General features: G+C 34.0%; 2 protein-coding genes, 1 long non-coding RNA gene and 2 pseudogenes across 3 annotated transcripts in view; 1 reads left to right on the forward strand and 4 right to left on the reverse strand.

Annotated features, from left to right (window-relative positions):
* The first annotated feature begins 92,889 nt into the window (after positions 1-92,889).
* On the forward strand, positions 92,890-316,246 carry LOC107849245 (annotated as a pseudogene).
* Positions 316,247-320,999: 4,753 nt separating this feature from the next.
* LOC107849244 lies at positions 321,000-324,214 on the reverse strand (annotated as a pseudogene).
* An 11,585-nt stretch (positions 324,215-335,799) lies between these two features.
* LOC124889791 lies at positions 335,800-337,828 on the reverse strand. The gene is made up of 2 exons (XR_007048659.1): positions 337,257-337,828; positions 335,800-336,261 (listed from the first exon to the last, which is right to left on the reverse strand). It is a non-coding gene; the product is annotated as an uncharacterized LOC124889791 (long non-coding RNA).
* Positions 337,829-347,119: 9,291 nt separating this feature from the next.
* LOC107849881 (protein NEN4) lies at positions 347,120-348,835 on the reverse strand. Its single transcript, XM_016694413.2, has 6 exons — positions 348,329-348,835; positions 348,211-348,257; positions 348,057-348,120; positions 347,896-347,973; positions 347,602-347,781; positions 347,120-347,506 (listed from the first exon to the last, which is right to left on the reverse strand). The coding sequence occupies exons 1-6, from the start codon at positions 348,779-348,781 to the stop codon at positions 347,417-347,419; spliced, it is 912 nt and encodes a 303-aa protein (XP_016549899.1). The 5' UTR covers positions 348,782-348,835; the 3' UTR covers positions 347,120-347,416.
* Positions 348,836-451,988: 103,153 nt separating this feature from the next.
* Positions 451,989-460,738, reverse strand: part of LOC107851006 (bifunctional aspartate aminotransferase and glutamate/aspartate-prephenate aminotransferase) — an 18,808-nt gene continuing 10,058 nt past the window's right edge. Inside the window, exons 8-10 of the mRNA XM_016695885.2 lie at positions 453,345-453,515; positions 453,049-453,162; positions 451,989-452,371 (exon numbers count right to left, since the gene is read on the reverse strand). Of these exons, the coding sequence (XP_016551371.1) occupies positions 452,231-452,371; positions 453,049-453,162; positions 453,345-453,515 (426 nt within the window). The 3' untranslated portion in view covers positions 451,989-452,230. The remainder of the gene's footprint in view (positions 452,372-453,048; positions 453,163-453,344; positions 453,516-460,738) is intronic.

A 460,738-nucleotide genomic window follows, 5' to 3' on the forward strand; every position in this document is an offset into this window, starting at 1 on the left:
ATATATATATATATATATATATATATATATATAGTTATGCACTAATTTATAAAATATATACATATGTATACGTTAAATATATATGTCTATAGAAGATATATACACATATATACGTATCATTCAATATATATGTACTACTTTAAATAAAATATAATACAATATATATATATATACTACAATATATAAACACACCATAGATATAGTTATACACTAATTTATAAAACATATACACATGTATACGTACCATTCAATATATACGTACACATATAAAATATATGTACTTCTTTAAATAAAACATATGCTACTTAATATAATAAATTAATAATACTTTATAGTAAATTAATAATATATTAAAACTAAGTATTTAATTTAAAATAAAAATTTAATCTAAATCATTAATGAAAAAAATTACAAAGTAAGGACTAAGGAGTGAATGAATGTTGAATTTTATTGATTGCAAAATGATTCAAAATTTATAATTTACATGGATGAAAAATTCTACAAATTTTGCATCATTTTTTCTAACTTATTCATGTTAATATTAATAGGAACTTGCATAGGATAGTCAAAGTCAACGGGGCAAAACCATGCATTGGACTTGATTCTGCTGAGTTCTCCCATGAAGTTATAATTTCTTTAAGTCTTTGCTCGTCGTTCGACTCCGCTTCCATTCCTTGATTTCTTCGTTCTACTCTAATCCAATCTAGAAGGAAAACTAGAACATTCATTGCATTGCTTCCCAATGAATGTTGGTTGTCTCCAAGCTGCTGTCGTTTCTAACTAAAAGCACTTTTCGATGCAACGGTTGACATTGAAACATTCAGGATATCTCTAGCTAATCTTGAAAGCACATGATATTGTGCTTCATTATTCCTCCACCAATCCAACTTATTGATCCATTGTCTGCGATCCTTTAGCGGCGATCGGAGATAATACTTCAGCTCTTCCCAATAAGTTGATGTGTAAGCTCCCTCGTCAACACTGTCCAACAAGGTAAATTATAAAAGTGATTAGGAAAATTACTATTTGCCGGCCTTTTAGAAGATGATGGCTCCTCGGGAGGACGAGGAGCGACAATTGGAGTGATATTTGTCGGGACAACTAAATCAACTAAATCAGCATAATGGTTATATAATTTATCTATGTAAGCGTTCGCATCAACCATAGCCGTCCAGAAATTAGGTTTTTCTTGTTCTTCATCATCAGAATCATTGTTAGTATTTATTTCTAAGTTAGCATAAATAAGAGTACTAAAGTGGCACATAGTATTATATTTCATGCACGGATTTAGCATAACACCAACTAAGTAAATAGAGGAAATCAGAAAAAAAACATTTTTTAAATTTAACAAACATGACACCAACAACTTCTTTGTAACCTTCTTTATTTTTATATTCTTTGAGCAAACCAAAAATATCGGCTATATATGCCAAAATATTACAAACAGTAGGATAATAAGCATCGAAAAATTCAACCGTAGCTATATAAATTTTTTTCAAAAACTTAACAAGATCATTAATTACAGTCCAGTCAGAATCATGTAGCATGCAGTGGGCAGAATCAGCAAACGAACCACAATGTTTCTTAAAAGATAGTGTAATAGGAACTCTATATTTATAACAAGTTCTTAGAAAAATCAGACGTAGCATTTCATCTAGTATCACATTCTTCAGGCATCAATATCGGTGCAAGTCCCTTTTGGTTACATTTAAGTTTAAAGTCTATTATTATTCTTCTACGATTATTTTCTTGAATAAAATCAACGGCAAGCCAAATTTTCAATATAAAGTTAAAAAAACTCAAGACCATCTCTTACAATTAAATAATATATATGACAAGCACATTTAACATGAAAAATTTCAGGTAACGGCAGAGATAGCTTAGATTTTAACTTTGTTATAGAAGTCTTGTTGTTAGATGCATTATCAAAAGCAATACATAAAATTTTATTTTCACTACCGTAAAATTCTGCAACTTTAGCAATAAAATCTCCAGTATGTTTACGATTTTCATCATATAAAAAAGCAAGAATACATTTTTGCATAACAAAATTACTATCTATCCAGTGACAAGTAATGGTTAAATAATTATTTTTATTTACAACACGATCAAGATCAGAAGTTAGAGACATTCTACATTGAATATTTTTTAACAATGTTGATAAATAAAAATAATATTGTAAATGAAGTCTAAAAATATCGGCCCTACAAGTAGTTCTAGGAATACCATTAAATATAGGATTATAAATTGTTTGAATATAATGAATAAAGGCATCAAAAGAAGGAAAACTAAAAGGCAAATAACCCACAACTACCATTTTAGCTATTTCTTCCCGGTGCCTCAATTTATTATACTTCTTCATTACTTGACCAGTTGTTGGGCCCATTCTAGTTTGCGTTAGCCCACCAACATCCACATCACCTCGTGCAATATTTAAATCTCTTTTGTGATTATCACTTATATGTCTGATTAACGTACCCATACCCCCTTGCTTGCCTCCTCTTTTATGCTTATATATTTGTTGACAAATATTGCATTGCACCTCAATATCTGATATACGTTCAAAAAATTACCATGTAATACTAGTTGGTTAACAAGCTCTTGGGGCAAAGGGAGGACGGGGAGGGAGATTAACCGATTTGAATATAACGTTAGCATTTTCTATTGCGTGTATCTCACCAATATTTTCATCATCTTCGTCTAAATTAATCGCATCTACTTCATTTTCTTCTTCTATACCGTAATTTTCCTCAACTTCTACATAATCCATATCGTGGGAACCTACACCTAAAGGTACACCTACTTCTTCCTCAAAAGGTTGACTAAGCGGTGCCGAAGGTACACAGGTATATCTACTACTTGAACTACCTCTACCGCTAGTAACTCATTTTTTACTACCACTACCACTTTCAGGACAAAAATTTTTAATACCTTTAGTAGCAAGGTTTCTTAATTTATCCATAATATAAATTAAACTAAAAAACTTCAAAATAAACAAATATAATAAAATTAAATATTCAACAAGTAATACACTAAATAAAAATTTTAATGTAAGAGATGGAATTACAATATCAAATTTTGGCAGTATCCGAAGGTTGCAACTTTAGAAACTTCGACTCGTACTTTGTATTTACAAAATTAAAAAATTAAAGTGAGCACTTTAGAAAATATATAGAATATTTGAGAATTGAGAATTGAGATTTGAGAGAATGAAAAATTGTGTGAAAAATGATTTGAAAGTGTAAGGTATTTATTGGATTTCTTTTGGGATTAAAGAAATATTTTAAATGATTTTTTTTCTTAATTAAAGTAGGCATTTAGCCGTTTTGGGCTCCCAACGGTCATATAGCCGTTGGGCCCAACGACTATAATGGCCCAAACGGCCATTTTTAGAATTTGGCCATTTAAAAAAATCTTTTTTTGTTATCCGGGCCGAGCCTGTTAACCGGCTGGCCTGGACCGATTTTGGTCTAGTCCGGGTTAACTGGGCCCAAAAAAAATAACCCAGCCCAGGACCCGGTACCCACTACCCGTGGGCAGACCGGACCGGGTTAGTATGGTGGGTCGGGTCAAACCGGCCCAATTGATAGTCTTAAGTATAAGCAACCCCATGTGTCTGAAGCAAACTCAAATTACGCAAATTCTTCCGACAATCAATCAAGAACTCATAGACATCCAGCCAACAACACCATTGAATGTAAAAGGACCCAAATGACTAAACCTCTCAAACCTCTTCTGATCCTTAGAATACATCACTGCACTCACAACAAGAGAAGGCATGGTAAATCTGACATGTTGAGATCCTACTTAAGGAGGTAACATAGGTAAAGGATGAACTCCTAATCTCTAAATATCATACTCAGATTCAAGCGCTAAAGGAGGAGTAACACTCTTGGTTTAAAGAGTAACAAGGGTAGAAGTAGGTACAACTGGAGGATCCACACTCAGGACTGACGGAACACTAAGTGCACTCAAAGAAGCACTCTCCAAACAGGTCAACAAGCAAACCAAAAACCCCTCCAAAATTAGGGTAGAAAAACTCGGTGAAACTGAAGTAGGACCCACACCTCCAATATACACAACACGAGGCTCATGGGAAAGTTCCCTAGCACTACTTCTAAATGGGGCAAATTCATGTGCCCATCCACTACCTAAAGTCCATCCATGACTCGCAACTTGCCCTATAGACTGGGCGCTCTCTCTGAATGAAGGCTCCATATATCTAACCTCACGTGATCTAGTCATCACCACCTATGCAGAAAAGAGCAAAATATAACTTAGAACAAAAGGTATGAAAGAAATCCGCATGATAAGGAACAAAATAAGAAAAATTCCTAAAGACATCCTATAGCATCCTAAAGACATCCTATAGCATCCTATAGCATCTCAAAGATAGATACGGATGTCTATGTACCGATCTGTGAGACTCTATTTGACATCCCATTCTTACACCATTGAGATCAATGAACCTGACTCTGATACCAATTTGTCATGACTAAAAAATTCAAGGGTTGTCATGGAACTTGTCGCGACGAACCTTGACAAGTAAGCCTATCACACAAATTGATACCAAAGAGAATTTAACATTCAAAACCCAAGTCAAGGCTCCTATAATGAAGCCGGACCATATTTAATATAATGAAAACAGAAATAAGCATAGACAATAATCTCATAACTCCCAATACCTGGTGTCACATTATAAGAACTACTAGTACAACTCAACAAAATGTAATACATAGGAATAACTCTATCTCCAAATAGTAATAAAGACATAGTATAATAAGAAGAGGTAGTAGTAGACTCCAAATGCATGAAATCCATTGCTACCTCATAAAACTCCAGATATCACCCAAATCAACAACTGTGGGGCATACTCGAACCAGGAGCTACACCAAAAGGGCACAGTAGGCGTGAGTACAATTCATTTATACTCAGTAGGTATCATAGACCAACTGAGCAAAGTAGATAATAACGCATATGAAATACACACTAAGGGCACGTCAACTGCATCAGAAAATGTCCCACAATGTAACAAATACCGTTTGCACCAAATTTTATAATACTTACATCCAATTCAACAAACATCAGAAAAGATAACAAGTAGACATTATACTATATACAAGTAAAGCACAAAATGACAACATACAAGAACATCAAGTATAAGTAAAGGAAGATATAACAAATGGATCGGTAACAAGTCAAGGTAGAAATACAATCACCTCACATACATAATAAAGTAAATACAATGATAATAATGAGAATAATAATGATGTAATAATGCACGGGGTTGTCGCACAACCTCTGAAACTGTCGCACAACCTTCATATAAACATACAGAGATAAAGATTTCTAACGTAGGACCCATGGGGTTTCATTAACCTGTATACAATCCATATTTATATCTCCATCGTGGTACATATCTCATCGAGGGTTTTATAAGATGCCATTTTTTTTGTCAAAAAAGCCATTGTTTCTCGGTGTTTCCAGTATTCCATGGTGGTACCAATATCTCATGAATGTACATGATATGAGGATGTAATGCTCACAACCAGCCACATAATTATTTCCATATCCATCTAATATACCAACCAAGTAAGCCAAATATCTATTCAATATTTCCAACCATTCATGAAAACCAACATAATGATATGCCAATAGAGTCTGAATGCATCACAATACATAATTGGTACCACAATAGACTTTTCATCAAATAAGATACGATTATTTTCATGCATATAGGCTATCAACATCATATAGGACCCCACCGGTCACGCATAGCACATATTATCCCAAGACTATCAAATACACATATAGGCCCCCCCACAGGCACAACACAATAATATAGCCATTTTTCATTATTAGTTCCCACACTGTTAACTTACTTTTGTATCAAAATTAACTACCCAACTCAGTCTGAAAGAAGTTAAGCCATAACCTACTTTGCATGTCGAAAACCAAATAAAAAACCTTTAATCCCAAATCCTTACTCATCACGAATGGTTTTAGAATTAACTAAAATCTGAATATATAGAATCTATGCATCAAAAGAAAGAAATGATATCTATATTTCCTAGTTTCATGTCGGGGTCAAAACGGACCCTCAAAATAGCTTTTTAAAAAAGAAGGGAGAATTATAATTTTATTTTAAAAATATGTTCTCCATATTTTTTGGAGTCTACAGTGGAAACCCCAAGAAAAATAAAGTCCAAATCAAAGAAAAACCATTTTCAAGCTTTATCGGGTAAAAATCTCCAAAATTTATTTAAAAATCAAGAATTAAAGTTGTTTCGAAGACGAAATTGAGATAAAACTTATAATTATAGGATTAGAAACTCACCCAAGTGAAAAAAGTTTGAAATCGAGGTTTAAAATAGAGATATAAATTTTTTAGGCATTATGGGCCAAAATACCCAAATTTCAAACTTTAACCCAAGTTAAAAACAAGAAATAAATGATAAAGATTGAAGAAAATAAATGAAATAGGTGTTATGGATCTTACCCAAGCTTAGAAATGGAGAAAGTTGCTCAAAATTATGAAACCACAAGCTCGTAGTCTAAAAAATGGTGAAAAATAGTGAAACATGGGTATATAAATACCTAGGCATCGCAATCACGAATCAGGTGTCGCGATCGCAGTACCTGGCTGACAGGGTAATCACAATTATAGAAAGGGTGTTGCGATTGTGACATTTGACCTGCATGCCTAATCTTGATTGCGACACTAGCTTTGCAATTGTTGGTGCACTAACTGGGGACTTAGTACAGTCCAAGTCTCTGCGGGCCCCTTGGAATTCATCCAAAACTTGTGAACTCAAATGAACTACTTGTAACGACCCGAAATCACCTCACACGGAGCTTAAGGCTACAAGTAGCCCCAAGCTAACCCTTTGAGCCTATTACTATATATAATAACTCAATTCGATATGAAATAAATAATACACTGGTACTGTTATATCAAATGATAGGAAATACGAAGAAAATACTTGGTCCAAATGGCCACAAAACTGGAAATCTCAACATACTATCAATCTGATAACTAGTCTGACAAAGTCTCTACTACTCAAGTCTACGAAAGAGCCATTGGGATAGGTCCTCAACTGAATCAAACTGAACTGAAAGCAATAATATGTGTACTAACAATGCTGAAATATCTGAAGATAGGTCCTTGAACCATGAGGACTCACCACTGTGGAGATGTAGACAAAGGTACTCGAAAATCACTAATAGTGCTGGGACTAAGCACTTGAACCTACATTATAAGACAATGTAGCACATAGACGTATATGTGGATCAACACTTGGGAATGTACTGAGTATATGGGGGTGTATGCATTTACAGAAAACAATATCTATATTGTTTAATCAAATCATACATGCAAATATGAATGACTTACATATCTTGAATACGTCTACAATATAAAACTCATAAATCATGTAGAATGAAGCATGTAACACAAATCTCGTGAGTCATTATTCTTTAACTTTAAAATCTGAACTCTTCTCTTATTCTCATTACTCGAAGACAAAAGAAAACTTTAAACAATACTTTCCAACTCATGCATATATCTCATGGAGAGTAAAATTTCTTTAATGCTCAAGAACTTAAAACTCTTTTAAACTCAAGACACTTGAAACTCGAAATTCTATAACTCTTACTAGTAGAGAAAACTACTTTCTTCTTGGGAAAATTTTACTTCAAGAAACTATTTTGAAAATTTTACTATTAGGAAAAATCACTTATCTCAAAGCTTTAGGGAAAATATTCTATCTCAAGGGAGGTTCTCTTAACCGACATAAGCTATGCGAGCTACATGGAGTCCAGCGTCTTGTCCTCCTAAGGAAGAAACCTCACATAGGGGAGAGGCATCATACTCTTTCTAGGGAGTATAACCTCAACTCAGTGATAACTTATCTCAGCCTTAGGCCCATTAATCTCAGTCCTACGGTGGAACGTTGTTCTGGGGTATGAAATCGTAGTAACTTACCCAACTCGGTGCTAAATACTACTCCCTTTAGTTAGCTACGCTCATCTCAGGGAAATTCACTTTAAAATAATCTCATGGTTCATAAGAACCCAACTATAAAATCTATAATCTTATTTGGTAAAGTGGATTTCAAAGCTACTATGACCATTAAGGTCAAAACTTTCTCAATGATCTCAAAATACTTAAATCATGGGTGCTTATAGCACAAAAGTTCATAAAAACTGAAATCTCAAGTAGGGTTTAATGACCCATAATCAAATCTCAAGTTAAAACTCATCAAAATGAATACTAGATGTCATAAGGATACACAAATCATATAGAAATCTGGAATGTTCAGCAATTTATCTTAAAATCTCAACATACTCATGTACTTCAATTTCTAAAACATTGGAAAATCTCAAAATCTCATGCATAGTAATATTAGGTATGAACCCACACTTCAAATTCATAGGAGAACTCATAAAGGATTTTCCTTGTTAAAACCCCACATACCTTAGATTGTTAAACTAGATGAACAAACTGGCTTGAAACTCTACTTCTTACTCTTTGAGAGAGGATTCTTGAAGTATTGGACTTGGGGAACTCGAATATCAACTCAATTTATAGAATCTATGGTGAGTTCTTGAATTTATTGGATAAGGGTTTTGGGTTTGTTCTTGAGGAAGAAACCCTAGCCTTTGGATGTTTTGGGAGATAATAAAGTCATATGCTTCGTTTTGTATATATCTAAGTGTTAAAGAGAGAAAAGGCCAAAAAGTCCTTTTAAAATGACTTACAAATAATGAAGGGGATTTGTGACAGTTGGAGTGACGGTCCGGCGCTAGTCTGACGGTCCGGCGCTAGTCTGACGGTCCGACGCTAGTCTGACGGTCCATCGGATCGTCTGTCATAAGTTGGTCAAAAAAAGGCCATATTGCCTTAGTTACGATGGTCCATCGCTAGCTTGATGGTCCATTGTCTTGGTCGTCGTACTTCGGCCAGAAGAGGGAGTCACTGCCTTGTTTGTGATGGTCTGAGCGATGGTCTATCGTAAACTCGACAGTCCGTCAACCTGTCCGTCGCACCTGGGCGATTCCGACAACTCTCAGTAAAACAACCATAACTTCTCACCCTGATACTGGATTTGGAATAAATTGGTATCGTTGGAAAGATAATTCAATTCTTTACATGACAAAAAGTCAATATTAGGGAAATTCTACATGGTTTAAAATATTTATCACTTGGGAAGTCAACCCTTACTCTTCTTAAAGATGAAACTCGACTTAAAGAAATTTTGGAGTATTAAACTACTACCCTATCAAATTCGATGCTCCAAACTCTATGGAGATATTAGATTTTTAAAAATATCATTTTCACAGAGTTGACCCCCGAAACCCAAATTCACACTTTTCGAACCGAGGTCAAAATGAGATTTAAAAACTATAAAATCACACTAACCATGTTACCACCCTAAAATTGATATTCTAGATCTGCTGGCATACTTTATTTTGTCATATGCTGCACAGATCAAAAGATGTTGACTGAAGTCAACTATATGGATCTCTAAGCCACCATAAATCACAATATCACATAAAATAAATCAAAATATATCGAAAACTATACCAATCATCCCCACACTCCATAAATACCACAACACAACCACGTGAAGGTGTAAAATGGTCAAATTAGACAAAAATACAAATTTATCATAATTCATCAAAATTGAGTCATTATAATTTTTATGTGATATCTTTGTGGGTTCAACCATCCTGAAGACATTCTTACATGGTGTTTTTTCCTCCATGGGTCAAGTATGCATGATTTTTTAAAAAAGACTGGATTCTATGAGGAGATTCTACACCTTATATGTAGCTTTTAAATCTCTTCATTTATCAATGTAAGACTTGGTTCGTATATCTAAAACTCTCCCTCTCGATCTAGGTTTCATAGACGCCAACACCATGGTCCACAGGTCAATTCTGAGATACAATGTGTGAAACCCACACCCAACAATCTCTTCCTTGAACTAAATTTCACATGGCTCAACACCATAATCCATGGATTAATTTTTGGGATTCAATGTCATCCACACCCAACAATCTCCCCATCGAACTGAGTTCTACATGACCCAATACCACGATCCATGGATCAATTTTTGAGATGCACTATGTGTCACCCACATCATTTGAGTATTTTATGACAATTGAAGCCCACAACTAACTCTTTTTATGTGTTTATATACTAGCTCGTAAGGGTAAGCAAATCGATCCCTCCACCCTATCACTCTACCACATCACCATATTCAATTCTCTAAATCTGGGCTCTCCCAGTTCTTGGTCTCAACTGGCCCGAAAGACATTCTTACATGGTGTGATATTATCCGTTTTGGGTCAAGTTGGGATTATTGTTTCCAAAAAGCCTCACACCATTAAGAGATCTTACTCCTGATATATATCTTTCTAATTCCTTTATCTACCAATGTGGGACTTGTTTCGCACACCCAACACTTTATAATAATGAATTTTTGGACACAATTGTTATATGTCTAGATTTTTCTACTTTAAATATTTGAGTGTTTTGAGTTGTCTTTGATCTATTTAAAATTCTTTCATGAATTTATGACTTCTTCCACATATATAAATAATATATATACACACACACATACACACACATACATACATACACACACACACTTTTTCTATTTGAAAACATTAAAGGAAAGTCCGATAGAGACATATCTTAGAATTCTATGCAAGTTTGTATTTTGTGGCATTTGATGTTGAACATCAAATAAATATATAACTTTCAAAGTCAAATGAAAACACTAATATATTCATGATTCTTTAAATCTATAATTTTATTTTTAATTTAGTTGTTTAGTATTTTTTATAATTTACATTTTCTTATAAAAAATTATGAAGATCTAATATATGATTACATTGTACATATCGATAAAGTGTTTGTTGAATAATTTTATAAATAGAAAAAGAAAAGAATTTCTAATTATAAATGAAGTTACATACTTGTGATTTTTTTTGTTCTTTTCTTTTTCAAAAGCCATGGCATGCTCCACAAAGAAAGAGGTAAACGAAAAGCCCTAAAAAATGATGCTACTGAAAAATAGATCAATTAAGTCAGAGAAAATTTTGTTGTCCCACCAAGTTCTATATGAATTTATTTGTTGGGTCGTTATTTTATGAACTCATCTAATGAGATAGAATGGAAGGCTGAAGAACATAAGTGCAAGAGATATGAAAAAGAAATTATCATCAAGAATAAAAAAAAATCAAGACGATTTCAATGAAAAATTTAAAGAGAAAAAAATTAAGCCACCTCAAAAAAATGTGAAATAGTACAAAGAGGATAGACAAAAAAAATGGGGCAAGTGGGTGGCAAAATTTTAAGACATAAGAATGAAAAGTCAAGTTTGATTAGGAATATTTGACAGTCTTGAAGAAACGATTTTGGCTTATGATATGAAGGTCATTGAAATGAGAGGTATTTAAGTTTTGATAAACATCCTCATGCCACCATAAAAATACACATCACTAACAGAAATCTACTTTATCAACCCAACACCAAAGCTACAAAGAAATAGAATATCAACACCTCTCAACGGTGGAGAGTCTTTGATTTTTTGAAGTTGATTTTGTTTGTTGTGAGCCTCTTGGTGGTGCCTTGGGGATGTTGTCACAGTATAAACACCAATCATTTTAACGACTTTCTTATCATAAGTCAAAGTAGCTTCTTCAGAATTGTTGAATGTCCCTAACTAAACTCAATTTTTCTTTCTTGTGTCTCGAACCTCTACCATGCACTTGCCCCACTTTTTTTGTCCAACTCCTTTGTACTTTTTTACATTTTTTGTGGTGGCTTAATTGTCTTCTCTTTGAAATTTTCTATTGAAATAACTTTGATATTTCATTCATGATGAAGGCTTCTTTTTTTATGTCACTTTAACTTCTCTCATTCGGCCTTCTGTTCATCCTCATTAGATAAGTTTATATAATCACATCCCAACAAATAAATTTGTACAAGGTTGGACAGGACAAATGATCTTTTTCTAACTTGATCGGTCTATTTTTCAGTAGCATTAATTTCTTGAGAATTTTCTGATGACCTCTTTTTGTGATGCTCTTCTTTGAATGTCATGACTTAACAAAAAAATAAAAAATAACAAAAAATATCATGAGTGTGAGAACTTCATTAATAATCAAAAATTATTTTTTTGTTCCTTCTTATAAAGTTGTCCATTGACCACTTTATTCATATGAATAATGTAATAGCACCTTAGATCTACATACAATTATAGAAGAAAATTCAAAAGATAAAAAATACTAAATAAAATAACAAAAATAAAATCATAGACTCCAAGAACTATGCATTATATCTATTCATATGCATAACAAAATGTATTTACCTACACATATACGATTTTCTTCGATTTTAAAAATTACATATTTATGTTATGTTTAGCATCAAATGTCACAAAATAAAAATAAGCATAAAAGTTGTGTTTAACCACATATTTTAAATATTTTTATTTGTATTAGAATTTATGAGGTTAGGCTATGCCAAATTACAAAGAGAGTTGCCGACAAATATCGAGCACTTTGAAGTCAAATTGATACTTAGAAAGTTGTACTCAGTGAAGAATTTCAATGAAAGGTCATGAGCACCATGAGAATCTCCTCATCTCCTTCAAGTGAACACAAAAAATAGAAACATCAAGTAGAATTCATCTAAAGGACCAAGCTATAATGGAGATCTAAATTATTTACAACGAATTACAACGCTGGAGCAAAAAACTCAGCACCTCCATCGAATCCTTCGTGGATCCTATTGCATTCATTAAAAATTATATCTGATAGAGAAAAAAAGACACAACACAAAGGAATATATCAAAAATTAGACAAAAAATGAAAGTTATTCTTACTTCTGCGAGGTGAAGATAAAGCTCTCTCAAGGGTATCAAGGACCAACTTTATTGATGATTCACAGGAGTAGGAGATGAAAGTTTTTGTTGGAGAAAACCCTCAATAATCATATTTTATAAGGAGGTGTCACGACCTGAACCAGGTCCTGGCCATGAAGGGTATCCCAAGTCCACTATGGCTTGGAGACCACCCCCTTTACCTAACCTTAAGAGCACAACAATAAAAATAATAACAATGTGGAAGCCAATTAAACAGTAATAAAAGATGAATAGATAACTCTATGAAAACTAAGAGTCAAAATAATAACCAACCAACCCACATCTGTCCACAATAGCCTCTAAAACTAGAAATAATAAGTAAGTCAGGACATGCCCTCGACTATGACCAAGAGAATCCTAAGTACTGAATCAATAAGGAAAGAGCAATGAAATGATAAGGCCTTCTGAAGGATAGAGGCTCACTACTTCACATCAATCTCAATGTACGTGTTAATCCACCTAATGCTACACAGGAGCAACAGAAGTGTAGGACCCTACATTATGAAATGACAATCTCTAGCTAAATGTCCTAACTTTCCACAATTATAACAAGTACATTCTTTTATAGATTTCTTCTTTCTATATGGTCTTTTGTATTTATAATTTTTTACATAATATCTTTTTCTTGGTTTCTTATATTTATATTTTGATTTTTTATATTTCTTATATTTCTTATGTCCTTTTCTTTTCTTATAATATCTTTCTTCACATCCAAATTAGGGTGCTATTTTATTTTTGCAACATGCTAAATTCCTTATTAATGTTTTTTCCATTTTTAATTCTTCTCTATATTTTTCACATAAGTTTCTATACCATTGTTGTAAAAATTTTATTCTTGCTCCTAACGTATCTACTATTTTTGCTTCTTCCCAACTTTTTATTATTTTTGAACTAAATGGCTCGGGTAATTTAGTAAAATATAATTTTCTTATTTCTTTACTTTCTTCTATACTATATGCTCCTTTGTAATAATATTCTTTAAATGCGCAAGTATATTCATCTATATAACACATATTACATATTGCTAATTTTAACATTAAATTCCTATTTGTATCTTTTTCTTCATCTTGTTCTTCTTCTATTGTTGTCGTACTACCAAATTCATCTTTTATAGCAGTTTCATATTTTTTTAATAATTCTATAGGGGTTAGTTTAGTTGTTGTTGATGATGTTCCTTCTATAGGTTTATTGGTTCTTAATACTTTTTTGCTATTTTCAGTTAAATTTGAAAACTCTTTTTAAGAATAACTTTTCTTTGTTATATGTTAAGGTTAATTGTGTATGTTCTATATTATATGGCTTTACTTGTTCTAACCATTTTATCCCTAATATTATATCTGCTTTTTGCATTTCTTCCTTTACTTCGAATTCTATTTTTATTTTCCTAACTCCTATTATTATTTCTTTTTCTGCTATATTCTTACTATTTATTAAACTTCTTGGTAGATCTGGGCACATATCATTATCAGTCTTTATTTCTTCATTTTTTACTAGATATTTTGCTATATAATTTTCTTCTTGTCCTGTATTCAAGAGTATTAGATATTCTTTTTCATTTATTTTTCTTGTAATGTAATACTGGTTTAAATTACTTATTGAATTTGTTTCATAACTTATTCTTTTTAATGAGCTTGATGATTATGGTTTTTCATCAGCTATTCTGTTCGTTGTACTTATTCTATCATTTACTATTTCTAAATTTTCTTCTGTATCTATGTCTCTATAGCTATAATCATTATAATCTATTGTTTTTACAATTTGTTCGAATGGGCTTTCTATTCGTATTTTGTTAATCTTATTTTTTCCTGTTATTTTATGTTTTGTTGTTAATACATATAGATTTTTACATCTTGCTGTAAATATTTTACTTCCTGGGGTTAATTCTATTCCTGATATTTTCCAATATAATACGAGTGATTTATCTATATTTCTATCTGTTACTGCTACTGAATAATTTGCACTTATTATGAATTTAAATTTTTGGTATATTAGATTTCCTTTTACGGCAGTTATTATGCTTTTTTTCTATAGGTTTTATAATTCTATTATCTGCTAAATATAATTCTATTGGTGTATCTATTCCTTCTCTAAAACATGCTTTTATTAGTATCTCTGTACCTCCAAGGTGTACATATTTTATTGGATCTCCTTTACTTTTTATATCATTTATCTCTTTATTAATTATTCTTTTTGTTACTAGTGGTATACTAGCTTTGCCTTTTGCATATCTGCAGTCTATTACATGTTCTTTTTGGCATACTACATAATATTCGTCCTTTTTCCTAGTAAAAATATTTTTTATTGTTGGTATTTTAAATATTTTCTCTACACTTAAATCTAATTCTTTTCCTTTTATTTCATCAAATATGTTACTGTCAAATATTATTTTTTGTTCCGTTCCTTCATCATTTAAATATTCTTCCTTTGTTATTATTTTTATATCTTCTTCAGTCATTTGATCCATCTATTTCACTATCTATTTCATTATTTGTTTCTGAAATTTCATATATACTAGCCTCACTTTCTAATTCATAATCTATATAATCTATCTGCATATATTCTTTATTATCTATTTTTATTTCTGATAAGATATATTCATTAATTTGTTTGGTTTATTATTTTATCCTGTAGTAATTGCAGAGTTATAAATTTCTGTATAATAATTTATCCTACCTGTACTGTAATGTATATCTAATTCTAGATTTTCAATGTTATTTATTATCTTGTGTTGTTCTTCTCGTAGTGAGTTTTTTAAATTATATAAACTATCACATGTACTTTTATCTAAATTTTCTAAGGTTTTTTCTATCCATATTAATTTTTCTTTTAGATTTTCCATTATTTTTCTAATTCTAAATCCTTTAACTATTATTGGTGTTTTTAATTTATCCCATTTACTTTCTGGTAAGCAATTATATCTACATAAATTAGCTTCTGCTCCTGTATCTATCATAGGAGTATAATATCTACTGTAATATCCTTCTACTACTATCTTCATTAATACATATATCTTCATTTCATGTTAAGGCTAGGCTACTAACTAGCCTTTAATTTCCTACAAACCTACAAATCTACAATTATTACATCTTTTACGTAAAGTCTTTGACTTTGTACAATAATTCAACAATAATAAGACTAACTTTGTACAATAATTCAACAATATCTTGTCTCCGTTGATTTTGTCGTATCTGCTATATCTCCATTATTGCTTCTTATCTTATCTTTCCAGTTGGCATTTTGTCTTCTTTTATTCTAGATGTACTTCTGGAATGATGTTATCTTCTTCTCCATTACACCTTGAACATTGGTGATCTGGATATTTGTGTCCAATTATTTTACAATATCTTGTCAGTAGTCCGTCTGAAATAAATCCTTTTTAATTGCTCTTGCGGTAGATTGTTTTTCTGGGACGGCCAGTGGGATAAGCACTGACATGTAACTCAAGGAAAGTGATAAAATAATGTCTTGTACAAAATTAGTTAAAATCATATGCACACATTCATATATACATATATAAGATGTCGGGATAGGGTAAGGATTTAAACATGAGATTTTAAGATCTTTAACCTGGACTGTGTAGCTCGATCTGTCCTAAAGGCACTCATGGGCTATATGGGTTCAGATATCCCTATTGAAAAGGCTCCAGTACGTGTTAGCCACATGAACTCAAGAAAATCCAAAGCAAACATAATTTCTAGTGTTCATTCCCCTTAGACTTACGCCTTCACGAAGAGCTAAATAACCCTCTTTAAGCCCAAATTAAAATAATTTACACATAATTCCAGCCATTAACTCGGGATTAATTTATTAAGGAATTAACCACTTGGTATCATCATACTAATACGCTTGCAAGATAAATTAAATATGTCAAACCAATCCACACAATCTTCATGACTCCCAAGTTCCATTAAAATTTAATCCATGGCTACCATGGCTATCCAAATTTATTTTTATATCTATTTTTCCATTAATGCTATGCATTTAGTTCAAAAGCAAGTTTAAACCATGTAATTTTCCATAATTTAAATCAAATTCATAAAGTTGGTTGAGGTTTATGCGATTCCAAGTCAAAATTCATCCAGTTTGGGAAAACCCATGTCCCCCATTCCAACCATTCAAATAATGTACAAATTCAGTCCCAAAATAATAAGTTTATAGCATGAATAATTAATTCAAAACATGGGACAAGTAATTCAACCATTAACAACCAAAACCCCTTAACCCAATTTCAAAACCCACAATTTAAATCACTTGAAAATCCATTCAATTCATGCCACAATGTAAAATTAAAGTTTAGGAAAGATAAACATGCCTGAAACACACAAGAATTCAAAGTCAATTTGAAGTTTGGAGCCCGGATGATAAATGCACAATGAAACCCTTAAGCTTTCTTGGTTGGATTGCTAAATAAGAATAAAGTAGAGTTTGATCTTTGAAAACGAAAGGAAAAGGGTTCCTTTATGTTTATAAGTCGAGGAAAAGATGAAAAGACCAAAATACACTCACCCTTAGTGAAAAAAGCAAGATTGGATGAATTTTACACCTTAGCTTGGCACAGGCTTATAGTAGAGGTTATCCTCCATACCATACCGTTAACGTAGAGGTTATCCTCCGTGACACAATGATATCGCAGTAGCACACAGCCTCAAAGTTTCAAAATAACCTGAACCCTTTTTCAAAATTCCAAAACTTTTCTAAATTATCCTTTTAGCATCCCTAAATATAATTCAAGTCAAAAATAAATACTACGAACGTGGGAATGTAAAAAATGAAATGATCAAAATTGTAAGGATCTTACAGTATCCCCCCTTAGGATCATTTTCCCCCAAATGATGAGTTAGGACACTTTTATCACGAGAATAGTAAGAATGCACCAGAATCAAATGACAAACCCAAAAAGTAACAAGAGGAATACAAAATTCATTCATTAAGCACTTTTATCCATCCTCGAAAACAAGATGGGTATTTAGCCCTCACATTTTCCTTAGCTTCCCATGTAGCTTCTTTTACCTTTTGGTTTCTCCAAAGAACCTTCACTAAAGCTATCTTTGGTCCTCAATCTACGAAACTTCCTATCGATATCTCAACTGGGACTTCCTCATAAGACAAGAAATCTGTAACACCAACATCTGAATAGGCACTATCAAGGAAGGATCATCCACACACTTTTTCATCATGGACACATAAAACACGGGATTAATGAAACCCAAACTCGCAGGAAAATCCAAGTCATATGTAATATTCCTAACTTTCCTAATAATATGATATGGGCCAATATAACAGGGACTGAGCTTTACCTTCTTTCCAAACCTCATGACTCCTTTCATAAGAGACACCTTCAATAATACCTAATTATTTAATTTAAACTCCAACTCTCTTTGCCCCACATCCGTGTAAGACTTTTGGCAACTCTGAGTAGTCTTAATTTTTTTGCTTGTTACCTTCACTTTCTCCATGGTTTGGTAAACCAAGTCAAGACCAAAAACCTAGTATAACCAATCTCAAACCATCCAATAGGAGATCTACACGTACTACCATAAAGAGCCTCAAAAAGAGCCATTTGAATGCTAGAATGGTAACTATTATTGTACATAAATTCAATAAGAAGCAAGAGATCAGCCTAACTACCTCTAAAATCGATCTCATAGGACCTTAGCATATTCTTCAAAGTCTGAATAGTATGCTCTGCTTGTCCATACATTTAAGGGTGGAAAGCAGTGCTAAGGTTCACCTGTGTACCTAAACCTTTCTAAAATGAATACAAGAAGTGAGACAAAAATTGCATACCTTAGTCTAAAATAATGGACACTAGCGCACCATGAAACTTCACAATCTTATGAATAAACAACTTGGCATAGTCCACTTCTAAGTAGTTAGTCCTCATATGCAAGAAGTGAACGGACTTAGGCATTCTATCATAATGACCCAAATTGAATCATACTAATTGCGAGACCAAGAAAGACCCATAATGAAATCCATACTAATCATCTCCCATTTCCATACAGGCAAATCTATCTCTTGAGGTATAACACCATGCCTCAAGTATTCAACCTTAACTTGTTGACAAACCATATACTTAGCTATAAATTTGCTACATCTCTCTTTATATTGTTCCACCAGTAGATTTACTTTAAGTCATGGCACATATTAGTATAGCACGTATAAACTGTATATTTGGACTCATCAGCCTTAATCAAGATCCTTTCCCATATCCCATCAATATCAGGAACACACAACCTACCTTGGTACCTCAGAAAACCATTTTTCCTAATTTTAAATGCCATAACCTTTTGCTGACCCACATCATTCTTAATCTTCCTGAGTATGGGATCCAAGGCCTTTTTTCTCCTTAACCTTAGCACCAAGAGACAATTTAACCACTTATTGAACAAAGACTGTCCCATCCTCAGAGTCCAAAAGACAAACTCCCAAATTAGTTAATCTATTTTTATCCTTCACTAATCCACTTTTCTCCTCATCAACATGGGATAGGCTCCCCATAAATAACCTACTAAGATCATAAGAAACAATGTTTTCTTTACCTGGCTAGTAGTGAAGACTTATGTTGTAATCCTTGAGCGATTTAAGCTACATCCTTTGCCTGAGATTCAAATCCTTATGAGTAAACACATATTTCAAGATCTTATGATCTGAATAGATATCCACATGCACCACATACAGATATTGGCACCAAATTTTCAAAGATAAAACCACAACCGCCAACTTCAAGTCGTGAGTCGGATAATTTCTTTCATAAACCTTGAGCTGCCTAGAAACATAGGCCACAACCTTACCATGCTGCGTCAAGACACAACCCAGTCCCACACGAGATGCATTACAAAACATAACAAAGCCACTAGTACCCTCGGATAGGGTCAAAACTGGAACAAAAGTAAACTTATCATTTAACTTGTCAAACCTACCTCAAAAGCATTGAACCATACAAACTTAATCTTTTGAGTCAACCTCATCAACAGAGCAAGAATAGAAGATAAACTCTCCACAAACCTTCTATAATACCCAGCCAACTCAAGAAACTCCTAATGTCGATTAGAGTTCTGGGTCTATGCCATATCTTTACAGCTTCAAATTTTTGTGGATCCACCTTGATCCCCTCACTAGATACAACATGCCCCAAAAAAGTCATAATATTCAGCCAAAACTCATACTTAGAAAATTTAGCATACAATATTTGATCCTTTAGGGTCTGTAACACAATTCAGAGGTGATTGGCATAATCCTCCTCACTCTTATAGTACACCAAGATGTCATCAATAAAGACTATCACAAACAAATCCAGAAACTACCTAAAAACCCAATTTATAGGATCCATAAATGTGGACGGAGCATTATTCAACCCAAATGACATTACTAGAAACTCATAATGACCATACTAGGTTCAGAAAGAGGTCTTGGGAATATTAACCTCCCTAATTTTCAACTGACGATAATGCGAACAAAGATAAAATATAGAGAAGCATCTAGCACCTTAAAGCTAATAAAAAAGGTTATCAATCCTATGAAAAAGGTACTTATTCTTCATTGTCACCTTATTCAGTTGATGATAATCTATACATATTCGAAGAGACCCATTTTTCTTGCACATAAATAATATAGAAGAACCCTATGGAGAAACACTAGGATGAATGGACCCTTTATCAAGAAGATCTTTTAATTGCTTTTTTAGCTTCTTTAACTCAATTAGAGCTATTTTATAAGCGGGATTAGAAATAAAATGAATATCCGGTAGAAGATGAATCTCAAAATCTATTTCCCTATAGGGAGGAATTCCAAGAAGATCATTCAAAAATACTTCAAGAAACTTATTAACCACAGGGACATATTGCAAGAAGGACTTTCAAAATTAGAATCCTTAACCCAAACTAGGTGATATAGACATCCTTTGAAAATCAACTTTTGAGATCTAAAATAGGAAATAAACCTCCCTTTGGGTACTACGGAACTCCCCTACCATTTTAATATCGGTTCATTAGGGAAATAGAAATTGACCTTTCAAATCCTACAATTCAGAGAAGCATATAATGAATAAAGCCAATCCATCCCCAAGATAATATCAAAATCCACTATATCCGACTCTATCAAATCCACCAATGTCTCTCTATGGAAGATAGATACCACACAACGTCTATAGACTTTTCTAATAATGCTAGAATCACCCACCAGAGTAGGCACAGAAAAGCATCCAAAAATACTTTCAGGATCAAAACCAAAATGCACAGCCACATAAGGGGTCACATAAGAAAGGGTAGAATCCCGATCAAGTAAACAATAAACATCACGGGAAAAGAACTGTAACATACTAGTAATAACATCAGGAGATGCCTCATATTTTTGGTCAGTAATGAGTGCATAGAGGCAATTATGGCCAGTATCCATACTAGAAGTAGCGTCCTTTAGCATAGGAGATGAAGATGTGGTGATCAATACTTATTTAGCCCAGTGATAACTCAAGCTAAAGGACAATCCCACTGTATATGACCCAGCTGATCATAATCATAACATCAATTTCTCCCCTCATCATAATAACCATAATAAAGATGCCCATAAGAACGACAAGGAGGATAGGGTGGGAATACCTGAGCTCTACTAGCCTGAGACTAGGCACCCTATGCCTTAGGACCACTGCTTGTCTAAAAATGATAGTCACCCAAAGGCCTAGGATAGGGAGCACTAGTAGATGAATATAAGTTGCCCAGTTTTTCTTTTTGGTCCACTATTTACCATCTTTCCCATTATTCTGCTAAACCCCACCCTTTTTTGAATATCTAAACTTCTTATTCTACCTTTCTCCTATCTCTGCTTATTTTTTCTTTTCATTCTCTACCTACTGCATACAAACCACAAGTCTAGAGATGTCCATATCATTGATTAACATTGTAGCCTTATATTTCAATACCAAGTCATGAGATAACCCATAAGCAAAATTTCTCATTTTTGATATTTGGCTAAATACCAACTCAGGATTATAACGAGACAGTTACTGAAATTTCAAGGCATACTCTTTCATTCTTATCTTTCCTTACTTTAGATTAACAAACTCCTCAGCCTTAGTGTCTCTCAACTCCAGAGGAAATAAATAATCAAGAAAGACACCCAAAAACTCATCCTATAATTGTGGAACTGCATTATCACCCCTCAACTTCTCCCACTCATCATACCACTGATAAGCTACATCTTTAAGCTGATATGCAGCAAACTCTACACCTTCATAATCAATAGCATGCATCACTTTGAAAAACTTCTCTACCTTATCCATAAACCTCTTAAGATACTTCTCAACCTTAGAGCCTATAAAAGTTAGGGGATTCAACCTCATGAACTGATCAACCTAAGTGAACTCGGACAAAGAAGCAATAGAACCAACATGATCCGACTAATGTGACTGAGATATCACCAGCTGAGTAAGCAGATAAGTAAATTAGAAAAACTCCACATTAGAGATGTCTCCCTGAGGTAGTCAATCATAAGAATCACAACCCCAAAAAGACTGGAAAGACTAGCAGGGATAGGTGGAACTCTATATGGAGAAGCACAATTAAGAGCAAGGACCCTAGATTGGGTCTGCAATCTATACACAAGGCGAGTCCTATCATATTATCCGCAGGTAGGACAGAGTTCCCAGTAGAGTTTCTACATAAATTAGATCCTCAAAAAGGCATGATTTGAAATGTGAGAAAGCCAGGAGTTAGAGAAGTTTTATAACACTAAACTCTATAGCCCAAAATAAAACACAAAAAAGGAAAACATTCCTAAATGCTTTGTAGCCTCATTCTTAAAAGTGTGGCATGCTATACATCCATAAAAAAAACTCTTAACAACATGGATTTGTGGATACCCAATGACTTTAAACCATGCTCTGATATAAAACTTGTTATGACTCAAATCAGGGCCTAGCTATGAGGGGTATCCCAAGTCCACCATGAACTAAAGACCACCTATTTTACCTAAGCTTAAGACCAAAAAAATAAAAACAATAATAATGTGGAAGAAAATTAAATAGTATAAAATATAAATAGATAAATCTATGAAAACTAAGAGTCAAAATAGTAACCAGCCAACCCACATCTATCCATAATAGCCTCTAAAACCAGAAATGCTAAATAAGTCAGGACATTCCCCGGATTATGACCAAAAGAATCCAAAGTACTAATTTAATAATAAAAGAGTAGTGAAATGATAAGGCCTTTCGAAGGATAGAGGCTTACCACTTCACAACAATCTCAACGTACGTACTAATCCACCTAACGTTGAATATGAGCAGTAAAAGTGACTTTGAACCCTACATTATGAAATAATGTAGCATCTTATGATGGTCAGTGAGATAAGCACTGGCATGTAACTCAGGGAAAATTATAGAACAATGCTATGTCCAAAATCAATCAAAATCACATGTATACATTCATATATATATATATATAAGATACCGGGAGAGGGTAAGGGTTTAAACATGAGATTTTAAAATTATTAACCTAGAATGTGTAGCTAGATTCATCCTAAATAATCTCATGGTCTATATGGGTTCATCTCTCCTACTAAAAGGGACCTAGTGTATGTTAGCCACACAAACTAAGGAAAAATCTGAAGGAAAGCTAAAATCATCATGGGTAATAGTCATCCCAAATATATATATATATATATATATATATATATATATATATAAGTATGTGTCAAGAACAAGCTCATATATACCCCCAATGCTGGCAAACATGGTTTCCATTGTTCATTCCTTCATGACTTACACCTTCACGTTGAGATACACAATCCTTTTAAGCCCATATTAAAACAATTTAACATAATTCTAACCATTCACTTGGGAGACATTTATTGAGGCATTAACCATATGATATCGTTATACTAATATTCTTGCAAGCTAAATTAAACATGCCAAACCAATCCATACAATCCACATTGACTCTCAATTTCCATTAAAATCCAATCCGTGGCCACCAAGCCCATCCAAATATATTTTTATATTTATTTATACATTAATGCAATGCATTTAGTTCAAAAGCAAGTTTAAACTATGTAATTTTCCATAAATTAAATCAAATTTATAAAGTGGGTTGAGGTTCATGCAATTCCAAGCCAAAATTTATCCAATTTGGAGAAACCCATGTCCCCCCATTCCAACCATTTAAATAGTGTACTAATTTAGTCCCAAAATCATTAGTTTAAAGCATGAATAATCAATTCAAAATATGGGACAAGTAATTCAACCATTAACAACCAAAACTCCTCAACTCAATTTCAAAACTCACAATTTAGAGCATATAAAAATCCATTTAATTCATCCCAAAATATAAAATTAAAGTTTTAAAAAGATAAACATGCCTGAAACACACAAGAATTCAAAGTTAATTTGATGTTTGGAGCTCGGATGATGAAACCCTTAATATTTCTTGGTTGGAGAGTCAAATATGAATAAAGAAGAGCTTGATCTTTGAAAACTGAAGGAAAAGGATTATTTTTATGTTTATAAGTTGTGAGAAAGATGAAAAGACCAAAGACCCCTCACCCTTAAGTGAAAAAAAATAAGACTGGATGAATTTTACACTTTGGCATGGCACAAAAATATCTCTGAACCATTTCTGAAAATTCTAAAACTTTTCTAAATTACCCTTTTAACATCCTTAAGCACAATTCAAGTCAAAAATTGATATTACAAATGCGGGAAGGTCAAAAATAAAATGACCAACATTTTTAAGGGTCTTATAGGAGGAGAGTGGGGGTGTCAAAATAGGAAACCCTATTTTATTAGATGTGTTTTTATCCAGTCTTGGTCCTTGTTGGGTCGGATCAAACTTAGAAAATATTTTAGATTTATTATTATTTTGGTTTAATTTGAGCCCTTTTTAAAACTTCTTTCTACTAATTAATAAAAGAAATCAAGCTCATAGTATACCTTAAAAAAGAAATTATGCCATTCGAGTTAGAGTTGCAATAGAATTTTGTTACTTTATGAATTTTGTTAAGAAAATTGAATGTATTTAACAACTTCAATAGAGAAAAGTGAATTGAAAACATGTTATATGTTGTTTTTCAATATTGAAATACATACGACTTTAAGTTTATTTAAAATTTTAATAGCCAAACTTGATTCTCAATAAAGTGAAAAATTATTTCAAAAAAGTGAATAATACATATATTCAGAAAGTGTCTTAAAAAAATTAAGTGCATTAACTCAAACATGATTATGAAACACATAAATTTTATGTCAGTTGTATTTCTACTGAAGTTAAGAGTTGAAAGCAAAGATCTAGATTGAATAAGGTATATTCTCTCTAGGTTCGAGTCTATAAGTTGTTATTCAAGTTGTTCCTTATTTGACTAATATAGTTACTAGTGATTGTGTAGGTAAGCTTGTAAGTTTGTGAGACTAGAGGTTATAATTTTTGAAATGTTTAGGAATTAGAGTTAAATGCTGTTTTGAGGAACTAGAGTTAGTCCCTTAGATTATAGAGATGCAATCATAAAATGCTCTTTGAAGTTTGTGAAGTTTTAGGTTAAAAATCCTACTGAACGTAAGTCATGATTTTTTCTCTCTTGAGTAAAGACGATTTTCATGATAAAGTTGTATGTCATTTATGCTATAATTTTTGTTGTACTTAAGGAACATGGATCTTTATTCTAAAAATAACCTTGAACAACATTATGAGAATTGCTAAGAAATTTAGGTTATAGTTTTATTTTACTTAAGAATTCGACTATTTGTTAAAGAATGTGGGTATATAAAGGTTTCTGGCCAGGTATTATAAATGTTTTCATCCTCATATTTTCATATCATTCTCATTATGCAGTCTATTGGTTTGATATGATAAGTGATTAGGTGGTTATAAATATGGATGATAACTTTTCTTGGATACTAAATGATTTTTATGTTGTTTTGGAATGATTAAATAGGGTCTTTGAGATGCTAGTCTGGTTCTTTACATAAGTGCGTTGATAAAGTGTCGAGTATCAAATAGGATAGTTTAGGACCAACCCTTATCATTATTTTATGTTAGGGCTAGTCAGTAATATTATTGAGTATACATGAATTATTGTACTTACCTTTTATTTGCACCTTTGTTGTGTAGGTTTTAGTCCAAGTATGAGTGACAGGTTGATTATTCCATATTTAGAGGTAGTTGCTTGGCTAATCCATGATTGGTAGATCACTTCTATTCTTTATTTTGTCTATGTATTTCTCATTTCTGCATGTTGTGCTAGTTATTATCATACTTTGAGATTCCTAGAGGGTTATAATTATGACATTAGTTTTTGCAGATTTTTGAATTGTCTTTTATTCTTTATCTGTTTATATAATAGAAGTTGTTTAACACTGATTTTGTTTGATTTACTTATTTTTATAGTTCTACTATTTTAAATCATTACTTATTGGTTGACTTATCTATCGTTGATATTGGGATAGATGTCATTAGGATCTCGATTTTGGGTCCTGATACTAGATAAATCCCAAACCACCTCAATATTTTCAAGATCCATTAAAATGCCCTTCTTGAACACTGCCCATCCCAAGAATCTCATAGAATCGAACTAAAACTCATTTAAATTTAACATATAACCACTCAACACTCAACTTATAGAACACAATCCTCAAGTGTTGCCATGATCCTCTTTATTGAATGAGTACATCAAAAAATCATTGATTGAAACAATCACAAATAAATCTAAATAATCCTGAAATGCCTTATTCATCAACTCCATAAATGTTGTCAGGATATTTTTCAACATAAATAACATAACAAAAAACCCATAGTTGTCATAAAGAGTCTTGAAGGCTATATTTGGGATGTATGAAGCCAAATATTCAATTGTGATAGCCTTACTTAATCCAATCTTCGAACACATCAAATCATCCTAAATCTCATCAAACAAGTGCAACAACTTAAAGGGTAAAGGGTTTTTTATGTGTTATGATCATTTTGTCTTTTCTCGTTGTTGTTACGTGCTATTTATGAGGCATGAGAATGATTGGCACCGTCTTCGATGTATTTGTGAATAATTTGAGAGAGTTTTAGACTCTTAAAAGATTTTAAAATCCATTAGTTTAACTCCGATTAATATTTTGTAGTTAAAGCCGAATGGAGATTTAGACAACTCCACTACATTACAAATATCAATTTTGGGTTAGTAACAGAGTTGGTTCGAGTATGAAATCTTTATTTTGTATTTTGACCCTTTATTTGAGAACAATCTAAAAAATCTTTTGAGAACCTAGGAGGCTAATTTATTATAAACAATCTCTTTTCAAAAATCTAAAATTTCCATTGAGAAATTTCAAAAATAGCCTAGTACCATATATGATTTATTTCTATAAGGTCCCAAATGAATCTTGAGGGTTCATTCAGAGAATTTAAAAACATGCAAACTTAATATTTTTATTGATATCCGGTGCCGCAGGCATCCTTCTTCACAAGCTCAGGATCCTGGACATGAATGCGAAGAAGGATAATTTCCTTTATCGTGATCTCAGGATGGGTTGCCACAGTAAAAAAAAGTAATCAGGACTAGGCCATACTTCTTGCTTCACCTTAAATGAGACCAGGATATCGAAAATGCAATATGTCCTGGTCGTTAGCCTTTATAAAAAGGTTTACCGCTAATGAGAACACAAGTGGGTGGCCTAGTCAATGTTAACCCTCACTAATGAGAAGGGTTGACTGTATTCTCGAGGTACTATTCACAGGACAGTATGAATTGTCTATTTTTGCGATTTTCACTATTTTAGACCTTGAAGCTTTAGGAAAGGGCGATTCTTAGGGTTTTCTCCACCATTATTGCTTGGTAAGCTCCAAACTCACATTTTCATTAATTACATTGATTATATCTTCAAAACACCTTGTTATCTTGAGTTCAAAATAGATTTTTGGGGTTTTCGCCGGTAATGCTTTAAAATGGTCTTTCTTGGATTCGGATATTGATAATTACTCATTTTTTATGGATTTTCAACTATATATTTCTATGATCTCGGGAAGCATGTTTCTAAACTAAAATTATAATTTTACCCCTTTCATTTTTAAACCCATTTTTTGAACTAATTTTGGACCCATTTCAAGTATAGCTAATATGAGTATCATTATGTGTAGATTATGCTTTTAATAACTTTATCTAATTTTGAGACCATTCGTGAAGGAAAGGCTCCACATTGATGACTTAGGTTTGGATTTTCGACTTCTTGAGGTAGGTTATAGCTTTACTTTCTTTAAATAAGGCTAGGTATTTAACGAACTTGTTGAGTATGTTATTGGTTGAAAAATTATATTTTGATATTATTATTATTATTATTATTATTATTATCGTGAGCCTGTATGGGGGTTTATAAGCATATTTTGTTGACTTGGGAGAATATCTATTTTGTGTTGCCCATGTGGCGACTTTATTTGATATCATAGGACTTATTTGTGTATTAAATATCATGTTTAATAATGTGATACCCGTAAGGAGGCTTGAATGGATATTATAAAGCTTCTTTGAGCATCATTTGGTTTTATCATGATAATAATACCCGAAAGAGAGATTTTTGAAATGATATTTTGATACCTTACATGACTATTTATCTTGGTGGTGCCCAGTGAAGGCTTATATCATAAATCATTAACATGTTGAGTTTATTTTTGGGCTCATTTATATCATATTGAATTGATCATTATTTTTATTTTGATTGGTTGTGACCATTCCATCCTCATTTTATATAAACATTTCATGAGATATTGATACCACTGAGAAACACTTTTTAAAAACCCTTGATCTATGAACAATAGCAGAAGAGGTCAATCGGACTCTTTATAAAGTCCTTGATCTGTAAACATTATCCAAAGAGGTGAATTAATATATAATATTAAGATAAATAAAAGTATACAGGTTGTAAACATCCCATGGGTTCTGTCTTAAAGCGTGAAGGATCGAAAGGTGTATGAAAAAGTCATGTGATGGCTTATTTTCATCATTATCATATCAACATTGCATTATATTATTTATGTTGTTGTGTAGTTAATTTTTTTATTGTATTTATATTTAGAAATATTAGTGGAGACGATGTAAGCTACCATTTGGGAACTTTTCTATTTGCAGGTGACATGCTCATAGTATATTTTACTTGTATTATTTTCTACTTTGCTCAGTCGGCCTATGATTCTTACTGAGTACAAATAGACCGTAATCACCCCTGTTCCCTTGTGGTGCAGATCCTAGATCGAGTACGACTTGCGGCAACTAAGTTTGTGCTAGCAGGTTAACACTTCAAGGTACTGGCTAGCTCCTAAGTTTAGGGTAGATTATGGACCTCATCTTATATTAGTTGTCTTTATTAACCTTTCAGAGATAGATGTATGCATTTTTATATTCTGAGTTGTATTAGATGTTATTTGTATATGTGACACTTACATCTTGGGGATTTTATATATTTTGTTTGAATTTTGTTATTACATATTATGGTCTGACTTCATACTAGAAGTCTCATATATATGAGTTTACTTCTTATTATTGATCTTTCCTATAATTTATAGGATTTGACTTACCTACAAATGTTGGGCTGAATTAGGTTCTATCATGACCTCAACTTTAGGATTGTGATAAAAATTCACCAATGTACGGAATATGATATGTATACTTGACAATCACTTTTTAAACTGCATATAATTAATGCACATCCATATAGACCCTTCCTTCTTCTACACAAATAATACATGAGCATCCCAAGGTGAAACATTAGGTCTTATAAATCCTTTTCTTAGTAAATTCTATAATTGATCCTTCAACTCCTTTAATTATATTGGTGCTATCCATATGGAAAGATAGAAATGGTATAGTAACTAACGGCACTCCTAGGCTTAGAAAAGGCACAACTCTAAACCTCATAGATGGCTAGTTGGATGGCCTACTAATACTTTAAAACCTCAAATAATATGTAGATCAAGAATTTATCCCTTTGTCCTAGTTCAAAAACTAATCTAGGGTACGAGGAAAGACTCTAATTTGAGTAATACCCCCTAACAAAACAAGCATACAAATGAGGTGAAGTGCTTGAGTAGCCACAAATCTTGGTGGTGCCTAAGCACATCTTATGTAGAAACCTTATCACTTTAAAACATACTCAAATCTTAAGGGAGTCCACTCTTATTGGGGCTCGATCGAATGGTTGAACTCTCCCTCTAAGAAATGATTCACCTTAGCCTCTAAATTGACCTCAACCTCTGCCCCATATGGATGCCATGTCTTAGGAAGTAGGTGCAGGTACTAGAATGAGATCTTGATCCCTTGAAATAGTAGTGTGTGTCCTCACTCTTTGTAAGAAAATAAACAAATAGTATTAGTAATAGATGGAATCAAGTATGCATGATAAGAGAGAAAAAATAGAATTTTTCTAAAGTCATGTAACCTCTCAGATATGGACGCTCTTTAAGACTATACTAAATATGACTTATACTTATTAGACCAAAAAATCATGTGTTAATACCAAGTTGTCATGAATCAAAAAACAAGAATGTAATGGCACATATACCAATCTCACGATAGTTAATCCAAGTCTGTACAATTGATAAAATATGGTAGAAAATGTGAAAGGTTAAAACTTAAAAAATAGTAAATCTTAAATAAATTCTAGAACTTAATGCAAAAAGTCAAGTCAAAATCCCCAAACCTTGTTTCATAGGTACAAGCCTCTAAGATGCCTCAAATTAAGAAAACAACAACAACTATAATTTCTAAGAATGAACAAACACATAAATAAAACATAATGGTAGAAGAGGTCTAGTAAGATTGCAGGTCAGCTAAACAACTACCTCCAATTCTCAAATGATTAGCTAGTGACAAGAATCACCTACTACTCATGCTTGGCTCAACACCTGCACAACAAAGGTGCAAAAAAGGAAAAAATGAGCATAAAAACATATGTACCCAATAACATCACAGACTGATATTAACATAAAATAATGGTAGGGATTAGCCATATGTTTCCAACATTGTTCTGAAATTCCTTCCTAAATACTTCTATTGGAACGCTCATACTCAACCTCACCAAACCTTACCCTAGTTATTCTATGACCCTTGCTAATCTTACCTATTTCGCCATATACACTGCCACTAAGTTGTATCCTAAAGTTGTTCTATCCATATAATTTTGCTCATAGGTCACCTAAAACTCAGTCAGGTTACTACTAACCCTCACTACACACTTACATTTCATTAACTTTGCTCAATGTACGATGCAACTATCTAGATTACTAAGGATACTCTCCATCAAACCCTAGCTTAATACTTTCCCTTTTTTTCGTACTTAGACCCCACCGTACGTATGAACCATGATTTTTTAGTCAACTAGTCAAGATTTCCACTAAGTTTGACCCATACTTATGAACCATGAGTTTCATTCAACTAGTCAGAATTCTATCAGGTTTGACCTATTTTATGCCACATATATCACATCAACAATGTACAATAATAATTTACAATATTATTAAAGTCTAACCAATTATTTTATCATTTTATCCTTCCAACCACCGTGCTTGAATTCTTAATGCATGAGAACTCCTAACACTACTTTCAATATAACATAAATCTAGACTGAGTCAATTGCAATTTAAATCCATAACCTACCTCATAAATAAAACATATCGCTATGAGAGAAGAGAAATATCCCAAAAGTGCTAAGTGTATCCTCATGTTAGGTTTTGATAGGGTGTTTCTTAAAATAACCCCCATGAAGATTGGCATTTGAAAACTCATAGCTATAGAGGTGGGGTTTATTCAGAGTGATATTGAAGGGAAAGGACAACTTATGAGGATGAAATAAAAGAGGACTTTTAAAATTATCTTAGGGTGGCTACTGTTGGGTCCACTAAGATCATTTTATTCATCATAAAATTTATCCAAGGGGTTTCACACACAATTGGATCATTACATTAGATATCAATTTACCCACTGTTCATCCCCAAACAACTATGGGTGAAGATAAAATAGTATCTGGCATGACTATACAAGAGAATTCGGCCTATAATGCATTGAAAGGAAGAATACCTTAATTTCTCATTAGTTCATATTAACCTACCTTCATTTCAATTAATAGAGGGACCACTTACTGACTTTTGACACTTTAGTGGGCCTTTGCACTAATTTACTCTTTTATTTGCCCGACATAAAAGAACTACGGAAGGATATAATAAAAATATTCACATGTCAATTATTTTAAAATGTACAGATGCTACACAACACAATAAAACATAAAAAAGTTGGGATGAAAATTGATACTCAGAGGTTTTCCCCATACAACGGTTGATTACCACTGTACTGGTAAACTTATCGTAGCAATGTTCGCGATAGTTCAAATAAGGGGAAATGTTTCATTTCCCTCATTTTATCTACCCACTCCAAATTCTCTCAATTTTATCAGAGCAACTCCTCTTGGCTTCAATTTTAAGGTAACTTTTTTGTCTCTACTACTTTATATATTTCTCATTGTAGAATCAAAGAAACCTTGTTAGATTGAGAGTTTTTGTTACAAGATTTTAAACTCTAATTTTGGTAGTGTTCTTGAATGAAATGATGAGCATGTTAGATTTTTTCACATTTACAATGATCCAAAATCATTCTGGGCGTAAGCCATAGGAGAGGTAGAAGGTGAATTGTTATCTTCCCCCAACAAATTGAGGTGATTTGGGGTGAATTCAAGTGTTATATACTCCTATTTTAGTGTAAAAAGGTTCATAAAAACTTTACTAATCCTAATCTACCCTTAATTCTTGAAAACATACAAAAAGTCACAAATTCATTATGAGAGGGTAGGTTGATGGGTTTTGGATTATGGGACCATTGTAGCTATAAATTTTCTACCATAGTAGTACCGCTATAGTGGTAAGTTACTACCGCCATGGAACCGCTGTAGTGCTACCTGGCAATAGCTTCCTAGATTTTTATTTTCTTATAGTTTTTGAATTTTCTCCCTCCTGTAGCACCTCAATATGGTTTCTAACCCTGTAATTATGATACTTGAAATATTATCATGGACCTCCAATCCCACTACTATATATTTTCCGACATCAAATATCGCGACTAATAAAAAAAAAGCTTGCACACTAGAGGTTTCCTCTATAAGAAGGTTTTAGGGTGGAGGATGAGTCACCAGATTCTAATGACAACTGAAAAACTTCATGTGGGAGATGTTGATCGACCTAGTTCCTTTGTACAATAGGGAAATATTGTGGTAGTTTGATACTCTACTCTCAATCGTGGAATGGTCTGTGCCTCTCATCACCATTTACATTAAGGGAAAGAAAGTCCTGGTGTATGTTGCCACTATTAATGATACCTTAGGTGTTCCAAATCCCTCAAATGATGCCTTTGAAACCAAAATTCAAGAGTCAGATTTGAAATGGGCGTCCTGGGTCTTAGCACTAAAGGGTAAGGCTAGCAAACTAAGAGTGCCTATTTTCTCGTCGAGGCCAAAATGTGGTTACAGTTGGTGTCTCAATGGATTTTTCCTTAGGGGAAACATTGTAAATGTGGAATTCCATCAAGATATGGTGGTGTCACTAGCTCTTGTGAAGTTTGAGATGAACGTGGGGGCATAGATTACGGATAATTCCACTTCTATGTTAGGGAGATGTCGAAAAGAATTCTTTTATTGCCTTTCCTGGTCTATGTGTTATGCGATTGGGTGGATATGTTTAGAGAGGTTTATGATAATATAGATAAGTAAGATATGACATACAACCCATTGAAGGGTAGGGTCATATGAGGAGGGAAAAAGAAAAATAGGAATATAGGAAAAAATAAAGTAGTCCGACAGGTGGGGGTGAGGACTTAGGCATCCCTACCACCCAGGCTCCCATATCTCTTGGGGGTTGGACGGCTGATTTTGTTGTTATGAATGGCTATCTAGGGAGGAATCGACTGCTTCTATCAGAATTGGCTCCTTCAAGCTTGATTGCACTGTGAACTCAGGCCGAGCTTATGCTGAGCTCAGAAGAAAGTTAGATAAAGAGAAGACGAAGCATCCTACAAGAATTGAAAGTTGGTGAGGATGTGAAAGGTTGTACAGGTATTGATTAAGTGTATCTCCCCCCATCAAGAAGCTCTCAAAGTTGACAAGATAAGATATAGAGGAATTTTCCTTCCTTAGTAGAATAGAGGAGGAGGGTTAGGATGCCTTGAGCCTTAGAGATGACGTCACCAGATAAATGTCCCCTATTTTTATGTTTTATTGTTTTGGATTTGGATTTCCCCAATTTGGGGTATATAATAGACAATTACTTTTCTTTTTATTCTTCTTGTATTTTTAAGATGTATATCGTTGCTGACTTTAGTACTAATCATTTTATATTACATTGCATATTGGGAATGATTTTGATCTTTGTTTATCATTAATATAGAGTGGCCTTGCAACTATTGCAAGGCAAGAAAAATAGGGGAAATCCCTAGCAGCTTACAGCCTGGAACCGCTGTAGTGGTCAATTTTACCACTACAATGGTAACCTTCAGTAATTTTGCTTTTCCCTTTTTTATTAACTATTTCCAGGTCTTTTCTCACACTATACTATTCCCCAAACATGGTTACAATTTCTAACTCTTAAGTTCCATAGCTTTTAAGGTCTAAACTGATTAGATTGTGACCCAAATTATTTTAAATACAACTAACTCCTCAACTTGTTTAAATCTAACATATTTTTACCTTCTTTTCATCTCAAGTACAGTATCCCTCACAATATTTCTCACTAAAAGGCAAGGCACCTTGGTAGTTCATTAGGATTCAGCTAGAAATTAAGAAATACTTCAAATAGAAAAAAGATGATGCATGCCTCAAGTCGCAAAAATAAAGATACACCTCGAGATTATACCAATCTTCATGTTCCTCGAGTACCTTGGCCATACATAATATAAATCAAAATGCGCAATAAAATTTTTGTATTGATGGAGTTTGACAATCCAATAGCCAGGTAACAATATGATCAAACAATAACCATCCATATAAGTAATGCACATCACATTCTATCATACCACATCAAAATATTTGAAGAAACATTATTTTAACACAACATCAAGAAAATTTCATAACATAGCAATTCAACACCTACGCTTCTTATTGACCTCTATTCATTGGAATACCCTGTTCCAACCCTTTAAATGTTAGCATGATAAAAAGTGAAACCAACTAGTCCCAATTATAATAATTGAAATACCAATTAGAATCTGTAAGATATCACTTGGCCTCAACTCGGGGTAAAAGATTAGATGGCATGATAGGAGAAATGAAAGCAAAATAGATTCCTAGATGTCTTGCATCTTCCTACCTATTGAATATGGACGTCAAAATAACATTTGTAAGACTCTACTTAGCATTTTATTGGTAATGGGAGATCTATAACCTAGGAAATGATATCATATTTTCACGATCCAATTCATAGATCGTACAAGTACCTACTGATATGTGAGCAGACGCTAACACATTTAAGGCTTTTAACTGAGAATGATTGCAAGGTCTTAAGCAATTTTTGTTGTTTTTGATTTTTTTATCTTTGATTTTTCAGTAGAAGCTAAGATACAAGAGAACCAACAAGGATGGAAGCAAAAGAGTTAAAATCTAAAGCAAATAGAAAGAAAGTATGGCTGATGACATTCCTAATAAGTCATCAGCCCTATGATAAGTTATCAGAAATACCATCAGCCATAGATAGAGAATAGACCTCAACTAAAAGTTGTGATGACATTTCCTGATAAGTCGTCAAGAAGTTGATAAGTCATCAGAGTTGCCATCAGCCTTAAGCAGAATATGTGAGCTGAGGTAGAGAAGTGATGACATTGTCTGATATGTCATCACACTTCTAATAAGTCATCAGGATTCATCGTCAGCCTTAAGCAGAAAGTGCTAAAACTGAAGAGAAAGCTGACGACATTTGTGATAAGTCGTCAGACTACTAATAAGGTATCACGAATGTCGTCACCTAATTTGAGGAATTGTTAAACTCTGTGATTTTGTTTCCTTATTTAGGCTGAACTAGTTAAAGCATAGTTTAGGGTTTTCTAAGGGAGGAGGGAACATAGTTGGACACACGTATTTTGTTATTTTTCTCTCTACTTTCTTGGCTTGAAAAACAATTAACTTTGAAGAGATTTTCATCAATATTTTGGGATTTCTATTGTGATCTAATCTGAGAATCACTAGTTATTATTCATCTTGTGGTAAGTTCATATTTCAAAATTATGAGTACAACTAGTTGTTTCGACTATTACATCATGAGTGGATAAACCCCTTTAACCCGAATTATGGGATCTATGGGTTAAGTCTTGGTAAGATGCTAAGTGTTTAAGATTTTAAAGGTAATAGGACTCCTTGATAATTTCTAGATTTTAATCATTGTCTAGTGGTTATAAATGATAGATAGTACCTACTTTGAGTTGCTTGAGATAAGAAATTAAATACAGTAGGAAGTGAATTATTGACAGAGACATGGAAGCACTAAACTTTCATTTAATAATTGACGGTATAACAAGGTTGATTAACCTGAGGTAAAGTTTGTTCTGTGAATATAAATTCCCTAAGCCCGAGAGGATTAGGTAATTAAATTCTTAAGTAGGTCGAGAGATATTTAGGCATAACTTCGATAAAAATAGTCTGCTGTCCTACCTACCGTGAGAATTTTCAATCATTATTTGCATCTGTCAAGTACGAAAACCCATAGTGAACATAATTATGGTTTTGCATAAACTCTTGTTTAAAACACTGAAACTAAAGTGACCAAAAATTAATTGCTAAATCTCAAAACCCCCATTTCAGGAAACATCCAACTATCAGTTGATTAAATCGTAAACGACTTAAGTTCACACCATATTTTCTGTGGGATTCGACCCCAACCTAGTTGGGTTATATATTGACAATGATCTCCTACATTCTTATTTGAGAGATGTAGTTTGAGCGTTATAAAAAATGGCACCGCTGCCGGGGAATGCGGTTGTAAATTAAAGTTTATGTATGCTAATTGACTGTTAGTCAAGTTTCCTAGTTTTACATTTATTTATTATTTTTGTTTATTGTAGGATCTTTGTAGAGTATGCCAAGAACCAGAAGTTCCAGAGAACTATTATTACAATTTAACCTGGAACCGCAACGAATTGGAAGAATTGGAGACTATCAGGAGGCTGACAGGTTAGCAGCTTTAACTAGAGCTCAGGTGAATATGCAGAATGTCGGTCAACAAGTATGACATCCAAATCCTAAGAATGAAGATTTTAGAGATGAGGAGTTGATAAACCCTTGTAACCTAAGGCGTGTAGAGCAAGTAGTTACACCAGTACAACGTAATGTTAACAGGAACCATCCGTTCCAGAGAAGGCAAGATTACCAGCCAGTCTAGTATGACCTCAATGATGATGATGATGGAATGGATGGAGCAGGTGTAGTGGGTTCAATCATTCTTTCACCATTGGCACCTGGGGAAAAATTCAACATTACGAGTACTATAATTTAATTCTCAATCTGAAGGGGTTGTTTGGTGGCCTTCCTGGGGATGACCCCAACTTGCATCTGGTGAACTTTGTCACCATCTGTAAATTTTTGATAACCCAGGAGTGGGTCAGAATGCTATCCGATTGAGATTGTTTCTGTTGTCTCTGTTTGGGGAGGCAACATTGTGGTTTAATAAGCTGACACCTGATTCTATAACCAACTGGAGGCAGTTGAAAGGAGCTTTTCTAAAAAGGTTCTTTCCGTCTTCCAAGAGGTTACAATTGAGGGATGAGATCAACAAATTTAGGAATCTCCCGACTGAAGCCTTGTATGAAACCTGGGAGAGATTTAAAAAGAAGCTGACGCAGTATTCGAACCACAAGATAACTGACATACACTTGATGGAGACTTTTTATAGGGCTCTTAACTCTGTGACAAAACCAATTATAGATAATGTTGGTGGTGGTTCTTTTGTTGATCTTACATTCCCAGAGGCTTCAGAAATGCTAGAGAGAATACCCAAGTAGAGTCGGCCATAGAATACCAGAGACTCTGTGGTATCCAACCACACTGTTTCTGTGGGTATGACTGTGGAACAACACAAAAGAGATGAGAAGAGTGACCAAGACATGGCTTACCTAAAAATACAGATGGACCTACTAACCAAGCACTTGCTATTAGGAAAGACTGAGAAGGTGAAAGTTGTAGAATCTCAAGATAGAGTTGATACTGATGTAGAGGAAGAGGGGAACTATGTCAATAATCTGGGGGGTTTCTGAGGCAATAGCCAAGGTAATCAAGGTCGGAACTATTATGATAAAGCCTGGTTATAAAGACAGGGAGTAGGGAAATTGGAGGAACAATAATGATAGGAGCGGGCTCTACGACCCTTTGGAAATTGTGGGGCTGCTACAACAAGTTCTAAAAAGATATCCATGAAGGACATGATGTCTAAGCTGCTGAAGGGAGTGGAGCCTACCAACTTTGGTGTGACTACCATGAAGACCAATATGTCATCTATTAGTCAGTTGGTAAAATCATACTCCCCCACAATCAAATAGTTGGAGCAATAGATGAGCCAACTCTTCGCAGCATTTAACCAGGGAAAGAGTGGAATATTACTAAGTGATACGGTCCAGAATCCATAGAATGATAGCTCATGTATGGAGATTACCACTAGAAGTGGTAAGATATTACCTGTCCCTTCTATGGGCAAAAATTTAGTTAATGGGGTGGTTGATGATGAACCTAAAGAAGAATGTCCAGTGGAGTCTGAGAAGCTGGATGGTTTTGATGATGCTCTGGAAAAAGAGAAAGAGAAGGAAAAGGAAGTTGTGTTGAAAACTCTCCCAAGACCACCACCTCTCTTTCCTCAACGATTGAAGAAAAAAACTGATTATGCAAAATCCAGCAAGTTCATGGCAATGCTCAAATAATTGACAATAAATGTACCCTTTGGTGGAGGCACTCGAGAAAATGCCAGGATATGTTAAATTCATGAAGGACCTTGTGACTAAGAAAAGAGCGGTGAAATATGAACCAGAGGATAATCTCCATCATTGTAGCATTATTTCTACAAGGACCTTTCTGCAAAAGAAGCCAGACCGAGGAGCATTCACTATTCCCTGTACGATTGGGATTATGGAATTTGCTAAGGCATTATGTGATCTGGGAGCGAGCATTAATTTGATGTCGTTGGCTGTATATAGAAAACTGGGTTTGGGAAATCCTACACCCACCAATATGCAACTCGTGATGGTGGATAGGTCAGTAAAATGACCTGTTGATATTTTGTATAATATGTTGGTAAAGGTAGCTAGATTTATATTCCCTACAGATTTCATTATTTTGGATTGCGAGATGGACTTCGAGGTGTCCATAATCTTAGGTCGACCTTTCTTTGCAACCAAAAGTGTGTTAATTGATTTAAGAGTGAATGAGATCTTATTTAGGATGAATTATGAAGTGGTATGATTTTATGTGTTCAAATCAATGAAGCAGTATAAAGAAATGAGTGTGTTCTCAGTAGTTAATGTGAATTATGAGGGCAAATAGGAGGTGTCAATAGAGGATCAAGTTGTTGTTGAGCCTTCAGCCGCAGTTTTGATGAATTTTGATTGTGAAGAAATTGAGGAGTATGAAGAGAATGTTTGTGCTTTGTTAGGAATGGGTTCATATTCTTATGCCCCTAAGAAGCTAGACCTTGATCTTGCTAATCGACCAACACCACTAGCTAAGCCATCCATTAAAGAGCCACCGGTGTTGGAATTGAAAGAACTGTCTGGACACTTAAGGTACGTGTTTTTGGGAAATAGAAACATGCTACCCATTATTATTGCGGATGATTTGGGCGAGAAAGAGGTAGAAGCACTTATTTTAGTACTTCAGAGGTACAAGAGACCAATAGGATGGACCATCGCAGATATTATTAGCATTTTCCCTGATATCTGCTCGCATAAAATACAACTTGAGAAAGATTGTATTCCAACCATCGAGCACCAGTGCCGTCTTAACCCACCAATGCAAGAGGTGGTTAAGAAGGAAATTATTAAGTGGTTGGATGCAGGAGTAGTTTACCCTATTTCTGATAGCAAATGGGTGAGCTCAGTTCAATGCGTGCCCAAAAAAAAAGGGCATGACGGTGGTTGAAAATGAAAGGAATGAGTTCATTCCACTCAGGCCTATGACTGGCTGGAGAGTTTTCATGGAATACCCTAAACTAAATTTATGGTCTTTGAAAGACCACTTCCCGTTGACTTTATAGACCAAATGCTGGATCGATTGGCTGGAAGGGGATGGTATTGCTTCTTGGATGGTTATTTCGGATATAAACAGATCTGTATTGCTCCTGAAGACTAGGCGAAGATGACATTCATGTGTCCATATGGATCCTTTGCATTTAAGATGATGCCATTTGGGCTATGCAATACACCCGCTACTTTTCAACAGTGCATGATGTCTATCTTCTCAGATATAGTGGAGGACACCATAGAGGTATTCATGGATGATTTCTCTATGGTGGAAGATTCATTTGAGATATGTTTGGCAAACCTGAGTATAGATTTGCAATGATGTGTTGAGTTCAATTTGGTGCTTAATAGGGAGAAATGCCACTTTTTGGTAAAGGAGGGCATCATTCTCAGGCACAAAATTTAAGCAAAAGGGATAGAAGTTGATCGAGCCAAGGTTGAAGTTATTGAGAAACTACCACCTCCCATTTTTGTGAAAGAAGTGCGTTATTGAGAACTACCATCTCCCATTTCGATGATGATTACTTGAAGGCATCTGAATGCCTTAAAAAGAAGATGGTTGAGGACCTTATCATTGTTGCACCGGACTGGTCAAAACCATTTGAGATTATGTGTGATGCAAGCAGTGTTGCCTTTCGAGCTATATTGGGACAAAAGAAAGACAAACTATTTCATCCAATATACTATGCCAGCAAAGCACTGAATGGAGCACAAAATAACTACACTGTCACTGAGCAGGAACTCCTGGATGTAGTGTATGCTTTTGAGAAATTCAGGGCTTACCTGATTGGGACCAAGGTGGTAGTCTACATTGGCCATGCAGCCTTGAGGTACTTGATGGCTAAGAAGGATGCAAAACCAAGGCTGATTAAATGGATGTTGCTGCTACAAGAATTTGACTTTGAAGTCAAAGATAGAAAAGGTTGTCAAAACCAGGTTACGGATCATCTATCTAGAATGGAGGGTGACCAGGCAATTAGTGATGAAATGGAGATAAATGATGCATTTCCTGATGAGGAGATCTTGGCTGCTGCTATGGAGAAATTGCCTTGGTATGCTGATTTTGCAAATTATGTTGTGAGTGAGTTCATTCTAGAAAATCTTTCTTTCTATCAAAGAAATAAATTACTGCATGATGTGACACATTACTTCTGGGATGAGCCATATCTTTTTCGATGATGTGCTGATAATATTATAAGGAGATGTGTGCTAGAAGTGGATATATTATATATATTGGAAGCATTTCATGTGCCCCCAGTTGGAGGTCACCATGTAGGTGACCAAAAGGCTAAGAAGGTGTTCAGAGCAGCTACTATTGGCCAATATTGTTCAAGGATGCTCACGAGTTTGTGCTAAAATATGACCAATGTCAGAGGCAGGAGTCAATCTCCAAAAAACATGAGATGTCTTTAACTAAGATGCTGGCAGTGTAATTGTTTGACGTCTGGGGCATCGATTTCATGGGACTTTTTGTAAGCTCGTGTAGGATGAAGTATATTTTAGTAGCTGTTTACTATGTCTCAAAATGGGTCGAAGCTGTTTCCTTGTCTCATAATGAAGGAAAGAGGGTTGTTGCTTTTGTCAAGAAGAATATCTTCTCTCGCTTTGGAGTACCACGTACTATTATAAGCGATGGAGGATCTCATTTTTGCAACAAAGTATTTTGAGAGGCTTTAGCAATATATGGGGTGAAACAGCATAAAGTAGCCACTCCATATAACCCATAAACTAGTGGTCAAGTGGAGGTGTCAAATCGAGAGATTAAAGCCATCCTATCCAAAATGGTGAATTCTAGTCGGAAAGACTGGTCTCGTAAGCTCGATGATGCCTTGTGGGAATATCGAACTACTTTTAAGACACCCATTGGCATGTCACTATTTTAGTTAGTCTATGGAAAGGCATGCCACTTACCAATAGAGCTAGAGCACAAGGCCTTATGGACACTCAAAAGGTTGAATTTGAGTTGGAAGGAGGCAGCAGAGCTGAGACTAGGACAACTGAATGAGATGGATGAATTTGATCTCAGGGCATATAACGAGTAGACCTATAAAAAGAAAAGATAAAAAAAGTATCATGATTGGAGGCTAGAGAAACCAGACTTCCAAAAAGGTGGCTTGGTGCTTCTGTTCAATTTCGAACTCAAACTATTCCCAAGTAAGCTTAAATCCAAGTGGTCAGGCCCGTTTAGAGTTAGTCAAGTCTACTCATCTAGAGTAGTAGAAATTGAAAATGAATATGGAAGCACCTTCAAGGTAAATGGGCAACGAGTCAAACTTTATATTGGTCTAAAAGACTCGATGAAAAGTATAGCGATGTTAAATCAGGCGCTACATGGGAGGCAACCCATGATCCCCTTGCTTGATCTACTCCACATATACCCTAACCCTTAGTTCAGTTTTTGTGTGATTTTGAGTTAGGGTGTAGGGTAAATTGTTGTTGTAAAATTTTGTAACTAACTAGGAGAAATACAAGTAACTAAGGCAGTTAACTTGTTTTTGTGATTTTTGAGCACCTCTTCAATGGTCTGAAGATTTAAATGTGTTATTTACATCTAAGTGTAACCACTGTGCATCTTTGTATGGAATTAGTTCTAGTGACAAAATAATTATTGCTAAATAGCTGCATGAATTGAATGAGTAGTAGCTTATGATATACTTGTGTGCCATGTGTGTGTGAGATCTTACTTAGTCCCCTCTATATGCTGAAGCCAGAACTTGCCCGATTAGTCTTAACTAGGTTAAAGGATAGGGGTTAGGAAAGGATCATAGGCCGTTTGGAAATTTAGCCCACTTTTAGCCTAAATGAACTTCCCTGTATGTAGAATATCCCTTGATCCCTGCTTTGAGCCTACTTAGCCTATTTCTTTTTATGACACCTGCCACCTTCCCGTTTATATCACAATGAACCTGTTTTGGCCCTGGTCCTCCTTGGACACTGTGCACCTTGACTTAGGCAAATGGCCTAAGTTGAGGGTTGTTATCATAGAGGTGTGTGATACAAAACGAGTAAGCAGAAAGGTAGAATAAAAGAAAACAAAAAAAGCTGGGTGCGGTGAAAAAAAGCAAGAAAAATAAAAGTTAAAAAAAATAAGTGATTGTGGAAAAGACCGCACCCATCCTAAATAAGTGTGATCAAGAAAAGAGAAGAGTAGAAAAATATAATGAGTGAAACCCCAAAAGCTAGTGTAGTGTCAAGGAGGCTTAGTCACTTCAAATATCATCAAGTACCATACCAGCCCCTAGCCTTCATTACAAGCCAAAGAGAAGATCTATAGTGATCTTACTGACCTATTTGAAAACCTTGGTAATGAAAATAAGGGCAAGCCTATGGTACTTGGCATACATTGATTGGAACTTTATTCTGAGAGTGATTTCTTGTGATTGTCCTCATAATTACATATATGATTGCTGATATGAGAAAAGGGGGATTTCTTTGTTGTGAGAGCACACTAGATATGTTGCTAGTTGCTAACTTATTCGGATAGTGTAATACTGGTCTTTGCATGGTTGTTATAGCTGAATTAATGTTGTATCTTGATTCCTTTGTACTGCATTGTTGTTCTTCAATAATATACAGAGTTGTTCTTGAATTGATTGACCTTGGAGATGGTGAAAATGTTTTGAGATATATGGATGATTGACTGTCGAATGTACTTTGTATCCTCTTGGTTGGATTTGAGTTGCTTGAGGACAAGCAATTGTTTTAAGTTGAGGTTGTTGATGTGTGAGCAGACGCTAACATATTTGAGGCTTTTAACTAAGAATTATTGCAAGGTATTAAGTAACTTTTGTTGTTTTTGATTGTTTTATCTTTGATTTTGCAGTAGAAGCTAAGATATAAGAGAACCAACAAGGATGGAAGCAAAAGAGTTAAAATCTGAAGCAAATAGAAGAGAAGAGTGGCTGACGACATTCCTGCTAAGTCGTCAGCCCTATGATAAGTTATCAGAAATACCGTCAGCCTTAGACAGAGAACGAACCTCAGCTGAAAGTTGTGACGACATTTCTTGATAAGTCGTCAAAAAGTTGATAAGTCATCAGAGTTGCTGTCAGCCTTAGGCAGAACATGTGAGATGAGGTGGAGAAGTGATGACATTGTCTGATATGTCATCATAATTCTGATAAGTCTCCAGGATTCATCGTCAGCCTTAAGCAAGAAGTGCTAAAACTGAAGAGAAAGCTGACGACATTTATGATAAGTCGTCAGACTCCTAATAAATAATCACGAATGTCGTCGCCTAATTCGAGGAATTATTAAACTCAGCGACTTTGTTTCCTTATTTAGGATGAACTATTTAAAGCATAGTTTAGGGTTTTCTAAGGGAGGGGGGAACATATTTGGACATACGTATTTTGTTACTTTTCTCTCTAGTTTCTTGGCTTGAAAAACAATTAACTTTGAAGAGATTTTCATCAATATTTTGGGATTTCTATTGTGATCTAATATGAGAATCACTAGTTATTATTTATCTTGTGGTAAGTTCATCTTTCAAAATTATGAGTACAACTAGTTGTTTCGACTATTACATCATGAGTGGCTAAACTCCTTTAACCCGAATTATGGGATCTATGGGTTAAGTCTTGGTAAGATGCTAAGTGTTTAAGATTTTAAAGGTAATAGGACTCCTTGATAATTCCTAAATTTTAACCATTTTCTAGTGGTTGCAAATGATAGATAGTACCCACTTTGATTTGCTTGAGATAAGAAATCAAATACAGTAGGAAGTGAATTATTGACAGGGACTTGGAAGCACTAAACTTCCATTTAATAATTGACGTGATAACAATGTTGATTAACCTGAGGTAAAGTCTGGTCTGTGAATATAAATTCCCTAATTCTGAGAGGATTAGGTAATTAAATGCTTAAGTAGGTCGAGATACATATAGGTATAAATTTGATAAAGATAATCTATTGTCCTACCTACCGTGAGAATCTTGAATCATTATTAGCATCTGTCAAGTACCAAAACCCATAGTGAACATAATTCTGGTTTTCCATAAACTTTTGATTACAAACACTGACACTAAAGTGACCAATAATTATTTGCTAAATCTTAAAACCCCCATTTCAGGAAATATCCAACTATCAGTTGATTAAATCACAAACGACTTAAGTTTACACCATATTCCCTATGGGATTCGACCCCAACCTAGTTGGGTTATATATTGACAACGATCGCTTACATTCTTATTTGAGAGGTGTAGTTTGAGCGTTATCACCTACCTGACCCCACCCTAGATATGAGAACCCTTATTATCCAACCATTTATTTAATGTAGAAGTTTAAAAAATTCATTTTCAACAACATAATACAATTATAAACACATACACACACACACACACACATATATATATATACATTTAATTCTACTTTAATACATAAGAGTAATATAAAAAATAACTAATAGTGAATCCCCCGAAACTAGCCTAAATTGGTACAAAAGCATGAGACAAGAAACAAGAGACTCCAAGACCCAACATCCATGTAAGATCGACATGACATGAGCTAGAGTAGAGTGATCACCATTGCAACTATATAAAATTCAACTGACCTATACCATGGCTATATCCCTAGATAGAGATATAGTAAGTGTAGATTTAGTATAACCACACGTACTAGTAGGCATCAGTGATTAACCGGAGTAATAAACCTATAAAATTAATAGTAAATAGGAAGAAATCTTAACATCAAGTAAAGTTCTTGTTTCTAATTCCCAAATTATGAAATTATTAGCACAACATTTTTATCACCTGTGACCTACCTAACATTTAACATTATATCTTTGTCCTTTGACAATCCACACTAATTCACCTTAGTCAATCTTACGAACTTTACTATCTTAGACTCTGGGTGTGCTATTTGGTTGACTTGTTCTCTTCTCCCCCAGTATCCAGCTAGTAGAATGTTCTATGAGATTTACCATAATTGGGACCCTTACATCATCTACTATCTTGTAAAGAGGAACACCACAATATACCTCTCCTGTATGACTATACACTTAGGGAAATACACCTTCAACTTAAACTAGGAAATACCTTGTATTCATGGTTTCCTACCATACTCCATCAACACTACCAACAAGTCGATCCACTCAAGGAATCAATAGCAATATATAAACATAATTTCTTTCAAGGCATAGAAATGAATGCATGTATGAAAGATGTGTGGCTTATCTCTTTCTCTTATAGAACTCATCAATATCATCAACATCCTCATGTACATCGTGATATATCAACAACATCAACATCATCAATATCCTCATCATCTCAGATCTTAACTTCAATGTGTATGAATATGTAATTCAATATTAGAGACATCAACCTTATTTCCATACATATCCTTAGGTACATACATTTATGAAATCGTGTACGCCTTACCTCCTATGAGACTATGGTGTATCTATTTAGATATTATTGCTAACTCTATCTTTCTATAACCCACACCCATGTTTCTAACATCATTGTCAAATTCCTTCCTAAACACTTTTATTGGAATACTCATACTCGACCTTACCATAGTTATTCTATGACCCTTGCTAAATTTACTTATTCTGCCATATACCCTGCCACTAGATTGTCTTCTAAAGTTGTCCTATCCATCTAATTTTACTCATAGATCACCTAAAATTTAGTTAGGTTACTATTAACCCCTTACTCCATACTTATGTTTCATTAAATTTTCTCAATGCAAAGACACAACTATCAAGATTACTAACGACACTCTCCATCAAACCTTAGTTTATTACTTACTCTCCCTTTTTACCATACTTAACCCCTACCATACTTATAAACTATGATTTTCATTCAACTAATCATGATTTTCACCAGGTTTGGCCCATTTCATGCCACACATATTGCACAATGGATTAAAATATAATTTATAATATTATTAAAGTCTAACCAGATTTTTATAGTTTTTGTCCTTCAAACAACTATGCCCGAAGGTCTAATTGTCAGGACCTGAGGCTACCCCCTAGTCGCGATAATGGTGCTTATGATCATAAGTGACCACAAGCAGACCCATGAGTTGGTACCTACTGTAAGTACTAAATAAAGTAACAAAATACATGCAAAAGTAAACTGACAATGCCATAAGGTTTAACTACTAATAAGATAATCTAAAACTAGATACCAAAATATGTATCAAAACGTGTTTGAATGACTAAAAACATCTGATAAAACCAACTTAATATCTAACTTATTGATTGTATGTCTGAAAGCCTCTAAACTGATTGAAGAGTTGATGGGACAGGCCCCAACTAACTCCAAACTAAACTAACTAAAAGAAAATACAAAAAAAAAACTGAAATAATATAACACATCCTCAATATATGAGGACCTACCACAACTGTTTCTGCTGATAAGCTGAACTATCTATGTATATTCGGCAAACTGAGCATCCGAGCCTATGATATAAGATATCATAGCATGAAGAAAAGTGTGTGTTTAGTACTTTGAATGTACTGGTATATGAGATGAGGTTAGACTCTAATGCATGGGTTAACTATGCATGAAACACTGACTGGCTGAATAGCATGAGATAACTGATGCATAAATCATAAAAATTATAAATTTGAGAATACATGACCAAGCATATAACATGATACTAAAATAGTCTGTAAACTAAAATACTGAAATCAGATAACTGAATAAATAATGTACTGTATGCTATGGTCAAGAAAACCTGAACTAAGTGTATACTGAATACTGTACAGAGACTATGGGAGGTATCATCTAACCGACATGCCTCAATTTGAGATAATTGAGTTCCAAGTTGTAACCCCAGTTGAAAGGGCTTCCTTATCGTGCCACGAGCACTAACACATGGCTGTGTGGATCCACTCAACTATTTTCCTGAAGTACTAGATAGTCAGTCCTAAACCGGTGGGTGACCCCTAAGAGAATGTCAATCCTAAACTGGCGGGTGATATCTCAGAGAATGTCACTCCTAAACTAGCGAGTGACATCTCATAATCCTACACTGGCTACATAGTTCTTTAACTTAGGTACTACTTCTAAAGACCCAGTCCTAACTGACGGGTGAGCCCCTATCCCTAGGTTCGCTCGGTGCTAAATCCTACTCCTAACTGAAATGACACTGATTATTGGACTGAGCTAAGTTTAACTGAGCAATACAATTGATCATGGTAACTAACTGGATGCCAATGCTCATGGTTTATCTGAAACCATTCTGTATATACTAAAACTATAGAAATAGCTAAGTATCGGGTATTCATAACCCCCATCACTGAATGTAAATAACAACAAAGGCATGCAAAAACTTTGAAATAACATAATGGGGAACTATTCTACAAAATCATTTTCTTTGGTATTTCATCGAACACATGGATATTAAGACTTTGAACATGGGGATGCTTTTAAACATGATGAGATAGCCTGATTACATGACAAAAAAAAACATAAATTGAGGGTTTATCCTGAATTGACTGAACATGAGATGGAATCTTCAACATTTAAAACATACTATAATTCATTCCACTTGAAGCCAATTGTAATCTTATCTTGAAATCAAAATAACAAGTAATTCATGGAGATAACTCATTTAAAACATGGAAAACTCATAATTTAATATAAAAAAAAATTCTTGGACCCCATGGTGAAAGGAAACCATGGATAAACATCACACATACCTTAAATCCTTTAAGCTTGAAAAGGAAACGCAATCTTGAAAGCTTTCTTGAAGTTCTTGGATTGGGATACTTGAATTCTTGTTATTTCTTGAAGAGAATATAATTGAATTTGATGTTCTTGGGAGAGGGTTAGGGTTTTGTTTGATAGAAAATTGGAAAAGAATTGGCAAAATATACCCAAATTACTGATATAAGTTGGGTTATGATGACTTAGATTGAAAAGAAAAGACTCTACTTCCCCTTAGACATTTAAATTCATAATTAGAACGCTGATTGACTCATCACCGTGATGTGATGAAGGCCTTACCTCTATACCCACCACGACGCACCACTATTACAGTGAGGTTTTTGAATCGAAATCCAAATATGCCCCAATCCTCATTTGAAAAATTTAAAACTTCCCCGAGATATGCTCTTTACACCCCTGAATATGATTAACTCAAAAACTTACGTCTCGAGGTTGAGAAGTCCACTTTAAAACTCCTCAAAGTTAAAAGGCCAAATATAAGACTAAGTCCCCAACACTTAGAGAAATTTTTAGGTTGTAAGCCTCTTATACAAGCACTATGAGTTAAACTGAGCTAAGAAAAGTACGGGGTGTTACAATATCTCCCCCTTGGAAAAATTTATCCTTGAATGAGATTGATTAAGCTAAGAACACTGAGCAACTGAGATTACATACTGAACATGCATAACTAAAAACATGATTACATGTCTGAGCTTGAAGCATGATACCTGACTGAATTGAATTCGTGATTGTATGAAAAGACATGAGAATTATTATAAAGCTGGAACTGAGAATGGAAAAAAGTCAATCTAAAAAAACAATTACCTTAAGCTGAATCTGAATTTGTGGAGAAAAGATAAGGGTACTTGGTACACATATCTATTTTTGCCTCCTAAGTGGCTCCCTCAACGGACTGATTCCGCCAAAGAACTTTGACCCAGGGAACCTCTTTGTTCCTAAATCTATGAATCTGACGATCAAAGATCTTGACTGGGATTTCTTCATAAGAAAGGCTATCCTAAACATCTATGCTCTCTAAAGGAACTACAACTGCTAGATGACCAATACACTTCTTTAACAAAGAGACATGGAACACTGGATACACTGATGCCAAATCTGTAGGCAAATCAAACTCGTAAGCTACCTTCTCAAAATTCTATAAAGGCCAACATATCAGGGACTGAGTTTCTCCTTCTTGCCAAATCTCTTCCCTCCCTTCATGGGATAGATTTTCAAATATAACAAATCCCCAACTTCAAACTCAAGATATCTCCCACTCACATCTGCATAGGATTTTTACCGACTTTGGGTTGTCTTAAGCCTCTCCCTAATCAATTGAACCTTCTTCATCGCATCAAACACTGAATATAGCCCTACCAAAGCAGCCTTATCTGCCTAAAACCAACCGATAAAAGATCTACATCTCCTCCCATAGAGAGCCTCAAATGGATCCATCTGAATACTGAAGTGATAACTATTATTGTAGGCAAACTCGATCAAATATAATTGATCATACCAACTTTATTTAAAGTTAATAACATATGTTCTCAACATGTCCTCTAAGGTATGAATGGTCCTCTCTGCCTGACCATCTGTCTGAGGATGAAAAGTTATACTGAGATGAAATTGGGTACCAAGACCCTTCTGAAAAGCTTTCCAAAAGTGAGAGGTAAATCAAGTACCTCTATCTAAAATAATAGACAATAGGACTCCATGAAACCTAACCAACTCTCTAATATAGAGCTTGGTGTAGACCTCGACTGAATAAAAAGTATGAACTGGGAAGAAATGGGCGGATTTGATCATTCTATCTACAATGACCCATATCAAATCATGCTGACAATGCATACGAGGCAAACCCATCACAAAATCCATGTTCACTTCTTACCACTTCCAAGTAGGAATTTTGAACTCTTGCATTGTACCACTAGGCCTCTGGTGTTTAAATTTAACCTGCTAACAATTGGAACACTTAGCTACAAACTCTATAATATCCCTCTTCATACCACTCCACCAATAAATTTCCCGCAAATCATGGTACATCTTAGTGGCACCTAGGTGAATAGAATAACGTGCACCATGTGATTCAACTAAAATCTATTATCTTAAACTATCAACACACGGCACACATAGCCTACCCTAACAATGAAACACACCATCTCCCCCTTGGGAAAAAACCTATACTTTCTAATCTCTAACTGATTTTATAACTTAACCAAACTGGAATCCCTATCTTGCTTCTCCTTCACTTCAGCAACTAAATAAGATTTTGAACTATTCTAAACCCATACACTACCTTCAGCTGAATCAACCAACCAAACACCTAGTCCAGCAATCTGATGAACCTCCTGAACTAACCTCTTCTTATTATTCTCAACATGAGCAACACTACCCATAGACAATCTACTAAGGGCATATTCCACTGCATTGGTCTTTCCTGGATAATACAACACACTCATATCATAATCCTTTAACAACTCTAACCACCTTCGATGATGAAGGTATAAATCTTTCTGTGAAAATACATACTGCAAACTTTTGTAATCTCTGAACACATCAACATGAATCCCATAAAGATAATGCCTCAAAATTTTCAAGGCAAAAACAACTACTGCCACCTCAAAATCATAGGTAGGGTAATTCTTTTCATGGGGTTTAAGTTGTCTAGAGGCATAGGCTATGACCTTACCTCTCTACATCAACACACAAACAAGGCCAACTCAAGAAGCATCACAATAAATAACAAACCCATCTAAACCATCTGGCAAGGTCAAAACTAAGGCTAAGCTGAGTCGAGTCTTTAATTCCTGAAAACTCTTTTCATAAGAATCTGACAACTGAAACTTAAACTTTTTTAGTCAATCCAGACATGGGGGATGGAATAGATAAAACCCTTCAACAAACCACCTATAATAGACAGTCAAACCTAAGAAACTCCTGATATTTAATGGAGAGATAGGTCTGGGCCAATTTCTTACTAGTTTTTTGAGGGTCAACTCTAATGCCATCACCAAAAATAATATGGCTAAGGAAAGCTACTGATCTTAATGAATTTGGCAAACAACTGATGGGCTCTAAGAGTGTAATATAATTCTAAGATGATCTGCATGATCATTTTCACTACGGGAATATACAAGTATATCATCAATAAAGATATGACGAACATGTCCAAGTACTATTTGAACACTCTATTCATAAAGTCCATGAAAGCTGCTGGGGTATTCATTAGTCCAAAAGACATAACTAGAAATTCAAAGTGGTCATACTGAGTTCTGAAAGTTTTTTTTAAAATGTCACATTCTTTGACTCTGAGCTGATGAAAGTCGGATCTGAGGTCTAACTTAGAGAAATAACTGGCATCCTGAAGTTGGTCGAATAATTCATCAATCCTGGGCAGTGGATACTTATTCTTGATTGTGACTTTCTTCAACTGACGTTAATCGATACACATTCTAAAAGAATTGTCTTTCTTACACACGAAAAGGACTGGAGTGCTCTATGAGGAAACACTGAGCCTGATGAATCCCTTGTCTAAGAGATCTTTTAACTCTTTTAGCTCATTTGGAGCTATTTTGTAGGGAAAAATAGAGATAGGATGGGTATATGGAAGGAGATCTATTCCGAAGTTAATTTCTCTTTTGGGAGAAATTTCGAGAAAATCTTCAGGGAACACATCTGGAAATTCCCTTACTATTAAGATTAACTCGAGACTCGGAGTCTCAAAACTAGAGTCTTTGACTCGAACAAGATGGTACACACAACCCTTAGAAATTATTTTTCTTGCCTTAAGATATGAAACAATCTGACTCCTAAGCACTGAAGTACTACCCCTCTATTCAATGACTGGTTCATTAGGAAACTAAAACTGAATGATTATATTTCTACAATTAAATATAAAATGACATGACTGGAGCTAATCCATGCCGAGAATGACATCAAAATCAGTTATCTCTAACTCTACAAGGTCAACTGAGGTGACTTTCTAGGATATTGTGATCAGAAAATTCCTGTATACCTACCTGGCTATAATAGAGACACCTATAGAGTAGACACTGAGAAAGGTTCTGCTAAAGATTCAGGATTGACACTAAAATTAATAGCTATATATGGGGTTATAAAAGAGAGCAAAGCTCCAGGGTCTAACAAAGCATAAACATGAAGATGAAAGACCTGTAACTTATTAGTAACTACATATGGAGAACTTTTTTGATCTTGTTGAGACTGAAGTACATACATCTTATTCTGACGCTGTCTACTGGTGGCACTAGAAGTAGCTCCCTGCTGAGCTGGGCGACCTACTGGAGCTGATGAAAGATTTGACTGGCCCTACTGGCATAAATCCTTTCCCCTATAAGCAACTACTGGACACTCTCTGACCCTCTGTCCTAGCTTGCCATACCCAAAACACATATCACTACTAGCCTTTCATACACCCTGATGATTTCTTCCACACTTTTGGCAAAGAGGATTAGTACGACCACTGTTCACACAATCATGGGACTTAGAGCCTCGTGCCTTATCTCAATTATGATTTTAGAACCTTGGCACTGGCACACTAGTTGAAGATAAAGTTGGGGCTGAAGACTTTTAACAAAATTGAGAACGGTTACCACCCCCTACCTGGGCTGAGAAAAATTAAAGCTACCTATTTTGGCCATCTTATTTTCTCTCTCTTTTTCCTAAAGCTTCTGCTCCTTAATCTGCTGAGCATAGACCATCAGCCTAGTTATGTCCATCTCCTTAATCAACATAGTAATTCTATAATACTTTACCACACTATCATCTACACCATAAACAAACTTACTCATTCTAGATCTATTATCAGCCACCATCAAAGAAGTATACCTTCCCAACTGAGTAAACTTAAGCGAGTATTTCTTTACACTCATATTACCCTGATTCAAATTAATAAACTCCAACACCTTAGATTTCCTTAACTCTATAGGAAAGAACCTGTCTAAAAAGGTTATGGAAAACTCCTCCCACTCTATAGGCCCTCCCTCGGCACCCTTATTCTTCTTTTACTACTTAAACCAGGTGTGATCTACATCCTATAGCTGGTAAGTAGCCAATTATGCACTCTCACTTGAGGTGAAACCCATAATATCATTCACCTTCTGAACTATATCAAGAAATTACCGCGGATCCTTATCAAACTTGGATCCCAAAAATAAAGGAAGGTTTATTCGGGTAAAGTCCTGAATCCTAGGTATACCTGTGTTAGTGACTGGGTTGGTTGGGTAATAGCCTATTGATTATTCTGAGCTTCTATTGAGTGGGCTAAATTAGTAAATTCAACTTTGAACTCGACGTGAGAGACATGCTCGTTCAGAGGATCTTCCTGAACATGTGGAGGTGCGGGCTGATTTCCATTTCTTCTTATGTTATTCATTTTGGGAGGTATTTTTTGTGACGGAATAAAGGATGGATTATAAAGAGAGTTTAAATAGTACTCATTCTCATTCACACGAAATGAATACTAAAAGAAAGGACATTTTTCCTAAAATATTTTATAGCCTCTTGCCTCTAAGTGTGGCGCGCTTCACACTCATGCACAAGACTCTACTCAACACGACTTTCAGACTCCCCAGGATACAGTAAAATCTTAGGCTCTGATACTAAGTTTTGTCATGACCCAAGGCTACCCCCTAGTAACGACAATGATGTTTACGGTTACAAGTGACCACAAAGCTAACCCATGAGTAGGTACCTATTCTGAGTACTAAATAAAGTAACAAAATACACATGTACAGAACTAAATAGTCAATTCCATAAGATTTAAATACTGATAAGATAATGTAAAATTGGATACTAAAATACATATCAAAACATGTCTGAATGACTAAAAATATCTGATAAAATCGACTGACTGTCTGACTAACTAACTGTATATCTGAAAGCCTCAAAATTGACTGAAGAGTTGATGGGACAAGCCCCAACTAAAACCAAACTAAACTAACTAAAAATAAATGCAAAAAAAACTAAAACAACATAACAAGTCCTCGACATATGAAGACTCACCACAACTTTTATTGCTGATAAGCTAAATAGTCAACTCATGGTTGAGAAACTAAGCGTATAAACCTATGATATAAGACATCATAGCATGAAGAAAAGTATGTGGTCAGTACTTTGAATGTACTAGTATTCCTCGATATATGTTTTTTACACCCCTGAACATGAATTAACTCAAAAACATATGTCGCAGGGTTGGAAAGGCCAGTTTAAAAATCCTCGAAGTTAAGAGGCTAAAAATAAGACTAAGTCCCCATCATTTAGTGAAATTTTCAAGTTCTAAGCCTCTTATGCAGGCACCATGAGTTAAACTGAGCTAAGAAAAGTATGGGGCATTACACTAATGCATGAGAACTCTCGACATTATTATCAATATTATATGAATCTAGTCCGAGTCTATTGAAATTTTAAACCATAAACTTCCTCATAAATGAAACATGTTGTTATAGAGAGAAGAGAGTTGTCCCTCAAGTGCTAGGCATCTCCCCATGTTGGGTTCCCATTGGCTGTGCCTCAAAACCGACCTCATAAAGCTTAGCCTTTGAAATCTCATTGCTATGGAGGTGTGGTTTTTTTAGGGTGCTTCTACAGTGGTAAGGATGACCTAGGGGGTGAAATAAAAAATAATTTTTGAAATTTCCTTAGGCTAGTTACTACTGAGTTACCATTGCAGTAGTTACTTTACCCCTTCATTAGTTAGCCAGTTGCAACAACGGTAAGCAGCAAGCTAACCCATTCTCTTTTTAATTTCTTGGCCCAATCATGTTAGGCCTTATTTTTCCATATAAAATAAATTCTCCTAGTCCATTAAGAGCATTTTATTTTTCGTAAAATTTATCGAAGCCATTTCACAAGTAATGATATTTTGGGTCGTTACATGTAATAACTCAAAATTTATTCCATAGAATTCAAATGCTACATAAGTTTCATGAGTTCTCTATTATAGCTTTGATGGAACCATTTCAAGAAACGAGATGAATTTACAATTAAAGAGAAGGTTGGGGATGCAATCTGCTAATTATAATAAGAATGGAAAGATTTGAAAGTTTATTTAGGAGCATGTACATGTGGGAGAATCATCATATTTAGAGCAGCAAATATCTTTCCAATTGAATTTTTAAAAAGCTAGAAAATAAAAATAGTGGTGACAATAATTTATGCAAAGTGTGAAGCTTTGGAAAGGATTAGATTGTGGGATAATATCTACTCTTTATCACATAATATGATTCTTCCTTGGTTGGTGGGGATATTTTAATGTAATAATGAATGAAGATGAGAAAATAAGAGGGCTTCTAGTATATCTTATAGAATATGAAGATTTTACTTTTTGTATCAACTTTTGTCATCTTTTTATATCAATTATAAAGGAAGTACATTCACTTGTTAGAATGAAAAACATATAATGAATGTATGTTTAAGAGGCTTGATAAACTGGGTTAACAAGGATTTTCTTGGAATAATGAGATGCGTAGAGGTAGAACACTTAGCTAGAATCAGTTTTGACCATGCTTGTCTTTTGTTGAATTATAGGGGTAGGTTAATCAAGTAAAAAGAAATTTTAAATTCTTGAAGTTCTATATAGAACAGGCTAATTTTAAAGAGTTTATCAAAGAGAGTTGGGTGGATAATAAAGACTGGTATTTTTATCAACTTAAAGCTAAAGATAAAGAGGACCAAAACATCACTTGTTTCTTTGAGTAAAGAGATATTTGTATAAATAAGAAATTATTATATTAAAAGAAGAGTTATTTGAAGAACTACCTAAACCAGCAAACGAATCTATTCTTCAGAGCGCATAGACTGAATTGAAAGATATTTGCATTATAAGGAGAAATTATGGAAACAAAAGTTAGGGATTCAATAGTTTGCTGAAGGATATTAAAATACAAGATTTTCCATAGTATAGTAATGATATAAGAAAGATATTATCAATTAATCAAATTATTAAGAAAGATGAACTATGGGCAAAAAGGTCTGGTAAGCTTGCAGCAAAAGCTATATCATTCTTTCAGAAGTAGTCCAGAGGTATGCAGAATACAAATGATTTGTCTTTATTGAATTATGTGCCAAAGTTAGTAATAGATGAGATGAACAATACTATAAATATTTCTCCCACCGAGGGGGAGGTGAAAAGGGTAGTCTTTGAATTAAATAAGAGAGTGCTAGTGGGCCTAATGGGTTCATTAGGCATGCCTATCAGAAGTATTAGATATACTTAGGACAAATATTTTCAAATTGGTTTCTACCTATTTTAATGGAAGTGCTCTACCAAAATTAATCACTCACACTAATTTGGTCTTACTTCTTAAAAAAGATATTATTCGATCTTTTCAGACATGAGAATAAAAAGTTTGAGTAATTTTTTGAACAAGGTGATTTCAAGGTTTGTACATGATAGGTTTGAGAAATTTCTTGCTAGCTTATTTTTAGAAATCAATCAAGATTTTTTAAAGGGAGAAACATCACTGAGAATATTTTTCTAGCATAAGAAATTATTACTGACATAAGAAAAAAAGAAAAAACTAGCCAATATTATTATAAAACTGAACATGACCAAAGCCTATGACAGGATGGATTGAAACTTTTTGATCAGGGTATTTAGGAATATGGGATTTGTTAACCTGGTAATGGATAAGATCTGGAGATTAGAGCGAATAATTGGTACTCTATACTAATTAATGGCCAGACCTATGGGTTTTTTCATTCTTCTAGGAGTATAAAGTTTCCTCTTTCTCTTACTTTTCTTATATTGACTACTAAAGTATTATCTAGAGGTCTGAATATTTTGTTTGATAATGATAATTTTAAGGGTTTTGAAATGCCAAAGTGGAATGACAACATTAATCAGTTTTCTCTTTCTCTTACTTTGCTTATATTGACTACTGAAGTATTATCTAGAGGTCTGAATATTTTGTTTGATAATGATAATTTTAAGAGTTTTGAAATGTCAAAGTGGAATGACAACATTAATCATTCTGTATATACTGATGATACTATGTTATTTGTATCAGCTAACAAAAAAATATTACAGCTCATTATACAGACTTTGAGAGACTATAAAAAGCAATCTAGGCAGAAGATTAATAAAGAGAAGAGTGCTTATTATATTTTTTGTAAGACTGCTAATACTGTAATTCAAGAAGTGGAGATTTGCATTGGATTTTCTAGAGGAATATTTCCTTTAATATATTTATGATTTCCTACTTGCCATGCAAGGAAAAGGAAAGAACACTTTTCAAAGTTGTTGAAGAATGTATGCTATCATTTAGTGGCAAATTGGTGTTGATCAATAATGTTCTAAATAGTATTCCTATATAATTACTCTCTAGAATATATTTTTCTAAATTTGTAATAAGGATTTGCACAAAATTTTTAACAGATTTCTATGAAATTTTAATGAAGTGGGACAAACAAACATTAGGTAGAATAGTTAGATATATACATTCCGAAGGAGGAAGTGCGATTAGGTTTTAGGTCACTGTTTGATATCTTAACATCTTTATTTGTTGAATTATGGTGGGTGTTTTAAGCTTAAAATTCCATGTGGACAACCTTCATATGGAACAAATATTGCAAGAGACATGTAACGACCTAAAAATTTAATGAATTATGTGAAATTGGTGATTTTATGTGATTTGACTATTTTACCCCTCCCCATAGTTGTATTATGATATTTTTGAGGTGTGGGAGTGATTGGCATAATTTTCAATGCATTTTGGTATCATTTATGCAATATTGTGGTTTTTGATGGCTTTGAGAGACTTATTTAGGACTTATGTGGATATCTTTTGATCCATGCGACAGGTGGTCGAACGGACTGTGTCAGTAGCTCTGAAATATCGATTCTAGGCTAGGTAGCCCTTTGATTCAGTTCTCGACGCACCCAAGCTCATTCCGACCTATTGATCGGAAGTTGGAAAATTAGAAATATGTGTGTGAGACCAGCATTTGGTCAAAACGACCTCGGATAGAAAATACGACTTCGCCAATAGGTCAATTTTAGGATGCTAACATGTTTGGTATGATTTTACAGCTTTTAAATCTCATTTCGACCATCGGTTTGGAAAATTAGAATTTCGGATTTCGGGGGTCAACTTTGTGAAAATGATATTTTTTGAAAATCTGATATCGTCAACGCGTCCGGAACATCGAATTTAGTATGAATGCATAGTTCGTTTGCATGTATCAGACTCTGAACGAATTCCGGGTGCCTAATCGAAGTCCGAATTGGACTTAAAAAACCGTTTTTTTGCTACAGCTGTGCAGAAAAATCTGCAATAATAAATAGCTTTTTTTAACCTATTTTACTCATTTTTCATCTTGGCTCTTGGGAGTTTAATCCTAAAATAGTGTGGGAACTTAAAAGCAAAGTTTGTGAGAGTTAACACCTATTTCTTGGTTTTATTATGGATTTAAGGTAAGAATCCATCCTTTTCTTAGTAATTTCTTAACTAATTTCTCAAAACCCCAAAAATCTTAGGGCTTGATTTTAAACCCCATTTTCACTTGAATAGTGTTTTTATCTTATAATTACTAGTTTTTCATCAATTTAACCTTCAAAACAACTTCGATTCTTGATTTTAACCCGAATTTTAAAGATTTTACCCGGTAAAGCTCAAAAGTAGTTTTTCTTCAATTTAAACCTTATTTTTTACTCGAATTAACTTGAGTTTTCATCTGTAGGTTTATAAAAATATGGGGAACATGTTTTTGAAGTAAAGTTTTGATTTTTTCCTAATTTTTTGGAAACTCATTTTGGGGGTCCGTTTTGACCCCGAACCAAAAGTAGTCAATATGGGTGTCGTCGGTTTTGTCTTGAAGAGTATATTTTAAATTTGATGTTTTTAGTGGATTTTGGGATTGTTCGTGAAAAGTAAGATCGTGGATTCAAGTGTAGCGGACCGATTTTGACTTTTGAGGTAGGTTATGGCTTAACTCTTTCAGACTGGGTTGGGTAGGAAATGATGGTACAAAATGCATGTTAAGGGTGGAACTATTTATGAAAAATAGATATCTATGTGTTGTACCCGTGTGGGAGCTTATATGTGATGTAATTGTCAAAATTGAGATATTATATGATATGTGTGACCGTGTGGAGTCCTATGTGATATTGATAGCCTTAAATGCATATGAATAATTATATTGTGTTATTAAAATGCTAATATGGTATCATTGGTGTATTGTGATTATATTCATACTTTATTGGCAAATGAGACATGTGAAAATTCATGGTTGATACGAAAATAATGAGCGGATATTGCGCATATGGTTGTGGAAATATATCATTGTGGTTGGTTGTGGAAATATATCATGTGGTTGTTTGTGGAAATACTCATTGTGATTGGTTGTGAGCATTACATCTTCATATCATACTCATTCATGAAATATTTATACCACCGTGTCAACATCTGAGAAACACTAGAAACACCTTTTTAAAAGATATTCTAACACCTTATAAAACCTTTTTCAAAGGATGTGCTGAAAAGGATATATGAGATATGTGGATTGTATATAAGTTGACGAACCCCATATGGGTCCTGCGTTGGGATGCTTGCTTTCGTAGGTGTATATGGGAATTGTTCGATAATCCCAGAGGTTGTACGATGACCTCATACATCATCATCATCATCATATACATTGCACTTATTTTATTGTGTTATGCTGTATTGTATTGGCATACTGACTTGTCATCTATGTATTTATCGTATCTTATTTTTCTTGTATTTGATGATCTTGTATATGTATGTTCCCCTTGTTTTTTAATATGTGATATAATACATACTTTTATTCTATCTTGGTGTGATGTTACAATATATATGAGATATATTAAAACTGTTAGTGCAAGCAGTGTGGGCTACCATTGTGGGATATTTTTTTATTGCAGGTGATGTACCCTTGGTGTATATTTTTATGCTTTATTTACTACTTTTCTTGGTCGGCCTATGATACCTATTGAGTACAAGTGGACCGTACTCATGCCTACTGCACCCTTTCGGTGCAGGTCCTAGCTGGAGTGCGCCTCCAGTTGCTTGACTCGGGCGATTGTTTGAGCTTCCAATGTAGCACTTGAACATTTATGCGTCCGAAGTTCAACTCTATCTTTCTACAGTAGTTATGTCTTTATTAGTATTCAGAGATAGATATTATTTATTTGTGGTTATTTTTTTGATGTATTTGACTCTTTAATTGTATTAGTAGTTCTTACATTATTGACACCTGGTTTTAAGCATGACTGGTATTTTGGATAAGTTCTTTCTTCATTGTTATGATTACTTATATGGTTCGGCTTCGTTCTAGAAGCCTTACCATGGGATATTTCTGTCTTTTCCTCTTTTCATATCAATTTGGGTGATAGGCTTACTTGTCAAGGTACGCCGCAACAAGTGCCATCACGACCCTCGTTTTTGGGTCATGACAAATTGGTATTAGAGCAACTAGGTTTCATTGGTCTCAATGGTGTAAGAATGGAATGTCTAATAGAGTCTCGTGGATTGATACCTAGACAGACTGATCTATCTTTGAGAGGCTATAGGATGTCTTTAGGAAACTTCCCTTATTTTACTCTTTATCATGCAAAGTTCTTTCATACCTTGTGTTTTGAGTTGTCTTTCTCTCTTTCTGTGTAATGGTGCCATCTAGGTCTTGCGAGAGTAGAGATGCCAACCCTTCTCCCAGAGGGCAAACCTCAAGTCGTGGACGAACTCGAGGGAGTAGATGGGCTCGTGGTGTAGCTCCATCTAGGAGGAGTGCTAGGGGACTCTCTCCTAAGCTTTGTGTTGGGCAGGTTGGAGGTGTGGGTCCTACTTTAGTTCTTTAAAGTTTGTCTTCCCCAGTGTTGGAGTGATTGTTGGTGCATTTGCTGACCCATCTAAAGGGTTCTTGTAATATCCGACGATTTTTCCTAGCTTAAATTCATCCCTAGAGTGTTAATAGATAGATTACAAAACAAATACCATTTATGTGGTGTGGAATTCCTTAGATTTGGACTTTCCATTGCGTAGAAAATTGAATTAGCTTTCCAGCGATATAAGATTCACCTAAATCCGATAACCGAGGAAGTTATGACTATTTTAAGTTCTAGTCATAAAACACCATGATTTAGGCCCTTAGTGCGTCGCAGAGAAGCGTAAAATCACAATTGTCAATTTCCAGTGAGACTCCACGATTTTAGTGTATCGCGGAGAGGCCTAATTTCTTGTTTGGCAATTTCCAGTGAGACCTTGCGATACTAGCGCATCGCGCCAGTGGTCAAAATAACAAACTGAAGGTCTCCATGATTGTGGCGCATCGCGGTGAAAGCCTAGTTCCCGCTCATCAATTTCTAGAGAGCCACCGCGATAGTGGCGCATCGCGATGGCCACCCAGATTGGGAAAATATACATTGTCTAGTTTTGTATAAACGTTTAAAGGGGTTATTTTGGTAAATCTCCAACCCCCAATCCATCCAAAAACAAAGGATTAATCATATTTCAAGCACTGATGCTTTTTATTCACCATTATTTTCAAAAAACAAAACCCTAGACATCCAAAGCTCCTTCTCCAAGAAACCCAAATTCCTCCATTTATTTTCCAAGAAAATTCAAGACTAAGGATTCCTAATACAAAAACTCTAAGAATTCATCTCCAAAGCATCAATAGGAATCCAAGATTCAAGTTTCTCATCAAAGCTCATCAATTTAAGGTATGTGGGGTTTGAACAAGGACAATTCTTTCATCCTTGTGCCCAAAACTTTATTTTAATTACAAATTTACTACAATTTATGAGATTTTCCATGAAATTTAAGTTAGGGTTTATACCCATTTTCATTATTTACAAGATTATGAGATTTCTCATGATTTAAAAGTTGAATCACGTGACTTTATTCATATTTCTATGCATTGTGCGGTAATTTCCAGATTTTATGATGAATTATAAGTGTTTACATTATCAAGCATGAACTTTTGGATGTTTTAACATGAGATTGCTGCATGGGTCATTAAACCCTAATTATGATTGCTATTTCAAGATTATTTATGCTATAAGCACCCTCAGATAAGACTATTCTCAGATTTTGATAAAGATTTGACCTTTTTGGTCCTAAGCTAAGATAAATAATCCACTTTGTTCATATGACTTGAGATTTAAAGAAATAAAAGCATAATTGGTTTTATTGTAAACCCTTGTGCTATTTTTGAAGTGTATTTCTTAAGATTTTGAGCATAAATGGGAGTAGTATTTAGCACCAAGATGTGTAGGTTACTACAATTTTAGACCCCAGAACAATGTGCCAATGTAGGATTCAGATTTATTTCCACTTCTATGTGGATGACTCAGATTATGATCACTAAGATAGAAGTTCTATTCTGATGGCAACGTTAGAAAAGCCCTACCTAATAGGGGCCAGACGTGGAACTCCATGGATGCTCACATGGTGTATGTCGGTTAGAAGAACCTCCCCAAAGATGTCCCTCACTCTTCAATAGTTTATTATTTAAAGCTTTATGATGAAAGCATATGTTTTAGAAGTTATGGTTTTAAGATTCTTAAGCTTTAAGATAAAGTATTTAACATATTTCATAACTAAGTGTAATGGCTCACTATATTTACGTTATATGTTTTATCACTTATGATTTATGATCTTCAGATTTCCGATTTCTCAAGCCTGTGTGAGTCCTTTGCATTTAGCATGCATGATTTTATAAACTGTGATAATAGTCTTTTCTTATTGCATGCACCCCCATATACTCAATACATCCTCAAAGTACTGATCCACGTATATGTCTATGTGCTACATTGTCTCATAATGTAGGTTTAGGTGCTCAGTCTCAGCAGCATGAGTGATTCCCGAGCATGTCATCTATATCCCTGGCGTTGGTGAGTCCTCATAGTTTGGGGACTTAGTTATTTATACTTTCAGTTTATTGGTACATGATCCTTTATTCATTTCAGACAGTTTGAGTCAACTGGGGGCTTATCCCAGTGACTCTCTAGATTCAGATAGTTGAAGCTTGTCAGACTACTAGATTCAATTTTAAATATTTAATTCTGAATTTAGATTTTTTAGTATTGTTTTACCAAGACTTCTAGCATGTTTCAGATAAGATTTTCTGAATTATTAGGATTTCATATTTATATTTTCCCTATGTTAAGATCCAAACATAATAAAAAGCAACTAGGGTTGAGTTAGGACTACTTGTAGTTTGGAGCACCGGATGGCATCTTGGGAACTAGATTTTGGGTCATTACAGTTCTCCTTGGGTTATGCCGGGTGTTTCTCTAGTTTAGAATGTGGATCCTCCTATTGCACCTACTTCTGGTTTGGGTACTCCTCAGATCCCGAGTACTATTCCACCTTCAGTGCCGACATCTGACTATGGAGTTTTAATATCAGGAGTTCTATCATCATCTGTGTTACCTCCTCAAGTGGGATCTCAGCCAGCTAGACTTTCCATGCCTCATGCTCTTCAGTGAGCCACATGTCAGATGGTTGTGTTTGAGGGTTCTTTTTAGAGTATTATGGATCATGTTAAGGTAATAGAGGATATTCCTCGGGTATCTCAGGGAGGCGTCAAGAGGGTGCGCCATTTTGGTAAGTTCAGATGTTAGACTCCATGAGTCAGAGATTGTAGAGGTTCTCATGGGTCTTCTAGTTCAACAGTGCAGGGTGGCCGTTAGGCAAGTTTAGAGTTTGCTATGTATGTGATGAGACTAGCCATATGGCTAAGGACTGTCCTCGCCGAGTGTTTAAAGCTATTCCTATTTCAGCTATGAGAGGTAGGGTTTTTCCAGAGGTGTGAGAGATAAAATTGACGGAGCCTGAGGCGGGGGTCGTAGGGCTATTCAACCAGCCTGTGGTTATGGTCAGTGTTATGCCATACTTGTCAGACTAGAGATAGAGGCTTCAAATATTGTGATTATAAGTATTTTCCTTATTTATTTTAGACCTGTATTTGTATTATTTGATCCCAAATTGACTTTTTCTTATGTGTCAGTGTATTTTGCTTTGGGTTTTGATTCTGTAAGTGAGCCTCCTTCCATGCCTATTTGTGTATCTATCCCAGTAGGTAATTCTTTAGTGGTGGATCAGGTGTACCAATTTTGTATTATGACTTTTATCAAGCGTGATGAGACTTTGGTAGATTTACTTATACTAAATATGGTTGATTTTGATGTTATTTTGGGTATGAATTAGTTGGCTCCTCATTATGCAGTTTTAGATTACTTTGCTAAGACTTTAACTTTAGCTTCATCGGGTGTGAGAAGGATATCTTGGAAGGGTATACTTTATTCAGGTCCTAAGAGTGTCATATCTTATGTTCAAGCTCATAAATTGGTTGAGAGGGGATGCTTATCTTACTTGGCCCATATTCGTGACACAAGTGTTGTTTTACCTCCTTTCTTGGATTTTGTTTGTGTTGTCCATGAGTTTATAGAGGTTTTCCCTATAGACTTGCCTAGTATGCCTTCGAATTGAGATATTAGTTTTATTATTGATGTTGAGTTGGGCACCAAGCCCATTTCTATTCCTTCTTATAGGATGGCCCCAGTAGAGTTGAAGGAACTAAAAGATTAGTTGCAAGAGTTGTTGGATAAGGGATTTATTCTACCTAGTGTTTCACATTGAGGTGCACCTGTCTTGTTTTTGAAGAGAAAGAATGGGTCTTTGTGGATGTGAATTGATTATCAATAATTGAATAAGGTGACGGTTAAGAATAAGTATCCTCTTTCTCGCATTGATGATTTATTTGATCAGCTTCAGGGTATTGCGGTGTTTTCAAACATTAATTTGAGGTCTGGTTATCACTAGTTAAGGATTAGAGCTTCGGATATTCTGAAAACTACTTTTTGAACTCGATATGGTCATTATGAGTTCTTGGTCATGTCCTTCAGATTGACCAATGCCCCTGCCACATTCATAGAGTTGATAAACCGAGTGTTTCGGCCATATTTTGACTCCTTTGTTATGATATTTATAGATAATATCTTAGTTTATTCCAAGAGTGAGGTTGACCATGAGGAGCATTTGTGGATTGTACTTTAGAGATTGAGGCTTGAGAAGTTGTATGCTAAGTTCTCTAAGTGTAAGTTTTGGATGGAGTCTGTTTCTTTCTTGGGTCATGTGGTGACTAAGAAAGGTATTATGGTTGATCCTGCCAAGGTTGCAGCAGTTCGTGACTGGGCTAGACCTACTTCACTCGCTGATATTCAAAGTTTAGTTAGCTTGGTTGGGTATTATCGGTGTTTTATTGAGGGTTTCTCATCCATTGCAACTCCATTGACCAAGTTGACTCAGAAAAAGATTTCCATCTAGTGGTTTGATGCTTGTGAGGCAAGATTCCAAAAACTCAAGAATTTGTTGACTTTAGCTCCTATATTGGCTTTGCCCAAGGAGGGCATGGGCTTTATTATCTTTTGTTATGTTTCAGATATTGGTTTAGGTGTTGTGTTGGTGTAGGAGGGCAAAGTAATTGCGTATACATCTCACAAAGACTGAAGCCTCTTGAGAGGATTTATCCTACTAATGATTTGGAGATGTGCGCAGTTGTGTTTGCCTTGAAGTTATGGAGGTAATACTTGTATGGAGTCCATTGTGAGATCTTCTCAGATCATCATAGCCTTCAGTACTTCTTTACCAGTGAGATCTTCATATGAGGTAGCACCATTGGCTTAAGTTGCTTAAGGATTATGACTTGACTATTCTCTACCATTAGGGAAAGGCTAATGTGGTTGCAGATGAATTAAGCCAAAAGTCAACTCGTATGGGTAGCTTGGTGCATCTTTTGACTTAGGAGAGGTCTTTAGCCTTAAAGGTTTAGTCTTTGTCTAACCTGATGGTTAGGCTTGATATTTTGACACCGGGACATGTTTTGGCATTTACGGAGGCTAGATCTTCTTTGATAGAGTAGATTCGACCTCATCAGTTTGACGATGTTGGATTGAGGTTGATTTGAGATAAGATGTTGAGTAGGGGGTTAAGGAAGCCTCACTTGACTTAGATGGAGTTTTGATGATTGGGGACTGAGTTTGTATGTCGAGAATGGTGATTGGATTAGGTTGATCTTGGAGGAGGCCCATTGTTCCAGATATTCTATCAATCTAGGTGTGACTAAAATGTATCATGATTTGAGGTAGCACTACTGGTGGAGTGGTATGAGGCGAGATATAGCGATTTTGTGGCTCGTTGCCTATGTTGTCAGCAGGTGAAAGTCGAGCATATGAGGCCTGGTGGATTGCTTCAGAGGTTACCCATTCCCGAGTGGAAGTGGGAATGGTTCAATATGGACTTTGTGACTGGTTTTTCTCGTACATCTCATAGTTCTGACAGTGTCTGGTTCATCGTGGATCGATTGACCAAGTCAGCTCTTTTCACTCCGGTTCAGGTATCATTTAGTGCTGAGAGGTTATCCCATATCTTCATTCATGAGATTATGTGTCTGCATGGTGCGTCGGTGTCCATTATTTCAAATAGAGGTTTTGTGTTAACATCTTACTTTGGAAGACTTTTCAAGATGAGTTGGGTACTTAGGTTGATCTTAGCATGTCATTTCACCCCCAGACTAATGGCCAGCCAGAGCGGACTATCCAGTTTTTTGAGGATATGTTTCACGTATACGCGATGGATTTTGGTGGCCAGTGGGAGCAGCATTTGGCTTTAGCAGAGTTTGCATATAGTAATAGTTATCATTCCAGTAGTGATATGGCTCCTTTTGAGGCGTTGTATGGTAGGTGTTGTCGCTCCCTAGTAGTTTGGTTTGATCTTTCTGAGGTGAGACCTCGAGGTACGGACTTTCTTTGTGAGTCTTTGAATAAGGTCCAGGTCATTCAGGATAGACTTAGAGTAGGTAGAAGTGTTATGTTGATCGTAGACTTCATGCCTTGAGATTTGGTGTTGGTGATCATGTTTTCCTTCAAGTTTCACCCATGAAAGGTGTGATGAGGTTTGGGAAGAGGGGTAAGCTTATCCCCAGGTATATTGGTCTATTTGAGATTCTTTGGACTGTTGGTGATGTGGATTATGAGTTGGATTTTCCCCTTGATCTATCAATTATTCATCCAGTTTTTCATGTTTCTATGCTTCGTCTTTATATTCCAGATGAGTCTCCTGTAATTCATTGGGAGTCGGTTCAGTTAGATGAGCGGTTGTTCTTTGTGGGAGAAGCCGGTTTTCATTTTAGCTAGGGATATTAGGCGATTGCACTCTAGAGTGATCCCTGTGGTTAAGGTCCAGTGGCGACATCAACCTGTAGATGAAGCTACTTGGGAGGTCGAGTATGTTATGCATAGTTTTGTCCCCAGCTCTTTATTGATTCACGTATTTCTTTTGCCTTAGTTCGAGGACGAACTAAATTTTTAGTAATGGATGATGTAACGACCTAAAAATTTGATGAAATATGTGAAATTTGTGATTTTGTGTCATCTAACTGTTTTACCCCTCCCCATAGTTGAATTATGATATTTCTGGGGTGTGGAAATGATTGGCATGATTTTCGATGCATTTTGGTTTCATTTATGCAATATTGTGGTTTTTAATGGCTTCGAGAGCCTTATTTTGGACTTATATGGATATCTTTTAATTTGTGCGACAGATAACTGAACGGACTATGCCAGCAGCTCTGTAATATTAATTTTAGGCTAGGTAGACCTTTGGTTCGGGTCCCGGTGCACCCGAGCTTATTTCGACCTATTGATTGGAAAGTTGAAAAATTGGAAATATGGATGTGGGACCCACATTTGGTCGAAACAACCTCTGATGGAAAATTTGTCTTCTCCAACAGATCTGGAATATCAATTTTAGGGTGTTAGTATATTTGGTATGATTTTACGGCCTTTAAATCTCATTTCGACTCTCGGTTTGGAAAACTATAATTTCGAGTTTCGGAGGTCAACTTTGTAAAAATGATGTTTTTTTAAATCTGATATCGCCAACGCATCCGTAACATCGAATTTAGTATAGTTTCATAGTTTGTTTTCATGTATCAGACTCCGAACGAATCCCGAACACCTAATCGAAGTCCGATTGGACTTAAAAAAACAGCCTTTTTTGCTACAGCTGTGCAGAAAAATCTGTAATGATAAATAGCTTTTTTTGACCTATTTTGCTCATTTTTCATCTTGACTCTTGAGAGTTAAACCCTAAAATAGTGTAGGAGCTTAAAAGCAAAGTTTGTGAGAGCTTGGAAAGCTAGATTAACACCTATTTCTTGATTTTATTACGTATTTAAGGTAAGAATCCACCCTTTTCTTAGTAATTTCTTAACTAATTTCTCAAAATCTCAAAAATCTTCGGACTTGATTTTAAACCCCATTTTCACTTATTCTCACTTGAATAATGTTTTTTTCTTATAATTACTAGTTTTTCATCAATTTAACCTTCAAAACAACTTCGATTCTTGATTTTAATCCAAATTTCAAAGATTTTACCCGGTAAAGCTCAAAAATGATTTTTCTTCAATTTAAACCTCATTTTTGACTCGATTTAACTTCAATTTTCAGCTGTAGGTTCCTAAAAATATGGGGAACATATTTTTGAATTAAAGTTCCAATTTTGCCCTTCTTTTTTGAAAACCCATTATGGGGGTCCGTTTTGACCCCAAACCAAAAGTAGTCAATATGGGTGTCGTTGGTTTTGTATTGACGCGCAGAATTCATATTTGATGTTTTTAGTAGAGTTCAGAATTGTTCGTGTAAAGTAAGGTCGCAGATTCAAGTGTAGCGGATCGATTTCGACTTTCAAGGTAGGTTATGGCTTAACTCTTTTAGACGGGGCTGGGTAGTAAAAGATGATACAAAATGCATGTTAAGGGTGGGAACTAATCATGAAAAATATCTATCTATGTTTTGTGTCTGTGTGGGGGCTTATATGTGATGTAATTATCGAAATTAAGATATTACGTGATATGTGTAATCGTGTGAGGTCCTATGTGATATTGATAGCCTTGAATACATATGAATAATTGTATTGTGTTGTTAAAATGCCAATGTGGTATCATTGGTGCATTGTGATTATATTCATACTTTATTGGCAAATGAGACATGTGAAAGTTCATGGATGATACGAAAATAATGAGCGGATATTGACGCATATACTGACCAAGCACAACTTACTTGAACATATAACTAACATCATAATCCATAATACATTTATAAAAGCATTTCATCAAAACATGTGATGGGCATAACTTGTACGTACATGGGGATTTCATGGTATCATGCTAGTTAGGCACTTTTCCTTCATCTAGGCATTTAATCAAACATATTGTAGGCATTGTACATGTAAACATCATTGTACAATAATTAAACATCATGGTTCAATTCTAATTTTATCATTCAAGGATTTAGTCATAGGTTTGCATGAATCTATATCTATAATAATTTAACCCATATAGAATTTATCACCCAACATGGAGTAGAATTCAATTTCTCATTATCCACATGAACAAGAGCAACCCAATCATGAAATTCATAAGAAAATCCATAAACTTGAATTTAGAAAAGATATTCTTGGTCTTCATGGACGAAAGGAGTCCATGAATGAACACTATGCATACCTTGGTTCGTAAATACACAAAGATTGATGGAGGAAATTCTTGATTCTGAATCTTCTATGAAAAGTCTTAGGTTGTTCTTGAGAGGTTTTTGAGAGAAGAGAGTGTATTTTAGGTGAAAAGTAGTTGTATCATGTGTTAAAGGAATTAAATAGGGGTGGTAAATTGACCCTTTTAACCCTGGACGTGTCTTGTAATTTCAATAAAAATTTCCTGTATTAGACCTCTGGCGCGACGCCGCCTGATTAATTGGGAAACTGAGGGATGACGCGATGCGGAGCCATAGCGTTACCCCTTCTTTTGTGACCTGGAACTTTGGCGCGACGTGGAAGAAATCATGTTGAGACACTGAAAAGGAAAATTGCCATTTTAGCTTTCGGCACGGCGCACCACTGACCAATATGGCGCTGTTTTACGACGGAAACTTGAATTAGTCATAACTTTTTACCCGGTTATCGGATTTAGGAAAATTTTATATCGATGGAAAGCTTATTGAATTTCCCACATGAAAAAAGTAAAACTTTTAAAAATACCATGTGTACAAAAGTGGATTCATCTTTCAAAGAAGGATCCTAACATTTTTTAGACGATTTAAAGCTAGGAAAAGGTATGGGGTATTACAATATCTCCCCCTTGAGAATATTCTTCCTCGAATGAAACTGAGAGTGAGGGGAAAAACGTAAACTGACATACATACTGAACATGAATAGCTGAAACATGACCTCATGACTGATAACTGAATATATCATACTGAACATGCATATCATATGCATGTGTAACTGATTCATGAATGCATGACTGAGTGTTCTGAGGAACTAAGTTTCTCACAATAAGAATGCATGTCTGATGCATAATTATATAACTGAATTGACACATGAAAGCATGACTGAATATGCAATGGTACTTGATACCAAGTTTGTGATGAACACTGAATATGTAACTGAGTAAGCTTAAGGAGGACTGTTACCTTGAGCTTGATCTAAGTTGGAAGAGAAAAGGTGAGGATACTTGGTACGTATGTCTGCTTTGAGTTCCCTAGTATCTCCCTCGATAGACTGGATTCTCCGAAGAACTTTAACTAAAGGGACTTCTTTGTTCCTCAGTCTACGAGTTTGATAGTCTAGGATTTCGACTGGAATCTTCTCATAAGAGAGACTGTTCTGAACATCAATGCTCTGAATAGGGACTACAACTGCTAGGTCACCTATCCACTTCTTGAGCAAAGATACATGGAAGACTGGATGAACTGAGGCTAGATCTGAAGGCAATTCGAGCTCATAAGCTACCTTGCCGATCGGGGACTGAGTTTCCCTCTCTTATTGAACTGCTTCACTCCCTTCATGAGAGAGATCTTTATATAGACATAGTCACCAATCTCAAACTCGAGATCTTTTCTTTGAACATCTGCATAAGACTTCTGTCAGCTTTGAGCAGCCCAAAGTCTTTCTCTAATCAACTGGACTTTTTCTAAGGCATCGAATACTAAGTCAGGACCTATGATTGAGGCTTCACTAACTTTGAACCAACCAATCGGAGATCTACATCTCCTACCGTAGAGAGCTTTAAATGGAGCCATCCGAATACTGGAATTATAGTTGTTATATGCAATCTCAATCAAAGGCAAGTGGTCATCCCAACTACCTTTGAAATCAATTGCACACGCCCGTAGCATATCTTCTAAAGTCTGAACTGTCCTTTCTACTTGACCATCTGTCAGAGGTTGAAAGGTTGTACTGAGATGAACTTAGGTACTAAGACCCTTTTGGAATGCTTTAAAGAAGTGAGAGATGAATTGGGAACCTCGGTATGAGATAATAGATAATGGAACACCATGTAATCTGATAAACTCCCTCATGTAGAGTCTGGCGTAATCCTCAACTGAATAAGAGGTATGAACTAGAAAGAAATGGGCTGATTTGGTCATTCTGTCTATAATGACCAAAACTGAATCATGCTGATGACGAGTTTAAGTCAACCCATCACGAAGTCCATGTTCACTTCCTCCCATTTCCAAATAGGAAGACCACTAGGCTTCTAATGCTCTATCTTAACCTGCTGACATGTAAACACTTATCTACAAACTCTGCAATATCTCTCTTCATCCCCCTCCACCAATAGACTTCCCGCAAGTCACGGTACATCTTTATGGCCCCTGGATAAATGAGTAGCATGCACCATGCGCTTTTGCGAGAATTCGCGGCCTTAAGTCATCTACACCTAGAACACATACATGTCCCTGACAATGCAAAACAACATCTCTCTCTTAGGAGAAAACCTCTACTTTTTAATCCTGAACTGACTCTTTCAACTTGACAAGGTTGGGATCCCTATCTTGCTTTTCTTTCACCTTAGAAACTAGAGATGATTCTGAACTACTCTGAACCCCTATATCACCCTCATCTATACTGACTAAGTGAATGCCTAGTCTGGCAAGCTAATGTACTTCCTGTGCTAACTTCTTCTTACTATCATCCACATGAGCAACACTACCCATAGACAGCCTACTAAGAGTGCCGGCCACTAGATTGTCCTTTTCCCGGATGATAGAGGACACTCATGTCATAATCTCTCAAGAGCTCTAACCACCTTCTCTGATGAAGATTGAGATCTTTCTAAGAAAGGACATACTGAAGACTCTTATGATCTATGAAGACATCTACATTAACTCCATAGAGATAATGCCTCCAAATCTTCAAGGCAAAGACTAAGGCTGCTAACTTAAGATCATGAGTAAGATAATTCTTCGCATGGGGTTTAAGTTGTCTGGAGGTGTAGGATATGAACTTACCATGATGCATAAGGACATAACCTAAACCCACTTTAGATGCATCACAATACACTACGAACCCATCTGGACCATCTGGAAGAGCTAAAACTGAAGCTGAGGTATGTCGAGTCTTTAACTCATGAAAACTCCTCTTGCAAGGATCTGACCACTGAAACTTGATTTTATTTTGAGTCAATCTGGACATAGGGGATACAATAGAAAAAAATCCCTCAATAAACCATCTTTAATAGCCATCCAAACCCAAAAAACTCCTAATATCTGATTGAGAGACAGGTCTGGGCCAATTTCTTATCACTTCGGTCTTTTGAGAATCTACTCTTACTAGAAGTAACCCCCATTATGTATATAACCTTCTGCACCTGATCTTGGAATTCCTGAGGGTCCTCACTAACTTAGACCCAAGAAAGCATGGAGGATTTATTCGAATGAAATCCTGAATCCTGGCTGCAGCTGAATTGGCCACTAGATTGGTCGAAATGACAGCTGGTCGTTCATTCTTAGTATCAACGAAATTAGTAAGACTAGTGAATGCATCTCAAAACTCTGCATGAGAAACATGTTCGCCCAAAGATTCTTCGGGCTGAGGGGCTGTTTGATTCCCGTTTCTTCTATTAGGAGGCATGTTCTGTAGAAGAAAGAGAAAAACAAATTAGACTGAGAGATTGACTTGAGATTATGCTCACTGGCATGACATGAACACTGAAAAGGAGAAATTATTCCTAAAACATCTTATAACCTGTTGTACATAAATATGGAACGCAACACACCCATGTGCAAGACTCTACTAGATACGACTTTCAGACTTCCTAGGACTCTAGTGAAAATCTTAAGCTCTGATACCAAGTTTGTAATGCTCGGATCTTGTACCCATAATGCTACACAGTGCTCATGACCCCGAAGGATCACAAACTAACTCATGACTGATATCTGTACTTGTATACTACATGAAATACTTTATAATGTGGAAACATGAACTGAAAGGCTATAAGGTTCAAAACTGAGACATAGTATTTGATAAAATATAACATCTGAGAGGGGTATGAAATACCCAAAACAACTAAAATAAGCTATATGAACATACTGTAGTCTGGAAAGCCTTTAAAATGAGACTGTCTAAATAAGAAGTTGATGGGACATGTCCCCAACTAACTCCAACTAATAAACTAATTACTAAGATAATAAAATAATGACCATGTCCTCGAAAGATGAGGATTCACTGCTAACTCTGACAGCTGAGACTGGAATCTACTGATGCGCTGGAGCTTGTATCTCTAAACCTATGGTATATAACACCATAGCGGAAATACGTCAGTACTTTGAATGTACTAGTATGCATGTGAGGTAGGCTGAATGCATGGGGTTTATATGCATGAACAATAACAATAGTAGACTGACTATCATGAGCATAGGAATACGTGCATGAGACATAATAACTGACACTGATACCGTGATAACATAGTTACTGAATCTGAATACTGATAACATGACATACTGATAACTGATATAACTGATAACATAAGTGACTGTATCTGACAGTCCTGAATCTAATGGAACTAGATGAGTCTCGTACTGTATCAGAGGTAATTGTATTTGACAGTCTTGAAATATAAAGAACTGTCTGAGTTCTATTAGTGAGACTGATAGAGTGTGTCTGACAGTCCTAATTCGGTAACATGAAACTGTGGGAAGTAGTTATCTAACTGACATGCCCTTAATATGCCATTGTAGCTGAGTTGGGATCCAATCTATAACCCCAATTAAAAGGGTGTTAATACCGCACCACTGATAAGGACAAGTTGTGGGTGACCCTCATCTGATAGTGTCCCTAAAATAAAACAGTGAGACCCTTATCTGACAGTGCTTATCCCCCTCATCAACCCTCATCGGACAGTATTGATATCTCAACCTATACTAGCTACATAGTTTTGGAATGCAAGGATGACTTCTAAGAATCACACTCTCATCTGATAGTGTGTGTTCCCATCTTTGGGTTCACTCGATGCTAATTCCTACTCCTATCTGAATAGACTCTGAACATGATTTTACTAAATTAAACATGGGCTGAGTTACTGAATTCTATTGATCGGCGGAATACTACTGATATCTGACAACTGATTGAGTTCATGAGATCATGGAGATTTCTTGAGTCATAAGATTGTCTGAAGTTTAAGGATTCATAGCTTGACTAAGAGTATCGTGAAAACATGACATGTCTCTAGGTACATCTAATGTTTCGGCTACGAGTACCCCTAGGACTCGATGGAAGAAAACTGACCAAGCACAACTTACTTGAACATATAACTAACATCATAATCCATAATACATTTATAAAAGCATTTCATCAAAACATGTGATGGGCATAACTTGTACATACATGGGGATTTCATGGTATCATGCAAGTTAGGTACTTTTCCTTCATCTAGGCATTTAATCAAACATATTGTAGGCATGGTACATGTAAAAATCATTGTACGATAATTAAACATCATGGTTCAATTCTAATTTTATCATTCAAGGATTTAGTCATAGGTTTACATGAATCTATATCTATAATAATTTAACCCACATAGAATTTATCACCCAACATAGAGTAGAATTCAATTTCTCATTTTCCACATGAACAAGAACATCCCAATCATGAAATTCATAAGAAAATCCATAAACTTGAATTTAGAAAAGAGATTCTTGGTCTTCATGGACGAAAGGAGTCCATGAATGAAAACTATGCATACCTTGGTTCGTAAATACACTAAGATTGATGGAGAAAACTCTTAATTCTGAATCTTCTATGAAAAGCCCTAGGTTGTTCTTGAGAGGTTTTTGAGATAAGAGAGTGTATTTTAGGTGAAAAATGGTTGTATCACGTGTTAAAGGGAATAAATAGGGGTGGTAAATTGGCCCTTTTAACCCTGAACGTGTCTTGTAATTTCAGTAAAAGTTTCCCGAATTGGACCCCTGACGCGATGCCGCACGATTAATTGGGAAACTGAGGGATGGCGCGATGCGGAGCCATAGCGTTGCCCCTTATTTTGCAACATGGAACTTTGGCGCGATGTGGAGGAAATCATGTTGAGACACTGAAAAGGAAAATTGCCATTTTAGCTTTCGGCGCGACGCACCACTACCAATATGGTGCTATTTTACGACAGAAACTTGAATTAGTCATAACTTCTTACCCGGTTATCGAATTTAGGCAAATTTTATATCGATGGAAAGCTTATTGAATTTTTCACATGAAAAAAAGTAAAAATATTAAAAATAACATGTGTACAAAAGTGGATTCATATTTTAAAGAAGACTTCTAACAATTTTTAGATGATTTCAAGCTAGAAAAAGGTACGGGGTATTACAATATCTCCCCCTTGAGAATATTATTCCTCGAATGAAACTGAGAGTAAGGGGAAGAACATAAAATGACATACATACTGAACATGAATAGCTGAAACATGATCTCATGACTGATAACTGAATATAACTGAATATATCATACTGAACATGCATATCAGATGCATGTGTAACTGATTCATGAATGCATGACTGAGTGTTCTGAGGAACTAAGTTTCTCACAATAAGAATGCATGTCTGATGCATAATTATATAACTGAATTGACAAATGAAAGCATGACTGAATATGCAATGGTACTTGATACCAAGTTTGTGATGAACACTGAACATGTAACTGAGTAAGCTTAAGGAGGACTGTTACCTTGAGCTTGATCTGAGTTTGTAGAGAAGAGGTGAGGATACATGGTACAGATGTCTGCTTCGAGTTCCCTAGTAGCTCCCTCAACAGACTAGATTCACCAAAGAACTTTAACTATAGGGACTTCTTTGTTCCTCAGTCTACGAGTTTGATAGTCTAGGATCTCGACTGGAATCTCTTCATAAGAGAGACTGTTCTGAACATCAACGCTCTGAATAGGGACTACAACTATTGGGTCACCAATCCATTTCTTGATCAAAGAGATATGGAAGACTGTATGAACTGAGGCTCGATCTGAAGGCAATTCGAGCTCATAAGTTACATTGCCAAATCGACTGAGAATCTTAAAGGGACCGATATATCAAAGACTGAGTTTCCCTTTCTTGTTGAACCACTTCACTCCCTTTATGGGAGAGATAATTAGATAGACATAGTCACCAATCTTGAACATAAGATCTTTTCTATGAACATCTGCATAAGACTTCTATCAGCTCTGAGCAGCCCGGAGTCTTTCTCTAATCAACTGGACTTTTTCTAAGGCATCGAATACTAAGTCAGGACCTATGATTGAGGCCTCACTAACTTTGAACCAACCGATTGGAGATCTATATCTCCTACCATAGAGATCTTCGAATAGAGCTATCTGAATACTAGAATTATAGTTGTTATATGCAAACTCAATCAAAGGCAAGTGGTCATCCCAACTACCTTTGAAATCAATTACACATGCTCATAGTATATCTTCTAAAGTCTGAATTGTCCTTTCTACTTGACCAGTTATCTGAGGATGAAAGGTTATATTGAGATGAACTTGGGTACTAAGACCCTTTTGGAACGCTTTTCAAAAGTAAGAGGTAAATTACGAACCTCTATCTGAGATAATAGATAACGAAACACCGTGTAATCTAACTAACTCCCTAATGTAGAGTCTGACGTAATCCTCAACTGAATAAGAGGTATGAACTGGAAAGAAATGGGTTGATTTGGTCATCCTGTCTACAATGACCAAAACTGAATCATGCTGATGATGATTTCAAGTCAAACCCATCACGAAGTCCATGTTCACTTCTTTCCACTTCCAAGTAGGTATAATGAACTCCTGCATAAGACCATTAGGCTTTTAATGCTCTATCTTAACCTGCTGACATGTAGAACACTTAGCCATAAACTCTGCAATATCTCTCTTCATCCCACTCCACCAATAGACTTCTCACAAGTCACGGTACATCTTTGTGGCCCCTAGATGAATGAGTAGCATGCACCATGCGCTTCTGCAAGAATTCGCGGCCTTAAGTCATCTACACCTGAAACACAGAGATGACCCTGACAATACAAAACAACATCTCCCTCTTGGGAGAAAACCTCTACTTTCTGATCCTAAACTGACTCTTTCAACTTGACAAGGTTGGGATCCCTATCTTACTTTTCTTTCATCTTAAAAACTAGAGATGATTCTGAACTACTCTGAACCCATATATCACTCTCATCTGTATTGACTAAGTGAACGCCTAGTCTGGTAAGCTAATGTACTTCCTGAGCTAACTTCTTCTTACTGTCATCCATATGAGCAATACTACCCATAGATAGTCTACTGAGAGTGTCAGCCACTGCATTGGCCTTTGCCCGAATGATAGAGGATACTCATGTCATAATCTCTCAAGAGCTCTAACCACTTTCTCTAATGAAGATTGAGATCTTTCTAAGAAAATACATACTGAACACCCTTATGATCTGTGAAGACATCTACATTAACTCCGTAGAGGTAATGCCTCCAAATCTTCAAGGCAAAGACTACGGCTGCTAACTCAAGATCATGAGTAGGATAATTCTTCCTATGGGGTTTAAGTTGTCTGGAGGCGTAGGATATGACCTTACCATGATGCATAAGGACACAACCTAAACCCACTCTAGATTCATCAGAATACACTATGAACCCATCTGGACCATCTGGAAGAGCGAAAACTGGAGTTGAGGTAAGTCGAGTCTTCAACTCATGAAAACTCTTCTTGCAAGGATCTGACCACTGAAACTTGATTTTCTTCTGAGAAAATCTGTCCATATGGGATGCAATAGAAAAAAATCCCCCAACAAACCATCTGTAATAGCCAGCCAAACCCAAAAAAATTCTAATATCTGATTGAGAGATAGGTCTGGGCCAATTTCTTATCACTTCAGTCTTTTGAGGATCTACTCTAATGCCATCACCCAAAATATATGACCAAGGAATGATACTGACCTAGCCAAATTTTACACTTACTGAATTTGGCGAATAGCTGATGATCTTTGAGAGTCTGAAATACTATTCCAAAATGGTCTGTATGATCTTGCTCACTGCAGAAATAGACCAAAATATCATATATAAAGACTATGATGAACATGTCCAAGTACTGTTTGAACACGTGTTTCATCAAGTCCATGAAAGCTGCTGGGGCATTGGTAAGAACAAATTACATGACTAGGAATTTGAAGTGGCCATACTGAGTATGAAAAGTAATTTTTGGATCTAAACAAATAACTCTGACTCTGAGTTGATAATAGTCGGATCTGAGGTTTATCTTAGAGAAATAACTGGTACCCTGAAATTGGTCAAACAAGTCATCAATTCTGGGAAGAGGATAGTTGTTCTTGACCCTGACCTTATTAAGTTGACGGTAGTCTATGGACATTCTGAGAGAACCATCTTTCTTGCACATGAATAATACTGGTGCGCCCCACGGGAAAATGTTGGGCCTGATGAATCCCTTATCTAGGAGATCCTTCAACTATTCTTTTAATTCTCTAAGTTCTGTTGGTGCCATTCTGTATGGCAGAATAAAGATAGGCTGAGTATCTGAAAGAAGATCAATGCCGAAGTCTATTTTCCTTTTGGGAGGAATTCTAGAAAGATCTTTGGAAAAGACATCTCAATATTCATTTACAATTGGAATAGATTCAAGACTGGGAGTTTCGGAACTGGAATCCTTAACATGAATAAGGTGATAGACACATCCCTTAGATATCATTTTTCTTGCCCGAAGGTAGGAAAACAAGCTGACCCCTGAAAGTGGGTACACTACCCTTCCACTCAAGGACGGGTACATTTGGGAACTAAAATTGGACTATCCTATTTCTACATTTGATTGTGGCATAGAGGGAATAAATCCAATCCATGCCAAAAATGACATCAAAATCAGTTATCTCTAATTCGACTAGATCTCTTGAAATGACTTTCTGAAATATCATAATCGGGCAGTTCCTGTATACCCGTTAGGCTATGATGGTTTTACCAACTAGGTTAGAGACTGAAAAGGGCTCTGCTAGAATTTTGGGACTGACTCCGAAATTAACTACTATATAGGGAGTAACAAAAGAAAAGGAAGCACCTGGATCTAGCAAAGCGTAAACATACTCATGAAAGATCTATAGCATACCAGTAACCTACATCAGGAGAATTTTTCTGATCTTGCCGGGACTGGAGAGCATAGAGTCTGTTTGGATATTACCCACTAGTTAGCACTGGAGGTGGCACCCTGCTAATTTGGGTGACCGAACAGAGCTGAGGAGCGGAGATGACTTTTATAATCTGACTGAGGAAGGTCTCTGAATCTGTGGCCTATCTTGCCACATCCAAAACAGGCATCGCTACAAGCTCTACAAGCACCCTTGTGGTTCTTACAATAAATCTAACAAAGGGGATTTGTTTAGGCACTGCTAACACTGCCTCGAGACTTAGAGCCCGGCACTCTATCTTTGTTACCCTCTCTGAACTTAGGAACTGGAGAACTGGCTGACGAAGGAGTTAGAAATGATGACTTAGGATGAATTTGAGAGCGATTTCCTCCCTCTAACTTAGGCTGACTAAAATTAAAGCTAGTTATCTTAGCTCTCTTTTTCTGCTTCTCCCTCTGCTTAATCTCCTGCTTCACTATATGTTGAGCATGAGTCATGATCCTGGCTAAAGTTATGTCACTATTCAACATGGTAGATCTGCACTCATTAACCATGCTATCATTCACCCCTGAAATGAACTTATTTATCTTAGCCCTGCTATCTGCAACCACGTGAGGGGCATATCTGGCTAATTGAGTAAACTTAAGAGAATACTCTTTCACTGTTATATTGTCCTGCCTGAGGTTGATAAATTCTAACACCTTAGCTTCTTTAATCTCTAGGGGAAAGAATCTACCAAGAAAAGCAGAAGAAAACTCCTCCCACTCAATAGGACCTGCATCATCAGGCCTTTCTGACTGCCACTATTTAAACTAAGTATGAGCAATATCCTACACCTGATATAAAACTAGCTCAGTAATCTTACTCTAAGTAACCCCTATTATGTCTGTAACCTTCTGCACCTGATCTAGGAATTCCTGAGGGTCCTCATCTAACTTAGACCCAAGAAAGCATGGAGGATTTATTCGGCTGAAATCCCGAATCCTGGCTGCAGCTAAATTAGCCACTAGATTGGTCGAAACGATAGCTGGTCATTCATTCTAAGCATCAACGGATTTAGCAAGAGTAGTGAATAAATCTTAGAACTCTACATGAGAAACATGTTTGCCTAAAGATTCTTCGGGTTGAGGGGCTGACTGATTCTCGTTTCTTCTATTAGGAGGCACGTTCTGTAGACGAAAGGGAAAAATAGATTAGACTGAGAGATTGACTTGAGATTATGCTCACTGGCATGACATGAAAACTAAAAAAGGGGAAATTATTCCTAAAACATCTTATAACCTACTGTACATAAATGTGGCACGCAACACACCCATGCACAAGACTCTACTAGATGCGGCTTTCAAACTTCCTAGGACTCTATTGAAAATTTTAGGGTTCGATACCAAGTCTGTAATACCCTGGATCTGGTACCCAGAATGCTACATGGTGCTCATGACCTCGAAAGACCACAAACTAACTCATGACTGATATCTGTACTTGTATACTGCATGAAATACTTTATATTGCGAAAACATGAACTGAAAGGCTATAAGGTTTAAAACTGAGGCATAGTATTTGATAAAAATGTAACATCTGGGAGGGGTATGAAATACCCAAAATAACTTAAATAAGCTATCTGAATATACTGTAGTCTGGAAAGCCTCTAAAGCGTGATTGTCTAAATAAGAAGTTGATAGGACATGTCCCTAACTAATAAAATAATTACGGAAATAATAAAATAATGATCATATCCTCAAAATATAAGGACTCACTGCTAACTCTGATAGTTGAGACTGGAATCTATTGATGCTCTAGAGCTCGTGTCTCTAAACCTATGGTATAAGACACCATAGCACAAATGTGTCAGTACTTTGAATGTACTAGTATGCATGTGAGATAGGCTGAATGCATGGGGTTCATATGCATGAACAATAACAATAATAGACTAACTATCATGAGCGTGAGAATACATGCATGAGACATAATAACTGACACTGATACCGTGATAACATGGTTACTGAATCTGAATATTAATAACATAACATACTGATAAATGATATAACTGATAACATGAGTGACTGTATCTGACAGTCCTGAATCTAATAGAACTAGATGAGTCTCATACTGTATCTGAATTAATTGTAGCTGAAAGTCTTGAAATTTGAAGAACTATCTAAGTTCTATTACTGAGACTAACTGACTGTGTCTGACAGTCCTGATTCTGTAATATGAAACTATGGGAAGTAGTTATCTAATCGATATGCCCCTAATATGCCATTGTGGCTGAGTTGGGGTCCAATCTGTAACCCCAATTGGAAGGGTGTCAATACCGCACCACTAATAAGAACAAGCTGTGGGTGACCCTCATCTGATAGTGTCCCCAATAGAGAATGGTGGGGATCTTATCTGACAGTGATTATCCACCTCATCAACCCTCATCAAACAGTGTTGATATCTCAACCTATGCTGGCTACTAGTTCTGGAATACAAGGATGACTTCATCACACCCTCATCTGATAGTGTGTGTTCCCATTCTTGGGTTCACTTGGTGCTAATTCCTACTCCCATCTGAATAGACTCTGAACACAATTTTACTGAACTAAACATGGGCTGAGTTACTGAATTCCATTGACTGGCGGAATACTACTGATATCTGATAATTGATTGAGTTTATGAGATCATGGAGATTTTCTGAGTCATAAGACTATCTGCAGTTTAAGAATTCATAGCTTGACTAAGAGTATTATGAAAACCTGAAATGGCTCTAGGCACACAACTAATGTTTTGGGTACAACTACCCCCAAGACTCGATGGAAGGAAACTGACCGAGCATAACTTACTTAAACATATAACTAACATCATAATCCATAATATATTTATAGAAGCATTTCATCAAAACATGTGATAGGCATAAATTGTACATACATGGGGATTTCATGGGATCATGCTAGTTAGGCACTTTTTCTTCATCTAGGCATTTAATCAAACATATTGTAGGCATGGTACATGTAAATATCATTGTACAACAATTAAACATCATGGTTCAATTCTAATTTCGTCATTCAAGCGTTTAGTCATAGGTTTGCATAAATCTATATCTATAATAATTTAACCCACATAGAATTTATCACCCAACATGGAGTAAAATTCAATTTCTCATTATCCACATGAACAAGAGCATCCCAATCATGAAATTCAAAAGAAAATCCATAAACTTGTATTTAGAAAAGAGATTATTGGGCATCATGGACGAAAGAAGTCCATGAATAAACACTATGCATACCTTGGTTCGTAAATACACAAAGATTGATGGAGGAAATTCTTGATTCTGAATCTTCTATGAAAAGCCCTAGGTTGTTCTTGAGAGGTTTTCGAGAGAAGGGAGTGTATTTTGGGTGAAAAGTGGCTAAATCACGTGTTAAAGGGCTTAAATAGGGGTGAAAAATTGACCTTTTTAACCCTAAATATGTCTTGTAATTTTGCTAAAAATTTCCTAAATTGGACCCCTGGCGCGACGCAGCACTATTGCACCGTGTCACTGGAATTTGACAATTGGGAAACTAAGGGATGGAGCGACGCGGAGCCATTGCATTGCCCCTTCTTTTGTGACCTGGAACTTTGGCATGATGCGGAGAAAATTGTGCTGAGACACTGGAAAAGGACAATTTCCATTTTATCTTGTGGCGCGGCGCGCCACTGACCAATATGGCGCTGTTTTACGATGGGAACTTGAAATAGTCATAACTTCTTACCCGGTTATCGGATTTAGGTGAATTTTATATCGATAGAAAGCTTATTGAATTTTCCACATGACAAAAAGTAAAAATCTTAAAAATACCATGTGTACAAAAGTAGATTCATCTTTTAAAGAAGGCTCCTAACATTTTTTAGATGATTTTAAGCTAGAAAAAGGTACGGGGCATTACAAGGTCCTAGCTTGAGTGTGCCTCAGCTTTCTTGACTCGGGAGATTGCTGGAGCTTCCAAGGTAGTGGTTGGGCATTCATGCATTCGAAGTTCACCTTTATCTTTCTACAGTAGTTATGTTTTTATTAGTATTTAGAGACAGATATTATTTATTTATAGGTAGAAGTAGTGACTTTTAAGTCAGTAACTAAGAAAGCAGTGGTTGATTTTGTTCACTCCAACATCATTTATCGATTTGGCATTCCAAAATAATTGTCATGGATAATGCTGTGAATCTCAATAGTTATTTGATGCCAGAAGTGTGCTAGAAATTTAAGATTATGCATCGAAATTCAACTCCTTATCGCCCGAAGGCAAACGGAGCTGTAGAAGCTGCCAATAAGAACCTAAAGAAAATACTCCACAAGATGGTGCAAAGTTCTCGACAATGGGATAAAAAGTTACATTTTGCTTTATTGGGTTATCGTACTACAGTTCGGACTTCAATTGGTGAAACTCCTTACTCGTTGGTGTACAGAACTAAAGAAGTTATACCTGCATAAATTGAGATTCTATCTCTTTGAGTAGTTGTGGAAGCTGAAATAGATGATGATCAATAGGTCAAGAGTCGATTGGAGCAACTAAGCTTGATTGATGAAAAAAGATTGATATCAGTATGTCATGGACAATTATATCAGAAGATAAAGGCACGAGCATACAACAAAAAGGTGCATCATAGACATTTTGAAGCTGGTCAGTTAGTACTAAGACGCATCCTCTCTCATCAGATTGAAACCAAAGGCAAATTTTCTCCTAATTGGCAAGGACCATTAATAGTGAAGAAAGTGTTTCCTAATGGCGCGTTATATCTGACTAATGTAGAAGGAAGAATGGAAGGAATGTCGGTCAATGCTGATGCAGTTAAAAGATTTTCCCCCGTTTCAAAAAGAATGACCTACTTTGACTTGACACAAAGTTCAAAAAAATAAAGAAGACTTTGAATCTTGTAGCCTTAAATTAAAGTTGTGTCAAATGTACCAAAATTTCCTTTAATATTGTAGTCCTAAACATGCCATGTGGAAAGTTGAAATTAAAGTATTGCAAAAAAAGAAAAGGGATCATTCTTTTTTAAATGGACTAAAAATGAAAGTAGGCCATTCTTTTTTAAACGGAGGGAGTATTAAGTATGATATTCATGTACAATTATGTTATGTATGTTTTGTACTTACATTTTTAAAGATTGAAATAATGAAGACGTTTTGTTCTATTATCTGAATAATATATCAACCTTTGCTTACCCCTTTTGAGCTTTCATCTTTCTTCGTACCCCTCTTTTGGAATCAAATTAAAGTAAGAAAGTTGAAAAAAAAGTACTAAAAAAAAGAAAAAATCAATGAAAAATCCAAAATCAAGAAAAAGAATAAGATTCCTGAACTACGTTTGACCTGATTCTTGCTATGACAAGATACGTAGGCATCCCTACTTTGGGGTTCAGTCCAACCAAAAAAAAATTTAAATTACCCAAAATGAAATAAAACTGGGACAAAAGTTTATTTCCTTAAAAGAGTCGATTCCAAAAGTTGTATGTTTTACCTAATGTTGTGTAAATTTTGAGCCTCATGTCAGCCTTTCTTTCTAACTCTGTCCAAAATCCAAGTTACAACCAAAGAAAGACCTTCAGATCAATCTTTGAGAAATGTCATGGCTTAACATCTTATACGTGCATGATATTTCATATTTTTGGGTGTTTACTTAAAAAAATAAAAATAAAAATGAGAGAGTCTTATTGGTGAAAACCCTCTTGGCCCCATAAGGAGACGGTAAGTTGTGAAAATAATAAAATGAGAGAGTCTTATTGGTGAAAATCTGTAATACCATGTACTTTTCCTAGCTTGATAAGTTTCCCCAAGAATGTTAGAAGCTATCTTTGAAAGATGAATCTGCTTTTGTACATGTGGTATTTTCAAGATTTTCACTTTTTGTCATGTGAAAAAATTCAATAAGCTTTCCATCGATACTAAATTCGTCCAAATCCGACACCGGGTGAAGAGTTAGAGCCTTTTTAGTGAGACGGTGTATCACCTAAACCTTCAGCGTGTCGCGAAGATAGCTCAAATGGCAAGTGTCAATTTCCAGTATTACTCCGCGATAGTAGTGCATCGCACCAAACTTTCAGGTCGCAGACAAGGTGGCAACGCGATAGCTCTGCGTCGCAACACCGTGCAGTTTCCCATTTGTCACTTTCTAGTGACTTGGCGCGATAGTGGCGCGTCGCGACAAGGATGAAAATTGGGAAATTTTCTCAGAAATTAAAATTTGTGTCCTAGGGTTAAAAGGGTCAAATTTCCACCCTATATAAGCCTTGTAACACGATATTTGGCCATAATTTAGCAGCTTATACTCAATTACTCTCAAAAACTCTCAAGAACAAGCCCTAGGGTTTTCATAGAAGGTTCAATTCTAAGGGAATTCACCGTCAAATTTCAAGAATCTCTCCGTCAATCTTTGTAGAATCACAAGCTAAGGTATGTGTAGTGTTCATTCATGAACTTCTTTTGTCCATGAAGCCCAAAAATCTCTTTTCTAAGTTTAAGTCTATGGATTTCTTTTTGATTTTCATGTTGGGTTAGTTTTGTTTATGTTGATAATGATCAATTGAATTCAAATCTATGTTAGGTGATCATTTTTATATGGAATTGATTTATATAGATGTATATTCATGTGAACCTAGAAATAAACCCTACGATGATGAAATTAGATATGAATCATGATGTCTGATTGTTGTATAATGTTGTCCACATGTGCTATGCCTATCATATGTATGATTAAATGCCTAGATGAAGGAACAATGCCCAACTAGTATGATATCATGAAATTCCCATGTATGTACAAGCTTATGCATATCACATGTTTGATGAAGTGTTTCAATATATGAATTATGAATTGTATTGTTGGTCATGTGTTCAAGTAATCCATGCCATGTCAGTTTCTTCTCATCGAGTCCTGGGGTACTTGTACCCGAACATTTAGCTATGTTCCTAAGCCATGTCATGTTTTTCACGATCTCCTCAGTCAAGCTATGATCCATAGAACGCAGTCAGTCATGTGACTTAGGAAATCTCAGAAATCTCAGTAATCTTAGTAGTTCAGTAATCTCAATGATCTCAGTACTCAGTAATCTCAGTAACCTCAGTATTCCCAGTCAATCTCAGTAACTTCAGTATTCTCAGTTAGTCGTCAGAACTCAGTACATTCCGCCAGTCAACGAAACTCAGTAAATTTAGTTTAGCTCCGCTAAACAATACCACTAGTATCAGTTCAGTTCAGCTAATCATTTTAGTTCATTTAATCAGCTTAGCTCAATTAATCAGTTCAATGTCTTTCAGATGAGAGTAGGATTCAGCACCGAGCGAGCCTAGGGATGGATAGACACCCGCTAGATAAGATTGAGATCCCTTGAAGCAATCTCTAAGTTCCAGAACTACGTAGCCAACGTAGGTTGAGATGTACCCTACACATTTAGGGACATATATACGTCTCATTTGGGTTACCTACCAGGAGGGGTTGACGAAAGAGCTCCCTGTCAGAGAAGGTGTACTCACAGTAGGTCTTTACCCGTGGCACAATATTGACACCCTTCCAGCTGGGGTAACAGGTTGGACCCTACCAGTTCAGTTTCGGGGCATGTTGGTTAGATGATTACCTCCTACAGTCTCAGTCTCAGTCTCAGTCTCAGTAAAATAACTCAGATAGTTCTTCGGATTTCAGGACTGTCAGATACAATCAAATTCAGATATAATATGAAACTTAGCTAGTTCCATCAGATTCAAGACTGTCAGATACAGTCACTCATGTTATTAGTTATATCAATTCTCAGAACTCATGTTATCAGTATTCAGCTTCAGGACTGTTAGATATAGTCAACCAGACCAGTTTTTCATCATCAGAACTATCAGAAATAGTTATTCATGTATCAGTAACATAGTATTAGTCCCTCAGTATTCAGTAATACAGTATCAGTCTTTCTTACTTATCAGCGACTCAGGGGTCAATATCAGTAGACTCAATATTCAGTCTTATCTCAATCTCAGTTACAGTTACGTAGTCATGCATGTATTTTCACATTCATGTTAGTCAGTCAGTTAGTATTGTACATGCATATGAACCGTTTGCATTAAGCCTACCTCACTTGCATACCAGTACATTTAAATTACTGATGCATTTGCGCTATGGTGTCTTATACCATAGGTTTAGAAATACGAGCTCCAGAGCATCAGTAGCATCCCAGTTCAGTAGTCAGAGTCAGTTGTGAGTCCTCATCCTTCGAGGATATGATGATTACATTACTATTTCAACTTTCAGTTTAATTCAGTTGTCGGAGTTAGTTGGGGACATGTCTAATCAACTCCTTATTCAGACAGTTTAGAGGCTTTCAGACTATAGCATGCCGACAGTTACTTCAGATTTATTTTGGTATTTGTTGTACCATTTTCAGATATTGTTTTATCAGATGTTTATTCAGTTTTGAACCTTAAGGCCTTACAGCTTTTACATATTCTGCATAATTTCAGTATATTATTCAGTGCTTAGTTACAGATATCAGTCATAGGTTAGCTTGTGGTCCTTTGGGATCATAAGCACCGTGTAGCATTCCGGGTACCAGATTTGGGGTGTTACGAAACCCTTTTGGGCACCATAAGGCGACTATCAGCTGAGAAAGAAATGAAATGAGATAGGCTAGTTGGCAAAAATCCATTGAGATGCCACTACCTGAAAAAGGATTGTGATCCAGAAGGAACAAATTCAAGATTGGCTCAATTTCAAAGTTAAATAAATGGGCAAAAGTTAATAATGATTGGTGATTAAATATGGTTGTGTAATTCAAAATACATGTCATAATCACCAGAATTGACTTCCACATTCAGATAAGTTTTCCTCTTTTGTTTTGAAAAGAGATTCCTATGGGGTTTTCCTTTTCCTTTTAGTTTTATTTTGATTTTTGATTTTTATGTCCTTGTCGTCAAACAAAATTTATTGTCTATCTTTTTGTATTTTTGAATCAAATTTACGTCACATCAAGTCAAGTAAGAAAGAACTCCAACTTATTACCAATTTTTTAAATGGTACAAAGCAAGATAAAGGTCGAAGCACAACGACAACGTTTCAAAGTAAATTAAGACACTCAGAATGATTATGATCTGATAATTTTTTATTCGTGGAAAGATAAAAAGTGTATTAAAAGTTAAATCCCGAGGTATAATACAAGAGAAATATGTTGTGAGTTGAGAGTCTCAATAGTTAGAATTCGGGGTCAGAAGTATGACAAGTGAATGAATATTTATCAAAGATTGGAAAAAGAGTTGAGCATGACAAATACAAAAGCCGACACTTCAAAAGTCAAATGCCACAAACCAACCAGCACATGTTTTAAAACTCACAATTTTTCTTTGTTTGAAACAGAGATGGAATGTTCTTTTCATATAAAAGGATGGAATTTCACACTCACGTCAATGCAAGAAACATGGTTACAGCACACGATGCTAGATCTTGGTTATGGAACATATTTGAAAAATCAGGAAAAAAAAATCCAAGAGCCCGCTTGAAGAACAGGATAAAGAAAAAAAAAGTCCAGGAGCCCGCCTAAAGAAAATGGTAAAGAAATTGTAAGTCCAGAAGCTCGTCTGAAGAACATGTTAAAGAAATTGTAAGTCCAGGAGCCCACCTGAAGAACAGGGTGAAGAAATTATAAGTCTAGGAGCCCGCCTGAAAAATATGGTGAAGAAATTATAAGTCCAGCAGCCCACCTGAAGAATAGGGTGAAGAAAAAAGAAGTTTAGGAGCCCACCTGAAGAACAGGGTAAAGAAAAAGAAAGTCCAGGAGCCCGCCTGAAGAACAAGGTGAAGAAAAAGAAAGTTCAGGAGCCCACCTGAAGAACATGGTGAAGAAAAAGAAAGTCCAGGAGCCCACCTGAAGAACAGGGTGAAGAAAAAAAAAGTTCAGGAGCCCGTCTAAAGAATAGGATGAAGAAAAAGAAAGACCAGGAACCAGCCTGAAGAACAGGGTGAAGAAAAAGAAAGTCCAGGAGCCCGCCTGAAAAACAGGGTGAAGAAAGAAAAAGTCTTGGAACCCTCCTGAAGAACAGGGTGAAGAAAAATAAAGTTCAGGAGCCCGCCTGAAGAATATGATGAAGAAAAAGAAAGTCCAGGAGCCGCCTAAAGAATAGGGTGAAGAAAAAGAAAATTCAAAAGCCTGCCTGAAGAACAGGGTGGAGAAAAAGAAAGCCCAGAAGTTCGCCTAAAGAACAGGGTGAAGAAAAGAAAATCTAGAAACTCACCTGAAAACAGGGTGAATAAATAACAAGTCAAGAACACGCCTGAAGAATAGGGTGAATTTTCAAATTCAAGTCATAAAGATTCGAATCAAAATTTCAAAGAAATTGCATTTTTTTTTCATTTGTATTTTTCATTTTTCATTTTTGTTAGTCATTTGATGTAAAATAAAGCAAATCGTTAACCGAAAACTCGACGAAATCTCACTCGACCTTTATCTCTTTCTCTCACTTATTACCTTTGAACTACATATGGCCTAATTCTCTTATAACCCAGGGTATATAGGTGGTCCAAAATCATGATTCGATCATAGCTTTTATTTTATTTTATTTTATTTTATCTTCACTTTTTAAATAATCGGAGGGTAAAAAATCATCTCTTTGTCTACTTCTTTGTGTGAAAACTTTTTGAGATTTCAAACAAAGAGGGCCAAAATATAGACACGTGATTTTGACCCTCCGCGAGTTTAATATATATATTTTTGGTATTAAATATTTATATTTGGTCTAATATTATTTTAACTCTTATTTTTTTTAGTTAAAAATAAATAACTAAATAAAGTTAATTTTGAAATATTTTATTTTATTTTATTCTAATTTTAAAAATAATACAAAAATTAAAAATATTTTTCATTTCTAAATTTTAATAAATAAATTAGTAGTTTAATATTATTTTTAAATTTTTATTATGTTTTGTTAAATATAAAAATTAGTTAATTATTATTATATTTATATTTATAGTTAATTATTATTATATTTATATTTATTATTAGTATTATTATTTTATATATATATTTATTATTATTATTACCTTCTATTATAAAAAAATTATTAAAAATTAATTAATTTAAATTTTAAATCTCCCCTCCCCTTATCTGTCAATTAACTGTTTCCCTAAAAAAAAAAAAAAAAACTATTCCACCCTCCAACGAGTTCTGTACAAAACAACTCTCTCACCATCAGAAGAAAAGAGAAAGGAGTACATCCACTGTCAGACACTTTGACGGTAAAAAAATTTTCTAAACAAAACAGAGTGAATATCAGTATTAGTAAAAAGAGAGGAAAAAACACTGTCAAAACAAAAAACGAACAGAGACAAAAACACAGATTAAAAATTCAGGAAAAGAGAAGAAAGTAGAAACGAAAATAAAGGGTAGCGAATCGAGTTTTTGGATTTTCGTTCGAGTTCGGGTAGCAATTTCTTGCTTTATCAACACTTCAATTATTCATTTTATGAATTTCTATAATGAAATCAAATCATGTAAAATTTGTGAGAATAATTATATCTGATTATGTGAATCATTATTATCACATATTACACTGTAAATCTATAAATATTTATATATTTATTCAATAAATGTGTTAAAATTAAAATACTGTTATACTGTAAATCTATAAATATTTTTATATTTCTATGCCCCGGTCCGTAGGTGTGAGAGGCTAGCGTTGGATGAGTTTAAGCGGGGTAAGGGTAGGCCGAAGAAGTACTGGGATGAGGTGATTAGGCGAGACATGAAGCAGTTACAGCTCACCGAGGACATGACCCTAGATAGGAAGGTCTGGAGGACGCGAATCAGGGCAGAGGACTAGGGCCAGCCTGAGTCGCTAGTGTAGGGAACTACTTGGTGGGGGGTTTATGCATGTTAGGAGCCCGTGTACTATGTTTTATTATGGATCTATGTGTTTTTCTTTGTTTTAGATTACTTATGGGTGCCGTATTTATGTTATGTAATCTTGTAACCTTGTGCTGTGCTTTACTATATGTTTGTGTGGTACCACGTGTCTTGAGCCGGGGGTCTATCGGAAACAGCCTTTCTATTTCTTCAGAGGTAGAGGTATGGACTGCGTACATCCTACCCCCAGACCTCACCAGGTGGGAATACATTGAGTTTGTTGTTGTTGTATTCAATAAATGTGTTAAAATTAAAATACTGTGTGCGACACTTTCTGGTTAAAATTTGAAACGAAAAAAAGTACAGAGAAAAAATTAGTAAAAAAGAAGAAGGATCAAAATGGATTGGACTGATTTTTCCGACGAGTAGTTCACCGGAATCATCATCTCCTCCGGCGAAACCTACCGGAATGGCCAAAATATTCACTAGAATAACTCCGGTAGAACCAACAAAATCAGATACGACCAAATGTCGGATCCGTGCACCGTATCCCTCTCTTTCTTTTCCCCTTTTTCGTCGACCACCATCACTGGTGAATACCAACTCCAGCCAAATCTGGACGGAACTCATCGGAACCGTCCCTCCTTTGCCGAAAAACATTCCCAACTTATCCCGTCGCCTGAAAACCTGCCAAACCATCGGATCTACCGCCACATACGGTGCCAGCCGCGCCTCCACCAACAAAAGCAAACACATCGCCGGCCCCCTTTTCCTTTTCCGTCACCGGTAACCTCCATGGCTGCCATGGCTTATCCCAAATTTCGATCAAACTCCGATCCTTTTTCCGGCGCCAACGATATCACCGCTGCTACTGTTGCGTTATTCTTTTTTTCTCTTTCTGACTTTGATGCAATAGGTTTGCTCTAGAGTATTTATTAATTAAAGTTATGAAATACTTTGTTTTGGCCTAAGTTATAAAGCAAGTATTTAAAGTCCGTTTTTCTTTTTCATCATTTTATTAATTAAATAGGTTTACATATTAGACTGTGTTAAGTTTTAATGTTTGTTTTCTTTCGTAATTGTTCTACTTATTGTTGAAATCACTGACATAAAGGATTTATAATAAAATTAATAAAATATGATTAGTTTTCGAGTATTTATATTATTTTTGTTTTTATTTTTATATATTTGATTTATTTTATTTTCATTAACAAGCTTGATAATTGTTTGTTAAATTAATTAATTATTTTTTAATTAAATATTGTTTTAATTTATTATTAAAGTTAAATAGTATTTCGAATAAATAAAAATTGTTATGAATTTATAAATAATAAATCAAAACTTTTAAACATGAGATAAATTTTAGATATATGTCAAGTATTCGTTTCAATTAAGAATGTAGTGTACGTATCTGTGATACAGTTTAAAAATTCAAGGATGCAATAATGTATCTTGGTAAATATTTTTAAAAAAATTAATTTCTCACCAATTTATTTAATATAAGATACATAAATAGCTATTTTCGGTATAGTAAAATTGAGCGAACTTAGGTCTTAACATAATTTATTAAAATAGTTTAAGTCAAGATAAGTCAATAAAAGCGATCGTGCTAGAACCACGGGACTCGAGGGGTGCCTCACACCTTCCCCTCGGTCAACAGAATTCCTTACTCGATCTTCTGTTTTCGCAAACCAATAAAAGAATCATTTTCTTTTGATTAGGAATTCAATAAGGTGACTTGGAATATCATGACTCAATTTCAAGTGTCGACTTTGAAAATGATAAAATTAATCCCTATTTAAAACTGTCACTTTAATTAAAAAAATTCTTCGACCTTCGACTCGAACCCTCGAACGAAAAAGGAGCGTGACAACGTTGAGAGTAAATTTGGCCTCAAAGTATGACATTGATGGTAAATTTGACCCCAAATTATGATGAATGGTATATATAGTCAATTTTTTAAAGTAATTGAATAAATTTATCCCAAAATATGATGAAGATAAATTTAATCTCAAAATATAAAAAAAAAATTATATTTAATCAATTTTTTAAAATACTGGAATAAATTTAACCCTTTTTCCTTTTTTTAAAAAAAGAGTAGGTAACTAAATTGGCATTAATGGGGAAGTCCTGAACGCATTTTGAATAATTTTCCGCATGCCTACTGGCCTAGTGGGGTCATCTCCAAGTATTTAGGTATATATTAATAGTGTTGTGATAAAAATTTTGAATTAAAGCTTTGAATTTAAAAATACATTATCCTGTATTAACTTTTTTTTATTAACTTAAAAATAGAAATTCATGATTGAAGAATTCTAGATATACATAAACATTATCTATTTTAAAATTTAAATGTTATAAAACATATTTAATGGTTCAAAAGTTCTAAATACATTTTACTCTTCAATAAACTTATCTCTTTTAAAATTTAAATATTCTAAAAAAATATCTGAATATACTTTGTTTAAATATTAAATAAAAGATAATTTTTTTGTAATGATTTTTCTATATGCCTATTTTTAAAGACAAATGTATAATTTAAAGATAGCAATTTAAAACATAAAATATAAAGTAAGTAGAGAAGGAAATTATGCATAAATAAGGTAACGTTGTTTGTTAATTTTGAAGCAGTTCATTTAAATTTGAATCGCAACATAAAGATTCTTTCTATATTTTAATTTAAAATAATATTTTGTTGCATTCTAAATCAGTAAAAAAATAGACTAGTTTAGAAAAAAAAAAAAACATTTAGGCTAAATATGTCTCACGTTACTTTAGGGCTGTTAAAAATCGAACCGTATCCAATAAGTCATCCGTAAAATTGACTTATTGGCTTATCGGATAAATAATTGGTGAATGGATTAAACTTTTTTAATTAACGGCTTATTGGAGTGGGGGTAGATTGAACAATTTTCTTATTGGATAAACCGTTAACCCATTAAGAATTACCATATATATTTATATTTTTCACCTAAATATATAAAATACATATTAATTTATATTATATAATAAAGTATAAATTCATACCTAATGGATCTATATTCTAACCTAAAGACTCATCCTAATTAACCCTGATATAATATAAAAATTAAACAATAAAGTACTAAAGTTACCAAAAAATTGCATGCCATAGACCTAAATATGGGTGACTTTAGATATTTGACCCCAAATAAGAATGTCTTTAAAGAATAACTTTCCTTACTTTTTAATATACTAAAAGTATCATTTTGCCCATCTACATCTCAAATATATTTTTAAACTTTTCATACTCATTTATCTCTCAAATTTTATTTTTTATTTTTTTCACTTTTTTATTTTTCCTTTACTTGTATTATTCTACTTTCTTTTCACTTTTTTATTTTTCCTTTAAATTTATTATTCTGTTTTTTATTATTTTCAATTTTTATTTTTTCTTTAACTTTATTTTCATGTTTTAATTTATTTGTCTCAACATTTTATTTTTTTTCTCTTTTTCTTTTTTCTCAACCATTAGCTATTTCTTCATTTTTTTTTCAATTTATTTGTCTTTAACCTTTATTTAGAGTTTTTTTATTTTTTTTCTCCAGATTTTTCTCAGCTATTCATTCTCAAATACAAACATAAACTAGTTAACATGATCGTATTAAGTGTGCCCTTATATTTCCCCAAAAGGAAAGAATGGTGTATAAGATATGCAATAAGAAATTTCTTTTGCTAAACATGGATGAGCTATTGCAAAAGAAAAAAAAATGCTACAAAATTTACGTTGCTCCATCTCCTAGTAACCCCTGTTCATGGATAATAAATGAAAATAGTACAACTAAGTGAACAGTTTGTTTCCCTTCTCTAAAAGAACCTATTATTTTTCTCTTTTAATTTTTCAACTGTTGTTAGAGAAAATACTAACCCAATAGGTCCGGACCTGAAAATGTAATTAGAGAGTACATGCATCACGTACAAACATAAACCTGAACAAGAACGTACTACATATGTATGCCCTTATATTACCCTAAAAAATAGAATGTTGTATTAAGATATGCAATGAGGAATGAATTTCTGCAAAACATGGATGAACTATTGAAGAAAAAAAAACTATAAAATATTACATTGCTCAATCTCAGTAATCCTGTTCATACATTGCCCTCGTCAGAAGAAAAAGAAGGCAAAGCAGGGGGTCTAAGTTTCAATGTCAGGTACTTTGAGAATGCAACATTTCAGAATAGGTGATTGCGGAAAGTAATATCTCAAATTTAGAGTTTGACACTGCTATCATGAGAACACCACGATATTTTGACTTCAAAAATATTGCATCTACCATTATTACCGATCTACAGTTAGTCCATCCAATAATTGAAGTGCCATAAGCAAAAAATGCATATTGAAACCTATGTCGAGCAAAAAAATATTAATAACAATTTGCATTTGATGTTTATAATCAGAGTACAACAATTTTCTAAACTAAGTCTTGCCTATGAGGCAAGAGTTGCATATATGTTAATAATCTAATTAGTGCAATTAAATAATGAACTTTTGCCTCTTGGGCAAAAGTTTTCAACTTCAACAATATAGCATTGGTACAACAATTTTCTAAACCAAGTCTTGCCCATGAGGCAAGAGTTTCATCTATGTTAATAATAATCAGTGTGAATAAAGGATAAACTTTTGCCTCTTGAGCAAAAATTTTTAATTTCAACAATTTTCTAAATTAAGTCTTGCCCATGAGGCAAGAGTTGCATATATGTTAATAATTTAATCAGTGTAGTTAAAAAATAAACTTTTACCTCTTGGGCAAAAGTTTTCAATTTCAATAGTGTAGCATTTGTACCTGTTCTCATCGTCCCTCTTTATGTTTGTGTACGTGTCTGGGTTATTTTGTTATATCATATAAAGATACGAGGCAGCCTGTTGTAGTTCTCCTCTACGGTTCCTCTTATCACTGTATAGGCATGTTGTATCGCCTGCCATCCTTTGTTGTATGATATGATTATTTCGTATTTCATTCTCATTTCATCCACCACGAAGTTTGGTGTGATTACATTACTGGAGTTACATACAAGCTCTAGTATGTAGTCACATATGACCTTTGATATTGCATTCTTGTGGTCGGATGTTATAAAATCAATCGAGTAATTGTGAGCCTTTTCATATGTAGTAACCTGAAAGAGCAAAGAATCGAGAATCTTCGAGGCATGAAACTGCCACACACAGTTGTCATCCAAACATCGTAGTGAATATCATGTTGTGCTTAATTTGATAACCTTAAATTAGATGTTATGTGTAATTGCAATGTTTGACATGCACGTCATCATATTTTTTTTATCAATGAAGATCGACTTGACAATTACCTCATTCAAAGAGGCATTGTGTCTCAAGAGAGTAGTCTTGACATCAAGTGTCCTCTTCTTTTTTTGTCGTACCCTCTTAATCTTTGATGACTGGCCCATTTCTTCATCTATTATAACCTCCAATATTGATTCGATAACCTATAACTTGTTATTGCTATCAATAATTTCAATTGATTGTCCCATATTGTATTGCTCAATACTCATTTCTTTTCCATCTATTCCAAGCACAACCCTTGTGAAAAATAAAACAAAAAAAGATTAGTAACAATTTAATTTAGAATAGATATCTTCAATAAGTAAAATCATTAAAGAGTAAGACATAGTCAACTACTGCCCATAGGGCATAACTGTCAAAGTCTTGCCTCTAGGGCAAAAGTTATAGGTTATTTGTCAAATCATTACAGATTATGGCAATATCAACTCTTTCCCATGGGGCATAACTATCTCAGTCTTACCTCTAGGCAAGAGTTATAGGTCATTTGTCAAATCATTATAGATTAAGGAAGTGTCAATTCTTTCCCATAAGGCATAACTTGAAATGTATGGCAGAATCTGAAGATACTAAAATCGCACTTGAAACTACTGAATAACACACACTATAGGGGTGATTCAGAGAGGGTTGTTTACTTCAGAGATAGGTTGCAAGTGATACAACATAGTTTATCAACACAATATTCTAATAGTATGGTGTTGAAAAAGAATGATGTACTGACTATTTTTTAGAAGTGGAGCAATATTGAAGAGAGCACGTTACAATAAAAATTCAGGGCTTTGTGTATAAGTTAGGTGATTCAAACCCCATGTATTTTAGTGCAGTTATGAAAGAAAAAAAGTAACAAGAATCTTATTTATTTTTTAAACTAAGAATCTTATTATTTTAGTATTTGCTTTGCCTTTTAGGTTTTCGGTTAATGCTTTATTGAATATATTTTGCGCCTCACTGGATACAGCCAAAATTTTTTATAAATATGATGCGTATTCAACATTCAGAAGTTTTTTGAAGTGTGAAAGACAAAACGCGTACGAGAAATATAAACTATCACAAAACTCATTTTAGAAACTAGTACTACATTGAGAGTTTACATGAAGTTTGAAGACTTCAATAGTCAGGGATGGCAGTAAATCGATAACCTTTAGCACCTCTCCAAGAGTAATATGCAATCCGCATCTCATAGAAACCTACAAACATAGTTGGAAGTAGCATAATCAATCAATTAATGAAAAAACGAATATGAAAACTTGAATAAAGAAAATATGCAACCAGAAGTGTAGCGTGTTAAACTCAAGACTGTCTAAACAAAACGGAGAAAATATGGCGAAGTAGAATTTATTGCCTATTGCATCAGTTTGCAAGATGTAATGGACATCCCAAAAAATCGATTTAGTATGACCATTTTCAATGCAGATCTACAATCACCTTGATATGATGCTTCTAGCAACTACAGAGAGGACAGATACAGTAACAAGTAACCCTACAATTTTCTCTCTCACCTATTTATTCTGCTGCAAATTCAATAGAAGTTACCTTGTTAACATAACTATAAATCAGGCTATCAAATCAATGGTGCATCCGCAAATTAATTTTGTATTTAATGAACTACGACACTCTCCTCGAGGACATATTGAACAATTATGGACAAAAGAATAACAGCTTACGGATTCAAAGTAGTATATATTAATGTATGTTTTTGATTTACCCGAGAGAAATATGAGGATTCCCAGTGCAAGGGGCCCATATCCCTGGAAACTCTCTCCTGCCATATGATCGGATAAGATGAAGTAGGACAGCAAAAGAATCAGACATCCCAGAAAAAATAGAAAAAGAGCAAGGGCAATTGACTTCCAGGGGATTCTATCTAATGATTCAACAGAAACACACGATACTGAGACAAAAAAAGTTGCCAGAAACACCAGTAATTATTCCAACATATCTAGGTAAGCATGGTTCAACAACAAATGGTCAATGAATATAAATATGATATGTGTTCAACAATGAAGGATTTTTTTTTAACACTGAAAAGTTGTATAATAGTAACCTTGTTACCTAAAATGTCAAATCCTACTACCATTAGAGAGTTTAAATCCATTGTTTGTTGCTCTATGTTATACAAGCTTAATAGCTAAGGTGTTCTCTCTTAGAATCAATAAGTTAGTGCTTCTTTAATCTTTAAAACATAGATTGGATTCATGATGGAAAACACAACATTTTTCTCCAAGACCAAACTCTCGCAACTACTCAAACACAATTATAATCGCAATAACAAACTCCCCACAACCTGTTCGACACAATTCCTCATCATCTTCTAATGCTAATTATACCACTAGTTTGAAATACTTGAAACTAATTTCTTGTACCACCTTGACCTTATACGTTTGGCCTTCCTAAAATATGTTGCGATCAACGTTAACTCCCATATTAACGGCCTTTCCCTCCAAGACCGACTCCCCACAACCTGTTCAACGCAATTCCTCAATGGTAAATATGTTACTACAACAATATCATATCCCAACTTTAGCTTACGTTCACCTCCCCAAAAATTAAATCAATATGTTAATTATATAATGAGCTAAAATTACCATAATGCATCAATAAGCTAAAATTACCACAATGAATTTTGATGATGAAATTCATACCTGAAGAACCCTTACGGCTAAAGCCGATTGCGAATGTTTGAAAGTCGATTCTAGAATTTGGAAGAAAGAGATTTAATAGCGAATATTTTGGAGATCGATTCTGAAATTTGAAAGAAATGGGTTATTCTCAAATATAAGCTGAAGTTGGAAGAAAGAGATTTAACCGCTTCCAAGAGGGTATTTTCGTCCAAGAAAATATGCATTAACAAGTTAAGGCTATTTTAACAAAGCCTTTTTATTTGGGGCTAAAATTTGAAAGGCACCCTAATTTGGGTCTATAAACCCAAAGTTACCAAAGTAAAGAAGCAAAACAACTGAAGGTTTGCCTTAAACTTTAAATATATTTTCAAAGGAAAGAAAACAACATTAGGGGCTGAAGTGGATTGGCTAGAAAAGGAAATCCAGAAAATAATTCCTGGTATTAAGCATGTGGACATTGAAGCACATAGTTCAATTGGTGCATCCCCAAGAGCTTGTTACGATCAAATGCTTAATTTGTTGTAATGTATGTCACTTTTGTTTCAAGAATATCATAATGTGAAGAGAAATTAATGTACTATAGCTTAGGAATGAAACTTTTTATATACAATATTGAGAGTCCTCTTTGAAACATGTACTACATAAATTAGAAAATTTGTTATGATTGAGATTGCTAACTAATGTGTTTTATTTTCTATAAGGTGTTTGAATTCAAGTAGGAATTGTGGATGTCCAATAAACCGCCTGATAATTATTTATCCATTACCAAACCAACCGATATCTTATCGGTGGCTAGTGGATTTGTATATTGTAAAATCGATAACCGTTAAGCCAAATCGTTAAATATAATGGTCCATCCGACCCGTACGATAAACAGCCCTATGTTCCTCACAAATTCATATATCTTTTGTAATTGTAGTCATTGTATATATATATATATATATATATATATATAAATGCACATTTTAAATTGGATTTTAACTTTTTGATTGAAAAAGAGGGACAATTTTAAATCCAAAAAACTTGAAAGATAAATGCAGAGAAACCTATTGGTAATAGGACATTCATGTTCCATCTAATAAGATAATTATAGTTTTATTTTGATTCTGAATTTAAGTTTATCAACAAGTTAAATATTTCAATTTTGAAATTTCAAATTCAAAACTTGATAAAAAAAAAGGGATGGTTTTAAACCCAAGAAAATTGAAAGATAAATGTAGAGAAAGTTGTTGATAATAGGGCATTGTTTTGAATTTAAGTTTATCCACAAGTTAAATATTTTAATTTTAAAATTTCAAATTCAAAGTGTAATATATATAAACCCATTAACATTTATTATTCCACACAAATATGTTTCTGTTATTATTCATATTTTCTTTCTTTTTTTTTTTAGGTGAGTACACATATTGAAAGTAATATATGAGGTTTTTGTTTTCCTTTTATATTCGTATGAGGTTGATTTATCTTGAGGTAATCAACTATTATATAGTGTATTCTATGTGCAATTATTATTGGTTATTTTCTTCATTTTGTTCTTTGTTAGAAATTGTGTACTTATTATATTTGACTTACCTTTTATCACTTGATACTTTGTGCAAATTGGTGCTAAATTTAGTTGGTAGAGATTTTGATTGATTCTGATCATGTAATATTTTTCTTAATTTATAACTATATGCAGATAGAGGACTTTTTTTATTATCCTATATTTATGCGTAATATTATTAGTGATTTTCTTTAGAAAAAAATAAAACAAAAAAGTTAAGAATTTATTGTTGATGACGATATTAGAATTTTTTAATGCGCAATGATGTTTGATACATTTGTAATATGATTATGTCTTTAATGAAGACACACTCAAAAGTACGGTGTAGAATGAACTTTTGACTTAGTTGCTATAGTTTTTTTTTGTTAGTATATTTGTGAATGTCTTTTGTAATATAAATATTAAAAATGTATTTATCTATTGTCATAGATGCATATAAGGAATCTAAAGTTTCCATGAATACGGGGTACGCAAATATTTCAAAAATGCGAAATGAATATTTGCTAAATCAACAAATATAATAGAGACTCGAAATATATAAAGGAGATTTACCAAATCGATTTTATAAAAAATGAATGTAAATATATTTATATATGCACGAATATTATTATATCATAATTTTGTATCTTAATAAATTTCTCTTAAGCATAAAGACGTCTCTAGAACAATACTATATTTACATATCTACTTTTTCTAGGAGGGTTATAAAATAAATTTGTAGGTATTTAGATATTTCAATTTATTTATTATTTTCATGATTTTACTTGTAATTTACATTTATGAATAAATTTTTGTTACTAATTTTGCAACTCGTTTATATTACATAACAAGTGGTATGTTTTCATTCATTTTTTATTAGTTCCGTGCAATATTGAATTCTTTTTAATCCTAGGGATGATGGTAATTATTATTTTTTAAAATCTAAACTAAAATAAATTAAAAGTGAATATAAGATAAAACTATCTCCCATAGACGTGAAGTTTTTATCTTAAATAAGGATTTATTGTGAATTTTAAACAATAAGTACTCCTAACAAATTAAATTAGATTATATTGGAGTCTTCTTCTACTATATGTTTCTTTTTGATAAACTTTACTCTATATTTCATTTTATCATTTATTTTATGCATAAAAAAAATTACAATTCTAATTTCACGTAATACAAAACTTATTAATTATAAAATATAATTAGATAAACAGTCAATCAATAATTATATAAAAAGAATATAAAATTATCATTTAAAATAAATACTCAGATTATATCTCTATTTATATTTTATAGTAATATAAAGCTATAATTTAAAATAAAGTGTGATAGATAAATTCAAATAATGAAAAAATTATGAACCATACAAGTTAAGAAATAAATTAAATTTCAAGAATTAGAAAAACACATATTATTTATAATACATTAAAAAAAATAAGTAAGGATATTAAGAAAAATTATAAGTTATTTACAAGTATAAATAACACAATAATACAAGTCAGGACAAAATTAGAAAACACAATATAATTATAGTGTAAAAAATTTGAACGGTGTAACTTTCTGTTTAGATAAGAAAGTATGTTTAACTATAACAAGTAGATTCTTAAATTATGCATACCATGTAGCTAAAATTTTGATAAATAATGAATTAAATAAATATTAGAATATAAAAATTTAAGTGACTTAAATTTTAAATTAGCATTCTATATTTTGAATTAAGCAAGAACATAAATGTCAAAATATAAAGAAAACAATTAAATAAAGTAAGAAAAAAATGAAAAGATGGGGGAGTGAGGGTGGTGGTAATATATTGAACTAGTTTTGAGAATATAATGTGGTAATTAGATAATACATATATTACTATCTATATATTTAAAATAAATATATATTTCATATTAATCAAAAGAGCACTTAATAACTACAAGTGATAAACTATTAAAAATCAATATTATTAAGTTAATAAGTTTAAAATAGTAACAACGTAATAAATAAAATATGAAACATAAATGTTTTTAATATTTTGTGATTCTTTTTTTTTTTGTTTTCCAAGGTATCCTCATAGTCGGCAGCCGTAAGACTAATCCTCCGTTCCTCTATCAGCACACTAAACAGTAGGAAACTGACCACAGAGTTTGCTCCATTCGCCAGAGGTAGGGATCGAACCCCCGACCTCTTGCTATATAGATTTAATTACATAATTGTAGGGGGGGGGGGGGGGGATTGTGGGTGGGAGTTTACTTCATTGAAGATCAATATGATAATTTGATTTTGTTAGTTTAATTCATTGAGGAACAATCTGTTTAAGGTAATATGATTTAATATGGTTGAACATCACAACCTGAAACAAGTAGAAATAATAGTTTTATCCGCGCATCGTACGAATACATATACTAATTTATTTAAACAAAGTAGATATTTCTTTTGATCCAAATTAATCATCATTTTAGCTCAAATTAATTGGCATTTATCTTTAATTATAAGCTTAATATTAAAATAATTTATTTATATTAAAATAAATAACTTATTTTAGAACAAAAAGGTTAGATGAGTTAAAGTTTAATTAGGAAAAGATGTGTTACAGGACCCGGTCCAAAAGACAAAGGCCTAAATGAAAAACCAAACATCATAAACATAAAAAATCAAAAGAGGAAAGTACCGGGGGGCTCTTTCCACAATATAAATCTTAATTCTTTTGGTGTAATGTTTTTTCAAAATCTTTTTTTCCCCATGATAAAATTAAATAGTTATTAACATTGCTTCAATATACTCTAACATAAGTGTGAAAATTCATGAAGCCTTATTTCTTGACTAGCATCATTTTGACAGTGTGAGAGAAAGCAAGAGGACTGATAATGATGCATTTTTCTTTTGTTTCCCTGCTGTACCACTTGTATGTCACCCCTGAGTTATGCCATTGTTGCAAGGGTTATTTAGCTAGCAATTATTATCACTAAGGGTGCAATCAATTTCTATTTTGCCATCTCAAACATAACTAGAATTGTCGAACAATTAAATAGAGATTTAGGATTACTTACAAAACTTTCGTCTTTGTGCATGAAATGTTACATCAAAAGATTAATATGGTCGAAACAAAAATAAAATACAATATATAAAAACAAGAAACAGTCTCAAGAAATTATTTTTTTTAACTTTTAAGACCCTCGAAGCAAAACAAAAATATGTTGCAGTTATTTAAACCAACTATTTATTGCTGCAAATTAAAATGATAGGAAAAGAATTTGTGAAATTTTTTGAGAAGATTCACTATTACAAATTAAATAGTGTGAAAAGAAATTGTGAAATGTTTTGAGAAGGAAATTGAGGGATATTAAAGTTATTTAACAAGTTAATACATGTGTTTAAAGTATTTGTATTACTAATACATAGAAAATATTGTGTATTATTAATACACACATCAATACATAATAGAGTGTATAACTAATGCAAGCATTAATATACATACATAAACTAAAAAAATATATCAAATAAGATACTAATAATACACATTAACTAATACATGTATTATATTTTCTAATAAACTCTACCAAACAACCCGTTAATGATTAGTTTTTGTGTCGCAACTACATTAGATATGTTTAGAACAAGAGCATCTCATGGCTGAATAATCTTTTGCTTTGGCCATTTAATCATTTACTTAATTAGATTCTTCTATAATTTTTATAATTATTATCATTGAAATGGCGACTAACAATCTAAAATATACAAATTACTTATGGTATTCCCGACAGTAAATTATTTCTCAATAAATAAATATAACAAATAGACGAGTGGGCGAATTTTGAAAGTCCAAAATAAAATCAGGATAGAAAAGGAAACTCAAATTGTTTTATGCACTTTCAATTGAATTATAGTCCCACAGTAATTAATTAATATTGTTACTAAATATAGTCCCACAGTAATTAATTAATATTGTTACTAAATTTAGTGTATACTAGTTTAGGTGTACGCGCCTACCTTACTTAATTGAGTTCAAACGTTACATTAAATAGAATATTTTTTTAAACAATAAAGATATATACAATAATTAAATTCAACATAATTTATTTAATTAAACCTAACCTTTACAAAAAAAAATTGTCAAAGCCGATCAGCATTCATCTGACACCTTTAAACTGCAACAAAACAATATGATGATAGATACAACAAAACAATATAATTACACAAAAATTTTCTCAAAGCCGTCTGACGCTCATCTACCATCTGTAAACTACAACAAAATAATACGATAATAGAGATATCAAAATAATACAACTAAACTTAATCTTTACACAAGAAAAATTCTCAAAATAGAGATATAAAAACAATACAATTAAACCTAACTTTTACCTAAAAAAATCTTTAAAGCAGACCGACATTCATCTACCACCTGTAAATTCATCTACAACCTAAAAACTACAACAAATAATACAATGGTGATAGCAAAGCTTCAATTTTGATGAAAACAATTCTTGTATGAGCAAAAATTTTGACTCTAAAGAATGACTTGAATGAAAACAAAGAAGATATATATACACATGCGTTGATTTCTATTATGTTGACAAAAACAGTGAAGAAGTTGAGGATTAGAAAATTAAGTATCCACCAATCTAGACATGCAATCGAATTAAGTTAGATGTGCATCAATCATATTTTCCCAATAAGTAAATTGATTTCTTCGGTAGTTTAACATGCATCTCAATATTTATTGAAGTATTTTCTTAATAGAGTCTTATTTTAAGAGTATTTTTCTATCTTATTTTAGGAGTATTTTTAAAATTTTTCAGTACAAGGAAAAATATTAATTGATTCTACTTCCATATATTTTAGGAGTCCCATCTATTTTAGGAGTCTAGTTAATATAATAAAAATAATTAAATAATAATTAAAGAAATAGTAAAAAGACAATCTTATCTAAAGAAGGATCTTTTAATGAAAGACAAAAAGTTCAAATCACTTTTTCAAGGGTTTTCACACTTTTAATATATTATAGATATATGTACGTATAACAATGTCAAGATGAACACTGACTTCAAGTGAGTCCACTAACATAACTAGAGCTGTTAAAATGGGCTTGACCCAATGCAACCCTTTAATTAAGGTAAAAATTACATAAATCTTGACAAGTTTATCTATATTTACATAGTATCCCAATTTTTTTTTTTAGATATCATAAAATCAATTTTTATAATTTCAGATGCATATAACATAAACGAGATACATCTTATTAGTTGACTGATTAGCTTAAATTAAGAGTTGTAATAGTTAGTAAATCATTAAATTATAGATTAACCCAATCAATCAACTAGATAACTAAAGAAAATCCCCCCAAAATGGTAGTTAGTAATTACAATTTTGAACAAATTTAATTCCATAATCATTTTGCAAACTTTTTCTGCATCATCATATTTTTTTTCCAAGGTTCTTGATTCTTTTTGAACTATTTTCAATGAATATTTCTGTATTATTACATCATTCCGGTGTTTGGATTAATGATGTCAAGTACGAGAGCTATAAGAGTGATGGCATCGTAGTATTTTTTATTTTTTTCCTTGCGCAAATTATTCTTTTTCAACTATTTGCAATGAATATTTCTGTGTTATTATGCCATTTTGGTGTTTGGGTTCCTGATGTCAAGTACTAGAGCTATAAGAGTTGATTTCAACCATTGTTGTAGAACTTGAAATCAACGAAACAAGGAAAAGCTTTGAAGTCCGATACGTTGTTTATCGAAACTCATTCCCCTTACTTATCCGTAATGATATGGGTGTAAAGTTATTCATTTCTCATAAAATGTTATATAAGTATCTATTATTTTAAATTCTTGTATCTCTTTTGGTTAATATGTATCTCATGGAATATTTTGATAGTATAATATTAGTATGCATATTTTGTTATTTTTATTAGTTGTATCTCTTTGTGATAATATGTTTCTCATAGAATATTTGATTGTATTAATTTGTATTTTTTAGAAATTATAAAATTTTACATTTCTCACCAGATACATGTTGTATGATTACATGTTGTGTAGAAACACATGTCTTTGACATTAGAATTTTGAGATACATAATTTATTTTATGTATTTGGTGCTTCTTTAACATATTTATCAAGATACATAATTCATTCACTATAACATAAAGAGATACATAATCTGGTTTATGCATTGCACATGATTTGTTATTTATTTTATTGATTAAATTGAATAGTTTATAAAAAATTTTAAAATGTATATGACAATATTTTTAGTAATTATTTTTCTTTTCAATTTTGTTGTGGCTTGTTTTTGCAGGTATTCCTAAAATATTTTTTTGAAAATTATGAATAAATTTTTAAGACGTCATGTCGAAAGGATTCAAAATTATTCAAAGTAAGGGTGCTTCAGAACTTGAAATCGATAAAACAAGGAAGAAAGTTGAAGCCTCATATATTATTGATGAAAACTCATCTCCGTTGCTCATCCTAATGATATGGGTGTAAATTTTTACATAGAAGTTAAAAAAATTTGTCCGATACAATTTTATTTTTGAAAGAATGAAGAACTTGTAGCAGTTACAAATTAGGATTCTCAATAAAGAATCCAAATAAAATAAAATTCTTTTTACTCGGATTGCTAAAAATAAAATAATATATTTGATAGATTTGATCCGTTATTGCTAATTTCTGTTTTTGGTCAATATTAGTACTATTTGTGGTAAATGTTGATTTTGATCCAACATTACTAAATTTGACTTTTGATTGATTAGAGTATTTTTGGTAAATTTTGATTTCTTTAATTATTGCTAATTTTAATTTTTGTTTAATGTAAATATTCTTTTTGGTAAAATTGATTCTGGTCCATAATTGACTTGCATTATTTAAGAAAATGTTGAGTTTGAAATGTTATTTGACTTACTCCAACATTGCTAATTTTGGCTTTTGGTTAATTGAAGTATTTTTGATAAATTTTGATTTATTTCATTATTGCTAATTTTGATTTTTGTTTCATGTAAATATTCCTTTTGGTAAAACTGATTTTGATCCATAATTGACTTGCATTATTTAAGAAAATGTTGAGTTTGAAATGTTATTTGGCTTACTTTATATTTGGAGATAACATAATTTTAAAAAAAATTCAAATATAAAGTATTTTCTTATGAGATATTTTGTGCATCCTAATTCATGTGAAGATGTGTTTGTATAACACGAAATCGAAGAGAAAAAAAATAAAATAACAAGAGATACATACAACTACATTAACGCAGAATCAAAGATACAGAATGTATAAAATGTATCTGATGTTTTACAGAATATATATCTTTGGTATAAATAACTGAATAAAAAAAATAAGAGATACATACAATACACCCTCATACACAATATGTATCTTTAAGCTTACTAACATGTATCTTCGGTTTGCTTATTTCAATAAAGCTAAAAAACAAGAGATACATATAAATACATAAACAGAGCACCATAGATACAAGATATTAAAAAAATATCATGTATGTCTAAATATGTATCTCGGCCTAATATTGCCCAGATCTGAACATGCAAATACCTTTGACAACACATTTCTGGAAATAACATCAGTAACTCTTCTTCTTTTAGCAGAAACTTGACCTCCAGAACTTTTAGATCCTCTTTTCTTAGAAACATGCACTTCTTTTTTCTTAACCTTTTTTGCATGGTTTTCATGCAATTTCTTCATCGTAGATGGATCGTTTCAATTCTTGAATCTATTTTTATTAAAACCAACAAAATCTTGCTAAAAAATACCAGGAATAAAGTTTACAACTTCTTCATATCGTTTGATATTGTCAAATTGAGAGATTCCAAAACTAAAAGATGGTATCAAATATCTATTCATTATGTAAATTCAAACAATATAGAATGAAAAAATGGATAATCAAAGAATTAATTAAATAATTTTATTGAAATAACACTTTATAAAAAAGGTTATCAAAGTATTGATTTTTGATAAAAATTGTAAGATATAATAAAAAGATAGTGAATATGATTTTAGGGGGAAATTTTTATCTTCATTCAAAAGTTAAATTCGAGCAAAAAAATGGATGGAAACTGAACCACCAATTCAAGCGTAGAATGAGGAGGAAACCGGTGATATATTTGGTAAAGTAGAATCTGATTTTGGAATTTTTTAATAGGTATCTCAACTTTTAACTACACAAGGTAAAAGTAGTAAATGTTGGGATATTTGTAATTTTTTTAAAGTGAAAGTATTTTTAGTAATTTTGTAACTTAAATTGTTCTTTTATGTAATTTTTTCTTAATTAAGGCTAAGTTTTTTCATCCCATTTAAGAATGAGGCTTATGAGCCCAGCCGCACTTAGTGCAACATTCTGTTCTTTAAATTTATGCTCTCTTCTCTTATGATCTTGCTTTTTTTTATGTAGATACTTTGTGTATACCTATATTTATTATCTTAACTATTTTAGAATTTTTCATAGAATTTGTAGCTAATCATCCTTCTTTGCTTATTACAAGTAAATGTCACGAGCAAATTATAACTAAAGGTATTAAAAAGATGCCTATAACATGCTAAAAACTATTATGTGATATATGAGAGTAAAAACATAAAAGTTTGTGATTGTCTAATACTTTAAATATTTCCGTTTATCATATTTTAGGTTACTTTTTTCTTGGAGGGCCAACACGTCGTAACCCGTGGCCCTCTTAGGGTTGGGTTGGGTGTAATTTTAAAGGTCTTTTAGTTAAAAAGACTAGCCCATCTTGCCTGTTTAACTCTCTAGCCCACTGGAATTGGATTGGATTGGGCTGGGCCAACCTATTTTCATAGCTCTAATCACAAAAAACGTTCCTTCCCCCTATGAAAAGTTAAATCATATTGATAGTGCATATTTTTGTATATTTTGTGGAACCTTGAGGAAAACTCACAATCTGCCACAGTCTCCATTTTTTCGAGTGAGCATTCTATAGTAATCTGCTCACAGTATAATAACTCACAAACTATATAAAAGATATAAAATGCACTAGAAAAGACCCCACACGACTAGCTCATGAATGAGCAGCAGATGAAGGTTGAATTCGATCCCAGATCTCCCAAATAGAAAACCCACCTCCCAACCACTCAGCCATATTCTTCTAGGCAAAAAAATTTACTATATAAATTTTGAAATTCTCTCATGAATTCATAAAGTAATTAATCCCCCCCCCTTCTTACAAAGTTACAGCATCACATTCCACATAACTGACTTGTCTGTCTATCTCACTTCTCAAGAAGAAAATATCAGAAGAGTTTGATCATTCTTCAATCTTTATTCATTCACTTTAAATCAAGCCAAATCACATTCTTTTGGTTGTGTTCACCAAGTGCATACATTTCCTATACAAATAAAGCTCCTAATAAATGTGAAACACACAAGAAAACATATAATAACACAATTATAAATAAAATATGAGACGATAATTTGACATAAATATACATTTTTAGCTGAATATCAATAACCAAGTTACAAAAATTGTCATGCAAATGGAAGAAGGTTACCTTGTGTAACGCCCTAAATCTGTACCCTGGACGCTACACGATACTTACAACCCCAAAGGACCACAAGCTAACCCATGCCTAATATCTGCTGTGAGCACTGAATAATAACACGGTAATAATAATAATATTGAAATAAATGGAGAAATTAGGATGAAGTCGCCATAAGGTTCACAACTGAAAACAAATACCAAATACAGATAAATGAATACTGAAAACTGAATATCTATCTGAAATACTTTAGTCTAAAAGCCTTTAACTATCTGAATATGGAGTTGATGGAATAAGTTCTCAACTAACTCTGTCAACTGAATGTGATGAACAACTAAAATACTGAAAGATAACATCATCCTCGAACTATGAGGACTCACCACTAAATCTGCTGTGGATAATTCGGGATGCTAAGTACGGTCAGGAGCCCGTACATCTGAACCTATGATATAAGACATCATAGCACAAAAGAAAAGTATGTGTTAGTACTTTGAATGTACTGGTATGCTAAGTGAGGTAAGCTGATATGCATGGGTTCATATGCATGGACAACAACTAGCTGAGTAACATCGACGTAACTGAATGAGAGTATATGTATGAATACATAAATTATAACTGATATCATGTTAACACTGGATACTGAGTTCTAAATACTGATTAACTGATATCTGAGTTTACTGATACTGTAGTACTGATAACTGAGTGACTATTTTTGACAGTCCTGATTCTATAGAATGTAACTGAATTCTATACTGAATTGGGTGACTGTGTCTGATAGTCCTGAATCTATAAAACTAAACTAAGTTTTATACTGGGACTGAAACTAAAACTGTAGGAGGTAGTTATCTAACCGATATACCCTTCTACAAATGGATTGAGGTCTAACCTATAACCCAGTTGGAGGGGTGTCAATACCGTACCATAGGTAAAGACAAGCTGTGAGTTAACCCTCTCTGACCAAAAGCAGTTTCGTCAACCCTCGATAGTAGGAAAACTCATGTGAGATATATCAGCCCTAGTCTGACAGGAAGATATATCAACCTACGCTGGCTACGTAGTTCTGTAACTCAGGGATGGCTACTAAGGGTCAAACCCTATGCTGGCAAGAATGCCCCATCCTTGAGTTCGCTCGGTGCTGATTCCTACTCTCAATTGAATAGACACTGAACTGATTTCTAAACTATCCTAGGCTTGACTGAACTGTTACTGATCGTACTATTTAACTGAACTGAACTGAGTTCTGAACTAAATACTGAATCGAGACTGGGACTGGTTACTGAGTATTACTATTCTTAACACTACTGAGACTGTTCTGTAACTACTGTAGCTCTAGGTAAACAGCTAGATTTTTGGGTATTGAATATCCCCAGGACTCGATAATATGAAAAGTAAAAAACTATATGACTTTAGTAGCATAGTAGTACTGGCTTACTAATAATGCATTAATTTAGACATTTTTGTCAAACACTTGATATATATGAGCTTGTGCATGAATGAAATGACATAATAATATTTCATGCTTGCACTAGTCAATTCATATAAACATTTTGACAAACACTTAGGGAGCATGGGTATTTCACATATCAATAAACATGTAATACTATCATGGATACTACATTCAACTTGTAATTCAAGAATTCAACATGAAGTTCACATAATTCAATCCACAATTAACTAGTTTTCTCGGAACTTATGATAAGTCATGGAATTGAAAACCCATTTAACAGCATAATCAAGATTAAATTCAAATCCAACATGAAATCTATGAAATCATTTAACTTGCAATTTAAAAGAGTTTCTTAAACTCCAAGGGTGGAAGAAAACCCTTGGATGAACACTTCAAATACCTTGGTACTTGAATTAATGAAGGTTGATGGTGAATATCTTGAATCTTGAATTGAAATTAGATCTCCTAGGGTTTTGTTCTTGAGTAATTTGGGAGAAATAATGAATGTTTTTGACCTAGGAGTGATTATTTTTGTGTTTTTGGGGCTGAATAGGGGTGGAAAAATAACCCAAATACCCTTATGGACGTGAAGTTTTAATGACTAAAAATGGGTCAAGTAATGTACAGCCTGACGCGCCGCATCAATAGGGTCGACGCGTTGGCCAATGCTCCACGTTGAGTTTGCATCGCCTTACTAGAAATTGGCACCGGGATCTGGGAAAAATATTTATCAACGCGATAGGCAACATAGTGCATTGAGATCGCGTTGATTCACTGGTTTGGAGTTCCAAACATGATTCAAACGATGTTCAAAAAATCCAAAACTTATTTTAGAAAACCTAATCATGAATCAACCTAAAAATTGATACTCTAAGGTCTTCAGGGTCAGGAAATAGGATCACCAACTTATGAGGATAAAAATAGTTCTAAGTGTAAACACTTTAGCTGAAATTTCTAAGTATGAGACCCCTTATCAAGCTCTAAGGGCTGAGTTAAGCTTAAACTTTTGTGGGGTCTTACAATATCTCCCCCTTTTAAATATTCATCCTCGAATGAGATTGACTAAGTTGAGAATACTGATAGATTGAACTTGCTTATTGAGCATACATAAATGAAGCATGATTTCATGACTGAAACTACTGATACACTAAATTTTCATACTGAACATGGATGACTAAAATATGACCGAATTCTGAGGACATGACATATGACTGAGCTATTTCGTGAGGGTATGCATGATATGATAATGCTATGTAACTAAACTGATATCTAACTCATGCAGTAAATCTGAATATGGAACTGAGTAAATTCTAGGAAAACTTTTACCTTGAGCTGAATCTGAGTTTGTGGAGAATAAGTGAGGATACTTTGTCCGCATATCTACTTCTGCTTCCCAAGTAACTCCTTCAACAGACTGATTCTACCCAAGAACTTTGACTAGAGAGACTTTTTTGTTCCTCAGTCTGCGAATCTGTCGATCAAGGATTTTGACTGGGATCTCTTCATAAGAGAGGCTGTTTTGAACATCTATGCCCTCTATAGGGACTATAACTGCTAGGTACCTATGCATTTCTTTAGCAAGGAGGCATGAAACACTATGTGGAATGAAGCTAAATCTGAAGGCAACTCAAACTTGTAAGCTACCTTTCTGAAACGGCTGAGAATTCGATAAGGACCGACATACCGAGGACTGAGCTTCCCCTTCTTGCCAAACCTCTTTACTCCTTTCATAGAAGAGATTTTCAAATACATAAAATTCCCAATCTCAAACTCGAGATCCTTCTTTCGCATATCTACATATGATTTCTGCCGGCTCTGAGCTATCTTAAGCCTTTCCCTGATCAACTGAACTTTTTCTAAGGTATCAAATACCAAGTCAGGCCCTACCACTGCGGCCTCACCCACTTTAAACCTACCAATAGGAGATCTACATCTCCTCTCATAGAGCGCCTTAAATGAAGCCATCTGAATGTTGGAATGGTAACTGTTATTATACGCAAACTCAATTAAAGGCAAGTGGTCATCCCAACTACCCTTAAAGTCAATGATACACACTCTTAATATATCTTTCAAAGTTTGAATAATCCTTTTTTCTTGACCATATGTATGAGAGTGGAAGGCTGTACTGAGGTAAACTTGGGTACCTAGACCCTTTTGGAAGACTTTCCAGAAATGAGAGGTGAACGGAACTCCGTGTAATCTGACCAACTCTCTAACATAGAGCTTGGAATAATCCTCGATTGAATAGAAAGTATGGAGTGGTAAGAAATAAGATGATTTTGTCATCCTATCCACAATGACCCAAGCTGAATAATTCTGACGACGAGTACGGGGCAAACTTGTCACAAAATCCATATTCACCTCCTCCCACTTCCAAGTGGGAATACTGAACTCCTGCATAGACCCACTAGGATTTTTATGCTCTATCTTAACCTGCTGACATGTCGAGCACTTAGCTATAAACTTTGCAATATCTCTCTTCATCCTACTCCACCAATAGACCTCCCATAAGTCACGGTACATCTTAGTGGCCTCTGGATGAATCGAGTAGCGCATACCATGCGCTTCTACAAGAATCCGCAGCCTCAAGTCATCTATACCCAGCACACATAGTTGACCTTGGAAACGCTACACACTACTCCCATTTGGGAGAAAACTTCTACTTTTTGATCTCTGACTATCTCTTTTAACTTAGCTAAACTGGGATCTCTGTCTTGCTTCTGCTTCACTTCGAAAACCAGAGATAATTCTAAACTATTCTGAACTCCCATACTACCTTCTGCTAAATCGACTAAGCAGACACCTAGTCGGGCAAGCTGATGGACTTCCTAAACTAACTTCTTCTTACCATCCTCCACGTGAGCAATACTACCTATAGACATCCTATTGAGGCTATTTTCCACTATATTGGCCTTACCTGGATAATACAGAACACTTATGTAATAGTCTTTTAACATCTCTGACCACCTCCTCTGATACAGATTCAGGTCTTTTAAGAAAACACATACTGTAGGCTCTTATGGTCTGTGAACACATCAACATGCACCCCATACAATTAGTGCCTCCAAATTTTTAAGGCAAATACTAAAACTGCTAGCTCAAGATCATGAGTGAGGTAGTTCTTTTATGGGGTTTAAGCTGTCTAGAGGCATAGACTATAACCTTACCTCTCTACATCAAAACATACCCCAAACCCACTCTGGAAGTATCATAATATACCACAAACCCATCTAAACCATCTGGTAGAGTCAAAACTAGAGCTGTAGTGAGTCGAGTCTTCAACTCCTGAAAACTCTTTTCATAAGAATCAAACCACTGGAATTTGACTTTTTTCTGAGTAAGCCTGGACATAGGGGATGTAATAGATGAAAAACCCTAAGAAAATCATCGGTAATAGCCGACCAAGCCCAAAAAATTCCTAATATCTGATGGAGAGATATGTCTAGGCTAGTTCCTCACTACTTTAACCTTTTAAGGATCAACTCTAATGCCATCACCGAAAAGGATATGACCAAGGAAAGCTACTAACCTTAGCTAAAATTCATATTTGCTGAATTTAACGAACAACTGATGGGCTCTAAGGGTCTGTAACACTATTCTGAGATAGTCTGCATGGTCATGCTCATTACGGAAGTAGAGAAAAATGTCATCAATGAAGACTATAATGAACATATGCAAGTATTGCTTGAACATACAATTCATCAAGTCCATGAAAGATGCTGGGGCATTGGTAATACCAAATAATATGACTAGGAATTCAAAGTGACCATACCGAGTTCTGAAAGCTATCTTCGGAATGTCACATTCTCCGACTCTGAGCTGATGATAGCTTGACCTAAGGTCTATCTTAGAAAAATAGCTGGCACCCTGGAGTTGGTAAAACAAGTCATTGATTCTGCTAAGTGGATACTTTTTCTTGACCGTGACTTTATTTAGCTGACGATAGTCTATACACATTCTAAGAGAATCGTATTTCTTATGAACGAATAGGAATGGTGCACCCCATGGGGATACACTGGATCTGATGAATCCCTTATCTAAGAGATCCTTTAATTATTTTTTTAAATCTCTAGGTTTTTCTGGAGCCATTCTGTATGGAAGGATAGAGATGGACTGAGTATCTGGAAGAAGGTCTATTATAAAGTCAATTTTCCTCTCAGGAGGAACTCCGAGAAAATCTTTGAAAAACACATCTGGGGATTCACATGCTACTGACACTGATTTAAGATTAGGGGTCTCTAAACTAGAGTCTTAAACTCGAACAAGATGATAGACACATCCCTTAGATATCATTTTTCTCGCCCTAAGGTACGAAACAAACTGACCCCTAAGTGTTGAAGTACTACCCCTCCACTCTAGGATAGGTTTATTTTGAAACTGAAATTGAATAATTCAATTTCTGTAGTCAGCTGAAGCATAGCATGAATGAATCCAATCCATGCTGAGAATGATATTAAAATCTGTCATGTCTAGCTCAAGTCTTCTGAAGTAACTTTCTGAGATACCATAATCGGATAGTTCCTGTATACCAATCGGGCTATGATAGATTTACCCACTGGGGTAGAAACTGAGAAAGGCTCTTCTAAAATTTTGGGTCTAATTCTGAAGTCAATGGCTATATAAGGCGTTACAAAGGATAAAAAATCTCCTGGATCTAGCAAATCATAAAGACATAAATGAAAAAATTATAACGTACCAGTGACCACATTAGGATAACTTTCCTGGTCCTGTCGGGACTGAAGTGCATAGAGTCTGTTTGGACGTTTCTCACTGGTGGTACTGGAAATGGCACCCTACTGGTTTGGGCGACCGAATTGAGCTGGGGGGTAATTATGCTAACTCTAAAAACCCACCTAAACACATATTTTGATCCTATGGCCTTTCTTACCACATCCAAAATACATATCGCTACCAGCTCTGCAGACACCCTGATGGTTTTTGCCACATCTCTGGCAAAGTTGATTTATTTGGGCACTGCTAACACTACCCTGGGTTTTAGGGCCTGATGCTCTATCTTTATTGCAATCTCTGAACTTTGGTACTGGAGCACTGGTTGAGGATGGAGCTGGAACTGAAGATTTTAGGCAGAACTGAGAAAGATTACCACCCTCTAACTTAGGCTGAGTGAAGTTAAAGCCACCTATTATCGCTCTCTCATTCTCCCTTTCCTTCTCTTTATTCTTAGCCTCTTCTATTTACTGAGAATAGACCATGAGCCTCGATATGTCCATCTTCTTAATCAGCATTGCGGTCCTACACTCCTTGACCTTACTGTTAGACACACCTAACATAAACTTACTCATCTTTGATCTGCTATCTGCTACCACATGAGAGGCATATCTGGCTAACTGAGTAAACTTAAGAGAATACTCTTGTACTGTCATGTTTCCCTACTTCATATTTATAAACTCCAAAACCTTAGCTTCCCTCAATGCCAGTAGGAAAAAGCTATCAAGGAAAGTAGTGGTAAACTTTTTCCATTCTATGAGCCCTTCATCTGCGGCCCTCTCTGTCTTCCACTACTTGAACCATAAGTGAACCACATCCTGTAACTGATATGCGAACAACTCAACACTCTCACTTGCAGTCACCCCCATAATATCTGTAACCTTCTGCACCTGATCAAGAAACTTCTATGGGTCCTCATCTAACTTAGACCCGATAAATGATGGAAGGTTTATTTGGGTGAAGTCCCGATTCCTGGATGCAGCGGTATTGGCCACTGGGTTGGTCAGAATGGCAGCTGGGCGTTCATTCTGGGCTACTACTGAATTGGATGGAGTAGTAAATGTAGCCCTGAATTCTGCATGGGAGACATACTTGTCCAGAGGATCTGCCTAAATGGGCTGAGGGGATGGCTGATTTCCTGTTCTTCTTCCATTCTTCTTGGGAGGCATGATATGTAATTGGAAGGAAGAAAAGGATTAGACTGAGAGTATGACTTAAACTCATGCTCACTCGCACGATATGAATACTGAAAGAAGGGAAACTTTTCCTAAAAATATCTCATAGCCCTTTGTCCGTAAGTGTGGCGCGCTACACACCCATGTACAAGACTTTACTAGACGGTACTTTTAGACTTCCTAGGATTCTATTGAACCTTAGGCTCTGATACTAAGCTTTTAGTGCCCTAAATCTGTACCTCAGATTCTACACGGTGCTTACGATGTCGAAGGACCATAAGCTAACCCATAACTGATATCTGCTATGAGCATTGAATAATCACACGGTAGTAATAATAATATTAAAATAAATAGGGAAATTAGCCTGAAGTCACCATAAGGTTTACAACTGAAAACAAATACTGAATACTGAAAAATAAATACTGAAAACTGAATATCTATCTGAACTACTCTAGTACGAAAGACTCTAACTGACTGAATATGAAGTTGATGGGATAAGTCTCCAACTAACTTTGTCTACTGAATGTGCTGAACTATTGAAATACTGAAAGATAACATCATTCTCAAACTATGAGGACTTACCACTAAATCAGCTGCTGATAATCTGGCCTACTAAGTGCGGTCAAGATTCTATGCGTCTAAACCTATGATATAAGACATTATGCGTCAGTACTTTGAATGTACTGGTATGGTAAGTAAAGTAGGCTGATATGCATGGGTTCATATCCATAAACAACAAATAGATGAGTAACATAAATGTAACTGAATGAGAGTACATACATGAATACATAAACTATAACTGAGATCATGTTAAAATTGGATACTGAGTTCTGAATACTGATTAACTGATATCTGATTTTACTGATACTATAGTACTGATAACTGATTGACTGTTTCTGAAAGTCCTAATTTTGTATAATGGAACTGAGTTCTATACTGAGCTGGGTGAGTGTCTGATAGTCCTGAATTTATAGAACTGAACTGAATTCTATATTGAGACTGAAACTAAAACTATAGGAGGTAGTTATCTAACCGACATGCCCCTCTCCAAATGGATTGGGGTCCAATCTATAACCCCAGTTGGAAGGGTGTCAATATCGTACCACGGGTAAAGACAAGCTGTGAGTTAACCCTTTCTGACAGAAAGCACTTTCGTCAACCCTCGTTGGCAAGAAAACTCATATGAGATGTATCAACCCTGGTTTGGCAGGAAGATATCTTAACCTACACTGGCTACGTAGTATTGTAACTCAGGGATTGTTACTAAGGGTTAAACCCTATGCTGGAAGGAATGCCCCCATCCCTGGGTTTGCTCGATGATAATTCCTTCTCCCAACTGAATAAACACTGAACTAATTTCTAAACTGTACTAGGCTTAACCAAACTATTACTAATCATACTGTATAACTGAATTGAACTGAGTTTTGAACTGACTACTGAATCAAGATTGGGACTGATTACTGAGTATTACTATTCATGACACTACTGGGACTGTTCTGTAACTATTGTAGCTCTAGGTAAACAACTATATTTGTAGGTACTGAATGCCACCAGGACTCGATAATATCAAAAGTAAAATACTGCATGACTTTAGTAGCATAATAGTACTTGCTTACTAATAATGCATTTATTTAGACATTTTTGTCAAACACTTGATATACATGAGCTTGTGCATGAATGAAATCATATAATAACAAGTCGTCCTTGCACTAGTCAATTCACATAAGCATTTTGACAAACACTTGGGGAGCATGGGTATTTCATATATCAATAAACATATAATGCTATTATGGATACTACATTCAACTTGTAATTCAAGAGTTCAATATGAAGTTCACATAATTCAATCCACAATTAACTAGTTTTCATGGAACTTGTGATAAATCATGGAATTGAAAACCCATTTAACATCATAATTAAGATTACATTCAAATCCAACATGAAATCTATGAAAGCATTTAACTTGTAATTTAAAAGAGTTTATTGAACTTCAAGGATGGAAGGTAACCCTTGGATGAACACTTCACATACCTTGGTACTTGAATTAATGAAGGTTGATGGTGAATTTCTTGCAGCTTGAATTGAAATTAGATCTCCTAGGGTTTTGTTCTTGAGTAATTTGGGAGAAATAATGAATGTGTTTTCCCTAGGAGTGATTAATTTCGTGTTTTGGGGGATGAATAGGGGTGGGAAAATAACCCAAATACCCTCATGGACGCAGAGTTTTAATGACTGAAAATAGGTCCAGTGATGCGATACACGACGTGCTGCATCGATGAGGTTGACGCGATGGCCGACGCACTGTGTTGAGTTCAAGTTGGCTCACTGGAAATTAGCAATGAGAGCTGGGAAAAGCATTTATTAACGCGATAGGTGATGCGGCGCGTCGAGATCGCGTTGATCCACTGGTTTGGACTTACAAACGTGATTCAAATGATGTTCAAAAAATCCAAAACTTGGTCGAGAACACCTACTAACATACCTGATCATGAATCAACCTTAAAATCGACACTTTAAGGTCTTCAGGGTCGAGAAATAGGATCACCAACTTATAAGGTTAAAAATAATTCTAAGTGCAAATACTAAGCAGAAATTTCTAAGTATGGGACCCCTTATCAAGCTCTAAGGGCTAAGTTAAGCTTAAAATTTTACGGGGTCTTACACCTTGTTAAGGTTGTCTTTTTTAGAAAAATACATACTCAAACATAGTATATTGGGAATGATAATATAATTAACGGAAAAGGCATGAATTCCCCCTTAAACGTGTCCCTAGAACTTACTTTAACTATTAAGCCTAGTGATGTGACAGTTAGTTAGGAGGTTATAACTAACTTATTGTATGATTAGGTGACAACTTAATTATTAGTTAGATAGATGTAAGATGAAGTAGAGTTGTGGATTACAACTTGGATATTTTTCCTTTATATATACAGAACAACTGTATGAGAAGTTAGTTAGTTCATTTTGTGTATTCAATCAGATATTTTTCATGTGAATGGAAGAGCTTTCTCTTCTTTTTTGTTTGAACTCCAAGATTATTCAACTCTAAATCCATGGCTTCTCTCATGGTTGCTGAACATTACATAGTATAAGAGCATGTGATCTAGTGTTCTTCTTCATTACCATTTTTTTATTTTCATTCTGCAAATCTTAATTCAAAGTTTTTTTTAAAGTTACAATGGGATATATGATGGATAACCACAATGCCTTAGAAATAGATCACAATGGTCCTCTGTATTTACATCCTACTGATACACCAGGCATAATACTGATTTCAATTCAGTTGATTGGAGCAGAAAATTATGTATTGTGGAGCAGGTATATGAAAATTGTATTGTTAGGGAAGAACAAGCGTGGTTGCTGAACATTACATAGTATAAGAGCATGTGATCTAGTGTTCTTCTTCATTACCATTTTTTTATTTTCATTCTGCAAATCTTAATTCAAAGTTTTTTTTAAAGTTACAATAGGATATATGATGGATAACCACAATGCCTTAGAAATAGATCACAATGGTCCTCTGTATTTACATCCTACTGATACACCAGGCATAATACTGATTTCAATTCAGTTGATTGGAGCAGAAAATTATGTATTGTGGAGCAGGTATATGAAAATTGTATTGTTAGGGAAGAACAAGCGTGGTTTTATAGATGGTCGCTATGTAAATTCTACATACACTGGAGCATTATTGAAGCAATGATAAAGATGCAATGCAATAGTTCTATCCTGGATTATGAATGTTTTTTTGAAGGAGTTGAAGATTGGGATTGCATATGCATCAGATTCAAGTAGAGTTTGGGAGAATTTGAAGGTGAACTTTGACAAAGAGAACAATGTGAGAACATTAATTTACTAAAAGAAATTTTCTTTCTTATTCAAGGTACCAACACAATTTCTATTTATTTCTCTAAACTCAGTAATCTATGGGATGAATTTGATGCATTGATTCCCCTTCCAACTTGTGATTGTGAAGCATCTCAAACCTTTACTAAGCATATTTAGAAGCATGGGATCTTTCAGTTTCTTATAGGATTGAATGATTCATACTCTAGGTGTAAGAGTCAGATCATCATGATTCAACCATTATCTGGTTTAAACCAAATTTATGCTCTAAGCATCCAAGAAGAGAGTCAGAGGTCATTATCTAAGGCTATACATGAAGTAGATATTAATGAATCTACTGTGTTAATGTCAAATAAACCAGGTCAAGGTTTTAAACCTAATAAAGCTGGCCAGTATTGTGATTACTATGACAAGCCTGGGCACACTAGAGGTGTATGTTTTTAGTTGCAAGGTTATCTGAATAAGAAAGGAGATCAAAGCAGTAAACCTCAAATTGAGAGAGGTTATTAGAATACTCAGAATACATGGAGCTATCATAATACTAGAGGGTTTCAAAATGATAGATATTCTAATGAAAGGAGGTATAACAATGAGAAAAGAAGTGACAGAGATATCAATAACATGATAGGAGTTCCTTTGATCAGGACAAAAGCTAAGGTATAATCCTAAAACTGCAGCACGCCATATGAATAAGAAAACACCAAGTGGGAATTCAACTCAGTCTACTTATGATCAATTAGCACCAATTTTTTTTAGCTGAGCAATACCAACAAATTCAGCAGATGATCAATAGTAGACATGTAAGTGATTCTAAGGCCTTCACAACTAGTACTTTGATTCAAACACATTTATTTCTATGTCTCTGTTATCTAGATTATTGGAAACACAATTGGCAGTAGACACAGGAGCATCTAATCATATGGTCTCAAGATTAGATCTATTGCATGAATCTAGGTTGTTAGCTAAAATTGGATCAGTTATTTGCGAAATGGTAAAATTTATGATATTATTCACATAGGCTCCGTGAACATATAGAAGGATCATCCAATCAACAATGTTCAAGTTTAAATTGCTTTTAGTATCTAAGCTAACTAAGTAATTGAGATGTATGGTGGGATTTTACCTTGAAATGTGTGTCTTTCAAGATCTCTATGATGGCACGATATTGGAGACTGGTAGAGAACCAATGGATTGTACTTGTTTGGAGATGTATCTTAGAAGAACATGACCCCAAATTTTACTTCTAATAAATCCACTTTGTCATTAGGACCAGTTGCTAAGAACTCCATTCCACTGGATATTTTCCACAAAAGTCTTGGTCACATACCCTTATCATTTCTGCAGAAAATTGAGAGATTCAAGCATAGTAGAATCAATAATTCATGTCATTTCTGTCTTGTATGTCTCTTAGCCAAATAAAGTAAACTTTTTTTTCCCAATAAGCGTCGGTAAATCTAGTGCAATTTTTTGATTTGTTACACACAGATGTTTGAGGACCATATAGAGTTCCCACTATTACTGGCAAGTGATTCTTTCTTACTGTAGTAAATGATTTTTATAGACTTACTTGGGTATTCTTAATGAATTCCAAGGAAGAGACTTCTTGGATATTGTAAACTCTTTTCTCTATGATTCAAACTCAATATAATTTTGTTCTTAAAATGCATAGAACTGACAATGGCATAAAGTTTATAAATTATTCAGTTAAGGATTTTCTAATTTCACAAGGCACCATACATCGAATTACATGTGTGTACACACCTCAAAAAAATAATACCGTGGAAAGAAAACATAAATACATCCGAGAGGTAGCTAGAGCATTGAGTTTTGAAGAAACTATACCTCTTCATTTATGGGGTGAATGTGTACTTACTGTAGTTTACATCATAAATAGATTATCTTCCATTGTGTTAAGGGGCAAATCTCTTTTTGTGTCACGACCCAAAATGTAAAGGGTCATGATAGCACTTGTCGCAACGAACCTTGACAAGAAAGCCTATCACACAAACTGATACAAAAGGGAAATAATACTCAAATCCCAAGATAAGGCTTCTAGAACAAAACTGAGCCATACAAGTATAATAAATACGAAAAGGAATACAACCAATAACAATACCATAACTCCTCAAAACCTGACGTCAACAGTGTAATAACATATCTAGTACAACTCAAAATCCAAAAAACAATACATAAGATGTCCACAATGGATAAATCCTGTCTCTAAAATAAAAGTAAAGATATAGTATGATAAATAAAAGGTAGTAGAAGACATCCAAATGCCTGAAAATTGACCACTACCTCGAGAGCTCTAAATATCACCCGCATCAAGCAATGTGGGGCGCAATCGAACCTGAATCTGCACCAAACGGTCAAAGTAGGAGTGAGTACGGTCAACTTGTACACATTAGGTATCATAGGCCGATCGAGTAAAGTAAAAAATAAAGCATACAAAAATACACTAAGGGAACGTCACCTGCAACCAGAAAATATCTCACAATGATATCCCATAACACTTGCACTAACTATTCTAATATATATAGCATATAATGCAACAACACCAGAAGCCCACAACACTTGCACTAATAGTTCTAATATATATAGCATATAATGCAACAACACAAGAAAAACATCACAAATATAGAGTAAATCACCAACAAGTAAAACAAAAATGAGTAGCATATACAAGATTATCAAGTACAAGTAAAAAAGATAGAACAATCAGGCCAGCCACAAGTTAAGATAGAAATATAATCATAGCACACGCATAATGTGTAAATACAATGAGAATGATGATGATGATGCACGATGTTGTCGTAGAACCTCCGAGACCAATGCCCGGTCTCCATACACACCTACGGACCTAAAGCTTCCTGGCGTAGGACCCATGAGGGTTTGTCAACCCTTATATGATCCATATATCCATGTCTCCTCCCCGATACATCCCTCAGGGAGTGTTTAATAAAATGTCACATTTTTCTGTCATAAAAAGATGTTGCCGGTATTTCTCAATATTTCCACAGTGGTATTAATATTTTATGAATGAGTATGGCATCATGATGTAATGATCACAACTAACCACAATGAGTATATCTACAATCAAGAACAATGAGAATATCCACAACCAACCAAAATGAGTATTTCCACAACTACGTGAGCCAAATATCCACTGATTATATCCAACAATCTATGAATTTCCACATTTTATATGCCAATAAAGTATGAATACCTTACAATACACAAATGGTACCACAACATGCTTTTTCATCAACAAAGATACAATTATGATTATGAACACGACTATCAATATCACCTAGGACACCACATAGTCACACATAATGCATAAGGTTCCAAAACTACCATATAACATTAAATATAGCCCCCCCATGGGCACAAAACAATAAGATAGCCATTTTTCATGATTCATTTCCACACCCTTAATATGCTTTTGTATCCAAATTAACTACCCAACCCAGTCTGAAAGAGTTAAGCCATAACCTATCTAGAAGGCTGAAAATGGATCCGCAAGCCTTCAATCCACAACTTTACTTCTCATGAACAGTCCCAAAATTAACTAAAATATTAAAATATAGAATCTATGCATCAAAAGAAAGCCAACGATACCCATATTGACTTATATCAAGTCGGGGTCAAAATGAACCCCTGGAATAGATTTGTGAAAAAGAAGGAAAAAATTGTAACTTTGTTTCAAAAACATATTTCGGATATTTTTAGGAGCCTATAGATGAAAATGCAAGCAAAAATAAGTTAAAACGAGGTTCAAATAAAAGAAAAATCACTTTTAAACTTTATCAGATAAAATCTTCGAAATCCATTTAAAAATAGAGAATCGAAGTTGTTTTGAAGATGAAATTGAGAAAAATGAATGATAATAGAGTATTAGAAATCTATTCAAGTGAAAAGTGAGTGAGATTGGGGTTTAAATTAGTGAAATGCATTTTAGGCCTTAAGGGCCAAAATCCATACTTAATCCATGTTTAAAAGAAGAATTTAATGATAAAGATAGAAGAAATTAGTTGAAATGAGTGTAATGGAGCTTACCCAAGCTCAAAAGTGAAGAAAATGGCTCAAAATTGCGAAACCCTAAGCTTTAAGTCTCAAAAATGGTGCAAGTGGTGAAAACACAAGTTTGTATATTCCCAGTACTCACTATCGCAGAGCAAGATTATGATCGCGGTACCTTGCCTGAAAGAGGTATCGCGATCGCAGACAAAGGTTGCGATCATGATAGTTCTCGTGCTGGCCCAATCGATATCATGGCCCAAGGCTCACGATCAAGGGTGCACTAGAAAATGGGTGCACCAGCTGGGGACTTAGTATAATTTCAAGTCTCTGCAGGGCCCTCGAGATTTATCCGGAATCCGGTGAATGCAAATGAATTATGCTACCCTATCAAATTCGATGCTCCAGACTCAATGATGATATCAGATTTTTAAAAAATATCATTTTCACAAAGTTGCCCCCAAAATTCAAAATCACAACTTTCTAAACCGAAGGTCAAAAGGAGATTTAAAAGCAATGAAACCACAACTACCATGTTACCACCTTAAAATCGATGTTCCAGATCTGTTGGCGCAGTCTGTTCTACCATCCGTCGCACGAATCAAAAGATATCAATTAAAATAAATTATAAGGCTCTCAAACCCACCAAAAATCACAAAAAAACATACATGGCACCAAAAAGCATCGAGAGTCGTACCAATCATCCCTACACCCCAGAAATATCACAATGCAACTATGAAAAGGGGTAAAATAGTCAAATTACACCAAAACATATTTTTCACATAATTCATAAAAAATTCAGGTTGTTACATCATCCACCACTAAAAATTTAGTTCATCCTAGAACTAAAGGAAAGAGAAATACCTGAATCAACAAAGAGATGTAGATAAGAACTACGCATATCAAACTCGACCTCCCAAGTGGCCTCATCTACAAGTTGATGTCGCTACTAAACCATAACCACTGGGATAACTCTAGAACACAACCATTTAACATCCCTAGCCAAAATGGAGACCAGCTCTTCAACAAAAGACAACCTCTCATCTAACTAAATCGACTCCCAATGAATAACATGAGATTTAACAGAAATGTAATGTCGAAGGATAAAAACATAAAAAAAATGGTGATCGGCTAATAAATTTGGAGGCAAAGCTAACTTATAAGCCACATAACCAATAGTTTAAAGAATATGAAATGGACCAATATACCTAGGGCTAAGCTTGCCCTTCTTCCCAAACCTCATCACACCCTTCATGGGTGAAACTTAAAGAAAAACACGGTCAATAACACCAAATCTCAAGGCATGAAGTCTACGACCCGCATAACACTTTTGCCTACTCTGGGTTACACGAAGCCTATCCCAAATAATCCAAACTTTATCCAAAGACTCATAAATCAAGTTCGTACCTCGAGGTCTAACCTTAGAAAGATCAAACCAACCCACTGGAGAGAGACAATACTGACCATACAAAGCCTCAAAAGGAGCCATATGATACTAAAATAGTAGCTATTATTATAGGCAAACTTTGCTAAAGCCAAATGCTGCTTTCACTGGCCATCAAAATCAATCACATAAGCGCAGAACATATCCTCCAAAACCTGGATAGTCCACTCTTACTGGCTATTAGTTTAGTGTGAAATGCTATGCTAAGGTCAACCCGTGTACCCAACTCATCCTAAAAAATCTTCCAAAAGTGAGAAGTGAACACAGAACCTTGATCTAAAATGCTAGACACAGGCACACCATGTAGTCGTATAATCTCATGAATATCGATACAGGCTAGCCTCTCAACACTAAAAGAGAGCTGCACAGGAATAAAAGACATAGACTTGGTTAATCCTTCCTTGATGACCCAAACACTATCAAATCTATGGGAAGTATGAGACAACCCGATCACAAACTCTATAGTAATCCCTTCCCACTTCCACTCGAGAATTGGTAATCTCTAAAGCAATCCACCAGGTCTCAAATGCTTGGCCTTCACCTATAGAAAACAAAGACAACGAGCTACAAAATCCCCTACATCCTTCCTCATACCACTCCACCAGCGGGAAGTATGAGACAACCCGATCACAAACTCTATAGTAATCCCTTCCCACTTCCACTCGAGAATGGGTAATCTCTAAAGCAATCCACCAGGTCTCAAATGCTTGGCCTTCACCTATAGAAAACAAAGACAACGAGCTACAAAATCCCCTACATCCTTCCTCATACCACTCCACCAGCTATCTTAAGTCATGATACATCTTAGTCACTCCTAGATTAATGGAATCACTGGAACTATGGGCCTCATCCAAAGTCAATCTAATCTAATCACCCACTCTCAGCACACAAAATCCGCCCCTAATCCTCAAAACTCGATCCAAATCAAGTGAGGCTTGCTTAGACTCACTACTCAAAACCTTATCCTGAATCACCCTCAATCCAACATGATCAAACTGATGAGCTCAAATCTGCTCCATCAAAGAAAACCTAGTCACTACAAATGCCAAAACACACCCAAGTATCAAAATATCAAGCCTAACCATTTAGTTAGCTAAAGACTGAACCGCCAAGGCCAAAATCCTCTCTTGGGTCAAGAGATGTGCCAATCTACCCATGTTACTCGACTTTTAGATTAAGGCATCTACAACCACATTAGCCTTACCCAAATAATAGAGAATAGTTAAGTCATAATCATTAAGCATCTTAAGCCAATGGCACTGCCTTATATTAAGATGTCAATGGCTGAAAAAGTACTGAAGGATACGATGATCCAAGAAAATCTTATAACGAACTCTATACAAGTAGTGCCTCCACAACTTCAAAGTAAAAATGATCATACACAACTCCAAATCATGAGTAGGGTAATTTTTCTCATGGGAATTCAACTGACAAGAAACATAAGCGTCACCTTACCCTCCCGCATCAACACATCACCTAACCCAACACCTGAAGTATCATAAAAGATGGTAAAACCCATGCCCTTCTTGAGCAAAGTCAAAATATGAGCTAAAGTCAACAAATCCTTGAGCTTTTGAAAGCTCACGTCACAAGCATCATACCACCGAAATAAAATCTTCCTCTGAGTTAAATTGGTCAACGGGGCTGCAATGGATAAAAAATCCCAAATAAAATACCGATAATAGCTTGCTAAGCCAATAAAACTCTGAATCTTGGTGGGCAAAATAGGCCTACCCCAATCACAAACCATTGCAATCTTGGATGGATCAACCATAATACCCTTCTTAGTCACTACGTGACCTAAAAAAGAAGCAGAATCTAACCAAAACACACACTTAGAGAACTTGGCATGCAACTTCTCATCCCACAATCTCTAAAGAACAATCCACAAATGCTCGTCAAGCTCAGCCTTACTCTTGGCATAAACTAAGATATCATATATAAATATAATAATAAAAGAGTCGAGATACGGTTGAAACACTTGATTCATCAACTCCATGAATGTGGTTGGGGAATTGGTTAACCCAAAAGACATGATCAAGAACTCATAATAACCATATCAAGTCTAAAAAACTATCTTCAGAATATCCAAAGCTCTAATCCTTAATTATTGATACTTGGATCTCAAATCTATCTTCAAAAATACCACGACACCCTAAAGCTGATCAAATAAATTATCAATACGAGTAGGAGGATACTTATTCTTAACCGTCACCTTGTTCAACTACCGATAATCAATACACATACACATAGACCTATCCTTCTTCTTTACAAACAAGACAGGCATATCCCAAGGTGATATACAAGGTCAAATAAATCCCTTATCTAATAACTCTTGCAACTGATCCTTTAATTACTTTAACTTGACTGGGGCTATCCTATAAGGAGGAATAGAAATAGGCTTGGTGCCCCGCTCAACATCAAAAGTAAAATCAATATCATAATCACGGGGCATACCAGGAAAATCAATAGGGAATACATCCATGAACTCATAGACAACACGAATAAAATTTAAAGAAATAGGTGAAACATCACTAGTATCATGAGTATGAGCAAAGTAAGACAAACATCCCCTCTCAACCAATCCACGATCCTAAACATAAGATATTATCCTCTTAGGACCTGAATGAAGTGCACCCTTCCAAGCTATCCTCGGGACACCAGGCGAATATTATAAGGAGCCAACAATTCCATACCCAAAATAACATCAAAATCAGTCATATCTAACACAAGCAAATCTACCTAAGTATCATGCCTAATAAAAGTCACAACACAAGATTGGTACACTCGATTTACCACTAAAGAATCTCCTACTAGGTTAGATACATGAATAGGCATAGAAAACGTCTCACTAATAAAATCAAAACCCAAAGAAAAATATGTAAACATGCAGGAAAAAACTGATCTAGGATCAAATAAAACAAATACAGATTTGAAACAAATGGGGATGATACCAATGATCACAGTATCAAAAGTATTTGCTTTTGGTCTAGTTGGTATAACATAACACTATCCATGACCACCAACTAGCTGAGTGGCCCTACGACCACAACCATGACTCCACTACCTTTGTCCCTCGCACCTTTGGTCGAACCTCTACCACTTATAGTTGAAATAAAAGCAATGCTAATCACACAACAGGAATAGTCCTTGGCTAAATGGTCAATTTAATCACACACAAAGTAGCTTCTATAACCCAACTCAATAGGAAAAAGTACCACTGGGCCCGAGTGGTCACCCTAAATTGATGGACCAGAAGACCCACTACCAAAACTCTATAAGTCTACCTGTACTGGTCTACCATGATACCCATAAGAACCTTTGAAATATTTTTCTCGAGAATCCTAATATTTGAACTCACCAAAATGGCACACCTTCTTGGTGCCTCCCTGAGATGTTTGTAGAATACCCTCAGTTATCTTAGCATGATCCACTATACTCTAAAAAGATGCTCCAAATACAATCATCTGAGATGTATCCAACTGAAGAAAGACATCCAAACCCTTCATGAACTTTTGAATCTTCTCAAACTTGGTGGAAATACTGGAATAAGAATATCTGGATAAGGCATAGAAACGTTCCTCATACTTTATAACAATCATGAAGCCCTGCTTTAGGTAATCAAACTTATCTCTCATCTGATCCCTAGACTGTAAGGCATGATCCTTTCTAAAAAAGCATTAAAAAATTGATCCTAAGTCATCTCGAGAGAATCAAGAGGTCTACAACTAATAAACAACCTCCACCAATCTCTAGCAGTATCTCTCAACTGATAAGTAGTATAAGCAACCCCATGAGACTTAAGCAAACCCAAATCATACAACATCTCTTAACAATTAATTAGGAACTCATTGGCATCCTCATCCATAACACCAATGCATCTAGGAGGACCTAAATGAGTAAATATCTCAAACCTCTTCTGAAACTCATAGAAAGAGAAAGAATGACAAATCTGGCAGACTAGGATCCTCTCTAAGGACTAATATAGATGAAGGCTGAACTCTTGATCTTGTAGCAACATACTCAGATGTCATTTCAGATGGAGAAATAGTGCATGAGGTTTGAGAAGTACCCAAAATAGAAGTATATACCACAAAAGGATCCACACTAGGGGTTGGAGGAACACCCGATATAACCAAAAGAGAACCCTAAAAGTGGGCCAGTAAATGCACTAACAAATGCACCAAAACTAGGAAAGACAAACTCTAAGGAACTAGAACTGAACCTATATATGCAACATGCTCAACATGAGGCTCAAGGGAGAGTCCTCTATCACTCCTCCTAGATTAGGCTGATCCACAGGCCCATTCACTCCATCTAGTGAAGCCTCCAAATCTCTTCTCTCATGGGACCTAGTTAATAACATTGCATAGGAAAGAGAAAAACATGACTTAGAACATAAGGTATGAAAGAAACTCACATGATGAGGAACAAAATAAGGAAAATTTCCTAAAGAAATTCTATAGCCTCTCGAAGATAGATATAAATATCTACGTACAGATCCTCGAGACTCTATTATACATCCCATTCCTACACCATTACAACCAATGAACCTGGTTGCTCTGATACCAATATATCATAACCCAAAATACAAAGAGTCTCGATGGCACTTGTCGCGATAAACCTTGAAAAGTAAGCCTATCACACATACTGATACAAAAGGGAAACAATACTCAAATCCCAAGGTAAGGCTTCTAGAATAAAGCCAAACCATACAAGTATAATAAATGCGGGAAAAAACATAGCCAATAACAATACCATAACTCCCTAGAACCTAATGTCAATAGTGTAAAAACATATCTAGTCCAACTCAAAATCCAAATAACAATACATGAGATGTCAACAAAAGATAAACCCTATCTCTGAAATACAAGTAAAGACATAGTATGATAAGAAAAAGGTAGTAGAAGATATCTGGATGCTAGAAATTCAACCACTACCTCAAGATCTCTACATATCGCTAAAATTGATCAACATGTGGTGCACCTAAAACTAAATCTGCATCAAAAGGGCACAGTAGGAGTGAGTATAGTCCACTTGTACTTAGTAGATATCATAGTAATATAGAGCAAAGTAGAAAATAAAGCATACAAAAAATACACTAAGGGCACGTTACCTGCAACCAAAAAATATCCTATAACTGTATCCCGCACCGCTAGCACTAACAGTTCTACTATATATAACATATAATGCAATAACAATAAAAAAGCATCACAAATATATTGAAAATCATCAAAAAGTAGAACCAAAAAAAGCAACATATACAAGATTATCAAGTATAAGTAAAAGAAGATAGAACAATTAGGGAGTGACAAGCTAAGATAGAAATACAATCACATCACAAGAATAATGAAGTATATACAATGAAAATGATGATGATGATGCACGAGGTTGTAGCATAACCTCCAATACCATTGCACAATCTCCATATACGCCTATAAGGCTAAATCTCCTAATGTAGGACCCATGAAGGGTTTGTCAACCCCTATACAATCCATAAATCCATATCTCCCTCCCTAGCACATCCCTCAGGAAGGGTTTTATAAGATGTCATATTTTCTTGTCATAAAAAGATGTTACTAATATTTCTCAGTATTTTCATGGTGGTACTAATATTTCATGAATTAGTATAGCATGAGGATGTAATGCTCACAACCAAGCACAATGAGTATATCCACAACCAAGCATAATGAGAATATCCACAACCAACCACAATGGATATTTCCACAATTATGTGAGCCAAATATCCACTCATAATACACAAATGGTACCATAACATGATTTTTCATCAACAAATATACAATTAACATCATGTAAACATGCTATCAATATCACCTAGGACCCTACACGCTCACACATAACACATAAGGTTCCAAAACCACCACATAACATCACATATAGGCCCCCACACAGCACAACACAATAAGATAGCCATTTTTCATGATTATTTCCCACACCCTTAACATGCTTTTGTATACAAATTAATTATCCAACTCAGTCTAAAAGAGTTAAGTCATAACCTACCTCAAATATCAAAAATAGGTCCGCAAGCCTACAATCTACGACCATACTTTTCATGAACTGTCTTGAAATCAACTAAAATATCAAAATATAGAATCTATACATCAAAAGGAAGTCAATGATACCCATATTACTTTGTTTCAAGTTAGGGTCAAAACGGACCCTCGAAACGGGTTTTTGAAATAGAAGGGTAAAATTTTAACTTTATTTCAAAAATATTTTTTCATATTTTTAGGAGTCTATAACTAAAAACTCAAGCAAAAACAAGTTTAAAATGAGATTCAAATCGAAGAAAAACCACTTTTAAACTTTATCGGGTAAAATATTTGAAATCCATTTAAAAATCAAGAATTAAAGTTGTTTTATAGGTGAAATTAGGGGAAAATGGATAATTATAGGATTAGAAACTCATTCAAGTGAAAAGAGGGAGAAATTAGAATTTAAATTGGTGAAATACAATTTTTAGTCCTTACGGGCCAAACCCAATTTCATACTTAATCTTTTTTTTATATTGAATGTCCAAAAGGGCTTTTATTGGTAATAAAAGAAACAAAGTTTGTACAAAAAAATTGATTTAGGCTTATATACCCAAATTGGGTATAGCCGATCAGAATTAAAACAAAAGAACAAAAAATATCCTAAGACTATTCTAGAAACCCGATAGACACAAGAAAAATGAAGCCAAAAAAAGAAAGTAAAATCATTTATAGAAAATTTGATTTGACCTTCATCAGAGCCTTCATTTTCTTTGATATGGTTTCCAAATAAAGTGTAGTAGCTGATTGAAGAGTTTATCAGGTTATTGTAGCTCATAATCGATGTACGAAGATGAGTTTTGGTGAATTTAATATTAGACGTTCTAAATTCTCACTATCATTATAAAATGGATCCAATTAAAGATTTATTCAACCCACCAAACAATTAATTTGAGCTTCTTTAACCAGATAAGTGTCTTTCCTAATAAATCGATGCCTTATTTAGAAAAAATATCAATTTCTCACACCTTTTTACCCTTTTGATGGATTGAGCTTGCATCATAACTGATACCATTGTCTAAATGAGTAAAGTTGTATGAATCTTTGATATTAATTCCTATAAGTTCTGAAACTAGAAATACCTTGAGTTGTTGAAATGCTTATTGTATACTATTGTTTCTTCCTTGCATGTATAATGATGTTTCCTTATTGCATGCACATTGAAGTCTTTATGTTGTTGTCTTTTTCTGTGAGAATTGTTATGGATGAACCAAACCACTGATGTTGTGCTTGTATTCTCATTGAATTACATCAAGCAAACCTTAGTTTGGATTCTATTTATGTCTCGATAACTTTTAATTCCATTTCTCCTTCTTTTGGATGGATTAGTCAACCATGAATTCTTTATTTTGCATCATCTTCAGTATCAAATTAGAGATTTGAGCTTTCTTCATATTTAATATAGCCTTAGCTTCACATGGTAATTGTATAAGATCAGAAAAGGTTATAACATATGTACCTGCAAAAGAGAAAACATAGTTAGCTAAAAAATCTGCCATTTTATTTCCTTTTCTGAATGTGTGTTTAACTTATACCTCCCTTCCTTCTATTAGTTCAAAAATCTTCCTTATCTATGTAGAAATGCACCAAGGCATCTCCCATTGTCTAGTTAGGATCTTCTGAACAAACAATAAATCAGTTTCCAAAATCAGTGGTAATAATTGTTGTTTAACACATACTTTTAAACCCAACCTTAATGCAACTAATTCAACTATCAGATTTGTTATATCATTGGCTCTTTTTGCTTCAGCGACAATTAGGTCCTTGATGATTTCCAATGCAAAAAGCTACTAAACTAGGGCCCGAATTACCCTTAACAACTCCATCAGAGTTACATTCATATCGTGCCCTATAAGAAAGCTTCCAGTTAACCACTGTGCTTCTTAGGTTAGGCCTATATGCAGATAAAAATCTTACCAATTCCACCCATGAATTAGTTATGTTTTTGAGCCATTGAAACAACACATTGGCTAGATAAACAAATTTTTTGGTTATTCCATGTTCATTCTATAAAATGACATTTTACCTCTATGTTTAACATAATTTCTTCTTTTCTAGATCTACCATAGTATAAACAAAGGGACAACTATAAAATATTCTTGATTTTTTAACTTCTATTGAAAATTCACCATTTGAAAACACTGTCTTTAATTTGTAGAGAATGGCCTGTTATTCCAGCAATTGCAGCAAAATATTTCAACAATTCTTTAGAGACTCTATATTCCATGAATAAGTGTACCATTGATTCTTGAATATTCCCTTCACAACAACAACATACCACACTATCACAAATTTTATTACTAATAAACACCTCCTCAATAGGAATTCTCTTCTTCCACAACCTCCACAAAAAGAAAGATACCTTAAAAGGTATTCCTTTTATCCATAATTGTTTAAAGTTCTGAGAAATATCACTCTTCTTCCTTATATTTTCCCGTGGAGATTTTAAAGAAAATTTCCCAAAAGTTGTTAGCATCAACCAAGCCTTTTCCCAATTATTTAATTCTGCAACACAACTGATATTATTAACAATATGATCTGAAACCATATCACCAAAATTTTGATTTAGTATTTTAACATTTCATTCATCCAAGTTACACAATTGATTCACTTCTTCAATCTGATAATTCTTATGTCTATCAATGGGGAAATAGTAGTAAAGAGCACTAAGTTGTGTTCAGTTGCCAAACCATACACTGGAATGACCACATTTTTTGTTCCCACCATATTTCCTGATCAAATACATCTCTAGCTTCAAGCATATTCTTCCAAATTAAGGATCTACCTCTCTATTCCACCATCTGAGGTCTTTTTTTTGCAATATTTGTTCCACATTAAGTTGGTCCATAAAGTTTTCTAAGTTTTGAATACCCACCATAGTTTAGCAAAGAGTGCATTAGAAATATCAAAAAAGGGATTTAAGTCCCAAACCTCCTTCTTTCTTGGGCCTAAAAATATCATTTCAAGCTACCCAATTCTTTTTTTTACCAACCTCCTTAAAGTTCCATAAGAATCTTGCAAATAACTAATGCGAATCATTAAGGACATATTTAGGTGGTACGATATTAGACAGTAAATAGATTATAATACTACAAAGCACACTCAAAATTAGAACTTCCTTACCCCTAAAAAATAACATCTTTATTTTCTATGCTTGGAGCATGTTTTATACTTTCTTTAACAGTTCAGGAAAATGAAATTTTTTATTCTTTGCATGACCTATAGAATATCCAAGGTATATTAAAGGGAACTTTCTTCTAGCAAAACCAATAACTTCTTCAACTGATCTGCCTTATGATAAACATAGAATTTTTTTTCTTTATTGATTAATTGACCATATTAGCTTTCATAATCCCTAAGAATATTTATAGTCATGTACAAAAAAAGTTCTGTTAGTAAAAGCAAAAAATAATAGTATCATCTACATAAACCATATAGTTAATATCTTCACATAACTTAGGCATCCCACAGCATCTATAACCTGGAATATAAAATAATGAATTCAAAGATCTAGAAAGTACTTCTGTAGAAAATATGAATAAAGTAGGAGACAAAGGATATCCTCACTTTATTCCTATAGTAGAATGGAAAAAACCATGAGCCTGAACATTTATGAGTATAGAATATCAGTTATTAGCTACCAGTGTTTAAATTTTTCCACTAGTTTAGAATCAAAGCCCATTTTTTCTAAAACCTTTATTAGAAATTTCCACTCCAATCTATCATAGGCTTTAGCTATGTCTAGTTTAATCACCACTTTGGAAAGTTTTCCTCTAAGCCTAATATCTTATATGATTTTTTGAGCTAGAAGCATATTTTCTATAACACTCCTCCCCTTCACAAAATCAAATTAATTTTTAGATATAAGCAAGGGAAAGATCCCTTCAAGTATATCATGTAAAACCTTACAAATCACCTTATTTAAGAAATTACTCAAACTAATTGTCAGAAAAGGGTTGTACAATATCCTTTTATGGTAAAAGAACTAAATTAGTGTGAGTAATAGATTTGGGAAGTGTATAACCTTCAAAGAAAGCTACAAAACCCCAAGTCTGCACCCGAAACTCCACAAGGTGCTTACGACCCCGAAGGACCACAAGCTAACCCATGAATGGTACCTGCTGTGACCATTGAATAATAATACTTAAATAATACACAAGTTATACTGAAGTGCTACAAGATTATAATCTGAAAACTGATAAATATAAAAACTGATAATAACATCTGAAAACTAAATCTTTCTGAACTGGTCTAGTCTGAAAAGCCTCTACTGAACTGTCTGAATGTGAAGTTGATGGGACAAGTCCGCAACTAACTCTGACTAATAAAATACTGAATCTACTATAATACTGAAATAAATAATATCCTCAATAGATAAGGACACATTACTGAAGCTGTTGCTGCTAACTAAATTTAGCTAAGTGCAGTCAGGAACTTGAGCACCGGAGCTTATAATATAATACGTCATAGAGCTAGAAAAAAGTATGCGATCAGTACGTGGAATATACTGGTATGCTAGATAAGGTAAGTTTAAAATTCATGGGTTCATAAGCATGAACAAAAACTGATACATGGATAACTGAAGCTACTGAAAATACTAATTATGCAATACTATGCATATACATATATAATATGTTTGAGATTTATACTGAACTGAGTACTGAGTTCTGATAACTGAGTAACTGATATCTGAGATTATTGATAACTGGGTGAATGTTTTTGACAGTCTTAATTTTATAGAATCGTACTGAGTTCTATACTGAAGACTGAAACTAAAACTGTGAGAGGTAATCATCTAACCGACATGAACCATGTTAAGTTAGTTTGGGGTCCAACCTGTAACCCCAGTTGAAAGGGTGCTAATACCGTGCCACAGGTATAACGGGCTAAAGAGTCACACTCATCTGGCAGGTGCCTTAATGAAAATGGTATTACCCTCAACTGGCAGGTAAAACACCTTATGAACCCTCAACTGATAGGTTAATATCTCAACCTATGCTTGCTATGTGGTTTTGGAACACAAGGACCAGTACTAAGGATCACACCCTCTACTGACAGGTGAGCCCCCATCCTTAGGTTTGCTCGTTGCTGAACCCTACTCCCAACTGAATGACACTGATTATTAAACTAAACTAAACTAGACTGAGATTCTTTGAGTTCTATAACTAACTGAGTACTACTATTCATGACATTATTGAGACTATTCTGTAGCTACTGTGATCTATGTAAACAGCTAGATTTTTTGGGTATTGAATACCCCCAGGACTCGATAGCATCAATAGTAAAACATGGCACAATCTTGAAAGCATACTAGCTAGTCACTTAGTCATAGTTCATTCATTGAGACATTTTTTCAAACATTTGCAAGGCATGAACTTGTACATGAATGGGATACATGCTAACATGTCATGATTGCTCTATTCAATTCACATAGGCATTCTAACAAACACTTGGGGAGCATGATTATTTCATATAATAATAAACATATATATAATTATCATGGCTACAGCATTCAACTTGTAAATTCAAGGATTTAACATGAGAATCACATAATTTATCACACATGCTATCTTAGTTTCATGAAGCTTGTAATTAATTATGGATTAAAACCCCAAACAACACCATGAACATGCATATAATCTAATTTAAGCATGAAAATCATAAATCTGAAAACTTGTATTTTAAAAAAGGGTTCTTGGAATCCATAGGAGGTAAGGGCCCATGGATGAACACCTAACATACCTGAGAAATTAATTCCTTGAAGATTTTTGATAGTGTTCTTCAGATTTGACCTTGATTCTTGAAGGCTAGGGTTTTGTTAATTGAGAGAATGCTCTTGATTTTTGAGAAAATTAAATAGAATATTGACTTAACTAGGTTATTAGGGGTTAAATCACATGTTTAGACTGATTAGGACCATAAAAAATACTAAATTTCCCTAGAAAGAAATTAAAATTTATGTCACTGGGTTCCCATTTTACTCTTCACCGCGATGCGGTGGCATCACGGTGAGCCACTAGAAGTTGTTTGAAGCATGTTTAAAAAGGACAATTGTGAAGTTTGGAGCTTGTTTAAAAAGGACAATTGTGAAATTACCTTTTGGTGTGATGCTATGGTATCTCATCGGGCTACTGAAAATTGACAATTCTAAAATGACACCTTGGCGCGACGCGGGTCAATTGCGGTACCTTACTAAAAAATGCCAATTGGGAACTGGAACTTCACCGCAATGCATTGGAATCACGGTGTCTCATTGAAAACTAATAAACGCCATTTTGACCCTCACCGCGATGCGGTGCTTCTCAATTTGACATACTGTTTCCCTAAAAGTGCCATAACTTCTCACTCGAATATCAAATTTAGCCAAAATTTATATCGTTGGAAAGCTGACTGAATTTCCTACACTTTGGTAAGTCTTAAATTTGTAAATTCTAAGTATATTGAAAGTTTTATAAAGAAATTCTTGTGTACTGAGAGATAAACTGAGTTAGAAAAGTACAGGGTATTACAATATCTCCCTCTTGTGAGCATTCTTCCTCGAATGAGATTGATTAACTTGAGAAATACTGATAGACTGAGTTTACATACTGGACATGCATAAGTGAAGCATTAGTACATGACTGAAACTCCTGATAAACTTAGTTTTCATATTGAAGTATGATTACATAGCTGAACTGATTCATGAATGCATGAATGTCTTGATAATAATATGCAATGGTAACTGATACCAAGTTTGTATTTGTAACTGAACATGGAACCAAGCAAATCTAAGGAAAACTATTACCTTAAGTAGAGTCTGAGTTTACGGGAAAGAGGTGAGGGTACTTGGTCTATATATTTGCTTCTGCTTTCCAAGTAGCTCCTTCAACGGACTAGTTTCGCTAAAAAACTTTGACCAAGGAGACTACCTTGTTCCTTAGTTTACGAATCTGACGATCAAGGATTTGGACTGGAACCTCTTCGAAAGAGAGATCATTCTGAATATCTATTCCCTCTAAGGGACCATAACTGCTGGGTCACCAATGCATTTTTTTAGCAAGAAGTTGGGGAATACTGGGTGTACTGAAGCTAAGTCTAAAGGCAACTCAAGCTCGTAAGCTACCTTTCCAAAACAACTAAAAATTCTATAAAGACCGACATAGCGGGGACTGATCTTACCCTTCTTGCCGAACCTCTTTATTTGCTTCACGAGAGATATTTTCAAGTATACAAATTTGCTAATATCAAACTAGAGATCCTTTATCCTCATATCTGTATTCAATTTCTATCAGCTCTGGGCTGCCCTAAGCCTTTCTCTAATCAACTGAACCTTCTCTAAGGAATCAAACACTAAATCAGGCCTTACTACAATGGCCTCACCTACACCGAACCAACTAACTGAAGATCTACATCTCCTACCATAAAGAGCCTCAAATGGAGCCATCTGAATATTAGAATGATAGCTTTTATTATATGCAAATTCAATCAAAGGAAAGTGGTCATCCCAACTACCTTTAAAATCAACAACGCATGATCTTAACATATCTTCTAGATTTTGAATGGTCCTTTCTACTTGACCATCTATCTGAGGGTGAAAAGTTGTACTGAGGTGAACTTAGGTGTCAATACCCTTTTTAAAGGCTTTCCAAAAATGAGAGATAAACTAGGTACCTTTATCTAAAATGATAGTTACTAGGACTTCATTTGACCTAACCAATTCTCTGATATAGAGTTTGGCATAGTCCTCGGATGAATAGAAAGTATGGACTGGCAAGAAATGAGTAGATTTGGTCATCCTGTCCACGATAACCCAAATCGAATCATGCTGATGACGAGTATATGGCAAACCCATCACAAAGTCCATATTCTTTTCTTTTTATTTCCATGTAGGAATACTGAACTCCTGCAAGGACCCACTAGGCTTCTGGTGCTCAATCTTAACCTACTGACACGTAGAGCACTTAGCTACAAACTCTGTGATATCCCTTTTTATCCCACTCCACCGATAGATCTCTCATAAATTACGGTACATCTTAGTAGCTGCTGTATGAATAGAGTAACGCGCACTGTGAGATTCAACAAGAATTCACTGCCTTAAGTCATCTACACCTAGCATATATAACCGACCATAGCAACGCAACACACCATTTCCCCTTGGGATAAAACCTCTACTTTTTTATCTCTGACTGACTCTTTCAACTTAACTAGGCTGGGATCTCTGTCTTGCTTTTCCTTCACTTTGGAAACCAAAGATAATTCTAAACTATTTTTCACCCACACACTACCCTCTGCTGAATCAACTAAGCGAACACCTAGTCAGGAAAGCTAATGAACTTCCTGAACAAACTTCTTTTTACCATTCTCAACATGAGCAACGCTACTTATAGAAAACCTACTGAGAGTATATGCCACTATATTAGCCTTGCCCAAATGATACAAAATGCTCATATCATAATATTTCAACAACTCTAACCATCTTCTCTGATGCAAATTCATATCTTTCTGAGAGAACACATACTGCAAGCTCTTGTAATTTGTGAACACATCTACAATTACTCCAAACAAGTAATGCCTCCAATCTTTAAGACAAACACCACTGCTGCTAACTCAAGGTCATGGGTAGGGTAATTCTTCTAATGGGGCTTAAGTTGTCTAGAGGCATAGGCTATGACCTTACCCCCCTGCATTAGGGCATAACCCAAACCAACTCTAAATGCATCACAGTACACAACAAACCCTTCCAAACCATCTGGTAACATCAAAACTGGGGATATGGTGAGTTAAGTCTTCAACTCCTGAAAACTCTTCTCACAAGAATTTGACCACTAAAACTCTACTTTCTCCTGAGTCAATCTAGACATGGGAGATGCAATAAATGAAAACCCTTCAACAAACCATCAGTAATAGCCAGCTAAACCTAAGAAACTCCTGATATATGATGGAAAAATAACTCTAGGCCAGTTTCTCACTACCTCAGTCTTGTGAGGATCAACTCTAATGCCATCAACAAAAACAATATGACCAAGGAATGCTACTGATCTTAGCCAAAATTTACACTTGCTGAATTTGGAGAACAACTAATGGGCTCTGAGATTCTAAAGTATGATTCTAAGATGATCTGCATGATCATTCTCACTACGAGAATAGACAAAAATGTCATTGATGAAGATTATAATAAATATGTCCAAGTACTACTTGAACATGCGATTCGTTAAGTCCATGAAGGATGTTGGGCATTTGTGAGAACAAAGGACATGTCTAGAAACTTAAAGTGACCATACCGAGTTTGAAAAGTTGTCATCAGAATGTCACATTCTCTGACTTTGAGCATTTGATAGCCTGATCTGAGGTCTATCTTAGAAAAGTAACTGGCGACCTGAAATTGGTCAAACAAGTCATTAATTCTAGGAAGTGGGTATTTGTTCTTGACTGTAACTTTGTTCAAATTGATGGTAGTCTATACATATTCTGAGTGAACCATCTTTCTTACATAGGAATAAGACTGGTGCACCCCATGGGGAAATGCTGGGTCTGACGAACCCCTTTTTTAAAAGGTCCTTTAACTATTCTTTTAATCCTCTAAGTTTAGATGGAGTTATTCTGTATGGTGGAATAGATATAGGATGAGTGTCTGGAAGAATGTCTATTCCAAAGTCAATTTTCCTTTCGGGAGGAACTCCAAGAATATCTTTAGGAAACACATCTGAGAATTCATTTACTATTGGAACTGACTCAAGACTAGGAGTCTCTGAACTAGAGTCTTTGACTCACACAAGATGATAGACATACCCCTTGGATATTATTTTTCTCGCTCTAAGGTATAAAATCAACTGACCTTTAAGAGATGTAGTACTACCCCTCCATTCAAGGACTAGTTTATTTGGAAACTGAAAATGAACAACTCTACTCCTACAGTTAATTGAGGCATAGCATGAATGGAGCCAATCCATGCTGAGAATGAGGTCAAAATTCATCATCTATAACTCTACTAGGTCTGCTGAAGTGACCTTCTGAGATATCATAACCTGACAGTTCCTGTATACTTTTGGGCTATGATAGACTTACCCACAAGGGTAGAGACTGAGAATGGCTCTGTTAGGATTTTGGGACTAACTCCAAAGTCGACAACTATAGAAGGAGTTATAAAGGACAAGAAAGTTCCTAGATCTAGCAAAGCATAAATATGTAAATAATAAACTTGTAACGTTCCAGTGACCACATCAAGAGAACTTCTCTGATCTTGTAGGGACTGAAGTGCATAAATCCTATTTGGGCATTACCCACTAGTGGCACTGAAAGTAGCACCCTACTAATTTGGGTGATCGGACTGAGCTAGGGGATGATTCTACTGACCATGTGAACCTAAATGAGGAAAATCTTTGATTTTATAGCCTGGCTTGCCACACCCGAAACATACATCACTGTCAGCTCTGTAGACACCCTGATGGTTTCTGCCACATTTCTAGCAAAGAGGATTTATTCGAGCACTGTTGATACTACCCTAAGACTTAGAGCCTAGCGCCCCATCTTTATCACTATTTTTGAACTTAGGTGCTGGAGCACTGGCTGAGGGCGGAGCTAGAACTAAAGATTTTGGGTGAAACTAAGAACGGTTACCGTCTTTTGACTTAGGCTGAGCGAAATTGAAGCTATCCATTCTAGCTCTCTTATTTTCCCTCACTCTCTCTTTATTCTTATCCTCTTCTATCTGCTGAGCATAGACCATTAGACTAGATATGTCCATCTCCTTAATTAACATTGTGGTCCTATAGTCCTTGACCATACTCTCTAATACCCCAAATACGAACTTGCTCATTCTAGACCTATTATTTGCTACTACATGGGGAGCATACCTGACTAACTGAGTAAAATTAAGGGAATACTCTTTCACACTCATGTTGCCTTCCCTGGGATTGATGAACTCTAACAACTTGGCTTCCCTCAACTCCAAGGGAAAGAATCTACCTAGAAAAATAGTAGTAAACTCTTCCCATTCTATAGGCTCTACATATGTGCCCCAGTCTGCCTTTCACTGCTTAAAGAATGTATGAGATACATGTTGTAGATGATAGGAAGCTAACTCAGCACTCTCACTAGAAGTCACTCCCATAATATCTGTGACTTTCTGCACCTGATCGAGGAACTTATGTGGATCCATTTTAGACTTATCCAAAATATAGGGGAGGATTCATTCAGGTGAAGTCTCGAATCCTGGCTATAGTAGTATTGGACACTGGGTTGGACTGAACAACAACTGACCATTCATTCTGAGCTACTACACAATGGGCTAGAGTGTGAAGGTTGCTCTGAATTCTGCATGGGAGACTTGCTCGTCCAGGGGATCATCCTGAACGGGCGGAGGTGCTGGCTGGTTTCCAATTCTTCTTTCGTTAGTCTTTTTTGGAGGAATATTATGTAAAAGAAAGGAAGAAATGAATTAGACTGAGAGTTTAACTTGAGATCATGCTCACTCGCACGATATAAATACTGAAAGAAGGGAAACTTTCCTAAAAATTCCTCGTAGCCTCTTGTCCATAAGTGTGGCGCGCTAAAGACCCATGCACAAGACTCTACTTGATACGGCTTTTAGAATCCTTAGGACTCTGATACCAAGTTTGTAATGCCCCGAGTCTGCACCCGAAAAGCCACATAGTGCTTATGACCCTAAAGGAGCATAAGCTAACCCATGACTGGTACCTGTTGTGACCATTGAATAATAATACTTAAATAATAACAGAAGTTACACTAAAGTGCCATAAGGTTCATAATCTGAATACTAATAAATATAGCAACCGATAATAACATCTGAAAACTAAATACTGTCTGAACTTGTCTAGTCTGAAAAGCCTCTACTGAACTATCTGAATGTGGAGTTGATGGGACAAGCCCCCATCTAACTCCGACTAATAAAATACTGAATCTACTATAATACTGAAATAAATAATATCCTCGATGGATGCTAACTCACTACTGAATCAGTTGCTGCTAACTGAATCTGTCTTAGCGCGGTCAAGAACTTGAGCGTCCGAACCTATGATATAATACATCATAGTGCAAGAAAAAGTATGCGATTAGTACATGGAATGTACTAGTATGATAGATAAGCTAAGGCTGAAGTGCATGGGTTCATATGCATGAAAAAACTAACTGAGTGATATGAATATAACTGAATGAGATTACATGGATAACTGAAGCTACTGAAAACACTGATTATGTAATAATGTGCATATAAATATATAATGTGTCTGAGATTTATACTGAACTGAGTACTGAGTTTTGATAACTGAGTAACTGATATCGGAGATTACTGATAACTGGGTGACTATTTTTGATAGTCCTAATTCTATAAAACTAAACTGAGTTCTATACTGAGGACTGAAAGTGAAATTGTAGGAGGTAATCATTTAACCGACATGCCCTATGTTAAGCTGGTTTGGGGTCCAACCTATAACCTCAGTTGGAAGGGTGCTAATATCGTTCCACAGGTACTAATGGGCTAAAGAGTCACTCTCATCTAGCAGGTGCCCTAATAATAATGGTATTACCCTTAACTGGCAGGTAAAAATCTTATCAACTCTCAACTGGCAGGTTGATATCTCAACATACGCTGGCTACATAGTTATAGAATATAAAGACTGCTACTAAGGATCACACCCTCTACTGACAGGTGAGCCCCCAAACTTGGGTTCGCCCGGTGCTGAATCCTACACCCAACTGAATGACACTAATTATTAAACTGAACTGAACTGGACTGAGCTTCACTAAGTTCTGTAATTGATTGAGTACTACTGTTCATGATATTATTGAGACTATTTTATAGCTACTGTGAAATAGGTAAATAGATAGATTTTTTGGGTATTGAATATCCCCAGGGCTCGATAGCATCAATAGTAAGACATGGCACAATCTTGAAAGCATACTAGCTAGTCACTTAGTCATGATTCATTCATTGAGACATTGTGTCAAACACTTGCAAGGCATGAACTTGTACATGAATGGGACACATGCTAACATGTCATGATTGCACTATTCAATTCACATAGGCATTCTAACAAATACTTGGGGAGCATGATTATTTCACATAATAATAAGCATATATATAATTAGCATGTCTATAACATTCAACTTGTAAATTCAAGGATTTAACATGAGAATCACATAATTCATCACACATGCTATCTTAGTTTCATGAATCTTGTAATTAATCATAGATTGAAACCTCAAACAATATCATGAACATGCATACAATCTAATTCAAGCATGGAAATCACAAATCTGAAAACTTATATTTTTAAAAAGGGTTCTTGGAATCCATGGGTGGTAAGGGCTCATGGATGAACACCTAACATACTTGAGAAATTAATTCCTTGAAGATTCTTGATAGTGTTCTTCAGATTTGACCTTGATTCTTAAAGGCTCAGGTTTGGCTAATCGAGAGAATACTCTTGATTTTTTGGAGCAATTGAATAGAATAATGACTTAACTAGGTTATTAGGGGTGAAATCGCGTGTTTAGACTGATTAGGGCCATGAAAAAAAAGACTAAATTGCCCCTAAAAGAAATTAAAATTTATGTCACTGGGTTCCTGATTTTGACCTTCACCGTGATGCGGTGGCATTGCGGTGAGCCACTGAAAGTTGGATGAAGCTTATTTAAAAAGGACAATTGCAAAATTACCTTTTTCGCGCAACGTGGTGGTATCGCTCTGGGCTACTAAAAATTGACAATTCTAAAATGGCACCTTGGAGAGATGCGGGTCAATCATGATACCTCATTGGAAAATGTCAATTGGGAACTGAAACTACACCACGACGCGTTGGAATCATGATGTCTCACTAGAAACTGACGAATACCATTTTGACCCTCACCGCGACGCGGTGCTTCTCAATTTGACATACTATTTCACTAAAAGTGCCATAACTTCTCAGCCGAATATCAAATTTGGGCAAAATTTATATCATTGGAAAGCTGACTGAATTTCCTACACTTTGGTCAGTCTTAAACTGGAAAATTCTAAGTATATGAAAAGTTTTTCTATAAAAATTCTCATATTCTTAGAGCTAAACTGAGTTACGAGAGTACGGGGTATTACAATAGCAATGGCCACTTTCCAAACATCCATTCCAACTATGTCCCATCATTTTTGAAAAAATAGCCCTGTAAAACCATTTGTCCCATATGCACTTTTACCATTTAATTCAACGAATACTAGTTTTACCTTTTCTAATGTGGCATGAGCATTAATTATAACATTTACCTCATCAGCTTCCATTTCTGGAATATGTTCTAAGCAAAGTCAATCCTACATCACTGCTTCTTTTAAAAAACTATTCATGAAAGAAAACATCTACTTTATTTGCAATCATATTAGCCCCTTCAATCCACCATCTATCTTCCCTTTTTATTATGAATATTTAACCTCTTTCTTCTTCGTTTGACCAAACTATGACAGAATATTGTGTTCTTTTCCCCTTCTGAGAACCATTGGAACCCAATTTTCTGCTCCAAAACTCTTTTTTAAAATGAACATATTTCTTTAATTCTGCTTGAGCTCTTTGAAGCACCATTCTATTCTCTACTAAGGGATTTTCTTCAAGCAGCTCTTTTTTTAATATTACAATATCCTTCTTGATTTGTAATTGTTTAAAAATATCCCTAAAACTTGCTTTATTCCACTTAGCCAGAGCAAATTTGTCTTCTTTAATTTCTACTTTAGATTTATAACGATATCCCCTTCTTCATTAGAAATCCAATTCTCAAGAAAAATTTGCAAAAAATCTTTCCTTTCTATCTAGAAATTGAGCAATTAGAAAGGTCTTCTAATATCATTAGAATGATTTCCACAAGATAGTATAAGTAGAGCATGATCAGATCTTATTCTGGCAAAATGTTCCACCTCAATTGTTCCAAATATATCCATGAACTCCTGATTACCAAGCATCTTATCCAATCTTTTAAATATACATTCATTATTAATCCTACCATTCCACTAAGTAAAAGGACCATCTTTGAAATTAAATTCTATAAGATCACAAGAATTTATACAAAAACCAAAATCCTCATATTCTTGTTGATTCACTGTAAGACCCCTATATTCTCCTCATCACTTAAAATGACATTAGAATCCTCCCTATCAACAAAGGTAATGAATTATTCAAATATACAGAATATATGTCATCCCATAAATTAAGTCTCTCCTGATCATCATATTTAGCATAAACAACAATATGCACCAATTGTCTACCAGATCCCAAAAAATCAACTACACAGTCAACTATTGTTCTGTATCTAATAAAATATTCACATTATCATTTATTAAAATCCATATATTCCCATTCTGATTATAGTTAGCATATGGCATTCCAGCTTTCTTTTATATTTTTGAATTTGATTACTACCTTGAAAAGGTTCCATCAATGCTATAAAAGAAAATTTATGATGCCTTTTTAACATTTGAATTCTATGGAAAGAATTCTGAGTTCCAAAATAATGGTTTTACTGCCATTTGGATTTGGATTTAGCACTTTCTTAGGATTTACCCTAGTAACCCTCGATTCCATAATATTCTTGCCTTTATTCTTACTTTTAATTGATTTTGGAGATAACCTAGCCTTATTATATATCTTCTCTTCAATCTGTGATTTTCCTACTTCTTCCAAATTTTATACCTGATGACATGGAACCTCCTTCTTCCATTATTTCTCTTCAAAAATTTACTGATGAGATACTAAATTATGCTGAGTTTTAATAGGACTTGTTTCCATGCATATTGTTAATACTCTTATAAACTCCCTTGTTCCTCTCCTATAGTATTTAAGTGCAATAAAGCTCTATCTGATACATCTAGATAAAAACCTACAACATGTTCATTATTCTGAATTTCCATAGATCTATCAATCTGAAATGGTTCATGAAAGGTAGCTTATGATAAAATGAGAATTTCATCTTCTACTCCTTGAGATATCATGTTAATACTATCTGATTAGATCAATAAAATAATTTTCTTATCATATTCTCCTTACTGTTGCTCTACAACTCCTCAATAAACATATTATCTATTTTTGCATGAGTAATGGTATGTGTATCAATTAATTTTTACTCATTCATATCTTATTACATGATTTAATGCTCGTGTCACCTTGATATGCCAGGAGGTTTGAGTTCCCCATAGTGTATATGTATATCCTCTAGTTTGTGCGGCCACATGCACTAGGGCCTACTAGCTGGGGGTGATCTGGGCCTATATAGCCTGTAGGTTCCTTTGTATTTTATGACGGTTGAGCTACACTATCCAGGCTAAAGTTGTAAGTGCATATTAAGCCTCGTTCCCTATTTTGGCATGTGATATATATATATATATATGTATATATATATTTGGTTATGTGCATTGATTTTAAATAATTTGAACAGTTGATCATGGTATTATGTTGTCCTTATCCCTGAGTTACATGGTAGTGTTCATTGTACTAACCGTCTCCAGACGTTGTATACCTATGCGATGGAGGCACCAGAGCTATTTCTACTTTTCCTTCATAGATTTAGCTTGGTCGGCTCGATTTATTGTGTTGTGGTGAAGTGGTGAGCTTTCATCCCTCAAAATTCTTAGGCATTTCACTAGCTTTGATTCATAGATTTGAGTTGTTAGTTACTTCCATTAACATTATCATTTTCATTCTCATTATTATTTGTTAAACTCGGGGATATATCCCCATAAGACTTGTTTTGGTTATTTATTTAGAAGGCTTTGTTAGAATTACTGTAGATATTGGGTGACGTTGTTTGGATCTTTATCTGATCACCAGTCCTCGGTTATAGACATAGTTTGACTTTTCTTAAGTTTATTTCATGCTATCTTATTATATATTCAGAATTCATTCAACATTGGGGGATGTTGTGTTTGGTTGGTTAGGTGTAGGGGTGATCTCCAGTCCACGTGGGCCTTGAAATACCCGCATGGCTAGACCCTAGTTTGAGTCATGATAGATATAGTATCAAAGCCTATGTTTTATGTCATTGGGTGTCCAACAAAGCCGTGTTAAGTAGAGTTTTATTTATGGGTGTGTAGCATGCCACGCTTATAAAGGAGAGGCTACGGGACATTTTAGAATGTTTTCCTTTCTTGTTGTTCTATTTTTGAGCTATAGAGTCTAAGGTCCTTTATCTCTCTAATCCCCATTTGTTCGCCTTTCAGGTCATGCCTCCAAGAAGATCTGATAACCATGGGAACTTTTCTATCCCATCTGAGGACAATATGGATGGAATTCATCCAACTCAGGAGTTCAAACCCAATCTAGGGTCACTACTTTTGATTGCCCTGATGGAAATCTATTGGTTACCCCTTCCCACCTCAGGACCCCAGGCTAGTGTGTCTAATGTTGAGTTTCACCAATTGATTCATTTGCTTACCCAGTTAGTGGACTCCTAGACTAAGCACATAGCTTCTGTTGCTCTATCATCTGAGGCCACTAGAGTTGGACAATTTATGAGATTGTGTCCTCCTGTTTTCACTAGTTCTAAAGTTGAGGAATACCTTAAAATTTCATTAACAAGCAAGGTTTCCTTATGAGATGGCCTCTGGGTTATTCCGTGAGTTTATCTTACAGAGCAAGGTTGTCATGTTGAACAAGTATATGGACATCTTTATACATATGGTGTATATGCAACAAGTGAAAAAAAAGGCAAGCAGAGATAAGTAAAAGGCGGTATAAGAAGTTTCTCTACTTGAATCAGGTAGAGGTCAGCAATAGAGTGGTAGAGATAGCATAAAGTTGTCTAAGAAAAAATGGCTAATTTTGGTTCTTGCTCTTCTGCTAGTGCGCCTTATTTGAAGTTATCAGTGATTGTCGTTTCAGTACGATAGTGGGTTTAGAGCACTAGGAGCCCAGCCTCAGGCTAGTGGGGCTCAGTCAGCTCTATTGTATCCTCCTTATAGATTCGGCCGTCAGGTGCACTGTGGTGTTTATGAAGAGGAGAGGAACAACTATTTTAAATATGGTCAGATTGGTCATATGCAGAGGTATTATCCTTCTAAGGTTTCTTTTGGACCAAATATGATTTTTGTTACTACTTTATCAGCTCCTACACCAAAAGGTGTTATTTTTACTTTTGGCTTTGCCACTAATTGGGACTATCTATATCCTCTTGCCACTTGCCAGGATTCTGAGGCATTCCCATATGTTGTCACTGGTACACTTAAACTCTTCTCTCATGATGTATATTGTCTACTTAATCCTGGGTCTACTCTTTCTTATGTGACGCCTTATGTGGCTATCCATTTTAGTTTTGATCCAAAGTGTATTTTGGACCCCTTCTCTGTGTCCACCCCGGTGGGTGACTCCATTATGGCTAGAAGAGTCTATAGGGTTTATGTGATATTGGTCTATGATAGAGAAACCTTGGTAGATCTAATAGATTTGGACATTTGGGGATGGATTGGTTGCATTTGTGCTATGCATCAATTGATTGTCGAACTTGAAGGGTCAATTTTCATTCCCTAATAAGTCAGTGATCGAGTGGGAAGGTAGTTTCGTAGTACCTAATAAAAGGTTCATCTCAAATCTTAGAGCCCAAAAGTTGGTTTCTAAAGGGTGCCTCTATCACTTAGAGCATGCTAAGGATTCTAGATCCGAAGGTCCTTCCTTGCAGACTGTCCCTGTGGTTTGTGAATTTCCTAATGTGTTTTCTGATGATCTTTCTTGTATTCCTCCTGATAGAGAAATCAATTTTGGGATTGATTTTTTTTAGACACTTGTCCTATTTCTATCCCACCTTAGAAAATGGCTCCGGTTGAGTTAAAGGAACTCAAGAAGTAGTTGAAAGATTTTCTGGATAAGAGTTTTATCTACCCTAGTGTATCTCCATGGGGTGCTCCTGTTCTTTTCGTGCATAAGAAGGATGGGTCCCTTCGAATGTGTATTGATTACCAATAATTGAATAAGGTGATCGTGATGAATAAGTACCCACTTTCGAGGATTGGTGATCTGTTCGATTAGCTTTAGGGTGCTAATATTTTTGCTAAGGTTGATCTTCGATCGGGTTACCATCAATTGAATATTAGGGAAGTGGATATCCCTGGGACTACTTTTTAGACTCGATATGGTCATTTTGAATTTTTGGTGATGTTCTTTGGTTTGACCAATGCCCCGATAATATTTATGGACCTTATGAATCGGGTTTTCCATCAGTTCTTAGATTTGTCTGTCATTGTCTTTATCGATGATATTTTGGTGTATTTAAAGAGAGAGGCGGATCATGCCGATCACCTCAGCCTTGTGTTGCAAACCTTGAAAGATTATCGATTGTATTCAAAATTTTCTAAGTGCGAGTTCTGGCTAAATATTGTGACTTATCTAGGACATGTTGTTTCTAAAGAAGGGATCATGGTGGATCCATAGAAGGTTGTAGTTGTTAAGAAGTGTCCTAGAACCATGGCTCTAACCGATATTCAGATTTTTTTGGGTTTAACCGATTATTATAGAATATTTGCGGAGAGTTTGTCTTCTGTTGCTGTCCCATTGACTAAGTTGACTCAAAAGAAGGTAAAATTCTTGTGGTATGATGCTTGTGAGGGTAGTTTTGAGAAGTTGAAGGATAAGTTGACTTTAACTCTGGTCTTAACTCTACCTGAAGGCACTGATGATTTTGTTGTCTATTGTGATGCATCCTGGGTGGGATTGGGTTGTGTGTTGATTCATCATGGAAAGGTCCGCTTATGCTTCTAGACAGTTGAAAGTTCATAAGAAGAATTACCTGACTCATGATTTGGAATTGTTAGCTGTGGTGTTTGCATTAAAGATCTGGCAGCATTATTTGTATGGGGTCTATGTTGATATTTATTCTGATCATAAAAGTTTGCAATAAATGTTAACACCAAAAGAATTGAATCTTAGGCAAAAGAGATGGCTTGAGTTGCTCAAGGACTATGATATGAGTCTTCACTATCATTCAGGTAAAGCTAACGTGGTTGTTGATGCTCTTAGAAGGCTATCCATGTGAAGCTTGTCTTATGTGGATGAGGAAATGTAGGATTTGGTAAAGGATATTCACCTTTTGTCTAATGTTAAAATTCATCTCTTAGACTCCAAGGATGGTGGTGTGATTGTTCAAGAAGTGGCGAAGTCATCTCTTTGTGCTGAAGTGAAGGAGTAACAAATGTTGGATCCTATTCTGATACAAATCAAGAATGATATAAGTAGGCAGAAAGGGATGATTTTTTAGATTGTTGGTGATGGTATCTTGAGATACTAAGGCAGATTATGTGTTCCCGAGGTCGACACAAGGAGTCATAGTCAAGACAGAACCACCAAGGCCCCATACTGGTCTAGCTATGATTCATACCACTGACTCGTTACCACACTTAATGAATCATAACCATTTCTCGTACTCAAGACAGAAACAATTTGGGATGACACACTGGACACCCTACGATTAGGATTTAATGACTTATCATGAGTCTTTACGACTTGTGGCCTTGAGTCATAATGAAGACAGTGTCTTGGGCCAAACTTTCTAGACACCTTATGAATTGGTCCTTACGACACGTAACAAGTTCTGAAGACTAGTTGAGAGCCACTCATGCTCTGAGAAGAATACTAAGCCACTTGTTCTGATTAAGTTGCGACCGAGTCCCTACGTGACCCGTCAAGACCCCCCACAACTTGTTAAGGGAGTGTAGTTAGGAGAGTGAGGATAAAATTTTAGAAAATTTTAAAAGACCAAAAACTCGGGGAATTACATACTCCCCCCTTTAGGACCATTCATCCTTGTGACTGGACAAGATATTTCTTAGCACGATTTGACTCCATATACCACTACTTTTATCTTTAATAAAGACAAAGAACAAAGATGCTAAGGAATTATATATACCTCAAGCGCGATTACTCAGAATAGGGAACAGGAATAAATACTTGGACTTCATGTCCTGCTTGGCTTCCCAAGTATCTTCGTCAACATAACAGGGACTGAGCTTCTACTTCTTGCCAAGCTACATCATTCCCTTTATAGGAGACACCTTTAAGAACACCCAATGACCAACACTAAACTCGAACTCCCTTTGCCTCACATTCGCGTAGGAATTTTGGCAACTTTAATCGGACTTAAGTCTATCCTGAATCACCTTCACCTTCTCCATGGCTTGGTGAACCAAATCAGGGCCAAACAACTTATTCTCACCAACCTTAAACCATCCAATAGGAGATCTACACCTCCTACCATATAAGGCCTCGAACAGAGCCATACCAATGTCAGAGTGCTAATTGTTGTTGTAGGAAAATTCTATGAGAGGCAAGTGGTCAACCCAACTACCACAAAATTCAAAAACACAAACCCGAAGCATATCTTCCAAGGCATCCGTCTGCGGGTGGAAAGCAGTACTAAGGGTCACCTTAATCCCCAAGCCTCGCTAGAACGACCTCCCCAATCCTATATTCCGTGAACGAAAAAAGAATATTAACATTGATTATCACTTCATAAGAGAAAAATTGCAATAAGAATTGATCTAAACTCATCACATAAGCACAAAGAAACAACTTGTTGATTTGTTCACTAAAGGGATATGAAAGGTTCACACCATCATCTGATTGTCAACCTGGGAGTTAAGAATATCTTCTTACCCTTCAGCTTGAGAGAGAGTACTGAGCCTAGTGATGTGGAAGTTAGTTAGGAGGTTACAACTAACTTAATGTATAATTAGTTAGCAGCTGAATACTAGTTAGTTAGCCGTAAAATGAAGAACAGTAGTGGATTACAGCTAGGATATTTTTCATATATATATATATATATAGTATAGCTGTATGAGAAGTTAGTTAGTTCATTTTTGTGTATTTGATCAGATATTATTTCATGTTAATGGAAGAACTTTTCTTTCTTTTCTGTTTGAACTCCAAGCTTATTCATCTCTAAATCCACGGCTTTTCTTATGGTTGCTGAACTTTACGTTAACATTCTAACACTATGAATATTTAAATACTCTCTTGAACAACTATCAAGTGAATTAAATACAACTCTAATGACTGACGTGGCAAAATTAAATATCTAATCACGTAAATAACAAAACTTAAAAGAGGAAAATCAAGCATACCCCACTTTGTCTTATTTCCAACACCTCTTCCATAGCTCCATTCTCTCATATTGTTTTATCCCTCTGTCTGTACCCTCTTTCTTTCCACTGCCGATTGGACCTTTCCATTTGAAAAACATGGATGGTAATTCAACAAAGATCAACTACAAAGAACCTCACCTCAGCCTTCTTTTTTTTCCTTCGTTGCTGCCAAAAACTCAGCGAGCGACCAACTGCCGTTAGACCAGCAGATATCGCTAGAACTATTCACCACGTCGGCAACAATGGACAAAACAAAGACTAAATTGTTTTTCTTCACTGTCTTCCTCTTTTCTTTTATTTTTTCCTATGTGTTCTCGTAATTTTTTCTTTTCAAGCCAACCTCTATGAACGATTAATTTGAAAACCTTCAGATTTGTCGTGTTTTGAGCCCAACTAAAGGGCAGACCTAGGTGGGTGCTAGGTGGTTCACCCGAACTCCCTTGTCAAAAGATTACACGGTATATATAGTGTATTTATAGGGTAGATTTTCATTGTTCTGTATATATATTGTTTTTGAACCCCTAAATCAATGATGAGACATAGCATAGTGGCTCTAGGCTCGCTACTTTAGCCGCTCTATGGTGCTCCATGTTTTAGGTTTGATTCCTGCTGGACGTGCAGGAATCTCAATGTTTTTTTTTTTTCAAAAAAAATTAAGCCTCTACTTGTTCTATATGTACAGGTACAACTACTATTAAGGGCAATTTTTTTTTGAACCCCCTCAATAAAAATTTTGGGTCCACCACTGACCTAACTCAGGCAATCGCCACTGAAACAATCGCCTGTTGTTCTTCACTAACTCGAAAAGAGAAAATATGAATGTTAAGATTAGCTTTTAAAGGAACGTGCAAATAAATATATTAAAAAAGGTAAGTCGGAAAACCAAAAAAAAATAAAAATGTACCAATGCTAGGACTATGAGAAAGAATAGCACTAGCAACTCCGCCCCCTACAATGACATTTGTATTTCTCCCGTTTTTCTGTTTTACAGGTATTCTTAGCCAAATTACTAGAAATTACGTTGCGGGCTTAGATTTTTTGCCATGGATTTGTATTGTATTGAGATGATGACGATGCATGAATAGTAAAAATAAGAAAAAGATGGCATGGAAAAAGGAAAAAGAAATAGAAAGTGAATAGTAAAAATAAGAAACAAAAAATGGCATGAAGAAGGAAAAAGAAATGGAAAGTGAATTCCTTCACATCTGACTTGTTGTCGATGTGTCGTTGAGGTGGCGCACGTCAATATCATCTTCCATTAATGAAAATGGCATTACATTTATAAGGTGATATTTAATTTACATGAAGATTATCTAGGAAAGAAATTAAATGTTCGTAATGTTACGGTGCAAAAATCAATTTTGAAGGAGACTATGCATTCTCCTTATAATTAAAGAGAAAGCAAACATTTGAAAAGGACGATAACTTCATGCCAAATTACCATTCAACATAATAACCGCGTATTAACAAGAAATCTTTTAATTCCATCATTAAGAAATCACCTACATTGTATATTCCTCCTAATTCCATCAATCGGCCATACAAAAAAACAGCCCGGTGCACTAAAGCTACACAAGGGTACGATACACCCTTGTGGTGGGGCCCTTCCCCGAACCCCGCGCATAGCCGGTAGCTTTAGTGCATCGGGCTGCCCTTTTTTTACGTTTCAACAATTTCAAAACATTCCTCACATACATTCATGATAATGAAGATCACTATTTCCTTGAACATGAACATAATTACCAAGGTGGAAAATATATTTCCAGTTTTAGATATTCCAAAACCCGGAAAGAACAACTGGAAGATCAATAGTCGTCATCAACTGAAAATCACATCGAGTATGCAAACAGGAAAATCGAACAATTCCTATGAAGTTCTCTCTCTATGCTCTGAGAATAATAATAATGTGGGGACTAATGATATAAAGAAAGCTTATAGATGCTTGGCTCTTCGATATCATCCTGATGTTTGTCATGATCATTCAAACAAAGAAGAATCCATGAGACCATTTATTATTGAGTTACAAAAGGCCTATGAGACTCTCTCCGAACCAATTTTACGCGAAAAATATGATTATCAGCTAAGCTCGAGGGATTCTTCATTTGGGAGAAATGAGTCTACAGAAAATAGAACTACTAAAATTGTTCATAAGGACGTGTGGGAAAGGCAATTCAATGGGTTGCAGAGAAGATCTTTGCATAGGGTGGAGAAAAAGAGAAGCATGTAATTGTGTAAAGTGGTCATTAATTACTCCTATGTTTTTGTTTTTTTTCCTTGTTAAATTTTTTTTGGTCTTTCTTTAATTAATTAATTAATTATTTGATAAAATTTGTATAATGTGCTGTTGTTTTTCTTTAAATAAACAGTAGAGATATAAGGTAAGTCCAGCTCTTTTTCAAACCTCATACATAGCGAAAGTTTTAGGAGTAAATTCCTTAGATTGTCACTGAAGTTTAACAAACATCCCCAAAAAGTCACTTATGATTTTTTTTGAACAATAAAATCATTAAACTTTAAAAATATTCCAAAAAACAAAAAATTAACAGAAGTGTTAAAAATTTAACAGCATGACCTATTTAATTTTACTTGACCGAACACTTATTACTTATAACCAATGACCCATTTCACCCACCTTTTGATTAAAAAAACTGTTTTCCTCCTCCTTTTAACATTGAAGAGGCCCTGTGCTTACGTTAGAAGCACTGGACTCTCCATTTTCATACATACAATCCTCTTCTTTGGCCTTATTACCATCTAATTCCTTGTTGCCATTGGTGTCCATATTTACACTGGCTAGCTACAATTTGCTAGTCACTTATTTTCTCTAGTTTACATTCTTTCAGTTTAGCATTTGTGATTCAGTCTTTTCAGTTCTTTGTTTTCCAATATATTGATTAGCCTTGTTCTAGGTCTTACTGCAAGCTGATATTTTGCATATCGTTCTTCTTGCAAGTATTCTGTTTTTCACTGATTGATTTGTACAACATCTAGCTCAAATATCAAAATCTCATGTCAATCATTCATTTCGATATTCGTTTGTGCTTACTGGCCATATATTGAACTGACAGAATAAGGAAAAGCCTTGCTTTTTTAGTTGTTGCGTGATCCTTTACCCTTATTTATATGTCTAGTATTATTTTTACCTTTTTCTTCTCTTCATACATACAGTGACTGTACATAACAGTTTGAACATAACTAGCAAATTGAAGAAAATATACAGTGTGCCAAAGTAGCACACAATCTGATATAAGGTACCCTTTCTTCCTTCTCACTTTTAGTCTGGTCTTTTTTTTGTTCCATACCCAATTTTCTCGAATGTTAAGACAGCCACAAGTTTGGTATATGCAATAGAAGAAGTTGTTTTGGTTTTCATCTAGTCCAGTTTGGAGTTAGACTAATTCGAATTCATGCCGGGTAGAGTAGAAGTTGTTGTTAATATTGCAAAGATTGTGCATATCAAAGAGAACGTAAATGAAAAGAGTCGATCAATTTTTGATATAAACGTTCAACAACTAAAACAACTAAAATGATATGATTATTCTTTTTACTTGGATAGCAATCAAATGGTGTTTGCAATGGACTCTTCTAATGATGAAACATGAAGCAACAGGGGTTATTTAATAGTATAAATAACATAAATACCAACCGTTTTGGAAGTAATTACACTCTCTCTCACTTTTATAATTACTTTACTCTCTCTCCCTATTAATATACATAATATAGCCGACATATACATAACATTTTGTGTATATGTTGGGATTTTTGTAATATGTTTAGGGAGTTGGGATTTTTTGTAATATTGAAAACATAAGTTGAGTATTTGTATAATTTTTAGTATTTAATATGCTAAAGGGAAGTTGAGATTTTTTGTAATATTGAAAACATAAGTTGAGTATTTGTATAATTTTTAGTATTTAATATGCTAAAGGGAGATCAATGGGTTGTGGGTTATGGATAATTAAGTGTTGGGTCAAACATAGTCTAATGGGTCATGCTGTTAAATTTTTAACACTTCTGTGATTTTTTTGGTTTTTGAAATATTTATAGAGTTCAATGACATTATTGTCAAAAAAAAAATCATAAATGACATTAGTGGGATGTTTGTAAAGCTTTAGTGACAATTTAAGGAATTTACTTAAAGCTTTAGTGCACTAAATTATCCCTTTTTAAATAGGATCCAAAGGAGCTCATTATTTATTTGTATTATTGTCATTTAAGAGCAATTTGCAATGTAAGAATTAATGAAATGAGTGGTTATTGTTGAAACTTATGTTTAAGCTAAGTGTTTTGTTTTAATAGTCCCTTTTGCTGCGAATATTACCAAATGTATTTTAGGTCATAACTTGAGGAAAGAAGCTCTAACTATAAAATGAAAGAGGATTTAAAACTTGGAAAAAGAATATCTTTCAATATTTATCTAAACTCTCAAGAAAATATAGTGGTATATACTGTTAGGTTCGAAATTGAGAGGGCGTCATGTGGAATCTTATAGTTTGTAAATCAAGACGGTGATAATTCAGATGACAAATAAAACAATACTAAAAACTTAATATTATTATATTATTTGGTCGATTGACCTACATATAAAACTAATATTGAAAAACATAAACCTATGGGAGAAATCTCCCCTTAAACCAAACTCTTTTTACGACTACATTGTGGATACTATTGTGTTATTGTATAAGAAAGAAGAGTTTTCTATTTATAGAGTTCCAAATACCATTAGTAGGGGGTGTGGATTAGGCATGATAACTTTACTAGATGATAAATAGTTATTAAGTAATAAGTATTTATTTAAGTAAATTATTTCGTGTATATTATTGGTTGGTTTAATTTTCATTTTTATCCTCTTGACTTAAGATATTTTATTAATTCATATTCTAAATTAGATATTATCGTAATTAAATTATCTAATGTTTTAGGATCTTCGTTAGTATTATATAATCTTTTGTATTCTAGGTATAAACTATATAGTTTAGTTTCAATATCTTTTAATGATTTATTCTTTTCGTAAGATGTATTCATTAATTTGTGTAGTTTATTATTTTATCCTATTGAAATTTTAGCAATTTTTGTGTAATATTTTATTCTAACTTTGCTATATTCAATGCGTAGGTTTATGTTCTTTATCTGGTTAACTAGTATTTGTTGTTCATGTATAGGTAATTTTCCATTTGTATTAAATAATTTTTCGTATGTATTAAATAAATCATTATCTGTATCTTCTTTTTCTAAGGTTAATTTCATTTTAAGTAATTTTTCTTCTAGTTGTCTTTTTTCTATTCCAAGTTGATTTCTGTAATTAACTTCTTCATACATCCAATTTTGTCTTTCTCTAATTTGTTTTATATATTCTAACATTTATTTATTCTGAATAATATCCATCTGAATCTAAGTAATATTGATGTTCATAATATATGTGTAAGTTTTCTATACTGTTTAATAATTCTTCCTCTTCATAATCTTGTAATTTTTCCCATATTATTTTTTTATGTCTATAATTTCTATATCTCTAAGTATATATAAGATTAAGACTTTAAGATTATCTATCATTTAAAATTGACTAAATATTTTATTATAATATTTTGTAGTTGTTTGCTTTAGTCTTAGTAGTTCTTGCATATTTTCATTAAGAAATTCTATATATTTTATATCTTAGTTTCCATGTATTTGTCTAAATTTACTTTCATTTGTTTTTCTATTAACTGTATGTTTCTCATATCTTTTTCCAAAAATTCTATGTAATTTATCATGGTAAGTATTTGTAAGAGTAGTTAGGTAGGTATGGTATGTAATTTACTCTAGTCATATAATATTTACCAAATACTTTTTTCTAATATGATTTTTCTTATATCTACTACTTTTATATCCTTAAGTGAATACAAAATAAGTATTTTAAATTTATCTACCATTACATCAGATAAATAATTATTCATTTTCATAAAATTGCTATTTTCAAAATATTTCCTTCAATCATGTACATAACAAAATATGGTCATCTTAGATTACTATATACTAGATTATTCTTAAATAACATGTTCTTCGGTCACTATTAGCATGGTAATTTGGATATTTTTCCTTTAAACAACGCCTCTACTCTGGTTACTCCCCACCACGGTTTCTTGCCTCATTGGTTTCACCTTTAGGATGACATAGTTCTTAGGGATTTTTCTCCGTTTCCACTTTGCTAATAAACTTCTTAACATATTATTCTTCGAATAATTCTACTATAAAGTAACTAACATGAATTTATTTTATCATACCATGATTGTTGGGAATTATGAATTATTCATAATCATAAATAAATATACTTGTTCGGGTAGGTTTGATATTTTTAAGGTTTGTTCCTCCATAGCTTTTTCCATCGAAATAAATCTGTTTTTTAATAACTAAGCAAAATATTTATTGTGGACAGGAGAGAGTTTTTGCTTTAACACATGAAGGCTTGCTCTGCAATGCCTTCGGTTCATCTTATTTATAGACTGAATCTTTACAAAAGTATTCATATTTCTTTCACGTTTCTAAAATTAGTCCAAAAAAGTCTCCTAATGAGATAAAAATTATTAATGCCTAAAATAATAGTCAAAAATCCTAAAAAATCTAAAAAAGTCTAGAACCTAAAATTTTAACCTATACAAAATTTTTCAATACTTTATGTAAAATAAATTGTGAAAGTTTACATGTTGCTTTCACAATTTAATAGCTTGTCTTCTATTATTACTCCGTTGATATCTTCTCGTTGTCGTATCTGCTGCTTTTTCATATCTCCATTATTGCTTCTTATCTTGTATTTTCCAGCTGATGTTCTTATCTACTTGGTTGATTTTTCTTCTATTCTAGCTGAACTTCTGGGACATCATTATCTCCTCCATTACATTTTGAACATTTATGATATAGATATTTATGTCCAATTGTCTTGCAATATCTGGTTAATAATTCTTCTGAAATAAATTTTTCTCTGATAGCTCTGGCGATAAGTTCTGTCTCTAGTTTGAGTAACGTTAGAATCCATTGCCTAATAGTTTCCATATCTGTTTCTCGTAATTCCTTTGAATTTGAATATATTAGTACATGATTTCTTGAATAATAACTCTATATGGGATTTTGGTTACAGTATGTGTTCGCTAGCTCTTGCAAAATTGTAGATAGTCCGATAATCCTCTTATTCGCATAAAATTTTGGTATTCGCATAAAATTTTGGTATCTCAATTCTAGGTATTTCTGGTTGTGGAATAATATCTTGTGGTATAATCATGTCTCATGTCATTCCTATCTTTACAACTTGTATGGGTTTTTTAACTTCATCATATAATATCTCTGCTGGTGCCGTGTAAATTTTTATAAAAAATAGGGTACCTTTGGTTATTCTTTTAAAAATGATAAATGCTTCATATATTTCCGGTATAGTGGATATCTTATTTCCGTCAGAGGTATATACAGTACTGAGTAGTCCATATTCATAGCAAGTTTTAAATAGACTTGGTTTGGTTTTAGGTAAAGCAATTAGCTTATTATATCCGGTCAATCTTTGGGTTATATAGTTTGTATTTGGTTCTTGGATGTTTATAGCTCTGGGGTTGGTATTTAAAAAGGTTTGTACATTGTAGATATTTTCTATATATGTCCAGGCTATGTAGTTGTAAGTCTTCTTGTCTTAGTTTAGACTATCTCGGTATGTGGTAATTTGTGGGGGTATAAACATGAGATCTTTTGATGTATTTGGTGTATATGGTTTATCAAATAGCTTGTTTAGGTTTTGTGTTTTTCCTAACTCCTTTGCTTGTACCTGTAGAAGTAGATTGATAAATGTTATGGGTTTTATGGAGTGTCCCATCGTCTCCTTCTAGCTCTGGAACTTTAATATCTTCCGATTGACATAGCTCTGCACACTGCTGAGTTAGCTGATTTGTAGCTATAGACTTCAGTTTAACTTCATTAGTCTTTAGCTTTTCTATTTCATTACCCATACTGTCCACTTTCATTGAAAGCGTAGTTAGGGTGTTGAGTATTTTTTCTAGAGTATCCTATTCTATTATATCAGTCTGTGTAGCTTTGTCTTGATATGTAATCTGCAATAACATTTTTGTTAGTACCAATTACTTCAATTATAAATGTGAAATTTAATATATTCAAGACTAGTCTCCGAATCTCTTTTATTGTAACTGAATTTTGGATTTTCTTTGTTAACCACCAGCGTACCTGTGTATTATCTGTTTGTACAATAAACTTGTTATATACAATATATGGCTCAAATGCTAACAAACATTTATATAATGAGCACAATTCTTTCCTATTTATTTTCCATTTTATTTTTGTTTCATTGAACGTACCTGAGTAGTATCTACAATGGTGTTCTAATTTTTCTGCTTCATATCGGTATTTAAGTACTCCTCCATAACTACATTCACTAGCATCTGCTTCTACTATATATATGAATTTTCTATTTTCATCTGGAAATTGTAGTTTTGATAATTTTTTACAAAGTAATTTTATTTTCTGAACTTGTTTTTTTATCTTTTTCATTATAGTTATATTCTACATCTTTTTTTAATTTTTTCTGTAGTGGTTTTAAAGTTTCTGCTAATTTTGGAATATATTCTCTTACTTGGTTTACTAATCCTAAAAATGATTGTAATTTCTTTTTTGTATCTAATTCTTCTTTCGAATTTATTATTTTTTGTACTATATGTTGTTGCATTTTTACTCCACTCTTATCTATTTGTATTCCTAAAAATTCTATCTGATTTTTCATAATTTCAGCTTTCTTTTCACTTAGACTTATTCCCGATTTTTCTATTATATTTGTAAATTGTCCTAATAATTTTAAATGTTCTTCTTTAGTTTTTGTATATATTAATATATCATCTATGTATACTATACAATTAGATAATTGTTTAAAATAACTATCCATAAAATGTTGATATCTACCTGGTGCATTTTTATATCCAAATGGTAATACGTTCCATTCATAAAATCCTTGTGGTACCGTAAATGCGGTTAATTCTTTAGATTCTTCTTCTAACTTTAAATGGTAAAATCCTGATTTACAATCGAATTTACTAAAATAATTATATCCCTGTATTTGTCTTATTTTAAATATCTTATTTGGTATTGGATAATTATATGTCATAGTCTTTGCATTTAAATTTCTATAGTCAATAACCATTCTACTTTTTCCTTTTTTTTGTTTACTATGTTTATTTACTATAAATGCTGGACTATTATGTTTACTATTACTTTTTTGTATATATTGTTTTTCTAATAATTCATCTATATGCATTTTAAATTCTTTTAAATCGTCAAAATAATATGTGAATAGTTTCTGGGTTATTATGCTATTTTTATCTATTAATTCAATTTTTATAGTTAGTTTATGTTTTTCCCATTCTTTTAATGGATCTTCACTATATAATTGTTCTAATTTTTTCTTAATTATTTCTATCTTATTTATTGAAAATATAGTTATTTCTGTTTTATTTAACGAAAATACAACTAGTTCTATTGTATCTTCAGTGTTTTTTATATTTTCTAACTTTTGTGTAATTTTTTCGCTTCTTTTTATCCAATCAGTTTTCTTTCTTATTTTATTATTAACTCTTTTTGCTCTTACTTTCTGTTTACATGGTGTTGTAAACCACCAATCTGTTCTAGTTATTATATGTGAGTATAATTTATCTAAAAATGGCTTTCCTAAAAGTATATCTTTTGATGTTAGTTCATAATTATAAATTTCTTCTATTGTTAATATCTTATCCCATACTTGTATTTTTACATTCCTAGCTTTATAAGTAATTAAGCTTCCTTCATTATTAAATCCTTTAACTATTATTGGTGTTTTTAATTTATCCCATTTGCTTTCTGGTAAGTAATTATATCTACATAAATTAGCTTCTGCTCTTGTATCTATCATAGGCGTATAATATCTACTGTAATATCCTTCTACTACTATCTTCATTAATACATATATTTTCATTTTATGTTAAGGCTCTTCTTAAGAATAATTTCTCTCTATTATATGTTAAGGTTAATTGTGTATGTTCTATATTATATGGTTTTACTTATTCTAGCCATTTTATTCCTAATATTATGTCTGCTTTTTGCATTTCTTCCTTTACTTCAAATTCTATTTTTATTTTTCTAATTCCTATTATTATTTCTTTTTCTGCTATATTTTTACTATTTATTAAACTTCTTGGTAGATCTGGGCATATATCATTATCAGTTCTTACTTCTTCGTTTTTTACTAGATATTTTGCTATATAATTTTCTTCTTTCCTGTATTTAAGAGTATTAAATATTCTTTTTCATTTACCTTTCCTGTTATGTAATATTGGTTTAAATTATTTGTTGAATTTATTTCATAACTTGTTCTTTTTGATGAGCTTGATGATTCTGGTTTTTCATTAGCTATTCTTTTCGTTGTACTTATTCTATCATTTATTATTTCTAAATTTTCTTCTATATCTATGTCTCTATAGCTATAATCATTATAATCTATTGTTTTTACAATTTGTTCAAATGAACTTTCTATTCGTATTTTGTTAATCTTATTTTTTCCTGTTATTTTATGTTTTATTGTTAATACATATAAATTTTTGCATCTTGCTGTAAATATTTTACTTCCTGGAGTTAATTCTATTCCTGATATTTTCCAATATAATACTAATGATTTATCTATATTTTTATCTATTACCGCTACTGAATAATTTGCACTTATTATAAATTAAAATTTTTGGTATATTAAATTTTCTTTTATGGCAGTTATTATGCTTTTTTCTATAGGTTTTATAATTCTATCATCTGCTAAATATAATTCTATTGGTGTATCTATTCCTTCTCTAAAACATGCTTTTATTAATATCTTTGTACCTCCAAGGTGTACATATTTTATTGGGTCTCTACTTTTTATATCATTTATCTCTTTATTAATTATTCTTTTTGTTACTAATGGTATACTAGCTTTACCTTTTGCATATCTACAGTCTATTACATGTTCCTTTTAGCATACTACATAATATTCTTCTTTTTTCTTAGTAAATAGATTTCTTATTGTTGGTATTTTAAATATTTTTTCTACACTTAAGTCTAATTCTTTTCCTTTTATTTCATCAAATACGTTACTGTCAAATATTATTTTTTTGTCTGTTCCTTCATCATTTAAATATTCTTCCTTTGTTATTATTTTTATATCTTCTTCAGTCATTTGATTCATCTATTTCATTATCTGTTTCATTTTCTGAAATTTCATATATACTATCCTCACTTTCTAATTCACAATCTATATAATCTATCTGCATATATTCTGTATTTTCTATTTTTATTTCTGATATTTGTTTATTTTTTGGATTTTTAGGTAATTTACAATCTCTAGCTAAATGTTCTAATTTTCCACAATTATAACAAGTACATTCTTTTATAGATTTCTTTTTTCTATATGGTCTTTTGTATTTATAATTTTTTACATAATATCTTTTTCTTGGTTTCTTGTATTTATATTTTGATTTTTTATATTTCTTATATTTCTTATGTCTTTTTCTTTTCTTATAATATCTTTCTTCACATCCAAATTGGGGTTCTATTTTATTTTTGCAACATGCTAAATTTCTTATCAATGTTTATTTCATTTTTAATTCTTCTCTATATTTTTCACATAAGTTTCTATACCATTGTTGTAAAAATTTTATTCTTGCTCCTAGAGTATCTACTATTTTTGCTTCTTCCCAACTCTTTATTATCTTTGAACTAAATGGTTCAAGTAGTTTATTAAAATATAATTTTCTTATTTCTTTACTTTCTTCTATATTATATGCTCCTTTATAATAATATTCTTTAAATGCGCAAGTATATTCATCTATATAACACATATTACATATTGCTAATTTTAACATTAAATTCCTATTTGTATCTTTTTCTTCATTTTGTTTTTCTTCTATTGTTGTCATACTACCAAATTCATCATCTATAGCTGTTTCGTATTTTTTAAATAATTCTATAGGTGTTAGTTTAATTGTTGTTGATGATGTTCCTTCTGTAGGTTTGTTAGTTCTTAATACCTTCTTACTATTTTCAGTTAAATTTGAAAACCATAATTTCACTGTTCCTATTAGTGTTCTTTCTATATATTCTGGTGCATCTGTTATGTTTATATTATTATCTAATAATTGTTTTGTCATATATCCTATCCATAATTGCATTATTTTTCTGTATCTATTACACAGTCTAAGTCTAAAAAGTTATAATTTTTATTAACTATTTGTTGTGGTGTCCATTTGTCATATTCATTCTTTAGATTATATCTTTTAAACTTATTCTTATAATATGTAGGTTTTCTTATTTTTGATGTTCTAGGTATTATATTTTCATCTTCTTTTTTATCAAGAGTATTTATTTCTGTGTTGATATTTTCTAAGTTTTCTTCATTAATTTCTTCTTGTTTTTCATTGATTTCTAAATTTTTTGTATTTGTTAATATTTCTGTATATGTTTCACTATCTTCTGAATCATAATTATCTGTCTCTTCAACATCTATATTATTTATTTCTAATTCCTTGTTTTCTATTTCTTTATTGTTTATTTCTAATTTTTCCTTAAATTGATTTATCTAGTTTAGTAATTTTTGTTCTTTATCTTTTTCTTCCTTTTCTTTTTGTCTTTGTTCATACAAATCTTTTAACATTTGTAGTTTTTTTTTTCTAATTCAGCAATCCTACTATTTTTAGTTTCTTCTATTTTTCGTATTTCTTCTGTAGTTTGTTGTTTTATTTTTTCTATTTCCTTTTTCCTATCTGTTTCTTTATTTTCTCTTTCTATTCTTACCATAGCTGTCAATTTATCTTCTAATTTTAATTCTTCTTTTTCTAACATTAAATATAAATGTTCACCTATTTTCTTATATCTTCTTCCTAGATTAGAAAATACTATTTTTATTTTTAATCCTTCGTGATTTTCATATATTTTTTCATCTATTATAATTTCTTCTTTGTTCATTTTATTGTGAAAGTTCATGCTGATATATATATATTCTAAACTATCTATTTGTGATTCTAATTTTCATATTTCATCTTTTTGTGTATTTATTGAGTTTTTACTTACTCCAGCAAATATATTATAATGTAGTCTTTCTATTCTTATTTTTAATTCCTTATGTTTTTCAGAAATAATTTGTTTTAGTTCTTTGTATTTTTGTACTTTATTCATTTAAACCATATTTATAATATTTTGGTGGATATCTATATCTGATTTTATCATAATTAAGTGATATGTGTCTCATTCTTCTAGATTTTAAATGGATTATTAATTTTGCTTCAATACTAGATATTAAGGTAATTAGGTAGGCTAATCTTTGTGGGGTTTCTTTTGTTTTATTTAGACTTATATATTCTGAATAATTACTAATTAAAGATTCTTTAATTTTTCTAAAAGTTTCTCTATATTTAAATGGTCTTCTCATAATTAATTCAATCCAATCTAAATTCAAACATAAATTCAAACATATATACTCACTGCAACACAGTGTAATCCTGGTGAGTCACTGGAAAACGACAATTGCTATTTTGCACTCCACCATGATGCGCTAAGGTAGCCATCGCTATAGCCACCATGACGCTATGGATTTGTATTGGGCTACTATTTTAGGAAATTGAATGGGGTCCAATCCTCATCCTATAGATCCGGAACTCACCCGAGAAATGCTATGTCCACCCCTGACCATGAATCAATTCAAAAACTTATGTCTTGGGGTCCGAAAGGCCACTATAAAAATCCTCGAAGTTAAAGGGAGTTAAAATGTGACAAAGTCCCTCAACACTTAGTGAAAATTTCAAGACTTAAATCCCTTAAGTATGCAACTAAGAGCTAAAATAAGCTGGGATTAGTACAGGGTATTACAATATATCCCCCTTGGAAATATTCATCCTCAAATGAGACTGGTTAGACTGAGAGTACTGTACCAAGGTAACTGGGATTATTTACTGAACATGCATGACTTGGAACATGAGTGCGTAACTGTGTCTGAAACCTGATAATGAACTGAATATCATGACTGAGCTGATTTCTTTAATAAATGCATTGACATGGGAATGGTTATAAGTCTGAGAAAGAAACGAGAGAGTAAATTTATGAGTAACTATTACTTTAGGTTGGATCTGATTTCTTAAAGAAAAATTTAGAGGTTTAGGACATGAAAACTTGAGGTATTAAAACATCCCCCCTTGGGAGTGTTCGCCCCCCGAATAATACTAACTTGGCAAAAATACAAAGGAAATACTGAGATGACATATAGGACACTTACGGATAGAATCATGACTGAATATCTGAATCTAAAACTGATGCATGATGTATGAACAGAGCAAAAATCATAATTTACATGAATACGAACATTTTATCTCATATAATGGCCTTACTCGTGAAACTTTGGTTAGTAATACTAAATGAAAAGTTGCAAATTTATAGGAGCTTATCTACTTTATTACTAATTGGATTACAGGTTCTATGGACCTGACCATACTGACTGCCCATACTCAAATAGAGTATTTCTCCAACACTCTTCTAAGAAATTATAATAATATAATGGAGCAAAGAATTTCGGGCATAATCTGAACAAGACATCTGACAAGGAAACACACCATTGATACAACTCTATAGCGCAGAACATAATTATATGAATCATAAGCGAGGATAGAATTACTAGGCCTTAGGCAATACAAATTCTTACTTTCAAGCTTAGCAACGCTTCTCAAATACTCCCTCAACTATACTATTCCACTTAAATACCATACTCATTTGATTCAACTTAAAATTTTCACATGGGCATTGTTAAATCCATCTACTAAAGTCTAATCTAAACTAAATTCTCTCACAATGATCAAGACTAACTGGAAATCACAAGATACAACACGTTCCACCATATTATTAGTCTAAACCACATGATTCAATCCTCTACGTCTCTTCAAGAGCTCATACCCTAAGCATAACATACCTTACCCCTTTAATGACTAACTCTGAACTCTTACTATGTATTCACTAGCGCATATTGCATTTCTCCACTTACATCCCAACATGACATTCAATCCTATCTTCATAACCACTTATGCACTTCTAAACAAACACCCTTAAAAGTATCTTTCTCATATTCTCTAATACCTCTATCAATAACAATTTCCATACACTATTCTTAGGAAAACATGCATATTCCTAACTAACCAAGACATACACCAAAAGATTAACCTCAATATCACTTCAAACTTATAGACTTACATAAAAGAGCATACAATAATCTTTTCTAATATGAAACATTTACGCTCTCCCATCTACACAATTATTCATCATCACTATCTTGACCTAAGGAAAGGTCACTGAAAGGTTAGGACATGAGAACCTGAAGCATGAAAGAATAACATGCATAGATGGGACTCTTAACTGAGGCCTGAGGAATAGAGTCTTAATATAATTAATTCATCAAAGAGGTCTAAACTGAGGACATACATGACATAAACTTTATTTCACTGATCGTAGAATCAAACATACTATAAAGCATGAGTACATATGTCAGGAGCTGCATGACCTGAGTTTGGAGTTCATATACCTATGGAACATGATTCGTACTGTTGAATGAACTGAAACTCCTCATACTAGGAACTATGAGAGTACATCATTCTCTATTATATACATGAACATGAACTATGATCATAGAGGTAACATTTAAGGAATGAGTATATATCGTGATGACTGAAATGTAACACTGAAATAAGAATAGGTTGGGTATCATCCTTCTTTACTGATGTTCTACAATACTCTAGCATCACTACTAGAATCTGAAAATTTGACTTAGGTACTCTTTCTATCATCTCTCCCTTAGCTTTTAGTCATTACTCTAAGTCTGTAGACCACTTTACTAAACTCTTAACTAAACTGCAATCACATTACTCTAGATTCTGGGGTATAATAATACACATAAATACTAAATTCACCCAAAAAGACTGCATCTGGAAGTATAAAACCTACTGCTAATACTTCCTTCTAAAATACAAATCTTAGCTTTCTATAGCCCCAATAGTCATCATATAATATCTTAAACACTAACTAACTTGGAACTTTTAGGAGTGTCACCATTTAGAATTTTATTTGCTTAATCTTTAAAGATTTAAACTTAGATTCTAACACTTAACATGGATATTCCCAAACCATAAGAATCAAAATCATACTTAAAAGACTCAACGTCAACTATCCATAATGTAGGACCCCGCAATATCCTAGTCCTTTCGGTCCTTTATAGCATGCCAAAAGAGGTCCCAGAGTTAGAAAATTTCAGCCAACTATTGGCGCTTAGTCTTATTTTTGGCCTCGATATTTCAATGAATTTATTTTTCATCTTTTTGGCCTTGAATTATCAAATTTTCAATTGATTCATGATCAGGGATGTCAATAGGTCACCTTGGGTAAGTGTCAGATTTGTTGGACGTCGTTAGAAGCTTAATTGGACGTCTAAAACAGTGAATCAATGCGATCTTAATGCATCATGTCGTCCATCGCATCATTCATCACATTGACAGTATCGTCACCAGCATTATGTGCAATTTCCGGTGAGCCAATCTAATCTTGATGCATCGCGTTGGCTATCACATTGATCCCATCGAAGCAATGCATCGGGTATTGCATTTTTAGGCAGTTTTTGTGTATTAAAAATCCAACTTTACAAGTGAAATTATGTCATTTCCCTACTTTTATTCAGCCTTAAAACATGAAATTAAGCTATCTTAAGGGCAAATTCACTCACTCTCTCTCAAACCATCTCAAGGACAAAACCCTAAGTCATTTAATTCCAAGTCCAAGCTTCAAGAAACACAGATATCAATCACTCAGTTATCAGAACTCAGTATTCAGTTTTAGTATGATCTCAGATATAGTATATATATATATATGAAAAATATTGCATAATCAATATTTACAATAGTTTTAGTTATTTATGTACTTTCATTCAGTTATTTTATGATGTTTCTTCAGTCAGTTATCTTCTTATGCATATGAACCCATGTATATCAGCCTACCTCACTTAGCATGCCAGAATATTCAAAGTACTAACACATACTCTTTCTTTTGTGCTATGATGTCTCATATCATAGGTTTAAATACACAGGCTCCCGATCATACTTAGCAACTCAGGTTATCAGCAATATTTATAGAGGTGAGTCCTTATATTTCGAGGATAGAGTTATTATTTTAAGATTTTAGTAGTTTAGTATGTTAAGTAGTCGGAGTTATTTGGGAACTTGTCCCATCAACTCCCTATTTAGGCAGTTAGAGGCTTTCAGACAAGACTATTTCAGACAGATGTTTAGTTTTTCAGTATTACTATCTGTATTAAGTATTTGTTTTGGTATTTTGAGAACCTTATGGCATTTTAGTTATATTTCCACATATGTTATAAGTATTATTATTCAGTGCTCACAGCAGGTACCAATTATGGGTTCGCTTGTGGTCCTTTGAGATTGTAAGCACAGTGTGACATCCAGGGTGTATTCTCGGGGCATTACAAACTTAATATTAGAGCATAAGGTTCAATAGAGTCCTAGGAATTTTGAAATTCGCATCAAGTGGAGTCTTGTGTATGGGTGTGTAGAACTCCACACTTATGGACAAGAGACTATGAGGTATTTTTAGAAAAAGTTTCCTTTCTTTCTGTATTTATGTCGTGTGAGTGAGCGTGAGCTCAATTTAAACTCTTTGTCTAATCCAAGTTTCCCTTCTATTTATAGAATATGCCTTCTAAAAAGATTAATAGAAGAAGAATTGGAAACCATTCAACACCTCTGCGCGTTCAGGCAAATCCCCTTAATGAATATATTTCTCATGCAAAATTCATAGTAGCTTTCACCACTATAGCTCATTCCATAGTAGCCCCAAAAAAAACTCCTAACTGCTATTCAGTCAAACCCAGTGGCCAGTACTACTGTAGCTAGAATTTATGACTTCACTCGAATGAACCCTCCTTTATTTTCAGGGTCTAAGTCTGACGAGGACCCATAGAAATTCCTTGACATAGTGCAAAAGGTCACAGATATTATGGGGGTAACCGTTAGTGAGAGTGCTGAGTTAGATGCATATCAATTTCAGGATATGGCTCATATATAGTTTAAGTAGTGAAAAGCAGATAGGGTCGCAGATATAGGGTCTATAGAATAGGAGGAGTTTTTTGCTGCGTTTCTTAATTTCTTCCCATTAGAGTTGAGGAAAGCCAATGTGTTAGAATTTATTAACTTAAAGCAGGGCAGCATGACGGTGAAGGAGTACTCTCTCAAGTTTACTCAGTTAGCTAGATATGCTCCTTATGTGGTAGCTGATAGCAGGTATAAGATGAGTAAGTTTGTGTCTGGGGTATTCGATAGTGTAGTCAAGGAGTGTGGACCACAATGCTGATCAAGAAGATAGACTTGGATAGATTGATAGTCTATGCTTAGCAGATAGAGGAGCAAAAGACTAAGGAAAAAGAGAGGGAGAACAAGAGGGCTAAGTCGGGTAGTTTTAACTTCACTCAGCCTAAGTGAGAGAGTGGTAATTATCCTCAGTTCCACCCAAGTTCTTTAGTTCCAGCTCCGTCCTTATCTAGTACTCCAGTGCCTAAGTTTAGAAATGGTAATAAGGATAGGGCACTAGGATCTAAGTCTCAGGGTAGTGTTAGTAGTGCTCAAACAAATCCTCTTTGCCAGAAGTATGGTAGAAACCATTAAGGTGTTTGTGGAGCTGGCAGCGATGTGTGTTTTGGGTTTGGCAAGACAGGTCATTGATACCGATATTGTCCTCAGTCAAGTTCACAGGGTCAGTATAATCGTCCCCCCAGCTCAGTCCAATCGCTCATCTCTGCATGGTGCCGCTTCTAGTACCACCAGTGGGAAATGTCCAAACAGACTCTATGTAGTTCAGTCCCAACAGGATCAAAAAAGTTTTTCTGATGTGGTCACTTATACGTTACAAGTTCATCATTTACATGTTTATGCTTTGCTAGATCCAGGAGCTTGTTTGTCCTTTGTAAATCCTTATATAGTTGTTGACTTTGGATTCAGTCCCAAAATCTTAGCAGAGTCTTTCTTAATATCTACCCCAGTGGGTAAGTCTATTATGGGTATACAGGAACTGTCCGATTACGGTATCTTAGAAAGTTACTTTAGCAAACTTAATAGAGTTAGAGATGACAGATTTTGACGTCATTCTTGGCATGGATTGGCTTCATTTATGCTATGCTTAAGTTGATTGTAGAAATAAAGTCTTTTTTTTTTATTTCCCGAATAAACCTATCCTAGAATTGAGGGGTAGTACTTCAATACTTAGGGGTCAACTTATTTCATATGTTAGAGTGAGAAAATAATATCTAAGGGGTGTGTCTATCATCTCGTTTGAGTTAAAGACTCTAGTTTCGAGACCCCTAACCTTGAGTCAATTTTAGTAGCATGTGAATTTCTAGATGTATTTCCCGAAGATCTTCCCGGAGTTTCTCCCAAAATGGAAATTGACTTTGGAATAGACCTTCTTCTAGATACTCAGCCTATCTTTATTCCTCCATACAAAATGGCTCCTCCTCCATACAAAATAGCTCCACCAGAACTTAAAGAATTAAAAGAACAATTAAAAGACATTCTAGATAAGGGATTTATCAGACCCAGTGTCTCCTTGTGGGGCACACCAATTCTATTCATAAGTAAGAAATATGGTTCTCTCAGAATATGTATTGACTACCGTCAGTTGAACAAATTCACAATCAAGAACAAGTACCCACTTCCCAAAATTGATAACTTATTTGACCTACTTCAGGGTGCCAGTTAATTTTCAAAGATAGACCTCAGATTAGGCTATCATCAACTCAAAGTCAGAGAATGTGATATTCCAAAAATAGCTTTCAGAATCTGATATGGTCACTTTGAATTTCTAGTCATGTCGTTTGGTCTTACCAATGCCCCAACTGCTTTCATGGACTTGATAAACAGGGTGTTCAAGTAGTACTTGCACATGTTCATCATAATCTTTATTGATGAAATTCTTGTCTATTCCCGTAGTGAACATGATTATGCAAACCATCTCAGAATAGTATTACGGACCCTCAGAGCCCATCAGTTGTTCACCAAATTTCTTAAATGCAAATTTTGGCTAAGTTTAGTAGTTTTTCTTGGTCATATAGTTTTTGGTGATGGCATTAGAGTTGATCCTCAAATGACCAAAGTAGTGAAAAACTGGCCTAGACCCATCTCTCCATTAGATATCAGGAGTTTCTTGGGTTTGGCTGGCTATTACCGACAGTTTGTTGAAGGATTTTTGTCTATTGCATCCCTCATGTACAGATTGACTCAGAAGAAAGTCAAGTTCCAGTGGTCAGATTCTTGTGAGAAGAGTTTTTAGGAGTTGAAGACTCGACTCACTACAACCCCAGTTTTGACTTTACCAGATAGTTCAGATGGGTTTGTTGTGTATTCTGATGCTTTCAGAGTTGGTTTGGATATGTTTTGATACAGAGAGGTAAGGTCATAGCCTATACCTTTAGATAGCTTAATCCCCATTAAAAAAATTACCCAACTCATGACTTGAGTTAGCAACTGTAGTATTTGCCTTAAAGTTTTGGAGGAACTATTTGTATGGGGTACATGTTGATGTGTTCACAAGCTATAAATATTTACAGTATGTATTTTCTCGAAAAGACTTAAACTTGCATCAGAGAAGGTAGTTAGAGTTGTTGAAAGACTATGACATAAGTGTTCTATATTATTCGAGCAAGGTCAATGTAGTGGTTGATACTCTCAGTAGATTGTTCATGGGTAGTGTTTCTCATGTTGAGGATGGTAAGAAGAAGTTAGTTTAGGAAGTTCATCATCTTGCAAGATTGGGTGTTCGTTTGATTGATTCAGCTGAGGGTAGTGTATGGGTGCAAAATAGTTTGGAATCTTCTTCGGTTTCTGAGGTGAAAGAAAATCAGGATAGGGATCCCAGTTTAGTTAAGTTTAAAGAGTCTGTCAGAGATCAGAAAGTATAGGTTCTCTCCCAAGGGGGAGATGATGTGTTGCATTGCTAAGGTAGGCTATGTATGCCATGTATGGATAGTGTGAGGCAGCAGATTCTTTCAGAAGTGGATGGGGCATGTTACTCAATTCACCCAAGGGACACTAAGATGTACCACGACTTGTAGGAAGTCTATTGGTGGAGTGGGATGAAAAAAGACATTGTAGAGTTTATGGCTAAGTTATCTACGTGTCAGCAGCTTAATATTGAGCATTAAAAGCCTAGTGGGTCTATGCAGGAGTTCAATATTCCAACTTAGAAGTGGGAGGAAGTGAACATGCAATTCATGATGGTTTTGCCTTGTACTCGTCGTCAGCATGATTCAATTTGGGTCATCATGGACAGGATGACCAAATCAGCCCATTTCTTTCCAATTCATACTTTCGATTCATCCCATTGTCCATCATTTCAGATAGAGGTACGCAGTTCACCTCACTTTTGGAAAGCCTTCCAAAAGGGTCTTGATACCCAAGTTCACCTTAGTACAACCTTACACCCTTAGATATATGGTCAAGAAGAAAGGACCATTCATAACCTAGAAGATATGTTAAGAGCATGTGTCATTGACTTTAAGGGTAGTTGGGATGACTACTTGCCTTTGATAGAGTTTGCGTATAATAACTGTTATTATTCTAGTATTCAGATGGCTCTGTTTGAGGAGCTTTATGGGAGGAGATGTATATTTCCCATTGGTTTGTTTGAAGTGGGTGAGGCCGCAGTATTAGGGCCTGACTTAGTATTTGATGCTTAAGAGAAAGTTCAATTGATCAGGGAGAGGCTTAAGATAGCCCAGAGCCAACATAAATCATATGCAGATGTGAGAAGGAAGAATCTCAAATTTGAGACTAGCAATTTTGTGTACTTGAAAATATCTCCCATGAAGAGAGAGAAGAGGTTTGGCAAGAAGGGAAAGTTCAGTCCCCAATATGTTAGTCCTTATAGAATTCTCAGCCATTTCAGAAAGGTAGCTTACAAGCTTGAGTTGCCTTCAGACTTAGCTCCAGTACACCCAGTTTGTCACGTCTCCTTGCTAAAGGAATGAATTGGTAACCAACAGTTGTAGTCCCTATAGAGGGTATACATGTTCAGAACAGTCTCTCTTATGAGGAAGTCCCAGTTGAATTCCTTGATTATAAGATTTGTAGACTGAGGAACAAAGAAGTTCCTTTGGTCAAAGTTCTTTGGCGGAATCAGTCTGTTGAGGTAGCTACTTGGGAAGAAGAAGCAGACATGCAAAACAAGTATCCTCACCTTTTCTCCACAAACTCAAACTCAGCTCAAGGTACTAGCCTTCCTTAGATTTACTCAGTTCCATGCTCAGATTTCCTTTACAAACTTGGTATCAGTTACCATTGCATATTATCCTTATGACAGTCATGCATTCATAAATTAGTTGATTCATGTAATCATGCTTCAGTTATGCATGTTCAGTATGAAAACTCAGTTTATCTGTAGTTTCAGTCATGTAATCATGCTTCAGTTATGAATGTTCAAAATGTAAACTCAGTCTATCAGCATCCTCAGCTTAATTAGTCTCATTGAAGGATGGAAGTTTCCAAGGAGGAGATATTGTAAAACCCCACAAAATTCTAGTCATCTCAGTCCTTTATAGCATGCCAAAAGAGGTTCCATACTTAGAAAATTTCAGCCAAGTATTGACATTTAGTCTCATTTTTGGCCTCGATATTTCAATAACTTTATTTTTGATCTTTTTAGCCTTGGATTATTGATTTTTCAACTGATTCATGATCAGGGATGTCAATAGGTCACCTTGGGTGAGTTTTAGATTTTTCAGACATCATTAGAAGCTTAATAGGATGTCTAAAATAGTGAATCAATGCGATCTCGATGCATCGCATTGTCCATTGTATCGACAATATTGTTACCAACATCATGAGCAATTTCTAGTGAGCCAACGCAATCACGACGTGTCGCGTTGGCTATAGCGTCGATCCCATCGATGTGGCACTTTGGGTATCGTGTCGCTGAACAGTTTCTGTGTATTAAACATCCAACTTTCCAATGGCAATTGAATTATTTCCCCACTTTTATTCAGCCCTAAAACATGAAATTAAGCCATCCTAAGGGAAAAATCACTCTCTCTCTCAAATCCTCTTAAGAACAAAACCCTAGGTCATTCAATTTCAAGTCCAAGCTTCAAGAACGCACCAACAATTTTCATGAATTTAATTACCAAAGTATGTTAGGTGTTCATCCTTGGATTTCCTTCCACCCTTGGAGTTCAAGAACCCCTTTTAATTTACAACTTTATTGATTTCATGATTTACATGATTGAATTGGATTGTTTTCATGTATGTATTGATGTTTGGTTTTCAAATCAACATTCATTACAAGTTTCAAGTGGATTAATTAACATGTATGTATAATTATGTGATTCTCATGTTAAACCCTTGAATTACAAGTTGAATGTTGTAGGCATGATGTTTATTTCTTAATGAATTCCATTTGCATTAATTATGCTCCCCAAGTGTTTGATAGAATGCCTGTATAAATTGAGTAGTGAATTCACAGCATGTTATCATGTGGTCCCAATCATGTACAAGTTAATACCTCTCAAGTGTTTGACAAAATGTCTGAATGAGTGCATGGTGAATAAGTAGTTAATGTAATGCTTTCAAGATTTTGCCATGTTTTTTCTATTGATGCTATCGAGTCCTGGGGATATTCAACACCCAAAAATCTAGCTGTTTACCAAGAATTATAGTAGTTATAGAATAGTCTCAGTAATATCACGAACAATAGTACTCAGATAGTTATAGAACTCAGTGAATTCTGTCTAGTTCAGTTAGTCAACATTATCAGTAACAATTTAGTTAAGCCTAGTACAGTCTTCTGATCAGTTCAGTGTCTATTCAGTTGGGAGTAGGATTCAGCACCGAGCGAACCTAGGGATGGGGGTTCACCTTTCAGTTGAGGGTGTGATCTTTAGTAGCAGTCCCTTAGTTCCAGAACTACGTAGCCTGCGTAGGTTAAGTATATCAACTTTCCAGTTGAGGGTTGATAAAGTTTTCACCTGCCTGTTAAGGGTAACAGATATCACTCTTGCCAGATGAGGGTGATTCTTTAGTGGATCCACATAGCCATTGTTAGTACCGATGGCACGGTGCTAACACCCTTCCAACTGGGGTCACAGGTTAGACCCCCACTTAGTTTATAATTGGGTATGTCAGTTACATGAACACTCCCACAGTTTTAGTTTCAGACACAGTATAAAACTCAGTTCAGTTCTATAGAATCAGGATTGTAGGAAACTGTCACCTAGTTATCAGTAATACAGTTATCAATAAACTCAGATATCAGTTACTCAGTTATCAGAACTCAGTATTCAGTTTCAGTATAATCTCAGATACAATATATATATATGTATATGCATAATATTGCATAATCAACATTTACAGCAGTTTCAGTTATTCATGTACTCTCATTTAGTTGTTTCATAAGGTTCATTCAGTCAGTTATCATCTTATGCATATGAATCCATGTATATCTGCCAACCTCACATAGCATACTAGTATATTCAAAGTACTGGCGCATGCTCTTTCTTTTGCGCTATGATGTCTCATATCATAGGTTCAGATACACGGGCTCCTGACCGTAATTAGTAGCTTAGGTTATAAGCAGTAATTATAGTTGTAAGTCCTCATATTTTGAGGACAGAGTTATTATTTCAGCATTTCAGTAGTTCAGTATGTTTAGTAGTCAGAGTTAGTTGGGGACTTGTCCCATCAACTCCCTATTCAGACAGTTAGAGGTTTTCAAAGTAGACTATTTCAGACAGATATTCAGTTTTTTACTATTACTATCAGTATTCAGTATTTATTTTGGTATTTTGAGAGCCCAGTGGCATTTCAATTATATTTTCACATATGTTATAAGTATTATTATTCAATGTTCACAGTAGGTACTAGCCATGGGTTAGCTTGTGGTCCTTTGGAATTGTAAGCACCGTGTGACATCTAGGGTGTATACTAGGGGTGTTACACAAAACTTCTTAACTTAGCTATTAAGGACACCATATACTATATAAATAGCCTCCTTCCACTTAGCAACTCAAGTGTACTACTAACCACACACGACACTTAATAAACTTAGAAAATAATGCAACCCTATATCTCCTTGGGCACAGCTCTACATCATACCTACAACATCATAATAAATCTCAAATCAATAAACTTAAATTCTAGCATTCACTGTTTCAAGCCTATTGGTCTACCTCTATATAACTAGCATCACTAACCAAATTACCATTACTTCCACCTTGATGACCATTCACTATTCAATCTTAGTGTCTAAAGCTAGGCATGATTAACAACCCAACCTTACATCCAATTCTCACTTGGAAGCTATAAAATAGAACACTAAGAAACACTAGCCCACTAGAACCTTATAACAACGATAATCAATCGTAATCATACGGTATATCTTATTAAAATTTGCTAGTACATCCTCCTTTTACACATTACGGATCTTTACCCATATATACACCTAATTACTTCCATAGCTCTATAAGTTTCAACTAAACTCCTTTTTGAAACCTCTAAGAAAGCCTAAATTACAATACTCAACCACCCAATACTTTCATTAATAATCTATACTTTTCTAACACAATAAGTACCTTCAATTACTTCTTTCCTACTTCAAGCAAACCACTAACCACCTTAACTAATAACTCCTGCTCTACCTTACACAAAACTAACACACAAGGACATGCCATCTTAACACAAACTCGATAGCATTCATAAGTTTATCTATATACTTCTAATCAATCGCCATCACCATCTTTCTTGTCACTACAGTTCTATACCCATACATCCAACTATAAAAGGTTTTAATACTCATGAATCATAATACTCCGGTTTCAATATCCCTCGAATACAAACTTTAATTAACAATCTAAATTTATACTATCTCCTCTATTGATCACTATCTGAATTGAAAGGTTAATAGGGAATTTGAATACATATCTTACTCTGTCTTTACTGAACAACTCATATGGATGAGGACATAACTTTTAATTTAAGGAACTGATAACACTCTAGCGAGCTCCTCTCAAGCCCCTTGTGTGACTTCTGAAATTACTGATAGTAAATATGAGAGCATCATCTTTGGAAGAATTAAAACTTGATAATCATGTTATCTCAAGAATAAGTCATAGATGAAGGATTGTGGAGTAACACAAAAATCGATAGATATTTATGATTAAACAACTTTATAGTATGACTTAGAGCATGAAGAAGGAAAATATTTCTTAAATATCCTATAGCCTCTCGAAGAAAAGTATAGACGTCTTCATACCATTCTGCAATACTCTTCTAGACAAGGCTTCATAAACACCCTAGGACACTTGAACCATGTGCTCTGATACAAAGTTTGTAGCGCCCAGAGCTGGATGCCATACAATACTTAGGACCATAAGTGATCCCAATCTAACCCATTAATTGGCATACTGTCAAGCAACTGATTAAAATATGTGTAAAATAACTTAGTTTACTATGCAGAAACATAATCATGATGAAATCTGGGAAAAATACAATACTGATATAATTTTACATTTTGTTAAAACTGAAAAGAGAAACTGGAATTACATGTCTGACTCTGACCGACATGTGTGAAGCCTTTACTACACTGACTATAGATAGCTGGGATGTGACTCAAATTACTACTAATCAATACATATGAGTAAGAAAGTAAAGTACATAAATAACATCTAACTATAGTCCCGGAAGTAGGAGGACTCATCATCTGCTGGCCGGAATCTGCAACTGTATAATAATTATATATGGACTGAAACTAAAATGGTACCCACATTATTAAAAAATGTGCACATAGACGTACATGCGGATCAGTACTTTTGGAATTTATTGAGCATATGGGTGTGAATGCGTGAGTAAAATAATAAGGCAATATTCAAATAAAATTTTAAAAAAATGCATGTTAAATGTAAGTGACTCACCTTGGCTTGAATAGTAAAAATTTTCAAATCATAAGTCACAAGTAATAAAGCATAAAAGTAATTCTTGTGAGCCACCACACTTAGTTAAAAAAAGTTGTACTCTTATTCTATTTCAAATTATGCAGGCTAAGTGAAAAGGGCTCACCTATATCATCTAAAAACTTAAAGTTGAAATCTGACAACTGAGGTCTTATGTAAGACAATATCTCAGTAAATTTGTGAGCCTTAAAACTTAGTTTTCTAAAAACTATTCTGTTATTCTTTTTAGGACTTAGGCTTGGGGGGTTCTTCTACCTAAAATAAACTATGTGAGTTGTCATGGAGTCCAAATTCTTACCCACATTGAGGAGAGCTGTTCTACTCTTGCCACCGGAATAGAACCTTATCTTAAGTGATCAGTAACCTAGCCCACTATAGGCGCTTTAAACCTACGATGACTCATAGTTCTAGTGAATGAGACCTTAAAATCATACCCAACTCAGTGCTAAATACTACTCCCATACTTATCCCTCAGAACTTGAGGAAATCCACCTTAAAATAGCACAAGGGTTTATAATGAAAAAAATTATGCTTCTCTTTCTTTAAATCTCAAACTATATGAACAATGTGGATTCCTTATCTTAGCTTAGTATCAAAAGATCAATTCTTTCTTGAATCTTGGTAAACAATCATAAAAGAGGCTTAAAATCATAATCTTCTTGAAATATCGATACTAAATCTTAGGGATTAAAGCCCATGCTTTAAACTTATACAAATTCATAGTAAAACATCATGCTCAGTATACTTCTTGAAATACTTCAACAATATCATGCTTAAACTCAATTGGAAATTTGTAATCAATGTCTTAAATCATACTCATGGTGTTCAAATCATAAAAGTGAATTATTTAAATCAAGACAAATATGGACTTTCATGCTTCAATCACTTTATAAATCCAAAACTCAAAACAAGATACTTTGGGTATGAACCCTAATTGCAATTCATGTAAATTAATCTTTAAAAATTAGTCTTGGGTACAAGGATGAAATGAGTATCCTTGTTCATAACTCCACATACCTTATTTGATTAATTGAATGTAGAAGCTTGAACTTTGAATTTCTAACGATATTTTTAAATTTTCTTTTTAAAGTTCTTGAACTCAAAAACTTGCATTCTTGGTTATCTTTAAAAAGGAATGGTGAGACCTTGGATTTCTTGAAGTTTAAGTTGAAGCTCTAGGGTTTTCTTTGATAGAAATTTGGTGAGGAATGAGTGTAATGTACTTAGAATAGGGTTAAATTTTCTATTTTCACGATTTAGGGGCATGGAAAAAGACTAAACTATCCCTAAAAATTAAATTTCGTAACTGGAATACTGTTTAAGGATTCACCGCAATGCGGTAAGTCCCTCATCGCTATACTCACCACGATGTAGTGCAATCATAGTAAGTCACTGGAAGATGACAATTGTTGTTTCACACTCCACCGCGACACGCCAAGGCAGCCATCGCTATAGCCACCGCGATGCGGTGGAATCGTGGTGGGACACTATTTTGGGAAATCCAACGGGTCTAATCCTCATCCAAAAGATCCAAAACTCACTCGAGACATGCTTCTTATGCCCCTCAATATGAATCAACTCAAAAACTTACATCTCAGGGTCGGGAAGGACACTTTAAAAATCCTCAAAGTTAAAGGGAGTCAAAATGTGACTAAGTCCCTCAACACGTAGTGAAAATTTCAAGACTTAAAACCCTCAAGTATGCAACTAAAAGCTGAAATAAGCTAGGATTAGTATGGGGTATTACAATATTTCCCTCTTGGGAACATTTATTTTTGAATGAGACTGGTTAGACTAAGAGTACTGTACCAAGGTAACTGAGATCGTTTATTGAACATGTATGACTTAGAACATGAGTGCATAACTGAGCCTGAAACATGATAATGAACTGAATGTCATGATTGAGCTGATTTCTTGAATACATGCATTGACATGAGGATGGCTATAAGTCTGAGATAGAAGCGAGAGAGTAAAATTATGAGTAACCATTACTTTAGGATGGTTCTGATTTCGTGAATAAAAGTTGAGAGGTTCAGGACATGAAAACTCAGGGTATTACCACTTCTCCCCTTTGGGATAGTTCAACCCCCGAGTGATACTAACTTGGCTGAAATACTAAGGAAAGGCTGGGATGATACACAGGACACTTACAGACTGAATCATGATGAAATATCCAAATCTAAAACTGATGCATGATATATGAAGTGAGCTGAATTCATAATTTGCATGAATACGAACATTCTATCTCATAGAATGGCCTTACTCATGAAACTTTAGGTAGTAAGACTAAACAAAAAGTTGGAAATCTATAGGAGCTTATCTGCTTGATTGTTAAATTGGATCGCAGGGTCTATGGACCTGACCATACTGACTGCCCATACTCAAATGAAGTATTTCTCCAACACTCTTCTAAGAAATTCAAATAGTATTATGGAGCAAAGAATTTTGGGTATAATCTGAAAAAGACATCTGACAAGGAAATACAACATTGATAAAACTCTATAGCATGGAACATAAGCATATGAATCATAAGCTAGGATAGAATTACTAGGCTTTAGGAAATGCAACTTCTTACTTTCAAGCTTGGCAACACTTCTCAAATACTCCCTCAACTATACTATTCCCTTTAAATACCACACTCATTTGATTCAATTTAAAATTTTCACATGGGCATTGATAAATCCATCTACTCAAGTCTAAACTGAACTAAATTCTCACACCATGATCAAGCCAAGCTCAAAATCAAAAGATACAACACATTACACCATATTATTAGTCTAAACCACATGATTCAATCCTCTACGTATCTTTTAGAGCTCATACCCTAAGCATAACATGACTTACCCCTTCAATGACTAACTCTGAACTCTTACTATGGATTCATTAGAACATATTGCATTCTTTCACTTATATCCCAACATGACATTCAAGCCTATCTTCATAACCACATATGCACTTCTAAATAAACACCCTTAAAAGTATCTTTCTCATATTCTCTAATACCTTTATCAGTAATAACTTCCATGCACTATTATTAGGAAGACACACATATTCCCAACTAACCAAGACATACACCAAAAGCTTAACCTCAATATTTCTTCAAACTTTACATAAAACAAGCATAGAACAATCTTTCCCAACATGGAGTATTTACTCTTACCCATCTACACAATTGTTCATCATCACTATCTTGACCTAAGGAAAGGTCACTGAAAGGTTAGGACATGAGAACCTGAAGCATGAAAGAATACTATGCATAATCGAGACACTTAACTGAGGCCTGAGATAGAGTATCAATATAATTAATTCATAAAAAAGGGCTAAACTGAGGACATACATGACATAAACTAAATTTTATTGATCATAAGGAGTGTAGCATGGTTACTAGAATCAAACATACAGTAAAGCATGAGTACATGAGTCATGAGCTTGATGACCTGAGTTTAGAGTTCATAAATGGAACATGATTCGTACTGTTGAATGAACTAGAACTCCTCATACTAGGAACTAGGAGAGTACATCATTCTCTATTTTATGCATGAACATGAGCTATGATCATGGAGCTAACATTTAAGGCATGAGTAGATATTGTGATGACTGAAATAGAATACTAAAATAAGAATATGTTGGGTATCATCCTCCCATACTGATGTTCTACAATACTCTAGCATCCCTACTAGAATCTGAAAATCTGACTTAGGCACTTCTTCTATTACCTCCCACTTAGATTTAAGTCATCACTCTAAGTTTGTGGACCACTTTACAAAACTCTAAATGGAACTGCAATTACTTTACTCTGGAGTCTGGGGTATAATAATACACATAAATACTAAACTCACCCTGAAAGACTACATCTGGAAGAATAAAACCCACTGCTAATACTTCCCTCTGAAATACAACTCTTAACTTTCTATAGCCCCATAGTCGTCATATAATAGGTTAAACACTGACTAACTTTGAACTTTCAGGAGCGTCACCATCTAGAATTTCAACTCTTCTTTCTATTTGCTTAATCTTCAAAGATTCAAACTTAGATTCTAATCTTTCTATTTGCTTAATCTTTAAAGATTCAAACTTAGATTCTAACACTTAACATGGATATTCCCAAACTATAAGAATTAAAATCATACTTAAAAGACTCAACATCACCTATCCATAAATCCTTAACTTAGCTATTAAGGACACCATATACTATATAACTAGCCTCTTTCCACTTAGCAACTCAAGGGTACTACTAACCACAAACGATACTTAATAACCTTAGAAAATAATGCAACCCCATATCTCTAGGGCACACCTCTATGTCATACCTACAACATCATACTAAATCTTATATCAATAAACTTAAATTCTTGCATTCACTATTTCAAGCGTATTGGTCCACGTCCATATAACTAGCATCACTAACCAAGCAACCATTACATCCACTTGATGACCATCCACTGTTCAATCTTAGTGGCTAAAGATAGGTATGATTAAAAACCCAACCTCACATCCTATTCTCACTTGGAAGCTATAAAATAAAACACCAAGAAACACTAGCCCACTAGAACCTCATAATAACGATAGTCAATCATAATCATATAGTATATCTTATTAAAATTTTCTAGCATATCCTCCTTATACACATTACGACTATTGATCCATCTATACACCTAATTACTTCCATAGCTTTATAAGTTTTAACTAAACTCCTTTTTGCAACCTCTAGGGAAGCCTAGCTTACAATACTTAACCACCCAATACTTTCATTAATCAAATATATTTTTCTTACACAATAACTACCATCAATAAGTCCTTTCTACTTCAAGAAAACCACCAACCACCTTAACTAATAACTCTTTCTCTACCTTCTACAAAACTAACACACAAGAACATGTCATCTTAACACAAACTCGATAGCATTCATAAGTTCATCTATATACTTCTAATCAATCGTCATCACTACCTTTCTTGTTACTACACTTCTATACCCATACTTCCAACTATAAAAAGGTTCTACTACTCATCAGTCATAACACTCCGATTGCAATATCCCTTGAATGCAAACTTTATTTAAAAATCTCAATTCATTCTATCTCCTTTCATAATCACTATCTGAATTAAATGGTTAATGAGGAATCTGAATACATATCTTACTCTGTCTTAACTGAACTACTCAAATAGATGAGGACATATATTTTTAATTTGAGAAACTTATAACACACTAGCGAGCTCCTCTCAATCCCCTTGTATGACTTCTAAAATTAGTAATAGTAAATCTGAGAGCATCATATTGGGAGGAATTGGAACTTACTAATCATGTTATCTTAAGAATAAGTCATAGATAAAGGATTATGGAGTAACACACGAATCGACAGAAGTTTTTGAGAAAACAACTTTAGAGCATGACCTAGAGCATGAAGAAGGGAAATATTTCTTAAATATCCTGTAGCCTCTCAAAGAAAAGTACAGACGTCTACAGTTCTACAAGACTTTACTAGGCATAGCTTTATAGACAACCTAGGACACCTAAACCTTATGCTCTTATACCAATTATATAACTCCCCGAGACTACCCCCTGGATGTCACACGATGCTTAGGACCATAAGTGACCCCAAGTTAACCTATGAACTGGCATACTATCAAGTAACAGATTAAAATATGATTAAAATAACTTATTTTACTATGCGGAAACATATTCATGATGAAATCTAGGAAAAATACAATGTTGATACAATTTTACATTTTGATAAAACTAAAAAGAGGAACTAAAATTACATGATTTACTCTGACTTACATCTATGAAGCCTCTACTATGATGACTATAGATAGTTGGGATGCGACTTTAACTACTACTAATCAACAAATATGAGTGAGAAAGTAAAGTACATAAATAACATCTAACTGAAGTCCCTGAAGTAGGAGGACTCATCATCTGCTGGCTGGAATCTGCAACTGTATAATCGTTATATGGACTACACTATTAAAAAATATAGCACATAGACGTATATATGGATCAGTACCTTTAGAATGTCCTGAGCATAGGGGGTGAATGCATAAGTAAAATAATAATGCAATATTCAAACAATCTTTAAAAAAATGCATGCTAAATATAGGTGACTCACCTTGTTTTGAATAGTCAAAACTGTCAAATCATAAGTCACGAGTAATAAAGTATAAAAGTAATTCTCGTGAGCCACCACACTTAGTTCAAATAAAATTGTACTCTTATTCTGTTTCAAATTATGCAGGCTAAGTGAAAAGGGCACACCTTTATCATCTAAAAATTGAAAGCTGAAATCTGATAACTACGATCTTATGTAAGACAATATCTGAGTAAATTTGTGAGCCTTAACACTTAGTTTTCTAGAATCTATTCTGTTATTCTATTTTAGGTCTTAGGCTTAGGGAAGTTCTTCTAACCGATATAAACCATGTAAATTGTCATGGAGACCAATGTCTTACCCACATTGGGGAGAGCTATTCTACCCTTTCCATTGAAATAGAACCTTATCTTAATTGATCACTAACTTAGCCTACTATGGGCGCTTTAAATGTATGGTGGCTCATAGTTCTGGGGCATGAGACCTTGGAATCATACCCAACTTGGTGCTAAATATTACTCTCATACTTATCACTCAGAACTTTAGAAAATCCACCTTAAAATAGCTTAAGGGTTTATAATGAAAATCAATTATGCTTCTCTTTCATTAAATCTCAATCTATATGAACAATGTGGATTCCTTATCTTAGCTTAGTATCAAAAGATCAATTCTTTCTTGAATCTTGGTAAACAATCATCAAAGAGTCTTGAAATCATTATCTCCTTGAAATATCAATACTAAATCTTAGGGATTAAAGCCCATTCTTTAAACTTATTCAAATTCATAGTAAAACATCATGCTAAATATACTTCTTGAAATACTTCAACAATATCATGCTTAAACTCAATCAAAAATCTGTAATCAATGTCTCAACTCATACTTATGGTGTTCAAATCATAAAAGTGAATTCTTTAAACCCAGAAAAATATGGATTTTCATATTTCAATCACTTTATTAATCCAAAACTCAAAGCAAGATACATTTGTATGAACCCTAATTGCAATTCATGTAGATTAATCTTTAAAAACTAGTTTTGGGTACAAGGATGAAAGAAGCATCCTTGTTCATAAATCCACATACCTTACTTGATTAATTGAATGTAGAATCTTGAACTTTGTATTTCTAATGATGTTTTTGAATTTTCTTCTTGGACTTCTTAAACTCGGAAACTTGAATTCTTGGTTATCTTGCAAAAGGAACGATGAAACCTTGAATTTTTTGAAGTTAAAGTTGAAGCTCTAGGGTTTTATTGGATAGAAATTTGGTGAGGAATGAGTGTAATATGCTTATAATAGGGTTAAATCTTCCATTTTTACTATTTGGGGGCATGGAAAAAGACTAAACTACCCCTGAAAATTAAAATTCATAACTGGAATGCTGTTTAAGGCTTTACCGCGATGCGGTGACTCCCTCATTGCTATACTCACCTCAATTCAATGCACTTGCGGTGAGTCACTGGAAAATGATAATTGTTGTTTTGCACTCCACCGCGACATGCCAAGGTAGCCTCGCTATAGCCACCATGATGCGGTGGAATTGTAGTGGGCTATTGTTTTGGAAAATCCAACTGGGTCCAATATTCATTCGGAAGATCTAAAACTCACCTGAGACATGCTACTTATGCCCCTGAACATGAATCAACTCAAAAACTTACGTCTCGGGGTCGGAAAGGCCAATTTAAAAATCCTCAAAGTTAATGGGAGTCAAAATGTGACTAAGTCCCTCAACACTTAGTAAAAATTTCAAGACTTAAACCCCTTAAGTATGCAACTAAGAGCTGAAACAAGCTAGAATTAGTATGGGGTATTACACTATGTTGCACTAGTTAATCTCAATTGTTAAGCTAGAATTGGATAGTTGCTTAACACAAGCCTCTGAGGGATCGATATTCAACTTTATTTTAAGGCCACTGTATTACTTGGTGAGACCACGTACACTTGTGTATATACTTAAGCACAACAAGGTCTAAGCCATTACTTCAATATACATACACTCCTCATAAAGGTGTTTGTAAATTCTATGTTGCTCGTGCTCTTCAAAAAATGCCCACCGTATTCGATTGAATAATTCAAAAATGTACTATTTTTGAAGGATCAAACATATCTAATGATATTTTTGAAAAGTCTATGCACCATAGTGTTTGTAAATACTATGATGCTCGTACTCTCCAAAAATATCACTACCCCTATGTAAGATCCTCTAAAAATTAAATAAACTATTTTTGGATGATCATACAAGTAGCTGACTATATTTTAGCAAAGTCTGTGCAACATAGTGTTTGTTTTTACTTAAAACTTTTTCTCTTCTTGTTTTTGGTATAGCCATACCAAAAGTTCAGTTTACAAAAAACTAATTCCAAATATTAGTACACCAGGAAGACACCAATGGCTACAATCTTGATACTTTCATTACATTGCAGCATACAAAAAACTAATTCCAATCATTAGGTACACTAGGAAGACATCAATGGCTACAATCTTGATACCTCTATTACACTCTCCTCTTCTTCTTTGTCACATTCAGTTTCCTATATGTCGATGGATGACCATCAATATTGGCAAAATTACCATTTAAGGACTCTTAAAATATATGATAACTACTATATATAAGAATTCTTAGTATTTTACACTTCTAAATCTATTTATATATCATATTATATAATTATTTATTTGAAGAATGTAGTAAATAAAAGGCTCCCTACAATTCTAACTAATATTTTGCACACAATTTGTTTCAACTTTATCAATAACATGTGTTGTTTCTTTTCTAATTTTCTTCATCCTTTTATGTTGTTTAGTTTCTAGTTATTTTTCGAGGGAGACCCTTCTAAACTATCTTTTTATTCTTTGAATAGTTTTTAGGTAGAATGACTTTTTCTGAAAATGAATGCTTGACGATTGTCTTGAGGGAAGAGTTAGTCGTTAGGAGTTATAGAGTCATTAGGACCATCTAAATGCGAGGTACTATTGTTAGGTGCTACACATTAACAGAATGATGAAAGTTGATTTTGAACTCTAGTATGCTATGAAGAAAAATAAAAGACTTCTTTTAAGACATCTAGACTCTTTTACTTGGCTGGTATGTGAAGTTTAGCTTAAGCTTTAACTCTTGTTTGCTTGATTGAAAATCGGTATGGATCCTTCATGAATTGAATATGTTCCATGTGCGTTAGGTGTTTTTTTTGTATTTTTATATAATTTTTGACAAAAAAAATAACCTTAGACTAATGAAAGTTAATTAAGTCACTATTCTTTATTAGGTTCATATCCCGAGTTATTGTTACATTGGATACCCTAATTTAAAGTTTAGTGTATGTTGTATTGCATTAATTAATAAAACTATATCTAAAATCAGTTTTGTGCTTTCTTCTTTCTTCTTTAGTCTTCAATAAATAATTTAGAGACATGCTTTATAGGGCTCTAGATTGTCTTTTCAAATGAAACCCTCTTTAAATTTTCACAATGAAAAATTACTTCAACAATCAAAATCATTAAAAATTTAGATATATGCTTTACATTGCTTTAGATTGTCTTTTCAAACAAAACCCTCATTGAATTTTCACAATGAAAAATTACTTCAGCAATCAAAATCACACAAACACATAAAGAACAATACTTAAATTGAAATTCTAGAGATATCACAAATTATCCTTAAATTATAGTTCTTCATCCATCCTCTAATTCATATTAAATGAGAGAGTTCAACATTATTAAAAATTATTACTAGGGGAATTAAATATGTGAACATATTTTTTATAAAAAAAGTAAATAAATCAGAGATATGAGATTAATTTTCCTCACCAGTAACCTTTTTGGGCAGAGCTTATCTCGCATTTTTCTAGTACCGCTTGTGTCCTATGCAAACAAAATTTTACCTGAGTGGGGATCTTTCAGCATAAACCTCTTTATCTTCATGAGGTAGGGATAAGATCTGCATGCATTTTTCTCTCCACTTGCACTTTCATGATTTCAGTAGTATGAAATTTTAAAAGATATTATCACAACCTCATGCACAAAATTTATTAAAAAATAAAAATTGAGAGATACATATGCTAATTTCAAAAAATAAATACAACTTTTTAGATGAACAAAATTTAAATAATAGCCTTTATTATGTGATGAGAACTTCCTATCAACAGAGTCAATTTTCTTACTATGTCGTATCATCATAGTCTCTTGCAAAACTAACCTTTAAAATTAAATAAATAAGCAAATAAAAAAGTTGAATACTAATTTTTGATGTTAAAAAATAAATCAACTTTGAAATTTTTAATTCCTTATCCCCATTTTATTTTTAGTCCAACGAAACCAAACAAAAAAGGAAAAAAAAACTTGATACTTATTGTACGATTAAAAGTAGCTAAATATTTAAAAGTGCACGTAAAGTCATGCTATTGACAAAAGAGTGTTGAGATACGTCCAAACTAAAGTACATTGAAGAAATTCATGATCGTCTTTGCATGATTTTTATGGGAATTCAAAATAGAAGCAGACATCTAGAAACATTCAAACAGAAAGCAAAACAGCTTTGCAATTCTTAGAAGCTGAGGCATGAGACTCGTGCTTTTAAAATTTAAGACCTTTATATGGACATGTATTTTAAAAAATAAATATCATAGTAAATTGAACAAATTATACCTAAACAAATTAAAACCTTTTACCATATATTTTAGTTTTAATTACGGAGTTGGACTGTATGTTTTAGATGAACATTTGTCAACATCTCCTGTTCCAAGACTGTTCATTTCCTTGTAGTCATCTTTAAAACTCTGTGGAATAGAAAAAATAAATTTCTAAAGAGGAAATAAAAGATATATGTAAAATTCCACAACATATTGTTCAAGTCACAAGTTGTTTTCTACCACATTTTCAAACAAAGTTTTATCAGAACATTTCTCAAAAAATTGTATGGAATTGATTCAAATATAAAATATTGAATAGTCATTGGCTGGTTTAATGTATAAACATTATAATCTGTGATATTTTCTTTCTTAAAAAGTACTGCTCCAAATAGGATAATCAGTTTAAACATTTGATCACATATTTTAGCACTCGATATTGATCAGTTTATGCTCAATCAAAATGTAATGCCCTGAATCTTGTACCCGAAATGCTACACGGTACTCATAACCCTAAAGGACCACAAACTAATCCATTACTAATATTTGTAACTGAGCACTGCATAATATGATGTAAAAATACGGAATTAAAGGCTGAAAGGCCATAAGGGTCAAATATATGATAAAACATAACATCTGAAAATACGGTACATCATTACCAAAACAACTGAAATAAAAGTGAACATACTATAGTCTGACAGCCTCTGGACTGTCTGAATAAGGAGTTGATGGGACATGTCCCCAACTAACTCCAACTGATGAAATAACTAAGTACTAAAGATATGAAATAATCAAATCATAACATCCTCGAATGATGAGAACTCATTGCTGAATCTGATTACTGAAACTGGATTGCTACTAATGCTCTGGAGTTCATGCTTCTGAACTTATAGTATAAAAACACAATAGCACAAATGCATCAGTGTGATTGAATGTACTAGGATGCAAGTGAGGTAGGCTGAATTCAAAGGGTTCATATTCATGAACAATGCTAACTGACTGTATAACAAGATCGTGAGAATACATACATGACTATGTAACTGTAACGAAATTCGTGAGTAATACTGACTACTGAATCTGAGTACTGATAACATGAGTTACTGATAACTGATATAACTGATACTGGGTAACTGTACCAGACAGTCTAGGTTCTGATAGAATTAGCTGGGTTCCGTACTGAGCTAAGTAACTGTATTTGACAGTCCTGAGTTCTGTAGAACTATCTGAGTTCTATTACTAAAACTGGGTGACTGTATTTGACAGTCCTGATTCTATAACTAAAACAATGGGAGAATTCATCTAACCGACATACCCCTTTTTCTAAATAGATTTGGGGTTCAACCTGTAACCTTAGTTGGAAGGGCGTCAATACCGCACCACTAGTAAAGACAAGCTATGAGAAATCCCTTGTCTGACAGGTATTCTAAGGAGAATGGTGGGACCCTCATATAACAGGTTAAGCCACCTCATCTACCCTCAAATAGCAGGTTTAATGTCTTATCGTACACTTTCTACGTAGTTCTAGAGTACAAGGATTGCTTCTAAGAATCACACCTTTTTCTAATAGGTGAGTTGTTATACTTGGGATCACTCGGTGCTGAATCCTACTCCCATCTGAATAGACACTGAACATGATTAACTGAACTAAACTGGACTGAGTTTATTGAGTTCTGTTAACTGACAAAATACTATTGAGATCTGATAACTGACTGACATTACTAAGATTACTAATTTTTCCTGAGTCATATAACTGATTGAATTCTACTAAGTTCTGAAACTGACTGAGAATACTACTAATCATGGCGTAACTGAGATTTATCATGAAACTGACGCTGGCTCTGGGTACACAACTAAGTTATCGGGTACAAGTATCCCCAGGACTTGATAGCATGAAACTAATAAGACTTGACACTTCTTGAACACATAACCATGGTCAATAATTCATCGTACTATCATTGGGGATTTTCATGAAGTATTTGCATACCACAAGATTTCACATGAATAAGAATGCATATAAACATGTCATAATTCCCTAAGCCGAACCTCATGAGCATTACATCAATCTATTACAAGGCATAACAATAACATGGGAGTCATTTTGAACATAATGTTAACATGAATTCATTATTTAGGTTCTGTTGAGTCATAATGCATAAGTCTTATTCTCTTAGGCATTTTATCAAACACCTAGTATGCATAACTTAGGGCTTAGGAATGATATCAAATTAATACCACATGATTCCCTAATTCAACTCAATTTCATAAATTTTAACCCACATACTAGCGTAGTTTCATGAACATCACATAAAGATTCTAACTTGGAAATTCTACAATAATAACTACATGAACATAATCAATCCACAGTATAAACATCACAATTCATAATTTAAAATTGAATTCTTGGGCTTTACGGATGAAAGGAATACATGAATGAACACTTGACATACCTTCGATGGAAAATTCTTGAAAACTAACGGTAGAATCTCTTGAATTTGTAGCTTATATGAAAACCCTAGACTTGTTCATGAGAGTCTTTGAGAGTAACAACAATATTTTGGTGAATAAGGGTTGAATATAGTGTTATAGGCTTATATAGGGGTTGAAAATTGACCCCTTTGCCTTTAAAAACATGGACATTTAATGACTGAAAATTGGACATCGATGTAATTGGCAATGCGGTACATCAATGCATCAACGCGATACCCGATGCGTTGCACCATGATCGCACCAAGATCGCATTGGTCCACTATTTTGGGACACCAAACGTGGTCTAAACGAGGTTCAAAAAGTTCAAAACTTGTCCCGAAATACCTATTGACCTCTCTGATCATAAATTAACAAAAATATGGACCATTAAAGGACATTAAGGTGGCGAAATAAGATTGCCAACTTTTGAAGGCCAAAAATAGACTAAGTATGAGAACTTAGCTAGAATTTTCTAAGTATGGGACCCCCTAGACAAGCTTAAAGGGCTGATTTATGCTTAGAAATTTTGTGGGGTCTGATAACACCTCCCCCTTGAGAATATTTATCCTCGAATGAGACTAATTGCGATGGGGAAAATACAAACTAAAGTATATATAGGACATGAATAATGGAAACATGATTTCATAACTGACATGATTGATAAACTGAATCTATCATACTAAATATGCATATCTGATGCATGCATAACTCATTTATAAATACATGACTGAGATTTCTGATAAGCTGAGTTTCTCATAATGAATATGTATATCTGATGCATGAATATGTGACTGACATGATGCATGGACATTTGACTGAATATGCAATGGTATTTGATACCAAGTTTATAATAGAATTCTGAGCATGAAACTAAATACCGAGTTGGTAATAAAACTGAACATGATAACTGAGCAAGATTAAGGAAAACTATCATCTTGGGTTGAGTCTGTGTTAGCGGAAAAGAGGTGAGGATACTTGGTTGGCATATCTGCTTCTGCTTCCCAAGTAGCTCCCTTAACGGATTGATTTCGCCAAAAAGCTTTGACTAGAGGGACTTCTTTGTTCCTCAGTCGACGAGTCTGGTAGTCAAGAATTTTGACTGGAATCTCATCATAAGAGAGGTTTTTCTTAACATCAATTCTCTCTATAGGGACTATAACTGATGGGTCACCTATACACTTTTTGAGCAAAGAGACAGGGAGTATTGGATGAACTGAGGCTAGATCTAAAGAAAATTCAAGCTTATAAGATACCTTACTGAAATGACTAAGAATTTTAAAGGGACCTACATATCGGGAACTGAGCTTTCCCTTCTTGCCGAATCTCTTCACTCCCTTTATGGGAGAGATCTTTAGGTAAGCATAGTCACCAATCTCAAACTCAAGATCCTTTCTGCGCATATCTGCATAAGAGTTCTGTCGGCTCTGAGTAGCCTGGAGTCTTTCTCCGATCAACTGAACTTTTTCTAAGGCATTGAATACTAAGTCAGGCCTTATAACTGAGGCCTCACTAACTTTGAACCAAACTATTGGAGATCTGCATCTCCTACCATAGTGAGCTTCTAATGGAGTTATCCGAATGCTGGAATAATAGTTGTTGTTGTATGCAAACTCAAAGGCAAGTGATCATCCAACTACTATTGAAATCAATTGCACACGCTCACATTATATCTTCTAAAGTTTGAATGGTCCTTTCTGCTTGGCCATCTATCTAGGGATAAAAGGCTATACTGAGATAAACTTGGGTACCAAGATCCTTTTAGAATGCTTTCCAAAAGTGAGAGATGAACTAGGTACCTCTGTCTGAAATAATAGACAATGGAACACCGTGTAATGTGACCAACTCCTTGATATAGAGTTTGGCATAATCCTCAGCTAAATAAGAGGTATGGACTGGAAGGAAATGAGCTAATTTGGTCATCCTATCTATAATAATCCATACTAAATTATACTAGCGATAAGTGCGGGGCAAACCCATCGTGAAGTCCATGTTCACTTCTTTCCACTTCCAAGTAGGACTACTGAACTCCTGCATGGACCCACTACCTTCTGCTGAATCAACTTAGCGGATACCTAGTCTAGAAAACTAATGAACTTCCTAAACTAACTTCTTCTTACTATCCTCAATATGAGCAACACTACCCATAGACAGTCTACTGAGGGTGTCAGCCACTACATTGGCCTTGCCTTGATGATAAAGGACACTCATTTCATAATCTTTCAAGAGCTCTAACCACCTTCTCTGATGAAGGTTAAGATCTTTCTAAGAAAAGATATACTGAAGGCTCTTATGATCTATGAACACATCTACATAAACACCATACAAGTAATGCCTCCAAATCTTTAAGGCAAAAACTACGACTGTTAGCTCAAGATCATGAGTAGGATAATTCTTCTCATGGGGTTTAAGCTGTCAGGAGGCATAGGCTATAACCTTACCATACTGTACGAGGACACAACCCAAACCTACTATGGATGTATCAAAACATACTACAAACCTATCTGTACTATTTGGAAGAGCCAAAACTAGAGTTGAGGTGAGTCAAGCCTTCAACTCCTGAAAACTCTTCTCACAAGGATCTGACCACTGAAACTTGGCTTTTTTTTGAGTCAATCTGTACATAGGGGATGAAATAGAAAAAAAACCCTTAACAAACCATCTGTAATAGCCATCGAAACCTAAGAAACTCATGATATCTGATGGAGATATAGGGTGAGACTAGTTTTTTACTGCTTTGGTCTTTTAAGGATCAACTCTAATGCCATTATCGAAAATGATATGACTAAGGAATGATACTAACCTTATCCAAAATTCCCAATTACTGAATTTAGCGATCAACTGATGATTTCTAAGAGTCTACAATACTATTCTAAAATGGTCTGTATGATCATACTCACTGCAGGAGTAAACAAGAATGTCATCTATGAAGACTATGATAAACATGTCGAAGTTTTGCTTGAACATATGATTCATCAAGTCAATGAAAGATACTGGGGCATTGGTAACACCAAAGGACATAACTAATAATTCAAAGTGACCATATCGAGTACGGAAGGCTGTTTTTAGAATGTCACATTCTCTGACTCTGAGCTGATGATAGCCTAACCTGAGATCTATCTTAGAGAAATAGTTGGCACCCTGAAGTTGGTCAAACAAGTCATCAATTTTGGGAAGTGGATACTTGTACTTGACTGTGACTTTATTGAGTTGACAGTAATCAATGCATATTCTGAGAGAACTGTCTTTCTTTTGCATGAATAAGATTGGTGCACCCCACGAGGACACTCTGGGTTTGATGAATCCCTTATCTAGGAGATCCTTCAACTGCTCTTTCAATTCTTTAAGTTTTGCTGGTGCCATTCTATATAGAGGAATAAATATAGGCTAAGTATCTGGAAGAAGATTAATACCAAGTCTATTTCCTTTTCAGGAGAAATTCCTGGAAGATCTTCAGGAAAGACATCTAAATATTCATTCACTACTGTGACTGATTCAAAACTGGGAGTTTTAGAACTAGAGTCCTTAACTCAAACAAGATGATAGACACATCCCTTAGATATTATTTTCTGTGCTCGAAGGTAGGAAATAAGCTGACCTATAAAAACTGAAGTGCTACCTCTCCACTCTAGGACAGATTATTCAGAAACTGAAACTAGATAATTTTGATTTTGCATTCGACTGCAGCATAGCAGAAAGAAGACAATCCATGCTGAGAATGACATCAAAATTAGTCATCTCTAATTTGACTAAGTCTGCTGAAGTGACCTTTTGAGATATCATAATCAGACACTTCCTGTATACCCATCAAACTATGATGGTTTTACCCACTGGGGTGGATACTAAGAAGGGCTTTGCTAGAATTTGAGGACTAACTCTGAAATCAACTACTATATAAGGAGTAACAAAAGACAAAAAAGCTCCTAGATCTAGCAAAGTGTAAACATGAAAATAAAAGATCTATAATGTACTAGTAACCATATCAGGAGAATTTTTCTAATCCTATCATGACTGAAGAGCATAGATTCTATTTGGATGTTGCCCACTAGTAGCACTAGAAGTGGCACCCTACTAATTCGGGCGATCGGACTGAGCTGAGAAATGGAAATGCTGACCTTGAGGACCTGGCTGAGGACAATGTCTGACTTTATGGCCTGGCTTTCCACATCCAAAGAAAACATCACTGCCAACTCTGTAAGTACCCTAATGGTGCTTGCCACATGTATGACAAAGAGGATAGGTTCAGGCACTGCTAACACTACCCTGAGACTTAGATCCTAGTGCTCTATCTCTGTTGCTATCTCTGAATCTTCGCAATGGAACACTGGCTGAGGAAGGAGCTGGAATGGATGACTTTGGGTAGAACTGAGAATAATTTCTACCCTCTAACTTAGGTTGAGAAAAGTTGAAACTACCTGTCCTTGCTATCTTATTCTGCTTCTCTCTTATCTTAATCTTTTGCTCTTCTATCTGTTGAGTGTAGATCATAAGCCTAGATATGTCCATCTCACTAATCAATATTACAGATCTGCATTAACTGACCATATTATCATTCATCTCAGAAACAAACTTACTCATCTTAGCCCTGCTGTCTGCCACTACATAAGGAACGTATCTAGATAGTTGAGTACACTTAAGAGAATACTTTTTTACTGTCATGTTACCCTGCCTGAGGTTGATAAATTCTAGCACCTTAGCTTCTCTCAGCTCTAGGAGAAATAATCTATCAAGAAAAGTAGTGGCAAACTTTTCCCACTCTATAGGTCCTGTGTCACCAGCCTTCTCTGCTTTTCACTATTTGAACTATATGTGAACAATATCCTACAACTGATATGTAGCTATCTCAACACTCTCAATAGCTGACACCTCCATGATAGCTGTAACCTTCTAAACCCAATTAAGGAATTCCTGAGGGTCCTCATCTGACTTAGACCAAAAAAAAGGATGGTGGATTCATTTGGGTGAAATCCCAAATCCTGGCTGTTTTCGTGTTGGCCACTGGGTTGGCTTGAACGACAGTTGGTCATTCATTCTAGGTAGTAGTTGAGTTAGAAAGAGTAGTGAATACAACTCTGAACTCAACATGAGAAATATGTCCGTCCAAGGGATCTGCTTGGACGGGCAGAGAGGCTGACTGATTTTCGTTTCTTCTCTTAGGAGGCATGTTCTGTAGAAGCAAGGGAGAAACAAATTAGACTGAGATTTAAACTTGAGCTTATACTCAATGGCATGACATTAATACTAAAAGAAGGTAAACTATTCCTAAAATATCTTATAGCCTCTTGTACATAAATGTGGCGCATAGCACACCCTCGAATAAAACTCTATTAGATGTAGCTTTTAGGCTTCCTAGGACACTATTGAACCTTAGGCTCTAATACCAAGTTTGTAATGCCCCGAATCTGGTACTCGAAATGCTACACGATGCTCATAACCCTGAAGGGCCACAAGCTAACCCATGATTGATATCTGTAATTGAGCACTGCATAATATGATGTAAAAATGCATAATTAAAGGCAGAAAGGCGATAAGGTTCATATATATGATAAAACATAACATCTGGAAATAGGTACATCATTACCAAAATATCTGAAATAATTGTGAACATGCTATAGTCTGAAAGCCTCTAGACTGTCTGAACAAGGAGTTGATGGGATATGTCCCCAACTAACTCCAACTACTGAAATAACTAAGTACTAAAGATCTAAAATAATCAAATCATAACATCCTCGAATGATGAGGACTCACTGCTGACTCTGACTGCTAAAAATGGATTGCTACTAATGTTCTGGAGCTCGTACTTCTGAACTTATGGTATAAAAACACCATAGCACAAATGTGTCAGTACGATTGAATGTACTGGTGTGCAAGTGAGGTATATGCATAAACAATGCTAACTGACTGTATAACATGATTGTGAGAATACATACATGAGTGTGTAACTATAACTTGATTCGTGAGTAATATTGACTACTGAGTCTGAATAGTAATAACATAAGTTTTTGATAACTGATATAATTGATATAACTACTATTGGGTGACTATGTCTGACAGTCTAGGTTTTGATAGAACTAGCTGGGTTCCGTACTGAGCTGAATGGCTATATTTGACAGTCCTGGGTTCTGTAGAACTATTTGAGTTCTATTACTGAAATTGGGTGACTGTATCTGACAGTCCTGATTCTATAACTGAAACTATGGAAGAATTCATCTGACCGACATGCACCTTTTTCTAAATAGATTTGGGGTCCAACCTATAACCCTAGTTGGAAGGGTGGCAATACCACGCCACTGGTAAGGACAAGTCGTGAGAAATCCCTCATTTAACAGGTACTCTAAGGAGAACGGTTGGACCCTCATATAATAGGTTAATCCACCTCATCTACCCTAAACTAGAAGGTTTGATGTCTCAACCTACACTGGCTACATAGTTCTGGAGTACAAGGATTGCTTCTAAGAAGCATGCCCTCTACTAACAGCTGAGTTCCCATCCTTAGGCTTACTCGGTGCTGAATCCTACTCTCATCTGAATAGCCACTGAACATAATTAACTGAACTAAACTGGACTAAGTTCATTGAGTTCCGTTAACTGATGGAATACTATTAATATTTGATAACTGACTGAGATTACTGAGTTTTCCTAAGTCATGTAACTAACTGAATTCTACTAAGTTTTGAAACTAACTGAGAATACTACTAATCATGGCATGACTTAGATTTATCATTAAACTGATACTGGCTCTAAGCACACAACTAAGTTATCGGGTACAAGCACCCTCAGGACTTGATAACATGAAACTGATAAGACATGACACTTCTTGAACACATAATCATGGTCAATAATTCATAATACTATCATTGGGGATTTTCATGAAGTATTTGCATACCATAAGCTTTCACATGAATAAGAATGCATATAAACATGTCATAATTCCCTAAGCCTAATCTCATGAGCATTACCTCAATTTATTATAAGGCATAACAATAGCATGGGAGTCATTTTGAACATAATGGTCACATGACTTCATCATTTAGGTTCTGTTGAGTCATAATGCAGAAGTCTTATTCTCTTAGGCATTTTATCAAACACCTAGTATGCATAACTTAGGGCTTAGGCATGATATCAAATTTATACCACATGATTCCCTAATTCAACTCAATTTCATAAATTTAAACACACATACTAGTGTAGTTTCATGAACATCGCGTAAAGATTCCAATTTGGAAATCCTACAACAATAACTACATGAACATAATCAATCCACAACATAAACATCACAATTCATAATTTAAAATTAGATTATTGGGCTTGATGGATGAAAAGAATCCAATAATGAACACTTGACATACCTTGGATGGAAAATTCTTGAAATCTAACGGTAGAATCTCTTGAATTTGAAGCTCCTATGAAGACCCTAGACTTGTTCTTGAGAGTATTTGAGAGTAACAATAATATTTTGATGAAATAAGGGCTGAATCTTGTGTTATAGGATTATATAAGGGCGAGAAATTGACCCTTTTGCCTTTAAAAATACGGACATTTAATTAATGAAAACTGGACATCAACGCGATTGGCACCGTGGTTCGTCGATGGATCAATGCGATACCCGATGCATCAGGCCATGATCGCGCCAAGTCTCAATAGTTTTTCTAGCAGTCCCCGCAACAATGTTAACCAAGTGTTCACTTGATGTTTAATTTGGTATTTTCTTTAAAAGAAAAATTATTTCTACTTAATATCAAAATAAATCACTAGGATTGTTTTCATCCAAGTGTTCCTCTATGACATAAACTCTCTTTGATGGGGTGGGGGGCTATTTCATCAAATCTTTGAGAAAGAAAAATCTCGTATTTGATGATAGACAGAGCCATAAACTTGTTTCTATGTATTTTTTCATCCATTGAAAGACTGAGCGAGAACAAAAAAGAAGCACACAAATAAAGAATATTACTGTACAAATGCGAATCATCAAGTTGGGGCAAGAAAATTCATCTAGACGCACATCACGATCAAGGAAAAAAGCAAGGGAATAATCCAACACCCAACCATACCTAAATTTTAAAACATAAAACATACACTCTAATTTTGCTGCAATTAGCTTAAAACTTATGATCATGCTTCATCTTTTTAACACAATACAAAATCAAGTATCTATGAAGACACTTAACAACAAATTTACAACTGAAACGCAAAAGAAATATATAAAATAAACAAATAGGAAAATATTTTAATATACAAAAGACTTGTATTAGTAGCTTTCAAGTCCCGCTCGAGTGTATTTGCTTCTTACTCTTCTACATCCACATACATAAATTAAATAGTGAAAAATTATAAATTCAAGATAAAAAAATGAATAGGAAGGTGTGTGTGCATGTGTGTGTGTGTATATATATATATATATATATATATATATATATATAAAGTAGAAAAGACATGAGACAAACCTACCTTTTTCATATTAATAAAGGTGCAACGTTCCCAATAATTTCTTGACCACTATAGCAGATTTTTTGCCTACATCTAATAATAATAATAATAATAATAATAATAATAATAATAATAATAATCAAATTAAAATATTACTCAACAAAAATTAACCAAAAAGTCTTTCTTGTCTGAGATTCAAATGCTACAAAATAAAAAAAAATCATTCCAAATCAATTAGATTTTACCAATTGAAATCTGTAAGCAGAAAGTATTAACAAAAAATCATTCAAAATCAATTAGATTTCACGAACACAAAAATTAAAATTTGCAAGAAGAACATAATAGCAGAAAATATTATACTTGGATTTCACCAAAGAATAAGAAAATTTACTTTTATTTTACGATAGATAATTTGTCACTTAATTATGCTAGAAAAAATAAGAGTTAAAGTTGACACTACAAGGACTTATCTTAGAAACATTTCGTGACAACCCTATTTGTTGGTACAAAAAATTCATAGTTAGTGGCAACACATATTGTCGCCGCAGAATATACACTTTTAGCGGCAAGTTTCTTGACTTGCCACTAATGCGCGTCGCTAATTCTGAAATTATCAATTCCTACGAATAGAAAGTTTTGGTTCCACATTTTTAGTGTCAACTTGTAAATAAACACCCAAAGTGTCATTTTGGGGTGATCCAGTCACTACTATATCAATCTAATCAATTTATTTATTTAAGAATAAAATGAATATTCTAAGTTGAAAAAAAGAGAAAGCAAAAATCGTATATGTATTTTTCAGATTTGTTCAATTTCTTTCTCCAAATTTTTTGAGTTTATCTTGATAAATCTTTAATTCTTCATTACTTTAACTCACAAATCTTCTAATACCACAATATTTGAGTCATATCTTACAGACCCAAAAACCCTAATTACAAATAGTACTCCGCCAGGTGTGTGCTCAAATTCCTTTTCGGATATATATACTTTTCAGATTTCACCTACAATTTCTTTAACCCATTTGAAAATATTTAGGAAGTCGAAGGAAGAACGAAGAGAGTTCATAGTTTGAAAATCAGTACAGGGTAAGCCATTTGAAGTTGTGAAGGTTTGAACTTGTTTAAAGATTTGGAAGTACAATTAATGTTTATCCCTAATTTTATTTTTGGTATTTTTCGATTCTTGGTCTTGACAATCATCTCTTTCTACAGTTACTCTTTAAGTCCACTTCTGAAATTCTAGACTTTTTGATGTTGTTATTGCAAATATATGTTAATAGTTCATTGGATATCTTAAATTCAGTTTTTAAGCAGACGAAAAAACTTCTTCTAGGTTAAAATTGTCTGATTTTTTATTTTCAAGATGTATTCTACTTATTTTGAATTATTGAGTTATATAACAACTATTCAATGAAACCCTATAAGTAGGGTCTAGAGACAGTAGAATGAATACAAACCTTACAACTACCTTGTGGAGGTGTAGAGAGGCTGCTTTCTAATATTTATTGAGTCATAAGAAAGTTATTCAATATTAATCACTAAGAACTGAGTATTTCCTTAAAAGAGAGATGGCTAAAGCTATTTTTTAATTGATTTATTTAATTATGAGCATTGATTACTTTTTAGTGGGAATTGAAAATTTTTATGTGTAAAATAGTGAAATATGAAGGAAAAATTAAATGGTCGCGGAAAAAACCCAAATAACTCACTAAAATGACTGATTATTTAAGCTTAATTATACAAAATTATAAGAAAATAGAAATGAAATGACATTAAAGAACTGATAAGAAAGAGATGAAAAATAGAGAATACAAAATAGGGGTGAGAAATAGACGAAAACTTTGTCAACAACATAAGCATGCTTAATTTCACCAAGCCTACTACTATTTATTTGTTTTCTTTTTCCAATTCCTCAGTGACCAGCCACTATCCTAGGTTTCATATGTAATTGGCCACTTTACGAAAGTTGGTCTATATCAAGTTCACAACAGTGCTCTCCTTCTTAAAGAGAACCTTGTCCTTAAGGTTCTGGTCAAGAATAGTATTAGTTATTTCCTCTCTGTTGATTACCACAAATTTATCAACGTAACATGAAGTGGTGATCACAATAGCACTTTCAACCTTTGGCACAAATTCGCCATATAATGTAAGGAAAAAATCTAGGCACTTGCCATGGGAAGGGTCAAACTTGACATAAGCCTCCTGGAAAATGTTCTTTAAACTAACAACTAGATATTTGATATCCCAAACAAGAAGGATGGTCTTGGGTTTATTTAATAGAGATATTCATACATAAAATACCACAACGCCTTCCATCATCATCAAATACCGAATGGAGGTAAAGAACTATATTGCAGTGATTTTGAAATGATTTATGGATTATAGTTTTTCCCCAATGGAATATTATTATTTATAGTTCCTGGTAGAAGTAGTGTAACTAGGTGTATGAATCTCACTTTCCAGAAGATTGAACTCAACAAAGATAATGTATTTGACTCATTCTCACTAACTATAGCATGGCTTAGTTCTTCGGGAGAAATAAGCTGGACATGAACCTTATGTCCTTTTTTTTCCCTTGATAAATGCTCGATGTCACATACTCAAAAGAGAGTAGTTTTAGATAATAACAAAATCCTTCATCTCCAGGTTTAATATTGGTCATAGTATTTCTATCTATGTACTCTTCTATTTATTATTTCTATTTTCTTCTTCAATAGCTGAACTTCAAGTTTTGGAGAATAAACAACATATATATTTAATATATAGCAATTTTTGACTTTCTCTTTAATTCGTATAGTATGTTTGGGTGAAATATGATTCTTTTTTCCAAATCAAACGGTTCTTGTCTGTGACACATTAAAATAATAAAGGAGAAATGAATATAGTTCTTGCCTGCAAGATGTTTGATTGATTTTTGTTTCATATATGTATGTTATACTTTGTATAACTTGGTTAATGTTCCACTTTATGTTTTGGATCTCAGTATTTGACACGCTACTCACTTTTTCTTCTCTATTGAGTTATCTGAAAGAGTGTTTGATGAAAATTACACTTAGTACATATGATTTTAGTTTAAACTTTTGATAGACTCTAAGTTGTGTTATGTCAAGTAATTCATTCGTGTTGATTTTTTTAATCTTAATTGAAACATATACTAAAACTAAATAGCTGAAAGTCACATTACATACTTGATTTCATTAAATAGTTCAGGTTAGTTTTTTCTGCGATTAGTTTGTCTTTGTTTGACATTTTTCTAGAGATTATTGTGTTATTTATAATAGTTAGAAGAAATCAAAAATTCAATGACTAGAGATGAAATTTTATCCATATTCTTGATTAAAGATCAGGCTATATGTATGGAAAAGGATATGAAAACAAGAACCTCCTTGAAAGAGTCAAATATAATATGCAAAGATTAAGGTCGTCAACTCATCTTTAGTGATTAAAATTATGCATCAAGAAAGTACAAGTAGACATGGAAAAGAAGTTTCAAGAAGAATGTGAACAAATAATTGTCGAGTTAAAAACAAATATAGAACAAGATTTTCAAAAAATAAATAAATTATAAGAGGATATAGCCATGAAAGGAGAAGTAGAAAAGATGTTTCAAGAACAAATGACTTCTATCATGATTAGAATTTAATAGGTATTTCCTTGCTCCTTAAGTTTTTTCTTTTCTTGATAATTCATTTTTCTTAATTTTTGATAATTATTTTGTCACTTACTCCATATAAGTTGTTGGTTTGTTCTTTAAACTTCATTTTCTTAATGAAACATATGAGTGGACTGATAAAAGTCTGAGATAAATATGTGATAAAAGTTTAAGATAAATATGACACAAAATTCTTTACACAATCCAATGGAATGTTTAAGGAATCATCCAAAAAAATATTCCTATTCATCCATAGTAGCACTGTATCCACCTCACTCATAGTTTATCATTTATGTGGCTAAAACACCAAAGCATTTTTTCATGGTTGCAATGACCCAAGTGATATGAGAATATCCATTCAAACTTTTTGGTATCTCTAGTTAGTAAATCCTCTCCCGAAATAATTTCATCTTTGATAGGTATGCACCTTCAGTCCATAGAAAGTTTCTATAAATAGCTTCAACGATCGTCAACACCTATTTTTCTTTATCTTTTATAAACCAGAAAATTTGTCATCATCTAAATGTACTATCTTTTTAGATATGTTATCATGCTATTAAATGTTCTTCTAATCACTTTATATATGCATAATTAACTATATTTTAGCTTTTATACAAATAAACTATTTTTGAGTGTTGTTGCCTTGAGTTTTTAATTACAACTCAAATGTTGATCTCATTAGTTGTTGAATCTATTGGATGATAAGCAACATCAGTAATGACTTTGTCTTTAATGTCTTTTCTAGTATCTCATCAAAAAAGATATCGATAGCTAGTTTTATGCGAGAAGAACCTATTAAGTACTCCACCAAGTGTAATTGGAATAGGAACATTGCAGTCTTATTACCAATATTGAGTTAGGATCTAATGAATCTACCCAGTGAAAACCCTTAACTCCATATTTTTCTTTCATAAGTTTTAATTGACTTTCCATCCTAAGTCAGGATGAAGTAGGAGAAAAGGTTAATAAAACATAGTTCACTATTTTATCATATTCTATTGAGACTTTTCAATTGCCGATCAAAATTAATATGTTAGCAATATGCACAATATAGGTTTTGGCGAGATCCTACATAACTTTTGATTAGTTAAAAAGATTTTCTTTAGTTATTTTCTATTTACCCTTCCATCATTGTCTAATTTTCATCATCAAGAACTATACACTAGCAGGAGAACTTGATGCCCTCAATCACCATAGGATAACAAATATTGAGACTTAGTTGCATCAGTAAGAAATGATTTTGATGTTGATCCCATTATTGATCAAGCCTTTAACTAAAGTAGTGCATGCCTATGTTTAAAATTTATCTTTTGAAGTGCCTGAACTATTATGTCATTGATTTTTAATTTGGTATGTGCTCTATGTCTTCCTCTTGAAATTATGAGAATTTTCACAATAATGTCATGTTTATCAATAATAGGGACAAGATTCTTAGACAATATTGGATCGATCAAAGAAGAGCATGATGGAAGTAGATGAAAGTTTATACCATATGTATATGCATACAATGTAACTTAAGTACTATATACTATGCAGTTGGATTTCTATATAGAAGTATTTATAATATTGGCTTGAGAATACTTTTACGATTTGTAAAATAGTATTGGATGCTATTAATAGTTATATATTAATTCAAGAGAATTATATTGGATTCAAAATTTACCATTATTTTGGTTATTATATTTTGTTGAATAAATATTAGTGGTGACAATTTTTTTCAACAAAAAAATAATTTGTAACTAATTAATAGTTTTTGTAGCGACTATTGTTGTTAAAAGTTGATCTTCATCCACAAATGGTATGATAGTTTTGTGGTAACTCTTTTTGCCATTAAAAGTCATTTTTCAGTAGCTAAATGAAAGTTTGATACTATTAATTTATTCTTTTGTTGAAACACCTAGATTTTGAACCATTGAAAAACAACTTCACTTTTGGTGTCTCTGAGTTGGGTACGACTTGGAGCTTGAATCATACCCTTGGTCACAATTTGTACCCTTCTCCCATCCTTTTTTGTACCTTAATCAGTATGTTAAGGTAGAATATTTTCTCCTATATGACAAGGCCATCCCTTGATCGTAACCATGCATAAGATTCATATACTCCAAGGTCGTATAGAGTGAAAACCTAACCTAGAGTGGACTATTTTTGTTACAGGTGAATCTCACAATTGGGGCATGAGTCGTACCCTTTGGTTATGACTCAAAAGTTCCCTATCGTACCCACAATAGTGTGGTTGACCTAGGATAAGCCTATGGTATGATTTAGGGTAAAACTCGTACCCTAGTTCACGATTGCAATAGGAACCATGAGGAGGAGTCGTACCCTGCCTCCCATCCCTAAAACTCTAAACACTCTCACTATATAAGGGATTGTATCTTCCTAAGTCTTCATTTTACAAAACTTAAAACTTCCAAAACACTCTAAAGGCTTCTTGGAGCAAGGTTGGAGGCTAGGTTTTTGAGCTATTCATCTAGTGCCAAGTAAGAGTCAAGATTGTTGGTGTGTCATATTATTTAAGTCATGTATCTATTCCCCTCTTTAAATATCTCTAAACCCATGTATTTCATTCTTGGATTAGTAAGTGTACATTGTAGTTTGAAATAAAATAAAAATGGTTTTGTTGCCTAATGATAAAAGATGTTAAATATCGCTTAGACTTATGTCTATATGTGATATTGATGATAAAGTGCATGTGTCAGTGCTTGTTGTATGTGGATTAACATGAGGATCTTGAGTTACCCCAATCTTGTTAAAATCTATCATGGAAATGGCCTTATTGAAGGTATGTACCCAAGGTATTTGTAAAAATGGCCAAGTGAGTTGTCTAGTCATATGTTGTTGATGTATTGAACTAGGGCAATGGACCAATGAACATGGATGAATGATAAATGATGTTTTGAAGAAATTATGAACCATGTGTGATGAAATTGATAACCTTGGTTGTTGGCTAATGAAGGGTAAAGTCCCTTGATAGACAGATGACCTCAAATTATGGGTTGAACCCAAGTGTGGTGAGAATGTGGTGTAGAATTGTGTAAGGGTCTTGATGACCATAAATTGCATTGTATGTTGAATTAAGTGAAGGCATTAACATATACATTCACACAACCATGGGACTTTACCGCAGAAACAATTCTGTGAATGTATATGTGGTTAAAGTCCTTAACTAATGAATGAGTGTGTAGGTTTAAAGTCCCATGATGATGCAAATTTGGTTCAAGTCCTTTTCCTATTGAGAATTTTTGAAGCTATAAGTGTGAGAGGTTGTACTCCTCTATTTCATGAATGATGATTGAGTGCTTGAAGCATGATTGATGAGACTTGTCTCTTGATTGTCACATGATAAACATATATGTATGGATAAGTGTATGAATGAGATAAATTGAGTTATATTTACTTGTCATTAATTGATGATATTATATTATCACTTATCCTTGAGTTACATGCTAGTATTCCAACCGCTAACCATCTTTGGATGTTATGTCCCTACCTGATGTAGGGGCCAGAACATCTTCTTATTTACTTGCACAGTGATTAAATGATCAAGCGATTCATGCATTAACTTGAAGGGGCAAGCTTCCTTACATCCAGAAGACATTTATCTCTTAGTACTTATTATTAGACTTAGACTCTTTAAGACTTGGTTTGGCTATAGTCGGGGGCTAGTCCTGATATATATAATTATTTACTTCGGTTTTGTATAGAGGTATTGTGAACAACTATGAACTTGGGTGTGAGTTAGTTATCATGAATCTAATATTGAATTATGATATTATTTATGTGATCTTAACTTATGATTCGGAGTTCTTTCAACTCCTATTGTACGATGAGATGCTTGGGTCAGGTTATTGGGGCGGCCTCCTGTTCATGTGAGCTTAGGGTACCCATAAAACATAGTCCAAATTTTGAGGCATGTCAAATTGGTATCAGAGTGTAGGTTTATGGTCAATTGGTTGTTCACAATATCGTGTCAAGTAGAGTCTTTTATGGGTATGAAGCGTGCCACACTTATAAAAGGGGGTTATGAGACATATTAGGAAATATTTCCCTTCTTGTATTTTAATATCAAGCTATAAGTCTAATTTTTTAAACTCTTATAATTCTGTTTGCTATCTTTCATATCATGACTCAAAAGAGATCTGAGACTCAAGCAAACACTTGGGCTCCGACTAAGGGTCCTATGGATGGAGCTCGTCCAACATCGGGAGTTTAGACCTGAGCAAGGGCTGTGGCATCTGATCATCTACTTAGGGTTCCTCCTATCCCCACCAACCCTGACTCATCCCTTCAAAGAAAAGATACTAATGCAGAGCTTTGCCGCTTTATCAACCTCTTGACTTAATTAGTGGCCTCTCAATTAGAGCATGATGCTCTGACTACCATTTCTCTGAGGCTACAAGGATTGGCCAATTAATGAGGATGATCCCTCTTATGTTCTCTAGTACGAAGGTTGAGGAAGATCTTTAAGGTTTTATCGAAGAAATAGAGAAGATCTTCCAAATCATGCATGCTTCAAAAATTGAGGCCATGGAGTTTGTATCCTACCAATTGAAGGATGTTTCATACCAATGGTACAAAAGTTGGGAGTTCCTATAGGTGTTGATGCTAGTCCCACTTTGTGGGAAGATTTCTCTGAAGCTTTCTTAGATTGCTTCTTTTCTAAAGAGTTGAGGAAAGCAAAGACGGAAGAATTTTTGAACTTAAAGCAAAGGGAGGATGTCCGTTCAATATTATTCCTTGAAATTCCATCAATTTTCAAGGTATGCTCCCGAGATAGTTTCTAGCATAAGGGCTAGAATGCGTAAATTTGTCTCGAGATTTTCCCATGAGTTAGTTCTCAAGACCAAGGCAACCTTGCTGATTGAGAACATGGATATTTCTAGGTTGATTGTGTATTTCCAAAAAGTAGAGAATGGGAAGAAGAATCAAGTTGAGCTTAGTGAGAGGCAAGGCAAGAAGTTTAGGCCTTCTGAGAGTAGTGGTGGAGATAGTGGCAAGTGGCCATGAAAAAAGTGGGGGAGTTCAAGTTTATTCTCCTCGGCTAGTGTTCGATTTCCTTACCTAAAGTCATCAAGTAATTTTTGGTCTCAATTTAGTGGTAGGTTTCGGGTACAGGGTTCCCAATTTCAGTCTAGTGGTGCTTAGTCGGCTCCACCTCACCCTTCTTGCAAATTCTATGGTTAGAGTCATCATGGTCAGTGTGAGTAAGGGAGAAACTAGTGTTACCATTGTGGTTAGGTTGCACGTAGTCAATGTAAGTGCCTCTCTCTAGTAGCTTCTTCGGCTAATAGGGACCCTATTGCTACTCCACCTCTTCCTGTAAGAAAGAGTTCTATGCCTGCTTCTTCTTCTATATCTAGGACTGGTGCTGGCCGTAACCGCTTATATGCACTTGTTACTCACCAGGATTCTGAGGTGTCTCCCGATGTTGTCATGGGTATGTAAAGACTTTTCTCCCTTGATGTGTATTGTTTGCTTGATCTAAGGTCTACTCTTTCTTATATGACCCCATATGTGGTTGTACATCTTGATTGTGGTTCTGAGAGTCTATCAGTCCTTTTTTCTGTATTAACCCCAATCGAAGACCTTGTGATTATTAGAAGGGTCTACAGGGGATGTGTGATATCTTATAGTGGTAAGGATACTCTTTTTGATTTGATAGAGTTGGACGTGGTCAATTTTTATGTCATTTTAGGAATGGATTAGTTTCCCTCTTTCTATGCTTCCTTAGATTATTGGACCCGTAGGGTCATATTGCTATTCCCTAATGAACCGATCATTGTATAGGAAGATGGGTCTCTAGTTCCTAAGGGAAGATTCATTTCTTATCTTAAAGCTCGAAAGTTGATTTCGAAGGGGTGTTTGTATCACTTGATCCAAGTTAAAGATTCCAACTCAAAAGAGCCTTTCCTAGAATTTGTTCCTGTGGTGAATGAGTCTCCCAAGGTGTTTCCCAATGATCTTCTCGGTGTTTCTCCAGATAGAAAAATTGATCTTTTCCCAGACACTCATCTAATTTCTATCCTTCTTTATAAAATGGCTCCGACAGAGCTAAAAAAGCTTAAGGAGCAATTAAAAGACCTCTTAGATAAAGGTTTTATCAACCATAGCATGTCTCCGTGGGGTTCTCCCATGTTGTTCATGCGTAAGAAGGTTGATTCCCTTTGTATGTATATTGATTATCATCATTTGAATAAAGTGACTGTAAAGGAAAAGTATCCTCTTCCTAGATCGATGATTTATTTAATCTACTTCAGGGTGGTAAATGTTTCTCTAATATTAATCTTACTTAGGTTATCATCAACTTAAGATTAGGGATGAGGATATCCCTAAGACCACCTTTAGAACCCAATATAGTCTCTATGAGTTTTTTGTTATGTCCTTTGGGTTGACCAATGCCCCAGCGACATTTATGGATTTGATGAATAGGGTCTTCCATCCATTCTTAGATATGTTTTTCTTTGTCTTCATTGATGATATCTTAGTGTATTCTAACAGTAGGCGGATCATATAGATCACCTCCGTGCTGTGTTGTAAACCTTAAAGGATCATCATTTGTATTCCAAGTTCTCCAACTGTGATTTTTGGTTGAAAGTCGTAGCTTTTCTTGGTCATGTCATCTCTAGTGAAGGGATCATGGTAGACCTCAAAAGTTTGCGGCAATTAAGAAGTGACCTAGACCTACTACAACCGATATTCGGAGCTTCTTGGGTGTAGCCAGTTATTATAGACGGTTTGTGGAGAGGTTTTCCACCATAGCTGCCCCGTTGACCAAATTGACCCAAAAGAAGGTCAAGTTCTTGTGAGGATAGTTTCGATAAGTTGAAATATAAATTGACTTTGGGTTCATTTTTAACCTTGCTCGAAGGTAGTGATCGTTTTGTGGTGTATTATGATGCTTCTCATGTCGGTCTTGGTTGCGTATTGATGTAACATGGTAGGGCTATGGCCTATGCTTCTAGGAAATTAAAAGTCCATGAGAAGAACTACCCTACTCATGATTTAGAGTTATTAGTTGTATTATTTGCGTTAAAGATTTTGCAGCACTATCTTTATTATGTTTATGTTGATATCTTTTCCAACCATAAAAGCCTCCAATATGTTTTTACTCAAAAGGAGTTGAATCTACGACAACAAAGGCGTCTTGAGCTACTAAAATACTATGGTATGAGTCTTTATTACAATCTCGGTAAGGCAAATGTAGTTGCCAATTCTCATAGTAGATTGTCCATGTGAAGTTTGGCCCATGTTGATGAGGATAAACAGGAATTGGTGAAGGATATTCTCCATTTAGTAAATCTTAAAGTTTGACTTGCGAACTCCTAGGATGGTGGTGTGTTTGTGCATCCGCTATCCCAGCCGTCTCTTATTGTTTAGATAAAGGAGAAATAAGTATTGGACCCCGACTTGATGAAGATCAAAAGTAATGTGGATTAACACAAGGTCGTGGACTTTATGATTAGTGGCGATAGTATCTTGAGGTACCAAGGTAGGCTATGTATTGCCGACGTCGATGGATTTAGGGAAAGAGTCATGGACGAGGCTCATGAAACCCATTATGTCCTGGTTCCACCAAGATGTATCATGACTTTAGCGAGTTCTATTGGTGGAATAATATGAAGCATGATATTACTAGCCATGTAGCTAAATGTATAGTGTGCCAATAAGTAAAAGTTGAGCACATGAGGCCCGGTGGCCTATACTAAGAGATTGTGTTTCCCGAGTGGAAGTGGGAGGTAATTAATATGGATTTCATTACCTGTCTTCCTAGGTCTCAGAATCAATGCAATTCTATTTGGGTCATTATTGATAGAATGACCAAGTCTACCTATTTCTTGCCCATAAGAACTAACTTCTCGGCAAAGAATTATGCTAAGTTGTATCTTACGGAGATCATGAAGTTGCATGGTGCTCCAGTGTCTATTCTATTGGATTATGGTCCTCCATTTTCATCCCATTTTTGAAAGTTGTTCTAAAGAGTTTTGGGAACTAAGGTGTACCTTAGCACCATATTCCACCCAAAATAGATGGTCAAGCAAAGAGAACTACCCAAACATTAGAGGATATGTTGTAGGATTGTGTGATTGATTATGGTGGTAGTTGGTATGACCACTTTCCCTTGATTGAGTTTACCTATAAAGATAGTTACCACTCTCATATTGTTATGTCGCCTTTCAAAGCATTGTATGGTAGGAGATGTCAATCTCATATTAGGTGGTACAAAGTTGATGAGGGTAAGTTTCTTGGGCCCAATTTAGTTTACCAAGCCTTAGAAAAGGCGAAAGTGATCCGTGATAGGTTGAAAATTTCCCAAAGTCACCAAAAGTCCTATGCAGATATGAGGCATAGGGACTTAGAGTTTAGTATGGGCGATTGGGTATTCTTGAAAGTACCTCCCTTGAAGGTAATGATATGGTTTGGCAAAATGGGGAAGCTTAGTCCCTGCTATATTGGTGTCTACTTGATTGTAAAGAGAGTTGACAATGTTGCCTATGAGTTAGAGTTGCCTTCTTGTATAGACTCCATTCACCAAGTTTTCCATGTGTCTATGTTGCAGAAATTTGTGGGTGACCTTTTCTTATTTTTTCCCTGGAAGATGTTGGTATCTCAGACTCTTTATCCTATGAGGAGATCCCGGTGAGGATCTTGGATCAGCAAGTTTGCCAGTTCCGAACCAAAGAAGTGTCTTTGGTAATGGTTCTATGGAGGAACCAAAAGTTTGAGAAAGCTAGTTGGGAGGCGGAAGAGGAAATGAAGTCCAAGTATCCATATTTATTTCCCATTTTAGAAGCTTATGATAGAGGTATGTGTTAATCTTTTTACCTGGATGTACATCTTGATAGGCAATGGGTTGAAGTCCCCAAGCTTTGAATTTATTTAAGTCTTTGTTAGACAATGGATTAAAGTTCACAATGTGTGAATTAATTTGTGTCTTGTTGGACCATGGGTTTAAGACCCTAATGCTTTGAAATTATGTGTGTCTTCTTGTGGTGGGTTTTAATCTCTAATACCTTTAGTTGATTCATGTTCTTGGTAGATGAAGGGGTAAAGTCCCCAATGCTTTGAGTTACTCTATATCCTTGATCAGTTGATGGATTGAAATCCCTATGTAGTGAAATAAAAGTGTCGGATAAGTAATGTGTTGGAGTCTCAAGACCAATGAAATAAAGTGGTTGATCGATGATCATGGTATGCGTTGTATTGTATCCTTTTTGTGTGGTTGCTTCTAACTTGTATGAAGGTTGCTTTGATGCATGTTGATGTGTTAACTTGTGTAAATGTTTGCCTTACCCCTTCATTCGCAGATAAATGATCCTAAGTGGGGGAGAATTAAAACAACTATACTTTGAACTATTGAAAAACAACTTAACTTTTGGTGTCTCTGAGTTGGGTATGACTTGGAGCTTGAGTCTTACCCTTGGGTAGGATTCGTACCCTTTTTCCCATCCTCTTTCATACCTTGAGAAGTATGTTAAGGTAGCATACTGTCTCCTATACTATAAGTCCATCTCTTGGTCATAACCATGCATATGATTCATATACTACAAGGTCATATGGAGTGAAAACCTAACCTAAAGTTGACTATTTTTATTATGGGTAAAGCTTATGATTGGGGCATGAGTCGTAGCATTTGGTTACGACTCAAAAATTCCTTATCATACCCATAACAGTGTAGTTAACCTAGGAGAAGCCTAGGGTATGAGTTAGGGTACCACTCGTACCGTAGGCCACGATTGCCATAGGAACCGTGAGGGGGAGTTGTACCCCTACATGAGTGGAATTTCCAACTTTTAACCAAGGACCTTTTGGTCATTCCCAAGCCTAAAACCCTAAAACCTATCACTATATAAGGCATTGTAGTATCCTAAATCTTCATTTTACAAGACTTAAACATTCCAAAACACTCTGAAGGCTTCTTGGAGCAAGGTTGGAGGCTAGGTTTTTGAGCTATTCATCTAGTGCCAAGTAAGAGTCAAGATTGTTGGTGTGTCATATTATTTAAGTCATGTATCTATTCCCTTCTTTAAATATCTCTAAACCCATGTATTTCATTCTTGGATTAGTAAGTGTACATGGTGGTTTGAAATAAAATAAAAATGGTTTTCTTGCCTAATGATATATGATGATAAATTTCGCTTAGACTTATGTCTATATGTTATATTGATGATGAATTGCCTATGTGGGTGCTTGTTGTATATGTATTAACATGAGGGTCTTGAGTAACCCTAATCTTGATAATATGTACTATAGAAATGGCCTTGTTGAAGGTATGCACCCAAGGTGTTTGTGAAAATGTCTAAGTGAGTTGTCTAGTTATATGTTGATGATGTATTGAACTAGGGCAACGACCCAATGAACATGGATTAATGATAAATGATGTGTTGAAGGAATTACGAACCATGTGAGATGAAATTGATAACCTTGGTTGTTGGCTAATGAAAGGGTAAAGTCCCTATATATAAAGATGACCTTAAATTGTTGGTTAAACCCAAGTGTGGTGAGAATGTGGGGTACAATTGTGTAAGGGTCTTGATGACCATAACTTTCATTGTATGTTGAATTAAGTGAAGGCATCAAACTATTGAAATAGTTGAAAAATGATGGCTCCCATAATGACCATGTGGTCATGTATAGTGTTGAAGTGGCTAAAATGGTTAAAATCCTTCAATATTGTATTGAGTGTATATGGATGCATGGGCAAGGGCTTAAAGTCCCAATCCCAACTAATGATAGTTGGGATAGCTTGAGCTTCAAGTCCCTTGCCTTATTAATGGTTTGAGGTTGAAGTCCCTTGCCCAATGGTATTGCACGAGGTTAAAGTCCCATGCTTAAAGAGATCTCTTGAGGTCAAAGCACCTCCCCAAAGAGAACGGCTTGTGGTTAGAGTCCAAATGAAATATGTGGTTAGAGTCCCTTGTCTAATAAACGGGCATGAGGTTGGAGTCTTTTGCCTAGACAATTGTGTGTATGGTTAGAGTCCCTTAGTTGTGTGAATGTATATGTGGTTAAAGTCCTTAACTAATGAATGAGTGCACAGGGTTTAAGTTCCATGATAATTTGAATGTGGTTAGAGTCCCTTGCCTATTGAGAATGTTTGAAGCTATAAGTGTGAGAGATCATAGTCCTCTATTTCATGAATGATGATTGAGTGCCTAAAGCATGATTGAAGAGACTTGTCCTTTGATTGGCACGTGATAAACCTATATGTATGGATAAGTGTATGAATGAGATAAATTATGATATATTAACTTGTAGTTGATTGATGATGTTATTTTGTCACTTATCCTTGAGTTACATGCTAGCGTTCCAATTGCTAAACATCTTTGGATGCTATGTCTCCACACGATGTAGGGGCCGAAGCATCTTCTTCTTTACCTGTGTTGTGTCTAGACGATCAAGCGGTTCGTGCATTTACTTGAAGTGGTGAGCTTCCTTACATCATCTCTTAGTTCTTATCATTAGACTTAGTCTCTTTAAGACTTAGTTTGGCTTTAGTCGAGGGTTTGTCCTGATATAAATACTATTGACAATGGTATTGTATAGAGGTATTGTGAGCAATTGTGAACTTGGGTGTGAGTTAGTTATCATGAATCTAATATTGACTTATGATATTATTTCCACAATCTTAACTTGTGAGTCGGAGTTCCTTCGACTCCTATTGTATGATGAGATGCTTGGGTCGGGTTATTGGGGCAGCCTTCGATTCATGTGAGCTTGGGGTGCCCATACGACATGGCTCAAAGTTCAAGGCGTGTCATTTGTGATGACATTAGTCTCTACAAATATTACTTTTAGCAGCGAGATAATAGTTGCCACTAATAAATTTAGCTTTTGTGGCGACAAGGCCGCTGCTAATTCATTTGTTTCAGTAGCGACTTGATCAGCATTTGTGTTATAGAAATGTTTTTATGGTGCACTTGTTTACTTTTTGTGGCGATTATATTTGCCTCAAATGGGTGTTTATTGTGGCGACTCTAAATTATCGTCACAAATAACTTTTAGTTACGGAAGTACAAGCCACGATCCGAATGTCGTCACTATAACTATTTAGTAGCGATTTTAGGGGATTTTGCAGCGACTTTTGTCGCCACTAGCTGGCAGATTTCTTGTACTGATATAGATCATGTTTGTCATGCCACATTCTACAATGGTAGAATGTAGATTGTAAGCTAGCAAACAATATCAATTTCAGTTTCATTCATTCTCGAGATTGTGTTTGTATTCCATGACACTAGCTTCTCTTTATAAATATAAGGCAAGGATTTTGTTTTCAAATTTGTGTTGACTTCTCTTCATACAAAACTAGGTTTTTGTTTTCAAATTTCAGAGTCCTATTTTCAATCTACATCTTTTACTATATATTTTTAAAATTCTAATTTTATCATGATTTTTCATGTACATCTTTTACCATATAATCCTATTTTTATCACGACTTTTCCATGTACATCTTTTACCATATATTTTAAAATTTTTTATTTTATCACAATTCTTCTCATTTATTTTAAACGTCAATATTATTAACATAATTAAATAATCACTTAAGAAAAATAGTAAATAACTATTTTGTCTAATGTGGAGTCTTTTAGTGAAGAACAAAAAATTGAAACAACATTTATAAAGACCTTCACACTATAATATATTAGAGATTAGAGATTCTATTTCTATATGAGTATGTATAATTGGTTTATTTTTGACATTGTAACTCCTTCCATATCAATTTAAGTATTTTAATTTGATTGACAAAAAGCTTAAGAAATAAAAGGAGCTTTTTGAATTTTGTGGTTTTAATCTCCATCTAATCGTAGTTTTCTAAAATCTCCTTCATATGGCATTAAAAATCATAAATAAGAAGGATAGTTTCATTAATTTAACTCATAAGAATTTTCTATGAACTTTATTGAAACACCCAAGAATGTGGCCTTGCAAAAATTTTTGGTTGGTTAGTGATGATCATGATATGTGTTGTATCCTTGTTGTGTGTTGTTTCTAAATTGTGTAAGGGTTTACTTGATGCATGTTGATGTGTTAACTTGTGTTTATACTTATATCGCCTCTCATTCGAGGACCCATGGTCCAAGTGGGGAAGAATTAAAGCACCTAGACTTGAACCCTTGAAAGAACAACAACTTTTGGAGTCTCTGGGGTGGGTACAATTTAAGGGCTTGAGTTGTACCCTTGGTCATTATTCATACCCTTCTCCTCCCCCTTCTCGTATCTTACACAGAATACTAAGGTAGTATACTGGTTTATATACGATTTGACCTTGCCTCTATTGTAATCAATGCATACGAGTCGTATGCAACTCAACCGTGAAGAGAGAGACCTCAAACTAAGTGGATTGTTTTGGTTACAGGTTGTCTATACCACTCATACCCTAGGTCACAATTGCCACTCGATCGTATACGGGAGTCCTACCCTTGCATAGGTGGACTTTCCAGCTTTTTATTAAGGACCTTTTGGTTATTTCCCTTGATTAAAACCCTAATTTCTTTCACTATATAAGCCTTTTATCCTTCTAAGTCTTTATTTAAAAGACTCAGATACTCTAAACACTCTCTCAAGCTTATATTTTGAAGATTGGAGGCTAGAGTTTCAAGAGTGGTCTTTAAAAGGCAAAGAAGAGTCAATATTGTTGGTGTATAATATTTTTTAAGGCCTGTCTCTCTTCCCCTCTTTAAATAACTCTAAAACCATGTATTTCACACTTGTATTAGTAAATGTACATGGTGGTTTTGAATTAAATGACAAGGATTTTTGATACCTATCAACGAATAATGATGATTCTTGCTTATACTTGTGTTGATACTGTTATTGATGGTAGATTGTATATGTGTGAGTTCTTGTTGTATGTTGTTTAACATGGGTGTCTTAAGTAACCCTAATCTTGATTATTTCTACCATAAAAATTGCCTTGTTGAAGTTACACACACAAAGTGTTTGTGAAAATGCCTAAGTAAGTTGTCTAGTAAAATGTTGGTGATGTTTTAAGCTAGAGAAATGGACTAAGGAGTATAAATGGTTGATGAATGACATTGTAAAAGGTGTTATGAGTCATGTATTATTTAATTGATGATGTTGCTGGGATAGTGGCTAATAAGGGGTTAAGGCCCTAAACATGAAAATGAACTTATTTTAGGTATTGAACCCAAATATAGAGTAATCTTGCTAATATAATGTGAATAATTGCATGGGTTTTAATGATCATAAATCTAATGAATAATTTGTTGTATCAAATTATTTGGCCTATTAACATGATGAGTAGTTAAATGGTCTTATAAAGGTGAAATATGTATTTAGGTAAAAGGTCTAGTGAACATGAATGAGTCATGATAATGTCTAAATGAATGTGAATACTTGTAGATGGTTGGTTAAAGCTTTGTTGGCCATGTATTGAGTTATAATAATTGTGAATGGTTGGTAATGTTTGATAAGAATCTTGTTAAGTATGTAATGCATTAGCTAGTGGCTTAAATAGGGCAATGGCCCTTTTTGTATGAATGTTTGTTAATTAGTCTTGTGTTGGTGTGACTAGCTATGTTATTTTTTTAACCTTTAACCATGTTGGTTTGATTATTAAGAAAGGGGGTTCATTTCCCTAAACTTGAACTCAAATTATAAATGGTTTGTGTGGTTTTTGAGGACCACAAATTGAATTGCATGATGAATTAAATAGAGGTATTGACCTATTGAGATGGTCGAGTAATGAAGGCTCCCATAAGGACCATGTGATTGTGTATGGTTTTGAAATAGCTAAATAAGCTAACACTCTTGAATGTGTGGTTTTTCTCTAATATGTGAAAAGAATGATATGGATGCCAATGCATGAGCTAAGTACGTTAAGAGTTCAAATGTTGACTAATGATGGCAATGTTATGGCTTGTGGCTAGAGTACCTTGCCTTATGAAATGACTTATGGTCAAAGTCTCTCGTCTAATGACTTGTGGTCAAAGTCCCTCGTCTAATAGATTGTGGTTGGATTCCCTTTCTTAAAGAGATCTCTTGAGATTAAAATACCTCGCCTAATGTGTAAGAATGTAATTAGAGTTCCATGCATACTTGAACGTGTAAGCGTAGGATTAGTGTTCCATGTCCACTTGAATATGTAAGAATATGATTAGAGTTCCATACTTTAGTGAATGAGAGAGCAGGTGATTAGTGTCCCATGTCTAGTTGAATATGTGATCATGTGATTAGAGTTCCACACATAAGTGATTGTGGTATATGGGTAGAGCCCTTGTTTCAATAAGTAACTATGTGGTTGTATCTCCTTTGCTTGATGAAGTGTAACCATGGATGAAGTACCTTGCCTAATGATTTTTGAATGTTGTTAAAGTCTTATGCCTAATGAGGATGGAATAAACCTAAGCATGGAATGTCGGAGTCCTCTACTTTGTGTCATATAATTTAAGTATTTAAGAATGTTATTAAGTCTTGATAACTTGATTAGTATGTGAAATATCTATGTGTAAGGATAAATGGGTGAATATGATTTAATATTATATATATTGACTTATGTTGAATGGTAATGTTATTTTATCCTTATCCTTGAGTTACATTTTAGCGCTCCAACCGCAAAGCATCTCCGAATGCTACGTCCCCACGCGACGTAGGCGCCGAATTTTCTTTTTCTTGTTCTACGTAGTGAATAGGTGTTCAAGCGAATTTGTACATTAATCTTTAAGTGGAGATGACCTATCTTTCATAGTCACGTTACTTTAAGTCATAGACTTTTATAGTTTTGGTACTTGGCTATTGTTGGGGGCATGTCTCGGCGTATTGTCAACTTTGGTTCGTTAGAGATTTTGTGGATGACTGTGGACTTGGGCATAATGGCTAGACTATTGTTATTAATGGAATGGTAGATGTTGCCTAGCATTGACTATTAGTCTTTTATTTTCACTATTCTTATTATATGGTCCCGACCCTTGTGAATGATTGTCGATGATTAGGTTAGGTTAGCAGCGTAACCTCCAATTCATGAGAGCTTGAGGTGCCCATACGACATGGACCAAAGTTCAGGGCGTGTCATTTATAAACTTGTGTATGCTTTTATAAAGGAATCCAAGGGCGGCTCAATGGAATTTGTGGCCTAAAGCCAACGTTAAAAAGAGGCCCTTAAATTGAATGTTTATTTAATTTCTTTCCTTTTTGTTTTGTACCGATGGTATACGAGTCATTTTATACGTATACTGACTATTCATTTGATCATGTTTGTACTTATTATATAGTTTTTGAATACTATGTTTTAAAATATCGTGTTAATCTAATTTTATTTAGCTTCAAAAATTAGTTAAATTAAGAAAAAATAAGCACTTTTTAAAAAGAGAATTATTATACCAAAAACCCTAGCCGACCAAATTCTCTAGTGGTAATGGACACCACATCCCCCGGACAACCACCAACCAATGTTGACCTCACTCATGTCAATAAATCTATACTTAATTTTGCTGCATCCATATGACCAACCCAGTCAATAACAAAGCTTATTCCTCTTAAGCCTGTTATCTATTTGCATGGTGAACCAAGAGTAATATGGGAAGAGGATAAATTACATTAGATGATCATTAATGAAAATATTCAATATTCTGTTATTGAAAAAATTTATTATGGATGGACAGCCATTCAAGATCTACGGAGGCTAATACCAAAACAACATGAATTGAAGGGTGAATGTACTATTGGATTACTTAGTAATAGACATGTGTTAATTAGAGCATCCAATTTAGAAGATTATGTTGATCTGCTATGTAAACTAGTATTTTATATCATGCATAGGGAATGGACATATACAATGAGGACATTGAAATAGGATCTAATGTTTAATCCTGAAGAAGAGACCACCACAGCCATTGCATGGATTTTGTTTCCAGCTTTACCTCCTAATTTCTTTAGGAAGGATGCTGTTTTCTCTTTAGCAGCAACAGTTGGTAATTTGCAAGTTGATATGGAGGAAAAGAATTAGACAAGGCCAAGTTGTGCATGAATGAAGGTGGAAGTGGACCTCTTAAGTGAATTCCCTAAAAGAATCAATGTATGATTGAGAAAGAAATTAGGGGAAATTTGTGAAAAGTGGGTAAGAATCAAGTATGATTATGTACCCAAATACTATAAGACATGCATGATCCAGGGACATAACGAACAACAATGTTATGTGATCCATCCTGAATTATACCCATTGAAAGATGAAGAGCAAGATAATAAAGAAGAAAATAAAGGAAAAGAAAATGTTGCATCTAAGGAAAATATAAATAAAGCTATAGATTGAAATGGAAAGCAACCACAAAAGAATGAGAATAATGATAATAACAAGGAGATAGAAGATTTAAGGGAACAAAACACAAAGAAGGAGGAGGAAAGGGTAGATATCAAGGGAGATAGAGGCTACAATAAGCTTGGAATAGGAAACAATCTCAACTGAATAATAATACCTTGCAAACTATAAATCAATTTAATGCTTTAAATAGAGGAAGAGGTCCATATAGAGTCTGATCAAGACACAAAAACACCATAAGGCAAGAAACATAGACTTTCAACAAAGGAATGGGTCCAGGAGACTTTTAAAAAGGCATTTGAGAAAAGTATTCTACAAAAGAATGCAGGAGAAGGCCCACCAACAAATATTTCTTTAGAGCATAAGAACAAGGACAATGTAAAAGAGAATTTTAATGATGTTTCTAGCACAAACAAAGGATTGGAAAGAATAGAAGGATAGGAGGATCAAAGTGGTGAGAACTTGAGGTCTAGAAGTTTCTAAGGATATTCCATATCTGAGGAGCCAATGATAGATAACATTCAAACTTTGAAAGATAATCAGGAAGATGAGGACATAGAGGAAAATATTAATCAGATTAGGAGAGATGGGGATTTATCTCCAAGATCAACAAGAAAATTGAAGATCAACATAAAAATAAAAAGCCTTAAATTCCTCTTCAAGTGTAGACAAGGAGCAGTAAAGATAAATTCTATGATATTGATCAATGATAAACAAAATAATCTTTTGGAATATAAGACCAGTTAACACTCAAAATGCTTTTAACCGGTCAACTGAGCTAAATAGAAGACATCAGTACTCATTTATAGCATTAATGGAACTTTTTCAAGAACCATAAGATCTAGACCAGTATAAAATTAAATGAGGAATGGTGCTTGCATTGAGTAATTGTTCATAAAAAATATAGGTGTTTTGGGATGGAAGATGAAGGAGTCAAATTATTTCAGATACCATTCAACAACTAACTTTTTCAGTTATCAAGTAGTTTGGTAGAAGTTATCATCACCATAGTTTATCATAGATGTAATGATTTGGAGAGGCTGGAATTATGGGAGAACTTAGAAGAAATTGCACACCATAATTAATTACCTTGGGTGATTGGAGGTGATTTTAATGTGATCTTTAGTGAAGAATAAAAATAGGGTGATCTTTCATTCACCCAGTATGAGGCAGTGGACTTTAATCAATGTATAAATGATTGTGGCCTAACAAAATTAAAGTTTAAAGGTAGAAATTTCACATGGTGGAATGAAAGAGTGGAAGGTGGTTGTATAGTCAAAAGAATGGATAGGTTGTGTTAATCAAGAGTTTTTAAGTTTTCTACCTTCAAGTAAAATTCACCACTTAATCAGACAAGGGTCAGACCATGCACCTTTACATGTGATATGCAACTCAAAGGAAGAACCAATGTCCAAGCCTTTTAAATTTATTAATTTTTAGACTAAACATAAAAAATTCAAGGAGGTAGTTGAGCAGAACTGGAAGGTGGATTTTTATGGAAGTACTTTTATGTTTTTTCATACAAAAATAAAAAAGGTGAAGACTGCTTTAGCTAAATGGAGAAAGGATACTTTTAGGGACTTTTTCAGACAAATTACTACCTTAGAAGATGTGATTAAGGCAAACAAAGATCAATTTAAGATTTATTCAACTCCAAAAAATAGAGCAGAGTTGAGTAGAGTAGAGGAAAAGTTGAAGAGATTCATGCACATTGAAAAAGAATATTGAAAGCAGAAGCCTGGTATGAGGTGGTTCAAAGATGGACACAGGAATGGCAAATTTGTTCATTCCTATGTGAAAGACTAAAGAAGAAAGCTTCATATTGTAGAGATTTAGAAAACTCAAGGTGATATGGTTAATCCTAATAAGAATATTAGGGAAGAAGTAGTATTATTTTTTACTTCATAGTTTAGGGAAGATGGCAGGAGTGAAGATTTCAGCATGTTAATGTATATTCCTAAAGTTTTAGATGAATAGAATAAGGCGATGGCTGCTCTACCTGCAAGAGAGAACGTTAAGAAAGTGGTATTTCAAATGAATAGAGATAGTACTAGTGGTCTAGATGGTTTTTCTAGACATTTCTTTCAAGCTTGTTGGGAGATAGTAGGAGAGGATATTACTAATATAATGAAAGCCTTTTTTTGTGGTCATCACTTACCCAAATTTATAACTCATACAAATCTGGTACTGATTCCAAAAAAAGTCTGTAAGGAATTTTGGACATGTGAAACCTATCAGCTTAAGCACTTTTCTAAATAAGATCATATCAAGATATGTGCATTAAAGATTGGTGTTGGTTATCCCAAGTATTATATCCAAAAACCAATCAGTTTTTGTGAAGGACAGAAGTATAGCAGAAAATGTCCTACTAGCTCAGGAAATTATAAGGGATATTAATATGAGAAACAAATATCATATTGTGGTAGTTAAGCTTGATATGGCCTACTCTTATGATAGAGTCTCATGGATTTTCTTGACTAAGGTTTTAAGAAAGTTTGGTTTCTCAGAGATCATAATTATATGGTATGGAGGATTGTTTCTGATAATTGGTATTCAGTGCTTGTTAATGGACAATCATGTTGTTTATTTCATTCATCAATAGGTTTGAAACAAGGAGATACTCTCTCACCAACTTTGTTCATTATTGCTGTAGAAGTGTTATCTAAAGGATTAAATAGTTTATTTGATAATGGGGAATATAAGAGTTATGGTTTATGTAAGTGGAGTCTTGAAATTAATAACCTCTTTTATGCTGATGACACTATTTTGTTTAGTTCTGGAGATAAGATCTCTGTTCAGAAGATGGTGAAAGTGCTGAGGGAGTATGAACTAATTTTAGATCAGATAATCAGTAGAGATAAGAGTTTTTTCTACCTTCATGAGAAGAACCCTTTATCCATTGGGCAAAGAGTCAGAAGAATAACTGGAATCAAGATAGGTAACTTCCCATTTATATATCTGGGATGTCCAGTCTTTTATGGAAGAAAGAATAAATTCCATTTTGAAGACATTTTAAGGAAAGTTACCGAAAGGACAATGTCTTGGCAAAACAAGTTTCTTTCATATGGGGGAGATTATTTTGATCAACCATATCTTACAATCAATGTATGTTTAACTACTACCAACTATGAATCCTCCAAATAAGGTAATTGATCAAATTCACGAAATTTTTGCAAGATTTTTCTGGAGAATAGCAGGTGGTGATAAAGGAAAGTGTTGGGTTACTTGGGAAGATTTGTGTTATCCTAAAAATGAAGGTGGATTGATTTTAGATCACTACATGACATCTCAAAAGCACTTTTTGCAAAATTAAGGTGGAATTTTAGAGTGTCATCATAATCTTTATGGATCTCATATAGATGGAACAAATATTATAAGAAATTACATCCTACAATAGCTAGAGTATCAGGGGCATCATAAGTATGAAAGATGATGATAAGTGTAAGAGAAGAAGTAGAACATGAAATTTGGTGGCAAATAAAATTAGAAATTCTAGCTTTTTGTTTGATAACTAGACTAAAATAGGGGTATTATACTTCTTGGAAACTGATTCTAAAGGAAAAAAGAGGATGAAGGTCAAAGAGTTTATTAAAGTTGGAGAATGGAATAGGCAAAAGTTGATTGATGTACTTCTTGAGGACATGGTCATACACACTATTTAAAATATAAGTGCTAGTCTAATGATTGAGGCAAATGATCAACTTGGTGGATGGAAAAAGTGATTGGTAGATTTTCTGTTAAGTATGCTTACAAGATTATGTAACGCCCCGATTTTCTGAATCGGAATGCTACACTGTGCTCATGACCTCAAGGGACCACAAGCTAACTCATGACTGATATCTGTACCTGTACACTGCATATATAACGTAATAATGCAGAAAACATGAACATGTAGTCCATAAGGTTCAACTAAATAAAGAATCTATCAAAACATAATATCAATATGGGTAAAAGATACCCAAATCAGCTGAAAAATGAATCAAATCTGAACATAAGTTTGAATAATGAATCTGAAAGCTTCTAAGTACTGTCTACATAAGGAGTTGAAACCCCTCCAGTCGGAGCAGAGATTGGACCCTAATCTGACAGGCTAAGATGTCTCAACCTACGCTGGCTACGTAGTTCAGGAATACAAGAATGACATCTAATAAACACACTCTAAACTTGTATATGAGTCCCCATCCTTGGGTTAACTCGGTGCTAAATTATACTCCCATCTGAAGAGACTAAATATGATTCAATTGACTGTACATGGACAGATTAACTGACTTCCATCAACTGATAGAGTAGTACTATTATCTGAGAGTTGACTGAGATCATGAGATTTCTGAGGTTTCCTGAGTCACATGACTGACTGAGTTCTATTGATTATAGCTTAACTGAGATTATTGTGACAACATGACATGGCTCTAGGCACACAGCTATGTTCTTGGGTACGAATACCCCCAGGACTCGATAGAAGGAAACTGACACACATGAGATGACTTGATCACAAGATTTGAGTCCACAATTCATAATATCATAAGTAAGGGATATCATATTTCATATAGTTATTCAACATCTTAAACGTTGTAGGGAATGCATGGATATATTTTGTGTACATATTGTATATCTCCATTATCTTGCATGCTTCATACCACCACAATAGCAACACATAAAAAGTATGGAATTCATATTGAAGTATATAGCTAACATGAACTTGTCATTAGACATCATAGAACCATACAAACATGAATTTCTAGCATCCTAAGCATTTTATCAAACACCTTGCATGCATTCTTTAATGCATAAGTGGGTTTCATACTTGCACCATATTAAACCACCTAAAGTTCATGGTTTTCAATTAACAAACATATATATTCCATGAAAACACCTTTATACATCATATTGAAACTTAAACAACAATCGTCAACATGTACATACTCATATCACCACAAAACGTTTACAAAATAATATTTAAAACATAGTTCTTGAGCTCTATGAATGGTTAGATCCATAGATGAACACTACGCATACCTTAGTGATTGAATCTTAAAAGATATCTAATGTTTCAGAAGGTTCTTGAAGAATTCCTTAGGCTTGCCCTTGATTTTTCTTGACTAGGGTTTAACCCCTTCGAGAAAGAATATTCTTGTTCCTGAGGAGATGATCTTAAGAGAAAACCCTAATCTTGTGGTTGAAAGTGTATGAGAGAGATTTTTGAGATGTTTTAATTAAAGAGAATGGAAGATAATACGTTCCTTGAGGGTTATAAGTCGTGAGAAGTGTAGGGAAAAGACCAAAATACCCTTATAAAATAAATTCCCAATTCCTAAAAATAATAGCTGACGACATTTGTGACTAGGCGTCAAAAAATATGATAAGCCATCAAAATGTCATCACACAGAAGCTGGATTCTGCCTAAGGCTGATGACATTTTTTACAAGGCGTCACAAATGTGGTAAGCTACCACTAATGTCGTCATTTAGGAATTGGTTTCTTCCTAAGGCTGACGATATTTTTGACAAGGCATCACAAATGTGGTAAGCTACCACAACTGTCGTCACTCAGGAACTAGTTTCTGCCTAAGGCTGACAAAATTTTTGACAAGGCATCACAAATGTGGTAAGCTACCACGAATGTCGTCACTCGGGAACTGGATACTGCCTAGGGCTGGCGACCTTCATGATAGGGCATCATTAATGTGATAAGCTACCACGAATGTCGTCACTTAGGAGCTGGTTTCTGCCTAAGGGGTACGACCTCCATGATAGGGCGTCACAAATGTGGTAAGCTATCACAAATGTCTTCACACTGTTTCCAGCCTTACATGCTGGAGTAAATAGGAATAACTCTTTTCTCCGATATCGGTTTAGACAAAATTAGTATCGTTGGAAATCTAATTCAATTATCTATCTGTTGATCGGTCATGACGTCAAAAATTACCAGTATAATGAGAGATATGATCATTTAAATTTGACTATACCAATATCCTTCTCAAGAATTCAATCAGTAAGGAATGTTTTGATTCGTCTGATAGCTGGGAGTTATTTGAAGCCTTAATATACATCTGACTTAATGATAAAAGTATAAAAGAACCATGATGTACTATGCATGAGCTTGGTACATGGCTCTAATATTGGTTTGGATTTTTTTTGAGGTATTACAATATCTCCCCCTTAGAAATATTTGTCCTCGAATGATGACTGCTTGAGAGGAGAGATAAGATAAAATGAAGTATACACTAATCATGCTCAACTGGCATATGATTTTAGAGCTAAATTGAATTCTAAACTGAATATATCCCAACTGAACATGCATATCTGATGAATGACAGATAAGCTGAACTCATGAATGCATGATAAGCTATGCACTGTTACTTGATACCAATTTTATACTGGAATTTTGAACATGTAAATGAATAAGCTTAAGGAAAATGGTTACCTCGAGCTAAGTCTAAATTAGCAGAGAAAAGATGAGGGTACTTGGTTCACATTTATGCTTCTGCTACCCAAGTATCTTCCTCCATGGACTGATTCTGCCAAATAACCTTGACTAGAGGGATTTCTTTGTTCCTCAGCGTACGAGTCTGATAGTCAAGGATTTTGACTGGAATCTCTTCATAAGAGAGGCTATTCTTAATGTCAATGCTCTGAATAGGGACTGTAACTGATAGGTCACCTATGCACTTCTTGAGCAAAGAGACATGGAAGACTGGATGGACTGAGGCTAGATCTGAAGGCAATTTGATCTCATACGCTACCTTGCCGAAGCGACTGAGAATCCTGAAGGGACCGACATAACGGGTACTGATCTTTCCCTTCTTATCAAATCTCTTTACTCCCTTCATGGGAGAGATCTTGAGATAGACATAGTCATCGACCTCAAATTCGAGATCCTTTCTATGAACATCCGCATAATACTTCTGTCGGCTCTGAGTAGCCCAGAGTCTTTCCCTGATCAACCGAACTTTCTCTAAGGCATTGAATACTAAGTTAGGCCCTATGACTGTGGTCTCACTAACTTCGAACCAACCGATCCGATACCTACATATCCTACCATAGAGAGCTTTGAATGGAGCCATATAAATACTGGAGTGATAGCTGTTGTTGTATGCGAACTCAATCAAAGACAAGTGGTCATCCCAGCTTCCCTTGAAATTAATTGGACACACCCTTAGCACATATTCTAAAGTTTGAATGGTCCTTTCTGCTTAACCATCTATCTGTGGATGAAACGCTGTATTGAGATGAACTTGGGTACCAAGACCCTTTTGGAACGCTTTCCAAAAGTGAGAGGTAAACTGAGTACTTCTGTCTGAGATGATAGATAGTGGAACATCATGTAATATAACCAAATCCCTGATATAGAGTTTGGCATAATCCTCGGCTAAGTAAGAGGTACGAACTAGAAGGAAATGATCTGACTTGGTCATTCTATCTATAATGACCCAAACTGAATCATGCTGATGAAGTGTTCTAGGAAAACCTATCACGAAGTCCATGTTCACTTCTTACCACTTCCAAGTAGGAATAGTGAACTCATGCATGGAACCACTAGGTTTCTGGTGCTCTATCTTAACCTGCTGACATGTAGATCTCCTAGGCACAAACTCTACAACGTCCCTCTTCATCCTACTCTACCAATAGATCTCCCACAAGTCATGGTATATCTTAGTGACCCCTAGATTAATAGAGTATCGCACACTATGCGCTTCTGCAAGAATTTATTGCCTCAAGTCATCTACACTGGGAACACACAGAAGACACTGACAATTAAGAACACCATCTCCCCCTTGGGAGAAAACCTCTACTTCTTGACTCTAAACTGACTCTTTTAGCTTGGCAAGGCTAGGATCCCTATCTTGCTTCTCTTTCACCTCGAAAACTAGAGATGACTCTGAACTACTCTGAACACATACACCACCCTCTGAAGAGTTGACTAAGCGAAAACCTAGTCTAGCAAGCTGATGAATCTCCTGAGCTAATTTTTTCTTACTATACACAACATGGGAAACACTACCCATGGACAGTCTACTGAGTATGTCGGCCACTACATTGGCCTTTCCAGGATGATAAAGGACACTCATGTCATAATTGTTCAAGAGCTCTAACCACCTTCTCTGATGAAAATTAAGATCTTTCAAGAAAAAGACATACTGAAGGCTCTTATGATCTGTGAAGACGTCTACATGAAGACTATATAGATAATGCCTCCAAATCTTTAAGGCAAAGACAACTGCTGCTAACTCAAGGTCATGAGTAGGATAATTCTTCTCATGGGGCTTTAACTGTCTTGAGGCGTAGGATATGAATCTACCATACTGCATGAGGACATAACCTAAACCTACTCTGGATACATTACAATATACTATGAATCCATCAAAACCATTGGGAAGTGCTAAAACTGGAGCTGAGGTGAGTCGAGTCTTCAACTCCTGAAAACTTTTCTCGCAAGGTTATGACCACTGAAACTTAAACTTCTTCTAAGTTAATCTGGACATAAGATCTACAATAGAATAAAATCCCTAAACAAACCATCGGTAATAGCCAGCCAAACCCAAGAAACTCCTGATATCTAATGAAGAGATAGGGCGAGGCCAGTTTCTTACCGCTTTGGTTTTCTAAGGATCTACTCTAATTCCATCACAGGAAATAATGTGGCCAAGGAATGCTACTGATCTTAGCTAAAATTCACACTTACTGAACTTGGTGAACAACTAGTGATCCCTGAGAGTCTGAAGAACAATTATGAGATGGTCTGAATAATCATGGTCTGTGCGAGAATAGACCAGAATATCATCTATGAAGACTATGACGAATGTGTCCAAGTACTGCTTGAACACCCGGTTCATCAAGTCCATGAAAGCTACAGGGGCATTGGTAAGACCAAAGGACATGACAAGAAATTCAAAGTGACCATACCGAGTACAAAAAATTGTCTTCAGAATGTCACATTCTCTACTCTGAGCTGATGATAGCCTGATCTGAGGTCTATCTTGAAGAAATAATTGGCATCCTGAATTTGGTCAAACAAGTCATCCATCCTAGGCAGCGAATACCTATTCTTGACTGTGACTTTATTGAGCTGATGGTAATCAATACATATTCTGAGAGAACCATCTTTCTTGCACACGAATAAGACTGGCGCATCCCATGGGGATACAATAGGCCTGATGAATCCCTTATCTAAAAGATTCTTCATCTGATCTTTCAGTTCCTTGAGTTCTACTGGTGCCATTCTATAGGGCAAAATAGAAATAGGTTGAGTATATAGGAGAGGGTCTATGCCAAAGTCTATTTCCCTTTCGAGAGGAATTCCTGGAAGATCTTCGGGAAAGACGTCTGAATATTCGTTAACCACTGGGACTGATTCGAGACTAGGAGATTCAGAACTAAAATCTTTGACATGCACAAGATGATACACACACCCCTTAGAAATCATTTTTCTTGTCCAAAGGTAGGAAACAAGCTGACCCTTGAAAGACGAAGTACTACCCTTCCACTCCAAGACGGGTTCATTTAAGAACTGAAACTGAACTATCTTGTTTTTGTAGTTGACTATGGCATAGTAGGAATGAAGCCAATCCATGCCAAGAATAAAATCAAAATCAGTCATCTCTAACTCGACTAAATCTGCTAACATGGATTTCTAAAATATCATAATCGGGAAGTTCCTGTATACCCGCCGAGCTATGATGGCTTTACTCACTAAGGTAGAGACTGAAAAGGGATCTGCTAAAATTTCAGGACTGATTCCAAAATCACCTACTATGTATGGAGTGACAAAAGACAAGGATGCACCTGGGTCTAGCAAAGCATAAACATGAACATGGAAAATTTGTAACATACCAGTAACGCCATCAGGAGAATTTTCCTGATCTTGTCGGGCCTGAAGATTATAGAGTCTATTTGGGCGTTGCCCATTAGTAGCACTGGAAGTGGTACCCTACTGGTTCGGGTGAGCGAACTGAGCTGTGGAATGATTCTGCTGACCCTGAGGGCTTGGCTAAGGAAACTCCCTAATCCTGTGGCCTAGCTTACCACAACCAAAACAGACATCACTACCGGCTCTATGAATACCCTTATGGTTCTTACCACAAGTCTGACAAAGGGGAATTTATTCGGGAACATCTAAAAATGCCCTGAGATTTAAAGCCTGGTGCTCTGCCTCTGTTGCTGTCCCTAAACTTCAGCACTGGGGCAGTAGAGGAGGAAGGGGATGGAACTGCTGACTTAGGATGAAACTACGAACGATTTTCTCTATCTGATTTGGGCTGAGCAAAACTGAAACTGCCTGCTCTTGCTCTCTTGTTCTGCCTCTCCCTAGTCTTAACCTTCTACTCCTTTATCTGGTGAACGTGGGTCATGATCCTAACTAAAGTCATATCACTGTTCAGCATCGCAGACCTACACTTATTTGCCATGCTATCATTCACCCCTTACATAAATTTGCTTATTTTAGCCCTGTTATTTGCAACCATATGAGGGGCATATTTGGCTAGCTGAGTAAATCTAAGAGAATACTCTCTAACTGTTATATTTCCCTGCCTGAGATTGATAAACTTAAGAACTTTGGCTTCTCTCAGCTCTTGGGGAAAGAATCTAGCTAAGAAAGCCATGACAAATTCTTCCCACTCAACAGAACCTGCATCCTCTAACCTTTTTGCTAACTACTGCTTATACCAAGTGTGAGCTACATCCTGCAATTGGTATGTGGCTAACTTGGCACACTGAGAAAAAGTGACTCCCATGATATCAATGACCTTCTGGACTTGGTCAATGAATTCCTGAGGATCCTCGTCTGGCTTAGACCCAAAGAAGGACAGAGGATTTAGTCGGGTGAAGTCCCGAATCCTAGCTACTGCTAAATTGGCTACTGGGTTAGCCAGAAAGACTACTAGTCGTTCATTCTGAGAAGCTACAGACTAAGTAAGAGTGGTAAATGTGGTCCTGAACTCTACATAAGAAATATGTTCACCTAAAGGATCTTCGGGATGAGGAGCTGGCTGATTTTTTCTCTTTGGAGACATGTTTTTGAAATAAGAGAAGAGCGGATTAGACTGAGATACTGACTTGAAATTATTGTTACTAGCACGACATGAATACTGAAGAAAGGGAACTATTCCTAAAACATCTCATAGCCTCCTGTACATAAATGTAGCGCGCAACACACCTATGTACAAGACTCTACTAGATGCAGCTTTCATACTTTCTAGGATTATATTGAACCTTAGGCTCTAATATCAAGTTTGTAATGCCTTAATTTTCTGAATTGGAATGCTACACGGTACTCATGACCCTGAGGGACCGCAAGCTAACCCATGATTGATATTTGTACCTGTATACTGCATATATAATATAATAATGCAGAAAACATGAAAATGTACGCCATAAGGTTAAACTGAATAAAGAATCTGTCAAAACATAATATCCATATGGGTGAAAGATACCCAAAACAGTTGAAAACTGAATCAAATCTGAACATAAGTCTGAATACTGAATCTGAGAGCCTCTAAGTACTATCTAAATAAGGAGTTGAAGGAATATGTCTCCAACTAACTCTGTAAACTAATAACTGGCTAAAATAATAATGAATAAATCCAATCATATTGTCCTCGAATGAAGAGGACTCACTAAATCTCTTCTACTGGAAATGTTACTGCTACTGCTGGTCTGGAGCTTATGTCTCTGAACCTATGGTGTAACACGAAAAGAAAGAACCATAGAGTAAATGCGTCAGTATAACTAGAGTATTGAGTATAAAAGTGAGGTAGGCTAATGTAAAGGGTTTACATGCATGGATAATGCTAATTGACTGACTGATATGAACGTAACAGTACAAACATACATACATAGTAACTGAGATCGTGAGTATGTGGTAGCTAAATCTGTATACAAATACATGTCAAGAACTATAGTTCTGATAACATGAGCGACTGTGTTTCACAGTCTTAAATCTGGTATAACTCCCCGAGTCCCGTGCTATAACTGAATTTGACTGCATCTAACAATCCTGGTATACTGATATCTTAAGAAATGTCTGAGTTCTTTTACTGAGAATGATACTGAAACTGTGGGAGGTACTTGTTTAACTGACATTCCTCATGTATACTATTATGGCTAAGCTGGGGTCCAATCTCTGCCCCGAATAGAGGGCTGTCAATACCGCGCCACTGGTAAGGATAGTTTTGAGTGACCCTTATCTGGCAGGTACATAAAGTGAGAATGGTGGGACCCTAAACTGACAGTTTAAGCCACCCCATCAACCCTAATCTGACAGGCTAATATGTCTCAACCTACGTTGGCTACGTAGTTCTAGAACACAAGGATGACTACTAAGAAACACACCCTAAAATGGTAGGTGAGTCCCCATCCTTGGGTTCACTCGGTGCTAACTTCTAATCCCATCTGAAGAGACTAAACATGATTTAACTGACTGTACATGGATAGATTATCTGACTTCTATTGACTGATGGAGTAGTACTATTATCTGAGAGTTAACTGAGATAATGAGATTTCTGAGGTTTCCTGAGTCACATAACTGACTGAGTTCTATTGATTATAGCTTAATTGAGATTATTGTGACAACATGACATGGCTCTAGGCACACATCTATGTTTTTGGGTATGAATACCCCCAGGACTCGATAGAAGGAAACTGACACACATGACATGACTTGATCACAAGATTTGAGTCCATAATTCATAATATCATAAGTAAGGGATATCATATTTCATATAGTTATTCAATATCTTAAACATTGCAGGGAATGCATGGATATATTTCGTGTACATATTGTATATCTCCATTATCTTGCATGCTTCATACCACCACAATAGCAACACATAAAAAGCATGGAATTCATATTAAAGTATATAGCTAACATGAACTTGTCATTTAGACATCATAGAACCATACAAACATGAATAAGCATTTTATAAAACACCTTACATGCATTCTTTAAGGCATAGGTGGGTTTCATAATTGCACCATATTAAACCACCTAAAGTTCATGGTTTTCAATTAACAAACATATATATTTCATGAAAACACCTTTAGACATCACATTGAAACCTAAACAACAATTGTCAACATGTACATACTCATATCACCGCTAAATGCTTACAAAATAATATTTAAAACATGGTTCTTGAGCTCTATGAATGGATTAGATCCATAGATGAACACTACGCATACCTTAGTGATTGAATATTAAAAGAGATCTAATGTTTCTAAAGGTTCCTGAAGAATTTCTTAGGCTTGCCTCTAGAAAGAGATCTAATGTTTTTGAAGTTTCTTGAAGAATTCCTTAGGCTTGCCGTTGATTTTTCTTGACTAGGGTTTAACCCCTTTAGGAAAGAATATTTTTGTTCTTGAGTAGATGATTTTAAGAGGAAATCCTAATCTTGTGGTTGAAAGTGTATGAGAGAGCTTTTTGAGATGTTTTAACTAAAGAGAATTGAAGATAATACGTTCCTTGAGGGTTATAAGTCGTGGAAAGTGAAGGGAAAAGACCAAAATATAGTTGTGAAATAAATTCCCAGTTGCTGAAAATAATAGCTGACAACATTTGTGACAAGGCATCAAAAAATATGACAAGCCATCAAAAATGTCGTCACACAGAAGGTGGATTTTGCCTAAGGCTGACGACATTTTTGATAAGGCATCACAAATGTGGTAAGCTACCACGAATGTCGTCACTTAGGAATTGGTTTCTACCTAAGGCTGACGACATTTTTGACAAGGCATCACAAATGTGGTAAGCTACCACGAATGTCGTCACTCAGGAACTGGTTTCTGCCTAAGGCTGAGGACATTTTTGACAAGGCATCATAAATGTGTTAAGCTACCATGAGTGTCGTCACTCAAGAACTGGTTTCTGTCTAAGGCTGACGACATTTTTGACAAGGTGTCACAAATATGGTAAGCTACCACGAATATCGTCACTCAGGAACTGGATACTGCCTAGGGTTGATGACCTTCGTGATAGGGCGTCAAAAATGTGGTAAGCTACAATGAATGTCATCACTTAGGATCTGGTTTCTTCCTAAGGATGACGACCTTCATGATAGGGTGTCACAAATATGGTAAGCTACCACGAATGTCGTCACATTGTTTCCAGCCTAACATGCTGGAGTAAAATAGGAATAACTCTTTCCTCCGATATCAGATTTAGGCGAAATTGGTATCTTTGGAAAGATAATTCAATTATATATTTGTTCATATGTCATGAGCTAAAAAATTACCAGTATAATGAGAGATATGATCGTTTGAATTTGACTATACCAATATCCTTTCAAGAACTCAATCGGTAAGGAATGTTTTGATTCGTCTGATAGCTAGGAGTAATTTGAAGCCTTAATATACATCTAGCTTAATCATAAAAGTATAAAAGAACCATGATGTACTATGCATGAGCTTGTTACATGGCTTTAATATTAGTTTAGATTTTTTTCAAGGTATTACAATTATGAGAACAAAGAGAGAGGAACAGGATTGGACAAGAAATATTTGGATTAAAGGTCTATCTTTAAAAATTAATTTATTTCATCAGAGGTTATGGAAGTTGAGGATAGTTACTGAAGATATTCTCAGGATAATGAGAATTAACTTGGCATCCAGATATTATTGTTGTGCTGAATACAAATAGGAGACTATGTCCCATCATTTCTAATAGCTCCCAAAGCTGAAAAGCTATGAAAGCAGTTTGCTTCTTATGCAGGTATAGCAGTAGAGAACACACATCTACAATAGTTAATCATAAGGTGGTAGGATGTTGATGTTCCAATCAAGCTAAAAGAGGTATTTTTTATCATCCCTCCAATTATCATGTGGGAATTATAGAAAATAAGAAATGCTAGAAAGCGTGGAAAGTTTTATAGTTATGAAAAACTTTGTTATCAAAGTCTACAAACTATATAACAGTTCATACAGTTAAATTCCCCTGGTTAAATGTCCTAAAGTACTGGGAAGGAATGAATAGAGTTTTACAAAGCAACAAACCAATGTTACACTATCATTCAGTGAAGTGGAATTTTCCACCAACAGAATGGTTTAAATGTAACATTGATGGAGCTAGTAGAGGCAATCCTGGAGAGATTTTCTATGGTTTTTGCATCAAAGATAGTGAAGGAGATTTAATTTATGCTGAGGATAAGCCTAAAGGTGTTGCTACTAACATGGGGACAGAGACAATGGCAATGCTTAAAGTACTAAGGATAGGTAAGTCTAGAAAGAGTAGTAACATTCTAATAGAGATAGACTCCCTTAGTTTGAGGAATATGATAATGAGAGAATGGAAGATTACATGGTAAATAATTGAATTAATGAAGGAAATACATCAGTTAATTACAGACATGAAACAACCATCAATCATGTTTTTAGAGAAGTAATCAATTGGCAGATAGGTTAACTACTATGGCTCTAGATAAAGATGAACATTTGCAGATTCAAGATTTTCAACAGTTACCAATTGATTGCAAGAAAATTCAAAATATAGACAAGGCTCAGATAGAAACATTGAGAATAAAAATGAGGAAATATGGTCCATTTATCATGATTAACTAGGAATCACACACATTAAGGTCTCACAGCCATGATATGTAGGGTTACACAATTGGAAGTACTAAGCTACCTAGCCTAGGCTACATCAGCTTATGAAAAAAGAGTTACCAGGAAAAGGGAGGACTGTGGAGTCAGATATGTCAAGTGTAAATAGCCACGGATGAGAAGAATGAAGAGAAAGAGCTCAGGGGCATCTGTTTATCCTCTCTAATAATTTAGCTAAAATAAAGAAGGGAGACTAGCCAATATAAATGATTAAGGGTTGTAAGGAGATAAAGGAACAATGCCACATACAAGTTCATCCTTCATCTGTGAGCAAGACTCGGCTCCTTTATCAAATCTACCAAGGATTGTTTGAAATCTACTAGGAAACACATCTACAAAGAGGAAATCAACAGGTTAGAGTAAAGTTGGTTTAAAAGAGAATTGTCAAAATGGATAGAAGATTACTTTTGCGAGCTTATCATTTTAAGTAGAAGGAATCTGCCATTGAAGAGAGCTTCCAACAATGCCATTTGAGGAGAAAGATGAGGAGTCCACACTTAGGAAATCTTACTAGGACATATTTGTATTGGGAAATATTGTCCCTTCATCTTCCTTTTATTTTATTTTTTCTTTTCTTTTTCAGATCTTATTTTTGGGCTTATTTGAGCCTGTTTTGTACAGATTTTCTTTTTACTATTTGATAAAATAGGTCAAGCCTGAAATTAATTAAAACAAATTAAATTAATTACTGAGAAGTGAAAAATGACCCATAAACTAAGACGGAAGAAGTACTTATCTAAATAACATCTATTTATTTCTAAATAAACTCTATGAAATACTCAAAATACAAACATAATTCTTTTTTTAAAGAAGATAATGGTACACATTCTCTAATATATATACTAATAAAAATATGAGGCATTTTAATTTGGAGGGCCTAAAACCATGGTTTTAGTTACGTTCCTCTTAAGCTGGAATTGAAAGGATCAGAAGTGTTTTGTAAGTTGACAAGTAATTTAGAAGTATTATTTTTTATGGATAACTAATATGAGACATATGAAGTATGAATTTTTAAATTTTGTAGTCTTTAAACTTGCCATAAAATTGTCATTTAAAATGTTGAAATTGAAAAACTTACTAAATATAGAAACAAACTATCCTTTTTAAATAGATCAGAAAAGAAAGAAACACACTTAAATTGGAAAGACGGAGTAGCAAAACTTTCTGAATTGTTTTGGCTCTTTACTTTCTCCAATTTATATCATGTTTTATTTTTAAATTTTATGCTTAATTTGAAAAATTATGTTTTATATAGTCATGACGATATTAATAGTTTTTTTTTTAAAAAAAAAAAAAGAAGTTTAAGATAAATGAATTCTTACAAAATCAAAAAGTCTTATTAAATTGGTACTATGTAATTGAGGCACCATAGTGAAAACCGCTTCTTTTATAGAGGAAAAAGAAATGTGTCAATACTAAGAATGTCATAACTATGGATCAAAAAGTTAATTAAATTACTCTCTATTTTTTATCATTATAAATTTTTGGCAAAATTAATAATAATGAAAATTTATCAACAATACATATTACGTGCCATTGGATATTATTTATTATGCAGCAAAAGAATATGATACAAGTTAAACTCTTTTAATTAAATATAATTCTTATACACCCGGGCCACTTATAACTAGTAACTATTGACAAGGGAGAATTTTCCTTTTTGGTAGTCCTCACAAATTTTTGGTGCAATTAGATAGTATTTTTTTCATACATGTTGTTATATTTGTCCTTATTTATTATTTTATCATATTTTGATCTTTGTAATTGAACTATATATAGATTTTTTTTTTCTAAATCTCTTCTTGTTCCTCATTAGATTACATGTTCTTTTTCACTTATTTCTTATATTAAAAATTAATTATTTTTCTTACTTATTTATTTTAATAAATCACGAAAGTTTTATAATTTTTTTAAATTATTATTATTATTATTATTATTACTACTATTACTACTACTACTACTACTACTATTATCAAGTAATTAAATAAAGTATACATAGCTAAATTTAAATTTTTGAAACATAATTAATAAGGATAATTTAATATGTTTTATTGTTAATATATTAAATTCTTCAGTTACTTGTCAAGTCAAAGAAACAAGTAAAAAGAAATTGAGAGAGCCCTTTTCTCTCTTTTTTATTTTGCTTGACCCTTGTACTAATATTTTTTTTACTTGTTATTTTAGCAAATAAAGAGAGGTTTATTATTTTCTATCAATATTATTCTTATCATTATTATTCTTATCATTAAATAAATATACAACATAATTGTTGTCACTCATATACTTTCGAATCAAAATTATCGAGATAAACAAACAAACTCTTATTAAATAGCTTCTTATTAATAGGAGTGTCAAATCAATAAGTATAAAATAAAATGAAATGGATAGAGTGCATTTTTATATTTTAGTAAAATTTATGCAACTTTAAGCTACAACCTCATTTTCAATCAGAGCATTTATTATTTTTTAAGAATACTTATTCTTCTTTTGGGTGTGTTTGGTACAAACACGTTTTCTTAATGAAAAACATTATTTTAAAAATAATTTCCAAAAACATTAGTTTTTTTTACTTATTTTCGTATATTCGGTATGTAAGTAAAATATTATCTAAAAATCATTTATATATTATTTAGATAAGTTCTATGAGAGGTGGGGTATAGGGTGGCAGGGATGGGAGCTACTGATGGAGTGAAGACAAGGTGTATTAAAGAGCGAAGGGCTCAATGAATGTAAAATATAGAATATAACTTTCCTACTCTTGCGAAGTCATTTTTGTAAGTCTAAACAAAGTCATTTTTGTAAGTCTAAACGGACATTTTTTCCTAGAGAAAATATTTTTCTTTTCAAAAATCTATTAAACATGATTTTTAAAAAAAATATGTTGAACACACCATTGATTTGTTTAAAATGGAATTCTATGTCTATTCATAATTGCTAATTATCCTTCATTCTTCCTTTCTCATAAATAAAGTCCTTTAAAAGTTATCCTAATATAAATAAAAAATTTTAATAATCATAATGACTTACCACACAAGACATAATCATCGTATCACTAAATTAAATTAATTATGTAATATAAAAATATGACTTAAGTAATATTTTTAAAAAAATTAAATTTTATATTCTTTATCATAAGCTTGGCCCAGGCTTAGCACAAGCCTTATGCAACTAGTGTGTGGGTGTGTATATATATATATATATATATATATATATATATATCATATATAAAGTTATATATTTGCCACCTATTACTCTAATGGGTGGCTCTGTAGTGTAAAATCTCTTTTTGTTTGTGTTCTACCCGATGTTCTATAAACGAATTAAAGTCCCAATCAATTCGAATTCACATTACGTGAGACACTTTTAAGAGGAAGCCATTCCTGAAGCTTACATGATCAATTGATGGATTTAGTGTTTCCTAGTTAATATGTAATGATTCTTCAAGTTATTTTATGTGTTTTCATACTATTTTACCTTTTAAAAATTTTTCATAATTGCCCTAAATTATTTATGACTTGATGGATCTGACTAATTGGTTAGCAAACAGTTTGTTTGATTTTTAGAGTCTATCCTTGTTTTGAAGTTCTCCCAATTAAGAATATGTCATCAAGCTTAAACTTTAAGTTAACATCCTCGTATGAAAATTCTGATAGTTTGTTAGATTCAAACATCGATTTTCGGCTGGGGGACCTTTAGTTCGGGTCCCAATGCTTTCAGACTTATTTTGGGCTATTGGTGGATTTTGGTTAAAATGGCCATTGGATGAGGACCCATATTTCATTGAAATAATCTCAGATAAAAATTTTGATGGAACCATTAATTCTAGGATATCAAATTTAATAGTGTATCATAGTTCATTTGTTTTCACGGGATTTCAGATGAATTTTGAGAGTGATGTTGGGTGCATTTATGCATTTTAGCGTTACTATTCTAGCCTTTTAGCCTTGTTTTGAGGATGATTCTTGTTCTTACTGTGTTTATAATGAGATAAATTATAATTTAAGTATCCATGTATGTCTTTACAATGTTTAATGGTGTTTCTGAACAAGTTTTGATTCAAATTGATCATTTAGAGTTCAACCGAAAAAACTAGTGTGGCTAGCTTAAGCTAGTGTTTGTCTTGTCTATCGTGTTGGGTTATAATATATTTAATGATTTTCTAAGGTTGTTTTTATTTATTTATATGTGAAAAAACCTTATCATATTGTTCAAGGGTCAATTGGATCAAGCCAAGGGTCAAAACAATGAGTTAAAGATCAAAGTGAAATTAGTCTATGCTTAGCTCGTATTTTTGATTCACCGTTTTGGATGTTGTGTTGTTTTGAGCTATAAATTATTGTGTTTAATGATATAGGATGCTTTTTGAATGGATTATGATGATATATGAAGGATATAAAAGCTTCAAATCAAGTGAAAACAACTCAAAAAGGATCGGAATGGCTCAACGGAAGCACAATGCACAAATTGATGCAATCTGGACCCTTGAAATGTTTTGGGAACTTGTGGGCTGTGAGATTGGAAAATGGGAATGTGCTGCACACCACTGAATTTAAAAGGGGCCCAAAATGTTAGAACACAACATTACGGTGTCATGTAAATTGGCATTTGTCCAAAAATAGTAGCGCAATGCGATAACAATGCTTCGCGGTGAGCACCAAAATTGGGAAAAAATGCCCAGTGATGGTATTTGGCACTATACCACGACGCAGTGATGCCCATAGTCGGCAAAATTCTGCCCATCTGAACGAAAATAGCGTGGAAACATAATTCAAGTCAGTTTATAACTATAGATATAATGTTTCAAGTTCTGTTTTGGACATCTTGGAACCCCTAGATCGCTTGGAACAACATTGGAGGCTACCAAAACTTATTTTTAGTTTTTTATTTCTTTAATGTTGCTTTATTTTTGGTTTTAATCATTCATACAATTATTTGGATGTTGATTATGGCTATGAGTGGCTAAAAACTCCCTTTTCGGGGTTAACGCCAAGAACATGAGTACTATTATTTTGGATTAAATTTGTTTAATTTATTTATCATATTGGTTATTTGTTTATTCTTGTTTTAATTATTTTATGGATTGATCACCCATAAAATACATATATTGTCGATCTTTTGATCTCAGGAGAGGAAATAGGAAGATAAAACATGGGAATAACAAAGTAGGATTTTTATTCTTTTATAAAATAAAAATTTTGAATTAGCGCCTAGGATAAGGATGTGCTTAGATGCCTTACTTGATTCAAACGTAGGATGATATATTTCAAACACTTAATTGGATTATTACATCCCCGCTCAGTGATGTAGTTGTAATGTCCAAATTAGGTAAACGATTAAAGGTCGGGAGACCATGATCATGTAATTAATCCTACGAATCAACAACCAAGATAAGAACGCTAATGAATGAAGTTCAATTACATAGTATGATCGTTCAAAGTGCTTTAACCCTGGGTTTTATCCTATTGATTTTTTCAAGATCTTTATTTTACGCATTATTTTCTTCACTTTACTTTACAAATTGCAAACTATTTTTGGTTACAAACTCTTTTTGGTTACTATTACGGCATTGCAAAATATGATAAGCACTCAGTTCAACAGCCTAAAATTGGGAGCTCCACAGCCTACCATAGCAGTCAATGCAGTTTATCAACTAGTGGTTGGTGTGAGATTTGTGGAAATAGTGTCCATTCTGTGGCCATACGTGCTTAAAATATAGAATCGGTAATGTATGTAGGCAATGCTCAAAGGCCAAATTATGGTAATGCCAACAACATAAAGTGGTAGACTCAACCATGGAACGCCCCACAACTGCTGGCTCAAACAAAGCAGTCAACTAGCAACATGGAAGAGATAATGAAATGTATTTTAGCTAATCAAGCACAGTTGACTGTGGACATGAAAAATTGATAAGCTTAGAGTTACAGATGGGGCAGTTACAGCAGACGTTAAATACTAGGCCACAAGGCTGTTTGCCAGCAGATACAGAAACTCCAAAATAAGTCATGGAAATCACCTTGAGGAGTGGTAAAGATCTTTAAGGAGAACCTCCTAAGACAACAAAGAAGGGAGATACAGATTTAACTCCCCTACAGGTTTATAGAAATTTGCTAAAAAATTAAAAAAGTCTGAGTACTTGAAAGAAAAGGTTGTTGTAGAAGATGTTGTCATTACCCTTCCTTCAGAGGTAAATAAAAGCGAAGAAGGATGCAATGTTCAAAAAGTTCTTTTATATATTTAGAGAGATTTACATTAACTTACCTTTGCTAGATGTTTTTCATGGTATGCCCACGTATGCAAAGTACTTGAGGGATGTGATTGCTAATAAGGTAAAATTGTAGGATGTGGAGGCGATAACACTCACTGAAGAGTGTAGCATTGTAATAACATAGAAAATCCCTAAAAAATTGAGATATCTAAGAAATTTTACCCTCCCTATCCAAATTGGGAGTAGAGTGGTCCACGCACTAAGTGACTTAAGGGCGAGCATAAATTTGATGCCCCTATCTCTGTTTGACATATTAGTCTTGGGAAAGCCTACATCGACCACTGTGGTTTTGCAACTCGCAAATGGATCAATGGTATATCTGGAAGGAATAATAGAGAATGCACTCATTAAGGTTGGTAAATTCATTATTCCTATTGACTTTATTGATCTTGATTTTGAGACAGACGAATAGGTATCAATTATCTTGGAGCATCCATTCTTAGCAACTGGAGGATCTTTGATTGATGTTAGAGAAGGTACACTCAAAATGAGGGTAGAGGATGAAGAGACAGTATTTGATATTTACAAATCACCCAATATAATGTCTTATTATAAAGATTTGTGTATGATTAATATTGTTGAAGGAGACAAGTATGGGGTAGTTAGCCCGCTAAAGACCTCTTTGGACTACCTGATTGAGCGGCCTGAGATGAACCCACTGCTTCCCAACATGATAAAGGTTGAAGTTAATAGAGATGTTGACCTTGGGAGTACAAACTCAAGAGGTTAGAAATGAACAAGAAAATGGCACCCAAAGGGGAGTAAAAAGATGAAGGAATATGGTTGAGTTAAGTTGGGTCGTGCCGCCACACTAAATTAGGCACTTCTTGGGAGGCAACCCAAGCTAAGGTATGTTTTCTTTTTAGTTTTTAGTTTTTACTTCAAGTAATTTTTTTGTTTTTGATTGAGTCGTAGATTGATGGGAAGTTTGAGTACCGAAAACTTAAGCTAAGAAGCATGGAACAGACTAAGTGTGGGGTCCCCGAACCTTTCTTTATGTGTAAAGATGCTATTAACTAGGCCTAGAGAAGATGCTACTAGCTAGGCCTAGAGACCTCAAGAAGTATTTCTATCTCTTTCTTTTAAGTTTACTTTGGGAACAAAGTAGATTTTTAAGTGTGGGGTGGGGAAATTCTAAATTTTTAGCTCAATTTAATTTTTTTTTGTGTAAGATATTCTTATTAGTTCTATTTTTGATTACATGATACAAGTGTTTTGTTTGAAAAAAGCATGTTGAATGAGTGAATTACTATTTTTGAGACTCTTAGGCTCATGTTTGTGACTCTTGTACTTATTGGCTAAAACTTGAATTCATGTTATTGTTGGTTGAGAGTCTGTGATGATCCTATGTAAGTTGAGCATGTTTCATATGTGATGTAATGTTTTTGTATATCCTTTATTGCATGTGATGTCTAGAACTTCCTCGGTGTATGTATAAAGCGACATAAAGAGTGTGGGTTTATGAGATAATTTAGGCTTTTCTTTGATAGCCTTGTTTTATAACTTCTTTTGACCTACCCTTGTGCATAATTCTACTTAAACCCCGTTGAGCCTTTAGCTTTTTCTTTGGAGGCCTCATATGTAGCTGAATCCCTTCTTTGGTAAACCTTAATCTGGTCCAAAAAGCTCCTAAGTGCTTTAATTATAAAAATAATTGAGTAAGGAGTGTGAAATTCAAGTAGGAAAAGGTGAAATTGAATCCCCAAGGTAATAGTTATTTGTGTTTATATTTGATGTGTGGTGGTTTGGGGTGATGTAAATGGTGTTAGAAATATTCCCATGGTTGTGAAAAATGAAAAAAATTGAATCTTGAAGGTATAGGCAACACTCCGACCATTTGTTTGTGAAAATGCTTAAAAGAGATGGGGCAAAACAAAAGATATGGATGGATGGAAAAAGTGTAATTTGGTTGTTGGAGATTGGTTTTAAATGTATAATGTAGTGTATTAAAGCGCTTAGAGAGGTTAGTCACTATTCCTAAATAGTTCTTACCCGTTCCTTAGCCTACATTACAACCCAAAAAAGACCTATTTGATCCTTTGATCATTATTCTAATATTAGTGAAGTACTACACTAAGGGAAAGCGTATGGTTCATTATGTGTAATTTTTGAATTCTTTGTGAGAGTGAGCATAAATTGATTCTTGTACCCATTGTGTTCTAAATTTGCATTATTGTGAGTGATTATGGATTGTGAGTGATTATGGATAACTCTTTTGTTGTGAGGGCACATGCTTGATGAATGAGGGTGAATTGTATGATATCTTTAATTGAGCAAGATGCATAAGTTTTCTACTTGTGGAGTCCATTCTTGAGGCTAGGATGTTTTGAAGTAGGATTCTTGAGCTTTCAATTGTGTATAACATGCTTAGTGTTATAAACTTGCATTTTGTGTAGTCATTATAGTGATAGCTTGAATTTCTTGCTTGTAGTACAAGTGTAGAGTCTCTTCAGCTCATGATGTTTACAGTTAAAGTTGTTCGAGGATGAACAAGACTTTAAGTGTGGGGTGGTGATGTTGGGCGTATTTATGCATTCTAGAGTTACTATTCTAGCCTTTTTAGGCTTGTTTAAGGATGATTCTTTTGCTTAATGTGTTTATAATGAGATAAATGAGAATTTAAGTGTCCATGTATGTGTTTACAATGTTTAATGGTGTTTCCAAACATGTTTTTATGCAAATTGATCATTTAGAGTTCAACCGAGAAAACTAGTGTGACTAGCTTGAACTAGGTGTTTGTCTAGTCTATCGTGTTGGGTTATAATATGTTTAATGAGTTCCCAAGGTTGTTTTTATGTATTTATATGTGAAAAAACTTTATTATAATGTTCAAAGGTCAATTGGATCAAGCCAAGGGTCAAAACAATGAGTTAAAGATCAAAGTGAAATTAGCCTATGCTTAGCTCGTGTTTTTGATTCACCATTTTGGATGTTGTGCTGTTTTGAGCTCCAAATTATTGTATTTAATGATATAGGTTGCTTTTTGGATAGATTATTATGATATAATAAGGATATACAAGCTTCAAATCAAGTGGAAAAAACTCAAAAAGGCTCAGAATGGCTCAATGGAAGCATAATACACAAATTGATGCAATCTGGACCCCTGAAATGTTTTGTGCGCGTGTAGGCTGTGAAATTGGCCAGTGGGCATGTTCTACACACCATTGGATTCAGAAGGGTCCCAAAATGGTGAAACACCATGTTGCGGTGTCTCGTAAATTGGCATTTGTCCAAAAATAGTAGCTCAACGTGATAACACTGCTTCGCGGTGAGCACCAAAATCGGGAAAAATTTCCCGGTGATGGCATTTGGCACTATACCATGATGTGTTGATTCCAAAAGTAGGGAAAATTCTGCCCAGCTGAAAGAAAATAGTATGGAAACCAAATCCAAGTTGGTTTATAACTTGTCTACTATAAATATAACGTCCCAAACTCCGTTTTGGACATCTTGAACCCCCTAGATCGCTTGAAACAACATTGGAGGCTACCACAGCTTGTTTTTAGTTTTTTATTTCTTTAATTTACCTTTTTTTATGGTTTTAATCATTCATATTATTATTTGAATGTTGATTATGGCTATGAGTGGCTAAAAACTCTTTTTCCGGGGTTAAAGCCAAGAACATGAGTACTATTGTTTTGGATTAAATTAGTTTAATTTGCTTATCATTATTTTTTTGTTTGTTTATTCTTTTTTTAATTATTTTATGGATCGATCACCCTTAAAATATATGTATTGTCGACCTTTTGATCTCGAGAGAGGTAATAAGGAGATAGAACGTGGGAATAAACAAAGTATGATTTTTATTCTTTTATAAAAGAAAAAATTTGAATTAGTGTCTAGGACAGGGATGTACTTAGATGCCTTACTTGATTCAAACGTAGGATGATAGATTTCAAATACTTAATTGTATTATTACATTCCCACTCAACGATGTAGTTGTAATGTACAAATTAGTAAAACAATTAGAGGTCAGGAGACCATGATCATGAATTAATCCTATGAATCAACAACCAAGATAAGCAAGCTAACAAATAAAGTCCAATTATATAGTATGATTGTTCGAATTGCTTTAACCCGGGGTTTTCTCCTATTGATTTTTTCATGACCTTTATTTTATGCATTATTTCCTTTACTTTAGTTTACAAATTACAACCTCTTTTTTGTTACTATTGCACCAATTAAATCTAAATTGTGAACTAAAATTAAATAGTTGTTACATCAAGTCCCTATGGAATCGATAACTTGGCTTTCTTGAAGGCCACTTTACTAGGTAGACCACGTACACTTGCATGTGCACTTGGGCACTGTCAGAGAATCCAATTGTAAACTTAGCAAATGCAAAGTTTAGCTTGTGCATTACAAAAATGGCTTCCCTATTTCTCCTCTTAAAAGAAAAATAGTTGCGTCATTCAAAGAAAGTCAATCAAGACATAGTTCAAGATCAACCAAATCAAAAGACTTTGGACCTGATTTTCAAACTTATTTGGTTAAAAAGATCCTAAAATTTATGTTGAAGCTATGTCTTCACATGATGCTCCGTTTTGGGGTGAAGCCATTGATGAAGAAATGCATTCTATACTGTCTAATAATACATGGATATTATCAGATCTTCCTCCTGGATGTAAATTAATTGGTTACCGATGGATTTTTAGGAAGAAAATAAAATCTAATGGTACTTTAGATAAGTACAAAGCCCGTCTGGTAGCTAAATGTTTTACTCAATTGAAAGATATTGATTATTTTGATACTTTTATACCTGTAGCTCAGATGACCTCTATTTGTCTCTTGATTGCTCTAGCAGTTATTCATAGTCTTGTGATTCATCAGATGGATGTGAATATTGCATTCCTAAATGGAGATCTAGACGAAGAAGTCTACATGAAATAACCAGAAGTATTTGTCATTTTTGGTCAAGAACGTAAATTTTTAAGATTCTTAAATCTCTTTATGGATTGAAACAAGCTCCAAAGCAATGACATCAAAAATTTAAAAAGTTATGATTTCTAATGGCTACTTAATCAATGATAGAGATATCTACATATTTAGTAAATTTCAAGAAAATTCTGGTGTTATATTATGTCTTTATGTAGATGACATGTTGATCTTTGGAACAACTATCGAAAGAGTCAAAGAAATAAAATACTTTCTTGCTTCTCAGTTTGAAATGAAAGATCTTGGAGAAGCTGATGTACTTTTGGGCATCAAAATTGTAAGATCAACAAATGATTTAATTCTTACTCAATCAAGTTATATTGACAAGGTACAAAAGAAGTTTGGCCATTTTGACGACAAGCCTGCTCCTACACCATTTGATCCTAGCATCAAACTAGTGCGAAACTCTAATGATATTCTTGATCAATTTATATATTCTTAAATTTTTGGGAATCTTATGTATGTCATGCATTGTACCAGGCTAAATATTGGTTATGCAGTAGAAACTTTGAGCAAGTTTACTGGTAGCCCTGGAGTTGAGCATTGGAATGCCTTAATTCGTGTTTTAAGGTATCTGAAGGGTACAATTAATGTTGGCCTGCATTATTCTACCTTTTCAGTAGTTCTTAAAGGCTACATATGCTACTTGGAATTCTGATCCGAATGACTCTAAATCTATTACTGCTTGGATTTTCACTTTGGCTGGAGCAACATATCTTGGAGATCAAAGAAGCAGACATGTATTACTCACTCAATCATGGATTCAAAATTTATCGCTATGTCTTCTGGTGGAGAAAAAGTTGATTAGCTGTGGAGTATGCTGATAGATATTCCATTACGGGGTAAGCCAATACCACCTTTGACTATATATTGTGATAATAAAGCTGCTATATTTCGGGCTTCTAGTGATTGTTATAATGGCAAGTCAATACAAGTTCGTGTCAAACACAATCATGTGAGAATATTATTGGAGGATAACATAATATCGCTTCAATATATGAAGTCCAAACTCTATTTAGCAGATCCTTTATCTAAAGGGTTAGGCAAGAAATGGTGGTACAAACTTGTAATGGGATGGGAATAAAGCCTGTTGTAGATTGATTATACTTTATGGAAACCCCACCTAATGATGTAATCTTGGGTTCAAAGGAAAAAATAAGTAAAGTTATATGAAGCACATCTATAAAAAAAAATTCCCTAGAGAGTGAGTAGATGTGCATAAGTTGAGATTTATTTTCTCTAGATAAATCTATAAGATCGATCTCAGTTGGAGTAAATAATAACAATCTTGATAGATTTTACAGTATTCCTACAAAAATGAAGAATGAGATTATATTCTCTTAATAAGTTTATACACCGATTTCGGTTGGAGTGCGTAGGAACACTCTTAATAGACTTACAGATACTTTGTTGTAAAGAAGGATGAGATTAATTTCTCTTAATGAAATTCATAGACTACTTAGTCAGAGTATGCAAGGTTACTTTTGATGAATTCACCGCACTTAGTGCGGAGTGGAGGCCGCTTCAATAAGATTTTAATAGGAAATCTTAAAGCACTTAGCTAAAAGGATTCAGGATACATGGTCGTAAGGTGTCAAAGGATTTTAATTTTCACCAAGACATAGTAATATACGTGGAGTATTTTTCTACTCATTCAATGAACCACTTAGTTCTAAATTGGTTCACTAAGTAGTCAATAATTTAGTAAGTCTTCACTAGCTAATGGTTCAAGTCCAAAAGACAGCATTATTGATGCATATTGCTAGATTGATGTCTCAAATAAATTTTTTTTTTAAAGATAAAATTTCTTGAAACAAGTGGGTGATTGTTATTGTTAAGTTTATGTTTCAATAAATTTTGAAACAAATACATCGGTTAAAGATTTTTAGAGTTATGTTTCAATTAGTTTTGAAACAAATGCATCACTTAAAGGATTTTGAGTTACAAACAAAATGAATGTGAATTTTACAATTCATTGATTAAGTTTTTCATTTTAGGTTCTTGAAAGAAAGACATTTTTATTTTTAAATATACATGAACCTATTAACTATTACTTAATTAATACTCTTCTCTTGCATGAAACTTTTATCCTATAAATAGTGTTTTCTTTTGTTTGAAATTACAAGCACTCAAAATTACTTTTCCCTTAAAAAAATATTTGAGAGATATTGATCAAATGGTGAAATCACCAATTCAAGAATAGAAGAGCAACATTCTTGAATGCTACTTGTTTTGTGGCTTAGTTGAACCCCGAAGATAGAGTTGTTACTAGTTCTTCTGTTTGCTCGTGGGAGAGACTCGAACTATCTTTAAGAAGCGTATTATCATTTTCTAACCCAAACAAGTTTTATTTTGAATTTCTTGTACAATTATAATTATTATTCTAACAACATTTAAGCTATTTATAAACTAAATCACACAAAAACATTGGATTGTAATTATTCCTACTTTTTTTTACTCACACTTTAGCAACCTCGTTTGATTTTGATCTCTTTTTTTTTTCTCAATTTATCACTCACTTATTTACTTATTTTATTTGCAATTCAAATGATCACCTTTATTAGAGATGATGATAGAAGAATCTAGTTAGAGGCATTTACTAGTCTCTTCTAGAATATTCCTAACTATTTTTTCTTGTACGTTCTGGATTCTCCATTATCTTATACTAAGTTGGTGATGACTTTTTAACACTCTCCCAGGACCAGTTTCATTTGTTCTTTGTTGTCACTCCGAGTGATTTCCAAAACTTTAAAATCATCCTGATGTTTACAAACTTTGTGAATCTTTTTCTCCATCGACTTTCTCAACTCACTACTCTTTGAAGATTCTTCATAGATAGTAGCCTCTTTGAAATTGACCACTTCAACTAATGTAACATCTATATACTTGGTGTTTAGACATTTTATCAAGTAAAGATCTTTAATTATTACATGAAAATGTAGCACACATCAAAATAATCAAAGGTGACTTTGGAGAGATATCATTTTCTTGAGTTTCTCGAATGGTGGGATGAATTTTAATTTTGCTAGTGATAGAAAGTTAGTGACGTGGAAAACACTCTTCATGCATTTTCCCCAAACCTTTGTCGATACATGCATACCAACTATCATAATTCTGCATATCTCTATCAGGTGAGTTTTTTTTAGTTAATCTATTTTGTTGTGTTGTATATGGTAAATTCAATTGTGACCTTATCATCTTCTTTTGAGTATAGTTACTAAACTAACATGATATGTATTCTTTCCTATTATCCATATGGATACATTTTATTCTCATTTTGATATCATTCTTCATAGTATGTTGGAAATCCTTAAACTTCTCAAATACTTTAGACTTCTTCATCAAGAAGTGAATCCACATATGTATCTTGAGAAGTCGTCAATGAATGTTACCTTATATCAGTGACCATTAATGAAAGCTTCTTCAATAGACCAAACATGCATGAGTACACCAGCTTTAGTGGTTACTTGACTTGATACATTAATACTCCATTAAAGTTTATGTTCTTTTCCATATTGACATCCAACACGGATAGCATTTCCTTTAACTTCAAGATATGAAAACCGTTTAATTGTGATTAATGCATCATAATTTTTAGTTTTATATAGCTTGGTGCCCCAATCGTGCATGTCATAGATCAGTTGTTTCATTACTTAGTCTTTCCCCATAAAATATATCTCCGCTAACATGACATAAATTGATTCAAATTTATTTTCCTTAAGGATTGGCATGCTTGTAACTTGTAAGTTTTGATATTCTTAGGTCATTCAGCCAAACACTCACAGTAACCTAAAGCTCTAATGTGATATAGACAAAAAGTTATTCTTTATAATCAAAATATGATAGAAATTTTGAAGTTGTACTTGCCTTAAGTTGTGATAAGGCATGAACACCATCTTACTAGTATGAGTTATTTGCATTATAAAATGATTTGTCATCACCAATACTCGACCACCTTTATATGAACTCATATTTAACGTCTTTTTCTCATCACTAATTATGTAGCTGCACCATCATAAATCAATAATCCAATCATGTTCATAATCAACTAATTTCTCACTTACAATTACAAGTGTGAAAGGCTTAGCTTCTTTTCTTTCTTAGAATGATAGGCTATAAGATTCTCTTGTTTATTGCTTTCTTCAACTGCATAAGAGGTCTCAAAATTTCAAGCTTTTTCTTTATCTTGCTTTTTTGAGTAAAAGTGGTTATGTTCTCTTTAACTTTCTTGTACCAACAACTTTGGTGTAGCATCCTTTCTCCTCGTATTTTTTTTGCACATATAACACTTACCTATTCATCGATTATTGAAACTTTGGTTTGCATATTTAATCATTGGATTTTTTATGTTGATTCTTTTAGTCTTTCTTTGGCCGTGAGTTTCTCTGCTCATCCTTTCTCGATTGTTTTATATTTTGTTGAAGAGCGTCTTATCTTCATATTTTATAAAAAGGCTTGATAATGGTTTCTCCAAGTCTTCTTTATTTTTGAATAGATTTTCTAGCTCATACAAATTTTTTTGTGGCTCACCCATGTGTAATTATAATGATGCCTTTATTCCCTGATCTCAGCCTATGTATAATGATTCTCCCCATCCTTGTCTCATGATAATATTCTCTGGGTCTAATATTTATATTTTATAACATAAAATTTTTACCTTTTATAAGAATTGATTGATTCTAATGTGAGATTGATAAATGCTCATTTTAAAGTCTTTGTAGTCACACACCATTCTTCTTCGTAAATATTATTGTCAGTTTGTTCAAAGATTCTTTGGATGTCTTGGAATTCCTAATTTACTGTAAGAACTCATATCACACATGGTCTTTCTTGTTTTAATTTATCATATTTTTGCTACATTGGTAGTGTAGAGTCTGAATCATCAATAATATCCCGCAGTTTTGGCCAAAAAGATAGTTTTGCATCTTTGCACTCCACGATTCATAGTTACTTGCATTGATATTCACATTGTTCTCGATGGTTCTTGAAAATTCTATTATTAATTATCTCATGACTTGTAGCCTCCAAAATAATTTGTGTGATCTCTCTTGAATTGCTAACCTCTATTAATCCACCAGAATTTGATGCCACTTGTTGAAATATTATTGGATACAATTAGTTGCTCACAACTTGAATTTTATTATTTGAAAGTGAAGACCAGTTTCAGCCCTACAACTCTATACACTTCATATTTTCTTATGTGTATACTCTAACAGCTTTTTTCGTTGATCTTTATTATTTCTCACTTGATCACTCACTTCTTACTCATATTGTTTACAATTCAAATGACAATATTAATTTATAGGTTAAGATGAAAGGATCTAATAAGATGTATGTATTACTCTCTTATAAGATATTTTCAACTATCTTTGTCTAGACTCGCACATGTACTTATTTCTAAAATTATTCTTTCTAGAATCTGCTTACACTTTACTCTAGAATTTTCATTCTAAAATTCTTCTTTCAACTTTCTTGAATTACTTGAACATTTTCTCCATTTTCTTGAATATTAAATTGAGAATGGCTTTTTAACATGGTATATCAAGTGAAATACTGTAGACAAATCACGATAATATATGAAATTTAAGGGTTGTCTAGGAAATTGTCGTTAAAGATGTTTTAACAATGGTGGTATTATTCTTATAAATTCAATAAATTCTTTTAATATAAACTAGAAGCAAGAACAAGAAAAAGAAAAAGTAATAACTATGTTGACTTCTTTGGAGTAAAACTAGGTAAAATGTGTAATAACTCGTTAGAAATATACTTACAAGAGACTCAATATCTGACTTATTTACAGAGGACCTACTATATATATTGTGTGAGAGAGATATTAATCATGCCTTTAATTTACCTTACAATTCATTTTGCTTGTGGGCAAGTCCAATACCTTCATTAGCCTCAAGGTCTCTGTTTACTGTGGATTTAGTATGATTTATTAGTGAGTTAAGAGTACGCATTGGAAATTCAATCTTGATAGAAGTTAGATTTGATTAATCTTATAGCAATTATGATTAAGAGAAGCTAAAATTAATTTGAATACAATAATGAGTAAGTAAAACAAACGAGCGAGAGCGAGCCGAGGATGTCCATAGATGCACCAAGAGTTAAGATTGTTCTAACATAGAGACTTAAGTAAACTAAAAAGCTGTTGAATAATGAAAAAGGATAAAGAAAGTTTAGAGACTAAACAAGTGTTATTGTATTGAAATAGAGTATGGGGAAAAGGAAAATATCCCCTTACAATTAAGTACGATAACTATTTATAGTATACAAACTTAGCCCTTAGACAATCAAATTCTGCTGAAATATTGTAAAGGATTTAACCTTTGTAAAGATGCCACATATCCTAATATGCTAATGGATTTTTGGTATTCTCATGGCTTTGTTATGCAAGTGATCATCCGTTTCTACGAGACATGACATTCTTTACCCCTGTATATTATTTTGTGTCATATCATTGGTGGTAAAAGATGAAAACTTATCTCTTCAGACAGATTCTCTTTTTATGGTACCTCTAAGTACGTTCTTTCATAGTCTTGGTGTTTGTTGCGGTACTCACACACTCAAATTATTTATTTAGAATCGGCAATGTGTAATTGCACTAATTTTAACCTAAATAGATAGTCCCTCTATAGGATATTATGACGTAGTTCTCGAGAGATAAAAAGTGAATTGAAGATGATCTCTTTAACACATTTACAAAATACCATATCACATCACAAATGCAATCTCTTGGCAAATGGGTGGCCAAGAACCTACATTCTTTTTAGGTGTGTTTTGAGTTGGTCTCTTATTTTTTTCCTTTAAATCCTCAGCAGGATCTGCCTTTCAGTGCATTTAATATTACCTTTTGACTCGTAAAGCCTCTAGAAAGTCTCTCTCAATTATATCGTGTTTTACTTCATTATGTCCAGTGATACTTCAAGGGTAAAGACAAAGAGACTGATCTCACTTGGCCATGCTTAATGAGATCCTTCTCGAATCCTATTTTATAAGTAAGTACTTTCGGTCTCTAAGTTGAAAAAAAACCAAAAAAAAGGTACATCGGTAAATAAGATGAGTTCCTTTGTGAAAAGAGAGATCTAGTTACCATTCGGAGAGATTTGGCTTGCCTGCCTAGGAACTCTGAGTTGAAGTGTCCTATCTTGTCAAGAGCAACCCACTATATCAGTATTGACAAAACCTTTATTTATACTTATCCATTTAGTATGAATCATGGTGACCCTATATATGAATTGATCACTATGTTCTGCAATACCTTAAAGATGGGCCCCAGTCAGCTTGGCCTAGGGGTTTGGATAACTATTGCATACTTCTATGTGTTAATAGGTGAGGATTTTTTCCTGAATCACCTATTCCTCCTTTATTCTCATTGTTTGGTTTTAGGAGGCTTAATTTAGTTATCTGGTTGTGTTAGGAGTATTTCTTGGTAGTTTGGATGATCTCATAGATCAAGGTTGGGACAATGAATTCATTATGTTGGCCCTTCTTGATTCTTCTAAGGATATTCATTCGGGGACTTGGAATTCCAATTGTAAGTGATGAAGATTATCTTCCTTTCTTATTTATGTATCTTTTTTATTTGTTATTCATTGATCATTCTTAGTTTCTTGTAACTTCTTAGCGGATTCCTCCCTCGGGGATATCTTTTGTCCACCTAGTCTAGAAATTCTGCCTGTGGGTTTGATAACGCTCAATCTACAGCTCTCGTGGGAGTGTAAAGCGGTCGTTAGCAAATATAGAACCCAACCTGGGTTGGGTATCGATCCCACAGAGAATAGCTTGGCCAACAAGCAAGAGAAATTACTAGACTTTTAGTGCAAGTCTCGTAGGAAAGGGGGGATTGTAGTATGTAACCAAAACAAGAATGTAAGAACTGAAAATAGCAAAATAAAGAGAGATTGTCACGTGTGTTGTAAACAATGAGAATTGAGGCGTTGGGGTTATGTCCACCTTCTGAGGTATACGTCTCTATTGGCTATGAGTGTGTAGAGTCTTGACATGTAATTGCTTATAGAGAATTGTAGTCGATGGTAAATCCAAGCGTCTCTCGACCTAAACAAGGACTATTTCACTTTAACTCTCTCGAGCTTAAAGCGTGACTAACGGTACGAATTCTCCAAGAAGTTAGTCCAGGTACGGCACTAGCTTTTTAATAGGAAAGGGTGTCCTACTACCTTGACATTATCTCTTTTCCAGACAAATAACTTTTCTCTCGAACAAGTCAGATGTTAGACTGGCGTTGGTCTATGCGTCTTCTTTTCTAGACAAATAACCTTTCTCTCGAACAGGTTAGATGTTAGAATGGCGTGTTCTTGTGTTTGAACCGCAAAGAATGTAGATTTAAGATGAAGAGAATAATGATATAAGCAATATACTTGTCTTGAACTCACAAACTCATAGCTATAGATAGTAACTCATTCGGCTTCCATAACCCCAACTAAGAGATTTAGTTACCCATGAATGCGAAGGATATCACGTTTTGCATGGTGGATGGCGTGAATAGTAGGTGTTTGGCGTGTGGTTTTAGTGATTCCGTAGCAAGTAACGATTCTCTTGTTGTGGAATTTAAGAGTAGAAGAATGAAGAATTGAGAATGGGTTGTAGGAAGATGTCTTAATTGTAAGGAGATGAATGAATTGTCAGAATGTCTCCCCTCTCCTTTCAAAATCTCTAACATGATAGGGTATTTATAATACTCCTATCCTACTCCTACTAAACTAATAAAATAAATAACCAAATCCTAATATACTAATGAAATCCTTGACCCAATTGTACTAGGGTAAGGTTACAAAATTATAATCCAAATAGAATGATGAAACACATAACCTAATTGCACTAGGTCAATGTATTATGGCAAAAATCCAGCTTTGTGTCTGTAAGTCCCAAAGTCTTCAGAAATGCTGTTTTAGCCCGGGACAGATTTTCCATGCAGCAGATTTAGTCCTTTATGCGTCCAGCTCCTTTCCATCTCGTTTGTGAGCTTTCTTTTGCGTCAAGTAAGCCATAAATTGCTGTATTTTGCATCATTTATACCTGAAACTTTCCTAATCACATTTGTTAGCTCATTTACAGGAAAAAGGACTAAAAGTGTACGAAATAGATAATTAGTTCTCGAAACTAGGCTAAAATATGGGCAAAATATATTGATATAGGCGCGTAATTTCGCCTATCATCAGGGTTAAAAATATTTTGAGTATGTCCACTTTTACAAGTGCTCGTGTCTCTATTTATCTGACTTTTCAACTATAAATCTTAGAATCATAGTGATCTCTTTGCCTTGTAATTGTAGACATTTCTCATTTGCACTTAGTTTTTTATGCCTTTATTTTGTAGTTATGTCTTCTGGCCTTGTGATCTTAACATCCCAAATTGTTGGCTATAATTTTGTTGGTCTAGAGCCCTATGGGGAATCACAGATATTGCTAGCAGCCTTTCCTCTAAGTCTGTGCCCAATCTCTCCAAGAGAAGGGAGACTAAAATATTAAGGCCCTTTTATGAGAGGTCTGACTTCAGGGACATCATTCTAGACGATAATGTCGAGAAGTCGAGAGGCTTATTATCGACTCTAGAATTGAGTACCCCTATTGAAATTAATTCTAAGGCAAATTGCTTATTTCAAGGGATAGATATCATCGAGGGAATAGAATGTGGAGCTCATGGACCTGGTATACCTTCTGTTAGATTCACCATGGCTTTTTAGGAAAAACATATTTCTACTTTCCTATCTTTTTTGGGAGTTCTTGTGCCTTATATACTTTAAATACATCATGGTGTGTCAATGTCAGGAGTTTGTCTATTGACGGCTTCATCCACTCCTCATTCTACTCTTAGTACTTCTCATAATTTAACTCAAATTTTAGCACCATATTGGATGGTTCTTCTAAAAATTATGGATAAGGTCAGCATAACATCAAGACTGATAGATATGGTTGACTATCTGAATTATGTAATATCTAATATAGACCTCCATAAAATAAATACTGCCTCGATAGATTTCCTAATTCCCTACCACTTTAATGTTGTTGTAAAGGTGAGTAATTAGACTTTCCCTGGTTTTTGCAAGTATTCTTTCCCTTTTTGGTGGAGATTTTACATTAACCCTTTTTAGGATAGTATCTTGGTTGCAAAGGGTCTTCAGCAGGCTTCAAAAAAGACAGAAGACCTCTTATATAAATACTCCCACCTTAAGAAGAATCTAGATGCAATAGGAGATCATCCAATCCTCGTACAAGCCCTTGTTTAATGAGCTTTCCAGCTTGAGGAGATAAGATCCAAGTGGGACATGGTTTTGAATAATAAGGGAAAATATGACTAGGACACACTTTCTTGGTCTACAAAAATAGAGATATTGCATCACAAGAACGTTGAACAAGCTGGTGCAATTGAGAGGCTAATAGGGGAGTAGTTCGAACTGGAATAGCATATTCATTCAGTAAAGGTTGAGTCAATTCTATTTTCCATAGCTTTTTCCTTTCTATGATTAATATCAAAAGAAAGTCTAGTGATGATACGAGCCAAATGGACGACTTAGCTCTTGATGACATATTTCAAAGTCAATACATAAAGAATCAAGCTTTGGTCGAATTGAGGGCACATGATCATATATGAAGGGTTGATTTGAGCACACCAAAGAGCAATCCCGTGTGTGGAATATTTCTTGGAACATTGAAGACTTGAGGACTCACGGCCTTGGACAATACTTAATGGCTCACATCTTCGGTCACCTTCACTAGGGGCACTTTGGTCACTTTATTTTGTCCAAATGCACTTCACGGCATCCCCTCCTCATTGAGAGCATTGTTGCTATTTTGTCTTATCTTCTAATAGAATAAATAGAATATGTTAGGGTTATTTTTATTAGATTATTGATGATGAATATTTGAAAATATTGAAAGTCTCTCTTTCTTGAGAGTGTATCACTTTATAGTAGGGCTTGGAAAAGCCACATCCCACCCGTAACTAGGGCTTCCAAGTGTGGAATCACTTGCATTGCATTTTGGATTGAGAGGTTGGTGCTAGAAGAGGTAACATCCCTCTTATGTCTACGTGGGAGTTAGGTGATTGTCATGTGTAGGTGTTAAGGGTCCTTTGATTTGATATATCTTAGGGTTCTTAGGGTTTATACCTTCATTTGTCTATCTATCTATCCATTTAATATATTGCAATTTGTTTGTGTATTGTGTTATCTTCTTGATTCCATTTTTTGTGTCTTGTTCTTGTTGCATATTTGTGGACTTTTTGGAGACTTAGTGGACTGTTTTTTATCATTTTTTGGTTGTCTTATATCATTACCAAATGATACAAAATCAACCAACAAATGGCACAAAACCTAAATGAGGGATAATTCAAGTGTGGAATCACTTGGGTTGCAACTTAGCTTGAAACGTTGATGCTAAAGGAGGTAACGTCCCTTTTGTGTCAATGTAGGAGTTAGGTTATTATCGTGTGCAGGTGTTAAGGGTCCTTATATTTGATATATATTAGGGTTGTTAGGATTTATACCTTCATTTTTCTATTTATCTATCCTTTTAATATATTGCAAATCATGTGTTTGTGCTTGTCTTCTTGTTTCTATTTTTGGTGTTATTTGGGCATCTCATGAGTGGACTATTTTGTGTCATGTTGTGGACTTTTTTGTGCCATTTGTTGGTTGATTTTGGATCAAGTGGTTTCTAGAGAAAATAAGGGCCCTGTTAAAAAATCCAAAATCAGGGACGAATGTCTCAATGTACAAAGAGCCTGAGACACTTAGATTTTCCACCTTGGGATCGTAAAATAGGACCAAGATAGAGTTTTCAATTTGGATAAGGAGATTGTCAAGTCCTATAACAATTGATCTTGTTAACCGACCGGCCTTATATGATAGACATTCACTCTTTCCCTAGAAGGTGAAGTATCAGAGGAGAATTCATGCCGACGTTTTGAGGGCTATAGTTGAGTAGTATTTTTATAGTGTTGTTTTGCTCATGTACAATTGGATCAATTTATTTATTCATCTTAGGTTCCACATTTGGAATTTTGTGGTCAAATCCTTGCATTCTGTATTAATTTTGATGATAAAATAGATTGGCTCCTCATTTCTCTTTTTTTAACTTTTTGGTTTTAGTTAAAATTGGGAAGTTGATAGGGTTCCTCTATTTGAGGTTTGAATCGCCAAATATGTAAGAAGATGGAGTAGCTTTGACACCTCAATTTTCTAATCATTGCATTATTTGGATTAATCAAACTAGGCTTATGGCAACTATTCGTGACCTTTTACTTTTTGCATATTTATTAGGCTTTGTACTATAACCCTTATTCTTTGGTATTGCAAAAGAGAAATAAAAGTGAGAAAGGAGAGAAAATCCCTTATTTCATGGCACTCTCTCCTTATTTCCTTAGACATTCAGACTTTTAATTGGGTCTCTCCTACAGTTTTATCTTTGCCTTTAATCCCATGTCTGGCCTTGGGTTGTTCTGTTGTAGTGGTCGACATAGTTAAGGTAAGAACTATAGGTGATTTAAAGGAAAAGAGAGTTTTGGAGCGGTTTTCACAGCTTTATCCTCTTTAACATTCCAGAGGCGGCAGTCTGGCCCTTTGATATCCCTGTGTTTAGTCTTTGATTTGGCTGTTATGGTGGTGGCATATCCCTTTGATTCTAATTATTTAATGCATATATGTCACTTTACAAATTAAGGTTTTCCTTCGTAACCTCTAGGGTGTTATTAAGGTAGTTTAATATCCAGAGACAACAAAACTCACCCAGATTTGAGTGCCATGAGCTAGGGGAACTCTGCCCCCAGTCTCGATGATGAATGATAATTGTTCGAAGCTAAGACCATTTTGCTGTAATCAAGGGAGCTTCCAGTTCAAACTGAGTTTTCTTACTTCAAAGTAGGTAGTGTACTGCCCCTATATTTATCTGGTTCCAGGTTTTGTAAACGCAAGCTTAGTGACCCTTCTCGGGTCTAGGTAAGAAAGAATTTATGTAATATTTTGATGTACTGCCTTTATGCCTTTTGTTAGTTTCTTTTTATTTAGGCGAATAAAGTCACCATATTTTTGTAAGACACCATTGTATTGTGTTCTTTTTAATTAATGAACTCAAACTTGTTGGCTCTGAGCTTGTCTTAGTATGCTTTCCCTAGAGAAAACTTTTATGCAATATGGCAATTATTGCCTTTTTCATAAGTATCCCTAAAGGATCATACCCTAAGCATGTTTTCATCATTGATATCGCTCGATTAGATTTTAGGGTTGAGTTATTAAGTGTCGACTCATTATAATTGATGATCAAAGCTAGATGGTAATCAGTTTTTTATTTTAGCATTTCTTGCAAAATCATGTATGAGGTTAGGTCGTAGCTAGGTCTTAGTCGATTGAAGGCTATTTTAAGTCTATTTGCTTTAACCTCATGGTTGAGAAGGGACACCTATTTATTTTTATAGATATGCTGCTAAGTCTGGATCTCTAAGAGCTATGGAGTATAGCGTCCAGAGAAGTCCTATTTTTTAGTCATTTTGACTTAAGACTATTTGTAGGGATTATTTGTATTTTCATAGTGATTTCAGGTCTCCTTGTGTTTGAGACTGCCCTAAGGGCGTGTAGTACTGTCACGATCCAAAAACTAAGGGTCATCATGACACTTGTCGCTGCAAGCCTTGACAAGTAAGTCTATTACCCAAACTAATGTAAAATGAGAAAAAGAACATCAAATCTCAAGGTAAGGCTTCTAGAACGAAATCGAACTACACATATGCGATAATAGTGGAAAAATACAAAATAATGATACCATAAATCTCCCCAAAATCCAGTGTCATAGATAAGAACCAACTAAGTACATCTCAAAATCAAAATATACAACTGATAGTTCAAAAGAACATATAATCTGTCTTTGAATTTAAAAACAGGACATAAACTAAACAAGAGGAGGTAGTAGATTAGCCCGGAAGCATAGACCGACCACTACCTCAAAAATAATCCAAGCACCGCCTGAATCAACTATTTTGTGGCACAATCATACCAGTATTTGCACCGAAAGGGTGGAGTAGGGATGAGTATGGTCCACTTGTATTCAGTAGGTATCATAGGCCGACTGAGCAAAGTAGAAAATAAAGTATATAAACACAAACTATGGACACGTCACCTGCAATAAGAAAATGTCCCAAATGGTAGCCCACACCGACTCCACTAAACAGCTCTAAATATAAACACATATACCAAGTACAAAGATAGAAAAGAAGCAAAGGAAAGATAGCCATCAAATTAAACATGAAAGTACAACACAGAAAGTGCAAAACATATCAGATGCAATGAGAACGATAATGATGATGATTACAATGCACAAGGTTGTCGCACAACCTCCATGTACACCTACCGAGCTGTGCTCCTAAGGTAGGACCCATGGAGGGTTCGTCAACCCATAGACAATCCAATAACAAATACTAATGCATTATTTATAACTCCTCTCTGACACATACTTCGGCAGGGGGATTTGTAAGGCATCACATATCTGTCAAAAAAATAGTAGTTCCACGGTGGTATCTATGCCTCATGAATGTATATGATATGAGGATGTAATGCTCACAACCAAATCAGAATGAGAATTTCTAATCCAATCAATACACAAGTACGTGATCCAGTATCCAGTCAATCAGCCAACCATACATTATCCAAACCATAAAGAGAAATGTGCAAGTAAGATGTCATTGATACCACATAAATCCCAATTTATGGATTTCCACCAGGAAGGATACAACTAAATATACATGCACTAGGCAAACAATATCATATAAGACCTCACACGATCATACATAGAAATAATGTTCCAAACCACAAAATAAACAACAACATAGGCCCCCACATGGGCACATAATAATACTATCATATTTTTTGTGCTACAACCCGATACCTATAGTATTCTTTTACATCAATATTGACTACCCATCCTAGTTTGAAGAATGTTAAGTCATAACCTACCTCGAAAGATGAAATCTTGATCTAAAAATCTCCAATTACTAAGACTTTTCTTCACGAATGGCCTCGTAATTAACAAAAACATACAAATATAGAATTTATGTGTCAAAAGGAAGCTAATGATACCCATACTACCCATTTCTAGGTCGGGGTCAAAACGGACCCTCAAACTGGGTTTTTGAAAAGGATAAAAACAAATTTTAGTTTTAAAATACATTACCCGTGATTAAAGGGGCCCATAGAAGAAAACCCAAGTGAAAATGGGTTCAAATTGGAGTTTAAATTGAAGAAATACTAATTTAGATTGAAATCGAGTTTTAACAAGCTTTAGATGACAAAAATCAAAGAAAAATAATTGAAATAAGGATTTGGAGCTTACCTAAGCTTGAAAATGGAAGAAATCTCCCCAACACTATAAAAACCAAAGCTCCAAGTCAGAAAAATGGTGCACAAATCGAGAAAAGGGTATTTGTATTACCCAGGTGTAGCTTAGGAAGACAATGGACCGCATACGGGGCCAAGTATTGCTCAAGCTGTACCCGCCAACTCTGTACACATCGCTTAAATAGACCAAATTTTGCTTAAATGGTGGTCGCTTAAGTGACACGCAACTATCAAGCCAGGTCTATTAAGTGACAGGCTGGCCGCTTAAGCGGCCTTCACTTAAGCAACCCAAGTATTTCTTAAGCGGATGCACCAGTGAGTAGTGCATCAACTGGAGACTTGGAATTCATCCGAAATCCTAAGAATGCAAATGAACTGTGCTACCCTATCAAATTCAACACTCCATACTAAATGAAGATATCAAATTTTTGAAAAAAACATCATTTTCACAAAATTGACCCCGAGACCTAATTTCATAACTTTTCAAATTTAAGGTCAAAATAAGAAACCACTGCCATAAAATCACACAACCATGTTATTAACTCAAAATCAACGTTTTGGATTTACAGGTGTAGTTTGTTTCCCATCCGATACACAGAATAATAAATATTGACCAAAGTCAACTAAGAAGCCTTTATAGCCATCAAAACCTACAAACTCGCACAAATCTCACCGAAATGCATTGGGAATCGTGCCAATCATCCCCATACCCCAGAAGTACCACAAAGTAACCACTAAGAGGGGTAAAATGGTCAAATCACACAAAAATAAATAATTCAAAAAAATTACCAAATATAAAGTCATTACATTATCCACCCCTAAAAAACTTGTCCCAGAACTAAAAGCAAGGAAAATACCTAAATCAGTGAAAGCTGGGATAACTAACACGTCTATAGGACTCGGCCTTTCAAGTAGACTCATTTACACATCAATGTCTACAATGGATCTTAACCATCATAAATTCTCTAGAACACAACTGTTTAACATCCCTGGCTAGAATGGCGATGGGATCCTCAACAAAAGACAACCTCTCATCTAACTGCACTGAATCCTAATAAATGACATAAAACTCATTCGGAAGGTTATGTCTAAGTATGGAAGCATGAGAAAGCAGATAAACATCTGATAAATCTAGGGAAATGCTCACTCATAAGCCACATCCCTAATAGTTCGAAGAATCTCAAATGGTCCAATATACCTGGGGCTAAGCATAACCCTCTTCCCAAACCTTACTACGCCCTTCATGGGGGATACACGAAGGAAGTCTCGATCACAAACACTAAATTTCAAGGCATGAAGTCTACGATCCATATAGCACTGCCTACTCTAAGATGATCAAAGTCTATCCTGAATGACCCAAACTCTATTTAAGGACTTGCAAAGCAAGTCTGTACCTCGAGGTCTAATCTCAGAAACCTTGAACCAACCAACTAGAGAGCAACAATACCTACCATACAAAGCCTCGAAGGGAGCTATTTCAATATTAAAATAGTAGCAATTATTTTATGCAAACTTCTCTAAAGCTAGATGTTGCTCCCAATGACCTCCAAAGTCCTTCACATAAGCACAGAGCATATCCTCTATAGCCTAAATAGTTGACTCCGACTGAAAGTCAGTCTAGGGATGAAAACTTTGTTAAGATGAATTCGGGTACCCAAGTCCTCCTAAAATGTCTTCCAAAAGTGAGATGTGAATATTGAACCTCTATATGATATGATAGACATTGGTACACCATGGAGACAAACTATAGATACGAGCCAACCTCCCAGAACAGAAAAAACTTGAACAGAAATAAAAAAAGCAAATTTGGTCAGTCGATCCATGATGACCCAAACACTATCAAAACCACAAAAAGTATGAGGCAACCTAGTCACAAAGTCCATAGTGATTTATTCCTATTTTCACTAAGGAATGGGTTACCTCTGAAGCTTACCACCAAGCCTCAAATGCTCGACCTTCACCTACTGGCAACATAGGTAATAAGCTACAAAATTGGCTATATCCTTCCTCATACCACACCAGCAGTAGTGTTTTCTCAAATCATAATACATCTTATTCACTCTCGAATGAAAGAAATACCTGGAATAATAAACCTCCTCCAAAATCAATCTCACCCAATCACCCACTCTCAACACACAAACTCAGCCTCCAAGCCTCAAAACACTATTTAGATTAGGCCAGACTTCCTTAGCCTTACCACTCAATGCCTTATCTCAAATCACTCTCAACCCAACATCATCAAACTGATGAGCCCAATCTGCTCCATCAAGACAGACCTAGCCTTCATAAATACCAAAACACACCTAGATGTTGAAATATTAATCCTAACCATTTGGTTAGCCAAAAATTGAATCTCTAAGGCTAAAGGTCTTTCCTAGGTCAAAAGATAAGCCAAGTTACCTATGCTAGTTGACTTTTAGATCAAGGCATCCGCAACCACATTAGCCTTGCCTGGATGATAAACAATATTAAGGTCATCATCCTTAAGCAACTCAAGCCAATAGTACTGCCTCATATTAAAATCTCACCGAGTGAAGAAAAACTGAAGGCTACGATATTAAAATCTCACAATTTAGACCATATAAGTAGTGCCTCCATAAATTTAAAGAAAAAAAGATCATGCACAACTCCAAATCATGGGTAAGGTAATTCTTCTCATGAGGCTTTAATTGATGAAAAGCATATGCAATTACCTTACACGTTTAAATCAACACAACACCTAATCCAATACCTAAAGCATCAAAAAATACGGTAATGCCCATTCCCTCCTTGGGCAAAGTCAACAGAGAAGTTGATGTCAATAAATCCTTGAGCTATTGAAAGCTCACCTCACAAGCATCGGATCAGTAAAAGAAAATCTTCTTCTGAGTCTACTTGGTCTATATAGCTGCAATAGATAAAAAATCCTCAACAAAATATCTATAGTAACCTGCCATACCAACAAAACTTTCAATCTTGGTAGGAGAATTAGGCCTAGCTCAATCATGAACTATTGTAATATTGGTTGGATCGACCATAATACCATCCTTGATCACAACATGACCAAATAAAGAAATAGACTCCGACCAAAATTCACACTTGTAGAACTTAGCAGACAACTTCTCATCCCTCAACCTCTTGAGTATAATCCACAAATACTCCTCTTGGTCTACCTCACTCTTAGAATATATAATCTATAAATATAGCGACAATGGAGTTAGGATACAGTCAAAATACCTGGTTCATCAACTCCATAAATACGGCTGGGGCATTGTCAACCTAAAGGACATAAACAAGAACTCATAATGATTTTACCAAGTTCAAAAAGTGGTCTTTAGAATATTCAAACCTCTAATCCTCAATTTGGGATACCGAGATATCTAATCAATTTTTAAAAATACTAAAGCACCCTAAAGATGATCAAATAAATTGACAAAATGAGGAAGAGGATACTTATTTTTAACCCTCACCTTATTCAAATATGGTCGGTGCATCCCAAGGTAGTACACTAGGTTAGATAAATACCTTATCCTATAACTCCTACAATTGGTTCTTCAATTCCTTCAACTCTGTGATGGGGCTCATCCTATAAGAAGGAATAGAGATAAGCTTGGATCTCAGCTCAACATCAATAGTGAAGTCATCTCATGATCCAGAGGCATACCAGAAAAATTCATAACAAAGATATCCATGAACTCATAGATAATATAAACAGAAGCTAAAGAAAGCGGGGAATCAATACTAATATCATGAATATATGCCAAAGAAGACAAACACCTCTTCTCTACCAAATGATGAGCCTGAAGAGAGGATATAACTCTCTTGGGACCTAAATAAAGCACACTCTTCCAAACTATCTATAGCATATCTGGTGAAGCTAAAGTCATGGTCTTAGCATAATAGTCTAGAATGGTATGATAAGGAACTAACCAATCCATACTCAAGATGACTTTAAAATCCACCATGTATCGAATAATTAAATCTACCCAAATCTCATGGCCTCCAAAAGTCACAACACAGGATCGGTGCACCCGATCCACCACTAAAGAGTCTTCTATAGGGGTAGATATACAGATAGGCATGGAAAGATGCTCGCTAGCCGAATCAAAACCCAATGCAAAATATGTAGACACATAGGATAAAGTCAATCTCAAATATAATAACATAGATGCATATCTGAAATAAATAAGAACGATATCTGTGAAAACAACATCAGAACTCTATCTCTAGTATAATGGATATAGCATAGCACTTTCCACGTCCACTACCTGACTGAGTAGTCCTACAACCACCACTAATACCTCTGCCTCACATACCTTTAGTAGAACTTCTACCTCTCACCGTCGATATAAGAATAGGCCTAAGAACATAGCAGGAATATTATTTGGCCAAATGGCTAGCCTCATCACATATAAGCCAAACCTCGTAGACTGACTCAATAGAGGAGGTACAGCTGAGCTAGAACAACCACCCAAAGTTACTGAACCAAAAGACCCACTACCTACTCCTGTAAGAATGCCTACATCAGTCTTCCATAATACCCATAGAAGCTATTAAATATTTACCTCAAGGAGTGTGACCTCTGAACTCTCCCTGATGGCACACCCTTTTGGAGCCTCCCTGAGATGCTCGAAGAATAGACTCATTCATCTTAGCATAATCCACTATACTCTAAAATGATGCCCCTAACACTACAATCTGGGTAGTAGCTAACTTAAGTAAAACATCTAACCTCTTTAGGAACATCTGAATCTTCTCAGACTCAGTGGCAATACTAGTATAAGAATATCTCAAAAAAGCATAGAAACGTGCCACATACTTTGCAAATCACAAAGCCCAGCTCCAAGTGATCAAACTCATCTATCATTTGATCTCCCAAACTGTAAGGCACAAACCTATCCTAAAATTCCTCAGCAAACTAATCCTAAGTCATCTCTGGCAAACCATGAGGACTGCAACTAACAAGTGACCTCCACCAATTTCTATTTATTTCTCTCAACTGGTAAGTAGTGTAAGCATCCCCAGCGATTCAAGCGACCCAAGGTTGTGTATCTTCTTAAGACAATCAATCAAAAGCATAGCATCCTCGCCTATAACACAACTAAACATGGGTAGACCCATATAAATGAATCTCTCAAACCTCTTCCAATCCTCAAAAGACATAATTTTAGTCATAATAAAAAAAGTCATAGTGAATCTAGTTGGTTGAGATCCCACCTAAGGGGTAACATAGATGAAGGTTGAACCCGTGATCTTAAAATACCATACCCGGATATCAGCACAGAAGGAAAAATAACGCTCAGAGTTTGTGGAGTACCATAAGCTGATATTGGTACCTAGGTAAGCCTCATATCTCCAGTATGCTCAACCTGAGGCACAGGAGAGAGCCCTCTAGTACTACTTCTGGATAGGAAAGTTCCTCGTTCCCATCCTATACTTCGAGCTAGTACACGACCCGTAACTCACCTCTTAGACTAGGCTCTCTTCTCAGATAACGATGTTGCATCTCTAGCCTCACAGTATTTAGTCCTCTCTATCTGCACAGGAAAAAGTAAAACTTAATCAAGAATGCAAAACTTAATCTAGAATATAGGATATGGAATAATCCGTATGATAAGGAACAAAATTAGGAAAACTTTCTAAAGATTCTTATAGCCTCTCAAAGATAGATACAGATGTTTACGTACCAATCTATGAGACTCTACTAGACATTCTATTCTTACACTAATGAGACTAATAAATTTGGCTTTGATATCAATTTTTCAAGACCTAAAAACTAAGAATTGTGATGGCACTTGTTGCGGCAAGCCTTGACTAGTAAGACTATCATCCAAGCATATATGAAAAGAGAAAAAAAATATCAAACCCAATTTAAGGCTTCTAGAATGAAGCCAAACCATACAAATACGATAATAGCAAAAATAATACATAAAAAGATACCATAAATCTCCCCAAAATCTTGTGTCATAATGTAAGAACCAACAAAGTACATCTCAAAATAAAAATATACAACTGATAGCTCAAAGAAACATATTCTATCTCAAAATAAGAAAATAAGACATAAACTAAATAAGAGAAGGTAGTAGATCAACGTTGGAAGCATAGAGCGACCACTACCTCAAAAATACTTCAAGCACCACCTGAAATCAGCTACTGTGCGATGCACTTCTACCTAGATTTGCATTGAAAAGGCACAGTAGGGATGAGTATAGCTCACTTATACTTAGTGGGTATCATAGACTGACTGAGCAAAATAGAAAATAAAGTATATAAAAACAAACTATGGGCTCGTCACCTATAGTCAGAAAATGTCCCAAATGGTAGCCCACACTGTCACCATTAAATAGCTCTAAATATAAGCACATATACTAAGTACAAGGATATAAAAGAAGAAAAGGATAGATAGACATCAAATTAAACATGATGGTACAACATAAGAGTGCAAAATATATCATATACATCGAGAATGACAGTAATGATGAAGATGCGATGCACGAGGTTATTGCAGGACCCCCGTATACACCTATCGAGTTGTACTTCCGAGGTAGGACCCATGGATAACCAATACCAATCCAATATATATAACTCCTTTTCAGCATATACTTTGGTAAAGAACTTTTAAAGGTATCACATTTTTGTCAGAAAAAATAGTATTTCCATGGTGGTACCAATACCTTGTGAATGTATATGATATAAAGATGTAATGCTCACAACGAAAGAAGAATGAGAATTTCAAATCCAACCAATACACAAGTACGTGAGCCAAAATCCACTCAATCAGCCAACCATCCATGATCCAATATAATACATAAACCATAAAGTGAAATGTGCAAGTAAGATGTCATCGATACCATATAAATCCCAATGGACATTTCTACCATGAAGGATACAACCAAATATACATACACTAGTCCAATAATATCATATAAGACCCCACACGATCACACATAGCAAATAATGTATCAAACCACAACAATATAGGCCCCCACACGAGCGCATAATAATACTATCATATTTTCTATGATACAATCGCATACCTATAGCATGGTTTTACATCAATACTGACTATCCAGACTAGTTTGAAAAAGTTAAGCAATAACCTACCCTTAAAAGATGAAATCTTAATCTAAAAAACTCAAGTTGCTAAGTATTTTCCTCATGAATGAACTCAAAATCAACTAAAACAGACAAATATAAAAACTTGCATCAAATGGAAGTCGGTGATACTCATATTGCCGATTTTTGGGTTAGGGTCAAAATGGACCCCCAAAACTGGTTTTTGATTAAAAAAAAAATAACACCAACAAAATTTTAATTTAAAATATATTAGCCATGATTAAGGAAACGCACAGAATAAAATTCAAGTAAAAATGGGTTGAAATTGAGGTTTGAATCAAAGAAATACTAATTTAAGTTTTTTGGGCTAAAATTCCTAAACTCCACATTTGAAATCGAGTTTTAACAAGCTTTCGATGACATGAATTGAAGAAAAATAATTCAAATATATATTTATCTTACTCGAGCTTGAAAATGGAAGAAATTGCCCAAAAACTCTATAATACAAAGCTCCAAGTATCAAAAATGGTGCAAATAATGAGAAAAAGGTATTCATATTACCCAGATACCGCTTAAGCGGATACTGGACTGCTAAAGTGGTCACCACTTAAGAATCCAAGTACTGCTTAAGGGGTACCAGCCAACTCTGCACACGTCGCTTAAGAGGACCAAATACCTCTTAAGTGGTGGTTGCTTAAGCCGAGGGGGTCTCTCTTAGGCGACACTCAGCTATCAAGCCAAGTCGCTTAAGCGACTGGTTGGCCTTTTAAGAGACCCAATTATCGCTTAAGCGAATGCAATAGCTGAGTGGTACATCAGCTAGAGACTTGGAGAATTTCGAGTCTCCACGGACCCCTCAAGATTCATCTGAAATCTCAAAAACGCAAACAAATTATGCTACCCTATCAAATTCGATGCTTCAGACTCTATGGCAATATTAGATTTTTTTAAAAAGCATAATTTTCATAAAATTGATCCCTGGGACCTAATTTCACAACTTTTTGAATCGAGGATCGAAATGAGATACTAAAGTCATAAAATCACACCAATCATGTTACCAACCCAAAATTGACGTTCTGAATCTACTGCATCGTCTGTTTTTTCATCCAAAGTACAGAACAATAAATGTTGACCAAAGTCAATTAACAAGCTTTTTTAACCATCAAAAACCATAAACTCACATAAATCTCATCAAAATATATTGAGAATCGTGCCAATCATTCCCACACCCTGAAGTACCACAAAGCAACCACATAGAGGGGTAAAATGGTCAAATCATATAGAAATAAACAATTCACAAAAATCACCAAAAATTGAGCCATTACAAGTACGCAGCCTCAAATTTCTCCGTTTGAATAATAAATCCATACATTGAGTGTACATTAAGACTTTTCAATGAGGTGGTATAGTGATGTCATCTGGAATTAGATGACGTGTCCCGATTTTGATGTCTTAAATTCCATTTTGTGACCTAAATAAAATTCCTTAGTATTCTTATTTTTTTGGAAGCTTCAAGGTGTCGGCTTACCTGTAGTGTTCATGGTTTCGTGGGGCTACATTTTTGGGATCGAGAGGCCCTAACATGGATCAGTTTTCATCGTGAGTCATCGAGATAGAAAGTTCTCCAGAGTGAGATTTTCCCATTATCTAAGAGAGATATCATGTCATTGTTCACTTAAGTTTGGGAGTTTGTTCCCCTCAACCGAAAGGTTTAGAGGATTCGATCTTTGATTATCTTACACAGGAATCGATATTTCAAAGACATTTTTTATTTGTAATCTTGAGCTTTCAAGATCGTCGGGTCAAATACATGATTTTCATAATATTTTTGTCCTAGTATTCTCCTGGAAGTCCCTACTACTACCTCTTAATAACCTGGTTATTGGGAACCCTCTTTTGGTATAAAAAGCTTGGTCGGGGGAAAAAGTGTAGGTCATTCTCCCAGGCCTTCATGCTTGATTATTAGTCAATGGGATCCGTTTTTGCAGGTGCATTTGAGGGGTATGTTGGCCTTGAATACTAGCTTTAGGTTTAAACTTTTGTTAAGATCTTGTCATTCACTTTGAGAGTGAGAGTCATTGTCGAGATGTTGCCAAGCCATAGAGAAAGAGAAAAGTAAATAGTTAGAAATAATTGTAAAAGAATGATATTGTACCTATTGTTCTGCATGGGGTTGTTTAATTTATCATATTGTGAGGGGCTCCTGGATTGGTTGGATTTTTATTCCCTTCATATTCTTCCTCATAGTTAGCCTTAGCATAGTCACTCAGGAATTAGCTAAGGTGTTCATCCTTTAGCAACTCATCCTTGCCTCTCTCATATGGTAGCAGTCCCTAGTCTCTTGCTCGTGCGACCTATTTGCACCATGCATTCTTGTTTTAAGGATCGAGAAGGTACAAATGGATTTTGGGAGATAGTACTTTTGATATCTTCAATGGCCCACACTAGTTCCCCGAGATAAAGGTGAAACAATATTCCAAAAGAGGGGATACATTATAAATAGCGTACACCACGAGTTTTTGAACTTCTCTATCCTGAAGGCCCGTCTGTTGAAAGTCCCTTTTTCTCAAAATAAGGTGAGACTATAGAGTGAGGGACACCATGTTGGATCGACTCCACCATGTAGGGAGTATATCTTCTTTGGTCCAAACTCTTTGGATTGACCCAGCACAAAGCATTCTAAGATGATTTACCCTATTATCTTTAAGGATTTTTTTCAGCCTCCTAAGGGGTGTTTCTTTTAACTCACCTGCAATCATCCTTGATTTGAATCTTGGATCCTTTCATGCCCCAAGGCTACATTTTTTATGTAACAGGCAGTCAGAACCATGAGTGGCCAGAGGAAACCACTTGGCCCGACATGCTATCTATAGAACTCATCTGATTATTTCGAAAACTAGAAATATAAATTTGGCAAAAGTTCTGGAAATAATTAAAACAAAATTTAGTTAGAAATATAGAGAGTCAACTTAAAAGACATTGTAACAGCTAAACTAATTGATGTCTAATAAAACCTCTATAAATGCTGACTGAATAAGTTGATGGGTGTAATACCCTGAGTTTTCATGTTCTAAACCTCTGAAAAGATAACCCATGAAGTTAGTTTTCCAACGTCGTAAGTCTCACCTCGATCAAATACCATAGAAAGAAGTTATGCAACTTTCCCTTTAAGTGTCAGTCAGCTAGCAGTGGCTACGACTCAAGTGACTACTTGTAATCAGATCTTACGAGTTGTTACGAGTTATCTTAGTCACAACAAAAAGAATCTTCAGTCCCAACCTAGTGACCACAACTCCACTCCACGATTTGTAATAAAACATTATGAGTCGTTAGGGCGACTTATAGTTACAATAGTACTTAGCCAAGAATCCATTCCAGTGGTTACGAGTCCAGCACACGACTCGCAGCCAGACATTATGAGTCGATGTGTGGACCCATAGCCAGCCTAGTAAGGGACCAAAGAATCAAGCCTCATGTTTTGATAGTTTTTAAGTGATTTGGACATATATTAAGTCCTCTAATAGCTCCTAGCTTATGGACAAGTCAAAACATTCATTAGCAATTAAATTCTTGTGAAGTATATAAATATAGTCATATTTAAACCAGAATAACTTTTTTTCTACAATGAATTTTTGAGCTTAAGACCTGCCAACAGATAGATAACTGGATTATCTTTCCAATAATACCAATTTTGTCTTAATTCAATATCGGGGTGAAAAGTTAAGGCTAAAATACTAAAGCACTGTCAAAGCTGTCCAGATAATGACTCATAATGTCTCATTACGTGTCATTAGGAAGGAGTCGTAATCTGGGTAGTAAAGACTAGAATGGTTTTATTACTATGACTCAAATTATGACTCGTGGCCATACCTTATGAGTCGTGACCTAAGTCGTTGGGAATTCTTCCAAACGACTTTGAGACGGTTTCGAATGGTTTTTTTGTTTTTTTCCCACTCTTTTAACCCAAAACTACATCGTTTCACCCTCCAAAAGAACAATTGTCAAACACAAATATTACTCTAGCCTATCATAACTCAGAAATCATTCATCATAGAGCAAAAAGAGGCAATTTCTTTCTCCCTAAAGCTAAATAGGGCTCTTCAAGTTCAAGTTCATCACAGAGCAAAAAGAGGCGATTCCTTTCTCCCCAAATCCAACTAAGGTTCTTCAAGCTCAAGTTCAATCCCAAGAAATTTATCCAAGGCTTCTACATCCAGGTATATGGGATTTTGAAGAACGGTATCTTTTCATCCTTGCACTCAAAAACATTGATTTTAAAGTTTAATTTATGTGATTTCAATTGGGGTTCATACCCAAATTTCCATGTTTTAAGAGTATGGCTATATCATGTGATCTAAAGTTTAGTTGCACACAAACTTATCTTCATTCATGTTTTCACTTACATGATTGTTACCATGAGACGAATTTTAGTACATTGCAATGAGTTTTCATAAGTCGATAAGTATGCATGATTTTTAATATGATTCAATCAGTTACCAATAAGAGCATATGAATTTATCATGATTCTCAATTTATAAGAAGTTCAGATTTATTGTTTCAAATTACTACAGTATGATTCAAATTTCAATTTGATCTTATGATCTTAGATTTGATATCAAATTCACACAGATATTCATAAATATGATTTATTAATAGAAGCATGATTGATTTTTAGATTTATAAAACTTTTTCTCTCTCCTTAAGAAATTTCAATGTCAAGCATGAATTTACTAAATTTTCTTTTAATAGTTTTAAATACAAACCATGATAAAGAGTTTTCCCATGTGAATTTTGTCCTTACATGCTCTATAATTTCAGTCACCCATAATGTGTTTAATTGACAGCATATTAATCTATCAAATTATGAATTGTACCGTGTGAGCATGTTGTCCTCGTAAATTTACCACATTCTCATACTTATAATCATGGATTTCATGAGTCTAGTGCAATATACTATGTCTTGGGTTTGCGAATCATGAATTCCCTTATAGTATTATGATCATGCAATCATATTAAAAGTATTTCTCAGTGCTGGAGGGTTATGAACACCTGATACCTATATGTTTACTCATGTCTCAGATTTTCAAAATTTAAGTCAGTCAGATCATGATTGTATTATCATATTTAGATTATTATATTCATATTAAGAAATTATCATTTACCAGTCCAGTTAACTTAAATCAGTACCAGTATCAATTCAGTTGGGAGTAGGATTTAGCATTGAGTGAACCTAGGGATGAAGGCTCACCCGCTAGTAGAAGACTGAGACCTTTAATAGCAGTCCCTAAGTTCCAGAACTATGTAGCCAGCGTAGGTTATGAGATGTCACCCAACAGTAGAGGACTGACACTCTCTTAGGGGTCACCCATCAGCAGAAGACTGACACCTTAGTCCTTCGGGGCACCAGATTAGTGAATCCACAAAGCCAATATTGGTACCTGTGGTAAGGTACTGACACCCTTCAGAGTGGGGTTACAGGTTGGACCCCAATTAGCTTAGATTAAGGTATTTCGGTTATATGATAGCTCCCACAGTTTTAGTTCAGTATTCAAATTATATTAGCTCAATTTCGCTTGACCACGTGTTTAGTATATCAGCTATTTAGTTATTCAGATCATTTCACTACATGTTACACTTGGTATTGCATTCATTTTACATTTTCATGCATTCAAGCTCAATATTCTACACTATCCTCAGTACAGTTTTGCAACCTGTTTGGTTTTAACTTGAGATCTACATATGGTACTCATTTCTCTACCGTTCCCTAGTTTACAGACATATTTTCAGCATATGATTTAGTAATTTCACTATGTCTTACAACTTTCACGTACAACCATGATTTAAATGCATATTTTAGCAAATAGCTTATGTCCCCAATTTTAAAGCATACACTAAGTATTTCAATGATTTAGTGCATGTCTCACGTACTCAGTACATTTCAAAGTACTGACCATATATATGTATTTGTGGCTATATTCCTTCAATAATAAGTACCAGAAGTAGTCCACATATCAGGGTCAAACAGTTCACAGCATTCAGCCAACAGGTAATGAATTCTCTTATTTTGGGGACTCCAGTCAGTTGTAGTTCTTGTATTGTTCGTTCCTTACTCATATGTATTGATTAGATATAGTTAGAGAAATATTCCATCTACCCATAGTCAGTATAGTAGAGGCTTCATAGATAGTCAGTCAGAGTATTGTATGTAATTTAGGCTTCTTCTACAAATTTCAATATTGTAGACTTAGAATAGTAATGTTTTCAAATAGATCATTACATAATTATGCTTCCTCTCATTTATATGTGTTTACATATTTTGATTCAGATGCTCAAGTATCATGCCAATACATAGGTTAGTGTGCGATTACTTATGGTTTAAAGCATCGTGCTACGACTAGGGGGTAGTCCCAGTTCATGAAATACTTGGTATTAGAGCACAAGGTTCAAGTGTCCTAGGGTTTCTATAAAGTCGAGTCTAGTAGAGTATTGCAGAAAGGTACGGAGATGTCTGTACTTTTCTTTGAGAGGCTACAAGGCATTTAAGAAATATTTTCCTTCTTTCATATCTAAGATCATATTGTAGATACGTTCTCTAAGAAACTTATACAGACTGTTGCATTTCTCCATTCATGCCAACTCCACCTTATTCTCGAGAGAATAGAAATAGTCAAGCTTAAATTCCTACAATAGAATTTTCTCAGACAGTCCCCAAAGATAGTATGGGATTGTATACGGGCTCAAAAGGATCCCATTAGTGCCTTTAAGTTCCAAAGTTTGAAAGAGTTCATTGTTATTTATGAAAATCGTGCACTGAGGCAAAATCAAATATGCTCTCAGATCCCTTCTTAGAATCCTATGATAGCATATGATCTAGAGTTAGAAGCATGAACCCAGAAGTTTAGTAGCAGAAAAGTAGGGATAGTGTTTATCTAAATTTAGTAGATTATGTATCCATGGAGCTAGAAAGGTGTTGTGTAGTTGTTTAATAGCACTTTGAGAGATATTTTTCAGTTAAGAGAGACTTAGAGTATGTTAATCATTTACTCAAGAATGATATTAGGCAATGACCGCAATGATAGAGGAGTTTGTTAAGGTTAAGTATATTCATAAAATTTTTATGTGGATTAGTGTTTCATGATTCCCATCTAATAGTAATAAGTGGGTATAAGAATATGAGAAGTTTTGTGGACAACCATGTTAATTGCTAGAATCTAAGTTTGAGTTTTGGATAATTGAGCTAATAGAAAGAAGAGGTTGAAATTCTAGGTGGTGTGAACTCAGGGTATGGTAATACTCCCAAAGATTCTAAGTTAGTAAGTGTTTTAGTTATTATATGATTGATTTTCTGGCTATAGAAAGTTAAGAAGTTCTATCTCAGAAGGAGGTACTAATAGTGGGTTTTACACATTAAGATGTAGTCTTTTAAGATGAGTTTATTATTTATGTGTATTGTTATATCTCAAACTCTAGAGTAGAGTGGTTACAACTTTGTTCAGAGTTTAGTGCAAAGGTCCACAGACTTAGAACGATGGCTTGTATCTAAAGGGGAGATTTTAGAACAAGGAATCAAGTCAAGTTTTCAGATTCTAGTGGTGATGCTAGTGAGTTCTAAAACAACACTAGGGAAGGAAGATACCCGAACCATCCTTATCTCAGTGCAAAATTTTTGTACTCCAGTCATTACGACATCTGCTCATGCCTTACAAGTCAGATCTATAATCATAGCTCATATTCATGCACATCATATAGAACCATGTACACTCCTAATTCCTAGTATTAGGAGTCGCAGTTCACTCATAAGTACGACTTCTATTCCATTGATTTATGAACTCCACCTCAAGTCATGCAGCTTATAACTCATGTACTCATGTTTTACAGTATACTCAATTCCCATAGCTCATGGTATACCCTTAATGACCAGTAAAAATTTGTATTTTGGCATATATGTCCTTAGTTTAGTTCTCTCTAATGAATCCATGCCTTTGATACTCTATTCCTGAGGCCTCAGTTTAGTGTCAGAATTATGCATAGTATTCTTTCATACTTTAGGATCTCATGTCCTAACCTTTTAGTAACCTCCCCTTATGTTAAAATAGTGGAGATGAAAATTGATGAATAATGGTTTAGATGGGAGAGAGTAAATATTTCTTATTAGGAAAATATTGTAGAATAATTATTTTATCTAAGGTTATAAATGTAAAGAAATATTGAGGTAAAGCTTTTGATATATGTCATGGTTAGTTGAGAATTCTATCTGTGTCTTTTTGGGGATGGTGCATGGAAGTTGCTATTGATAAAGGTATTAGAGAATATGGGAAAATTTCTAAGTGGGTTTTGTTGCCTATAATTTCATATGGGGGTTATAATGATAGGCTTGAATATCATGTTGGTATAGAAGTGGATGAATGTATTATACATTCGTGAGTTCCTAGTAAGAGGTTGAAGTTAATTGTTAAAGTAGTAAGGGGTATTATTCTTGAGATGAGAGCTGGGAAAACACATAGGATATTGAATCCGTGGTTGTACTAATGTTGTACTAGTGTTATGGTGTTATGTGTAGTATCTTGTGATTTTGAGTTAGGCTTGAACATAGCGAGAAAATTTATTTAAGCTTAGACTTTGGTAGAAGGAGTTATCAACACCCATGTGAAAATTACAAGTGGTGTCAAATAAAGTGTAGTATTAAAAGCGAAAAGCATAGTTGAGGGAGTATTTGAGAAGTATGGCTAAGCTTCAAAGTTAGAAGTTGCATTGCCTAAGGCATAGTAATTTTATCCTAGTTTATGTTTTATGGGCCTATATTCCATGTTTTAGAGTTATATCAATGTTGCGATACCTCATTCAGATATCTTACTCAGATCATGCCAAAAATTCTTTTCCCCTTAATGTTATTAGAACTTCTTACAAGAGCGTTAAGGGATACTTCGATTGAGTTATAAGCTTTCAGCATGAGTAAGTTTGTATAGCCAGCAACTCAGTTTATCAAGCAGATAGATAAGGTTCTATGATATTCCATCTTTTTTCATCTAGCCATTCTATTCAAAGTTTCATGAATATGCATATTCTATTAGATTCCTAGGTTTAGGAATCGACATCCTAATAGTTACCCAACTTAAGAATTAGGCTAGACAATATAGTGGGTTCCCAGATATTCAAGTTGTCACAGCATGCATTCATGAATTCAGCTGAGTCCACGCATCATACATTAGTTTCTGATTTAGATATTAAGTCGTGATTTAGCTCGTAAGTGTTTAGTGCATCATCTCAGCCTTTCCCTAGTACTTCAACCAATTCAGTATCATTCAAGGACAAATGATCCCAAGAGGGAGATATTGTAATACCTCGAGTTTTCATGTTCTAAACCTCTCAAAAAATATCCCATGAAGTTAGCTTTTCAATGCCGCAAGTCTCGCCTCACACAAATATCATGGCAAGAAGTTATGCAACTCTCTCTTTAAGTGTCAATCAGCTGTCAGTGGCTACGCTCACGTGACTCCCTGTAATTAGACCTTACGAGTCATTATAAGCTATCGTAGTCACAATAAAAAGAACCTTCAGTCCTAGCCCAGTGATCATGACTCCGCACCATGATTCATAATCAGACATTATAATTTGTTAGGAGGGACTCGTAGTCACAATAGTACCCATCCAAGAATCCATTCCAGTGGTTAAGAGTCTAGCACATAACTTATAGTCAGACATAAGGAGTTATTGTGTGGACCCGTAGCCTAACCAGTAAAGGAACCAAGAATCAAGCCTCATTTTTTGATAGTTTTATAAGTGATTTAGACATATATTAAGTCCTTAAATAGCTCCTAACTTATGGACAAATCAAAACATCCCTTAACAATTAAATTCTTGTGAAGATATAACTAAAGTCAGCTTCAAATGATTATAACTTTTGGTCTACGAAGAATTTTTTATCTCAAGAACTACCAACAAATATATAATTGAATTATCTTTCGAACAATACCAATTTTGCTTTAATCCGATAGCAGGGTAAAAAGTTGTGGTCAAAATACTGAAGCGTTGTCAAAGCTTCCCAGACTATGACTCGTAATGTATCATTATGGGTGGTTAGGAAGGAGTTGAAATCTAGAAGAAAGGGATGAAAACGGGCTTCTAACTGCGATTCAAGTTACGACTCATGGCTAGACCTTACGGTCGTGATCTAAGTTATCAAGACTGCTTCCAGGCGACTTTCAGGCAGTTTCTAAGGGGTGTTTTGTTTTTTTCCCACTCATTTCACCCTACAAAACAATAGTTATCAAGCATAAATATTACCCTAACCTATTATAACTCAAAAATCATTTATCACAGAGCAAAAAAAGGCAATTTCTTTTGCCCCAAAGCCAACTAGGGTTTTTCAAGTTTAAGTTCAATTTCAAGAAATTTATCCAAGGTTTCTACATCCAGGTATATGGGATTTTGAAGAACGGTATCTTTTCATCCTTGCACTCAAAAACATTGATTTTGCATCCCTCAAGGAACATGATTTAATTAAATTTGTCCTGTTTCAACATTGATCTTTTCATTGTTCGTTGATATCTATTCTCTTGTTATTAGTACGCAGAGCATTGGCTACGCCACTCTCGCGAAACTGGATCCTCAATATGGCCTATGTAAATGAAATCCTTGTACTACAAGTTATGGTTTAAATTTCCATTTTACGAATTAGACTAAAACGAACTAACAATTTAGTACATCAATTCCTCAACAGACACAAGTGTTATTCCGCCGCTTATTTGTGCGAAGATGGGGAGTTCAAGAGAGATAGTAATTGGACCAGTTGCTGTTGTTTCACTACTATTGTCCTCAATGATTCCGAAACTTGAAGATCCTACTGCTAATCCAATTGCATATCGGAAGCTCGTGCTTACTGTGACCTTCTTTGCGGGTATTTTTCAAGCTGCCTTTGGACTACTTAGGTAAGTTCAATATTTGCACTGTTTCTTCTTAAAATTTACTAAGATCAGTCAATGAATGTTTGTTGTGAATCAAGGACGGAACCAAGGTACCATAAGGAGTTTCCTCAAAGTATTACTTTATATATATATATATATATATATAGTCAGAATTATTTTTTATGCAGTCGAGGTTGGACCCCGTTGGTTTCTTCGTAAGTTTACCTCTTTATATTTTGAACTCCCTTAGAATATTTTGAACTCCCTTAGAAAAAATTCTCGTACCGCCACTTGTGCTAATTGTGTAGATATTAATTAATTACAGGTTGGGGTTTCTGGTTGATTTTCTATCACATGCTGCTATTGTTGGTTTCATGGCTGGTGCTGCTTGTGTGATTGGATTACAACAGCTTAAATCACTACTTGGGATTGCAAACTTTACAAAAAAGACACATATCATCTCTGTCTTAACTTCTATAAGCCAATCAATGCATACTGTAAATCAATGTGTTAATTTTTTTTGTCTTCTCAATTAAAATCTGCATTAGCTAAGTCAGCTAATTACAACGTTTGCTTTTGGCAGTTGAATCCTTATAGCTTTATAATTGGGGGTTCATTTCCGATCTTCATCCTTTCTACCAAGTACTATCTGGCAAGAAACTATATCCTTCATAACTTTTTTTAATCAAAAATATCCTTTATAACTTTAGTTTCACACTTTCACTCCCTATTTTTGAAGCGGAATATAAATTCATGTGTAAAGAATTCACAACATATAGTAGGTCTAAATGCAATAGTTTTAAAATTTTAATAGGTTCAATGAAAAAAAGCGGCCGATCATGAATTCTATGACGTTTTATCGAAGAGATTATTGAAGCGTGTGATTATCTCACCTAAAAGTTTAAACTATATGAGAGGACGACATACTTTTATTATTTAGCTATATTCCCAATACACCTCCTCACGTGTGACCTAATTCTTTTTCATGGCCAAGCATGTGAATATTCTTTTTGATAACGGTTTAGCGACGAGATTGAATCTCAGAACCTTTGTCTCTTAGCCCATCTCATCTAAAAGCTTTTAATACTAGTTAATTCTATTCTCAACAAAGATTAACTCATAAATTTAAAGGGATTCTGAATCTGCCCTATGATCATACCTATTACTCTCTTCCATCCAAGACTGAATGTAAAAGGTCAACTTTAGTGGATTAATGAAAAGTTTGTGAAAGTATTGGCGCGTCTTAAAAGTTGTAGAAAAAGAAGCTCCACAATGAATGCTAAAAGAAGAAATAATATCAAAAGTTGTGATGGCACAAAATGAATTAGCTTGAGGCAGCTGGAATAAACCGGTAAATTTTATTGAAATCTTGTATTTATATTAAAATAAATTATTAAATATATATAAATATTTAATTACGAACCCAAATAATATAAGGAGTACTCCTATAGGTTTGATGACAAATTTACAACCATAAATAGTGAATTTTGACTTCGCTCAGGGAATATTGACTACCATGTATTTTGGACTACTTTAAAGAAACTTCTGATTTTTCACCAACATACCATATTGACTTTTTCTTGCAGGCAAGAAAGTACAAGAAACTATTCTGGTTAGCTGCTACGGCTCCACTGCTGTCTGTAATACAGTCAACACTAGTTGTGTTCTTGACAAGAGCTGATAAACATGGAGTTAAGATAGTGAAGCACATTACTGGAGAATTGAACCCAAAGTTCAGTCCACGAATTGCAGTTTAACAGTCCCCATACTGCTGAAGCTGCCAAAATTGGGCTCATCGTTGCACTTGTCGCCCTCACGGTACGTTGCTTTCGTTATTTAGTTATGCGATTATATATTCAAGGATGTTGTTTTTGTTTAAAAGAAATCTAAAAGACATTGATTGGTTTTATTAAGATTAAGAGTCTGGATTTTAATACATATGTAGATATTATAGTAGTATGTATTTTAATACATATTTAAATATTATAGTAGTATGTGGCACTCTTTGACCTTCACGGTATTTAAGGAAAAAAAAACTTTTGAAACTAGCTGTCTACAATAATCTTTGGATATTTTTGTAATTTTAAATCATGATAAAAAGATAATTTTAATTATAGAAATTACTATAATTAGGCTACATTCATTTTGGAAAAGAATTTAAAAAAAAAAAAAAAAAGGATAACACATAAATTAGGACGGAATGAGTAATTAAAAAAAATTATTTTTTCACTATCTGAATGTGTAAAGATAAAAAGAAGAAGTTATCTTAGGATTAATAAATATAAATATAATAAATACTAAATTAATTTTAGAAAATATACAATCAAATATTTTTAAAAAAATTATATGGCAATTGGTGATAGTGATGCTAATGGTGGTATTGTGAGTAGTAGCTAGTGTTGATAGCATGTGACAATTAAGGTTTATGGTGACGATAGATAATAATATAATTGTGGTAGATGATAGTGATAGCTAATGATGGTGGTGGATGATAGGGGTTGGCGATATATAGTAATGACAAGGGCAGCTTAATACTTTTGATGGTCTAAAATCGAACTTCAATGAGAGCCTTAAAAAAAATTGAAATTTATTTTTTTTTAGCTTTTTGTAATGCAAAGTTATGAATAATCGTTTAATACTTGATTTCGTCTAATGAATTTTTTTCAATTGATAATGTACCTAATTCATTCAAACTTTTTTGAGACATTGTTAATCTTAAATAAAATTATCTAGCTTGACATAACCGAACTAAATTACTTGATTCATATTTTCTACTTGACATATTTAAATTTTAATAAAACAGTAAATGAATAATATATTCTACTTAACAATAATATCAATAAAAACAATTTTAGATGAAATGAATTGAAATAGTAGAACATATGATTCAATGACTTGATTAGAAAATAAATATTGGTTGCTTCAGACACTTCCTCATAAGTTTAATATCCCAAAATAAGTTGATCAATAATTTTTCTCCACCACAATTTTGTTCTTGTTTGTTTCCGGAATGATATTTGCAAGAAAAAAATATATATATATGAGGAACAAAGAAAGTGAATAAAGATGTGTGTATTTTGATAATACAAAAAGAAGGATGAATATTGTAAAAATAAAAAAATGAAGTGAAAAGTATTCCACAAGTTTTTACTGAAAAAAAAAGTAAAATAAAAAATAATAATTACTTTGTCACATTTCTTCACAAATTGTATATGTACTAGACTAGATATGAAGCCCGCGTCACAGACTCAAAATATGTTACTTTTTTATTTCAATTTATGTGGTATAGATAAATTGAAAAGTAAATAATTTTTTTTAAATATTTTTACGTTATTAGTTATTGATTTATAATATTTTTACATAATTTTTAAATACTATATGCTATTTTTTTATCTCAATTTATGTGACACTGATGAAATATTTGAGAAAGACAATCAAATTTGTTATATAGTTTTAAATTTTTTAAGTTGTTAATTATATTAGAATTTATACGACTTTCTTCGTAATTTTCAAGTAATATCCCTCTATCCCAATTTATATGACATCGATAGAATTTGAAAAAGTTAAGAAAACTTTTTATACATCTTTCAAATATTTTAAATTGACAATTATTGTGATTTATATTATTTTTCAAGAAATTTTCAAATAATGTATCCCAATTAATGTTACATTATTGTGATTTATATTACTTTCCACAAAAATTTTAAATAATATATCTCAATTTATATTGCACTGATAAAATTTTGGGTCAACCAAAAATTTTTTATGTGTCTTCAAATAATTTAAATTATTAATTACTCTAATTTATAATATTTTTTACACAATTTTTAAATATATAACAAGTTAAAACTATAAATAAAATAATTAAATTAAAATTTAAATAATCAATTATATTTTTAATATACTTTTAGATTTTTTAAGTTGTTAGCTATTGTAATTTATAATACTTTTTTTGCATCATAATTTAATATTTTAAGTTGTTAGCTATTATAATTTGTGATACTCTCCTTGTGCAAACTTTTTTGGCATTGATAGTTAATTATAATTTAAATTTTTAATTATTATGATTTATAATACTTTTCTTCCATTTCAATTTAAGCGACATTGATATAATTTCGAGAGTCAACCAAATATTACGATTGAAGTAGCGAAGCAGACATGTCTTAAATGACTTATAATAACTAATTAGAAGGATATAACAAAATTACTATAAAAAATACGTATGAAAAAAATCTAAGTGGGTCTCATATAAGATGTCAAATTAATTTAAAATATCAATAGTTAATTTATTATTTTTGTCTATTTTACCTTTTTTATTAAATATTATTAATTTTTTTAATTCTTAGATGACTTGTAATAATAAATTAGGGGTGATTTAATAAAATTACGGTTGAAGCAACTGAAGCAGATATGTCATAAATGTCTATTTTATTTTTTATTAAATATTATTAATTTTCTAATACATAAATAACATATACTCCTTCCGTTTCAAAAAGAATGACTTACTTTCCTTTTTAGTCCGTTTCAAAAAGAATAATCTCTTTTCCTTTTTCGACAATACTTTAATTTCAACTTTCCACATGGCATGTTTAGGACCACAAGATTAAAAATTATTTTGGTACATTTGACACAACTTTAGTTTAAGGCCGCAAGATTCAAAAATCTTCTTTATTTTCTTAAGTTTTATGTCAAGTCAAAGTATGTCATTCGTTTTTATACAAAGGGAGTAATAATTAATTAAAGGTGATATAGTAAAATTACGGAGGAAGCCGCCAGCTAAAAGCAGGCATAACAACCGCCAGTTGCCTGCTCACTCATGCTTATATATATTAGAAATACATTGGGAAGCTAAATTTAGCCTATCTTGATCAAATAAAATCTAAAAATTATCTTTTCTTTCCAATGAAATAATGTAGTATTATCTTTTTTTATACAAACCATGTAACTATTTTTATTTGTACAAAATGAGGCCCCCAACTAAAGCTTAGACTTTAAGGTCTTATCCTATATATGGTTGGCTCGAATAATTGATGGTGGTGATTGTTGGTGATAATCGATACAGGATGATGTTGGCTAATTATAGTTGTTCTTGCAGTGGTAGTTGTTGTTGATAACTGTAAATGGACATTAGTGAAAGTAACGATAGATTGTAGTGATTGACAACAATGATAGTCATGGTCGAAGATGATGATTGTTGGTGATAGTAATTAATTGATAATGGTGAGTGACAAAAGCGTGATAACTGATAATGGTGGGCGATGACGTAGCGATAAATGAATGAAATTAATGAATTTTTATTTTTGTAAAAATTCTTAAATAAACATTTTAATTATAACAAGATTTTGTTACATATTTTAATCAGTCTGACTCTATTCGGATTGATTAAATGGTTATAACATAAAAGAAAATGTGCATTTAATAACTAAGATTAAAACTTTGTTTAGGTAAAAATAAGGGTAAAGGATCAAATTTACCGTTCTAGTTTGAAAAATTAGTTAAGTATACCTTCGTCATATTTTGGGGTTAAATTTATCATTGTTGTCATACTTTGAAGTCAAATTTACTACTCTAGTTTGAAAAATTGGTTAAATATACCCTTAGTCATATTTTGAAATTAAATTTACCTCGATGTCATACTTTGGGACCAAATTTACCTCGTTGTTAAGAAAATATCTCACATATATCTTTCCTTTAATACAAAAGCTCAAATCAACGTCAAATGATCGATTTTTTAAAAAATAAAATACGCTCTATCTAATCTGCCTGATCCGACCCACAAAAACAAATAAATATACTTTCCCTCAGTTTTGTTGGTCAATTTTTTTCAATAAACAAATATACCTCTCTTTCAACGTGTAGCGCTGTAGGTTGTTTACAAATGAACAAAAAGCAACATCAATTGAAATAACTCATAAGCATGGAACTAGAGAAAATCTCTAAATCTATTACAAACTCGGCTCCTATTCTAATTATGTTCAAATATTAAAAGTTTGTATGCAATTCATGTGCATCTAGATTTTAGATTCAGTGCACATGTTTTCTAAGTAAATGACATGATAAAAATTTATGTAGATCCAAATTGTATATAAAGACATAAGAAAGAAGAGATGTCACGATTGACACATAATGAGACATTTTAACTCAATCATTAAGAGAAATATCTAATGGGCCTAATTTGTTACATTAGACTGCTAAATGCCATTTTCCATGAGCTCTGTATTGATGCAAATCCATGAACTGAGGAAGAGTTATATTGATTTGTGTTTGCACTGATGCAAATCCATTATTCATGAGCTATGAATTAATCAATAGCCAGTGACTTAATTTCGTTCGAAAAATTATAATCAACAAAACTGAAGGGGGTTATTTTATTTGTCTTTTTTGTGGTTCGAGTCGGATCGGACATGTTAGACTAGAGTGTGTTTTATGTTTAAGAAATGAAGCATTTAACGCCGATTTGGGCTTTTCTATAAAAGAAAAGGTAATGTGAAAAATTTCTTAACAATAAGGGTAAATTTGACTCTAAAATATGACATCAGGGTAATTTGGCTTCAAAGTATCACGAAGAATATATTTAGCTAATTTTTTAAAGTAGAGGAGTAAATTTGACCAAAAGTATGACAATGAGAGTAGATTTAGCCTCAAAATTTGACGAAGAATATGTTTAGCAATTTTTTAAAGTTGAGGGATAAATATGATCCTTCCCTAAAAATAAATTTTGTGACATTTACTTATATTAGGACTGATTATAGCCTGTTTGGTCAAACTTCTAAAATCAGCTTATTTTAAAAAGTATTTTTTCAGAAGTATTTTCAAAAAAGTACTTTTGATGAGAAATCAAAAGTAGTTTGTATTTGGTAAATAAATTTAAAAAGTATTTTTGAACGGTAGTTAGTGTTTGGCCATACTTTTGAAAAGTGTTTTTGTATCTTTTAAAAGTACTTTTCAAAATTATTTTTTTAGGAAAAATTACTTTTCTTAGCTTATGAAAAACTATTTTTCTGCTCTCAGGAAGCACTTATTTTCTTTCAAAATCTTGACCAAATTATACCTCATTTTTTTTGAGAAAAAATAAACGCATTTTGAGAAAAATAAGTTTCATCAACAAGCTATAAGTGGTTGTAACATAAAATAAAGAACAAATGCACTTTAGTTTTCCTTCTTGTTTCTTAAAAAAAAATCTTACGTTCAACCTACTAACAGGAAGCTATTGCGGTTGGGCGATCTTTTGCAACTATTAAAGGGTACCGTCTTGATGGAAACAAGGAAATGTTGGCTATGGGTGTTATGAACATTACAGGATCATTAAGTTCTAGTTATGTTGCAACTGGTGAGTCTTTGTTATATTTCCAGATAACATGTTTCTATCCTCCATGATATTTTTTAAAAATTCTTAAAGTTCTTTTAGTTTGAAATTGCTTTCAACTTGTAACATATGCAAGTTTGACTCATGGCAACTTCAGTGAAATAATAATTGACCTGGTTTAGCAGTAGCAGAAATAACCCAACGTATAGTTGCAAAATGAAAGAAATTACCAGAAATAAGGTGAGTAAATTATAAATAGTAATTTTAACCTTGACTTGACCATTTACACCACTTTAGTAGTAGAAGTTTGGCACATTTCGTCCTACCAAATTGACTATAGGATGGTAAACAATTAAGGGAAATTTTTAGTTGCACTGGACGTTTACATCATATTAAATTATATTAGTTATAACATGGTTAAATAACAGATCCATTGGGGTGATAATATATGTTAATCAACCGTCGATATCACCAAGCTGAAAGGAAAACGGTTTCTCTCGGTGCATGTCAAGCTACCGTGCAATCTGTCATGGGCAAGAGAGCTCGTGTTCCTTCTGTGAAGACAATAATGGCTACCGAAGCTCAAAATGCAAGTCACGTAGCTTGAAAGGGGACTAAGCTTGCACTGGAGGCAACAATGGCGTCGGAATCAAGCACCAGTGGATCCAAATCCAATGAAACGGTAACAATTTCAGCCACACAGAAATCTGAGAATCGATGTTTACAATTAACTTCGGATAAATGCAAAAGCAAAGCTTTGAGGTGTAGGAGACAGTTAGGCAATGACATGATCTGATCAAGCACACTTAGTCAGTACGATTACCAATTCAGGCACAAGTAATTCGAAATCATGGGCTGACCTAGTGGAGGAAGAAGAAGTGGAAAAGAAGAGCTCAATTTGGGACAATTTTTACATTTGGAAAACTTTGAATGTGGGTTTAAGCTTGAGTATGGAGCTCTAAAGAAGAAAGGTGAGTCTCCTATAGTAGAAATTGACAATGATGACATTGAATCAGAGATCAATTTGTGGAAAAATGCAAGAGTGTGTTATGTGTTGGGGGTTTATCCCCCCTTTGAGGTGAAAAATGGATTCATTTAAAGAATATCGACTAAACATGGCATAAACAAAATATGGTGGAAAATGGAGTAGTCCTTTGAGGTTTGACACTGCAGAGGGACAAAATGAAGTTGTGCAAGGGTGCATATTCCATTTTGACAACAAGTCATTCATAGTGAAGGCTTGGAGCCTTGAAATAGAATTCACTAGAGATGAGTTGCATACTGTACCAATTTGGAGAAGATTGTCTGGTCTTGACGTAAGGACCGGAGTAAGAAGGGATTGAGTAAGATTGGGAGTTTGGTTGGCAAACCACTAATGGTGGATCAGAATACATAGAAGAAGGTTAGCCTAAACTATACTCGATTACTTGTTGAAGTCGAGTTAGCTTTTACAATTCTTGAGTTAATCATGTTCAAGAATGAGAATGAGAATGAGAATATTGTGGAACAAAAGGTTACCTATGACTGGAGGCCAATATTATGTAAGCATGGTAAGAAATATGGTCACTCAGAGGAACAATGTAGTAAGAAGAAGGGGTCCAAGGTGTAAAGGATAGACAAGTAACTGAAACTATAGTGTAGAAGCAAGTCGATCCTTCTTAGATGCAATTTATGCAGCAGGAACCAAGAGAGAAAGAAGTGACACAGGTAAGGAACAGAGAAGTACAGGAGCAACAATTGTGAATGCACAAAATAGGACACAGGAAAGTCGGATTACTTCAGCTAAAGCTAGTCAAAGGCAAATGAAGTAGCCCACAACAGTGTTGGTTAACAAATTCCAGGCTCTCACTCGTTCAGACAATGAAGTGGAGAAAGTAAATGGTGAAGGGGAAGATATAAGTCAGGCTTATGCAAATATGGGGGATTGAGGGTATTTGATATGGAACAAATAAGGGAACACGAAATCACACCCCAAAACAATCCACAAATCACAACAAATCGTGGACCAAATGGGAACCTCTCTCGGATTCACTATCTAGAACAAGAAAGAAGAGGATACAAGGTGTTAATACACCAAAACAGCAAGCCAACAACAAGTTTAGCAACACAAGATGAAGCTCCACAATATTACAATAGCAACAAGAATAAACGGGTTACATTAACAACACAAGAAGCCGAAACTAAAACAAGATACAAGATAGGTAGTTAGACAAGTGTTGATGTAGTCTTAACAACCCAAGAGTATATTCCACTCTTGGACCTTTAAAAATTCACAAAACAAACACCTAACTCTTACAATTGACACAAGAGAGGCGTCCACCACCCAAGCACCAACGCATCAAGCAAAATGCAACACACAAGAGAATTCACCCTTATGTTATGCCCTAGTTTCAATTGGACTCTTTCTCACTCTAAGAGAAGTATTCTTCAATAATAATGATCAACTAAAGAAATAAACCCTACAATGTTCTATTTATACTACATTACAATAATAGACAAAATGACAAAAGGGCCCTTTAGTGACTAGTCTTCAAAAATACTCAAAAGTATCATGATCATGATCATACTTGTATCATCCTCTCCATCTTGAGAGGAATTTGCCCACAAATTCATAACCTTACCTCTTTTACAAAGGCACTTCACAATCTCCTTCACACGGCCACACATCTTCTATATCTTCCTCGCCTTGCATTTTAACCTCTTTTTGCTCTCCATCTTGAGGCTTGCCATCAACCTTAGTCAATTCAATTACTACATCTTCCCCAAGATAGTACAATTTTCCCTCCCTTAGGATCACGCTCTTTCGTTTTGGGCACTCACTAGCCTTGTGCCCTCACCCTTGAATTTGAAGCATTGAAATTCCTTGGGATTGGAAGTAGAATTCAATTTACCTTCATACCTTGGAGGATGTTTTTGGACAACCTTGGTGGCCTCGAGTTGGGTAGCCATGAATAAATTATCTTTGAGCTCCCTCTCAAGCTCTAAAGCCGTATGAAAGATGCCATGTATGGTGTTGAATTTGTGAAGCGTCATGAGGGTGGAGATGTCCTTGTTTAAACCAACCTTGAAGCGCACAATGTAATGACTTACTTGCTCGCCTCGGTGGTCAAGTTTCAACATTAATTGTTGAAATTCATCGTAGTATGCCATGACACTCTTGTTCCCTTACCTCAAATTGTATAATTTAGCAAGGAGCTCATGCCTATAAGTCTCGGGCAAATACCTTTATCGCATAAAGTTCTTCAATCGAAACCAAGGAGGAGGTTGTCCCCCAATCATCTCATTCCCAAACCTTTTAACATACTCCCACCGTGTATTAGCATACCCTTAGAAGTGAGCTATAGCATAACACCTTTTTTTCTTCGGTGAGATCATTAAGTTAGAAGATCTTGTCACGAGATGACTCCCATGCAAGGTAGGCTTCGAGATCACTCTCACCTTTGAAAATAGAAAGGCTCACTTTGATGGAATTGAGACCTACATCTTGGTTTGGGTGTCCATCTGTCATCTCTCGGCCTAACTCCCCATGTCTATGCCTCATTCTTTCTTCCCTCAAGTAAACATCATTATACGACCCATAACCATCATATTTTCACCCCTTACCATAGCCCTCAATAGGGATGAGTCTATTTGGGTTAAGTGGTGCTTGTAGTGGCGGGATTGGATTTGGATAATGAGGTCTTTAGTCAAGTGAAGTTTGGATGGGAGGGTTCGGGTTTGTTGATGGTATTTGGGTTCCAAGCCCTTCTTGTTAGACTTTGTGGAGTGGAGGATGGCTTGGTCTATCTTGTTCTAGGCTTCGGGAGTAAAGATTGGTTTGATTTATGGAAATTGGTGTATATTGCATTTGGTGCAAGGTCTCAGGAGTATTAGTTAGGGAAATGTTTTGAGGGATAGAAGGTCAACTCCTTTGGATTTCCACATGTTGTAATATCCCACTCATTGATGCCACATCCATATCTAATTTCTCAAGACCCACATTCAACCAGCCACATCGCGGGACATAGTTTCAAGGCGAGCCAAAATGAGATTGATGGCATTATTATCCATTGTTTGAGCATTTGAAGCCTCAGGTTCCATTGTGGTGGTATCGAAAATAACCCTTCAAGTTAAGGTCCAATAAAGATACCAAATCAGTCCACAACATCATACACAACAATACAATGCAAAACCTACAACACAAAACACATGTTATTTCAAAACAACCTCCCACAATGAGATTCCACCTTCAAGTTTCTTCAAACTCAAGCTCAACATTGGTGGATGGCTCAAATAACCTCTAATTTAGCTCAAATTCGAACCCTATACTCCTATAGTGTTAGAAAATGCAAATCTAACACTAAAATACAAGAAAAATGTAAAATCAAAAACTCAAAATTTGACCTAGGGTCAAAAATGATATATTTTTGGGGGATTTTCGATTTTGACACTTCTTTTTTTTGTTGGGATTTTCAATTTCTATACTCTAATAGTGTTAGGGAACAAGATCTAACACTATAAACACACAAAAATCAAGTTTTTGAAAGACCCTAAAAACATGAATAGTAACTTCTATTTTTTTCAAGATAACAATTCCAAGATTGATTTTGTTGGAACAAAATCAAACCTTGATTTGATACCAAATGATACGGAACAAACAAGAGAACACGAAATCATAACCCAAAACAATCCACAAATCACAATAAATCGTGGACCAAATGGGGACTTCTCTCAAATTCACTATCTAGAACAAGAAAGAAGAGGATACAAGGTGTTAATACAACAAAACAGCTAGCCAACAATAAGTTTATCAACACAAGATGAAGTTCCACAATATTACAATAGAAACAAGAACAAATGGGTTACATTAACAACACAAGAAGCCGAAACTAAAACAAGATACAAGATAGGTAGTTAGACAAGTGTTGATGGAGTCTTAACAACCCAAGAGCATATTCCACTCTTGGACCTTTAAAACTTAACACAACAAATACCTAACTCTTACAATTAACACAAAAGAGGCGTCCACCACCCAAGCACCAACGCATCAAGCAAAATGCAACACACAAGAGAATCCACCCTTATGTTATGCCCTAGTTTCAATTGGACTCTCTCTCACTCTAAGAGAAGTATTCTTCAATAATAATGATCAACTAAATAAATAAACCCTACAATGTTCTATTTATACTACATTACAATAATAGACAAAATAACAAAAAGGCCCTTTAGTGACTAGTCTTCAAAAATACTCAAAAGTGTCATGATCATGATCATACTTGTATCAATATTCCTAGTTGGAATGTTAGGGTTTGAATACCCCTAATAAGAAAAAGGTGATGAAACTCATTTGCGATGGGGAAAGAGTAGTTCTAGTAGGATTATTGGAGATAAAAATTAGAGTAGTAAGATTGAGGATATAACTAATAATCTCTTTAATGGATAGATCTATGTCATAAATTTGGAGTGTCACTATAATTTGGGTAGCTTGGATTTGCAAAACTAAGTAAGTCTGCACAAATAATTACATATAAGATCACTCGTATAACCTTACAAAAGATATTTGTGATCTGCTATGTATATGCACATAATACAAGGTAGTAAAGAAAAAAAGTTATGGGATGAAATGCAAACTCGGAGTCATTCATTACACTTTCCTTGGTTGATATTAGGTGATTTCATCTCAGTTCAAAAAACAGAAGATAGAATGGGAGGAAATCTAGTAATTGGGTTGAGACAAGCGACTTTGCAATTTTTGTAGAAGAATATGAATTGCTAGAATTGTCATATCAAGAAGGTAGATATACTTGGTGATAAAAATTAAACACAGTGAGAAGATAGTTTTTCTATGAACTTTTATTTTTTTCAATGATTACAAGGCTGCAACTTTATACAAAAAGAAAAGAGATCTAAATGGTAAGATAATATACAATAATCAATACAAACACCTAAATAGAAAGATAATCAACATTAATAAAAATAGAATAAAAACAATTTAGGCTCCAATCCCACCAATCACTCATTTTACTTCCTGAATTAGCTCACTGTACAGCTCATTGCAACACTCCTGCTTAAGTTGGTAGGTAGATGTCTTTGATACCCAACTTGTCCAATGAGCTATTAAATGCTATACTTGGAACAAATTTTGTTAGCATGTCTGCTAACTGGTCTTCTGATTTCATATGTGGAAAACATATTATTTTTTTTTCAAGTTTCACTTTAATGAAATGCCGATCTACTTCAATATGTTTTGTCCTATCATGCTGAACAAGATTCTGAGCAATTTGTATAGATGACTTGTTATCACCGAACATCTTTATCGTTGAACTTGAGTCAAGACCTATTTCTGTTAATAATCTCTTCAGCCAAAGAAGTTCACAAATTCCCTTCGTCATACTTCTGAATTTTTCCTCTGCGCTAGATAAAGCCACCATTTTTCTTTCTTGCTTCTCCAAGTAACTAAATTTCCTCCAACAAAGGTCAAATAACCTGATGTTGATCTTCTATCTGTTGCACTCCCAGCCCAATCTGCATCTGTATGGCCATTAATATTCAAATGACTATATTTCTTGAACATAAGTTCTCTTCCAGGAGATGACTTAAGATATTGCAAAATATGAGTAACCGCCCCCATATGCTCTTCACTAGGATTATGCATAAATTGACTAACAAGACTCACTGCATATGCTATATCTGGTCTTGTATGGGATAAATAAATTAACTTGCCAACAAGTTATTGATATCTCATTTTGTTTATTGGTGTTTGATTCGGATGCTCCTTTAGTCCATGATTTTTGACTATAGGAGTGTCAACTGGTCTATAATTGAACATTCCTATTTTTCCCAATAAGTCAAGAACATATTTTCTTTGGGAAAAGAATATTCCTTTGCTAGATCGAGCCACCTCTATCCCAAGAAAATACTTAAGCCCTCCAAGGTTCTTCATTTCAAAATCTGTAGCTAAATACCTTTGTAACTTTGTAATATGTTCTTTATGATCCCCTGTAATTATCATATCATCAACATAGATAATTCAGGTTGTGACCATACCTCTTTGGTGATTCAAGAATAAGGTGTGATCAGCATTACTTTGCTTGTAACCTCGCCTCTTCATGGCCAAGCTAAAGCATCCAAACCACGCTCTTGGTGACTACTTTAATCCATATAATGCTTTGTTTAACTTGCATACAATTCCTACTTGTGAAGTAACAAAGCCTTGTGGGATTTCCATATATACTTCATCTTCAAGATCAAGAAAGCATTTTTCACATCATATTAATGTAATGGCCAATTCAAATTAACAATAAGGGATAGTAGTACTCTTATGGTATTTAGTTTTGCTACAGGAGAAAAAGTCTCTGTATAATCTATACCATAAGATTGAGTGTATCCTTTTGCCACAAGTCTCGCTTTGTAGCGGTCAATCTATCCATCAGCACTGTATTTGATAGTGAACACCCACCTGCATTCGACCACTTTCTTTCCTTTAGGTAGTGGTACTGGTCTCTATGTATTTATATTCTCCAGCGCTTCTATTTCTTCTTTTATTGCTTGAGTCCACTTTGAGTCACTCAGGGCCTCCTGTACAATGCTTGGAATATTTGCAGAGGATAGATTATAAGTGAACGCTTGAGTGATTTTGACAAATTATTTATGCTAACGTAGTCGGCTATTGGGTATTTTGCTTTCTTTTCTTTAAGATCTGAAGAGTATCGATTTGGTGGCTGTCCTCGATTGTGCCTGAAAGGGAGTTTATATGTGGAAGGACAACCTAGTTCATTATTAGGAGTAGAATTCAGAGATTGTACATCAGGAATGCCTAAGGATATTGGTCTTCGTGTGGTACTAAGCTTTGAGTGACAATTTGTTCTATTAGCTGCTCATGCATATTTTCTGGGCCCTCCTGCACATCCTCTTATATACTCACACCATGTTTTTTAGATTCTTTCATCAAGCCAACTATGTTATTCAAAGATGGATTATCTTTAAAAAAAATGGCCAATTCTCCTAATCATTTATACTCTGCTCTTCAATAAGTTTCTCTCCCTGAAAAGAAGAGTCTATATGGCTCTACAAAAAAAAATAGTTCCGATTCTAAGAAAGTAACATCCAATGTGACATACAACTTTCTACTTCTGGGATCATAGCAACGATAGCCTTTCTTGTGATCACCATATCCAAGAAAAACACAACGAACAACACATAGATCTAGCTTAGATTGCTAATTTTTGTAGAGATGGACATAGGCTACACAACCAAATATTTTGGGTTCAAGCATTAGTACCGACGGTACTGAAGAATGATCAGCAATTGTCTGTAATGGAGTTTGAAAGTTCAATACTCATGACGGCATCCTATTCAGCAAATAAACCCCAGTACAAACTGCATCCATCCAATAACGTTGAGGTGCTTTAGATGTTATCAAAAGCGATCCAGCAGTTTCCAAAATATGCCTATTTTTCATTCTGCGACATCGTTTTACTATGGTGTCTGAGTGCAAGTTATTTCATGAAGTATTCCATTCTCTCAAAAGTAATCAACAAACTGTTACTTGCATATTATCCACCATTATCTGATTGTAAAACATTTATAACAACAGAGAATTGAGTTCTTATCATGTTATGAAATGAACAAAAAATCCCAAACACCTCATCTTTACCTTTCATCAAATAAAGCCAAGTCATACGTGTACAATCATCTACAAATATCACAAACCATCTAATACCCGAAGAAACTAAGATAGGTGCTGGACCCCAAACATCAGAGAGAATTAACATAAATGGTGTTTCACATTTATTCAAAATTATTGGATATGAAACACGATGACTCTTAGCAAGTATACAATCTTCATATTTGAACTTTGTTTCATCTAAATTTAAGAACAAACTTGGCAATAATCACCTTAAATAAGGAAAAGAAGGATGTCCTAGCCTGCGATGCCATAACCATATCTGTTTCTCCTTGTTACTCATTCCTTGAGCTACATTTGTCAAGACACAGTTGTAATCATCCATGTAATATAGGCCTCCTCTCTTAGTACCATGACCAATAGTCTCTTTCGTGGGAATATCCTGAAATAGAAAAAACTTTGGATATATTAGTGCACAACAGTTCAAATCCTTCGTCATTTGACCCACGGATAATAATTTATTAGAGAGAGAGGAGAGAAGTGAAGTATTTTGTAAAGAGAGATTTGGTGCTAGTGTCACTCTTCCAGCCTCTTCAACAGGATATGTCACTCCATTTGCATTAACTATGCATGCGCGTCTAGATTAAGTTGAGTCTACTAAATCACGAAAATCAAAGGTCATATGGCCAGTTTCCCCTGATTCAATAACCCAACCACGATTACCTAAATCATTATGAGCCATAGAGTTGTTGACACTTGAAAGAGAAGTATTCTCAGGTTGTGGTATTAGCGTCAATGATTCAACTCTTTTTGAGTTCTTCCCAGTGTTTGCCAATGATGCTCTAGCAGTCTCCTACTTTCTTTTCTTTTTCAGTTCATACCACCAGTATGGAGTCCCATTCAATTAGAAACATGTTTCAATTGTATGTTTCGAGTTTCCACGGTGTGTGCAACCCCCTCTTTCTTCTTATTGATTTTGGTTTGGCATGTTATTCTTGCCATTGATCATTGGTTGAAGAGAGACTTGTCATTGAGATCCTTGTCCTTCCTTTTAAATCATAGTTGCATTACTCATGTCCTCCTCTTTAGTCAACATTATAGATTTCCTCAGGTCTTCTCGCCGAACAAGGGCATATGCTTTCTCTACAGTAGGAAATGGCTTGAGTTGTAAGACATTGCCTCCGATTTTATCAAGTTTGTCATCCAATCCATCAAGAAAAGTATATACTCTATCTTCTTGTAATATAGAAATATACTTTTTAATGTTACATTGACATTTCTTTGGATTTGGTCGATGAAAATCAATTTCTCTCCACAAGCCTTGAAGATGGTTGAAATACATCTCAATCCATCCCCGTCCTTGCTTCAACTTTATCACTTTTCTCTTCAAAACATAAACTTGAGAAGTTTCACCTCCAATAAAATATATCGTAGCAATAGCATCCCAAACTGCTTTTGCAGTCGGAAATCGAATATAATTTTCAATTTACTTGGGATCCATCGAGTTGATTAACCAACTTTTCACCAGTGCATTTCTTGTTCTCCATTTCCTGGATGTGGAATCTGTTTCTTCTGATGGTTGATTATATATCCCAATTTTTCTTTTCTAGAGATGTACATCTCTACAACCTGGGACCAAATTGCATAGTACCATCTTGTTTGATACCTTGCGGAACAACAAGAGCTTCATAGCTTGTTGTAGTTGATGTACTACCCATCAATTGTGATAATTTTGATGTTAGTTCAGAGAGCAGGGAACTCTCAGATCCAACACCAAACCTCCCAGTCACTGGAGTAGTTTCCCGCATCATCTAACTTTTATCCTGCTTCCATTTTTTTTTTCAATCTCCATCTCTATTACTTGCCCTTTCTCACAGATTCGAACCATGCTCTGATACCATGATAAAAACCAAACACAGTGAGAAGATAGTTTTTCTATTAACTTCTATTTTTTCAATAATTACAAGGCTGCAACTTTATACAAAAACAAAAGATATCTTAATGGTAAGATAATATACAATAATCAATACAAACACCTAAATGGAAAGATAATCAACATTAATGAAAATATAATAAAAACAATTTAGGCTCCAATCCCACCAATCACTCATTTTACTTCCTGAATTAGCTCATTGTACAGCTCATTGCAACACTTAGAATGATAAGCATGGAAAGAATCGAATGTTCTCTAAAATTGACTAGGCTTCTATCAATAGTAGTTGGTTGGATGATATGCCAAATAAAAAGGTTGTTTTCTTGCCTAAAGAAATCAATAATCACTGTCTAACTAAGGTAGTAGTAATAGAGGAGAGAAGGGATAGGGCAAAACCATTTCAGTACTATGATAACTAGAGACAGCATCCTCTATTTCGTAGCATTGTAAGGAAAGGTAGCAAGATAAAGTTGAAGGATGCAAGATGTATCAGGTAGTTCAGAAACTAAAGAATCATAACGTAGATTTTAGAAGGCTAAAATCTTAGCAAGAAATATAGTGGTAGAGAATGAGGAGGCTAGAGTAGCCTTGAAAGTAGCACAACAATACTTACTTAGACCCTCCTAATTCAGATTTTCAAAAGGAGAAAAAGGCTAAGTATTTGGATTTCAGAAAGTCTTCTTATTTAGGCAAACTATACCTATAACAAAGGAGTAAGGTAAATTAGGTGAAATTAGGTGATGATAAAAACAACTACTTTTACGTGGTCATTAAACATAGGAGGTTGAAGCATGTAGTAACTCAAATTAGGAATGATCAAGAGTAACTGTAGTTTGATGTTTCTACAACTTTTGCAGACTACTATGAGAATCTATTGGGAAAAAAGAAAACTAGTAAAGTACAAGCTAATAAATACATCAAGTAGAAGGGCAATGTCTTTACCACCATGCACCAGGTTAGTCTGTTGAAAGATTTCACTTCGAAGGATGTCAAGAAAACTTTGTTAAGTATTGTCATTACTAAAAGCCCAGGGCCTGATGGGTATGGTAGTGCATTTTTCAAATATACATGTGAATTAAATGGAGGAGATATAACAAAGAAGTTTTGTATTTTTTAGGAATAGCAAAATCATTAGACAATTAAATGCCACAAACATTTCTCTAATTCCTAATGCGGAGTATCCTGAGAATGCTAGCCAATATATTTCTATTCCTGGTTGTAATATCCTATACAAATGCATACCTAAATTGATTTGCAATAGCTTGAAGGAAGTAATAGTCCATATAGTTGCAGATAATCAGGCTGCCTTTGTGCAAGTTAGATCCATGGTGTCACTATAATTTGGGTAGCTTGGATTTTCACATCTTAGTAGTCTACACAAATTATCACATTTAAGGTCACGCATTTAACCTTATAGAAGACATTTGTGATCAGCTATGTATATGCACATAATATAAGGGGGGAAAGGAAAAAGTTATAGGATGAAATACAAATTCTGAGTCTTTCATTATACTTGCCTTGGTTGATATTAAGTAATTTCAACTCGGTGCTAAAAGAAAAAGATAGAATAGGAGGAATATAGTAACTTGGGTTGATACAAGTGACTTTGTAACTTATTTAGAAGAATGTTAATTGCCATATCAAGAAAGTAGATATACTTTGAATGATAAACATGGAGCGCATAGAATATTCTCTAAAATTAACTAGGCTTTTATTAATGGTAGTTGGTTAGATGATATGACAAATAGCGAGGTTGTTTTCTTGCCTAAAGAAATCAATAATCACTAGCAACTAAGGTAGTAGTAACAAAGGAGAGAAGGATAGAGCAAAACCATTTCAGTACTATGATAACTAGAGTCAGCATCCTCTATTTCACAACATTGATAAGGAAAGGTAGCAAGACAAAGTTGAAGGATGCAAGATGTATGAGGTAGTTCAGAAACTAAATAAGCTTAAGGTGGATTTGAGAAGGCTAAACGCTTAGCAAGAAACATAGTGGTGGAAAATGAGTAGGATAGAGTAGCCTTGAAAGTAGCACAACAACACTTATACTTAGACCCTCTTAATGCAGATTTTTAAAAGGAGAAAAGAGCTAAGTATTTGGATTTCAGAAAGTCTTCTTATTTAGTAGAAATATACCTACAACAAAGGAGTAAAGTAAATTCGGTGAAACTAGGTGATGATAACAACTACTTGTATGCAGTCATTAAACATAGTAGGTTGAAGCATATAGTAACTCAACTTAGGAATGATCAAGGGTAACTGTAGTTTGATATTACTACAACTTATACGGACCACTATGAGAATCTATTGGGGAAAAAAACTGGTAGAGTACAAGATGATAAATATATCATGTAGCAGGGCAATGTCCTCACCACCATGCACCAGATCAGTTTGTTGAAAAATTTCACTCAGAAGGATGTCAAGAAAGCTTTGTTCAGTATTGTCATTACTAAAAGCCCAGGGCTTGATAGGTATGGTCGTGCATTTTTCAAATATACATGGGAATTAAATGGAGAAGATATAACAAAAGCAATTTTGGATTTTTTTAGGAATACCAAAATCATTAGACAATTGAATGACACAAACATTTCGCTAATTCCTAATGTGGAGTATCCTGAGAATGCTAGCCAATATAGTTTTATTTCTGGTTGTAATATTCTATACAAATGAATACCTAAATTGATTTGTAGTAGCTTGAAGGAAGCTGAAGTCCATATAGTTACAGATAATCAGGGTGCCTTTGTGCAAAGTAGATCCATGGTGTCACTATAAGTTGGGTAGTTTGGATTTGCATATCTTAGTAGTCTACATAAATAATCACATGTAAGGTCACTCATATAACCTTGCAAAAGACATTTGTGATCAGCTATGTATATGCACATAATATAAGGGGGGAAAGGAAAAAGTTATAGGATGAAATACAAATTCTGAGTCATTCATTACACTTGCCTTTGTTGATATTAAGTGATTTCAACTCAGTGCTAAAATTAGAAGATAGAATATGAGGAAATATAGTACCTTGGGTTGAAAAAAGTGACTTTGCAACTTATTTAGAAGAATGGGAATTGCTAGAATTGCCATATCAAGAAGGTAGATACACTTGGAATGATAAGCATGGAGAGCATAGAATGTTCTCTAAAATTGATTGGGTTTTTATCAATAGTAGTTGGTTGGATGATATGCCAAATAGAAAGGTTGTTTTCTTGCCTAAAGAAATCAATAATCACTATCCAACTAAGGTAGTAGTAACAGAGAAGAGAAGGGATGGCGTAAAACAATTTCAATACTGTGATAACTAGAGTCAACATCCTCTATTTCGTAGCATTGATAAGGAAAGGTAGCAAGATAAAGTTGAAGGATGCAAGATGTATCAGGTAGTTCAGAAACTAAAGAAGTTTAAGGTAGATTTTAGAAGGATAAACTCTTAGCAAAAAACGTAGTGGTGGAGAATGAGGAGGCTAGAGTAGCATTGAAAGTAGCACAACAACACTTACTTAGACCCTCTTAATGCAGATTTTCAAAAGAAGAAAAGGGCTAAGTATTTGGATTTCAGAAAGTCTTCTTATTTAGCAGAAATATACCTACAACAAAAGAGTAAGGTAAATTAGGTAAAACTAGGTAATGATAACAATAACTACTTTTATGCAGTCATTTAACATAGGAGGTTGAAGCATGTATAAACTCAAATTAGGAATGATCAAGGGTAATTGGAGTTTGATGTTGCTACAACTTTATGGACTACTATGAGAATCTATTAGGGAAAATGAAAACTGGTAGAGTATAGGCTAATAAATACATCATGCATCAAGGAAATGTCATCACCACCATGCACTAGATTGGTTTGTTGGAAGATTTTACTCAGAAGGATGCCAAGAAAGCTTTGTTCAATATTTCCATTTCTAAAAGCCAAGGGATGATAGGTATGGTAGTGATTTTTTTAAAGATATATGGGAATTAAATAGAGGAGATGTCATATAAGTAGTTCTAGATTTTTTTTTGGAATGGTAAGATCCTTAGACAATTGAATGCCCCAAACATTGCTCTAATTCTTAATATGGAGTATCCTAGAATAATGGCTAATATAGTCCTTTTTCTTGTTGTAATATCCTATACAAATGCATACCTAAATTGATTTATAGTAGTTTGAAGGAAGCAGTAGTCTATATAGTTACAGATAATCAGGATGCCTTTGTCCAAGGTAGATCCATGGTGCATAATTTGCTTATATGCCATGATTTATGTAGGCATTATGGAAGAAAGACATCACTAGGCATCGAATGAAGAGTGATCCCCGAAGGGTCTATGATATGGTAAGTTAGGAGTTCTTAGAGGAAGTGTTAAAAGGATATGGTTTTATTTAGAGATTTATCAAGTTGTTAATGACATGTTTACTACTTCTAAGTACATTTTCAAATTGAAGGGTGAGGGGCATAAATTCTTTCAAGGCCAAACGGGAACCTGCTTATCCCTTGCTCTTTGTCCTAGTATGGAATATTTGTCAAGAACATTTCATTGTATGAGCATACTGCATGAATTCATGTTCCATCATATGTTCCAAGGTACTAAGAGACTCATTTAATTTTTGTTGATAATTTAATAGTATTTTGCAAAGGCGAAGAGGCAGTTTTGACTAGAATAAGGAGGCATTGGATCACTTTAGTTCAACGACTGGGTTGGAATCTAACTTAGAGAAATCTAGTATGTTTACTACTTGTAACGAACCTAGACTACCCCTAGTCGTTACACGGTACTTACGATCCCGAGAGACTACAAGCTAACCCATGAGATGGTACCTGCTGTGAGCACTGAATAATATAATTAGGAATACAGAAGAATAACTGAAATGCCATAAGGTTTTAATAATGAAATAACTACTGAATTATGAATCTGATAAAAATACTAAAATTTGAATAGTCTGGATAGCTAACTGTAGTATTTGAAAAGCCTCTAAACTGGATACTATGAGTTGATGGGACAGACCCCCAACTAACTCTACTAACTACTGAGATAAAGATATGAAGTAATATAATTTATCCTCAGATGATGAGGACTCACCACTGCTACTATACTACTGATAATCTGAGAATCTAGGTGAGATCTTAGAACTAAGCGTCAGCACCTATGATATGAGACATCATAGTGCAAAAGAAAATATATGCGATTAGTACTTTGAATGTACTGGTATGCTAAATGAGGTAGGCCGGTATGCATGGTTTCATGAACAAAACTAATAATTAACTGGATATGCATGTAGATCATGGAGTACTGAGTAGAGAGCATGAATCTATAGATACTGATGATGCATGAAAATATGTAAATACTGAAGATACATGACCAAGCATATAACATAACTAAGTAAAATCTGTAAACTGAAATACTGAAATAACTAAAATCTATATGCTTTGGTCAAATAACACTAAGACTGAATAACTGAGCTGGGACTGTAACTGAGACTATATCTGAGACTGTGGGAGGTATCATCTAATCGACGTTCCCCAATTTGAGCTAATCGGAGTCCAACCTGTAACTCCAATTGGAAGGGTGTTAATACCATGCCACAGGTGCTAACTATGGTTGTGTGGATCCACTAAATTGATATAATGTCCAAAGGACTAATGTGTCAAGCCTGAGCTGACGGGTGACCCTTGTAAGATAGTCAAGCCTAATCTAACAGGTGACTACTCATATCCTATGCTGGTGTATAGGGACTTCTACTAATCACTCTACCTATGTTATGGGGAAGCTGCCATCCCTACACTCGCTCGGTGCTAAATCCTACTCCTAACTGAAAGACACTGAGATACTAGACTGTTCTAAGTTTAATGACTAATATCTGATTATTCTCAGAATGCTCAGAATATAATCTGAAGACTATTCTGTAGTGTAATGAGACTAGACTAAATAAACAGCTATGGTTTTCGGGTATTCAATACCCCCAGGACTCAAAGCAACAATACTGACAAGACACTAAAGCTTGAAAACCAAAACATGAAGGCTCTTATTAAATAAATCACTCTTGTAGGCATTTTATCAAACACTTGTAGTTCATGGTTTAAAACAATCATAAGAATGTCATGGAATTTGTAGGAATAGCATGAATTCATTATAATAGCATTAAATCATGGTTTAATTCAATAAATAATAGTATTAAAACATGGAGATTGAATAATAACAATAATTTCATAGTAACATGGTATAAAATCAATAGTACATGGAGATTCATGGATGAAATCATAATTTAAAACATAATAACTTGAAAGATTATAACTTGGTGATTAAAATAGGTTACTTGGGCTCCATGGATGAAAGGGATCCATGACCTTTTCTTATAACTTCTAATTTTATACTGGAAAATCGAAAATAGAAATATAAAAAAGGAGATGAACATCTAACATACCTTGGATGATGAATTTGAAAGAATTGATGGAGAGTTCTTGAGATTTGACCTTGATTCTTGAAGGTTAGGGTTTTTCTACTTGAAATAATGTTCTTGATTTTGGGAAAAAATTGATTAGAATAATGCCCAATTAGGTTATTAGGGACTTAATTTCGCGTTTGGGGCTGACTGGGACAAGAAAAAAGTACTTAAAAGCCCTTGGAATTAAAACTCAGAACTGACTGAAAATCCCAATTTTTTGGGCTGGCACGACGCTGCGCTATCACTCCGTGTCACTGGAATCGAACAACTGGGAAACCAATCTGTGGTGCGACGTTGGAAAATCACGGTTCTTCACTGATTGAGACCTGGAAGTTCATCGCGACGCGGTGGTATCGCGCTTCGACACTGGAAATGGACAAATATCAAATTGACCTATGGCATAACATGCCAGGATCGCGGACCCTCACTGGAATTTTTCAAATGGGAGATTGGCCTGCTCCGCGACGCGCTAAAGGTTAAAATGACGGGGTTTTGCAACTAAAACTTTAAATCGCCATAACTTCTTACCCAGTTATCGGATTTGGGAGAATTTTATATCATTGGAAAGCTGATTGAATTTTCTACATAATGGTAGGCTCTAAACTGAAAAATAATGAGTGTTTCAAAAATTTTATATATGAATACTCATGTATCGGGACTTAGATTATGCTAGGGAAATATGGGGTGTTACACTACTGGAGTTACAGACCAGGTCAAACTTAATTTATTAGCAAGCACTAGATTTGTAGTAGGAGAATTCTCTATTAGGTACTTGGGATTTCCATTGAAATCCAAGAAATGGAGTAAACTTGAATGCCAACATCTTATTTACAAAATAAACATTAGTATAACAACAATATATGCCAAGAAATTGTCCTATGCAGGCAGACTACATGTGTTGAATGCTATTTTATTCTCAATACATAGTTTCTGGGGATCCGTTTTCATCCTTCCTCAAAGTGTCCTATAGAAAGTTGACAGAAAAAAATAGAGAGTGTGTATGGGGATCTACTGAAGAGAAAAGGAATACATTCTTAGTATCATGGGAGAAAGTTTATGTTCTAAGAAATCAAGAAGACCTTAACATCAAAGACTGTAGACTATGGAATATTGCAACAACGGGAAAACTTGTTTGGTAATTGGTGGTAGATAAAGTTTTTCTTTGGGTGAGATGGGTGAATGGTGTGTATATAAAAGTTGGTACAAATTTTGAGATCACAAAGCACCTCAAGATAGTAGTTGGTACTGTAGGAAGTTGACTTCTTTAAATGAGGGTATGAAAGCTTGGTATACTGGAATGTGTACAAGCTAACTGCAAATGGCTCTTACTCCATTACATGTAGTTATCTGTAGCTAATTAGGACACAACCAAAGTTGAATACTACAAAACTTATTTGGACTACAGTAGCACAACCAAGGTACGGCGTGATGTTGTGGTTAGCGGAGAAGGAAAGGTTACTTACTAAAGAAAGGATATCAGATTAATTATGGATGTATTAGATCATTTATGTTGTCTTTGTGATAGACAAACCATGAAGACCATTTTACACCTGCTTGTAGAGTGTATATGGTTTAAGAAGATAAATGAAGATCCTATGTTGTGTGCATATGTCTAGATTTATCAGGGAAAGCTACGACATATGTTACAGGATATTCAGAACAAGTATTGGCCTAAAATCAAGAAAAAAGTGGTAGAAACTATGTTTGGTACCATAATTTACCACATTTAGAGAGCAAGAGGCCAGGAGTTATTCCAGCAAAGAAGATTACAAGCTAATGACACTGCTAAGCAGATTAAAGAGGAGATAGTACATGGGATAGAAATGATAAATACTTAAAAGAAGGCACATAGGAGTAGGGAGTTTATAAACAGGATTCTTTCCATTTAAGGTCTTGTTTTTTTTTAGAGAGTAGATGGAATTGTAAATAGATGTTACTTGAGACTCACCTCCTCTACTACTTGGTGTGGTTAAGAAGGTGAGGTCTCCTTAGGTGCATTCTTTGTTGGTTAATGGTACTTTACATGGTTACCATAAAGCCATAGATATCAATGTTAAAAAAACATCATTTTAATTAACAGTGAAATTTATATAAATGGATTAAAAGTAAGTGAATTAAGATCGATCAATTTTCTTTCTAGGATGAAGGGCCAAGGTGGCGTACCTATACAAAAATATAGGTTATTTAAAAGAAAATACAAGTAAGGGGAAGATTTTGAGCCAGTTCCCCCATGAAAATTCTATGTAAAACACTGAAATACTAATTTCTTTCTTTGTGAGATTTTTTAATGTCTTTTACACTTCTAAGAGCCTCCTATATAAACCAAAAAAGTTGAAACATCAGATCAATGTAAAATAATTGTATGCTTAGTGTCGAAAAAGCTATGTAGTAGCATGTGCCTATGCTCTGACATCTCTCTTGAGGTTGATTAAGGGCAAATTGGTTCAAGGCTCAAGATTGATTGTTAATCTACCTAAGAATCATCACGATGATGTCCAGTTGAAAGATTTTCTTCCCTGGGTAAAGGTCTCATTGTCTATCCGATTACAGAGCCATGATATACGGGTATATGCCAATTTACCTTAGGTTTCACTAAGGACGATCCTGTTAGAATATGAGATCTTTTCTTGATGGTCTTTTGTTTAATAGTTTCTTTTATTATTATGTTTAGTTTATTTTAAAATTAAATGGTAGTCCTTATTTTGAGTAGTGTGTCTTGTAAGACTTATGAAGTATGTCTTGTAAAACTCATGTAGCTTATAAGTGTAGTCTTTTGTAAGATGTTGACTATGTATGTATGAATGTATGAATAAATGAATGAAAGCTACTACTGAAACTCTATCTTTTCTCTTCTCTTTTCGCTCCACATTCTAACAGACCCCACCTAATATTTTGGGCTTCGGCCTGCATTCCCCCATCTTGATTTTGCCAAGTGTTACGGCCTGGTCTGTCCTTCTACTAAGCTTGATTTTTCCCATATAATTGACCTTTCGAAATTAAATAAATTGGGCTCGAACCTTTTGATAATTTTTTATTTTTTTCAGTATATATAGTTGAGAATGGCATAAATCTTATGATTGAAAACATACTAAATGCAGGGTCATTCTCAAGAACAGCAGTGAACGTCAGTGTTGGTTGTGAAACAGCAGTGTCCAACATAGTGATGGTTGTAACCGTCCTAATATCACTTGAATTTTTTAGTAGGCTATTGTACTTCACACCAATATCCATTTTGGCTTCCATTATTATCTCTGTTTTGCCTGGGCTTATCAACTTAAGTGAAGCTAAATACATATGGAAAGTAGACAAGATGGATTTTCTTGCTTGTGCTACTGCATTTCTTGGTGACCTTTTTGTATCTGTCGAGATTGGCCTCCTCCTCGCGGTATGTAACTGTTTTTTAATCTTTTAATCTTCTTCTTAAATGTTAACATGTTTGTATTTAGGGAAAAGTATTAGTTGTTCGTCTGATATACAATATGATACATTTAGGGATCGTTCGGAACCTGGTTAAGAGCTAAATTATTTATGTATATATTAAATCCTACATAAGTAAAATCAAAACATTATTTTGTTATGTATAAAGTTAAGGAAAATTTATTTACCGAAGCAAACATAGTAATACTTGTAATTAGGGGTGTACAAACCAGACCGTTAAGTCAAACCGAATCGATGAATCAAATCAAACCGAGGAAAAAACCTGACTTATGGTTTGGTTTGATTGATTTGGTGTTGGCAAAAAAAATCGATCATTCTTGGTTTGGTTTGGTATTAGCTAGCAAAAATAAAATCAAACCGAACCCAAACCGAACCAAACAAATACATATATAATTTATTTTTATACGTAAAAAAATAATATTTATAATCTACTTTCTAATTACTTTTATTATTTTTGTATATTCAGAAAATAGATATATATTCTTGGGCCTTTAATTATAGTATTTTTTCATTAATAACAAATTAATACAAAGGTCAATATTAATATAAAAACCTAAAACTCTTTAATTGCTTCACTTTTTACATTTTACTTTCCAAGTTTTCAGAGAGTTCTCATTATTTCCTCATCTTACTTTCATCTTATTTTTCTCATTCGTCAAGTTGTGATTTAGGTTTGTTTCTCTCTCTTTTTTTTTATGGAATTATGTTATAATTAATTACTTTATGCAGTTAAGTTTTTTATAAGTTGTCTCTAATTCTTCGTTCTTTTGTATGCTCACATTTTATGTGAAGGGAACTTTCAGACAAGCTATTATGACTAGTGACTTAGAAATTGAACTATTTGGGTATCCACATAATATTACTTTGAGAGATAGTAGTTTAGACGTCTTAATAATTTGCCAACTTAATTTTTATTGGAACTACTCTGTGACCATTGTTTTTTTTTATCTTTTTAGTGAAAACATTTTTTTCTTCAATCACATTATAATTATAAAAAAGCCAAGAAAACTGAAAAACCGAAAAAACCCAACTAAAACCAAAATTAAAAAACCAATTGTATATTGATTTGATTTGGTTTATAGATTTAGAAAACCGACATTATTGGTTTGGTTATATTTTAATAAAAAACCAAACCAACCCGACCTATGTACACCCCTACTTGTAATACATAGCTATAGTTATAAAATATTACCTAACATAGCTATACTTAGGATTTTATAACAAATCTCTCCCCCTTTCTGTCCCGCATCTCTCATTCCCCCCCCCCCCCACACACACACATCTCTTTCCTTTTTTTCCTTCAAGATTGTATTTAATTCTCAAATGAAATTAAATAGACATGTACAAATTAAATCGACAGAGAAAATTATTCATCGAGTTTCTTGAGCAGCATATGTGTCAAAGTTGATATGTGTATATATGTTTGGTTGATTATATATATGTGTGTGTGTGTGTGTGTGTCCGCACATCTATGTTTTAGTTTCAAAGCTAATATTTGTATTTGTGTATTTGTGAAATAATTTGTATTTGGTTGATGATTGATACATATGTGTATCTATGTTTTAGTTTTCGGCTAATATGTGCATCTCGAATGTTTAATATTTCAGGTAGGTATATCATTTGCAAAGATTATTCTGAACTCAATTCAGCCAGGGAAAGAAAAACTAGGAAGACTTCCAGGAAGTGATTTGTTTGGGGATGTGGAACAATATCCAATAGCTTCAACAACTCGTGGGGCTCTCATTGTTAGAGTCAAATCTTCTTTGTTTTGCTTTGCGAACGCAAACTTCATTACAGGAAGGTATATCTTCAAACTATAAATAAGCATCTTACATATGACTGTCAAATAAGCAAATTGGACAAAATTTAGACAGTAGTGGATAATATATATAATCTTCCTAAAATTAGTCAAGATGGGTGTAGGTTAAATTGAGCTAAACGATAGGCTATAACTCAATTTGTCCAATTCAAAGTCATTTTTCATTAATTTTTTTTGGTCTTTATTATTTTTGTAATTACCAAATTGATCAAACTAGTGTTATATCCTAAGCAAACCCCAAAAAATTATTTACAATATTTTGATAAACATTTTTTAAATTATTTGGGTTATCTAGGTTACCTAAATTGGCCCAAACTTTTAAAAATGGAATAACTTGGGTTATCCAGAACGCTTGAGCGTATATTATAATTTGACACCCCTACTCCCCATATATGCAGTCGAACAAGTTTTATTATCATGAGTATATTCTTCTTTTGATATCTTTTGTCTTATATCTATTGAACGTTTGTTGTTGTTTATTATACAGGATATTAAACATAGCACTAAAAGAACACGGTGAAGGTGCCATAGAAAATCGTGATCAAGATAGGGTGAAACTAGTTATTCTTGACATGTCAAGTACTATCCAAGCTAAAGCTTAGTTCGTGTAATTTATAACGGCACGTTTAGCTATATATAATTCTTGAAAAATTGTGACATTGTTATATATTCATTGACATTGAAATATTTATGGATGTAGATTTTCTTAACATTGACACATCCAGCATAGCTTCTCTTGAAGAACTGAATGAGCTTGAATCAAATGGAATGCAGGTGATTACTAACTAATCCTCTTCAATTATTCATGAAAAAAAAAAGTAATACTCTAAAAGTACTCTCCTATTGAACCTAGTTTGCTTCGATTTTACTTTTCATGAGCAAAAATGGCTTTTTTGAGTTGTTGAACAGCCCCTCCACATAGTTCTTTTGAATTTCGAATAGCATTCAGAATATTTTATTTTCAATTATCTAATTAATAAATCACTTAATGAAAGTATATTATTTTTTATTTTCTCTATTTATTTTTGTTTTGCAGTTGTCACTAGTAAACCCATGGTGGGATGTGATCCACAAATTAAAGTTGGTCAACTTTTTGAAGAAAATTGAAGGGAGGGTCTTTTTGACAATTGGAGAAACCATCGAGGCATGTTTGACTAGTAAGAACATGCTTCCTATTTGAAAGTTCTTGCTTGATCTGCTGCTATTAGAATACCACATATTCGTATTTTGAAGTTAATGTTCTCAATGGTGAAACATTCGTATTTTGAAGTTAATGTTCTTAATGGTGAAACAATAAGTACTTGATTCTCGTTGTGTATGTATGTATGTATATATTCAAGGGGACAATAAAACGAGCTAATAATATTATTGTTCCTGTCACTATAAGAATGAATTAAGTTGTGAGTTTCAATTTGGCTTGAATTGAACATTGTTATGTTATGTTATAACATATATGTGTAAGTTTAAAATGTCAATTTTTAATATATGTGAGTGAATTTCACATACATTAGTTAGTCTACAATTCAATGCCCAATCAAAGAGTTACGTATGTTTAATGGCCATTTAGCACTCTTTAGAATTTTAGCTAGATTTTCACATGCCCAATAAAAGCGAACCTTAATGTATAAGGCTTCATGCTTCCTGTTCAGGTGACTTGGGAAAAGCGAATAATAAAAAACTGCCTTACCTCCTTATTTACGAGGTTGGTTCCAAGATTCCAACACTAATCATGTTAGGATATACTATAAATCGTGCAATTTTAATGTAGTATTATTTATTGAATAATTATTTCTTTATTTATTATTCAGTTCAATCAATCATTTTATCAAATAAATCATTGTCATGTATGTGTCATCAACTTATATAGTAGATGATTTGGTGTATAGAGTTTAGCTTATACAAGGAAGACTAAATCATCGATTCTTATAAGTTAAAGTTCTAGTTCACAATCATAGATGGAAATTTGCACAAACCATCAGAATAATTGTAGCAGGTTTATTCTCAAATATAGACCCAAATTAGGGTGTCTTTCAAATTTTAGCCCCAAATAAAAAGGTTTTGTTAAAATAGCCTTAACTTGTTAAGGCATATTTTCTTGGATGAAAACACCCTCCTACAAGCTGTTAAATCTCTTTCTTCCAACTTCAGCTTATATTTGAGAATAACCCGTTTCTTCCAAATTCCATAATCGAGCTCCAAAAGATTCGCTATTATATCTCTTTCTTCCAAATTCCATAATCGACTTTCAAACATTCACAGTCGAGTTTAGCCGTAAGGGTTCTTCAGGTATGAATTTCATCATCCAAATTTATTGTGGTAATTTTAGCTTATTGATGCATTGTGGTAATTTTATCTCGTTATATAATTAGCATATTGATTTAACTTTTGGGGAGGTGAACGTAAGCTGAAGTTGGGATATGCTATTGTTGTAGTAACATATTTATCATTGAGGAATTGCATCGAACAGGTTATGGGGAGTTTTTTATTGTGGTTAAAATTATGTTTGAGTAGTTGGGGAGGGTCAGTCTTGGAGGGAAATACCGTTAATATGGGAGTTAACGTTGATCGCAACATATTTTGGGACGGCCAAATGTATAAGGTCAAGGTGGTACAAGAAATTAGTTCCAAGTATTTCAAACTTATGGAATAATTAGTATTAGAAGATGATGAGGAATTGTGTCGAACAGGTTGTGAGAAGTTTGTTATTGCGATTATAATTGTGTTTGAGTAGTTGTAAGGGTTTGGTTTTAGAGGGAAAGGTTGTTAATATAGGAGTTAACATTGATCGCAATATTTTTTGGGAAGACCAAACGTATAAGGTCAAGGTGGTACAAAAGTAAGTTTGATTGTTTCTATAGCTCGAACACAAACTACAAAGCTACCTTTCTTGCAAGCTTCTCTAGTTGTCTCAGTTTGTTGGACAGCATTGCATTTATCTCATGTCAAACTGCATATATAAATCCAGTATATACCAGCTTCCATACTTGGGTTATGTGTCTCTTGCCTTTAATTCTCTGCTTAATCCAATCACACATTGCAACTCATATAGCAGATAGTGGTTGAGTACTATTTAGCTAGCAAAGCAACCTCTTCCATACTGCATTTGATGTTGTGAAGTGTGAACCAATAATTTACTTTAGAGTAATGACTAATAAGAACCATAGGTAGAAAGGTAATTCCATCATCAGATGTATACTTGTAAAATATCATCGCAGTAAGACCAATAATTACTTGATGAAAACCAGAATAATTACTTGATGGTTACTGTGTACCTACAAAAGTTTCAAGTTTCACTTCTCTTCATCTACCTACATTCTATTGCATGCAATTTTTTGTCACTTCATAAAGCACATGGCAATGTTGTAGTCAATCTAGATGTTGCTGATATGATTGCTAGCTCTCTTAAATAAATTAATTTGTTTGTCTCTAAGTTGGGGAATGCAGGTCAAGCCCTCCCTTCCAATACAGTATACCTAGTTAGGATCAACCTGTGTAGCTTTTGTTCTTGTGTAGTTTAATTTGGTGGATTATAGGTTTGATTTTCATTATAAGCTCTTTATTGTTATGAATCTATACATGCAGTGATACCCTTAACGATCAATGAAATAGATAGCTATACTAGTCATAAAATTGGGATAATTTCTCTATCTGAGCTTTGATCTACATTGATGAAAGTGAACCTTTATCCTTCTATTATGGTTGCAGCTGCCGCAGCTAGTTGTGGAGAATGTTCTCGCTTTCAACGAGAACTTTTGGATAAGAATTGCAGCTAGAGAAGACACCTGCAAATCCAACGATGACAAAGCATGGTTCCATTTCTTAATATCTTTAGCTGGTTTATGCTTTGTAACTTCTTTCAACTTGCAGAATAAGCTTTGTTGATTTTCTTTTACAGAAAGACTATGAAGAGCTGGCATTAACAGTAATGAACATCGTAGATCGTCTGGTTCACAAGACAAATGTATATATTCCATCTCACTTCTAAACTACACATAACAATTATATGTATTTTTGGTGCCTAGCTGATCACAAGCAACTTCTCTTTAGCATAAGACTTTCTGAACTACACATAAACAAGTATATGTATTTTTGGTGCCTAGCTGATTACAAGCACATTCTGAACTACACATAATAAGTATATGTATAACAAGTATATGTATTTTTAGTCCCTAGCTGATCACAAGCACCTTCTAACCAATAATTAGTAATTACTCAGCCATTAACTTGCTTGCACAAAATACACCCAAGGTTAATCTGAATATTCCACTTCACTAATCTATTAGTGGTCACACAATGCTTCACCCATCCAATAAACTTGTAAGGAAAACCCAGGTCAATCAGGATCTGCTTTAAATAGGGTCAAATTATCACTATACTTCTATCCTTCATCCATATGCAAGAAGATACAGAAAGAAAAATAAGAAAACATGATTAGTTTTACTTTTTATCTGAGAAATTGGATCAAAATAACAGTTATAATAGGATTTTTTTATCCCTATTTTAGTTAGTAACAAGTACTTTTGACTTTCAATCACGAATGTCTTCTTATTTATATGAATTTTTAACTTGTGGTGAAGTATTTAACTCAATACCTTCTTATTGATTGCTTATAAAAATTATTTAGCATGTTAAATTTTCTTATATATTGATGTGTAAAAATATATCATATTAACAGGATTCGGGGAAGGAATACACCCCCAAGAGATGTGATGTGAATAATTCTACGGGATACACTTTAAAATTTGCCTTCAAGGCAAAATGCAGAACAAGTTGTACCCCATGGGAAAAAGTTAACACTAGCTTATTCTGCAATAATTCGGCAGATGATATACAACACTTGACCTAGAGGCAAGACTTAAGCCCCAAAGAAAAAAGTTATGCCCTATGGGCAAGAGTTGACACTAACTTAGCATGTAATAACTTGGCAGATGATCTGGAGCTCGTGCCCTAGAGGTAAATCTTAATACAACAAATGAACAAGTTATGTCCCATGAACAAGTGTTGATACTAGATTAGTGTGTGATGATTTGGTAGATAATTTATAAGTCTTGTCCAAGAGGCATGATTTTTAGACCCCAAAGGAACAAGTTATGCCTCATGGGCAAGAGTTGACACTAGCTTATTCTGTAATGATTCGACAGATGATCTACAACACTTGCCCTAGAGACTAGACTTAGACATCAAAGGTGGTTCAACTGTCATTGTTTGTACAATATGTACCATAAAATACTTGTATAATTTGATCTCTGTAACTTAGCTTCATAGTTTATAATACAGCACATATTTGAATGCAATAGTTCAATAGAATACAATAGATTCAAAGGAAATTAAGCATTTGATGTTTGTTCTCTTCTCCCCAAGTTCAGTTTATGTAACTTCAATAGTACCAAAATATCTTCCATGGAAAAGTTCAAATATATAGCATTAAAGGAACAAACTATACCTTTATGTGGCACAAAACTGAACTGTTGTAGTAGCCTAGTGTTGGCAGTATAAATTCTTAGGAAGATGTATTACTTGTACAACCTAGCGCGCGCACACAACATACGGACACGCGATGTTCTTCAATCCAAGGAGAAGAGAATTAACATCACGATGAAAATTTTCAAAACTATGGAGATGACAGATGTTATCGTTGCCATCAAAACTAATTTACTTAAAGGATAAATTTATTAACATGATGCCAATGACGAAGAAAGTTGACAAATCAGAGGATTTTGTGTCTGTAACAAGTACCCAAAGTATATAATGTCTATAACAAATCTAACTTTGTTGTATTTAGAGGACAAAACCAAGAAACTAAGACATAAGCATTGTCTATAATGACTTTATTTTATTTAAAAATCTCTTCAACAAGTCATTGACAGCCCTGCACCGCCAAACCGCCCCCCCCCCCTCCCGACAAAACCCTCAATACCTATTTTAGAAGAAACTATAACACTTGGTCATATAAATTCGACGAATTCAAATAGCAATAACTATGAAGACATCATGATTGACTGCGTTTTGAGACAACCACCATCATAACCATGACTGCCAAGCCCATGAAAGATGCTCCCAATGTCGTCTCCACAGCACCTAATTTAGCACTTCCATCAGCATTAAAGAAAACCTTATTGCCTCCAAAGAGATTGTTGAAGAAATCTGACAAGTTGTTCATCATATCAACCACTATTTGTGTCACTGTTCGTGTAACATTCTACAAAACGCCTGTAAAAGAGTTCCCGAATTTAGATTCTTCTGCCTCAGATTTGAAAGACGTACTCCTTCGAGATGACTAAGAAAAGGAATCAGCATCAGCAATGGATTCATCTATCTTGTGATCTTAGTTTGGGAATGATGCACCTGTGAAAATGGTATTGTAGTAAGAAGCTTGACCATTATGAAATATTTGAGTAGAATCAAGGACATAGATTTCTCACTAGTTTTCTGTGAGTTGAGGAATTCTTGAAGGACTGGATTTTGCATTATCGAATTTCACACATTTGAGTCACAAGCAATTGAAGCAACAACACTCTAAGGGGGGGGAATAGAATCAACATTAGCAAATCTGGCACACTCGTAACCCCCAGACACTACTAAGACCACACTCTTAAGATCTCATCAAGTTATTAGGAGTATCCACTGGGATGCAACATCATTAAATCCAAGAATATGGATAAATAATTATTTCAAAGGACTTTTAGATCTGAAACGCCTAATCCATCTAACCCACTTCATGCTCATGCCTCAAGCTAAAATGTGAATGAAGAAAGCTAATGACACCATCCATCCGCCAAACAATAGAATTGGATATAATAGTGGACTATACACTTGACACCACAAAGATTATCTTGAAATCTAACTATGTTACAGATCAGTATTGGACTCAACTCAGATATATCTCCTCTACAGATGTCAATATCTAGAAAACGGTACCTAAAGAAAAATCAAATAAGGCAAACCACGCTGCAAACTCACAAGGAAGAAGAGTTCTAAATTCTCACAGTCACTCGCAATTCCAAAAAAAATAGTCTTTGTTTGAGGAGATGCCACAAGTGGATTAAGGAACAGCTTATTATACAGTAGTTCCACTTTTTATGTTGCAACTATAATATTTAGTTCAGTTTTTGTTAACTGGATCTTCTCACTTGTTCAAATTGAACATATTCATATCCGCTCCTCACCCCTACTAAGGATTTATACTAAAGTATTAAAAGAAAAAATTGATATATCCAGTTTCAAATACATGAACATACAACACTACATAGAATATGAAAACCAAGAGAACATGTAAACATAAATGACAAAGAAGAAAACCTGAGCGGCAGGAGTTTCATTTAGAAACCTAAATGCCTGTATAGCATGTTTCAGTGCAAACTTTATGACTATAGTCTCGCTGACAACACAAGCTTTGGAGTGGGGTGATAAGCTCGAACCGGATACACAAGATCCACCATCTTTATTAGCAGATCCAGACAAATATACCCTGTAAATTTAAGAAGAGTTTATAATTGACACTATGTGAGTAGTCGTTCACATCATCTATTAGAACAGATAAACATTTGTACGCAGAGTAACATTGAGAAGTATATACCGCAACCAACGTTCAATAGCCTTTTGAATCCCAGACGTAAGCCTTCTGGCGGCTAAAGATTAAATGTTGATGAAAGTATTACGAAAAGACTAAACACTCCAATATTAAGAACAGAACAACAACCAAATAGGCAAGAACATTTTCATTATCTCCTTCATATATTGCAAGTCCAAAACTTAAGTTTCTATCTTCACTGACACTATCACATAAAAAATGTATTTGGACTCTGACAATGTCACCCAACTATATATTTTATGACACTAAGTTGAAAATACCCATTTTTTTTGAATTAATCCAATAGCCCTTAACAGCAAAAATGCCTCAACTCCTTGCGATTGATATAAATGAACTCCCATGGTGCTTATTTGCTGTGAGTTTTAAGAGGTAGCTTCTTTTTAAAAGTTTAGTTCATATTGGGCTAATCCAAGTTACATTAAAATGAGGCAACATCAAATCGAACATTGCAAGTTTGCAAGTACAACACATCCCTTATTATCCTAATTAGCAAAATTTTTCTTGGGGAGACAATTAAGAAAGCATGTTCATTAAAATTATAACTTTATTCGTCAATTAAATCAATCAACTGAGTGATCACTCTTCACTTTTACTTAGTATGTTCCGTTTCACTAGAGTAAATTTAACTTATCTTTGAAACTAAATTGAACATTGTAAAGTTTGTTGCAACATGTCCCATTTTACTCTACTGAATAAAAATTGATTGAGCAAACAATTGAGTGGCGTGTTCATTAAAAGTTATAACTTTATTAGTCGATCGAATTAATCAACTAAGTAATCACTCAAACACCATTAAGTTTTACAAAAGACTTCAATTTCTATGATTATAAAACACAGACACACCAAAAGAAATACTTCAAAATCAACAATAACAACAGATACTACTCCCTCCACTCTATTTTACTTGTCACATTTCATTTCACGAGAATCAATTTAACCAATCTTCGAAACTAAACTGAATAATATTAATTCACTATTTCAAATATAAAATTATCATATTTGATGTATAAGTTACACTAAAAAACTAAATTACAGAAGTTAGATATAATGCTACTCCATCTGTTCACTTATCACATTTTGTTTAATGAGAAACAATCTGACTAATCTTCTAACCTAAATTGAATTTAATTAATTCACTATTGTATACATAAAATATAGATATTATATACAAAAACTATACATAAAGTACTATAAATTGCAATAGCACAGTAAATCACGTACTTTTCAATAGCGTGTTTGAGATCAGAAGTAGCTTCAGTAGCTTCCTGATGAGACGGAGCACCACTAAACAAAACTCTCGGTAACGATTCACCAAAACTAACCATCATTTTCTCCTCTCCACCAGCCATCTCCCAATCATCAAACTCCGCCATCACTTTTTGCATCGGCGACACATCAGATAATCCTTCTCCGCCTCCGTCGTTAATCATTGTGGCAACATCGAACTTCACATCTTCTGATGACAACGATATAGAGAAAATAGACACCAGACGGATGACGTTACGTGCGGCGATGTAAACTGGATGCTCCGATGTAACGGAAGGGAATTCGTTATTTGCGACGGTGACTCCAGCGACTTTCGCCGCTACTCTGAATGCTCATCCACCACCCATGATTTTTTGTGATTAATTTTTTTTTTGTTTTGAAATTTGGATGGATTATGGAATTCTTAAGGAATGAAGAGACTCATTAGAGGGGTAAGATGGTACTTTTAGTATATTAAAAAAGTAAGGAAGGCTGTTCTTCAAAGACATTCTTATTTAGGGTCAAATATTAAAAGCCACCTATATTTGGGTCTATGGCATACAATTTCCCGATTGTAGCACTAGATTATATGTAATTTCTCTTGATTACGAGAACGGTATAGTTCTAAATTCTAGTTCTAGTGCATTTTGTATATATTGAATAGGACCAAGTAGAGATAACTGTTTTGTATTGGGTAACGCCTCGAAATTGGGTCCCGAGATGTCACACGGTGCTTAGGGGCACAAGTGACCCCAAGCTAACCCTCCTACTGTCATAACTCATAAGCGACTGAATAAAATGCTTAAATCTATATAAAATTAGAGAAAACAGCACACTTCTCTGAACTTGATCAATACAAATATGAACTTTACAAGATTACAACTCTACTTTTACAAAATAAAACTGAAACTGAATACATCAACTTCTACTGACTGTCTATGAAGTCTCTACTGGTACTGACTTTAGATAGCTGGGTCATGACTCTCAACTATCCAAGCTCAATACGACTAAAATAAGAAAATACAATACTTCTCGAACTGTATAACTAACTCAAGCCCTTGAATCAAAAGGACTCACCACCTACTGACTGGAAGCTACAAACTGACTGAATGCGGTATCTGTGCTACAACTTATACCTATATTATAAGACACCGTAGCACATAGGAATATATGGGGGTCAGTACTTTAGGAATGTACTGAGTATGTAGGGGTGTATGCAACATTTTTAAATAATATCATAAATGTAAAATAAAACCATGCATGCTGACAATAATGACTCTCTTCGCTTGAATTAAACTGTAATATAGTTTCTCATAAATCATCAACAGTAACACATGCTTCATAAATCTCATAAATCATTGGACTCAACTCAAACTCTTTGACTCATGACTTAGAGTGACTCGGTAACTCAAGAAACTTAAATTATTATGGACTTGGAATTTTCTTATAACTGACATAAACCATGTGAGCCACATAGAGTCCAACATTTTGCCCTCCTAAGGAGAGAACCCTACATTGGCGGGAGCGTCATACTCTTGCCAGGGAGTACAACCTCAACTACGTGATCACAATCTCATTCTCGGCCTCTGGCCCACAATTATCAATATCAATCCTACGGTGGCACGTACTTTTGGGGAAATACCATATTTCTCGCTCGGTGCTAAATACTCCTCCCAGACTCAACTCAGAATGCGTTAGGAAATCTACCTCAATCAACTCAAGGGTCTATCATAGAGACCAAAATCAAAAATATATATCTCATCTGTAAATCATAACAACTTGTGGATTCCTAACTCGACTCAATCTCAAAATAATCTTTCTCATCATCAAGTACATTTGCTTATCAAATCATATCAAGTATCAAAAGCTTCGATAAAACATCATGGGACTCATTCTTGACTCTCAAGCTCAAATGTCAATATATATTCAATGATTGACTTCTCATGGAAAAGCTTAAAATCATGACTCTTATCATTTATCACTTTGAAATCATCAATTCATAGTAGCAATATACAATTCATAGCATAAATTTTTAATTTAAGAAATAAAACAATGGAATAGTCATGTATATCAATCTTGAATAGCTCAATTCTCATAAATCAATGATAAAGTAATTTGGGTATAAACCCACTTGCAAAATCATGAAAATTCCAATAGTAAATATCAATTCTTTGGGAACAAGAATGAAAGGATATTCTTGTTCAAGCCCCACATACCTTGATTATGATTTTGAGATGAAGAAACTTGATTGGAAACTCTTTTTCAAATTTTTAAGCTAAGTTTCTCAATGCCTTTGACTTGGAGAACTTGATTCTTGAACAACTTGATAAAATCTTTGGAAGATTCTTGAATTTTCTTGGAGAAGATTTGAATTTAGGATTTGGAGAAAAACCCTAGTTCTAGATTTTTGTAGAAAGAAGTGGAGAGAAATGAATTTTCTCTTCTCTAGTCGGATATATATAGAGGCCAAAATGGGCAGAAATGACCAAAATACCCTTGAGCAAATTCTAGAACTGGGGCTCGATTTTTGCCCTTAGCGTGACGCGCCATGATCGTAGACCTTCACTGGATTTAGACAATTAGGAAACTGCTCAGTGGCGCGATGCGGTGAAATCGCGTTGGTGCACTGGAATTTGACAATCCTAAAATTGAGCCTTGGCGCGATGCGTCAATATCGTGAAGGCTCGCTGGAAATTGACAATTGTCATTTGGCTGGCTCCGCGATGCGCTGAAGTGCCAGGTGGCACACTGTCTCACTAAAATGGCTCCAACTCTTCACCCCGAGTGTCGAATTTGCGCGAATTTGGTATCGATTGAAAGCTTATTCAATGCTCTACATGACAAAAAGTATAAATTAGAGAAATACAACATGGTATAATCATCATTAACTTTCGAAGTCATTATATATACTCAAAAGACATTTTTAGACTCCCCCTTGGAAACATTCGTCCTTGAATGTTGCTAGTTTGGCCAAGAATACAAAGAAAACTGAAGATACACAGCTGAAACAACTTGCTAATCTGAATCTATATCTTTCTAAACTGTGAAGTACTTCATTGAATATATAAACTCTTGATGAGAATAGCTATACCGCTGGATCCGAGGCTGGAAAAGAATAGAATAGAATAGAGGACAACTGTAATTCTCAACTGAGTCTGAGCTGATTTGCTTTCTGCTTATAATAAAGACTGGGAAGTGATAATTTATGAAGGCTTAGGCCATGAGAAACAAGGCTAAGATTATATAATGGGTATTACATTGTCTGGGCTCTAATACTTGGAAAAATAAGGATAGTTCAATGAATGCTTACAGATTGATCATAATTAGATATCCAAATCCGAATCTGATGCCTGATACATCTACTGAACTGAATTTGCAGATCTTGGGTGCGAGCAACTACTTACCGGATTGACCGTACTTATGAAACTTCGAGTAGTAAGACCAGCCTAGTTCGAAAAATGGAAAACCATAGAAACCTATCAGCCAAATTTTAAAACTGTGTTGTTGACTATGCAAACTGAATCGTACTAGATACTCATACTTAAGTGGAGAATTTCTTCAACACCCTTCTAAGGAATTCTAACGGTATGAAGAAGCAAGGAACTTTAGGCAAGATCTAAACAAGACATTTGAATGAGAGATCATAGAATTGCCATAATCCCATAGCTTGGAACATAGACCTATAAATCATAAGTCGGGATAGAAGTACTAGTCCTCAAGCAATGCAACTCCTTACTCTCAAACTTAACCAAACTTCTCAAACACTCTATCGACTATACTATACCCTTCCATTACTATACTTAATCGATACGACTTATAATTTTCACATAGCACTGATACTTACATCTACTCATTTCTCCTCGAACCAAACCTTCTCATTGTCTTCATGCCTAACTTAGAACCACAAGATTCACCACATGACACCATTCTAGATCATGTACTTCCACACATCTATAGTTTTTTTTTACAACTTCTCACTTCAAGAGTAATTCTCATTACCACTTCGACAACTCCAATCCATCTAGTACTAGCCATTTACTAATGTGCAATGCATTCATCCACAAGTACACAAACACAACCTTCGAGCCCATCTTCATAACCACATATGCATTCCTAATCAAACACTTATAAAGCCTCTTCTTTATATCCTACACACTTCTTATCAAGAACAACTCCCATGCACTCACCTTAAGCAAGCACACCCGACATATTCCTAACTAATCAAGTCCTACACAAACGCTTCACTTCAATATTCCTTCAAACTCATGGAATTACACAAAACGAACATACAACAATCTCCCCAACCATAACACATTAAACTTCGACTAACCGCAACATGTATCAAAAACTTAGCCTCAATCTCACTTCACATTACCGACTAGTCAAAGTAAGCATGCCACCCTTTATCACTGATAAGGAAATATCTTTTCTCCCCCGTCTAAACAAGTATTCACCACCACTATCTTGATTAAGGAAAGATAACTAAAAGATTAGAGCATGAGGATTTGACACATGAATAGATACTATGAATAACTTGACACTCAACTGAGGCTTGAGGAATAGAGGATTTAACATCATAAACTTATCAAAGAAATACAGCCCGAGGACATGCACGATATAAATCAGAATTTTTTTGTTGATCATTAGAAGCATTACTTGAGTACTTGAACTGAACATACCACAAGGCTTGAGTATATGAGTCATGAGCCGCATGACCTAAATTTGGAACTCGCAACTTACGGAATATAATTCCAACTGCTGAAAGATTTGAAGCTCCGCATTTTGGGAACTAAGAGAGGGCATGATTCTTGATGATATACATGAGTTATGATCATAGAACTGAAATGTAAAGCATGAGTAATTATTGGGATAACTGAAAAATACTGAAATAAGAATGGGTCGAACATCATTCTTTCTCACCGCTACCTTACAACTTACTGGCACATCTCCTAAAATTTGAAAGCTTAACTTAGTTACTCGTCCTATCATCTCCCCCTTAGACTTAAGCCATTACTCTGAGTAGGAAAACCACTATATATACGCTAGTCTAAACTGAAATCATTTTAATCTAGAGTCTAGGGTATAATCAATACACAAGAACAATAGAATTTAATCTGAATGACTACACCTGAAAACACACAACCACTTCCTTACACCACCATCTGAGTTACATCATATCCCTCTATACCTCCAGTATTTATCATATGATACTTGCACGCTCACTAACTTCGAATTTGCATGAGCATCCCCATAGTCAGAGTATACACCATCTAACGCTTCAACCCTTATTTCTATTAACTCAACTTTGGAATTTCAAATCTTAGATTCTAACGCTCAACTTGAATACTTCCCAACCTTTGACGGACCATACTACTACTGTCATAGCCTACTAATATCACACTTGTAAACTTATATTTCTAAATGATGAGAATCAAAATCATACAAAAAGGCTCAACATTTTCAATCTAAATTCCTTAACTTAGCCATCAAGAATATCGTTCATTACCTGACTAGTCTTTTCTCCACCTAGTAGCTCCACGGTGAAACTATCTACACCACATGCAATGATCCTCGAAAATAATACAACCCTACAGTGCCTTGGGCAAACTTCCTTATCATAGATACAGTCTCAAACTTGACTACAAATCAACCAAACTTAAGCTCTTGCATACACTGTTTAAGCATATTAGGTCACTTCCCTATAACTGGTGCCATTAACCAAGAAATCATCACATCCACCTTCATAGCCACCAATAATTCAAGATTAATGCCTTGCGCTCAACATAACTTACAAGTCCACCTCATACATAAAATTTTCACTTGGAAACTATAAAACAAAACATCAATAGACACTAGCCTACTTAAAGATCATAACAACAATAATTGGCTATAATCATATGGCCTATCTCATTTACAATCCATCAACACGTCCTTCTTCTACCCATCATTACTAACTATCCTTTATACACAACTTAACTTAGTTCATAGCTCTTTAAGCCTCAACTTAACTTCCTTTTGCAATCTCAGGAGCACCTAAGTTAACAACACTCATCTACTAAGTATCTTCATCCATAACCTATACTTGTCTTGTGTAATACATACCGTCAACAACTCTCTTCATACTTCAAGCAAACTATTATTTACCTTAACCAGTAACTCCTTCTCTTTCTTTCATGAGCTGACGCACAAGGACATATCACTTTATCACTAACTCGATCACATGCAAAAAGGCTCGGCTATACATACTTTTAATAAATCACACTTACCACCCTTCTTGCCACTATGCCTCTAAACTCAGTTCCAACCAGCACGAGGAAATAAAATGAACAACAAGTCACTAGTGAATCAAAATAGGCCTCACCCGGCTTCACTAGTCTTTGATTTTGCATTTTGAAAAAGAATTGAGGTGGATAACAAAGTAATTATGCTAGTGAATCGAAAGGGCCCCACATGGCATCACTAGACTTTCAGTGTCAACAACATAATGATGACAAGATTACGAGAGGTAGAAACTTGACATACAATATTCGATGATTTAAGAATACACATCTCACTTTGTCTTAACTAAATGACTCATAAGGGCGAGGACATAACATTAAGCTTGGGGGAACTTATAACACGCTGGAAGGCTCTGCTCAAGCCGCTTTGTGAAACTTCTGAAACTGCTCACTAGTAAGTCTGAGAGCATTATCAGAGGGAGAAAATTAGAACTCGTTGATCATGTTACCTCAAGAATAGTACATAAGTAAAGAAGTATAGATTATTGTTATGGATTTCAAGAAGGAATCTGAAAGCGCAACTGACTTGGGCTTATTGCACGATTTATAAGCAAAGCATGATAAGGCACTAATAGGATACTTTCTATCTCATTTATAACTCCATAACTATTTATAGAGACTGTTTAAGAAAGTACTATCTGCAAAGAGTTGAGCTTGACTGCCTCTAATACCTAGAAAATAAGGCGGGGATGCCTTGAATAGAGTTAGATAAGAATTCGTATATATTTCTCAAAGAACCTTTCTATAGCACGATCTAAGACTTGAAAGAATGGAGACCTTTCCTAAATGCCTTGTAGCCTCTCAAAAAAAAGTGCAGACATCTCCGTACCATTCTGCAAGACTCTACTAGACACGGCTTTACAGACACCCTAGGACACTTGAACTCTGTGCTCTGATATCAAGTTTGTAATGCCCTGAAATTGGGTCCCGAGACGTCACACAGTGATTAGGGGCACAAGTGACCCCAAGCTAACCCTCCTACTGTCATAACTCATAAGAGATTGAATAAAATTCTTAAGTCTATATAAAATCAGCGAAAACATCACACTTCTCTGAACTTGCTCAATACAAATATGAACTTTACAATATTACAACTCTACTTTTACAAAATGAACTGAAACTAAATAAATCAACTTCTACTGACTGTCTATGAAGCTTCTACTGGTACTGACTTTAGATAGCCGGGTCATGACTCTCAACTATCCAAGCTCAATACAACTAAAATAAGAAAATACAATACTTCTCGAACTTTATAACTAACTCAAGCCCTTGAATCAAAAGGACTCACCACCTGCTGACTGGAAGCTACAAACTGACTGAATGCGGTATCTATGCTACAACTTGTACCTACATTATAAGACACCGTAGCTCATAGGAATATATGGGGGTCAGTACTTTAGGAATGTACTGAGTATGTAGGGGTGTATGCAACATTTTTAAATAATATCATAAATGTAAAATAAAACCTGCATGTTGACAATAATGACTCTCTTCGCTTGAATTAAACTGTAATATAGTTTATCATAAATCATCAACAGTAACACATGCTTCATAAATCTCATAAATCATTGGACTCAACTCAAATTCTTTGACTCATGACTTAGAGTGACTCGGTAACTCAAGAAACTTAAATTATCATGGACTTGGGAGTTTCTTATAACCTACATAAACTATGCGAGTCGCATGGAGTCCAACGTTTTGCCCTCCTAAGGAGAGAACCCTACATTGGCGGGAGCGTCGTACTCTTGCCAGGGAGTACAACCTCAACTTCACGATCACAATCTCATTCTCGGCCTCTAGCCCACAATTATCAATATCAATCCTACGGTGGCACGTACTTTTGGAGAAATACCACATTTTTTGCTCGGTGCTAAATACTCCTCCCAGACTCAGCTCAGAACTCGTTAGGAAATCCACCTCAATCAACTCAAGGGTCTATCATAGAGACCAAAATCATAAATATATATCTCATCTGTATATCATAACAACTTGTGGATTCCTAACTCGACTCAATCTCAAAATAATCTTTCTCATCATCAAGTACATTTGCTTATCAAATCATATCAAGTATCAAAAGCTTTAAGAAAACATCATGCGATTCATTCTTGACTCTCAAGCTCAAATGTCAATATATATTCAATGATCAACTTCTCATGGAAAAGCTTAAAATCATGACTCTTATCATTTATCACTTGGAAATCATCAATTCATAGTAGCAATATACAATTCATAGCATAAATTCTCAATTTAAGAAATAAAACAGTGGAATAGTCATGTATATCAATCTTGAATAGTTATGCATATCAATCTTGAATAGCTCAGTTCTCATAAGTCAATGATAAAGTAATTTAGGTATAAACCCACTTGCAAAATCATGAAAATTCCAATAGTGAAAATCAATTATTTGGGCACAAGAATGAAATGATAGTCTTGTTTAAGCCCCACATACCTTGATTGTGATTTTGAGATGAAGAAACTTGATTGGAAACTCTTCTTCAAACTTTTAAGCTAAGTTTCTCAATGCCTTTGACTTAGAGAACTTGATTCTTGAACAACTTGATAAAATCTTTGGAAGATTCTTGAATTTTCTTGGAGAAGATTTGGATTTAGGATTTGGAGGAAAACCCTAGTTCTAGATTTTTGTAGAAAGAAGTGGAGAAAAATGAAATTTCTCTTCTCTATTCGAATATATATAGAGGCCAAAATGGGTAGAAATAACCAAAATACCCTTGAGAAAATTCTAGAACTGGAACCCAATTTTTGTCCTTGGCACGACGTGCCATGATCGCGGACCTTCACTAGATTTGGACAATTGGGAAACTGCTCAGTGGCGCGACGCGGTGAAATCGTATTGGTGCACTGGAATTTGACAATCCTAAAATTGAGCCTTGGCGAGATGCGCCAATATCACGAAGGCTTGCTGAAAATTTACAATTGCTATTTTGGCTGGCTCCGTGATGCGCTGAAGTGCCAGGTTGCACACTGTCTCACTAAAATGGCTCTAACTCTTCACCTGAGTATCGGATTTGGGCAAATTTGATATTGATGGAAAGCTTATTCAATGCTCTACATGAAAAAAAGTAGAAATTAGAGAAATACAACACGGTATAATCATCATTCACTTTTGAAGTCATTCCATATACTCAAAAGATGGATTTAGACTTAAGGAACGGTCGGGGTATTACAGATTGACTGATAAAAATATATTCTCTAAACTGTTAAATGCATTTATATTCTCAATCTAGATATAACTATTATGATCTGTATATATTATTTATCATTCTAATTTATTAAAAGGTCTGAGATTGGTCAATATTCCTGGTAGATTGGATGGTAATAACATATATTGGTGAAATAATAACTTAGTCGATGGAATTCATTTCTCAGTGTAGAGATTGATGATACATCGTTTATGAGAAGCTTATAAGTTTTCATATGTAAACCTGAACGGTGGATTTATAAATCCGACATACGAAATAAGTTAAGCATTGCTTTACAGAAAATTAATTATTATATTATATTATTTTATAATTTAGTTTATTGATTAGTATATGTAATCTTAATATGGAAAATTACATCAGTGTTTAATAGAAAATTACAAAATAAAAATAGAGGAGTGCTATTACGAGTTTTTAGTGGAATAATTTGTAATTTATTATAATAAGAATAATTCAGACGGATATTTTGAATTATTTCCATAATAGGGAGCCTCGGTAATTAATTTCATGGGTCCTACCGTGCTCATATTATCCTTGAATCCAGAATTCTATTTTCTATGGAAAAAGAAGTCATCACTTGTCCTTATTCAAGTAGAAACATGTGTGTGTTTTCTTTCCTCTTTGAACTGGGGGAGTATCTCTATAAATAGAGATTTCGCCTAGAAATTTAACCAAAAAGAAGAAGAATTGGGTATTCTATTTCATAGTTGCCACCAAAATTTGGGATCACTTGATACGGGATCTACTACAAACACATGAAACCAGCTAAGAACACAAAACAAAACCGAGACAAGAAAGGAACAAGCAATGGCAGCAACATAAAGAAATCGAGAATAAGAAGATGAGAAACAAACACACGAATGCAACAAAGTAAAGTTATAGATAAGATGACATAAAAAGTTATGAAGAATCAATAACCAAACCGTGTATCAAACGATAAGACCCTTAAACTCACAAAATCAAACACTAATCTTCTTACGGTGATCGCTAAGAGAATCAACTCCGTTTTACAACCACCGTTTCTAAGCAATGTCAATTATGGTTATTCCAAGCCCTACACTAATGGCTATTCCAAGCCTTAAACTACTTGGAACACTCCCAATGGAGTTCAAGAATATGTTTCTCAAATATTCATTATCAAAAACTAACTAAAATAAGACTAATAAGAGTCTATTTATAGTCTAACTTATTACATAACAAAATGACCAAAGCATCCTTAAAGAAGAGACAGACATGGTGTGTTTGGAGGGACATATCTAGTCCCCAAAATACCCTTAATGAAGGGCATCCATGGAGTGTTTTAGACTTCAATGAAAGGGCGGCCTAGTGGTGTTGAGACTCCTCTTCATACGTCAACATGTGTAATTCTTTGGAGCCCTCGGGTAGTCATCAAGGTAAGCCTCCAAGCAATCTTCCACTGTTTTATCCTTTTCGGTTTTTCTATTTGGCGAGAAAATGGTTTTGACCTCTTTAAAGCTATTTCAAAAAATTCAAGAAAATTTTGAAATAATTTCAAGAAATTCACAGAGTCGCCACTTGATTTTTATAGAAAATATCAAGAAAAAAAGTAAGAGAGTTTCGAAGGTTTAAAAATAGAAATAAACCTTTAAAACTAGAGAAACTGGGTAAGGGTTCAATTAACACCCTAAGAGGATTTTTAAGGCACTTAGGAGCGTCCGTTTAAAATGGTTTACCAAAAAGAACTAACCTGACTAACTAAAAGTGACTAATTTTATGTAAAGACCTGATTTTATAGAAAAATATTAAAAATAATTTATTTAAACATATTTAAAATAACATTTATTCATTTAGACGAGAAATATTCCACCTAAACTAAATTAAATTGCAATTTTTGGACTTAAGAGGAAAATGAATTTTGCTTTCGTGGAGAAAGAAAAGATTAGGAAATTATTTTCTTATTATTAATTATTATAGAAAAAGTCAATCATGTAGAGATAAAATATTATGAGCGCATTTAATTAAAAATGCTTTGCTAATTTTGAAAAAAAGTTAATTTTCGAACCAATTAGCTTCCTAGGTTTGGAGAAAATTACTTTAGTCTAAATGAGCTATTAGTTACAGAAACAAGTCAAATACTATTTTGGAATAAAACATTTTATATTTTAAAGACTTGCTAACAAAAGTCAAAGGAGCCAATTTCAATCATTTTTAGACAAAATAAATTAGGTGAAAAAAGTAATTATGATTGAAGTGAAAAAAGTAAGATAATATAAAAATGACAACACTTTAAGAAATTTATCTAAATTAATTGAGTTAAAGTATTAGTTAATACAAATAAACAACGTATAAATAACATAAATACCAACCCTTTTGGAAGTAATTACACTCTCTTCCACCTTTTTAATTACTTTACTCTCTATCCCTATTAATAAGCATAACATAGCCGACATATACATAGCATTCTGTGTATATGTTGGGATTTTTATAATATGTTTACGGAGTTGGGATTTTTTGTAATATTGAAAACATAAGTTGTGTATTTGTATAATTTTTAGATAAACAATATAAGCTACAAAAAAGAACACAAGAATTAAAATTGGGCCCTTAATTAGCCCATTTTCAAATCTGGACAGCATTATTTTTGGGCCTATTTTAATGGCCCTTTTTTTTCAACCCTCTTTCAGCTGTGTAATACTATGTGTATATCAGTCCATTTTTTCTGCAGTTTTTGGGTATACCATCGCGTGTTCGCCGTATATCAATGTAGAAATCAGCACGTTTGACACCATTTTTTCATGTACATGTATGATAGTGTACAGCTGAAACTATTTCGGTGTATATCTGTTGTATACGAATGTATAGCAGCCCTTGGATAGATTTTGATGGAGATTTTTAACTCGAGTGAGGATGGTTTTGGTCCCGAAGAAATGCAGGGGCGATGGGGTCCAGTTGGACTCGCTAAGAATCACATAAACAAGAGAGAAAAATAAAAATTAGTATCTATTCAAGTGCTCTTAATGCATAACTTAAAAAGGGGAGAAATATATATAACCATTTACTCAATGATGTGATAAATGAAGAAAAACATACCATAAAAAGGTGGTCAACGTTTGCTAAGTAATTCACATGATATGGATAAATCAATTAACCAAAATAGCTTTAAAAATGGTTGAAGCTTGAAGAAATAAATATTGGTGAAAATTAAACTATTAAGTCCAAGCTTTCCACGAGAGAAACCATAAATAACTTATAGCCATAACATAATTCATGTATTATGTAACATTAACAACTTATGTATTTATCTTGGATTTTGCCGACCTTAATAACATTGGATTCTTAAAACAAAAATAACACCCCGGTAAATCAATCAAAGTTCACACATAGTAAAGGGCAAAATTTGTTTATGTTAAACCTTCACCAAACAACTAAATTTGACACAACTTAATGACCAAATATGCAAACTCCAAGATTAAGATTGATCTTTAGTTCAAACTAATGAAAATAAAGGGGAGAGTTTTAGCTTGCAATCACTAACATAATTTTATCTAGAAAAGAAACTCCCGGGGAAGAAGGAATTTTTCTTTTTAAAAGACCAACTTTTGAACTTATTCAAAATCCAATCCACTGCATATGTTCACTTAAAAGGTTTTATGGTAAAAGATGGACATTTGATCAAACAAAAATAAGGAAAAGAATGATCAAATTGTAACAGGAACAACAATACTCTATTAAGCAACGTCAAAATAAAGCCATGGATTCTCACAAATAAAGCCAAAACAGTGAGACAGAACGTTAATTCAATGTAACAAACAACAAACACAATTGTCATCACACAAAAATCCTAAGGACTTCAAGGCTTCTACAGCACATAATCCCAGCAACATCATCGCTACGACGCTAATGAAGAAATAATTACAACGAAAAAAAGAAAATTTAAAGGGAAAAGTGTTCACCTTATGACGGACTGCAAACAGGACTACGAACTTTCGTCGGAACGACTTCCACCAAAGTTTCAATTTGCGAATTCAAACGATTTTGATGAATTCTTTTTTGAACTATTTTGAAGATGACTTGGTTACGTAGGGTTAGAGGTGCACACCTCTAGAATCCTCCAGCTTTTCCTCAAGTCTCTCCCTCTTTTGACTCGAGAACAACAAGAAAATTTTTAGTCCCTTTTTGATTTCAAAAAACCACCCCCAAAATGAAGAACGAGAAGCCCTTTGTATAGAGTTTCAAATCTAGGAATGGGGTATTTCCAGCCGATGTGGGACTAGAATTCTCAAGAACTTTTTGTTGGTTGGTTTGGCAGAAGGTTTGTACGCTGTTGAAGTTGATGTTATTGAATCCGTTGTTTGGGAATTATCGTTGTTGGCATTATATGGCATTTGTATGTTGTTTTGTTTCAGTTGGGTTGCTGCGTTGCGTAGTGTTGTTAATGTTGTTACGGTTAGGAGCTGCTGCTATTGGTTGGAAGCTGTTGCTTTAATAGGGTTTAGGAGAAATAAGGGTGTTTGGTTGGGCCGGGTCGGGACGGTGGTGTTGGGTTGGACTGGTCATGGTGTTGTGTACTTGGCGTTATTATTATCTAAAAATTACATATATATATATACATAAGGTAACTTTACCTTATTACATAAAATCTCATATTAGAAAAGAAATTACAAAAATCTCAAAAGTAATTACTTAAATTTACTGTTTCTCTCTCATATCAAAATACAATTTTTTGCTCCTATTTTAGTGCATCGATTTTTGTTTCATATCTGTTCTCCTTTATTTATGCCTATAACTAAGCTAACGTGATCTGAGAAATTTCAAATTATTCAGTTATCAATCATTAACTGAACTAAGTTCACCTTCATTTAATTTTAGGATTTTTTTTTTCAACTTCACCAAATTAAATTTGGATTCAAATTTTTCTTTGTTTCATGTATGTACTTATCAAAGTATCTGGTTTTGTAATTCAATAACATTGTGAGAGTTGAAATTTGAAATTCATCTATACCAAATCAAATTAAAGTTTTTTTTTTTTCAACTTTCCCAAATCAAATTTGAATTCGAATTATTGTTTGTTTCATGTAGGTACTTATCAAAGTATCCACTTTTGTTAGTCAATACCATTGTGAAAGTTGATCTTTTTTGTATTTTTTCATAGTTTTCAAAGTCAGTGCTTTTCTTTATTTGTTATTTTTTTGAAATTGGTTAACCCGTAAAGTATAAATTTTTTTGCAATGGAGTCTGGTCGCATATTGTTATTTTCGTTGTTGGTTTCGTTCTTGGTTCTTTTGATTATGAAGAACCCAATTTCGCAGAAAACCATTTGAAGCACCGAAACGATCTGGTAACAATGAAGAAAATTGAGGGAAGTTACTGGTTCAAGTTCAAACAAGAAAGCTCCAAAATAGTCAAGTAAGAAAAAGGTTGATGATTCTGGACGACCACGTCTACCAAAGATTTCGTTATCATTAAAATATATATTAGTAGCACTATTCTATGTATAAGATTTCATTATACAGTTGTTAAGAATATATAGTGAATTATATAAGGTGTTCGAATACATGTGAAACAGTATTAGATTATAGTTATTACTTGTATAAGGTTTACACATACATGTGAAACTATTGTATGAGGTTGTCATTTATTTATTTTGACAGTATGATTCTATGTATAAGATTTTATTATACATGTATTAATATTATATTATTAATTGTATAAGGTTTACACATATATGTTTAATAATGCTCTAAAATTTGATAACCTTATACATGAAACTATATTTTATGAAGATATTGTAACATTGAATTGATTGATCCATACAAATGCTTCAACACATGTATATTACTATAGCATAAAACATTACAATGATAGAGTAAAAAATTTATATTTATATCCACTTTATAATAAATCATTATACATTAACTGTATGATTAACAAAACTTACTCATTAAATATTATACAATTAAATTTTAAATGTATAATGAACCCTTACACATTACTTTGTAACATTAATGCAAATTTTTACTAAACCGTTGTATTATCAGATTCCATATTTTAGCCCAATTTAACATTTATTAACCATTGCATATGATAACATTATACATTAGCTGATTGGTTATACAACGACATTTTTACAATTAAGATTTCACATGTATAATGAACTCTTACACATTAGTTTGTAATATTAATGCAAGTTCTTACTTAACCAATATATTATCAGATTTCATACTTTAGCATAATTTAACATTTATTAACCATTGTATATGATAACATTATACATTAGTTGATTTGTTATACATCGGCATAATGTTGATCTTATACATCACAGTCATGCAATGTCTTATCATTCCAAACATCATATAATCTATAATATATGTGAAACAGATACACACCAACAGAATATTACTGTTAGCAGGAAATATACATTTGGAACAATTAAAGCATCTAAAGAAAACGAACTAACAATCATAAACGAATATAAAATTGAATAATCTTATTAGAATATAAAATTTTTTTATTAAGAACTGAAATTGAATTAATGCTATTAAAACTAGATGATCCATTTTTCAGATTCATTACATGACAATGAAAGCTGGTTATTCAAAATTAACATTATTAATCACTTGCTTTTTCTAGATGAACACGTAAAGTATGAGCCAACATAATTGGGTCGTCACATCGAAAAACAAACTATATTTTCAGATATTCTTTGAGAAAAAATCGCAGGTGCGTCACTTGTGAAGAATTACTTTTCACAATATACTTTACTTCTATTTTTTCCAACCCTCATCAATATCTAATTTTGTATCAATCATCGAGATCAACCTCAAATATGTTATACTTTCTAAAACAACAATACCATCACTTTTGTATTTTTCATATACAATTTTAGACTGCCAAGAACCCGAATGCCTCAACGATATAGCGATGTTCATATTGATGTTGTCAGTTGGAATAAACAAGATCTTGAATAAATCAAAAACCACAAAATTTTAATGTTCACCAAGAATTGTTGGTGGAGAAATTGAATTTCAATAAATTTAATTGTTGTAAATTTTTAGAGTAAAATATCAATTTGAATTACGGTTACTATATTTAAGGTTTCACCAAATCAGAAAATAATTAATTGTCATTAATTAAGATAGAGATAATTGCAGCTGATTTTATTTCCTTAAATTTAGTAGGATAGATACAATTGCATCTGATTTTATTTCCTTAAATTTAACCGAAACAGTTATCTTATACATTCGAGTTATGTATGAGGTTAGGTCGACATGTATATGTACTTTTCAAATCAGGGAGAGAGAAAAGAAATATAGGATACAATGTAATTACTTTCATTCAAGATGGGAATTCTGTTCTTTATACTATTATTATTTAAGTGGGTTGATGGCTAAAAGGGCTTGGGTTGTTGGGTTGTTGGGCTTGGAGAGTCTGGGCAGAAAAGGTGTGGGCTGGTATTAGACTAGCCTGATTTAAGAAGAAAGAAGGATTGATTTAGGACTAGTTTATTTAATAGATAGACCTAAATTATAATTTCAGTTAATTTTATTTAAATTTAAGTCATGTTGAGAATCAATTGGCCAGTTGCATTGCAATTGTTGCCAAATTGATTTCAATTATGATCAAATTCATTAAATTGACTAAAATTAAAATAAAATTTGATATGAATTACCAACAGGTTTAATTCGAAGCTTCTTGGTTTAACAAAAATCAAACAAATATTTTTTTCAAATAAACTAGTTTTAAGAACATATTATATTTAAATTAATTGTTACCATCTCAGTTAATTTTAGAGACAACCCCTGATTAAAATTAAATTTTCAAAAAAATAATTATTTAAGGAATAAGAATTATACGATCGTATACAAATACGAGAATATATAATCGATTCTTAAAATGACAAAACTACCTAGAAAATATTTTGAAAATTGTTTATTTGACTAAAATAAGTGTTGCAATTTTATTTAAAACTAAAGGAACTCAAAATTAAACTTAATCTTGGAGGAAAAAAATTAGGTGTCAACATCCACACACGGCCTTGATTAATAGTATGCTCAAAACAAGTCCTCCATGCATGTTCTTGTGTCCTCAAGGTTACCAAGTCTTGAGTCTCTATGTGTTGGCCTCCAAAGATGTCATCAAAAGCTAAGATGGTCATTTGACTCGTATCTCCTCCCCTTCTTGAAAAGAATTCGACCTCGAATCCACACCTTGCAAAACTAAAGAAAGGACAAATAAGCACAACATCCTCATGGCATGAGGGTTAGGATTAGCATAAACAATTATTTCATCATGTCAAGGTTGCACATACTTGAAATATAATCAAGGATCCTTTGAATTGAATATTAAAAACTTAATAAAATATGCACAAAAGATTTGGTTATGGGAATCACCAAGAGATAAAGAAACTACAAGGGTCCAAATGGCATCACACGATCCAAAAGGTAGAATTAGGATCTTATGAGCCGTAAGACCCAATTGCCTTTTTATCTTTTCAAGAGACCATACTAAGGGTGGTGCTTCAATTGGTTCTAAAGTCCACAAGATCCATATAGCCTTATCACTCAAACAAGTGGACAAACTAACAAATTTTCTACCTCTACATTAAACAAATCCAAGATTAGCATGGATATCATCATAAGCAAAGAGGTAGTATAGAAAGGAATCAAGTGTAAAGGCATACACGGCCAAAGACAAAGCATTTAAGCATATACACATTCCTTCTTTCAAACAAATAGACAACTTGGCATCTACAAGTTGGGATTCATGTATCTTAAGCACAAGTGTATCAAGCAAGGATGCACATTTAGAAACATTACCCCAAGGAGTCAATGACATATTTGCCCTCGAATTTTCAAGAGTGACACTTGGCTTGTCATGTATACCAAGAAACAAGTTGGGTGCACCAACATCACCATTTTTATTTTTGGCTTTGGGTTCAAATGGGAAGAGTGACCATAGACACGGTTCTAGACAACACTCCACTTTCCCATAGGCTTCACCCAAGCTACACGACATAATCTCTACAATAGCTTACATATCATCAAAAGCAAATAGAGAGTAGAGAAAGGTTTCACTCAAGTCAACTTCTACTAAGGTGTCCTCATGTATGTACTAACTACTAGTTCCCCAATCATCACCATGAGTACTTTCAATAATAAAGTCACACAAAGTAGAAGAAGAGGCAATTTCCAAAACTACACATTCCTTACCCATAAGAATACTCTCATCTTTTAAAAAGAGATTTCCATCTTTAGAGGGAATGTTGTCACATCATAGTGGGTTGGCATATAGATTATAGTCTTCAAGACAAGCTATACCGTTAACATCATTCTCACCACTAGGTTTCTTAGGAGTGATTATATCATTTTTAAAAAAGATATTATACCTAAAGAGAGAATGATCTAACCCACGGACAGATTTGGAACAAGTAAGTCCACTCTCTAAAGGATCATTATCGAGTTTCAAAGATGTTTCAAGCACATGATTAACCCTATGAGCCAAGCAAACATTAGAATTTATATGACAAGATAAGCTCATGGGTTCACTCTTAGTTTGTTGATTAACATTTTCAAATTCTTCACTCACTTAAGTTCTATTAATTACAACACACATAACCTCAAGTGGTGGGTTTTTTTCACACATAAGTTGATCAATACAAATTTCACAAGATGATATACTTTCATTCAACACAATAGCTTCAACACTAGGTGGACACAAATCTATCTTACAAGCAGATTCAATTTGGTCATCAATAAGATCAACTAATGCATCCACACTTACAACACGTACATCATTATCAAAAATCAAAGAATCAATAAACTCATAAATAGGTAAGCTATTACTCGCACTCAATGAACTACTAGTCAACAGTTACCATTCACATGCACAAAAGTGTAAGAGTTAGCTATTTTACCTTGGTGTTCTTGAGTATGTTCTTCTTTATCATGGTGTGAAGGTCATACACAAGCTTCGACAGCAACTAAGAGTTCCCTCATCAAATCTTCGAAGGGAATCTTCTCCTTTAGCATTTGTTCTCCTCCACTTGCCATGTTGGTACCTATACAAATGTCCTTGGAAATAGAAGGACAAATATAGTTAGCATGGTTTAGTGGCAATCCCCTCACTTCGCTCCACACAACCTCTTCTTTTTCCACTCTCAGATTACCACCTGCACACCATTACTCTTCTCAATCTTTTGTCTCTCATAATCATTCGGATTGGAGTAGGTAAACACTTCTCTTTGGGACTTGGGCAGAATGGACGTCATGAGATGATTTCCCCATTGGTCTCTTACAACATTAGGCTAATTTTACACATTTGGAACTTTATGTTGTGCAAACCAATTAGCACCTAAGCTTACATGATCGTATGTCAAGGGAAAAATATCGCATCACACCTTCTCATGGTATTCAAATTGGGAAAAAACAAACTTCACTCTCTCGGTAACCTTAAACCTGTCCAAGGAATATGGAACAAGTAAAGGCTCTCGAAATAGCCCCAAATAATCAACCATAGATGGAATGATATAGTTTCTATAACACCTATCATCTAGCAAATGAGGTATCCCGAAACCCCATAAATGATTACCTTTCTGGAGTGAACACTCCTTCTTGGATCAACATTGTAAGGCACATGAGTACCCTTCGGTTTTGGAGATGCATGCCCTCTTCTTCTCATGGGAAAACCTCTACTATAGCTAGTATAACCATTCACACCATGTTGACCTTGATAAGAAGTACTACAAGGTAAAGAATATGAATTTTCACACTCACCACGTGCACTCTCACTATAGCTCTCATAAGTTTTGCAAATGAAAGGGTTATAGCTTACATCAATTCTAGTTTCGGCTTGGGAAGTGTAAAAACCCCTATACGTCCCAACTTCATCATAAGGACCATCACAAGGCTCTTCATCATCTTTATATTCACCATAAGCATTAGGCACTTCATTCACCTCATTTTCCTCCTTAAACCCATAACCCTCAAATCTGCCTGTGCCTTGATCATGGCTATTTTCATAGCCTCCATAATCTCCAACGAATTCATAGCCATAAAATCCCTCACTACAAGCATAGTCTCCCATGTCGTAGTAATAATAAACCGTGGCTATCAAAGACATATTTCCCTTATAAAACCATGTACCTACAAAATGAACAAACAAGATTAGTGGTAAAAGCTCTTCACCAACACTCCTATGCACTCGCCTTTGTGATCCTCACAATTGAAGCAGCAAATATTGAAAGTTTCTTATACTTCGGTAGTCAATAAGGTGTCAATCACTACTTAGAGATCAAAAAAAATTCGTTTTTGATCAACTCATGACACAAAATAGAAAATTCTACTTACTAACTTGACATAAAAAGTTACGACGAATTAAAAATGAGAAAAACACATAAATACGAAGACACGATGAAAACAAATTCAGAACTAATCACGATCTAGTAGGTGATTACTAGTTGTTAATTAGTACTAGAATCAAGAAATAAAATTAACGAAACAAAGAAAAGAAACTTAGAATCTAAATTTAAGCTTTAAGGTTTTTGAAACTTTGATGACATAGCAGTTTGGTGACGTGGAAATTGGTGACATGGCAATTTGCAATTTGGATTGGTCAAATTTTAATTTGGAAGAGTGAAAAAATCTGTTTTGGTAGGGACAAACAAAACTTTGGAGCCTTTTCCAAAATTTCAAGAGACTTCACTTTTTCCTTGTTCCTTTTTGACAAGACAACTTTTTAAAAGTCTTTGTCTCCTTTTCTTTTTTGTAAGCCTTGGAATATCCCCATTTTTCCTTTTTAGCAACAAGACTTTTGAAAGCCTTTTACTCCCTTTCTTCTTTTGTATTGTCTTGAAAATGTTTTCAAGACAAATAAAGACTCGCTCTCTTTCCACTTAAATTTTTAGATCAAACCACTATTTTGGAATGTTCTTGTTCAACAACTTATGAAGAACACGAAGAACATTCAACAATGGTACCTAACCCATTTGAGCTCGGAATTGGATGATTTTTGGTTCTTATTGCACACGTTGAGCTCCTCAACAACAATACCACAATTTCAAGACCAAATCTCAACCACAAACATCAACAACACACGGCTCAAGCTCAAGCTCAAGCCCTTAACAACAATCTTCGAAAATTCAAAAACAACTCGAAAATGGCTCAAAATTTAGATTTAGACTCTATAAGTGTTAGTGAAGAAGATTTTAACCCTAGATGCAACAAAACACACAAAAGACTCCTAAACCTAAGTTCAAAATTTCGTCCAAAGACTAAAAACGGGACAGATTACTTCTTTTTGAGATTTTTGGTTTTCAACACATTTTTTTTATTTTCAAGTTAACAAGCCCAAGTTTGATCTCGTAGGAACGAAATCAATCCTTGATCTGATACCAAATGATACGGGATCTACTACGAACACACGAAACCAGCCAAGAACATAAGACAAAATCGAGACAAGAAACAAACAAGCAATGGCAGCAACACAAACAAACCGAGAATAAAAAGATGAGAAACAAACACACGAATGCAATAAAGTAAAGGGATAGATAAGATGACATAAGAAGTTATGAAGAATCAATAACCAAACCGTGTATCAAATGATAAAACTCTTAAACTCACAAAATCAAACACCAATCTTCTTACGGTGACCGCTAAGGGGATCAACTCCGCCTTACAACCACCGTTTCTAAGCAAATGTCAATAATGACTTTTTCAAGCCCTACACTACTTGGAACACTCCCAATGGAGTTCAAGAATATTTTTCTCAAATATTCATCATAAAAAGCTAACTAAAATAAAGCTAATAAGAGTTTATTTATAGTCTAACTTATTACATAACAAAATGACCAAAGCACCCTTAATGAAGGGGCAACCATGGTGTGTTTGGAGGGACATGTGTAATCCCCAAAATACCCTTAATGAAGGGCAACCATGGAGTGTTTTGGACTTCAATGAAGGGGCAGCCTAGTAGTGTTGAGACTCCTCTTCATACGTCAACATGTGTAATCCTTTGAAGTCCTCGAGTAGTCATCAAGGTAAGCCTCCAAGCAATCTTCCACACACGGCTTTGCTTAATGGTATGCTCAAAACGGGTCCTCCATGCATGTTCTTGTGCCTCGAGGTGACCAAGTCTTGAGTCTCTATGTGTTGGCCTCCAAAGATGTCATCAAAAGCTAAGATGGTCATTTGGCTCGTATCATCACTGTAGAAGGCCGATTCGCAGACGAATTTGCTTCAAGATATGTGCTCATGCTTCAACAGGCATTCCTGATTATTTTTAAGCATCCTTTGCGTGAACTATGTGTTTATATTAGTTATCTATATTACATGCAAAAGATCCTATCTATTTGCTTCTGCTGCCCGATTTCCAACAGATCAACAGTAGAAACACAGAGTGCTTCTACATTGCTCCTAGACCTAGTTCTTCTCAAAATCTCCCCAGGATAAAATTCTTGCCCTGTTAATTTCTTGCATGAAGATCTCTCACTTTTACCTAAAGAACATGCACCATGTGTATGCAGGAATGTCAAAAGCAACACCAATTTGAACCGTAGCTAATTTGACAGCCCTGAAACTACCTTTTCGCTTTTGTGAAAGAAAAAAATATTGCTCAATTTATGGAATTGATAGAATTAGGAATTCATAGTCTACGTACCACCTTCAAATTAACAAGCTTTTAACTGGTTGCAGCATGTTATAGAATTAACAATCGAAGAGAGAACACACACATTTTATTAGAGATCTATTCCAAAATAATGTAACTGAACTATTTACTTAACTGAGAAAAATAAGGGGAAGAAAACACAAGTGTAAAGATAGAATCAAAGAATATCAGCTGAAATTTATTCATTGAGATGTACAAACATTTACAGAATTCCACAACTGAAAAAAATGTAAGAATCAGTAAAATATAAATTGGTTAGATGATAAGGTTAGCAGCTGGGACTTTAATGTGATCTTCGTAGCTTCCAACCAAGTCGCTTAATTTCCAGAAACAGCCACCAGGGGACAAAAAATTGCTCCATAACTTCCATGTATGCACCATAGCCTTGAATTTTTCAAACTTATCGACAATGGTCTTGCTCCTTAAAATGAGAAGAATCAGTTCTTCTTACTCATCGGAAAAGAGTCTGCGAATGCTTTAATAAAGTATTTAGAGGCTTGTTTTGAGCTTTACATAACAAATTCCTCACACCTGCAGTCACCTATTTATCTCCAATTCCAAGATCAAGAATCAGAAAATGAATACCATTATGCATATATATAAGTTTCTTCAATAAATAGTTAATTCAAATTCAACCTTTCCCAAGCTTTGCCTTGCATAAGGAACAGCTCTTTGATATCCGATAGCACTTGTCGATGGAGGAGATTTCCGGCTTGTTTCTTCTCTGCATGGAGATTTCCCTTTGCTACTCCTTGTTGTTATTGAGGAAGGACTATTCTGCCACTTATTATCGATCGGAGAACTTGGAAAATTTTGCTGATAACAAAATATCAAATCCAAGAAATAAGTTTTTCTTTTCTTGAACACTAAATTGTTGCTAGTCCAAAATAGATCCAACAAAAGCTAGTGCATTTTGATCAATTTGCATACCACTTGGCTTCTACTTCTTGTAGTAATGCTGGAAGTGGTTTGACAATTCCCAATTGACAAATCTGGTAGACTTGATTCCTAACATTAGAAAAGAATCATATTAAGCAAAATATAATCAAACATGGAAAGCTATGCCAAAGTAAGCAAATATATGGACATACAAGAAATAGAACTGTTGCACAATGTTTTAGGACTTCCAAATTCATCCGAACATCGTCCAAGCTCCTGCCGTTAACGATAAATAATCAAAATTAGGATCCAATTTCATGAAAAATCATGAATTTTAAACATAAAGTTTAAAATTTTTAATCTAACCTGTGCCTTTGCTCTCCGAGATCAAAGTAAGCTGCCAATGAAGCCATCTACAATAAAGAATGATTTAAGAAGCCACGGTCAAAATAAAACTTTGTATTGAGTGAATGTTCATGTCTACCTTCATGTTTCCAGCTCTTTTACCAAATTTCTGGGTCAAAACACCTAAAGAATCGATAATTCCAACAGGCACAGGTGTAGGGCGACCAATTTCAGCGAAAGCAGCTTTAATACGAACACAATCAAATCTCTGTATATTATGACCTGCCCAAATCCTACCATCCAAAATACTGAAGATCTTGTCTGCAACTTGTTCAAATGAAGGTGCATCAGCAACTTCTTTTCGCGTGATCCCACCAATTCTGCCCGACTTTAACCCCACAACTGACAAATCCCCTGGTCTAATAAGAGTGCAGTAGCTCTCAAGTTCAACAAGCTTTCTTGAACAAACTACCATTGCACCAAATTCCAACACCCAAAACTTCTGTCCAGGTTTCGATGGTACGTTTGTTTCCAAGTCAAAAAACACAATCTCTGATGACCTTTTGTTGCTTGAAATGTTAGGGATTTCCATTTTTTTTTCTTTTCCTTTAGAGGTTCAACAAGTTGCAAGATAATTTGTTATTTGATGAAGTGATGGAAATGATGGTCCATTTGTCTCTCTCTATATATATATATGCTGAACGAAAATGAAAGAATATTCTTTCATGTGTAACAGAGACATTAATTGGTAGATTGTCTTGTAATTCAAGTTAGACTAAGTTTAGGTGTTTGTACAAAGTTGTCCTTAGCTTCTATCTGATGATGTCCTTTCTTAAGGGAATTCCAGTTAGGTAACATTCTCTCAATGGTATTGTCTACATGATATTAGTTGGATTGCCTTGTCATTTCAAAAAATTCACTTGCATATTCCAAATTAAGTATCTAAATATATAAATGTTCTCAATATCAATTATTCAAAGAGAACTTTTCTAATACTAACTTCATCTTCTATTTGGAGATAAAATTGAATTCACTAGTTATAGGCTATTTTGCTAGTATGCTACTATATATGATCTTAGTAGAATATGACGAAGAGCAGTTTTGAAAATGATCAACTTACGTTTCTAATAATCAAACATGGATATTTTCTCTTATTTATAAGCGGGAGTTAAAAGCAGTCCAAGCACGAGATCGACATGCTTGCTTGTACTGCCTGCTTCAACTGTGTAATTTTACTATATCACCCCTAATTAATTATTATAAGTCATTTACATATTAAAAAATTAATAATATTTAATAAAGATAAGCAAAATAGACATTTCTGACATGTCTGCTTCAGCTGCTTCAATCGTAACTTTACTATATCACCCCTAATTAATTATTATAAGTCATTTAAGTATTAAAAAAATAATATTATTTAATAGAAAAGATAAAATAGCCACTAAAATGATAAATTAACTTTTGATGTTTTAAATTAACTTAAAATCTTATATGAGGCCCATTTATTTATTTTTTTCATAAATATTTTTTATAGTAATTTTTCTATAACAGTTCTAATTAGTTAATTATAAGTTATGTCCGTTTTGTGTTTCCATCGTGATATAGTAAGTTAACCTGTTGAAGCAAGCACGAGGTCGACATGTCTGTTTGTGCTGCCTGCTTCAACTATTTCAACTGTGATTTTACTGTACCACTCCTAATTAATTATTATAATTCATTTACATATTAGAAAATTAATAAATATTTAATAAAAAATAAAATAGACATTTACGACATGTCTGTTGCAGCTATTTCAATAGTAATTTTACTAAATCATCCCTAATTAATTATTATAAGTCCTCTAAAGTATTAAAAAATTAATAATATTTAATAAAAAAAGTAAAATAGACATAAAATGATAAATTAACTCTCGATGTTTTAAAGTAACTTGACGTCTTATATCAGGCCCACTTAATTTTTTCACAAGTGTTTTTGTATAGTAATTTCGTTCTATGGATTCTAATTACTTATTATAAGTCATTTAAGACATGTCTGTTTCGTTGCTTCCATCGTGATTTTATTATATCACCCATAATTAATTATTACTGTCATCAAAGTATTAAAAAAATTAATAATATTTCATAAAAAGGTAAAATGAATGCAAAATGATATATCGACATAAAAAATTTGATTGAATATCAAAATTATATTAGTGTCATACAAATTGAGATGTGACAGAAAGACATAAAGTAGCATATATTATTTGAAAATGAGATAAAAGTATTGCAAACCACAATAATTAATAACTTAATATAAAAAAAATATATATACAAAAAAATTAATTGGCTATCAAAATTTTATCACATAAACTAGGATGGAGAGAGTATTCACATCTTATTAAAAAATTATGTAAAAAATATTATAAATCACATAAGTAAAAACTTAAAAAATTTAAAAGATATCAAATATTTGGCTGACTCTTGAAATTATATCAATCACTTAAACTAGAATAGAAAAAAAATATTATAAATCACAATAATTTAAAATTTAAATTATTTCAGTTATTGATTATCTAAAATTCATTTGTATTAGATAAATTAATATTAAAAAATAATATATATTGGGCTCGTGCTGACACGGATCATCGATATCTAGTAGAAAGTATAAAGAATACTCCCTCTTTCTAGTTTTGTGACATACCTTCTGTTAAAAGAGAATGGTAATTAAAAATAAATTAACTTTACCCTTCTAATTTTATCTTTAATCAAAAAAATTTTAAATCAAATATGGTATAACATGTTAAGGATCACAAGTTTTAAAAGTTTATAATCATACAAATGTTATAATATGTTTATAACACAAGTTTCAAAATTTATAAATTATGTATCGACTCAAACTATGTCACGTGAATTAAAGCTGAGGAAGCACCATAAAAGAAAACATACAAATTTATAAGAGAAAGGACATTATTTTTCCCTGAACTTGTTCGCTCAACTTACTTTATCATTTAAACTAAACTTTCATTTATTTATCCCCTTAACATCTTTAAAGTGTATCAGTTTCACCTCTAATGCTAACGTGACATTTTCAAGAAAAAAAAAGCACATATATTTCTAAAAAAAAATAATTTCACTTATATTATATTTAAAATATAATAAAATTTAAAAAAAATAAAAAAAATAGACATTTATTTCTTCTTTCTTCTCCAAAACATCAACAACGACAACACTCAAATTCCTCCATTAACAACCTCAAATACATTCTTCACCAACACTCTCCTTCAATTCTTTTCATTTTCCTCCATTAACACCACCAAAGAACAACCATGAAGACACTAAATTAAAATTTTTCCTCCATTAAACACCATCTCAACCTTCAATCTAACTCCACCAAAATTTGAACAAAAATTGAATTAAATTGATGATTTTATTTTTGAACACTTATTATCAAAACTTGGAAAAATTGATTACCTTTGAAATATATTCAAAATTTTTTGCTAAATTATTTAAAAGAATATTTGGACTTTGGATCTTTACAATTGTTCGAACTTCGAAGCACTTAATGTGTAAACAAAATGATAATTTAAATGTAAATTGATTATTTTGTTTGTATACTTGGCTCCACTTTGACAGTTTGAAAGGGGAGTTTGCAGGGGTGGAGGCTGGACCGACGGGGAGGATGGGGTGGGGGCAGATTTGAACAAGAAGGGGGAAGGAGGGGGGGCTAAAGAAAGGAAAAAAAGGTGTTTGTAGGGATGGGGTGGACGGGGGTGTCTTCAAGAGTGGGGGTGGATGGGGATGGACGGAGGTGCCTGTAGGGATAGGGGGTGTCGAGAGAAAGAAAGAAGTGGGGGAGGGGGGTTTGAAGAAGATAGAAAATTTGGGGGGGGGGGGGGGGATTTTCTTTATTTAAAATATTTAAAAATATTTTATATATATTTAATAAATATTTTACTTGTGTGGCTCCGACGTGGTATTGACGTGGCGCTGATATGTGGGCAAGTGTAACATACTTTTCGTTGTGAGAGTGGTATTATATATATAAGGGGTGAAATTAATATGTTTTAAAAATATTACAGAGGCTAAATGAATAGAAATTTAATTTAAGTGTTAAAGTAAATTGAGTGGACAAGTTGAAGGATGAGGCATGTTTTTCCCAATTTATAAAGTGGTTCTAGAAAGCTAAATATTTATTAAAGTCAAATAAGTTTCACTGAAAAGCTACAACTTTACATTGGTGATTGGAGTCCAATGAATACACTAAGAAAAGAACGAAATAATAGTAAAATTGCACGTTTTGAATAGTAATTTAAAAAGTCAAATACAAAATATTAAAACCTTCCTAATGGTTTCTATGTTTTTTTTCTATATATTAAAAGAGAGATTTTGAAATATCCAAAACCCTTTGGCATTTTGGATATTTTACTCATTGTATGTAAATGAAATAATTTGATTAGCTAAAATTATACATATAAAATGTTAAATGGCTTGATAAAATAATCCTTTGCGTATGTCATCATGCATGATTAAACTTCACTTTTTCGTGTTTTGTTTGTGCGCCTGATTTGTCCTTTATTGCGTGGCTACTTACATGTATTTTGATAAATATGTTCAAAGTTGAAGACAATTTCAATAGTGGCTTTTTTGGGTTTCTTTTTTTATATATGAAATTAATTACATAAAATTTGGGATTAACTTTCTCTTTTTCATATTTGAATATTTAAATATATATATATATATATATATATATATATATATATATATACCTCATACGTAATTCCAATGTATGAGATTATGGAAATAAAATCAGATCCAATTATTCTGTTACCTTAATAACGGCAGTAACTAATGTACTGATTTTGTGGACGCTTAAAAATAGTAATTATAATTCAAATGCAAAAAATATCCTAAAACATCTCTCTTCATCTTCCTCAAAAAAACCAACGACGTCATCGCTGGTTTATGGCCGTCACTGTTGCTCACTGCTCCACTCCTCTTCCTCACGTCAGTGAACACGCAAGGGCGACCAACCGCCAAGATCGACGTTGTTTCTCGTTCCTCTCCCACTGTCGCCACCTCCCCGCCATCACGAACAGTCAATGGCGCCTTCACCGCTCCATTCCTCTTTTTCACGCCGGTGAACACGCAAGGACGATCAGCCACCAAGATCGACGTCGTTTCTCGTTCCTCTTCTATTCTCACCATCACCAGCACCTCCACCCCCTCTTAGTGTATTTATTTTTTAGTAAAAACTTGCACAATATTGTACGAGAAATTATAATACATTACCCAGTTTGAATGATATTTTGACATTGTTTATGAAATTTACACGTATGAGAATGTATTACACATTTTTTTCTATGTATGATGTCAGTGTTATATGTATGATTTACACTCCAACAACATGTTCTATATGTATGTGAATGTACTATGCTTTACTTTCTATGTATGGTTTATATTTAGGTAAAAACATTTCACATTATATGTATGAGAACGTATTATACTTTACTTTCTATGTATGATGTCAGTATTATATGTATGATTTACACTCCAACAACAACATGTGTTATGTGTATGAGAATGTATTATACTTTACTTTCTACGTATGATGCAAGTGTATTCGTTTTTATTATACTTAACTTTCTATGTATGACATTGCAAAAGCAGATAATTTGATAAAATCATACATGCAACCAAAAACGAGAAATAACCTGGATATTATTGTTCAAATCAACTTTCAAGTTGTTGACTATAGAAACAATTGGATATGATTTTATTTCCATAATAATTTATAATGCATATTATAGTTCAAATTAAGGTATAGAAGAAATAATGGATCTCTCTTCTATAATATAGAACAAATTTGAACAACTTAAAATAAAATGTATTATTTGATTCTATGAAAAATTATTATGAAATAAATTATTTCCATAATAATTTGAAATAATAGACCTTATTTGAATAAATTTGAAATCCCCAAATCACTTAGCTTGAAATTAGGCGTAAAATAAAGAGTGCAATAATTGAGCAAAAATAGAACTAAAAATAGAGTAAAAATCAAATGTTTTGGGATATATGAGGTAGAAGAGAGAGAAAATCTTAAAGAAAGGGATTCTATGTAATTAATATGAAATTTTTGTAATTACTTTTCAAATAAAGAATTTTATGTAATAAGTAATAGTTACCTTGTGTATATATATATGTAATTTTTCTTATTTTTTTCCAGTGAAATTACTTCTGCATTTTATTTTCTCTATGAATTATTTATGAAATCAATTTAGTGTTTCAAATGTTAAAAACTATATATTATAAAACTATATAAAAATAGTTATGATTCTTCTCATGATAATATAATTCAAAAAATATTTTTAGCTCTCATCTTTATTAATATAACCTTTGATATTTTAAAAACAAATTACGAAAAGTATAAACTACAAAAAGGAATTTTCAATAATCTATATATTTTGAAATTAAGTAAAAAATACTATAAATCACAATAAGTATTAAGTAACAACTTAAACTATTTTAAATAAATAAATAAATAAAATCACGGTTGAAGAAAAATTTAATTAGCTCTAAAAATTTGATTTGTTTTAACGTTTGATATTTCAAAAGGAAATTAAGATAATTATCAGATTATTAAAAGGGAAGTTCTGATAATTTATATATTTGAAATTAAGCAAAAAATTATATATTACAATAATTAAGAGCTAAAAGTATTTTGAACACACTAAAAAATTACATATGTATCACATAAATTCTAACAAAGAGACAAAATGCATTATTAAAAAAAATATTATATATCACAATAATTAATAACTTAGAATATTAATTCACGATCAAAATTTTTTTAATCAATTTTTAAAATTTTATTTACTCACATAAATTAAAATAAAGTGAGTGACAAATATTAAATCCGTGTGACATAGGCTCTAATTTGTGTTATTAGAATTGAAGCAAAAGGAAATCCAACAAGATAAAGTAATCTCCTGTTGTCTTATGTTTAATAACGTTAACAGAAAAAGTGGGCAACATATGTTAGGAGCTATCCTTGGGCGGAAGAGGTTCATCCGAATCCTTTTTGGTGAAAAATTATAGTATTTATATATAATTAAAATTATTTGTTATATGTATATAGTAGATGTTTAACTCCTTTCAATTTGTTCGTATGTTATTTCTGAACCTCCTTAGTAAAAATCGTGACTCCGACACTTCTCACATGTCACCATATCACACGTTAACTCATTTTGATCCATTAAATTATGTATAAATTTTATTCCAAAAGAATACATACTCATCAAAATTATCATAACCTGCTTTCTTTTTAACCCCCCACCCCTCCCCCTCCCCCCAAAAAAAACTCTTTCTTTAACTATAGATTAACTTTATCAAAATATGATAAATAATAAATTAAATTTATCAAATGAGATATTGGAGTAAATCTTTTAAATTGTAATTTTATTTTATTTTTGGTAAAGTAGAGATGCATTAGATATAAAGCAAATGAGGTGAGCTCAATCTGGCTCTAATACAAAAAGAGTTTGACGATTGACATTCGTCTGGTTACTTGAGACAATTCTAGTGGAGGTTTTACCTTCCAAATCATCCCAAACTATGTGAGCTACATAAGTGGATGGGGAGACAAAAACTTTACAGTTATCAAAAAAGTTTCTTTTGGTGCCTTCCTTTGTTAGAGCATCTACCACCTTGTTTTGTTCCCGATAACTATGTTGGACCAGAGGTCTTCCTAATCTTTCTAGCATCAATTTGCATTCAAGAACAAAAGAGTTAAATAAAGTTCTCCCAGATTTTAATAGCTTAATTGTATTCTCAAGTCAATGTTGACAATAATGAGAGAAAGATTATGAGCAAGGACAAGCTTGGGGCCTTTCCAGAGGGCTAAGAGTTCCATGAAGTTGTTAGTAATATAAAGGAAGGATTCAGGGAATCCCAAGACCTAGTTTCCATTGCCATTTCGAATGACTCCACCAATACCCCCCCTACTCGAATTTCCAAGGTTGGATCCATCCGTATTCAGCTTAAAGTAATGTTTAGGATGGGGAGTCCATCTAATTTGAATGGTTCTGGTCATCTTGTGAGTAGGGATAGAGTTAAGTTAGAAGAACTCTATAGCCTCTGAATAGGCAGAATTGAAGGAGGTTGGGGAGGATTTATTGTTGAAAAGGTTGATGTTTCTATTCTTCCGAATATGCCAAAGACAAAAGGAGAGAAGAGTTGACCAGCTGAGGAGAATGTCAAAGTTCAAGCTCCTTATAAGCTTCCAGGTTGAGTCCCAATTGAAGGGGTGGAACATTTGGGGATTGAGTTGGTTTAGGGGGTGAGGATAACTCAGGTAAATAAATAGATAAATAGATTTAGGATAATGGATCTATTTTTATTTGTGTATGGATATTTCTTAATTTCTCCAAATATTTTTATTTTATTAATGTTCATATCTTGGAGGGTGATTATGTGGTAATTGATTAAAAGCTTTACTGTAGTATTCTTTAGTTTTTTCTCTTAGTCTTTTTAATTATTCTATATTATTTTGGAGGTATTCTAAATGTTCTATATCTTTTGTTCTAAAATATTCAATTAAATTCTCTTTCATAAGTATCTCTGTTGCTCTTATTTCTTTCATATCTTGTCTCCAATATTTTAAATATTCGTAGTTTATCATTTTATCCTGTAGCAATTGTAGATTTACAAATTTCTGTATAATAATTAATCCTAATTGTACTGTAATGTATATCTAATTCTAAATTTTCAATGTTGTTTATCATCTCGTGTTGTTCTTCTCGTAGTGAGTTTTTTAAATTATATAAACTATCACATGTATTTTTTTCTAAATTTTCTAGGGTTTCTTCTATCCACATTAATTTTTCTTTTAGATTTTCCATTATTTCTCTAATTCGGTTTCTATAATAAATTTATTCATTTAGGTTATTTTGATTTTCTCTAGTTTTTCTAATATATTCTAACATTTCTTAATCTGAATAATATCTATCTGGGTAATTATCTAGGTATAGTTGTTCTATCCAATTTATAATTTCAATTTCATAGTCTAATATTTTTTCTGATATTATTCTCTTAATAGCTATAATTTTTATATCTCTAAGTATATATAAGATTAATATTTTAAGATTATCTATCATTTAAGATTGGTTAAATATTTTATTATAATATTTTTTAGTTTTTTGTTTTAATCTCATTACTTCTTCTAAATTTTCACTGAGAAATTGTATATATTTTATATCTTTAGTCCTCATATATTCATTTAAATTTGTTTTTATTTGTTTTTCTGTTGATTGTATATTTTTCATATCCATTTTCCAATATTCTAAATATATGTAATTTAGCATAGTTGATGTGTGGGTTTGGTATGTAAGTATTTATAAGAGTAGTTAGGTAGGTGTGGTATATAATTAATTCTAGTCATAAAATATCTATCAAATATTTCTTTCAATATGTTTTTTCTTGTATCTACTATTTCTATATTCTTAAGTACATATAAAACAAGTGTTTTAAATTTATCTACCATTGCATCAGATAAATAATTATCAATTTTTCATAAAATTGATATTTTTAAAATATTTATTTCAATCATATACATAACAAAATATGATCATTTTAGATTACTATATACTAGATTATTCTTAAATGACATGTTCTTCGGTCACTATTAGCATGGTAATCTGGATACTTTTCCCTTAAATAGTGCCTCTACTCTGGCTACTCCCCTATCACAGCTTTCTTGCCTCACCGGTTTCACCTTTAGGATGGCATAGTTCTTAGAAATTTTTCTCTTTTTCCACTTTGCTAATAAACTTCTTAACATGTTATTTTTCGAATAATTCTACTATAAAGCAACTAACATGAACTTATTTTATCATATCATGATTGTTAGGAATTTATGAATTTAGCTATTCATAATAGTAAATGAATATACCGGTTCTGGTAGATTTGATAATTCTAAGCTTTGTTCCTCCATAGCTTTTTCTATTGAAATATACCTCTTTTTAATAAATGTTTAAAAGTTTGCTGTGAAAGAAGAGTGTTTGCTTCAACGCATGAAGGCTTGTCTTCTTTCTGCCTTCGGTGCCTTTTATTTATAATGAATCCTTTACATGCTTTACATGGTTCCTGATGTTACAAAAGTCAAAAAAAGAGGTTATCCTACCTATCCTAATATATCTTTACATGCTTCCTCTATACAGTTATCCTAAAAAGGCCAATAATGGCAAGTGCTAAAATCTAATAAATGAATAAAAGAAAAGTCAAAAAGTCTATAGTAAAGCTATTAAAGCTATTCACATGATTCACGTATTTCATACTTCAAAGTTAGCTTTTTTTCTCCATATGTCGCTTTCTTCCTTTAATGCTTTGTCTTCTTCTATTATTGCTCCGTTGATTTTTATCTTCTTGTCGTATTTGCTTCTTTTCTATCTTCTTTCCAGCTGTCATGCTTATCTTCATTCTAGCTGTACATTTGGTATAACGTTATCTTCTCCTTTACATCTTGAACATTGATGGTTTAGATATTTGTGTCCAATTATCTTTCAATATCTTGTTAATAATTCGTCTGAAATAAATCCTTTCTTAATTGCTCTTGCAGAAGATTATTTTTTGGGTTAAGTAACGTCATTACCTATTGTCTGATATCTTCCATATCTGTTTGTCGTAGTTCTCTTGAATTTGAATAAATCATTTTATGGTCTCTTAATTAATAACTCCATATTGGGTTTCCATTGATATAATTATTTACTAATTCTTGAATAATTGTAGCTAGTCCAATAATTCATTTATTTGCGTAGAAATCAGGTATCTCAATTCTGGGTATCTCTGGCTGCTGTACAATATCTTCTGATATAATCATATCTCTGGTCAATCCTATTTTTACAACTTGTATAACTGATTTGATCTCATCGTCTAATATCTTTGCTGGTGCAGTATAAAACTTTATATAAAATAGATTTCCTTTGGTTACTCTCTTATAAGTGGTGAATATTTTATGTAATTCTTCCATAGCTGATAGCTCTTTTCCATCTTGGGTATATATGGTATTTAATAATCCATAGTCGAAACAAGTTTTTATTAAGCTTGGGTTAGTTTTGGGTAGTGTAATTAGCTTGTTATGACCTTGCAATCTTTGGGTTATATAGTTTGTGTTTGATTCTTGGATATCTGTAGCTCTGGGGTTATGGTTTAGAAAAGTTTGTACTTTGTAGATATTTTCTATGTATCCTCGGGCTAGATGGTTATAGGTTTTTTTATCTTGGTTCAAACTATCTCGATATGTGGTAATTTATGGGGGTATGTACAAGGGGTCTTTTTGTATTTTTGGTATAAATGACTTCTCAAATATTTTATTCATGTTCATTTTCTGGTATCTTTGTCCACTAACTCCTTTGCTTGTACCTGCAATTGTAGATTGATAAACGTTATGGGTTTTATGGAGTGCCCCAACGTCTCCTTTTAGCTCTGAAATTTTAATGTCTTCCGATCAACATAGCTCTGCATACTGCTGAGTTAGCTGATTTATGGCTTCAGACTTCAGTTAACTTCATTAGTCTTTAGCTTTTCTATTTCATTACCCATACTGTCCACTTTCATTGAAAGCGTAGTTAGGGTTTTGAGTCTCTTTTCTAAAGCATCATCTTCAATTATATCAGTCTGTGTAACTTTGTCTTGATATGTAATCTGCAATAACATTTTTGTTAGTACTAATTACTTCAATTGTAAATGTAAAATTTAATATATTCAATACTAATCTCCGAATCTATTTTGTTGTAACTGAATTTTGTATTTTCTTTGTTAGCCACCACCGAACCTGGGTATTATTTGTTCTCACAATAAATTTGCTATATACAATATATGGTTCAAATGCTAATAAACATATATATAACGAACATAATTCTTTTCTATTTATTTCCCATTTTATTTTTGTTTCATTAAACGTACCTGAGTAGTATCTGCAATGATGTTCTAATTTTTCATTTTCGTATCTATATTTAAGTACTCCTCCATAACTATATTCACTTGCATCTGCTTCTACTATATATATAATTTTTTTTATCTTCGTCTGGGAATTGTAATTTTGATAATTCTTTATAAAGTATTTTTATTTTCTGGACTTATTTTTATCTTCTTTGTTGTAATTATATTCTACGTCCTTTTTTATTTTTTCTGTAAAGACTTTAGGTTTTCTGCTAATTTTGGTATATATTCTCTTACTTGGTTTACTAATCCTAAAAATGATTGTAATTTCTTTTTTGTATCTAATTCTTCTTTTGAATTTATTATTTTTTGTACTATATGTTGTTGCATTTTTACTCCACTTTTATCTATTTGTATTCCTAAAAACTCTGTCTGGTTTTTCATAATTTTGGCTTTCTTTTCACTTAAACTTATTCTCGAATTTTCTATTATATCTGTAAATTGTTCTAATAATTTTAAATGTTCCTCTTTAGTTTTTGTATATAGTAGTGTATCATCTATGTATACTATACAATTAGGTAATTGTTTAAAATAACTATCAATAAAATGTTGATATCTACCTGGTGCATTTTTATCCAAATGGTAATACGTTTCATTCATAAAATCCTTGTGGTACCGTAAATGCGATTAATTTCTTAGATTCTTCTTCTAACTTTAAGTGGTAAAATCCTGATTTACAGTCAAGTTTACTAAAATAGTTATATCCTTGTATTTGTCTTATTTTTAATATCTTATTTGGTATTGGATAATTATATGTCATAGTTTTTGCATTTAAATTTCTATAATCAATAACCATTCTACTTTTACCTCTTTTTTGTTCACTATGTTTATTTATTATAAATGCCGGACTATTGTGTTTACTATTACTTTTTTGTATATACTGTTTTTCTAATAATTAATCTATATGCATTTTAAATTCTTTTAAATCATCAAAATTATATGTTAATGGTTTTTGAGTTATTATAATAGTTTTATCTATTAATTTAATTTTTATAATAGTTTTATGTTTTTCTCATCCTTTTAATGGATCTTCATTATATAATTGTCTTTATTTTTTCTTTATTATTTCTACCTTATTTATTAAAAATATAGTTATTTCTTTTTTGTTTATCGAAAATACAACTAGTTCTACTGTGTCTTCTGTATTTTTTATATTTTTTAACTTTTATGTAATTTTTTCACTTCCTTCTAGCCAATAAGTTTTTTTTCTTATTTTATTAATAACTCTTTTTACTCTTTCTTTTTGTTTACATGGTGTTGTAAACCACCAATCTATTTTAGTTATTTTATGTGGGTATAATTTATCTAAAAATGACATTCCTAAAAGCATATCTTTTGATGTTAGTTCATAATTATAGATTTCTTCTATTGTTATTATTTTATCTCATATCTGTATTTTTACATTTTTAGCTTTATTTGTAATTAAGCTTCCTTCATTATTAAATCCTTTGACTATTATTGGTGTTTTTAATTTATCACATTTACTTTCTGGTAAACAGTTATATCTACATAAGTTTGCTTCTGCTCCTATATCTATCATAAGTGTATAATACCTATTATAATAACATTCTACTATTATTTTTACAAGTACATATATTTTCATATCATGTTAAAGTTCTTTTTATGAATAATCTTCCTTTATTATATGTTATAGATAATTGTGTATATTCTATATTGTATGGTTTTACTTGTTCTAATCATTGTATTCCTAATATTATGTCTGCTTGTTGCATTTCTTCCTTTATTTCAAATTCTATTTTTATTTTTCTGACTCCTATTATTATTTCTTTTTCTGCCGTATCTTTAATGTTTATTAGACTCCTTGGTAGATCTGGGCATATATCTCTATTAGATTTTATTTCTTCACTTTTTACTAAATATTTTACTATATAATTTTCTTCTTGTCCTGTGTTTAAGAGTATTAAATATTCTTTTTCATTTATTGTTCCTGTTATGTAATGTTGATTTAAATTAACTGTTGAAGTTGTTTCATAACTTTTTTTTTATGAGCTTGATGATTTTGGTTTTTCATGAGCTACTCTTTTTGTTGTGCTTATTCTTTCATTTATTATTTCTAAATCTTCTTTTATATCTATATCTTTGTAACTGTAATCATTATTATCAATTTTTTTTACAAATTGTTCAAAAAGACTTTCTATTTGTATTTTATTAATTTTATTTTTCCCGTTATTTTATGTTTTGTTGTTAATACATATAGATTTTTACATCTTGCTGTAAATATTTTACTTCCTGGGATTAGTTCTATTCCTGATATTTTTCAATATAATACTAATGATTTATCTATATTTTTATCTGTTATTGCTACTGAATAATTCGCACTTATTATAAATTTAAATTTTTGGTATATTAAATTTCCTTTTATAGCGGTTATGATACTTTTTTCTATAGGTTTTATAATTCTATCATCTGCTAAATATATTTCTATTGGTGTATCTATTCCTTCTCTAAAACATGCTTTTATCAATATCTCTGTTCCTCCAAGGTGTACATATTTTATTGGGTCTTTACTTTTTATATCGTTTATTTCTTTATTAACTATTCTTTTTGTTACTAGTGGTATACTAGCTCTTCCTTTTGCATATCTACAGTCTATTATATGTTCTTTTTTACTTACTACGTAGTATTATTCCTTTTTTCTACTAAATATATTTTTTATTGTTGGTATTTTAAATATTTTTTCTACACTTAAGTCTAACTCTTTTCCTTTTATTTCGTCAAATATATTACTGTCAAATATTATTTTTTGACATGTTCCTTCTTCATTTAAATATTCTTCCTTTGTTATTATTTTTATATCTTCTTCAGTTATTTAGTTCATTTTTGTATCTTCTTCAGTATTTGATTCATCTAATTCACTATCTATTTCATTATCTGTTTCATTCTCCGAAATTTCATATATACTATCTTCACTTTCTAATTCATACTCTATATAATCTATCTGCATATATTCTGTATTTTCTATTTTTATTTCTGATATTTGTTTATTTTTGGGTTTTTTTGGTAATTTACAATTTCTAGCTAAATGTCCTAATTTTTCACAATTATAACAAGTACATTCTTTTATAGATTTCTTTTTCCTATATGGTCTTTTATGTTTATAACTTTTTACATAATATCTTTTTCTTGGTTTCTTATATTTATATTTTGATTTTTTGTATTTCTTATGTCTTTTTCTTTTCTTATAATATTTTTCTTCACATCCAAATTGAGGTGCTATTTTATCTTTGTAACATGTTAAATTTCTTATTAATGTTTGTTTCATTTTATTTCTTCTCTATATTTTTCACATAGATTTCTATACCATTGTTGTAAAAATTTTATTCTTGCTCTTAGGGTATTTACTATTTTTGCTTCATCCTAACTTTTTATTATTTTTGAACTAAATGGTTCAGGTAATTTACTAAAATATAATTTTCTTCTTTCTTTACTTTCTTCTATATTATATGTTCCTTTATAATAATATTCTTTAAATGCATATACTCATTTATATAGCACATATTACATATTGCTAATTTTAACATTAAATTCCTATTCGTATCTTTCTCTTTATTTTGTTCTTCTTCTTCTGTTGTTATACTAGTAAATTCTTCTCTTATAGCTATTTCATATTTTTTCAATATTTCTGTGGGTAGTATTTTAGTAGGTATTGATGTTCCTTCTGTTTTATTATTAGATCTTAGTACTTTTTTACTTGCTTCGGCTAGGTTTAAAAAACATAATTTTACTGTTCCTATTAATGTCTTTTCTATATATTCTGGTGTATTTATTGTATCTATTTTATTATCTAATAATTGTTTTGACATGTATCCTACCCATAGTTGTATTATTTTATTTGTGTCTATTACACAATCTAAGTCTAAAAAGTTGTAATTAATTATTTATTTTGGTGTCCATTTATTATATTCATCCTTTGGATTATATCTTTTAAACTTATTTTTGTAATTATAGGTTGGTTTTCTTATTTCTGATGTACTAGATATTATATTTTTATCTAGAGTATTTACTTCTGTATTTATTAGTTCTAGATTTTCTTTATTAATTACTTCTTGTTTTTCATTAATTTCTAGTTTTCCTATGTTTTCTAGAATTTCTGTATATGTTTCACTATTTTTCGAATCATAATTATCTGTTTCATCAGCATCTATTGTATTTATTTCTAATTCACTAGTTTCTGATTTTTTATTTTTTATTTCTAATTTTTCTTTAAATTGATTTATCTCAATTAATAATTTTTGTTCTTTTTTTTTTTCTTCTTTTTCTTTCTGTCTCTTTTTATATAAATCTTTTAGCATTTGTAGTTCTTTTTCTAATTCAGCAATCCTACTATTTTTAGTTTCTTCTATTTTTCGTATTTCTTTTGTGGTTTGTTGTTTTATTTTATCTATTTTCTTTTTTCTGTCTATCTCTTCGTTTTCTCTTTCTATTTTTACCATGACTGTCAACTTATCTTTTAATTTTAATTCTTCTTTTTCTAACATTAAATATAAATGTTCACCTATTTTCTTATATCTCCTTCCTAAATTAGAGAATACTATTTTTATTTTTAATCCTTCGTAATTTTCATATGTTTTTCATCTATTATAAATTTTTCTTTATTCATTTTATTTAAATGTATATAGGTTATGTTGATATATATATATTCTAGACTATCTATTGTTGATTCTAAATTTGATATTTCTTCATTTTGTGCATTTATTGAGTTTTTACTAACTCCGACAATTATGTTATACTGTAGTCTTTCTATCCTTATTTTTAATTCTTTACGTTTTTCAGATATTATTTGTTTTAATTCTTTATATTGTTGTAGTTTTTGTACGTTATCCATCTAAACAAATAAAATATTTTTTTTGGTAAATATCTAATTTTAATTATTTCCTAATCAAATAAATCCAAATATATACTACTTCCTTCCAAATATAAATCTTTTGTCTATTATGGACAGACTACTTAACAAGATCCCTACAATTCTGACTTCAGGAGGGGAATTCATTATAGTAGGTCCTCCTACGCATATTCTACAAGGAGGGGAAAAAGACCAGGCTTTGTGAACATTTCTCTAAGTTCTGGAGGTTGATGAAGAAAAGTTCCCCTTGGGTTGGCTTTTTTGGAGGAGAACCCTAGCCCAAAGGGAGGTAGTGTTTGAATAAAGCCTACAAGCTAGGCTACAAAGCAGAGTGTCATTGTTGATACTAGCTTGCTGCAAAGTTAGGCTCCCCAAGTGTTTGGACTGAGTAATGATAGCCCAATTTATTATGTGCATCTTTCTTTTCTCATTTATGGAACCCCAAATGAAATTTCCTTGGGCTTTGTCTATACAATTATGGATTTTCCTAGGGAGGAGGATGTATTGCATAATATGGTTGGAAATGCTGCCTAGGCATGCTTTAGCAAGGGTGGTCCTCCCAGCCATATTAAGAAACTTGACTTTCCAACCAGCCAACTTATTACTGATGTTGTCAAGGATGAATTGGAAGTCAAAAAGCTTTGGCTTGCCCTAAAAAAAAGGGAAATCCAAATATCTTCCAAAAGTATGGCTAGATTTAATGCCAAGAATGAAGGATATGAGGGTTTTGGTGGAGTGGAGACAATTGGAAGAGAAGAGCACCTTGGACTTATCCAAATTCACTTTTAGACCTGAGAATGTTCTAAAATTATGAAGGGTTCTAACAATGGTAGAACAATTAAGCTAGTTAGGTTTAGCAAAAAAGTTAAGTCATCTGCAAAGAAGAAGTGGGATATTTTTTGTCCTCTGTGATTTATCTGAATAGGGTGCCATTGCAGAGTATCAAATTCATGGTTTATCCTTCTAGAGAGGAGTTTCATGCAAAGAATGAAGAGATAAGGTGAAAGGATATTCCCCATGTCTTATTCCTTTGATGGGTTGGAAGCTAGTGGTGTAGCTACCATTAATAAGGATAGAAATAGTAGAGAAGGAGACACAAGACATGATAAGCTTGGAGAGGCCCGGGGGAAGTTAAAATAGTAAAGGGCATGTCTGATGAAAGACCATTCAACCTATCAAAAGCCTTTTTCAGATCAATTTTCAAAATAATATGAGGGGTGATCCCCTTCATTCTCCTTAAATGATCAATGTATTCTTGGACAATGATAGAATTATCCGAGGCTCTTCTCTTGGACAAGAAACTAGCTTGGATATCACTAATTAGGGATTGGAGGAAAGGTTTAATTCTATTAGCAATTATCTTAGTGATAATTTTGTATTGAGTAATGCAGAGACCTATGGGTCTAAAATTTCTTAGAGTGGAAACATTTTTGCATTTAGGAATAAGACACAGATAAGAGGAGTTGACTTGGGTATCCATAGCACTAGTAGTGAAGGTGATAGTGCAGAGAGGAGAGGAGGAAAGGTGTCCCAAAACTTTTGGTACATGAACGGATGTGATCTGAGGTGGTTTTATACACTTCAGTATCATTATTCTAACTTATTTCGCCTTGTTTTGAGAGCAATTTGAGTGCTTAATGTGTTCATATTGATATAAATAAGCATTTAAGTATTTAAGCGTGATTACAATGTCCAAAGTATTTTTCAAATAAGTTTGTATTTAATTGAGTCATTTAGAGTTCAACCCAGAAAACTAGTTTTACTTGCTTGAGCTAGGTGTGTGTCTAGTTGGTTTCGTTGGATTCTAATATGTTTAATTTATTTCAAATATTTTAAATATGTAATTATGAGTGGAATAACTTGTTTGTAATGTGCAAAGCTTAATTTGATTAAGTCAAGAGTCGGAATAATAAGTGAAAGATCAATGCAAATTTGTCTTATCTTTGCTCTTGTTTTGATTCGTCGTTGAGAATATTGTGTTGTTTTGATATTTAATATGTGGTATGTGATATTTTAGGAGGCTTTGTGAACTGAATATTGTGATATATTGATGATTTAAAGGCTGAAAATTCATGAGAAATACATCACGATATAAGGGATAAAAGATAGGACGATAAAGACTTAATTAAAATTTTGAACGCAACTTCCAGTGTGTGCGCGCGATATGCTTACGTCACATGGTCCATTTCAGTGATCTCTTGATTTAGAAAATATTTTGAGATTCAATTCCAGTGGGTGCGCGCGATTTGCGTGCGTCGCACCCTCCATTCCGGTGAACTAATGCGTGCTACGCATGATCAATCCCACCATTTTTCAATTTCAATTGTACAAAGTGGATGCTTCAACGTGATTGGCTGGTGGGGAATATTTTTGTGGCCACGTGATTGCTGCCTACTCTTACCGACATTAGGATTCAATTAACATATATATATATACACAGTAGTGGATAACAAGCTGGAAGGTTGGTGAACAATTAATTACCTGGGGAAACAAAAATTGTGGCGGCTGCTACACTTTAGTTTAGGTATTTTTTTTATTCTTTAATTAGTCTTTAATTTTTCATATCATATCATGTATTCAATTAATTGGATTGTGATTATGAATATTATCGGCTAAAATTTTTTTTTTTGGGTTAAAGTCAAGAACACGATTATTATTGTTTTGGATTAAATTCGTTAATTTTTCTTATTATATTTGGTTCTTTGTTTATTCTTGTTTTAATTATTTTATGGATTGATCACCCATAAAATACATATATTGTCGACCTTTTTATCTCGGGAGAGGAAATTGGGAGATAAAACATGGGAATAAATAAAATTTTGATTTTTATTCTTTTATAAAATAAAGAATTAAACTAGCGTCTAGGACAGAGATGTACTTAAATGCCTTACTTGATTCATATGTAGGATGATAGCTTTAATTAACTTAATTGAATTATTAAATCCCCGCTCAACGATGTAGTTGCAATATCCACATTAGGTAAAAGATTAAAAGATTATAGGTTGGAAAACCATGATCATGCAATTAACCCAACGAATCAACAACGAAGATAAGAAAATTAGCGGATGAGATTCAATAACATAGTATGATTGTTCGGAGTGCTTTAACCTTGGGCGTTAATCCATTGATTGTTTCAAGAATTTAATTTTTGCCTTATTTACTTTATTTTAAATTTATATTTTTTCAAACTCTTTTTGGTTACGCTTGCACTAAATTAATCTAAACTGTGAAATAGAATAAAATCATTGTTAAATCAAGTCTTTGTGGGATCGATATTCGTCTTTCTTGAAGGTCACTATATTACTTGGTAGATCACGTACACTTGCGTGTGTGTTTTGGTGCTGTCAAATTTTTGGCACCGTTGCTGGGGACTTGTTATTTGGAAATTATTTTTATTTTAATTTTATTTTTAGATTTATTTGGTGTTTTTATGCTTGGTCTTGTTTTTGTGTTTGCAGGAGACAGGTTTCTAAGTTTATTAGCTGGCAAGGGATCGGGAGTTGGTAGAATCAAGTCCGAAACCCGAACAACTTTATCATCAACGCAGGAGAGAAACAATCTTCTCCCTAGAATTCCTCAAATCTAAGAAGGCCAAGAGAATACTGTTCCTATGGCTGAACAACAAGAAACTGGTAGGAAAGTTAGGGAAGTGGCAGTCCCACTTCCAACGAACTTGACTTCCCCAATTGAAAGACCGGTAGCTGGGGTGAATTTTGAGTTGAAATACAATATGGTGCAGGTTTTTATTAGCAATGGAAAATTTGCAGGGCTTTCACACGAGGATCCATAAGTCCACTTGCAAACTTTCATTGAACTTACAGATTCACTAAGACCGGGGTGACTCCAGATTATGTGAGGCTGACACTGTTTCCCTATTCACTTTTGGGGGAAGCTAAAAGGTGGTTAAATGTGGAGCCGACCAATTCAATCATATTATGGGACAACTTAGCCAGAAAGTTCCGCATCAGATTCTTTCATCAGGCAAGACTGCGAGACTTCACAGTGAGATAGTAAGCTTCAAACAGAATCCTAATAAAAACCTCTATCATGCTTAGGAATGCTTTAAGGCACTTCTTCAGGATTGTCTACATCACCAACAGTCTAATAAGGTACTTTCTCATACTTTTGTAGAAGCTCTTGATCACAATACAAAAATTTTGCTAGATTCAGCCACAGGTGGTCAAGCATTGGAGAAAACTTATGATGAGTTGTACACATTGTTGAACCGCATAGCACAAGGAAATCCAGAGTGACATTTAAATTCTAGAAGTGCCACGAAAAGAATTGCGGGTGTGTTAGAGGTAGACCAATTCACAACCCTATCAGCTCAAGTTTCTGCATTACAGAATTTGATCAACACATTATTTAGTAGCCTGAAGTTGGGAGCAACACAACCTGCAGCTACAGTCAATGCCATCCAACAAGCTGCAGGTTGGTGTGAAGTATGTGGAAATAGTGATCATGTAGATACCATGTGTGCTTCAAATCCAAAATCTGTGATGTATGTAAAAAATGTTCAAAGGCCTAATTATGGCAATGCCTACAACCTGAAGTGGCAAACTCAGCCACCTACTCAGCCATGGAATGCCCCACAGATATAGGCCCAATTGAATCATTCTACGAGTGAAACGGAAGAGATGCTAAAACAAATCTTAGTTGGTTAAACGCAATTGATTGCAGATCTAATTAGTCAAAGGGCAGAATTACAGAATCAGAAAGTGGCCTAGAAAAATTTAAAGTTGCAGGTTAGGCAGATATAGCTAGCATTAAATACCCATCCTCAAGATGATCTGCTCACAGATATAGAAAATCCAAAGCAAGTCATGGCAATCACCTTAAAAAGTGGTAATGAGTTTGAAAGAAAACCTCCCAAGGCAACAAAAGAGGTTGACGCTGATATGGTTGACCAAATAGGTTCCCGAAGAAGTTACAAAAAATTCAAGAAAGTCTGAGTACTTAAAAGATAAAGTTGCTGAACCAGGGAAGGAAAAGACGCTCCCACTACCCTTTCCTCAAAAGTACATAAAAGTGAAGGAGGATGTCATGTTCAAAAAGTTCATTAGTACATTCAAAGAGCTTCATATTAACTTACCTTTGCTAGATGTTTGCAGAGTATACCTAAGTATACAAAGTACTTGAGGGATCTAGTGGCCAAGAAGGTGAAATTGCAAGATGTGGGAGCAATAACACTCACTGAAGAGTGTAGTGTTGTGAAGATACAAAACATTCCCAAGAAATTAAAAGATTAGGGGAAGTTTGCGATTCCCATTCAAATTGGGAGTAAAGAGGTCCATGCACTGAGTGATTTAGGGGCAAGTATAAATTTGATGCCCCTATTTCTGTTTGAAAAATTGTACTTGGGAAAGCCTAGATCGACCACCATGGTTTTGCAGCTAGCAGACGGTTCCATGGTATATCCGGAAGGAATAATTGAGGATATCCTCATAAAGGTTGGTAAATTTGTTATTCCTACTGACTATTTTGTTCTTGATTTTATGGCAGACGAACAGGTACTAATCATATTGGGGCATCCATTTTAGCTATCAGGGTTTTTTAATTGATGTTAGAGAAGACACACTCAAGATGATGGTAGATGATGAAGAGGTGGTGTTTTATGTTTACAAGGCACCCATTGTAAATCCCTTATATAAAGATTTATGCATGATCAATGTGTTGGAAAAGGATAAGTGTAGAGTGCCTAAGCCACTAAAGACCTCTTTCGACTACTTGATTGAGCGGCCTACTATGAAACCATCGATTCCTAACATGTTAAAAGGTAAAAGAGGTCTGAAACAAATGAAAAAATGGCTCCCAAAAGGGAGTAAAAGGGTGAAGGAATATGGTTGAGTTGAGTTGGATCGTGCCGCGATACTAAATTAGGCGCTTCTTGGGAGGCAGCCTAAGCTTAGGTATTTTTTCTTTTCAATTTTTTTAGTTTTATTTCGCGTAGTTTTTGTTTTTGGTTTAGTCACAAGTTAATGGGAAGTCTGAGTACTATAAACTTAAGCTTGGAGCATGGAAAAGATTGAGTATGAGGTCCCATGGATCCCATTTATGTGTGAACATGATACTTGACAGGCCTAGAGGCCTCAGGGAGTATTTCTATCTCTTACTTTTAAATTTATTTTGGGGACAAAGTAGATTTTTAAGTGGGGGTGGGAAAATTCTCAAATTTTGGCTCAATTTAAAATTTTTTAGGATAGGAATAAGTAAGATATTTTGAGTTGGTGTTATTTTTTATTACATGATACAAGTGGGTTTATTTGTAAAAGCATCTTAATTGAGTGAATTGCTATTTTTGAGACTCTTAGGCTCATGTTTGTGACTCTTGTACTTGGCGTAATTTTGAATTCATGCTATTGTTGGTTGGGAGTCTATGATGATCTTATTGTGTAACTCCCAGAGTCTGTACTCCTAACGCTACACGGTGCTCATAGTCTTGAAGGACCACAAGCTAACCCATGACTGGTACCTACTGCAATAATTGAATAATAATACTGTAATTATGCAAAAATTAGACGAAAACTTGTCATAAGGTTCAAATCTGAAATAAATACTAAAACTGAACATTTGTCTAAAAATACTCTAGTCTGAGAAGCCTCTATTGTCTGAACAAGGAGTTGATGGGACAAGTCCCCAACTAACTCCGACTACTGAAATAAACTAAGCTACTGAAATAAAAATTATGTCCTCAAACTATGAGGACTCACCACTAACTTTGACTGCTGAAAATCTGAACTGCTAAGTATAATCGGGAGCTCATGCGTCTGATCCTATGATATAAAACATCATAGCGCAAAAGAAAAGTATGTGTCAGTACTTTAAATGTACTGGTATACTAAGTGAGGTAGGTTGATATGCATGGGTTCATATGCATGAACAAATATGACTAAGTAACATGAACATAACTGAATGAGGGTACATGCATGAATATGTAAATTGTAAATGAGGTCATGATAACACAGAATACTGAGTTCTGAATCACTGGTTTACTGATATATAAGTTCACTGATATTGTATTACTGTTAACTGAGTGACTATATCTGACAGTCATAATTCTGTGGAACTATTCTGAGTTTTGTACCGAACTGAGTGACTATGTATAACAGTCCTGATTTTTATAGAATTAAACTGAGTTTTATTCTGAAGACAGAAACTAAGACTGTGGGACGTAATTATCTAACCGACATATCCCTTTCTGGATAATTGGGGTCCAACCTGTAACCCTAGTTGGAAGGGTGTCAGTACGGTGCCACGGGTAAAGATAACTGTGAGTTAATCCTCTCTGACAGGAAGCTCTTTTGTCAACCCTCGCTGGCAAGAAAACTCATGTGAGATATATCAACCCTGGTCTGGCAGAAAGATATCTACACCTATGTTGGCTACGTAGTTCTGTAATGTAGGGACTGCGACTAAGGGTCAAACTCTCTACTGGCAGAAATGCCCCTATCCCTGGGTTCGCTCGGTGCTGAATCCTACTCCCAACTAAATAGACACTGGACTGATTTCTATACTGTACTAGGATGGACTGAACTATTACTGATCGTATTGTCTAACTTAACTGAACTGAGTTCACTGAGTTCTGTTAACTGACAGAGTACTACTGGATTCTGTTAACTGATGGAATACTACAAAGTTCTGTTGACTAGCTGGATTTACTGAGGTCTAAATTGAATACTAAACTGTAACTGTGACTGATTACTGAGGTTACTATTCGTGACACTACTGAGATTGTTCTGTAACTACCACAGCTCTAGGTAAACAACTAAGTTTTTTGGTATTGAATACCCCCAGGACTTTATAGCATAAAAAGTAAATCATAGCATAGACTTGAAAAGCATAACCATGTGCACTTGTTCGTAACTCATTCATAGAAATATTTTATCAAACACTTACATGATATAACTTGCACATAAGCTAGTACGATATGATTTTATCCTTTTTAGTTCACATAAGCAATTTATCAAGCACTTGGAGAACATAATCTATGCACATGATACTAAACAACATGTAAGCATCATAACTTTAATTCCAATTTCACACATTCAAGGGTTTAACATGAATTCACATGATACTACACATATATCAATTAAATTCACATGAAACTTGTAGTGAAACATGGATTTAGAACCCCAATTAATCATTATCATCATGAATATAATCAAACCCAACATGGAATTCATGAAATCAATACACTTGAAGTTTAGAAATAGTTTCTTAGACTCCAAGGATGGAAGAAACCCTTGAATGAACACTTCACATACCTTAACAAAAGAATTCTGAAAGATTGATGGTAAGTTTTTGAGCCTTGAATTGAATTTGAAATCTCTTAGGTTTTGTTCTTAAGAGCAACTTGTGAAGAATGAATAGTTTTTGCTCTTAGAAGGGTTTAATTTTGTGTTTTGGGGCTGATAGACATGGGAAAAAGACCCAATTACCCCTGAGGATGCGGTTTTTGAATGACTAAAAAATAATTTAGTGATGCACAGACCGAAGCGCCGCGTCATTGGCATCGATGTGGTAGCCAACACACCGCATCGAGTCTGCATCAGTTCATTAGAATCTGTACTAGGAGATGGGGAAAATACTCATCGCCGCGATGGGTGACGCAGCGCATTGAAATCGCGTCGATCCACTGGTTTGAGCTTTCAAATATGTTTCAAACGAAGTTCAAAAATCTAAAACCAGGTCGGGAACACCCACTGACATTCTTGATCATAATTCAACCTAAAAATCATCACTGTAAGGTCATGAGGGTCGTGAAATAGAGTTGGAAACCTACAAAGGCTAAAATAACATTAATTCTAAATACTTAGCTAAAATTTTTTAAATTTGGGACCCCTTAATAGCTTTAAATGATTGAATTAAGCTTAGGATTTTGCAGGGTATTACATATTGAGTTGAGCATGTGTCATGTGTGATGTGAGAATTTTGTATATTCCTTGTTGCATGTGATATCTAGAACTTGCCTGGTGAGTGTAAAGCAAAATAAAGAATGTGGATTTAGGAGATGATATAAATATTTCTTTGATAGTTTTGTTTTATACCTTCTATTTGTCATACCTTTTTGCATTATCCTAGTTAACCCCCATTGAGCCTTTAGCTTTTTCTTTGGTAGCCTCATATGTAGTCTAATCTCCTTCTTTGATAGACCATAATTTGATCCAAAAAGCTCCTAAGTGATTTAATAAAAAATATTGAGAAAGGAGTTTGAGAAATTGAAGAAGAAAAAAATAAAATTGATGCCCCAAGGTAATTGTTATTGGTGTTTATATTTGATGTGTGATGGTTGGAATTGATAAAAATGTTGCTAAAAATATTCCCATAATTGTAGAGAATGAAAAAAAGTAGAATCTTGAAGGAATAAGCAATACGCCCACCAAGTGTTTGTGAAAATGCTTAAAAGAGATGGGACAAAAATAAAAGGTATGGATGAATGAATAAGTGTAATTTGGTTGTTGGAGAGTGATTTTAAATATTTAATGTAGTGTATTAAAGCACTTAGAGAGGTTAGTCACTATTCCCAAATAGTTCATACCCAGCCCTTAGCCTACATTACAACTCAAAAAAAAGACCTACTTGATCCTAAACTTTACATTCGACTATTAGTGGAGCATTACACTAAGGGCAAACCTATGGTTCATTATGTGTAACTTGTGAATTCTTTATGAGAGTGAGCCTAATTTGATTCTTGTACCCATCATGCTATAAATTACTTAAATGTGAGTGATTATGGGTAACTCTCTTGTTGTGAGGGCACATGTTTGATGAATATGGGTGATTTATATGATGTCTTTGATTGAGCAATATGCATGAGTTTGCCACTTTAGTGAGTCAATTATTGAGGCTAGGATGTGTCAGAGTAGAATTCTTGAGCTTTCAATTATGTAAATAACGTGCTTTGTGTAGAAACTTGCATCCCGTGTAGTCATTGTAGTACTAGCTTATCTTTATTTTAGTAGAAGTGTAGCGTCACCTCAGATTTTTATGCTTAGAGTAAAGAGTTGTTCGAGGACGAACAAGAATTTATGTGTAGAGTGATGATCTGAGGTGGTTTTATACACTTTGGTATCACTATTCTAGCCTATTTCACCTTGTTTTGAGAGTAATTTGAGTGCTTAACGTGTTAATATTGATATAAATAAGCATTTAAGTGTCCAAGCATGATTACAATGTCCAAAGTATTTTTCAAACAAGTTTGAATTTAATTGAGCCATTTAGTGTTCAACCCGGAAAACTAGTTTTACTAGCTTGAGTTAGGTGTGTGTCTTGTTGGTTTCTTTGGATTCTAATGTGATTAATTTGTTCCAAATATTTTAAATGTGTAATTATGAGTGAAATAACTTATTTGTAATGTGCAAAGCTTAATTTGATTAAGTCAAGAGTCAGAATAATAAGTGGAAGATCATTACAAATTTGCCTAATCGTTGCTCTTGTTTTGATTCAGCGTTAAGAATATTGTGTTGGTTTGATCTTTAATATGTGGTATGTGATATTGTAGGAGGATTTGTGAGCTGAATATGGTAATATATTGATGATTTAAAGACTGAAAATCCATGGAAAATACACCATGATATAAGGGATAAAAGATGAGACGATAAAGACTTAACTAAAATTTTGGAGGCAACTTCCAGTGTGTGCGCATGATATGCATGTGTCGCATGATCCATTTCAGTGATCTCTTGACTTAAAAAATATTTTGAGATTCAGTTCCAGTGGGTGTGCGCGATTTGCGTGCGTCGCACCCTCCATTCCCGTGTGTTACGCATGATCAATCCCACCATTTTTCAATTTCAATTGTACAAAGTGGGATGCTTTAACGTGATTGGCTGGTGGGAAATATTTTTGTGGCCACGTGATTGCTGCCTACTCTTACCAACATTAGGATTCAAATGACATATATATGTATACACAGTAGTGGATAGCAACCTAGAAGGTTGGTGAACAATTAATTACCTGGGGAAACAAAAATTGTTGCGGCTGCTACACTTTAGTTCAGGTATTTTTTATTCTTTAATTATTCTTTAATTTTTTTTCATATCATGTATTCAATTAATTAGATTGTGACTATGAATATTATCAGCTAAAAACCTCTTTTTTGAGGTTAAAGCCAAGTATATAATTATTATTGTTTTGAATTAAATTCGTTAATTTTTCTTATCATATTTAGTTGTTTGTTTATTCTTGTTTTAATTATTTTATGGATTGATCACCCATAAAATACATATATTGTCGACCATTTGATCTCGAGAGAGAGAATAGGGAGATAGAACATGGGAATAAATAAAGTTTGGGTTTTTATTCTTTTATAAAATAAAGAAATAAACTTAGCCTCTAGGACAAGGATGTACTTAGACGCCTTACTTGATTCATAAATAGGATGATAACTTTAATTAACTTAATTGGATTATTACATCCCCGCTTAATGATTTAGTTGTAATATCCACATTAGGTAAAAGATTATAGGTTGGGAAACCATGATCATGTTATTAACCTACGAATCAACAACCAAGATAAACAAATTAGCGGATGAGAATCAATAACATAGTATGATTGTTCAGAGTGGTTTAACCCTGGCTTTTAATCCATTGATTGTTTCAAGAATTTAATTTTCGCATTATTTACTTTATTTTTAATTTACAATTTTTCAAACTCTTTTTGGTTACTCTTGCACTAAATTAATCTAAACTGTAAACTAGAATTAAATCGTTGTTAATCAAATCTTTGTGAGATCGATATTCGGCTTTCTTAAAGGCCACTATATTACTTAGTAGACCACGTACACTTGCATGTGCGCTTGGGCACTGTCAGGATGCATACCATCAGGTCCAGGAGCCTAAAAGGGCTGGAAAGAGAAGACAACATTGCAGATTTCAGCAAGAGTGAGAGTGGAATCTAGGAGGGAATGAGAAGAGAAGGAAATAGAAACAGTCTGGGAAGGATTCCTTTGAAACTTAAAAGGGGCTTGTAAGTGATTAGTCCTATAGAGGGAGGTGTAGAAGGAAAGAATGGAAGCTCGAATTCCTTCTTGATCATGAACCCAGATGCTTGGGTCTTGAAGGGAGGGAATTTTATTCTTTCTTCTTCTGTTAAGGGTGGAAGTATGGAAAAACCTAGTGTTCTGGTCACCTTCCATGAGCCAGTTGATTCTGGATTTTAACATCCAAAAATCTTGCTCATTCCTTAAGATAGAACTGTATTCCTTGTTAAGGTCTCTCTCAAGATTATGGAGGAAAGAGCTTGTGGGATAGTTAAGGGGTTGCTGAATACCAACCAGCCTGGGTAACAGGTGCTTCTTCTTATGGAAAATATTTCCAAAGAAATTCTTATTCCAGGCACTGGCAATGTCAGCAAAATCCAAAGTAGCTCTGGCAAGATTGGACCAGTAAGAAAAGAATGGGACACTAAAAGGGAAAATCAGGATGGTTGCACCGTATTTAGTCCATCCTGAAGGGCTTAGGGGTAATAGGAGAATTTCTATCAAAGGTTAGAAGAATGGGGGAATGATCTGAGTGGGTCCTGGGAAGATGAAGGAAAGAAGCTTCGGGGTAAAGGTGAATCTAGTGGTCATTAGCAAACCGCCTATCAAGTCTTTCTAAGATAAGGTTTTGTCTATGTTTATACCTCATATTAGATCAAGTAAATTTACTCTCTCTAAATCCAAGGTCTAAGAGATTACAGTGGTTCAAATAGTCTCTAAATATAGAGGTTCTAAAGTGGTTAATACGATCACCCCCAAACTTGTCAGAGGCAGCCAGTAACTGATTCAAGTCACCACCAATAAGCCAACTATTACTTTTAATGGTATGAAGAGAGTCAGCTAAACACATTAATTGATCCCAAAGGGTTTTTCTAACAGAAAATATATTACTAGCATAAATAATACTTAAAATCCAACAGGAAGAGGGGAACTTACCCTAACAGTAGCATGGATGGCTTGGTTAGAAACAAAAATATCCTTAATGAAGATGATATCATCCTTCCAAAAAATAACTATTCCTCCCGAGGAGCCAATAGCAGAGGATTGAAGAAAACAAGGGAATCCCAGCTCATCAGCTAAGTTTCTATGGTTAGCCATCCTAGTCTCAAGAAGAGCTAGAATAAAAGGTTGGTGGATCCCTACAAGAGACTTACAATGACGCCTAAACTCTGCATTGTTCGCACCTCTAGCATTCTATATTAAACAGTTCTTCATTGGTATCTTTTCAGAGTGTTGGTTCCCTAGGAGGACTGATTTTCTCTTCCCTGATGGCACAGATGGACTAGGTAGGTTAAAGTTTTTCCTTTTCCTAGAGAGTAGGGAGATCTTTGCTTTATAGCAATCCCCTGTCATAGGGTTTGGAAACCCTATACCTTTTTCTACCCTTGAGATATCCAGAGAAACAAAGATTACAGTCAGTTCCTGAGTAGGCCCCTTGAAGACCAGATTTACAGACCTTTTCAAAGTGAGAACATCTGTTCTTGGTATCCTTAGTTGGACTAGAAGGGCTTTCATTTGCCTATTGCTCTCTCTTAGAGCTTCTAGAGTTTTTTTTCCTTTGTAGGGATTCTTGGCTCAGATGAAGGTTTAAGGATGGTTGATTCTGAGAGATCACTAATGGGAGAGAGAGGCCTTCCCCATTTTGTCTCAAAAAAGAAGGACCTATTAAAATAAAGAAGGGGTTGAGAGGTAGGAAGAAAGACAGGCTCGAGCTGGTGAGATTCATCATCTCTGATATGATTGATAAATTGATCTCTCCTCGAAAGGATGGGCTGATGATTTGCATGAGGGTGGCCATCCACACATTTGAACGATAATTCTGAAGGCCTTGGTTAAGGCACTCCATGTCCAGAAGGTCCAAGTAATTGGGTCCTAAATCAGAATTATAATCTGAGTGCCCTCCTATTGAAGATGAAGTGGGATCGACTGGTTGGCCAGGTAAACTTCCAGGAAAGAAGCCAGCATATGAGGGGGGAGGGAGAGGGGTGGTAGTGATTGTGATCATGTTCGACGGAGATAGAGAGGTGATTGAGTTCAGAAGAGGTACAGTGCATGGCAACTTCATTGTTGCCACTATCAAAGAGTTGAGGGGAATGTGAAGATCTTCACTTTTGGACAACTCAGTGGCATTTAATGCCATGTTTGTTGCATGATTATTGGCTATCAAATATATTTAGGAAGAGAAAGAGATTGACAGCGTGGGTGGAGAATTACGAGGCTTGAGAGGAGTAATCATTTGACAAGAGAGGTGAGCCCCAGAAAGAAGTTGTATTTCTTTTTCATTATTAAAAGATGAAGGGACATAGTGAGAATTAAGAAGAAGGGAAGAAAGGTGTAAAGAATAGACTTAGAATTAGGAACGGGTTCTAAGGGAGTAGTAATTGGGCCTAGTACAATACTGGGCCGGAGGTTTAGACTCAAGTGGGAGGAGATATTACTGATAGTGCTAATTATGATTGGGCCAGGGGCCTTAACAATTGGGAAACTGTTGGGTTGGCCCAAGTGGGTATGAGGAGTCTTAGAAACAAGATCGACCCGAGGCGGCCCAATAGAATGAGGATACCCTAGTCCAAAATCTTTGCCGCCGTTAGTGAGCGTCGTCGCATTGGAGGGAAGAGAGTTAGGAAACTTACCTGGAGTAGACATTAGATCACCTTTACCTCAATCATAGCTCGCCGGAGAGACTGGTGTAACAGAGGATTTCTTACCAGATCGTTTCCTTGTAAAGGACACTGTTTGTCATTCTTCTTTCAAATCAACCACCAAAGGAGGGATGGCCGGATAAGAGGGATTCACTGGAGTGAGGGCTTCGCGTTTCTCTGGACAAGAGGTAGCTACATGACCCAAACAACCACAGATTTTACAAAGAATTTTTTCCTCTTCGTACACAATTTGCTGCTTATAGTTGCCAATGGTCACTGAGGTCTTAACCGGTTTACCTAGTTCGACCTGGACACAAATTTAAGCATACCGACCTCGAATTGTTAAGGATGTACATGCATCGACCTTGAGTAGTGTTCCTATTTTCCGACCAATTCGTTCAAGGATGGATCTGTCATAGAATTTGGTCGTTAACTGGGGCAAGCGTATCCAAATCACTATGGAATCGATTTTGGAGGTGCTCGGCACGAAGTTGGGCTCCCATTTACGGACAGAGACAAAGCTACCAGCTACAAACTAGGGCCCCCCTTGGAGAGCTATATCTTGACTATCTCTTCCCTTAAATTTTGCAGCAAAAAATTCATTACTCAGATCAATTAAGCATGGGGGTTCATGGAGTTTCTATAGGGCATTTAATTTGGTCCGTAGGTATTGATGGGTGAGTTTTCTCCCAAATACCTTGAGGATAAATGAGAATTGCTAGGGAGAATAAATCCGGAGCTTCTCGTCTAGAGTCAGGGTTATCGAATCACCGTCGGTGTTGGCTAAATCAGTGTCAGAATCAGAAGAAAGCATTTGATGGTCAGAAGAGAAAATGGAATTAAAGGCGACATCTTTGTAGGTAAGTTTAAAATCCATTAGATATGAAAGAAGAAGTATAATAAAGGTCGGTAAAGAAAAGGATCTAAGTTAGAGAGAGGGTAGACTTTCTCTCTCTACATTTCTAAAACTAATTGTAACTCAATTTTTATAAATATCTCACTAAAGTTACTTATGATTTTTTAAAAAAATAATATTATCATTGAATTCTATCAATTGTTCCAAACAAGCTAAAAGTCATAGAAATATTAAAAACTTAATAGAGGAGCTTTCTTTAAGTAGAAAATTCATATTTAACCCAATTTAAGACCAACCATATAATTAACTTGGTGTTCTTCTTTTGTGGCTTCAAATACGGTGCAAGTTGACAACATAATTTAAATCACATCACTTAATTAATCTATAATCTATCTATAATTTATATCTATATATCTATTTCTATATCTATAACTATAATATATATCTATAATTTATAATATATTAAAAATGTGAAGGGCTTTAGAAATATTGTTTGAACTTTTTGTCCTTCATCAAAAGATCCTACAACATATAAAATCATTTTTTTTTACTATTTTTTTTTAAAATATTAAAGACATTAAAAATCAACTACAAATTTCCTTTATAATTAAATTTCTAATATTGGGGTTGAAGAAAAAAAATAGTAGTACGAATTTGCTTTTGTATTGATTTCATATTTGTGTAGGTGTCCTAACATTAAACACATTAAAAGCAATCATGAAATTCCTTATATAGTTTTAAGTCCTAGTACATTAGCACAATAAAATTAATTAAAATTCCTAATACGTTGGAATATAATTATTATTATAAATTAATATATGAGAAGAAATCTAATTTATAAAATTCACATATGGGAAGAAGTCAATCACTATTAATTCGGATACTATGTGTTTTTTTTTTCCAAATTATAGTTTTAATTGATTTGTGAATATTTATTTTTATTAAGTCTTTTTTTCAAATTAGTGTTCTAATTGATTTGTTAATATTCTCTTTTTACCTAAACTAGACGCCTTTTTCCAAATCTGTGTTTTAATTGGTTTGTGAATGTTCCCTACTATGAAAACACTTCAGATTTTCTTCAACCTTGTAGGTTTTCTTCGTCATAAAATCTTCATTGGTTTTCTTCCAGCAATTTCTTCGTTTCTTCAGTTTTTTCAAGTTGATCTCCATAAACCTGCACTATGTTTGTCAGAGACTTCACTGCCTTTCCTTTGTGCCTATCTTTTCTACAAGTATTACCGATTTAATTAAAATTATGTCTTTCACATGATTATTCGTCAAAACAAACTATTATATCGGTCAAATCCGCTGCAAGTAATGGTGTTATTAAAAAAAGCATAGTAATTCAATTTACTTTTTGTATTTTAGAGTGGAGTGTAACCAATTTGATAATCGGCGGATTTAATTTGTCACAAAGAAGTTGAGATTGTTGTAAGTATATCATGTTAACATTCATATACATTTAATTATGTAAGTTCTTTTATTCTTATAAAGTATTTTGTTAATTTGATACTTGTACATAGTAATGGCAAAAATATTAATGGTGTTACTAATAAAAACATTATAATTTAATTCATTTTTTTAAATAGTTTTAGAGTGATGTGTAAATTAATTGCTGTTGAGTTATTTGAACGGGGAGGAAGACAATATTAGAGCCTAGGAGAGTATTGGATATACATTGGCTTCAAGGTAATAGAGCATGAACCATGTTACTATAGCTACATACTTTGATGGACTCTTTGATTTTACTTATATATAAGTGAGGATGTGTGAGTTCCGTCGTCCTCACAGCATCACAAGTACTCTTTGATGCTTGCACATAGTTGTTGGCTTTTTATTGTTTAGTGTGTTTTTGTCATTTTTTGTTCTAAACGTAGAAAAAATATTGCTTTATTTTTTCATTAAACACGGAGTCTATTTTAATACTGCTTGTGCTTCTTACTCAACCCCTCTCCTTGATTTTTCTTATAGTCAAAATAAGAAATGATTTGATAATATTAGCATGATATTCTCAAATTTTAAAATATAGTGTAATTCCTTGAGGCTTTTTTCTTTTCACCTTATTATGATTTATTTATAGTATACAGTATTTTTAATTTGGACATCATATATCAAAAATTTATTTACCTTTCAAAGTGAAATATATTTATATATGATAAATTTGGACATCATATATATTTATTTACTTCTCCAAAGTAATTTTTTCAATTAATTGTCCTTGATTAGATGTAATATTAATTTAATATAGTTTCTTGATAATATTAAAAAATCACTCATCGACATAGATAAGGTAAATTTGAAAAAAAAAAATCTTTTTGATTTTACAAAAATAATTTATTTTGAACATTGTGAAAGCTAAAAATATCAAATATGGATGGAAAGAAGTACTCTATTTGTCCAATAGTAATTGTTCATTATTAACTTGACACACATATGATATAATAATAAATAATAGAGTTAATTTTGCTACTAAATTACTTTTTGAGTGCAGTTAATTTAATGTTGAAAATGCATTGTATAATGACTAATTAATAACTACGCGTAAAATGGATGAAATAGATAAATTATGCATTGATTTGCTAAACTGGGCAAATATTATTGGACACTATCTTTAGCACTTTCTCCATTCATCTTTATTTATCTACTTTTGTATTGACGCATGAATTAAGAAATAATAAATGATGGGGGTAATTTTATCTTATCACCCTTTGAATATAATAGATTTAATATTTTGAAAAATGTGTTAGGTAATGAACTGTATTTAATGCTAATGGTAAAATGGATAGAAATAAGTAAATTATTCATTGATTTTATAAACTGGACAAGTATTATTTGATATCTCAAAAATAAAAAAGTGGACAAATAAAGATAGACGGAGAAAATAATATGAATAAGTATTGTTGAACGGATGAGTATTTTCTATCTTTACTTTTACTTATCAACTTTAGACTTTTTACATTTCTTTAAAAAATAATAATTAATATGAGAATTTTAATATAATATCCATATTAGCTGATATTTAGTATTAGGTCTTCGAAAATAATATTTGAATCAAACATGCATTAAAAATACTAAAAGTAAAATTTACTGAATGGTGTCATTCGTCAATATCGATTTGTCGCAAAAATTTCTTGTTTGATTAATTAAGAATTAATTTTTGTAAGCATAATACATATACAAAAAAACAAAATTGATTTTCGGGATATATCTTAATGAATTTAAGTTTTTTCTTGGATTTCTTAACTAAATTTAGGTTAGCACATTTAACTAGCATAAAATTGTGACATACAAAATAATGAATAAAAATTAACAAATATCAAAAGAGATATATCTATATCGAAAAATTATATGCTCAAAAGCTCATAAAAATATTGATTTGTAATTATCATAATTTATCATGTCAATTTATATAATATCAAATCACTTATAGTTATTTGATATTTGTTAATTTTTCTGCTAAACTTGCTTTCCATAAATAACTTTTTTCTTTAAAATTTATCCCATTATTTGACCAATTAAGGAACTTAAAAATACCAAAATTTATTTTAAAAAAACATAATTAATTATAGCTATAAATTATACTTATTCAATTTAATTAAAATTACATTTGTTATATTTGGAGTTTGGACCCGGACTCAGTACGAGCCTTATGTAACTAGTATTAGCTCATATGTTGGTATATATTTATGGAAAAATTACAGAAACTAGCATACTTAAGACTATAATTACAATAAATAGCAACACTTTTTTCAAAATTACAACTTATAGCAAAAGTAGTAATATTTTACCCACTTCATAGTAATAGAAGAATATGTATTTTTCAGTTGTGCATATGTATTTATGAGTAATACATATATATTTATATATGTATTTATATAGCAAAATTTTACTTAAATACAAATACAATTTGCTATTTTTCGAAATTATGAAACTGTTGCTATAAAAGTTATAATTAAGGCTACAGAGTTGCTATTTCTAAAATTTTCCCTATATTTATTCTAAAAATTACACAAACTCACAACTTATGTTTCACTTATTACAAAAAATCTCATTTCTCCAAACATATTACAAAAATCTCATTTTTTAAGTTTCTTTCTCTAAAAATACACATACATAGCTTTACCAATTCTCACCCACAGTTTTTCTCCTTAGAAGAAGGCTACATTCAAGGGGCGGTTATCATTTTTGAATTCAATCGTGTTTGAGTTCAACTGCTACTCACTGACATTCAATTTTAACTTACTCTCCTTTTAACATTCTGAATTTTTAAGATCTGAGGTTAGTAAATTTTTTTCTATACTTAACTGAAAATTGGAGATTTCGAATGAACAAATTATTCCATGTTGTTCATTCAATGATTTTTTTTTTTATAGTAATTAAGTAATTGGTTGGATTTTTACTTTACCAAAATATAAATTGGATATCTAAATTCTCCTATTTTTATTTTCAAAATCGTCTATTTCAAGTACTAAATTAACAACATAGTACTTAGTAAATGAATGATTCTCCTTCTTTTAGTTTAGAATTAACTCAGTTGGAGCATAATGAACCAACAAATCGAATTGTTGGGTTCGTTCTCAGAGTATTTGATCACGAGAAATCTAATTTTGTTGAAAACAGATTAAAACATCGTAACGACCCCATTAAGGTGAAAAAGCTCAACAAAGTTACTGGTGGAAAGTAAAAAAATAAATAAATTAGAGAATCGTCAAGAAAAGCCAAAAAAATGATATTGCATGACCACGTCTACCAAAAGTATTTCTGTTTTTTCGATTTTGAGTTTTATTGTTAATTTGTAATGTGATTTTTGTGTGTTTTCAATAATGTGAGGCTTTTAAACTTTTAATTACTTGTAGATGGTTGTTAGTTCTGCTGTAGATTTTGAGATTTTTCATCAGCTTGATTTTTTTGTAGATGTTGCCCGTGTAAATACATAACAACTGTTTGTATATGATAGGCATATACATATGTGATGCTGCATTTTTTTTAACTACAATGATATCTATAGTCCATATACATATGCGATGCATGTTTGTATATATATATTAGTATGTTTGTATGTGTTGTAAACATATATTACTTATCGGTGTTTTGTTGAACATATACATTAGTGATTTTTTTTTAATTATGTTGTGTAATGTGAGTTGTGGAAAGGAAGAAGAGTTGGATATCCCTATATGGAGCATTGAACCAACAGGACAATTTTCAGTAAAGTTGGCTTGGCACTATATCAAAAATAAGGAGCCTATAAATAAAACATATAAAAGTATATGGATAAAGGGTCTACCCTTTAAAATATGCTTTTTATGTGGAGGTTGTGGAAAGGAAGAATCCTGGTGGAAGATAATATAAGGAGATAGGGGGTGCAGGGACCTTCAAAATATTGGTGTTGTGAAGGGCCACCAGTGGAGACTGTGACAAATGTCTTCAGAAGATTTTTTTTTCTAACACGACATGTTCCTATTTTTCTTCTTTTGCAAGAATAAACATCCAAGATCTGAGTCTAAGAGGAATAATTATCAAATAGTAGAATGCAGAGGTGAAACACAGAGAGGGCATACTATTATACTTTACCCAGTATCATACTTTGGGAATTATGGAGAAGAAAAAATAATTTGAAGCATGAGATTATAGATACAACAAGGTTGAGAATTATATACAATATAACAAAAAGTTTGAGGATGTTGTTGAAGGTGAGGAAGCCAACATTAGAATTCCCAAATGAATTGACAGATATACTATGGGAGTTTCAAAAGTTGAAAGTGAAGATTAAGCTGACTAAAGTAATATGGGAGACACCTAAAGAGGATTGAGCGAAATACAACACAGATGGAGCAGTAAGAGGGGGTTCGGGAGAAAGCTCATATGCTTTCTTCTTAAGAGATGTGGAGGGTGATTTAATATATGATAAAGGAGCACTAATTGAAGATACAAATAGTGTACAAGCAGAAGCAATAGCAATTCTACAAGAAGCCAAACATTTTAAGCAGACACAAAACAACAAGGTGGTCATTCAGATGGATTCATTAACCATGAAGAAGATTTTAATAGAAGAATGGACATATCCATGGAATATATATACAATAGTTAGACAAATAAATCAGTTCATGCAAGAAAAGTAAGTGCAATATCAACATATATACAGAGAGGGAAATCAACTAGCTGACTATTTTGCTAACTTAGCAACAGACACAGGGGCATTCACATATACAAGCTTCCAGTAGTTAGAAACAAGAGGAAAAATCATAATAAACAGTGATAAAAGGCAATATTCATATTTAAGACTTTCACCATCAAAGGAGTAAAGGAGATGAGAAGTCTAAAGCTGAAAGTATCACATGCATCATATGTAAAAGCCACAAAGGCAACAAATAAATGTGAACCAGCTAGCTAGCCTAGTCTACTTCAGCCAACAAAAAGCACTCTCAGCATCATGAGAGGGTCTATGGGTTAATTTGAGCTTGATAAACCTAGAAATAGTGCTAACATCCAAATACTTGTAGGTCCAAGCTTCCCACTATCTTCATCCCAACTATATCTATGAAGTAGAAGCAAAGAAATACATCAGATTCAACAAATTCAAGAACATAAAAAGATGAGAGATGGCAGTAAACTCACTCGGATATGACAGCAGATCCCAACTGACTAGATCCCTCATAGCAGTACAAAAAGAAGGTCATAATCCCATCCATCGAAGAACACAACTAAATCAAGAAAAACTACAACAAATCAAGATGATGAAGAAAATCAATGAAAATAAAGAGAAAGGAACCAACATTCACTTCTGCAAGCTGATAACAGAAGGATATGAAGAAAATGGAGGTACAACATTAATCACCCAGAGCAAGAGAAGACAAAAGCTGAAATTAGTGAAGAGTAGCATTTTTTGTAAAGAGAAGAGTAAGAGAGAAGCTAAAATGGAGACAAGATGGTTTTGAAAATCCTACTCAGATTATATTTGTTGTTTATTAGACTCGGGTTGGGTCAGGTCAGTAGGATAGAGTAGTTCTAATTGTGATTTTAAATGGGTTCGACCATTTGTGTTTAAACTTTTTTGTATTTGATTAATAAAATATCACATCAAACCAAAAAAATGAGTTTGACGCATTTTGCATTACCTGTGTATATGTTAGACATATACATAAGTTTTGAAATGCATAGTTCATATACATATATGATGCCTGTCTGTATATATATTAGTACGCATGTATGTGTTATATATATACATTAGGTATTACATGTTGTTGAACATTTGCATGAGCTGTTTTTGAATTATGTTTTAGTAAGTGTGCTTGAGGCAATGTACATAAGCTATGTATATGTTAGACATATACATTAGTTTGATATATTTTTTAATATATCTTTTTAATATACATAAGTATTTTTTTATGTTTTTACCATATACACTTAGCTATGATGTATTTTTCATTTTGTATAGGGTATGAAATACAGGCTAAAATACGTCCCTGTACATTCGTTACATTTCGATAGTACGGGCAATCGAGATTTTGGATCAGATATAAAGAACTATCTTGATGAAGAAGTTCAAAATCTTTTCCATCAAATAATTTTTGGTTCTTTTCTAGATACGCTTCAATGTAATTTTCAGGATCAGATTTTCAAATGCTTACTCATGCTTGAGATATATCAAGATAACCCAGAAGAAATACATGTTTATGTGTAGGGGACTATTCTCAAGCTTTTTATTCTTGAGTTTGATATAATATCTGGACTTAAATGTACAAGGGACATAGAAGATCACCTTTATATTGAATCATCAAATTTTGTATTAATGGCAAAGTATTTTCGTGATGTAAAAAATTTTGTCAAAAAAATTATTTAATTGAGCAATTCAAGTTGGGAGACTTCAATAACAATACCGATGCTTTGAACATGTCCATACTATATTTCATTCATACTTTTATATATTCTCAAATACGTGCTGCAAGTATTAGTAGATTCGACTTCGTGATGGTGGAGGATGAAAGGTACAAACAATTTTCATGGGGAAAGACTTCATTTCAAAAGTTTATGACAACTTGGAGACAGGATTTCTTTGTTAAAAAATAGTTATATTAGATTGGGGAAATGGCTCATGTGCTGGATGTTTGGATGTATGAATATTGTTCTGAGGTAGACAATATGATAGTTGAGCAAGTGACAAATGAAATTTAAGGAATTTTTAATTGAAAGATTGTGTGGGATAAAGGTCAAGTACGAGAAGTTCATGGGTGGTATGTTCAGCAAGGTAAGTCTTTGGTAAATTATTTTGAGTTCATGTTTTAATTTCAGTTTGTTAGAGTTTAACAGACTCATAAAGTTGTCATTTATTATTGATTAATAGTTTATATACAACAACCTCCGGTCAATTCGAGAAGAAGTGCAAAGGCTTGATTTGTTAATGAATGAGGGCACTGAATTAAATGACCTTGAATTCTCATTTTCACGTGAAAATTCTGTAGACCGTACTGGCAAACGGCCTGCTGTTGACATATTGAATTCCGAGATACAAGATTTTGAGGATTTTAGTATAGTTTCACCTTCAAAAATTCTTAGAAAGATAGGTCTCAGTACTGATCTATCAGCATCACAACCTACGAAGGGACGAAAGACAGTTTATTTTGATGCTAAAACTGTCGAGGTGCAAGAATGTGAGAAAACACCCCCGTCTATTTCAAGAGGATATATGTCAACAGACAAAACACCAACTTCTATTTAAGAGCATGTTGATGCAGGAAAGACATGTCCATAATCTTCCCTCAAGTCTGCTCATCAGGCCACTTCCAATGTCAATTGTGATGAGGTGAAGTCGTCTATACAATATTATGTAAGTTTTTTCATAAGGTTAATACTATAAAATAAATTATGAAAAGACTCAGATCTTCTTTGTCTTTTTATCTGCAGGTTGAAAAAAAATCAACGATCTTCACGATCTAATTGTTAAACAACATGAAGACTCAAATGTCAAAATTGATAAACAACATACCGAAATCATGAAGTTGTTGACACCTAACAAACACACAGATGAAAATGTAAAAAATATTAAATATACATTATGTAATAAGAGAATTGTATTTGTATATGTACTATAACTGTGTCTTTATCATTTGTCTGATTTATCTGAAATATTTTAAAAAAAAGGTTCAATTTTATCTTTAAAAGTTTTTGTTGTAATTTTCTTTAAAATGGCTCACCTACATACACTAGTTTAATATACATACCTCGTTGTTAAGTAGAATGTCAATAATTTTGTATATTATCTAATATACATAAACTTTGTTATGTATACGAACACAACCAGACTTCGATATGCGTTGCATACATAAAGTTTATCTAAATACATAATTTATGTATTTACACATCACAATTTTTTATTTACATACATTCTATTTCATTAATTTGTTAATGGTCGTTAATTCATATCAAGATAGTTCTTTTGTAACTGTTGTTTTTGTTATTTAGGTAGAGTGGTGAAAAGCAAATATTTGAGCATAAAAAGAAGCATTCAATGTAAATTCACATTAAAAGCATTTTAACGTTAATTATTTCTTTTTCTTAGTTTAAATTCATGTTTTTAAAATAATACTTACATATATATAATACCAAATTCAACAGGATCATGATGTGGGAGGTTCAAAAGAAGGAGATGTACCATCACAAGAGCATGTTGAAGAGATAAATATCGTCACAATCATGAAAGACAAAGAAAAAAGGATATTTTTTTTTTATAAACATGACTTTTTTATAACTTAGATTGATGTTATCAAAATTATACTTGCATATCTATAATACTAATCTCACCAGGATCATGGAGTAGGAGGTTCTAAAATGGGAGATGTACCATCACAAGATAATGTTGAAAAGATGGATATCGTCACAATCATAAAAGACACGTAAAAGGATAATTTTTTCTTAATAATAGTTTTACATAGGTTGTTTCATGTATGAATTTATCTTAAATTTTTTTGACCTATTTTTTTTATATATCTTATTTTTTTCGTGGTGTTTGACTAAAGTACCTGCTACTTTTATTATTGTTTACAATGTATATGTGATATGTCTTATGTATATGAATATGTTAAACATAAATAGTATACTTTGTTGCAACTTTCATTATTCTTTGCATTGTATATGTGATGTCTTATGTATATGAATATATTATACATAAATAGTACATCAAAATGAGAATGCTATCAAAAATAATATAATGCTCATTTTCAACTTGTAGATTGTTGGTGAGATCGATAAATCCTTAAGCAATGTGTTTAGTAATGATATAATGGAGGATGCTTTTTTTGATGTAAATCGCAGTCCAATACATAAATAATCTGAGGTTAGATATTTCATATTTTAAAATGGACCATTAATAATTAAGTGATTTAGTTTTGTATATGCTTTATGTTATCTCTAGCAGGATTTTAAAGGGTGTAGTGTGGATATTGAAACTGCCTCATTAGATGCTCTTGTCGAAGTTGTAGTGAAACAGAAGTCGGATTACACCAATATAGAAACATCAATTATCGGGCATATCTATAAAGATCACCGAGTAAATACAGAAAATTAATTTTTTTCAATATATATGTCAATTATTTTTATACATGTCTTAAATATGATTAACGCGTTTAATCAAAACTAACACTATATACATAATATGTCCTATTAGGATAATTACTCTAGTGCAATTTTAGAATCTGCTCAAGACAAATTAGATATCATAATGGAAGGTCTGGCAGCACCTGTGGATGAACTTCCTCTCAAAGTTGTTATTCCGATAAAAAATGATCAACCCGCATTCCATAGCTGATAGTCAGATTCTTCTAGATTTTCCTGATCTAGTTATCGTGGCACATCAAGCTGCAAAAATACCTGCTAAGACGAACAAAATTAAATTCAAAGTATTCAAGTCACTATACCTAACAGAGTTTACTTCGGTTCAAAAGCCATTAAGGACGAAACCACATAATTGAAATAGAAATTTGCATTTGATAGTTTCATAATATCTGAAGATATGCTGGAGGGTGTTATTGAGGAGTACAATCAATGGATTTAGGAGGGTCTAGTTAAGTTAGATGCAAAAAAGAAATTCTTATCAGTATTAAATTAAACATTTTTTTAAGTCAATATGCGTGTACTATTATAATAGTTTTCTTACTAACAAAATTTAATATTTTATAGAAAAATGAAGAATGACCACTACAGATTAAAAGCAGCTGCTCCTGGGGTTCAACAAATCAATTTTGTCATTTCTCATGTACGGTCAAAAAATTAATTTTACTTGATGTCTCAAACAAATGCATGTGGGAATGACAAGATATTTTTATACATTTTTTGTTATCAGCTTTGTTATTTAAATACATATACCTACACTCATTTTAATTATATATACAAAGATTGGTTATGCTTTTTGTCAAAGTCATGTTACAATTTTGATTTATGTATGTGCATACCAGTTATGTATATGTCTGACTGTTATGTATATGATACCAGTATGTTTATATATGTCTGCCTAAAAATTTATGCATGTCTGTTGTTGACATTTACCGATATATATGTCCGAGGAGAAAGTACAATTTTGTATGTGTTTGATAGATGTCTGGCTACTACTATGTATATGTGTGGAGGTTGTTATGTATACACTATTGCTATAGCATAACCAATTATGTATATGTATTTCCTATTATGTATATGCACTCATCTTATGAATATATCTACCCGTGAGTTATATATGGTCACACCTCTGTTATGTATATATTTTTTAAATCATATTATAAAGTATAAACAAATAAATATGTTCACAGTGTTAGCTAAATGTAATGCCTCTTTTTCATATTTCAATTATCATATTGATGTGATCTTCTATCACTTGCACAAGAAATCGAAATTAAGAATTAATCAAGACTACATATTTACAACAACAAACTGCTTTTTCAAGTCTTATATTGAGAAGACGTACCATAGATATTATCCCGATGAATCAGATATGGTACTTTCTACACAGTAGGATTATGTCCATTCTGTTGTTGTGGCCCAGAATGAAAAGGCTATAACAAACATAATCAAGGGATTATGCATTTCAACTGAGTTACCATGGTACCTTGTGGATGAGGTGTACGTCCCTATAAACTGCAATGACAAGTTTCACTGGGTATTAGTTGTTATTGCTCTAAAGAATAGACGCATACGCGTCTATGATTCACTGTCCAAGTTAACAAATATGAAATCATCGCTCGAGATTCACAAGTTGACAATTATGCTGCTTACTTAATTGTTTGACGGTGGATTTTTTGAAGAAACATCATGTATAGACTGGATAAATCTTGATTCATACAGGGATGAATTGAGTCAAAGAACACAGTTAGTGAATCAACGCCCATTTGAGGTTGAGTATGTGCAAAATATTATGCAACAAGAATGTGATAGCTTGTAAGTAATCTTTTATATTTTTTAATCAACTATTACTAACAATGTGTTATACAGATTAACGTGTTTCTTTGTATGCATGTCAGGAACCGTAGAGTATTTGTTGCTGGATATACAGAATACCTAAGTGAAGGACTGGATGTTCCTTCAGTTAGTTTTAAAGCAAAGCATCATCGTATGCGATATGCGTCACTCCTTTGAAATTATGGCATTTGGAAAGTAAAGAAATATTATGTTAGTGACAATGATGACCCTCCAAGACCAAGGAACAAAAATATTCCCCTACCCATTGAAACTAAAATTGTTAGCATTGAGTAGGCTTAAAGATTCTTATATGGTGAAGACATTTTATTTCTGTGAATTTATTAGGAATGTAAGATTTCTAAACATCTTTATCTATTTTATATGAACAAATTTATTAGAAAACATTTAACATATGTTTTTGGATTATGGGTTAAAAAGTTTCGACATTATAGGTACACATTTTTATCTTGTGTCTTGTGCATATTAAGTATTGCTATAACATACGTTTTCCACGTAATTTAAGTTATAAAAAATTTTACATGTCTTATGAATATAATATTTTTCAAGATAATTCATATATGTAAGTGTTATATAGGATGTATATATATTTATATACATAAACTTACGATACAATTTCATTCATACACATATAATTGATGGCTAATTAATCTAAATCTTTTGTTTTTTTTAATATACATAATGAATTGTATATCAGATACACTGCTTAATATTTTGTATGCGTTTATATGTCTAGATATACATAGACTTTATGTCTACATATACATACATTAGTATAATAAATATTAACTACTTACTTTATCTAGTAATTACTTTAGTATAAATAACATAAATTCCAATCCTATTAGAATTTTACGTTAATGAATACCAAATTCATATAGCATGCACATTGGCAACTACTAATTACACCACAGATCTTACATTTCATATAAAATACACATGACCAAACATATATGTAAGTGTTATATAGGATGTATATATATATATATATATATTCATATACGTATATAACATATGGTTTATTATTCCAACTGCTTTGTTCTAAAAAAGTACACAATATTTTGTTAATGCGATACAACTTTTTACAATTTGTATGCATGTATATGTTTACATATACATAGAATTTATATTCATCGTAAACTACAAACTATATAAACTATACATATGTATATGTTTATATACATAGAAGTGACAATAAAACAACTTATTAACACATCGGCAACATATACAACACACAAAAAAATTAAATAGATCAAACATAGATGTTAAACTGAAGAAAACTGATCTTCATGTCAAAGTAGCAACACCCAACTTAAATTATTCAATAACGTCACTACATAAAAGTAGATAATGCTAATCGAGTGATTAATCATCAAGAGTGTAGAAAAACTAGAAGTTAGTTCTTCTTTGGGAAAAAGTTACAAGAATGCCTATTGTGCCCCTCATGTCCGCATCGTCTACAATGATTTGTGCTTGATGAAAGAGTTTCGCTTGATTTCTTCTTCCTCCCTTTTTTAGTCTTCCTGGAAGACTTTTATAAATCAGTGGCAACACTTCTTCCTCCTCTACACTGTTAGGAACATTTCAGTCCTTCTTATCTAGCATTGGAATAATTAAAACTTCATAAGTCTTCATCAAAGTGATTCGCTTGTAGTAATCTGACCATTATGGTTCAAAATATTTGACATGTTTAGAATTCAAGATGGAAATAGCACGAGGACAAGTTATTTGATATATTTGGAATCTTCCACAGTTCACGAGCTACTATCAAGATCAACGATGTATCTTTTTCCAGATTCATAAACTGAGTAGATATAGGTTGAAGAAGTCTGCACCTGAACAAAAAAAAAATATTCAACCAGAATACTTTTGTTTCAAAAATATAAAAATGCAAAGTTTTAGGTCAGTATACAGTTAATTTAATACTACACCTAAATGCATAATAAAATTCCAAAAATTAAAACATATTGTCGTCCTCAAAGCTTTTATATCATTAGGAGTTAAAATTTCAGCAAATCCTCGACCCAAAGTCGTATTTGTATATGAAGTTATATCACTGTTTTTATAGTTCCAAGCACCAAATAACATTCGTACCTCCTCTAAGAATTCATATATTTGCAATTCTTGGGCCTCCACCAAACACCCATTAAACACTCAGCAATATTCAAAGTCATCATCCGACCTCTATTTATCGGTGAATGACACCTACTCCACTTTTCATAACCAGCTTTTTGTAGGTATTTTTTCACTCTAGGATCAACTTTTTCAATCTTTGCCATTGAGGAGTCATAATCATCTTTTCTATAAGCCTTCGCCATTGAATAATATAGATCGCTAAGACTTTCTTTGATCGTACGAAAATAACCACAAATATTTTTTTAGAGATGCCAAATACAGACAAGATGTGGGACATTTGAATATACAACACTTACAACTTTGATAATACTTTCGTTCCTATTAGATACAACACACATGTTGTCACGTTCTTCGAAAGTAGTTCTGCATTGGTTGAAAAACCATGTCCATGAGTTGTTATTCTCCGTATCCACAACTCCATACGTGAGTGATAATATACATCCTATGTTATGCATCAACTATATTAATACAACATAAACGCTTTTTTAAAAAAATATAAATTAGTATGGTGTGTCTACACAAAATATTGGATTACACACCAAATTGTGTTTTAAATTACATACAAAGTGTGACAAAAAAAATAAATTAAATCCACATACCTACACCATGACTTGTGCATTGCAATGTGTGAATTAGGATACATATTATTTAACATATAAATGTATCTTGGAATCTTTCGATAACCATCGATTGGACCACCCCTAAGCATTGCTATGCCATGCTCCTTTGCACGCTAAGCCTTCTAATGTTGGGTGAATTTGTGCATTCTAGCATTTCTATTCTAACCTTTTTAGCCTTATTTTGAGGATGATTCATGTGCTTAATGTGTTGATAATGATATAAATGTGCATCTAAGTGTCCATGTATGTTTTTACAATGTTTAATAGTGTTTTCACATGAGTTTTGATTCAAATTGATCATTTAGAGTTCAATCGAAAAAACTAGTGTGACTAGCTTAAGCTAGGTGTTTGTCTAGTATATCGTGTTAGGTTATAAAGTATTTAATGAGTTCCTAAGGTTTTTATTGTGTATTTATATGTGAAACAACTTGTTTGTAATGTTCAAGGGTCAATTAGATCAAGACAAGTGTCAAAACAATAAGTTAGATATCAAAGTGAATGAAGCTTATGCTTAGCTCGTGTTTCTAGTTCTCTGTCTTAGATGTTGTGTTGTTTTAATCTCTAAATTATTGTGTTTAATGCTATAGGGTGCTTAGTTAGTGGATTATAATGATATATGAAGGATATTAGCTACCCTTAGAATATATTAATTATCGATCTTGTGATCTCGAGAGGGGGAATAGAAAGATAGAACATGGGGATAAATAAAGTATGGTTTGTATTCTTTTATAAAATAAAAAATCCAAATTAGCATCTAGGATAGGAATGTACTTAGAAGCCTTACTTGATTCACATGTAGGGTGATAGCTTTAAATCATTTAGTTGGATTAGTGCATCCCCGCTCAACTCTGTAGTTGTAATGTCCAAGTTAGGTACACGGTTAGAGGTTGGAAGACCATGATCATGTGATTAACCCTACGAATCAACAACCAAGATAAACGATTTAACGAACAAAGTTCAATGGTGTAGTATGATTGTTCTTAAGCCTTAACCCTATGATTGTTCTTAAGCCTTAACCCTGGGTCTCTATCCATTGATTGTTCAAAGTCATTACTTTTCTGTATTAGTTTAGTTTATTTTTAGCTTACAACTCTAAAACTTTATTTGTCACGCCTCTCAATTTTTTAAACTAGAATTGGATAGTTGTTAACACAAGTCCCTTTGGGATCGATATTCAGCTTTCTTGAAGGCCACTTTACTACTTGATAGACCACGTAAACTCACATGTGCGTTTGGGCGTTGTCACCTTTATATAAAATACATCACAACGTATGTATATGTAACTTATTATAGAGTGTTTTCCTTATGTAAATTAGACTGGCGTTTTTGTTGGGTATGTAAGTCATATCATATACATAACATATTATATGTATATGCAGAATAATAACCAATATTTTAGCTATGTACATAGGATTGAAGTTATGTTGTGTCTCTTACTCATAATATATACATAACACGTTGAATGTATATGTTACCTTTTAAGTAGTTTCATCCTACGAATAACGTTTTTCCCAGACATTCACAAATTTATGACAACCCTAATTCCAATACAAAAAAAAATAGACAATTTCGTGTCTTCAATATGAAAATAGTCTTTGCAAAACAATATTTAACATCACGATAACATTCACGCAATATTAAACATATAGTACGCTCATGTATGAATTCATATATACAGTTATCAATTACGGATAAAGTTGAAACTTAACACATACAATTTTAATAAAAAAAATTCTCAACAGAACTATATATAATACCTCTTCTTGTCTGAACATTTTTCTATGCAATTAAATTCATGTGACACCACATATTTAGACATAACTGAAACAAGCGTCGTTTTATCCTTATACATCTGTTTCACCTTCACATCAATACTCTTGCTATCACAGATCAAGTTTTCAACTTCAAATTTTGGTACATACAAAGAATATTGATTTTGTGTCTCAATGACAGAGAGAGCAAGAGCATATGATTCATCCCCCTTCACACAAACCACAGCTCCTATTTCTCTGTCAAACTGTATGTCCTCTGCACATTTATCAATCATTGATATGCATAACAGATACATTACGAAGCCTGGTTGAGATTTCTTCAACCCAACATACAACCTAACACCATTATCATTGTGGATATGAAAAGGTGATTCATTGTCGTCGACAACATAGCGTACATATAGATTTTCGAGCATTGTCAATATCTAATTCGGCAACAATTGATGAAATCAATCTCAAATAAGTTATCGATTCTACAACAACAATACCTTTACTTTTGTACTTAACGTATTCTGTTTCGGTTCTCCATTCACTAGAGTGCCTCAAAAGAATTACAATATTCATCTTCTTGAATTCAAATACAATAGTTTTTTTCTCAAATAGAACAAAAATCAGTGATCAGATTGTTTTGTGATTTATATTTTTGTATGATTTATTTTTATGTATTTGATTTTTTCAAAATTTAAATTACAATAGTTGTAACATAATTTAAGGGATGCAGTAATCCACTAATTAATGTAGTTGAGCTAATTGCGTGCTTACTAAATGGTAAATCTGGTATTTCCCTTTTTTAAAGACATTACAAGATTCTCATATATAAAGCTTTTTATGTATATGTCGGTCGTGTTATGTATATGAATCGGAGGAGAGAGTAAAGTAATTAAGAAAGTGGGAGAGAGTGTAAATAATTCTAATAGGGTTGGTATTTATGTTATTTATACATATTTATTTGAGCATATCTCTATATGTAACACTTATTAATTTAGAGGCATTGCCAATGTAAAAAATGAGTTTGTTGATTTTTTTTTATCTTTTCTCGAAAATTTATGTATGACGATTTATTAAGCATGAGTTGATGAACTTCTTGGAGAAGGGGTTTGCATCTAAAGCTACCACTATATGGGTGATTTGGAGAATGATCAGACCATAAGGATCTTTTGTATACAATTCTATCTTTCTTTTCGCCAAAAGCTATTTCTACATAGGAAGGAATGAGTAAGGGAATAAAAAAAAACTGAATTTTAAGAATTATGACATATCTTCAAAGCTTCTAATGGACTATTATCAGACTTTATGTCACTAATTTTAAAGAAAGTGTAGAAAAATATCAATATACCTAATTAACAATTTAACTTGATTAGGAGTTAGCTAATAATATTTAATCATAAGACAAAGAAATAATTGAGCAAAAGTATATAAAAGTACTCATAAAAGATTATAATGTAGAAATAGAGCTAAATCTGAAACAAGAGTGAACTTTGAAAATTATATACATTGCGAGTAGACTTCGGTAAAACAAGATTGTTCATTTCAATCATGAATTATTTAAAAGTAAGATCGCAAAGTATAATAACATCACAAATATAACAAGTCATAGCAATATTGTTTTTAATTAAGTTATAGAGAGAAGGTCTAACTTCTCTCTAACCTTAACCTTCCACAATTCAAACCATGGACCTCATCCAACTGGACCCAGCAGATCAATCATCACCAGTCGAAAATCGAGCCAACCCAGCCGAACCTAAGCCTGGGAGCTTGAATTACCTACAAGCCCTATCCTAAGTTGTCCCTTCACACGCTGATCCCTAAGTACAGCCAGTTCACAATGATGTGATCGATGCAGTAATGAGTACTGAGGAGGATATGTCTAAAGAAAATCTGGACACAATTATAATCAACCTTTCGTTGGAGGACAAGGCTCGAATCCAACGACCATGGGAATACTCCCTTATAGTCAAGTTAACAAGGAAAAAAGTTATCATGCATACCTAAAACAAAGGCTAATGGCCCTATGGAAACCCACAGAAGAACTAGTCCTAATAGATCTAGGGAATGAGTACTTCATCGTTAAATTTCTTAAGGAAGAAAATATGTGTACAACAATTCAGAAAGGACCATGGTTCATTAATGGATCCTTTCTATCTGTAAGAAAATGGCATCCAAACTTCGTGACCTCTACAACCACTGAAAATTATTCAGCCATATGGGCTCGTTACCGGAGTAACCTACGAAATACTATGACCATCAAATCCTATCCAAAATAGGTAGTAAACTAGGAAAACTAGTTAAAATTGACCTATGCACTTCGGCTACGCTCCGAGGGCGATATGGAAGAACATGTATTGAAGTTCCCCTGGGTACTCCAGTTAAGACCCACATCTATATAGATTCCCTCAAACAACAACTCATCTACGGGAGGCCTACATCCTGTGTACTACATGTGGCATGCTAGGACATACGCAATCGTCATGTACCCAAAATGATGTGCCTGCAATGCAGATGCAAAATGATGATACTACTAACCCTCCGGCGTAATTAACACACCCAAAGACGGATACCACAAAAGATGATTGCCAGGTCGCCACCTTCCACAAAAAGAAGAGATCCCACAAGAAGGAGCCCATGAATGTTGCTATCAAGAACTCAAACATCTCCACAAAAGAACGAGGCAGGCATACAAGGAACAAGGAGGAGGAAATCAATGTCAAAATCTTCAATGTAAACACAGGTAAATATATTGATCTATGGGTATGTAAATACACCCCAAAGTCAAAAAACATATTTATTTCACATAATAACTATCATGGGGCCGCTCTGAATCTTACATAATCCAAAAATAAACACCAAACATATGCCCCAGATGCCGAAAAAAGCATTACCAGCATATCCAACTATTTTTCTTTGTTGGACAGTGATGGAGCAATTGAATCCCACACTCACAACTCTCCCTCAAACAAAATTACATCACTACCCCTACTCCAAACAGTAAATGACCCCTATGTGTTGGAAAATCGACACGTAACCCCTACTATTAATCAAGGGTCCAAGCAGGTGTCCCGTCAGCAAATTACCTCCCTTTACACCAATAGGAAGAAGACACCTTATAATTCACCCCACGTGTAAATTACCTCCACCACAAACTCTATAAGCCAAATAAACACTTTTTGTGGATCCTCCGTAATTACAGATACTACAGACAGTAAAAATATCAGTACAAGTAACCTAGTAGATTTAGCGGCGGGACCCACAAAAAATTTATTTACTAACACTTACAATACTCTGGGATCTTTAAAATCCATAATAAATACTGACTTAGCTCATCAGTGTCCAAATAAGTAACCATACACTTCTATAAATAATATCTACCATGCGACATCGTCTACGAAGATCCCTCAACAGATAAACCCAACGACGAACACTCCACTCTCACACAGCAATGAATTTCATGAACCTAAACATGACCCAAATCTACCTTTCCCCTATTTACTTGTACCCAGTCCCGGGATTATCGATGGGATCCATCCCAATTTACTCTACCCCCATTGCTTCTCCGAATCTGACCCCCACGTCTTGGGTGGAAATGACTCTACAGGACTAAGCACACTTAATGACTGCCTTCATGGGCAATAGGGAAGTGTTGTTTGTCATCTAAACTCCAGAGTTTCTTGCCTACCTAGCTTCGGAAGGCATAAGGCGGGTGATGAAGCTGTACAACAGCCATTTATAGATGTCGACCGTCCTTCAATGCCCCTGAACTACTCGGTGCCTGCAATACCCTTCTTCCACATTCCCACTTGGAGACTCCAACGATCATGCCAGCTGGCACTTACAATCTGACACTGATGAATGCCGCCACACTACCATACTTTCCCACTTACCACAACTTTATGGACATCGATCCGCTTTACCACCACTGGTAAATGCAAGGCCCAACCATGGAAGTAGATCCAGTGATGACAACAACATGAGTCTTCCGGCCCCACTGGAGAATGTAACAGCACCAGCTTCCAACAATATAGCTTTCTCATCCCAGGTACATTCCAATCCCATACTAACCCATCCAAGACTGGTGAATACACCTACTCAAGAAATAGAAGAAGCCTTAGAGATAATGCGGGAAACAAGAACTAAAATAACAATTCTAAAAGATATAAAAGTAATGGTTTTCAATGATAAGTTCGCGAAGAAATTCATCCTTATATGTCCCCAAAACCTAATCAAGACTTTCTTAGACATTCGCTACCCATTCAATCCACAGGTAGGGAATTATGTTCTAGTAATGAACCTCACTGTAACCAACCCAACTTTTTCCTTGAAAAATACTTCAAGGGAGATCTCCTTAATCAACCCACCTCATAGAAATCAAGCCATGAACTTAATAATATGGAACTATAGAGGTGCAAATGGCCAAGAATTTTGGAGAAATTTTAGATCCTTAGACGACTGGCACAAGCCAACCTTTGTGGCGTTGCTAGTTTGTAGGATCATCTCCTACTTCTCAATGACTTTCCTTTTAACCAAATCATTAAAGTCCCAGCGGTTGGGAATGCTGGTGGGCTGGCCATAATGTGGGATGATTCACTCTTGGAACTGGATGAGATAGCGACCACAGATCAGGAAATCCATGCTAAAATTAAGGTATGAATGAAAAATGACTCATGGTTACTTTGCTGTATTTATGTTAGTCCTTACAAGATGAAACAAAGGTTACTCTGGCAGAACCTAAAAACCATCAGGAATGCATATCCAGGTAAGTGGCTATTGGAAGAGATTTTAATGAGCTCCTCTCAAATTCTGGAAAAAAAGGTAAGTTGATAAATAAATCTCACTCCTCCGAATTTTTAGATATCATTAATCATTGTGATTTGTTGGATTTGGGTTTTAAAGGTAGTAAATATACTTGGTTAAATGAAATATTTAACCACAACAATGCTTTAATTCTTGAAAGACTTGATAAAATCTTAGTCACAAATGATTGGCTTCTTCAATATCCTAATACCCACGTCATGCATCTACCTCATACCCATTTGGATCACTGTCATTTATTGTTAACTTTGTTTCATGATGACCCTACACTAAGAAAACGGTCCTTTAAACTAGAAAAAATCTGGACCAATCATCCCAAATTTAGAAATGTCGTGGCCCTGGGAAAGCAACCCCACCCTTATGCATGCTGTCCATGAATTTGCCAGTGAGGCGTCTGCATGGGCATGTAAAAATATTGGTGATATTTTTAGAAAAAAAAAAATTCTTCATAGACTTCGAGGAATCCAAAGCTCAACTCACTATTACCATAGTGTTTTCCTTAAGAATTTGGAAAAATGACTCACTGTTGAATATAATCATATTCTTCAAATGTAGGAGGACTACTGGAAGCTCAAATCTAGAGTAACCTGGTTAAATAAAGGGGATGCGAATACAAAATTTTTCCACACTTCAACTCTTATCAGCGAAGGAAAAATAGAATAATCTCTCTCAAAACTGATATCTTAGAAATTCATGAGCAGACTGACATAATCAACCATACTTTCTCTTACTTTAGTAACCTATTCCTTTTAAATCATCATTATTCTATCTGGATGCCAATACCAACAAGAAAAAATTGCTTATCGAATGACGAAAAATTAGAACTTCAACGAATTCCTTCTGAGGCAGAAATAAAGGAAATCGTCTTTTTTTTTTTCAACCTTACAAAGCTCCTGGGCCTGATAGAATCTATCCTTTCTTTTACCAAAAGTATTGGTACCTGGTAGGCTCCTCTGTCCGACATTTCTGCTTAACTGTTTTTAAAGACGCTAGGATTGAGAAAGATAGTAATAAAAATCACATATGCCTTATCCCGAAAACCAACAATGCGCAAACCCTAAATAAATTTTTCCCTATTAGCCTGTGCAATACATCCTATAAAATAATCACTAAAATTATATCCAGGAGACTTAGGCCCTTGATGGATAGAATTATAGGTCCTTGCTAAGCGAGGTTTCTTAAAAATAAACAAGTTACTGACAATGCTATCATTATTCAAGAAATCGTACGCTATTTCAAAAGAATGAAAGGAAAAAAAGGTAACCTGCTATTAAAAATTGATCTAGAGAAAGCCTTTGATAAAATCGAGTGGTCTTTCATCTGGAACACTCTCCATTACTTTAACTCTCCTCAAAATATCATTAATCGGATAATGTCTTGTATATACACCAGCTCGATCGTTGTCCTCGTCAACGGTACCAGAACCGAATATTTTAATCCATCAAGGGGAATCCACCAAAAAGACCCTATGTCCCCGTACATATTCATCCTCTGAATTGAGGTTTTGGCCCACAATATTAATGAGGAACTAGATAATAGCTTGTGGGACCCTATTGGAATCTCTAGGAGTGGCCTGACACTATCCCACCTATTCTTTGCAGATGACCTCGTCCTTATGACTACTACGGATAAAAAAAGTTAAAACACTGAACAAAACTCTGGCAAACTTCTGCAAATGGTCCGGGCAAAGTATTAACTTTGAAAAATCAAAAATTTTGTTCTCTCACTTCTGCAATGACTCAACCAAAGCCGACATCTCCACTATCTTTAATATTAGACCTTGTAGAAGCTTTGGCAAGTATCTTGGCTTCCCGATCTTGCATAACAAACCTACTAATGGGGACTTCCAATTTATTATTGACAATTTAAAAAATAAATTGGCGGGATGGAAATCGAATTTTCTCAACATGGTCGGTAGAACAACCTTAGCAAAAGCATGCCTTAATAGTATCCCTACCCACATCATGCAATATATTAAGCTCCCGGGGGACATAACCAATCAAATTGATAGAATACGGAGGCATTTCATTTGGGGATCCACAGATTCTAAGAAAAAATTACACCTTATCGCTTGGGATACCCTATTAATACATAAAGGAGTAGGCGGTTTAGGAGTGCACAAAGCTTCCATAAGGAATAAATCAATGCACGCTAAGTTGGCTTGGAGGATCTCTAATAAGCCAAATAGTTTGTGGGCATCTGTGCTGCTCCACAAGTACGCCAAAGGTTCAAAGATTGAGGAGAAGCGCTGGCTTAGCACACCTGGAAGCACAATATGGAATAATACTAAACAAGGTTGGAATGTGTGTGACAGTTACTCCTCCTAGGAGCTGGGTGATGGCAAGAACATTAGATTCTGGACTCATACCTGGTCCTCCTTCGACAAACCCTTAGCTAGTATTCTGCACACGCCCTTAGATAAGGATAAGGATAAGGTTACATTGAGCATCCTGATAGTAAATGGTAACTGGAATCTCAAAGCCATCGATTACCCTCTTCCCACTCATATAAAAGATGCTATTCTAGCGTCTGTAATTCATGACAGCCCTAGGATTCGAGATAAAAGAGTTTTCTCCGTAGTTAGTAACGGTAAGTTCTCCATTGGGGCAGTCTACCAAAGAATGCTTGCTGACCACCTCAATACTCCTCTAGACACTCGACATTTTGAATGGATTTGGAAGATAAAATGTCCTAACAAGTTGAAATTCTTTAACTGGCTTTGTTTTCATAAAAGACTTCCTACGAGTTGGTACCTAAACCATATAGGCCTTGAAGTTAACCCTCTTTGTAAACATTGCCAGCAGCCCAAAACTATTAGGCACATTTTCCTTGAGTGTACTAGTGCATTACAATTCTGGGAAAATATTAATATGACATCCCCTATAGCCCGCCTTAGACAGCAAACTTCGAAGATTGGCTTGATCGATGTAGGGCAATGAAAGGCATTAGGCTTGGTAAATACCAGGAATGGCATAAACCCTTCCAGTTTTATTTTTGGAATATTTGGTTAACTCAGAACAACAACCTGTTTAATAACTAAATAATGCTTATCCTTACTGATATGCCCTATAACAATGCTATGGAATTCTATCTTTTAACTACCACTACAAAAAAATAAATCCATGAAAATGTTCTTTCCTGGACGCCCCCTACGGTTGGTTTAAAACTGAACATAGATGGAGCTTTTGATCATGTAACTAGAACTGGTGGGGCGGGGGGAGTATTTAGAGATAATAATGTTGACTGGGTGGTAGGTTTCAGCACTAGAGTTAGTGTCCAATCTCCCCTTAAAGAAGAATCTATGGCACTCTATTTGGGTCTCAAAATGGCCTTACACATGCATTTTGATTTTCTGATAATTGCAACTGACTCTGAAAACCTGGTATCTGCATGCAAGAATAATTTGGAATCTAACAACAACATCATTCTTCTATGCAGGGATCTTCTTCGGGAGTTGGAGAACCGGCGATGCACCGTGAGTTCAGGCTTCTAAATAGGGTTGCGGATAAGTTAGCAAAGAATGGTAGAAGGAAGGAAGCAGGAAGGCAGTGTGTGCCTGTTGTTAATACAAAATGTACTAATATTAGTAGCTTCAAACATAATGTAAGAAGTAGTAGTTCCAGTATGGAACAAGATCTGCAGCCAGGTGTTTTTGTATAATGTACAACGCTAGCAACATTACTATTATTAACGAATCATCCTTTTAACCAAAAAAAAAAGTCATAGCAATAATGATCTTACTAAAGGTCAACTATTATTTTTCAAAAGTCTATTTGTTTTGTATATATTTTCTATTGATTAAAAATAGATCTTCTAATAAACATTAATTTCGTGATTCCAATTTAGTTGTAAATACTATTACACATTTTTGGCATTTTTGTACAGAATAATATAAGCTACACTCAATGATTTATTATTTTTACGGAAAAGGATAAAAAATGCCCCTGAACTATTTGAAATTAATTAAAAATACCCCTCGTTAGTTTTTGGCTCAAAAATACCCCTCCGTTAAATATTTAGCTCAAAAATATCCCTCCACTTAACAGAATTCCACCAGCATGCCACCTAGGTAAAAAAAAAAAGAGAAGCCACGTGACCATGGCACATCACTATCCACGTATAATATATTTTTTTTAATTATATGACATTCATTTCTTCTTCAAGCTTTGCTTTGCTTCAATCAGAATTCCAACTTAACCCAAAACCACATCAATATATTCTTAACTTCTGGTAGAAAAAATTTCAACTTTTGTTGAATTCGTAACCCAATAAGAACAAAAAAATACATGATCCGTCCATAAATTAGAACAAAGAATGAAAGGCAGTCGATCTGTTGAAATTCCATCATTAAAGGTGATTGCGGTGAAGTATTGCAGTCGATCTGTTGAAGATTCAGCTCAAAAATTTGAATATATTGACCCTTTTCCGTTTTTTTGATCAATTTCAGATAGTTCATGAGTATTTTTGACCATTTTCTATTTTTAATAATATTTTAAGAGTCATATACTTTTAAAATTTTGGTACTTCCTAAATTTTTGTATTCTAATACTTTTATATTTATTTCTAGATTTTTTAAATCTTTTTAAAATCTAATAGTTGATTTAGAATTCTTAAATAGGAGAAAAAGTATTTAGTTGTCACTAATTCTAATAACTTATAATATGAAAAGATTTTACCATAAATATATTTAATTAATTTTTAACTCTTAAATGTTAGAAAAATAGTGAAAAGATGATTTTTTCTAAAACAAAAACTTTTAATAGAGGGCAAAAAGTTCAAACAATATTTTTAAGTTAGTGTACATGTTTTGCACCTGTGTATCACGTTAAATAATAATACCCATCCGTCTCAATTTAAATGAATAAGTTTGACTTGACAAGAAGTTAAGGAAGAAATAAAACTTTTAAAACTTGTTGTCTAAAATAAGTCGAAGATGTTTATCTGGCTACAAATAATTTAGAGGCAAATGGTTTTTAAAATTAAAGTGATACAGAATATAAAAATATATCATTCTTTTTGGAAACTAACTAAAAATGAAAGTGAGATATATAAATTAGGATCAAGTGAGAAAGATGAGATATAAAAATAACGAAAAAGGGTCAAAAATATCCTGAACTATTTGAAATAGATCAAAAACACCCCTCATTAGTTTTTTGGCTCAAAAATACTCCTTCGTTAAATATTTAGCTCAAAAATACCCCTCCACTTAACAGAATTCCACCAGCATGCCACCAAGGTAAAAAAAAAAAGCCGCGTGCCATGTCACGTCATCATCCATGTGTAATTTTTTTTTTTAATTATATGGCATTCCTTTCTTCTTAAGCTCTGCTTTGCTTCCTTCAGAATTCCAACTTAACCCAACACCACATCAATATATTCATAACTTCCTGTAGAAAAGATTCCAACTTTTGTTGAATTCTTAACCCAACAAGAACGAAAAATATATAATCCGTTCATAAATTAGAAAAAAGAATGAAAGGCAGTCGATCTGTTGAAATTCCATCATTAAAGGTGATTGCGGTGAAGTGTTGCAGTCGATCTGTTGAAGATCCAGTTCGAAAATTTGAGGAAGAAAAATAAAAGTGTGAACATAAAGAGTTGAAGATCATCATTGCCCATCAGACAGAATTACAGCACTGCAAAATTAAGAGAAAAATTTTTCAAGCTGATTTCTCGCCTACCATGCCGGCCTTTACCTTCATGATAAATTAATAGGTTTATCATGTTTTAGGAATAAGTTATAACTCTATTTGATTATCTCATATTTAGAAATATCAGTATCTAAATATTGACAAATGGTAATAGTTTGATCTGGTCCTATTCAGTGACAAAATTGGTCGATTTCCCCTGTTTTAGTTGTGTTTTTTATCAGAATTGGAGCAAGCGTTAGTCAGAAGGTTAGTTTCAAACTGTCTGGTTAGCGGAAGGAGCAAACTTTTGGACGAGACATGAATGGAACAGTACATTCTGAATAGTTCAGGGACAAGTTCCTAGAACCATTTATTTGTTGTTCATATTGTATTGAATTCTTATATATAAAGGAGAAACATAGTGTTCAACACATATTGGATCAAGACAGAATTAAACAACATAGATGGTGAGGATTCACATAGCCGGCTTCAACTTGCCTGGATTTGAGGCTTAGTTGTTATAATTGCAACAACCACCTCTGTCTAGATTATTATTGTTTAATATCGGATTCGACAGTCCATCAGCACACTAATTTGTACAATTCAAAACTCTTTAACTGCGAATCTATAGCAATGCATTACAAAAATACAGCTGCAAAAAGAAATATCAAAACTCAGTATCCTGTTATGAGGATCAGTGCCTGGTTTTGGAAGGAAACAAAATCTTTTACAAGAAAAGATGTGCAAGAACATTAGAAAAGAAAGCCTAACTGAAGTTAACTAGAACAAACCAGCAAGTTCTAAATAATTTAGAGATAATAGTCAAAAACAAACTTGAAGTATCAGTTTTTTGGAGTTCCATACCTGAACTATCACGACTATTCATCAAAACACCTCGAAACTTACTAGACCAAGTGTTTGAATACAATCGCCAAAAGGCACGTGATAACTTAATTTGCCCATAAAATTTCGTCCACATGGCAGCTGATTCATCAATTTCGAGGTATGTTTTGATAGTTAATTGGTAATAATTTAAGTAGGAAACTCGCAAACTTTCTCCACCGATCAGTATTAAAAAATGCAACTTGGGCATCCTCTAATGATCATCCTTCCTGGCAGTGGCAAGTCAAATGCAGCAACAATTTCCCTTAAGTTATCGCAGGAAGAGATTGGAAGGATCTCAAGTTTTTCTGAATGTTGGAATCTTTTCTTCCTCAAATTTTTTAGCTGAATCTTCAACAGATCGACTGCAATACTTCACCGCAATCACCTTTAATGATGGAATTTCAACAGATCGTCTGCCTTTCATTCTTTTTTCTAATTTATGAACGGATCATATATTTTTTGTTCTTGTTGGGTTAAAAATTCAATAAAAGTTGGAATCTTTTCTACAGAAGTTATGAATATATTGATGTGGTGTTGGGTTAAGTTGGAATTCTGATTGAAGCAAAGCAGAGCTTAAAGAAGAAAGGAATGTCATCTAATTAAAAAATAAAATTACACGTGAATAGTGACGTGGCATGGCCACGTGACTTTTTTTTATCTAGATGGCATGCTGGTGGAATTCTGTGTAGAGGGTATTTTTGAGCTAAATATTTAACGGAGAAATATTTTTGAGCCAAAAAACTAACGAGGGATATTTTTGATTCATTTCAGATAGTTCTTCCGTTAAAAAAATTAAGACTCTTAAATATATGTAAAGAACCACCTTATGTACTTTACCCTAATTTTAAATTCCTTCTATATCTGTCTACGTTTATGGTATATCGAGAAGCAGAAAAAATTTAAAAGTATGATTAAGTTTCATTGTGTTTTATAGTTATGAAGTAAAGTGAGAATTTTGATTTGAAAAATATATAGTCGGTGAAATTTGTTGCTTTTTGTTTTGAGAGTTGTCCGGGTTTAGAATTTTTAATTACAATTACTTTGTTCTTTGTCTTTTTCTTTTACTATTTCATTTCGTTTGACTTTAAAAATAAGAAAAGATTTTAAATATAGAAAAGAAAAAAAAAATAGACCCTGCATGATAAATATAAAAGTGATGATCCATCAACTACTTGAAACTTTTGGTGGTAAAATATATACGTGTTTATACTAAAATATATGTTTATGCTTACACTAATATATTAAATGTGAAGGATCTTTAAAAAATAATTTAAAATTTTGTACGTCATTACAAATTTCTGCAATAGATAAAATTATTTAATTTTAAATAGATGTTACACGTGCGAGGCACATGCGGTTAAACTAGTACCCATATAAGTGTGTACATAAAGTGTCGATTAATATTGATGGTTAGAGATAGGGGATGAATTCGAGACGATGGTTAAATTATTGATAAATAACATAAATCTCACTAATTTCTCCTTAATTACGTTCTCTCCCGATCTTCTTATTTAATTTTTCTCTCTCCTGAATTTTAATTATTCATATACATAACTGGACGCCGATATAAATTAACAACTAATGTATCTGAACTAACTGATTTAACTATAATTAAGGAAATAAAATATCTGCTTCAGATATATAACGCAATTAAGGCTATATTTATGAATTCCTTAAATTCAGTAACAACTTTTCAATTTCAAATATTTGAAACTCCAAATCAATTTCAACGATCAAAATTAGAGATTGAGGTTCGAATTGATTTCGGCAATTGCATCCGAATTGCATCCCCTGTATTAATATATATTGCTAATCAATATTAGTTTAATATGCAACAAAACTTAAACAAACATTTAGAAAACATAAAACATGCTGAATATTCATGTCTAATATTCTTTCATATACATAACAATGTTATGTATATAGGCTGAAATAAACAAGCTCAGCTTGTCTAACAGAACTATATATATAACTGTGTTACGTACAACACTGTTAATACATAGCATATACATAACTCTGTAACGTATATATTTTAAACATAGAATAGTCTAACAGTGTCTGTTTCAACACATATACATACAAGAATTATGTATGTGGGTTGATATATGTAACTGTGTTATGTATAACACTATTAATGAATAACATATACATAACTTTGTAATGTATATATGCTGAAATAAACAACCCATCAATGTTTGTTTCACCACATATAAATAACAAATTTAAGGTACATGGGCTCATACACATAATAATTTTATATATATGAGATGAAATAATAACAAATCTCGAACGATAGGCACAAACCTTTTGTAGCTATGTATATGAAAATTGTATTCATTAGATAGGAACAAACCTTAATCCGAAAATTAAAAAACGTGATTTGGAGCATCAATGGGGAAGTATAAAGCGGCTGAAAAGATCAAATATATGTATCAAGACCAAAATAATAAAAAAGGAATTTTAAGTAATTTTATCAAAGGGTAAGGATTTAATATATTAATTACCCTTAATTAGTTTGTGGGTTTGTTTAATTTATCCTTCTTTCTATAGATTTAAATTATATATGTCATGTACCAACGATGTAAGAAAAGATTGCACTATGTGATAGCATATTAAATTACTATCATTTCATTAATATTTGTCCACTATACTAAAAATAAATATCCAATAATACTCATTCAATTTGAAAAATCAATAATATTTTAACCATTTGTGATTTGTGTCCATTTAACCCTTGATATTAAATATTATTCACTATCCAACTTATCTTCCAGAGCTATAAATTAATTATATTCAAAGGGTCAAAGGATGTTATGGTAAAATTACCTCTATTATTTATAATTTTTTAACTTGTATGTAAAGTCAATTATAAACAAGTATTATTGGACAAATGGAGTATTAATTAGTAAGTATCAAAGGGCTTTACTTGTAACTATCTTATAAAATGACTCAATAATTGTGTAAATAATTTTTACATGCACAGTACACAAAACTTAAAATCTTTTTTATTTGTTAATTATCAGAATGATTAAACATTCTAAAGGAAACACAACCCCTAATTTCATGAATCTTGTAACCCAATCTTCCACTCTCCATATATTAGGATATACAAAAATGGATTAAAGTCCAAGAATGTTTGAAGTATACCTTAAGCATTTGTTGCTTAATAATCAAAGTTTCGAATGTTAAACATCAAATCAGAAAATGATAGGACATGAGTAGCTAGGGGCGTGGGCGTATTAAATTTAAATTATGTTTGTCAACTTGCACTGTATTTGAAGCCATGAAAGAAGAACGCCATGTTAATTATATGGTTGGTACTAAATTGGATTAAATATGAATCCTAAATTAAAAAAAAAAAACTCGCTAATTTTTTAATATTTCTGTTACTTTTAGCTTGTTTGGAATAAGTGATAGAGTTTAATGATAATATTGTCCAAAAAATTCATAAGCGACTTTATTGAAATATTTGTAAAATTGAGCAATAATTTGAGGAATTTACTCTAATATATTGTCAGTTGAACTTCCTTGTCACACAACCAAACGTGTGAGATGAATAGGATTCGATGATCCTGAACCAAAATTTTGTTTGAGCCTTGAGAATAAAAAATAAAAAAATCTTTGTGAGTAGTAAGGGATGCTTCCCCATTTAATCGGTATTAAGAATTGGATAGGTCGGAACATCAAAACAGATACCGGACATTGACAGGAAACAAAAGAATTCCTGGTCTCGTCCCCTTCTCTTTTACCACGTGTTGTGGCAATTATACTACTCCAACATGAACAAAATTAGACAGGTTAAAAAGAAATAATACATACACATGCTTTTTAACTTGTTGATCCCAGTTGATATTTTATATCTTTCAATTTTGAATGTGCACAAATAGATCCTAAAATTTGTATGAACAAATAGACATGCGAAAATCTCTGTGGCGTAAAACATGTCGAACATGAATTACTACACAGGACATCACATAGGATCATGGGTCTACTTATCTATATATATATATATATATAAGCAAAGTATAAGCAAGACAAGATGTCACGTGTTAAGCTATTAAAATAGCCACATGACAATTTTTAAGATAATATTAAAAAATATTTTAAGACAAAATTAAAAATATTGTAATAAAATTTTGAATTAAAAAATTAAGTATTTAAATTTGTATAAATTATCCTTTTACAAAAAAATTTTCATTATCTTAAAAATAGAAACAAACAATTAAAGAGTTCTAATAGATATTTACTATTTCAAACTTATCTCTTATAAAATTTAAATGTTATAAAATATATTTAAATATATTTTATTTATATATTAGGGAAAGATTAAAAAAATTAAAATAATAATAATAATAATAATAATAATAATAATAATAATAATAATAATAATAATAATAATAATAATAAGACAAGCACACTTTTAATTTTTTTCTAAAAAAGAAATAGTATAAAAGAGAGTGATAATATAGGAAGAAAGACCAAAATAAAAATTAACAAATCCAAACCAACTTAAATTCTGCACCCCTCACGTAATTTTCCATCCTCTCCCGCTATACAGAGATTGTTTATTTATTTTAAAGATTAAAAAAAAAAGAATTAAACATAAATCAATTATACGTAAGTATTTTGAGAGATGATATCTTTAAGATGAATATTCTACGTTTTTTATACTTCAAAATTACAATTATAAAAATATAATATTTATTTTAAAAGATAACGTTTTCTAAAAATAGTGTACAAAAGATAAAGTTTTCAAAAAATAGTGTACACGTAAAAGTAAAGTTAACAAAAACTTATTTAGTTTGAAACATTTTATGTACTTTTAAATTGAAGCTATAAAAAAATAAATTTTATTTTTAAATATAATTTATTTTTAAAATTACTCTTTAGATTAAGATAAATTTTGCTAAAAATTAGATAGATATTTTTGAATTTTTAATTTAAAATGAAAGTCCCAGATTCTTTTAAATTTGGATCGAAAACAAAATCTAAACTAGATAAAGCTTACTCTTTAGATTAAGATAAAATTTTCTAAAAATTGGTTAGATATTTTTGAATTTTGAATTTGAATTAAAAGTCACCTATTTTTTAAAATTTGAATTGAAAACAAACTCTAAACTAGATAAAGCTGAATTTCAATTAACTTTTTTCTATATAAACTAACTTTCTAATAAAAATTCTTATTTTATTCTCTAAAACTTATTTTTTTTTAATTCATCATTTTTTTTTTTTGGTTATATAACATTCATGGATGACATGTGTGCATATTAATATATATGCCCAGTTTCCAACTATTCAAAGTGTGATTCAAGATTATTTATTTATAATTGATTAATAATTTGTGTTATTTTGTTAAAAAAAATTATTGTAAATTATTTTATTGAGATCGATGATTATTGTGAAGTTATCTTTTATATATGTATTGGACACTGATCTCCGTTCTTTGATTGTGCTAGATTTATACAATGCGGTGAAAATTATCTTCATAGAGATGTGTCTAGACGACCAATAATTTTGAGAACGACAGCCAGTAGACGACCAATAATTTTGAGAGCGACAACCAAACAACAGAAGAAGTTTAAGGTAATTGCTTTAGGAATATTGTGTGTATGTTTGATTGTTTTTCTTCAAAATCAATTGATTTTGATGTTTTGCGGAGAAATTTTGACTTTTGAGAAGAGTCGCCACTTAATTTTGAAAAGAAATTAAGAAACCTTTAGAGAGTTACTTCAAACGATTCAAAACAGGAAAATCGTTTTAAGTTAGAGATTCTAGATAAGCGGTTCCTATTAACGTTTTAGGAAGGTGTTAGGCACCTAAAACGTCCGCTAACTTGCGGTTATCCGATCTGTTTGAAAATCGTCTTTGACTAACTTTGAAAAAGTTGATTTTTGAAAATAAAAGTAATTTTAGAAATATTTTGATGTTTATGCCAAACCAAGTTTTTTAGCGACTTGACTAAGGATTTAACTATGTTCGCAAAACACATAAGGCAAACAAGCATATAGAAGAGGAAGAAGGGGAGGAAGTAAGGGATTTAGGCCATTGTGCCCAAATCAATGAGACATGTCCTAGTCTAATTGGGCTTTTGACCCATTTCACCTCTCCTAATCTAGTTCTCGAGCCTTTGGCTCGAATCTTGTTCCACCTGTATTGAATACAACTTTGACTTCGTGGCCCGAATGAATGAAATAAAGAAATAAGACAACAAATAACTGAATACATAAAGGCAACTATAAATAACTAAGCAAATAAATGAGACTTTTATGTCTCTTAGCCACTTCGAATACGGAAATTTAATCCGTGCTTCTTCCTTCACTCCTTTCATCCAATAGGCCATGAGATCAATATTTATCTTTCTTTAGGGCTTGACTCGAAAGGATACGCCTCGTTGGCCCGTGATGAGATGCAAAAGGGAAAGAGTCCAAGTAGGACTCAGATAATTTTCATGCAAAGAAAGAATAAAGCACATTAGTACCTAATCGAACAAAAGAAGAGAGGAAAAAATAAAGCAACGGAAGCTAACTAACACATGATCAATCAAAGGGAGGAAAACTGAAAGAAGAACTAATGCGGATTTAACTAAAATGGCAACGTGTTATAGATCTCAAATAATCAAAAGCCGATCAAAATAGTGAGACATATCTGTATCACTTCAAATAACAAGTTCAACCACAACAAAACAGTACGAAGTAGCTGATACATGATCAACCAAAGAGAGAAATGAAAATATAACGAGAGTTAACCAGATAATGACATGCCTAACTTTCTCTAAGATATTTAATACGCAAACGTGCATGGACGACGAAAATAAAATGCAAAATGTAAAAATGAGAAGAGTGGTCTCTGGTCAACATAGCAGTCTTTATTATAAATATCGCTTACTAATCACACTTCCTACATAAACTTACGTTGAAAATGGATTCATACAGGTAAACACCCCAGCAATAAACATTCTTAAAACAAGCATGAAAGCATTTTCAAGAAAACAATTAGAGTAGAATAAAGAAAGAACGAAAAGCATGCACAAACATAAACACTGACCACCAAACAGAGAGTAAATGCAGCAAAATTCATCAAGATACGCCCTTAACTAGATAAGACTTTACCAGCAATCAGAACACTATAAACGAAATAAAGCGTCCTCGTCAACTCGGGGACTTAGATTTGCCGACGAACTTCACGGGACATCTTTTTACTTTTAGAAAAATAGACTGGTTTTGCTCTGAGGTTTTTTTTTCTCTTGAGACCCAAAAATTTCCAACCCCAATTTTTGAACCCCTTCTTTGCTTTCTAAAACTCCCCTTTTATAGAGAGTCAACTAGGATTTATTTATGGGGGTAAATTAGGGATTTTCGAGAATAGAAAATTTTGAAATTTAAAATTCCAATCCTTCCCGCTTCGACTTTCATCCATGACGCATCCATTTTTGGATTCTTTGAAGAAAAATAAAAATTGTGGACCAATAAGATTTGGGGAAAAATAAATTATCCCCAAGAACCAATGAGATTTGTCCAAATAAGTATGAAATCATACAATTACACCAAAAATCGCGGAATCAAACCGTTGGGGAGATAACTCATTAGGTTCTAGAAACTTCTAGGTTTTTCTTGCATGAATTTTCGTGGAACGGGCATGGGTTGCGACTGATGACGTCGGATCATTGAAGGGTCGAGTTTGGGTTGATAGTTCACGATGTTGCTATCGTTGATGTGTATGTACGCTGGTTTTTGGCTGTTGTACCTTGGAGATCAGTAGTTGTTGCTGATTAAAGGAGAAAGGAGATTTTAGGTAGGCCGGGTCAGAGGATTTGGTGGGCTGGGGCTGTTGTTGTTTTGTTGTTGGGCCTGGAATTATTAATGGGATTGTTGGGTTGGTAACATTAAAAGAAGAAGAGACGGGTTGCTGGTTGGTTTTAATTGAAGGGAAAAATAAGTTTTAATTGGGGTTATTTAATAACCCCAATTAGATTTAGTTGGGATTAAAATAATCCTAATTAAATTTGATTGGGTTGAAATAACCCTAATTAAATTAGAAATTTGTATTTTAGATTACAATTTAGGCAATTAAATTTGAATTCTAGCCAAATTGAATACCAATTGGTCAATTGCATTACAATTGGGGCCAATTTGATTTCAATTAGAGTCAAACTTAATAAATTGACTAAATCAAATCAAAAATTTGATACGAATTAGCACCTTGTTTACTCCCTAGCTTCTTGGTTTAATAAAATCAAAAACATATCTATCAAAACAAATTATTTTTGAGAATAAATATATTTAAATCAAGATTTAAACCATTTGAATTTATTTTTAAAATAATTCTTAATTAAAATATGATATTCCATAGAATAAACTTAAGTAAGTAAATTATATAATCTTGAATAATTGAATATGATAATATATAATCTCTACTTAAGATGACAAAATTACGTACAAAATATTTCAAACAAAGTTTTTATTCAGATGAGATAAATATTTTGATTTTATTGAAACTCAGGGTTAACTTTAGTCGTGGAGGGCAAAAATTAGGTGTCAACAATTGCCCCCTCCCTTTGGGTAGGGTGGATGCAAGTAACCCTGGTTAAAAGGAGGTTGACGTTCCTAATTTTTGTCTAACCATAAATTCATATCCAAAAGAGGTTGGATTTTGCACGAGCTTCATGGAGTTATGGCCGAACCTCGGTATCAGGTTTTCTACATATCTCAGGTTTCATGAGAATTCAGACCACTTGTAGTTCATACAGCTTGATTTTAAGCACGATTTTAAAGAAAATTTACTAACTATCACGGTTTTAGAGTTTTTGGTTAAACCGAGAAGCTGGGGAATAAAGGGATTTGGGGGAGGTTGGAATGCAGTTGAGTTTTTTACATAGAGCCCGGCCTACATATCCCCGAGATTTCAGGGAATCAGACTGCTTATAGTTTGACTCAATCGGTAGAAAAGTCGATCTTTTATTTCAGATAATTTTTGGCTCAGGATGAGCGACAAGTTGATGGAGTTATGGGAAAAGTCTTGCAACCTCTTAACCATGAATATGGGATCCTTCACATCTATAGGTAAGAACTTACCTGGACATAGTTTCCAAAACTCTAGGTGTCCTATCACTCGAATTTGAAAGAAAGAGAAGACTACCCTCGATGTAAGTTTAGAAGTATCTCAATGGTGAAGTTGAAAAAAGAATATCCTGTAATACCCACATGCCTTCTAATAAGGGTGTGGTTAGATGGTGGCGGTGATCATCCTTTAGTTCGCATCCAAAGAATTTAATGTCCCTCTTTAGACTATGTCCCATTTTGCTGCTAAGAAAGAGTCCCACGTTGTGCTGCGTCCTAGCTGGAGTCTTCTGCACCTATGGTCTTGATTCGAGATTTTCATCCTCTCGGATGCTCTCGACAATATCTCAAACAAAATTGTTAGTGCAAAACATAATTCACGAAAGAGGTATATAACTTTTTTTTATCATATCTCCACGTGAGTTGTTGACTAAAAAGCGAAGTCATCCTTCCATGTACCTATTTGGAAGGAAATAAATGGCAATAGCAAACACAACAACCCTCTTGGTTGTTGTATAATTATGACATTTGTCTGTTGAATATGTCTTCAAAGTGGGGTGGCCCTTTAGGACACCGGTGATACTTTATGCAGAACAGTCTCTACAACCGTGTAATCTTATGCTAGTGTGGCAACTCTTTTGGTTACCTATATCACTTATTGTATGTTTAATGATAACCTCTCCGGTTGTAGCCGATGATCTATTTATAAATTTCCCTTAAATTGTCAATCTTTGGATAATCTTGCGCATTATTTGATGTTGGATACAAGGCGACTTACAGATATCTTTAAATTGCTAGCTTTTAGGTAATCTTGTACATTATCCGACCTTGGATGAGATATGGCTTACAAATATGCCTCCAATCGCTAGCTTTCAGGTGTTCCTGCATATCATCCGACCTTGGATACAATATGACTTATAGATATGTCTCAAATTGTTAGTCCTTGGGTAATCCTGCACATAATCGATCTTGGATATGACGTGGCTTATAGGGAACCCTTAGATGTATCAATTTGATAATCTCGTATATTCTCCGATAAAAATTTAGTTGTGACTTATGGATAACCTTCAGACTATTAATTTTTGGGGTGACCTTACACATTATCCGGTTAGGATATTGTTGTGTCTTATGGATGACCTATGAGCTATCAATTAAAAGGTGATCTTGCACACTACCATATTTCAAATAATATGACTTATAGATGACCCTCAAATTGTCAATTTCTAGGAAGTCTTATGTATAATCTGTCTTTAGACACCGACTTAAAGGTGTCCCTTCAAATCGTGTGCTCTTGATGCATTCAGATGTTGATTCATAAAATGATGAGATATCCTCGACACTAGCATTTGTGTCTAGCGTGTCAACAGATATTAAATGATGATGATATCCTCGACGCCAGCGTTTATATCTTGTGTGTCAACGGATATGAAATGTGGTGATATCCTCGACCCCAGTATTTATGTCTCGCGTGTCAACAGATATAAAATACTGATAATATCCTTGACGTCAGTGTTTATATCTTGCGTGTCAACAGATATGAAATGTGATGATATCCTTGATGCCAGTGCTTATGTTTTGCATGTCAACAGATATAAAATACTGATGATATCCTCGATGCCAATATTTATGTCTTACGTGTCAACAGATATGAAATGCTGATGATATGAAATGGCCCTCTCGGCGATGATATGAATGGCCCTCTTGGTAATGATATGAAATGGCATTCTTGGCAGTGATATGAAATGGCACTATCGGTGATGATATGAAATGGCCCTCTCGGCAATGCTATGAAATGGTCCTCTTGGCAATGATATGAATGGCCCTCTTTGCAATGATATCAATAGATCTCTCGGCAGTGCTATGAAATGTCCCTCTTGGAAATTATGTGAATGGCCCTCTCGGCAATGCTATAAAATAGCCCTCTTGGCAATGATGTGAATGGCCCTCTCTGCGATGATATGAAATGGCCCTCTCGGCAATACTATGAAATGACCCTCTTGACAATGATATGAAATAATATAAAATGGCCCTTTTGGCGATGATATGAATGGCACTCTTGGAAATTTGAAAGTAGTTTCACCTGAGTTTGTTTGTCTGCGTCTTGTTTTCTACATATACCTGTAGTTAAAGTAGACAATTAGTAAACACAAAGTTGCTCTCACCTTTTTTTGGCTTAAGGTGAATTTTGAGGGCGGCTTTCTGCTCTTCCCCCTATTGAGTGATCATTTGATTATTGTATTTATTATGCTAACTCCCTTGAATATACCTGTACTCAAAATAGTTAGTAAGTAAAAATTCATTTTTGCTAGCGACTATTTTTTAGAAAAATTCTAAATACAATATTCATAAAGAAAATAAGATGCCTTTGTTTGTCCTTTATGATCTCAAAAAATGAGATGGACAATTCAAAAGGTCGTCGATAAATAGGTGTTGAGCCCCATTTTTGGGCTACCAAAAGTACCGTTCTTAAGCATTATATGCTCTGGCATGGCTCCCGACTTGCTTGGGGATTTTTTGAAAGAAACGCTCATTTTTGTGTATCGGTCCCTGCATCCACAGAAAAATAATTAGTTTGAATAAACATACTCCGTGTTGACTTTATTGTTTGCTCAGTTTTCCGCCATCTTTCAGGTGCCCCATCACATTAGTATCTCTACCCTGGGTCCCAGCCCCCATAGATGCCCAGGCAATCACTAAGTAAAAGATTTGTAAAGATTTTTTTCAAAAGTAGTCTTATCCTTAGCAAATAGTTTCGAAAGTATCTGTAAAAGCTTTAGAAAATTTCTGTCTGTCATGTCATGTACTAGCTCAATGAACGTCTTCCTCGTGGCTTTAACTATATCCGACGGATGATTTCCAGAATTCATGATCATTGTTGGAGGGTTCTTTAAATAGTTCTATCATAGCTAGAAATTAAGTCCACCTAGACTTTGTCGCAGCTGGTGACTTTAAGAGCTTGAATTTACAATCTGGTGCTGGGGAATTTGAAATATATTCCAATATTTAGTGAATTTCTGTCCTAATTTAAAATAGTCTGAGATGATATCATCTCGAGTGGATTTGAAGTCTTTGCTGATCTTCATTCTCTTTGTCGCATGTTGATCTTCTCTTGTGAATTTTTGAGATTCTTTCTCAAAAATTCTGCCCCAGTTTTCATTTCTTGGGGTTAATGACCGAGCCGTTGGGGCGCCTATGTATCCCGTTGAAGCAGGAATTAGGTCAAACGTAGTTCAAGACTACGCTAGGGATATACAGAAAGAAATTAATGGGTTGACCAAAGTCGACATAGGCCGCCTATGTATCCCTTTCTTGGGAATTCAGGTCAAACGTAGTTTGTACATAAAAAGAAGGGATAAATTATTCTAATGGGGTTGATCGAAGCCGACATAAGCCGCCTATATATCCTTTTCTTGGGAATTCAGGTCAAACATAGTTCGTACATAAAAAGAAGGGATAAATTATTCTAAGAGGGTTGACCGAAGCCGACATAGGCCGCCTACGTATCCATTTCTTGGGAATTCAGGTCAAACGTAGTTTGTACATAAAAGGAAGGGGTTCTAGGCAATTACACATCATTACAAGGTGATTACAGATAAACTTAGAAACACAAAAATTAGAACGTCTTTCAAACATAGTATCTTTTTACCGCATCAAAATTGATTAGTTTGGTCCACTCTTGGCCATCTATCTCAGACAAAATCAGAGCCCATCCAGATAGTACCTTGCGAACTATGTATGGCCCTTGTCAATTTGGAGCGAACTTGCCCTTGTGCTCTTCTTGGTGAGGGAGTATGCGTTTGAGAACTAATTGTCCAACTTTAAATGTTCGAGCTCTTACTTTCTTGTTAAAGGCACAAACCATCCTGTGCTGATACAACTGACCATGACACACAACAACCATTCTCTTTTCATCAATCAACATGAGTTGTTCATAGCAAGCGTGAACCCATTCTTCATTGCTTAGTCTGGCTTCCGGAATAATCCTTAGGGAAGGTATTTCAACCTCAGCAGGTATCACAGCTTCATTCGCATAAACCAATAGATAAGGAGTCTCTTCGGTGGAGGTTCGAACTGTCGTGCGATACCCTAGCAAAGCGTAAGCCAACATCTCATGCCATGATCTATCATTTTTGATCATCTTTCTTAAGATCTTCTTGATGTTCTTATTGGCAGCTTCCACGTCTCCATTCATCTGTGGATGATATGCGGTCGAGTTGTGATGCACTATTTTAAATTGATCACAAATTTCATTCATCAAGTGACTGTTCAAGTTTGCCCCATTGTCAGTAATGATCAATTCTGGCACTCCAAATCGGCAAATCAAGTTATTCTTGACGAAATCTGCAACCACTTTCTTAGTGATGGCTCTATATGAAGCTGCTTCGACCCACTTAGTAAAGTAGTCAATAACAACCAAAATAAATCTATGCTCATTCGATGCCGGTGGCTCTATAGGTCCAATAATATCCATGCTCCAAGTTACGAAAGGCCAAGATGAATTCATCGCATAGAGCTCATGTGGAGGCATTCGAATCAAATCTCCGTGTATATGATATTTTGGACACTTCTGCACATACCTACTACAATCATTTTCCATAGTCATCCAGAAGTAACCGGTCCTCAGGATCTTTCTAGCAAGGGAAAACCCATTCATGTATAGCCCACAAACTCCAGCGTGTACTTCTTTTATTAATTTATTGGCTTCCACAGTGTCGACGCATCTTAAGAATCCCAAATCTAGAGTCCTCCTAAAAAGTATTTCCCCACTTGGAAAATAGTTCTTCGCCAAACGCCGGATTGTCTTCTTTTGGTTGTTACTGGCCTCTTAAGGATATATTCCAGATTCTATATACCTATGTCATAGTACCATGGTTTAATATCAGGCTCCTCTTCAACATATGCACAATGTGCGGGTTGCTCCTTCAAGCTTATTTCCAAAGAATCAATGTAACTCTGATCTGGGTGCTGAATCATGGAGGATATAGTGGCCAAAGTGTCAGCAAACTCATTTTGTATCCTTGGGATATGTCTGAAATCAACTTCTTTGAATTTTCCATATAATGCCTGCACCATCTCCACATAAGGAGTAATCTTGAAATTTTTTACCGCCCATTCTCCCCTTACCTGATGAATCAGTAAGTTTGAATCCCCGATGACTAGCAATTCACAAACACCCATATCAAGTGCCAATTTGAGACCTAAGATGCAAGCTTCATATTTGGCCATGTTATTGGTGCATGAGAAATGCAACTTAGACATTACCGGATAATGTTGACCCGTTTCTGACACCAAAACCGCTCCGATTCCTGAACCTTTGAAGTTGACCGCCCCATAAAAAAATAGCCTCCATCCGAGGTAAATTTCTGTAATATCTTCTCCTACGAATAAAATTTCCTCATCTGGGAAATAAGTTCGAAGTGGCTCATATTCATCATCAACCGGATTCTCTACCAAATGATCTGCTAAAGCTTGCCCCTTGATTGCCTTTTGAGTTACATACACAATGTCAAACTCACTCAGCAACATTTGCCATTTGGCTAGCTTTCCCGTGGGCATGGCGTTCTGGAATATATACTTCAATGGATCCATTCTCGAGATGAGGTATGTTGTGTATGATGACATATAATGCCTCAACTTTGTGCGGCCCAAGTCAAAGTGCAACATGTCCTTTCTACGAGAGTGTAACGGGCTTCATATAGTAGATGGCTTTCTCTTTCCTACCGGTCTCATCATGTTACCCGAGGACATATTTGAAAGCATTTTCTGAGACTGATAGGTAAAACAACAATGGAATTCCTTCTCTGGACGAAACCAAAATCGGCGGTGCAGATAAATATTCCTTGATGCAGTCGAAAGCTCTCTGACATTCTTCTGTCTACTTATTCAATGCATTTTTCTTCAACATCTTGAAAATTGGCTCGCATATGACTGTTATGGGCAATGAACCTACTAATGTAATTCAAATGGCCCATGAAACTCATAACCTCCTTTTTCGTCCTCGGCGGTGGAAAATCTTGAATTGTCTGGATTTTGGATGGGTTTAGCTCGATGCCGCTTCTGCTGACTATGAATCCCAGTAACTTCCCTGATGGCACACAAAAGCACACTTAGCAAGATTTAACTTTAAATTGTACTTTCTTAATCTGTTGAAGAATTTCTCCAAATGGGTCAGATGATCCGAACTCTCTTGGGATTTGATAAGTACATTATCCACGTACAGCTCAATCTCTTTATGAATCATATCATGGAAAATTGTCGTCATTGCCCTCATATATGTTGCACCTATATTCTTGAGACCAAAAGGCATTACCCAGTAATGATAAACACCCCAGGGCATAATAAAAGCCGTCATTTCTGCGTATTTCTCATCCATCAATATCAGATGATACCCGAAAAAACAATCAACAAAAGACTGCATTTCATGTTTTGCACAATTATCAATGAGGATGTGGATGTTGCGCAGCGGAAAATTATCTTTAGGACTGGCTCTATTCAAGTGTCTATAATCAACAAAAATTTGAATCTTGTTGTCCTTCTTCGGCACTGGGACAATATTGGCTAGCCATGTCGGATATTTTGTGACCTCCACAACCTTAGACTGGATTTTTTTTGTCACTTCTTCCTTGATCTTTAGACTTAAATCTGGCTTGAATTTCTGCATTTTTGGCTTGACTAAATCAAACTCAGGATTTATCAGCAACTTATGCGACACAATGCTAGTGCTCAATCCCGACATATCATCATAGGACCAAGAAAACATATCAATGTACTCCCGCAACAGGTGAATGAGCTCTCTCTTTTGTGCTTCCGCCAGGTGGACACTGACACTTGTTTCTTTGATTTCATCATGATCTCCCAGGTTGACTGTTTCATTTTTCTCTAGGTTGGGTTTCTCCCAATTCTCAAAATCCTCTATATCTTTAACTAATCATTTCTTATCACCTTCCTTCCAATTATCATCATTCCCCTTATTTTGTTCATCTAAGCTTTGACATGACATGACATTGGTAGGTTTTGAGTTACTGTTACTAAAATAAACAAACAATCTAAGTTAGATGATAACAAGATAATAATAAAATATACGAATAGTGGTGTTTCGAAAAATATTCTTTTTAAAATAAAAGAAGGCCTTTTCATTGAAATTTGAGAGATAATTACAAACTATGGCTCATGGCTCGCGCAAACACAAGCCCATGCCTTTTGAAAGCAGTAAAAATACAAAAAAAAAATTTAAGATGTAAAGGGTGGATCGCGGGGCCTCCTTCGAATCATCACCAATTTTAAAAACTATTAGTAATTGCCCTTTCATCTACCATGATGGGTACCGGGTTATGAATGGAGTGAAGGTCCAATTTCGCGAGGCCTCCCCTGGCGAAATCTTCTTCACCCCACTGGGCTTTGGGAAATCTTTCGGTACAGCATTGAATCCCTCGAACAGATTTCCTATCCCATCCCCAAGACAATCATCATTCGATAACTCACGCACGGGAAATGACTGGTACAGGAGCGATAAGGGCCTAAACAGACTCGCCTCTAACTTATTCTCAATCTCATCCTCTTTGGTAGGCCGATATCTTAACCCATACTTAAAGGCTTTCTCTGGGATTATAACAGGCTCAATAATTCCTTGCAGATTCTTACCCAAACCTCGACCAGGCTCGAACCCATTTCTTAACATCACAGTCGCAATTATTTTGTAGACAGAAGGCATTGGAGCTTTGAGCGTCAGATCCTTTTCCACAGCATTTACAATTTCCACTGTATGGAAGCTACTACCCTTTGGAACATCTTCAATCACCGGCACATAGCCACTGGGATAATTCGCTCGACCTCCTTCCCCTTGGATGACTATTTCATGATCCTCCCAAATGAACTTCAATAACTGATGAAGAGGTGATGAAACTGCGTTTGCACCATGTATCCATGGTCTTCCCAAGAGCAGGTTGTAACTAGGATGAATTTCCATAACATGAAACTTAGTCTTGAATTCAGCAGGTCCCATTTGGATGTACAAATCAATTTCACCTATGGTATCTCTCTACCCTCCATCAAATGCTCTCATATTTACGTGGCTTTGGTGAATTTTCCCGAAATCATTGCCCACTTGAACCAACGTGGAGAGAGGATAAATTTTAACACCAGATTCGTCATCTATTAATATCTAATTAATTACATAGTCTCAACAAATGACAGTGATGTGCAAGGCCTTGTTATACATCGCTCCTTCAAACGACAACTCTTTATCGCTGAATGATATGTGATGCCTTCCCACAATATTTCCTATCATCGTGGCCAGGTTCTCAATACTCGTCCCTATGGGAACATACGCTTTATCCAAGACCTTCGATAAAGCCTGTCGGTGGTATTACGAACTCACAAATAGTGCCAAAATAGAAATTTGAGCTGGAGTCTTCTCTAAATATTTGAAAATTGAATAATCCTTTGGTTCCATATGCCTCCAAAATTCCTCAGCCTCCACTTCAGTGATTGGCCTTTTCTGTGAATCCTTTTTGTTGGTCAATTCTTCAGGAATGTAGCATCGTCCCGATCACATCATCCCTTGGGCAACAACGGTCTATATAATAAATTCCTTCCTTGGTGGGAGAGTCTATACTTGAGTCGGGGCCGTCATCACTATAAATAAGGATTTCTCATTAACACTTAAGGCAGTGACAGCTCTCACTATCTTTTTTACCTCTTTTGCCCTTTTACGTTTTTCTAAATTCACCTCAGTAATAGTCTTGCCATACGTCTATTCTCCTTCTATTTCAATCATGTTAACTGTAGGTACCCCATGATTAGGAAATGGCATCGGTGACTGAAGCGTGATGACCTTTTAATCAATCAGCTCTTGGATCTTATGTTTCAAGTTAATACAGTCCTCGGTACTGTGCCCTTCTGCTCCTGAATGATAGGCACAATTTTGATCAGGATGATAAAATCAGGAGTTGGAATTGATAGGCTTTGGCTGGATCGGTTGCAAATGACCGACATTCTTTAATCTTTCAAATAGTTGGGTGCGACTTTCAGCCAGTAGCGTGAATTTTTGGGGAGGTTTCTTTTCAATGTTTGGATGCAGAGGGTTATAATGGTTCTAATTTGTAAGAGGAGGAACTTGATGATAATTTTAAGGTACTTGGATGTTTGTTCCATTATTTGGAATAGTGGATTGGACATAAGGCTGATAATTTGGCGGTGGAACTTGGTATTGGGGAAAAATATTTAGCTGTGGAGTTTGGTATTAGGGTTGGGTGTAGAATACATGCTGAAAGTTTGGAGACAGCGGAGAAGAGAAAATATTCCTGGAGTTGAACCTCTTTTTCATTTTTGCAACAGAATCAGCAGAAACCGTGCCTACATCCTTTTTTTCTTGTTTGAGAACATAGCAATCCCTGATGATGTTGGGGTCTCAGCAATTTTTCCTGTCCGAATACCTTCTTCTAGTGATTCTCTTAGTTTTACCAAATCTACAAAAGTCGCCCTGTAACGGACACCTTCCTGGTATAATATTTTCCTTCTTGAGCGCGAGAAAACACACATACCATTTCTTCCTCAGACATGGGGGGTTGCACTTTGGCAGCTTTTTTCCTCCAATAGAAAGCATAGTCTCGGAAATACTCATCACTTTTTTGTTTGATCCGATCTAGTGAATATCAGTCAGGGACTATTTCAATGTTAAACGCGAACCTTTCAAGGAAACCCTTGGCCAATGCTTTCCAACCAGTCCATCTTTTCAGCTCTTGAGACATGAACCACTCTAAGGCTTCTCCAGTTAAACTTCGGCTGAACAGGCGCATCAATAACGCATCATTTTTTCCTACACCCACCACTTGATCATAATACCTTCTCAGATGGGCCATTGAGTTTTTGGTACCGTCAAACACTTCAAACTTAGGGACCTTGTGCCCTTCTGGTAGATTTATTCCAGGGTGAACACATAAGTCATCATACCCTAAACCTTCGTGGTCCCTCATTCCATGAGATTCTTTGATTCTCATGATCTCTTCATTCATAGCTACAACTTCATTTCATGCTCAGTCCTCCACTCTTTCTCCTTCTCCTCATAAAGGTCCATCTTGGGATTAGGAAGGGGATTATAGATATCAGGGGATATAATGGCATGAGTAGGATTTAGAAGGGAGGTTCGATTTTACGGATGAAAAAAAGTTGGTTGGTAGGTGGGGAGGAAGTTTTGGAAATTGGAATGGTTCTATTGAATTTGCGAGTAGTTTGGTGGAATCTGAGAAGGATTTTACAGATTCGGAAATGAATTTGATGGATTCAGGGATAGATTTGATGTAATATTTGGTGATGGATTTTATGGATTCGAGAGTGAATTTTATGGATTTGGGAGCAAATTTTGTTGATTTGAAAATAGGTTCTGGGAATTTGGGAATGGATTCGGAGATGGGTTTTGCAGGGTTAGATATGGATTTTGTGGATGGTAGACATCTGGGTTATTTTTGTGATTGGTGTTGTGGAAAATTTGAGGAGCGGAGACAGACGATATGTTGTTTAGATTATCCTCGAGAATAGGCGTACTAAGGGGAGAAATTTGGAGTGGAGTCTCGTGTCCTCCTGGAGAGGGAGCATTGACAGTGATGGCTAGGTTAGCCAAATATCGAGTGCGATTTATTTCCTCCTGAAGTATTTCTAAATTTCTTGTGAGTTATGCAATCATCTCACTCTGTTTCGCTATTACATTATCCCTAATGGTCAATGTGTTTTCTTCATCAATTCCAGCCATTATTGAATAATAGTCAGATGATGGAATTTTATGCGCTTTTGACCAGGTGAAGTAGGGATGTTCTGCCAGCTTATTTCAAGATGGAGTAGTTTTCTATTATCTGTAAAGTAAAACAACTCAAAGGCAAATATGTTAGTTTCCACATGTTATAAGCAATGCAAAATACTTGACAAGAAATAGCCACGTAGAGTTGTTAGTGTCATAGACAAATTCATCCATAGGAGCATAGCGGATAAACTTGCCTTTGATCCAAACAAACGCACAGACACACATAAGACAGTTATATCACATAAAACATTATAATAATGCATATCCTAACTGAGGTGACCCTTTTGAGCCAAGGATTTAGGCCTAACGATTTTTGAAGAAAAATATATTCTTTCTTAAGTTCAATCCATTATCCCCCCAACTTTTATAGACACTAAAAAGGGCATAAATGCTTACAAAAGATCACAAAAGAGGGATACAATCTTTAGGGAAAAGGAAATAACATGAAAGAAAATAAGTTCCCACGCAGGAGAATAAAAAAACTAGTTACTGGATGCTCCTTCGTTTGCCTTTGCCGTCTTAACTTTGTTCACCTCCTGCGATATTTGATACCTATTGATGATCAGATGACTTCCGCATAACTGTACCTTTCTGTCATAAGTCATTTTTCCTATACTATCGAGTTGAGAGGCCATGCTATCATCCAAATCGATTAAACATTGCCTAGCATCATCAGTCTCTTGCCTAACTCTTTTCAACTCTTCCCTCAACATATGTATTATTAAAGCATCTTCTACATGCATCTTTTTGTGTGTGATTTCACTTTTTTGAAACTTATCTTAAAGCATGTGAAGTCAGATCTACTGCGCGAATTCTACATCCACGACCCGAGTGGGCATGTTCGACCCCAGAATCAATGCTCCGGTGAGACTCTTTTTTAACCACTCCTTGTAAGTGTCGCTGACTTCAGGTTCATACTCTATACGGAAAGTGACTTTCGTCCACCTTCTTCGTCTCTATTCGTTTATCATGTAGTCTTTGAGCGGTGGCTCGCTTTCATCATAGTCGGTGAAGAATCTGAGCATAGAATCGATTTGATGTATTTTTTGCTTGATCTCGAATTGCCTAAGAAATCTGCCAAGATTGTAGGGACGGGTCCCCCTGAGACCCGAAAGCACTATAAAAGGCCACTCGCCACCTTGAATGGTGTATTGCCCTAAACGAAGATAGTTAATGGACCATTGCACATCGTCATCTCTTAATTCTCCAAGAGTCTTAAACTAAAATTCGTGAGATGCTTCCCTTTTGAACTTGTGTAGAAACAACCACATGTCGTGCGATTCTAGCAAATTCTTTCTTGTTTTGTGATCAAGTTGTACCGTTCTAGGATTTTTCACCAAATGCATCATCATCCACCATTGCAATACAAGGTTGCAAACTTGAAAAAAATGATTCTTGACTTGACATCTTCCCAAAACTCAATATATGTCGGCGACAATTATGTGAGCTAAGTTGTGGAATACCTTTTAGAATTGTACTCCATTCTAAAGAAGAGTGTATGGGATACTGAGACAACCGTTGGATGAATTATTCCATTTTCCCCTTATGGGAACACCATGGTTCCAAGTAGGCCTACTGCAAACGTAAAGGCCCTCGTCTCCTTTCATTTTGCTTCTTACTCAAATTTATGTCCAAATTTATGAAAAGCATTAAATCTTCCGAACCGATGATACAACTCACGAAAAGTGATATTTGCTCTATCACGTTCCCCTAGCCAGGTGTCATCATCAGTTAAAAATACCTCCTTGATCTTTTGACGATCCCACACAACTGGGACTAAAATATTCTTATCAGGTGTCTCTTTTCTCTTAAAATACATTTCAGTACTCTCGTAACAAATCAATACCTCTTCAATGGTAGGTGTCAATTCAACATCCTTGAAGAGAAATACCATATTCTGATCATCCCAAAAAGTTGTTAGTACATGGATCATTTCGGGCCAAGCGTCCATTTCGATCAAAGAAGGCAGATGCCCGATGTGTGTTCTAACAATCTTTCTCTCTTCTGTGCTCATGTAATCCCACCATAGTTTCAAAAAATCATCGGGTTTAGTAACCATCTTGAACTTTTTGGGGGAATGCAGTTGATCCATATACTACACGAAAATAGGCAAAGATAAGCCTTCCCCCATCCCCAAAGGGTAATGGATTGAATTAGATAAGCATATATATTTTTTAACACATAAATATGATTTATCTGTAATTGACTCGGTGTCAATAGACGTAGGGCAGGTTTTCTAATGGGCCCAATACCCCGCTCGGGTATTAGGTCGTCCTAGGCTCATGCCTAAAATAGGGTTTTGGTTTCGTTCTATTCTAGGTGTCTAGAGTGGGTTTGAACACTGGTTCTCAAGTGGACAGCTTGAGTTTGAAAATACGAACAGCCATCAGATGACTCACGTGCTAATAAGCCATTCATATTTCCAATACATTATTGGAATTGAACAATAGGGGCTGGGACATCCACAAAACCCCACAACAGTTTAAATAATGCAGGAATATGCCATGAAATGCGATAATTAAACTTTACAGAATCGAAACATATAAACATATAAACAGTTAATCAAAAGACGAAATCAAACATTTGGTTATAACCTAGTTAAAAATCCCCAACAGAGTCGCCATTTCTGTTTTGCAGAGAAATTTTGACTTTTGAGAAGAGTCGCCACTTAATTTTTAAAAGGAATTAAGAAACCTTTAGAGAGTTGCTTCAAACGATTCAAAATAGGAAAATTATTTTAAATTAGATTCTAGATAAGTGGTTCCTATTAACGTTTTAGGAAGGAAAGAAAGAATAAAGCATATTAGTACCTAATTGAACAAAAGAAGAGAGGAAAAAATAAAGCAACGAAAGCTAGCTAAAACATGATCAATCAAAGGGAGGAAAACTGAAAGAAGAACTAATGTGGATTTAACTAAAATGGCAACGTGATATAGATCTCAAATAATCAAAAGCCAATCAAAATAGTGAGACATATCTGTATCACTTCAAATAACAAGTTCAACCACAACAAAGCAGTACAAAGTAGTTGATACATGATCAACCAAAGAGAGAAACGAAAATATAATGAGAGTTAACCAGACAATGACATGCCTAACTTTCTCTAAGGTATTTAATCCGCAAATGTGCATGGACGACAAAAAGAAAATGCAAAATGTAAAAATAAGAAGAGTGGTCTCTGGTCAACATAGCACTCTTTATTATAAATATCGCTTACTAATCACACTTCCTACATAAACTTACGTTGAAAATGGATTTATACAGGCAAACACCCCAGCAATAAACATTCTTAAAACAAGCATGAAAGCATTTTCAAGAAAAAAATTAGAATAGAATAAAGAAAGAACGAAAAGTATGCACAAACACAAACACTGACCACCAAACAGAGAGTAAATGCAGCAAGATTCATCAAGATACGCCCTTAACTAGATAAGACTTTACCAGCAATCAAAATACTATAAACGAAATAAAACTGTGATGGCAACAAAACATGAGTGTTGACTTATTTCGTGTCCTATGCAATATTTTGGACCCTTACATGACTTTATTTTATGCTAATATATTAGTTGAAACCCATATGAAACTTAGTATAATAACCAAAATACCATTTCATTACAGAAAAAAATTACTTGGACAAGAACAACCACATAATCACTTCAAAGCAGATAGCTCAAAAACCTTTATATGGCACTGTAAATCAGAAATATTCAAGAACAATAATCAAAGAGTGCAATCATGTGAGTCAGGGGTCTGTATTAATCACTTATATATGAAAGGGTGTAAACAAACAGCAAGAACCTGCTAACACTACAACGTGTGGATGACCATATTAAAACAAACAACAGAGAAATTCAATGGATTTTTTTTTTTTGCATCAAGAGGGCATTTCGAATTATGACCTCCAAAACGTAGGAACAGATAGAACATCAGGAGAAGAATCAATCCATAACAATTATATGAAAGAGCTCAACAGAGGCTTCTCATGTACCCCTTCCTATCAAACAAATACCATTAACAGAACTAAACTAGACACAATATTACATTCAAATAATTCATACAGAACTTGAACAGAAACTAAATACAATAATAGAACGATTGGGATGGGCAGAGGGGTATCACAACAATTCAACCATTTCCACTTTATCACATCAAAATCCTACGACCTTTTAGGCCTTCTATAGCAACAATTCCCGACAAATAATTTCTAGACTTTCTATAACTATTAACAAAGACAATATAAGGCTGACACCCTAAAAAGAATTTGATGAGAAGAATAAAAATATCAAAAATTTAAAGGGATGGGGTATTACCTGTTTAGGGGCAGCAAAACGAGGCAACGAGCTAACACCAGACTCTATCACCATCAAAAAAGCATCCTCATCAACTCGGGGACTTAGATTTGCTGACTAACTTCACGGGAAATCTTTTTACTTTTAAAAAAATAGACTAGTTTTGCTCTGATGTTTTTTTTCTCTCGAGACCCAAAAATTTCCAACCCCAATTTTTGAACCCCCTCTTTTTTTTCTAAAACTCCCCATTTATAGAGAGTCAACTAGGATTTATTTATAGGGATAATTAGGGATTTTTGAGAATAGGAAATTTTGAAATTCGAAATTCCAATCCTTCCCCGCTTCGGCTTTCATCCATGACACATCCATTTTTGGATTCTTTGAAGAAAAATGAAAATTGTGGACCAATAAGATTTGGGGAAAAATAAATTATCCCCAAGAACCAATGAGATTCGTCCAAATATGTATGAAATTGTACAATTACACCCAAAAATCGTGGAATCGAACCGTTGGGGAGACAACTCATCAGGTTCTAGAAACTTCTAGGTTCTTCTTGCACAAATTTGCGTGGAACGAGCATGAGTTGTGACTACTGACGTCGGATCATCGAAGGTTCGGGTTCGGGTTGATGGTTCACGATGTTGCTGTCACTAGTGTTTGTACGCTGGTTTTTGGCTGTTGTACCTTGGAGATCGATGGTTGTTGCTAATTAAAGGAGAAAAGAGATTTTAGGTAGGCCGAGTCGAAAGATTTGGTAGGCTGGGGCTGTTGTTGTTTTGTTGTGTTGGGCTGGTAACATTTAAAGAAGAAGAGATGGGCTACTGGTTGGTTTTAATTGAAGGGGAAAATGGATTTTAATTGGGGTTATTTAATAACCCCAATTAGATTTAGTTGGGATTAAAATAATCCTAATTAAATTTAATTGGGTTAAAATAACCTTAATTAAATTAGGAATTTGTATTTTGGATTACAATTTAGGCAATTAAATTTGAATTCTAGCCAAATTAAATATCAATTGGCCAATTGCATTATAATTGGGGCCAATTTGATTTCAATTAGAGTCAAAATTAATAAATTGACTAAATCAAATCAAAAATTTGATACGAATTAGCACCTTGTTTACTCCCGAGCTTCTTGGTTTAATAAAATCAAACACATATATATCAAAACAAATTATTTTTGAAAATAAATATATTTAAATCAAGATTTAAACCATTTGAATTTATTTTCAAAATAATTCTTAATTAAAATTCGATATTCCACAGAATAAATAATTTAAGTAAGCAAATTATATAATCTTGAATAATTGAATACGATAATATATAATCTCTACTTAAGATGGCAAAATTACGTACAAAATATTTTGAACAAAGTTTTTATTCAGATGAAATAAATATTTTGATTTTATTGAAACTCAGGGTTAACTTTTGTTGTGGAGGGCAAGAATTAGGTGTTAACATCTGATATGTTGGTTTGTCACACTATTTTTTCTTTTATACTGTGTTTTTCAAAAAATAATAATTTAACAAATAAAAGTGCTATTGAATTTGAATTTAAACTAAACTTGAATTGACATAATAAAATTTGTGATATTTTGTTTAAAAAAAAATTATTGTAAATTATTTTATTGAGATCGATGATTATTGTGAAATCATCTTCTATATATGTATTGGACACTGATCTCCGTTCTTTGATCGTGCATGCTAGATTTATGCAATGCGGTTAAAATTGTCTTCATAGAGACCTATGCCTAGACGACCAATAATTTTGAGAACGACAGCCAATAGACGGCCAATAATTTTGAGAGCGACAGCCAAACAACAGAAGAAGTTTAAGTTAATTGATTTAGGAATATTGTGTGTATGCTTGATTGTTTTTCCTCAAAATAAATTGATTCTGATATGTTGGTTTGTCACACTATTTTTTCTTTTATACTGTTTTTTTTGAAAAATAATAATTTAACAAACAAAAGTGCTATTGAATTTGAATTTAAACTAAACTTGAATTGATATAATAGAAAATATATATAATATTTTTTCCTTTTAGCAAATTTGTTGTTTTTATTTTGTATTGTTAATTAAATGTTTTCTTTATAATTACAAACAACAAGTGAAAAAAATCAATGCAATGTGATTACGATGTGAAATGTTTTCTTTGAAGCCTATACATTCTCTTCTATTTGTGTATTTTTACTTTATTATTCATTGTATTTTTAAAAAATACAGTGTGACGTAATTACGATGTGAATTTTTATTTTTATTTTTTAATGAGACAATGTTACTGAATTTACTAGCATATCCATTGCTACTCACTTTGTTTTATATTTTGACACTCTATTTTGAGTGTTTTGCTATATTCTCTTTATAAAAATAATAAATAATAGTAGTAGTAATACATAAATTGTATTGCTTTTAACTTGACAAAAAAAACATGGTAAGAGTAGAAAAAAAATTTAATTAAAAGATAGAAATATTTGAATTTGAAAATATTAGATTCTTTTTTAAAAAAATAATCATTAGCTTAAAGAATTCTGATAAACATATACTATTTCGAACTTATCTCTTTTAAAATTTAAATGTTATAAAATTTATTTAAATATAATTTATTTACATATTAGGAAAAGATAAAAAACTATAAAAAAATATATTCTATCCAGATTACAATTTTGAGTTCATACAACTACCTCTATAATTTTAGAGTTATAGTTTTATCTCAACTCAATTGATGATATTTTTTTTATTTTGTTTATTTTTATTATAGAATAAACCTAATTGGTATCATTAATTTCAAATATATTTTTTGCAAATTCAAATATCTAAATTATAAGATAATCATGACATTTTAGAATTTTATCTTTCTAAGATTCTAACAAATTTTAAAATCTTGAATTTGAAATACATTATCCCTTTTAAAAAAATCATTATCTTAAAATTAGAAATCCATAATTGAAGAGTTCTAATAAACTTTTACTATCTCAAACTTATCTCTTTTAAATATAAATGCTATAAAATATATTTAAATTTAATTTATTTACATATTAATAAAAAATAAAAATATTATTGAAATAATACAATTAGTAATAGTAGTAGTACGTAGAATATATAGTAGAGTAAGTAATAATAATTAGTAGAAGTTTATCAACAAAAAAATAGTAGAAGATGTAGCAGTACGTGGGATATGATATAATAATAATAATAATAATAATAATAATAATAATAATAATAATAATAACAATAATAATAATAATAATAATAATAATAATAATAATAATAATAATAATAAGAAGAAGAAGAAGAAGAAGAAGAAGAAGAAGAAGAAGAAGAAGATTTAAAAAATTAATTTTTTTTAATATAAAATGACAAAAGTGAACAAAAGGGAAAAAAGGTTAAAATAATTTGACATTAATATTTTAAAATCGATGATATTAATTTGAAATATTCTATTTTATTTCATTTATTTTTAATATAGAACATACCTAACTGATATCATTAATTTCAAATATTTTTTTTTCAAATTCAAAATATATAAACTGTAAGACAATTATAAAATTTTAGAATCTTATCTTTCTAAGATTCTAACAAAATTAAAATCTTGAATTTGAAATACATTATTTTTTTTTTTATATAAACAAAAAAGAAATTTCATTATCTTAAAAATAGAAATCCATAGTTAAAAAGTTCTAATGGACTTTTATTATTCCAAACTTATCTCTTCTAAATTATAAATACTATTTTATCTTTCATATTTTATGTAGTTGTTCACCTTTAAATAAATTTAAAATTTTCAAAAAAAAAATATTAGGTATCTATTCTTTATCAAATTATGCAATTTCTTGCTGCCAAAATGAATATTGTTTAAGTCATCTAATTCAAAAATATATTTAACAAAAGTGTCAATAATTTAATCAAAAAATCTTTGTGAATTATGTTTAATTTATATTTTTTTGTGTGCAATTTATGAAAGTAAATAAAAAGTTATACGTAATACTTCTCATCAAATTTCTATAAATAAAGAACTATTAAGGTATGTTGTCATGCTTATTTAGCTTTTTACTTATTTTAATATTTTTTATCATTAGTATTAATTCTTTTTTTTTAATCACAATTACTTACCTAAGGATAAACTATAGAATAAACAATGAAAAGTCACCTAAAGATAAATTATAGGACAAACAAGTTTAATTAGAAAATTTGCTTCTACATCTGTCACACCCCTTTTTTTTAACCCGAAAAGAAGGATTTTAAGGATCAAAAGGGGTTTTATTGTTAAGTGACAAAAGATAAGAATTTGTTTTGAAAAGGATTATTTACTTTAAAACTCAGAGTCGTCACTTGGCATAATTGGGTGTGCCAAGTCACCTTTGGGAATCCTTTTTCAAAACTGTTTTTGACTCTTTTAAACTGATCCATGAACAAAGATTTCGGTTAAGGAATTCTGTTGAACGAGGGGAAGGTGTTAGGCACCCCTCGATCCCGTGGTTCGACCACGATCTCTTGGTGGAGCATAGCGGCTAATTCGACACTAAGAGTGTATAAACCACACAAAAACATACAAACCAATCAATCAAACAAACAAACAAACAAATTCAAAATTATAGTATCCAGTCCAATTATTACAATCCAAAAATAGAAAAATACAAAAAAATATAAATCATAGTCTAAACTAATCCTAAATTATGCTCTGACGTTTTACCCGATGCCTTGGGCCTTCATAACAGACGTCCTCCGAGTACAAAATACTTTGGGGCATTCCCCAGATAAATCAATACAAATACCTCAGGGCATTTCCCGACCAAATGAGTACAATTTTTCAATGTGAGAAAACCAAACCATTCACCCAAATTTCAAACATTCAACAAAACCACAATTCTAAACTTTGCCTACCCAACCTACGTTTGCCTATCCAATTTGATGACATGATACTATCACGTTTAGCATTCGTCTTTACTCCAAAACAGTCAACAATAATAAATTAAGACTAAACAATATTTATTTTTATCAATTACTACCATCCAACACCCCACATTCCTTTTTTATACCAAATTTTCAACCCTTGTCATCACTATCCCAACCATACAAGCCATAATCAAGGGAACTAACCATGAATCAAAACGTATACGCATTCATCTCCAATAAGGATCAAACCAACATATAATATTCAATCCAACACATTAAAATATAGTAAACAATGAAATAAAATGAGTGAAGGAGTAGAATTGGACCTCAATTTGAAGCTTTTGAACTCAATGTTATTCGAATAAAGAGAGTCTGCACCTGAAAACCTCGAGCCAAACCTCAACACCAACAATCCAACTCGATACAAAAAATAATGATCCGAACATAATTTGAAATCAGTGGGAAAAACTCTTAATCAAACCTGAATCCCAAATATTGACCTAATTTAATCACGGATTCCCAAAGAACGATACCAAAAACAACTCAACAAAGATAGACGACCCACAATCTTGAGAATACAATAGAAAATTGAAACACCAGTGTATCCTGAGCTCTGGTGAGCTTAGACAGTGGCAAAAACTGACTAAGAGAGATTCAGGTGACTCTTAGCATTTTTTCATCCAAATCTACCCGTAAATCAAAGGAAATCGATGAAATCTCAGGGTTTTGGGACTGAGCGGGCAGATGAACGACTTGTAACTAGTTCCGGCGGCCAGTTCGCCGGAGGGACTCAAGGAGGACGATCGGACCTCCGTCAAACGCCACTTCCGCTACTCTTTTCGCCGAATCTCCATCAATCACCCTTCATTTTTTTTTTATTTTTACCTTCAATTCTCACTGTTACAATCCATTTTTTACCTTTTTCCCTTTCGATCTCTCTCAATCTCTCGTTCAAAACCCTCTCCAACTCACTGTATCTCCATCACTCACCCTTCACTGTGTGTCTGTTCGTGGATCCGGTGAGGTGTAGTGATTTTTATGTGTTTTTTATGAATGGCCCTTTTCTCTCAGTAAGGTGCGTATGTACTCCTGGGTATCTGATTTCCTTTTTTTTGAAGAAGCAAGGAAGGTCCTTGTTTTTGTGAGGTTTCTGTGGGAAGATGAGATGATCATGATAATAATCCCCTCCCAGTGTATATGTGTAAGGAATATATATATAGAAATGGTCAAGTCCCTGAGTATGTTTGTGGAATGGAAAAAGCAAAGGAAAAATCTAATTTCTTTCACTATGGCCCCCTATTTTGTTTTGTTTTTTTTTGGGGGGAAAGAAACGTGGGATGGGGGTTAAAGTTAGGGGTAGGGGTGGTGAGGTAGTGGGGTAGGTGGTTAGGTGTCCTAATTTAATAGGCAGGATTGTTAATTAGTTATCACAAGAATATTGGGGATTGGGTTTGTTTAGAGTTGTTTATTTTTTGTATTTTTATGGAGGGGTTATCACGTAGATGAGGGTACACGATAGGATAAAGTAAAAATGGGTAAGAGATATCAGGGAGGGACGAAATTAGGTGTCTACATCATGCCCCCTTTGAATGTAAACACGAAGTGTTTTCAGACAAAGCAGTAGACAACAAGATAGAATTTTGTCCCGACCATTATTCAAAGGAAGAAACAAAAAGAAAAAGGACAACCGAGTCCTGACTTAGGACAACCTACCTACCTAAGTTATGGAGGAATCAAGTCACCAGTATCTCATAGGATTGGAAAGATAAGAACTATACCAAGTTGGAGAATCGAGTGAGGTTCCATCGAGGTTCCGGTCCGCGGCTCTGTCATTACATCAAAAATGAAAATTACAAGTTAAAAATATAAATGAAATTACAAAAATCCTATCCATGCAGCTTCTATTGGACTCTTGACTCGCTACTTCATCACCTTATTCTTCAGGCGGGCTCCTGACTTGCAATTTCTTTAACTTGTTGCATGCCTTTCAATTTCTACACCCTGTTCTCCAAGCGGGTTCCTGACTTGCTATTTCATCAATTTATTGCTATGTTTTCAATTTCTTCACCCTGTTCTGCAGGCGGGCTCCTGACTTGCTATTTTTTAATCTGTTTAAATTTTAATTTCTTCACCTTGTTGCTTGGTTTTCCATTTATTCGCCCTGTGCTACGGGCAGGCTCTTGAAATCACATCAAAACTGGAAAGAAAATTATCCCAAACAAAAATTATTATAAAGAGAAATTTTGTTTGCCAAAAAAGTAAAGTTCCAAAAACAAGAATTAAATCTTGCCCCAGTTTATCATCAAAGGACTTTTGTGAAAGTTACATCATTATAGGAATCAAGGAGAATGACTCGACTATAAGGTACATCTAATAGAAATCAAAGGAATTGACTCGACTAAAAGGTACGTCTTCTAGGAATCAAAAAGGAATAACTCGACTAAAGGTACATCTCTTAGGAATCACGGGGAATGACTCAACTAAAAGGTATGTCTTATAAGAATCAAAGGGAATGACTCGACTAAAAGGTACGTCTTATAGGAATCAAAGAAAATGACTCGACTAAAAGGTACGTCTTCTAAGAGTCAAGGGGAATGACTCAACTAGAAGGTTCGTCTCCTAGGAGTGAAGGTTCTATTCAAGAAGTGTATCACCTAGCAAATGAAAACTGAAATTCCTGGACAAGAAAGTGTAAATCCGAGGGATATAGGATGATGATTTTTACCATGATTTGATTATCAAACCTGTGCAGCAACTTTACTTCCTGTATTTGTAGAAGTGAGGCATTTCATCCCTTGATATTTATGCTCTGAAGTCCTTGCTTTGAAGGTAATATATTTCCTGTTTTATCAAAGAAAACTTGTGAGTTTAAAACATAGTAACTGGTTTGTGGCTTTGGCTTTCGTGGCAAACGCTCTTGCCTTCATCACATTTAACCTTGCTTTCAGCCATTATATATATCATTGACTTGATTCATCATTGACCCAAACTCAGATTATTAAGAGTGACTTTGAAACAAATACAGTATCTTTACTTTGCCATGCTCCTCAGATAAACCCTTTGAACTTTGGTATTTCCATGAGGTCCCAGACTTGTCTGTTGATAGAACTTTCTGTATGCCTTATTTTGGCTCACAATCATATCTCTTTCATGTGTTGGCCTTTTGTCTCATTTTTTGCAATTAAAGAAGCTGGTAGTCAGTTTTGAAATCTTTTCTCACTTGTTTTGACACGGACTTGACTCAAAGACAAGAAACGAAAAAAAAGAATAACAATTTTTGTTTGGATAACTGACTCAAGAAAGACAAAATAAAAATAAATAGAAGAAAGAAAAGACAATGAATGTCCCCTTTTGAAATAAAGAAACAAAAAATTCATCAAAAAATGACAGTCAACACTAATGATTATGCCATGCATTTTGGATTAAGCAGCTTGATCTTTCCATCCAAACTTTCTACCCATTGTTGTTGAGTTAATGGCCTTGAAACTGAGTTCCTTCCTTAGGTCAATTGTATTTAAGAACCCATTCGGCTAGTGGTGCCTTGAAGGGTTTTTGCCAACAAGCTTCTTTCATTTTCTTTTCCTCAGCTCACCATTGTCTTATGGTACCTGTAAGGGTTTTCCACTAATGAGACTCTCTTATCTTCATTTCCCTTAACTCACAGTCGTCTTATGGTACCCGTGAGAGTTTTCACCGATAAGACTCTCTCATTTTTATCTTTCTCAACTTACCATCGTCTTACAATGCCCGTGAGGATTTTCACGAATAAGACTCTCTCATTTTTATTTCTCTCCTGATTTCTTATGTTAAGGAAGACAAGTAGTTCCCAAATGCATCATCATATCCCTTGCATGCTTAGACTTAATATCCTCAAAGATTGATCTGAAGGTCTTTCTTTGGTTGTAACTTAGCTTTTGGATAGGGTTAGAAAGAAAGGATGGCATGGGGCCCAAATGACACTTGAAGTGGGGTAGGACTTACAACTTTAGGAATCGACTCAAACAATGGGGATTAACTCATGCCCTAGTTTTTTTGACTCGGTGACTCTAAATTATTTATTTGGTTGGACCGAGCCCGGAGTAGGACAGCCTTCGTGTCTCATCCCCGAGAGAGAAGAATCAGGTCATGCGTAGTTCTAGCGGCTCGTTCTTTTGCTTGATTCTGATTTCCTTTTCTTTTTTTTTATTTACTCTCTTTTTGGGATTTTTCTGACTCTATTTTGCTTGACACTCTTTTTTTCTTTTTGGATACATTTTTTCTCTTTTTTTTATTTTTTTGATACATTTTGACTCTATTTTTCCGCTTGACACCTTTCTTTTGAGCTTTGCTGACTCTATCTTGATTCCAAAAGAGAGGTATGAAAGAAAATATGACTAAAGCTCAAATGGGATAAACAAAGGATGACATGATGTTTGAATAGCAGAATGAAATGCCTTCATCATATCAATCCTTGAAAATGCAAGTACATATCATGCAATATGAAAGTAAGAGACGAAGATCATTTGTGATATTTTTTACAACACTAATTTTAACTGAGACTGTGCGTCATTACTTCTTCTGCCAACTCCATCTTTGTTGTACATTCCTCATGCTTTCGTGGAGCTAATTTTTCTATTCTTTTTTATGTAGGATCACACATCTACTATTTGACCTAATTGAGACATGTTTTTCAAATGCTGACCAAGTTATTCTCACGATTCTCAAAATAATTGCCTTCATTTTCAAAGAAGGCTTCAACTTGATCACCAAATGCCCCAGCACTCTATCTATTTTCTCAGACGCTCTCTTTTTCTAACTTTAACCCTCTGATTCAATGCTCATGCTTAAACTGGATTTTAAGATCTAGCTGAAAATTTTCCTAGCATGTCATATCACTAGAGTCAATATAAAATGTACTATGTAAAGAAAACAAATAAACAACACATATTTAAAACACAAAGGAAAATGGGACACTTCATTTAGTTGAAACAAAAGATAGAAGGGTTTGAACAAAACGACAAAAGGACAAAATAAGATAGATCCCAAACTACAACCCTGAAATAATTCGAATAACAGAAAATAAAATAAAACAAACTACCAAACCTCTTCCTAGTAGGGAGAGGGGTGACTTCTCAATTGCTCAGCTTGACATCTTAGCCACTGATTTGCATATCAGCATGACTAGAGTTCCTCTCACTGTCAATGTTCTGCACCATAATTGATCCATCTTGAACCATATTTTCAATTTCTCTTTTCAAATCTTGACAACCTTCAATACTATGACCCTGAGCATCAGAATGATACGTACATCGTACATTAGGATCAAAATTTCTTGAACGCTGATTAAGAGTGCACCCAAGGAGAGGAGTGATCATACCCTATTATACCAATCTCTGAAATAAACTGACATACGACTCTCTAATTGGTGTGAAGTTATCTCTCAAATTTTGCCTCATTTCATTATTTGACTTGGATTGAAAATCAGTCTTAGAAGGGTTTTGGTATGTTTGTAGAGTTGGAGGATGACTCTGAGAAGTTGGTGTGTTCCATTGTGGGTAAGATGGGGGTTGAATATGAGGTTGTGCTTTATATACTGGATATGGAGGTGGGGGAGCAGAGTATAATGGATTTTAACAGTGATTATATGGAGCTTGGGCATGAACTTGGGTTTGAGCCTGAGAGTGACGACGACGGGGTCTTCTTGACCATGCTCGCTGTCCAACTACAATAGAAGATACAACTTCCTCATTCTTTGTCTCCCCAATACTTCCTGAACCCTTTTGAGTTGCTTGAGTTGTCGCTTTCAATGCTGCAAAACTCACAATGTGACCTGTCTTAATTCCCTTTTCTATCATCTCTCCCATTTTAAGGACCTCAATAAATGACTTGCCCAATGCAGGTAACAAGTGTTGATAATATGTTTCATCCTGTACTTGAATAAACACCTCCACTATTTTGCTTTCTTTCATTGGCGGTTTCAGTCTAGCAGTTTGTTCGCACTATCTGATCGCATACTCCCTGAATCTCTCAGTATTCTTCTTTTTCATACTAGTTAGGGATTTTTCATCAGGGATCAACTCCACATTGTATTGAAATTGTTGCACAAATTTATTAGCTAGGTCATCCCAACTAATCCACTTGTTGATGTCTTGGTCAACAAACCATTTCGAAGCTAGCCCTGAAAGACTCTCCCCGAAATAAGACACGAGTAGTTCTTCCTTCCCTACAGCGCCTCTTAATTGGTTACAATAGAACCTCAAATGTGCCACTGGGTCCCCATGTCCGTTATATTTCTCAAACTTTGGCATTTTAAATCCAGGAGAAAGGTTGACACCTGGAAACATGCATAAGTCCTTATATGAGGCACCTTTGTAACCCTCAAGTCCTTGTAAGTTCTTTATAGCCATTTCCAAACTTCTCAATTTTCTGGTCATTTCCTCTTGTTCTTCTATCATTACAGGATTCTCAGTGTTAGGAGAAAATTTAGGCGGGTGAGTGTCATCGTAAAATCCAGTCAACTTGAATGTAGGCTCGAAAGTGTAACGCTGATCACCAGTAATATTCAATGCAGGCTCTCTTGTAGAGTAGGGAGGCACAACTTGTGGATGAACATCAAAAGTAGGAGCTTCAGGTGGGGGTGGCGCCACAAAAGCACGAACAGCAGGTGGAGCCGAGTATGAGGTAGTCTTGGATTGGGGAGTGAGGAAATGAACATTGGAAGTGGTTGGATATTGTTGCCCCAGAGTTGATCCTGATGCATGTTGTGGAATATCAACAAAAATTGGAAATTGGGCATGTGACACGGGAGGCAAGCTAGAAAGATATTCCAGATTGTCAGTAGGAACTGGAGGAGGCGGCAACCCATTAGCCCAAGCTCGATGCATTTCTATCATTTGTTGTCTTAATTTCTGAATCTCTTCATTAGCTCCTAAATTCTCATTTCCCGAACTCCCTTTCTGATTGGTGACAACAAACTCGGTGTCCTTGTTGGCCATAACCTTCTCTGTGACTTGGTGCAATATGGAGGACCAGCCAAAATGCCACAAACCAACCACCTCAAACTAACTGAACAAGAGATAGCAAATGCGTTAGATTTCAACACTTTCTCAAAATCACTCTTTTTTTTTTTTGAAAAGATCACCGAACCCAAGAAGGGCGCCTACGTATCTCACTCCCAAATGAGGAGAATCAGGTGTGCGTAGTTCGTGAAGTCTTGCCAAAATGGCCATTTAAACTCTTTTTCCTTTTCTTGAAATTTTAAGAAGAAAAGAAAAATGACAAATTGTCAAAAGAATAGACGAAAATCTTTTTTTGAATTTTTCAGCTTTAGTAAACTATAAAAAATGAAACTTATGATTACCAAAGAAACTCTTTTTGGGTTTTCAATTTTGCACTTCAAACGAAAATAAACTTGAACCTATTAAAGAAAAATCTTTTGTAGTTTTCTTTTATTGATGCATATGACACCTACTCTAAATGAAGAGTGAAAAAAATATTTTTGGATTTTTGAAATAAGATCAACCAAAAATGAAACCTACGACTATTGAGGAAAATCTGTTTTTCTTTGTATTTTCTTTTCAAGACATGTATGAAACATCTACTCTAAATGAAAAGTGAAGAAAATCTTTTTGAATTTTTTTAAATAAGATCCCCGAACCTACAATAGGATGTCTACGTACTCACTCCTGAGAGAGGAGAATCAGGGGTGCGTAGTTTGTCCAGATGGGTCAATTAATGATTAACTGACAGACTGATTCTAACTTAAGAGACACAACCAAAGACAGACGAATAAAATATTTTTGGGTTTTTAATTAGACACTTCAAATAAAATTGACACCAGCAATTATGAAGGAAAATTTTTTTTGGCATTTTCAATATATGAAATATACAAAACTTCTACCATTTTTTCATTTTCTTTCATAAAAACTCCTAAAAATCTTTTTTTTTTTGACATTTTTGAATTATGAATGTTTGCTAAACAAACAAAGAAAAATCTTTTTGATGTTTTTGTTTTTGGACAAATAAGTGCGAAAGATAAAGATAAAAAAAATCTTTTTGAATTTTGAAAAACAAAGGTCATAAAGAACTCTAAAACTACGAAACTCTCTTTTTTGACTTATTTTTCTTTTTTTTCTTCAACACTTAATATTCTACACATTTTACTTCTATCACATGTTTTCCCAAAATCAGTCCGTCAAATTACCACGTTACCCTCAGAGATGCAGCATTTATCACGTAGAGATTCCTTAGAAGTGAGTCTCCTACAAAGGATCACGTGGGTCCTGCTAGGTCTTAATATGATGCAAATAAGTATGTCCTAAAGGCTGACCTACGCTGGGGTTCACTAACAAGGCTGTTCGGGGGTGCGTATGGTCGATAGTGGCTGCGAAAGCTTTCCACCCACTCTATAACACCGACGGCTCCCCCTCCTAAGATAAGGGTGACTCAACTAGAGGTTGTGTACAACACATGTACTACAAACTTGTTGCAGAAAGAATAACTCGGGTTATGCACATGATGTCAGATATAAAGCGGTAACAGATAAGAAGAAATACTGTAAACAAAGAGCACGCAGGCACTTAACAATGATAAACAATAGTACAAAATAACACAAACAATGTTTATACACCCATAATGTCAAACAAAGCTGATACAACTCCAAAAATTAGCTCGAATTCTGAAAAGGGTCCCCAGCAGAGTCGCCAACATCATTTAATAAACTGTATAATATTTAAACTTAGAACTATGATAAAATAATTTGAAGTATTTGAAGAGCCAAAAGAAGAGTAATCAAATCTCATATTTATAATTATACTTTTGAAATAATTCTAAATCATCCTTCATACTTTATCTTAAATTTGTTGGTATAGTTTGAGTAGGAGTTTTACGGAGTAGAGTTAGAGTGTGGGGCTAAAGCAGATGGTGGAGGTAAATTTTTTTATATTTTTGTATGTGTGGAAGGGGGGGGGGGAGTTTACGCTAGAAACAAAGTTTTATATATATTTTTTGTGATGAACAATATTATAAATTGTATGTGCATAGTTTTTAATTGAGAATGGTAAAATTTTAAATAAAAAAATTTAATTAGAGAAATTAATTACTTTTAATGCAGTTAGTTGTTGATTTTGAATCGATAGACCAAAAAATTAAAATTAGAAATGAAAGAAAACATGTAATCACGTATCTTAATTAGTTTAAAATATAAATATAAAAGTCCAATGATAAAATAATAATTATTTAATATTAACTACTTTTGTAAATCAACTACAAAATATAATTATATAAGAATACCAATTTCATCATTTTCATACATCTAAAATAATTGCGACTATGATAACTAATTTCACTATTAACAATTATTTTTTGCATTTTATAATCAATTTAAAATATGTTAATATGATATAATTAAATTTTTTAAACAGTTTATTAGTTCAAAAGAATAAGTTATTATTTTTTTAATGATATTCTTAAAAGAAAAAATATTCCGCGCATCGCGTGGGTACTTATACTAGTTTAACTTTATACAAACTTAATATCTACTTGTACACACCCTTAATTGGAGAAAATAGATGTCAACTAGAGGTGTCAAAATGAATTCAAATTGAGCTGATCCGTTAGCCCGCCGAATATTTATTGGGTTGGATTCAAGATAATTTACTATTAGGTAAAATCTCAACTCACTAAGTCTCAACCCATTTTTAAATTGGGTTCAAATGAACCCAATTCAATCTCCACTTCAACAATGATTTTCTTAATGAAATTAGGAAAAACAAGCGATGATATGTCCTCGTACTCTCAAAATGGCCCACCTCACCTCACCCCCACCTTACCCCAACCCCACTACACCCTCAGCTTACCCCCCACCCCACTACACCCTCAGCTTACCCCCCACCCTACCTCACCCCACCCCACCCCACCTTCATTAAATATATTATTTTTATTTCTTAAAGAGCTTTTTATAAATTTTTCCCCACCCCTCTCCACCCCATTTCAATCCCCCCCGTCCCCCCAACCCCCCCCCCAAAAAAATAATTCTTTTTTAAATTAAAAAAAAAATAAAAAAATATTTTTCTTCCCACACGAAAACCCCCCCCCCCCCCCCCCCCGCCCCGCATTCCTTACCCCTCCCAAAAAAGATATTTTTTTAGAAATATTTTTTTAAAAATAAATAAATAATTTCTTTTAGAAAAAATATCTTACCTAATGCCCATCTCCCCCTACCCCCTACACCCCCTATATGACAAAACCCCATCTCTTTTTTTTAAAAGAAAAACTTTTACTTCAACCACATCCCTTCCCTACTCCCCACACTCCATACCCCCATACCGCTCCTAATTTTTAAAAATAAAGTATTTATATTTTTAAAAGAAAAAATCTTACCTCACCCCCATGGCATACCCTTTTTCCAAAATTTTATTTTTGAAAAAGAAAAAAAATTACCTCAACCCCATCCTATCTCCCGACCTCCTATCTCACACCTCTCCCCAAAAAATAATTTTTTATTTTAAAAAAAAATTCTTATCCCATCCTCACTCTCTACCCACCCACCCAACTTTCCAACCTCATTCAAATTTGTCTTCTTGAGTTGCGTTTACAAGGGGTAAATATTAAGGGCAAAATTCACCAATAGCATACTTAAAACCATAATTATTAGATTTATAGCAACACTTTCATAATTACTGAAAGTAGCAACTTGTATTTTGTATTTTAACAAACTGTTACTATAAAAATACAAATACAAATCAATTTACTGTCCATATTTAACTGAAATCTGTTGAGGTAAATATGGTATAATTACCTTTGAATTAAATGTGCAAATTTCTTTTCCATTTAAACCTCTTAAATCACGTGATTTTCGTTACTTGTTATTAACAGCAATCAACATTCAAATTTCAATTTCACAATAACGTGTTCATGCAAAAAAAAAATCAAAATCAAAATCTATTGAAGATTTTTCTTTTTAATTTCTTCAAATTGAACAATCAGATTGAATTTCATTCATTATTGTTGTTGAATCAAATACAAGTGTATCTTCTTATGTTCAGTTTATTCAAATTCAACAATCAGTTTCTTCTAATCGAACCATTAATTTTATTGAATCAAATTTAACTGTAGCTTTTTTGGGACAATTTGTTTGAATTCAACCATCGATTGCAAATTCAACGATCAATGTTGTTGAAGGTATTTTATCATAGTATTTTTTTCTCATATAGACTTCTGCAAATTCAAAATCGTTATTAAACTTTTTTCAAATCGTTAAAGTTATTTCGTTCAAAAAAAAAATTGATCCATTATTGATGCATCGTTCAATTTTTTTGTGTCGTTAATTTGTTTTTGAACAATTTGTAAATGAATTTCGAGTAAAAAGTAATGCAACATTAAATTGAACTGATAGAACAAAATAGTGATTGAAATCAGTTTTCAAGCTAATCAAATTCAAATTTATTAGAGTTTTGATTCTCGAAATTTGAGAGTATATTTGTATTTCTGAAAAGTTTGTTTATAGATGTTTTGAATGTGTTCGATTATGGAGCTTGTTGCTTTGATTTTAGGACTAACGGGCTGGAAAATTTGATTGTGTTTGTATTTTAAGTTTAACAAATATTTTGTAATTGTATTTTTGGTTGGTGTTTTTTATTGTGTAAGTATATATTATTTAGGTTTATAACTGTATAATTCTATTTGAATTGTTTTGGGTAATTGTATATTGTAACTATTGCCAGCTTACATATATGTATTTTTTGTATTTTTGGTGAAATAAGTTAGCAATGGCAAGCATCCCAGTTCTAGTGAATCACTTTGAAAGATGGACGTATGAAAAAAAACTATGAAGAATACATTATTGAAGTAATATTGTTGAGAACGACAACATCATACAATGAACTACACAATCTTTTGGCATGTCACATTAATGTGGATTTGAGCAGCAAACGTATTCAAATTTGAAAGAAAAATACATATGTTCTTGCCGTGAAAATATATATATTTCGGGAATATGTATTTTAGCTAAATGTAGTTGGCTAAATGTATTTATGAATTTAGCTAAATGTATTTAGTTGTATAGTTTATTAACACGTAGTAAAATACATATACGAAGAAGATTATGAATTCGATATTATATGAGAATATAGTAAAATAGATATATAAAGCAAAATATGTATTTGAAATCAAATGAACAAAGAGTAAAATACATGTGTTGTTAACAGCATATGTATTTTTTAGTTTTATCTGAAAATTGAATATGTATATATTACAAATCTGCACAGTGCATATGTATTTTGAAGTTTAATCTGAACATTGTATAAATCATACTGAACACTGGAAGAAAACACATACTATGAACTTATTAAAAACATATTCAACATAAAAGACTAAAGTGAATAACTTTTATTCACTTCAAAATTAGTAACTGTGATACACTTCAAAACATAAAATAACTTTCTAAAATTTATATTGACATCCAGTAAAATCTTGTCACTATACAATGTAATAAAATCATCAACCATTAGACTTCAAGTACTTTTGTGACACTTGTTATCTTACTTTCCCTAACAAGCCTCAATTGTACTTTGTCGTCACTTTGAGTTTTTGCTTCTTGTTTTCTCATACCATAGTCCCACAATAGAGAAGTATATCTTGTACGAAGTATGTTGGGATTGAACACAATCGAAAGAAAGCGTTGACCTTAAGAAAGACACTCTGCATATGTTATCATGTACATTCCACAGAAAATATATATAAAAAAAAAAAAATACATATAACCAAATGCCTTTTTAGGAATAGTTCAAAGATTAATTTATTTTTCATACATGCAACTTAGCAAATTTATCTAACATACAAAATACAAATAAACATAGCAGTTTCACAAAAAATACAAATAAATACATGTTAACACAAATTGTATATTTAGCCTATCATCTTAACAGATCAATTTTACTGAAATCCCTAAATACATATCAATGAGCAGTAAATACATATTAACTTCATGAAAAATACATATTACCCCAAAATTGATAAAAGCTTTACGAAAAATACCTCTTCCTCCATGTCTTCTTCAGTTACATTAGCAGAAGAATTCTCAACATCATCATCACCATTGCTTGACTCTGCAATTTCTTTTGCTTTTCTTTTCTTCTCATATTTTTTTATTTTTTTGTCTTTTGGAGAAGAAATTTTTTTCAACAATTTTTTTTTAAACATCAGCCATCTTCACTAGGTTGTTATGAAACTTGGATCTAAGCTCCTTCGTACTCACAAATTTTTTTCGACTGTATAGGATTAGAAACAACTTTAACTACTTCCTAAGTTAATCCAAGATTAAAAAATTAGACAATAAATTAATAGGTGTTATACCCCTATTTGTTCGTGATTTTGATGTGTGTTCAGCCATTAAAGCATAAAAATCTTAAAGTCGGAGTTGCTAATAGATTACAGTAAGAAAAAAAAAAGAGAAACTAAAAATATGCAATAACTGGATTAATTAGTTACCTGAGAAAGAGGAATAATATCCTTATCAAATCATGCTATAAAGGTGAGAAAGCAATCTGATAATGGAGTGAATAATGGAATGAATAAAGGGAAAAGAGTAATCTGATAATGGGATGAATAAAGGACAAACTAAAAATAAAATAAAGGAAAGAGAATGAGAAAAGTGTGAAAGGGAGATGTAGCTTCTCTAAAGCAGTAAAAGTAAACCACTTTTAAAATAATGTTATTGTTACTACACAGTGTAATTTTATTAAAGTTCTGCTATTTTTTATAATTTAAGTATTAGGTATGCTACTCTATGTAATTTTTTTAAATATTAATATGTTTATAGTTTTAGATTAAGCGGATCAAATTGAGCAAGTCAAGACCCAACTCAATTGTTACTCATTTCAACCCAAAGTGAATTTGAACAAGTCATTGACCAAACCGATATTCAATTTAACCCATTTAGTATTTGCAATCTCAATTTAACCCATTTAGTATTTGCAATCTCAACCCAACACGCCCATTTAATACCCCTAATATTGTCAACTAAGGCAATATTATAGGCCATTTATGTATTATGCCTTACAAACTTAGGGGCTAGGACATTTTCCAACCTCTGACAAAGAGCATAGTCAACAGTTAAAGGGGCAAACAATTGACTAATTCTATATCAGTGACTCATAATTTTGGAGATGAGCGTCACTCACTTATTTTCATTTTCATTTTCAATCATCAACCAAGAAATTGCACACAAATTAACTTCAGTACAGAGGAATTTTCCGAAGACCCAGGAGAAATAATTGTCAGTAATGCACTTAAGAATACATATAATGAGAGAATGGAGGATCAGACTACAAACTAATTACAATCTTTGGCTGCAGGCTGTAGCAGCACCCAAATCAGGAATCGCTACACTGATATATGTTTTAAACAGAGACAGGAGGTCTGAGAGAAACCAATGCTTTCTTGATTCTCTCCACAGCTGCCTGCAAGGTCGAGAGTGATGCTGCATAGGAGATACGGATACATGTGTCATCCCCAAATGCATCCCCAGGAACAAGCGCAACCTGTTTAAGGTAAGAGAGAGGCACGTGCATTAGATCATGGAGAAAAGAAATGAGCAGGGGCAAAGCCAGAACTTTTGACAAGGGATTCAAAAAAAATAAAAAGAATGTCCCTAGTGATAATCGAACCCGTAACAATGAGCTTAAACATTAAGACCTTTGGCTGCTGAGCTGAAGTTCATATTGTGTCAAGGGGATTCAAAACTTTTGACATTTATGCATAAATAAACAAATTGAACTTGTATATAAGGTGTAATTTTCTGACGTAGGGGGTTCAGAACCCCCTTGCACCACCCGTACTTCTACACCTGGCAAGGAGCATCCTAAGGTAATGCACATCACCAAACCACGACGAACTGTCTGATTTTTCTAGGATTGTCTTTCTAGATTTTGACCAGATTATCTATGCCTGGCCAGTCAAGAATGGCATAGTTGAGGTGGAAACCTTTTCTGCAGAATCCCTAGATTAGATGCTCAATTAGATAACACACTTACACGGTCAGTATCAAGAGTTGTTTGGAAGCTGCAGTATCCGTATTTTCTGAAAAAAATGGCAAGAGAGTGTATCCTAGAAATTGTTTTTAGTGCAAGCAACTTCGGACCTATAGGTAACTAAACATGTTGCACATCTGTCATCTTGCAATTATGCTTTTTAAAGTTCAAAAAAACATGAATCTTACTTGAGCTCTATCCAGCAAATATCGGCAAAGAGATTCTGAGTTGCTGATGGTGCCAAATCCATCAACCACTACTCCGTAATAAGAGCTTAAATCAATAAATAGATAAAATGCTCCCTGCAAAAGAAAACATAAAGTTTGGGCTCAATATGTCAAGGTTAGGTAAGAGTGCAAAAAGGAAAAAGGTAAGATGTTTTATCACTAATAGATGCACAAAATCCTTTTTCTCTACTTTTAAGTCCTCCATTAAGAAACTTTACTATTAAATACACTCATAATTCATATAAATGGACTGTTACCCGAGGCTCTGAAATTTTGACACCATCTATTTCGCCAAAGCTCCTGACAAGGAAATCTCGCCGCTCACGGAATGCTTTTACCATCTTTGCAACTGCTTCTCCACCAGCATAGCCCAGTCCCAAAGCAGCCACAGCTGCTTTTTGGGAGATGCTACTTGCACCTGATGTGAACTGCAACAGCAGAGAAATAGATTTAGAAGTGAACTCTCACATAGGAGGAAAGACACACTGGATAATATGAAAGAGTGTTTTTAGATAGTAAAACACGTCTTTTACTATTTTCCATGGGTCTATATTGAATAGGTTAAATAAAAGGCCACATTCAAGGGAAGTACGCCAATGCATACATTAGCCACACTCCAATAAGTATGGTCGGATGAAAACTGGTTTTGTAATCATCTTAAACTAAATCCAACGATGAAATTCAGTTTCCAGACCTGTTGAATTGTTAACAAGAGTTTCGCATATTTTTGGCCCTACTCTTTTGTGCACGGGAGAGTTTCATCGTTGTTTGTTTTGAGAAAATTAGGAGGCAAAGCAGGAACTCTCTTTGTCAAAGCTAAAAAGGCCATCTTCTAAATTGGTTAATTGTAATAAGTACCATAGCTGTTGGATATTTTATTGAAATTAAACTAGATTAATAAAAGTCATTTATGAAAAAGTGTCTTTTTGGTGAAAGGTTATGTCTTTTATGAAAATGTGTCTTTTAGTGAAACGTAGTGTCCTTTCATCCTTTGGTACCACCAATGTTATTTAAATCCAACTCTGCAAATCTCAATCATAATTTTATAAGTTACAACGTATCTTTTACAAGCCTTCCCCAAAGTTTTTCTTCTTCTCCAAAAGATCAAGTCCAGACTTCTTGCTTTCTTGCTTTTCAGAAGAATTTCTACTCTATTTGCTTAGTGTAGAATTCAATAGGCTTGTTATATCTATTAAAACTATTTGCATATAAACCCATAGCAGTCTAGCAGAGTAAAGAGAGCAAATATCGGTTTTAGGAAAACATTTCGCGCATGTTTCAAGCCTTTAATTATGTGTTCATTGTTCGGATTATTAAGCCTTCATCTTTGTGTTTTTTTTTCATATTATGTGTTCATGTTACATATTTTCCAACAATCTGTTTTATCAAAAGAGTGAATATGAAGACTGCACAAAAAAAGAGTATCAAACAGTGGTTGTGGATTTGCTTTATATCCACGATTTTGATTGAAGGACACTAGTATGTTTCAGTTGGAGACTGGGCTGATCATTGTGTCATTAAAAAGGGCATATGGACTAAGTGGTGGTAGTGTTCACTGGTTGTTGATATTGAAGGTTCACTTGATACAGAAGGGAGCATGAATTAAGTAAATTGGTAAATGGGTTTACTGGTAATTTTAATATCACACTTTTAATATCACGCTTTAGCTGGGAAAAGCTGTTAAAGGACTCAAATTTGAGATTACTCTTTTTGGTTGTCATAGTACGTGTTGTACGCGAGAAATGGAGGAAGTTGAAGAAGATTTCCCTCATGATACCAGTGTTGTGGTTATCAAGCTTTTATGTGAAACGAAAAATACGTGATATTCATGATGAATTAAAAAAATGGAAATTGTGGTCGAAGGAGAATATCAAAGCAGTGATACTTGAACGAAGAAAGTGACAAAATTAGGGTTCTATTTCTTTAACCCTAATTATTATTTATTTATAAATTTCTATCCTTTGTGATTTTGTGGATTTATTTTCATGAATGTTAGGGTAGATGCTTTACTTGTGATGATCTTCAAAGGCTTGATAATTTTACGAATAATATTTTCTTATGTGATCATTGTGGATTCGTTGTTCTTGCATAAAGATCATATGTTAAGTTTATTTTCATGTTGTACAATAATATGAAATATTACATTGTTTACAAGTACGTGTCTACACCTGAAAGTTGTTATAAGTGAATCCGCGATCTAGAGAAAATGATTTAGTGAATTCAGTTTTCTATATATGTGATACGAAAAGACACTTGATATCTTTAAAGTGTGGGGGGTGTTTGGCATGTGATTAAAAGGCATCATTAGAATGAACATGTGTCTAATATATATTTGAAGAACATAAATTTGAGATAGCATGCTTAAATTTAGGACCTGTTTGGCCATAAGAATTTCACTTTTTTCAACAAAATTATTTCACTTTAGTGAAAATTAGGGTGTTTGGCCATGAGAACTTCAAATCCAATTCCAAATTGTTTTTGGAAAAGTGAAAACAAGTTATTTTCACTTTTTTCCAACTTCAATTTTAATTTTATTTATTGTTACAAATGACCCCATTTTTTTTATTTTTACAAAAACACCCTATTAATTTCATCCAACAACTGGAATTAAATGCCTAACCACCACATTGGCCACGTCTTCCTACTTCCATCGATAAAAGCCCTCAAAATTGAGGGCAACTTCAATTTTTTTCTTCTTCCTCAAAATCTCATCATGATACAATGGAACCTTAATCCATCCATTCTTGCGACTCTGTATGCAACACCAACAACAAAGGCAACATTATTGTGTCCTCTCATATTTGGTTGCATCTTGCAGGTAAATTAGTTAAGTTGGGTGGTTTTGACAGTTTTTGAAAATTAGGGGCATAAAATTATATTTAAAAAAGTCTTTCCAAAAGTCTAAAAAAATTCAAAAGGACATGGCCAAACACATCTCGAACTACAGCTTCAACTTCAACTTCAACTTCAATTCCAATTCCAACTCCAAAAAATTTTAGTTTTCATGGCCAAAAGCCTACTTAAATTCTTGCTATCTATGTGATGTTGTATGATAGTTTGTCGATATGCTGATTATAAAAATGTTATAAAGACCATAATAGAAACGAGAAGGTTTTTTACTTTTCAAATTTTAAAGGATCTTGGACAAATTGGTACTATGTTGGACATCAAGAATAAACAAACTAGAGGGGGTTATTTGTTGAGTTAACCTCATTACATTAAGAAAGTCAACAACAACAACAAAAAACTCAGTGTATTCCCACAAAGTGGGGTCTGGGGAGGGTAAAATGTACGCAGGCCATACCGCTACCATCGAAGAAGTAGAAAGGATTCTGATAGACCCCCGGCTCAAGATAAAGACTAGTAAACAAGATCGTACAGAAACATGAAACAAGATGAATGGCATAATAGAAATAAGAAATAATAAAAATAGAAATAAGAGAAATAAGAAATAAGAGAAAATAAGAAATAAGACACCCACACAGTAGTACCATACACTCACAGACCAAAGACACCCAACACACCCAAACTATCCTAACTAGCTGCCCTCTAATTACTTGAACTCTTCACTTTTGGTGTCGCACCCGTGTCGACACGACATGGGTGTGGGTATGGGTGTGGGTGTGGGATTCGTACCCGATCTGATCAACCAATTTTGGGTACCTTGACCAAAATTGACTGGAAAAGTCCGGACAGATTTAAGAAATTTAGTAATCAAAACAAAAGCTAAGGTGAAATTGAAGAAAACGGAATACCTTGTATATAGAAATTTCTATGTTATTGCTTTTCTTTTTATCTCCTTCCAAGATTTTCTTCTTGAACAACATTTTTTCCTCAAGTTCTTCATATAATATCTCATAATTTATGTTTTATAACTCTATTTTTAGATATTTAAATTATTTTTTGCCGAATCCCCGCACCCATATCCATCCCTAGATCCATATCCCCGAAGCTTTAAATTGAGACCGCGAAGGATCCGACCTCTAGATCCGTACCCGTATCGGACACCCGCACCCGAGTCCGAGCAACTTAGGCTGCCCCTACCTATGGACACAATCCTAGGATTACTAACCCAGCTACACAAAAACTCTCCTAACTACTTGCTACGACTCACCCACACACACTAGCCTTCTACCTTTATCCGCCACCTCCACACCTTCCTATTTAGGGTCATGTCCTCAGTAAGCTGTAACTGCGCCATGTCATGTCTAATCACCTCCCTCCAGTATTTCTTCAGCCTATCTCTACCTCCCCTGAAACCATCCAAAGCTAGCCTCTCACACCTACGAACTAGGGCATCCGTGCCCCCCATCACATGCCCAAATCATCTCAACCTCACTTCCCGCATCTTGTTTTCCACCGAAGTCACTCCCACCTTCTCCCGAATAATCTCATTCCTAACTCTATCCCCTCTAGTAAGTCCACACATCCAACGCAACATTCTCATTTCCACCACCTTCAATTTTTGAATGTGGGAGTTCTTGACTGGCCAACACTCTGCTCCATACAACATGGCCGGACGGACTACCACTCTGTAGAATTTGCCTTTAAGCTTGGGGTCACCTTCTTATCACATAACACTCCCGAGGCGAACCTCCACTTCATGCAACCTGCCCCAATACGTTTAGAGACATCCTCGTCAATCTCTTCATTCCCCTGAATCATAGACCCAAGATACTTAAAACTATCTCCCTTAAAAACAACCAGAGAATCCAAACTCACTACCACCTCGTCCTCATGCCTCAAGTCATTAAACTTGCATTCCATATACTTCCTCTTGGATCTACTCAACCTGAACCCTTTAGATTCAAGGGTTTGCCTCCAAACCTCCAATTTATCATTCACACCCCCACTGCGTCTCATCAATTAGAACTACATCATCCGCAGATAACATACACCAAGGCACCTCACCTTGAATACTCCGCGTCAACACATCCATCACCAACGCAAAAAGAACGGACTAAGAGTTGATCCCTGATGCAACCCTGTCTCGATCGAAAAATGCTCTGAGTCCCATCCTGCCGTCCTCACCCGAGTCTTCACTCCATCATACATGTCCTTAATAGATTTGATGTACACCACCGGGACCCCTTCACCTCCAAGCATCTCCAAAGAAACTCCCTAGAGACTTTGTCATACGCCTTCTCCAGGTCGATGAACACCATGTGTAAGTCCCTCTTCCTTTCCCTATACTGCTCCACCAATCTCCTCACTAGGTGAATTGCCTCTGTTGTCGAACGACCGGACATAAATCCAAACTGATTTTCCGAAATAGACACGATCCTCCTCAACCTCAGCTCAACCACCCTCTCCCAAATCTTCATAGTGTGACTCAACAACTTAATACCCCTGTAGTTATTGCAACTCTGAATGTCACCCTTGTTTTCATATAAAGGAATGTCGTACTCCATCTCCAAGCCTCAGGCATTTTCGCAGTCTTGAAAATGCGTTAAACAAATCAGTCAACCACCTTAAACCTGCCCCACCAGTATACTTCCAAAAATCCACTGAAATCTCGTTAGGCCCCATCACCCTTCCCCTCTGCATCCTGCGAATAGCCTTTCTGACTTCCTCAACCTAAAAGCGTCTACAGTAACTGAAATCACGGCACTCCTCTGAGTGCCCCAGTTCCCATAACTCAATGCCTCTGTCCCCCTCATCGTTCAAGAGTCTTTGAAAATACTCCTGCCATCTTTTCTTAATGTGAACATCCTCCACCAGTACTCTACCATCCTCCCCCTTAATGCACTTCACTTGATCGAGGTCACGACTCTTCCGCTCCTTAACCTTAGCAAGCCTATACAACCTTTTTTCCCCGCCTCTCTCCTCTAACCCCGCATACAAGCTCTCAAACTTTGTTGTCTTAGAAGCCGTAACTACAAACTTAGCCTCCTTCCTAGCTAATTTGTAATCCTCCCTAATCACCCGCTTCTCTTCTTCATCTTTACTCTTAATCAACTTAACATACGCCCCCTTCTTAATCTCTACTTTCATCTTAACTTCTTCATTCCACCACCAGTCCCCCTGATGTTGTCTTGCTCGGCCCCTCAAAATACCCAACACCTTTCCAGCAGTCTCCTTGATGCAGCTGGCGGCCCTATCCCACATATCATCCACGTCTCCCCTACACTCCCACACCCTCATTCCCGCCACCTTCTCCCCTATCTCCAGCGTACTAACTGGCGTCAAGCCACCCAACTTAATTCTGGGTCGACCCTCCCCGGCCCTCCTCTTCTTGCTCTTCTTGATAACCAAGTCCATCACCAAAAGCCTGTGTTGGATCGAAAGATGCTCACTCGGAATGACTTTACAATCCTTACATAAAGCCCTATCACCCTTCCAAAGGGGCAAAAAGTCAATCTGAGTCTTGGCTATCGTGCTTCGGAAGGTAATCAGGTGATCCTCCTTCGGAAAGCTCGAACTCACTACCACCAACCCAAAAGCCCTCACAAAATCCAACAGAGCAGCTCTCTCTCCATTCCTATCTCCGAAACCAAAACCTTTATGCACATCATTATAGCCTCCCGGTAAAACCCCAATATGCCCATTGAAGTCCCCTGCTATGACAATCTTCTCAGAGCTAGGCACACTTCTCACCACCTCGTCCAAAGCCTCTCAAAAACTCGTTTTCACCTCCTCTTCAGCGTAAACCCCCCAATGACCAACTTAATCGTCATCAACCTATCGGTGACCCTTTTAACCTCCACCACCTGCCCTCTAAGCTCCTCATCAACTAGGATGCCTACTCCATTCCTACGCCTCTCACTCCCTGAGTACCACAGCTTGTACCCATCCACATCCCTAGCCTTAGACCCTACCCACTTAGTCTCCCGAACATACGCAATATTAATCCTCCTCTTAAAACCAAGAAATATACTTGCATTAGTAGAAGCAAGCAAAAAGGTCGAGTTGTTGAGGGATTTTAAGAAAATCCATTGGCTTTGCTAAATATGAACTCTATTTTGTGATAGCCAAGCCGCTCTAGCTCGAGCATATAAAGATTATATAATGAGAAGTCAAGAACGCATAAGTTCTTGACATGATTATGTGGGAAAGCTAATTCCAGATGGAATGACTTCTATTACAATGGTGGAGTCAAATTAATTTGACTAATCTATTTACAAAACTTATTAAAAGGAAGTTACTGAATAAAACTTCAAGTTTGATTATATTAAAACTTCTTAATTAGGTCCACCAATAATGGCAAGCCTACCTGGCACTATGAAATGAATAGTTATGGGTTCAAAGGGTAACAACAAGTTGTTGATACGTGGATGTTTCGGTACTTAAGAGATATACTAGTACTAGTTGTCATAGATTGGAGGGTTGACATCTAATACTCTTAATAAGGTTCAGTTCAAGAAACGAGTGTCTCAAATATGGCAAAGAACTTCACCTATATTAATATAGAAGTGGTGTCGCTTCGATTGAGAGTTGGAATTGTTCTCATAAATGTTCATAAAATATGGATAACGCATGGCCATAAAAGTGCTAAGCATGTTGAGTGGAAAGCAGGAATGAAATGTTTATGCATGTAGTGTCACCGATGTAATCACAAGGAATAACACGTTCAAAGTTATTATGCTATGTGGAATTTCGATTGTGTCTTGTGGCATTATACTAAGGTATGGTTCAAATCGAAAGATACATT

This window comes from Capsicum annuum, chromosome 12, assembly GCF_002878395.1.
Source record: "Capsicum annuum cultivar UCD-10X-F1 chromosome 12, UCD10Xv1.1, whole genome shotgun sequence".
Taxonomy (NCBI): domain Eukaryota; kingdom Viridiplantae; phylum Streptophyta; class Magnoliopsida; order Solanales; family Solanaceae; genus Capsicum; species Capsicum annuum.

Excerpts from the sequence above, each read along its gene's own strand:
- LOC107849881 (XM_016694413.2), bottom strand. The coding sequence starts at position 348,781 with ATGGAAATCCCTAACATTTCAAGCAACAAAAGGTCATCAGAGATTGTG. Across the intron at positions 347,974-348,056 it reads GTGCAACAGTTCTATTTCTT|GAATCAAGTCTACCAGATTT; the intron begins GTATGTCCATAT and ends TTCTAATGTTAG. Across the intron at positions 347,507-347,601 it reads CAAGGCAAAGCTTGGGAAAG|GTGACTGCAGGTGTGAGGAA; the intron begins GTTGAATTTGAA and ends GGAGATAAATAG.